We start from the raw sequence: 504,757 nt of genomic DNA on the forward strand, positions 1-504,757 counted from the left end.
CTCAGCCTGTCTCTGTGAGGGCCCAGCCTGTCTCTGTGAGGACTCAGCCTGTCTCTAGGAGGGCACAGCCTGTTCTGTGAGGGCCCAGCCTGTCTCTGTGAGGACTCAGCCTGTCTCTGTGAGGGTTCGCCTGTCTCTGTGAGGACTCAGTCTGTCTCTGTGAGGGCTCAGTCTGTCTCAGGGCTCAGTCTTTCTCTGCGAGAGCTTATCCTGTCTCTGTGAGGGCTCAGCCTGTCTCTAGGAGGGCTCAGCCTGTTCTGTGAGTGCCCAGTCTGTCTCTGTGAGGTCTCAGCCTGTCTCTGTGAGGGCCCAGCCTGTTCTGTGAGGGTTCAGTCTGTCTCTGTGAGGGCTCAGCCTGTCTCTGTGAGGGCTCAGTGTGTCTGTGTGAGGGCCCAGTCTGTCTCTGTGAGGACTCAGTCTGTCTCTGTGAGAGCTCGGCCTATCTCTGTGAGGGTTCGGTCTGTCTCTGTGAGTGTCCAGTCTGTCTCTGTGAGGGCTCAGCCTGTCTCTGTGAGGGCTCAGCCTGTTCTGTGAGTGCCCAGTCTGTCTCTGTGAGGGCCCAGCCTGTCTCTGTGAGGACTCAGTCTGTCTCTGTGAGGGCTCAGTCTGTCTCAGGGCTCAGTCTTTCTCTGTGAGGGCTTGTCCTGTCTCTGTGATGGCTCAGCCTGTCTCTCTGAGGGCCCAGTCTGTCTCTGTGAGGGTTCAGCCTGTCTCTGTGAGGGCTCGGTCTGTCTCTGTGAGGGCTCAGCCTGTCTCTGTGAGGGCTCAGTGTGTCTGTGTGAGGGCCCAGTCTGTCTCTGTGAGGGCTCAGCCTGTCTCTGTGAGGGCTCAGTCTGAGGGGTGTAGGGGGTGAGGGGCACAGGTGAGAGGAATAACCATGCTGGAGGTCAGAATTTGAAAGAGCAATGAAGGTGCTTTTAAAACAGAACTTCAGAGGGTCTGCAACTCCGTCATGAACTGTAGCAGGGTCAGGGCAGTGTTAGGACAGGACTGGGGCAGCACCGGGGAAGTCTGCAGTGCGAGACATCACACAACCAGTGCTTAGGTCTTTCTTTCTAGTGTGTATAACTAGTGACAGTTATCTGTAAGGAATCCATCTGCAGGAAGATTCACTGGCGCTGTGACAGTGTGAGCCCTCACAGAGACACACTGAGCCCTCACAGGACAGGCTGAGCCCTCACAGAGACACACTGAGCCAGGCTGAGCCCTCACAGAGACACGCTGAGCCCTCACAGGACAGGCTGAGCCCTCACAGAGACACACTGAGCCAGGCTGAGCCCTCACAGAGACACTCTGAGCCCTCACAGGACAGGCTGAGCCCTCACAGAGACACACTGAGCCAGGCTGAGCCCTCACAGAGACACGCTGAGCCGTCACAGGACAGGCTGAGCCCTCACAGTGACACACTGAGCCAGGCTGAGCCCTCACAGAGACACAATGAGCCCTCACAGGAAAGGCTGAGCCCTCACAGAGACACACTGAGCCAGGCTGAGCCCTCACAGAGACACACTGAGCCCTCACAGGACAGGCTGAGCCCTCACCGAGACAGACTTGGCCCTAACTGAGACAGACTGGGTCCTCACAGGACAGGCTGAGCCCTCACAGAGACATACTGAGCCCTCACAGAGACAGACTGGCCACTCACAGGACAGACTGAGCCCTCACAGAGACAGACTGGGACAGACTGGCCCATCACTGAGACAGACTGGGCCCTCACAGGACAGGCTGAGCCCTCATAGAGACAGACTGAGCCCTCACAGAGGCAGACTGGGCCCTCAAAGAGACATACTGAGCCCTCACAGAGACAGTCTGGGACAGACTGGGCCCTCACAGGACAGGCTGAGCCCTCACAGAGACATACTGAGCCCTCACAGAGACAGACTGGCCACTCACAGGACAGGCTGAGCCCTCACAGAGACAGACTGGGCACTCACAGACGCAGTCCGAGTCCTCATTGAGACAGCCACAGCTCTCACAGTGACAGAGTAAGCTAAGCCCTCGAAGAAACAGATGTAGCCCTCACAGAGACAGACTGAGCCCTCAAAGAGAGAGCCTGAGCTCTCACAGAGACATACTAACCCCCGACAGAGGCAGCCTGGGCATTCACAGACAGGCTGAGCCCTCATAGAGACAGGTTGAGCCCTTACAGAGACAGACTGAGCACTTATAGGACACGCTGAGCAACCACAGGCACAGACTGAGCCCTCACAGGACAGGCTGAGCACTCACAGGCACATACTGAGCCCTCATAGAGACAGGCTGAGAACTCTCAGGACAGGCTGAGCCCTCACACAGACAGCCTCAGCCCTCACTGAGACAGTCTATGCTAAGCCCTTGAAGAAACAGGTGTATCCCTCACAGAGACAAAATGAACCCTCAAAGAGAGAGACTGAGTTCTCACAGAGACAGGCTGAGCCGCGACAGAGACGGGCACGGAGACAAGCATAGCCCTCACGGAGATAGGCTGAGTCCTCACAGATATAGACTGACCACTCACAGACACAGCCCGAACAGGCTGAGCCCTCACAGACACAGAATGAGCCCTTACGGAGACAGGCTGAGCCCTCACAGAGACAAACTGAACCCTAACAGAGACAGACAGAACCCTCACTGGGACAGATTGAGCCCTCACAGACACAGGCTGAGCCCTCACAGAGACAGACTGAGCCCTTACAGGAACAGGCTGAGCCCTCACAGGCACAGACTGAACCCTCACTGAGACAAACTGAACCGTCAAGGAGACAAACTGAACCCTCACAGAGGCAGGCGTCTATAAGTAACTCCTCTGGTGGAACAGTCACTGCTGCAAACACAAGACTCATTTCACCTCCAGGCGCTAGTAGAAGTGTGATTGTGGCTTCTAAGTTGTACACAGCGCCTCACAGGTCAGTTTGCAAGGAGCCTTCGTCCTTATTGGGGATGTGGCGGGAGGGAGGGGTCAGCCTTGTGTGTTGCTGCCCCATTGGAAGGCCGCTGGGGGGCTCTCGCCCCCACCCCAGTCAGACATGAGTGGGAGCTGTGGCACTGACAGTCTTTAATTAGCAGCTCAGTGCCGGGAGGTGGGGGCGGGAGATTCCTCTGGAGACTGAGCTGCTCATGGGTGTCAGGAATGTGAGGAGGGGGGGTGGGGTGAGGAATATACCAGCCAGGAGTCAGGACAGGGAGGGGCACATGTTATAAATACCAGGAAAACAAACACCGGGACGTCAGAGAGGCCCTGCAGGCCCTCTAGAGACATACTGAGCCCTCACAGATAGAATGAGCCCCAGAGACAGACTGAGCCCTCCCAGATAGAATGAACCCTCCCAGAGACAGGCTTAGCCCTCACACGGACACACTGAGCCCTCACAGAGGCAGCCTGAGCCCTCCCAGAGACCGGCTGGACCCTCCCAGAAACAGAGTGAGCCCTCCCAGAAACAGACTGACCCCTCACAGAGACAGACTGAGCCCTCACAGAGAGGGGCTGAACCCTCAGAGAGACATACTGCCTCCGAGAGACAGACTGAGCCCTCCCAGAGACAGACTGGGCCCTCAAGGAGACAGACTGAGTCCTCACAGAGGCAGGCTGGGCCCTCACGGAGACAGACTGAGTCCTCACAGAGGCAGGTTGGGCCCTCACACAGACAGGCTGAGCCCTCATAAACACAAGCTGAACTCTGACAGAGACAGTCTGAAATCAGATGGGGGGCTGTCCCAGAGACAGGCTGAGTCCCTACTGAGGAAGATGAGGACATCTCAGAGACAGGCTAAGATGGGAGAGAGGGCCCTCGCAGATACCCCTGAACCCTCACAGAGAATAACTGAGCTCTTACGAGACAGTCTGTGATGAGTCCACGAGGCAGGCCGCACCTCTTCTTCAAGCATTAGACGGCCTGTCCTCGGGGGTCTGAGAGCACAAGTGGTGTCACGGTGATTGCCGTGAGTGAGAGCTTTGAGCAGCTCTGTCTTCTGCCCTCGTGTGACCCCGGGGCTGCTCAAGGCGCTTCATTCATAGGTAAGTGAATGAAGGAGATCAGTGCACATGAAGCGCCGTGAAATCTCTCCTCTTCGTAAAGCGTCCAAGCAGCTCAGAAGAGAAGGCGATAGCTCAGTGGGCCCAGCCCGTGCTGCGTCCAGCCCAACGCAAAGACCCCCCCCCCCCCCCCCCGGTCCCTCGGCAGACATACACAGGTGCATGGTGCCTGGTGCACTGGGGTGGGGGAGGGGGAGTACTAGCATTAAAGGGGGTGAGGGCACAGTTCAGGGGGGCACTGCTTGCTGTGCACTGGGGCCTTGGAGGGTCTGGTTGGTGGACCGAGACCTCATGGTTGACACCCAGAGGGAGTTGGACCCTTCCGGGGCCGGTACCCCAGTAATGCCTGGCTGCAGTTGGGGTTTTACACCGGTTCGGGGGGTCCCTTTTGAAGATCCGATAAGAGGTGTTGGTGCGAAGGTTTGGAAGATAGCGCCTTGAGTCTTTCTCTTCTGGAGGCTCGCGCAGCAGATCCTCGGCATGTCTCGGGGTCTGGAGCCCCCGGACAGCCTGAGTTAGTTTGGGGGGCGCGAGGGTGGACGTGGGGATGCCTCTGTGGTGACACCAGCAGGCTTGCGGTACAGAGACCTATATAGAATGTAGAAAACACACACAGAAACATACACTCACATAATCTCTCTCACACGCACACACGCAGAAACACACTCTCACACATTCTCTCTCACACGCACACACAGAAACATACACTCTCACACATACTCTCACACACACACAAACATACACTCACACATTCTCACATGCACACACACAGAAACATACTCTCACACATACTCTCACACACACACAAACATACACTCACACATTCTCTTTCACACACACACATGCGCAAACATACACTCTCACACATTCTCTCTCACACACACACGCAAACACAATCTCTCTCTCACACACATACACACGCAAACATACACACATATTCTCTCTCACACGCACACACACACGCAAACATACACTCTCACACATACTCTCGCACACACACACGCAAACACACTCTCTCTCACACAAACATACACTCACACATTCTCCCTCACACGCACACACACCCAAAAATACACTCACACATTCTCCCTCACACGCAAACATACACACACATTCTCTCTCACATGCACACACGCAAACATACACTCTCACACATTCTCTCTCTCACACGCACACACACAGAAACATACACTCTCACACATTCTCTCTCACACACACATGTGCAAACATACACTGTCACACATTCTCTCTCTCACACACACACACACACACAGAAATATACTCTCACACATTCTCTCTCACACACAAAAACATACACTCTCACACATTCTCTCTCACATGCGCAAACATACACTCCCACACATTCTCTCTCACACACACACACACAGAAACATACACTCTCACACATTCTCTCTCACACGCACATGTGAAAACATACACTCTCACACATTCTCTCTCACACGCACACACACACAGAAACATACACTTACACATTCCCTCTCACACGCACACACACACGCAAACATACACTCTCACACACACGCAAACATACACTCACACATTCTCTGTCACACACACACAGAAACATACACTCTCACACATTCTCTCTCACACGCACACACACAAACATACACTCTCACACATTCTCTTTTACACACACATGCACATACTCTCACACATTCTCTATCACACGCACACACAGAAACATACACTCACACATTCTCTCACACACACGCAAACATACACTCTCACACATTCTCTCTCTCTCACACACACACACACAGAAACATACACTCTCACAGATTCTCTCTCACATGCACACACACTCAAACATACACTCTCACACATTCTCTCACACACATGCAAACACACAAGCAAACATATACTCACACATTCTCTCACATGCACACACACACCCAAACATACACTATCACACATTCTCTCTCACACGCACACACACAGCCAAACATACACTCTCACACATTCTCTATCTCACACGCACACAAACATACACTCTCACACATTCTCTCTCTCACACGCACACACACACACAGAAACATGCACTCTCACACACACACATGCGCAAACATACACTGTCACACATTCTCTCTCATACGCACACAAACGCACACGCAAACATACACTCTCACACATTCTCTCTCTCTCACACACACACATGCAAACATACACTCTCACACATCCTCTCTCTCTCTCACACACAAACATACACTCTCACTCATTCTCTCTCTCACACACAAACATACACTCTCACATATTCTCTCTCTCTCTCTCTCTCTCTTTCTCACACACACAAACATACACTCCCACACATTCTCTCTCACACACACACATATGCAGCCGCACACACACACACTGACTCACACACACATACACACGCATTCTCTCTCTCACACACACATGCGTGCACACACACACATACTCATACACCACTAATGCCATTCTTCTGACACCACTGACTCCCTGCACACTGAGGGGCTGGGGGTACCAGAGGCAGGTTAAGGGGGGGTCCAGGCCTTTCGAGGGGTGCGCTGGCTCTGTCTCTCCATCACCTCCTCACCCCCCCCCCGTGACTCCTGGGGTGCAGCCCACCCGTGGCTCCTGGGCAGACCCCCCCCCCCCCCGTGACTCCTGGGGTGCAGCCCACCCGTGGCTCCTGGGCAGACCCCCCCCCCCCCCCGTGACTCCTGGGGTGCAGCCCACCCGTGGCTCCTGGGCAGCCCCCCTCCTCCCCGTGACTCCTGGGGTGCAGCCCACCCGTGCTCCTGGGCAGCCCCCCTCCTCCCCGTGACTCCTGGGGTGCAGCCCACCCGTGGCTCCTGGGCAGCCCCCCTCCTCCCCGTGACTCCTGGGGTGCAGCCCACCCGTGCTCCTGGGCAGCCCCCCTCCTCCCCGTGACACCTGGGGTGCAGCCCACCCGTGGCTCCTGGGCAGCCCCCCCTCGTCCCCCCGTGACTCCTGGGGTGCAGCCCACCCGTGCTCCTGGGCAGCCCCCCTCCTCCCCGTGACACCTGGGGTGCAGCCCACCCGTGGCTCCTGGGCAGCCCCCCCTCGTCCCCCCGTGACTCCTGGGGTGCAGCCCACCCGTGCTCCTGGGCAGCCCCCCTCCTCCCCGTGACACCTGGGGTGCAGCCCACCCGTGGCTCCTGGGCAGCCCCCCCTCGTCCCCCCGTGACTCCTGGGGTGCAGCCCACCCGTGCTCCTGGGCAGCCCCCCTCCTCCCCGTGACACCTGGGGTGCAGCCCACCCGTGGCTCCTGGGCAGCCCCCCCTCGTCCCCCCGTGACTCCTGGGGTGCAGCCCACCCGTGGCTCCTGGGCAGCCCCCCCTCGTCCCCCCGTGACTCCTGGGGTGCAGCCCACCCGTGGCTCCTGGGCAGCCCCCCCTCGTCCCCCCGTGACTCCTGGGGTGCAGCCCACCCGTGGCTCCTGGCCAGTCTCCCCTCCCCTGGCCCTCTGGGCTCAGCTGCGCCTTGTGCAGGTCTTTAAGAGGGGGGCAGCGCCCCTCAGCCCTGGGTCGCACAGCCCCTCGAAGCCCTGGCACCTCATCCTCCTCTCAGCTAGCGCTACAGAGCTTCAGCTGCAGTCAAGCTGAATACAAACACAGGCCCTCGAGGGCCCTATCTATCTGAACCTGGGGCCACTGGCAGGAAGCCAGGGTATCCAGGAGGCGCCCCCCTGGCAGAGAAGTGGGGCAGGATTCCTGCACCTACTGTTCTTTCCACACCAGAGAGCAGGCACCAGTCATGGGTGTGCACTGGGACCTCACACATCCCCGCACAGACCCGCCCATCCAACCATTCATCCATGGGTCCGTGGCAGGGTATGGGTAGGGTCTGGATTACAGTGCGGGGGGGGGGGGGGGGGGTGAAACTGTACCCCAGGGCAGTAAGGGTACCCTAGGGCAGTAACTGTATCCCAGGGAAGAAACTGTACCCCAGGGCAGTAAGGGTACCCTAGGGCAGTAACTGTATCCCAGGGAAGAAACTGTACCCCAGGGCAGTAAGGGTACCTCAGGGCATTAACTGTACGCCAGGGGGTACCCCAGGGCAGTAACTGTACCCCAGGGAAGAAACTGTACCTCAGGGCAGTAAGGGTACCCCAGGGCAGTAACTGTACCCCAGGGAAGAATCTGTACCCCAGGGCAGTAAGGGTACCCTAGGACAGTACCTGTACCCCAAAGCAGAAAATGTACCCCTGGGCAGTAAGGGTACCCCAGGGCAGTAACTGTACCTCAGGGAAGAAACTGTACCCCTGGGCAGTAAGGGTACCCCAGGGCAGCAACTGTACCCCAGGGAAGAAACTGTACCCCAGGGCAGTAAGTGTACCCCAGGGCAGTAACTGTACCCCGGGGCCCAGGGTAAAAACTGTACCCCATGGCAGTAAGTGTACCCCAGGACAGTACCTGTACCCATAACTTTAGCAGAAGCCAGGAGCAGAGGAAGAGGGGGGCCTGGGACCCCAGCCTGGAGACTTCATCGCCTGCTCCTGGAGCAAGTGAGCCTGTGGCTTTCCCTGAACCCAGGGCTGTGACACAGTCTTAGGGGGTGAGTGAGGCAACTCTTTTGGGGGAGCAGGCAGGAGCTTACTGTGCTGTTCCCCTCTGTAGATGTGGTGGTTACTAGCATGAGGCAACCCATACTCCTTGTGGTGGTGAGCCTGTCCTGGGGGTTTGGGGGGCAGGAGAGCAGGTTTATTACATGTGGGGGATGCTCAGCTCCTAGAGAGCAGGCAGTGTGTGGGCAGTTGGGGGGGCAGTACAGGGGGAGGGCAGGCCCAGCTCACAGCCCCAGCCCTGCTGCTGCATGAGGGGTCCCCTCCACTGCCCCACGCTCCCTGCAGGAAGCCATGACGTCAGCGCTCGCACTGCCTCATGGGACACTCCCTGCACACCCTCAGCATGTTAAGGGGGGGGGGGGCACAGATGACGCCGAAAAATAAAGATATTTCTGCTCCTTACACCTGCTTCCGGGAGGCAGAGTTTTTTTGTGCAGCCCCAGGTTTACTCACCTCAGTAGATGTGGAAGTGCGTCAACATCTATGAGTGAATGCACAGTAGCGCCTCGCTCCACCCGTTGAGCGCCTCCCGGGGGCAGAGTAACACAGGACAACACGACCACTGCCTTGCCCACTGCCTTGCGCTACTCTGTATTTAGCAGACCACACGAAGTGGCATTATGCGCCCCAGTAAATGCTAAAAAGGATGTTGCATCAGGAACTCTGATGCAACATCTTTGTAATCCTGGGGCCTGGGTTCTAAGCGCCTGGCTGCCGTCTAAGGGACTGGGGTTCTCTGAGGTTGTCGGGGAGCAGTCCACACCCAGCTGCCCGTGTCAGTGAAGATGCATCTGGGGTGCCATGGGGCCCGGGCATCTTCAGGTACTGAGGCCTATGACACCTCAGTCCTCTGCCAATCAGAGCCCTGGCAGACACGTTACCATGGCAACAACACGGGATGTGCTCATCTCACTGGAGCTGTGCGTGTGAATGTGCGCTTATTAGCAGACTTGCTCTAAATCATGAGTTATTTGCTCACATGTTATTTTCACTGGATGACTTACGTCAGAATATTATTCTATATCCAACAAATGATAAAACCAACCGGAAGACGAGGAAGGCACCGACAAATAGGATAGACACTCACATAACGCATGCCCAGTGGACACTGGAGTCCTGAGTGCAGGGCATGGCCATGGGCAAGTCTTGCACCCTGCAGGGGCAATGCCACGAGTGCACTGGCATCTCAGGGGCAGGAGATTGGGTACAGGGCGTTACCGGTGCCATGCACGGTGCCCAGAGCCCGCTGCTCCGAGCCCTGCACAGCGGGCTGAGGGCAAACAAAGGCACTTGGATCAGGGCTGGGCAGGACCGTGCCCCCAGAGCTCTCTGGGCATGGCTGATGGCCAGGTTCAACAGGTGATAAGGCAAGTGCACCAAGCGAAGAGTCATGCCGTGAGCCAGGCTCTGTGCCCGGAGATCACTGGGCATGGCCGATGCCCGCGGTCTGCAGGCTATGGGTGCAGGTGATAGTGAGCACACACCCAGGTTATGCCAGGCTCTCTGCCCGGAGATCACTGGGCATGGCCGATGCCCACGGTCTGCAGACTGTGGGTGAAAGTGGTGGTGGGCGCACAGCCAGGTTAGGCCAGGCCCTAGACCCGGAGATCACTGGGCATGGCTGATCGCCGTGTTCTGCAGGCTATGGGTGCAGGTGATAGTGAGCACACACCCAGGTTATGCCAGGCTCTGTGCCCGGAGATCACTGGGCATGGCTGCTGCCCACGGTCTGCAGACTATGGATGCAGGTGATAGTGAGCACACACCCAGGTTATGCCAGGCTCTATGCCCGGAGATCACTGGGCATGGTTGATGGCCGTGTTCTGCAGACTGTGGATGCAGGTGATAGTGAGCACACACCCAGGTTATGCCAGGCTCTATGCCCGGAGATCACTGGGCATGGCCGATGCCCATGGTCTGCAGACTACGGGTGCAGGTGATAGTGAGCACACACCCAGGTTATGCTAGGCTCTATGCCCGGAGATCACTGGGCATGGCTGCTGCCCACGGTCTGCAGGCAATAATGAAGGTCTATTGAGCTCAGAGCCAGGCTGAAGACCATGTCCCTGGACCCAGAGCTCACTGGGCATGGCCGATGCCAAGCTCAGCAGGTAATAGGGCAGGTGAACTGAGGAGAGCCATGCCGTAGGCCAGGCCTTATGCCCAGAGTTCAGTGGGCATGGCCGATGGCGTGTTCTACAGACTATGGGTGCAAGTGGTGGTGAGCACACTGCCAGGTTAGGTCAGGCCCTAGACCCTGAGTTCACTGGGCATGGCCGATGGCGTGTTCTACAGACTGTGGGTGCAAGTGGTGGTGGGCACACACCCAGGTTAGGCCAGGCCTTATGCCCAGGGTTCACTGGGCATGGGTGATTGCCGTGTTCTACAGACTGTGGGTGCAAGTGGTGGTGGGCACACACCCAGGTTAGGCCAGGCCCTAGACCCTGAGTTCAGTGGGCATGGGTGATTGCCGTATTCTGCAGACTGTGGGGGCAAGTGGTGGTGGGCACACACCCAGGTTAGGCCAGGCCTTATGCCCAGGGTTCACTGGGCATGGGTGATTGCCGTGTTCTACAGACTGTGGGTGCAAGTGGTGGTGGGCACACACCCAGGTTAGGCCAGGCCCTAGACCCTAAGTTCAGTGGGCATGGGTGATTGCCGTGTTCTGCAGACTGTGGGGGCAAGTGGCGATGGGCACACACCCAGGTTAGGCCAGGCCCACACCCCAAGTTCATTGAGGGTGGCCTATGACCGTGTTCGGCAGGCTATGGGCGCTGAGATTAATTAAAGCATTCCACTCATAACTTTTTTGTATTCCTCATTGTGATTTGCTGGGACAGGACTTCTGCTGCAAATACTGATGTAATTTCCTGGTAAAGAGTTATTTCAGTTGCGACTAACCCCAGAAGAGGCGGTCCACCTGTCACTTTTAAAGTTGATGAAAGGTACCCCTTCCTTTTACTCAAGTGCAAGTTTAACAAAGTCCCACATATTTGGGATCACGTGACGGCACAGGAATCACGACAACCTATGAATCATGACAGTCCAGGAATAGTGCAGCCAAGGAATCATGCCAGTCCAGGAATGATGACAGCCCAGAAATCATGACAGTCCAGGAACCGTGACAGCCTAGGAATCATGAAAGTCCATGAATCATAACAGTCCAGGAATCACGACAGCCTAGGACTCATGACAGTCCAGGAATCGTGCAGCCTAGGAATCGTGGCAGTCCAGGAATCATGACAGCCTAGGAATCGTGACAGTCCAGGAATCATGACAGCCCCGGAATCATGACAACCCAGAAATTGTGACAGCCTAGGAATCGTGAGAGTCCAGGAATCATGACAGCCCAGGAATCGTGACAGTCCAGGAATCGTGACAGCCCTAGAATCATGACAGCCCAGGAATCGTGACAGCCCCAGAATCATGACAGTCCATGAATTGTGACAGTCCAGAAATCATGACAATCCAGGAATTGTGAGAGCCCAAAAATCGTGACAGTCTAGGAATCTTGACAACCTAGAAATTGTGGCAGCCCAAGAATCATGACAGCCCAAAAATCGTGACTGTCCAGGAATCGTGACAACCTAGGAATCGTGACAGTCCAGGAATCATGACAGCCCAAAAATCGTGACAGTCCAGGAATCATGACAACCTAGGAATTGTGACAGCCCAGGAATCGTAACAGTTCAGGAATTGTGACAGTCTAGGAATCGTGACAGTTCAGAAATCGTGACAACCTAGGAAACGTGACAGCCCAGGAATCGTGAAAGTCCAGGAAGCGTGATAGCGCAGGAATCAGCACAATCTCCACCCTAGGCCCTGACTCCATGTGCTGATGTCACAGTTAGAACCAGTTATCCTTGTTTTGTGGTGGACATGACATCATCCGTCGATGATCAGCGGCGTACAAAGCAAGGCACGCCTACACTCCACTACACGCTGCACTTGGAGTAAATGAAACATTTGTCTCATGTGACTGCTATCCTAACATGCCTTTGTAAGAGATAAGCCAGTCCATATTCAGGAGTAAAATCACGATGATTATTGGTTATACAATCCGGAGTGTAGGAAGTGCGCTTCTCTATGGCGTACTAAGAAGCACACGATGCACGAGCCCAGGGGCTCCCCGGCTGGCTCGCAGAGGCAACAGTAGATGGGGCGGATGCTCTTTGTGGTAGTGCGGTCGAGCAGTAGGCTTATCAGAGGGTAGTGCCAAGCATTTGTTGTACACACACACAAAATAGAAGAAGCGCACACTCGATGACTAAATCCAAGACCAATTTAGAAAAATAACACTTTTTTTATACATACTTTAAACCCAAGAACTTCGTTATAAGGCAAGTATGAATCCAAGCATAAACACTTTTTATTTAAAAAAACCAACACAGTGGATAAGTTGTTCAGTGTTAACCTATGAGAGGAAAACACAGTCAACCTGCAAAAGAAGAACTTGTGATTTTATATGTATTTTTAAACTGTGTTATTTTATATGTATTTTTAAATGTGATCTTCCATTGATTCATATGGTGCATAATTACTCACAGAATGACTATTTTTATTAAACTTAAAAAATTCATATCTCAAAAAATACTTAACCAATTTTGATAATCTTGGTCTTGAAAATTACATTCCAATCTGAAGTATTTCTATAAACTGGTCTTGACTTATTCCTTTGAGTGTGTGAGTTACATGATTGATACTGTGAGTACAGCCAATGCTTTGCACTTCTCCAAGATTAGCCTAACTGCTCGACCAAGCTACCTAAAAAATTAGAGCATTAGGTGGTCTAGTTTTTACCTCTGTAAACCAACGTGTGGTTGCCTGGACACCCTGCACAGTGTGCCTAGCTTTGCACACTACATAGAGGGCCAGACCACTGCAGTGGAGTCCACAAGGGGGGAAACCACAGTGGACTCTAGCTCAAGAGACCTAGAAGACGTCGTTGACTTCATGGGTCCACTTCAACTTGGGCTGGTGGCGACGGGTGCAGTGGTTGCTTCAGGTGTCCGGTTCTCTCACTGTAGTAGCTGCAGGAGGGGGAGGGCCTGTGTGCAGAGGCTGCAGGCAACTTCAGGGAGTCTGGGAGGGGGTGAAACCATGATGGACTCGGACTTGGACAGCTGGGGGACCTTGCTGGCACTGGAGGTCCACTCCCACTCGGGACAGTTGTTGGGGATGCAGTGATGACTTCAGGCGTCGAGTCTTTGCGGTTCCAGAGGCTGCAGAGTCCTTTCCTTGGAGTTGGTTGGCGAGCAGCTCTGCTGCTCATGGGAGACGTGAGTCTCCTTCGAAGGCAGGCCGTCCTCCCAGGGTTCCGGAGGTTCAGCTGCCGGATGATGGGTCTTTTGGTGCAGAGTACGTTGAGGAGTGTAGGCAGGCCGGCGGGGTTAGTACCAGGTCAGCTGCTTCTTCTTCTTGTCCCCTTATGGGGGTGCGTCTCTTCTTTGTGTTTTTCTTCATAGGTCATCAGAATGTGAGTTCTAGGGTTCAGGGGTGCTGGTATGAAGTGGGCTCATCTAATCTGCATGATTTCCCACCTGTTCTGCTGCCAAAAGTGGGGTCAGACAGGTGGTTCAGTCGTCTGCACCATCTGGAGAGACCTGGTTCGCATTCCAAAAGCGGCGAGGCCTTTGATGCTTCCCGCCCTGGAATGTCCGTCCTGCATGGTGGAGGTGCTGACACCCCCATCCAGTGCAGGCTCTTGTCTCTGGCCCTTGAGCGCTGGCTCTCACCTTGGGGGCCAGTGTCCGGTCCAAAGTGGCTGAACTGATCAGGACCAGTCGGGCAACACACCAGTAGCTGGTACGGTTTCAGGGGGCCCCTCTAAGGTGTCCTCTGGGTGCAGGTATTGATAAATCACTGGAATCAGTGAGGGTTTTTTAATCTGAGATGTTTGATCCCAAACATCCCATTGGTCAGTGAAGCCCTTGTGTAGCTGGGAAACTCGTAGTGACCAGTGTACAGCACATGTATTTAAATGGCTTCCCTGGTCACTTGGTATGCCTAAGCATTGATAGAGACAGCAGGGGCGTCCACCCATGTAATATAATGCACCCTGGCTTAGGGGTGACCTGCACCTGGCACATGCAGTGTTAGGAGACCTGGCACACAGGGGTGTGTGACCCGTCGTGTTTTAAATTTTGCAATGGCAGCACAGCGTGGGTTTGGTGGGGGGTCCCAGGGGGTGGCACAGCTGGTGCTGCAGCCCTCGGGGACCTTCCTTAGTAGCAGAGGCCCCAGGTGCCAGGGCTTCAGTTTACGAGGGACTTACAGAGGTTGAAGAGTTTGCCGATTGGGGAGAACAACTGGGCAGTTTTGGGAAAGAGATCTGGCACTGAGGACCTGGTTAGCAGGGACCCAGTGCACTGTCAGTCAACATGACATCAGATACCCGGCAAACAGTGGGGTCTACCCATGCCAAGAAGGATGCTTTCCTACATGGAGCGTTGTCTACATAATGAGAAGGATTTTGTGTTGGCTAAAGTTTGATATGTTGTTGTTAATGACTGTCAGCTGCATTTACATTTCTTGGTGGTAAAGGACATGGGTATTAAGACAGTTTGCCAGGTGCCTAATGTTAGCACACTAGTGTGTCAAATAAACTATTTTTTTAATTAAAAGTTCTTAAACAATGTTTACCCCACATGGCTCCAAGTAACCTCTCCAAGGACAGGGTAATATTACACCAGTTGGAGAAGTAACGGGCCCAAAATCTCAAGGGCTTTTTTCTCAGCTGTTGGGGTGGGGTTGTCTGGGGGTACGGGTGATGATATGACAGATGTCCTTCCATTCGATTTGAGAAAGGTTTTTCTACTCTCAGGAGATAAAATATCAGGGCGAGCAGGCCGGTCGAGTATGGAGTCTCCATGCCCTCATGGTCCAGTGGTTGATGACCCAATAATTCTGTTTCTAGAGATACCAGAAACTCTCCCTCCCCAAGAGGTTTTGATCTGGGTGACTCGTAATTTGGGCCTTCATGTGTCAAAAATATCAAACTATAAAATGTCTATCAATCAATCAATCAATCAATTAATTTGTTGAGTGAGCTACTCACCAGGGAGGGTCTCAATGTGCTGGGGGGGGGGTGCTACTGCTCAAAGAGCCCGGTCTTGAGGTGCTTCCTGAAGCTCAGGAGGTCCTGGGTCTTACGTAGGTTGGCGGGGAGGGAGTTCCAGGTTTTGGCGGCGAGGTGGGAGAAGGATCTGCCGCCGGTTGTGGTGCGGTGGATGCAGGGGACTGTTGTGAGGGCAATGTTGGCAGAGTGGAGCTGGCGTGTCAGGTTGCGGAAGTTGAGTCGATCGTTGAGGTAGGCGGGTCCGGTGTCGTGGAGAGCTTTGTGAGTGTGGATTAGGATTTTGAAGACGATCCTTTTGTTGATGGGTAGCCAGTGGAGGGCTCTGAGGTGGGCAGAGATGTGTTCGTGGCGAGGGAGGCTGAGGATGAGACGTGCTGAGGCATTCTGGATGTGCTGGAGTTTTTTCTGGAGCTTAGCCATTGATCCCGCGTACAGGGCGTTGCCGTAGTCCAGTCTGCAGCTAATGAGCATAGGTGAGCATAGGTGACCATTCTTCTGGTTTCTGGTTTCCACAGGGATCCACCTTAAGGTGTTGCAGAGCATTTGAAGGGTGTTGAAGAAGGAGGACGAGATGGCGTTGACTTGCTGGGTCATGGAGAGTGAAGAATCTAGGATAAAGGCGAGATTGCGTCAGTGGGTGTTGGGTGTTGGGGGAGACCCCAGGGTGGCCGGCCACCAGGAGTCATCCCAAGCTGACTTGCTGGGGCCGAAGATGATGATCTCGTTTTTTTCTGAGTTCAGCTTGAGGTGGCTTTCTGTCATCCAGTTGGCGATGGCGAGAAGTCTGGTGTGTAGGTTGTTCTTGGTGGTTGCGGCTTCCTTGTGAGGGAGAGGATGAGCTGAGTGTCGTCAGCGTAGGAAATGATGTTGAGGCTGTGGGATCAAACGATGTTGGCGAGTGGAGCCATGTAGATATTGAAGGGGTGGGGCTGAGTGAGGATCCCTGGGGGACTCTGCAGATGGTCTTGGTGGCCTTTGACCAGAACGGGGGGAGGCAAATTCTTTGTGTTCTTTCAGAGAGGAAGGAGGTGATCCAGTCCAGGGCTTTGTGGCAAATTCCGGTGTCGAAGAGGCATGTGGAGGAGGATGAGGGCAACGGTTTCACCTGTGTCGAGCCTGGTCCTGATGTCGTCGGTGCAGGCGATGAGGGTGGTCGTGGTGCTGTGGTTTTTGCAGAATCCAGACTGGGAGACGTCAAATAGGCTGTTGTCCTCCAGGAAGCGGGAAAGTTGGTTGTTGACTATCTTCTCTATGACCTTCGCGGGAAAGGAGAGTAGGGAGATAGGTCGGTAGTTTTTGAGGTCTTCGGGGTCGGGTTTGGGCTTTTTGAGCAAGGCGTGTTTCCAGCTTTCCGGGAAAATGGCGGTCTCAAAGCAGCTGTTGATGATGGTCCGGAGCTGGGGAGCGATGATTTGGCTGGCCTTATTGAAGACGTGGTGAGGGCTGGGGTCTGTGGGAGAGCCGGAGTAGATGGTGCTCTGGTTTTGGTGGTTTCCTCGTCGTTGGTGGGGGTCCAGGCACTCAGTACGTTGGTGCAGCAGGGAACGATGGGGGCGACCATGTCAGTGGTGGTGGTGGTGGGTGACAGCGTTGCGAAGCTTCCATGAATGTTAGTGACTTTGCGGTGGAAGAAGATGGAGAGGGAGTCGTAGAGGTCTTGCGAGTGGGGGGTCGGTAGAGCAGGACTTGGGGTTGGTGAGCTCCTTGCTGTTGTGTGCGTTGTTGTCTATCCGTTCTTTGTAGAAAGATCTTTTGGTGGGCCGGATGAGCTCGTGATGTTTGTGGGTGGCGGCGTGGTTGCTCTCTGATTGTTCTTGGTGCCAGGTTTTCTCAGCTTTCCGGCATTCTCGTTTGGTGGCCTGAAGGTCTGAGGTGAACCAGGGAGCTTTCTTGTTGACGCGGGTGTTGCTTGTTTTCTTGAGTGGAGCGAGGGTGTTGGCGCAGTCATCGAGCCACTGTTTGAGGTTGAGGGCGGCAGTGTTGGGGTCGCTGGTTTTGGGTGGTAGGGATTGGGTGAGGTCCGAGATCACCTGTTCCTTGGAGATCTCGCTCCACTTGTGGTGAGGGATCGGATGCTGTTGGTGGTGGGCTTCAGGAAGGAAAAATGAACGCAGCGGTGGTCGGTCCAATGGAGTTCGGTGGTGTGAGTGAAGGTGATGTGGCTGCTGGAGGAGAAGATGGCGTTGAGCGTGTGCCTGGCTGAGTGAGTGGGCGAGGTGACCAGTTGCTTGAGGCCGAGGTTGTCCAGTAGGGCTGCGGAGTTGCAGTCGCTTGTGTTCTCCAGGTGGAGATTTAGGTCGCCGAGGAGCAGTTAGTCTGAGGGGGCGAGGGCGTGGGAGCTGATCGTGTCAACAATGGCATCACAGAATTGGGGGTGGGGGCCTGGTTGTCTGTAGACAATGGTTCCTCTCAGGGTGGTGTTGGCGTTGATGTGTATCTGAAAATGTAGGTGGTCTACGGAATCCAGGGCGTTGTTGGTGTTGGTGGAGATCCTGGTGGAGCTTCTGTGGACTATGGCGATTCGTCCTCCTGGTTTGTTGATACGGTCTCTTTGGGTAATCTTGTAGCCCTCAGGGATGGCTATGGCGATGTATGGTTCTGATGAGGGGTTCCAGTGAGGAAGGTGATGTCAGGGGAGGCTGATGTGAGTAAGTCCCAGAGCTTGATGGCATCCTTGTGGGCGAAGCAGGTGTTGAGGAGGATGCAGCTGAGATGGTTGGGGTGTCTGGTGTTGTTTTGGTGCTCAGTGGCTTGATTTCAGGAGAAGCGGCCCCCATTAAGACGGGGAGGTGGGAGGGAGGAGCAGCTGGGAGGTGGGACGGGGTGGCAAAAGGGGGCGCGAGTCGGGTGGGGCCGCAGAGGATGAAGCGGCAGGAACGGAGAACCGGGCAGAACAAGCAGGGCAAGCAAGCAGAAATGGGCAAAAAAGTCAGAGACAGTAGAAACGGCACAACAGGCACAGAAACAGAAGCAAGATAAACACAAAAGATAACAAGACAAACACACAATACTTAGGTCTACAACTAAACACCAGGGATGAGGCGTAGGCGGGTGCCCTGCGGGTATTGGAGGGCCTCGAAACCGCGGCAGCAGCGAGGGCGGGGTTGGGAGCACAAGGGCAGTCTGGTGGAGCTGCTGTGGGCGCAGAGTGGTTCCTGGCCTTAAGACAGGTCAGGGGTCACTATATCCATTGCTTTTTCAGGTAGCCCCCTACCAGACAGCGCAGCTGCCTCGTTTGCTAATGACATCTTGGAGACATTCAAAAAGCTGACCTAGGAATGCATTCTACCTGTTGCTTGCCATTGGCTTTGAGGTTTGTAACTCACATTTTCTTGCTTTCTATTTGCTGGCTGTATTTGTTTTAGGCTGGCCAAGTTGAGTTTGGTCCTTCCCTTTCCCAAACCTTATTTACAGTATCCTTCCGAGTGTTCCCTTTCTGTAAACAGGACTATAAATCTTGTTCTTATCTGGTCACGTTTGTCAGCGGCTGTCTCCTGAGGGTGATTGTTAACCTTTATTTCTCTGACTTCAAAGTCAGAGGATTTATGTGATGATCTTGCTGGATACTGGAGTACGAAAGTTTTTTTAGTACACAACAAAATGTAAATGAACTGTGTAAGTATTTCAGAATAAACTAGAATTAGGAACACAAAATAAACACGTTTTTGGTATTTCTGAAGTGTGTGAGAAAGAAATATTTTAATGTGATCAAAACAAATCATTAAACTAGGTGGTGCAATTTCCACACGTTATCGTTTGTGCGTTGTATAGTTTTATTGGTAAAACTGTCCGTCTGCAAATGTAATGGTTCTTTCAACTGAAAACGTGTTGCCTGTAATGGAAGTGCCCTACCACACCATGAATACTCCATTCTACGCCACGCCACTCTACTCTGCACCACGCCACGCCACTTCACTCCACGCCACTGCGCTCTACGCCACTTCAGCTACGCCTCTCTACTCTACCCTGTACCACTCTACTCTATAACAATACACTCTTCGCCACTCTACACCACTGCACTCTACACTACTCCAGTCTAGGCCGCACCAATATACTCTGCACAACTCCACTCTATGCCACTGTACTCTATGCCACTGTACTCTATGCCAGTACAACCTACGCCAATGCACTTTAGTCTGTAACCCTCAACTCTATGCCCCTGCACCCTAAACAATCCACTGCACACCACTCTAATCTACTCTGCACCCTGTGCCACTGCATTCTACACCACTCACTCTATGCCATTATGCTCTTTGCCACTCTACGCAACTGCACTCTACCCTCAACCACTCCACGCCACTGCACTCTCTGCCACTCTACTCTTAATCATTGCGCTCTTAGCCAATGCACTCTACACAACTGCACTCTCTATTCTGCATCACTGTACTCCGCATCCCGCATCACTGCACTCTCTGCCACTCCAGCCAAGGCCACACCAATCTACTCTGCACAACTCCACTCCACGTCACTGTATTTTAGCCGTACTGAACAGCAGCCACACTGTTGCACAACATGGCTAAACACATTGGCAAAGACAGCATATCTTGCATAGGCTAGACCTATTGGCTTTGACAATGCTTGTCTTTTAATTTCTCGTACATTTTGAGTATTTACACAAAATACAGTTATGCACATTTCGCCCAGCCCTAGTTCCAGACAGGGACATCAGTGCATTAGGCCCTGGGTGGAGACAGGATGGCAGAGTGGGTTAATGGAGGCCCAGGGGCCCCCGGGGGGCAGGGCTCTTGGACTACCCTTCTTTCTAGACTGAGAAGCCCGAGCATAATGTTAGCTCAGGGCTCTCTGGGTGTGGCAGGGGAAGGTGCCTGGCAGCCTGGCACCATGCCACCCATGAGTCACGGGCTTTTACAAGCTCCCAACGGCTTCTGCCAGATGTGAGTCATCAACCTTCACAGACACGCAAGGGCACCAGGACACGCCATGGCATATGGTGCCCTAGTGTGCCTGCGAGGGAACCAACACCCTGCTGCAGCTGGGTGTGAAGGGGAGAGCTCACCACTCAGTTGAAGCTGGGCGTGGAGGGGAGCAGCCCACCTCTCACCTGCACCAGGGCGTGGAGGGAGCGCCCACCTCTCACCGTGGAGGGGGAGAGCCCACCTCTCACCTGCACCAGGGCGTGGAGGGAGAGCCCACCTCTCACCGTGGCGGGGGAGAGCCCACCTCTCACCTGCACCAGGGCGTGGAGGGAGAGCCTACCTCTCACCTGCAGCTGGGCGTGGAGGGAGAGCCCACCTCTCACCGTGGAGGGGGAGAGCCCACCTCTCACCTGCACCAGGGCGTGGAGAGAGAGCCCACCTCTCACCTGCAGCTGGGCATGAAGGGGAAGAGCCCTCCTCTCACCGTGGAGGGGGAGAGCCCACCACTCACCTGCACCAGGGCGTGGAGGGAGAGCCCACCTCTCACCTGCAGCTGGGCATGAAGGGGGAGAGCCCACCTCTCACCTGCACCAGGGCGTGGAGGGAGAGCCCACCTCTCACCTGCAGCTGGGCATGAAGGGGAAGAGCCCTCCTCTCACCGTGGAGGGGGAGAGCCCACCACTCACCTGCACCAGGGCGTGGAGGGAGAGCCCACCTCTCACCTGCACCAGGGCGTGGAGGGAGAGCCCACCTCTCACCGTGGAGGGGGAGAGCCCACCTCTCACCTGTACCAGGGCATGGAGGGAGAGCCCACCTCTCACCGTGGCGGGGGAGAGCCCACCTCTCACCTGCACCAGGGCGTGGAGGGAGAGCCTACCTCTCACCTGCAGCTGGGCATGAAGGGGGAGAGCCCACCTCTCACCTTGGAGGGGGAGAGCCCACCTCTCACCTGCAGCTGGGCATGAAGGGGGAGAGCCCACCTCTCACCTTGGAGGGGGAGAGCCCACCTCTCACCTGCACCAGGGCGTGGAGGGAGAGCCCACCTCTCACCTGCAGCTGGGCATGAAGGGGGAGAGCCCACCTCTCACCGTGGAGGGGGAGAGCCCACCTCTCACCTGCAGCTGGGCGTGGAGGGGGAGAGCCCACCTCTCACCTGCATCTGGGCATGAAGGGGGAGAGCCCACCTCTCACCGTGGAGGGGGAGAGCCCACCTCTCACCTGCACCAGGGCGTGGAGGGAGAGCCTACCTCTCACCTGCAGCTGGGCGTGGAGAGAGGGAGCCCACCTCTCACCTGCAGCTCTCGATGAGAGGGGTGGAGGCCACCTCTAGGCTGCAGGTGGAGGGACGAAGCCCACCTCTCAGCTGCAGGTGGGCGTGGTGGAGGAGAGCCCGCCTCTCACCTGCATCTGGGCATGAAGGGGGAGAGCCCACCTCTCACCGTGGAGGGGGAGAGCCCACCACTCACCTGCACCAGGGCGTGGAGGGGGAGAGCCCACCTCTCACCTGCATCTGGGCATGAAGGGGGAGAGCCCACCTCTCACCTGCAGCTGGGCGTGGAGGGAGAGCCCACCTCTCACCTGCAGCTGGGCGTGGAGGGGGAGAGCCCACCTCTCACCTGCATCTGGGCATGAAGGGGGAGAGCCCACCTCTCACCGTGGAGGGGGAGAGCCCACCTCTCACCTGCAGCTGGACGTGGAGGGAGAGAGACCACCTCTCACCTGCATCTGGGCATGAAGGGGGAGAGCCCACCTCTCACCTGCAGCTGGGCGTGGAGGGGGAGAGCCCACCTCTCACCTGCATCTGGGCATGAAGGGGGAGAGCCCACCTCTCACGTGGAGGGGGAGAGCCAACCTCTCACCTGCAGCTGGGCGTGGAGGGAGAGAGCCCACCTCTCACCTGCAGCTCTAGATGAGAGGGGTGGAGCCCCCCTCTAGGCTGCAGGTGGAAGGGGTGGAGCCCCCCTCTCAGTTGCAGATGAGAGAGGCGGAGCCCACCTCTCAGCTGCAGGTGGGAAGCTCGAAGCCCCCTTGTAAGCTGCAGGTGGAAGGGGTGGAGCCCCCCTCTAGGCTGAAGGTGGAAGGGGTGGAGCCCCCCTCTCAGTTGCAGGTGGGCGAGGGGGACCTCACAGCTGTAGGCAGCGCCGCATAGGTATTGGAAGTTGGGGTGCAGGGGTGCTGCACTACACCAAAAAAATGACCATGTTGGAGTTCAGTTGGAGAATGAGCATTAAAGATGTCTTTACATTTTGTGGTCAACTTGTCCTATTTGCTGTGAATTCAAAAACAGAGGTCAAGTACTCCGTCTTCTGACAAACAGGTGCTGAGTGGGAAACTGGTGTTTCCACATCCCCCGACTTCTCAACAACGTGTTCTAATGTCCTGCAAAGCAGAAGTGAGAAGATGACCAGCCTACCCCAGGCCCTCTGCCAGCTGCACATCCACTTCCTGCCACACAAAGGAAGGACGCGGTGCACTGAGAGGGGAGAGGTGCACTGAGAGGGATGCACTGAGAGGGGAGAGGTGCACTGAGAGGGGTGCACTGAGAGGGGAGAGGTGCACTGAGAGGGGTGCACTGTAAGGGGTGAGGTGCACTAAGAGGGGTGCACTGAGAAGGTAGAGGTGCATTGAGAGGGATGCACTGAGAGGGGAGAGGTGCACTGAGAGGGGAGAGGTGCACTGAGATGGGTGCACTGAGAGGGGTGAGGTGCACTGAGAGGGGAGAGGTGCACTGAGGGGGGTGCACTGAGAGGGGAGAGGTGCACTGAGAGGGGTGCACTGTAAGGGGTGAGGTGCACTAAGAGGGGTGCACTGAGAAGGTAGAGGTGCACTGAGAGGGGAGAGGTGCACTGAGAGGGGAGAGGTGCACTGAGATGGGTGCACTGAGAGGGGTGAGGTGCACTGAGAGGGGAGAGGTGCACTGAGAGGGGCGCACTGAGAGGGAAGAGGTGCACTTAGAGGGGAGAGGTGCACTGAGAGGGGTGCACTGAGAGGGGTGAGGTGCACTGAGAGGGGAGAGGTGCACTGAGAGGGGTGCACTGAGAGAGAAGAGGTGCACTTAGAGGGGAGAGGTGCACTGAGAGGGGAGAGGTGCACTGAGAGGGGTGCACTGAGAGGGGAGAGGTGCACTGAGAGGGGTGAGGTGCACTGAGAGGGGTGCACTGAGGGGAGAGATGCACTGAGAGGGGAGAGGTGCACTGAGAGGGGTGAGGTGCACTGAGAGGGGTGAGGTGCACTGAGAGGCGTGCACTGAGAGTGGAGAGGTGCACTGAGAGGGGAGAGGTGCACTGAGAGGGGTGCACTGAGAGGGGTGAGGTGTACTGAGAGGCGTGCACTGAGAGGGGTGAGGTGCACTGAAAGGGCTGAGGTGCACTGAGAGGGGTTAGGTGCACTGAGAGGGAAGAGGTGCAATGAAAGGGGTGAGCTGCACTGAAAGGGGTGAAGTGCACTGAGAGGGAAGAGGTGCACTGAGAGGGGAGAGGTGCACTGAGAGGGGTGAGGTGCATTGAGTGGGGTGAGGTGCACTGAGAGGGGTGCACTGAGAGGGGTGAGGTGCACTGGAGAGGGATGAGATGCACTGAGAGGGGAGAGGTGCACTGAAAGGGGAAAGGTGCACTGAGAGGGGTGAGGTGCACGAGAGGGGTGTGGTGCAGTGAGACCTGTGGTCCTGACCTGGTTCGTGTGTGCAGAGGTCGGTCCACACTTTGAGGACGCACAGACCCCCTGACCCGGGGTGTGCGCGTGGGGTGTGTGAGTCCTGCAGATGTGTCCGGGTGGTCGGTGGAAGGAGATGCCACTGTTCAGGTAGCGGGAGCCCCGGGCCAGGGACCCCGGTCCCCTCAGGGGCACTTGGGGGAGCCAGAGACAGAAGGGAAGACGCTGCTCGGGGGCCACTGGGACCCCCCCCCCCCCCCCGCACAGCGGCCGCCAGATGTGCAAAATGAGCCGAGAGTGGGAGAGGCCCAGGGTCCCAGATGTGCAAATGAAAGGGAGCTCTGTGCACGGCCAAGAGCCCCGGGGGGCCTCCAGGGGCCCGGGGCCACCGCAAAGCATTATTCATGTTTCTTAGCCCTGCAGGGGTGCGTGTGGGGCCCTCCCCGGAGCTCAGGAGCCCTGGGGACTCCAAGCCTGGACGGTCCTAGTCTGGGGCTTGTGACGCCACCTCAGGGGGTGACTGCTATTCCCCATCCCCAAAGAAGGACAAAGGGGCCAGGGGCCCATTCTCCGCCCTTGGAAGCCTCGCGCTCACTGCAGAAGAGATGGAGGGGTCCGGGGTCCCATCTCAGGGCCCCCGACTTCAGCCGTGGATGTGCCTGCCGCAGCCCCCGCCCGCCCCCGGCCATGCTGCCCACAGGACGACCTGCTGCCGTCCTCAGCAGCACAGGAGGATGCTGCCCGGGCTCGGAGCCGCTGGGGCCCCGGGGTCAGCCCCCCGCGCTGCCTCAAGGAAGGGAGCCGTGCAGGATGTCCGGGTGGGACAAGGCACCCCAAAAAGAAGAAAAGACACATGAAAAGATGCTGCACGGCAGCCCCAGGAATGTGGCCGGAGCCTCTACTTAAATCCAGGGGCTCAGCGCCTCAACCTGTCCTTCAGGGCGCCACCGATGTGGGGCCCCACGATCACAGGACACAGGAACCTTGGAAAGAGAGTGGGTGGGGGGGCTGAAGGAGTGCAGCAGCTCCCCCGAAGAAAAGGGTTTTAAAAACTACTGAGCTCCGGTTGCATGCTCTAAGAGAGGATGAGTGCCCTAGGAGTCAGGATCAGTTTCAAGCACGCCCAGGGCTGGCGCTCTCCCTTCACAGCTGGTAGTGCAGCGCCCTCCAGCGGCCGGTTCTAGGGCTGCAGCAGAATGTCAACTAGTGCAGCGCCCTCCAGCGGCCGGTTCCAGGGCTGCAGCCCAATGTCAAGCAGCGCAGCGCCCTCCAGCGGCCGGTTCCAGGGCTGCAGCAGAATGTCAAGCAGCGCAGCGCCCTCCAGCGGCCGGTTCTAGGGCTGCAGCAGAATGTCACGCAGTGCAGCGCCCTCCAGCGGCCGGTTCCAGGGCTGCAGCAGAATGTCAAGCAGCGCAGCGCCCTCCAGCGGCCGGTTCCAGTGCTGCAGCAGAATGTCACGCAGTGCAGCGCCCTCCAGCGGCTGGTTCCAGTGCTGCAGCAGAATGTCAAGCAGTGCAGCGCCCTCCAGCAGCTGGTTCCAGGGCTGCAGCAGAATGTCACGCAGTGCAGCGCCCTCCAGCGGCCGGTTCCAGGGCTGCAGCCCAATGTCAAGCAGCGCAGCGCCCTCCAGCGGCCGGTTCCAGGGCTGCAGCAGAATGTCACGCAGTGCAGCGCCCTCCAGCGGCTGGTTCCAGTGCTGCAGCAGAATGTCAAGCAGTGCAGCGCCCTCCAGCAGCTGGTTCCAGGGCTGCAGCAGAATGTCACGCAGTGCAGCGCCCTCCAGCGGCCGGTTCCAGGGCTGCAGCCCAATGTCAAGCAGCGCAGCGCCCTCCAGCGGCCGGTTCCAGGGCTGCAGCAGAATGTCACGCAGTGCAGCGCCCTCCAGCGGCTGGTTCCAGTGCTGCAGCAGAATGTCAAGCAGTGCAGCGCCCTCCAGCAGCTGGTTCCAGTGCTGCAGCAGAATGTCAAGCAGTGCAGCGCCCTCCAGAGGCCGGTTCCAGGGCTGCAGCCCAATGTCACGCAGCGCAGCGCCCTCCAGCGGCCGGTTCTAGGGCTGCAGCAGAATGTCAAGCAGTGCAGCGCCCTCCAGAGGCCGGTTCCAGGGCTGCAGCAGAATGTCACGCAGTGCAGCGCCCTCCAGCGGCTGGTTCCAGGGCTGCAGCAGAATGTCACGCAGTGCAGCGCCCTCCAGCGGCTGGTTCCAGTGCTGCAGCAGAATGTCAAGCAGTGCAGCGCCCTCCAGCAGCTGGTTCCAGTGCTGCAGCAGAATGTCACGCAGTGCAGCGCCCTCCAGCGGCCGGTTCCAGTGCTGCAGCAGAATGTCAAGCAGCGCAGCGCCCTCCAGCGGCCGGTTACAGGGCTGCAGCAGAATGTCAAGCAGCGCAGCGCCCTCCAGCGGCCGGTTCCAGTGCTGCAGCAGAATGTCAAGCAGCGCAGCGCCCTCCAGCGGCCGGTTCTAGGGCTGCAGCAGAATGTCAAGCAGTGCAGCGCCCTCCAGCGGCCGGTTCCAGGGCTGCAGCAGAATGTCACGCAGCGCAGCGCCCTCCAGCGGCTGGTTCCAGTGCTGCAGCAGAATGTCAAGCAGTGCAGCGCCCTCCAGCAGCCGGTTCCAGGGCTGCAGCAGAATGTCAAGCAGTGCAGCGCCCTCCAGCGGCCGGTTCCAGGGCTGCAGCCCAATGTCAAGCAGCGCAGCGCCCTCCAGCGGCTGGTTCCAGGGCTGCAGCAGAATGTCACGCAGCGCAGCGCCCTCCAGCGGCCGGTTCTAGGACTGCAGCCCAATGTCAAGCAGTGCAGCGCCCTCAAGCGGCCGGTTCCAGGGCTGCAGCCCAATGTCAAGCAGCGCAGCGCCCTCCAGCGGCTGGTTCCAGGGCTGCAGCCCAATGTCAAGCAGCGCAGCGCCCTCCAGCGGCCGGTTCCAGGGCTGCAGCAGAATGTCAAGCAGTGCAGCGCCCTCCAGCGGCCGGTTCCAGGGCTGCAGCAGAATGTCAAGCAGTGCAGCGCCCTCCAGCGGCCGGTTCCAGGGCTGCAGCCCAATGTCAAGCAGTGCAGCGCCCTCCAGCGGCCGGTTCTAGGGCTGCAGCCCAATGTCAAGCAGTGCAGCGCCCTCCAGCGGCCGGTTCCAGGGCTGCAGCAAAATGTCAAGCAGTGCAGCGCCCTCCAGCGGCCGGTTCCAGGGCTGCAGCCCAATGTCAAGCAGCGCAGTGCCCTCCAGCGGCCGGTTCTAGGGCTGCAGCCCAATGTCAAGCAGTGCAGCGCCCTCCAGCGGCCGGTTCCAGGGCTGCAGCAGAATGTCAAGCAGTGCAGCGCCCTCCAGCGGCCGGTTCCAGGGCTGCAGCAGAATGTCAAGCAGTGCAGCGCCCTCCAGCGGCCGGTTCCAGGGCTGCAGCCCAATGTCAAGCAGTGCAGCGCCCTCCAGCGGCCGGTTCCAGGGCTGCAGCAGAATGTCACGCAGTGCAGCGCCCTCCAGCGGCTGGTTCCAGTGCTGCAGCAGAATGTCAAGCAGTGCAGCGCCCTCCAGCGGCCGGTTCCAGGGCTGCAGCAGAATGTCAAGCAGTGCAGCGCCCTCCAGCGGCCGGTTCCAGGGCTGCAGCCCAATGTCAAGCAGTGCAGCGCCCTCCAGCAGCCGGTTCCAGGGCTGCAGCAGAATCTCACGCAGTGCAGCGCCCTCAAGCGGCTGGTTCCAGGGCTGCAGCAGAATGTCAAGCAGTGCGGCGCCCTCCAGCGGCTGGTTCCAGTGCTGCAGCAGAATGTCACGCAGTGCAGTGCCCTCCAGCGGCTGGTTCCAGGGCTGCAGCCCAATGTCAAGCAGCGCAGCGCCCTCCAGCGGCCGGTTCTAGGGCTGCAGCAGAATGTCAAGCAGTGCGGCGCCCTCCAGCGGCCGGTTCCAGGGCTGCAGCAGAATGTCAAGCAGCGCGGCGCCCTCCAGCGGCCGGTTCCAGGTTTGCAGCAGAATGTCAAGCAGCGCGGCGCCCTCCAGCGGCCGGTTCCAGGGCTGCAGCAGAATGTCAAGCAGCGCAGCGCCCTCCAGCGGCTGGTTCCAGGGTTGCAGCCCAATGTCAAGCAGTGCTGCGCCCTCCAGCGGCTGGTTCCAGGGCTGCAGCAGAATGTCAAGCAGTGCAGCGCCCTCCAGGGGCTGGTTCCAGGGCTGCAGCAGAATGTCAAGCAGTGCAGCGCCCTCCAGCGGCCGGTTCCAGGGCTGCAGCAGAATGTCACGCAGTGCAGCGCCCTCAAGCGGCTGGTTCCAGGGCTGCAGCAGAATGTCAAGCAGTGCGGCGCCCTCCAGCGGCCGGTTCCAGGGCTGCAGCAGAATGTCAAGCAGTGCAGCGCCCTCCAGCGGCCGGTTCCAGGGCTGCAGCAGAATGTCAAGCAGTGCGGCGCCCTCCAGCGGCCGGTTCCAGGGCTGCAGCAGAATGTCAAGCAGTGCAGCGCCCTCCAGCGGCTGGTTCCAGGGCTGCAGCAGAATGTCAAGCAGTGCGGCGCTCTCCAGCGGCCGGTTCCAGGGCTGCAGCAGAATGTCAAGCAGTGCGGCGCCCTCCAGCGGCCGGTTCCAGGGCTGCAGCAGAATGTCACGCAGTGCAGCGCCCTCAAGCGGCCGGTTCCAGGGCTGCAGCAGAATGTCAAGCAGCGCAGCGCCCTCCAGCGGCTGGTTCCAGGGCTGCAGCAGAATGTCAAGCAGTGCGGCGCCCTCCAGCGGCCGGTTCCAGGGCTGCAGCCCAATGTCAAGCAGCGCAGCGCCCTCCAGCGGCCGGTTACAGGGCTGCAGCAGAATGTCAAGCAGCGCAGCGCCCTCCAGCGGCCGGTTCCAGGGCTGCAGCAGAATGTCAAGCAGCGCAGCGCCCTCCAGCGGCCGGTTCCAGGGCTGCAGCACAATGTCAAGCAGCGCAGCGCCCTCCAGCGGCTGGTTCCAGGGCTGCAGCACAATGTCAAGCAGCGCAGCGCCCTCCAGGGGCTGTTCCAGGGCTGCAGCCCAATGTTAAGCAGCGCAGCGCCCTCCAGGGGCTGGTTCCAGGGTTGCAGCCCAATGTCAAGCAGTGCAGCGCCCTCCAGCGGCTGGTTACAGGGCTGCAGCCCAATGTCAAGCAGCGCAGCGCCCTCCAGCGGCCGGTTACAGGGCTGCAGCAGAATGTCAAGCAGCGCAGCGCCCTCCAGCGGCCGGTTCCAGGGCTGCAGCAGAATGTCAAGCAGCGCAGCGCCCTCCAGCGGCCGGTTCCAGGGCTGCAGCAGAATGTCAAGCAGCGCAGCGCCCTCCAGCGGCCGGTTCTAGGGCTGCAGCAGAATGTCAAGCAGTGCAGCGCCCTCCAGCTTCTGGTTCTAGGGCTGCAGCAGAATGTCAAGCAGTGCGGCGCCCTCCAACGGCCGGTTCCAGGGCTGCAGCAGAATGTCAAGCAGCGCGGCGCCCTCCAGCGGCCGGTTCCAGGGTTGCAGCAGAATGTCAAGCAGTGCGGCGCCCTCCAGCGGCCGGTTCCAGGGCTGCAGCAGAATGTCAAGCAGCGCAGCGCCCTCCAGCGGCTGGTTCCAGGGTTGCAGCCCAATGTCAAGCAGTGCAGCGCCCTCCAGCGGCTGGTTCCAGGGCTGCAGCAGAATGTCAAGCAGTGCAGCGCCCTCCAGGGGCTGGTTCTAGGGCTGCAGCAGAATGTCAAGCAGTGCAGCGCCCTCCAGCGGCCGGTTCCAGGGCTGCAGCAGAATGTCACGCAGTGCAGCGCCCTCCAGCGGCTGGTTCCAGGGCTGCAGCAGAATGTCAAGCAGTGCAGCGCCCTCCAGGGGCTGGTTCTAGGGCTGCAGCAGAATGTCAAGCAGTGCAGCGCCCTCCAGCGGCTGGTTCCAGGGCTGCAGCAGAATGTCAAGCAGTGCAGCGCCCTCCAGCGGCCGGTTCTAGGGCTGCAGCAGAATGTCAAGCAGTGCAGCGCCCTCCAGCGGCCGGTTCCAGGGCTGCAGCAGAATGTCAAGCAGTGCAGCGCCCTCCAGCGGCCGGTTCCAGGGCTGCAGCAGAATGTCAAGCAGTGCAGCGCCCTCCAGCGGCTGGTTCCAGGGCTGCAGCCCAATGTCAAGCAGCGCAGCGCCCTCCAGCGGCCGGTTCCAGGGCTGCAGCAGAATGTCAAGCAGCGCAGCGCCCTCCAGCGGCCGGTTCCAGGGCTGCAGCAGAATGTCAAGCAGCGCAGCGCCCTCCAGCGGCCGGTTCCAGGGTTGCATCAGAATGTCAAGCAGCGCAGCGCCCTCCAGCGGCCGGTTCCAGGGTTGCAGCCCAATGTCAAGCAGTGCAGCGCCCTCCAGCGGCCGGTTCTAGGGCTGCAGCAATATGTCAAGCAGTGCAGCGCCCTCCAGCGGCCGGTTCCAGGGCTGCAGCAGAATGTCAAGCAGCGCAGCGCCCTCCAGCGGCCGGTTCCAGGGCTGCAGCAGAATGTCAAGCAGCGCGGCGCCCTCCAGCGGCCGGTTCCAGGGCTGCAGCAGAATGTCAAGCAGCGCGGCGCCCTCCAGCGGCCGGTTCCAGGGCTGCAGCAGAATTTCAAGCACTGTGGCGCCCTCCAGCGGCCGGTTCCAGGGCTGCAGCAGAATGTCAAGCACTGCGGCGCCCTCCAGCGGCCGGTTCCAGGGCTGCAGCAGAATGTCAAGCAGCGCGGCGCCCTCCAGCGGCCGGTTCCAGTGCTGCAGCAGAATGTCAAGCAGCGCGGCGCCCTCCAGCGGCCGGTTCTAGGGCTGCAGCAGAATGTCAAGCAGCGCGGCGCCCTCCAGCGGCCGGTTCCAGGGCTGCAGCAGAATGTCAAGCAGCGCGGCGCCCTCCAGCGGCCGGTTCTAGGGCTGCAGCAGAATGTCAAGCAGCGCAGCGCCCTCCAGCGGCCGGTTCTAGGGCTGCAGCAGAATGTCAAGCAGCGCAGCGCCCTCCAGCGGCCGGTTCTAGGGCTGCAGCAGAATGTCAAGCAGCGCAGCGCCCTCCAGCGGCCGGTTCCAGGGCTGCAGCAGAATGTCAAGCAGCGCAGCGCCCTCCAGCGGCCGGTTCCAGGGCTGCAGCAGAATATCAAGCAGCGCCCTCCAGCGGCTGGTTCCAGTGCTGCAGCAGAATGTCACGCAGTGCAGCGCCCTCCAGCGGCTGGTTCCAGGGCTGCAGCAGAATGTCAAGCAGCGCAGCGCCCTCCAGCGGCCGGTTACAGCGCTGCAGCAGAATGTCAAGCAGCGCAGCGCCCTCCAGCGGCCGGTTCCAGGGCTGCAGCCCAATGTCAAGCAGCGCAGCGCCCTCCAGCGGCCGGTTCCAGCGCTGCAGCAGAATGTCAAGCAGCGCGGCGCCCTCCAGCGGCCGGTTCCAGGGCTGCAGCCCAATGTCAAGCAGCGCGGCGCCCTCCAGCGGCCGGTTCCAGGGCTGCAGCAGAATGTCAAGCAGCACGGCGCCCTCCAGCGGCCGGTTCTAGGGCTGCAGCAGAATGTCAAGCAGTGCGGCGCCCTCCAACGGCCGGTTCCAGGGCTGCAGCAGAATGTCAAGCAGCGCGGCGCCCTCCAGCGGCCGGTTCCAGGGTTGCAGCAGAATGTCAAGCAGAGCAGCGCCCTCCAGCGGCCGGTTCCAGGGCTGCAGCCCAATGTCAAGCAGCGCAGCGCCCTCCAGCGGCCGGTTCCAGGGCTGCAGCAGAATGTCAAGCAGTGCAGCACCCTCCAGCGGCCGGTTCCAGGGCTGCAGCAGAATGTCAAGCAGTGCAGCACCCTCCAGCGGCCGGTTCCAGGGCTGCAGCAGAATGTCAAGCAGTGCGGCGCCCTCCAGCGGCCGGTTCCAGGGCTGCAGCAGAATTTCAAGCACTGTGGCGCCCTCCAGCGGCCGGTTCCAGGGCTGCAGCAGAATGTCAAGCACTGCGGCGCCCTCCAGCGGCCGGTTCCAGGGCTGCAGCAGAATGTCAAGCAGCGCGGCGCCCTCCAGCGGCCGGTTCCAGTGCTGCAGCAGAATGTCAAGCAGCGCGGCGCCCTCCAGCGGCCGGTTCTAGGGCTGCAGCAGAATGTCAAGCAGCGCGGCGCCCTCCAGCGGCCGGTTCCAGGGCTGCAGCAGAATGTCAAGCAGCGCGGCGCCCTCCAGCGGCCGGTTCCAGGGCTGCAGCAGAATGTCAAGCAGCGCAGCGCCCTCCAGCGGCCGGTTCTAGGGCTGCAGCAGAATGTCAAGCAGCGCAGCGCCCTCCAGCGGCCGGTTCTAGGGCTGCAGCAGAATGTCAAGCAGCGCAGCGCCCTCCAGCGGCCGGTTCTAGGGCTGCAGCAGAATGTCAAGCAGCGCAGCGCCCTCCAGCGGCCGGTTCCAGGGCTGCAGCAGAATGTCAAGCAGCGCAGCGCCCTCCAGCGGCCGGTTCCAGGGCTGCAGCAGAATGTCAAGCAGCGCAGCGCCCTCCAGCGGCCGGTTCCAGGGCTGCAGCAGAATATCAAGCAGCGCCCTCCAGCGGCTGGTTCCAGTGCTGCAGCAGAATGTCACGCAGTGCAGCGCCCTCCAGCGGCTGGTTCCAGGGCTGCAGCAGAATGTCAAGCAGCGCAGCGCCCTCCAGCGGCCGGTTACAGCGCTGCAGCAGAATGTCAAGCAGCGCAGCGCCCTCCAGCGGCTGGTTCCAGGGTTGCAGCCCAATGTCAAGCAGTGCTGCGCCCTCCAGCGGCTGGTTCCAGGGCTGCAGCAGAATGTCAAGCAGTGCAGCGCCCTCCAGGGGCTGGTTCCAGGGCTGCAGCAGAATGTCAAGCAGTGCAGCGCCCTCCAGCGGCCGGTTCCAGGGCTGCAGCAGAATGTCACGCAGTGCAGCGCCCTCAAGCGGCTGGTTCCAGGGCTGCAGCAGAATGTCAAGCAGTGCGGCGCCCTCCAGCGGCCGGTTCCAGGGCTGCAGCAGAATGTCAAGCAGTGCAGCGCCCTCCAGCGGCCGGTTCCAGGGCTGCAGCAGAATGTCAAGCAGTGCGGCGCCCTCCAGCGGCCGGTTCCAGGGCTGCAGCAGAATGTCAAGCAGTGCAGCGCCCTCCAGCGGCTGGTTCCAGGGCTGCAGCAGAATGTCAAGCAGTGCGGCGCCCTCCAGCGGCCGGTTCCAGGGCTGCAGCAGAATGTCAAGCAGTGCAGCGCCCTCCAGCGGCCGGTTCCAGGGCTGCAGCAGAATGTCAAGCAGTGCGGCGCCCTCCAGCGGCCGGTTCCAGTGCTGCAGCAGAATGTCAAGCAGTGCAGCGCCCTCCAGCGGCTGGTTCCAGGGCTGCAGCAGAATGTCAAGCAGTGCGGCGCTCTCCAGCGGCCGGTTCCAGGGCTGCAGCAGAATGTCAAGCAGTGCGGCGACCTCCAGCGGCCGGTTCCAGGGCTGCAGCAGAATGTCACGCAGTGCAGCGCCCTCAAGCGGCCGGTTCCAGGGCTGCAGCAGAATGTCAAGCAGCGCAGCGCCCTCCAGCGGCTGGTTCCAGGGCTGCAGCAGAATGTCAAGCAGTGCGGCGCCCTCCAGCGGCCGGTTCCAGGGCTGCAGCCCAATGTCAAGCAGCGCAGCGCCCTCCAGCGGCCGGTTACAGGGCTGCAGCAGAATGTCAAGCAGCGCAGCGCCCTCCAGCGGCCGGTTCCAGGGCTGCAGCAGAATGTCAAGCAGCGCAGCGCCCTCCAGCGGCCGGTTCCAGGGCTGCAGCACAATGTCAAGCAGCGCAGCGCCCTCCAGCGGCTGGTTCCAGGGCTGCAGCACAATGTCAAGCAGCGCAGCGCCCTCCAGGGGCTGTTCCAGGGCTGCAGCCCAATGTTAAGCAGCGCAGCGCCCTCCAGGGGCTGGTTCCAGGGTTGCAGCCCAATGTCAAGCAGTGCAGCGCCCTCCAGCGGCTGGTTACAGGGCTGCAGCCCAATGTCAAGCAGCGCAGCGCCCTCCAGCGGCCGGTTACAGGGCTGCAGCAGAATGTCAAGCAGCGCAGCGCCCTCCAGCGGCCGGTTCCAGGGCTGCAGCAGAATGTCAAGCAGCGCAGCGCCCTCCAGCGGCCGGTTCCAGGGCTGCAGCAGAATGTCAAGCAGCGCAGCGCCCTCCAGCGGCCGGTTCTAGGGCTGCAGCAGAATGTCAAGCAGTGCAGCGCCCTCCAGCTTCTGGTTCTAGGGCTGCAGCAGAATGTCAAGCAGCGCAGCGCCCTCCAGCGGCCGGTTCTAGGGCTGCAGCAGAATGTCAAGCAGTGCAGCGCCCTCCAGCGGCTGGTTCTAGGGCTGCAGCAGAATGTCAAGCAGTGCGGCGCCCTCCAACGGACGGTTCCAGGGCTGCAGCAGAATGTCAAGCAGCGCGGCGCCCTCCAGCGGCCGGTTCCAGGGTTGCAGCAGAATGTCAAGCAGTGCGGCGCCCTCCAGCGGCCGGTTCCAGGGCTGCAGCAGAATGTCAAGCAGCGCAGCGCCCTCCAGCGGCTGGTTCCAGGGTTGCAGCCCAATGTCAAGCAGTGCAGCGCCCTCCAGCGGCTGGTTCCAGGGCTGCAGCAGAATGTCAAGCAGTGCAGCGCCCTCCAGGGGCTGGTTCTAGGGCTGCAGCAGAATGTCAAGCAGTGCAGCGCCCTCCAGCGGCCGGTTCCAGGGCTGCAGCAGAATGTCACGCAGTGCAGCGCCCTCCAGCGGCTGGTTCCAGGGCTGCAGCAGAATGTCAAGCAGTGCAGCGCCCTCCAGGGGCTGGTTCTAGGGCTGCAGCAGAATGTCAAGCAGTGCAGCGCCCTCCAGCGGCTGGTTCCAGGGCTGCAGCAGAATGTCAAGCAGTGCAGCGCCCTCCAGCGGCCGGTTCTAGGGCTGCAGCAGAATGTCAAGCAGTGCAGCGCCCTCCAGCGGACGGTTCCAGGGCTGCAGCAGAATGTCAAGCAGTGCAGCGCCCTCCAGCGGCCGGTTCCAGGGCTGCAGCAGAATGTCAAGCAGTGCAGCGCCCTCCAGCGGCCGGTTCCAGGGCTGCAGCCCAATGTCAAGCAGCGCAGCGCCCTCCAGCGGCCGGTTCCAGGGCTGCAGCAGAATGTCAAGCAGCGCAGCGCCCTCCAGCGGCCGGTTCCAGGGCTGCAGCAGAATGTCAAGCAGCGCAGCGCCCTCCAGCGGCCGGTTCCAGGGTTGCATCAGAATGTCAAGCAGCGCAGCGCCCTCCAGCGGCCGGTTCCAGGGTTGCAGCCCAATGTCAAGCAGTGCAGCGCCCTCCAGCGGCCGGTTCTAGGGCTGCAGCAATATGTCAAGCAGTGCAGCGCCCTCCAGCGGCCGGTTCCAGGGCTGCAGCAGAATGTCAAGCAGCGCAGCGCCCTCCAGCGGCCTGTTCCAGGGCTGCAGCAGAATGTCAAGCAGCGCGGCGCCCTCCAGCGGCCGGTTCCAGGGCTGCAGCAGAATGTCAAGCAGCGCGGCGCCCTCCAGCGGCCGGTTCCAGTGCTGCAGCAGAATGTCAAGCAGCGCGGCGCCCTCCAGCGGCCGGTTCTAGGGCTGCAGCAGAATGTCAAGCAGCGCGGCGCCCTCCAGCGGCCGGTTCCAGGGCTGCAGCAGAATGTCAAGCAGCGCGGCGCCCTCCAGCGGCCGGTTCCAGGGCTGCAGCAGAATGTCAAGCAGCGCGGCGCCCTCCAGCGGCCGGTTCCAGTGCTGCAGCAGAATGTCAAGCAGCGCGGCGCCCTCCAGCGGCCGGTTCTAGGGCTGCAGCAGAATGTCAAGCAGCGCGGCGCCCTCCAGCGGCCGGTTCCAGGGCTGCAGCAGAATGTCAAGCAGCGCGGCGCCCTCCAGCGGCCGGTTCTAGGGCTGCAGCAGAATGTCAAGCAGCGCAGCGCCCTCCAGCGGCCGGTTCTAGGGCTGCAGCACAATGTCAAGCAGCGCAGCGCCCTCCAGCGGCCGGTTCCAGGGCTGCAGCAGAATGTCAAGCAGCGCAGCGCCCTCCAGCGGCCGGTTCCAGGGCTGCAGCAGAATGTCAAGCAGCGCAGCGCCCTCCAGCGGCCGGTTCCAGGGCTGCAGCAGAATATCAAGCAGCGCCCTCCAGCGGCTGGTTCCAGTGCTGCAGCAGAATGTCACGCAGTGCAGCGCCCTCCAGCGGCTGGTTCCAGGGCTGCAGCAGAATGTCAAGCAGCGCAGCGCCCTCCAGCGGCCGGTTACAGCGCTGCAGCAGAATGTCAAGCAGCGCAGCGCCCTCCAGCGGCCGGTTCCAGGGCTGCAGCCCAATGTCAAGCAGCGCAGCGCCCTCCAGCGGCCGGTTCCAGTGCTGCAGCAGAATGTCACGCAGTGCAGCGCCCTCCAGCGGCCGGTTCTAGGGCTGCAGCAGAATGTCAAGCAGTGCGGCGCCCTCCAGCGGCTGGTCCCAGTGCTGCAGCAGAATGTCACGCAGTGCAGCGCCCTCCAGCGGCTGGTTCCAGGGCTGCAGCAGAATGTCAAGCAGCGCAGCGCCCTCCAGCGGCCGGTTACAGCGCTGCAGCAGAATGTCAAGCAGCGCGGCGCCCTCCAGCGGCCGGTTCCAGGGCTGCAGCCCAATGTCAAGCAGCGCGGCGCCCTCCAGCGGCCGGTTCCAGGGCTGCAGCAGAATGTCAAGCAGCACGGCGCCCTCCAGCGGCCGGTTCTAGGGCTGCAGCAGAATGTCAAGCAGTGCGGCGCCCTCCAACGGCCGGTTCCAGGGCTGCAGCAGAATGTCAAGCAGCGCGGCGCCCTCCAGCGGCCGGTTCCAGGGTTGCAGCAGAATGTCAAGCAGTGCGGCGCCCTCCAGCGGCCGGTTCCAGGGCTGCAGCAGAATGTCAAGCAGCGCAGCGCCCTCCAGCGGCTGGTTCCAGGGTTGCAGCCCAATGTCAAGCAGTGCAGCGCCCTCCAGCGGCTGGTTCCAGGGCTGCAGCAGAATGTCAAGCAGTGCAGCGCCCTCCAGGGGCTGGTTCTAGGGCTGCAGCAGAATGTCAAGCAGTGCAGCGCCCTCCAGCGGCCTGTTCCAGGGCTGCAGCAGAATGTCACGCAGTGCAGCGCCCTCCAGCGGCTGGTTCCAGGGCTGCAGCAGAATGTCAAGCAGTGCAGCGCCCTCCAGGGGCTGGTTCTAGGGCTGCAGCAGAATGTCAAGCAGTGCAGCGCCCTCCAGCGGCCGGTTCCAGGGCTGCAGCAGAATGTCAAGCAGTGCAGCGCCCTCCAGCGGCCGGTTCCAGGGCTGCAGCAGAATGTCAAGCAGAGCAGCGCCCTCCAGCGGCCGGTTCCAGGGCTGCAGCCCAATGTCAAGCAGCGCAGTGCCCTCCAGCGGCCGGTTCCAGGGCTGCAGCAGAATGTCAAGCAGTGCAGCACCCTCCAGCGGCCGGTTCCAGGGCTGCAGCAGAATGTCAAGCAGTGCGGCGCCCTCCAGCGGCCGGTTCCAGGGCTGCAGCAGAATTTCAAGCACTGTGGCGCCCTCCAGCGGCCGGTTCCAGGGCTGCAGCAGAATGTCAAGCACTGCGGCGCCCTCCAGCGGCCGGTTCCAGGGCTGCAGCAGAATGTCAAGCAGCGCGGCGCCCTCCAGCGGCCGGTTCCAGGGCTGCAGCAGAATGTCAAGCAGCGCGGCGCCCTCCAGCGGCCGGTTCTAGGGCTGCAGCAGAATGTCAAGCAGCGCGGCGCCCTCCAGCGGCCGGTTCCAGGGCTGCAGCAGAATGTCAAGCAGCGCGGCGCCCTCCAGCGGCCGGTTCTAGGGCTGCAGCAGAATGTCAAGCAGCGCAGCGCCCTCCAGCGGCCGGTTCTAGGGCTGCAGCAGAATGTCAAGCAGCGCAGCGCCCTCCAGCGGCCGGTTCTAGGGCTGCAGCAGAATGTCAAGCAGCGCAGCGCCCTCCAGCGGCCGGTTCCAGGGCTGCAGCAGAATGTCAAGCAGAGCAGCGCCCTCCAGCGGCCGGTTCCAGGGCTGCAGCCCAATGTCAAGCAGCGCAGCGCCCTCCAGCGGCCGGTTCCAGGGCTGCAGCAGAATGTCAAGCAGCGCGGCGCCCTCCAGCGGCCGGTTCCAGGGCTGCAGCCCAATGTCAAGCAGCGCGGCGCCCTCCAGCGGCCGGTTCCAGGGCTGCAGCAGAATGTCAAGCAGCACGGCGCCCTCCAGCGGCCGGTTCTAGGGCTGCAGCAGAATGTCAAGCAGTGCGGCGCCCTCCAACGGCCGGTTCCAGGGCTGCAGCAGAATGTCAAGCAGCGCGGCGCCCTCCAGCGGCCGGTTCCAGGGTTGCAGCAGAATGTCAAGCAGTGCGGCGCCCTCCAGCGGCCGGTTCCAGGGCTGCAGCAGAATGTCAAGCAGCGCAGCGCCCTCCAGCGGCTGGTTCCAGGGTTGCAGCCCAATGTCAAGCAGTGCAGCGCCCTCCAGCGGCTGGTTCCAGGGCTGCAGCAGAATGTCAAGCAGTGCAGCGCCCTCCAGGGGCTGGTTCTAGGGCTGCAGCAGAATGTCAAGCAGTGCAGCGCCCTCCAGCGGCCTGTTCCAGGGCTGCAGCAGAATGTCACGCAGTGCAGCGCCCTCCAGCGGCTGGTTCCAGGGCTGCAGCAGAATGTCAAGCAGTGCAGCGCCCTCCAGGGGCTGGTTCTAGGGCTGCAGCAGAATGTCAAGCAGTGCAGCGCCCTCCAGCGGCTGGTTCCAGGGCTGCAGCAGAATGTCAAGCAGTGCAGCGCCCTCCAGCGGCCGGTTCTAGGGCTGCAGCAGAATGTCAAGCAGTGCAGCGCCCTCCAGCGGCCGGTTCCAGGGCTGCAGCAGAATGTCAAGCAGTGCAGCGCCCTCCAGCGGCCGGTTCCAGGGCTGCAGCAGAATGTCAAGCAGAGCAGCGCCCTCCAGCGGCCGGTTCCAGGGCTGCAGCCCAATGTCAAGCAGCGCAGCGCCCTCCAGCGGCCGGTTCCAGGGCTGCAGCAGAATGTCAAGCAGTGCAGCACCCTCCAGCGGCCGGTTCCAGGGCTGCAGCAGAATGTCAAGCAGCGCAGCGCCCTCCAGCGGCCGGTTCCAGGGTTGCAGCAGAATGTCAAGCAGCGCAGCGCCCTCCAGCGGCCGGTTCCAGGGTTGCAGCCCAATGTCAAGCAGTGCAGCGCCCTCCAGCGGCCGGTTCTAGGGCTGCAGAAATATGTCAAGCAGTGCAGCGCCCTCCAGCGGCCGGTTCCAGGGCTGCAGCAGAATGTCAAGCAGCGCAGCGCCCTCCAGCGGCCGGTTCCAGGGCTGCAGCAGAATGTCAAGCAGCGCGGCGCCCTCCAGCGGCCGGTTCCAGGGCTGCAGCAGAATGTCAAGCAGCGCGGCGCCCTCCAGCGGCCGGTTCCAGGGCTGCAGCAGAATTTCAAGCACTGTGGCGCCCTCCAGCGGCCGGTTCCAGGGCTGCAGCAGAATGTCAAGCACTGCGGCGCCCTCCAGCGGCCGGTTCCAGGGCTGCAGCAGAATGTCAAGCACTGCGGCGCCCTCCAGCGGCCGGTTCCAGGGCTGCAGCAGAATGTCAAGCAGCGCGGCGCCCTCCAGCGGCCGGTTCCAGTGCTGCAGCAGAATGTCAAGCAGCGCGGCGCCCTCCAGCGGCCGGTTCCAGGGCTGCAGCAGAATGTCAAGCAGTGCAGCGCCCTCCAGCGGCTGGTTCCAGGGCTGCAGCAGAATGTCAAGCAGTGCAGCGCCCTCCAGCGGCTGGTTCCAGGGCTGCAGCCCAATGTCAAGCAGCGCAGCGCCCTCCAGCGGCCGGTTCCAGGGCTGCAGCAGAATGTCACGCAGCGCAGCGCCCTCCAGCGGCCGGTTCTAGGGCTGCAGCAGAATGTCAAGCAGTGCAGCGCCCTCCAGCGGCCGGTTCCAGGGCTGCAGCAGAATGTCAAGCAGTGCAGCGCCCTCCAGCGGCCGGTTCTAGGGCTGCAGCAGAATGTCACGCAGTGCAGCGCAACCCAGCGGCCGGTTCTAGGGCTGCAGCAGAATGTCAAGCAGCGCAGCGCCCTCCAGCGGCCGGTTCCAGGGCTGCAGCAGAATGTCAAGCAGTGCAGCGCCCTCCAGAGGCCGGTTCCAGGGCTGCAGCAGAATGTCACGCAGTGCAGCGCCCTCCAGCGGCTGGTTCCAGGGCTGCAGCACAATGTCAAGCAGCGCAGCGCCCTCCAGCGGCTGGTTCCAGGGCTGCAGCACAATGTCAAGCAGCGCAGCGCCCTCCAGCGGCTGGTTCCAGGGCTGCAGCACAATGTCAAGCAGTGCAGCGCCCTCCAGGGGCTGTTCCAGGGCTGCAGCTCAATGTCAAGCAGTGCAACGCCCTCCAGGGGCTGGTTCCAGGGTTGCAGCCCAATGTCAAGCAGTGCAGCGCCCTCCAGCGGCTGGTTACAGGGCTGCAGCCCAATGTCAAGCAGCGCAGCGCCCTCCAGCGGCCGGTTCCAGGGCTGCAGCAGAATGTCAAACAGCGCAGCGCCCTCCAGCGGCCGGTTCCAGGGCTGCAGCAGAATGTCAAGCAGCGCAGCGCCCTCCAGCGGCCGGTTCCAGTGCTGCAGCAGAATGTCAAGCAGCGCAGCGCCCTCCAGCGGCCGGTTCCAGTGCTGCAGCAGAATGTCACGCAGCGCAGCGCCCTCCAGCGGCTGGTTCCAGGGCTGCAGCAGAATGTCAAGCAGCGCAGCGCCCTCCAGCGGCTGGTTCCAGTGCTGCAGCAGAATGTCACGCAGTGCAGCGCCCTCCAGCGGCTGGTTCCAGGGCTGCAGCAGAATGTCAAGCAGTGCAGCGCCCTCCAGCGGCTGGTTCCAGGGCTGCAGCACAATGTCAAGCAGTGCAGCGCCCTCCAGCGGCTGCTTCCAGGGCTGCAGCCCAATGTCAAGCAGCGCAGCGCCCTCCAGCGGCCGGTTCCAGGGCTGCAGCAGAATGTCAAGCAGCGCAGCGCCCTCCAGGGGCTGGTTCCAGGGTTGCAGCCCAATGTCAAGCAGCGCAGCGCCCTCCAGCGGCTGGTTCTAGGGCTGCAGCCCAATGTCAAGCAGCGCAGCGCCCTCCAGCGGCCGGTTCCAGGGCTGCAGCAGAATGTCAAGCAGCGCAGCGCCCTCCAGCGGCCGGTTCCAGGGCTGCAGCAGAATGTCAAGCAGCGCAGCGCCCTCCAGCGGCCGGTTACAGGGCTGCAGCAGAATGTCAAGCAGCGCAGCGCCCTCCAGCGGCCGGTTCTAGGGCTGCAGCAGAATGTCAAGCAGCGCAGCGCCCTCCAGCGGCCGGTTCCAGGGCTGCAGCAGAATGTCAAACAGCGCAGCGCCCTCCAGCGGCCGGTTCCAGGGCTGCAGCAGAATGTCAAGCAGCGCAGCGCCCTCCAGCGGCCGGTTCCAGTGCTGCAGCAGAATGTCAAGCAGCGCAGCGCCCTCCAGCGGCCGGTTCCAGTGCTGCAGCAGAATGTCACGCAGCGCAGCGCCCTCCAGCGGCTGGTTCCAGGGCTGCAGCAGAATGTCAAGCAGTGCAGCGCCCTCCAGCGGCTGGTTCCAGTGCTGCAGCAGAATGTCACGCAGTGCAGCGCCCTCCAGCGGCTGGTTCCAGGGGTGCAGCAGAATGTCAAGCAGTGCAGCGCCCTCCAGCGGCTGGTTCCAGGGCTGCAGCACAATGTCAAGCAGTGCAGCGCCCTCCAGCGGCTGCTTCCAGGGCTGCAGCCCAATGTCAAGCAGCGCAGCGCCCTCCAGCGGCCGGTTCCAGGGCTGCAGCAGAATGTCAAGCAGCGCAGCGCCCTCCAGGGGCCGGTTCCAGGGTTGCAGCCCAATGTCAAGCAGCGCAGCGCCCTCCAGCGGCTGGTTCTAGGGCTGCAGCCCAATGTCAAGCAGCGCAGCGCCCTCCAGCGGCCGGTTCCAGGGCTGCAGCAGAATGTCAAGCAGCGCAGCGCCCTCCAGCGGCCGGTTCCAGGGCTGCAGCAGAATGTCAAGCAGCGCAGCGCCCTCCAGCGGCCGGTTACAGGGCTGCAGCAGAATGTCAAGCAGCGCAGCGCCCTCCAGCGGCCGGTTCTAGGGCTGCAGCAGAATGTCAAGCAGCGCAGCGCCCTCCAGCGGCCGGTTACAGGGCTGCAGCAGAATGTCAAGCAGCGCAGCGCCCTCCAGCGGCCGGTTCCAGGGCTGCAGCAGAATGTCAAGCAGCGCAGCGCCCTCCAGCGGCCGGTTCCAGGGCTGCAGCGCATGTAGCATAGATGTCAAGCAGCGCAGCTCAGCAAGTCACCTTCCTGCACTGCTTGACAGGGAAAGGGCTGGAATGCGCCATATTTAAGTCAGTACAGCGCATTCCTTCCTTTCCCCATGCTGGTGCCCTGTTGCCAGCCTAGCGCCAACGCACACTCCCTTGCACAGTGTTTGCATCGCATTCAGGATTGTTTTTGTGCAGGAAGAGACACCTTTGTGCACAAAAACAATCACCTGGGGTACAGTCCTCTCCCTGCGCGCTGCAGAATGCTGCACGCTTACAAAGAGGAAGTAACAAGGAGGGATGAAGATATTTCTCTTCGTCACATCTCACCTGGGGAGGCGTACGATATTTGACGCATTCCCAGGTCTACCAGTTCAGGTAAACCAGAGAAGGCATCAAATACGATGGGAGTCACGTGGAAACACCCAGGCAATGCCCATGAAACGCCTTCCCAGGGCAGAGTAAGGCAACACAGCAATTTGCACTGCGTTGCGTTACTCCGGGTTCATGGAGCCGCTCAGAGCCGCACAAAGTGGCCTTTCATGGCTTCATAAACCGCATGCAAGGGTTGCGTCTTTTGCACCATGTTGCGTGGTGTAAGATCGACGCAACCGGCTTATAAATAGCCCCCAGTTTATGGATTAATGAAAAGTGTCATTCACAATGCTTTATAAAAAGATATTGTTATTGCTGACAGTAATGATTATTCCTGAAAGTCCTCAATGCTTTATTAATTATAATGATTGCAGATGGTTTATGGTTGCTGAACTCAGTGTTGGAATTAAATATTATGACGTGATTCTGGCCTATAAGTGCAGTACTGACATGATTTAAAGTGACACCTTCCTGTATGGCTATGCAAGATATTGTACGGGGAGGAGGGTACTGTGATTTTTGGGGTCATGACCCATAAGGGGTCAAATGTAATGTTGCCAAAGATATTTCCACCAGCCTTATGAGTATTTGTAAATTACTGAGCAGTATTAGGAATGTGTGTGTGTAATAAAGGTACTTTTCCATTCTCTGAAGAGAAAGCGCCGACTGGACAATCGTTGATGAGTATTATCATCGCTTGCCAGCAGACGGTGATTACTGCCCCACAGCACCTCCCCTGAGTAGGCCTTGGACTGCTCCGCTGTGTACCCTGACAGGAGGAAGTGCCTCGGTGGTGTCCAGTGAGGAGGGGATTGCTGACCCTTTACTTCTGCAGGTGACGCAGCCGACGACCAGCTTCCCTGCAGTGGGAGTTCGACTGGCTACAAGTTGGAGTCTCCTGGTGAGGTGTTCTTTCCTGAAGATCTCTACTTCCGTCTTATCCGTGTTGAGGTTGAGACATTTGCTTTCATCCAGATAGCGACTTCAGTCATGCACGCAGTGAACTTGTTTCTTGTGTTGGCGGCCATGTCTGAGTGTGCGTTGTGTGTCATCGGCGTAGGAGAGGACATTGATGTTGTGTGCCTGGATGACGTTGGCCATGGGGTCATGTATGCATTGAAGAGGGTGGGGCTGAGTGTTGAACTCTGAGGAACTCTCCAGATGAGTTTGCGGACTTCCGAGGAGTAAGGTGCCAGGTTGACAGCTTGTGTTCTGTCTTGTAAGAAGGAGGAGATCCAGCAGAGAGCAGGTCCTTGGATGCCAATATTGTACCAGCACCTGATAAGGAGGGGGTGTGGGACCACGTCACATGCTGCAGAGAGGTCCAGGAGAACGAGGGCTGCCGTGTCTCCTCTGTCAAGGATCAATCTGATGTCGCCCGTGTCAGCAATGAGTGCTGTTCTGTACTGTGGTTTGGCCTGAAGCCAGACTGCATGGCATCCAGGAGCTCCCTCTCCCACTGCCCCTCTCATCTCTCCCTCACACTCCCACTGCTCCCTCATCCCTCCCATTCCCACTGCCCCTCGCATCTCTCCCTCACACTGCCACTGCCCCTCATCCCTCCCTCACACTGCTCCCTCATCCCTCTCTCACACTCCCACTGCCCCTCATCCCTCCCTCCCACTCCCACTGCCTCTCTCATCTCACTCTCCCACTGCCCCTCTCATCTCTCCCTCACACTCCCACTGCCCCTCATCCCTCACTCACACTCCCACTGCCCCCTCCCATCCCTCCCTCACTCTCCTACTGCCCCTCTCATCTCTCCCTCACACTCCCACTGCCCCTCATCCCTCCCTCAACTGCTCCCTCGTCCCTCCCTCACACTCCCACTGCCCCTCATCCCTCCCTCACACTCCCACTGCCCCTCATCCCTCACTCACACTGCTCCCTCATCCCTCCCTCACACTCCCACTGCCCCTCATCCCTCCCTCACACTCCCACTGCCCCTCATCCCTCCCTCCCACTCCCACTGCCCCTCTCATCTCACACTCCCACCGCACCCTCTCATCCCTCCATCATACTCCCACTGCGTCCTCATCCCTCCCTCACACTCCCACTGCCCCTCTCATCTCTCCCTCACACTCCCACTGCCCCTCATCCCTCCCTCACACTGCTCCCTCATCCCTCCCTCACACTGCTCCTTCATCCCTACCTCCCACTCCCACTGCCCCTCTCATCTCACACTCCCACTGCACCCTCTCATCCCTCCCTCATACTCCCACTGCCCCCTCATCCCTCCCTCACACTCCCACTGCCCCTCTCATCCCTACTTCCCACTCCCACTGCCCCTCTTATCTCTCCCTCACACTCCCACTGCCCCTCATCCCTCCCTCACACTGCTCCCTCATCCCATCCCCACACTCCCACTGTCCTCTCATCTCACACTCCCACTGCACCCTCTCATCCCTCCCTCACACTCCCACTGCCCCCTCCCATCCCTCCCTCACTCTCCTACTGCCCCTCTCATCTCTCCCTCACACTCCCACTGCCCCTCATCCCTCCCTCAACTGCTCCCTCGTCCCTCCCTCACACTCCCACTGCCCCTCATCCCTCCCTCACACTCCCACTGCCCCTCATCCCTCACTCACACTGCTCCCTCATCCCTCCCTCACACTCCCACTGCCCCTCATCCCTCCCTCACACTCCCACAGCCCCTCATCCCTCCCTCCCACTCCCACTGCCCCTCTCATCTCACACTCCCACCGCACCCTCTCATCCCTCCCTCATACTCCCACTGCGTCCTCATCCCTCCCTCACACTCCCACTGCCCCTCTCATCTCTCCCTCACACTCCCACTGCCCCTCATCCCTCCCTCACACTGCTCCCTCATCCCTCCCTCACACTGCTCCTTCATCCCTACCTCCCACTCCCACTGCCCCTCTCATCTCACACTCCCACTGCACCCTCTCAACCCTCCCTCATACTCCCACTGCCCCCTCATCCCTCCCTCACACTCCCACTGCCCCTCTCATCCCTACTTCCCACTCCCACTGCCCCTCTCATCTCTCCCTCACACTCCCACTGCCCCTCATCCCTCCCTCACACTGCTCCCTCATCCCATCCCCACACTCCCACTGTCCTCTCATCTCACACTCCCACTGCACCCTCTCATCCCTCCCTCACACTCCCACTGCCCCCTCATCCCACACTCCCACTGCCCCTCATCCCTCCCTCACACTCCCACTGCCCCTCATCCCTCCCTCACACTGCTCCCTCATCCCTCCTTCACACTCCCACTGTTCCTCATCACTCCCTCCCACTCCCACTGCCCCTCTCATCTCACTCTCCCACTGCACCTCTCATCTCTCCCTCACACTCCCACTGCCCCTCATCCCTCCCTCACACTGTTCCCTTATCCCTCCCTCACACTCCCACTGACTCTCTCATCTCACACTCCCACCGCACCCTCTCATCCCTCCCTCATACTCCCACTGCCCCCTCATCCCTCCCTCACACTCCCACTGCCCCCTCTCATCCCTCCCTCCCACTCCCCCTCATCCCTCCCTCACACTCCCACTGCCCTCTCATCCATCCCTCCCACTCCCACTGCCCTCTCATCCATCCCTCCCACTCCCACTGCCCTCTCATCCCTCCTTCACACCGCTCCCTCATCCCTCCCTCCCACTCCCTCTCCCACTGCCCTCTCATCCATCCCTCACAGTCCCACTGCCCCCTCTCATCCCTCCCTCACACTCCCTGTCTCCTCTCTGTACTGCCTGCTCTCGCGCTGCCTTTCTGTAACTTATCTGTCTGTTTTCTATTACCTATCGGTTATCTATCTGTTTAATAATCCATCTGTTTATCTGTTATCTATCGATGTATCTGTTCTGTTTTCATTGCACCCCTCTTGTAAGTAACCAGCATTTCCGGAGTGTGGGTTTCCTGGATTCACATATGACCGGGTGGGAGGGGTTGGTGTGTGTTTATTGTCCGGCACTTGGCTTGCGCATCGGCGCCTTTCCTCGCCTCCTACATGACGTGCAACCACTGACACCCCTCAGTATCCGGGTCCTGCGTCTCAGGTCTCCCGGTGATATGTTCTAGTTTAACCTGCAGCGTCGGGGGCGGCGCCCCTGAGGACTTGGCCATCGGATGCCAAAGCAAGAGGCAGAAAGCGCCGCTGTGCTCCGGGTATTGTGCTGCAGTCTAAAGGGCGAGACCTGTTGGCTATGCCAAGGCTTGTTTGACTCGGGCCCGCCCCTATGAGATTAACCTTTAGGGGGAGGAGTGGGGAACCCCCAAAGGATTCGGGTGGTACCTGAACGTATCTATTTATGTTTACAAATTAAGCAGTGCCTTTGAGGGGTCGGTGAGAGGTCAATGCTGTGTGCCCTAAGTGCAGTTGCAAACCCTTGACACATAGATACTAGCAGCCCCCCCTTGCGGCTGTGACTCGGGGTGCGGGGGTAAACCCGCCGTGGCCTCGTTTCATTGCTTCTGCCCCTCGGTGAGTGGGTTCAGCACTCAGCAAAGAGCTGTGCCTGGTGCTGCCCCCTGGTGCTGCCCCCTGGTGCTGCCCGCTGCGGGGTTGTGTCTGTGCTGTGGCGCCACCCGGCGGCCAGTCTGGGAAGTGCCCGCATGCCTGTGAATCTGCAGCTTTGCACACAGGTAGGTATTGTACATGTGTGATCTGGGTATTTATATAGCGCGCACTGCTCCTCGCGAGGCGCTGCACAGGGGGGTGAGCCCCCCTCAGTGCTCAGCAGCTTGGAATGAGTGCCAGGCTGTGCAGGCTCCAGTGTGAGCCTAATGTCACCTACGTGTGTTCACGGATGTCTCTCACCATCAGTCGCTCGGAGAACAGGAGGTTGTGCTGGGTGTAGTCACACTTGTGGGTAACAGGCTCTCAGTCCCGCCATACAGCTGTCAGCACCATTACTCCAGGGGTAGGACTGACTGCACAGAGTACTACACAGGCGCTGTAGTTTGGGTCTGGCGAGTTCAGACGTTACACGTTGTGCCTCTGAGTTGTGTTGTTTCCAGAGTGGACATGCATGTGTGTGCTGTAGGTTGAGCACCTCCACGCAGCACCTCACTCACACTGACATGCAGGGTCATGCTGGCTGCACGACTGAGCACTAATGATTGTCCCCGGATGGCTTGAGGCACTATTTCGGGAGTCTGTCAGCAGTCCTCTCTGGATGGTGAGGAGATGCCCCTCTGTCTTTGCCTCCGGTTGTGTGTCTGCACACCTGGCACGCGGCAGGGCTGTACTGCAAGGGTGTGTGCGTGAGTCTAGCATTGGTTTGCAGGAGATGCCCCTCTCTCTGTGTCTCTGCCTCCGGTTGTGTGTCTGCACGCCTGGCACGCGGCAGGGCTGTACTGCAAGGGTGTGTGCGTGAGTCTAGCATTGGTTTGCAGGAGATGCCCCTCTCTCTGTGTCTCTGCCTCCGGTTGTGTGTCTGCACGCCTGGCACGCGGCAAGCTGTACTGCAAGGGTGTGTGCGTGAGTCTAGCATTGGTTTGCAGGAGATGCCCCTCTCTCTGTGTCTCTGCCTCCGGTTGTGTGTCTGCACGCCTGGCACGCGGCAGGGCTGTACTGCAAGGGTGTGTGCGTGAGTCTAGCATTGGTTTGCAGGAGATGCCCCTCTCTCTGTGTCTCTGCCTCCGGTTGTGTGTCTGCACGCCTGGCACGCGGCAGGGCTGTACTGCAAGGGTGTGTGCGTGAGTCTAGCATTGGTTTGCAGGAGATGCCCCTCTCTCTGTCTCTCTGCCTCCGGTTGTGTGTCTGCACGCCTGGCACGCGGCAGGGCTGTACTGCAAGGGTGTGTGCGTGAGTCTAGCATTGGTTTGCAGGAGATGCCCCTCTCTCTGTCTCTCTGCCTCCGGTTGTGTGTCTGCACGCCTGGCACGCGGCAGGGCTGTACTGCAAGGGTGTGTGCGTGAGTCTAGCATTGGTTTGCAGGAGATGCCCCTCTCTCTGTCTCTCTGCCTCCGGTTGTGTGTCTGCACGCCTGGCACACGGCAGTGCTGTTCTGCAAGGGTGTGTGCGTGAGTCTAGCATTGGTTTGCAGGGCGGCCTCCAGTACAGAACCCACACACACACTTTCAAACTCTTCCTGCCTTGTATGCTGCACAGTTAGCGTCCGAAAGGATGGGTGGTTGCACTGGGCCGCCCACGTGCCACCCATGGACTGCCCCGTGGCGCTTCGCGCTGCTTTACGTTGCTTTTAGGGTACTAACAGTAAGGGCCATATTTATACTTTTTGACGCAAAACTGCGCTAACGCAGTTTAGCGTAAAAAAAATTAGCGCCGTCTAACGCCATTCTGAAGCGCCATGCGGGCGCCGTATTTATTGAATGGCGTTAGCCGGCGCTACCAGACCGGCGCTGCCTGGTGTGCGTGGAAAAAAACCACGTACACCAGACAGCGCCGGCGTAGGGGGAAAATGGCGTATGGGCGTCTTAAAATGGGGCAAGTCAGGTTGCGTCGAAAAAATCGTCTTAACCCGACTTGCGCCATTTTTTAACGACGCCCATCCCCCATCAACATGACTCCTATCATTGTAAAGATAGGAGTCATGCCCCCTTGCCCAATGGCCATGCCCAGGGGATTTCTGTCCCCTGGGCATGGTCATTGGGCATAGTGGCATGTAGGGGGGCACAAATCAGGCCCCCCTATGCCAAAAAAAAAAAAAAAAAAAAATACTTACCTGAACTTACCTTAATGTCCATGGGATGGGTCCCTCCGTCCTTGGGTGTCCTCCTGGGGTGGGCAAGGGTGGCAGGGGGGGTCCCTGGGGGCAGGGGAGGGCACTCTGGGCTCATTTTGAGCCCACTTGTCCCTTAACGCCATGCCTGACCCAGGCGTTAAAAAGCGGCGCAAATGCGCCGTTTTTGGCCACGCCCACTCCCGGGCGTCATTTTTGCCCGGGAGTATAAATACCACGTAAAGGCCTGGGAGTCATTTTTTAAGACGGGAACGCCTCCCTTGCATATCATTAACGCAAGGAAGGGGTTCACGCTAAAAAATGACGCACACTCCGGGCACTTTGGCGCCCGAAGCGTCTAACGCCATAGTATAAATATGGCGTTAGTTGGCGTTAGTTTAGCGTCGAATTTGCGTCGAAAAAAACGACGCAAATTCGGCGCAACCAGAGTATAAATACGGCCCTAAATGCGTAAAAAAACATTTTGCATCAATTTGCATCACTTTAGTGACACAAACACGGCGTGAAATCTTAGTATGTAGCTCTGATTTCAGGTTAGGTGGACGGTACTCGCCAGAGTGGCCGAAGACATTACCTCCACCCACCTGACAGACTAAAGTCCACCAACTTCTCATCTCTGAACCTCAAAGGGAGCTGTCCCCATGTCAGTTCCCTTGAAGTGCAGACATTCAGTGCAGCTTCTGACAGCCCTTCAGCATCTTTTCACCTCTTTTTGTTTTTCAAAACATTCTCCTCAAGCTGGACTTTTTTGAAGTTTTCTCCCAGGGTCTGGGGTTACTGTAGATTTTTGCTGCCCCCTCACCGCCCTACTCTTCCTGTCAGTGATGAAAGGGAAAACAGTCATTACACCACCTGCCCTAAATAGGCCGGACAGTGTACTGTCCTGCCTCCGACACCCCCTACTCTGTCCGGCCATCAACTCAGCCTGCTTCTCCCCGTATCCAATTCATACAGGCTCTGTCCCCACTTTATACTCTTTCTCTCCCCCTTCCTATAGCCTCTGCCCCACTTTATATGCACTCTGTCCCCCTTCCTACAGGCTCTGTCCCCACTTTATACTGGCTCTGTCCCCTTTTCTATAGCCTCTGTCCCCACTTTATATGCGCTCTGTCCCCCTTCCTACAGGTTCTGTCCCACTTTATACTGGCTCTGTCCCCCTTCCTACAGGCTCTGTCCCCACTTTATACTCACTCTGTCCCCCTTCCTATAGCCTCTGTCCCCACTTTATATGCGCTCTGTCCCCCTTCCTACAGGCTCTGTCCCCACTTTATACTGGCTCTGTCCCCTTTTCTATAGCCTCTGTCCCTACTTTATATGCTCTCTGTCCCCCTTTATATAGGCTCTCTACCGTCTTTATATGCGCTCTGTCCCCCTTTATATAGGCCCTGTCCCACCTTTATACGTGCTCTGTCCCCCTTTATATAGGCTCTGTCCCCACTTTATACATGCTCTGCCCCCCTCTGTGTAGGCTCTGTCCTCACTTTATATGTGCTCTGTCCCCCTTTATATAGGCTCTTTCCCCTCTTTATACACGCTCTGTCCCCCTTTATATAGGCTCTGTCCACTCTTTATATACACTCTGTTCCCCTTCCTGTAGGCTCTGTCCCATCTTTATACAAGCTTCTTTTCCCCTTCATATAGGCTCTGTCCCCACTTTATATTTGCTCTTTCCCCCTTTATATAGGCTCTCTCCCCTCTTTATACGCACTCTGTCCCCCTTCATACAGGCACTGTCCCCTCTTTATACGAGCTCTGTCCCCCTTCATACAGGCTCTGTCCCCACTTTATATGTGCTCTGTCCCCTCTTTATACACGCTCTGTACCCCTTCATATAGTCTCTGTCCCCACTTTATACGTGCTCTGTCCCCTTCATAAAGGCTCTGTCCCCTCTTTATGCACGCTCTATACCCCTTCATATGGGCTCTCTCCCCCTCTTTATATGCACTCTATCCCCCTCCTTATACAGGCTATGTCCATACGTTATATGCACTCTGTCCCCTTTATATAGGCTCTGTCCCGACTTTATATGCACTCTGTCCCCTTTTATATAGGCTCTGCCCCCACTTTATGTGTACTTTGTCCCCTTCGTATAGGCTCTGTCCCCTCTTTATACGTGCTCCGTCCCCCTTCCTATAGGCTCTGTCCCTTTTTTATAAACACTCTGTCCCCTACAAATAGGCTCTGTCCCCTCTTTATATGCGCTCTGTCCCCCTCTTTATAGGCTCTCTGTCCCGGTCTTTATACAGGCTCTGTCCCCTCTTCACACGCGCTTTGTCCCTCTGCATATAGGTTCTGTCCCCTCTTTATACATGCTCTGTCCCCCTTCCTGTAGGCTCTGTCCCTTCTTTATACACACCCTATACCCGTTCATATAGGCTCTGTCCCCTCTTTTTATGCACTCTGTCCCCCTCTTTATACAGGCTCTGTCCCCATTTTATATGCGCTGTGTCCTCTCTTTATACATGCTCTGTCCCCTTCCTATAGGCTCTGATCCTTCTTTATACTCACTCTGCCCCCTACACATAGGTTCTGTCCTCTCTTTATACGCACTCTGTCCCCCTTCCTATGGGCCCTGTCCCCACTTTATACATGCTCTGTCCCCCTTCATATAAGCTCTGTCACTCTTTATACACGCTCTGTCCCCCTTCCTATTGGCTCTGTCCCCTTTTTACATGAGCTCTGTCCCCCTTCATATAGGCTCTGTCCCTTCTTTATATATGCTCTGTCCCCCTTCCTATAGACTCTATTCCCTCTTTATACATGCTCTGTCCCCCTTTATATAGGCTCTGTCCCCTCTTTATATGCGCTCTGTCCCCCTCTTTATATAGGCTCTGTCCCCACTTTATACACTCTCTATTCCCCCTTCCTATAGGCTCTGTCCCCTCTTTATATGCACTCTGTCCCCCTCTTTATATAGGCTCTGTCCCCACTTTATACGTGCTAGGTCCCCCGCTCATACAGGCTCTGTCCCATGTTTACACGCGCTCTGTCCCCCTCTTTATATAGGCTCTGTCCCCACTTTATACACTCTCTATCCCCCTTCCTATAGGCTCTGTCCCTTCTTTATATGCGCTCTGTCCCCCTCTTTATATAGGCTCTGTCCCCACTTTATACGTGCTCTGTCCCCCGCTCATACAGGCTCTGTCCCATGTTTACACGGCCTCTGTCCCCCTTCATATAGGCTCTGTCCTATCTTTATACACGCTCTGTCCCCCTTCATACAGGCTCAGTCACTACTTTATACACGCTCTGCCCCTCTCACTGAGGCTCTGCAATCCCCTTCATACAGGCTCTGCCCCCTTTCATACAGGCTCTGTGCCCTTCATACAGGCTCTGTCCCCCTACGTAGAGACACAGCCCCCCTTTTTGCAGGCTATATCTCCTTCGTAGAAACTCGCCCCCACCTTCATACAGGCTCAGCCTCCTTTTACAGAACTCTGCCCCCTTCGATACAGGCTCTGCCCCTTCACATAGGCCATACCCACCCACACTCCTTTTATAACAGCCCTGCCCTCTCTACAGAAGCACTGCCCCCTTCTTATAGACTCTGTACCCCCTTTATACAAGCTCTCTCCCCCCTTTATACAGGCTGTCTCACTTTATACAAGCTCTCTCTCCCCTTTATACAGGCTGTCTCACTTTATACAGGCTATCTACCCCTTTATACAGGCTCTGTCTCACTTTATACAGGCTGTCTCACTTTATAAAGGCTCTCTCCCTCTTTATACAAGCTGTCTCATTTATACAGGCTCTCTCCCCCTTTATACAAGCTGTCTCACTTTATACAGGCTCTCTCCCCTCTAACAGGCTGTCTCTTCTCACTTTATACAGGCTCTCTCCCCTCTATACAGGCTCTCTCCCCTCTAAGAGGCTGTCTCTTCTCACTTTATACAGGTTCTCTATACAGGCTCTCTCCCCTCTATACATGCAGTCTCTTCTTACTTTATAAGGCTCTCTCTTCTCTGTACAGGCTCTCTCTCCTCTATACATGCTGTCTCTTCTCACTTTATAAAGGCTCTCTCCCCCTTTATACAAGCTGTCTCATTTATACAAACTCTCTCCCAATTTATACAAGCTGTCTCACTTTATACAGACTCTCTCCCCTCTAACAGGCTGTCTCTTCTCACTTTATACAGGTTCTCTCTTCTCTATACAGGCTGTCTCCTCTATACAGACTCTCTCCCCTCTATACAGGCTGTCTCTTCTCACTTTATACAGGCTCTCTCCTCTGTCTCTTCTCACTTTATACAGGTTCTCTCACCTCCATACAGGCTCCATACAGGCTCTCTCCGCTCTATACAGGCTGTCTCTTCTCTATACAGGCTGTCTCCTCTATACAGGCTCTCTCCCCTCCATACAGGCTGTCTCTTCTCACTTTTTACAGGCTCTCTCCTCTCTATACATGCTGTCTCTTCTCACTTTATACAGGCTCTCTCCTCTCTATGCAGGCTCTTTCTCCTCTATACAGGCTCTCTCCCCTCTATACAGGCTGTCTCTTCTCACTTTATACAGTCTCTCTCACCTCTATACAGGCTCTCTCCCCTCTATACAGGCTGTCTCTTCTCACTTTTTACAGGCTCTCTCCTCTCTATACATGTTGTCTCTTCTCACTTTATACAGGCTCTTTCTCCTCTATACAGGCTCTCTCCCCTCTATACAGGCTGTCTCTTCTCACTTTATACAGTCTCTCTCACCTCTATACAGGCTCTCTCGCCTTTATACAGGCGGTCTCTTCTCACTTTTTACAGGCTCTCTCCTCTCTATACATGTTGTCTCTTCTCACTTTATACAGGCTCTCTCCCCTCTATACAGGCTGTCTCTCCTCTATACAGGCTCTACCCCTCTATACAGGCTCTCCCTCCTCTATACAGGCTCTCTCCCCTCTATACAGGCTCTCTCCTCTCTATACAGGCTGTCTCTTCTCACTTTATACAGGCTCTCTCCCCTCTATACAGGCTCTCTCCCCTCTATACAGGCTCCCTCCCCCTGTATATATAGGCTCTGCCCCTTCACACAGGCGCTGTCCCCATTATACAGGATTTGATCCCCCACATTACACAGGAGCCGCCCTCCCCTCCACCCACACCCCTTCCCTCCAGACAAAGAGAGCAGACACAGCCGGGTGAGTACAAGGTTTTACTGACAAAGTTAGTTAAAAATATACATTATCTCTGCTAGAAATGCTGAAGCTGTCTGTGAAAAGCACAGGAGACCCTGACCCCGGCTGGGAGGTGCGGGGGGCTGGAGCGCAGCTGGCACTGGAGAGAAAGGGAGGGTGAGAGTGGAGGGTGCTGACAGGGAGAGCAGAGGGTGAGGAGGGGGACGAATGACGGGTCAGAGAGGGCCTGGACCGGAAGGAACCTTGAAGATGGCGAGAGGCCGGCAGGGCTGGGGCGGAATCACATGGTGCATACTCCTGTGTGTGTGTGTGTGGGGGGGGGGGGGGGGGAGGGGGGGGCAGGGCTTCACTAACACCAAAGAGCTGCTCAGTGCGAGTCCAGTGGGGGCAGGGGGAGACCCCCAGTCCCCACATCCTTCCAGATGTTCAGGTGTTTGCTTTCGAGCGGGGCAGATTCAGGGAAGAGTTTGAGTGAAGCTGAAGGCAGAGCACCCGGTTTAAATCTGGGGGGTCACCCAAACACTGGGGTCACCCCGAGATGACAGCAGTACAGGTCAAGCACGGACTGTGGCAAGCCCAAGGGGCTGGGTCCACCACTTTACATGAATGTGCAGACCCAGTGGGCAACCGCTAGTGCCAGGCGCAGGGTGCCACCTTCTGGCTGAACAGCAAGGGTGCCAAGGCTCCTGCCAGGGGTGCCACCTTCTGGCTGAGCAGCAGGGGTGCCAAGGCTCCTGCCAGGGGTGCCACCTTCTGGCTGAGCAGCAGGGGTGCCAAGGCTTCTGCAGGGGATGCCACCTTCTGGCTGAGCAGCAAGGGTGCCAAGGCTCCTGCAGGGGATGCCACCTTCTGGCTGAGCAGCAGGGGTGCCAAGGCTCCTGCAGGGGGTGCCACTGTCTGGCTGAGCAGCAAGGGTGCCAAGGCTCCTGCCGGGGGTGCCACCTTCTGGCTGAGCAGCAGGGGTGCCAAGGCTCCTGCTGGGGGTGCTACCGTCTGGCTGAGTAGCACGGGTGCCAAGGCTCCTAACCGGGGTGCCACCTTCTGGCTGAGTAGCAAGGGTGCCATGGCTCCTGCTGGGGGTGCCACTGTCTGGCTTAGCAGCAGGGGTGCCAAGGCTTCTGCAGGGAATGCCACCTTCTGGCTTAGCAGCAGGGGTGCCAAGGCTTCTGCAGGGAATGCCACCTTCTGGCTGAGCAGCAGGGGTGCCAAGGCTCCTGCCGGGGGTGCCACCGTCTGGCTGAGCAGGAGGGGTGCCAAGGCTCCTGCCAGGGGTGCCACCTTCTGGCTGAGCAGGAGGGGTGCCAAGGCTCCTGCAGGGGATGCCACCTTCTGGCTGAGTAGCAAGGGTGCCATGGCTCCTGCTGGGGGTGCCACTGTCTGGCTGAGCAGCAGGGGTGCCAAGGCTTCTGCAGGGGATGCCACCTTCTGGCTGAGCAGCAGGGGTGCCAAGGTTAAAACTGCCAATTCGACTTAGCAAGTGTACCCACTTGCCAGGCCTAAACCTTCCCTTCTATTACATGTCAGGCACCCTAAGTTAGGCCCTAGTTAACTCCAAGGGCAGGGTGCAGTGTGTTCAGGAAGTTTGGCATGAATGTTTGAGTTTAACATGTCCAGATAGTGAAAAACTCTTAAATGTGTGTTTCACTATTGCAAGCACTATCTCTGCCTTAGGCTAACCTTGGAATTACCATAAAACATCTTTTAATTATAATTTCCAATTGGAAAAAGATAGAGGTATGGAGTTTGGTGTCTCTGGAATCACAATTTAAAAATACATCTTTTGGAAAAGTTGATTTTTAAATCGCTGGCCTGAAAATGCCACTTTTCGAAAGTTGGTATTTTCTTACTTTAACCATTCTGTGCCTTAGCCTGCCTCTGAATACATGTCTGGACTTAAGTGAGAGCTACACTTGTGCATACTCTCCAACAGCCACAAACAGGTATGGCTGGGTGTGACAGGAGATACATCTGCATTCATCTGCATACTGACAGCCTTTCTGGGCAGGGAGAGGGAGACATAGTTCACACTTACATCTGAACAGGTTGCGGCCTGCCCTCACACAAAGGGCTGATTACCTCCTACTGGTAGTTTGGAGCCATTGCTGGGTTGAAGGGGATCCTTGTGCACTTCAGAGAATTCTTTTGAAGTTACCCTGACATCAAATGCCTTTTTGGGTATAAGTACTGGGCCTCAGACACCATATACTCAGAACACTTCTGGACTGAGGACATTCTACCAGGAAGAAGGACTGCTGTGCTGTCAAGAGGGACGGCCACTTTGCTGTTTGCTTTGCTGTGTTGGCCCGCTACCTGCTGTTTTTTGCCTGGGAGTAAAAGTACAGGAATTAACTCTACATCTTTGCAATCTAACGTTTCTCCAAGGGCCTATACAGAGTTTACCTCCTGTTTCTGAAGTATCAGAGACATCAAATCCTTCACCTGCACCTTGCTACCAGCACCTGGACTTCTCTGCTGTGAGCCCTGCTCTGCCAAGTGGTGCCATATCCAGCCCAGGGCCTTTGGAGGCGAGTGTGGTGCTGCAACACAAGAACTGATGTATCACCACCGGTGCATCACTTAGAACCAACGCATCCCCACTGCAGAAATGTTGCTTTGCTGCTGCCTGCAACAAAGCCATGGACACCACTCGCTGGCTCTGTGATGCAACAACCCTGACTTACAAAGCATCCCTGGCACCGAAGCAGCATCGGAATCGGTCCTCATCGCCAAATCACCTCCAGAGAGTGACGCGTCCCCTCCTTTGGATCAACGCGTCGTCTCCTTGCATTAACGCACCCAAGGTACTGTCAGCAGGTCTACATGATTCCTGTACCCAGCCCGTGCTCCATTGGGGTTCGACTGAACTTTTGGATTTGCTATTGACTTCTAAGACCTGCATTTTGACTTAATCTTTGAAAATTCATAACTTGGCTTGTGTTTTTTGGATTTTTGACATTTTGGTCTTGTTTAACTCATCTAAATACTGTGCTGAGTCCTTTTGTGGTGTTTGCACTGTGAGTGCGCACAAATACTTGACACATTGCCTCTTTAGCCTGACTGCTCCATGCCAAGCTACCAGAGGGTGAGCACAGGTAAACGTTTAGTGTGTATTGCCCTGACTAGGATTATGATCCCTACTTAGACAGAGTGCAAACCTCTGCTAGCTAGAGAACTGATTTCTAACAGACTTCAGGTCTAACTTAGACATCAGGTCTAAACTGAGACTTCAGGTCTGAAGATAGAATTCAGGTCTAAACTGAGACTTCAGGTGTAAAGATAGACGTCAGGTCTAACTTAGACTTCAGGTCTGAACTTAGATGTCTGTTCTAAGTTTACCTTTGTGAATCGGACCCAGCGTGGGGTGATAGGAGAGAGAGAGAAGTGTGTGTGAGAGAGACTGAGTGAGTGTGAGGCCAGGAGAGAGTGTGTGATGGCTACAACTGAGATAACAAGAGAGATCCAGAGAGCCCAATGGACAGAAAGAGTGAAACAAGGTGGGAGATTGGAAGAGAGATTATATGAAAATAGAAAGAGAGCTAGAGAGAGAAATGTGGTGAGAGTGGGGAGTGTCATGGAGGGAGTGGTGGGCACTGGGGAAAACCAGAGAGGTGGAGGGAGGGAAGTAGGGCCTCAGGGAGGGACACATGTCTCAGGTACAGCAGGGGCCCCCTCTCCTGAGAGGTGGGGCGAGGGAAGTACGGCCTCAGGGAGGAGCAAATGTATGAGGGACAGAAGAGGGCCCCCTCTCCTGAGAGGTGGAGGTAGGGCATTGTGGCCTCAGGAAGGGCCTCATGTCTCAGGCACAGCAGGGGCCCCACTCTCCAGAGAGGTGGAGGGAGGGAAGTAAGGCCTCAGAGGTGGAGGGAGGGCACAATGGCCTCAGGGAGGGGCACATGTCTCTGGTACAGCTGGGCCCCCCTCTCCTGTGAGGTGGAGGGAGGGAAGTGTGGCCTCAGGGAGGGACACATGTCTCAGGTACAGCAGGGGCCCCACTCTCACCACACGGCCTCCCACTTCTCCCTCTCGCCAGCCTCTGTGCCCAAGAAGTCCCCTGCGAAGCCCCCCTGTGCCCGCTGCCCCTGGGGGAGGCTGCCACCCTTCCGGAGGGTGTGGGAGAGGCGCTCAGGGCTGGGCACCAGCCAGGGGCCCGCCTCCACCGAGGGCCTCAGTCGGGGCCCCATGAGGCTGTTAGCACCCCTGCGGGGCCCCGTCCCCAGCACCCGGCCCCTCTGAGGCGAGAGGGACCTGCACTCCCTGGGGGCCTGCTGGGGCAGGGCTTGGCTCCTGCCCTGAGATGAGGTCTCCCCCCTGACCTCTGACCTGCGGCCCCGGGGCCGCCCCTCTCGGTGGCTGCTTTGGTCCTCTTTGGGGGTCTTTGGGGTCCCAGGGCGGTCTCTGCTGCAGTGGGGCGCGCTCTTTCGTGTGCTCGATTCGGGGGCCCCCTGGCCACGTGACTCCTTCGGGGGCTCCAGGTCCAGGTCCCTCTGGGTAGGCCTGGCACCAGCCTCTGGCAGCGCCTCGAAGCTGGGACTGCGGGGCCCCTGGGTATCTGAGGGGAGACAAGTCAAATATGAGTGAGGCACATACTCACTGATCCCCTCAACTTAGGTACTCACTGAACCCCTCAACTCATGGACTCAGGGACTCACTGGACCACCGGGACCACTCTACCCATAGAGTCAGGTACTCACTAAACCACAGGGCCACTCAACTCAGGTACTCACTGAACCACAGGACCACTCAACTCAGGTACTCACTAAACCACAGGACCACTCAACTCAGGTACTCACTGAACCATTGGAACATTCAAACCATGGAGTCAAGTACTCAGTGAAAAGCAAGACCACTCAACTTAGGGAGTCACATACTCACAGAACCAGAGGACCACTCAACTTAGGGAGTCAGGTACTCACTGAACAGCAAGACAACTCAACTTAGGGAGTCAGGTACTTACAGAGCTAGAGGACCACTCAACCTAGGGAGTCAAGTACTCACTGAACCACAGGACCACTCAACTCATGTACTCACTGAACCCCTCAACTCATGGACTCAGGGACTCACTGAAACACCGGGACCACTCTACCCATGGAGTCAGGTACTCACTAAAGCACAGGACCACTCAACTCAGGTACTCACTGAACCACAGGACCACTCAACTCAGGTACTCACTGAACCACAGGACCACTCAACTAAGGTACTCACTGAACCATTGGAACATTCAAATCATGGAGTCAAGTACTCAGTGAAAAGCAAGACCACTCAACCTAGGGAGTCAAGTACTCACAGAACCAGAGGACCATTCAACTCAGGTACTCACTGAACCACAAGACCACTCAACTCAGGTACTCACTGAACCACAGGACCACTCAACTCAGGGACTCTCTGAACCACAGGACCACTCAACTCAGGTACTCACTGAACCCCATAACTCATGGACTCAGGGACTCACTGAACCACCGGGACCACTCAACTCAGGTACTTACTGAACCACAGGACCACTCAACTCAGGTACTCCCTGAACCACAGGACCACTCAACTCAGGTACTCACTGAACCACAGGACCACTCAACTCAGGTACTCACTGAATCACAGGACCACTCAACTCAGGTACTCACGGAACCACAGGACCACTCAACTCAGGTACTCACTGAACCCCTCAACTCATGGACTCAGGGACTCACTGAACCACCGGGACCACTCAACTCAGGTACTCACTAAACCACAGGACCACTCAACTCAGGTACTCACTGAACCACAGGACCACTCAACTCACTGAACCACAGGACCACTCAACTCAGGTACTCACTGAATCACAGGACCACTCAACTCAGGTACTCACTGAACCACAGGACCACTCAACTCAGGTACTCACTAAAGCACAGGACCACTCAACTCAGGTACTCACTAAACCACAGGACCACTCAACTCAGGGAGTCAAGTACTCACTGAACCACAGGACCACTCAACTCAGGTACTCACTAAACCACAGGACCACTCAACTCAGGTACTCACTGAAACACAGGACCACTCAACTCAGGTACTCACTGAACCCCTCAACTCATGGACTCAGGGACTCACTAAACCACCGGGACCACTCTACCCATGGAGTCAGGTACTCACTAAACCACAGGACCACTCAACTCAGGTACTCCCTGAATCACAGGACCACTCAACTAAGGTACTCACTGAACCATTGGAACATTCAAATCATGGAGTCAAGTACTCACTGAACAGCAAGACCACTCAACTTAGGGAGTCACGTACTCAGAGAACCAGAGGACCATTCAACTTAAGGACTCAAGTACTCAGAGAACCAGAGGACCACTCAAATTATGGAGTCAAGTACTCACTTAACAGCAAGACAATTCAACTTAGGGAGTCAGGTACTCACAGAACTAGAGGACCAAGCAGGGGACGCAAGAAAAGGATGCAGAACTTTCTTGTAAATATGCGTCTTTATCTCTCCTCGTTCTTGCTTTTTCTATATGTGCTGCATCCTGCAGCACACATAGAAAGAGCAAAACACCATTAATGATTGTCTCTGTGCAGGAAGGTGTCCCTTCCTGCACATAAACAATTATTCGATAATGACGATTTCCTACTTCTATATGTACTGCATCCTGCAGCACACACAGAAAGAGCAAAACACCATTAATGATTGTCTCTGTGCAGGAAGGTGTCCTTCCTGCACATAAACAAGTATTCAATAATGACGATTCGACACTTCTATGTGCTGCATCCTGCAGCACGCACAGAAAGAGCAAAACACCTTTGTAGCTTGTGTATGTGCAGGAGGGACACCTTCCTGCACACACACAATCATTCCCTGTAATGGAGGCGCGCTTGCACTGTGGTGCACTGTGGTGCAGGGACGCCTGCAACTAGCGCAGGGGAAGCTCAGGGATGCGCCATATTGTTGTAAATACCGCGCATCCCTGCGTTTCTAAAGTGACGCAGCGCGGCGCTGCCATTTTTGGTGCAACGCCGCGCTGCGCCACCTCAGTGTGAATATGCGCCACAGTCCTTAAAGCCCCAGGAGAAACCTTGGGTCTAAACATGAAACACAAAGTTTGGGGTGTGGGGGCACAATCTTAAATCAGAGAAGCACAAACCATTTGCCATCCGTGCGTCCAATGAGGTAGAAGCAAGGGTCCCCGCGGCGGGAGTTAGTGATGCAGAGAGAGAGGCTGCAGAGGTCCGACCCTGAGGAGAGAGGAGGGCACAGAGGAGGGGAGATGGTGACAGAGGACAGGAGAGTGACAGAGGAGAGGGGGGCACAGAGGAGGGGAGATGGTGACAGAAGAGGGGAAAGACAGTGGAGGAGAGATAGTGACAGAGGAGGAGAGAGAGTGAGTGGAGAGGGGAGAGTGACAGACAAGGGGGAGCGTCCCAGAAGGGAAGAGGGAGAGAGTGAGGTACAGGGAGTGTAAGAGAGACACGGTCAGAGGAAGAGAGATAGTGACAGAGGAGAGTGGGAGAACGACCCAGGAGTAAAGAAGGAGGCGCAGGAAGAGGGAGAAAGACACAATGTCGGAGGAGAGGGGGAGAGTGACAGAGAAGAGAAAGGCAACCCAGGAGGAGCGAAGGAGAGAGAGGGGTGCAGGGAGTGAGAGAGGCGACAATGTCAGAGGAGGGGAGATATTGACAGAGGAGGAGAGATAGTGAGAGACAAGAGGGGGAAGAGGGATCCAAGAGGGGAGGAGAAGATTGACAAAGAAGAGGGGGACAGTGACAGAGAAGAGGGGGAGAGCGACAGACAAGAGAGGAGAGAGGGGAGGGGGAGTGCCAGAAGATTGGCAGAGAAAAAGCAAGTGACAGAGAAGGGCGGGATGCGACCAAGGAGGAAACAGGGGCAAGAGCAGAAGATTGTCAGAGAAGAGTGGTAGTGTGACACACCAGAGGGGGAAAGAACAACCAGGAAGGGAGAGGGGCGTGGGAGAAGATTGACAGAGGAGAGCAGGAAAGAGAAGAGAAGAGAAGAGACAGAGGAAAAGTGAGAGAGTGAGGTGGAGTGACAGGAGAAAGGGTCAGGAGTCCCAGGGGGTGAGGGAAGAAGTGACAGAGGAGAGAATCACAGGTGAGAAGGGCAGGAGTCCCGGGGGTAAGGAAAGCAGTGACAGAGGAGGAAATGACAGGAGAGAGGGGCAGGAGTCCCAGGGGGTGAGGGAAGCAGTGACAGAGGAGAGAGTGTCAGGAATCCCAGGGAGTGAGGTAAGAAGTGACAGAGGAGGGTCGAAGGTCAGAGCATGAGACAGGGTGAGGGGGAGAGTGTGACAGATGCAAGGGTGGAGTGTCAGGGAAAAAAGGGTAAGAGTGGCCGTGTGGGGTGGTGAGTGATGAAAGTGACCGATGAAGAAGAGAGGAATAGAAGGGGATAAACATAAAGAAGGGAAGAGTGACAGAGAAGGGAGAGAGATAAATGTAGCAGATGGAAGAGAGAGAGAAAGAGGAAAGAGATATGGGAAAAGGTGAAATAGTGGCAGTGGAGAGGGAGGGGGCGAGGCAAGGACGCCAAGCGTAACAGAGAAGAGTTGGAGAAAGAAAGAAGTGGAAGAGTATAGAGGGAGATATGGAGGAAAGAGTGACAGAGGAGAGCAGGAGGAAAACGTGATGTGAGTGAAAGTGAGGCAGTTGTGGGGGGTGAACCAGGATATGAGGGGGGGCAGGAGAAACAGGGACGAAAAGCAAATAGAGAAATAAAAATCATACAAAAGAGAATAAGAGACAGATCAGTAGAAGAATGCCCAGTGGAGAGCCAGGAGATCAGAGGGCACCTCAGGGGCATCAGGTGTCAGGCCTGGAGGTCTGAGGACACCTCAGGGGGCATTGGAGAGGTATACGTCAGGCCTGAGGCACAGAAAACACCTCAGAGGTTACTTGGAGAGGTATAGGTCAAAGTTCAGAAGGCACCTCAGGGGGCATGGATCTCGGGTCCTTGTTAGGCTTGGTGCTCAGAGGGCATCTTAGGAGGCATTGGGAGAGGCATGTCAGACCTGGAGCTCAGAGGGCACCTCAGGGGACATTGGGAGAGGTATATGATAGGCCTGGAGCTCAGAGGGCACTTCAGGGGATATTGGGAGAGGTATACATCAGGTCTGGAGCTCAGAGGGCACCTCAGGGGGCATCAAGCAATGCACTACACCACTCTATGCACCAGACTTCACAGTGCCGACATCTGTGGCAAGGCCTTAGATTGAATCCTCTCCTTCCTCACCGGAAGGACCCAGAGAGTCAGACTCCCACTGTTCCTCTCGAAACCTACAGAAACATGCTGTGGAGTACCCCAGAGCACCTCCCTGAGCCCAACCCTGTTTAATATCTACATGGCTCCGCTTGCTAAAATCGTCAGACAGCACTGCCTCAACATTGCCTCCTAAGCCACGATCCATCAACTTCCACAACGGAATGAGAGCAGTCACCAACTGGATGAAAAACAGCTGCCTTAAGCTCAACTTGGACAAGTCCTCATCCTGGGTCCCATTCCCTCTGCCTGGGATGACTGCTGGTGGGCAGCTGCCCTTGGAAGCTCCCCCCTACCCATCAACCACGGCATCATCCTGGACTCCACTCTGTCCATGACCCTCTGATTCAACGCCTTCTCATCGTCATGCTTCCACACTCTCCGGCTCCTCCGGAAGAAGTGGATCCCAACCTGGGCAAGAAGGATGGTCACCCACACACTCCTATGGCAATGCACTCTACGCCAGAATAATGAAGAAGCTCCAAGCAAGACTCCAGAGAATTCAGAACGCAGCAGCCAGACTCATCCTAGACATCCCCGCCACAGCCACAGCGCCGCCCACCTTAGAGACCTGCACTGGCTCCCCATCAACAAACGCATCACCTTCAAGCTCCTGACTCACGCCTACAAGGCCCTGCACGATATTGAATTGGCCTACCTCAACTACCACCTAACTTTCTACACGCCGCCAGACAGCTCCGACCTTCTGAACTTTGCCGCCACCCCTAGAATCAGGAAGAACACTGTGGGAGGCAGATTCTTACCCTACCTCGTAGCACAGACCTGGAACACGCTACCTACCACCTCGGGCAGGTCCCCTCGCTGAATCAGTTCAAGAAGGATCTCAAGACCTGGCTCTTCGACTGATCGGCACCCTTACAACAGCGCCTTGAGACCCCATGGGTGATAAGCAGTGCTATACAAGTCACTGATTGATGGATTGATCACTTGTTAGCACCCCTGAGGCTTCCCTGGAACCTCTCTAGTCAGCAGATCCTCCCTCCTCAAGACACCTGCTACCCTCAGCAGCCCTGCATCCTCTCTATGGGGGTACATGTACATGTGAGTACCTGTTCTTTGGGGCCGGGTGAGGGAAGCTCAAGGGACATGAGGATGTGGTCTGTCGGACCTGGAGCTTAGAGGACACCTCAGGGGGCATCGGGAGAGGTATATGTCAGGCCTAGAGCTCAGAGGGCACCTCAGGGTGCATCAGGAGAGGCATGTTAGGCCTGGAGCTCAGAGGGCACTTCAGGGGGCATTGGGCAAAGGATATGTTAGGCATGAAGCACAGATGCCATCTTTTTGGCATGGTTACCCCCATTTTTTGTCTGCTGTCAGTATGTTTTGACTGTTTTCTGTGGGATCCTGCTATCCAGGACCCCAGTGACTGTACTCTCTCCCTCTAAATTTGGTTGCCTAGGACTTTGCACACCCCACAACTGGCATACTGGTGCCCCCATGTAAGTCCCTAGTATATGGTACTTAGGTACCCAAGGCATTAGGGCACCTGTGGTTCCCCATGTACTGTAGCATGCATTGTGCCACCCATGGGAGCCCATGCAAAATGTGTCTGCAGGCCTGCCACTGCAGCCTGTGTGAAAAGGTGCATGCACGCTTTTACCACAGATCACTGCACCAGGTCACAGTAAGTCCTAACCCAGAGGGCAGGGTGCATGTGCCCTTTCACTACAGGTCACTGTAAGTCACCCCTGTGGTAGGATCTCCTAGCCCAGAGGGCAGGGTACAGGTACCTGTGTGTGAGGGCACCCCTGAATGAGCTGAGGTGCCACTACGAACTCCAACTCCATTGCACTGGACTTTGTAGGAGCGAGTACACATTTTTCCCGTGTACTGGACACAGGTCACTAACTTTGTTCAGCTACATAATGGTAACTCCGAACCTGGGCATGTTTGGTATCAAACATGTCGGAATCCTACCCCAATACTGTTGCAAGTATTGGATGTATGATTCCATGCACTCTGGGGGCTCGTTAGAAGCCCCCCGGCATTGCTACCACCAGTCTTACAGGGTTTTCCGGGCAGTCCAAGCTGTTGCCACCCGTCAGACAGGTTTCGGTCCTCCTCCTGCTGCTTGATCTGATCAAGCCCAGGAAGGCAGAACAAAGGATTTCCTTTGTGAGAGGGAGGTAACACCCTCTCCCCTTGGAAATAGGTGTGAGAAGGCTTGGGAGAGGTAGACTCCCCAAGCCACCAGTATGCTTTGATGGGCACATTTGGTGCCCTCCTTGCATAAACTGGTTTGCACCAGTACAAGGACCCCCAGTCCCTGCTCTGGTGTGAATCTGGACAAAGGAAAGGGGAGTGACCACTCCCCTATCCATCACCACCCAGGGGTGGTGCCCAGAGCTCCTCCAAGTGGCCACTGGGTTTTGCCATCTTGAATCCAAGACTTGCATAGCCCCCTGAGAACATCTGAGTGGCCAGGTCAGGCAGGCGACATCACAGCCCCCTCCTGATAGGTGGTCACCTTGCAGGTGACCAAGCCCCCTTGTAGTTCTAGTTAGGGTCTCCCTTTTGGGTGGATGGGGTCATCATATTCGACATGCAAGATTCCACCAGGACTCCTCAGCATCATTTACTTCATCTTCTGGCCACCGGGACGGCAACTGGCCCCTCCAGGAACCAACAATCTGCAACTCCAGCGATGGCTCCGCTCTGCAACATTGTTTCTCCAGCTTCTCCCAGCAACTGCAACATTTCCTCAGCTGTGCATCCTCTGAGGTCGGCGGGTCTTCAGTTTGCACAAGAGGTAAGAAGGAATCACCCTTGGAGTGAAGGAGTCACTCCCCAGCATCTGCAGGCACCAACTGCAACGACAACTGGCTGCGTAGACCTGCTTTGGAGTCGTCCCCTTGGTCCTCTCTACCAACTGTCCAACTTGGGAGATGGTAAGCCCTTGCCTCTCTTTGAAGGACAGTACCCCTCTGCAGTGCAACTCTTGCAGCTACCAAGGCTTGTTTGCTCCTCCTCCAAGGGATCTTCAGGCTACGTGTAGCGCCAGCGTCGAGCACTTCTTCGGGTTCCTGTCTCCTGCCAGCTGCTCCAGCAACGTGGGACTCCTCTTCAGGTGTGCTGGGTGGGCCTCACTGGAATTTCTGTGCCTGCTGCCGGTGGGTTTCCTGTGGGGGCTGCCTCCTCTCCTTCTGACTCTTCCAGCTGCTGAGGGTTACCCTAGACTCCCCTCCTTGGGTCGAGTCCCCTGGACCTTGCTGGTCCTCTTCAGCCTTGCAAAACCTCTTCTCCGTCTCTTGCAACTGCCAAGGTTTGTTGGTGGTTTTCCAGCACCACTGACAGACTCCATCTCGACCGCTGACGTGGAGCATCACTTGCATCACTCCTGGGACTCCTCTTCATCTCTGGTGCTGCACTACTGACCTTCTTCGTCCACTGTCGACCTGGTTCTGCATCCACAGATGGGTGGGTAGTGGCCCCTGCCACAACCGGACACTCCATCGTGATCTGGACTTAGTCCCCTTCCTTTGCAGGTCCTCTTCTGTCAGGATCCACCGTTGGGTTCTTCCAGTCTTGGTTGGGTCTTGCACAGTCCGCTTCCAAAGTCCCCCCGTTGGGATTGGGCAAAACAAGGTACTTACCTCTCCTGTCCTGGTCGCTGGGGGACACCCTGGTACTTACCTTTTGGGGTTCCTAGTTCCCCCAGCGCCCTTCTCCTGATTCCACATCCTTGGGAGAGGGTCTGCTTTTCACATTCCATTTTCTTAGTATATGGTGGCCTTTCCCTAGGGCCCTCACTATTTGCTATTGCTTTTACCAATGCGTATTGCTTTCTATGCTATTTACTGATTGCTAATGTGTATATAATAGTGTGTTTGCGTACCTCGGATTGAGGGATTGCCTATACAGTATTCTAGTATTCGTGTTACTATAATAAAGTACCTTTATTTTTGTAGCACTGTGTAGTTCTTTCAGGTGTGTAAGTGCTGTGTGACTGCAGTGGTATTGCATGAGCTTTGCATGTCTCCAAGATCTTGGCTGCTCATCCACAGCTACCTCTAGAGAGCCTGGCTTCTAGGCATTGCCTACACCTCACAGAGACGGGATACCTGGACCTGGTATAAGGTGTAAGTACCACAGCTACCCACCAGACACCAGGCCCGCTTACTACACTATGCCAGAAGAGGCTCAGGGGTGGACACAGGGACCTTCTCCCTCGAGCCTGCCTGCTCCCCTCAGGGGCTCTGCACCCTCTCCGTGGGGGGTACATGTACATGTGAGTACCTGATCTTTGGGGCCGGTGAGGGCAGCTCGGTCATTGTATACCCTCTAGGTTGAGATTATCTCCAGCAGGAGAGGGGCTCGGACACGCCACCCTTTCTGGTGGTGTCATTCCCTTCATGGTGACGTCATTCTCTTCTTGGTGACTTAATGCCTTTCCTGGTGGTGTCATTGCGATCCTGGTAACCTCAAGCTCTGCATTGTGACACCTTAACACATATCCCTAGAGGTATCAGTGCTGCGCTTTACAAATACCGATTGATTGATTGATGGCGTCTACATACAGAGAATGTGCAGGAGGGGGGTAAAGGCCATGTCCTCTCACTGCAGGGGGGGAGGGGGGATACCTTCCTACACCTCAGGAGGGGTGAGAGGGAGGAAGATGGAGGAGAGGTGTCAGCAGCCAGTGCCCCCGGCATGTACAAGCTTTAAGACATGAACACAATGCCGCCACACGAGTAACCATCAAGGGAAGTACCCGCAGCATGATGTGGGGGTCAGGGGGGGTGCCAAGCAGCATGTACCTCCTGCCTCAAGCCCAGCCCGGGAACTTCTGGCCACGTGGCCAGCACTGCTCAGCAGCATGTTCCTTCTGTCACAAGCCCCGCCTTGGGACTTCCGGCCACGTGGACAGCACCGCTCAGCAGCATGTCCCTTCTGTCACAAGCCCCGCCCTGGGACTTCCGGCCACGTGCCCAGCACCGCTCAGCAGCCGGTTCCTGCTGTCTCAAGCCCCACCCTGGGACTTCCGGCCACGTGGCCAGCACCGCTCAGCAGCAGGTTTCTTCTGTCTCAAGCCCCGCCTTGGGACTTCCGGCCACATGTCCAGCACCGCTCAGCAGCATGTTCCTTCTCTCACAAGCCCCGCCCTGGGACTTCCGGCCACGTGGCCAGTACCGCTCAGCAGCATGTTCCTGCTGTCACAAGCCCCGCCCTTGGACTTCCAGCCACGTGGCCAGCACCGCTCAGCAACAATAGTATGGGCTGCTGGACACCAGGCCTGTGGCCCTAAGCACCACTGCATATGTTGCCACTGCAGCGAGGGCTCCCCCCTTGTGTCCGCTGTTGGTCACTTAAACTTCTCTAGCTTTGTCCTGATGGGCAGACCCTGGCACACAACTGTTTGTATCCAGGAATCAAAGCTCCGGTATCCTTCCCAGGTGAAGCTCAGGGTTCTGGCCTGTATAGATATCACTGGGGGCTGTGGTGGTAACGCCAGTCCCTCAAGCAGCCCCTGGTCTGGGTGCCTTGAAGACAGCTGACCATGTAGTTTATCTAGACGGCCACTACATCCATCCTGCCCACACCATGAGCTCCAGGTGTGATCCACTTACCCAGAGTTTAGGTATCTTCAGCACTGGAGTGGAAATGTAAACCCCAGGATGAGGTGGGCTTCAGGCGGTGAGGGGTCGTGTAAAGAGTGCACCCAGAGTAATGGGCGGGGGAAACCCTAGGACCCTCTCACTGAACGGCATGGCCAATGTCGCATGGCTGTCCAGATTCAACTCCTCCTCGCTTGGCACCAGTATATGTGCAAATTATCTCTGTTTGGGTCACAAACCACAGCGCACTCCACAGGGGTCCAGCAGGACAGACTGGGCACTGAGGGGCATATTTACAAGCCCCTGGCACCACATTAGTGTCATTATTTTATGCTAATGTGGCGTTAGGTAGGCATTTCCGACACGCAATATTTACAAAGTTGTGCAATGCATGCATTGCACCACTTTGTAATCCCTTGTGCCACATTATGCCTGCGCCAGGCATAATGTATGCAAGGGGGCGTTCTGGCGCTGGGAGGACCAAAAAAATGGTGCAGTGAAATTTATAAGATTTCACTGCCGCATTTTGTGCGTCATTTCTAACGCCTGCTCAGAGCAGGCATTGAAATGACGCACCCAATATGTTCAGTGGGCTCCCTGTGCTTTGCTGCACTAGCGTCAAAATGCTGCAAAGCACCACAGTAGCGTAAACAAAATGATGCTACTGTGCTAACACTGCCATGGTGTGCTGTATTACACATATGGTGCAACCATGCTGTTACTAGGTGCCGGTAGGAGGGAGCAAGAAAAGTGATGTGTCATCTGTGATGCTCCACTTTCTTGTAAAGATGACCCTGAGTGTAAAGCTGCAGAGGGGTGAGTGCTGCTGCCGCCTGACCCTCCTCTGCCGTGCCACAATCTCACCAACGCTACCACTATGATGGAGTCAGTGCCACGCTTGGGGCAAAAACCGGACTAATGGGATTGGATGTGATCACCTTTGACCTTTCTCAAAATCTCTATTGGGGCCATGGCACATCCACCACAGGGCCATATTTTTCAGGGACTTTGGGGTCCAGACCGGCCTCATTTACAAGTCCCTGCTGCCGCCCCTGCATCATTTTGTTTGACGAAGCAACAGCAAAAGCAGTGCACTACACTGCTCCATGTTTACAAACTGATGCGTTGGGCCCAATGTCTCAGTTTGTAAAGTCCCGTGTCACATTATACCTGCGCCAGGTGTCCCCAGGGAAAAAGCCACGCAGAACTGACACAGTGACAACTTTTCACTGCGTCACTCTATGACTACACTGCATCAAAAATTTGCCACCTGCTCAGACCAGGCCTAAAAATTGATGCGGGGGGGGTTTCCAACGGGACTCTCCTCGCATTGCTGGAGCTGTGTTAGTTTAATGACGCAACTCCAGCAATGCATCCCTTTAGCACCAACAGGTGGGTCAGAATTTCTGACGCCTCTGTGAAAATGTGTGCCATGGAGAAATGTATTGTAAATATAGCGCATCCATGGCATTGGTAGGGGATATGCAGCAGGCTCAAGAAATCTGACGCATTAATGACGTCAGTTTCATGTAAATGGAGCCCCATATGTTTAAAACATCACAGAGTTTTTTGCTGTGGTCCCTCCAATGTAGAATACCTGGGCCCCAATTTACTAGATTCTCACGCAGCGCAGCAGCCAAAAAATCTGCACTGCATGAGGAGAGAGCACCATATTTTCAGAAATATGGTTTTCTCCTTCCCTCTTCCTCACACCAGCACTGATTTCATCTGAAGAGCGCCAAGCACACATCTTAGCCCCATAATGCAAAGGTGTCTGCATGAGTCAAGCCTAGATTTTATACTGGAAGGGTAGCCTTCCTGTACAAAATACTATGCATAGACACACTAAAACTTTTCCCATGTTGTATGCGTGCTGCACAATGCACCACGCATGCAAACTCAGAAAAGAAAGGAGAAATGAAAACATTTCCTTTTGATGCTTGCTTTTCAGCGGCGCTAATTTTTGGCGCTAAACCCTTTCTACTTTTAGTAGATAGGGTTAGTATCAAGAAGCACAGCTAGTTGCATGGGACCAACCATGTACCACTGATGCCCCCTAGGAGCTAGGCAATGCAAAGCAGTACTTTTCAGTGCATTGTGTTACTTTTACAGTACTTTCCAGAGCAAAAGACGTTTTGCACTGGAAAGTAAATCCGTTAAAAAAAGATTTTGCGTCAATTTTGTGACACAAACATGGCGTAACATCTTAGTAAATATGCTCCCGGGTGGGAGATGCCACCCTGGCACAGTGATGCCCTCCGAAGGCTCCAGTGGGAGGGATGAAACAGTAGTGGTGTACCCCTTATTCTGAGGGGATCCCTAGAATGGGTCTCGGTCGAGGGTGGCACCCCACAGGGATGGAGAGCCCACCACCTACGCTCCTCCCTACGCCTCCTCCTTGGTGCTGGTGGTTTGAAGAAGGTCCTGCAGCTCAGAGGGACTTCACCTCCTGTTTCTAAGGTGAACTTGTCCGCTGCTGACCTGCGGGGCAGGTTTCTTCCTCATCTGAACTGGTGTCTGTGTGGAGGCCTGGAGCACTAGTGAGGAAGAGGATGGAAAAGGGGTTGGTGGGAAGGAGGGCAATGACTTCATCAGGCACTGACGCCACCGAAGGAGGCATGGCTGCGGGGCACATGTGCGCACATGTATGCACCAGCCACACCCAGCTGACGTTCTCCCACTAGGTGGCAGGGTGCTCACGAGGTGGGAATGAGAAAGCACCTAGAGGTGAACTAATACAGGGTCGGATGATCCTTCCTTCTAACCCAGGACCCCTTCCTAACATCTCCCTACTACCTCCTCCGTCTTCTACAAGGCACCAGTCCTAAGCGGCTGTAGGAGGCTGGCCTGGCTTGTAGTGAGTACCAAGGGGTACTTACACTCTGTACCAGGTCCAGTTATCCCTTATTAGTGTAGAAGAGGTGTTTCTAGCAGCTTAGGCTGATAGAAGGTAGCTATAGCAGAGCAGCTTAGGCTGAACTAGGAGACATGCAAAGCTCCTACTATACCACTGGTGTCATATGCACAATATCATAAGAAAACACAATACACAGATATACTAAAAATAAAGGTACTTTATTTTTATGACAATATGCCAAAAGTATCTCAGTGAGTACCCTTAGTATGAGGATGCCAAATATACACAAGATATATGTACACAATACCAGAAATATGCAGTAATAGCAAAAGGAAGTAATGCAAGCAATGTAGAATTACAGTAGATTGCAATAGGAGCACATAGGTATAGGGGCAACACAAACCATATACTCCAAAAGTGGAATGCGAACCACGAATGGACCCCAAACCTATGTGAGCTTGTAGAGGGTCACTGGGACTGTAAGAAAACAGTGAGGGTTAGAAAAATAGCCCACCCCAAGACCCTGAAAAGTAAGTGTAAAGGGCACCTATATTCCCCAGAGAGCACAGAAGTCATGATAGGGGAATTCTGCAAGGAAGACCAACACCAGCAATGCAACCGAAGTGGATTTCCGGACGAGAGTACCTGTGGAACAAGGGGACCAAGTCCAAGAGTCGCGACAAAGTCGAGAGTGGGCAGATGCCCAGGAAATGCCAGCAGAGGGTGCAAAGAAGCTGCCACCGGATGGTAGAAGCTGCGGATTCTGCAAGAACGAAGAGGGCTGGAAACTTCCCCTTTGGAGGATGGATGTCCCACGTCGTGAAGAAGCTTGCAGAGGTGTTCCCACGCAGAAAGACCGCAAACAAGCCTTGCGAGCTGCAAGGGTCGCGGTTAGGGTTTTTGGATGCTGCTGTGGCCCAGGAGGGACCAGGATGTCGCCACTTGGATGAGGAAACAGAGGGGGCGCCCAGCAAGTCAGGGAGCCCTCACAGAAGCAGGCAGTACCCGCAGAAGTACCGGAACAGGCACTTGGAAGAGGAGTGAACCGGAGCTCACCCGAAGACACAAAAGGGAGTCCCACGACGCCGGAGGACAACTCAGAAGGTTGTGCACTGCAGGTTAGAGTGTTGGGGACCCAGGCTTGGCTGTGCACGAAGGAAATCCTGGAAGAGTGCACAGGAGCCGGAGCAGCTGCAAATCACGCGGTACCCAGCAATGCAGTCTAGCGTGGGGAGGCAAGGACTTACCTCCACCAAACTTGGACTGAAGAGTCACTGGACTGTGGGAGTCACTTGGACAGAGTTGCTGAGTGCCAGGGACCACGCTCGTCGTGCTGAGAGGGGACCCTGAGGACTGGTGATGCAGTCTTTTGTTGCCTGCGGTTGCAGGGGGAAGATTCCGTCGTCCCACAGGAGATTTCTTCAGAGCTCCTGTTGCAAGAAGGAGGCAGGCTACCCCCAGAGCATGCACCACCAGGAAACAGGCAAGAAAGCGGCAGGATCAGAAATACAAGGTTGCAGTAGTCATCTTTGCTACTTTGTTGCGGTTTTGCAGGCGTCCTGAGCAGTCAGCGGTCGATCCTTTGGCAGAAGGTGAAGAGAGAGATGCAGAGGAACTCTGATGAGCTCTTGCATTCGTTATCTAAAGAATTCCCCAAAGCAGAGACCCTAAATAGACAGAAAAGGAGGTTTGGCTACCTAGGAAGGAGGATAGGCCAGCAACACAGGTAAGAGCCTATCAGAAAGAGTCTCTGACGTCACCTGCTGGCACTGGCCACTCAGAGCAGTCCAGTGTGCCAGCAACACCTCTGTTTCCAAGATGGCAGAGGTCTGGAGCACACTGGAGGAGCTCTGGGCACCTCCCCTTGGAGGTGCAGGTCAGGGGAGTGGTCACTCCCCTTTCCTTAGTCCAGTTTCGCACCAGAGCAGGGTTGGGGGATGCCTGAACCGGTGTAGACTGGCTTATGCAGAGATGGGCACCATCTGTGCCCATCAAAGCATTTCCAGAGGCTGTGGGAGGCTTCTCCTCCCCTGCCTTCACTCCATTTTCCAAAGGGAGAGGGTGTAACACCCTCTCTCAGAGGAAGTCCTTTGTTCTGCCTTCCTGGGCCAAGCCTGGCTGGACCCCAGGAGGGCAGAAACCTGTCTGAGGGGTTGGCAGCAGCATCAGCTGCAGTGGAGACCCCGGAAAGGCAGTTTGGCAGTACCCGGGTTCTGTGCTAGAGATCCGGGGGATCATGGAATTGTCCCCCCAATGCCAGGATGGCAGGGCCGAGGCAAGGGGGTTAACACTCACTGCATGACAACCTCTGGCAGAAGAAGGGGTGAGCGCTCTTCCAACACAGGAATAGTTCTTGGTAAACTTGGAATCCTGGGATTTGGAATCTGGGCGGCCACAACACCTAGCCTTATGCTTTCACTTTGCTGGGCCACTTCCAGGATATCAAGTGCGGTGGCAGCTTAAGAGGATCCAGTTCCATTTTGCAGATTCCTGCCAACTTCTCGGGCCGATCCACAAAGGTAAACTTAGACCAAAAGTCTGTTTATGACTTTCATTATTCACAAAGGTAAGTTATGAGTAGTATCTTTACGTCCGCACTCGGAGCAGAATCTCCACCATCGAAGCAGACTCTCTGCACTTGGGGTGGAATTTCCACACTCAGGGCGAATCTCCACTCGAGTGCAGAGATTCTGCCCAGAGTGCAAAGATTCCGCCCAAGTGCGGACATAAAAATACTACACGTAACAACCATAGGCTTTTGGTCTAAGTTTACCTTTGTGAATGAAGCCCCTTGTGTTTGCATTGAGCATCTAGCTTGATCTTCTACTTCACACCCGGCTCTCGTGCTCCCCTCTACTGCTCTTTTCTTCCAGTAGGGTTCCATCGGCTTCCTTTGTTGGTCATTGTTTGTTCTATTCCTGCCCCTTAAGGTGCTTTGCTGCAGAGTTACTTCCTTCTCCTCAGGGATCAAGGTTGGTTGCTCGTTATCCTTGGGCTCACCGTGGTATGCAGCCACTGGAGGCGGGTGATTGATCCCTTGAGTGATATACTCAGATCCTGCTACTTTTACCTGTATCACACTGGTTCTACTCACCGTATGTTCATTCCTTCCCACAGAGGTGGTGCCCGTGGCTTTGAAGAGCAATATCTCAAGTCCATTGGGTCCCACGCAGAACAACCTTACAACCCTGGGACAGTGTTTCTCTCTCTCCCTGCTCCCTTCCCCTTGGTACCGGGCTGACGGTGGGGTTTCTAGGGTCGGCTGGGCTGATGGTGGGGTTTCTAGGGTTGGCTGGGCTGATGGTGGGGTTTCTAGGGTCAGCTGGGCTTATGGTGGGGTTTCTAGGGTTGGCTCAGGTAGGGACCGGCTTTAGATCAGGTGGCGCTATAACACTTTCCTGACAATCCCAAGAGTTCAACTCAGAATCTCCATTAATTCTACACCTGCAGAGTTAACAGGACCCATGGGGTACAGAATTAACACACTAGGGGGGTACAGAATTAACACCCCCACATAAGGGCGACTCGTAATAAGGCGAGAGTCTGTAAATTCTTTGTAAATGGTAATGTGTCTCAGCTGTGTTATTTTATGCTTGATATTCTAATTCCACTAAGAGCTCTTTATAGTCTCAGTTTTTCACTTTCAGTCAGATAGTTTAGTTTATAATACATCCATGTTTGGGTATAACCCCTGCCTGTTAGTCACGTTTTGTGCTTAATTCTTTGCTTTTCATGAAACAAAAAAAAATACCCTACATCTTGTGTGGGAAGGACCGCTTATGACTCTTCTGTCTTGATGAGAAACCAGCAGAACACTGTGTGGGTTCTATAAAGAATCAGGCACGAGAGGTCGTAGCTACCTCCTTGACACCTAATACCTCAGAGAGCAACATTCATGAATACCTGGCTCCTGGTGGGCAAACCTCTGCGGTATGAGGCCTAGATGCAGCTTAGGGCTGACTGGGTTAACAGCAAGCTCACAAGGAGACACTTGGTCAACGATGGCCAACACTTAGCTCACAAGGAGGCGTTTGGTCAACGATGGCCAACACATAGCTCACAAGGAGGCCTTTGGTTAATGATGGCCAACATAGCTCACAAGGAGGCGTTTGGCTAATGATGGCCAACACATAGCACACAAGGAGGCGTTTGGTCAACGATGGCCAACACATAGCACACAAGGAGGGATGTGGTCAATGATGGCCAACACATAGCACACAAGGAGGCGTTTGGTCAATGATGGCCAACACATAGCACACAAGGAGGCGTTTGGTTAATGATGGCCAACACATAGCACACAAGGAGGCGTTTGGCTAATGATGGCCAACACATAGCACACAAGGAGGCGTTTGGTCAACGATGGCCAACACATAGCACACAAGGAGGGATGTGGTCAATGATGGCCAACACATAGCACACAAGGAGGCGTTTGGTCAATGATGGCCAACACTTAGCTCACAAGGAGGCGTTTGGCTAATGATGGCCAACACATAGCACACAAGGAGGCGTTTGGCTAATGATGGCCAACACATAGCACACAAGGAGGCGTTTGGTCAACGATGGCCAACACATAGCACACAAGGAGGGATGTGGTCAATGATGGCCAACACATAGCACACAAGGAGGCGTTTGGTCAATGATGGCCAACACATAGCACACAAGGAGGCGTTTGGCTAATGATGGCCAACACATAGCACACAAGGAGGCGTTTGGCTAATGATGGCCAATACATAGCACACAAGGAGGCGTTTGGTCAACGATGGCCAACACATAGCACACAAGGAGGGATGTGGTCAATGATGGCCAACACATAGCACACAAGGAGGCGTTTGGTCAATGATGGCCAACACTTAGCTCACAAGGAGGCGTTTGGCTAATGATGGCCAACACATAGCACACAAGGAGGCGTTTGGCTAATGATGGCCAACACATAGCACACAAGGAGGGATGTGGTCAATAATGGCCAACACATAGCACACAAGGAGGCGTTTGGTCAACGATGGCCAACACATAGCACACAAGGAGGGATGTGGTCAACGATGGTCAACACATAGCACACAAGGAGGGATGTGGTCAACGATGGTCAACACATAGCACACAAGGAGGCGTTTGGCTAATGATGGCCAACAAATAGCACAGAAAGAGGAGTTTGGTCAACGATGGCCAACACACAGCATACAAGGAGGCATTTGGTCAATGATGACCAACACATAGCACACAAGGAGGCGTTTGGTCAATAATGGCCAACACTTAGCTCACAAGGAGGCGTTTGGTCAATGATGGCCAACATAGCTCACAAGGAGGCGTTTGGTCAATGATGGCCAACATAGCTCACAAGGAGGCGTTTGGTCAATGATGGCCAACATAGCTCACAAGGAGGCGTTTGGTCAATGATGGCCAACATAGCTCACAAGGAGGCGTTTGGTCAATGATGGCCAACACTTAGCTCACAAGGAGGCGTTTGGTCAATGATGGCCAACATAGCTCACAAGGAGGCATTTGGTAAACAATGGCCAACACACAGGGACACAAGGGTGGGTTTGGTCAACTCTGGCGATAGATTGAGGTGTTTGGTCAACCTTGGTTAGCTGACAGTCCATGTAGAGGACACAGTAGTCCATTAGAGGTCTTTGTTCTGTGGTGTTTGGTCATCCTTCAATCAATCAATCAGGTATTTATAAAGCGCGGCTTATCACCTGGCGGGTCTCAAGGCGCTGATAGCCTTGACTTATACTACAGATCACCCATAAGCAGATTTAGGGAAGCCTGGATACGATTTATTGTTGTCATTTGGTGTGAAATGAAGAGTAGTTCTTGATCCCTGGTAGCTCAGCTCTGAGGATTATTGTGCGTTACAAATCTGAGTGATTAGATACTGGTCGCAGGTTGGTTTTCGCAAGTGGCATTACCAGGTGATGGGTGGATGTCAGGTTCCTGGGCTGTGAGGAAGCACGTACTGGCTTCACCCTGGGTGTGATGAAGCTGGGTGAGTAGGTGTTTGGACTCTGGGCAACTTTACTCGAGGGGAGTAGGCATTTAAGAGTAACAATTTTAGAGGAAGTATAGACTGCAATGGACTTAGTGGACGTAAGGCGCCATGAAGACTCTAGGGAACAGGAGACACACAGCACTCACCCCAACCTCATCTGGTGATCCCTCCCAAGTGCTCTCTTCCAGACCTCACCCCAAGGACCCCCTAGTGTTCACCCCCAGATCTCACCCCAGGTACCTCTAGTGATCCTCCCCAGTGTCCTACACCAGACCTCACCCCAAGGACCCTCTAGTGTTCATGCCCAGACCTCACTCCAGGGTCCCCTGGTGATCCCTCCCTAGTGCCCGCCTCCAGACCTCACCCCAAGACCAGCCTAGTGTTCATTCCCCAGACCTCACCCCAGGTACCTCTGGGGATCCCTCCCCAGTGCCCTACTCCAGACCTCACCCCAAGACCACCCTAGTGTTCACTTCACAGACCTCACACCAGGCTCCTCTGGTGATCCCTCCCCAGTGCCCGCCTCCAGACCTCACCCCAAGACCACCCTAGTGTTCACTCCACAGACCTCACTCCAGGCTCCTCTGTGGATCCCTCCTCAGTGCCCTCCTCTAGACCTTACCCCAAGGACCCCCTAGTATTCACTCCAAAGACCTCAACTCAGGCTCCTCTGGTGATCCCTCCCCAGTGCCCTCCTCCACACCTCACCCCAAGGACCCCCTAGTGTTCACTCCACAGACCTCACCCCAGGCTCCTCTGGTGATCCATCCCCAGTGCCCTCCTCCAGACCTCATCCCAAGGACCTCCTGGTGTTCACTCCACAGACCTCACCCCAGGCTCCTCTGTGGATCCCTCCCCAGTGACCTCCTCTACACCTTACCCCAAGGACCCCCTAGTGTTCACTCCACAGACCTCACCCCGGGCTCCTCTGGTGATCCCTCCCCAGTGCCCTCCTCCAGACCTCACCCCAAGACCACCCTAGTGTGCACCCCCAGACCTCACCGCAGGCTCCTCTGGGGATCCCTCCCCAGTGCCCTCCTCCAGACCTCACCCCAAGACCACCCTAGTGTTCACTCCACAGACCTCACCCCAGGCTCCTCTGGTGATCCCTCTCCAGTGCCCTCCTCCAGACTTCACCCCAAGGACCTCCTAGGGTTTACCCCTCAGATCTCACTCCAGGCTCCTCTGGTGATCCCTCCCCAGTGCCCTCCTCCAGACCGCACCTCAGACTCCCCTAGCGCTCACGCCCAAAGTAGACCTCACTCAGGCCGCACTGAGCGCTCTCAGCACTCACCATAGTCGGGGATGTAGCCATTTCCTCTCCTCAAGACTAGCTTGATCTTGTTGCCCCCGCTGCGTATCTGCTCCACGGCCTCGGCGTGGCTCATGCCCACTGTGCGTGTGCCATTGATCTCCAAGAGCTGGTCGCTGACCTGAGGGCACACGGAGGAGACACATAGCATGTCAGACACATCGCGACACGGGGAGAGACACAAGGCATGTCAGACACATCGCGACACGGGGAGAGACACAAGGCATGTCAGACACATCGCGACACGGGGGGAGACACAAGGCATGTCAGACACATCGCGACACGGGGAGAGACACAAGGCATGTCAGACACATCGCGACACGGGGAGAGACACAAGGCATGTCAGACACATCGCGACACGGGGGAGACACAAGGCATGTCAGACACATCGCGACACAGGGAGAGACACAAGGCATGTCAGACACATCGCGACACAGGGGGAGACACAAGGCATGTCAGACACATCGCAACACGGGGAGAGACACAAGGCATGTCAGACACATCACGACACGGGGAGAGACACAAGGCATGTCAGACACATCACGACACGGGGAGAGACACAAGGCATATCAGACACATCGCGACACGGGGAGAGACACAAGGCATGTCAGACACATCGCGACACGGGGAGAGACACAAGGCATATCAGACACATCGCGACACGGGGAGAGACACAAGGCATGTCAGACACATCGCGACACAGGGGGAGACACAAGGCATGTCAGACACATCGCAACACGGGGAGAGACACAAGGCATGTCAGACATATCGCAACACGGGGAGAGACACAAGGCATGTCAGACACATCGCGACACGGGGAGAGGCACAAGGCATGTCAGACACATCGCGACACGGGGAGAGACACAAGGCATGTCAGACACATCACGACATGGGGAGAAACACAAGGCACGTCAGACACATCACGACATGGGGAGAGACACAAGGCATGTTAGACACAGCGTGTTAGACACATCGCGACATGGGGAGAGACACAAGGCATGTTAGACACAGCGTGTTAGACACATCGCGACATGGGGAGAGACACAAGGCATGTTATTCACATCGCGACACGGGGAGAGACACAAGGCATGTTAGACACATCACAACATGGGAAGAGACACAGAAACATGTAAGAGGCCCTAGAAAAAGGTGAGATGTCTGCATGCTGGGTGCACAGAGCCTACCCCGTGGCACGTGTGTATGCTGGGTGCACAATAACCCACCCGTGGCACGAGTGTATGTTGGGTGCACAATATCCCAGCCGTGGCACGAGTGTATGCTGGGTACACAGAGCCCACCCCTTGGCACATGTGTATAATGGGTACACAGAGCCCTCCCCTCGGCACGTGTGCATCCTTGGTGCACAGAGCCCTCCCCTTGGCATGGTTGCATGCTGGATGCACAGAGCCCACTCCTTGGCACATGTGTATAATGGGTGCACAATGCCCACCCCGTGGCACGAGTGCATGCTTGGTGCCCAGACCCCACCCTTGGCAGTGTGTATGTTGGGTGCACAGAGCCCACCCCGTGGCACGCGTGCTTGCTGGGTACAGAAGGGAATGGCACCAGCTGGCACTTCCTGGCACAGATGAAACGCATGGCCAGCTGCCAGGGCCAGATAAACACGCGCAGGCTACAACAACGGGGGAAGGGGCCGAGAGGGGGGTGAGGGCGGGGCTAAAAGAGGAAGGAAGTAGGGAAAGCAGAAAGTGGCACAGAGGAGGGAAAGTGAGAGAGAGGATGACGGGAAGGAGCAGAAAGGCAGAGAAGATGGGAGGGAGGAGGTAAGAAGGATAGAGTGGAGATAACAAGGAAGGTAGGAAAGAAGAAGGAAGAGAGGAGAGAAGAATAAAGAATAAGAAGGAAGAGAGGCGAGAAGAAGGGAGAAGAAAGAGAAGAAGGAAGAGAAGAAGGACGAGTGGAGATAACAAGGAAGGTAGGAAAGAAGAAGGAATAGAGGAGAGAAGAAGGAAGAAAAAAGAGAAGAATCAAGAGAAGAAGGAAGAGAGGAGAGAAGAATAAAGAAGAAGGAAGAGAGGATAGAAGAAAGAAGAAGAGAGAAGAAGGAAGAGAGGCGAGAAGAATAAAGAAGAAGGAAGAGAGGAGAGATGAAAGAAGAAGAAGGAAGAAGAAAGAGAAGGAGGAAGAGTGGAGATAACAAGGAAGGTAAGAAAGAAGAAGGAAGAAAGGAGAGATGAAAGAAGAGAGGAGAGAAAAGAAGGAGGAAGGACAGAAGAAAGAAGAAGGAAGAGAGTAGAGAAGAATAAAGAAGGAAGAGAAGAGAGAAAAGAAGGAAGAGAGGAGCGATGAAAGAAGCGAGGAGAGAAGAAGAAAGAGGAGAGGAGAAGGAAGAGAGGAGAGAAGAAGGAAGATGAGAGGAGAAGGAAGAGAGGCGAGAAGAAAGAAGAGAGGACAGAAGGAAGAAGAGAGAAGAAGGAAGAGAGGAGAACTAAGACAGGGCTGATGGGTGAGAAAGTAACCGGGAAGAGAAGGCATCCAAGAGAAAGTCAGAGACAGAGAGAAAGGGAAGAGCGTGTGCTGATGGTGCGTTGGGACGTGTGGATGGTGTGTTGGGGATGTGTTGAGATGTGTTGGGGCGTGGTGATGGTGTATTGAGGGTGTGTTTATGATATGTTGGAGATGTGATGGGGTGTGTTAAGGGTGTGTTGATGGTGTATTGAGGGTGTGTTGGGGATATGTTGAGATGTGCTGAGATTGTTTTGATGGTGTGCTGATGGTGTGTTTATAGTGTGTTGGGGATGTGTTGAGATGTGGTGGGGTTTGTTGGTGGTGTCTTGGGGTGTGTTGATGGTGTGTTATGGTGTGCTGAAATGTTCCGGTGTGTTGGTGGTGTCTTGGGGTGTGTTGAGATGTGTTCAGGATGGGTTGAGATGTGTTGGAGTGTGTTGGTGGTGCGTTGATGGTGTCTAGGGTTGTCTTAATGGTGTGTTGCAGTGTGTTGATTGGGTGCTGGGGATGTGTTGAGATGTGCTGGGGTGTGTTGATGGTGTATTGAGGGTGTGTTGAGATGTGTTGGAGTGTGTTGGTGGTGCGTTGGGGATATGTTGAGATGTGCTGGGATGTGTTGAGGTTGTGAGGATGGTGTGTTGGGGATATGTTGATGCTGTGTTGATGGTGTGTTGGGGATGTGTTAAGATATAGGGGGTCATTCTGACCCTGGCGGCCACCGACCACGGGAGCACCGCCAACAGGCTGGCGGTGCTCCCACGAGCATTCTGACCGCGGCGGTTCAGCCGCGGTCAGAAGCGGAAAGTCAGCGGTCTCCCGCCGACTTCCCGCTGCTCGGGGGAATCCTCCATGGCTGCGGAGCGCGCTCCGCAGCCATGGGGATTCTGACACCCCCTACCGCCATCACCGCCAGGAACAGGATGACGGTAGGGGGTGCCACGGGGCCCCTGGGGGCCCCTGCAGTGCCCATGCCAATGGCATGGGCACTGCAGGGGCCCCCGTAAGAGGGCCCCACTGTGTATTTCAGTGTCTGCAATGCAGACACTGAAATACGCGATGGGTGCAAACTGCACCCGTCGCACCCCTGCAACTACGCCAGCTCAATTCTGAGCCGGCGTCCTCGTTGCAGGGGCATTTCCTCTGGGCCGGCGGGCGCTCTTTTGGAGAGCGCCCGCCGGCCCAGAGGAAATGTCTGAATGGCCGCCGCGGTCTTATGACCGCGGTGCGGTCATTTGGCGGCTCCCTCCAGGCGGGCGGCGCCCGCCGCCCGCCGGGCTCAGAATGAGCCCCATAATGAGGTGTGTTGGTGGTGTGTTGGGGTGTGTTGATGGTGTGTTTGGATGCGCTGATGGTGTGTTCGGGTGTGCTGGTGGTGTGTTGGTGATGTGCTGGGGATGTGTTGAGATGTGTTGATGATGTGTTGAGATGTGTAGGTGGTGTGTTAGTGGTGTGTTTGTGGGTGTGTTGGTGGTGTGTTGGGGTGTGTTGGTGGTGTGTTAGTGGTGTGTTGGGGTGTGTTGGTGGTGTGTTAGTGGTGTGTTAGTGGTGTGTTGGGGTGTGTTGGTGGTGTGTTAGTGGTGTGTTGGGGTGTATTAGGGGTGTGTTGGGGTGTGTTAGTGGTGTGTTGTGGTGTGTTGGTGGTGTGTTAGTGGTGTGTTGGGGTGTGTAGGTGGTGTGTTAGTGGTGTGTTGTGGTGTGTTGGTGGTGTGTTGGGGTGTGCTAGTGGTGTGCTGGGGTTTGTTGGTGGTGTGTAGGTGGTGTGCTAGTGGTGTGTTGGTGGTGTGTTGGTGGTGTGTTAGTGGTGTGTTGGGGTGTGTTGGTGGTGTGTTAGTGGTGTGTTGGGGTGTGTTGGTGGGTGTTAGTGGTGTGTTGGTGGTGTGTTGGGGTGTGTTAGTGGTGTGTTGGGGTGTTTTGGGGTGTGTTTGTGGTGTGTTGGGGTGTGTTAGTGGTGTGTTGGGGTGTGTTGGTGGGTGTTAGTGGTGTGTTGGGGTGTGTTGGGGTGTGTTAGTGGTGTGTTGGGGTGTGTTGGTTGTGTGTTGGGGTGTGTTAGTGGTGTGTTGGGGTGTGTTGGGGTGTGTTAGTGGTGTGTTGGGGTGTGTTGGGGTGTGTTAGTGGTGTGTTGGGGTGTGTTGGTGGTGTGTTAGTGGTGTGTTGGGTGTGTTAGGGGTGTGTTGGGGTGTGTTAGTGGTGTGTTGGGGTGTGTTGGTGGTGTGTTGGGGTGTGTTAGTGGTGTGTTGGTGGTGTGTTGGTGGTGTGTTAGTGGTGTGTTAATGGTTTGTTAGTGGTTTGTTGGGGTGTGTTAGTGGTGTGTTGGGGTGTGTTGGTGGTATGTTGGTGTGTTGGTGGTGTGTTGGGGTGTGCTAGTGGTGTGTTAGTGGTGTGTTGGGGTGTGTTGGTGGTGTGTTGGGGTGTGTTAGTGGTGTGTTGGGGTGTGTTGGTGGTGTGTTAGTGGTGTGTTGGGCTGTGTTAGTGGTGTGTTGGGGTGTGTTGGTGGGTGTTAGTGGTGTGTTGGGGTGTGTTAGTGGTGTGTTGGGGTGTGTTGGTGGTGTGTTGCGGTGTGTTAGTGGTGTGTTGGGGTGTGTTAGTGGTGTGTTGGGGTGTGTTGGGGTGTGTTAGTGGTGTGTTGGGGTGTGTTGGTGGTGTGTTAGTGGTGTGTTGGGGTGTGTTAGTGGTGTGTTGGGGTGTGTTGGTGGGTGTTAGTGGTGTGTTGGGGTGTGTTAGTGGTGTGTTGGGGTGTGTTGGAGGTGTGTTAGTGGTGTGTTGGGGTGTGTTAGTGGTGTGTTGGGGTGTGTTGGTGGTGTGTTGGGGTGAGTTAGTGGTGTGTTGGGGTGTGTTGGTGGTGTGTTAGTGGTGTGTTGGGGTGTGTTAGTGGTGTGTTGGGGTGTGTTGGTGGGTGTTAGTGGTGTGTTGGGGTGTGTTAGTGGTGTGTTGGGGTGTGTTGGAGGTGTGTTGGGGTGTGTTATTGGTGTGTTGGGGTGTGTTGGTGGTGTGTTAGTGGTGTGTTGGGGTGTGTTGATGGTGTGTTGGGGTGTGTTGGTGGTGTGTTAGTGGTGTGTTAGTGGTGTGTTAGTGGTGTGTTGGGGTGTGTTGGTGGTGTGTTAGTGGTGTGTTGGGGTGTGTTAGTGGTGTGTTGGGGTATGTTGGGGTGTGTTGGTGGTGTGTTAGTGGTGTGTTGGGGTGTGTTGGTGGTGTGTTAGTGGTGTGTTGCGGAGTGTTTGTGGTGCTGGACACAGTGACAGACTGCTGCACACAGAGGAGTTGCAGCTGAAGTAGACAGCTACACGCCGTATGAGAGGGCTGACTGCTGCGTGCACAGCATCAAAGGGTTGGACTGCTACAAAGACACATCATCCTGCAGAGAGACAGTCTTCTGCACTCCGAGACATGCTGCTACAGAGACAGGCTGCTACAGAGACAGGCACAGAGACAGGCTGCTACAGAGACAGGCACAGAGACATACTGCTACAGAGACAGGCTGCTACAGAGACAGGCACAGAGACATACTGCTACAGAGACAGGCTGCTACATGCAGAGACAGACTGCTGGAAACTCAGACAGACAGCAGCAGAGAGAGACAGACTGGTAGAGAGAGGGGCAATTAGACACAGAGACAGTCTGCTGCACACCGAGACACACTGCTACGGAGACAGGCTGCTACACGCAGAGACAGACTGCTGCACAAAGAGACAAGCAGCTGCAGACAGAGACTGCCACAGACAGAGATAGACTGCTGCAGACACACAGACAGGTTGCAGAGTCAGAGACAAACTGCTGCACACACTGAGACAGGTTGCAGAGATATACAGCCACAGACAGAGACAGACCTGCACACACACCGATGCTGCAGGCAGAGACAGACTGCTGCAGAGACAGCCTGCTGCAGACACAGGACAGGTTTCTGAGACAGAGACAGACCGCTCCAGACAAACTGCTGCACACACAGAGACTGCTGCACACACGCACACATGTCGCAGAGACAGCCAACTGAAGACAGAGGCCGACTTCTGCACACACACAGATGCTGCAGACAAAGACAGACTGCAGAGACAGACTGCTGCACACACAGAGATTGCTGCAGACACAGAGACAGGTTGTAGAGACAGAGACAGACTGCTGCACACACAGAGACAGGTTGGAGAGACAGAGACAGGCTGCTGCACACACAAAGACTGCTGCAGACACGCACACAGGTTGCAGAGACAGCCAGCTGCAGACAGAGACCGACTTCTGCACACACACAAATGCTGAGGACAAAGACAGACTGCAGAGACAGACTGCTGCACACACAGAGATTGCTGCAGACACACAGTTTGCAGAGACAGGAACAGACTGCTGCAGTCACAGAGACAGATTGCAGAGACAGATAGACTGCTGCACGCACAAAGAGCTGCAAAGAGAGATTGCAAAGAAAGAGACAGACTGCTGCACACGAAGAGACAGGTTGCAGAGACAAACTGCTGCACACACAGAGACAGGTTGCAGAGACAAACTGCTGAAGACACAGAGACTGCTGCAGACACAGAGACAGGTTGCTGAGACAGAGACAGACCGCTCCAGACAAACTGCTGCACATGCAGAGACTGCTGCAGACACGCACACATGTCGCAGAGACAGCCAGCTGCAGACAGAGACCGACTTCTGCACACACACAGATGCTGCAGACAAAGACAGACAGGTTGCTGAGACAGACTTCTGCAGACACAGAGACAGCTGCAGACACAGAGACAGCCCGGTACCTGCATCCTGCCGCTCCTCTCGGCCGGCCCCCCCTCCATCATGCCTCGCACGTAGATGCTCATCTTGTACTCACTGCCCCCCCGCAGGCTGAAGCCGAAGCCGGTGGGGCCCCTCTGGAGCTCCACCCGGTACTGTCCGCCCTCCGGGGCCAGCTCTGCCTGCAAGCAGAAGAGGGCAGTGGTGGATAGAGTGCTCTGGGCAGGCCCACCCGAGGGTCCCTGGGGTCAGCTGGGGGACTGCCCTACAGTACTGCCCTACGGTACTGCCCTCTGATACTGCCCTGTCTGTGCCTGACACTGCCCTATTGTACTGCGCTACGGTACTGGCCTACGGCACTGCCCTCTGGTACTCCCCTACGTTACTGCCCGCTGGTACTCCCCTACGTTACTGCCCGCTGGTACTGCCCTCTGGCACTGCCCTACGGTACTGTCCTCTGATACTGCCCTGTCTGTGCCTGGCACTGCCCTCTGGTACTGCCCTCTGGCACTGCCCTATGATACTGTCCTACGGTACTGCCCTCTGGTTCTCCCCTACGGTACTGCCCTCTGGCACTGGGCTACGGTACTGTTCTCTGGTACTCCCCTACGGTACTGCCCTCTGGCACTGCCCTATGGTACTGCCCTCTGACACTGCCCTACGGTACTGTCCTCTGGCACTGCCCTACGGTACTGTCCTATAATAGTGCCTTGTCTGTGTCTGGCACTGACCTCTGGTACTGCGCTCTGGCACTGCCCTACAGTACTGCCCTCTGACACTGCCTTATGGTACTGTCCTCTGGCACTGCCCTCTCTGCCCTCCTCTGAAACTGCCCTGTCTGTGTCTGGCACTGCCCTCTGTTACTGCCCTCTGGCACTGCCCTACAGTACTGTCCTCTGATAGTGCCCTGTCTGTGTCTGGCACTGACCTCTGGTACTGCACTATGGTACTGCCCTACGGTACTGTCCACTGGCACTGCCCTAAAGTACTGGCCTCTGGCACTGCCCTATCTGTGCCTGGCACTGCCCTCTGGTACTGCCCTCTGGTTTTGCCCTCTGGCCCACCCGGTACTGTCTGCCCTGCGGGGCCATCTCTGCCAGCAATCAGAAGAGGGCAGTGGTGGGCAGAGAGCGTTGGACACGCCTCCCTGAGGTCCCACGGGTCCTAGGGGTCCCTGGGGTCAGCTGGGGGCCTGCCCTACGGTACTGCCCTCTGTTACTGCCCTATGGTACTGCCCTCTTGTTCTGCGGTACTGCCTGTCTGTGCCTGGTACTGCCCTCAGGTACTGCCCTCTGGAGCTCCATCCTGTACTGTCTGCCCTCTAGGGCCAGCTCAGCCTGCAAGCAGAAGAGGGCAGTGGTGGGCAGAGTGCTCTGGGCAAGCCCACCATGAGGTCCGAGTGGTCCCCGGGTCAGCTGGAGTCTGTCCTCTGGTACTGCCCTGTCTGTGCCTGATACTTCCCTCTGGGGCCTGTGGCACTGCCCCGGCTGCAACTGGTACTGCCCTCTGGAACTTATGCACTGCCCTCTGGGGCCTATGGCACTGCCCTGGCTGCAACTGGCACTGCCCTCTGAGACATATGCACTGCCCTCTGGGGCCTATGGCAGTGCCCCGGCTGCAACTGGCACTGCCCTAGGAGAACTATGGCACTGCCCTGGCTGCAGTTGGTACTGCCCTCTGGTTTCTGTGGCACTGCCTTGGCAATGGCTGGTACTGACCTGTGGGACCTTTGGCACTACCCTGGCTACAACTTTTTGGGAGGAACACTCAAGATCAAACATAATGGACTTTTGAAGTTAACATGGATTAATATTTGACTGTTCAGTGAACTTGAATGAGATTGGATTTATATATATCTCCTTTTTATGTTGTTTTAGGGATTGAGCAATGAATTATCAGGGGGTGCATGGTTTTATATGTTTGGAAATTAAAGACCTAGTAAATTAATGATTTATCACTGTTTTTGATTTACTGCTTTTCTGTGAGCCATGTACTATAATAATATGTGTTGAAAAAATTGTTTTTATATATATACAAATTTACCATAGGGGTGAAAGCATGCAATTTTTGGGACAATTGTACACATGTTCAACGGGTGCCTCAGTATTTTCATAAGACTGTTTATTTAGCCAACATTTGGGGTTTTAGGGTGTATTCCCCATTGTAGTGCACCGTTGCAGATGTAGGAGTCAGACTAATATAATTATAAGCTAGTTCTCCTTGGTGCGCCATTTCTCCCAGTAAAATGCACTCCTTCTGGTAGAGATTATAGCCTGGCTACAACTTGTACTACCCTCTTGTTCCTGTGGCACTGCCCTGGCTATGCCTGGCACTCCACCAGCTACACCTGGCACTTCTGTGGCTACCCCGGGCACTGTCCAACTCCACCTGGCATTCCCCTAGCTACAGCTGTCTCTACCCCACCTGTTCCTGGCACTGCACTTCTACACCTGGCACTGCTCCAGTTATACCTGTCTCTGCCCAACCTGTACCTGGCACTATCCTTCTACACCTGGCACTGCTCTGGGCACAGCTGCCTCTGCATCACCTACTCCTAACACTGCCCTTTTCTACATCTGGAACTGCCCTTCATTACACCTGACACTGCTCAGACTACAACTGTCTAACACTGGCCAGCAGTGCCAGGCACTGCCTAGCCTTGGCACTGCCCTTTGTTACTCCTGGCACTGCTCTGGTTACGGGGGCCCTGCCCCTGCTCTCTCTCTCACACAGGCCCACAATCTCTGTCTGCACACACAATAACTAACCCCCCCACACAGACACGGGTGAACAGGTTAACATGCACACAACCTCTCACACACAACTTCTCTCACTTACAATCTCTCTCACACACAGCCGCTCTTACTCACAGCCTCTCACACTCACAGCCTCTCACTCACAGCCTCTGTCACACAGCCTCTCTCACTCACAACTTCTCACTCACATCCTCTTTCACTCACAGCCTCCGTCACACGCAACCTCTCACACACACACAGCCTCTCACACACACACAGCCTCTCACACTCACAGCCTCTCACACACACACAGCCTCTCTCACTTACAGCTTCTCACACTAACAGCCTCTCACACTCACAGCCTCTCACACACACACAGCCTCTCTCACTCACAGCCTCTCACACTCACAACCTCTCACACTCACAACCTCTCACTCACAGCCTGTCACTCACAGCCTCTCTCAAACACAGCCTCTCACACACAGCCTCACTCACACACAGCCTCTCTCACTCACAGCCTCTCACACTCACAACCTCTCACTCACAGCCTCTCACACTCACAACCTCTCACACTCACAGCCACTCTCCCACACAGCCTCTCTCACTCACAGCCTCTCACACTCATAACCTCTCACTCACAGCCCCTCACACACACAGCCTCTCACACACACACAGCCTCTCTCACTCACAGCCTCTCACACACACAGCCTCTCACACTCACAGCCTCTCACACACAGCCTCACACACACAGCCTCTCACACACACAGCCTCACACACACACAGCCTCTCACACTCACAGCCTCTCACACACAGCCTCACACACACAGCCTCTCACACACAGCCTCTCTCTCTCACTCACAGCCTCTATTACTCACAACCTCTCACTCACAGCCTCTCTCACTCACAACCTGTCATTCACAGCCTCTCTCACTCACAGCCTCTCTCACACAGCGCGCCAGCCATGCTTGGAAGGTGTCACTCATGTGCACACACAACCCCTCCACCCCCTGCCCTTTCACTCCCATCTCTCTGGATGAGGTTGTGGTAACGTTCACTCCCTCGGTGCCCCTTGGAAAGGGTGGGGCAGGGCTGGTACTCACCACCTCAACTGATACCTCTTGTTACCCATTTCCAGCTTGAGAATTAGGCCTGAGTGCAGGGTCAGTCCATGTTACACACTGAGCTCCGCGTGCTTTGCCTTTTTCCTGGGTCTTGACACTGACACATGTCATGTTTCACCTGCACGAGTTTCTGAAGATACAACTGAGGGGCTGTGATAACCATAACACACCCGTGATCCCGCAGAGGCTCTGCAGGCTCCAGGGCCTGTGGTGATGCTTCTGGGGTTGTGTCTTCCATCAGTGTACAGGAGGAGGGCCCTGGTACCTGCGATTCTGTGTCTAGCTCCTCTAGAAGTCATTTACACAAGCTATGTGATCGGCTACCTGTGGTTGTGTGTCTAGCTCCTAAAGAAGGGCCCTTTACACAGGTGATGTTCCTCTGTAGCTGCGGTTGTGTGTCTAGCTCCTACGGAAGGGCCCTTTACACAGGTGATGTGCCTCTGTACCTGCGGTTGTGTGTCTAGCTCCTAAAGAAGGGCCCTTTACACAGGTGATGTTCCTCTGTAGCTGCGGTTGTGTGTCTAGCTCCTATAGAAGTCATTCACACAAGCTATGTGATCTGCTACCTGCGGTTGTGTGTCTAGCTCCTACGGAAGGGCCCTTTACACAGGTGATGTGCCTCTGTACCTGCGGTTGTGTGTCTAGCTCCTACGGAAGGGCCCTTTACACAGGTGATGTGCCTCTGCTACCTGCGGTTGTGTTTCTAGCTCCTATAGAAGGGCCCTTTACACAGGTGATGTGCCTCTGTACCTGCGGTTGTGTGTCTAGCTCCTATAGAAGGGCCCTTTACACAGGTGATGTGCCTCTGTAGCTGCAGTTGTGTGTCTAGCTTCTATAGAAGGGCCCTTTACACAAGTGATGTGCCTCTGTAACTGCGGTTGTGTGTCTAGCTCCTATAGAAGGGCCCTTTACACGGGGGTGATTTGCCTCTGTAGCTGCGTTTGTGTGTCTAGCTCCTATAGAAGTCAATTACACAAGGTATGTGATCTGCTACCTGCGGTTGTGTGTCTAGCTCCTATAGAAGGGCCCTTTACACAGGTGATGTGCCTCTGTAGCTGCAGTTGTGTGTCTAGCTCCTACTGAAGGGCCCTTCACACAGGTGATGTGCCTCTGTACCCGCGGTTGTGTGTCTAGCTCCTACTGAAGGGCCCTTTACACAGGTGTTGTGCCTCTGTACCTGCGGGTGTGTGTTTAGCTCCTACAGAAGGGCCCTTTTCACAAGGTGATTTGCTTCTGTAGCTGCGGTTGTGTGTCTAGCTCCTATAGAAGTCATTCACACAAGCTATGTGATCCTCTATCTGCGGTTGTGTGTCTAGCTCCTAAAGAAGGGTCCTTTACACAGGTGATGTGCCTCTGTACCTGCGGTTGTGTGACTAGCTCCTACAGAAGGGCCCTTTACACAGGTAATATGCCTCTGTACCGGCGATTGTGTGTCTAGCTCCTAAAGAAGGGTTCCTTTACACAGGTGATGTGCCTCTGTACCTGCGGTTGTGTGTCTAACTCCTACAGAAGGGCCCTTTACACAGGTGATGTGCCTCTGTACCTGCGGTTGTGTGTCTAGCTCCTACAGAAGGACCCTTTACACAAGGTGATGTGCCTCTGTAGATGCAGTTGTGTGTCTAGCTCCTAAATAAGTCATTTACACAAGCTATGTGATCTCATAACTGTGGTTGTGTGTCTAGATCCTAAAGAAGGGCCCTTTACACAGCTGATGTGCCTCTGTACCTGCGGTTGTGTGTCTAGCTCCTAAAGACGTGCCCTTTACACAGGTGATGTGCCTCTGTACCTGCGGTTGTGTGTCTAGCTTCTACAGAAGGGCCCTTTACACAGGGGTGATTTGCCTCTGTAGCTGCGGTTGTGTGTCTAGCTCCTATAGAAGTCATTTACACAAGGTATGTGATCTGCTACCTGCGGCTATGTGTCTAGCTCCTATAGAAGGACCCTTTACACAGGTGATGTGCCTCTGTAGCTGTGGTTGTATGTCTAGCTCCTAAAGAGGTCATTTACACAAGCTATGTGATCTGCTACCTGCTGTTGTGTGTCTAGCTCCTAAAGAATGGCCCTTTACACAGGTGATGTGCCTCTGTAGCTGCGGTTGTGTGTCTAGCTCCTATAGAAGTCATTCACACAAGCTATGTGATCGGCTATCTGCGGTTGTGTGTCTAGCTCCTAAAGAAGGGCCCTTTACACAGGTGATGTTCCTCTGTAGCTGCGGTTGTGTGTCTAGCTCCTAAAGAAGTCATTCACACAAGCTATGTGATCTGCTACCTGTGGTTGTGTTTCTAGACCCTAAGTACAAGCCCTTCACAGAAGAGATGTTCCGGATAGACATGGCTGTGTGTCTAGCGCCTAAGTACAGGCCCTTCACAGAAGCGTTGTACCGGGTAGACACGGTTGTGTGTCTAGCACCTAAATACAGGCCCGTCACAGAAGCGGTGTGCCCAGGGAGACACGGCTGTGTGTCTAGTTCCTAAATACAGGCCCTTCACAGGGCACGGGTAGACACGGTTGTGTGTCTAGCGACTAAATACAGGCCCTTCACAGAAGCGGTGTGCCCGGGTAGAAACGCCTAAGTGCAGGCACTTCACAGAAACTGTGTGCCCGGGCAGCCAGGATTGTGTGTCTAGCGCCTAAAGATAGGCCATTGACAGAAGCGGTGTGCCCCAGCGCCTGCGTGTGTCTATCTAGCGCCTAAAGAAGCGGAGGATTGATGCAAGCCGTTAGTGTGAGCCACACCCATGTGCCCCGGGTCCTGTGGTCTTGTGTCTTTCAGTCCATGTAGACAAGTGAGGGCGCCCCTGGTGGATGTGACCTGTACCTGGCCTTGTGGCTTTCTGGACTCCACAGGTTGCGGGGCCCGGGGCCCTTGGGTCACTGGACTGGAGGGCGTCCTCTTTTCATCCACCTCGATCTCTGCGGCTTCGGAAATACTCTCCACATCTGAGGTAAACAGAGACACACAGTCAGGCAGGAGTATGGATGGGCAAGGAGAGACAAAAGGACCAGTGAGAAGAGTTAGTGACCAAAGACACACAAACAAAAGAACCAGTGAGAAGAGTTAGCGACCAAAGACACACAAACAGAAGAACCAGTGAGAAGAGTTATTGACCAAAGACACACAAACAGAAGAACCCGTGAGAAGAGTTATTGACCAAAGACACACAAACAAAATAACGAGTGAGAGGAGTTAGTGACCAAAGACACACAAACAAAAGAATCAGTGAGAAGAGTTAGTGACCAAAGACACACAAACAGAAGAACCCGTGAGAAGCGTTATTGACCAAAGACACACAAACAAAATAACCAGTGAGAGGAGTTTGTGACCAAAGTCACACAAACAAAAGAACTAGTGAGAGGAGTTAGTGACCAAAGGCACACAAACAAAAGAATCAGTGAGAAGAGTTAGTGACCAAAGTCACACAAACAGAAGAACCTGTGAGAAGGGTTAGTGACCAAAGACACACAAACAAAAGAACCAGTGAGAAGAGTTAGTGACCAAAGACACACAAACAAAAGAATGAATGAGAGGAGTTAGTGTTCAAAGACACACAAACAAAAGAACCAGTGAGAAGAGTTAGTGACCAAAGACACACAAAGAACCAGTGAGAGGAGTTAGTGACCAAAGACACACAAACAAAGAGCCAGTGAGAGGAGTTAATGACCAAAGACACACAAAGAACCAGTGAGAGGAGTTAGTGACCAAAGACACACAAACAAAGAACCAGTGAGAGGAGTTAGTGACCAAAGACACACAAACAAAAGAACCAGTGAGAAGAGTTGATGACCATATTTATGGCCTTTGTGATGCAGGGTGTGTAAAACAATACCACATATCCCGTTCTTTCCCGTACTAGTGCCCTTTTGGCAGCCTAGCGCCAGCGCAGGCTCCCTTGCACATTGGTGCGAGGGTGCCTGTGATGTCAGCAGGATTGTTTTCAACATCCCATGTGCAGAGTTAGGCCACACAGCCACTTACACATATCTACAAAGCCATGAAAAGCCACGCAAATAAGAGGGTTTGCCACACACGTACCACCTTGTGTGGTGATAACAGGCTGTAACCCACTCATACATATGCCCCTTAGTGATACCAGGGACACAGAAAGTAGAACAAGTGACGAGCCTCAGTGACCACAGGGACACAAACAGAAGAACCAGTGACAAGCCTCTGTGACCACAGAGACACACACAGAAGAACCAGTGACAAGCCTCAGTGGCCACAGGGACACAGAAAGAAGAACCAGGGACAAGCCTCAGTGGCCACAGGAACACAGAAAGAAGAACCAGTGACAAGCCTCAGTGGCCACAGGAACACAGAAAGAAGAACCAGTGACAAGCCTCAGTGACCACAGACACACACAGAAGAACCAGTGACAAGCCTCAGTGACCACAGGGACACAGAAAGAAGAACCAGTGACAAGCCTCAGTGACCACAGGGACACAGAAAGAAGAACCAGGGACAAGCCTCAGTGACCACAGAGACACACAGAAGAACCAGTGACAAGCCTCAGTGGCCACAGGGACACAGAAAGAAGAACCAGGGACAAGCCTCAGTGACCACAGAGACACACACAGAAGAACCAGTGACAAGCCTCAGTGACCACAGAGACACACACAGAAGAACCAGTGACAAGCCTCAGTGACCACAGGGACACAGAAAGAAGAACCAGGGACAAGCCTCAGTGACCACAGAGACACACACAGAAGAACCAGTGACAAGCCTCAGTGGCCACAGGGACACAGAAAGAAGAACCAGTGACAAGCCTCAGTTACCACAGACACACACAGAAGAACCAGTGACAAGCCTCAGTGACCACAGGGACACAGAAAGAAGAACCAGTGACAAGCCTCAGTGACCGCAGACACACACAGAAGAACCAGTGACAAGCCTCAGTGGCCACAGGGACACAGAAAGAAGAACCAGGGACAAGCCTCAGTGACCGCAGAGACACACAGAAGAACCAGTGACAAGCCTCAGTGGCCACAGGGACACAGAAAGAAGAACCAGTGACAAGCCTCAGTGACTACAGGGACACAAACAGAAGAACCAGTGACAAGCCTCTGTGACCACAGAGACACACACAGAAGAACCAGTGACAAGCCTCAGTGACCACAGAGACACACACAGAAGAACCAGTGACAAGCCTCAGTGACCACAGACACACACAGAAGAACCAGTGACAAGCCTCAGTGAGAACCAGTGACAAGCCTCAGTGACCACAGACACACACAGAAGAACCAGTGACAAGCCTCAGTGACCACAGGGACACAGAAAGAAGAACCAGGGACAAGCCTCAGTGACCACAGACACACACAGAAGAACCAGTGACAAGCCTCAGTGGCCACAGGGACACAGAAAGAAGAACCAGGGACAAGCCTCAGTGACCACAGAGACACACACAGAAGAACCAGTGACAAGCCTCAGTGGCCACAGGGGCACAGAAAGAAGAACCAGGGACAAGCCTCAGTGACCACAGGGACACAAACAGAAGAACCAGTGACAAACCTCTGTGACCACAGAGACACACACAGAAGAACCAGTGACAAGCCTCAGTGACCACAGAGACACACACAGAAGAACCAGTGACAAGCCTCAGTGACCACAGACACACACAGAAGAACCAGTGACAAGCCTCAGTGAGAACCAGTGACAAGCCTCAGTGACCACAGACACACACAGAAGAACCAGTGACAAGCTTCAGTGACCACAGGGTCACAGAAAGAAGAACCAGGGACAAGCCTCAGTGACCACAGACACACACAGAAGAACCAGTGACAAGCCTCAGTGGCCACAGGGACACAGAAAGAAGAACCAGGGACAAGCCTCAGTGACCACAGAGACACACACACAAGAACCAGTGACAAGCCTCAGTGGCCACAGGGGCACAGAAAGAAGAACCAGGGACAAGCCTCAGTGACCACAGAGACACACACAGAAGAACCAGTGACAAGCCTCATGGGCCACAGGGACGCAGAAAGAAGAACCAGGGACAAGCCTCAGTGACCACAGAGACACACAGAAGAACCAGTGACAAGCCTCAGTGACCACAGGGACACAGAAAGAAGAACCAGTGACAAGCCTCAGTGGCCACAGGGACACACAGGAGAACCAGTGACAAAGCCTTGGTTGCACGCAGCTCTTTTTCTTGGCACACAAATGCCTCTGGCATCCAACACCAATGCATGGGGCCCTTTTGCTCTAAGAAATTGCACTAAATGCCTCAGAACACAAACAGGGAGGCAAGCAGCCACTGGCTGAGTGTGCTCCGGGGGTAGGATTTCCCCCAGCTTACTGCCAGCATTTAACAGTACTGCCTTAGCACAAAATGCACCATTGCATCCAAAATGGACACCAGGACACCTTTTGCAGAAAGCACCAGCGCTGAAGGCATCAGACCACGAATAGTGACCACGAGTGGCTGCTGTAAATGTGCTGTCCCGAGCAGGAGTAATTGCGTAATTATCAGTAATTCAAAGTCAAAGAGTAATGCAAAATTGCCAAATACTTAGATTACTGTGGTGTAATTAAAATTGTGTACAGGCCCATTCATTGGCTGTAAAGGGACTAAACAGAAAAGACAAGCATTGGCAAACACCACTAGATCCCACACATTAGAGACTCACATCTAGGAAACAAAAGGCGGTCAGTACTGAAGGCCCCGCTGCCTTCCTTTAATTCCAAAGATTCTTCTGGACCACCCCCAGGATGGCACGGAACCTTCAGTAAAGCCCTTATTTTGGTTCCATGATATAGAAAGAGAAAAAGGGCTATAAAGAACAGCCCTTTGCCACAGACCTTCATTTCACAAACAAGCACTGGCGATGCAGACAGGTCCTGCCTAGAAATGAATGGCCCCTTTGTGTCAGTGATGGGTTTAGGTACTCACGAAGACATCATACATGCACTCTGTCACTCACCTTTGCACTCATGCATCCATTCATCCATTATCTGGCTCATTAGTGAAATTATCCTCTGGCATAACTGCAATAAACACACACAAATTCAATATATGCTAACTATATTAAAAGAATACAAATAGAAAACAGAAAACATGCTACAGTATAAACACTGCAGGCAGATGCTCGCAATCACAAAACTAAACAGAGCCATGGGGGTGCGTCTTGTAGAGGTACAGTAACTAGTCTATCGTGTCGGCCATCTTGGAATGGTAAAACAATGCTACACTGTGGACCACAGTCTTTCAGAATGGTTCACAGGATGTGGCGCGCTGCAGATAAAATGAGAGGCAAGCAGGAGACCTGTTAGCACTGCCTGGAGAGCTGTGGTACCTCCTTAAGAACATTAATATAAAAATAAGAGAATCTGAGAAATGAAAGGGGAACTGTAAAAGGAGAAAATTCAAGACTAAAGGACTGGCCAAGCAGCCCTGATACTGAAGCGCACTCATTTTCTGGTGGATGGACACATGTGATGAGGAAATGCCGTTGTTGAAGCCGCAAGCGAACCAATGACTGATATGGACTGAACCATAGCCCTATGCCGATCGCTAGGGTGTAAACGACAATCGCACAGAGCAATGGGAGAACAGAGCTGACCCAAAACTCCTCGAGGTATGTATATACATCCATATATTTGGGTGTATGTATATTTATTTATTTATATATATGAGTGTATGTATTATTTATTTTTTATTATAAAATTTCAGCAGACAGCTAAGAAGAAATTCTAGCAGGAAATATCAGTGGTAACCAACACCAAAACCTTTGCCTGCAATGGTAATCGGTGCGATTCCAGGTAACCAAATATCTGTCTGTAGTTTTATTACCAAGAAATAACAACCCCCCTTAAATGCCTATTGGCTTTAACATATGCTTTTCACAATCAATAAGTCAGGCCTCCCAACTTTATCATGGCTTTTGATTATAAAGAATCAGGCCTATAACCTTTATCATTGCCTTGTCACCATAACCAACCCAGACCTACTGTGTTAGTCATAGACTTTTCCCAAAGCGCAAACACCAGGTGTGCCACAGTGAAATTACAAATATGTACACAATTAGTTGACAAAACAATATAAAATCCTGGCTAATAAAGCCTATGAAGGATTGACAAAGGGCTAATTTTCGGGCCCGATGGTTTGTTCAGGCCAACACATGCTTTTCGCAATAAGGAAGTCAGGCCTACTTCCTTTGCCATAATTGCCCATACAAACAGACCAATCCTATGGTGTCTGGTGTAACTTTCTCCAGTGCATCAGTCAGGCCTATGGCCTTTATCATTGGCTTTTCTGCATGAGCGGCCCAGGCCTACTGTTTGAGGGTGAGCTTTTCCTCAAGGCAACCAACAGGCGTACAGTCATAAATTACCAATGTTTACAAATTACAACTGGCGAAGAAAATACTATCTCCCCTAAAGAGCATAAGAAGGATTCTCGGGGTGCGAATCTTCTGCACCCACAGTTTATATGACCAACATCGGGGTCTACTATGGTAATCTGCAAGATTCTGTGAAACAAAATCCCAGACCTAGAAGAAATGTGAAGTATGTCAGTGTAATTCACGTCATTTCTGGAATTTCGCGCTATGATGTTACATGAAATTATCAAAATTAGCCCACATCAAGTAATTAAAGCACCATTTGTGGTAAAAATATAACGAAGGACCGCAACAAAAACGAGAAAAATAGAACGCAAGCGATTACTGCTCAGGAAACCTGTGTTTTTTGCAATTTTTTTTGTTTTGCAAAATGCATTAGTGTTTCAGATGATTTGAAAAACGTTTTGCATCCATGGGTGAACTTCACCAAGTGGAGGCCGTTGCAACCCCCCTGTTAGACCCAGTTTCCTGGGCACCAGGGCACTCAGGGGTTACTACACTCCAATCCCATCAACTGGAGTGTCCCTCACTGGTGTCCCGGGCCCTCAGTGCACCCAAAACTGGATAACCAAGTACTCCTCTCCAGCACTTGACTCTCTCAGGGCAGCGAGACAAAGCAGTCCAAGGCTTACTCAAGGAGGTGAGGTGGACTTAGACTTTCAGAATACAATGCACACCATACTACCAGCTACCATTGCCTGGTGCTTTACTTTTTAAAAAGAAAAGTACTTTAATACACACAAGAGAGATATACTACACAAACGTAGGATAAACAGTGAAAACCAGAGAGACATCGCTCTGGGCCAGAGTTCTGACACCAAACAGTATTCTAGCACCTAGATGCTAAGCACTATAAAAACAATTCGATAGTGGACACACAATTAGAATTACTTATTACAGACCATGTTGCACAAGGTCCCTCTCATTCGCTAGCGCCATGATACTAATCCTTGTATTGTAATGATGTAGCTTCAGCATATGATGTGAAGTCAAATGTCCCAGGTCAGCCCCAGAACCCACCACCCAAAGAACAGAAGTGCCCTCCCGTCCTTAGCAAGGACCCCGCTCTGGTGGCGTCAGGGATCTGATCACAGGTGCCTGATGTCTTTGCGCAGTTTACTGTGCACCGAGGTCGGTGGCTGTCAAAGGAAGATACCGACAAGACTTGTGGGTCTCTGTGCTGAAGTCGCCATGGGATATATTTGTTTTGCATCACAAAAGTGACGCAAATCGACGCAAAAGCTTTTTTTAACCCATTTACTCTGCAAAGCAGAGCGATGCGATGCACTGACTTGGGTTGCTTAGTGCGAGGGGACTTTTCCAAGCAACCACCTGTGATTTTTGATGCTAAACCCTATCCACTAACATTCGTAGACAGGGTTTAATGCCAAAATATAATGCTGCTGAAAAGCAGGTGATAAAAGGAGAAATGTTTTCATTTCTCCTTTCTTTTCTGACTTTGCATGTGTGCGGCACTGTGCACCACACATACAACGTAGGAAACGTTTTAAAGTGTGTCTACGCATAGTATTTTGGACTGGAGGCGTGCCCTTCCAGTACAAAACCAATGCTAGCCTCACGCACAGACCCTTGCACTACGGTACAAGGGTGTGTGCGTGACGCATGGCAGCTGAAATCAGCCCCTGTGCTAGGGAGAGGTGAAGAGAGTCTTGTAAACATGGTGCTGTCCTGCTCTCACACAACGCAGATTTGTTGGCTGCTGCACTGTGTGAGAATCTAGTAAATCTGAGCCCATGTTTCTGGAGGAGAAAAGCGATTCCACAGGATCCTTGTGTGACAAGGACCTTGTTCTGAACCTCACGTTTGGCAGACCTGTTTTCAAAATGAAAAGAACTGAGGGGCATATTTATCAAAGGGGCGCATTTTGCATCACACAACATGGTGCAAAAGTGACACAACCTTTACGTTTAATTTATGGTGCCACACAATGCCACCTTGCGTGGGCTAGTGTGGCTTGATAAATGAAGAGTAACCTAACGCAGCACAAATCGCTGTGTTGCGTTATTGTGCCCTTGGAAGGCGTTCCATTGGTGGAGTGTGCGTGTTCCCTGAAACACCCATGGATTCTGATGCATTCCCAAGTTTACCATAAGTGGCAGACCTGGGAATGTGCCAAAACTCCTACGTCTCCCCCAGGGGAGGCGTAATGAGAAAATGCGTTCTGCACACACACACAAAGAGCAAAATGACTCAAGGGATTGTTTTTGTGCCGGACGGTTCCCCTTCCTGCACAAAAACAATCCTGCCTATATGGGAGGCCCCCTGGCACCATGGTGCAGGGTGTGGGTGCCTGAGTTGGCTCTACACTGCACGTTGTACGCCAGCGCTAGGAAAAGGAAGGAATGCGCTGTACAATGTTAACTGCAGCGCAGCATGGTGCGCTGCAAGACGTTTTAATAAATCTGCTACTGACTGTACTTACAAAGAAGGGAAGGAGCTATGTGTTCAGTACACAACACAATTCAGCTTTTCATGACAGAACTTGTGTTGTGCAAGCACAAAAGTGAAAATCAAGAATGGTGATTCTGAAATACCTGAAACTGTTCTCGTGGGAAATGAGATTAAACCAGCTGATGTCTGATGACCACATCTGAACAGGGGGATAAAATGTGGTAGTTACTTCCTGGAAGAGATGAAAAACTGTCAGCAGAAGACGTGGGTTGAGAATCTGTGTCGGGACGACTGGAAAACTGGGCTATCCACAAGAGATGACAGGGAACTCATGGTCGGACCCAGGCACCGCCTGAAAAATGAATTTCAACTGCACAAAAACTGACAACAGGGGCGACCCCTGCACTATGGCGGAGGAGCGGTGCCTCGCTGCTGAAAGCAGAAAAATACAATGAAATAAAAGTATTTTATTATCACTTTCTTTTGCACTTCGTGAGGGTGGGGCGGGGCCAGCCACCGACACGTCACCAGGGAGGAGGCGTGGTGATGTGCTTCTAAGTGTGCATGTCAGTTTGTCCGGCCAGCCGAGGCTGGCCAAACTGACATGCGCACTTAGAACTCTCCACCCGAGCTGCGTTGCACGCCGCTTGGAGACCAAGCTCAGGATCCCACTCCCTCAGGCCAATTCTGGCGCTTCTCTCATGCTGCTAACAGCATGAGAGGAGCACCGGGATTGGGTGGGGAGGGGAGCAAGAAGAATCGAGGACGCAAGAGTGCCCAAACACCAAGGCAGCAGGTAAGTGTTTTTTAAATTATTGGATTGCACCCCCAACTCTGTGTGCCTTCCCCCCACTCCTTCCTGGCAGCAGCCGCTATTGACTGACAGTTCTTCCTATGTTTGTGAAGATGGATTTTTGGTGAAAATAGGAATCAGAAGAAAACTTCAAAACAAACTGCAAGTATTGAACTCCTTGCGCCTGAAAATGACTCCTCACGTCTATGACGACATCAGTGACGTCATCAACAAAACCCAGAAACCAGGGCACCTTTTGCGCACATCTCATTATGAGAATGTTGCCACTTTTTGTAAAATTATAATCAATAATAAATGTAAAGAAGTAGTGAAACTGATTACACTAACCCCCCCCCAGCACCCCGTCCACACCCCCATCATGTCCACTAAAGCTAAGTGGGTTACAAAAGCTTCTCATTCCAAAAACTGGATCCTGGCTGTAAAAACTTTAAGAAGTTCTGATCTATTTCATTGGGCTTTCCTTAAGTTTGAAATATTAATTAGAATATAACCACTAAATATCCAATATTGATAATAAATCAAAGGAAAACAGAGCTTTTAAATCTAAACATTAAATCAGTAATGAGATATAATATTCTTTATAGGACAGTGTCCATGACTGTCCGAAGAAAAGAAGTAAAATGTTTAAAGACAAACCAGAGAGAAGCAGTTGGTGCACGTTAGTGACTGCTAGCTCAGAGAGAGAGACTTAAAGCTGCTTATATAGTGCCAAGAAGTCCTCTCCGGTCAGTCTGACGAGCCCCAGGAGGCTTTCAGATTCAATGTTGCTTTCTCCACTTGCCCGGTGTGGTCATTTCATTAGCCAAGTACTTACCTGCAGGTCTTCGGTGGACTCCCATTTTTAGAGGGTAATCAATTCTGTCCCCATGAGATCAATCAATGGGGTACATTTATGAGACGTTTGCACCGCTGAAACGCTCATAGATATGGAGTAAGGCAAGGCAGACCCGGTTGCTGTGTTCCATTACTCTGTGCCAGGGAGGCGTTCCTTGGGCGTGAAGTGTAGGCACTGTCTAGAAGCCAGGCTTATAGCTGTGGATGAGCAGCCAAGGCTTATCTAGGAGGCATGCAAAGCTCATGCAATACCAGTGTAGTTACACAATACTCACACACATGAAAGAAAACATTCAGTTACAAAAATAAAGGTACTTTATTTTTTAAACACAGTATCAGAAAATACTAGAGAGGCAACCCTCCAATAGGAGGTAAGTAAATTCACTATATATATAGAGGCGGCATACAATGGTTGGAAAACAGTATAAAATAGCAATAAGCAATAGTGACCCTAGGAGGAGCCCAAACCCTATATTGAGAAAGTGGAATGCTGGAATGCGAACACGAGGCCCCCACCGAGGTAAGTAAATCGTGTAGAGGGGAGCTGGGAGTACTAGGAAACCACACAGGTAAGTAATGTAGTACCCCCCCCCCAGCGACCAGGAATGCAGGAGTAAAACGCTGGGCTTCCCCACAACCACCCCAAAGGATGAAAAGAAGACACCCAGAACAACCTGCAAGGAACCAGAGTGAGAAATCGAAGATGGAGACCTGTGGAGAGAGGGGACCAAGTCCAGAAGTATCTATAGAGTCCAGGGGGAGTAGGAGATACTACCCACCCAGAGGTACCTTTTGGAGTTGGACGAAGAAGGAAGACAGGTCAGCACTGCAGCACAGAAGCTGGAGAAGAGTTCCTGATGCATGCAAAAGGTGTTCCACACTGGAAGCTGGATTGCAGATGGGTGTCAGTGAAGGATTTCCATCAACAAGCCTTGGCAAAAGCAAATTTGTGGCTGGAGGAAAAGAGGTGCTGCCGGAGACCAGCAAGGTCCAAGAGGACTCTACCCAGAAGGGGGAGTCACTGGGCACCCTCCGCATCGCAGAAGGCCCACAGAGCAGAGGCAGCACCCACAGGTGTCCACCAGGACAGGGACACAGAAGTAGCAGAAGCAGGCCATGCAGCACCACAGAAGTTGCTCCCACGTTGCTGGAGAACCACTCAGAGGCCCAGGAGATGCAGGAGGGAGTGCTGGGACAGATGCTACACGTTGCCTGAAGTTTCCCTTGGAGGTGAAGCAAACAAACCTTGGCAGCTGCAAAGGACGCAGTGCAGGGGGGTACTGTCTTATGTGGAGAGGCAAGATCTTACCACCACCAAAGTGCGACAGCTGGTAGAGAGGACCAAGAGGACCACTCCGGACCACCACCAGTGATGCAGGATCCATGCCACTCAGGATGAGGGGAGACCCACGCAGCCGGTCGCCGTTGCAGCCAGGTACCTGTAGATGCAGGGGAGGGATGCCTTGACCCCCAAGGGAGATTCCTTCTTTTTGTGCAGGCTGAAGAGTTGCAGTCTTCTGAGGATGCACAGCCGGGGAAATGTTGCAATGCTGGCAGGAGCCAGAGAAACAAAGTTGCAGAGGAGTCTTCTTCCAAGTTTGCAACAATGTTGGTTCCTGGAGGGTCCAGAGGCAGTTCCAGTAGCCAAAGGTTGAAGTGGAGGTTGCAGAGGAGTCCTACTAGAGTCTTGCAAGTCGAATCTGAGGACCCACCCCAGAGGAAGACCCTAAATAGCTCTAAGAGGGGACTTGGTCACCTAACCAGGTAACTACCTATCAGAGGGTGCTTCTGACGTCACCTGACTGGCCACTCAGATACTCCCAGAGTTCCCTGCCAACCTTGGAATCAAGATGGCAGATCCCAGGGACCCTATAGAGGAGCTCTGGGCACCACCACTGTGATGGTGATGGACACAGGGGTGGTCACTCCCCTTTCCATTGTCCAGATTCGTGCAAGAGCAGGGACTGGAGGTCCCTGAACCAGTGTGGACTGGTTTATGCATGGAGGGCACCAAATGTGCCCTTCAAAGGTAAACCAGTGGCTTGGGGAGGCTGCCCCTCCCAAGCCAGTCACACCTGTTTCAAAAGGGAGAGGGTGTTACTTCTATCTCCCAAAGGAACTCCTTTGTTCTGCCTTCCTGGGCTTGATCAGATCAACCAGCAGGAGGGCAGGAACCTGTCTGAGGGGTGGCAGGAGCTGCTGTGCTGGCCGGAATACCCTGTAAGACTTGTGGTAGCAATGCTGGGGGTCCTCTAAGGAGCCCCCAGAGTGCCTGGAATCATACTTCCAATACTAGCAACAGTATTGGGGTATGATTCCGACATGTTTGATACCAAACATGCCCAGGTTCCGAGTTACCATTATGTAGCTGGACATGGGTAGTGACCTATGTCCAGTACACGCATAAAATGGCGTCCCCGCACTCACAAAGTCCAGTAAAATGGTGTTGGAGTTCATGGGGGCACCTCTGCTAGTGCAGGGGTGCCCTCACACCCAGGTACCTGCACCCTGCCCTCTTGGCTGAGAGGGCCTACCATAAGGGTGACTTATAGTGACTTGGTGCAGTGACCGTTAGCCAAAAAGGGGGCATGCACCCGGTTCACGCAGGCTGCAATGGCAGGCCTCCAGAATCCTTTGCATGGGCTTTCTATGGGTGGCAGAATAACTGCTTCAGCCCATAGGGATATCCTAGAACCCCCAGTGCCCTGGGGGCCTAGGTACCATATACTAGGGACTTACACGGGGGGACCAATATGGCAATTGTGGGAAGAAAAAGGTACAATTTACAGGAGAGAGCAAAACTATTGGGGTCCTGGTTAGCAGGATTCCAGTGGACACAGTCAAACACACTGACAACAGGCAGAAAATGTGGGTAACCATGCCAGAAAAGAGGGCACTTTCCTACACCCCAACACCACGATGTGTCTTCCTGGAGCTAGGCATAGGTGTCTAGCCTTGTGGGGGGGGAAGAAAGAGTTTGGGGACGAGTGGACCCTAGAGATGTCTGTAAAACAGGATTTCAGTGACCATCTTCTTGTACGAGTACAGCAGGTAGATCTCAAATCCCTGGAAGACCAACAACAGGCGACTCTTTGGTGAAATGTGGAGTCTTTGAGCAGTGTCTTAGGAGCTAAGTGTTCACTGGTGTTGGAGTGATGCACTTTCTAGATAAAACCACGTTTGTGAAACACTTCATGGGGGATGCCAACACTTTAAGCCCACCTTGCGGTGGATTAGGTAACCAGTGGGTTAACCTGACACTGCATATACACTGTCTCTGTCACTGTGAGGCCACAAGAACCATCCCAAGAAGTAAGCAGTAGAGCCCAGGTGAAGGCCACAGTGTAGGCATTAAAGCACTGCGCCGAAACGTATAACCCCCGTTCTACTAAGCAACATATGGGATGATTCCCCCGGGGAATTTGAGGTGATAAGACTGATCTATGTGTCAGCTGGGATTTGGGTGCCATTCAGTTCAGTGTAAACAAGCATTGCCGTAAAAATATCACCTGGATGTTTACCCCATTGTGCAGGGGTTGGACAGTCACTCAGAAAGGTGGCCAGGAGAATAGGACCAGTGTAGGGAGATAAGTCCACTTGTGCAGCCCTAGTACCACCAGCGCTCTTCTTTTATCCCTGTACCTTCTGCTGTGTTTTTATTTTGTTCACAGTTTATGGGCCTCAGGTTCCAGAGGGACACCTCAAAATGCAGATCTGGGGCTCTCCGTGGACACCCTTAGTGTGCCCTGAGATGGGGAGACCCCCTGCATATGGTTGTTCCACTTGTAGACCCAGAAGGGTGGTCTCTCGACCCTCTGTGCAGAGGTGCAGGCTGGTGCACCATTAACAGATGTGTGGTGTGAGGTGCAGGATGGTGCACCATTAACAGATGTGTGGTGTAAGGTGCAGGATGGTGCACCGTTAACAGATGCGTGGTGTGAGGTGCAGGATGGTGCACCATTAACAGATGTGTGGTGTGAGGTGCAGGATGGTGCACCATTAACAGATGTGTGGTGTAAGGTGCAGGATGGTGCACCGTTAACAGATGCGTGGTGTAAGGTGCAGGATGGTGCACCGTTAACAGATGCGTGGTGTAAGGTGGTGTCAGGTCCAGGATGGTGCACCATTAACAGATGCGTGGTGTAAGGTGCAGGATGGTGCACCGTTAACAGATGCGTGGTGTAAGGTGGTGTCAGGTCCAGGATGGTGCACCATTAACAGATGCGTGGTGTAAGGTGCAGGATGGTGCACCGTTAACAGATGCGTGGTGTAAGGTGCAGGATGGTGCACCGTTAACAGATGCGTGGTGTGAGGTCCAGGATGGTGCACCGTTAACAGATGCGTGGTGTGAGGTCCAGGCCGGTGCACCGTTAACAGATGCGTGGTTTAAGGTGGTGTAAGGTGCAGGATGGTGCACCATTAACAGATGTGTGGTGTAAGGCGGTGTAAGGTGCAGGATGGTGCACCGTTAACAGATGCGTGGTGTAAGGTGCAAGATGGTGCACCGTTAACAGATGTGTGGTGTAAGGTGGTGTAAGGTCCAGGATGGTGCACCGTTAACAGATGTGTGGTTTAAGGTGGTGTAAGGTGCAGGATGGTGCACCATTAACAGATGCGTGGTGTAAGGTGGTGTAAGGTCCAGGATGGTGCACCGTTAACAGATGCGTGGTGTAAGGTGGTGTAAGGTCCAGGATGGTGCACCGTTAAGAGATGCGTGGTGTAAGGTCCAGGATGGTGCACCGTTAACAGATGCGTGGTGTGAGGTCCAGGATGGTGCACCGTTAACAGATGTGTGGTGTAAGGTGGTGTAAGGTCCAGGATGGTGCACCGTTAACAGATGCGTGGTGTAAGGTGGTGTAAGGTCCAGGATGGTGCACCGTTAAGAGATGCGTGGTGTAAGGTGCAGGATGGTGCACCGTTAACAGATGCGTGGTGTGAGGTGCAGGATGGTGCACCGTTAACAGATGCGTGGTGTAAGGTGGTGTAAGGTCCAGGATGGTGCACCGTTAACAGATGCGTGGTGTAAGGTCCAGGATGGTGCACCGTTAACAGATGCGTGGTGTAAGGTGGTGTAAGGTCCAGGATGGTGCACCGTTAAGAGATGCGTGGTGTAAGGTGCAGGATGGTGCACCGTTAACAGATGCGTGGTGTGAGGTGCAGGATGGTGCACCATTAACAGATGCGTGGTGTAAGGTCCAGGATGGTGCACCGTTAACAGATGCGTGGTGTGAGGTCCAGGATGGTGCACCGTTAACAGATGTGTGGTGTAAGGTGGTGTAAGGTCCAGGATGGTGCACCATTAAGAGATGTGTGGTGTAAGGTGGTGTAAGGTGCAGGATGGTGCACTGTTAACAGATGCGTGGTGTAAGGTGGTGTAAGGTGCAGGATGGTGCACCGTTAACAGATGCGTGGTGTAAGGTGGTGTAAGGTGCAGGATGGTGCACCGTTAACAGATGCGTGGTGTGAGGTGCAGGATGGTGCACCATTAACAGATGCGTGGTGTAAGGTCCAGGATGGTGCACCGTTAACAGATGCGTGGTGTGAGGTCCAGGATGGTGCACCGTTAACAGATGTGTGGTGTAAGGTGGTGTAAGGTCCAGGATGGTGCACCATTAAGAGATGTGTGGTGTAAGGTGGTGTAAGGTGCAGGATGGTGCACTGTTAACAGATGCGTGGTGTAAGGTGGTGTAAGGTGCAGGATGGTGCACCGTTAACAGATGCGTGGTGTAAGGTGGTGTAAGGTGCAGGATGGTGCACCGTTAACAGATGCGTGGTGTGAGGTCCAGGATGGTGCACCGTTAACAGATGCGTGGTGTAAGGTCCAGGATGGTGCACCGTTAACAGATGCGTGGTGTAAGGTCCAGGATGGTGCACCGTTAACAGATGCGTGGTGTAAGGTCCAGGATGGTGCACCGTTAACAGATGCGTGGTGTAAGGTGGTGTAAGGTGCAGGATGGTGCACCGTTAAGAGATGTGTGGTGTAAGGTGCAGGATGGTGCACCGTTAACAGATGCGTGGTGTAAGGTGGTGTAAGGTGCAGGATGGTGCACCGTTAACAGATGCGTGGTGTAAGGTGGTGTGAGGTGCAGGATGGTGCACCGTTAACAGATGCGTGGTGTAAGGTCCAGGATGGTGCACTGTTAACAGATGCGTGGTGTGAGGTGGTGTAAGGTGCAGGATGGTGCACCATTAACAGATGCGTGGTGTAAGGTCCAGGATGGTGCACCGTTAACAGATGCGTGGTGTGAGGTGCAGGATGGTGCACCGTTAACAGATGCGTGGTGTGAGGTCCAGGATGGTGCACCATTAACAGATGTGTGGTGTAAGGTGGTGTAAGGTCCAGGATGGTGCACCGTTAACAGATGTGTGGTGTAAGGTGGTGTAAGGTCCAGGATGGTGCACCGTTAACAGATGCGTGGTGTGAGGTGCAGGATGGTGCACCATTAACAGATGCGTGGTGTGAGGTCCAGGATGGTGCACCGTTAACAGATGCGTGGTGTAAGGTGGTGTAAGGTCCAGGATGGTGCACCGTTAAGAGATGCGTGGTGTAAGGTCCAGGATGGTGCACCGTTAACAGATGCGAGGTGTGAGGTCCAGGATGGTGCACCGTTAACAGATGCGAGGTGTGAGGTCCAGGATGGTGCACCGTTAACAGATGCGTGGTGTAAGGTGGTGTAAGGTCCAGGATGGTGCACCGTTAAGAGATGCGTGGTGTGAGGTCCAGGATGGTGCACCATTAACAGATGCGTGGTGTGAGGTCCAGGATGGTGCACCGTTAACAGATGCGTGGTGTGAGGTGCAGGATGGTGCACCTTTAACAGATGCGTGGTGTAAGGTGGTGTAAGGTCCAGGATGGTGCACCGTTAAGAGATGTGTGGTGCAATATGTGCACCAAGGTCTGACAGCCACCCCTAAGAACTCAGTGCCCGTGCAGAATGGGGGTCCTATGTGTTTTTATTATATGGGCAGAAATGTTTGCTAAGCTTTTCTGCAATTGTTTTGCAATACTGATCACAAACATCAAAAAACGTACCAATGGGAAGTGTGTGATCCTTAGCAGCCCAGCAGTCCACTGGGACACACTGAGCTGTTGGTGAAACACTCTCTCTTTGTGAGAAAAGCATTCTTAAGAGGGAGGCTGAGGCAGGCACAGAAACAACCACAGGCCAGCGTCCGCCCCTTGCCCTCAGCTCCTCTCCCCGTGTCTCCAAGACTTGTCTGGAAGGAACACACAAGGCTTCCTGCCCAAGCAGGCACTTCATGTTGTACACAGTGATCTGAATGCGGATACTGGCCGCCGCAGTGCATTCTGGGATAAGGGCAAGGGCTGCACTTCACAGGAGACCCTCTGGGAAGAAGGCTCTGCCCCAACCTAGCAGGTTGCATTCTTGACCTACTGCTCAAGTGCCAGGACCTGGAGGTCTCAGCCGGAGCCTTCTGCAGAGCGTGAAACTGCGTCTAAAATGACAAACCTACATGGAGTCTGCTCTCTGTGCCATCTCTGAGTGCCACCTCTTGCCTCCTGACTAGGAGCAGGCCTGGAGCCTCTGCTGAGGTTCTGCTACCCCCCTCCTGCTGCTGAGCAGACCAGGGGGAGGCTCCGAGGTACAGCAAGGCTGCCGGAGGGTCCTAGTGGTACAGGTGTGATCAGTGGTGACACTTCCTAGCGCATGCAGCGCCTCGGGGACTGCCTCTGTGCGCAGCGGTGCGGCGCTCGCCAGCTCCCCTCCACTAGCCACCAAGGAGGGCTGCGTGGTCCAGTGTGTGCCCTTCTTAGGGGGTTCCGAGCCTGTTGTTCCTAGGTCAGGCTGCAGTCTGTCCCTTTGCACCATAAAGGTGGGTGTAGGGGTGGGGGGGGGCTGGACCCCCGGGCCCCCAGACTGCGAGATGTCGCCAGTTTAAGGCACTGAAGGCCATGGCTTCTACCCAGGAGATCCACGCATGTTACCGGCCACTTTACTCCCCCCTGAGCTCTGAGGGCCTGATACTGGGGTACAAAGGTGAGATGTCAGTCCCATGACATCCCACGGGATTATACTTCGGGGGACAGGATGTCCGTCACATGTGACAGAGTAAGTCGTCTGCTGAGCTCTAACTCCGGCCTCAAGGCGCCTGCACTGCAAGCTGCCACATTACGTGAATTTACCACAGTCCAGCTACTGTTACCGCTGATGTCTGCAGAGCAGGTTCACCTCCCCATGGTGGCAGGTCTGCGAGCCTCCGAGGACAGCGCCTCGTCTGAAGTGCGTAACCGAGGAGCTAAAATATGGGACGAGCCAAGTGACTGGGTTACGGGTGGGACAAACCCCCCAAAAGCGGGGCAGTTAGCCCCCTACTCTACATGTGGTAATTCAGTCCTGTGTTACTCTAACTCCCAGCCCCGATGGACGGTGAGCCTGCACCTCTGATCACTGCCCCTAGAACCCCCCCCCCCCTAAGTGAGACCCTGGCTGCTTCTCCGTATGTACCCCAAGTGTCCTGGAGGCTCAGGGGCCACCTCCCCTTCACAGACCAGGTACCCAAGTGTCCTGGAGGCTTGAGGGGGGCCCCCTCTCCATCACAGACCAGGTACCCCAAGTGTCCCGTAGGCTCAGGTGCCACCTGTCAGTCACAGACCGGGTACCAAAGTGTCCTGGAGGCTCGAGGGCCACCTCCCCTTCACAGACCAGGTACCCAAGTGTCCTGGAGGCTTGAGGGGGGGCCTCCTCTCCATCACAGACCAGGTACCCCAAGTGTCCCGTAGGCTCAGGGGCCACCTCTGAGTTGCAGTCCAGGTACCCCAAGTGTCCCGGAGGCTCAGGGGCCACCTCTGAGTTGCAGTCCAGGTACCCCAAGTGTCCCGGAGGCTCAGGGGCCACCTTTCTGTCACAGACCAGGAACCCAAGTGTCCTGAGGGACCAAAGGGGCTACCTCCCCTTCACAGACCAGGGACCACCTCCCTGTCACATATCAACAGGTAGTGGTCTCTGACAGAAGCCCTCTCTGTCCCATACTCACTGATGAGCAAGCCCCCTCCCTGCTGTGGAAGCGGGGGGCAGGCAGTGTTATAGGACAGTAACCATCTCTGCCCTGTGCTCACTGAGGAGCAGGTCCTGTCCCTGCTGTGGAAGCCGGGGGCAGGCAGTGCCTGTGCTCACTGAGGAGCAGGTCCAGTCCCTGCTGTGGAAGCCGGGGGCAGGCAGTGCTATAGGACAGTAACCATCTCTGCCCTGTGCTCACTGAGGAGCAGGTCCTGTCCCTGCTGTGGAAGCCGGGGGCAGGCAGTGCCTGTGCTCACTGAGGAGCAGGTCCTGTCCCTGCTGTGGAAGCCGGGGCAGGCAGTGCTCTAGGACAGTAACCGTCTCTGCCCTGTGCTCACTGAGGAGCAGGTCCTGTCCTTGCTGTGGAAGCGGGGGGCAGGCAGTGTTGTAGGACAGTAACCATCTCTGCCCTGTGCTCACTGAGGTGCAGGTCCTGTCCCTGCTGTGGAAGCCGGGGGCAGGCAGTGCCTGTGCTCACTGAGGAGCAGGTCCAGTCCCTGCTGTGGAAGCCGGGGGCAGGCAGTGCTATAGGACAGTAACCATCTCTGCCCTGTGCTCACTGAGGAGCAGGTCCTGTCCCTGCTGTGGAAGCCGGGGGCAGGCAGTGCCTGTGCTCACTGAGGAGCAGGTCCTGTCCCTGCTGTGGAAGCGGGGGGCAGGCTGTGCTGTAGGACAGTAACCATCTCTGCCCTGTGCTCACTGAGGTGCAGGCCCAGTCCCTGCTGTGGAAGCCGGGGGCAGCTCTCTGCCCTGAGCTCACTGAGGAGAGGGCCCAACTGTGGAAGCAGGGAGCAGGCAGTGCTATAGGACAGTAACCATCTCTGTCTTGTGCTCACTGAGGAGAGGGCCCTGCTGTGGAAGCAGGGGGCAGCTCTTAGCCCTGAGCTCACTGAGGGGTAGGCCCAACTGTGGAAGCCGGGGGCAGGCAGTGCTATAGGACAGTAACCATCTCTGCCCTGTGCTCACTGAGGGGTAGGCCCAACTGTGGAAGCCGGGGGCAGGCAGTGCTATAGGACAGTAACCATCTCTGCCCTGTGCTCACTGAGGAGCAAGTCCTGTCCCTGCTGTGGAAGCCGGGGGCAGGCAGTGCCTGTGCTCACTGAGGAGCAGGTCCTGTCCCTGCTGTGGAAGCCGGGGCAGGCAGTGCTCTAGGACAGTAACCGTCTCTGCCCTGTGCTCACTGAGGAGCAGGTCCTGTCCCTGTTGTGGAAGCCGGGGGCAGGCAGTGCTATAGGACAGTAACCATCTCTGTCCTGTGCTCACTGAGGAGCAGGTCCTGTCCCTGCTGTGGAAGCGGGGGGCAGGCAGTGCTATAGGACAGTGACCATCTCTGCCCTGTGCTCACTGAGGAGTAGGCCCTGCTGTGGAAGCCGGGGGCAGGCAGTGCCTGTGCTCACTGAGGAGCAGGTCCTGTCCCTGCTGTGGAAGCCGGGGCAGGCAGTGCTCTAGGACAGTAACCGTCTCTGTCCTGTGCTCACTGAGGAGCAGGTCCTGTCCCTGCTGTGGAAGCCGGGGGCAGGCAGTGCTCTAAGACACAAAGCAAGAAAGGAAACTGTCCTGTCCCCTGGTTTGGTGGTAAAAAACAGCCACTGCACCTGCCGCACTATTGATCGCTAGGTCCCTACAGTCAGGGTCCTTTGTTAAGAAAGGTCGTCTCAGCTCAGTGAGGAGCAGGCCCGGCCTCTCAGGGAGCAGGGAGTAGAAATAAGTGTTGCTTGTGCCAGGGCAGGGCACTCCCATGCCACGGGAGCCTCCCCCAGAAGGCGGGGGGTGCGGGGCGTTAACAGCAGGGCTTGGCCCGCTCAGACCCCACAGGCCAGGATCAGGGATTCCTTTGTGGTTGCCAAGACTCCAAGCAGTGGAATGTGACCCGGATCCGGGGGGGGCTTCACTGCTCTGGAATAAGAGTGCAGGCAGGGGCCCCTTACACCACCAGCCCAGGGGGCGCTGCACCCCACAGCCCAGCCTTCTGGTGTCCAGGCCCTGGACCTGGTCCATGGGCCTCAGGGGTGCTGCACCCCACAGCCCAGCCTTCTGGTGTCCAGGCCCTGGACCTGGTCCATGGGCCTCAGGGGGCGCTGCACCCCACATCCCAGCCTTCTGGCGTCCGGGCCCTGGACCTGGTCCATGGGCCCTTACAGCACCAGCCCAGGGGCGCTGCACCCCACAGCCCAGCCTTCTGGTTTACGGGCCCTGGACCTAGTCCATGGGCCTCAGGGGGCGCTGCACCCCACAGCCCACCCTTCTGGCGTCCGGGCCCTGGTCCCCGAGCCCCTTACAGAACTAGCCCAGGGGGTCTGCAACCCACAGCCCTCGGCGCTAGTTACTGCGTCTCTCAATCAGTGCCTCGGCGCTAGGCTCTGCATCTCTCAATCAGTGAACTCGGCACTAGGCCGTGCATCTCTCAATCAGTGTCTGGGCGCTAGGACCTGCATCTCTCAATTAGTGTCTCAGCGCTAGACTTGCGTCTCTCAATCAGTGTCTCGTCACTGGGCTGTGCATCTCTCAATCAGTGTCTCCGCACCAGGCCCTGTATGTCTCAATCAGTGTCTTAGCGCTAGACTTGCGTCTCTCAATCAGTGTCTCAGCGCTAGGCCGTACATCTCTCAATCAGTGTCTCGGCGCTAGGCTCTGCATCTCTCAATCAGTGTCTCGGCGCCAGGCCGTGCATCTCTCAATCAGTGTCTTAGCGCTAGACTTTCGTCTCTCAATCAGTGCCTCGGCGCTAGGCTCTGCATCTCTCAATCAGAGTCTCGGCGCCAGGCCGTGCATCTCTCAATCAGTGTCTTAGCGCTAGACTTTCGTCTCTCAATCAGTGCCTCTGCGCCAGGCCGTGCATCTGTCAATCAGTGTCTCCGCACCAGGCCCTGTATGTCTCAATCAGTGTCTTAGCGCTAGACTTGCGTCTCTCAATCAGTGCCTCGGCGCCAGGCCCTGCATCTCTCAATCACTGTCTCAGTGCTAGGCCGTGCATCTCTCAATCAGTGTCTCGGCGCTAGGCTCTGCATCTCTCAATCACTGTCTCGGCGCTTGGCTCTGCATCTCTCAATCAGTGAACTCGGCACTAGGCCGTGCATCTCTCAATCAGTGTCTGGGCGCTAGGACCTGCATCTCTCAATTAGTGTCTCAGCGCTAGACTTGCGTCTCTCAATCAGTGTCTCGTCACTGGGCTGTGCATCTCTCAATCAGTGTCTCCGCACCAGGCCCTGTATGTCTCAATCAGTGTCTTAGCGCTAGACTTGCGTCTCTCAATCAGTGTCTCAGCGCTAGGCCGTACATCTCTCAATCAGTGTCTCGGCGCTAGGCTCTGCATCTCTCAATCAGTGTCTCGGCGCCAGGCCGTGCATCTCTCAATCAGTGTCTTAGCGCTAGACTTTCGTCTCTCAATCAGTGCCTCGGCGCTAGGCTCTGCATCTCTCAATCAGAGTCTCGGCGCCAGGCCGTGCATCTCTCAATCAGTGTCTTAGCGCTAGACTTTCGTCTCTCAATCAGTGCCTCTGCGCCAGGCCGTGCATCTGTCAATCAGTGTCTCCGCACCAGGCCCTGTATGTCTCAATCAGTGTCTTAGCGCTAGACTTGCGTCTCTCAATCAGTGCCTCGGCGCCAGGCCCTGCATCTCTCAATCACTGTCTCAGTGCTAGGCCGTGCATCTCTCAATCAGTGTCTCGGCGCTAGGCTCTGCATCTCTCAATCACTGTCTCGGCGCTTGGCTCTGCATCTCTCAATCAGTGTCTCAGCGCTAGGCCCTGCATCTCTCAATCAGTGTCTCGGCGCTAGGCCGTGCATCTCTCAATAACTGTCTCAGTGCTAGGCCGTGCATCTCTCAATCAGTGTCTCGGCGCTAGGCTCTGCATCTCTCAATCAGTGTCTCAGCGCTAGGCCCTGCATCTCTCAATCAGTGTCTCAGCGCTAGGCCCTGCATCTCTCAATCAGTGTCTCCGCACCAGGCCCTGTATGTCTCAATCAGTGTCTTAGCGCTAGACTTGCGTCTCTCAATCAGTGCCTCGGCGCCAGGCCCTGCATCTCTCAATCACTGTCTCAGTGCTAGGCCGTGCATCTGTCAATCACTGTCTCGGCGCTAGGCTCTGCATCTCTCAATCACTGTCTCGGCGCTAGGCTCTGCATCTCTCAATCACTGTCTCAGTGCTAGGCTCTGCATCTCTCAATCACTGTCTCGGCGCTTGGCTCTGCATCTCTCAATCAGTGTCTCGGCGCTAGGCCGTGCATCTCTCAATAACTGTCTCAGTGCTAGGCCGTGCATCTCTCAATCAGTGTCTCGGCGCTAGGCTCTGCATCTCTCAATCAGTGTCTCAGCGCTAGGCCCTGCATCTCTCAATCAGTGTCTCAGCGCTAGGCCCTGCATCTCTCAATCAGTGTCTCGGCGCTAGGCCTTGTATCTCTCAATCAGTGCCTCGGCGCTAGGCCGTGCATCTCTCAATCAGTGTCTCAGCGCAAGGCCCTGCATCTCTCAATCAGTGCCTCGGCGCTAGGCCCTGCATCTCTCAATCAGTGTCTCAGCGCAAGGCCCTGCATCTCTCAATCAGTGTCTCGGCGCTAGGCCCTGCATCTCTCAATCAGTGTCTCAGCGCTAGGCCTTGTATCTCTCAATCATTGCCTCGGCGCTAGGCCCTGTATCTCTCAATCAGTGCCTCAGTGCTAGGCCGTGCATCTCTCAATCAGTGTCTCGGCGCTAGGCCCTGCATCTCTCAATCAGTGCCTCGGCGCTAGGCCCTGTATCTCTCAATCAGTGCCTCGGCGCTAGGCCCTGCGGTGCTCTTTCAGGTTCTTGGCGCTAGCCTGTGACTCTCACACACTTACCTGTCTCAGTCTTGGGCAGAATTCGTAGCCGTATCTTGTTGCCCGCCTGTCTGAAGAGCTGCGTGATCTCCCGCGGAGACATGTGGGCGATGGACCGCCCGTCGACGCCCTCCACACGGTCGCCCACCTTCAGGTGCCCATCGCGGTCGGCTGGGCTGTCCTTACGCACCTCGCTCACCTTGTGTGGCACCAGGGACCGGGCTGCGGTTGGGGGCAAGAGAAACACGAGTTTAGAGATGCTGAGTCCACACATAGCACCTAGAGACCTTTACATGTGTAGAGTGAGCTGTGCAGTCAAGACAGGTCAGTGCTTCCACAAGGACTAGTCAGTCACACGTCAGGTTTTACTTCCCCTGAGTAGGTACACTGGATGTCTCTGCCTTCAGTCGGCAGATTTGCCAAGTTGGGAACTTTCAGATACCAGAGACTTCTGGGCCGGGTACCACGAGGCTCCATTCTCTCCCAGCATCTTCAGCATCTGCTGTGAAACTCTGAAAACCTACTGGGATCTCACTCCATACCCAGCACTGACCTACAACTCAAGCCACTGAAGACAGAAGCCCTCCTGTTCACCACCAGCCACAAACAATCTGAGACTCCAGCCTCCTTTTCCGAAATCTACCGGGACAGCTTCATCTCCGCACTCTTTTTTATATTTGTAAAGCGCTCTATCATCCTTGAGGGTATCCAGGCGCTGAGCAGGTGTGTGTGTGCCCCTGGCCTCGCCTATGGTAGGTTGGTTAATCGCCCTTGAGGGTATCCAGGCGCTGAGCAGGTGTGTGCGTGCCAGGCCCTGCCTAGGGTGGGTTGGTTCATCGCCCGTGAGGGTATCCAGGCGCTGAGCAGGTGTGTGTGCCATGCTCTATCTAGGGTGGGTTGGTTCATCGCCCGTGAGGGTATCCAGGCGCTGACCAGGTGTGTGCACCAAGGCCTCCCCACTGTAGGTTGGTTAATTGAAAGCCAGGCCTTCAGCTTCTTGCAGAACTCAAGAGAGGGAGGCTCCGGCGTGGAGTAGGAGGTCAGTCCACACTTTAGGAGTGATGTAGGAGAAGGTCTGTCCTCCTGACCTGGTTCTGTGTATGTGTGGGCTGTGTGAGGGGGCCTAGGACACTCCCTGGAGAATTCTGACTTCAAACAAGACATGGGGAGACACCCCAAGCTTCCCTAGGAAACCTCTCCTGCCTAACCCAAGTAAACCATCCCTACCCCAAAGCGACCTCAGAGGCAACACCCGCCGCAGGGTCCGAGCCCCGCATCACCCGGCCTGCGGGGACTGCTATGGGTCTGCCACCAAGGCCCTGGTACTCTCCCCAGCCCACCTGGCTGGGAAACCACTGGGGCCAGACAGCGCCGCACCAGGAGCCAAGAAAACATCGAAAAGCAGAAAAACCCTTCTCAGGACCAGGACTGATCCCACAATCCGGGCCCCTCAGCTACAGAAAGACCCCAACACTACTGAAGTCAGAGGGGCCCTCAGAGAGCACTCCAGCTTCCTCACACACTGAGACCTCAATGGACCCTCAGGGCTCCCACCCTTGATTAGCACCCCCGTGAGCTCTACAAATACACACACATACATGTGACTGACCCTGCCTCGGCCCTGCATGTCTACACCGAACATGGGAGAGGCTCTGCCCCAACCCTGACATGTGACTGACTCTGCCCCAGCCCTGCCTCGCTCTACCTGACATGTGACTGACTCTGCCCCAGCCCTGCCTCGCTCTACCTGACATGTGACTGACTCTGCCCCAGCCCTGCCTCGCTCTACCTGACATGTGACTGACTCTGTCCAGCCCTGCCTCGCTCTACCTGACATGTGACAGACTCTGCCCCAGCCTTGCCCCGCTCTACCTGACATGTGACTGACTCTGCCCCAGCCCTGCCTCGCTCTACCTGACATGTGACTGACTCTGCCCCAGCCCTGCCTCGCTCTACCTGACATGTGACTGACTCTGACCAGTCCTGCCTCGCTCTACCTGACATGTGACTGACCCTGCCCAGTCCTGCCTCGCTTTACCTGACATGTGACTGACTCTGCCCAGCCCTGTCTCGCTTTACCTGAGAGGTGACTGACTCTATCCAGCCCTGCATCGCTTTACCTGACATGTGATTGACTCTGCCCAGTCGTGCCTCACTTTACCTGACATGTGACTGACTCTGCCCAGTCCTGCCTCGCTTTACCTGACAAGGGACTGACTCTGCCCAGCCCTGCCTCGCTCTACCTGACATGTGACTGTCTCCGCCCCAGCCCTGCCTTGCTTTACCTGACATGTGACTGACTCTGCCCAGTCCTGCCTCGCTTTACCTGACATGTGACTGACTCTGCCCAGCCCTGCCTCGCTTTACCTGAGAGGTGACTGACTCTATCCAGCACTGCATCGCTTTACCTGACATGTGATTGACTCTGCCCCTGCCCTGCCTCGCTTTACCTGACATGTGACTGACTCTGCTCAGCACTTCCTCGCCTTACCTGACATGTGACTGACTCTACCACAGATCCGCTTTACCTGAAATGTGACTGACTTCCCCAGCCCTGCCTCACTTTACCTGACATGTGGCTGACTCTGCCCCAACCCTCCCTCGCTTTACTTTTGATGTGACTGACTCTGCCCCAGCCCTGCCTCGCTTTGGCTGACATGTGACTGACTCTTTCCCAGCCCTGCCTCACTTGAGATGTGACTGACTCTTCCCCAGCCCTGCCTCACTTTACCTGAGATGTGACTGACTCTGCCCCAGCACCGCTTTATCTGAGATGTGACTGACTCTATCCAGCCCTGCCTCGCTTTACCTGACATGTGACTGACTCTGCCCCAACCCCACCTCGCTATACCCAACACAGGACAGACCCTGGCCCGGCCCCGCTGTCACACAGAAGACTAGCTGTCTCTGCGAGACGTCCTCTCTACATTTACTGCTTCCTGCATGTAAACACTCACTCACACCCAAGTCTGCACTCACATCTCCTTGGACACACTCCGGCCTGTGCAGTCAGCAGCACTCACTCATGGGTTCACTCACCTGCCTTTTCCAAGGGACACTCGCACCTGCACTCACATGTTCCTGCTGTCTCACACCTGCCGTGTCCCACGGGCAGATGCACTGACACTCACACTCACTCATGCCCTCTCTCACCTGCACTGACCGAGCTTCACTCACATGCCTGCATGGATACGCAGACCTGCACTCACATGTTCCTGCAGTCTCACACCTGCCTTGTGCCATGGACACTCTCACCAGCACTCCCTCACCCAGCTGCATGGACACTAGCACTCACTCATGCCTACACTCACCTGCACTGACCCAGCTTCATTCACATCCCTGCACAGACACTCACACCTGAACTCACATGTTCCTGCAGTCTCACTCCTGCCTTGTGCCATGGACACTCTCACCTGCACTCACTCACACAGCTGCACTGATACTCACACTCACTCATGCCTACACTCACCTGCACTGACCGAGCTTCACTCACATGCCTGCATGGATACTCAGACCTGCACTCACATGTTCCTGCAGTCTCACACCTGCCTTGTGCCAGGGACACTCTCACCTGCACTCACTCACAGCTGCATGGACACTAGCACTCACTCATGCCTTCACTCACCTGCACTGACCGAGCTTCACTCACACGGCTGCATGGATACTCAGACCTGCACTCACATGTTCCTGCAGTCTCACACCTGCCTGGTGCCAGGGACACTCTCACCTGCACTCACTCACAGCTGCATGGACACTAGCACTCACTCATGCCTACACTCACCTGCACTGACCGAGCTTCACTCACATGCCTGCACGGACACTCTCACCTGCACTCACTCACAGCTGCATGGACACTAGCACTCGCTCATGCCCTCTCTCACCTGCACTGACCGAGCTTCACTCACACGGCTGCACGGATACTCACACCTGCCTTGTGCACAGCTGCATGGACACTAGCACTCACTCATGCCTACACTCACCTGCACTGACCGAGCTTCACTCACATGCCTGCACGGATACTCACACCTGCCTTGTGCACAGCTGCATGGACACTAGCACTCACTCATGCCTTCACTCACCTGCACTGACCGAGCTTCACTCACACGGCTGCATGGATACTCAGACCTGCACTCACATGTTCCTGCAGTCTCACACCTGCCTTGAGCCAGGGACACTCTCACCAGCACTCCCTCACCCAGCTGCATGGACACTAGCACTCACTCATGCCTTCACTCACCTGCACTGACCGAGCTTCACTCACATGCCTGCACGGATACTCTCACCTGCACTCACTCACAGCTGCATGGACACTAGCACTCACCCATGCCTACACTCACCTGCACTGACCGAGCTTCACTCACACGCCTGCACGGATACTCACACCTGCCTTGTGCACAGCTGCATGGACACTAGCACTCACTCATGCCCTCTCTCACCTGCACTGACCGAGCTTCACTCACATGCCTGCACGGATACTCACACCTGCACTCACTCACAGCTGCATGGACACTAGCACTCACTCATGCCCTCTCTCACCTGCACTGACCGAGCTTCACTCACACGCCTGCACGGATACTCACACCTGCCTTGTGCACAGCTGCATGGACACTAGCACTCACTCATGCCCTCTCTCACCTGCACTGACCGAGCTTCACTCACACGCCTGCACGGATACTCACACCTGCACTCACTCACAGCTGCATGGACACTAGCACTCACTCATGCCCTCTCTCACCTGCACTGACCGAGCTTCACTCACACGCCTGCACGGATACTCACACCTGCCTTGTGCACAGCTGCATGGACACTAGCACTCACTCATGCCCTCTCTCACCTGCACTGACCGAGCTTCACTCACACGCCTGCACGGATACTCAGACCTGCACTCACTCACAGCTGCATGGACACTAGCACTCACCCATGCCTACACTCACCTGCACTGACCGAGCTTCACTCACATGCCTGCACGGATACTCACACCTGCACTCACATGTTCCTGCAGTCTCACACCTGCCTTGTGCCAGGGACATTCTCACCTGCACTCCCTCACACAGCTGCATGGACACTAGCACTCACTCATGCCTTCACTCACCTGCACTGACCGAGCTTCACTCACACGCCTGCACGGATACTCAGACCTGCACTCACATGTTCCTGCAGTCTCACACCTGCCTTGTGCCAGGGACACTCTCACCTGCACTCACTCACAGCTGCATGGACACTAGCACTCACTCATGCCCTCTCTCACCTGCACTGACCGAGCTTCACTCACATGCCTGCACGGATACTCACACCTGCCTTGTGCACAGCTGCCAGGTGTTCCAGTTCAGGGCTTTGTGTCTGGTTTAGGGGTACCTTTAGCTGTTTCATCGACATCATGTAAACAAAAAGCGTCATAGACCATGATGACACACACATATCCATTCACAGGGGCTGTCGGTCAGCCCCCTTCATTCATTGGCCTGCTTGACTGTCATTCACAATGTGCTTCAACCTATCACAGCATCGGTGTGGAAGAACGGGTCAGCCCCCCCCAGTCATTGGCTCCCTTGCCCTGTGAGTGACAGTGTGTCTCATGAGCGGAAGGGCACATCCGCCTGAAAGAAGTACCAGGGCCAGGCTCGAGGGCCAGTATTTATCAATCTTTTTTCTTTCCATTATACACCATTTTTTGTTTGAAATCCTTTTGTGTTTAAACTGTTCTTGAGAGTGCATTCACCCCAAGCCCAGCAGTACACTTTCTTTGCATCCGTAAGGACCGGATGTCCCTGTGGGATGCATTAAACCTAGAACGGGTTCAGCCCTGGTACAGAGTCCGCCCTCCCCCGCTGCAACATCACAATTAGATGAAATAGTTATGTTTTAAAGATGTAAAACCTCAGTTGTAAATAACAGCGGCTGTTTTCTTTAGTATTTTTTATTTGTGTGGAGAATGCTTAAGATATAAAAAATTTACCCGCTGCATCAGCTTGCTAAGGCCAGGCCTATTGGCTTTGTCAAAGCTTGGCACTTCTATTACAGGTTTCTTAATTGCATTAAAAATGCAAACAAAGTCACTGAAGGCAGTTAAAACCCTGGACTGGTGCCGCTGGGCATGTGTGGGCCTGGAAGCCTGCCAGCCATGCTCTACATGTATGTACTCACTTTCACACACCTGTGTGTTCACCTGTGCACCCGCACTCACGCCTGAAGAGTCACACCGCTATACATCTCATCCCAAAGCGCACACATCTACATTCAGTCACTAGGCTGTTGTAGGAGGCTGGCCTGGCGTGTAGTGGGTACCCTGTGGTACTTACACCCTGTGCCAGGTCCAGTCATCCCTTATTAGTAGATTAGTAGTGTTCTAGCAGCTTAGGCTGATAGAAGTAGCTATAGCAGAGCAGCTTAGGCTGAACTAGGAGACATGCAAAGCTCCTACTATACCACTTATATCATACAGCACTATATCACAAGAAAACACAATACACAGAGTTACTAAACATAAAGGTACTTTATTTTTATGACAATATGCCAAAAGTATCTCAGTGAGTACCCTCAGTATGAGGATAAGTTATATACACAAGATATATGTACACAAACCAAAATTATGCAGGTAATAGCAAGAAAAGTAATGCAAACAGTGTAGAATTACAATAGATTGCAATAGGAGCACATAGGTATAGGGGCAACACAAACCATATACTCCAAAAGTGGAATGCAAACGACGAATGGACCCCAAACCTATGTGAGCTTGTAGAGGGTCGCTGGGACTGTAAGAAAACAGTGAGGGTAAGAAAAATAGCCCACCCTAAGACCCCGAAAAGTAGGAGTAAAGTGCAGCTACTACCCATAAAGACAACAATAGTCGTAATAGGGGGATTCTGCAAGAACAACAAACACCAGCAGTGCACTGAAAACGGATTCCTGGACCTGAGGACCTGCAAAGCAAGGGGACCAAGGCCAAGAGTCGCAATAGTGTCCAGGGGGGCAGGAGCCCAGGAAACCCCAGATCAAGGTGCAAGGAAGCTGCCTCCGGATGGAAGAAGCTTGGAATTCTGCAAAAACGAAGAGGACTAGGAACTTCTCCTTTGGATGGAAGATGTCCCACGTTGCGATGAAGGTTGCAGAAGTTTTCCCACTCAGAAATACCGCAAACAAGTCTTGCTAGCTGCAAGGGTCGCGGTAGAGGTTTTTGGGTGGTGCTGAGAACCAGGAAGAACCAGGATGTCGCCCCTTGGAGGAGGAGACAGAGGGGGCGCTCAGCAACTCAGAGAGCCCCCACAGAAGAGGGCAGCACCCGCAGAAGTACCTGAACAGGCACTTGGAAGATTTGTGAACCGGAGTCCACACAGAGTTACAAAAGAGGGTCCCACGACGTCAGAGGCCAACTCAGCGGGTTGAGCACTGCAGGATGGAGTGCTAGGGACCCAGGCTAGGCTGTGCACAAAGAAAATCCTGGAAGAGTGCACAGAAGCTGGAGCAGCTGCAAATCACGCAGTACACAGGTTTGCAGTCTAGCGTGGGGAGGCAAGGACTTACCTCCACCAAACTTGGACTGAAGAGTCACTGAACTGTGGGAGACACTTGGACAGAGTTGCTGAGTTCCAGGTACCACGCTCGTCAGGATGAGAGGGGACCCAGAGAACCGGTGATGCAGTCTTTTGGTGCCTGTGTTAAAAGGGGGAAGATTCTGTCGACCCACGGGAGACTTCTTCTTGGCTTCTGGTGCATGGTGAAGGCAGGCGACCCCCAGAGCATGCACCACCAGGAAACAGTCGAGAAAGCCGGCAGTATGAGGTGGTACAATGTTGCTGGTAGTCATCTTGCTACTTTGTTGCGGTTTTGCAGGCGTCCTGGAGCAGTCAGCGGACAATTCTTGGTAGAAGTCAAAGAGGGAGATGCAGAGGAACTCTGGGGAGCTCTTGCATTCGTTATCTGAAGAATTCCCCAAAGCAGAGACCCTAAATAGCCAGAAAAGGAGGTTTGGCTACCAAGAAAGGAGGATTGGCTACCAAGAAAGGTATGAGCCTATCAGAGGGGGTCTCTGACGTCAACTGCTGGCACTGGCCACTCAGAGCAGTCCAGTGTGCCACAGACACCTCTGTTTCCAAGATGGCAGGGGTCTGGGACACACTGGAGGAGCTCTGGGCACCTCCCAGGGGAGGTACTGGTCAGGGGAGTGGTCACTCCCGTTTCCTTTGTCCAGTTTCACGCCAGAGCAGGGCTGGGGGATCCCTGAACTTGTGTAGACTGGCTTATGCAGAGATGGGCACCATCTGTGCCCATCAAAGCATTTCCAGAGGCTGGGGAGGCTACTCCTCCCCAGCCCTTCATACCTATTTCCAAACGGAGAGGGTGTAACACCCTCTCTCAGAGGAAATCCTTTGTTCTGCCTTCCTGGGCCAGGGCTGCCTGGACCCCAGGATGGCAGAAACCTGTCTGAGGGGTTGGCAGCAGCAGCTTGGTATGATATGGACCACCTCAACAATTTAGGGTTTTCACCTTTCATTTGTTTTAGCCAAAGTAGAGGTTTGTGGTCTGTCTGAACAATAAAGTGAGTGCCAAACAGGTATGGTCTCAACTTTTTCAGTGCCCAGACCACAGCAAAGGCCTCCCTCTCTATGGCACACCAACGCTTTCTCTAGGGGTCAACATTCTGCTGATAAAACAACTGGTTGATCCTGGCCCTCAGAATTCAGTTGTGATAAGACTGCCCCTACCCCTAATTTAGATGCATCAGTTTGAACAATGAATTTCTTGGAGTAACATGGGCTTTTTAGGACAGGTGCAGAGCACATGGCCTGTTTGAGCTCCTCAAAAGCTTTCTGACAGCTAGCTGTCCACAATACCTTCTTAGGCATTTTCTTGCTAGTGAGATCATTAAGAGGCACTGCTATGGAGCCATAATTCTTGATGAATCTCCTGTAATACCCTGTGAGGCCTAAAAAGGCTCTCACCTGGGTCTGAGTTGTCGGGGGAACCCAATCCATGATTGTCTGGATTTTCCCCTGTAGTGGTGCAATCTGTTCTCCACCAACCAGGCGGCCCAGATAAACCACTTTCCCTGCCCTATCTGGCACTTTGAGGCCTTGATAGTGAGGCCTGCCTTTTGCAGGGCCTCCAAAACTTTCCAAAGGTGGACCAGGTGCTCATCCCAGGTGGAGCTAAAGACAGCAATTTCATCAAGATATGCTGCACTGAAAGCTTCCAACCCTTGCAGGACTGTGTTCGCCAACCTCTGAAAAGTGGCAGATGCATTTTTCAAACCAAAGGGCATCACTGTGAATTGGTAGTGCCCCAAATGCAGTCTTTGGTTTAGCATCTTCTGCCAATCTGATCTGCCAATACCCTGCAGTCAGATCAAAAGTGCTAAGATACTTGGCAGAAGCCAGTGTATCAATGAGCTCATCTGCCCTGGGTATAGGGTGAGCATCAGTTTTGGTTACCTGATTGAGCCCTCTGTAATCTACACAAAACCTCATCTCCATCTTTCCATCTTTGGTGTGAGGTTTTGGTCAAAGCACCACTGGGTTAGCCCATGGGCTTTCAGAAGGTTCAATCACCCCCAAATCCAACATTTTCTGCACCTCTTGTTTAATGCAGTCTCTGACATGGTCAGGCTGCCTATACATTTTACTTTTGACAGGCATGCTGTCTCCAGTGTCAATTGCATAATCACACCAGGATGTTGTACCTGGTACAAGTGAAAAGAGGACAGAAAATTGGCTTAGGAGATTGATGCAGTTGTCTTTCTGTTCTGCAGTCAGACAATCTGCTAAAACTACTCCCTCCACTAAGGCATCTGCTTCAGTGGTGGAGAAGAGATCAGGGAGAGGGTCCCTCTCTTCTTCCTGTCCCTCATCTGCTGCCATGAGCAGGGTGAGATCAGCCCTGTCATAGTAGGGTTTCAGGCAGTTGACATGAATCCCCCTAACGGGACGCCTGGCAGTGCCCAGGTCTACCAAATAGGTAACCTCACCCTTTTTCTCAAAAATTAGATGGGGTCCACTCCATTTGTCTTGGAGTGCTCTTGAGGCCACAGGCTCCAATACCCACACTTTCTGTCCTGGTTGGTACTGGATCAGAACAGCCTTCTGGTCATGCCATTGCTTTTGCAGCTCCTGGCTGGCCTGGAGGTTTTTACTGGCCTTTTTCATGTACTCATCCATTCTGGATCTTAGGCCAAGTACATCATCCACTATGTCCTGTTTAGGAGCTTTTAAAGTTTGTTCCCAACCCCCCTTCACAAGAGTGAGTGGACCTCTTACAGGGTGCCCAAAGAGGAGTTCAAAGGGGCTGAAGCCCACTCCTCTCTGGGGTACCTCCCTGTAAGCAAAAAGGAGGCAAGGTAACAGGACATCCCATCTCCTCCGGAGTTTTTCAGGGAGGCACATTATCATTCCTTTGAGAGTTTTATTAAACCTCTCAACCAGTCCATTTGTCTGTGGATGGTAAGGGGTGGTGAACTTGTAGGTAACACCACACTCCTTCCACATTGCTTTCAAGTATGCAGACATGAGGTTGCTACCCCTGTCTGATACTATCTCTTTAGGAAAACCCACCCTGGAAAAGATTCCGAGGAGGGCCTTTGCCACTGCAGGAGCTGTAGTGGTCCTTAAAGGTATGGCTTCAGGATATCTTGTGGCATGGTCCACAACCACCAAGATAAATCTATTGCCTGAAGAAGTAGGAGGGTCAAGGGGGCCAACTATGTCAACCCCTACCCTTTCAAAGGGCACCCCAACCACTGGAAGTGGAATTAGAGGGGCCTTTGGAGTACCATCAGTCTTGCCACTCGCTTGGCAGGTCACACAAAATTTGCAAAAATCTTTGGTGTCTCTGACATACGAGGCCAGTGAAACAAGGGGACAAGTCTTTCCCAAGTTTGGCCCAAATGCCCAGCCAAAGGAATGTCATGTGCTAGAGTGAGAAGAAACTCTCTGTACTGCAGGGGAATGACCAATCTCCTGGCTGCTCCAGGTTTTGGGTCCCTTGCCTCTGTGTACAAGAGGTTATCTTCCCAGTATACTCTATAACTGTCACTGACATCCTCATTTTTCTGCTTGACAGCTTGCTGTCTGAGACCCTCTAATGTGGGACAGGATTGCTGTGCCACACTCAGCTCCTCCCTGGCAGGCCCCCCTTCACCCAAAAGCTCAGCAGTGTCTGCTTCCAGCTCCTCTGGTGAAGGTTCTGCACAAGGGGGAAATTCTTCTTCCTCAGAAGGGGAATCATCTGTAGAGGGAGGGATATTGGGTAGGGATTTACCCTTGCTACCCCTAGCTTTAGGGAGCACTTGGTCCATTGTTCCAGGATCCAAGTTACCCTGTCCCTTTTGCTTTTTGGCCAGAGCCCTTGTCAAAGCAAAAATATGCCCAGGAATGCCCAGCATTGCTGCATGAGCCTCCAACTCCACTTCTGCCCAAGCAGATGTCTCTAAATCATTCCATATGAGGTGGCTAAGAGTGTTGTTGTGAGCATCGGTTACTTGGTACTGCTGACCAAGTAGGTGTTGCTCAGGGTGGACCATTTTTTCTATCACCACAGTTACACTGACACCTGTGTCCCTGTAGGCCTGAACCTCAACACCATTTATTAGGGTAAGTTGCTTTTACTTATCCATATTAAGGGGACAAGCAACCAAGGTGGCCAAATCAATGGCACCTTCAGAAATTAAAATAGCCTCTGTGGTCTCCCTAACAAGACCAACCCCAACTACATTGCCAATAGTGAGCCCAGCTACACCCTTGGATTGGCTATTAGTAGTAGATTTCCCACCACCATTGCTATTACTAGTGGCACTAGAATTTGCAGCAGGGGTTGTGGTGGTGGGAGGTTTGGTGTTTTTCTTTGGACCCAATGGCCTTTGACTTTAAACACATACCAAGCCTTTTTAGGTTGATTACTGGAAGAGGATTTGGACCCACCACCCCCAGAGGATTTTTGTGGGCCTGATGAAGACTCAGTATGTTTACTTTTGTCCCCACCCTTGTCAGAAGACTTACCATCCTTCTTCTTGCCATCCTTTTCACCCCCTGTATGAACGTTTCTGTTCACCCTTGTCCTGACCCACTTGTCTGCCTTCTTTCCCAATTCTTGGGGAGAGGTCAGATCGGAGTCCACTAGGTATTGGTGCAACAAGTCAGACACACAGTTGTTCAGAATATGCTCTCTCAGAATAAGATTATACAGGCTTTCATAGTCAGATACCTTACTGCCATGTAACTACCCTTCCAAGACCTTCACTGAATAGTCCACAAAATCTGTCCAGTCTTGAGAGGACTCTTTTCTGTTGTCTCTGAACTTAATCCTGTATTGTTCAGTGGTTAAGCCAAATCCATCCAAGAGTGCATCTTTCAATACTGTGTAGTTGTTGGCTTCACCTTCTCTAACAGTAAGGAGCCTATCCCTACCCTTTCCAGTGAAAGATAACCACAATATAGCAGCCCACTGCCTTTGAGGGACCCCCTGTATCATACAGGCCCTCGCAAGTGCAGCAAACCACTTGTTAATGTCATCCCCCTCCTTGTAAGGGGGGACTATCTTGTGCAGATTCCTGGAATCATGCTAACAGGATTACTATCAGGAATACTGCTGCTGCCACCATGGGGTCCTAACCCCAACCTCTGTCTTTCCTTCTCAATGTCTAGGGATTCCCTATCTAAGGCCAGCTGCTGCTGTTTAAGCTTCAGTCTGGTCTTTTCAACCCTCAACTTTTTGAGTTCCCTTTCTAACAAGTTATCCTCAGGGTGGGTGGGTTGGGAATGCTTTGACACAGATGACAAATTGGAAACTTCAGAGGGGGACAATCACTCTTACAGTCACACTTGCGCTCACAGGCCTGTGCAATCACTTACAGTCACATCTGCGCTCACAGGCAAGTGCAATCACTCTTACAGTCACATCTGCGCTCACAGGCAAGTGCAATCACTCTTACAGTCACATCTGCACTCACAGGCAAGTGCAATCACTCTTACAGTCACACCTGCGCTCACAAGCAAGTGCAATCACTCTTACAGTCACACCTGCACTCACGGGCAAGTGCAATCACTCTGACAGTCACACCTGCGCTCAGGCAAGTGCAATCACTCTTACAGTCACACCTGCGCTCACAGGCCTGTGCAATCATTTACAGTCACATCTGTGCTCACAGGCAAGTGCAATCACTTACAGTCACACCTGCGCTCACAGGCAAGTGCAATCACTCTTACAGTCACACTTGCACTCACAGGCAAGTGCAGTCACTCTTACAGTCACACCTGCGCTCACAAGCAAGTACAATCACTCTTACAGTCACACTTGCGCTCACAGGCCTGTGCAATCACTTACAGTCACATCTGCGCTCACAGGCAAGTGCAATCACTCTTACAGTCACACCCGTGCTCACAGGCAAGTGCAATCACTCTTACAGTCACACCTGCGCTCACAGGCAAGTGCAATCACTCTTACAGTCACACCAGCCCTCACAGACCTGCACTCAGAGGCCTGTGCAGTCACTCTTACAGTCACAACTGTGTTCACACCCCTACACTCAAAGGCCCGTGCAATCACTCTTACAGTCACACCTTTAAGGAAGCTGGCCTGGTGTGTGGTGGGCCCCTAGGGTGTTTGCACCTTATACCAGGTCCAGACAACCCCTATTAGTGAGACAGTGCCTAGGAAGCCAGGGCTCTCTAGTGGTAGCTTTGTGAGCAGCCAAGACTTACCTAGGAGTGTAAAGCACTTGCAATACCACAGCAGTCACACAGCAACTGATCACACATGGAAGGAGCCACACAGTGTTAAAAAAAATAAAGGTACTTTATTGCAGTAGCACTGAACTACGGGCCAGATGTAGCAAAGGGTTTTACCCATTCTATGTCTATGGGAAAAAGTGTTCGTACATATGGACATATGGCTCTAGATAACTTATAATCAGACCCCCAAGTGGAGATAAGTACACACACTATATATATATATATATATATATTAGGAATTAGCATATAGGAATAACAAGCATTGGCAAAAATTAATGAAAAATAGCTATGGCCCTATGGGGGGTGCAAATCATATACTAAAAGAGTGGGATGCGAAGTGAAGTCCCAACCCAAGGATATGGTGTAGTTGAAAGGGAGCTGGGAAAACTTGGGACATCAAGAGGTGAGTACCTTAGTGACCCCCGCGACCAGGAGGGCAGAGGTAAGTTACCTGGTCTTCCCAAAGACTAACCAGGGGACTTGGAAAAGGAAGATTGCAAGACCAGGAACAGTCCAGTGGAACCCAAAGGTGGATTCTGGAAGAAGAGGACCTTCAAGAGAAGGGGACAGAGTCCATTCCATGCAGGAGTGTCCAGGTGGGGCAGAAGCCACTACCCACCCTTCTGTGGATGATGAAGATCCGGGTCAACAGGGAAAAAAGATAATCAGCGGTGGAGCCCAGGAGCTGCAGAGATATCCTTAGACCCATGCAGATAATGTCCCATGCCCGTCACTGGGTCGCAGATGGCCAGTGGTCAGGAGGACCACCAACAAGCCTTGACAAATGCAAGTTGAGGCAAAAGAAGATTTGCAGGAAAGAAGAGGACCAGCAAGGTCCAAGGGACTCAACCCATGGAGGGGAGTCCAGGCTGACCCTCAGCAGTCAAGCGAGTCAGACAAAGCAGTCGCAGCCCCTACAAGCAACCCACTGGCAGCAGGCACAGTAAGTTGCAGTGAGGCCCAGTCAGCACACCTGGGGAGGAGTCCCACGTTGCTGGAGCAGGAGAGGAGAGTCTGACCTTGCAGAGGTGGAGTGCTGGGCTACTAGGAGCCTGAAGATCCCTCATAGCAGGAATCAACAAGCCTTGGTTGATGCAGGAGTCATGGTGCGCAAGTGTACTGTCCTGCAAGAAGAGGCATGGGCTCACCGTCTCCCATGTTGGACAGGAGGTAGAGAGGGCCAAGGAGACCACTCAGACCCCCGTGTTGGAGATTCTTCCTGGAGCTGGACAGCAGAAGATCCCAGCAGTTGGTCGTGGTTGCCTAAGGTGCCTGCGGGTGCAGATGCAGCTGAGTGACTCCTTCACTCCAAGAAGATGCCTTCCTGCTTCTTTGGTGCAGCTGAAGTCTTGCCGACCCCAGAGGATGCACAACTGTGGAAATGTTGCAATTGCTGGAAGGAGCCGGAGAAACAGTGTTGCAAGGCAAGGTCGTCCCAGGAGTTGCAGGCTTGTTTGGTTCCTGAGAAGTCCAGCAGCGGTTCCGGTGGCCAGGAGCAGAAGAGGCAGAGGAGTCCTGGTGGAGCCTTGCACATCGAATCTGGGGACCCACCCACAAGGGAGTCCCTAAATAGTCCTAACAGGAGGCTTGGTCACTAGGCAGAGTGACCACCTATCAGAGGGGTCACTGAGTCAGTCACCTGTTCTGACCAACCAGATGCTCCCAGGGGCCTCTGCACATCTTGTTTTTAAGATGGCAGAATCTGGTGGCCACCTGGAGGAGCTCTGGGCATCACCCCTGGGTGGTGATGGACAGGGGAGTGATCACTCCCCTTTCCTTTGTGTGCTTTCACACCAGAGCAGGGATAGGGGGTCCTTCGACTGGTGCAAAACAGATTATGCAAGGAGGGAACCAAATGTGCCCTTCAAAGGTGTGGGGAGGCTACAGTTCCCCAGCCAGTCACACCTATTTCCAAGGGAGAGGGTGTTACTTCCCTCTCCCACAGGATATCCTTTGTTCTGCCTTTCTCTGCTCGAGCTGGTCAAGCAGCAGGAGGGCAGAATCCTGTCTGTGGGGTGGCAGCAGCGCGGGCAGCTCGCAGACCCTGGAAGACCGGCAATGCTCTGCGCCTCGGCTGCCCGCCACAGTGAAATGAAGTTGAAGTTCCTCGGGCGGCCCGGTGCCGATTGATCCACGGACCGGCACCGGTCCGCGGCCCGGGGGTTGGGGAACACTGCTCTAAGGAACCCACAAAGTGCATGGAATCATGCCATGAATACTGGCATTAGTATTGGGGTCTGATTCTGACATGTTTGATACCAAACATGCCTAGGTTCGGACTTACCATTATGTAGCTGGACCACAGGTAGTGAGTGACCTGTGGCCAGTACACGGGTGGATTGGCTTCCCCGCACTTACGAAGATCAGTCCATTGTAACTGGAGCTCATAGGGCGACCTCTGCTCATGCAGGGGTGCCCTCACACACAAGTACCTGCACACTGCCCTTTGGGCTAAGATGGGCTACCATAGGGGTGACTTACTGTGACCTGGTGCAGTGATCTGTGGTAAAAGCGTGCATGCACCTTTTCACAAGGCTGCAATGGCAGGCCTGCAGACTCATTTTGCATGGGCTCCCATGGGTAGCATAATACATGCTGAAACCATGTGAGACCCCTGGTGACTCCAATGCCCTGGGTACCTGGGTACTATATACTAGGGACTTATAAGGGGGCACCAGTATGCCAATTGTGGGGTATAAAGGGTAACTAAGCAACCAAATGTAGAGAAGAGAGCACAATCACTAAGGTCCTGGGTAGCAGGATCCCAGTGAAAACAATTCAAACACACTGACAATGGGCAAAAAGTGGAGGGAACCTACACAACTGCACTCACAGACCTGCACTCAGAGGCCTGTGCAATCACACTTATAGTCACATCTGCAGTCATAGGCCTATGCAATCCCTCTCACAATCACACATGCTCTCACACACCTGTACTCACAGGCCTATGCAATCACTCTTATAGTCACATGTTAACTCACACATCTGCACTCACAGGCCTATGCAATCACTCTTATAGTCACCTGCAATCACAGGCCTATGCAATCACTCTTACAGTCACACCTGCACCCGCAGGCCTGCACAGTCACACCTCTGCTCACACATCATCAAAGGGCCTCAAGCCTGTGCTACCTCATCACTCAAACACAGTGTGTCACCTGCACAAACCCACACCTGTGCTCACACACCTGCAAAGGGCCTCGAGCCTGTGCTACCTCATCACTCAAACACAGTGTGTATCCTGCACAAACTCAAACCTGCAAAAGAAATCAAGCCAACATACACACAAATGGAAGGTCAGTCCAACACACCTGCTCTGGGTGCCAAGCCAGCACGTTCACTTGCACAAACTCACAGACACCTGTACTGTGACTCATGTATTCACCTGCACTTTCACACTGGCGCATGCACAAACCAAGTCACCCTCACCTGCACTCTCACACCTGTGCATGCACACACCCGGTCACACTCACCTGCACTCTCACACCTGTGCGTGCACGCACCCGGTCACCCTCACCTGCACTCTCACACCTGAGCATGCACACACCAGGGGCCATATGTACGAAAGCTTTTTCCCATAGACACAGAATTGGTAAAATCCTTTCATACATCTGGCCCCAGGTCACACTCACCTGCACTCTCACACCTGCAGGTGCACAGACTAAGTCACACTCACCTGCACTCCTACTCCTACGGGTGCACAGACTAAGTCCACTCACCTGCACGTGCACAGACTGCCCACTCACCTGCACACACAGTCACACTCACCTGCACTCTCACACCTGCGGGTGCACAGACTAAGTCACACTCACCTGCACTCTCACACTGCACCCCAATCCCCCGCACCCCTCCCCCCGGATGAAGGCTCATTTACGGTTAAAGTCCTTGACCGTCCTCATCGCAGACTGCACCCGCTCGAACATGGCGGCGGAGGGGGCGCTCACTCCCTCTCCAGCTCCGGTCAGTCCCTCTGCAGCCAGTGCCCTCGCTCCTCCGGTGAGTGTCCTTCAGTCCAGCCCCTGGGGGGCGGGTCTCAATCTTCCAGTGTCCCTCACCCCCCTTTGGTGAGTGTCCTCCAGCCTAGCTCCGGGGGCCCCACGCCACCTCTCCAGTGAAGTCCGGTGCTCTAGCGAGGGCCCTCAGTCCCTCTCCGGTCAGTGCCACGGTCGGTGCCCTCAGTCCTCCGGTGGGTGTACTTCAGTCCCTCTCCGGTTAGTGCTACGGTCGGTTCCCTCAGTCCTCCAGCGAGGGCCCTCAGTCCCTTTTCGGGGAGTGTACTTCACTCCCTCTCCGGTCAGTGCCACGCCACGGTCGGTGCTCTCAGTCCTCCGGTGAGTGTTCTTCAGTCCCTCTCCGGTCAGTGCCACGGTCGGAGCTCTCAGTCCTCCGGTGAGTGTTCTTCAGTCCCTCTCCGGTCAGTGCCACGGTCGGAGCTCTCAGTCCTCCGGTGAGTGTACTTCACTCCCTCTCCGGTCAGTGCCACGCCACGGTCGGTGCTCTCAGTCCTCCGGTGAGTGTTCTTCAGTCCCTCTCCGGTCAGTGCCACGGTCGGAGCTCTCAGTCCTCCGGTGAGTGTTCTTCAGTCCCTCTCCGGTCAGTGCCACGGTCGGAGCTCTCAGTCCTCCGGTGAGTGTTCTTCAGTCCCTCTCCGGTCAGTGCCACGGTCGGTGCCCTCAGTCCTCCAGCGAGGGCCCTCAGTCCCTTTTCGGGGAGTGTACTTCACTCCCTCTCCGGTCAGTGCCACGCCACGGTCGGTGCTCTCAGTCCTCCGGTGAGTGTTCTTCAGTCCCTCTCCGGTCAGTGCCACGGTCGGAGCTCTCAGTCCTCCGGTGAGTGTTCTTCAGTCCCTCTCCGGTCAGTGCCACGGTCGGAGCTCTCAGTCCTCCGGTGAGTGTACTTCACTCCCTCTCCGGTCAGTGCCACGCCACGGTCGGTGCTCTCAGTCCTCCGGTGAGTGTTCTTCAGTCCCTCTCCGGTCAGTGCCACGGTCGGAGCTCTCAGTCCTCCGGTGAGTGTTCTTCAGTCCCTCTCCGGTCAGTGCCACGGTCGGTGCCCTCAGTCCTCCAGCGAGGGCCCTCAGTCCCTTTTCGGGGAGTGTACTTCACTCCCTCTCCGGTCAGTGCCACGCCACGGTCGGTGCTCTCAGTCCTCCGGTGAGTGTTCTTCAGTCCCTCTCCGGTCAGTGCCACGGTCGGAGCTCTCAGTCCTCCGGTGAGTGTTCTTCAGTCCCTCTCCGGTCAGTGCCACGGTCGTAGCTCTCAGTCCTCCGGTGAGTGTACTTCAGTCCCTCTCCGGTCAGTGCCACGGTCGGTGCTCTCAGTCCGAGAGGAACCCGTGCCCTCCCCGGGGGCGGCCGGAGAGGGCCCCGCCCCTCCCCCCCCGGGTGGAATGCACCGGCCGCGGGGGCCGAAACTGGGCAGGAGTGAGGGGCTTAACCCTGGCACTGCCAGGAGGAGGAGAGGGAGGGACCTGGAAGCGGGGAGGATCCTGGAGGGAGAGAAGGAGCCTGGAGGGAGGGGGAGGGAGGCTGGAGGGAGAGAGGGAGCCGTGAGGGAGAAGGGGAACCTGGAGGGAGGGAGGATCCTGGAGGGAGAGAAGGAGTCTGGAGGGAGAGGGAGGGAGGCTGGAGGGAAAGAGGGAGCCTGGTAGGAGAGAGGGAACCTGGAGGGAGGGAGGATCCTTGAGGGAGAGAGGGAACCTGGAGGGAGGATCCTGGAGGGACAGAGAAGGCTGGAGGGAGAGAGGGAGCCTAGAGCGAGGGAGGGAACCTGAAGGGAGAGAGGAAATCTGGGGGGGGGGGGGGGTCTGCCAGGGACTTAATGTGACCCTTGAAGCATCCAGCAGGTACCCACAATGACCCTTGAGACACCTGGCAGGTACCTAGAGTGACCCTGGAGACACCTGGCAGGTGCCTACAGTGACCCTCAAGACATCTGACGGTAGCTACAGTGACCATTGCGACATCTGAGAGGTGCCTACAGTGACCCTGGAGACATCTGGCAGGTACCTAGAGTGACCATTCAGACACCTGGCAGATACCTACAGTGACACTTGAGACATCTGACAGGGAGGTACAGTGGCCCTTGAGACATCTGGCAGGTGCCTACAGTGACCCTGGAGACATCTGGCAGATGCCTACAGTGACACTTGAGACATCTGGCAGATGCCTACAGTGACACTTGAGACATCTAGCAGGAAGGTACAGTGAGCCTTGAGACATCTGGCAGGTGCCCACAGTGACCCTTGAGACATCTGTCAGGTAGGTACAATGCCCCTTTAGACATCTGGCAGGTAGCTGCAGTTAGCCTTGAGACATCTTGTGGGTACCTAAAGTGACCCTTGAGACTTCTGGGGGGTACCCACAGTGACCCTTGAGACATCTGGCCCTTGGGACATCTGGCAGGTATCTGCAGTGACCCCTGAGACATCTGGTGGGTACCTAAAGTGACCCTTGGGACATCTGGGGGGTACCCACAGTGACCCTTGAGACATCTGGCCCTTGAGACATCTGGCAGGTAGCTGCAGTGACCCTTGAGACATCTGGCAGGTAGATAGAATGACCCTTGAGACATCTGGCAGGTGCCTACAGTGACCCTTGAGACATCTGGCAGGTGCCTACGGTGACCCATGAGACATCTGGCAGGTGCCTACAGTGACCCTTGAGACATCTTGGCAGGTAGGTACAGTGACCCTTGAGACATCTGGTGGGTACCTAAAGTGACCCTTGAGACATCTGAGAGGTGCCTACAGTGGCCCTTGAGACATCTGGCAGGTGCCTACAGTGACCCTTGAGACATCTGGCAGGTAGCTGCAGTGACCCTTGAGACATCTGGCAGGTACTCACAGTGACCCTTGAGACATCTTGCAGGTAGGTACAGTGGCCCTTGAGACATCTGGGTGGTACTCACAGTGACCCTTGAGACATCTGGCTCTTGAGACATCTGGCAGGTAGGTACAGTGACATTTGAAATATCTGGCAGGTACTCACAGTGACCCTTGAGACATCTGGCAGGTAGATAGAATGACCCTTGAGACATCTGGCAGGTGCCTCATTTTCACCATGTGGTGACAGGTTGTGGCGAGTGCAGCAATTCCGTTTTTAAGTGGCCCTGGTTCCCTCTGCATGTGACCCCGGGCTGAGGTCACTGAGCTTCTGGTGAAAAGTAAAAAAATAAATAAACATGTAATGTCAAAGGAAGCCCTCTGGGAGTGGTGAGGATGGCCTTCCCCTCACTGTCGGAGTGCAGTGCGCGTGTGCCAGGACAGCACTGTTGTTCACAGGCACCGTGGTGAACGGGGACTTGTGGTGAACGGGCACTTTGCACCATACATTTCACTAGAGCATGGGTACTCACAAATATTTTCCCAGGGGCCGCACTGTTAGGATGTGGCTGAGGGCCGCATTGCTGCCAGCGTGGTGGCAGTCGGAGGGCTGGGGGTAGGGCAGGGAGGGGCAGTGGTAAAGTGTGTGTAGGGCACGTGAAGCGTATACATCTAGCATCTGAATTGCCCAATGTGAAACCAGAGACTTGGGTATAAATCCCGGCTTCTCCACTTAACCAAATTGTGTGACCCTAGGCAAATGTTTTATTTCACTTTACCTCCTTTTTTTGTTTTTCTTCATCATCACACATAAGAACATTGAAATATGTCTTCAGGATGTATGCTGTATAAAACCTTCTGTGTCTTATTTAATAAATTATAATGTTGTTCATGTTTTATAGAAACCCAGCCCTCCCAAAGAGTTCACATAACAACTGACTTGCCTTTCCACATTGTTGTCAGGGTGGGGGGGATGGAAGGGATCAAAGTTTCTAAATTCATGTTTGAAACTATGACTTTAAAAAATACTTCTCAATGCAGTGATATACTGTTGTGTACTAGGGGGAAATGGTTCTGCAGGTTAATGAAATTCACTGTTTGAATTTCACACAGATAATACTTTTATATTTTTGCTGCAAGATGGCATTTATAGTGTTTCTAAAGTTAAGAGTTCCAGAACACCCTAGTTACTCCTTTTCATTAACTTCAATTAGACGCCAAATAAATACTTGCCCGTTTATTTTTCAATTTTTAGTGCCAGTGCTGAGTCGAATAAACAGCAGCACAGTGCTGCTGATGACCTGGGGGCCGCATGTGAATGTCAGGAGCGCCGCATGCGGCCCCTGGGCGTACTTTGAGTATCACTGCACCAGAGCCACAAGGGTGCATTTGTGGTGAAGAGGCACGGTGGTGAATGGGCACGGTGGTGAATGGGCACTTTGCACCATACATTTCACTACAGCCAGACAGGTGCATTTGTGGTGAACGGGCACTTGTGGTGAACGGGCACTTTGCACCATACATTTCACTACAGCCACACAGGTGATTTGTGATGAACAGGCACTTGTGATGAATGGGCACTTTGCACCATACATTTCACTAGAGCCACACAGGTGCATTTGTGGTAAACAGGCACTTGTGATGAATGAGCACTTTGCACCATACATTTCACTACAGACACACAGGTGTATTTGTGGTGAAAAGGCACTTGTGATGAATGGGCACTTTGCACCATACATTTCACTACAGCCACATAGGTGCATTTGTGGTGAACGGGCACTTGTGGTGAACAGGAACGGTGGTGAATGGGCACTTTGCACCATACATTTCACTAGAGCCACAGAGCTGCATTTGTGGTGAACGGGCACTTGTGGTGAACTGTTACGGTGGTGAATGGGCACTTTGCACCATACATTTCACTACAGACACCTAGGTGCATTTGTGGTGAACAGGCACTTGTGGTGAATGTGCACTTTGCACCATACATTTCACTACAGCCACATAAGTGCATTTGTGGTGAAAGGCACTTGTGGTGAACTGTTACGGTGGTGAATGAGCACTTTGCACCATACATTTCACTACAGCCACACAGGTGCATTTGTGGTGAACAGGCGCTTGTGATGAATGGACACTTTGCACTATACATTTCACTACAGTCACACAGGTGCATTTGTGGTGAACAGGCGCTTGTGGTGAATGGGCACTTTGCACCATACGTTTCACTACAGCCACACAGATGCATTTGTGATGAAAAGGCACTTGTGGTGAACGGGCACTATGCACCATACGTTTCACTACAGCCACACAGGTGCATTTGGGTGAACAGGCACTTGTGATGAACGGGTACTTTGCACCATACATTTCACTACAGCCACACAGGTGCATTTGTGGTGAACAGGCACTTGTGATGAATGGGTACTTTGCACCGTACATTTCACTCAGCCTCACAGGTGCGTTTGTGGTAAACAGGCACTTGTGGTGAACGGGCACTCTGCACCATACGTTTCACTACAACCATAAGAGTGCCCCCTGGGGGCGCCTCTGATGCTTCTTTTCAAGAGAAGGATGTCTTGCTCCAGATTTCCTGCACTTTGTGTCCTCTCCCAGCAGGCAGCCCTGGCTGAAGTATACTGCTGACAGGGGGTGCCTAGGGCAGTGCCAGGGGTCTCAAAGGGCCGTGCCAGGGGTCTCAAAGGGCCGCGCCAGGGTCTTAAAGGGCTGTGCCAGGGGTCTCAAAGACTGTGCCAGGGATCTCAAATGACAGTGCCAAGAGCCCAAAAGGGCAGTGCTGGCGGTCCCAAAGAGTAGTGCCAGGGGTCCCAAAGGGCAGTGCCAGGGGTCCCAAAGGGAGCGTGGACTGGAGTGTTCCTATTGGAGCAGGACCAAGCCTGATCTGCATACGGCTGAGTCTAATCTGTGGTGGCATCAGGCTTCTCCCCAGAATATAAACCTCAGCTATTCTGACCCATCAAATTACAGGTCCACATCAAATGGACCACTCCTAGAAACACCTTGAGACATCAATGTCCACTCAAACCTCTAACTTTATCAAACACTGTGGGGTGCTGTCGGGCCAGCAGTCTGGTTTCAGCCCGTCACGGGCACAAGTCGGCCGTCATGTCCATCTGTGATGATTTAAACAGAACAGAGGCCTCGATCCTTCTGGAGTCTCAGCTGCATCAGTCTCCAACACCACACACTACTGCAAAGAGTTCACAATGTGGAACATGTGACCATGCCTCAAAGTGGATTGCTTCAAGTGCAGCCTACCTGCCCCCTTCTTATCACCTCCTCACACACCCCGGGCCATCACATCCCCTCTACTATTCAACGTGTACCCAACCCCCTTACCAAAGCAAACGAAATCTGTTACAACTATGCAGCCGGCAGCAAAATCATTTTAAAAACAGATGACCCAAAGACCTGAGCTTGAAGCCCTAAAGACCTATAGTAGCCCGAAGACCGGAGCTTGAAGCTCTCAAGGGCAGAGCTTGAAGCTCTCAAGGGCAGAGCTTGAAGCCCTGAAGACCTGAGCTTGAAGCCCTGAAGACCAGAGCTTGAAGCCCTGAAGACCTGAGCTTGAAGCCCTGAAGACCTGAGCTTGAAGCCTTGAAGACCCGAGCTTCAAACCCCAAAGACCTGAGCTTGAAGCCCTGAAGACCAGAGCTTGAAGCCCTGAAGACCAGAGCTTGAAGCCCTGAAGACCTGAGCTTGAAGCCCCAAAGACCTGAGCTTGAAGCTCTTAAGACCTGAGCTTGGAGCCCTGGAGACCTGAGCTTGAAGCCCTGAAGACCTGAGCTTGAAGCCCTGAAGACCAGAGCTTGAAACCTTGAAGACCCGAGCTTGAAGCCCCGAAGACCAGAGCTTGAAGCCCCGAAGACCTGAGTTTGAAGCCCTGAAGACCTGAGCTTGGAGCCCTGAAGACCTGAGCTTGAAGCCCCGAAGACCTGAGTTTGAAGCCCCGAAGACCTGAGCTTGGAGCCCCAAAGACCTGAGCTTGAAGCCCCGAAGACCTGAGCATGAAGCCTCGAAGACCTGAGCATGAAGCCCTGGAGACCTGAGCTTGGAGCCCTGAAGACCAGAGCTTGAAGCCTCGAAGACCTGAGCTTGAAGCCCCGGAGACCCGAGCTTGAAGCCCCGAAGACCTGAGCTTGAAGCCCCGAAGACCTGAGCTTGAAGCCCCGAAGACCTGAGCTTGAAGCCCCGAAGACCTGAGCTTGAAGCCCCGAAGACCTGAGCTTGAAGCCCCGAAGACCTGAGCTTGAAGCCCCGAAGACCTGAGCTTGAAGCCCCGAAGACCTGAGCTTGAAGCCTCCAAGACCTGAGCTTAAAGCCTCCAAGACCTGAGCTTGAAGCCCCGAAGACCTGAGCTTGAAGCCCCGAAGACCTGAGCTTGGAGCCCTGGAGACCTGAGCTTGAAGCCCTGGAGACCTGAGCTTGAAGCCCCGAAGACCTGAGCTTGAAGCCCCGAAGACCTGAGCTTGAAGCCCTGAAGACCTGAGCTTGGAGCCCCGAAGACCTGAGCTTGGAGCCCCGAAGACCTGAGCTTGAAGCCCTGAAGACCTGAGCTTGGACCCCCAAAGACCTGAGCATGAAGCCCTGAAGACCTGAGCTTGAAGCCCTGAAGACCTGAGCTTGGAGCCCTGAAGACCTATTGAAGCCCTGAAGACCGGAGCTTGAAGCCCTGAGCTTGAAGCCCTGAAGACCTAGTGAAGCCCAGAAGACCTGAGCTTGAAGCCCCAAAGACCTGAGCTTGAAGCCCCAAAGACCTGAGCTTGAAGCCCCAAAGACCTGAGCTTGAGGCCCTGAAGACCTGAGCTTGAGGCCCTGAAGACCTGAGCTTGAAGCCCCGAAGACCTGAGCTTGAAGCCCCGAACTTGAAGCCCCAAAGACCTGAACTTGAAGCCCCGGAGACCTGAGCTTGAAGCCCCGGAGACCTGAGCTTGAAGCCCTGAAGACCAGAGCTTGGAGCCCTGAAGACCTGAACTTGAAGCCCCGGAGACCTGAGCTTGAAGCCCCGAACTTGAAGCTCCAAAGACCTGAACTTGAAGCCCCGAAGACCTGAGCTTGAAGCCCCGAAGACCTGAGCTTGAAGCCCTGAAGACCAGAGCTTGGAGCCCTGAAGACCTGAACTTGAAGCCCCGGAGACCTGAGTTTGAAGCCCCGAAGACCTGAGCTTGAAGCCCCGAAGACCTGAGCTTGAAGCCCCGGAGACCTGAGCTTGGAGCCCCGAAGACCAGAGCTTGAAGCCCCGAAGACCTGAACTTGAAGCCCCAAAGACCTGAACTTGAAGCCCCGAAGACCTGAGCTTGAAGCCCCGAAGACCTGAGCTTGAAGCCCTGGAGACCTGAGCATGAAGCCCTGGAGACCTGAGCTTGAAGCCCTGAAGACCTATTGAAGCCCCGAAGACCTGAGCTTGAAGCCCTGGAGACCTGAGCTTGTAGCCATGAAGACCTATTGAAGCCCCGAAGACCTGAGCTTGAAGCCCTGAAGACCTGAGCTTGGAGCCCCAAAGACCTGAGCTTGAAGCCTCGAAGTCCAGAGCTTGAAGCCCCAAAGACCTGACCTTGAAGCCCTGAAGACCCGAGCTTGAAGCCTCGAAGACCTGAGCTTGAAGCCCTGAAGACCAGAGCTTGAAGCCTCGAAGACCTGAGCTTGAAGCCCCAAAGACCTGAGCTTGGAGCCCCAAAGACCTGAGCTTGAAGCCTCGAAGACCTGAGCATGAAGCCCTGGAGACCTGAGCTTGAAGACCTGAGCTTGAAGCCTCGAAGACCTGAGCTTGAAGCCTCGAAGACCTGAGCTTGAAGCCTCGAAGACCTGAGCTTGAAGCCTCGAAGACCTGAGCTTGGAGCCTCGAAGACCTGAGCTTGGAGCCCTGAAGACCTGAGCTTGGAGCCCTGAAGACCTGAGCTTGTAGCCCTGAAGACCTATTGAAGCCCCGAAGACCTGAGCTTGAAGCCCTGAAGACCTGAGCTTGGAGCCCCGAAGACCTGAGCATTAAGCCTCGAAGACCAGAGCTTGAAGCCCCAAAGACCTGACCTTGAAGCCCTGAAGACCCGAGCTTGAAGCCTCGAAGACCTGAGCTTGAAGCCCTGAAGACCAGAGCTTGAAGCCTCGAAGACCTGAGCTTGAAGCCCCAAAGACCTGAGCTTGGAGCCCCAAAGACCTGAGCTTGAAGCCTCGAAGACCTGAGCATGAAGCCCTGGAGACCTGAGCTTGAAGCCCTGAAGACCTGAGCTTGAAGCCTCGAAGACCTGAGCATGAAGCCCTGAAGACCTGAGCTTGGAGCCTCGAAGACCTGAGCTTGGAGCCCTGAAGACCTGAGCTTGGAGCCCTGAAGACCTGAGCTTGGAGCCCTGAAGACCTGAGCTTGGAGCCCTGGAGACCTGAGCTTGAAGCCCTGAAGACCTGAGCTTGGAGCCCTGAAGACCTGAGCTTGAAGCCCTGAAGACCTATTGAAGCCCTGGAGACCTGAGCTTGGAGCCTCGAAGACCTGAGCTTGGAGCCCCAAAGACCAGAGCTTGAAGCCTCGAAGACCTGAGCATGAAGCCCTGGAGACCTGAGCTTGAAGCCCTGAAGACCAGAGCTTGAAGCCCTGAAGACCCGAGCTTGAAGCCCTGAAGACCTGAGCTTGAAGCCCTGAAGACCCGAGCTTAAAGCCTCGAAGACCCGAGCTTGAAGCCCTGAAGACCTGAGCTTGAAGCCCTGAAGACCTGAGCTTGAAGCCTCGAAGACCTGAGCTTGAAGCCCCAAAGACCTGAGCTTGGAGCCCCAAAGACCTGAGCTTGAAGCCTCGAAGACCTGAGCATGAAGCCCTGGAGACCTGAGCTTGAAGCCCTGAAGGCCTGAGCTTGAAGCCTCGAAGACCTGAGCATGAAGCCCTGAAGACCTGAGCTTGGAGCCTCAAAGACCTGAGCTTGGAGCCCTGAAGACCTGAGCTTGGAGCCCTGAAGACCTGAGCTTGGAGCCCTGGAGACCTGAGCTTGGAGCCCTGGAGACCGGAGCTTGAAGCCCCGAAGACCTGAGCTTGAAGCCCCGAAGACCTGAGCTTGAAGCCCTGAAGACCTGAGCTTGAAGCCCTGAAGACCTGAGCTTGAAGCCCTGAAGACCTGAGCTTGGAGCCCTGAAGACCTGAGCTTGAAGCCCTGGAGACCTATTGAAGCCCTGGAGACCTGAGCTTGGAGCCTCGAAGACCTGAGCTTGGAGCCCCAAAGACCAGAGCTTGGAGCCTCAAAGACCTGAGCTTGAAGCCCTGAAGACCTGAGCTTGGAGCCCTGAAGACCTGAGCTTGAAGCCCTGGAGACATATTGAAGCCCTGGAGACCTGAGCTTGGAGCCTCGAAGACCTGAGCTTGGAGCCCCAAAGACCAGAGCTTGAAGCCTCGAAGACCTGAGCATGAAGCCCTGGAGACCTGAGCTTGAAGCCCTGAAGACCAGAGCTTGAAGCCCAGAAGACCCGAGCTTGGGGCTCTGAAGACCAGAGCTTGGAGCTCTGAAGACCAGAGCTTGGAGCCCTGGAGACCTGAGCTTGGAGCCCTGGAGACCTGAGCTTGAAGCCCTGAAGACCTGAGCTTGGAGCCCTGAAGACCTGACCTTGGAGCCCTGAAGACCAGAGCTTGGAGCCCTGGAGATCTGAGCTTGAAGCCCTGGAGACCTGAGCTTGAAGCCCTGAAGACCTGAGCTTGAAGCCCTGAAGACCTGAGCTTGAAGCCCTGAAGACCTGAGCTTGAAGCCCTGAAGACCTGAGCTTGGAGCCCTGAAGACCTGAGCTTGGAGCCCCTCCAAGCCTCCAACATGAAGCGAGGTTAGCAAGCTAGGAGTAGTCTTGGCTTCAGACTATCCTTGATCCTGCATCAGTGCTGCAGAGGATCCTTCTGCACAATGGAAACAGAAGGTTGTATCTTTACACAACTTGCACACCAACACAAACTGCAAGCCGTCTTCACACTCGCAACCTCCAAGCGTGACTATGCCAACAGCCGACACCCTGGCGGCTTCTTTCCCGCCTTCACCCCAGGGAATGCATGGCTCGTCCTGCATTGGCACGCGTGGCTACCTGCAGGTAGGTGGGCACTGCTCAAGGCCCTCTGCGCTGTCCACAGACCCCCCCAAGGGAAAGGGCTGCTATGCCCACAAGTTAAATTCAAGCAGTACAAGCCGGACAGAGGAGTGCGCCAGGCTGGCATCACTTATCAGCATCGTACAACAAACCCTAGGGGGCGCTGCCCTCTCCGTACACGGTGCCAAGCTCTGGAACTCACCCCCAGCCAGCACTGGAAGCACCAGAAGGGAGGTGAAAACAGGGTCATTCCTGTGACAACTGAACCACCCCATATCCAACACAGCCCAGAGAAGAGCCCCCCCTCGAGGAGTCTCCGCTTACAACCCGCGAATGGCACAACCTCCGCCAACTAACTGCTCTGGGTAGCGGGTAAGGACTGCCCATGTCTGGCACCGTGTTATACAAGAGTTACAGCCACAATAATACTGAGCAGGGACAACACCGGGGCCAGCAGCACATTGTAACCCCTACTTCCTCAATACTCAGAGGTGTCTGCTATGAGGGCTGTCCGTCACCGAGCAGCCCATCCTCACCAAATGGACAGGCCTGGACACTGAGGTCTTTCCACACCACTGGACAGTCAGTCGTGGAGGCCTTTAGTGCAGTCACTTCACTGGGGGTCCCAAGTACCGGTAGGATCTCACAACATCTACACACTTCATATAGACCCTCGGACATGGGGTGATGATGGAAATGGCCCTCTCTACAAGTCTGACCCGTTCTTCCTTTCTCCAAGCAACTGTACACAGCATGTCAGAGTGGAGAACCCCCAGGACTAGAACCGTACAGAGAACCTGAGACTGGAGAACCCTCAGGACAAGAACCGTACACAGCATGTCAGAGTGGAGAACCCCCAGGACTAGAACAGTACAGAGAACCTGAGACTGGAGAACCCTCAGGACAAGAACCGTACACAGCATCTCAGCCTGGAGAACCCCCAGGACTAGAACTGTACACAGCATCTCAGAGTGGAGAACCCCCAGGACCAGAACAATAGACAGAATCTCAGAGTGGAGAACCCCCAGGCCCAGAACTGTACACAGCATGTCAGAGTGGAGAACCCCCAGGACTAGAACCGTACACAGCATGTCAGAGTGGAGAACCCCCAGGACTAGAACCGTACAGAGAACCTGAGACTGGAGAACCCTCAGGACAAGAACCGTACACAGCATGTCAGAGTGGAGAACCCCCAGGACTAGAACAGTACAGAGAACCTGAGACTGGAGAACCCTCAGGACAAGAACCGTACACAGCATCTCAGCCTGGAGAACCCCCAGGACTAGAACTGTACACAGCATCTCAGAGTGGAGAACCCCCAGGACCAGAACAATAGACAGAATCTCAGAGTGGAGAACCCCCAGGCCCAGAACTGTACACAGCATGTCAGAGTGGAGAACCCCCAGGACTAGAACCGTACACAGCATGTCAGAGTGGAGAACCCCCAGGACTAGAACCGTACAGAGAACCTGAGACTGGAGAACCCTCAGGACAAGAACCGTACACAGCATGTCAGAGTGGAGAACCCCCAGGACTAGAACCGTACAGAGAACCTGAGACTGGAGAACCCTCAGGACAAGAACCGTACACAGCATCTCAGAGTGGAGAACCCCCAGGACTAGAACCGTACAGAGAACCTGAGACTGGAGAACCCTCAGGACAAGAACCGTACACAGCATCTCAGAGTGGAGAACCCCCAGGACTAGAACAGAACACAGCATCTCAGCCTGGAGAACCCCCAGGACCAGAACAATAGACAGAATCTCAGAGTGGAGAACCCCCAGGCCCAGAACTGTACACAGCATGTCAGAGTGGAGAACCCCCAGGACTAGAACCGTACACAGCATCTCAGAGTGGAGAACCTCCAGGACCAGAACCGTACACAGAATCTGAGACCCCCCAGGACCAGAACCGAGCACAGCATCTCAGCCTGGAGCACCCCATGCAGTAACCGGCTGAACAGACTGTGTCCTATGACGCACAACAAAGGGGCCCGCAGAGCTGTGCCAAGCTACCAGCCCATGAAGGGCCCCTTAGTGTCATCAGTGCCGGGTTCCACAACACAATAACACACCTTGCACAACATGGGAACACGTGCCTCACAGGATGAAAACCAAGACAAGGCCCCCCCAACCACACACCCTACGGGGTGCAGAGAGCTGCTCGTGCAGGCAACCGCCTCAGCACCCATGAAGGGGTAGTAAGCACTGTATAGTAAAGCCTCCCCCACCTCATGCCCCGGGGGTGGGGGGGTAGAGGCACGAGGAACTACATAACACACACCCTGAGAATAAAGCAGATGTGGCCACCCCTGAGCTGCCACTTTAGAACCGAGGAACCAGGTTTGAATCTCAGCGTCGGCTCAACATCCTGTGATTCTTGACAAATCACTTCATCTCTTCCCGCCTCAACACATCTGAGTTTGTGTGGGGTACTCTGGTGCTCACATAAAGCGCCCTGATGCCCTTTGGCCAAGCTGGAGCTACATAAAGAAACAAACAGCTATTAAGGTGACCGAAATCCCCCACTGTGAACTGCCCCAGGACAGGGAGGGCAAACAGAGGGCATGCAGGAAGAGGGGCTTGGAGGGAGGGAGGGGTAAAGAGTGAGACAGAAGAGGGCACGGACCAGGAGAGGAGGCTGATGGAGGGGAGAGGGCACAGACCAGGGAGGGGGCTGAGGGAGGGGGGAGGGGAGAGGGCACAGACCAGGAGAGGGGACTGAGAGAGGGGACAGGGTAGAGGGCACGGACCTGGAGAGGAGGCTGATGGGAGGGGAGAGGGCACAGACCAGGGAGGGAGCTTAGGGAGGGGGGAGGGCACAGACCTGGAGGGGGCTGAGAGAGGGGGGAGGGGAGAGGGCACAGACCTGGAGGGGAGGCTGAGGACACAGCTCAGGAGGAGGGGCAGAGGGAGATTAAAATCGTATTAAGTCTGAGCTCGGAAGGAGATAAGACAGAAAGAAGCAGGTGGATGGAGGGCCCTGTACAAGGGACAGGAGAGGGCAGAGCATGGACACCGGAGGACAGAAGGGGGACACAAAGAAATGAAGGGAGGTAAACACAAGGGACTGAGGGCTGAGCACAAGTGAAGGGGGGTAAACACATGGGGCTGAGGGCCGAGCACAAGTAAAGGGGGTAAACACATGGGACTGAGGGCTGAGCACAACTGAAGAGGGGTAAACACATGGGACTGAGGGCTGAGCACAAGTGAAAGAGGGGTAAACACTTGGGACTGAGAGCTGAGCACAAGTCAAAGAGGGGTAAACATATGGGACTGAGGGCCGAGCACAACTGAAGAGGGGTAAACACATGGGGCTGAGGGCCGAGCACAAGTGAAGAGGGGTGAACACATGGGACTGGGGGCTAAGCACAAGTGAAAGAGGGTAAACACATGGGACTGAGCGCTAAGCACAAATGAAAGGGGGTAAACACATGGGTCTGAGGGCTCAGCGCAACTGAATGGAGGTAAACACATGGGACTGAGGGCTGGGCACAAGTGAACGGGGGTAAACACATGGGACTGAGGGCTGAGCGCAAGTGAAAGAGGGGTAAACACATGGGACTGAAGGCTGAGCACAAGTGAAAGAGGGGTAAACACATGGGACTGAGAGCTGAGCACAAGTGAAAGAGGGGTAAACACATGGGACTAAGGGTAAGTGCAGGTGAAAGAGGGGTAAACACATGGGACTGATGGCCTAGAACAAGTGAAAGAGGGGGAAACACATGGGAATGAGGGCTGAGTACAAGTGAAGGGGGTAAACATATGGGACTGAGGGCTGAGCACAAGTGAAGGGGGTAAACACATGGGACTAAGGGCTGGGCACAAGTGAAGGGGGGAAACACATGGGACTGGGACCTGAGCACAAGGGAAGGAGGGTAAACACATAGGACTGAGGGCTGAGCACAAGTGATAGAGGGTAAACACATGGGACTGAGGACTGAGCGCAAGTGATAGAGGGGTAAACACATGGGACTGAGGGATGAGCACAAGTAAAAGAGGGGTAACACATGGGGCTGAGGGCTGAGCACAAGTGAAAGAGAGGTAAACACATGGGACTGGGCTGAGCACAAGTGAAAGAGAGGTAAACACATGGGACTGAGGGCTGAGCACAAGTGAAGCGGGGTAAACACATGGGACTTAGGGCCGAGCACAAGTGAAAGAGGGGTAAACACATGGGACTGAGGGCAGAGCACAAGTGAAAGGAGGTAAACACATGGGTCTGAGGGATGAGCGCAAGTGAATGGGGTAAACACATGGGACTGAGGGCTGAGCGCAAGTGAAAGTGGGGTAAGCACATGGGACTGAGGGCTGAGCGCAAGTGAAGCGGGGTAAACACATGGGACTTAGGGCCGAGCACAAGTGAAAGAGGGGTAAACACATGGGACTGAGGGCAGAGCACAAGTGAAAGGAGGTAAACACATGGGTCTGAGGGATGAGTGCAAGTGAATGGGGTTAAACACATGGGACTGAGGGCTGAGCGCAAGTGAAAGTGGGGTAAGCACATGGGACTGAGGGCTGAGCGCAAGTGAAATGGGGTAAACACATGCGAGTGGGGGCTGAGTACAAGTGAAGTGGGGTAAACACATGGGACTGAGGGCTGAGCACAAGTGAAGGGAGTAAACACATGGGACTAAGGGCTAGGCACAAGTGAAGGGGGTAAACACATGGGACTGAGGGCTGAGCGCAAGTGATAGAGGGTAAACACATGGGACTGAGTGCTGAGCACAAGTGAAGGGGGTAAATACATGGGACTGAGAGCTGAGCACAAGTGAAAGAGGGGTAAACACATGGGACTGGGAGCTGAGCACAAGTGAAGGGGGTAAACACATGGGACTGAGGGCTGAGCACAAGTGAAGGGGGTAAACACATGGGACTGAGGGCCGAGAACAAGTGAAAGAGGGGTAAACACATGGGACTAAGGGCTGAGTACAAGTGAAGGGGGTAAACACATGGGACTGAGGCTGAGCAGAAGTGAAGGGGGTAAACATATGGGACTGAAGGCTGAGCACAAGTGAAAGAGGGTTAAACACATGGGACTGAAGGCTGAGCACAAGTGAAAGAGGGGTAAACACATGGGACTGAGGGGTGAGCACACGTGAAGTGGGGGGTAAACACATGGGACTGAGGGCTGAGCACAAGTGAAGGGGGTAAACACATGGGACTGAAGGTTGAGCACAAGTGAAAGAGGGGTAAACACATGGGACTGAGGGCCAAGCACAAGTGAAAGAGGGGTAAACACATGGGACTGAGGGCCGAGCACAGGTGAAAGGGGGTAAACACATGGGTCTGAGGGCTGGGCACAAGTGAAGGGGGTAAACACATGGGACTGAGGGCCGAGAACAAGTGAAAGAGGGGTAAACACATGGGACTGCGGGCTGAGTACAAGTGAAGGGGGTAAACATATGGGACTGAGGGCTGAGCACAAGTGAAGGGGGTAAACACATGGGACTGAGGGCTGGGCACAAGTGAAGGGGGGAAACACATGGGACTGGGGCTTGAGCACAAGGGAAGAAGGGTAAACACATAGGACTGAGGGCTGAGCACAAGTGAAGGGGGTAAACACATGGGACTAAGGGCTGAGCACAAGTGAAGGGGGTAAACACATGGGACTGAGGGCTGAGCGCAACTGAGAGAGGGTAAAAACATTGGACTGGGGGCTGAGCGCAAGTGAAGGGGGTAAACATATGGGACTGAGGGTTGAGCACAAGTGAAAGAGGGGTAAACACATGGGCCTGAGAGCTGAGCACAAGTGAAAGAGGGGTAGACATGGGACTGACGGCTGAGGACAAGTGAAGGGAGGTAAGCACATGGGACTGAGGGTTGAGCACAAGTGAAAGAGGGGTAAGCACATGGGACTGAGGGCTGATCACAAGTGAAGGGGGTAAACACGTGGGACTGAGGGCTGAGTACAAGTGAAGGGGTAAACACATGGGAATGAGGGCTGAGCACAAGTGAAAGAGAGGTAAACACATGGGACTGAGAGCTGAGCACAAGTGGAGGGGTAAACACATGGGACTGAGGGCTGAGCACAACTGAAGGGGGTAAACACATGGGACTGAAGGCTGAGCACAAGTGAAAGAGGGGTAAACACATGGGACTGAGGGCCGAGCACAAGTGAAAGGGGGTAAACACATGGGTCTGAGGGCCGAGCACAAGTGAAAGGGGTAAACACATGGGTCTGAGGGCTGAGCACAAGTGAATGGGGGTAAACACATGGGACTGAGGGCTGAGTGCAAGTGAAAGAGGGGTAAACACATGGGACTGAGGGCTGAGCGCAAGTGAAAGAGGGGTAAATACATGGGACTGAGCGCTGAGCACAAGTGAAAGAGGGGTAAACACATGGGACTTAGAGCTGAGCACAAGTGAAGGGGTAAACACATGGGACTGAGGGGTGAGCACAACTGAAGGGGGTAAACACATGGGACTGAAGGCTGAGCACAAGTGAAAGAGGGGTAAACACATGGGACTGAGGGCCGAGCACAAGTGAAAGGGGGTAAACACATGGGTCTGAGGGCCGAGCACAAGTGAATAGGGGTGAACACATGGGACTGAGGGCTGAGCGCAAGTGAAAGAGGGGTTAACACATGGGACTGAGCGCTGAGCACAAGTGAAAGAGGGGTAAACACATGGGACTGAGAGCTGAGCACAAGTGAAGGGGGTAAACACATGGGACTGAGGCTGAGCAGAAGTGAAGGGGGTAAACACATGGGACTGAAGGCTGAGCACAAGTGAAAGAGGGTTGAACACATGGGACTGAAGGCTGAGCACAAGTGAAAGAGGGGTAAACACATGGGACTGAGGGGTGAGCACAAGTGAAGTGGGGGTAAACACATGGGACTGAGGGCTGAGCACAAGTGAAGGGGGTAAACACATGGGACTGAAGGCTGAGCACAAGTGAAAGCGGGGTAAACACATGGGACTGAGGGCCGAGCACAAGTGAAAGAGGGGTAAACACATGGGACTGAGGGCCGAGCACAAGTGAAAGGGGGTAAACACATGGGTCTGAGGGCTGGGCACAAGTGAAGGGGGTAAACACATGGGACTGAGGGCTGAGCACAAGTGAAGGGGGTAAACACATGGGACTGAGCGCAAGTGAAAGAGGGGTAAACACATGGGACTGAGCGCTGAGCACAAGTGAAAGAGGGGTAAACACATGGGACTGAGCGCTGAGCACAAGTGAAAGAGGGGTAAACACATGGGACTGAGAGCTGAGCACAAGTGAAGGGGTAAACACATGGGACTGAGGGCTGAGCACAAGTGAAGGGGGTAAACACATGGGACTGAAGGCCGAGCACAAGTGAAAGGGGTAAACACATGGGTCTGAGGGCTGAGCACAAGTGAATGGGGGTAAACACATGGGACTAAGGGCTGAGCGCAAGTGAAAGAGGGGTAAACACATGGGACTGAGGGCTGAGCGCAAGTGAAAGAGGGGTAAATACATGGGACTGAGCGCTGAGCACAAGTGAAAGAGGGGTAAACACATGGGACTGAGAGCTGAGCACAAGTGAAGGGGGTAAACACATGGGACTAAGGGCTGAGAACAAGTGAAGGGGGTAAACACATGGGACTGAGGGCTGAGCGCAAGTGATAGAGGGGTAAACACATGGGACTGAGGGGTGAGCACAAGTGAAGGGGTAAACACATGGGACTGAGAGCTAAGGACAAGTGAAGGGGGTAAACACATGGGACTGAGGGCTCAGCACAAGTGAAGTGGGTAAACACATGGGACTGAGGGCCGAGCACAAGTTAAAGAGGGGTAAACACATGGGACTGAGGGCTGAGCACAAGTCAAAGAGGGGTAAGCACATGGGACTGAGAGCGTGGCACAAGTGAAGGGGTAAACACATGGGACTGAGGGCTGAGCACAAGTGAATGGGGGTAAACACATGGGACTGAGGGCTGAGCGCAAGTGAAAGAGGGGTAAACACATGGGACTGAGGGCTGAGCGCAAGTGAAAGAGGAGTAAATACATGGGACTGTGCCCTGAGCACAAGTGAAAGAGGGGTAAACACATGGGACTGAGAGCTGAGCACAAGTGAAGGGGGTAAACACATGGGACTAAGGGCTGAGAACAAGTGAAGGGGGTAAACACCTGGGACTGAGGGCTGAGCGCAAGTGATAGAGGGGTAAACACATGGGACTGAGGGGTGAGCACAACTGAAGGGGGTAAACACATGGGACTGAAGGCTGATCACAAGTGAAAGAGGGGTAAACACATGGGACTGAGGGCCGAGCACAAGTGAAAGGGGGTAAACACATGGGTCTGAGGGCCGAGCACAAGTGAATAGGGGTGAACACATGGGACTGAGGGCTGAGCGCAAGTGAAAGAGGGGTTAACACATGGGACTGAGCGCTGAGCACAAGTGAAAGAGGGGTAAACACATGGGACTGAGAGCTGAGCACAAGTGAAGGGGGTAAACACATGGGACTGAGGCTGAGCAGAAGTGAAGGGGGTAAACACATGGGACTGAAGGCTGAGCACAAGTGAAAGAGGGTTGAACACATGGGACTGAAGGCTGAGCACAAGTGAAAGAGGGGTAAACACATGGGACTGAGGGGTGAGCACAAGTGAAGTGGGGGTAAACACATGGGACTGAGGGCTGAGCACAAGTGAAGGGGGTAAACACATGGGACTGAAGGCTGAGCACAAGTTAAAGCGGGGTAAACACATGGGACTGAGGGCCGAGCACAAGTGAAAGAGGGGTAAACACATGGGACTGAGGGCCGAGCACAAGTGAAAGGGGGTAAACACATGGGTCTGAGGGCTGGGCACAAGTGAAGGGGCTAAACACATGGGACTGAGGGCTGAGCACAAGTGAAGGGGGTAAACACATGGGACTGAGCGCAAGTGAAAGAGGGGTAAACACATGGGACTGAGCGCTGAGCACAAGTGAAAGAGGGGTAAACACATGGGACTGAGAGCTGAGCACAAGTGAAGGGGTAAACACATGGGACTGAGGGCTGAGCACAAGTGAAGGGGGTAAACACATGGGACTGAAGGCCGAGCACAAGTGAAAGGGGTAAACACATGGGTCTGAGGGCTGAGCACAAGTGAATGGGGGTAAACACATGGGACTAAGGGCTGAGCGCAAGTGAAAGAGGGGTAAACACATGGGACTGAGGGCTGAGCGCAAGTGAAAGAGGGGTAAATACATGGGACTGAGCGCTGAGCACAAGTGAAAGAGGGGTAAACACATGGGACTGAGAGCTGAGCACAAGTGAAGGGGGTAAACACATGGGACTAAGGGCTGAGAACAAGTGAAGGGGGTAAACACATGGGACTGAGGGCTGAGCGCAAGTGATAGAGGGGTAAACACATGGGACTGAGGGGTGAGCACAAGTGAAGGGGTAAACACATGGGACTGAGAGCTAAGGACAAGTGAAGGGGGTAAACACATGGGACTGAGGGCTCAGCACAAGTGAAGTGGGTAAACACATGGGACTGAGGGCCGAGCACAAGTTAAAGAGGGGTAAACACATGGGACTGAGGGCTGAGCACAAGTCAAAGAGGGGTAAGCACATGGGACTGAGAGCGTGGCACAAGTAAAGGGGTAAACACATGGGACTGAGGGCTGAGCACAAGTGAATGGGGGTAAACACATGGGACTGAGGGCTGAGCGCAAGTGAAAGAGGGGTAAACACATGGGACTGGGGGCTAAGCACAAGTGAAAGAGGGTAAACACATGGGACTGAGCGCTAAGCACAAATGAAAGGGGGTAAACACATGGGTCTGAGGGCTCAGCGCAACTGAATGGAGGTAAACACATGGGACTGAGGGCTGGGCACAAGTGAACGGGGGTAAACACATGGGACTGAGGGCTGAGCGCAAGTGAAAGAGGGGTAAACACATGGGACTGAAGGCTGAGCACAAGTGAAAGAGGGGTAAACACATGGGACTGAGAGCTGAGCACAAGTGAAAGAGGGGTAAACACATGGGACTAAGGGTAAGTGCAGGTGAAAGAGGGGTAAACACATGGGACTGATGGCCTAGAACAAGTGAAAGAGGGGGAAACACATGGGAATGAGGGCTGAGTACAAGTGAAGGGGGTAAACATATGGGACTGAGGGCTGAGCACAAGTGAAGGGGGTAAACACATGGGACTAAGGGCTGGGCACAAGTGAAGGGGGGAAACACATGGGACTGGGACCTGAGCACAAGGGAAGGAGGGTAAACACATAGGACTGAGGGCTGAGCACAAGTGATAGAGGGTAAACACATGGGACTGAGGACTGAGCGCAAGTGATAGAGGGGTAAACACATGGGACTGAGGGATGAGCACAAGTAAAAGAGGGGTAACACATGGGGCTGAGGGCTGAGCACAAGTGAAAGAGAGGTAAACACATGGGACTGGGCTGAGCACAAGTGAAAGAGAGGTAAACACATGGGACTGAGGGCTGAGCACAAGTGAAGCGGGGTAAACACATGGGACTTAGGGCCGAGCACAAGTGAAAGAGGGGTAAACACATGGGACTGAGGGCAGAGCACAAGTGAAAGGAGGTAAACACATGGGTCTGAGGGATGAGCGCAAGTGAATGGGGTAAACACATGGGACTGAGGGCTGAGCGCAAGTGAAAGTGGGGTAAGCACATGGGACTGAGGGCTGAGCGCAAGTGAAGCGGGGTAAACACATGGGACTTAGGGCCGAGCACAAGTGAAAGAGGGGTAAACACATGGGACTGAGGGCAGAGCACAAGTGAAAGGAGGTAAACACATGGGTCTGAGGGATGAGTGCAAGTGAATGGGGTTAAACACATGGGACTGAGGGCTGAGCGCAAGTGAAAGTGGGGTAAGCACATGGGACTGAGGGCTGAGCGCAAGTGAAATGGGGTAAACACATGCGAGTGGGGGCTGAGTACAAGTGAAGTGGGGTAAACACATGGGACTGAGGGCTGAGCACAAGTGAAGGGAGTAAACACATGGGACTAAGGGCTAGGCACAAGTGAAGGGGGTAAACACATGGGACTGAGGGCTGAGCGCAAGTGATAGAGGGTAAACACATGGGACTGAGTGCTGAGCACAAGTGAAGGGGGTAAATACATGGGACTGAGAGCTGAGCACAAGTGAAAGAGGGGTAAACACATGGGACTGGGAGCTGAGCACAAGTGAAGGGGGTAAACACATGGGACTGAGGGCTGAGCACAAGTGAAGGGGGTAAACACATGGGACTGAGGGCCGAGAACAAGTGAAAGAGGGGTAAACACATGGGACTAAGGGCTGAGTACAAGTGAAGGGGGTAAACACATGGGACTGAGGCTGAGCAGAAGTGAAGGGGGTAAACATATGGGACTGAAGGCTGAGCACAAGTGAAAGAGGGTTAAACACATGGGACTGAAGGCTGAGCACAAGTGAAAGAGGGGTAAACACATGGGACTGAGGGGTGAGCACACGTGAAGTGGGGGGTAAACACATGGGACTGAGGGCTGAGCACAAGTGAAGGGGGTAAACACATGGGACTGAAGGCTGAGCACAAGTGAAAGAGGGGTAAACACATGGGACTGAGGGCCAAGCACAAGTGAAAGAGGGGTAAACACATGGGACTGAGGGCCGAGCACAGGTGAAAGGGGGTAAACACATGGGTCTGAGGGCTGGGCACAAGTGAAGGGGGTAAACACATGGGACTGAGGGCCGAGAACAAGTGAAAGAGGGGTAAACACATGGGACTGCGGGCTGAGTACAAGTGAAGGGGGTAAACATATGGGACTGAGGGCTGAGCACAAGTGAAGGGGGTAAACACATGGGACTGAGGGCTGGGCACAAGTGAAGGGGGGAAACACATGGGACTGGGGCTTGAGCACAAGGGAAGAAGGGTAAACACATAGGACTGAGGGCTGAGCACAAGTGAAGGGGGTAAACACATGGGACTAAGGGCTGAGCACAAGTGAAGGGGGTAAACACATGGGACTGAGGGCTGAGCGCAACTGAGAGAGGGTAAAAACATTGGACTGGGGGCTGAGCGCAAGTGAAGGGGGTAAACATATGGGACTGAGGGTTGAGCACAAGTGAAAGAGGGGTAAACACATGGGCCTGAGAGCTGAGCACAAGTGAAAGAGGGGTAGACATGGGACTGACGGCTGAGGACAAGTGAAGGGAGGTAAGCACATGGGACTGAGGGTTGAGCACAAGTGAAAGAGGGGTAAGCACATGGGACTGAGGGCTGATCACAAGTGAAGGGGGTAAACACGTGGGACTGAGGGCTGAGTACAAGTGAAGGGGTAAACACATGGGAATGAGGGCTGAGCACAAGTGAAAGAGAGGTAAACACATGGGACTGAGAGCTGAGCACAAGTGGAGGGGTAAACACATGGGACTGAGGGCTGAGCACAACTGAAGGGGGTAAACACATGGGACTGAAGGCTGAGCACAAGTGAAAGAGGGGTAAACACATGGGACTGAGGGCCGAGCACAAGTGAAAGGGGGTAAACACATGGGTCTGAGGGCCGAGCACAAGTGAAAGGGGTAAACACATGGGTCTGAGGGCTGAGCACAAGTGAATGGGGGTAAACACATGGGACTGAGGGCTGAGTGCAAGTGAAAGAGGGGTAAACACATGGGACTGAGGGCTGAGCGCAAGTGAAAGAGGGGTAAATACATGGGACTGAGCGCTGAGCACAAGTGAAAGAGGGGTAAACACATGGGACTTAGAGCTGAGCACAAGTGAAGGGGTAAACACATGGGACTGAGGGGTGAGCACAACTGAAGGGGGTAAACACATGGGACTGAAGGCTGAGCACAAGTGAAAGAGGGGTAAACACATGGGACTGAGGGCCGAGCACAAGTGAAAGGGGGTAAACACATGGGTCTGAGGGCCGAGCACAAGTGAATAGGGGTGAACACATGGGACTGAGGGCTGAGCGCAAGTGAAAGAGGGGTTAACACATGGGACTGAGCGCTGAGCACAAGTGAAAGAGGGGTAAACACATGGGACTGAGAGCTGAGCACAAGTGAAGGGGGTAAACACATGGGACTGAGGCTGAGCAGAAGTGAAGGGGGTAAACACATGGGACTGAAGGCTGAGCACAAGTGAAAGAGGGTTGAACACATGGGACTGAAGGCTGAGCACAAGTGAAAGAGGGGTAAACACATGGGACTGAGGGGTGAGCACAAGTGAAGTGGGGGTAAACACATGGGACTGAGGGCTGAGCACAAGTGAAGGGGGTAAACACATGGGACTGAAGGCTGAGCACAAGTGAAAGCGGGGTAAACACATGGGACTGAGGGCCGAGCACAAGTGAAAGAGGGGTAAACACATGGGACTGAGGGCCGAGCACAAGTGAAAGGGGGTAAACACATGGGTCTGAGGGCTGGGCACAAGTGAAGGGGGTAAACACATGGGACTGAGGGCTGAGCACAAGTGAAGGGGGTAAACACATGGGACTGAGCGCAAGTGAAAGAGGGGTAAACACATGGGACTGAGCGCTGAGCACAAGTGAAAGAGGGGTAAACACATGGGACTGAGAGCTGAGCACAAGTGAAGGGGTAAACACATGGGACTGAGGGCTGAGCACAAGTGAAGGGGGTAAACACATGGGACTGAAGGCCGAGCACAAGTGAAAGGGGTAAACACATGGGTCTGAGGGCTGAGCACAAGTGAATGGGGGTAAACACATGGGACTAAGGGCTGAGCGCAAGTGAAAGAGGGGTAAACACATGGGACTGAGGGCTGAGCGCAAGTGAAAGAGGGGTAAATACATGGGACTGAGCGCTGAGCACAAGTGAAAGAGGGGTAAACACATGGGACTGAGAGCTGAGCACAAGTGAAGGGGGTAAACACATGGGACTAAGGGCTGAGAACAAGTGAAGGGGGTAAACACATGGGACTGAGGGCTGAGCGCAAGTGATAGAGGGGTAAACACATGGGACTGAGGGGTGAGCACAAGTGAAGGGGTAAACACATGGGACTGAGAGCTAAGGACAAGTGAAGGGGGTAAACACATGGGACTGAGGGCTCAGCACAAGTGAAGTGGGTAAACACATGGGACTGAGGGCCGAGCACAAGTTAAAGAGGGGTAAACACATGGGACTGAGGGCTGAGCACAAGTCAAAGAGGGGTAAGCACATGGGACTGAGAACGTGGCACAAGTGAAGGGGTAAACACATGGGACTGAGGGCTGAGCACAAGTGAATGGGGGTAAACACATGGGACTGAGGGCTGAGCGCAAGTGAAAGAGGGGTAAACACATGGGACTGAGGGCTGAGCGCAAGTGAAAGAGGAGTAAATACATGGGACTGTGCCCTGAGCACAAGTGAAAGAGGGGTAAACACATGGGACTGAGAGCTGAGCACAAGTGAAGGGGGTAAACACATGGGACTAAGGGCTGAGAACAAGTGAAGGGGGTAAACACCTGGGACTGAGGGCTGAGCGCAAGTGATAGAGGGGTAAACACATGGGACTGAGGGGTGAGCACAACTGAAGGGGGTAAACACATGGGACTGAAGGCTGATCACAAGTGAAAGAGGGGTAAACACATGGGACTGAGGGCCGAGCACAAGTGAAAGGGGGTAAACACATGGGTCTGAGGGCCGAGCACAAGTGAATAGGGGTGAACACATGGGACTGAGGGCTGAGCGCAAGTGAAAGAGGGGTTAACACATGGGACTGAGCGCTGAGCACAAGTGAAAGAGGGGTAAACACATGGGACTGAGAGCTGAGCACAAGTGAAGGGGGTAAACACATGGGACTGAGGCTGAGCAGAAGTGAAGGGGGTAAACACATGGGACTGAAGGCTGAGCACAAGTGAAAGAGGGTTGAACACATGGGACTGAAGGCTGAGCACAAGTGAAAGAGGGGTAAACACATGGGACTGAGGGGTGAGCACAAGTGAAGTGGGGGTAAACACATGGGACTGAGGGCTGAGCACAAGTGAAGGGGGTAAACACATGGGACTGAAGGCTGAGCACAAGTTAAAGCGGGGTAAACACATGGGACTGAGGGCCGAGCACAAGTGAAAGAGGGGTAAACACATGGGACTGAGGGCCGAGCACAAGTGAAAGGGGGTAAACACATGGGTCTGAGGGCTGGGCACAAGTGAAGGGGCTAAACACATGGGACTGAGGGCTGAGCACAAGTGAAGGGGGTAAACACATGGGACTGAGCGCAAGTGAAAGAGGGGTAAACACATGGGACTGAGCGCTGAGCACAAGTGAAAGAGGGGTAAACACATGGGACTGAGAGCTGAGCACAAGTGAAGGGGTAAACACATGGGACTGAGGGCTGAGCACAAGTGAAGGGGGTAAACACATGGGACTGAAGGCCGAGCACAAGTGAAAGGGGTAAACACATGGGTCTGAGGGCTGAGCACAAGTGAATGGGGGTAAACACATGGGACTAAGGGCTGAGCGCAAGTGAAAGAGGGGTAAACACATGGGACTGAGGGCTGAGCGCAAGTGAAAGAGGGGTAAATACATGGGACTGAGCGCTGAGCACAAGTGAAAGAGGGGTAAACACATGGGACTGAGAGCTGAGCACAAGTGAAGGGGGTAAACACATGGGACTAAGGGCTGAGAACAAGTGAAGGGGGTAAACACATGGGACTGAGGGCTGAGCGCAAGTGATAGAGGGGTAAACACATGGGACTGAGGGGTGAGCACAAGTGAAGGGGTAAACACATGGGACTGAGAGCTAAGGACAAGTGAAGGGGGTAAACACATGGGACTGAGGGCTCAGCACAAGTGAAGTGGGTAAACACATGGGACTGAGGGCCGAGCACAAGTTAAAGAGGGGTAAACACATGGGACTGAGGGCTGAGCACAAGTCAAAGAGGGGTAAGCACATGGGACTGAGAGCGTGGCACAAGTAAAGGGGTAAACACATGGGACTGAGGGCTGAGCACAAGTGAATGGGGGTAAACACATGGGACTGAGGGCTGAGCGCAAGTGAAAGAGGGGTAAACACATGGGACTGAGGGCTGAGCGCAAGTGAAAGAGGAGTAAATACATGGGACTGTGCCCTGAGCACAAGTGAAAGAGGGGTAAACACATGGGACTGAGAGCTGAGCACAAGTGAAGGGGGTAAACACATGGGACTAAGGGCTGAGAACAAGTGAAGGGGGTAAACACATGGGACTGAGGGCTGAGCGCAAGTGATAGAGGGGTAAACACATGGGACTGAGGGGTGAGCACAAGTGAAGGGGGGTAAACACATGGGACTGAGAGCTGAGGACAAGTGAAGGGGGTAAACACATTGGACTGAGGGCTGAGCACAAGTGAAGTGGGTAAACACATGGGACTGTGGGCTGAGCACAAGTTAAAGAGGGGTAAACACATGGGACTGAGGGCTGAGCACAAGTGAAAGAGGGCTAAACACATGGGACTGAGAGCGTGGCACAAGTGAAGGGGTAAACACATGGGACTGAGGGCTGAGCACAAGTGAAGGGGTAAACACATGGGACTGAGGGCTGAGCACAAGTGAAAGAGGGGTAAACATATGGGTCTGAGGGCTGAGCACAAGTGAATGGGGGTAAACACATGGGACTGAGGGCTGAGCGCAAGTGATAGAGGGGTAAACACATGGGACTGAGCACTGAGCACAAGTGAGAGAGGGGTAAACACATGGGACTGAGAGCTGAGCACAAGTGAAGGGGGTAAACAGATGGGACTGATGGGTGAGCACAAGTGAAGCGGGTAAACAGATGGGACTGAAGGCTGAGCACAAGTGAAAGAGGGGTAAACACATGGGACTGAGGGCCGAGCACAAGTGAAAGGGGGTAAACACATGGGACTGAGAGCTGAGCACAAGTGAATGGGGGTTGACAAATAGGACTGAGGGCTGAGCGCAAGTGAAAGAGGGGTAAACACATGGGACTGAGAGTTGAGCGCAAGTGAAAGGGGGTAGACACATGGGACTAAGGGCTGAGCACAAGTGAAAGAGGGGTAAACACATGGGACTGAAGGCTGAGCACAAGTGAAAGAGGGGTAAACACATGGGACTGAGGGGTGAGCACAAGTGAAAGAGGGATAAACACATGGAACGGAGAGCTGAGCACACGTGAAAGAGGGGTAAACACATGGGACTGAGGGCTGAGCAAAAGTGAAATAGGGGTAACACATTGGACTGGAGGCTGAGAACAAGTGAAAGGGGGTAAACACATGGGAGTGAGGGCTGAGCACATGTGAAATAGGGGTAAACACATGGGACTGAGAGCTGAGCACAAGTGAAGTGGGGAAAACACATGGGACTGATGGATGAGCACAAGTGAAAGAGGGGTAAGCACATGGGACTGAGGGCTGAGCACAAGCGAAAGAGGGGTAAACACATGGGGCTGAGAGCTAAGCACAAGTGAAGGGGGAAAGCACATGGGACTGAGAGCTGAGCACAAGTGAAGGGGTAAACACATGGAACTGAGGGCTGAGCACAGGTGAAGGGGGTAAACACATGGGACTAAGGGCTGAGCACAAGTGAAAGAAGGGTAAACACATGAGACTGAGAGATCAGCACAAGTGAAAGAGGGGTAAACACATGGGACTGAGGGCTGAGCACAAGTGAAAGAGGGGTAAACACATGGGACTGAGGGCTGAGCACAAGTGAAAGAGGTGTAAACACATGGGACTGAGGGCTGAGCACAAGTGAAGGAGGGGTAAACACATGGGACCGAGGGCTGAGCACAAGTGAAGGGGTAAACACATGGGACTGAGCGCTGAGCACAAGTAAAGGGGGTAAATACATGGGACTGAGGGCTGAGCACAAGTGAAAGAGGGGTAAACATATGGGACTGAGAGCTGAGCTCAAGTGAAGGGGTAAACACATGGGACTGAGGGCTGAGCACAACTGAAGGGGGTAAACACATGGGACTGAGGGCTGAGCACAAGTGAAAGAGGGCTAAACACATGGGACTGAGGGCTGAGCACAAGTGAAGGGGCTAAACACATGGGACTGAGGGCTGAGCACAAGTGAAAGAGGGCTAAACACATAGGACTGAGAGCTGAGCACAAGTGAAGGGGTAAACATATGGGACTGAGAGCTGAGCACAAGTGAAGGGGTAAACACATGGGACTGAGGGCTGAGCACAAGTGAGAGAGGGGTAAACACATGGGGCTAAGCGCTAAGCACAAGTGAAGAAGGGTAAACACATGGGACTGAGGGCTGAGCACAAGTGAGAGAGGGGTAAACACCTGGGGCTAAGCGCTAAGCACAAGTGAAGAAGGGTAAACATATGGGACTGAGGGCTGAGCACAAGTGAAAGAGGGGTAAACACATGGGACTGATGGCTGAGCACAAGTGAAGGGAGGTAAACACATGGGACTGAGGGCTGAGCACAAGTGAAAGAGGGGTAAACACATGGGACTGAGAGCTGAGCACAAGTGAAGGAGGTATACACATGGGACTGAGGGCTGAGCACAAGTAAAGGGGGTAAACACATGGGACTGAGGGTTGAGCACAAGTGAAAGAGGGGTAAACACATGGGACTGAGGGCCAAGCACAAGTGAAGGGGGTAAACACATGGGTCTGAGGGCTGAGCGCAAGTGAATGGGGGTAAACATATGGGACTGAGGGCTGAGCGCAAGTGAAAGAGGGGTAAACACATGGGACTGAGGGCTGAACGCTAGTGAAAGGTGGTAAACACATGAGAGTGGGGGCTGAGTACAAGTGAAGGGGGTAAACATATGGGACTGAGGGCTGAGCACAAGTGAAGGGGTAAACACATGGGAGTGGGGGGTGGGCATAAGTGAAGGGGGGTAAACATATGGGACTGAGGGCTGAGCACAAGTGAAGGGGTAAACACATGGGAGTGGGGGCTGAGTGTAGGAGGCTGGCCTGGCTTACAGTGGGTACCTTGTGGTACTTACACCCTGTGCCATGTCCAGTTATCCCTTATCAGTAGAATAGAGGTGTTTCTAGCAGCTAAGGCTGATAGAAGGTAGCTATGGCAAAGCAGCTTAGGCTGAACTACGAGACATGTAAAGCTCCTACTATACCACTTATATCATATAGCACAATATCATAAGAAAACACAATACACAGAGTTACTAAAAATAAAGGTTTTTTATTTTAGTGACAATATGCCAGAAGTATCTCAGTGAGTACCCTCAGTTAGAAGGTAAGTAATATACACAAGTTATATGTACACAAACCCAAAACAGGTAAGTAACAGTAGGAAAAGTAATGCAAACAGTGTAGAATCACAGTAGGATGCAATAGGTAGACATAGGTCTCGGGGCAACACAAACCATATACTCCAAAAGTGGAATGCGAATCACAAATGGACCCCAGACCTATGGGGAGGTGTAGAGTGTCGCTGGGACTGTAAGAAAACAGTAAGGGTGTCCAAGATACCCCACCCCAAGACCCTGAAAAATAGGAGTAAAGTTACCCTACTACCCCAGAAAGACACAATAGTCGTGATAGGGGATTCTGCAAGAACCACAAGCACCAGCAAAACACTGAAGACAGATCCCTGGACCTGAGGACCTGTAAAGGAAGGGGACCGAGTCCAAGAGTCACGAAAGTGTCCAGGGGGGGAAGGAGCCCACAAAACCCCAGATGAAGGTGCAAAAGGTCTGCCTCCGGGTGGAAGAAGCCAAAGATTCTGCAACAACAAAAAGGGCTAGGAACTTCTCCTTTGGATGGAAGATGTCCCACGGCGTGCTGGAGGTTGCAAAAGTGTTTCCAGGCAGAAATACAGCAAACAAGCCTTGCTAGCTGCAAGAGTCGCAGTTGAGGATTTTGGGTGATGCTGGGGACCAGGAAGGACCAGGATGTCGCCCCTTGGAGGAGGAAACAGAGGGGGCACTCAGCAACTCAGGAAGCCCCTGCAGAAGGAGGCAGCACCCGCAGAAGTACTGGAACAGGCACTTAGAAGATCTGAGGACAGCGGTCAACTCAGAGTCACAAAGGAGGGTCCCACGACGTTGGAGTCCAACTCAGCGAGTTGGGCAATGTAGGACGGAGTGCTGGGGACCCAGGCTAGGCTGTGAACACGAGAATCCTTGGAAAAGTGCACAGAAGCCGGAGCAGTTGCAGATCACGCAGTACACAGGATTACTGTCTGGCATGGGGAGGCAAGGACTTACCTCCACCAAATTTGGACAGAAGGGCCACTAGACGGTGTGAGACACTTGGACCCAGCTCCTGTGTTCCAGGGACCATGCTCGTCAGGATGAGAGGGGACCCAGAGGACCAGTGATGCAGAGGTTTGGTGCCTGCGCTGGCAGGGGGAAGACTCCGTCGACCCACTGGAGATTTCTTCTTGGCTTCCAGTGCAGGATGAAGGCAGACAGCCCTCAGAGCATGCACCACTAGGAAACAGTCGAGAAAGCCGGCAGGATGAGGCACTACAAGGTTGCTGGTAGTCGTCTTGCTACTTTGTTGCGGTTTTGCAGGCGTCCTGGAGCAGTCAGCGGTCGATCCTTGGCAGATGCCAAAGAGGGAAGTGCAGAGGAACTCTGGTGAGCTCTTGCATTCGTTATCTGAGGAATAGCCCAAAGGAGAGACCCTAAATAGCCAGAAAAGGAGATTTGGCTACCAAGAAAGGAGGCTTGGCTACTGAAAGAGGTAAGCACCTATCAGGAGGGGTCTCTGACGTCACCTGCTGGCACTGGCCACTCAGAGCAGTCCATTGTGCCCCACCACCTCTGAATCCAAGATGGCAGAGGTCTGGGACACACTGGAGGAGCTCTGGGCACCTCCCCTGGGAGGTGCAGGTCAGGGGAGTGCTCATTCCCCTTTCCTTTGTCCAGTTTCGCACCAGAGCAGGGCTGGGGGATCCCTGAACCAGTGTAGACTAACTTATGCAGAGAAGGGCACCATCTGTGCCCATCAAAGCATTTCAAGAGGCTGAGGGAGGCTATGCCTCCCCAGGCTTTCACACCTGTTTCCAAAGGGAGAGGGTGTAACACCCTCTCTCAGAGGGTATCCTTTGTTCTGCCTTCCTGGGACTGGGCTGCCCAGACCCCAGGGGGGCAGAATCCTGTCTGAGGGGTTGGCAGTAGCAGCTGCAGTGGAGACCCCGGAAAGGCAGTTTGGCAGTACCCGGTTTATGTGCTAGAGACCCGGAGATGCATGGAATTGTTCCCCCCAATACCAGAATGGTATTGGGGTGACAATTCCATGATCCTAGACATGTTACATGGCCATGTTCGGAGTTACCATTGTGACGCTACACATAGGTAGTGACCTATGTGTAGTGCACGTGTGTAATGGTGTCCCGCACTCACAAAGTCCGAGGAATTTGCCCTGAACAATGTGGGGGCACCTTGGCTAGTGCTAGGGTGCCCACACACTAAGTAACTTGGCACCTAACCTTCACCAAGTGAGGGTTAGACATATAGGTGACTTATAAGTTACTTATGTGCAGTGAAAATGGCTGTGAAATTACGTGGACGTTATTTCACTCAGGCTGCAGTGGCAGGTCTGTGTAAGAATTGTCTGAGCTCCCTGTGGGTGGCAAAAGAAATGCTGCAGCCCATAGGGATCTCCTGGAACACCAATATCCTGGGTACCTAGGTACCATATACAAGGGAATTATAATGGTGTTCCAGTGGGCCAATGAGAATTGGTAAAATTAGTCACTAGCCTGCAGTGACAATTTTAAAAGCAGAGAGAGCATAAACACTGAGGCTCTGGTTAGCAGAGCCTCAGTGATACAGTTAGGCACCACACAGGGAACACATACAGGCCACAAACCTATGAGCACTGGGGTCCTGGCTAGCAGGATCCTAGTGACACATATCAAACACACTGACAACATAGCGTTTTCACTATGAGCACTGGGCCCTGGCTAGTAGGATCCCAGTGAGACAGTAAAAACACCCTGACATATACTCAGAAACAGGCCAAAAGTGGGGGTAACAAGGCTAGAAAGAACCTACCTTCCTACACTGAGCACAAGGGAAGAAGGGTAAACACATGGGACTGAGGGCTGAGCACAAGTGAAGGGAGGTAAACACATGGGACTGAGGGCTGAGCGCAAGTGATAGAGGGGTAAACACATGGAACTGAGGGGTGAGCACAAGTGAAGAGGGGTAAACACATGAGACTGGGGGCTGAGCACAAGTGAAAGAGGGGTAAACACAGGGGACTGAGAGCTGAGGACAAGTGAAGGGGGTAAACACATGGGACTGAGGGCTGAGCACAAGTGAAGGGGGTAAACACATGGGACTGAGTGATGAGCACAAGTGAAAGAGGGGTAAAAACATGGGACTGAGGGCTGAGCACAAGTCAAAGAGGGGTAAACACATGGGACTGAGAGCGTGGCACAAGTGAAGGGGGTTAAACACATGGGACTGAGGGCAGAGCACAAGTGAAAGAGGGTAAACACATGGGACTGAGAGCTGAGCACAAGTGAAGAGGGGGAAACACATGGGACTGAGGGCTGAGCACAAGTGAAGGGGGTAAACACATGGGACAGAGTGCTGAGCACAAGTGAAAAAACACATGGGACTGAGGGCTGAGCACAAGTCAAAGAGAGGTAAACACATGGGACTGAGAGCTGAGCACAAGTGAAGGGGGGTAAACACATGGGACTGAGGGCGGAGAGCCCTTGAAAGAGGGGTAACCACGTGGGACTGAGGGCTGAACACAAGTGAAGGGGTAAACACATGGGACTGAGGGCTGAACACAAGTGAAGGGGAGGATAAACACATGGGACTGGGGGCTGAGAGCCCTTAAAAGAGGGGTAACCACGTGGGACTGAGGGCTCTACACAGGGGGGTGTCTTCAGTAGACCCTTTATGTACCCCCCTCTTCTCACTCTTTCAGCGGTCCCTCACTCTCTTCCACTCTCTCTGTGCCCTTTCTCTTCATCAGCCCGCCCCTCCTTGACTCCGCCCCTTCCCTCTCTCTCATTATTTTAGTTTCATATAAAGTGCTTTACTGGCGGGGGAACGCGGCGGGTTTGTACAGTAAACACACAGAGTACACAACCCGCCTCCCAGGAGGACCTGTTTCTAGATACTGGAGGTCGGGTGTGTCTGTGCGTGTGTGTGTGTGTATGTATGTCTGCTATCTGTGTGTGTGTGTGTCTGTGTGTGCAAGCTATGTGTGTGTGTCTGTGTGTGTATATGTGCTACCCGTGTGTGTATGAGTGCTATGTGGCTGTCTGTGTGTGTATGTGTGCTATGTGTGTGCATGTGTGTGTATGCTATTTGTGTGTATGTGTGTGTGGGTGTGCATATGTGCTATCTGTGTGTGTGTGTGTGTGTGCTATGTGTTTGTGTTGTGTGCTGTCTGTGTGTGCATGTGTGTGTATGTGTGGTATGTGTGTGTGTGCTATGTGTGTATGTGTGTGTGTACTACGTGTGTATGTGTGTGTGTGTGCTACGTGTGTATGTGTGCTCTGTGTGTGTGATTGTGCTATGTGTGTGTCCTGTCTGTTTATGTGTGCTATCTTTGTGTATGTGTGCTATTTGTGTGTGTATGTGTGCTATGTGTGTGTGCTATGTGTATGTATGTGTGCTATGGTTGTATGTGTGCTGTGTGTGTGTGTGTGCTATCTTTGTGTGCATGTGTGTGTATGTGTGCTATGTGTATGTGTGTGTGTTATGTGTGTATGTGTGCTGTGTGTGTGTGCTGTGTGTATGTGTCTGTGTGTGCTATGTGTGCTGTGTGTGTGCTATGTGAGTCTGCTATCTGTGTGTGTGCCATGTGTACTATATGTGTGTGTGCTGTGTGTGCTATATGTGCAGTGTGTGTATGTGTTATCTGCGTATATGTGTTATGTGTGTACATAAGTGTGTGTATGCTATCTCTGTGTGTGTGTGTGTGTGTGCTATCTGTGTGTGTGTGTGTGTCGTATGTGTCTGTGGTATGGTTGTATGTGTGCTGTGTGAATGTGCTGTGTGTGCATGTGTGTGTATGTGTGCTATGTGTATGTGTGTGTGTGTTATGTGTGCATGTGTGTTCTGTGTGTGTGTGCTATATGTTTGTATGTGTGCTATATGTGTGCGTGTGTACTGTCTGTGTGTGTATGTGTGTGCAATGTGTATGTATGTGTGCTATGGCTGTACCAGTGCTATTTGTATGTGTGTGTGTGCTATGTGTGTATGTGTGTGTGTGTGTGCTATGTGTGTATGTGTGCTCTGTGTGTGTGTGATTGTGCTATGTGTGCTGTCTGTTTATGTGTGCTATCCTTGTGTATGTGTGCTATCTGTGTGTATGTGTGCCATCTGTGTGTGAATGTGTGTTATGTGTATGTGTGTATGCTATGTGTGTTTGTGTGCTATGTGAGTGTGCTATCTGTGTGTGTGCTGTGTGTGTGTGTTCTGTGTGTGTGTGAGTGTGCTATATGTGTGTATGAGTGCTGTGCGTATGTGTGTGTGTGCTATCTGTGTATGAGCGCTGTGTGTGTGTATGTGTGTGTACTATCTGTGTGTGTATGTGTGCTATGTGTGTGCTATTTGTGTGTTGTATGTGTGTGTGTGCTATGGTTGAATGTGTGCTGAGTGTTTGTGCATGTGTGTGTACGTGTGCTGTGTATGTGTGTGTGTTATGTGTGTGTGCTGTGTGTTTGTGCTGTGCATGTGTGTGTGTGTGTGTGTGTGTGCTGTGTGTGTATGTGTGCTGTGTATGTGTTATGTGTGTATGTGTGCTGTTTGTGTGCTGTGTATGTGTGTGTGCACTATGTATGTCTGTGTGCTGTGTGTGTGTGTGTGTGCTACGTGTATGCTATCCGAGTGTGCTGTGTATGTGTGTTGTGTGTGTGTGCTCTGTGTGTGTGTGTGTGCTATCTGTGTGTGCATGTGTGCGTATGTGTGCTATGTGTATGTGTGTGTGCTATGTGTGTATGTGTGCTGTGTGTGTGTGTACTACGTGAGTGTGCTATCTGTGTGTGTGCTATGTGTACCATATGTGTGTGTGCTATGTCCGTATGTGCCATGTTGTCTGACTGTGCTATATGTATGTATGTGTGTTTGTGTGTGTGTGTGTGTGCTATCTGTGTATGTGTGCTATATATGTGTGTGTGTCTGTGTACTATCTGTGTGTGTGTGTGCGCCATGGTTGTATGTGTGCTGAGTGTGTGTGCATGTGTGTGTGTGTGTGCTGTGTATGTGCTATGTGTGTTTGTGTGCTGTGTGTGTGTGCTATGTGTGCTGTGTGTGTGTGCTGTGTGTACTATGTGTGTGTGTGTGTGTGTGTGTGTGTGCAGTGCAAAGGCTCCCCCGGTAACCCCAGGCCTCACCTGTAGGCCCCACACAACCTGCCAGGGTCACCAGAGACCTCACCTGCAGGTCCCACACACCCTGCCAGGGTCACCAGAGACCTCACCTGCAGGTCCCACACACCCTGCTAGGGTCACCAGAGACCTCACCTGCAGGCCCCACACACCCTGCCAGAGACACCTGAGACCTCACCTGCAGGTCCCACACACCCTGCCAGAGACACCTGAGAGCTCACCTGCGGGTCCCACACACCCTGCCAGAGACACCTGAGACCTCACCTGCATGTCCCACACACCCTGCCAGAGTCACCTGAGACCTCACCTGCAAGCCCCACACACCCTGCCAGAGACACCTGAGACCTCACCTGCAGGCCCCACACACCCTGCCAAAGACACCTGAGACCTCACCTGCAGGTCCCACACACCCTGCCAGGATCACCTGAGACCTCACCTGCAGGTTCCGCACACCCTGCCACAGACACCTGAGACCTCACCTGCAGGCCCCACACACCCTGCCAGGATCACCTGAGACCTCACCTGTGGATCCCACACACCTTGCCACAGACACCTGGGACCTCACCTGTGGGTCCCACACACCCTGACAGGATCACATGAGACCTCTCCCTGCCAGAGACACCTGAGACCTCAAACTGCCAGAGAAACCTGAGACCTCACCTGTTGGTCCCACACACCCTGACAGGATCTCCTGAGACCTCACTCTGCCAGAGGCACCTCAGACCTCACCTGCGGGTCCCACACACCCTACCAGGGTCACTTGAGACCTCATTGGTGGGTCCCACACGTCCTGCCAAGATCACCTGAGACCTCACCTGTGGGTCCCACACACCCTGCCACAGACACCTGAGACCTCACCTGTGTCTCCCGCTCACCCTGCCAGGGTCACCTGAGATCTCACCTGTGGCTCTCGTTCACCCTGCCCGACAAACCTGAGACCTCACCTGCAGGTTCCGCACACCCTGCCACAGACACCTGATACCTCACCAGTGGGTCCCACACACCCTGACAGGATCACGTGAGACCTCACCCTGCCAGAGATACTTGAGACCTCAAACTGCCAGAGAAACCTGAGACCCCACCTGTTGGTCCCAGACACCCTGACAGAATCTCCTGAGACCTCACTCTGCCAGAGACACCTGAGACCTCACCTGCAGGTCCCACACACCCTACCAGGGTCACCTGAGACCTCAACGGCGGGTCCAACACAGCGTGCCAGAGACACCTGAGACCTCACTTGTAGCTCCCACACACCCTGATAGAGACACCTGAGACCTCACCTGCAAGTCACACACAGCCTGACAGGATCACCTGAGAACTCACCCTGTCAGAGTCACCTGAAACCTCACCTTCGGGTCCCACATACCCTGACAGGATCACCTGAGACTTCACCCTGCCAGACAAACCTGAGACCTCACATGTGGGTCACACACACCATACCAGGGTCACCTGAGACCTCATCTGCGGGTCCTACACAGCCTGCCAGAGACACCAGAGACCTCACTTGTGGCTCCCACACACCTTGCCAGAGTCACCCGAGACCTCACTCGCATGTACCACACACACCGCTAGAGATACCTGAGACCTCACTTGCAGGTCCCACACACCCTGCTACACACACCTGAGACCTCACCTGCATGTCCCGCACACCCTGTTAGAGACACCTGAGACCTCATCTTCAGGTCCCACACACCCTGCCAGAGACACCTGAGACCTCACCTGCGAGTCCCACACACCCTGCCAGAGACACCTGAGACCTCATCTGCAGGTCCCACACAGCTTCTCAGAGTCACCAGAGACCTCACCTGCAGGTCCCACACACCCTGCCAGAGACAACTGAGACCTCATCTGCAAGCCCCATACACCCTGCCAGAGACACCTGAGACCTCACCTGCGAGTCCCACACACCCTGCCAGAGACACCTGAGACCTCATCTGCAGGTCCCACACAGCTTCTCAGAGTCACCAGAGACCTCACCTGCAGGTCCCACACACCCTGCCAGAGACACCTGAGACCTCATCTGCAAGCCCCATACACCCTGCCAGAGACACCTGAGACCTCACCTGCAGGTCCCACACACCCTACCAGGGTCACCTGAGACCTCAACGGCGGGTCCAACACAGCGTGCCAGAGACACCTGAGACCTCACTTGTAGCTCCCACACACCCTGATAGAGACACCTGAGACCTCACCTGCAAGTCACACACAGCCTGACAAGATCACCTGAGAACTCACCCTGTCAGAGTCACCTGAAACCTCACCTTCGGGTCCCACATACCCTGACAGGATCACCTGAGACTTCACCCTGCCAGACAAACCTGAGACCTCACATGTGGGTCACACACACCATACCAGGGTCACCTGAGACCTCATCTGCGGGTCCTACACAGCCTGCCAGAGACACCAGAGACCTCACTTGTGGCTCCCACACACCTTGCCAGAGTCACCCGAGACCTCACTCGCATGTCCCACACACACCGCTAGAGATACCTGAGACCTCACTTGCAGGTCCCACACACCCTGCTACACACACCTGAGACCTCACCTGCATGTCCCGCACACCCTGTTAGAGACACCTGAGACCTCATCTTCAGGTCCCACACACCCTGCCAGAGACACCTGAGACCTCACCTGCGAGTCCCACACACCCTGCCAGAGACACCTGAGACCTCATCTGCAGGTCCCACACAGCTTCTCAGAGTCACCTGAGATCTCACTCTTCCAGAGTTACCTGAGACCTCACCTGCAGGCCTCGGATACCCTGATGAAGTCACCTGAGACCTCACCTGTGGGTCCCACGCACCCTGCCAGGTTCACCTGAGAGTGAGTAAATCCAATGAATGGGCCCAGTCCTACAGTTCTGGGGTCAGAGGTCGCCAGCATCTTCCAGATGTGTGAGCCAGACGGTTACTGCCAGGTGACAGGTGCCACAGAGTGTTCATTCAACTCAGTGCCAGGGGAAGTGACGTCACACACTCTTTAAACCACAGTGACATCACAGGGCGGGCTGAGGGCCTGGGAGAAGGGTAGGGGGAGTAAACCACAGCTACAGGGGCCCCTGGCGTCTGTTCCAGCCACCCCTTCATGACTGCCCAGGCCAGGGATGGCAGGAGCTGGGCCGGGTACCAGAGGGCATGCCAGTGTCAGGAGCTGCTGCCCACATCTCCAGGGGGCACCGTCTCTGGTGCGGCTTCTGTCGGTTCCCTCGTGCCCCCCTTTAGTTCTTCTGTCCCTGCCGCCTCTGTGCCAGACCCCCTCTCTTGGCATCACAGGTGGCAGGTGGCTAAGGCTGATTTATTTGGGGGTCTTATATAGCGCGGCACAGACAGTGCTGGGAAGTGTGGGGGACCGGGTTCCAGCAGGTACTTCTGGCCGGATCCCGGGCAAACATGATGACTTGGTCCTGGAGTCATTTCAGACCCTGTGACATATCTCAGCAGCGCCCACAGGGTGTGTGTGTGCATTCTGTTCAGAGCAGCAGCCCGCAGGCAGTGAGGGGGCTTCATGTGTTTTCACTTCTAACCAGCACCAAAACAAAGGCCTGATTTAAAGGGTCAACAGCCCTTCTTTTGTTCAACTTTGGGCTTGGCTGGGAGCCACTGGGAGGAAAGAACGGGAGGTGGCGTCACTTCCCAAGCACTGCGGCGAGCTGGTGGAACCCCCGCGTAAGAGAGGTGCACGCGCTGTGCGAATGCAAGGGTTACCTGTGCGCGTAATCACACGGATCGTGAACTGAAAGGCACCTAATGAGGTTTATAAAGTGGGGGAACTACGGGCCAGATGTATCTTTATCCCGGTTTGCATTTCCTAAATAGCGATTTTTAAGAAATGCTAAATGGGATGTATGAACATTGCGATTCGGTTATAGCGATTTCTTAAAAGTCACAATCGCTATTAGCGATTCGCAAATAGGGAACGGGACTCCGTTCATCCCATAGGTGCGAATGGTTTTGCATTTCCAAATTTGCAAATTCCTGTTAGGAATTCACATATTAGGTAATGCAAACTAAGGGTTCTGGGGGCCTGAGGCCCCCTTTGATGCACCCCAAAAAAATATCAGTGGACATGTTAAGTGCACACATGCCATGGGGGCATCTGTGCGCTACATGTCATTTTTAAGAATGCATTTTTAATGTATTTTTAAAATTGCACATGGTTACCACCAAATTGGATTTGGTGGTAATTGCATTTCCTAAATGCCCAATTCGCATTTAGGAAATGCATGATACATGTGCTTTCGCAAATAGGAATTCGCTATTTGCGATTTCCTATTTGCAGAACGGCAAATTGTGATTCCCAGATGGAGCCGCAGTTTCAGGGAATCGCTATTTTAGCGATTCTTAGAAATTGCGCTGCAAATCCCTTTCATACATCTTGAAAGGCATTTTTGCATTCGCAAACAGACGAATTTTGCGATTTGCACCGTTTGCGAATGCAAACAGCTTTGATACATCTAGCCCTACACATCGCCCACCTACGTAGCATCATAGGTCAAGGGTGAACCCTTCAGAGAAACACAAGGGGCCTGATGAGGAGTTTGGCTGGGGGAATACTTCGTCACCAATGTGACCGATATCACGTCCGCCGTGCTACGATTCCCACAGGATATAATGTGATCGTACGGGTATCCGTTACGTTTGTGAACGAGTATTCCCCTCTGCCAACATTTCAATCAGAACCTGAATGTAAGGCAGTGATTGTGTATGCTGCACTAAGACTGCACCACTTCCAGGAGGGACCCTCCTTTGCAATCCTCGGATAACAACAGACTGAGCAAGAAACCCATCAAGGATCTAAACCCATGACGTGTAGTTTGCATGCAGCGCCTTGATGCCCGTAAATAGATCATTGTGCTATAGTAGAAGGGTTGCAGCTTATGAACTGGAGGTTACACAATGATCTCAGTGTCAAAAGCAGTGCACACTTACCTATCTAAATAAAATAAAATACATTCCTGTGATCTACGCGATACACAACGTGCATTGCAGCAGGCACATCAACCCTCTGGGCCACTTTATGAGTCAAAACTCTGGGCATGATTTAGAGCTTGGGGAGGGGGTAACTGCATCACAGATGTGACTGATATCCCGTCCGCCGTGTGACTGGACAAAATGCTGTACTTTCTGAGTACTGCGTTAACCCCTAGAGTCCTCTAACAGCGATTATAACCTCCTCAAAATAGCTGGGCACATAATAATTATAATAATTATCATTTATTATTATTACTATATATAGTAATTTTAGGATACTCCAATTACTGAAGATAACTGGAGCATAGTAATTATAGAATACCCAAGTAGTAAAGTTACCCAGAGCAGAGTTATTATAGGATAGCAGGTACTGAAGATGCCTGGAGCATAGCAATTATAAGATACCAGGTGCTGAAGATACCAGCAGCATAGCAATTATAGGATGCCTAAGTACTGGAGATATCCTGAGCACAGCAATGATAGGATACTCCAATTACTGGAGATACCTGGAGCATAGTAATTGTAGGATACCCAATTACTGAAGATAAAAATACAAATAAGTAAAGAAAGATACCTGCACCATAGCAATTATAGGATACCCAAGTACTGAAGATAACCGCAGCAAAGTAATTATAGGATACACCAAATATTGAAGATACCTAGAGCATAGCAATGACATTATATCTGAAGGATTGAATATAGCTGGACAGTAAGTGTTACAGGATGTTTGCAGCACTGAAAATACTGCGAGAACAACAATTGCAAGATATTGAAAGCACTGAAGATACCTGGAGAGTAACAACACCAGGAGTATATCTGTAGTACTAAAGATATCTGAGGGTAATAGAGGATAGCTGAAAATAGCTGAAACTAGCAGTTAGAGGATAAATGAAGTTCAGAAAAGAATAACAATTACAAGACGTTTGAAGTACTCAAGACACGTGTGGAAATGTACTTACAGGATATTGAGAGTACTAAAGGTACTGAGAGAACCAAAGAACAGAATATATAAAAAATACCCAGGGAATAGCGATTAAAAGCTATCCGAACTTCTGAAGATCGTGGATACATAGATCACAGTTACAGGATATGTGCATTATTAACGATGCCTTGAGTACTACTACTGCAGGACCTTCGAGCTTAGAGGATACTGAGAACATGCAAACTACAGACTATCTGAAGCATTAAAGATACTGGTAGCATAACAAGTACCAGACATTGGAGAAGATGCCAGACACCTCATAATTACAAGCCAGCTGGAGTACTGAAGTACCTGACAACTACGAGGCATCTGAACCATTTAAGATAATGCTAGCATAACAAGTACCAGACTTTAACGAAGATGCCAGACACCTCATAATTACAAGATAGCTGACGTATTGTAGTACAAGAGAACTACGGGCATATGAAGCATTAAAGATACCGGTTGCGTAACAAATACCAGAGATTGGAGCAGGTGCCAAAGACCTCACAATGACAAGATAGATGAGTACTGAAGTACCTGACAACTACGAGGCATCTGAAGCATTAAAGATCCTGCTAGTGTAACAAGCACCAGACATTAACGAAGCTGCCAGACACCTCATAATTACAAGACAGCTGCAGTACTGGAGTACCTGAGAACTACGGGGCACCTGAACATTAAAGATACTGTTAGTGTAACAAGTACCAGACATTGGAGAAGGTGCCAGAGACCTCGTAATTACAAGATAGCTGGAGTACTGAAGTACCTCAGAACTGCAAGGTAGATGAAGCATTAAAGATACTGTTAGTGTAACAAGTACCAGACATTAGAAAAAGTGCCAGAGACCTCGTAATTACAAGATAGCTGGAGTACTGAAGTACCTGAGAACTGCAGGCTATCTGAAGCATTAAAGACACTGGTAGTGTAACAAGTACAAGACATTGGAGAAGGTGCCAGAGACCTCGTAATTACACGATAGCTGGAGTATTGAAGTACCTGAGAACTGCAGGGTATCTGAAGCATTAAAGATACTGGTAGTGTAACAAATACCAGACATTGGAGAAGGTGCCAGAGACCTCGTAATTACAAGATAGCTGGAGTACTTAAGTACCTGAGAACTGCAGGGTATCTGAAGCATTAAAGATACTGGTAGTGTAACAAGTACCAGACATTGGAGAAGGTGCCAGAGGCCTCGTAATTACAAGCCAGCTGGAGTACTGAAGTACCTGAGAACTGCAGGGTATCTGAAGCATTAAATACATTGGTAGTGTAACAAGTACCAGACATTGGAGAAGGTGCCAGAGACTTCGTAATTACAAGATCGCTGGAGTACTGAAGTACCTGAGAACTGCAAGGTAGATGAAGCATTAAATACACTGGTAGTGCAACAAGGACTAGAAATTGGAGAAGGTGCCAGACACCCCATAATTACAAGCCAGCTGGAGTACTGAAGGACCTGAAAACTGCAGGGTATCTGAAGCATTATATGCACTGGTAGTGTAACAAGTACAAGACATTGGAGAAGGTGCCAGAGACTTTGTAATTACCAGCCAGCTGGAGTACTGAAGTACCTGAGAACTGCAAGGTAGATGAAGCATTAAATATACCGGTTGTGTACCAAGTACCAGGCACTGGATAAGGAGCCAGAGACCTCGTAATTACAAGATAGCTGGAGTACTGAAGTACCTGAGAACTCCAGGGTATCTGAAGCATTAAAGATACTGTTAGTGTAACAAGTACCAGACATTGGAGAAGGTGCCAGAGACCTCGTAATTACAAGATACCTGGAGTACTGAAGTACCTCAGAACTGCAAGGTAGATGAAGCATTAAAGATACTGGTAGTGTAACAAGTACCAGACATTGCAGAAGGTGCCAGAGACCACGTAATTACAAGCCAGCTGGAGTACTGAAGTACCTGAGAACTGATATGTAGATGAAGCATTAAAGATATCCGTTGTGTACCAAGTACCAGACGCTGGAAAAGGTGCCAGAGACCTCGTAATTACAAGATAGCTGGAGTACTGAAGTACCTGAGAACTGCACGGTATCTGAAGCATTAAAGATACTCTTAGTGTAACAAGTACCAGACATTGGAGAAGGTGCCAGAGACCTCATAATTACAAGCCTGCTTGGGTACTGAAGTACCTGAAAACTGCAGGGTATCTGAAGCATTAAATACACTGGTAGTGTAACAAGTACCAGACATTCGAGAAGGTGCCAGAGACCTCGTAGTTACAAGCCAGCTGGAGTACTGGAGTACCTGAGAACTGCAGGGCATCTGAAGCATTAAATGCACTGGTAGTGTAACAAGTACAAGACATTGGCGAAGGTGCCAGAGACTTTGTAATTACAAGCCAGATGGAGTACTGAAGTACGTGAGAACTGCAAGGTAGATGAAGCATTAAAGATACGGGTTGTGTACCAAGTACCAGACACTGGAGAAGGTGCCAGAAACCTCGTAATTACAAGATAGCTGGAGTACTGAAGTACCTGAGAATTGCAGGGTATCTCAAGCATTAAAGATACTGTTAGTGTAACAAGTACCAGACATTGGAGAAGGTGCCAGAGAACTCGTAATTACAAGATAGCTGGAGTACTGAAGTACCTGAGAACTGCAAGGTAGATGAAGCATTAAAGATACTGGTAGTGTAACAAGTACCAGACATTGGAGAAGGTGCCAGAGACATCGTAATTACAAGCCAGCTGGAGTACTGACGTACCTGAGAACTGCAAGGGAGATGAAGCATTAAAGATACCGGTTGTGTACCAAGTACCAGACACTGGAAAAGGTGCAAGAGACCTCGTAATTACAAGATAGCTGGAGTGCTGAAGTACCTGAGAACTGCAGGGTATCTGAAGCATTAAAGATACTGTTAGTGTAACAAGTGCCAGACATTGGAGAAGGTGCCAGAGACCTCGTAAGTACAAGCCAGCTGGAGTAATTATGTGCCTGAGAACTGCAAGGGTATCTGAAGCATTAAAGATACTGATAGTGTAACAAGTACCAGACATTGGAGAAGGTGCCAGAGACCTCGTAATTACAAGCCAGCTGGAGTACTGAAGTACGTGACAACTGCAGGGTATCTGAAGCATTAAATACACTGCTAGTGTAACAAGTACCAGACATTGGAGAAGGTGCCAGAGACCTCGTAATTACAAGATAGCTGGAGTACTGAAGTATCTGAGAACTGCAGGGTATCTGAAGCATTAAAGATACTGTTAGTGTAACAAGTACCAGACATTGGAGAAGGTGCCAGAGACCTCGTAATTACAAGCCAGCTAGAGTACTGAAGTACCTGACAACTGCAGGGTATCTGAAGCATTAAATACACTGGTAGTGTAACAAGTACAAGACATTGGAGAAGGTGCCAGAGAGCTCGTAATTACAAGATAGCTGGAGTACTGAAGTTCCTGAGAACTGCAGGGTATCTGAAGCATTAAAGATACTGGTTGTGTACCAAGTACCAGACATTGGAGAAGGTGCCAGAGACATCGTAATTACAAGATAGCTGGAGTACTGAAGTACCTGAGAACTGCAGGGTATCTGAAGCATTAAAGATACTGGTAGTGTAACAAGTACCAGACATTGGAGAAGGTGCCAGAGGCCTCGTAAGTACAAGCCAGCTGGAGTAATTAAGTGCCTGAGAACTGCAAGGGTATCTGAAGCATTAAAGATACTGATAGTGTAACAAGTACCAGACATTGGAGAAGGTGCCAGAGACCTCGTAATTACAAGCCAGCTGGAGTACTGAAGTACCTGAGAACTGCAGGGTATCTGAAGCATTAAATACACTGCTAGTGTAACAAGTACCAGACAATGGAGAAGGTGCCAGAGACTTCGTAATTACAAGATAGATGGAGTACTGAAGTACCTGAGAACTACAAGGAAGATGAAGAATTAAATACACTGGTAGTGTAACAAGTACCAGACATTGGAGACGGTGCCAGAGACCTTGTAATTACAAGATAGCTGGAGTACTGAAGTACCTGAGAACTGCAGGCTATCTGAAGCATTAAAGACACTGGTAGTGTTACAAGTACAAGAAATCGGAGAAGGTGCCAGAGACCTGGTAATTACATGATAGCTGGAGTATTGAAGTACCTGAGAACTGCAGGGTATCTGAAGCATTAAATACACTGGTAGTGTAACAAGTACAAGACATTGGAGAAGGTGCCAGAGACCTCGTAATTACAAGACAGCTGCAGTACTGGAGTACCTGAGAACTACGGGGCACCTGAACATTAAAGATACTGTTAGTGTAACAAGTACCAGACATTGGAGAAGGTGCCAGAGACCTCGTAATTACAAGATAGCTGGAGTACTGAAGTACCTCAGAACTGCAAGGTAGATGAAGCATTAAAGATACTGTTAGTGTAACAAGTACCAGACATTAGAAAAAGTGCCAGAGACCTCGTAATTACAAGATAGCTGGAGTACTGAAGTACCTGAGAACTGCAGGCTATCTGAAGCATTAAAGACACTGGTAGTGTAACAAGTACAAGACATTGGAGAAGGTGCCAGAGACCTCGTAATTACACGATAGCTGGAGTATTGAAGTACCTGAGAACTGCAGGGTATCTGAAGCATTAAAGATACTGGTAGTGTAACAAATACCAGACATTGGAGAAGGTGCCAGAGACCTCGTAATTACAAGATAGCTGGAGTACTTAAGTACCTGAGAACTGCAGGGTATCTGAAGCATTAAAGATACTGGTAGTGTAACAAGTACCAGACATTGGAGAAGGTGCCAGAGGCCTCGTAATTACAAGCCAGCTGGAGTACTGAAGTACCTGAGAACTGCAGGGTATCTGAAGCATTAAATACATTGGTAGTGTAACAAGTACCAGACATTGGAGAAGGTGCCAGAGACTTCGTAATTACAAGATCGCTGGAGTACTGAAGTACCTGAGAACTGCAAGGTAGATGAAGCATTAAATACACTGGTAGTGCAACAAGGACTAGAAATTGGAGAAGGTGCCAGACACCCCATAATTACAAGCCAGCTGGAGTACTGAAGTACCTGACAACTGCAGGGTATCTGAAGGATTAAATACAGTGGTAGTGTAACAAGTACCAGACATTGGAGAAGGTGCCAGAGACCTCATTATTACAAGCTAGCTGGAGTACTGAAGTACCTGAGAACTGCAGGGTATCTGAAGCATTAAATACACTGGTAGTGGAACAAGTACAAGACATCGGAGAAGGTGCCAGAGACCTCGTAATTACAAGATAGCTGGAGTACTGAAGTACCTGAGAACTGCAAGGTAGATGAAGCATTAAATACACTGGTAGTGTAACAAGTACCAGACATTGGAGAAGGTGCCAGAGACATCATTATTACAAGCCAGCTGGAGTACTGAAGGACCTGAAAACTGCAGGGTATCTGAAGCATTATATGCACTGGTAGTGTAACAAGTACAAGACATTGGAGAAGGTGCCAGAGACTTTGTAATTACCAGCCAGCTGGAGTACTGAAGTACCTGAGAACTGCAAGGTAGATGAAGCATTAAATATACCGGTTGTGTACCAAGTACCAGACACTGGATAAGGAGCCAGAGACCTCGTAATTACAAGATAGCTGGAGTACTGAAGTACCTGAGAACTGCAGGGTATCTGAAGCATTAAAGATACTGTTAGTGTAACAAGTACCAGACATTGAGGAAGGTGCCAGAGACCTCGTAATTACAAGATACCTGGAGTACTGAAGTACCTCAGAACTGCAAGGTAGATGAAGCATTAAAGATACTGGTAGTGTAACAAGTACCAGACATTGCAGAAGGTGCCAGAGACCACGTAATTACAAGCCAGCTGGAGTACTGAAGTACTCGAGAACTGCAATGTAGATGAAGCATTAAAGATATCCGTTGTGTACCAAGTACCAGACGCTGGAAAAGGTGCCAGAGACCTCGTAATTACAAGATAGCTGGAGTACTGAAGTACCTGAGAACTGCACGGTATCTGAAGCATTAAAGATACTCTTAGTGTAACAAGTACCAGACATTGGAGAAGGTGCCAGAGACCTCATAATTACAAGCCTGCTTGGGTACTGAAGTACCTGAAAACTGCAGGGTATCTGAAGCATTAAATACACTGGTAGTGTAACAAGTACCAGACATTCAAGAAGGTGCCAGAGACCTCGTAGTTACAAGCCAGCTGGAGTACTGGAGTACCTGAGAACTGCAGGGCATCTGAAGCATTAAATGCACTGGTAGTGTAACAAGTACAAGACATTGGCGAAGGTGCCAGAGACTTTGTAATTACAAGCCAGATGGAGTACTGAAGTACGTGAGAACTGCAAGGTAGATGAAGCATTAAAGATACGGGTTGTGTACCAAGTACCAGACACTGGAGAAGGTGCCAGAGACCTCGTAATTACAAGATAGCTGGAGTACTGAAGTACCTGAGAATTGCAGGGTATCTCAAGCATTAAAGATACTGTTAGTGTAACAAGTACCAGACATTGGAGAAGGTGCCAGAGAACTCGTAATTACAAGATAGCTGGAGTACTGAAGTACCTGAGAACTGCAAGGTAGATGAAGCATTAAAGATACTGGTAGTGTAACAAGTACCAGACATTGGAGAAGGTGCCAGAGACATCGTAATTACAAGCCAGCTTGAGTACTGACGTACCTGAGAACTGCAAGGGAGATGAAGCATTAAAGATACCGGTTGTGTACCAAGTACCAGACACTGGAAAAGGTGCAAGAGACCTCGTAATTACAAGATAGCTGGAGTGCTGAAGTACCTGAGAACTGCAGGGTATCTGAAGCATTAAAGATACTGTTAGTGTAACAAGTGCCAGACATTGGAGAAGGTGCCAGAGACCTCGTAAGTACAAGCCAGCTGGAGTAATTATGTGCCTGAGAACTGCAAGGGTATCTGAAGCATTAAAGATACTGATAGTGTAACAAGTACCAGACATTGGAGAAGGTGCCAGAGACCTCGTAATTACAAGCCAGCTGGAGTACTGAAGTACGTGACAACTGCAGGGTATCTGAAGCATTAAATACACTGCTAGTGTAACAAGTACCAGACATTGGAGAAGGTGCCAGAGACCTCGTAATTACAAGATAGCTGGAGTACTGAAGTATCTGAGAACTGCAGGGTATCTGAAGCATTAAAGATACTGTTAGTGTAACAAGTACCAGACATTGGAGAAGGTGCCAGAGACCTCGTAATTACAAGCCAGCTAGAGTACTGAAGTACCTGACAACTGCAGGGTATCTGAAGCATTAAATACACTGGTAGTGTAACAAGTACAAGACATTGGAGAAGGTGCCAGAGACATCGTAATTACAAGATAGCTGGAGTACTGAAGTACCTGAGAACTGCAGGGTATCTGAAGCATTAAAGATACTGGTAGTGTAACAAGTACCAGACATTGGAGAAGGTGCCAGAGGCCTCGTAAGTACAAGCCAGCTGGAGTAATTAAGTGCCTGAGAACTGCAAGGGTATCTGAAGCATTAAAGATACTGATAGTGTAACAAGTACCAGACATTGGAGAAGGTGCCAGAGACCTCGTAATTACAAGCCAGCTGGAGTACTGAAGTACCTGAGAACTGCAGGGTATCTGAAGCATTAAATACACTGCTAGTGTAACAAGTACCAGACAATGGAGAAGGTGCCAGAGACTTCGTAATTACAAGATAGATGGAGTACTGAAGTACCTGAGAACTACAAGGAAGATGAAGAATTAAATACACTGGTAGTGTAACAAGTACCAGACATTGGAGAAGGTGCCAGAGACCTTGTAATTACAAGATAGCTGGAGTACTGAAGTACCTGAGAACTGCAGGCTATCTGAAGCATTAAAGACACTGGTAGTGTAACAAGTACAAGACATTGGAGAAGGTGCCAGAGACCTCGTAATTACACAATAGCTGGAGTATTGAAGTACCTGAGAACTGCAGGGTATCTGAAGCATTAAATACACTGGTAGTGTAACAAGTACAAGACATTGGAGAAGGTGCCAGAGACCTCGTAATTACAAGACAGCTGCAGTACTGGAGTACCTGAGAACTACGGGGCAGCTGAACATTAAAGATACTGTTAGTGTAACAAGTACCAGACATTGGAGAAGGTGCCAGAGACCTCGTAATTACAAGATAGCTGGAGTACTGAAGTACCTCAGAACTGCAAGGTAGATGAAGCATTAAAGATACTGTTAGTGTAACAAGTACCAGACATTAGAAAAAGTGCCAGAGACCTCGTAATTACAAGATAGCTGGAGTACTGAAGTACCTGAGAACTGCAGGCTATCTGAAGCATTAAAGACACTGGTAGTGTAACAAGTACAAGACATTGGAGAAGGTGCCAGAGACCTCGTAATTACACGATAGCTGGAGTATTGAAGTACCTGAGAACTGCAGGGTATCTGAAGCATTAAAGATACTGGTAGTGTAACAAATACCAGACATTGGAGAAGGTGCCAGAGACCTCGTAATTACAAGCCAGCTGGAGTACTGAAGTACCTGAGAACTGCAGGGTATCTGAAGCATTAAATACATTGGTAGTGTAACAAGTACCAGACATTGGAGAAGGTGCCAGAGACCTCTTAATTACAAGCCAGCTGGAGTACTGAAGTACCTGACAAGTGCAGGGTATCTGAAGCATTAAATACACTGGTAGTGTAACAAGTACCAGACATTGGAGAAGGTGCCAGATACCTCGTAATTACGAGCCAGCTGGAGTACTGAAGTACCTGAGAACTGCAAGGTAGATGAAGCATTAAAGATACTGGTAGTGTAACTAGTACCAGATATTGGAGAAGGTGCCAGAGACCTCGTAATTGCAAGCCAGCTGGAGTACTGAAGTGCCTGAGAACTGCAGGGTATCTGAAGCATTAAAGATACTGTTAGTGTAACAAGTACCAGACATTGGAGAAGGTGCCAGAGACCTCGTAATTATAAGCCAGCTGGAGTGGTGAAGTACCTGAGAACTGCAAGGTAGATGAATTAAATACACTGGTAGTGTAACAAGTACCAGACGCTGGAAAAGGTGCCAGATACCTCGTAATTACAAGCCAGCTGGAGTACTGAAGTATCTGAGAACTGCAAGGTAGATGAATCATTAAAGATACTGGTAGTGTAACAAGTACCAGACATTGGAGAAGGTGCCAGAGACATCGTAATTACAAGATAGCTGGAGTACTGAAGTACCTCAGAACTGCAAGGTAGATGAAGCATTAAAGATACTGGTAGAGAAACAAGTACCAGACATTGCAGAAGGTGCCAGAGACCACGTAATTACAAGCCAGCTGGAGTACTGAAGTACCTGAGAACTGCAATGTAGATGAAGCATTAAAGATATCGGTTGTGTACCAAGTACCAGACGCTGGAAAAGGTGCCAGAGACCTCGTAATTACAAGCCAGCTGGAGTACTGAAGTACCTGACAAGTGCAGGGTATCTGAAGCATTAAATACACTGGTAGTGTAACAAGTACCAGACATTGGAGAAGGTGCCAGATACCTCGTAATTACGAGCCAGCTGGAGTACTGAAGTACCTGAGAACTGCAAGGTAGATGAAGCATTAAACATACTGGTAGTGTAACTAGTACCAGACATTAGAGAAGGTGCCAGAGACCTCGTAATTGCAAGCCAGCTGGAGTACTGAAGTGCCTGAGAACTGCAGGGTATCTGAAGCATTAAAGATACTGTTAGTGTAACAAGTACCAGACATTGGAGAAGGTGCCAGAGACCTCGTAATTACTAGCCAGCTGGATTAGTGAAGTACCTGAGAACTGCAAGGTAGATGAATTAAATACACTGGTAGTGTAACAAGTACCAGACGCTGGAAAAGGTGCCAGATACCTCGTAATTACAAGCCAGCTGGAGTACTGAAGTACCTGAGAACTGCAAGGTAGATGAATCATTAAAGATACTGGTAGTGTAACAAGTACCAGACATTGGAGAAGGTGCCAGAGACATCGTAATTGCAAGCCAGCTGGAGTACTGAAGTACCTCAGAACTGCAGGGTATCTGAAGCATTAAATACACTGGTAGTGTAACAAGTACCAGACATTGAAGAAGGTGCCAGAGACCTCGTAATTACAAGCCAGCTGGACTACTGAAGTACCTGAGAACTACGGGGCACCTGAAGCATTAAAGATACTGGTAGTGTAACAAGTACCAGACATTGGAGAAGGTGCCAGAGACCTCGTAATTACAAGCCAGCTGGAGTTCTGAAGTACCTGAGAACTGCAGGGTATCTGATGCATTAAATACACTGGTAGTGTAACAAGTACCAGACATTGGAGAAGGTGCCAGAGACCTCGTAATTACAAGATAGCTGGAGTACTGAAGTATCTGAGAACTGCAGGGTATCTGAAGCATTAAAGATACGGTTAGTGTAACAAGTACCAGACATTGGAGAAGGTGCCAGAGACCTTGTAATTACAAGATAGCTGGAGTAGTGAAGTACCTGAGAACTGCAGGGTATCTGAAGCATTAAAGATACTGGTTGTGTGACAAGTACCAGACATTGGAGAAGGTGAGAGAGACCTCATAATTACAAGATAGCTGGAGTACTGAAGTGCCTGACAAATGCAAGGTAGATGAAGCATTAAATACACTGGTAGTGTAACAAGCACTAGAAATTGGAGAAGGTGCCAGACACCTCGTAATTACAAGCCAGCTGGAGTACTGAAGTACCCGACAACTGCAGGGTATCTGAAGGATTAAATACACTGGTAGTGTAACAAGTACCAGACATTGGAGAAGGTGCCAGAGACCTCGTAATTACAAGCTAGCTGGAGTACTGAAGTACCTGAGAACTGCATGGTATCTGAAGCATTAAATACACTGGTAGTGTAACATGTACAAGACATTGGAGAAGGTGCCAGAGACCTCGTAATTACAAGATAGCTGGAGTACTGAAGCACCTGAGAACTGCAAGGTAGATGAAGCATTAAATACACTGGTAGTGTAACAAGTACCAGACATTGGAGAAGGTGCCAGAGACATTGTAAATACAAGCCAGCTGGAGTACTGAAGTACCTGAAAACTGCAGGGTATCTGAAGCATTATATGCACTGGTAGTGTAACAAGTACAAGACATTGGAGAAGGTGCCAGAGACTTTGTTATTACCAGCCAGCTGGAGTACTGAAATACCTGAGAACTGCAAGGTAGATGAAGCATTAAATATACTGGTTGTGTACCAAGTACCAGACACTGGATAAGGAGCCAGAGACCTCGTAATTACAAGATAGCTGGAGTACTGAAGTACCTGAGAACTGCAGGGTATCTGAAGCATTAAAGATACTGTTAGTGTAACAAGTACCAGACATTGGAGAAGGTGCCAGAGACCTCGTAATTACAAGATAGCTGGAGTACTGAAGTTCCTCAGAACTGCAAGGTAGATGAAGCATTAAAGATACTGGTAGTGTAACAAGTACCAGACATTGCAGAAGGTGCCAGAGACCACGTAATTACAAGCCAGCTGGAGTACTGAAGTACCTGAGAACTGCAATGTAGATGAAGCATTAAAGATATTCGTTGTGTACCAAGTACCAGATGCTGGAAAAGGTGCCAGAGACCTCGTAATTACAAGATAGCTGGAGTACTGAAGTACCTGAGAACTGCAGGGTATCTGAAGCATTAAAGATACTCTTAGTGTAACAAGTACCAGACATTGGAGAAGGTGCCAGAGACCTCGTAATTACAAGCCAGCTGGGGTACTGAAGTACCTGAAAACTGCAGGGTATCTGAAGCATTAAATACACTGGTAGTTTAACAAGTACCAGACATTCGAGAAGGTGCCAGAGACCTCGTAGTTACAAGCCAGCTGGAGTACTGAAGTACCTGAGAACTGCAGGGTATCTGAAGCATTAAATGCACCGGTAGTGTAACAAGTACAAGACATTGGCGAAGGTGCCAGAGACTTTGTAATTACAAGCCAGATGGAGTACTGAAGTACCTGAGAACTGCAAGGTAGATGAAACATTAAAGATACCGGTTGTGTACCAAGTACCAGACACTGGAGAAGGTGCCAGAGACCTCGTAATTACAAGATAGCTGGAGTACTGAACTACCTGAGAATTGCAGGGTATCTCAAGCATTGAAGATACTGTTAGTGTAACAAGTACCAGACATTGGAGAAGGTGCCAGAGACCTCGTAATTACAAGATAGCTGGAGTTCTGAAGTACCTGAGAACTGCAGGGTATCTGATGCATTAAATACACTGGTAGTGTAACAAGTACCAGACATTGGAGAAGGTGCCAGAGACCTCGTAATTACAAGATAGCTGGAGTACTGAAGTATCTGAGAACTGCAGGGTATCTGAAGCATTAAAGATACGGTTAGTGTAACAAGTACCAGACATTGGAGAAGGTGCCAGAGACCTTGTAATTACAAGATAGCTGGAGTAGTGAAGTACCTGAGAACTGCAGGGTATCTGAAGCATTAAAGATACTGGTTGTGTGACAAGTACCAGACATTGGAGAAGGTGAGAGAGACCTCATAATTACAAGATAGCTGGAGTACTGAAGTGCCTGACAAATGCAAGGTAGATGAAGCATTAAATACACTGGTAGTGTAACAAGCACTAGAAATTGGAGAAGGTGCCAGACACCTCGTAATTACAAGCCAGCTGGAGTACTGAAGTACCCGACAACTGCAGGGTATCTGAAGGATTAAATACACTGGTAGTGTAACAAGTACCAGACATTGGAGAAGGTGCCAGAGACCTCGTAATTACAAGCTAGCTGGAGTACTGAAGTACCTGAGAACTGCATGGTATCTGAAGCATTAAATACACTGGTAGTGTAACATGTACAAGACATTGGAGAAGGTGCCAGAGACCTCGTAATTACAAGATAGCTGGAGTACTGAAGCACCTGAGAACTGCAAGGTAGATGAAGCATTAAATACACTGGTAGTGTAACAAGTACCAGACATTGGAGAAGGTGCCAGAGACATTGTAAATACAAGCCAGCTGGAGTACTGAAGTACCTGAAAACTGCAGGGTATCTGAAGCATTATATGCACTGGTAGTGTAACAAGTACAAGACATTGGAGAAGGTGCCAGAGACTTTGTTATTACCAGCCAGCTGGAGTACTGAAATACCTGAGAACTGCAAGGTAGATGAAGCATTAAATATACTGGTTGTGTACCAAGTACCAGACACTGGATAAGGAGCCAGAGACCTCGTAATTACAAGATAGCTGGAGTACTGAAGTACCTGAGAACTGCAGGGTATCTGAAGCATTAAAGATACTGTTAGTGTAACAAGTACCAGACATTGGAGAAGGTGCCAGAGACCTCGTAATTACAAGATAGCTGGAGTACTGAAGTTCCTCAGAACTGCAAGGTAGATGAAGCATTAAAGATACTGGTAGTGTAACAAGTACCAGACATTGCAGAAGGTGCCAGAGACCACGTAATTACAAGCCAGCTGGAGTACTGAAGTACCTGAGAACTGCAATGTAGATGAAGCATTAAAGATATTCGTTGTGTACCAAGTACCAGATGCTGGAAAAGGTGCCAGAGACCTCGTAATTACAAGATAGCTGGAGTACTGAAGTACCTGAGAACTGCAGGGTATCTGAAGCATTAAAGATACTCTTAGTGTAACAAGTACCAGACATTGGAGAAGGTGCCAGAGACCTCGTAATTACAAGCCAGCTGGGGTACTGAAGTACCTGAAAACTGCAGGGTATCTGAAGCATTAAATACACTGGTAGTTTAACAAGTACCAGACATTCGAGAAGGTGCCAGAGACCTCGTAGTTACAAGCCAGCTGGAGTACTGAAGTACCTGAGAACTGCAGGGTATCTGAAGCATTAAATGCACCGGTAGTGTAACAAGTACAAGACATTGGCGAAGGTGCCAGAGACTTTGTAATTACAAGCCAGATGGAGTACTGAAGTACCTGAGAACTGCAAGGTAGATGAAACATTAAAGATACCGGTTGTGTACCAAGTACCAGACACTGGAGAAGGTGCCAGAGACCTCGTAATTACAAGATAGCTGGAGTACTGAACTACCTGAGAATTGCAGGGTATCTCAAGCATTGAAGATACTGTTAGTGTAACAAGTACCAGACATTGGAGAAGGTGCCAGAGACCTCGTAATTACAAGATAGCTGGAGTACTGAAGTACCTGAGAACTGCAAGGTAGATGAAGCATTAAAGATACTGGTAGTGTAACAAGTACCAGACATTGGAGAAGGTGCCAGAGACATCGTAATTACAAGCCAGCTGGAGTACTGACGTACCTGAGAAATGCAAGGTAGATGAAACATTAAAGATACTGGTTGTGTACCAAGTACCAGACACTGGAAAAGGTGCCAGAGACCTTGTAATTACCAGATAGCTGGAGTGCTGAAGTACCTGAGAACTGCAGGGTATCTGAAGCATTAAAGATACTGTTAGTGTAACAAGTACCAGACATTGGAGAAGGTGCCAGAGACCTCGTAAGTACAAGCCAGCTGGAGTAATTAAGTGCCTGAGAACTGCAAGGGTATCTGAAGCATTCAAGATACTGATAGTGTAACAAGTACCAGACATTGGGGAAGGTGCCAGAGACCTCGTAATTACAAGCCAGCTGGAGTACTGAAGTACCTGACAACTGCAGGGTATCTGAAGCATTAAATACACTGGCAGTGTAAAAAGTACCAGACATTGGAGAAGGTGCGAGAGACTTCGTAATTACAAGATAGATGGAGTACTGAAGTACCTGAGAACTACAAGGTAGATGAAGAATTAAATAGACGGGTAGTGTAACAAGTACCAGACATTGGAGAAGGTGCCAGAGACCTCGTAATTACAAGATAGCTGGAGTACTGAAGTATCTGAGAACTGCAGGGTATCTGAAGCATTAAAGATACGGTTAGTGTAACAAGTACCAGACATTGGAGAAGGTGCCAGAGACCTCGTAATTACAAGCCAGCTAGAGTACTGAAGTACCTGACAACTGCAGGGTATCTGAAGCATTAAATACACTGGTAGTGTAACAAGTACAAGACATTGGAGAAGGTGCCAGAGACCTCGTAATTACAAGATAGCTGGAGTACTGAAGTTCCTGAGAACTGCAGGGTATCTGAAGCATTAAAGATACTGGTAGTGTAACAAGTACCAGACATTGGAGAAGGTGCCAGAGACATCGTAATTACAAGCCAGCTGGAGTACTGAAGTACCTGAAAACTGCAGGGTATCTGAAGCATTATATGCACTGGTAGTGTAACAAGTACAAGACATTGGAGAAGGTGCCAGAGCCTTTGTTATTACCAGCCAGCTGGAGTACTGAAGTACCTGAGAACTGCAAGGTAGATGAAGCATTAAATATACTGGTTGTGTACCAAGTACCAGACACTGGATAAGGAGCCAGAGACCTCGTAATTACAAGATAGCTGGAGTACTGAAGTACCTGAGAACTGCAGGGTATCTGAAGCATTAAAGATACTGTTAGTGTAACAAGTACCAGACATTGGAGAAGGTGCCAGAGACCTCGTAATTACAAGATAGCTGGAGTACTGAAGTACCTCAGAACTGCAAGGTAGATGAAGCATTAAAGATACTGGTAGAGAAACAAGTACCAGACATTGCAGAAGGTGCCAGAGACCACGTAATTACAAGCCAGCTGGAGTACTGAAGTACCTGAGAACTGCAATGTAGATGAAGCATTAAAGATATCGGTTGTGTACCAAGTACCAGACGCTGGAAAAGGTGCCAGAGACCTCGTAATTACAAGCCAGCTGGAGTACTGAAGTACCTGACAAGTGCAGGGTATCTGAAGCATTAAATACACTGGTAGTGTAACAAGTACCAGACATTGGAGAAGGTGCCAGATACCTCGTAATTACGAGCCAGCTGGAGTACTGAAGTACCTGAGAACTGCAAGGTAGATGAGGCATTAAACATACTGGTAGTGTAACTAGTACCAGACATTGGAGAAGGTGCCAGAGACCTCGTAATTGCAAGCCAGCTGGAGTACTGAAGTGCCTGAGAACTGCAGGGTATCTGAAGCATTAAAGATACTGTTAGTGTAACAAGTACCAGACATTGGAGAAGGTGCCAGAGACCTCGTAATTACTAGCCAGCTGGATTAGTGAAGTACCTGAGAACTGCAAGGTAGATGAATTAAATACACTGGTAGTGTAACAAGTACCAGACGCTGGAAAAGGTGCCAGATACCTCGTAATTACAAGCCAGCTGGAGTACTGAAGTACCTGAGAACTGCAAGGTAGATGAATCATTAAAGATACTGGTAGTGTAACAAGTACCAGACATTGGAGAAGGTGCCAGAGACATCGTAATTGCAAGCCAGCTGGAGTACTGAAGTACCTGAGAACTGCAGGGTATCTGAAGCATTAAATACACTGGTAGTGTAACAAGTACCAGACATTGAAGAAGGTGCCAGAGACCTCGTAATTACAAGCCAGCTGGACTACTGAAGTACCTGAGAACTACAGGGCACCTGAAGCATTAAAGATACTGGTAGTGTAACAAGTACCAGACATTGGAGAAGGTGCCATAGACCTCGTAATTACAAGCCAGCTGGAGTTCTGAAGTACCTGAGAACTGCAGGGTATCTGATGCATTAAATACACTGGTAGTGTAACAAGTACCAGACATTGGAGAAGGTGCCAGAGACCTCGTAATTACAAGATAGCTGGAGTACTGAAGTATCTGAGAACTGCAGGGTATCTGAAGCATTAAAGATACTGTTAGTGTAACAAGTACCAGACATTGGAGAAGGTGCCAGAGACCTTGTAATTACAAGCCAGCTGGAGTAGTGAAGTACCTGGGAACTGCAAGGTAGATTAATTAAATACACTGGTAGTGTAACAAGTACCAGACGCTGGAAAAGGTGCCAGATACCTCGTAATTACAAGCCAGCTGGAGTACTGAAGTACCTGAGAACTGCAAGGTAGATGAATCATTAAAGATACTGGTAGTGTAACAAGTACCAGACATTGAAGAAGGTGCCAGAGACCTCGTAATTACAAGCCAGCTGGAGTACTGAAGTACCTGAGAACTTCAGGGTATCTGAAGCATTAAATACACTGGTAGTGTAACAAGTACAAGACATTGGAGAAGGTGCCAGAGATCTCGTAATTACAAGCCAGCTGGAGTACTGAAGTACCTGAGAACTGCAGGGTATCTGAAGCATTAAAGATACTGGTAGTGTAACAAGTAACAGACATTGGAGAAGGTGCCAGAGACCTCGTAATTACAAGCCAGCTGGAGTACTGAAGTATCTGAGAACTGCAGGGTATCTGAAGCATTAAAGATACGGTTAGTGTAACAAGTACCAGACATTGGAGAAGGTGCCAGAGACCTTGTAATTACTGTAGGAGGCTGGACTGGCTTGTAGTGAGTACCAAGGGGTATTTGCACCTTGCACCAGGCCCAGTTATCCCTTATTAGTGTATAGGGTGTCTAGCAGCTTAGGCTGATAGATAATGGTAGCTTAGCAAAGCAGCTCAGGCTGAACTAGGAGACGTGTGAAGCTCCTACAGTACCACTTAGTGTCATATGCACAATATCATAAGAAAACACAATACACAGTTATACTAAAAATAAAGGTACTTTATTTTTATGACAATATGCCAAAGTATCTTAGAGTGTACCCTCAGTGAGAGGATAGGAAATATACACAAGATATATATACACAATAGCAAAAATATGCAGTATAGTCTTAGAAAACAGTGCAAACAATGTATAGTTACAATAGGATGCAATGGGGAAACATAGGGATAGGGGCAACACAAACCATATACTCCAGAAGTGGAATGCGAACCACAAATGGACCCCAAACCTATGTGACCTTGTAGAGGGTCGCTGGGACTATTAGCAAATAGTGAGAGTTAGCAAAATAACCCTCCCCAAGACCCTGAAAAGTGAGTGCAAAGTGCACTAAAGTTCCCCTAAGGACAAAATAGTCGTGTTAGAGGGAAAATGCAAGGAAAACACAAATCAGCAATGCAACAACGATGGATTCCTGACTGAGGGTACCTGTGGAACAAGGGGACCAAGTCCAAAAGTCACAAGCAGCTCGGAGATGGGCAGATGCCCAAGAAATGCCAGCGGTTGGTGCAAAGAAGCTCTTACTAGGCTGAAGAACTGTGAATACTGCAGGAACGACAAGGGGTAGAGACTTCCCCTTTGGAGGATGGATCCCCCACGCCTTGGAGAGTCGTGCAGAAGTGTTTTCCCGCCGGATGGACGCCAACAAGCCTTGCTACACGCAAATCGTGCGTTTGGCGTTTTTGGACGCTGCTGGGGCCCAGAAGGGACCAGAAGGTCGCAAATTGGACCTGCAGAGAGAGGGGACGTCGAGCAAGACAAAGAGCCCTCACTGAAGCAGGTAGCTCCCGGAGAAGTGCCAGAAACAGGCACTACGAGGATGCGTGAAACGGTGCTCGCCGAAGTTGCACAAAGGAGTCCCACGTCGCCGGAGACCAACTTAGAAAGTCGTGCAATGCAGGTTAGAGTGCCGTGGACCCAGGCTTGGCTGTGCACGAAGGATTTCCGCCGGAAGTGCACAGGGGCCGGAGAAGCTTGCAAAGTCGCGGTTCCCAGCAATGCAGCCCAGCGAGGTGAGGCAAGGACTTACCTCCACCAAACTTGGGCTGAAGAGTCACTGGACTGTGGGGGTCACTTGGACGGTGTCGCTGGATTCGAGGGACCTCGCTCGTCGTGCTGAGAGGAGACCCAAGGGACCGGTAATGCAGCTTTTTGGTGCCTGCGGTTGCAGGGGGAAGATTCCGTCGACCCACGGGAGATTTCTTCGGAGCTTCTGGTGCAGAGAGGAGGCAGACTACCCCCACAGCATGCACAAGCAGGAAAACAGTCGAGAAGGCGGCAGGATCAGCGTTACAGAGTTGCAGTAGTCGTCTTTGCTACTATGTTGCAGGTTTGCAGGCTTCCAGCGCGGTCAGCGGTCGATTCCTTATCAGAAGGTGAAGAGGGAGATGCAGAGGAACTCGGCTGAGCTCATGCATTCGTTATCTAAAGTTTCCCCAGAGACAGAGACCCTAAATAGCCAGAAAAGAGGGTTTGGCTACTTAGGAGAGAGGAAAGGCTACTAACACCTGAAGGAGCCTATCACAAGGAGTCTCTGACGTCACCTGGTGGCACTGGCCACTCAGAGCAGTCCAGTGTGCCAGCAGCACCTCTGTTTCCAAGATGGCAGAGGTCTGGAGCACACTGGAGGAGCTCTGGACACCTCCCAGGGGAGGTGCAGGTCAGGGGAGTGGTCACTCCCCTTTCCTTTGTCCAGTTTCGCGCCAGAGCAGGGGCTAAGGGGTCCCTGAACCGGTGTAGACTGGCTTATGCAGAATTGGGCACATCTGTGCCCAACAAAGCATTTCCAGAGGCTGGGGGAGGCTACTCCTCCCCTGCCTTCACACCATTTTCCAAAGGGAGAGGGTGTCACACCCTCTCTCAGAGGAAGTTCTTTGTTCTGCCATCCTGGGCCAGGCCTGGCTGGACCCCAGGAGGGCAGCTGCCTGTCTGAGGGGTTGGCAGCAGCAGCAGCTGCAGAGAAACCCCAGGAAGGGCAGTCTGGCAGTACCAGGGTCTGTGCTACAGACCACTGGGATCATGGAATTGTACCAACAATGCCAGGATGGCATAGAGGGGGCAATTCCATGATCATAGACATGTTACATGGCCATATTCGGAGTTACCATGGTGAAGCTACATATAGGTAGTGACCTATATGTAGTGCACGCGTGTAATGGTGTCCCCGCACTCACAAAGTTCAGTGAATTGGCTCTGAACAATGTGGGGGCACCTTGGCTAGTGCAGGGTGCCCTCACACTAAGTAACTTTGCACCTAACCTTTACCAGGTAAAGGTTAGACATATAGGTGACTTATAAGTTACTTAAGTGCAGTGTAAAATGGCTGTGAAATAACGTGGACGTTATTTCACTCAGGCTGCAGTGGCAGGCCTGTGTAAGAATTGTCAGAGCTCCCTATGGGTGGCAAAAGAAATGCTGCAGCCCATAGGGATCTCCTGGAACCCCAATACCCTGGGTACCTCAGTACCATATACTAGGGAATTATAAGGGTGTTCCAGTAAGCCCATGTAAATTGGTAAAAATGGTCACTAGCCTGTCAGTGACAATTTGAAAGTAATGAGAGAGCATAACCACTGAGGTTCTGGTTAGCAGAGCCTCAGTGAGACAGTTAGGCACCACACAGGGAACATATACATGCACACCTATGAGCACTGGGGCCCTGTGTGACAGGGTCCCAGTGACACATACATATAGGCCACAAACCTATGAGCACTGGGGTCCTGACCAGCAGGATCCCAGTGACACATAACAACCATACTGAAAACATGGTGTTTTCACTATGAGCACTGAGGCCTGGCTATCAGGATCCCAGTGAGACAGTGAAAACAGTGACAAACACCCTGACATACACTCACAAACAGGCCAAAAGTGGGGGTAACAAGGCTAGAAAGAGGCTACCTTCTCACAATTACAAGATAGCTGGAGTAGTGAAGTACCTGAGAACTGCAGGGTATCTGAAGCATTAAAGATACTGGTTGTGTGACAAGTACCAGACATTGGAGAAGGTGAGAGAGACCTCATAATTACAAGATAGCTGGAGTACTGAAGTGCCTGACAAATGCAAGGTAGATGAAGCATTAAATAGACTGGTAGTGTAACAAGCACTAGAAATTGGAGAAGGTGCCAGACACCTCGTAATTACAAGCCAGCTGGAGTACTGAAGTACCTGACAACTGCAGGGTATCTGAAGGATTAAATACACTGGTAGTCTAACAAGTACCAGACATTGGAGAAGGTGCCAGAGACCTCGTAATTACAAGCTAGCTGGAGTACTGAAGTACCTGAGAACTGCATGGTATCTGAAGCATTAAATACACTGGTAGTGTAACATGTACAAGACATTGGAGAAGGTGCCAGAGACCTCGTAATTACAAGATAGCTGGAGTACTGAAGTACCTGAGAACTGCAAGGTAGATGAAGCATTAAATACACTGGTAGTGTAACAAGTACCAGACATTGGAGAAGGTGCCAGAGACATTGTAAATACAAGCCAGCTGGAGTACTGAAGTACCTGAAAACTGCAGGGTATCTGAAGCATTATATGCACTGGTAGTGTAACAAGTACAAGACATTGGAGAAGGTGCCAGAGACTTTGTTATTACCAGCCAGCTGGAGTACTGAAGTACCTGAGAACTGCAAGGTAGATGAAGCATTAAATATACCGGTTGTGTACCAAGTACCAGACACTGGATAAGGAGCCAGAGACCTCGTAATTACAAGATAGCTGGAGTACTGAAGTACCTGAGAACTGCAGGGTATCTGAAGCATTAAAGATACTGTTAGTGTAACAAGTACCAGACATTGGAGAAGGTGCCAGAGACCTCGTAATTACAAGATAGCTGGAGTACTGAAGTTCCTCAGAACTGCAAGGTAGATGAAGCATTAAAGATACTGGTAGTGTAACAAGTACCAGACATTGCAGAAGGTGTCAGAGACCACGTAATTACAAGCCAGCCGGAGTACTGAAGTACCTGAGAACTGCAATGTAGATGAAGCATTAAAGATATTCGTTGTGTACCAAGTACCAGATGCTGGAAAAGGTGCCAGAGACCTCGTAATTACAAGATAGCTGGAGTACTGAAGTACCTGAGAACTGCAGGGTATCTGAAGCATTAAAGATACTGTTAGTGTAACAAGTACCAGACATTGGAGAAGGTGCCAGAGACCTCGTAATTACAAGCCAGCTGGGGTACTGAAGTACCTGAAAACTGCAGGGTATCTGAAGCATTAAATACACTGGTAGTTTAACAAGTACCAGACATTCGAGAAGGTGCCAGAGACCTCGTAGTTACAAGCCAGCTGGAGTACTGAAGTACCTGAGAACTGCAGGGTATCTGAAGCATTAAATGCACTGGTAGTGTAACAAGTACAAGACATTGGCGAAGGTGCCAGAGACTTTGTAATTACAAGCCAGATGGAGTACTGAAGTACCTGAGAACTGCAAGGTAGATGAAACATTAAAGATACCGGTTGTGTACCAAGTACCAGACACTGGAGAAGGTGCCAGAGACCTCGTAATTACAAGATAGCTGGAGTACTGAAGTACCTGAGAACTGCAAGGGTATCTGAAGCATTCAAGATACTGTTAGTGTAACAAGTACCAGACATTGGAGAAGGTGCCAGAGACCTCGTAATTACAAGATAGCTGGAGTACTGAAGTACCTGACAACTGCAGGGTATCTGAAGCATTAAATACACTGGTAGTGTAACAAGTACCAGACATTGGAGAAGGTTCCAGAGACATCGTAATTACAAGCCAGCTGGAGTACTGGCGTCCCTGAGAACTGCAAGGTAGATGAAGCATTAAAGATACTGGTTGTGTACCAAGTACCAGACACTGGAAAAGGTGCCAGAGACCTTGTAATTACCAGATAGCTGGAGTGCTGAAGTACCTGAGAACTGCAGGGTATCTGAAGCATTAAAGATAGTGTTAGTGTAACAAGTACCAGACATTGGAGAAGGTGCCAGAGACCTCGTAAGTACAAGCCAGCTGGAGTAATTAAGTGCCTGAGAACTGCAAGGGTATCTGAAGCATTCAAGATACTGATAGTGTAACAAGTACCAGACATTGGGGAAGGTGCCAGAGACCTCGTAATTACAAGCCAGCTGGAGTACTGAAGTACCTGACAACTGCAGGGTATCTGAAGCATTAAATACACTGGTAGTGTAACAAGTACCAGACATTGGAGAAGGTGCCAGAGACTTCGTAATTACAAGATAGATGGAGTACTGAAGTACCTGAGAACTACAAGGTAGATGAAGAATTAAATACACGGGTAGTGTAACAAGTACCAGACATTGGAGAAGGTGCCAGAGACCTCGTAATTACAAGATAGCTGGAGTACTGAAGTATCTGAGAACTGCAGGGTATCTGAAGCATTAAAGATACGGTTAGTGTAACAAGTACCAGACATTGGAGAAGGTGCCAGAGACCTCGTAATTACAAGCCAGCTAGAGTACTGAAGTACCTGACAACTGCAGGGTATCTGAAGCATTAAATACACTGGTAGTGTAACAAGTACAAGACATTGGAGAAGGTGCCAGAGACCTCGTAATTACAAGATAGCTGGAGTACTGAAGTTCCTGAGAACTGCAGGGTATCTGAAGCATTAAAGATACTGGTAGTGTAACAAGTACCAGACATTGGAGAAGGTGCCAGAGACATCGTAATTACAAGATAGCTGGAGTACTGAAGTACCTGAGAACTGCAGGGTATCTGAAGCATTAAAGATACTGGTAGTGTAACAAGTACCAGACATTGGAGAAGGTGCCAGAGACCTCGTAATTACAAGCCAGCTGGAGTACTGAAGTACCTGAGAACTACGGGGCACCTGAAGCATTAAAGATACTGGTAGTGTAACAAGTACCAGACATTGGAGAAGGTGCCAGAGACCTCAAAATTACAAGCCAGCTGGAGTACTGAAGTACCTGACAACTGCAGGGTATCTGAAGCATTAAATACACTGGTAGTGTAACAAGTACCAGACATTGGAGAAGGTGCCAGAGACCTCTTAATTACAAGCCAGCTGGAGTACTGAAGTACCTGAGAACTGCAAGGTAGATGAAGCATTAAATACACTGGTAGTGTAACAAGTACCAGACATTGGAGAAGGTGCCAGAGACATTGTAAATACAAGCCAGCTGGAGTACTGAAGTACCTGAAAACTGCAGGGTATCTGAAGCATTATATGCACTGGTAGTGTAACAAGTACAAGACATTGGAGAAGGTGCCAGAGACTTTGGGCCAGATGTAGCAAAGGGTTTTACCCATTCTGTGTCTATGGGAAAAATCGTTGGTACATATGGCCCTTTGTTATTACCAGCCAGCTGGAGTACTGAAGTACCTGAGAACTGCAAGGTAGATGAAGCATTAAATATACCGGTTGTGTACCAAGTACCAGACACTGGATAAGGAGCCAGAGACCTCGTAATTACAAGATAGCTGGAGTACTGAAGTACCTGAGAACTGCAGGGTATCTGAAGCATTAAAGATACTGTTAGTGTAACAAGTACCAGACATTGGAGAAGGTGCCAGAGACCTCGTAATTACAAGATAGCTGGAGTACTGAAGTTCCTCAGAACTGCAAGGTAGATGAAGCATTAAAGATACTGGTAGTGTAACAAGTACCAGACATTGCAGAAGGTGTCAGAGACCACGTAATTACAAGCCAGCCGGAGTACTGAAGTACCTGAGAACTGCAATGTAGATGAAGCATTAAAGATATTCGTTGTGTACCAAGTACCAGATGCTGGAAAAGGTGCCAGAGACCTCGTAATTACAAGATAGCTGGAGTACTGAAGTACCTGAGAACTGCAGGGTATCTGAAGCATTAAAGATACTGTTAGTGTAACAAGTACCAGACATTGGAGAAGGTGCCAGAGACCTCGTAATTACAAGCCAGCTGGGGTACTGAAGTACCTGAAAACTGCAGGGTATCTGAAGCATTAAATACACTGGTAGTTTAACAAGTACCAGACATTCGAGAAGGTGCCAGAGACCTCGTAGTTACAAGCCAGCTGGAGTACTGAAGTACCTGAGAACTGCAGGGTATCTGAAGCATTAAATGCACTGGTAGTGTAACAAGTACAAGACATTGGCGAAGGTGCCAGAGACTTTGTAATTACAAGCCAGATGGAGTACTGAAGTACCTGAGAACTGCAAGGTAGATGAAACATTAAAGATACCGGTTGTGTACCAAGTACCAGACACTGGAGAAGGTGCCAGAGACCTCGTAATTACAAGATAGCTGGAGTACTGAAGTACCTGAGAACTGCAAGGGTATCTGAAGCATTCAAGATACTGTTAGTGTAACAAGTACCAGACATTGGAGAAGGTGCCAGAGACCTCGTAATTACAAGATAGCTGGAGTACTGAAGTACCTGACAACTGCAGGGTATCTGAAGCATTAAATACACTGGTAGTGTAACAAGTACCAGACATTGGAGAAGGTTCCAGAGACATCGTAATTACAAGCCAGCTGGAGTACTGGCGTACCTGAGAACTGCAAGGTAGATGAAGCATTAAAGATACTGGTTGTGTACCAAGTACCAGACACTGGAAAAGGTGCCAGAGACCTTGTAATTACCAGATAGCTGGAGTGCTGAAGTACCTGAGAACTGCAGGGTATCTGAAGCATTAAAGATACTGTTAGTGTAACAAGTACCAGACATTGGAGAAGGTGCCAGAGACCTCGTAAGTACAAGCCAGCTGGAGTAATTAAGTGCCTGAGAACTGCAAGGGTATCTGAAGCATTCAAGATACTGATAGTGTAACAAGTACCAGACATTGGGGAAGGTGCCAGAGACCTTGTAATTACAAGCCAGCTGGAGTACTGAAGTACCTGACAACTGCAGGGTATCTGAAGCATTAAATACACTGGTAGTGTAACAAGTACCAGACATTGGAGAAGGTGCCAGAGACTTCGTAATTACAAGATAGATGGAGTACTGAAGTACCTGAGAACTACAAGGTAGATGAAGAATTAAATACACGGGTAGTGTAACAAGTACCAGACATTGGAGAAGGTGCCAGAGACCTCGTAATTACAAGATAGCTGGAGTACTGAAGTATCTGAGAACTGCAGGGTATCTGAAGCATTAAAGATACGGTTAGTGTAACAAGTACCAGACATTGGAGAAGGTGCCAGAGACCTTGTAATTACAAGCCAGCTAGAGTACTGAAGTACCTGACAACTGCAGGGTATCTGAAGCATTAAATACACTGGTAGTGTAACAAGTACAAGACATTGGAGAAGGTGCCAGAGACCTCGTAATTACAAGATAGCTGGAGTACTGAAGTTCCTGAGAACTGCAGGGTATCTGAAGCATTAAAGATACTGGTAGTGTAACAAGTACCAGACATTGGAGAAGGTGCCAGAGACATCGTAATTACAAGATAGCTGGAGTACTGAAGTACCTGAGAACTGCAGGGTATCTGAAGCATTAAAGATACTGGTAGTGTAACAAGTACCAGACATTGGAGAAGGTGCCAGAGACCTCGTAATTACAAGCCAGCTGGAGTACTGAAGTACCTGAGAACTACGGGGCACCTGAAGCATTAAAGATACTGGTAGTGTAACAAGTACCAGACATTGGAGAAGGTGCCAGAGACCTCGTAATTACAAGCCAGCTGGAGTACTGAAGTACCTGACAACTGCAGGGTATCTGAAGCATTAAATACACTGGTAGTGTAACAAGTACCAGACATTGGAGAAGGTGCCAGAGACCTCTTAATTACAAGCCAGCTGGAGTACTGAAGTACCTGACAAGTGCAGGGTATCTGAAGCATTAAATACACTGGTAGTGAAACAAGTACCGGACATTGGAGAAGGTGCCAGATACCTCTTAATTACGAGCCAGCTGGAGTACTGAAGTACCTGAGAACTGCAAGGTAGATGAAGCATTAAAGATACTGGTAGTGTAACTAGTACCAGACATTGGAGAAGGTGCCAGAGACCTCGTAATTGCAAGCCAGCTGGAGTACTGAAGTGCCTGAGAACTGCAGGGTATCTGAAGCATTAAAGATACTGTTAGTGTAACAAGTACCAGACATTGGAGAAGGTGCCAGAGACCTTGTAATTACAAGCCAGCTGGAGTAGTGAAGTACCTGGGAACTGCAAGGTAGATGAATTAAATACACTGGTAGTGTAACAAGTACCAGACGCTGGAAAAGGTGCCAGATACCTCGTAATTACAAGCCAGCTGGAGTACTGAAGTACCTGAGAACTGCAAGGTAGATGAATCATTAAAGATACTGGTAGTGTAACAAGTACCAGACATTGGAGAAGGTGCCAGAGACCTCGTAATTACAAGCCAGCTGGAGTACTGAAGTACCTGAGAACTTCAGGGTATCTGAAGCATTAAATACACTGGTAGTGTAACAAGTACAAGACATTGGAGAAGGTGCCAGAGATCTCGTAATTACAAGCCAGCTGGAGTACTGAAGTACCTGAGTACTACGGGGCACCTGAAGCATTAAAGATACTGGTAGTGTAACAAGTACCAGACATTGGAGAAGGTGCCAGAGACCTCGTAATTACAAGCCAGCTGGAGTACTGAAGTACCTGACAACTGCAGGGTATCTGAAGCATTAAATACACTGGTAGTGTAACAAGTACCAGACGTTGGAGAAGGTGCCAGAGACCTCGTAATTACAAGCCAGCTGGAGTAATGAAGTACCTGAGAACTGCAGGGTATCCGAAGCATTAAATACACTGGTAGTGTAACAAGTACCAGACATTGGAGAAGGTGCCTGAGACCTCATAATTACAAGGCAGCTGGAGTACTGAAGTACCTGACAACTGCAGGGTATCTGAAGCATTAAACATACTGGTAGTGTAACAAGTACCAGACATTGGAGAAGGTGCCAGTGACCTCGTGATTGCAAGCCAGCTGGAGTACTGAAGTACCTGAGAACTGCAGGGTGTCTGAAGCATTAAAGATACTGGTAGTGTAACAAGTACCAGACATTGGAGAAGGTGCCAGTGACCTCGTGATTGCAACCTAGCTGGAGTACTGAAGTACCTGAGAACTGCAGGGTGTCTGAAGCATTAAAGATACTGGTAGTGTAACAAGTACCAGACATTGGAGAAGGTGCCAGAGACCTCGTAATTACAAGCTAGCTGGAGTACTGAATACCTGAGAACTGCATGGTATCTGAAGCATTAAATACACTGGTAGTGTAACATGTACAAGACATTGGAGAAGGTGCCAGAGACCTCGTAATTACAAGATAGCTGGAGTACTGAAGTACCTGAGAACTGCAAGGTAGATGAAGCATTAAATACACTGGTAGTGTAACAAGTACCAGACATTGGAGAAGGTGCCAGAGACATTGTAAATACAAGCCAGCTGGAGTACTGAAGTACCTGAAAACTGCAGGGTATCTGAAGCATTATATGCACTGGTAGTGTAACAAGTACAAGACATTGGAGAAGGTGCCAGAGACTTTGTTATTACCAGCCAGCTGGAGTACTGAAGTACCTGAGAACTGCAAGGTAGATGAAGCATTAAATATACCGGTTGTGTACCAAGTACCAGACACTGGATAAGGAGCCAGAGACCTCGTAATTACAAGATAGCTGGAGTACTGAAGTACCTGAGAACTGCAGGGTATCTGAAGCATTAAAGATACTGTTAGTGTAACAAGTACCAGACATTGAAGAAGGTGCCAGAGACCTCGTAATTACAAGATAGCTGGAGTACTGAAGTTCCTCAGAACTGCAAGGTAGATGAAGCATTAAAGATACTGGTAGTGTAACAAGTACCAGACATTGCAGAAGGTGTCAGAGACCACGTAATTACAAGCCAGCCGGAGTACTGAAGTACCTGAGAACTGCAATGTAGATGAAGCATTAAAGATATTCGTTGTGTACCAAGTACCAGATGCTGGAAAAGGTGCCAGAGACCTCGTAATTACAAGATAGCTGGAGTACTGAAGTACCTGAGAACTGCAGGGTATCTGAAGCATTAAAGATACTGTTAGTGTAACAAGTACCAGACATTGGAGAAGGTGCCAGAGACCTCGTAATTACAAGCCAGCTGGGGTACGGAAGTACCTGAAAACTGCAGGGTATCTGAAGCATTAAATACACTGGTAGTTTAACAAGTACCAGACATTCGAGAAGGTGCCAGAGACCTCGTAGTTACAAGCCAGCTGGAGTACTGAAGTACCTGAGAACTGCAGGGTATCTGAAGCATTAAATGCACTGGTAGTGTAACAAGTACAAGACATTGGCGAAGGTGCCAGAGACTTTGTAATTACAAGCCAGATGGAGTACTGAAGTACCTGAGAACTGCAAGGTAGATGAAACATTAAAGATACCGGTTGTGTACCAAGTACCAGACACTGGAGAAGGTGCCAGAGACCTCGTAATTACAAGATAGCTGGAGTACTGAAGTACCTGAGAATTGCAGGGTATCTCAAGCATTGAAGATACTGTTAGTGTAACAAGTACCAGACATTGGAGAAGGTGCCAGAGACCTCGTAATTACAAGATAGCTGGAGTACTGAAGTACCTGAGAACTGCAAGGTAGATGAAGCATTAAAGATACTGGTAGTGTAACAAGTACCAGACATTGGAGAAGGTGCCAGAGACATCGTAATTACAAGCCAGCTGGAGTACTGGCGTACCTGAGAACTGCAAGGTAGATGAAGCATTAAAGATACTGGTTGTGTACCAAGTACCAGACACTGGAAAAGGTGCCAGAGACCTTGTAATTACCAGATAGCTGGAGTGCTGAAGTACCTGAGAACTGCAGGGTATCTGAAGCATTAAAGATACTGTTAGTGTAACAAGTACCAGACATTGGAGAAGGTGCCAGAGACCTCGTAAGTACAAGCCAGCTGGAGTAATTAAGTGCCTGAGAACTGCAAGGGTATCTGAAGCATTCAAGATACTGATAGTGTAACAAGTACCAGACATTGGGGAAGGTGCCAGAGACCTCGTAATTACAAGCCAGCTGGAGTACTGAAGTACCTGACAACTGCAGGGTATCTGAAGCATTAAATACATTGGTAGTGTAACAAGTACCAGACATTGGAGAAGGTGCCAGAGACTTCGTAATTACAAGATCGCTGGAGTACTGAAGTACCTGAGAACTGCAAGGTAGATGAAGCATTAAATACACTGGTAGTGCAACAAGGACTAGAAATTGGAGAAGGTGCCAGACACCCCATAATTACAAGCCAGCTGGAGTACTGAAGTACCTGACAACTGCAGGGTATCTGAAGGATTAAATACAGTGGTAGTGTAACAAGTACCAGACATTGGAGAAGGTGCCAGAGACCTCATTATTACAAGCTAGCTGGAGTACTGAAGTACCTGAGAACTGCAGGGTATCTGAAGCATTAAATACACTGGTAGTGTAACAAGTACAAGACATCGGAGAAGGTGCCAGAGACCTCGTAATTACAAGATAGCTGGAGTACTGAAGTACCTGAGAACTGCAAGGTAGATGAAGCATTAAATACACTGGTAGTGTAACAAGTACCAGACATTGGAGAAGGTTCCAGAGACATCATTATTACAAGCCAGCTGGAGTACTGAAGGACCTGAAAACTGCAGGGTATCTGAAGCATTATATGCACTGGTAGTGTAACAAGTACAAGACATTGGAGAAGGTGCCAGAGACTTTGTAATTACCAGCCAGCTGGAGTACTGAAGTACCTGAGAACTGCAAGGTAGATGAAGCATTAAATATACCGGTTGTGTACCAAGTACCAGACACTGGATAAGGAGCCAGAGACCTCGTAATTACAAGATAGCTGGAGTACTGAAGTACCTGAGAACTGCAGGGTATCTGAAGCATTAAAGATACTGTTAGTGTAACAAGTACCAGACATTGAGGAAGGTGCCAGAGACCTCGTAATTACAAGATACCTGGAGTACTGAAGTACCTCAGAACTGCAAGGTAGATGAAGCATTAAAGATACTGGTAGTGTAACAAGTACCAGACATTGCAGAAGGTGCCAGAGACCACGTAATTACAAGCCAGCTGGAGTACTGAAGTACCTGAGAACTGCAATGTAGATGAAGCATTAAAGATATCCGTTGTGTACCAAGTACCAGACGCTGGAAAAGGTGCCAGAGACCTCGTAATTACAAGATAGCTGGAGTACTGAAGTACCTGAGAACTGCACGGTATCTGAAGCATTAAAGATACTCTTAGTGTAACAAGTACCAGACATTGGAGAAGGTGCCAGAGACCTCATAATTACAAGCCTGCTTGGGTACTGAAGTACCTGAAAACTGCAGGGTATCTGAAGCATTAAATACACTGGTAGTGTAACAAGTACCAGACATTCAAGAAGGTGCCAGAGACCTCGTAGTTACAAGCCAGCTGGAGTACTGGAGTACCTGAGAACTGCAGGGCATCTGAAGCATTAAATGCACTGGTAGTGTAACAAGTACAAGACATTGGCGAAGGTGCCAGAGACTTTGTAATTACAAGCCAGATGGAGTACTGAAGTACGTGAGAACTGCAAGGTAGATGAAGCATTAAAGATACGGGTTGTGTACCAAGTACCAGACACTGGAGAAGGTGCCAGAGACCTCGTAATTACAAGATAGCTGGAGTACTGAAGTACCTGAGAATTGCAGGGTATCTCAAGCATTAAAGATACTGTTAGTGTAACAAGTACCAGACATTGGAGAAGGTGCCAGAGAACTCGTAATTACAAGATAGCTGGAGTACTGAAGTACCTGAGAACTGCAAGGTAGATGAAGCATTAAAGATACTGGTAGTGTAACAAGTACCAGACATTGGAGAAGGTGCCAGAGACATCGTAATTACAAGCCAGCTTGAGTACTGACGTACCTGAGAACTGCAAGGGAGATGAAGCATTAAAGATACCGGTTGTGTACCAAGTACCAGACACTGGAAAAGGTGCAAGAGACCTCGTAATTACAAGATAGCTGGAGTGCTGAAGTACCTGAGAACTGCAGGGTATCTGAAGCATTAAAGATACTGTTAGTGTAACAAGTGCCAGACATTGGAGAAGGTGCCAGAGACCTCGTAAGTACAAGCCAGCTGGAGTAATTATGTGCCTGAGAACTGCAAGGGTATCTGAAGCATTAAAGATACTGATAGTGTAACAAGTACCAGACATTGGAGAAGGTGCCAGAGACCTCGTAATTACAAGCCAGCTGGAGTACTGAAGTACGTGACAACTGCAGGGTATCTGAAGCATTAAACACACTGCTAGTGTAACAAGTACCAGACATTGGAGAAGGTGCCAGAGACCTCGTAATTACAAGATAGCTGGAGTACTGAAGTATCTGAGAACTGCAGGGTATCTGAAGCATTAAAGATACTGTTAGTGTAACAAGTACCAGACATTGGAGAAGGTGCCAGAGACCTCGTAATTACAAGCCAGCTAGAGTACTGAAGTACCTGACAACTGCAGGGTATCTGAAGCATTAAATACACTGGTAGTGTAACAAGTACAAGACATTGGAGAAGGTGCCAGAGACATCGTAATTACAAGATAGCTGGAGTACTGAAGTACCTGAGAACTGCAGGGTATCTGAAGCATTAAAGATACTGGTAGTGTAACAAGTACCAGACATTGGAGAAGGTGCCAGAGGCCTCGTAAGTACAAGCCAGCTGGAGTAATTAAGTGCCTGAGAACTGCAAGGGTATCTGAAGCATTAAAGATACTGATAGTGTAACAAGTACCAGACATTGGAGAAGGTGCCAGAGACCTCGTAATTACAAGCCAGCTGGAGTACTGAAGTACCTGAGAACTGCAGGGTATCTGAAGCATTAAATACACTGCTAGTGTAACAAGTACCAGACAATGGAGAAGGTGCCAGAGACTTCGTAATTACAAGATAGATGGAGTACTGAAGTACCTGAGAACTACAAGGAAGATGAAGAATTAAATACACTGGTAGTGTAACAAGTACCAGACATTGGAGAAGGTGCCAGAGACCTTGTAATTACAAGATAGCTGGAGTACTGAAGTACCTGAGAACTGCAGGCTATCTGAAGCATTAAAGACACTGGTAGTGTAACAAGTACAAGACATTGGAGAAGGTGCCAGAGACCTCGTAATTACACGATAGCTGGAGTATTGAAGTACCTGAGAACTGCAGGGTATCTGAAGCATTAAATACACTGGTAGTGTAACAAGTACAAGACATTGGAGAAGGTGCCAGAGACCTCGTAATTACAAGACAGCTGCAGTACTGGAGTACCTGAGAACTACGGGGCACCTGAACATTAAAGATACTGTTAGTGTAACAAGTACCAGACATTGGAGAAGGTGCCAGAGACCTCGTAATTACAAGATAGCTGGAGTACTGAAGTACCTCAGAACTGCAAGGTAGATGAAGCATTAAAGATACTGTTAGTGTAACAAGTACCAGACATTAGAAAAAGTGCCAGAGACCTCGTAATTACAAGATAGCTGGAGTACTGAAGTACCTGAGAACTGCAGGCTATCTGAAGCATTAAAGACACTGGTAGTGTAACAAGTACAAGACATTGGAGAAGGTGCCAGAGACCTCGTAATTACACGATAGCTGGAGTATTGAAGTACCTGAGAACTGCAGGGTATCTGAAGCATTAAAGATACTGGTAGTGTAACAAATACCAGACATTGGAGAAGGTGCCAGAGACCTCGTAATTACAAGCCAGCTGGAGTACTGAAGTACCTGAGAACTGCAGGGTATCTGAAGCATTAAATACATTGGTAGTGTAACAAGTACCAGACATTGGAGAAGGTGCCAGAGACCTCTTAATTACAAGCCAGCTGGAGTACTGAAGTACCTGACAAGTGCAGGGTATCTGAAGCATTAAATACACTGGTAGTGTAACAAGTACCAGACATTGGAGAAGGTGCCAGATACCTCGTAATTACGAGCCAGCTGGAGTACTGAAGTACCTGAGAACTGCAAGGTAGATGAAGCATTAAAGATACTGGTAGTGTAACTAGTACCAGATATTGGAGAAGGTGCCAGAGACCTCGTAATTGCAAGCCAGCTGGAGTACTGAAGTGCCTGAGAACTGCAGGGTATCTGAAGCATTAAAGATACTGTTAGTGTAACAAGTACCAGACATTGGAGAAGGTGCCAGAGACCTCGTAATTATAAGCCAGCTGGAGTGGTGAAGTACCTGAGAACTGCAAGGTAGATGAATTAAATACACTGGTAGTGTAACAAGTACCAGACGCTGGAAAAGGTGCCAGATACCTCGTAATTACAAGCCAGCTGGAGTACTGAAGTATCTGAGAACTGCAAGGTAGATGAATCATTAAAGATACTGGTAGTGTAACAAGTACCAGACATTGGAGAAGGTGCCAGAGACATCGTAATTACAAGATAGCTGGAGTACTGAAGTACCTCAGAACTGCAAGGTAGATGAAGCATTAAAGATACTGGTAGAGAAACAAGTACCAGACATTGCAGAAGGTGCCAGAGACCACGTAATTACAAGCCAGCTGGAGTACTGAAGTACCTGAGAACTGCAATGTAGATGAAGCATTAAAGATATCGGTTGTGTACCAAGTACCAGACGCTGGAAAAGGTGCCAGAGACCTCGTAATTACAAGCCAGCTGGAGTACTGAAGTACCTGACAAGTGCAGGGTATCTGAAGCATTAAATACACTGGTAGTGTAACAAGTACCAGACATTGGAGAAGGTGCCAGATACCTCGTAATTACGAGCCAGCTGGAGTACTGAAGTACCTGAGAACTGCAAGGTAGATGAAGCATTAAACATACTGGTAGTGTAACTAGTACCAGACATTGGAGAAGGTGCCAGAGACCTCGTAATTGCAAGCCAGCTGGAGTACTGAAGTGCCTGAGAACTGCAGGGTATCTGAAGCATTAAAGATACTGTTAGTGTAACAAGTACCAGACATTGGAGAAGGTGCCAGAGACCTCGTAATTACTAGCCAGCTGGATTAGTGAAGTACCTGAGAACTGCAAGGTAGATGAATTAAATACACTGGTAGTGTAACAAGTACCAGACGCTGGAAAAGGTGCCAGATACCTCGTAATTACAAGCCAGCTGGAGTACTGAAGTACCTGAGAACTGCAAGGTAGATGAAGAATTAAATACACTGGTAGTGTAACAAGTACCAGACATTGGAGAAGGTGCCAGAGACCTTGTAATTACAAGATAGCTGGAGTACTGAAGTACCTGAGAACTGCAGGCTATCTGAAGCATTAAAGACACTGGTAGTGTAACAAGTACAAGACATTGGAGAAGGTGCCAGAGACCTCGTAATTACACGATAGCTGGAGTATTGAAGTACCTGAGAACTGCAGGGTATCTGAAGCATTAAATACACTGGTAGTGTAACAAGTACAAGACATTGGAGAAGGTGCCAGAGACCTCGTAATTACAAGACAGCTGCAGTACTGGAGTACCTGAGAACTACGGGGCACCTGAACATTAAAGATACTGTTAGTGTAACAAGTACCAGACATTGGAGAAGGTGCCAGAGACCTCGTAATTACAAGATAGCTGGAGTACTGAAGTACCTCAGAACTGCAAGGTAGATGAAGCATTAAAGATACTGTTAGTGTAACAAGTACCAGACATTAGAAAAAGTGCCAGAGACCTCGTAATTACAAGATAGCTGGAGTACTGAAGTACCTGAGAACTGCAGGCTATCTGAAGCATTAAAGACACTGGTAGTGTAACAAGTACAAGACATTGGAGAAGGTGCCAGAGACCTCGTAATTACACGATAGCTGGAGTATTGAAGTACCTGAGAACTGCAGGGTATCTGAAGCATTAAAGATACTGGTAGTGTAACAAATACCAGACATTGGAGAAGGTGCCAGAGACCTCGTAATTACAAGCCAGCTGGAGTACTGAAGTACCTGAGAACTGCAGGGTATCTGAAGCATTAAATACATTGGTAGTGTAACAAGTACCAGACATTGGAGAAGGTGCCAGAGACCTCTTAATTACAAGCCAGCTGGAGTACTGAAGTACCTGACAAGTGCAGGGTATCTGAAGCATTAAATACACTGGTAGTGTAACAAGTACCAGACATTGGAGAAGGTGCCAGATACCTCGTAATTACGAGCCAGCTGGAGTACTGAAGTACCTGAGAACTGCAAGGTAGATGAAGCATTAAAGATACTGGTAGTGTAACTAGTACCAGATATTGGAGAAGGTGCCAGAGACCTCGTAATTGCAAGCCAGCTGGAGTACTGAAGTGCCTGAGAACTGCAGGGTATCTGAAGCATTAAAGATACTGTTAGTGTAACAAGTACCAGACATTGGAGAAGGTGCCAGAGACCTCGTAATTATAAGCCAGCTGGAGTGGTGAAGTACCTGAGAACTGCAAGGTAGATGAATTAAATACACTGGTAGTGTAACAAGTACCAGACGCTGGAAAAGGTGCCAGATACCTCGTAATTACAAGCCAGCTGGAGTACTGAAGTATCTGAGAACTGCAAGGTAGATGAATCATTAAAGATACTGGTAGTGTAACAAGTACCAGACATTGGAGAAGGTGCCAGAGACATCGTAATTACAAGATAGCTGGAGTACTGAAGTACCTCAGAACTGCAAGGTAGATGAAGCATTAAAGATACTGGTAGAGAAACAAGTACCAGACATTGCAGAAGGTGCCAGAGACCACGTAATTACAAGCCAGCTGGAGTACTGAAGTACCTGAGAACTGCAATGTAGATGAAGCATTAAAGATATCGGTTGTGTACCAAGTACCAGACGCTGGAAAAGGTGCCAGAGACCTCGTAATTACAAGCCAGCTGGAGTACTGAAGTACCTGACAAGTGCAGGGTATCTGAAGCATTAAATACACTGGTAGTGTAACAAGTACCAGACATTGGAGAAGGTGCCAGATACCTCGTAATTACGAGCCAGCTGGAGTACTGAAGTACCTGAGAACTGCAAGGTAGATGAAGCATTAAACATACTGGTAGTGTAACTAGTACCAGACATTGGAGAAGGTGCCAGAGACCTCGTAATTGCAAGCCAGCTGGAGTACTGAAGTGCCTGAGAACTGCAGGGTATCTGAAGCATTAAAGATACTGTTAGTGTAACAAGTACCAGACATTGGAGAAGGTGCCAGAGACCTCGTAATTACTAGCCAGCTGGATTAGTGAAGTACCTGAGAACTGCAAGGTAGATGAATTAAATACACTGGTAGTGTAACAAGTACCAGACGCTGGAAAAGGTGCCAGATACCTCGTAATTACAAGCCAGCTGGAGTACTGAAGTACCTGAGAACTGCAAGGTAGATGAAGAATTAAATACACTGGTAGTGTAACAAGTACCAGACATTGGAGAAGGTGCCAGAGACCTTGTAATTACAAGATAGCTGGAGTACTGAAGTACCTGAGAACTGCAGGCTATCTGAAGCATTAAAGACACTGGTAGTGTAACAAGTACAAGACATTGGAGAAGGTGCCAGAGACCTCGTAATTACACGATAGCTGGAGTATTGAAGTACCTGAGAACTGCAGGGTATCTGAAGCATTAAATACACTGGTAGTGTAACAAGTACAAGACATTGGAGAAGGTGCCAGAGACCTCGTAATTACAAGACAGCTGCAGTACTGGAGTACCTGAGAACTACGGGGCACCTGAACATTAAAGATACTGTTAGTGTAACAAGTACCAGACATTGGAGAAGGTGCCAGAGACCTCGTAATTACAAGATAGCTGGAGTACTGAAGTACCTCAGAACTGCAAGGTAGATGAAGCATTAAAGATACTGTTAGTGTAACAAGTACCAGACATTGGAGAAGGTGCCAGAGACCTTGTAATTACAAGATAGCTGGAGTAGTGAAGTACCTGAGAACTGCAGGGTATCTGAAGCATTAAAGATACTGGTTGTGTGACAAGTACCAGACATTGGAGAAGGTGAGAGAGACCTCATAATTACAAGATAGCTGGAGTACTGAAGTGCCTGACAAATGCAAGGTAGATGAAGCATTAAATACACTGGTAGTGTAACAAGCACTAGAAATTGGAGAAGGTGCCAGACACCTCGTAATTACAAGCCAGCTGGAGTACTGAAGTACCCGACAACTGCAGGGTATCTGAAGGATTAAATACACTGGTAGTGTAACAAGTACCAGACATTGGAGAAGGTGCCAGAGACCTCGTAATTACAAGCTAGCTGGAGTACTGAAGTACCTGAGAACTGCATGGTATCTGAAGCATTAAATACACTGGTAGTGTAACATGTACAAGACATTGGAGAAGGTGCCAGAGACCTCGTAATTACAAGATAGCTGGAGTACTGAAGCACCTGAGAACTGCAAGGTAGATGAAGCATTAAATACACTGGTAGTGTAACAAGTACCAGACATTGGAGAAGGTGCCAGAGACATTGTAAATACAAGCCAGCTGGAGTACTGAAGTACCTGAAAACTGTAGGGTATCTGAAGCATTATATGCACTGGTAGTGTAACAAGTACAAGACATTGGAGAAGGTGCCAGAGACTTTGTTATTACCAGCCAGCTGGAGTACTGAAATACCTGAGAACTGCAAGGTAGATGAAGCATTAAATATACTGGTTGTGTACCAAGTACCAGACACTGGATAAGGAGCCAGAGACCTCGTAATTACAAGATAGCTGGAGTACTGAAGTACCTGAGAACTGCAGGGTATCTGAAGCATTAAAGATACTGTTAGTGTAACAAGTACCAGACATTGGAGAAGGTGCCAGAGACCTCGTAATTACAAGATAGCTGGAGTACTGAAGTTCCTCAGAACTGCAAGGTAGATGAAGCATTAAAGATACTGGTAGTGTAACAAGTACCAGACATTGCAGAAGGTGCCAGAGACCACGTAATTACAAGCCAGCTGGAGTACTGAAGTACCTGAGAACTGCAATGTAGATGAAGCATTAAAGATATTCGTTGTGTACCAAGTACCAGATGCTGGAAAAGGTGCCAGAGACCTCGTAATTACAAGATAGCTGGAGTACTGAAGTACCTGAGAACTGCAGGGTATCTGAAGCATTAAAGATACTGTTAGTATAACAAGTACCAGACATTGGAGAAGGTGCCAGAGACCTCGTAATTACAAGCCAGCTGGGGTACTGAAGTACCTGAAAACTGCAGGGTATCTGAAGCATTAAATACACTGGTAGTTTAACAAGTACCAGACATTCGAGAAGGTGCCAGAGACCTCGTAGTTACAAGCCAGCTGGAGTACTGAAGTACCTGAGAACTGCAGGGTATCTGAAGCATTAAATGCACTGGTAGTGTAACAAGTACAAGACATTGGCGAAGGTGCCAGAGACTTTGTAATTACAAGCCAGATGGAGTACTGAAGTACCTGAGAACTGCAAGGTAGATGAAACATTAAAGATACCGGTTGTGTACCAAGTACCAGACACTGGAGAAGGTGCCAGAGACCTCGTAATTACAAGATAGCTGGAGTACTGAACTACCTGAGAATTGCAGGGTATCTCAAGCATTGAAGATACTGTTAGTGTAACAAGTACCAGACATTGGAGAAGGTGCCAGAGACCTCGTAATTACAAGATAGCTGGAGTACTGAAGTACCTGAGAACTGCAAGGTAGATGAAGCATTAAAGATACTGGTAGTGTAACAAGTACCAGACATTGGAGAAGGTGCCAGAGACATCGTAATTACAAGCCAGCTGGAGTACTGACGTACCTGAGAAATGCAAGGTAGATGAAACATTAAAGATACTGGTTGTGTACCAAGTACCAGACACTGGAAAAGGTGCCAGAGACCTTGTAATTACCAGATAGCTGGAGTGCTGAAGTACCTGAGAACTGCAGGGTATCTGAAGCATTAAAGATACTGTTAGTGTAACAAGTACCAGACATTGGAGAAGGTGCCAGAGACCTCGTAAGTACAAGCCAGCTGGAGTAATTAAGTGCCTGAGAACTGCAAGGGTATCTGAAGCATTCAAGATACTGATAGTGTAACAAGTACCAGACATTGGGGAAGGTGCCAGAGACCTCGTAATTACAAGCCAGCTGGAGTACTGAAGTACCTGACAACTGCAGGGTATCTGAAGCATTAAATACACTGGCAGTGTAAAAAGTACCAGACATTGGAGAAGGTGCGAGAGACTTCGTAATTACAAGATAGATGGAGTACTGAAGTACCTGAGAACTACAAGGTAGATGAAGAATTAAATACACGGGTAGTGTAACAAGTACCAGACATTGGAGAAGGTGCCAGAGACCTCGTAATTACAAGATAGCTGGAGTACTGAAGTATCTGAGAACTGCAGGGTATCTGAAGCATTAAAGATACGGTTAGTGTAACAAGTACCAGACATTGGAGAAGGTGCCAGAGACCTCGTAATTACAAGCCAGCTAGAGTACTGAAGTACCTGACAACTGCAGGGTATCTGAAGCATTAAATACACTGGTAGTGTAACAAGTACAAGACATTGGAGAAGGTGCCAGAGACCTCGTAATTACAAGATAGCTGGAGTACTGAAGTTCCTGAGAACTGCAGGGTATCTGAAGCATTAAAGATACTGGTAGTGTAACAAGTACCAGACATTGGAGAAGGTGCCAGAGACATCGTAATTACAAGCCAGCTGGAGTACTGAAGTACCTGAAAACTGCAGGGTATCTGAAGCATTATATGCACTGGTAGTGTAACAAGTACAAGACATTGGAGAAGGTGCCAGAGCCTTTGTTATTACCAGCCAGCTGGAGTACTGAAGTACCTGAGAACTGCAAGGTAGATGAAGCATTAAATATACTGGTTGTGTACCAAGTACCAGACACTGGATAAGGAGCCAGAGACCTCGTAATTACAAGATAGCTGGAGTACTGAAGTACCTGAGAACTGCAGGGTATCTGAAGCATTAAAGATACTGTTAGTGTAACAAGTACCAGACATTGGAGAAGGTGCCAGAGACCTCGTAATTACAAGATAGCTGGAGTACTGAAGTACCTCAGAACTGCAAGGTAGATGAAGCATTAAAGATACTGGTAGAGAAACAAGTACCAGACATTGCAGAAGGTGCCAGAGACCACGTAATTACAAGCCAGCTGGAGTACTGAAGTACCTGAGAACTGCAATGTAGATGAAGCATTAAAGATATCGGTTGTGTACCAAGTACCAGACGCTGGAAAAGGTGCCAGAGACCTCGTAATTACAAGCCAGCTGGAGTACTGAAGTACCTGACAAGTGCAGGGTATCTGAAGCATTAAATACACTGGTAGTGTAACAAGTACCAGACATTGGAGAAGGTGCCAGATACCTCGTAATTACGAGCCAGCTGGAGTACTGAAGTACCTGAGAACTGCAAGGTGGATGAGGCATTAAACATACTGGTAGTGTAACTAGTACCAGACATTGGAGAAGGTGCCAGACACCTCGTAATTGCAAGCCAGCTGGAGTACTGAAGTGCCTGAGAACTGCAGGGTATCTGAAGCATTAAAGATACTGTTAGTGTAACAAGTACCAGACATTGGAGAAGGTGCCAGAGACCTCGTAATTACTAGCCAGCTGGATTAGTGAAGTACCTGAGAACTGCAAGGTAGATGAATTAAATACACTGGTAGTGTAACAAGTACCAGACGCTGGAAAAGGTGCCAGATACCTCGTAATTACAAGCCAGCTGGAGTACTGAAGTACCTGAGAACTGCAAGGTAGATGAATCATTAAAGATACTGGTAGTGTAACAAGTACCAGACATTGGAGAAGGTGCCAGAGACATCGTAATTGCAAGCCAGCTGGAGTACTGAAGTACCTGAGAACTGCAGGGTATCTGAAGCATTAAATACACTGGTAGTGTAACAAGTACCAGACATTGAAGAAGGTGCCAGAGACCTCGTAATTACAAGCCAGCTGGACTACTGAAGTACCTGAGAACTACAGGGCACCTGAAGCATTAAAGATACTGGTAGTGTAACAAGTACCAGACATTGGAGAAGGTGCCATAGACCTCGTAATTACAAGCCAGCTGGAGTTCTGAAGTACCTGAGAACTGCAGGGTATCTGATGCATTAAATACACTGGTAGTGTAACAAGTACCAGACATTGGAGAAGGTGCCAGAGACCTCGTAATTACAAGATAGCTGGAGTACTGAAGTATCTGAGAACTGCAGGGTATCTGAAGCATTAAAGATACGGTTAGTGTAACAAGTACCAGACATTGGAGAAGGTGCCAGAGACCTTGTAATTACAAGATAGCTGGAGTAGTGAAGTACCTGAGAACTGCAGGGTATCTGAAGCATTAAAGATATTGGTTGTGTGACAAGTACCAGACATTGGAGAAGGTGAGAGAGACCTCATAATTACAAGATAGCTGGAGTACTGAAGTGCCTGACAAATGCAAGGTAGATGAAGCATTAAATACACTGGTAGTGTAACAAGCACTAGAAATTGGAGAAGGTGCCAGACACCTCGTAATTACAAGCCAGCTGTGTGAGAAGGTAGCCTCTTTCTAGCCTTGTTACCCCCACTTTTGGCCTGTTTGTGAGTGTATGTCAGGGTGTTTGTCACTGTTTTCACTGTCTCACTGGGATCCTGATAGCCAGGCCTCAGTGCTCATAGTGAAAATACCATGTTTTCAGTATGGTTGTTATGTGTCACTGGGATCCTGCTGGTCAGGACCCCAGTGCTCATAGGTTTGTGGCCTATATGAATGTGTCACTGGGACCCTGTCACACAGGGCCCCAGTGCTCATAGGTGTGCATGTATATGTTCCCTGTGTGGTGCCTAACTGTCTCACTGAGGCTCTGCTAACCAGAACCTCAGTGGTTATGCTCTCTCATTACTTTTAAATTGTCACTAACAGGCTAGTGACCAATTTTACCAATTTACATTGGCTTACTGGAACACCCTTATAATTCCCTAGTATATGGTACTGAGGTACCCAGGGTATTGGGGTTCCAGGAGATCCCTATGGGCTGCAGCATTTCTTTTGCCACCCATAGGGAGCTCTGACAAATCTTACACAGGCCTGCCACTGCAGCCTGAGTGAAATAACGTCCACGTTATTTCACAGCCATTTTACACTGCACTTAAGTAACTTATAAGTCACCTATATGTCTAACCTTTACCTGGTAAAGGTTAGGTGCAAAGTTACTTAGTATGAGGGCACCCTGGCACTAGCCAAGGTGCCCCCACATTGTTCAGAGCCAATTCACTGAACTTTGTGAGTGCGGGGACACCATTACACGCGTGCACTACATATAGGTCACTACCTATATGTAGCTTCACCATGGTAACTCCGAATATGGCCATGTAACATGTCTATGATCATGGAATTGCCCCCTCTATGCCATCCTGGCATTGTTGGTACAATTCCATGATCCCAGTGGTCTGTAGCACAGACCCTGGTACTGCCAGACTGCCCTTCCTGGGGTTTCTCTGCAGCTGCTGCTGCTGCCAACCCCTCAGACAGGCAGCTGCCCTCCTGGGGTCCAGCCAGGCCTGGCCCAGGATGGCAGAACAAAGAACTTCCTCTGAGAGAGGGTGTGACACCCTCTCCCTTTGGAAAATGGTGTGAAGGCAGGGGAGGAGTAGCCTCCCCCAGCCTCTGGAAATGCTTTGTTGGGCACAGATGTGCCCAATTCTGCATAAGCCAGTCTACACCGGTTCAGGGACCCCTTAGCCCCTGCTCTGGCGCGAAACTGGACAAAGGAAAGGGGAGTGACCACTCCCCTGACCTGCACCTCCCCTGGGAGGTGTCCAGAGCTCCTCCAGTGTTCTCCAGACCTCTGCCATCTTGGAAACAGAGGTGCTGTTGGCACACTGGACTGCTCTGAGTGGCCAGTGCCACCAGGTGACGTCAGAGACTCCTGCTGATAGGCTCCTTCAGGTGTTAGTAGCCTTTCCTCTCTCCTAGGTAGCCAAACCCTCTTTTCTGGCTATTTAGGGTCTCTGTCTCTGGGGAAACTTTAGATAACGAATGCATGAGCTCAGCCGAGTTCCTCTGCATCTCTCTCTTCACCTTCTGATAAGGAAACGACCGCTGACCGCGCTGGAAGCCTGCAAACCTGCAACATAGTAGCAAAGACGACTACTGCAACTCTGTAACGCTGATCCTGCCGCCTTCTCGACTGTTTTCCTGCTTGTGCATGCTGTGGGGGTAGCCTGCCTCCTCCCTGCACCAGAAGCTCCGAAGAAATCTCCCGTGGGTCGACGGAATCTTCCCCCTGCAACCGCAGGCACCAAAAAGCTGCATTACCGGTCCCTTGGGTCTCCTCTCAGCACGACGAGCGAGGTCCCTCGAATCCAGCGACACCGTCCAAGTGACCCCCACAGTCCAGTGACTCTTCAGCCCAAGTTTGGTGGAGGTAAGTCCTTGCCTCACCTCACTGGGCTGCATTGCTGGGAACCGCGACTTTGCAAGCTACTCCGGCCCCTGTGCACTTCCGGCGGAAATCCTTCGTGCACAGCCAAGCCTGGGTCCACGGCACTCTAACCTGCATTGCACGACTTTCTAAGTTGGTCTCCGGCGACGTGGGACTCCTTTGTGCAACTTCGGCGAGCACCGTTTCACGCATCCTCGTAGTGCCTGTTTCTGGCACTTCTCCGGGTGCTACCTGCTTCAGTGAGGGCTCCTTGTCTTGCTCGACGTCCCCTCTCTCTGCAGGTCCAATTTGCGACCTCCTGGTCCCTCCTGGGCCCCAGCAGCGTCCAAAAACGCCAAACGCACGATTTACGTGTAGCAAGGCTTGTTGGCGTCCATCCGGCGGGAAAACACTTCTGCACGACTCTCCAAGGCGTGGGGGATCCATCCTCCAAAGGGGAAGTCTCTAGCCCTTGTCGTTCCTGCAGTATTCACAGTTCTTCAGCCTAGTAAGAGCTTCTTTGCACCAACCGCTGGCATTTCTTGGGCATCTGCCCATCTCCGAGTTGCTTGTGACTTTTGGACTTGGTCCCCTTGTTCCACAGGTACCCTCAGTCAGGAATCCATCGTTGTTGCATTGCTGATTTGTGTTTTCCTTGCATTTTCCCTCTAACACGACTATTTTGTCCTTAGGGGAACTTTGGTGCACTTTGCACTCACTTTTCAGGGTCTTGGGGAGGGTTATTTTTCTAACTCTCACTATTTTCTAATAGTCCCAGCGACCCTCTACAAGGTCACATAGGTTTGGGGTCCATTCGTGGTTCGCATTCCACTTCTGGAGTATATGGTTTGTGTTGCCCCTATCCCTATGTTTCCCCATTGCATCCTATTGTAACTATACATTGTTTGCACTGTTTTCTAAGACTATACTGCATATTTTTGCTATGGTGTATATATATCTTGTGTATATTTCCTATCCTCTCACTGAGGGTACACTCTAAGATACTTTGGCATATTGTCATAAAAATAAAGTACCTTTATTTTTAGTATAACTGTGTATTGTGTTTTCTTATGATATTGTGCATATGACACTAAGTGGTACTGTAGTAGCTTCACACGTCTCCTAGTTCAGCCTAAGCTGCTCTGCTAAGCTACCATTATCTATCAGCCTAAGCTGCTAGACACCCTATACACTAATAAGGGATAACTGGGCCTGGTGCAAGGTGCAAGTACCCCTTGGTACTCACTACAAGCCAGTCCAGCCTCCTACATTGGTTGTGCAGCGGTGGGATAAGTGCTTTGAGACTACTTACCACTCTTGTCATTGTACTTTTCATAAGAGAAAAATATACAAAACAAGGTCAGTGTATATACACATAGCCAAAAAGTTTTGCATTTCCTCTTTTCACTCTTTTCTAAGTGCTGAAAAGTACTTCTAAACTTTCAAAAAGTTCTTAAAAGTTTAAAAAGTTTTTTCTGTCTTTCCAAAAAGTTCTGAAAACTTTTTTCTCTTTGCCTATCACTTTAACTCTCTCTAAAAATGTCTGGCACAGGCCAAAAAGTTGAACTGTCCAAACTTGCATATGATCACCTTAGCTGGAAAGGAGCAAGGAGTCTCTGCATAGAGAGAGGTTTGAGTGTAGGGAAGAATCCTTCCTTAGAACTGTTAATTAATATGCTTAGAGTACAGGATAAGGCCATAAGTGCCCAATCTGTAGAAAAAGTAGCTAATGGTTCTCAATCTGATCCAGGGACTCCCCCAGGAAAAGGTTCAGGAAAGAAACTTCTCAGCCTGCCCATTACTAGACAGTCTAGCATAGTTGGTACAGAGGTTGAATCACATCATACTGATGATGTGCTCTCACATTATGCTGGTAGCCAAGCTGTTAGGGTGCCCCTTGTAAGGGACAGGTCTCCTTCTGTTCATTCCCATCATACCTCTGTATCTAGAAATGTCCCTCCCACCCACCCTGATGACAGATTGTTAGAAAGGGAGCTCAATAGATTGAGAGTGGAACAAACCAGACTGAAGCTCAAGAAGCAACAGCTGGATTTGGATAGACAGTCTTTAGAAATAGAGAGGGAAAGACAGAAGTTGGGTTTAGATACCCATGGTGGCAGCAGCAGTATTCCCCATAGTCATCCTGCAAAAGAGCATGATTCCAGGAATCTGCACAAGATAGTTCCCCCTTATAAGGAGGGGGATGACATTAACAAGTGGTTTGCTGCACTTGAGATGGCCTGTGCTGTACAGGATGTCCCTCAAAGGCAGTGGGCTGCTATCCTATGGCTATCATTTAGTGGAAAGGGTAGGGATAGACTCCTTACTGTGAAAGAAAGTGATGCCAATAATTTTACAGTTCTTAAGAATGCGCTCCTGGATGGTTATGGCTTAACCACTGAACAGTACAGGATAAAGTTCAGAGAGACCAAAAAGGAGTCTTCACAAGACTGGGTTGATTTCATTGACCATTCAGTGAAGGCCTTGGAGGGGTGGTTACATGGCAGTAAAGTTACTGATTATGAAAGCCTGTATAACACAATCCTGAGAGAGCATATACTTAATAATTGTGTGTCTGATTTGTTGCACCAGTACCTGGTAGACTCTGATCTGACCTCTCCCCAAGAATTGGGAAAGAAGGCAGACAAATGGGTCAGAACAAGGGTGAACAGAAAAGTTCATACAGGGGGTGACAAAGATGGCAATAAGAAGAAAGATGGTGAAAAATCTCAAGATAAGCATGGGGATAAGGGTAAAACCAAAGATCCCACTTCAAATCTTAAACACTCTTCAGAGGGTGGGGATAAAACAAATTCTTCCTCTTCTTCCCAACCTGCACACATTAAAAAGCCTTGGTGCTTTGTGTGTAAAAATAGAGGCCATAGGCCAGGGGATAAGTCCTGTCCAGGTAAACCCCCTGAGCCTACCACCACTAATACATCAAGCTCTAGTGCCCCTAGCAGTAGTGGTACTAGTGGTGGGACTGCTGGCAACAGTCAAGCAAAGGGTGTAGTTGGGTTCACTTATGGGTCCATAGTGGAAACTGATGTCATCAGTCCCAAGACAGTTTCTGTCACACCTAGTGGCATTGGCCTTGCCACACTGGCTGCTTGTCCCCTTACAATGGATAAGTACAGGCAGACAGTTTCAATAAATGGTGTTGAGGCCTTGGCCTACAGGGACACAGGTGCCAGTTTCACTTTGGTGACTGAAAACCTAGTGCCTCCTGAACAACACATCATTGGACAACAGTATAAGATTATTGATGTCCATAACTCCACTAAGTTTCTTCCCTTAGCTATAATTCAGTTTAGTTGGGGTGGAGTTACTGGCCCTAAGCAGGTGGTGGTATCACCTAGCTTACCTGTAGACTGTCTCTTAGGTAATGACCTAGAGGCCTCAGGTTGGGCTGATGTAGAGTTTTATGCCCATGCAGCCATGCTGGGCATCCCTGAGGAATTGTTCCCTCTCATTTCAAGTGAAATGAAAAAGCAAAGGAGAGAAGGCCTGAAAACTCAGGATCCCTCTCCATCAACAGGTAAAAAGGGTATCACAGTATCCCCTAACCACCCTACCATTCAGGATACTATTCCTGTGGTGGGAGAAACCTCTCCTGGGGTGGCACCTGTTCCAAGGGAATCATCAGCTGGCAAAGCTGGACTCCCTGAGGTGGAAGTACCTCTCTGTGGGATAACTAACATTGGTGAGAAAAACAGCACCATTTTAGTTAACATGGAGCATCCCTCCAACCCTCCCAGAGAAACTTTAGTGCAGAAACCCTGCACTACCTCACAACACTTAGGACAGCATCCCTGCCCTAGTGTGGAGCTCATAGGACAGCATCCCTGCCCTGCTCCAACTCAAGAGAAACAGCATCCCTGTTCTCTCTTCCAGCCAGATGGACAAAGTTTTTGCCCAGCTATGGCTTTTCTGAGACAGCATCCCTGTCTGGCATTTCCATCACTACAAATAGGTTCAGTGGACAATTCCCACTGCTCTAAACTAAAACTTACTGATAGAAACTCTGAAAATACATCTTCACATTGTTGCTTAGCTAAAAAACTTCAAACAGGGTGGTTTACATCCCCACAGGGAAGTAACCATATAGTGGATGATAAAGGGAGTAACCAGTCTATTGCAGAGCTACTCTCTACTTATCACCACTTAGACAATAAAGTCTCAACTGGCCAAGGTTAGCCTTATTGTCCTTCGTTTGGGGGGGGGTTGTGTGAGAAGGTAGCCTCTTTCTAGCCTTGTTACCCCCACTTTTGGCCTGTTTGTGAGTGTATGTCAGGGTGTTTGTCACTGTTTTCACTGTCTCACTGGGATCCTGATAGCCAGGCCTCAGTGCTCATAGTGAAAATACCATGTTTTCAGTATGGTTGTTATGTGTCACTGGGATCCTGCTGGTCAGGACCCCAGTGCTCATAGGTTTGTGGCCTATATGTATGTGTCACTGGGACCCTGTCACACAGGGCCCCAGTGCTCATAGGTGTGCATGTATATGTTCCCTGTGTGGTGCCTAACTGTCTCACTGAGGCTCTGCTAACCAGAACCTCAGTGGTTATGCTCTCTCATTACTTTTAAATTGTCACTAACAGGCTAGTGACCAATTTTACCAATTTACATTGGCTTACTGGAACACCCTTATAATTCCCTAGTATATGGTACTGAGGTAGCCAGGGTATTGGGGTTCCAGGAGATCCCTATGGGCTGCAGCATTTCTTTTGCCACCCATAGGGAGCTCTGACAAATCTTACACAGGCCTGCCACTGCAGCCTGAGTGAAATAACGTCCACGTTATTTCACAGCCATTTTACACTGCACTTAAGTAACTTATAAGTCACCTATATGTCTAACCTTTACCTGGTAAAGGTTAGGTGCAAAGTTACTTAGTGTGAGGGCACCCTGGCACTAGCCAAGGTGCCCCCACATTGTTCAGAGCCAATTCACTGAACTTTGTGAGTGCGGGGACACCATTACACGCGTGCACTACATATAGGTCACTACCTATATGTAGCTTCACCATGGTAACTCCGAATATGGCCATGTAACATGTCTATGATCATGGAATTGCCCCCTCTATGCCATCCTGGCATTGTTGGTACAATTCCATGATCCCAGTGGTCTGTAGCACAGACCCTGGTACTGCCAGACTGCCCTTCCTGGGGTTTCTCTGCAGCTGCTGCCAACCCCTCAGACAGGCAGCTGCCCTTCTGGGGTCCAGCCAAGCCTGGCCCAGGATGGCAGAACAAAGAACTTCCTCTGAGAGAGGGTGTGACACCCTCTCCCTTTGGAAAATGGTGTGAAGGCAGGGGAGGAGTAGCCTCCCCCAGCCTCTGGAAATGCTTTGTTGGGCACAGATGTGCCCAATTCTGCATAAGCCAGTCTACACCGGTTCAGGGACCCCTTAGCCCCTGCTCTGGCGCGAAACTGGACAAAGGAAAGGGGAGTGACCACTCCCCTGACCTGCACCTCCCCTGGGAGGTGTCCAGAGCTCCTCCAGTGTGCTCCAGACCTCTGCCATCTTGGAAACAGAGGTGCTGCTGGCACACTGGACTGCTCTGAGTGGCCAGTGCCACCAGGTGACGTCAGAGACTCCTGCTGATAGGCTCCTTCAGGTGTTAGTAGCCTTTCCTCTCTCCTAGGTAGCCAAACCCTCTTTTCTGGCTATTTAGGGTCTCTGTCTCTGGGGAAACTTTAGATAACGAATGCATGAGCTCAGCCGAGTTCCTCTGCATCTCTCTCTTCACCTTCTGATAAGGAAACGACCGCTGACCGCGCTGGAAGCCTGCAAACCTGCAACATAGTAGCAAAGACGACTACTGCAACTCTGTAACGCTGATCCTGCCGCCTTCTCGACTGTTTTCCTGCTTGTGCATGCTGTGGGGGTAGCCTGCCTCCTCCCTGCACCAGAAGCTCCGAAGAAATCTCCCGTGGGTCGACGGAATCTTCCCCCTGCAACCGCAGGCACCAAAAAGCTGCATTACCGGTCCCTTGGGTCTCCTCTCAGCACGACGAGCGAGGTCCCTCGAATCCAGCGACACCGTCCAAGTGACCCCCACAGTCCAGTGACTCTTCAGCCCAAGTTTGGTGGAGGTAAGTCCTTGCCTCACCTCACTGGGCTGCATTGCTGGGAACCGCGACTTTGCAAGCTACTCCGGCCCCTGTGCACTTCCGGCGGAAATCCTTCGTGCACAGCCAAGCCTGGGTCCACGGCACTCTAACCTGCATTGCACGACTTTCTAAGTTGGTCTCCGGCGACGTGGGACTCCTTTGTGCAACTTCGGCGAGCACCGTTTCACGCATCCTCGTAGTGCCTGTTTCTGGCACTTCTCTGGGTGCTACCTGCTTCAGTGAGGGCTCCTTGTCTTGCTCGACGTCCCCTCTCTCTGCAGGTCCAATTTGCGACCTCCTGGTCCCTCCTGGGCCCCAGCAGCGTCCAAAAACGCCAAACGCACGATTTGCGTGTAGCAAGGCTTGTTGGCGTCCATCCGGCGGGAAAACACTTCTGCACGACTCTCCAAGGCGTGGGGGATCCATCCTCCAAAGGGGAAGTCTCTAGCCCTTGTCGTTCCTGCAGTATTCACAGTTCTTCAGCCTAGTAAGAGCTTCTTTGCACCAACCGCTGGCATTTCTTGGGCATCTGCCCATCTCCGAGTTGCTTGTGACTTTTGGACTTGGTCCCCTTGTTCCACAGGTACCCTCAGTCAGGAATCCATCGTTGTTGCATTGCTGATTTGTGTTTTCCTTGCATTTTCCCTCTAACACGACTATTTTGTCCTTAGGGGAACTTTGGTGCACTTTGCACTCACTTTTCAGGGTCTTGGGGAGGGTTATTTTTCTAACTCTCACTATTTTCTAATAGTCCCAGCGACCCTCTACAAGGTCACATAGGTTTGGGGTCCATTCGTGGTTCGCATTCCACTTCTGGAGTATATGGTTTGTGTTGCCCCTATCCCTATGTTTCCCCATTGCATCCTATTGTAACTATACATTGTTTGCACTGTTTTCTAAGACTATACTGCATATTTTTGCTATGGTGTATATATATCTTGTGTATATTTCCTATCCTCTCACTGAGGGTACACTCTAAGATACTTTGGCATATTGTCATAAAAATAAAGTACCTTTATTTTTAGTATAACTGTGTATTGTGTTTTCTTATGATATTGTGCATATGACACTAAGTGGTACTGTAGTAGCTTCACACGTCTCCTAGTTCAGCCTAAGCTGCTCTGCTAAGCTACCATTATCTATCAGCCTAAGCTGCTAGACACCCTATACACTAATAAGGGATAACTGGGCCTGGTGCAAGGTGCAAGTACCCCTTGGTACTCACTACAAGCCAGTCCAGCCTCCTACATTGGTTGTGCAGCGGTGGGATAAGTGCTTTGAGACTACTTACCACTCTTGTCATTGTACTTTTCATAAGAGAAAAATATACAAAACAAGGTCAGTGTATATACACATAGCCAAAAAGTTTTGCATTTCCTCTTTTCACTCTTTTCTAAGTGCTGAAAAGTACTTCTAAACTTTCAAAAAGTTCTTAAAAGTTTAAAAAGTTTTTTCTGTCTTTCCAAAAAGTTCTGAAAACTTTTTTCTCTTTGCCTATCACTTTAACTCTCTCTAAAAATGTCTGGCACAGGCCAAAAAGTTGAACTGTCCAAACTTGCATATGATCACCTTAGCTGGAAAGGAGCAAGGAGTCTCTGCATAGAGAGAGGTTTGAGTGTAGGGAAGAATCCTTCCTTAGAACTGTTAATTAATATGCTTAGAGTACAGGATAAGGCCATAAGTGCCCAATCTGTAGAAAAAGTAGCTAATGGTTCTCAATCTGATCCAGGGACTCCCCCAGGAAAAGGTTCAGGAAAGAAACTTCTCAGCCTGCCCATTACTAGACAGTCTAGCATAGTTGGTACAGAGGTTGAATCACATCATACTGATGATGTGCTCTCACATTATGCTGGTAGCCAAGCTGTTAGGGTGCCCCTTGTAAGGGACAGGTCTCCTTCTGTTCATTCCCATCATACCTCTGTATCTAGAAATGTCCCTCCCACCCACCCTGATGACAGATTGTTAGAAAGGGAGCTCAATAGATTGAGAGTGGAACAAACCAGACTGAAGCTCAAGAAGCAACAGCTGGATTTGGATAGACAGTCTTTAGAAATAGAGAGGGAAAGACAGAAGTTGGGTTTAGATACCCATGGTGGCAGCAGCAGTATTCCCCATAGTCATCCTGCAAAAGAGCATGATTCCAGGAATCTGCACAAGATAGTTCCCCCTTATAAGGAGGGGGATGACATTAACAAGTGGTTTGCTGCACTTGAGATGGCCTGTGCTGTACAGGATGTCCCTCAAAGGCAGTGGGCTGCTATCCTATGGCTATCATTTAGTGGAAAGGGTAGGGATAGACTCCTTACTGTGAAAGAAAGTGATGCCAATAATTTTACAGTTCTTAAGAATGCGCTCCTGGATGGTTATGGCTTAACCACTGAACAGTACAGGATAAAGTTCAGAGAGACCAAAAAGGAGTCTTCACAAGACTGGGTTGATTTCATTGACCATTCAGTGAAGGCCTTGGAGGGGTGGTTACATGGCAGTAAAGTTACTGATTATGAAAGCCTGTATAACACAATCCTGAGAGAGCATATACTTAATAATTGTGTGTCTGATTTGTTGCACCAGTACCTGGTAGACTCTGATCTGACCTCTCCCCAAGAATTGGGAAAGAAGGCAGACAAATGGGTCAGAACAAGGGTGAACAGAAAAGTTCATACAGGGGGTGACAAAGATGGCAATAAGAAGAAAGATGGTGAAAAATCTCAAGATAAGCATGGGGATAAGGGTAAAACCAAAGATCCCACTTCAAATCTTAAACACTCTTCAGAGGGTGGGGATAAAACAAATTCTTCCTCTTCTTCCCAACCTGCACACATTAAAAAGCCTTGGTGCTTTGTGTGTAAAAATAGAGGCCATAGGCCAGGGGATAAGTCCTGTCCAGGTAAACCCCCTGAGCCTACCACCACTAATACATCAAGCTCTAGTGCCCCTAGCAGTAGTGGTACTAGTGGTGGGACTGCTGGCAACAGTCAAGCAAAGGGTGTAGTTGGGTTCACTTATGGGTCCATAGTGGAAACTGATGTCATCAGTCCCAAGACAGTTTCTGTCACACCTAGTGGCATTGGCCTTGCCACACTGGCTGCTTGTCCCCTTACAATGGATAAGTACAGGCAGACAGTTTCAATAAATGGTGTTGAGGCCTTGGCCTACAGGGACACAGGTGCCAGTTTCACTTTGGTGACTGAAAACCTAGTGCCTCCTGAACAACACATCATTGGACAACAGTATAAGATTATTGATGTCCATAACTCCACTAAGTTTCTTCCCTTAGCTATAATTCAGTTTAGTTGGGGTGGAGTTACTGGCCCTAAGCAGGTGGTGGTATCACCTAGCTTACCTGTAGACTGTCTCTTAGGTAATGACCTAGAGGCCTCAGGTTGGGCTGATGTAGAGTTTTATGCCCATGCAGCCATGCTGGGCATCCCTGAGGAATTGTTCCCTCTCATTTCAAGTGAAATGAAAAAGCAAAGGAGAGAAGGCCTGAAAACTCAGGATCCCTCTCCATCAACAGGTAAAAAGGGTATCACAGTATCCCCTAACCACCCTACCATTCAGGATACTATTCCTGTGGTGGGAGAAACCTCTCCTGGGGTGGCACCTGTTCCAAGGGAATCATCAGCTGGCAAAGCTGGACTCCCTGAGGTGGAAGTACCTCTCTGTGGGATAACTAACATTGGTGAGAAAAACAGCACCATTTTAGTTAACATGGAGCATCCCTCCAACCCTCCCAGAGAAACTTTAGTGCAGAAACCCTGCACTACCTCACAACACTTAGGACAGCATCCCTGCCCTAGTGTGGAGCTCATAGGACAGCATCCCTGCCCTGCTCCAACTCAAGAGAAACAGCATCCCTGTTCTCTCTTCCAGCCAGATGGACAAAGTTTTTGCCCAGCTATGGCTTTTCTGAGACAGCATCCCTGTCTGGCATTTCCATCACTACAAATAGGTTCAGTGGACAATTCCCACTGCTCTAAACTAAAACTTACTGATAGAAACTCTGAAAATACATCTTCACATTGTTGCTTAGCTAAAAAACTTCAAACAGGGTGGTTTACATCCCCACAGGGAAGTAACCATATAGTGGATGATAAAGGGAGTAACCAGTCTATTGCAGAGCTACTCTCTACTTATCACCACTTAGACAATAAAGTCTCAACTGGCCAAGGTTAGCCTTATTGTCCTTCGTTTGGGGGGGGGTTGTGTGAGAAGGTAGCCTCTTTCTAGCCTTGTTACCCCCACTTTTGGCCTGTTTGTGAGTGTATGTCAGGGTGTTTGTCACTGTTTTCACTGTCTCACTGGGATCCTGATAGCCAGGCCTCAGTGCTCATAGTGAAAATACCATGTTTTCAGTATGGTTGTTATGTGTCACTGGGATCCTGCTGGTCAGGACCCCAGTGCTCATAGGTTTGTGGCCTATATGTATGTGTCACTGGGACCCTGTCACACAGGGCCCCAGTGCTCATAGGTGTGCATGTATATGTTCCCTGTGTGGTGCCTAACTGTCTCACTGAGGCTCTGCTAACCAGAACCTCAGTGGTTATGCTCTCTCATTACTTTTAAATTGTCACTAACAGGCTAGTGACCAATTTTACCAATTTACATTGGCTTACTGGAACACCCTTATAATTCCCTAGTATATGGTACTGAGGTAGCCAGGGTATTGGGGTTCCAGGAGATCCCTATGGGCTGCAGCATTTCTTTTGCCACCCATAGGGAGCTCTGACAAATCTTACACAGGCCTGCCACTGCAGCCTGAGTGAAATAACGTCCACGTTATTTCACAGCCATTTTACACTGCACTTAAGTAACTTATAAGTCACCTATATGTCTAACCTTTACCTGGTAAAGGTTAGGTGCAAAGTTACTTAGTGTGAGGGCACCCTGGCACTAGCCAAGGTGCCCCCACATTGTTCAGAGCCAATTCACTGAACTTTGTGAGTGCGGGGACACCATTACACGCGTGCACTACATATAGGTCACTACCTATATGTAGCTTCACCATGGTAACTCCGAATATGGCCATGTAACATGTCTATGATCATGGAATTGCCCCCTCTATGCCATCCTGGCATTGTTGGTACAATTCCATGATCCCAGTGGTCTGTAGCACAGACCCTGGTACTGCCAGACTGCCCTTCCTGGGGTTTCTCTGCAGCTGCTGCCAACCCCTCAGACAGGCAGCTGCCCTCCTGGGGTCCAGCCAGGCCTGGCCCAGGATGGCAGAACAAAGAACTTCCTCTGAGAGAGGGTGTGACACCCTCTCCCTTTGGAAAATGGTGTGAAGGCAGGGGAGGAGTAGCCTCCCCCAGCCTCTGGAAATGCTTTGTTGGGCACAGATGTGCCCAATTCTGCATAAGCCAGTCTACACCGGTTCAGGGACCCCTTAGCCCCTGCTCTGGCGCGAAACTGGACAAAGGAAAGGGGAGTGACCACTCCCCTGACCTGCACCTCCCCTGGGAGGTGTCCAGAGCTCCTCCAGTGTGCTCCAGACCTCTGCCATCTTGGAAACAGAGGTGCTGCTGGCACACTGGACTGCTCTGAGTGGCCAGTGCCACCAGGTGACGTCAGAGACTCCTGCTGATAGGCTCCTTCAGGTGTTAGTAGCCTTTCCTCTCTCCTAGGTAGCCAAACCCTCTTTTCTGGCTATTTAGGGTCTCTGTCTCTGGGGAAACTTTAGATAACGAATGCATGAGCTCAGCCGAGTTCCTCTGCATCTCTCTCTTCACCTTCTGATAAGGAAACGACCGCTGACCGCGCTGGAAGCCTGCAAACCTGCAACATAGTAGCAAAGACGACTACTGCAACTCTGTAACGCTGATCCTGCCGCCTTCTCGACTGTTTTCCTGCTTGTGCATGCTGTGGGGGTAGCCTGCCTCCTCCCTGCACCAGAAGCTCCGAAGAAATCTCCCGTGGGTCGACGGAATCTTCCCCCTGCAACCGCAGGCACCAAAAAGCTGCATTACCGGTCCCTTGGGTCTCCTCTCAGCACGACGAGCGAGGTCCCTCGAATCCAGCGACACCGTCCAAGTGACCCCCACAGTCCAGTGACTCTTCAGCCCAAGTTTGGTGGAGGTAAGTCCTTGCCTCACCTCACTGGGCTGCATTGCTGGGAACCGCGACTTTGCAAGCTACTCCGGCCCCTGTGCACTTCCGGTGGAAATCCTTCGTGCACAGCCAAGCCTGGGTCCACGGCACTCTAACCTGCATTGCACGACTTTCTAAGTTGGTCTCCGGCGACGTGGGACTCCTTTGTGCAACTTCGGCGAGCACCGTTTCACGCATCCTCGTAGTGCCTGTTTCTGGCACTTCTCTGGGTGCTACCTGCTTCAGTGAGGGCTCCTTGTCTTGCTCGACGTCCCCTCTCTCTGCAGGTCCAATTTGCGACCTCCTGGTCCCTCCTGGGCCCCAGCAGCGTCCAAAAACGCCAAACGCACGATTTGCGTGTAGCAAGGCTTGTTGGCGTCCATCCGGCGGGAAAACACTTCTGCACGACTCTCCAAGGCGTGGGGGATCCATCCTCCAAAGGGGAAGTCTCTAGCCCTTGTCGTTCCTGCAGTATTCACAGTTCTTCAGCCTAGTAAGAGCTTCTTTGCACCAACCGCTGGCATTTCTTGGGCATCTGCCCATCTCCGAGTTGCTTGTGACTTTTGGACTTGGTCCCCTTGTTCCACAGGTACCCTCAGTCAGGAATCCATCGTTGTTGCATTGCTGATTTGTGTTTTCCTTGCATTTTCCCTCTAACACGACTATTTTGTCCTTAGGGGAACTTTGGTGCACTTTGCACTCACTTTTCAGGGTCTTGGGGAGGGTTATTTTTCTAACTCTCACTATTTTCTAATAGTCCCAGCGACCCTCTACAAGGTCACATAGGTTTGGGGTCCATTCGTGGTTCGCATTCCACTTCTGGAGTATATGGTTTGTGTTGCCCCTATCCCTATGTTTCCCCATTGCATCCTATTGTAACTATACATTGTTTGCACTGTTTTCTAAGACTATACTGCATATTTTTGCTATGGTGTATATATATCTTGTGTATATTTCCTATCCTCTCACTGAGGGTACACTCTAAGATACTTTGGCATATTGTCATAAAAATAAAGTACCTTTATTTTTAGTATAACTGTGTATTGTGTTTTCTTATGATATTGTGCATATGACACTAAGTGGTACTGTAGTAGCTTCACACGTCTCCTAGTTCAGCCTAAGCTGCTCTGCTAAGCTACCATTATCTATCAGCCTAAGCTGCTAGACACCCTATACACTAATAAGGGATAACTGGGCCTGGTGCAAGGTGCAAGTACCCCTTGGTACTCACTACAAGCCAGTCCAGCCTCCTACAAGCTGGAGTACTGAAGTACCTGACAACTGCAGGGTATCTGAAGGATTAAATACACTGGTAGTCTAACAAGTACCAGACATTGGAGAAGGTGCCAGAGACCTCGTAATTACAAGCTAGCTGGAGTACTGAAGTACCTGAGAACTGCATGGTATCTGAAGCATTAAATACACTGGTAGTGTAACATGTACAAGACATTGGAGAAGGTGCCAGAGACCTCGTAATTACAAGATAGCTGGAGTACTGAAGTACCTGAGAACTGCAAGGTAGATGAAGCATTAAATACACTGGTAGTGTAAGAAGTACCAGACATTGGAGAAGGTGCCAGAGACATTGTAAATACAAGCCAGCTGGAGTACTGAAGTACCTGAAAACTGCAGGGTATCTGAAGCATTATATGCACTGGTAGTGTAACAAGTACAAGACATTGGAGAAGGTGCCAGAGACTTTGTTATTACCAGCCAGCTGGAGTACTGAAGTACCTGAGAACTGCAAGGTAGATGAAGCATTAAATATACCGGTTGTGTACCAAGTACCAGACACTGGATAAGGAGCCAGAGACCTCGTAATTACAAGATAGCTGGAGTACTGAAGTACCTGAGAACTGCAGGGTATCTGAAGCATTAAAGATACTGTTAGTGTAACAAGTACCAGACATTGGAGAAGGTGCCAGAGACCTCGTAATTACAAGATAGCTGGAGTACTGAAGTTCCTCAGAACTGCAAGGTAGATGAAGCATTAAAGATACTGGTAGTGTAACAAGTACCAGACATTGCAGAAGGTGTCAGAGACCACGTAATTACAAGCCAGCCGGAGTACTGAAGTACCTGAGAACTGCAATGTAGATGAAGCATTAAAGATATTCGTTGTGTACCAAGTACCAGATCTTGGAAAAGGTGCCAGAGACCTCGTAATTACAAGATAGCTGGAGTACTGAAGTACCTGAGAACTGCAGGGTATCTGAAGCATTAAAGATACTGTTAGTGTAACAAGTACCAGACATTGGAGAAGGTGCCAGAGACCTCGTAATTACAAGATAGCTGGAGTACTGAAGTTCCTCAGAACTGCAAGGTAGATGAAGCATTAAAGATACTGGTAGTGTAACAAGTACCAGACATTGCAGAAGGTGTCAGAGACCACGTAATTACAAGCCAGCCGGAGTACTGAAGTACCTGAGAACTGCAATGTAGATGAAGCATTAAAGATATTCGTTGTGTACCAAGTACCAGATGCTGGAAAAGGTGCCAGAGACCTCGTAATTACAAGATAGCTGGAGTACTGAAGTACCTGAGAACTGCAGGGTATCTGAAGCATTAAAGATACTGTTAGTGTAACAAGTACCAGACATTGGAGAAGGTGCCAGAGACCTCGTAATTACAAGCCAGCTGGGGTACTGAAGTACCTGAAAACTGCAGGGTATCTGAAGCATTAAATACACTGGTAGTTTAACAAGTACCAGACATTCGAGAAGGTGCCAGAGACCTCGTAGTTACAAGCCAGCTGGAGTACTGAAGTACCTGAGAACTGCAGGGTATCTGAAGCATTAAATGCACTGGTAGTGTAACAAGTACAAGACATTGGCGAAGGTGCCAGAGACTTTGTAATTACAAGCCAGATGGAGTACTGAAGTACCTGAGAACTGCAAGGTAGATGAAACATTAAAGATACCGGTTGTGTACCAAGTACCAGACACTGGAGAAGGTGCCAGAGACCTCGTAATTACAAGATAGCTGGAGTACTGAAGTACCTGAGAACTGCAAGGGTATCTGAAGCATTCAAGATACTGTTAGTGTAACAAGTACCAGACATTGGAGAAGGTGCCAGAGACCTCGTAATTACAAGATAGCTGGAGTACTGAAGTACCTGACAACTGCAGGGTATCTGAAGCATTAAATACACTGGTAGTGTAACAAGTACCAGACATTGGAGAAGGTTCCAGAGACATCGTAATTACAAGCCAGCTGGAGTACTGGCGTACCTGAGAACTGCAAGGTAGATGAAGCATTAAAGATACTGGTTGTGTACCAAGTACCAGACACTGGAAAAGGTGCCAGAGACCTTGTAATTACCAAATAGCTGGAGTGCTGAAGTACCTGAGAACTGCAGGGTATCTGAAGCATTAAAGATACTGTTAGTGTAACAAGTACCAGACATTGGAGAAGGTGCCAGAGACCTCGTAAGTACAAGCCAGCTGGAGTAATTAAGTGCCTGAGAACTGCAAGGGTATCTGAAGCATTCAAGATACTGATAGTGTAACAAGTACCAGACATTGGGGAAGGTGCCAGAGACCTCGTAATTACAAGCCAGCTGGAGTACTGAAGTACCTGACAACTGCAGGGTATCTGAAGCATTAAATACACTGGTAGTGTAACAAGTACCAGACATTGGAGAAGGTGCCAGAGACTTCGTAATTACAAGATAGATGGAGTACTGAAGTACCTGAGAACTACAAGGTAGATGAAGAATTAAATACACGGGTAGTGTAACAAGTACCAGACATTGGAGAAGGTGCCAGAGACCTCGTAATTACAAGATAGCTGGAGTACTGAAGTATCTGAGAACTGCAGGGTATCTGAAGCATTAAAGATACGGTTAGTGTAACAAGTACCAGACATTGGAGAAGGTGCCAGAGACCTCGTAATTACAAGCCAGCTAGAGTACTGAAGTACCTGACAACTGCAGGGTATCTGAAGCATTAAATACACTGGTAGTGTAACAAGTACAAGACATTGGAGAAGGTGCCAGAGACCTCGTAATTACAAGATAGCTGGAGTACTGAAGTTCCTGAGAACTGCAGGGTATCTGAAGCATTAAAGATACTGGTAGTGTAACAAGTACCAGACATTGGAGAAGGTGCCAGAGACATCGTAATTACAAGATAGCTGGAGTACTGAAGTACCTGAGAACTGCAGGGTATCTGAAGCATTAAAGATACTGGTAGTGTAACAAGTACCAGACATTGGAGAAGGTGCCAGAGACCTCGTAATTACAAGCCAGCTGGAGTACTGAAGTACCTGAGAACTACGGGGCACCTGAAGCATTAAAGATACTGGTAGTGTAACAAGTACCAGACATTGGAGAAGGTGCCAGAGACCTCGTAATTACAAGCCAGCTGGAGTACTGAAGTACCTGACAACTGCAGGGTATCTGAAGCATTAAATACACTGGTAGTGTAACAAGTACCAGACATTGGAGAAGGTGCCAGAGACCTCTTAATTACAAGCCAGCTGGAGTAGTGAAGTAGCTGACAAGTGCAGGGTATCTGAAGCATTAAATACACTGGTAGTGTAACAAGTACCGGACATTGGAGAAGGTGCCAGATACCTCTTAATTACGAGCCAGCTGGAGTACTGAAGTACCTGAGAACTGCAAGGTAGATGAAGCATTAAAGATACTGGTAGTGTAACTAGTACCAGACATTGGAGAAGGTGCCAGAGACCTCGTAATTGCAAGCCAGCTGGAGTACTGAAGTGCCTGAGAACTGCAGGGTATCTGAAGCATTAAAGATACTGTTAGTGTAACAAGTACCAGACATTGGAGAAGGTGCCAGAGACCTTGTAATTACAAGCCAGCTGGAGTAGTGAAGTACCTGGGAACTGCAAGGTAGATGAATTAAATACACTGGTAGTGTAACAAGTACCAGACGCTGGAAAAGGTGCCAGATACCTCGTAATTACAAGCCAGCTGGAGTACTGAAGTACCTGAGAACTGCAAGGTAGATGAATCATTAAAGATACTGGTAGTGTAACAAGTACCAGACATTGGAGAAGGTGCCAGAGACCTCGTAATTACAAGCCAGCTGGAGTACTGAAGTACCTGAGAACTTCAGGGTATCTGAAGCATTAAATACACTGGTAGTGTAACAAGTACAAGACATTGGAGAAGGTGCCAGAGATCTCGTAATTACAAGCCAGCTGGAGTACTGAAGTACCTGAGTACTACGGGGCACCTGAAGCATTAAAGATACTGGTAGTGTAACAAGTACCAGACATTGGAGAAGGTGCCAGAGACCTCGTAATTACAAGCCAGCTGGAGTACTGAAGTACCTGACAACTGCAGGGTATCTGAAGCATTAAATACACTGGTAGTGTAACAAGTACCAGACATTGGAGAAGGTGCCAGAGACCTCGTAATTACAAGCCAGCTGGAGTAATGAAGTACCTGAGAACTGCAGGGTATCCGAAGCATTAAATACACTGGTAGTGTAACAAGTACCAGACATTGGAGAAGGTGCCTGAGACCTCATAATTACAAGGCAGCTGGAGTACTGAAGTACCTGACAACTGCAGGGTATCTGAAGCATTAAACATACTGGTAGTGTAACAAGTACCAGACATTGGAGAAGGTGCCAGTGACCTCGTGATTGCAAGCCAGCTGGAGTACTGAAGTACCTGAGAACTGCAGGGTGTCTGAAGCATTAAAGATACTGGTAGTGTAACAAGTACCAGACATTGGAGAAGGTGCCAGTGACCTCATGATTGCAACCTAGCTGGAGTACTGAAGTACCTGAGAACTGCAGGGTGTCTGAAGCATTAAAGATACTGGTAGTGTAACAAGTACCAGACATTGGAGAAGGTGCCAGAGACCTCGTAATTACAAGCTAGCTGGAGTACTGAATACCTGAGAACTGCATGGTATCTGAAGCATTAAATACACTGGTAGTGTAACATGTACAAGACATTGGAGAAGGTGCCAGAGACCTCGTAATTACAAGATAGCTGGAGTACTGAAGTACCTGAGAACTGCAAGGTAGATGAAGCATTAAATACACTGGTAGTGTAACAAGTACCAGACATTGGAGAAGGTGCCAGAGACATTGTAAATACAAGCCAGCTGGAGTACTGAAGTACCTGAAAACTGCAGGGTATCTGAAGCATTATATGCACTGGTAGTGTAACAAGTACAAGACATTGGAGAAGGTGCCAGAGACTTTGTTATTACCAGCCAGCTGGAGTACTGAAGTACCTGAGAACTGCAAGGTAGATGAAGCATTAAATATACCGGTTGTGTACCAAGTACCAGACACTGGATAAGGAGCCAGAGACCTCGTAATTACAAGATAGCTGGAGTACTGAAGTACCTGAGAACTGCAGGGTATCTGAAGCATTAAAGATACTGTTAGTGTAACAAGTACCAGACATTGAAGAAGGTGCCAGAGACCTCGTAATTACAAGATAGCTGGAGTACTGAAGTTCCTCAGAACTGCAAGGTAGATGAAGCATTAAAGATACTGGTAGTGTAACAAGTACCAGACATTGCAGAAGGTGTCAGAGACCACGTAATTACAAGCCAGCCGGAGTACTGAAGTACCTGAGAACTGCAATGTAGATGAAGCATTAAAGATATTCGTTGTGTACCAAGTACCAGATGCTGGAAAAGGTGCCAGAGACCTCGTAATTACAAGATAGCTGGAGTACTGAAGTACCTGAGAACTGCAGGGTATCTGAAGCATTAAAGATACTGTTAGTGTAACAAGTACCAGACATTGGAGAAGGTGCCAGAGACCTCGTAATTACAAGCCAGCTGGGGTACTGAAGTACCTGAAAACTGCAGGGTATCTGAAGCATTAAATACACTGGTAGTTTAACAAGTACCAGACATTCGAGAAGGTGCCAGAGACCTCGTAGTTACAAGCCAGCTGGAGTACTGAAGTACCTGAGAACTGCAGGGTATCTGAAGCATTAAATGCACTGGTAGTGTAACAAGTACAAGACATTGGCGAAGGTGCCAGAGACTTTGTAATTACAAGCCAGATGGAGTACTGAAGTACCTGAGAACTGCAAGGTAGATGAAACATTAAAGATACCGGTTGTGTACCAAGTACCAGACACTGGAGAAGGTGCCAGAGACCTCGTAATTACAAGATAGCTGGAGTACTGAAGTACCTGAGAATTGCAGGGTATCTCAAGCATTGAAGATACTGTTAGTGTAACAAGTACCAGACATTGGAGAAGGTGCCAGAGACCTCGTAATTACAAGATAGCTGGAGTACTGAAGTACCTGAGAACTGCAAGGTAGATGAAGCATTAAAGATACTGGTAGTGTAACAAGTACCAGACATTGGAGAAGGTGCCAGAGACATCGTAATTACAAGCCAGCTGGAGTACTGGCGTACCTGAGAACTGCAAGGTAGATGAAGCATTAAAGATACTGGTTGTGTACCAAGTACCAGACACTGGAAAAGGTGCCAGAGACCTTGTAATTACCAGATAGCTGGAGTGCTGAAGTACCTGAGAACTGCAGGGTATCTGAAGCATTAAAGATACTGTTAGTGTAACAAGTACCAGACATTGGAGAAGGTGCCAGAGACCTCGTAAGTACAAGCCAGCTGGAGTAATTAAGTGCCTGAGAACTGCAAGGGTATCTGAAGCATTCAAGATACTGATAGTGTAACAAGTACCAGACATTGGGGAAGGTGCCAGAGACCTCGTAATTACAAGCCAGCTGGAGTACTGAAGTACCTGACAACTGCAGGGTATCTGAAGCATTAAATACATTGGTAGTGTAACAAGTACCAGACATTGGAGAAGGTGCCAGAGACTTCGTAATTACAAGATCGCTGGAGTACTGAAGTACCTGAGAACTGCAAGGTAGATGAAGCATTAAATACATTGGTAGTGCAACAAGGACTAGAAATTGGAGAAGGTGCCAGACACCCCATAATTACAAGCCAGCTGGAGTACTGAAGTACCTGACAACTGCAGGGTATCTGAAGGATTAAATACAGTGGTAGTGTAACAAGTACCAGACATTGGAGAAGGTGCCAGAGACCTCATTATTACAAGCTAGCTGGAGTACTGAAGTACCTGAGAACTGCAGGGTATCTGAAGCATTAAATACACTGGTAGTGTAACAAGTACAAGACATCGGAGAAGGTGCCAGAGACCTCGTAATTACAAGATAGCTGGAGTACTGAAGTACCTGAGAACTGCAAGGTAGATGAAGCATTAAATACACTGGTAGTGTAACAAGTACCAGACATTGGAGAAGGTGCCAGAGACATCATTATTAGAAGCCAGCTGGAGTACTGAAGGACCTGAAAACTGCAGGGTATCTGAAGCATTATATGCACTGGTAGTGTAACAAGTACAAGACATTGGAGAAGGTGCCAGAGACTTTGTAATTACCAGCCAGCTGGAGTACTGAAGTACCTGAGAACTGCAAGGTAGATGAAGCATTAAATATACTGGTTGTGTACCAAGTACCAGACACTGGATAAGGAGCCAGAGACCTCGTAATTACAAGATAGCTGGAGTACTGAAGTACCTGAGAACTGCAGGGTATCTGAAGCATTAAAGATACTGTTAGTGTAACAAGTACCAGACATTGAGGAAGGTGCCAGAGACCTCGTAATTACAAGATACCTGGAGTACTGAAGTACCTCAGAACTGCAAGGTAGATGAAGCATTAAAGATACTGGTAGTGTAACAAGTACCAGACATTGCAGAAGGTGCCAGAGACCACGTAATTACAAGCCAGCTGGAGTACTGAAGTACCTGAGAACTGCAATGTAGATGAAGCATTAAAGATATCCGTTGTGTACCAAGTACCAGACGCTGGAAAAGGTGCCAGAGACCTCGTAATTACAAGATAGCTGGAGTACTGAAGTACCTGAGAACTGCACGGTATCTGAAGCATTAAAGATACTCTTAGTGTAACAAGTACCAGACATTGGAGAAGGTGCCAGAGACCTCATAATTACAAGCCTGCTTGGGTACTGAAGTACCTGAAAACTGCAGGGTATCTGAAGCATTAAATACACTGGTAGTGTAACAAGTACCAGACATTCAAGAAGGTGCCAGAGACCTCGTAGTTACAAGCCAGCTGGAGTACTGGAGTACCTGAGAACTGCAGGGCATCTGAAGCATTAAATGCACTGGTAGTGTAACAAGTACAAGACATTGGCGAAGGTGCCAGAGACTTTGTAATTACAAGCCAGATGGAGTACTGAAGTACGTGAGAACTGCAAGGTAGATGAAGCATTAAAGATACGGGTTGTGTACCAAGTACCAGACACTGGAGAAGGTGCCAGAGACCTCGTAATTACAAGATAGCTGGAGTACTGAAGTACCTGAGAATTGCAGGGTATCTCAAGCATTAAAGATACTGTTAGTGTAACAAGTACCAGACATTGGAGAAGGTGCCAGAGAACTCGTAATTACAAGATAGCTGGAGTACTGAAGTACCTGAGAACTGCAAGGTAGATGAAGCATTAAAGATACTGGTAGTGTAACAAGTACCAGACATTGGAGAAGGTGCCAGAGACATCGTAATTACAAGCCAGCTTGAGTACTGACGTACCTGAGAACTGCAAGGGAGATGAAGCATTAAAGATACCGGTTGTGTACCAAGTACCAGACACTGGAAAAGGTGCAAGAGACCTCGTAATTACAAGATAGCTGGAGTGCTGAAGTACCTGAGAACTGCAGGGTATCTGAAGCATTAAAGATACTGTTAGTGTAACAAGTGCCAGACATTGGAGAAGGTGCCAGAGACCTCGTAAGTACAAGCCAGCTGGAGTAATTATGTGCCTGAGAACTGCAAGGGTATCTGAAGCATTAAAGATACTGATAGTGTAACAAGTACCAGACATTGGAGAAGGTGCCAGAGACCTCGTAATTACAAGCCAGCTGGAGTACTGAAGTACGTGACAACTGCAGGGTATCTGAAGCATTAAATACACTGCTAGTGTAACAAGTACCAGACATTGGAGAAGGTGCCAGAGACCTCGTAATTACAAGATAGCTGGAGTACTGAAGTATCTGAGAACTGCAGGGTATCTGAAGCATTAAAGATACTGTTAGTGTAACAAGTACCAGACATTGGAGAAGGTGCCAGAGACCTCGTAATTACAAGCCAGCTAGAGTACTGAAGTACCTGACAACTGCAGGGTATCTGAAGCATTAAAGACACTGGTAGTGTAACAAGTACAAGACATTGGAGAAGGTGCCAGAGACCTCGTAATTACACGATAGCTGGAGTATTGAAGTACCTGAGAACTGCAGGGTATCTGAAGCATTAAATACACTGGTAGTGTAACAAGTACAAGACATTGGAGAAGGTGCCAGAGACCTCGTAATTACAAGACAGCTGCAGTACTGGAGTACCTGAGAACTACGGGGCACCTGAACATTAAAGATACTGTTAGTGTAACAAGTACCAGACATTGGAGAAGGTGCAAGAGACCTCGTAATTACAAGATAGCTGGAGTACTGAAGTACCTCAGAACTGCAAGGTAGATGAAGCATTAAAGATACTGTTAGTGTAACAAGTACCAGACATTAGAAAAAGTGCCAGAGACCTCGTAATTACAAGATAGCTGGAGTACTGAAGTACCTGAGAACTGCAGGCTATCTGAAGCATTAAAGACACTGGTAGTGTAACAAGTACAAGACATTGGAGAAGGTGCCAGAGACCTCGTAATTACACGATAGCTGGAGTATTGAAGTACCTGAGAACTGCAGGGTATCTGAAGCATTAAAGATACTGGTAGTGTAACAAGTACCAGACATTGGAGAAGGTGCCAGAGGCCTCGTAAGTACAAGCCAGCTGGAGTAATTAAGTGCCTGAGAACTGCAAGGGTATCTGAAGCATTAAAGATACTGATAGTGTAACAAGTACCAGACATTGGAGAAGGTGCCAGAGACCTCGTAATTACAAGCCAGCTGGAGTACTGAAGTACCTGAGAACTGCAGGGTATCTGAAGCATTAAATACACTGCTAGTGTAACAAGTACCAGACAATGGAGAAGGTGCCAGAGACTTCGTAATTACAAGATAGATGGAGTAATGAAGTACCTGAGAACTACAAGGAAGATGAAGAATTAAATACACTGGTAGTGTAACAAGTACCAGACATTGGAGAAGGTGCCAGAGACCTTGTAATTACAAGATAGCTGGAGTACTGAAGTACCTGAGAACTGCAGGCTATCTGAAGCATTAAAGACACTGGTAGTGTAACAAGTACAAGACATTGGAGAAGGTGCCAGAGACCTCGTAATTACACGATAGCTGGAGTATTGAAGTACCTGAGAACTGCAGGGTATCTGAAGCATTAAATACACTGGTAGTGTAACAAGTACAAGACATTGGAGAAGGTGCCAGAGACCTCGTAATTACAAGACAGCTGCAGTACTGGAGTACCTGAGAACTACGGGGCACCTGAACATTAAAGATACTGTTAGTGTAACAAGTACCAGACATTGGAGAAGGTGCCAGAGACCTCGTAATTACAAGATAGCTGGAGTACTGAAGTACCTCAGAACTGCAAGGTAGATGAAGCATTAAAGATACTGTTAGTGTAACAAGTACCAGACATTAGAAAAAGTGCCAGAGACCTCGTAATTACAAGATAGCTGGAGTACTGAAGTACCTGAGAACTGCAGGCTATCTGAAGCATTAAAGACACTGGTAGTGTAACAAGTACAAGACATTGGAGAAGGTGCCAGAGACCTCGTAATTACACGATAGCTGGAGTATTGAAGTACCTGAGAACTGCAGGGTATCTGAAGCATTAAAGATACTGGTAGTGTAACAAATACCAGACATTGGAGAAGGTGCCAGAGACCTCGTAATTACAAGCCAGCTGGAGTACTGAAGTACCTGAGAACTGCAGGGTATCTGAAGCATTAAATACATTGGTAGTGTAACAAGTACCAGACATTGGAGAAGGTGCCAGAGACCTCTTAATTACAAGCCAGCTGGAGTACTGAAGTACCTGACAAGTGCAGGGTATCTGAAGCATTAAATACACTGGTAGTGTAACAAGTACCAGACATTGGAGAAGGTGCCAGATACCTCGTAATTACGAGCCAGCTGGAGTACTGAAGTACCTGAGAACTGCAAGGTAGATGAAGCATTAAAGATACTGGTAGTGTAACTAGTACCAGATATTGGAGAAGGTGCCAGAGACCTCGTAATTGCAAGCCAGCTGGAGTACTGAAGTGCCTGAGAACTGCAGGGTATCTGAAGCATTAAAGATACTGTTAGTGTAACAAGTACCAGACATTGGAGAAGGTGCCAGAGACCTCGTAATTATAAGCCAGCTGGAGTGGTGAAGTACCTGAGAACTGCAAGGTAGATGAATTAAATACACTGGTAGTGTAACAAGTACCAGACGCTGGAAAAGGTGCCAGATACCTCGTAATTACAAGCCAGCTGGAGTACTGAAGTATCTGAGAACTGCAAGGTAGATGAATCATTAAAGATACTGGTAGTGTAACAAGTACCAGACATTGGAGAAGGTGCCAGAGACATCGTAATTACAAGATAGCTGGAGTACTGAAGTACCTCAGAACTGCAAGGTAGATGAAGCATTAAAGATACTGGTAGAGAAACAAGTACCAGACATTGCAGAAGGTGCCAGAGACCACGTAATTACAAGCCAGCTGGAGTACTGAAGTACCTGAGAACTGCAATGTAGATGAAGCATTAAAGATATCGGTTGTGTACCAAGTACCAGACGCTGGAAAAGGTGCCAGAGACCTCGTAATTACAAGCCAGCTGGAGTACTGAAGTACCTGACAAGTGCAGGGTATCTGAAGCATTAAATACACTGGTAGTGTAACAAGTACCAGACATTGGAGAAGGTGCCAGATACCTCGTAATTACGAGCCAGCTGGAGTACTGAAGTACCTGAGAACTGCAAGGTAGATGAAGCATTAAACATACTGGTAGTGTAACTAGTACCAGACATTGGAGAAGGTGCCAGAGACCTCGTAATTGCAAGCCAGCTGGAGTACTGAAGTGCCTGAGAACTGCAGGGTATCTGAAGCATTAAAGATACTGTTAGTGTAACAAGTACCAGACATTGGAGAAGGTGCCAGAGACCTCGTAATTACTAGCCAGCTGGATTAGTGAAGTACCTGAGAACTGCAAGGTAGATGAATTAAATACACTGGTAGTGTAACAAGTACCAGACGCTGGAAAAGGTGCCAGATACCTCGTAATTACAAGCCAGCTGGAGTACTGAAGTACCTGAGAACTGCAAGGTAGATGAATCATTAAAGATACTGGTAGTGTAACAAGTACCAGACATTGGAGAAGGTGCCAGAGACATCGTAATTGCAAGCCAGCTGGAGTACTGAAGTACCTCAGAACTGCAGGGTATCTGAAGCATTAAATACACTGGTAGTGTAACAAGTACCAGACATTGAAGAAGGTGCCAGAGACCTCGTAATTACAAGCCAGCTGGACTACTGAAGTACCTGAGAACTACGGGGCACCTGAAGCATTAAAGATACTGGTAGTGTAACAAGTACCAGACATTGGAGAAGGTGCCAGAGACCTCGTAATTACAAGCCAGCTGAGTTCTGAAGTACCTGAGAACTGCAGGGTATCTGATGCATTAAATACACTGGTAGTGTAACAAGTACCAGACATTGGAGAAGGTGCCAGAGACCTCGTAATTACAAGATAGCTGGAGTACTGAAGTATCTGAGAACTGCAGGGTATCTGAAGCATTAAAGATACGGTTAGTGTAACAAGTACCAGACATTGGAGAAGGTGCCAGAGACCTTGTAATTACAAGATAGCTGGAGTAGTGAAGTACCTGAGAACTGCAGGGTATCTGAAGCATTAAAGATACTGGTTGTGTGACAAGTACCAGACATTGGAGAAGGTGAGAGAGACCTCATAATTACAAGATAGCTGGAGTACTGAAGTGCCTGACAAATGCAAGGTAGATGAAGCATTAAATACACTGGTAGTGTAACAAGCACTAGAAATTGGAGAAGGTGCCAGACACCTCGTAATTACAAGCCAGCTGGAGTACTGAAGTACCCGACAACTGCAGGGTATCTGAAGGATTAAATACACTGGTAGTGTAACAAGTACCAGACATTGGAGAAGGTGCCAGAGACCTCGTAATTACAAGCTAGCTGGAGTACTGAAGTACCTGAGAACTGCATGGTATCTGAAGCATTAAATACACTGGTAGTGTAACATGTACAAGACATTGGAGAAGGTGCCAGAGACCTCGTAATTACAAGATAGCTGGAGTACTGAAGCACCTGAGAACTGCAAGGTAGATGAAGCATTAAATACACTGGTAGTGTAACAAGTACCAGACATTGGAGAAGGTGCCAGAGACATTGTAAATACAAGCCAGCTGGAGTACTGAAGTACCTGAAAACTGCAGGGTATCTGAAGCATTATATGCACTGGTAGTGTAACAAGTACAAGACATTGGAGAAGGTGCCAGAGACTTTGTTATTACCAGCCAGCTGGAGTACTGAAATACCTGAGAACTGCAAGGTAGATGAAGCATTAAATATACTGGTTGTGTACCAAGTACCAGACACTGGATAAGGAGCCAGAGACCTCGTAATTACAAGATAGCTGGAGTACTGAAGTACCTGAGAACTGCAGGGTATCTGAAGCATTAAAGATACTGTTAGTGTAACAAGTACCAGACATTGGAGAAGGTGCCAGAGACCTCGTAATTACAAGATAGCTGGAGTACTGAAGTTCCTCAGAACTGCAAGGTAGATGAAGCATTAAAGATACTGGTAGTGTAACAAGTACCAGACATTGCAGAAGGTGCCAGAGACCACGTAATTACAAGCCAGCTGGAGTACTGAAGTACCTGAGAACTGCAATGTAGATGAAGCATTAAAGATATTCGTTGTGTACCAAGTACCAGATGCTGGAAAAGGTGCCAGAGACCTCGTAATTACAAGCCAGCTGGAGTACTGAAGTACCTGACAACTGCAGGGTATCTGAAGCATTAAATACACTGGTAGTGTAACAAGTACCAGACATTGGAGAAGGTGCCAGAGACCTCGTAATTACAAGCCAGCTGGGGTACTGAAGTACCTGAAAACTGCAGGGTATCTGAAGCATTAAATACACTGGTAGTTTAACAAGTACCAGACATTCGAGAAGGTGCCAGAGACCTCGTAGTTACAAGCCAGCTGGAGTACTGAAGTACCTGAGAACTGCAGGGTATCTGAAGCATTAAATGCACTGGTAGTGTAACAAGTACAAGACATTGGCGAAGGTGCCAGAGACTTTGTAATTACAAGCCAGATGGAGTACTGAAGTACCTGAGAACTGCAAGGTAGATGAAACATTAAAGATACCGGTTGTGTACCAAGTACCAGACACTGGAGAAGGTGCCAGAGACCTCGTAATTACAAGATAGCTGGAGTACTGAACTACCTGAGAATTGCAGGGTATCTCAAGCATTGAAGATACTGTTAGTGTAACAAGTACCAGACATTGGAGAAGGTGCCAGAGACCTCGTAATTACAAGATAGCTGGAGTACTGAAGTACCTGAGAACTGCAAGGTAGATGAAGCATTAAAGATACTGGTAGTGTAACAAGTACCAGACATTGGAGAAGGTGCCAGAGACATCGTAATTACAAGCCAGCTGGAGTACTGACGTACCTGAGAAATGCAAGGTAGATGAAACATTAAATATACTGGTTGTGTACCAAGTACCAGACACTGGAAAAGGTGCCAGAGACCTTGTAATTACCAGATAGCTGGAGTGCTGAAGTACCTGAGAACTGCAGGGTATCTGAAGCATTAAAGATACTGTTAGTGTAACAAGTACCAGACATTGGAGAAGGTGCCAGAGACCTCGTAAGTACAAGCCAGCTGGAGTAATTAAGTGCCTGAGAACTGCAAGGGTATCTGAAGCATTCAAGATACTGATAGTGTAACAAGTACCAGACATTGGGGAAGGTGCCAGAGACCTCGTAATTACAAGCCAGCTGGAGTACTGAAGTACCTGACAACTGCAGGGTATCTGAAGCATTAAATACACTGGCAGTGTAAAAAGTACCAGACATTGGAGAAGGTGCGAGAAACTTCGTAATTACAAGATAGATGGAGTACTGAAGTACCTGAGAACTACAAGGTAGATGAAGAATTAAATACACGGGTAGTGTAACAAGTACCAGACATTGGAGAAGGTGCCAGAGACCTCGTAATTACAAGATAGCTGGAGTACTGAAGTATCTGAGAACTGCAGGGTATCTGAAGCATTAAAGATACGGTTAGTGTAACAAGTACCAGACATTGGAGAAGGTGCCAGAGACCTCGTAATTACAAGCCAGCTAGAGTACTGAAGTACCTGACAACTGCAGGGTATCTGAAGCATTAAATACACTGGTAGTGTAACAAGTACCAGACATTGCAGAAGGTGCCAGAGACCACGTAATTACAAGCCAGCTGGAGTACTGAAGTACCTGAGAACTGCAATGTAGATGAAGCATTAAAGATATTCGTTGTGTACCAAGTACCAGATGCTGGAAAAGGTGCCAGAGACCTCGTAATTACAAGATAGCTGGAGTACTGAAGTACCTGAGAACTGCAGGGTATCTGAAGCATTAAAGATACTGTTAGTGTAACAAGTACCAGACATTGGAGAAGGTGCCAGAGACCTCGTAATTACAAGATAGCTGGAGTACTGAAGTACCTGAGAACTGCAAGGTAGATGAAGCATTAAATACACTGGTAGTGTAAGAAGTACCAGACATTGGAGAAGGTGCCAGAGACATTGTAAATACAAGCCAGCTGGAGTACTGAAGTACCTGAAAACTGCAGGGTATCTGAAGCATTATATGCACTGGTAGTGTAACAAGTACAAGACATTGGAGAAGGTGCCAGAGACTTTGTTATTACCAGCCAGCTGGAGTACTGAAGTACCTGAGAACTGCAAGGTAGATGAAGCATTAAATATACCGGTTGTGTACCAAGTACCAGACACTGGATAAGGAGCCAGAGACCTCGTAATTACAAGATAGCTGGAGTACTGAAGTACCTGAGAACTGCAGGGTATCTGAAGCATTAAAGATACTGTTAGTGTAACAAGTACCAGACATTGGAGAAGGTGCCAGAGACCTCGTAATTACAAGATAGCTGGAGTACTGAAGTTCCTCAGAACTGCAAGGTAGATGAAGCATTAAAGATACTGGTAGTGTAACAAGTACCAGACATTGCAGAAGGTGTCAGAGACCACGTAATTACAAGCCAGCCGGAGTACTGAAGTACCTGAGAACTGCAATGTAGATGAAGCATAAAAGATATTCATTGTGTACCAAGTACCAGATGCTGGAAAAGGTGCCAGAGACCTCGTAATTACAAGATAGCTGGAGTACTGAAGTACCTGAGAACTGCAGGGTATCTGAAGCATTAAAGATACTGTTAGTATAACAAGTACCAGACATTGGAGAAGGTGCCAGAGACCTCGTAATTACAAGCCAGCTGGGGTACTGAAGTACCTGAAAACTGCAGGGTATCTGAAGCATTAAATACACTGGTAGTTTAACAAGTACCAGACATTCGAGAAGGTGCCAGAGACCTCGTAGTTACAAGCCAGCTGGAGTACTGAAGTACCTGAGAACTGCAGGGTATCTGAAGCATTAAATGCACTGGTAGTGTAACAAGTACAAGACATTGGCGAAGGTGCCAGAGACTTTGTAATTACAAGCCAGATGGAGTACTGAAGTACCTGAGAACTGCAAGGTAGATGAAACATTAAAGATACCGGTTGTGTACCAAGTACCAGACACTGGAGAAGGTGCCAGAGACCTCGTAATTACAAGATAGCTGGAGTACTGAAGTACCTGAGAATTGCAGGGTATCTCAAGCATTGAAGATACTGTTAGTGTAACAAGTACCAGACATTGGAGAAGGTGCCAGAGACCTCGTAATTACAAGATAGCTGGAGTACTGAAGTACCTGAGAACTGCAAGGTAGATGAAGCATTAAAGATACTGATAGTGTAACAAGTACCAGACATTGGAGAAGGTGCCAGAGACATCGTAATTACAAGCCAGCTGGAGTACTGGCGTACCTGAGAACTGCAAGGTAGATGAAGCATTAAAGATACTGGTTGTGTACCAAGTACCAGACACTGGAAAAGGTGCCAGAGACCTTGTAATTACCAGATAGCTGGAGTGCTGAAGTACCTGAGAACTACGGGGCACCTGAAGCATTAAAGATACTGGTAGTGTAACAAGTACCAGACATTGGAGAAGGTGCCAGAGACCTCGTAATTACAAGCCAGCTGGAGTACTGAAGTACCTGACAACTGCAGGGTATCTGAAGCATTAAATACACTGGTAGTGTAACAAGTACCAGACATTGGAGAAGGTGCCAGAGACCTCTTAATTACAAGCCAGCTGGAGTACTGAAGTACCTGACAAGTGCAGGGTATCTGAAGCATTAAATACACTGGTAGTGTAACAAGTACCGGACATTGGAGAAGGTGCCAGATACCTCTTAATTACGAGCCAGCTGGAGTACTGAAGTACCTCAGAACTGCAAGGTAGATGAAGCATTAAAGATACTGGTAGTGTAACTAGTACCAGACATTGGAGAAGGTGCCAGAGACCTCGTAATTGCAAGCCAGCTGGAGTACTGAAGTGCCTGAGAACTGCAGGGTATCTGAAGCATTAAAGATACTGTTAGTGTAACAAGTACCAGACATTGGAGAAGGTGCCAGAGACCTCGTAATTACTAGCCAGCTGGATTAGTGAAGTACCTGAGAACTGCAAGGTAGATGAATTAAATACACTGGTAGTGTAACAAGTACCAGACGCTGGAAAAGGTGCCAGATACCTCGTAATTACAAGCCAGCTGGAGTACTGAAGTACCTGAGAACTGCAAGGTAGATGAATCATTAAAGATACTGGTAGTGTAACAAGTACCAGACATTGGAGAAGGTGCCAGAGACATCGTAATTGCAAGCCAGCTGGAGTACTGAAGTACCTCAGAACTGCAGGGTATCTGAAGCATTAAATACACTGGTAGTGTAACAAGTACAAGACATTGAAGAAGGTGCCAGAGACCTCGTAATTACAAGCCAGCTGGACTACTGAAGTACCTGAGAACTACGGGGCACCTGAAGCATTAAAGATACTGGTAGTGTAACAAGTACCAGACATTGGAGAAGGTGCCAGAGACCTCGTAATTACAAGCCAGCTGAGTTCTGAAGTACCTGAGAACTGCAGGGTATCTGATGCATTAAATACACTGGTAGTGTAACAAGTACCAGACATTGGAGAAGGTGCCAGAGACCTCGTAATTACAAGATAGCTGGAGTACTGAAGTATCTGAGAACTGCAGGGTATCTGAAGCATTAAAGATACGGTTAGTGTAACAAGTACCAGACATTGGAGAAGGTGCCAGAGACCTTGTAATTACAAGATAGCTGGAGTAGTGAAGTACCTGAGAACTGCAGGGTATCTGAAGCATTAAAGATACTGGTTGTGTGACAAGTACCAGACATTGGAGAAGGTGAGAGAGACCTCATAATTACAAGATAGCTGGAGTACTGAAGTGCCTGACAAATGCAAGGTAGATGAAGCATTAAATACACTGGTAGTGTAACAAGCACTAGAAATTGGAGAAGGTGCCAGACACCTCGTAATTACAAGCCAGCTGGAGTACTGAAGTACCCGACAACTGCAGGGTATCTGAAGGATTAAATACACTGGTAGTGTAACAAGTACCAGACATTGGAGAAGGTGCCAGAGACCTCGTAATTACAAGCTAGCTGGAGTACTGAAGTACCTGAGAACTGCATGGTATCTGAAGCATTAAATACACTGGTAGTGTAACATGTACAAGACATTGGAGAAGGTGCCAGAGACCTCGTAATTACAAGATAGCTGGAGTACTGAAGCACCTGAGAACTGCAAGGTAGATGAAGCATTAAATACACTGGTAGTGTAACAAGTACCAGACATTGGAGAAGGTGCCAGAGACATTGTAAATACAAGCCAGCTGGAGTACTGAAGTACCTGAAAACTGCAGGGTATCTGAAGCATTATATGCACTGGTAGTGTAACAAGTACAAGACATTGGAGAAGGTGCCAGAGACTTTGTTATTACCAGCCAGCTGGAGTACTGAAATACCTGAGAACTGCAAGGTAGATGAAGCATTAAATATACTGGTTGTGTACCAAGTACCAGACACTGGATAAGGAGCCAGAGACCTCGTAATTACAAGATAGCTGGAGTACTGAAGTACCTGAGAACTGCAGGGTATCTGAAGCATTAAAGATACTGTTAGTGTAACAAGTACCAGACATTGGAGAAGGTGCCAGAGACCTCGTAATTACAAGATAGCTGGAGTACTGAAGTTCCTCAGAACTGCAAGGTAGATGAAGCATTAAAGATACTGGTAGTGTAACAAGTACCAGACATTGCAGAAGGTGCCAGAGACCACGTAATTACAAGCCAGCTGGAGTACTGAAGTACCTGAGAACTGCAATGTAGATGAAGCATTAAAGATATTCGTTGTGTACCAAGTACCAGATGCTGGAAAAGGTGCCAGAGACCTCGTAATTACAAGCCAGCTGGAGTACTGAAGTACCTGACAACTGCAGGGTATCTGAAGCATTAAATACACTGGTAGTGTAACAAGTACCAGACATTGGAGAAGGTGCCAGAGACCTCGTAATTACAAGCCAGCTGGGGTACTGAAGTACCTGAAAACTGCAGGGTATCTGAAGCATTAAATACACTGGTAGTTTAACAAGTACCAGACATTCGAGAAGGTGCCAGAGACCTCGTAGTTACAAGCCAGCTGGAGTACTGAAGTACCTGAGAACTGCAGGGTATCTGAAGCATTAAATGCACTGGTAGTGTAACAAGTACAAGACATTGGCGAAGGTGCCAGAGACTTTGTGATTACAAGCCAGATGGAGTACTGAAGTACCTGAGAACTGCAAGGTAGATGAAACATTAAAGATACCGGTTGTGTACCAAGTACCAGACACTGGAGAAGGTGCCAGAGACCTCGTAATTACAAGATAGCTGGAGTACTGAACTACCTGAGAATTGCAGGGTATCTCAAGCATTGAAGATACTGTTAGTGTAACAAGTACCAGACATTGGAGAAGGTGCCAGAGACCTCGTAATTACAAGATAGCTGGAGTACTGAAGTACCTGAGAACTGCAAGGTAGATGAAGCATTAAAGATACTGGTAGTGTAACAAGTACCAGACATTGGAGAAGGTGCCAGAGACATCGTAATTACAAGCCAGCTGGAGTACTGACGTACCTGAGAAATGCAAGGTAGATGAAACATTAAAGATACTGGTTGTGTACCAAGTACCAGACACTGGAAAAGGTGCCAGAGACCTTGTAATTACCAGATAGCTGGAGTGCTGAAGTACCTGAGAACTGCAGGGTATCTGAAGCATTAAAGATACTGTTAGTGTAACAAGTACCAGACATTGGAGAAGGTGCCAGAGACCTCGTAAGTACAAGCCAGCTGGAGTAATTAAGTGCCTGAGAACTGCAAGGGTATCTGAAGCATTCAAGATACTGATAGTGTAACAAGTACCAGACATTGGGGAAGGTGCCAGAGACCTCGTAATTACAAGCCAGCTGGAGTACTGAAGTACCTGACAACTGCAGGGTATCTGAAGCATTAAATACACTGGCAGTGTAAAAAGTACCAGACATTGGAGAAGGTGCGAGAAACTTCGTAATTACAAGATAGATGGAGTACTGAAGTACCTGAGAACTACAAGGTAGATGAAGAATTAAATACACGGGTAGTGTAACAAGTACCAGACATTGGAGAAGGTGCCAGAGACCTCGTAATTACAAGATAGCTGGAGTACTGAAGTATCTGAGAACTGCAGGGTATCTGAAGCATTAAAGATACGGTTAGTGTAACAAGTACCAGACATTGGAGAAGGTGCCAGAGACCTCGTAATTACAAGCCAGCTAGAGTACTGAAGTACCTGACAACTGCAGGGTATCTGAAGCATTAAATACACTGGTAGTGTAACAAGTACCAGACATTGCAGAAGGTGCCAGAGACCACGTAATTACAAGCCAGCTGGAGTACTGAAGTACCTGAGAACTGCAATGTAGATGAAGCATTAAAGATATTCGTTGTGTACCAAGTACCAGATGCTGGAAAAGGTGCCAGAGACCTCGTAATTACAAGATAGCTGGAGTACTGAAGTACCTGAGAACTGCAGGGTATCTGAAGCATTAAAGATACTGTTAGTGTAACAAGTACCAGACATTGGAGAAGGTGCCAGAGACCTCGTAATTACAAGATAGCTGGAGTACTGAAGTACCTGAGAACTGCAAGGTAGATGAAGCATTAAATACACTGGTAGTGTAAGAAGTACCAGACATTGGAGAAGGTGCCAGAGACATTGTAAATACAAGCCAGCTGGAGTACTGAAGTACCTGAAAACTGCAGGGTATCTGAAGCATTATATGCACTGGTAGTGTAACAAGTACAAGACATTGGAGAAGGTGCCAGAGACTTTGTTATTACCAGCCAGCTGGAGTACTGAAGTACCTGAGAACTGCAAGGTAGATGAAGCATTAAATATACCGGTTGTGTACCAAGTACCAGACACTGGATAAGGAGCCAGAGACCTCGTAATTACAAGATAGCTGGAGTACTGAAGTACCTGAGAACTGCAGGGTATCTGAAGCATTAAAGATACTGTTAGTGTAACAAGTACCAGACATTGGAGAAGGTGCCAGAGACCTCGTAATTACAAGATAGCTGGAGTACTGAAGTTCCTCAGAACTGCAAGGTAGATGAAGCATTAAAGATACTGGTAGTGTAACAAGTACCAGACATTGCAGAAGGTGTCAGAGACCACGTAATTACAAGCCAGCCGGAGTACTGAAGTACCTGAGAACTGCAATGTAGATGAAGCATAAAAGATATTCATTGTGTACCAAGTACCAGATGCTGGAAAAGGTGCCAGAGACCTCGTAATTACAAGATAGCTGGAGTACTGAAGTACCTGAGAACTGCAGGGTATCTGAAGCATTAAAGATACTGTTAGTATAACAAGTACCAGACATTGGAGAAGGTGCCAGAGACCTCGTAATTACAAGCCAGCTGGGGTACTGAAGTACCTGAAAACTGCAGGGTATCTGAAGCATTAAATACACTGGTAGTTTAACAAGTACCAGACATTCGAGAAGGTGCCAGAGACCTCGTAGTTACAAGCCAGCTGGAGTACTGAAGTACCTGAGAACTGCAGGGTATCTGAAGCATTAAATGCACTGGTAGTGTAACAAGTACAAGACATTGGCGAAGGTGCCAGAGACTTTGTAATTACAAGCCAGATGGAGTACTGAAGTACCTGAGAACTGCAAGGTAGATGAAACATTAAAGATACCGGTTGTGTACCAAGTACCAGACACTGGAGAAGGTGCCAGAGACCTCGTAATTACAAGATAGCTGGAGTACTGAAGTACCTGAGAATTGCAGGGTATCTCAAGCATTGAAGATACTGTTAGTGTAACAAGTACCAGACATTGGAGAAGGTGCCAGAGACCTCGTAATTACAAGATAGCTGGAGTACTGAAGTACCTGAGAACTGCAAGGTAGATGAAGCATTAAAGATACTGATAGTGTAACAAGTACCAGACATTGGAGAAGGTGCCAGAGACATCGTAATTACAAGCCAGCTGGAGTACTGGCGTACCTGAGAACTGCAAGGTAGATGAAGCATTAAAGATACTGGTTGTGTACCAAGTACCAGACACTGGAAAAGGTGCCAGAGACCTTGTAATTACCAGATAGCTGGAGTGCTGAAGTACCTGAGAACTACGGGGCACCTGAAGCATTAAAGATACTGGTAGTGTAACAAGTACCAGACATTGGAGAAGGTGCCAGAGACCTCGTAATTACAAGCCAGCTGGAGTACTGAAGTACCTGACAACTGCAGGGTATCTGAAGCATTAAATACACTGGTAGTGTAACAAGTACCAGACATTGGAGAAGGTGCCAGAGACCTCTTAATTACAAGCCAGCTGGAGTACTGAAGTACCTGACAAGTGCAGGGTATCTGAAGCATTAAATACACTGGTAGTGTAACAAGTACCGGACATTGGAGAAGGTGCCAGATACCTCTTAATTACGAGCCAGCTGGAGTACTGAAGTACCTCAGAACTGCAAGGTAGATGAAGCATTAAAGATACTGGTAGTGTAACTAGTACCAGACATTGGAGAAGGTGCCAGAGACCTCGTAATTGCAAGCCAGCTGGAGTACTGAAGTGCCTGAGAACTGCAGGGTATCTGAAGCATTAAAGATACTGTTAGTGTAACAAGTACCAGACATTGGAGAAGGTGCCAGAGACCTTGTAATTACAAGCCAGCTGGAGTAGTGAAGTACCTGGGAACTGCAAGGTAGATGAATTAAATACACTGGTAGTGTAACAAGTACCAGACGCTGGAAAAGGTGCCAGATACCTCGTAATTACAAGCCAGCTGGAGTACTGAAGTACCTGAGAACTGCAAGGTAGATGAATCATTAAAGATACTGGTAGTGTAACAAGTACCAGACATTGAAGAAGGTGCCAGAGACCTCGTAATTACAAGCCAGCTGGAGTACTGAAGTACCTGAGAACTTCAGGGTATCTGAAGCATTAAATACACTGGTAGTGTAACAAGTACAAGACATTGGAGAAGGTGCCAGAGATCTCGTAATTACAAGCCAGCTGGAGTACTGAAGTACCTGAGAACTGCAGGGTATCTGAAGCATTAAAGATACTGGTAGTGTAACAAGTAACAGACATTGGAGAAGGTGCCAGAGACCTCGTAATTACAAGCCAGCTGGAGTACTGAAGTATCTGAGAACTGCAGGGTATCTGAAGCATTAAAGATACGGTTAGTGTAACAAGTACCAGACATTGGAGAAGGTGCCAGAGACCTTGTAATTACAAGATAGCTGGAGTAGTGAAGTACCTGAGAACTGCAGGGTATCTGAAGCATTAAAGATACTGGTTGTGTGACAAGTACCAGACATTGGAGAAGGTGAGAGAGACCTCATAATTACAAGATAGCTGGAGTACTGAAGTGCCTGACAAATGCAAGGTAGATGAAGCATTAAATACACTGGTAGTGTAACAAGCACTAGAAATTGGAGAAGGTGCCAGACACCTCGTAATTACAAGCCAGCTGGAGTACTGAAGTACCTGACAACTGCAGGGTATCTGAAGGATTAAATACACTGGTAGTCTAACAAGTACCAGACATTGGAGAAGGTGCCAGAGACCTCGTAATTACAAGCTAGCTGGAGTACTGAAGTACCTGAGAACTGCATGGTATCTGAAGCATTAAATACACTGGTAGTGTAACATGTACAAGACATTGGAGAAGGTGCCAGAGACCTCGTAATTACAAGATAGCTGGAGTACTGAAGTACCTGAGAACTGCAAGGTAGATGAAGCATTAAATACACTGGTAGTGTAACAAGTACCAGACATTGGAGAAGGTGCCAGAGACATTGTAAATACAAGCCAGCTGGAGTACTGAAGTACCTGAAAACTGCAGGGTATCTGAAGCATTATATGCACTGGTAGTGTAACAAGTACAAGACATTGGAGAAGGTGCCAGAGACTTTGTTATTACCAGCCAGCTGGAGTACTGAAGTACCTGAGAACTGCAAGGTAGATGAAGCATTAAATATACCGGTTGTGTACCAAGTACCAGACACTGGATAAGGAGCCAGAGACCTCGTAATTACAAGATAGCTGGAGTACTGAAGTACCTGAGAACTGCAGGGTATCTGAAGCATTAAAGATACTGTTAGTGTAACAAGTACCAGACATTGGAGAAGGTGCCAGAGACCTCGTAATTACAAGATAGCTGGAGTACTGAAGTTCCTCAGAACTGCAAGGTAGATGAAGCATTAAAGATACTGGTAGTGTAACAAGTACCAGACATTGCAGAAGGTGTCAGAGACCACGTAATTACAAGCCAGCCGGAGTACTGAAGTACCTGAGAACTGCAATGTAGATGAAGCATTAAAGATATTCGTTGTGTACCAAGTACCAGATGCTGGAAAAGGTGCCAGAGACCTCGTAATTACAAGATAGCTGGAGTACTGAAGTACCTGAGAACTGCAGGGTATCTGAAGCATTAAAGATACTGTTAGTGTAACAAGTACCAGACATTGGAGAAGGTGCCAGAGACCTCGTAATTACAAGCCAGCTGGGGTACTGAAGTACCTGAAAACTGCAGGGTATCTGAAGCATTAAATACACTGGTAGTTTAACAAGTACCAGACATTCGAGAAGGTGCCAGAGACCTCGTAGTTACAAGCCAGCTGGAGTACTGAAGTACCTGAGAACTGCAGGGTATCTGAAGCATTATATGCACTGGTAGTGTAACAAGTACAAGACATTGGCGAAGGTGCCAGAGACTTTGTAATTACAAGCCAGATGGAGTACTGAAGTACCTGAGAACTGCAAGGTAGATGAAACATTAAAGATACCGGTTGTGTACCAAGTACCAGACACTGGAGAAGGTGCCAGAGACCTCGTAATTACAAGATAGCTGGAGTACTGAAGTACCTGAGAACTGCAAGGGTATCTGAAGCATTCAAGATACTGTTAGTGTAACAAGTACCAGACATTGGAGAAGGTGCCAGAGACCTCGTAATTACAAGATAGCTGGAGTACTGAAGTACCTGACAACTGCAGGGTATCTGAAGCATTAAATACACTGGTAGTGTAACAAGTACCAGACATTGGAGAAGGTTCCAGAGACATCGTAATTACAAGCCAGCTGGAGTACTGGCGTACCTGAGAACTGCAAGGTAGATGAAGCATTAAAGATACTGGTTGTGTACCAAGTACCAGACACTGGAAAAGGTGCCAGAGACCTTGTAATTACCAGATAGCTGGAGTGCTGAAGTACCTGAGAACTGCAGGGTATCTGAAGCATTAAAGATACTGTTAGTGTAACAAGTACCAGACATTGGAGAAGGTGCCAGAGACCTCGTAAGTACAAGCCAGCTGGAGTAATTAAGTGCCTGAGAACTGCAAGGGTATCTGAAGCATTCAAGATACTGATAGTGTAACAAGTACCAGACATTGGGGAAGGTGCCAGAGACCTCGTAATTACAAGCCAGCTGGGGTACTGAAGTACCTGACAACTGCAGGGTATCTGAAGCATTAAATACACTGGTAGTGTAACAAGTACCAGACATTGGAGAAGGTGCCAGAGACTTCGTAATTACAAGATAGATGGAGTACTGAAGTACCTGAGAACTACAAGGTAGATGAAGAATTAAATACACGGGTAGTGTAACAAGTACCAGACATTGGAGAAGGTGCCAGAGACCTCGTAATTACAAGATAGCTGGAGTACTGAAGTATCTGAGAACTGCAGGGTATCTGAAGCATTAAAGATACGGTTAGTGTAACAAGTACCAGACATTGGAGAAGGTGCCAGAGACCTCGTAATTACAAGCCAGCTAGAGTACTGAAGTACCTGACAACTGCAGGGTATCTGAAGCATTAAATACACTGGTAGTGTAACAAGTACAAGACATTGGAGAAGGTGCCAGAGACCTCGTAATTACAAGATAGCTGGAGTACTGAAGTTCCTGAGAACTGCAGGGTATCTGAAGCATTAAAGATACTGGTAGTGTAACAAGTACCAGACATTGGAGAAGGTGCCAGAGACATCGTAATTACAAGATAGCTGGAGTACTGAAGTACCTGAGAACTGCAGGGTATCTGAAGCATTAAAGATACTGGTAGTGTAACAAGTACCAGACATTGGAGAAAGTGCCAGAGACCTCGTAATTACAAGCCAGCTGGAGTACTGAAGTACCTGAGAACTACGGGGCACCTGAAGCATTAAAGATACTGGTAGTGTAACAAGTACCAGACATTGGAGAAGGTGCCAGAGACCTCGTAATTACAAGCCAGCTGGAGTACTGAAGTACCTGACAACTGCAGGGTATCTGAAGCATTAAATACACTGGTAGTGTAACAAGTACCAGACATTGGAGAAGGTGCCAGAGACCTCTTAATTACAAGCCAGCTGGAGTACTGAAGTACCTGACAAGTGCAGGGTATCTGAAGCATTAAATACACTGGTAGTGTAACAAGTACCGGACATTGGAGAAGGTGCCAGATACCTCTTAATTACGAGCCAGCTGGAGTACTGAAGTACCTGAGAACTGCAAGGTAGATGAAGCATTAAAGATACTGGTAGTGTAACTAGTACCAGACATTGGAGAAGGTGCCAGAGACCTCGTAATTGCAAGCCAGCTGGAGTACTGAAGTGCCTGAGAACTGCAGGGTATCTGAAGCATTAAAGATACTGTTAGTGTAACAAGTACCAGACATTGGAGAAGGTGCCAGAGACCTTGTAATTACAAGCCAGCTGGAGTAGTGAAGTACCTGGGAACTGCAAGGTAGATGAATTAAATACACTGGTAGTGTAACAAGTACCAGACGCTGGAAAAGGTGCCAGATACCTCGTAATTACAAGCCAGCTGGAGTACTGAAGTACCTGAGAACTGCAAGGTAGATGAATCATTAAAGATACTGGTAGTGTAACAAGTACCAGACATTGGAGAAGGTGCCAGAGACCTCGTAATTACAAGCCAGCTGGAGTACTGAAGTACCTGAGAACTTCAGGGTATCTGAAGCATTAAATACACTGGTAGTGTAACAAGTACAAGACATTGGAGAAGGTGCCAGAGATCTCGTAATTACAAGCCAGCTGGAGTACTGAAGTACCTGAGTACTACGGGGCACCTGAAGCATTAAAGATACTGGTAGTGTAACAAGTACCAGACATTGGAGAAGGTGCCAGAGACCTCGTAATTACAAGCCAGCTGGAGTACTGAAGTACCTGACAACTGCAGGGTATCTGAAGCATTAAATACACTGGTAGTGTAACAAGTACCAGACATTGGAGAAGGTGCCAGAGACCTCATAATTACAAGCCAGCTGGAGTAATGAAGTACCTGAGAACTGCAGGGTATCCGAAGCATTAAATACACTGGTAGTGTAACAAGTACCAGACATTGGAGAAGGTGCCTGAGACCTCATAATTACAAGGCAGCTGGAGTACTGAAGTACCTGACAACTGCAGGGTATCTGAAGCATTAAACATACTGGTAGTGTAACAAGTACCAGACATTGGAGAAGGTGCCAGTGACCTCGTGATTGCAAGCCAGCTGGAGTACTGAAGTACCTGAGAACTGCAGGGTGTCTGAAGCATTAAAGATACTGGTAGTGTAACAAGTACCAGACATTGGAGAAGGTGCCAGTGACCTCGTGATTGCAACCTAGCTGGAGTACTGAAGTACCTGAGAACTGCAGGGTGTCTGAAGCATTAAAGATACTGGTAGTGTAACAAGTACCAGACATTGGAGAAGGTGCCAGAGACCTCGTAATTACAAGCTAGCTGGAGTACTGAATACCTGAGAACTGCATGGTATCTGAAGCATTAAATACACTGGTAGTGTAACATGTACAAGACATTGGAGAAGGTGCCAGAGACCTCGTAATTACAAGATAGCTGGAGTACTGAAGTACCTGAGAACTGCAAGGTAGATGAAGCATTAAATACACTGGTAGTGTAACAAGTACCAGACATTGGAGAAGGTGCCAGAGACATTGTAAATACAAGCCAGCTGGAGTACTGAAGTACCTGAAAACTGCAGGGTATCTGAAGCATTATATGCACTGGTAGTGTAACAAGACATTGGAGAAGGTGCCAGAGACTTTGTTATTACCAGCCAGCTGGAGTACTGAAGTACCTGAGAACTGCAAGGTAGATGAAGCATTAAATATACCGGTTGTGTACCAAGTACCAGACACTGGATAAGGAGCCAGAGACCTCGTAATTACAAGATAGCTGGAGTACTGAAGTACCTGAGAACTGCAGGGTATCTGAAGCATTAAAGATACTGTTAGTGTAACAAGTACCAGACATTGAAGAAGGTGCCAGAGACCTCGTAATTACAAGATAGCTGGAGTACTGAAGTTCCTCAGAACTGCAAGGTAGATGAAGCATTAAAGATACTGGTAGTGTAACAAGTACCAGACATTGCAGAAGGTGTCAGAGACCACGTAATTACAAGCCAGCCGGAGTACTGAAGTACCTGAGAACTGCAATGTAGATGAAGCATTAAAGATATTCGTTGTGTACCAAGTACCAGATGCTGGAAAAGGTGCCAGAGACCTCGTAATTACAAGATAGCTGGAGTACTGAAGTACCTGAGAACTGCAGGGTATCTGAAGCATTAAAGATACTGTTAGTGTAACAAGTACCAGACATTGGAGAAGGTGCCAGAGACCTCGTAATTACAAGCCAGCTGGGGTACTGAAGTACCTGAAAACTGCAGGGTATCTGAAGCATTAAATACACTGGTAGTTTAACAAGTACCAGACATTCGAGAAGGTGCCAGAGACCTCGTAGTTACAAGCCAGCTGGAGTACTGAAGTACCTGAGAACTGCAGGGTATCTGAAGCATTAAATGCACTGGTAGTGTAACAAGTACAAGACATTGGCGAAGGTGCCAGAGACTTTGTAATTACAAGCCAGATGGAGTACTGAAGTACCTGAGAACTGCAAGGTAGATGAAACATTAAAGATACCGGTTGTGTACCAAGTACCAGACACTGGAGAAGGTGCCAGAGACCTCGTAATTACAAGATAGCTGGAGTACTGAAGTACCTGAGAATTGCAGGGTATCTCAAGCATTGAAGATACTGTTAGTGTAACAAGTACCAGACATTGGAGAAGGTGCCAGAGACCTCGTAATTACAAGATAGCTGGAGTACTGAAGTACCTGAGAACTGCAAGGTAGATGAAGCATTAAAGATACTGGTAGTGTAACAAGTACCAGACATTGGGGAAGGTGCCAGAGACCTCGTAATTACAAGCCAGCTGGAGTACTGAAGTACCTGACAACTGCAGGGTATCTGAAGCATTAAATACACTGGTAGTGTAACAAGTACCAGACATTGGAGAAGGTGCCAGAGACTTCGTAATTACAAGATAGATGGAGTACTGAAGTACCTGACAACTGCAGGGTATCTGAAGCATTAAATACACGGGTAGTGTAACAAGTACCAGACATTGGAGAAGGTGCCAGAGACATCGTAATTACAAGCCAGCTGGAGTACTGGCGTACCTGAGAACTGCAAGGTAGATGAAGCATTAAAGATACTGGTTGTGTACCAAGTACCAGACACTGGAAAAGGTGCCAGAGACCTTGTAATTACCAGATAGCTGGAGTGCTGAAGTACCTGAGAACTGCAGGGTATCTGAAGCATTAAAGATACTGTTAGTGTAACAAGTACCAGACATTGGAGAAGGTGCCAGAGACCTCGTAAGTACAAGCCAGCTGGAGTAATTAAGTGCCTGAGAACTGCAAGGGTATCTGAAGCATTCAAGATACTGATAGTGTAACAAGTACCAGACATTGGGGAAGGTGCCAGAGACCTCGTAATTACAAGCCAGCTGGAGTACTGAAGTACCTGACAACTGCAGGGTATCTGAAGCATTAAATACACTGGTAGTGTAACAAGTACCAGACATTGGAGAAGGTGCCAGAGACTTCGTAATTACAAGATAGATGGAGTACTGAAGTACCTGAGAACTACAAGGTAGATGAAGAATTAAATACACGGGTAGTGTAACAAGTACCAGACATTGGAGAAGGTGCCAGAGACCTCGTAATTACAAGATAGCTGGAGTACTGAAGTATCTGAGAACTGCAGGGTATCTGAAGCATTAAAGATACGGTTAGTGTAACAAGTACCAGACATTGGAGAAGGTGCCAGAGACCTCGTAATTACAAGCCAGCTAGAGTACTGAAGTACCTGACAACTGCAGGATATCTGAAGCATTAAATACACTGGTAGTGTAACAAGTACAAGACATTGGAGAAGGTGCCAGAGACCTCGTAATTACAAGATAGCTGGAGTACTGAAGTTCCTGAGAACTGCAGGGTATCTGAAGCATTAAAGATACTGTTAGTGTAACAAGTACCAGACATTGGAGAAGGTGCCAGAGACATCGTAATTACAAGATAGCTGGAGTACTGAAGTACCTGAGAACTGCAGGGTATCTGAAGCATTAAAGATACTGGTAGTGTAACAAGTACCAGACATTGGAGAAGGTGCCAGAGACCTCGTAATTACAAGCCAGCTGGTGTACTGAAGTACCTGAGAACTACGGGGCACCTGAAGCATTAAAGATACTGGTAGTGTAACAAGTACCAGACATTGGAGAAGGTGCCAGAGACCTCGTAATTACAAGCCAGCTGGAGTACTGAAGTACCTGACAACTGCAGGGTATCTGAAGCATTAAATACACTGGTAGTGTAACAAGTACCAGACATTGGAGAAGGTGCCAGAGACCTCTTAATTACAAGCCAGCTGGAGTACTGAAGTACCTGACAAGTGCAGGGTATCTGAAGCATTAAATACACTGGTAGTGTAACAAGTACCGGACATTGGAGAACGTGCCAGATACCTCTTAATTACGAGCCAGCTGGAGTACTGAAGTACCTGAGAACTGCAAGGTAGATGAAGCATTAAAGATACTGGTAGTGTGACTAGTACCAGACATTGGAGAAGGTGCCAGAGACCTCGTAATTGCAAGCCAGCTGGAGTACTGAAGTGCCTGAGAACTGCAGGGTATCTGAAGCATTAAAGATACTGTTAGTGTAACAAGTACCAGACATTGGAGAAGGTGCCAGAGACCTTGTAATTACAAGCCAGCTGGAGTAGTGAAGTACCTGGGAACTGCAAGGTAGATGAATTAAATACACTGGTAGTGTAACAAGTACCAGACGCTGGAAAAGGTGCCAGATACCTCGTAATTACAAGCCAGCTGGAGTACTGAAGTACCTGAGAACTGCAAGGTAGATGAATCATTAAAGATACTGGTAGTGTAACAAGTACCAGACATTGGAGAAGGTGCCAGAGACCTCGTAATTACAAGCCAGCTGGAGTACTGAAGTACCTGAGAACTTCAGGGTATCTGAAGCATTAAATACACTGGTAGTGTAACAAGTACAAGACATTGGAGAAGGTGCCAGAGATCTCGTAATTACAAGCCAGCTGGAGTACTGAAGTACCTGAGTACTACGGGGCACCTGAAGCATTAAAGATACTGGTAGTGTAACAAGTACCAGACATTGGAGAAGGTGCCAGAGACCTCGTAATTACAAGCCAGCTGGAGTACTGAAGTACCTGACAACTGCAGGGTATCTGAAGCATTAAATACACTGGTAGTGTAACAAGTACCAGACATTGGAGAAGGTGCCAGAGACCTTGTAATTACAAGCCAGCTGGAGTAATGAAGTACCTGAGAACTGCAGGGTATCCGAAGCATTAAATACACTGGTAGTGTAACAAGTACCAGACATTGGAGAAGGTGCCTGAGACCTCATAATTACAAGGCAGCTGGAGTACTGAAGTACCTGACAACTGCAGGGTATCTGAAGCATTAAACATACTGGTAGTGTAACAAGTACCAGACATTGGAGAAGGTGCCAGTGACCTCGTGATTGCAAGCCAGCTGGAGTACTGAAGTACCTGAGAACTGCAGGGTGTCTGAAGCATTAAAGATACTGGTAGTGTAACAAGTACCAGACATTGGAGAAGGTGCCAGTGACCTCGTGATTGCAAGCTAGCTGGCGTACTGAAGTACCTGAGAACTGCAGGGTGTCTGAAGCATTAAAGATACTGGTAGTGTAACAAGTACCAGACATTGGAGAAGGTGCCAGAGACCTCGTGATTACAAGCCAGCTGGAGTAGTGAGGGTCCTGGAAGCATCACAATGACAGGCTTCCGAAGACACAGATAGTACTGGAAATGCAACGACCACAGGGTACCCAAAGTACTGATCATAGGTACTTCCTCAAGGAGTAAGTACACACTTGTCAGGTCATGATAACGGGTTTCCACACCTTCTTCCTCTAGCGTGCAACGTTTACACCTCTGGAGTAACGAAGTTTCATGTGTAGCAGACAGCCCCCCCCCCCCGCCCCATGCCTGGGGTAAATTATGCCCTGAGCTCCTCCCAGCCTCGAGTGCAGTTGTGAGCTGCATTTATTACCCAGGGGGAGGGTTCTCTTCACATGGGCACAGTGCCAGGACCACAGGTTGGCATGTGCGTGGGCTGGTCACAGAAATGTGTGTGATGCCCACACACCAAAGACAGTTGAATGCATTGAAGATTGTGCCCGAGCAAGGAATGGGCACCAGCGACTGCAGCGCTGCCAGCGTGACCCCGGCATGCAGAGAGGGACCACAGCACAGAGGCTGAGAGGTGCCACAGCACAGAGGCAGAAAGAAGGACCACCGCACAGAGGCAATGAGAGGGGCCACAGCACAGAGGCTGAGAGAGGGGCCACAGCACAGAGGCTGAGATAGGGGTCTCAGCACAGTGGCAGAGAGAGGGGCCACAGCAGAGAGACAGAGAGACAGTCCACAGCAGAGGCAGAGAGAAGGCCACAGTACAGAAACCGAGAGAGGGGCCACCGCACAGAGGCCGAGAGACGGGCCACAGCACAGAGGCTGAGAGGGGGCCACAGCAAAGAGGCTGAGAGAGGGGCCACAGCACAGAGGCTGAGAGAGGGGCCACAGCACAGAGGCAGAGAGAGGGACCGCAGCATAGAGGCTGAGAGGTACCACAGCACAAAGGCAGAGAGAGGGGCGGCAGCACAGAGGCAGAAAGAGGGTCCACAGCACAGAGACAGGGAGAGGGGCCACAGCACAGAGGCCGAGAGAGGGGCCACAGCACAGAGGCAGAGAGAAGACCACAGCACAGAGACCGAGGGAGGGGCCACAGCACAGAGGCCGAGAGAGGGGCCACAGCACAGAGGCTGAGAGAGGGGCCACAGCACAGAGGCTGACAGGTGATGTCAGACATACAACTCTCAGTTCCGAGGTGCACAGCTGCTTGAAGTAGGGGTGCTGGGGAGTGCTGCAGCACCCCTAAGTTAAGCATGCTGGAGTTCCGACGGTGACTGAGCTATAAAGGTGCCTTTGAGTGATGTTCTTCTCTGGTCGCAGAATGGAGCGGGTTCAAGGACACAGGCTGCCTCCTGCTGATTATTGTTGTAACATGGAGGTCGGAGTTTACTTTTCTTTCTTTGACTTACAAGATTCTGTAAGGTAAGCCTGTGCGGCCATCTTGCTGGGGTACAGGGGGTGTGAATGAAAAGGCTGTAAGATGTCATTTTCCTTCTAACAGACAACCTTTAAGTACCTGTGAAATAAACTGCATACATATTTAAAAGTCTGCCAGCAGTTAGAAACGCACAAATGAAGCACTTTTTTTGTAATTCTGAAGTGTGATGGAAAGAAAGATTGTAATAGATCAATCAAGACGCTCTGCGATGCGCGAATGATAAATATTTGCTCTACCCAGTTTGCAATCAGTGTTTTGTGCTGTGCGCTTTTTTCAGGAGAACTTCATCCCAGTGGGAATGTTGTGGTCATTTCCATGGAAAGTGTGCTGTGTACAAAGGAGGTGCCACCACACCCTGCTTTGGTGATGTATTTGTGACAGTGTGACCCTCGTGCCCCCCAGGGTACAGTCCACACCCCACCACTCTCCTGCGTATTAGGGGGGCGGGATCCTTTACTACACGTGTTCCCTGCGTGATGCGCGGCGTTTCACAGTCCTTCTGGCTTCAGAGATGTAACATTGATGGTACCCCTACCCCAGTACCACTGCCCGGGAGGTGGTAACATCACCACTGCTGTGACGCGTCTCCTCACTTCCTGGTCTAGCTCTGGAGGAGGACAAGGATGCCCTCGACTCTGGACCCGAGGGGTGACTCCGTCACAAACGTGATGCGTATCCTGTCCGCTGTATTACAATTTCCATGGGATATAATGGGATCGTACGGAATATCTGGCTCTGGCACGTTTGTGACGGAGGATCCACCAACACGTAAATCAGGCGCCTAGTATCCTCCCCTACGCCGATCCTCCAGGGTCTTGTGGCTCAAACACCCACCCTGCTCCTCTCTCTACATGCTACATCTGACCCCCACAGGAGGGCTTCATGAAACGGAACAAACTGAAGCCCCCTTCACATACTGCGCAGGGGCGGGCAGGGGTAGATGCCTCCAACTGCCCATGATAAAGAGGGGCCCCATTCATAAAGGTAAACTTAGACCAAACATCTAACTTTACAACTTTAGAAATTTACAAACGACCTTTACGAGGATTATCTTTAGGTCCACACTCGTAGTCAGTGTCCACAGGTACCCATTGTCCACAAGTCCCTGTGTCCATAAGTGCAAAAACAGAGCTGCAGCAGTGTAAGCTTCCCTCAGGCACAGAGCAGCAGCACCGCAAGCTTCCCTCAGGCACAGGGCAGCAGCAGTGCAAGCTTCCCTCAGACACAGGGCTGCAGCAGTGTAAGCTTCCCTCAGGCACAGAGCAGCAGCACCGCAAGCTTCCCTCAGGCACAGGGCAGCAGCAGTGCAAGCTTCCCTCAGGCACAGGACAGCAGCAGCACAAGCTTCCCTCAGACACAGGACAGCAGCAGTACAAGCGTCCCTCAGACACAGGGCAGCAGCAGTGCAAGTGTCCCTCATACACAGGGCAGCAGCACTGCAAGCTTCCCTCAAACACAGGGCAGCAGCAGTGCAAGCTTCCCTCAAACATAGGGCAGCAGCAGTGCAAGCTTCCCTCAAACACAAGGCAGCAGCATTGCAAGCTTCCCTCAAACACAGGGCAGCAGCAGTGCAAGCTTCCCTCAAACATAGGGCAGCAGCAGTGCAAGCTTCCCTCAAACACAAGGCAGCAGCATTGCAAGCTTCCCTCAGGCACAGGACAGCAGCAGTGCAAGCTTCCCTCAAACATAGGGCAGCAGCAGTGCAAACTTCCCCCAAACACAGGGCAGCAGCAGTGCAAGCTTCCCTCAAACACAAGGCAGCAGCATTGCAAGATTCCCTCAAACACAGGGCAGCAGCATTGCAAGCTTCCCTCAAACACAAGGCAGCAGCAGTGCAAACTTCCCCCAAACACAGGGCAGCAGCAGTGCAAGCTTCCCTCAGGCACAGAGTAGCAGTAGTGCAAGATGCCCTCAAATACAGAGGAGCAGCAGTGCAAGTTTCCCTCAAATACAGACCAGCAGCAGTGCAAGCTCCCTTCAAACACAGGTCTTCATCAGTGAAAGCTTCCCTCAAACACAGGGCAGCAGCAGTGCAAGCTTCACTCAAACATGGGGCAGCAGCAGTGCAAGCTTCCCTCAAACACAGGTCATCGGCGGTACAAGCTTCCTTCAGACACAGGGCAGCAGCAATGCAAGTGTCCCTTAAACACAGGGCAGCAGCATGGCAAGCTTCCTTCATGCACAGGGCAGCAGGAGTGCAAGCTTCCCTCAGGCACAGAATAACAGCCCAGAGTCAGCAGCAGTGTGACCTTCTGCCACATAAACTAGCTGCAACGTTTAGCAGCAGAAGTGCAAGCTTCCCTTAAACACAGGACCACAGCAGTGCAAGCTTCCCTCAAACACAGGGAAGCAGCAGTACTAGCTTCCCTCAAACACAGGCAGCAGTGGTGCAAGCTTCCCTGAGACACAGGGGCATAGCAGTACAAGCTTCCCTTAAACACAGGACCACAGCAGTGCAAGCTTGCCTCAAACACAGGGAAGCAGCAGTGCAAGCTTCCCTCAAACACAGGGCGGGAAGCAGCGCAAGCTTCCCTCAGGCACAGAGCAGCAGCAGCACAAGCATCCCTCAGGCACAGGGCAGCAGCAGCAGTGCAAGCTTCCCTCAAGCACAGGGCATCAGTAGTGGAAGATTTCCTCAAACATATGGAAGTAGCAGTGCAAGCTTCCATTAAAAAAAAATGGCAGTAGGAGTGCAAGCTTCCCTCAAAAACAGAGCTGCAGCAGTGCAAGCAACCCTCAGACAAAGTGCAGCAGCTGTTCCAGCCTACCTCAAACAGAGGGTAACTGTGGTGCAAGCTTCCCTCAGACACAGGGCGTCAGCAGTGCAAGCTTCCCTCAGACACAGGGCAGCAGCAGTGCAAGCTTCCGTCAGACACAGAACCACAGCAGTGCAAGCTTCCCTCAGACACAGGGCCACAGCAGTGCAAGCGTCCCTCAAACACATGGAAGCAGCAGTGCAAGCGTCCCTCAAACACATGGAAGCAGCAGTGCAAGCTTCCCTCAGACACAGGGCAGCAGCAGTGCAAGCGTCCCTCAAACACAGGGCAGCAGCAGTGCAAGCGTCCCTCAAACACATGGAAGCAGCAGTGCAAGCGTCCCTCAAACACAGGGCAGCAGCAGTGCAAGCGTCCCTCAAACACATGGAAGCAGCAGTGCAAGCGTCCCTCAAACACATGGAAGCAGCAGTGCAAGCTTTCCTCAGACACAGGGCAGCAGCAGTGCAAGCGTCCCTCAAACACAGGGCAGCAGCAGTGCAAGCTTCCCTCAGACACAGGGCAGCAGCAGTGCAAGCTTCCCTCAGACACAGGGCAGCAGCAGTGCAAGCTTCCCTCAGACACAGGGCAGCAGCAGTGCAAACATCCCTCAAACACAGGGAAGCAGCAGTACTAGCTTCCCTCAAACACAGGCAGCAGTGGTGCAAGCTTCCCTGAGACACAGGGGCATAGCAGTACAAGCTTCCCTTAAACACAGGACCACAGCAGTGCAAGCTTGCCTCAAACACAGGCAGCAGTGGTGCAAGCTTCCCTGAGACACAGGGGCATAGCAGTGCAAGCTTCCCTTAAGCACAGGGCAGCAGCTGTGCTAGCTTCCCTCAAATGCAGGGCAGCAGCAGTGCCAGCTTCCCTCAGACACATGGCAACAGCAGTGCAAGACTCCCTCAAACACATGGAAGCAGCAGTGCAAGCTTCCCTCAGACACCGGGCAGAAGCAGCGCAAGCTTCCTTTAAATACTGGGCAGCAGTAGTGCAAGCTTCCCTCAAACACAGGGCAGAAGCAGTGGAAGCTTTCCTCATGCACAGGGCAGCAGCAGCGCAAGCATCCCTCAGGCACAGGGCAGCAGTGCAAGCTTCCCTCAAGCACAGGGCATCAGTAGTGGAAGATTTCCTCAAACATATGGAAGTAGCAGTGCAAGCTTCCATAAAAAAAACGGGCAGCAGGAGTGCAAGCTTCCCTCAAAAACAGAGCTGCAGCAGTGCAAGCAACCCTCAGACAAAGTGCAGCAGCTGTTCCAGCTTACCTCAAACAGAGGGTAACTGTGGTGCAAGCTTCCCTCAGACACAGGGCGTCAGCAGTGCAAGCTTCTCTCAGACACAGGGCAGCAGCAGTGCAAGCTTCCCTCAGACACAGAACCACAGCAGTGCAAGCTTCCCTCAGACACAGGGCCACAGCAGTGCAAGCGTCCCTCAAACACATGGAAGCAGCAGTGCAAGCGTCCCTCAAACACATGGAAGCAGCAGTGCAAGCTTCCCTCAGACACAGGGCAGCAGCAGTGCAAGCGTCCCTCAAACACAGGGCAGCAGCAGTGCAAGCGTCCCTCAAACACATGGAAGCAGCAGTGCAAGCGTCCCTCAAACACAGAGCAGCAGCAGTGCAAGCATCCCTCAAACACATGGAAGCAGCAGTGCAAGCGTCCCTCAAACACAGGGCAGCAGCAGTGCAAGCGTCCCTCAAACACATGGAAGCAGCAGTGCAAGCTTCCCTCAGACACAGGGCAGCAGCAGTGCAAGCGTCCCTCAAACACAGGCAGCAGCAGTGCAAGCGTCCCTCAAACACATGGAAGCAGCAGTGCAAGCGTCCCTCAAACAGAGGGCAGCAGCAGTGCAAGCGTCCCTCAAACACAGGGCAGCAGCAGTGCAAGCGTCCCTCAAACACAGGGCAGCAGCAGTGCAAGCGTCCCTCAAACACATGGAAGCAGCAGTGCAAGCTTCCCTCAGACACAGGGCAGCAGCAGTGCAAGTTTCCTTCACTGATGGGACAGCTAGAGCACAGACAGAAAGCCAATCTTGGGCATTGATCTTACTGTGGGATCCTCCTGAAACTAAGAGTAAGAGAAGATGTAAGGGATGGGCAAAGTTGGCAATTGCCCAAGGCCCCCACTTTCCAAGGGCCCCCCTTGCGAAAGTGGGATTTCTCTCGGTTTGACTATCTGTGTACTGTACTTTCTATCTTAACCTCCCTAACTCTCTGCCTGCCTCTACCTCTGACCTTGTCTCTCTACCATATGTCATTGCAAGGATTTTTGGGGGTCCAGGTAAGGCCTATGTCACTTATTTTGGTGACCCTGTAAAGGTTTAGTATTGTTTGGCTTCATGGAGGTAGAAATGGGGAATAAAATAAAAATGTGTCACTTTGCAGGGCCCCCAAAATATATCTTTACCTGGGGTTCCCAAAATCCTTAAGATGGCACTGTCAAGAGTGCATGAAGGCTGGTGTGGTTTGGGGGCAGAGGGGCTGCTGGGGACCTCTTCTGCCGCTGACAGTGTGTAATGAGAGGCTGGTCCTTCTGCTCACAGCAGAGTATGCAGGAGGGGCTGGGGTAGAACCCTCTTGCTGAGGGAACAACAACTAGCAGACACAGCATGGTTTGACACGGTGCCAAACCTTAAGGCCGCCCCTATGGGGCGGGGGTTCCTTGTAGCTCAAAGAGCCCCAATCCGAGGAGCTGCGGATGGCTGGGTTAAGCTCCTCCCACAGACTGAAACCAACCTCTTCTGAGCTGACAGACTTTACGCCGCGCTGGGCAGAGTGTACATCTTAGGGCATGTTTCATAGTTTGATGGACAGGGTACTCTATCGCAAATGCGACTGAAATCCTGTCCGCCAAACTGCGTCCATCTCTAAAAGAGGCAGATGGACCATAGGTACTCAGTCGACAGCTCCTTCGTTTAGGGTGGACGGTGTAATGTCTTTTTCTCTGCCCATCGCTGCCAGGAAAACCCGGTGGTGAGGTGCAAGTAAAAAGAATAAGAAAACTGCGTTGTCATCAATGATGTCATTTCAGATGTTGCAGTGATGTTATCAACAGTGTCACAGACCGTGTCATGAGTGATGTCATATGGGTGGTCATTAGCTGTGCACGGCGCATGTGTGTGAGTTACAGGCTCCTTAGGGCATGAGCTGGAGTTTCTTGCGATAACCGTCAGGTTTCCGTGGTTTTGTACATTTAAAGGGGTATCTTTTAATGAGATTGTCAGTTACTGTAACATCCCTTTAACCTTAGATTTTCTCAGTGAATTTTTAAGTTTTTTTTCATGTAAAGTAAGATATTATTATGATTACTAATTATAATGCCACTTTAATCTTTGTTTTTTTTTTAATGAATTTCTGTTTTTTTTCTTAACGTAAAGTAGGGTGTTCATCGCCTGGAGCGACGAGGGGTTGGGCCACTATCAGCCGTGCACGGCCATCAGCCTCGCACAGCAAGGCTTTGGGAGCAGGGTCTGTGCCCAACCACCGCAGGGAACCGACCCGCCACGGCCGCGCAGGGTGGCTATGTCATGGAATAATATAAAGGGTGTCATTTTAAGGAAGGCAGGCCTACTGGCTTTATGCAAAAGGCACAACAACAAAATATAAAAAGCAGCAGACTGACATATATAAAGCAGACCAATTGGTTTGTCAAGAAGGTCACCAATAATTCAAGGTATATTATATAAAATTCACAAATTTTAATTGTTAATAACAGTGATTGTCACAAAATATTTTCAATAAAGCATTTTTAAATAAGAAACATTAATGTGTTTGAGTCTTATTTTTTTTAACATTTTTCAGGCCACGAAGTGCAGCCGTAGAAGCCAGTAAGGAGCTCCCTGCCTCCTGCTGAAGAGCACACAGCGCCGGCTCAGAGTGTTTAAAAACCACGGTGAGCTCTCCTGGAGTCAAGGAACTTTACTGTGGTTTCTATTTAATGTTCCTGGAGGGCTGCTGTGTTTCCTGTAGCCACCGCAACATTAGAGAAATGGGTGGTGGTGTCCCTGCCATTCAACGGGCACCGCCAAGAACAAAAGTATAATTTAAAGGCCCTCTCAAAGCATGAAGGTGCCCTACTTCCCTGCAGCAGTGAATAAGAAATGTGTGGCCTCTGCAACTCATTTACTATTCTATTGTTTTATGGGTACTCCAGAGCCCACCCGTGATACCCACAACATGCTGACTTCTTGGGGACCCCAGGGGATTGTGGCTCCCTCTGTGGGGTGCCGGGGGGAGTCAGCCATTTCAATTTTTCTGTGGGTGTCCCAGTGCCCATTGTGGCACCCTCAGCTTTTGTGTTTAGTTGGGGACTGTGAGGTGATCCCAAGGGCCCCCAGGCCCCTTGCCGGCTCCTAGGCCAGCACCAGTCCTGGGTGCTGTGGGAGCCAGCTTCATTTCTCTGCTCCCACTCAGGCATAAGCAACTTATTCATGTGCCTCCGCCAGGCAGGAGCAAGGTTGCGCGGGCAGAGAAGATTTCTTCGTAAGGCTCGTCGGGGGGCGCACATCCCCTCTCCTAAATATTGATGAATTGGCCTCAGTGGATGGGGTCCTGGGGCCTCTAGAAGGCTTGGGGAGAGGGGGCACCTGCAATGGTGCCAGCATCTTGAGCCCTGTCCCACCCAGACACAATGGATCACGTTTAGAACAGGGCCTGCATCCTCCCAGACACTGGAAAGGGGGGATGCCTGTGACACTATTAGGAGTACATCGGTGAGCCCACACTTTCTTACTACAAACTCCTTCTGTCGTGACCCTCTGCTCTCTCCCAGACTGGGCGCGCGCTTAACCAAACGGCTCACGGGGTCCGTAGAGCCATTTGCATGTAACGCATAAATAACTGTCCTGAACACGTCAGCCGTGCAAGAAGTCCTACATCACATGAGTCACAGTAGACACCATAGTCAGTGACTGAGAGCGTGATTCCGAGTTTGGTGGATGGGCCACAAATATCACAGATATAACGTCCACTGTGTTCCGAATCTCATAGGATATAATGGGACCGTAATACGGCAGACAAGATAGCCGTCACCTTTTGTGAAGGAGGCACCCCATCCGTCAAACTCTAAACCAGACCCTACGATTTAAGGCAAACACTTCTTCCATTACGAGTTTGGTGGGTGCCGCACTCACACAACCAGCTCTTAACCACACAGATGTGTGATGTACCTTTCTGCAGGAAGTAACTATTGAAACGGTCTCATTATCTCCATTCCAAGTTTTATCCAAGGCTCCATTGGTAACTCCATCACAGAGAGTGGAGGCTTCCCGATAACTTTGGACTTATCAGTCTTGAGACACTGGGCACAGTCTCTGACCACTCACTCCAACTGCTTATCCATTTTTGGCCACCAAAATGTCTCCCTCCTATCGCCTTCAGGATATTTCTACCCAAAAGACTTTGTAAACCAAATTTACATTTTTGTGTTTCTCGTTGCACTTGAGGGCACTAACCTATCCATTTACACAATCATGCACTTTCCATACACAGTTTTCTCCAAACATTTCAAAATTCTTTAAGTGATTGAGAGAAAGCCAAAATGTTCTTGGCCCAGCCATTAACCTCTAATTCCCTTAATTAAAGATTCATTTCATCCCTCGTAGTTTTCACATTCCACTCTTTCTTACTCTCAGAAGACTGCTTAGGCGGCCAACAGATTGATTCTCCTCCAATTATCTGGCTTTCACCAGACGCAAACATGATAAGTAACCCACTGCAGCATTCCACACCCTGGGTATGTACTCAACTCAGAAATGTCCTCTTCTGATCCCTCCATCCACATCTTAATCCTTGGTGTGACCCTGTCTGAGCCCTCACAAGGGAATATCTGGACGAGAGGTTTATGATCTGTCATCAACACTAAAGGAAAACACCAAAGAAAAAACACTTAAAATGGTGGTCCGCCCACGAGCAAGCAAGTGTTCTTCCACAGGGGTGAACGCAACCACCTTCGCCTCACCATCAACTCTCTGGGCTACTACTGCCCGAACCCTTCGTACTGCCATCCGTGGCCTAGGTAGGCTGACACTTGACATCAAAATGTCCTCAAGTAAGTACCTTGCCTGTCTCTTCTTTTACTAAACTGAATGCCTGATCACATTCACCGGTTTGTTGAAACGTAGTGCCTCTCTACGGGCTGCACTACACTGGAAACCCCTTGGGGAATCAGAATAATATTCTGGAGGCCGAAAAGAAACCTGACTTGATCCTTGTCACGAAGAACCGGTGCCTTAACAATCAAACCAGACAACTCAGTTTTGGGACTAATCCCACCACCAGAAATAATGTGTCCTAAATAGGACACCACCCCAAAACTGAACATGAATTTTCCTCTCTTGAGAGTGAACCAACTTTCTCAACCTGTCCAACACTCTCGTCCGTACCTCATCATGGCTCGCTCTATCAACACAATCCACCATGATGTCATCTCGAAAAAATATCACGTATTCAATCCAGTCAGTACCTCAGTCGTAATTCTTTGAAGAGAAGCACTGGCAGAAGCTAACCCAAAAGGCATTCGCATAAACCTAACAGCACCACGGGCGTGATGAATGAGGCCAATGCTTGCAGCACCTCATGAAGCAGGACCCGGCGGTGGTCGCCGAGAGATCCATTACACTAAAACATTCACACAAGAGAGTAATGCTAAAGCTTCTCAAATATTCACCAAAGCCTGGCAGTCACCCAAAGCTTTGATTAAGAGCCCAAATATTGACACACAGTCTAATTTTTGTCCCAACCTTGGTTGTCAAAACCACTGGTGCCAATAATTCTGAGGCTTTAATGTCCTCAAGGACTCCATTTTCAGTAACTTGTTGACTTCCTCTCGCAGGGGTTCATCATGAGATTGGGAGCTCTACAAACCTCACGCTCTACGGGTCCGGCACTTCCAGATAATTCTGTGAGCAGCACTATCCACCAACAGGAACTGGTCTGGGGGGCTGGGCTTCAAAGCAGTTCCCATTCCTTCTGATGCATTCGTCCCAAAAGACTGCCACCCCTTTTGGCTATATGAACTTTGGCAACTGCGTTCATGCCCTTGAAAAAAATCCTTATTACAGAAAATATGATTAAGTCAATATTGATTCCTCCATGGCCTTCCACGGGCTGATGCAGAGGTGTGAGTACAATATTCCCACTGCCACAACTTTTCTCCCAATTCTCATCACCAATTATTCTGCAAGGGGATCTCAAATCAGCCAACAACGTTATTTCTTTTCCCGCAACCTCAAGCATGTATCCAGGCATTCTGATTCTCTCTCCAAGAACCATATGATCCACTTAATTCATGGCAGGATTGTGGTGCAGGATGTGTCCTTGTGCCTGGTCACCGCCCTCCCAGGCTTCAGTGCTCTGTACTTTACCATCCTTGTAAACCCTGGCACAACGACAGCGCTTGCCACCCTGAGGGCAAGACAGTCCCAAATATTCGCCATAGGTCCAGGACTTGCACATTTAGGCCCATATTTATACTTTTTGATGCAAACCAGCGCCGGCTAACGCCATTCCTACGTGCCACGCGGGCGCCTTATTTAAGGAATGACGTTAGCCGGCACTGCGGACTGGTCAGAGTAAAAAATAAAATCACTCAAACCAGGCAGCACCGGCGTAGGGGAAAAAGGCGGTTGTGCATCAAAAAATGGTGCAAGTCAGGTTTAAGGCAAAAATCAGGCCTCAAACCGGACTTGTGCCATTTTTTGATGCACAACCCCCATGAAATGACTCCTGTCTTAGCAAAGACAGGAGTCATGTCCCCTTGCCCAATGGCCATGCCCAGGTGACTTCTGGCCCCTGGGCATGGTCATTGGGCATAGTGGCATGTAGGGGGACCCAAATTAGGCCCCCCTATGCCACTATAAAAAAAATACTTACCTAAACTTACCTGTACTTACCTAGGATGGGTCCCCCCCATCCATGGGTGTCCTCCAGGGGTGGGCGAGGGTGGCAGGGGGTGTCCCTGGGGGCAGGGAAGGGCATCTCTGGACTCCTTCCATGGTCAGAGACCATGGAAGTGAGCCCACAGGTCCCTTAACGCCTGCCCTGACCCAGGTGTTAAAAAAACAGCACACATCAGGCTGTGCGCCGTTTTTTAAGGCCTGCCCCCTCCTGTGCGTCAAAATGACGCAGGAGTATAAATAAGGCGCAGAGGCCTTAAAGTTATTTTTTGGGCAGGAACGCCTACCTTGCATGTCATTAACGCAAGGCAGTTTCCCGCAACCAAAAAATGACTCACACAGAGGAGTTTTGACGTCCGCGGGCGTCAAAGTTTAAATATGGTGCGCGGTTTGCGCCGAATGTGCGTCAAAATATTTGACGCACATTCGGAGCTAACAGAGTATAAATATGCCCCTCATAACTTTTGTTCCTTTGCCCTCCTTCACATGCCAACCTTCCAAACCTGGTCTTCCCACTGATCGTCCGTCCGTCACTCCTCGCTTCTTTGCAGTGGCTCCCTCCACTACCTTTGTCAGGCTTCATCTCACCTCTGTCACCGAACCAGATCACTTCCTACAATATCAACTGCTTCTTCCAGTCAGGGATTTCTGGCCAACAATTTTTCTCAATTTTAAATTAAAAAATAATTTTCTACCTTAAGTAAGAAAAGTAATATGCATTATTAATGATTAAAAATGTTGTATAAAAAAAAATTATGTTGTTACATTAATTTCTAAATGCTAAAACGGTATTGAAATGTTTTAAAATTAATAAATTTGCACCATTCTTATAGTTGTTTTAACATTAAATTCTATTTATTTATAATTTTAAGTATTTTAAATAATTTAATTAGGTTTAACATTATTTCCTATTAGGTTTTATATTACGCTCCGACCGCCATTATTTTCTGTGGACGGGTGTTGCCATTGGCCATGTGTAATGTTGGACTTATTTCAACCCTGAGCAGGAGTAATTTACAACCGTTTTGGGTCCCTTTTTGGCTGTATTAACTTAAAAAGAGTACTTTGTGAATAAGAATGGGTTTACTCTTGTGTGGGGGGTGCGTGCCTCTCCCTAAATCCTCCCTGCCCCTCCCTCAACCCCTCCTTAGCCCTAAACAGCTGCCACTCAGTTGTAAGTGTCCCCCATCGTCCAAGCACTGCCCCTGGTCCCTTTAATGTTTAATACTAACAGGTGTACTTATGTGTGTGGGGACTCGGCAGTTGGGGTGGGGATCAATCAATCAATCAATCAAAGAAATTTGTAGAGCGCGCTACTCACCCGTGAGGGTCTCAAGGCGCTGGGGGGGGGCGGTCCAGGGAGGGTCACTGGTTGCACAGCCAAGTCTTGGGATGCGGAGGAGGCGTAAAACCCACACGTAGGTTTGTGAATAGCATTTTGTAGTACTGAATAGTACCACTGTAGTTCTGCCAAACATGCTATCAAATGCTATTTGTGAACAAGACTCACAAAGAGTACTTCTGCACCCCAGTTTTGCTTCCTAGCATGGACATAGGTTTACAGGGTCTTTTTAATGTACAAAGCCCAGTTCACAAAACCATTTGCATGTGTAACTTCAAATTACACCCACAACTGTACACCAAGGACTGCAAACTCTGGAAACTGCTGAAAGGCTGGTTGTTCTGCAGGTCTCTTTCTTTTTAGTTGTTACCTTTCACCCTCTTTCTTTTCATTAACTCATCTCTTCTTCACCCCGTCTTTTACTCGAACCACCCGGGATACCCTTCGGGGATGGAGTAGCGGACTTTACAAAGTTCCGAATTTTGGGTTTTCACAAACTTTTCATAATTTATTCCATCCCTGAAAACAGTCACAGATGAACGCCTATCAAGAGCAGGCGTAAATCAGTTTTCAGGGTGGTAATAGCCCCAAAGTTTGTGGGTCTAGCGAAACGAGTTGTATATAGGTAAAATAAAATACGTGTAATTGCACCAATGCAAAGGGCCTGATTTAAAAGTTGTCGGGCGGCCCGCCGTTTATCCACCAGAGCGACTGAGTAAATTGATCAATCAAGGATATATAAAGTGTGGCCAATCATCTGTGAGCGTCGCAAAGTGCTGAAAAAGCAACAGCGCGCAGAAAAAGCGAGGAGAAAGCAGTGAGAACGAGGGAAAAGCAAGGAGAAGGCACAAAAAACAGGATGAAAAAGCACAGGGAAGTCAGCAGCAAGAGTGATGCCTCGGCACGGGGAGAGCTGGGACAACCCCCCCAAATTGAAAATTGTTCGCAAAGCAGGCAGCAATTTCTTAAAGCATTGGCAAGAACTACCGGCATAGGGGTTCCTGACAATGACTTGTGAAGTTTGGTGCACAGCTCCATCCATCAGTGGCCTAACAAAGCCCCCCGCAGCCCCCTCAGTTGGGGTGGGCCCCCAAGCTCCAGAGGGCCCCCCACAGCACAATACCCTGAACTGAGAGCACTTGAGCGAGTCCGGAGGGGGGTTCCCGCCATGTACTTTGCAGGGAGGGTCAATGTGATGGAGCCGTGAACCAAACTTTTTTCTTTTGCATTTTCAGAAAGAAAATCTGAAGGGGAAATTTCATGTTGAAAATACACAATGTAATTCTCCCCTCCCCATGGGAGCCCTCTCCCATGGGAGGGGAGCGTTTAGCAGAATGTCCTGCACCTTACTGCTAAGGTTTTCCTATCAATGAGTAGGTGGGCGTCATTAGCCGTGTGCCTCCGAGGGCCCTTACTCCACAAGGATCTAATCCCGGTGCAGAAGGAGTAGTCACTGCTGTGATTAAACCAAAGGTCCACCTGCATCTAAATCAGGCGGGTGGAGCACATTCTTGGCGACGAGAACACTCCATCACCATTGGAACAAACTATCCTTACCGCCTAGAATGAAATGAATGAATTACTACTGGTGAAAATGCAGTTGTCACCGCGTACAAATCTGTCCTTGGGTGCAGGGGATGGGGAAATGTTAAACAAAACTTGCAGGAGCACTGCTGGAGGGGTGTGCCTGCCGCACCCACGGGAGTGTGGACCTGTGGATTGGTGCACATTGCAGTGTTTTCTGGCCCTGCACAAGTCACAGCTTTCCCACTGTAGGTAGCCTCAAAGGCAGGTCTGCGTGCGAGCTCTGCACAGACTCTAACCACTCTCTGGAAAATACCTTTGCACTCGTGCAATCGCACTTTTAGGTACTTCATGTTTGCCCTCCACCGGGGAAATTGTTTTTGTCTTGTGAGAAAACTCGTTCCCTCCCACTCGAACCAAATTTGGGGGCGACACTTCCCATCCCTGCCCTGGGAACAGATTTATTCCAGCCTTTGGCAGGGGTACATAGCTGGTTCTTTCCAGGGAGGAAAGGACTCCTGGAGACATTTATGGATAATCACAAACTGACTCATCTGGGTGTTCCCAAACTTTCAAGGGCGTAGGGCGTGGTTGGAACACTCGCTCCCCGTCCCTGGTGGATATTTACTTGTACATGATACACAACATGCTGCGTAACATTATGTACTGCGAGGAAATACAGACTGCACCTCTCGGTGCCAAAAAAAGAAGTTTCTGGAGGTAGAGTACAGAAAGTGATTTCAGCATGGAGCTCCAGTTAAACCCCCTGCTAGCGGAGATTAAGAGCCGTCTAAGGGGTGCTGTCCCCCCCCCCCCCCACCATGCACAGAAGGAAATCCACAAGTGTGCAAGGGCCCATGAGACCTCACTCCCAAACCAGAAGATTCATTTTGTAAAAGCTGGTTCAGCAGGAGATGCAATGCTCTGCCCAGTCACTAGAGGGCAGTCTCACTCTTGAACATGACAAGTAGGCTTTCTAAGGGAAGAAAGACCAGGCTATAATTTCTGTCTGTCTGGAGCTTTCAGTGTCCTATGAGAGAGCCCCTCTCTTCAGATCCAGCAAACGTGGCCCCAGCCTGGTCTTTGTTTTAGATGCAGCCAGAAATGATGGCAAATGTTAACATGTTGTGCCATTTTCAAACAATGTGTAGTAACGCGTTATCTTAAAAACATCTATAAACATGTAATAGCATTTATTTGTTGCCAGAACTCTAGAAGAGTTTGTTGAGGAACAGACAGGAAATGTGAAGAAAAACTGATAGTGAAAACAAATCTTTAACAAAATGTTTGCCTATGCACAACCCGCTACAAATATGTCTTTTTACAGACATTTTCAGTTTTGTAGGGGCAACAACATTATTGTTGGTATCAGTGTGGGACCACAATGGACCACCAAGGACTCTGGACGGCTAGGAGACTAGATCTGATCTCCTCAATGCACTCAACAATTCAGCTGTACCTCATCAGTCCAATGCAAGGGAGGATGTTGATAACGTTCTCGGGTCTCTTTAGAGCTGGAGCTCATGAAAAAGTGTTCAAGTCCAATTTGGAGACAAACTGTGTTCAAATATTACCTCTCATGATGTTATCAGTGTTTGTTGTGACAGGCAGCTATAGCACTAATATCTGTTAGGAGCCCCATATCTACGCATATGCATGCTTTCCCCATGCGTTGTGAATTTTTCATTATGAGAATCAGTGAGACCCAAGCGGTGGGAATTTCGACCATCTCAATGATGTCCAGATCTTCTAGTCTATGGTCACCTTCACTTTGGAGCGAACATGAAAGGAGCACAAGTTAAACTGTCTCATCTTTGTACTGCTCAACTTTATCCTGACATAGATACCACATTCTACTTGAAAGATATTTGTTGAAGATCACTTCCATTTTGCAGGTATGCACAATTCGCACAAAGTCGATCAGTTGTCGTGCCTCAGCTGTGCTGCACCTGAGTAGCATGCCCACCCCTTCCTGCATTAGCATAAAATTCTCAACCACTTCACTGGTCCTTGCTGTATTTGGGCTTAAACCTTCTTCTAACTTTTATGGCTTCTGCATCCAACATGTACATATGTTTCTGGCAATGTGGTTGAGCCAAAACCCTTGATTCAGCCAGTTAAATATATTAAATTATATAAAATGAATTTACATTAATATTTAACAAAAACATATTTTTAAACTTTTTCCAAGTTTAATAAACCTTTTTACTTTTCCCGCAGTCAAGTTAGAGATCTCCACATGGTCAGGTACAACAGAAAGTAAACAAGCTAATGAAACTTGGGAAAAGTTTGTGAAATATTTTATGCTAAATAATAATGTGAATTAATTGTATATATTAAATATAGAACTAAATAAAAACAATGCTACAGTACTATTAACTAATTTTAAATGACACATTAAATCATTTAAAATACATTAAATTACATCAACGTTATTTTCACAGTGGCGGGGACTTTCAGCCCTACATGTAGTCATACCTGAGTTATCATATACATCTGAGTGCTCAGATAAGACAACTTATGTTCTCAACACTTCAACTGAGCACGTGAACAAACTTATGTGCATTTGCGCCTAAGCTCTAAGGTATTTGCAGCTAACTTCATGTATTCACACCTGACTTTTCAAGCACTTATAACTTCAAGTACTCACACCTGACTTTTTAAGCCTTTATAACTCCAGTTACTCACACCTGACTTTTCAAGCCCTCATAACTCCAAGTGCTCACACCTGACTTTTCAAGCACTCATAACTGCAAGTACTTACACCTGAGCCTTGAAGCGCTTATAACTTCAAGTACTCACACCTGACTTTTCAAGCCCTAAGTACTGGCACCTTACACTTTGTGTACTTACAACCGACTGTAGGAAAGTACCATCTTGCCTGGCATGTTACCCCCATTTTTCACTGTATATATGTTGTTTTAGTTGTATGTGTCACTGGGACCCTGGTAACCCAGGGCCCCAGTGCTCATAAGTGTGCCTGAATGTGTTACCTGTGTAGTGACTAACTGTCTCACTGAGGCTCTGCTAATCAGAACCTCAGTGGTTATGCTCTCTCATTTCTTTCCAAATTGTCACTGACAGGCTAGTGACCATTTTTACCAATTTACATTGGCTTACTGGAACACCCTTATAATTCCCTAGTATATGGTACTGAGGTACCCAGGGTATTGGGGTTCCAGGAGATCCCTATGGGCTGCAGCATTTCTTTTGCCACCCATAGGGAGCTCTGACAAATCTTACACAGGCCTGCCACTGCAGCCTGAGTGAAATAACGTCCACGTTATTTCACAGCCATTTTACACTGCACTTAAGTAACTTATAAGTCACCTATATGTCTAACCTTTACCTGGTAAAGGTTAGGTGCAAAGTTACTTAGTGTGAGGGCACCCTGGCACTAGCCAAGGTGCCCCCACATTGTTCAGAGCCAATTCACTGAACTTTGTGAGTGCGGGGACACCATTACACGCGTGCACTACATATAGGTCACTACCTATATGTAGCTTCACCATGGTAACTCCGAATATGGCCATGTAACATGTCTATGATCATGGAATTGCCCCCTCTATGCCATCCTGGCATTGTTGGTACAATTCCATGATCCCAGTGGTCTGTAGCACAGACCCTGGTACTGCCATACTGCCCTTCCTGGGGTTTCTCTGCAGCTGCTGCTGCTGCCAACCCCTCAGACAGGCAGCTGCCCTCCTGGGGTCCAGCCAGGCCTGGCCCAGGATGGCAGAACAAAGAACTTCCTCTGAGAGAGGGTGTGACACCCTCTCCCTTTGGAAAATGGTGTGAAGGCAGGGGAGGAGTAGCCTCCCCCAGCCTCTGGAAATGCTTTGTTGGGCACAGATGTGCCCAATTCTGCATAAGCCAGTCTACACCGGTTCAGGGACCCCTTAGCCCCTGCTCTGGCGCGAAACTGGACAAAGGAAAGGGGAGTGACCACTCCCCTGACCTGCACCTCCCCTGGGAGGTGTCCAGAGCTCCTCCAGTGTGCTCCAGACCTCTGCCATCTTGGAAACAGAGGTGCTGCTGGCACACTGGACTGCTCTGAGTGGCCAGTGCCACCAGGTGACGTCAGAGACTCCTTGTGATAGGCTCCTTCAGGTGTTAGTAGCCTTTCCTCTCTCCTAGGTAGCCAAACCCTCTTTTCTGGCTATTTAGGGTCTCTGTCTCTGGGGAAACTTTAGATAACGAATGCATGAGCTCAGCCGAGTTCCTCTGCATCTCCCTCTTCACCTTCTGATAAGGAATCGACCGCTGACCGCGCTGGAAGCCTGCAAACCTGCAACATAGTAGCAAAGACGACTACTGCAACTCTGTAACGCTGATCCTGCCGCCTTCTCGACTGTTTTCCTGCTTGTGCATGCTGTGGGGGTAGTCTGCCTCCTCTCTGCACCAGAAGCTCCGAAGAAATCTCCAGTGGGTCGACGGAATCTTCCCCCTGCAACCGCAGGCACCAAAAAGCTGCATTACCGGTCCCTTGGGTCTCCTCTCAGCACGACGAGCGAGGTCCCTCGAATCCAGCGACACCGTCCAAGTGACCCCCACAGTCCAGTGACTCTTCAGCCCGAGTTTGGTGGAGGTAAGTCCTTGCCTCACCTCGCTGGGCTGCATTGCTGGGAACCGCGACTTTGCAAGCTTCTCCGGCCCCTGTGCACTTCCGGCGGAAATCCTTCGTGCACAGCCAAGCCTGGGTCCACGGCACTCTAACCTGCATTGCACGACTTTCTAAGTTGGTCTCCGGCGACGTGGGACTCCTTTGTGCAACTTCGGCGAGCACCGTTTCACGCATCCTCGTAGTGCCTGTTTCTGACACTTCTCCGGGTGCTACCTGCTTCAGTGAGGGCTCTTTGTCTTGCTCGACGTCCCCTCTCTCTGCAGGTCCAATTTGCGACCTCCTGGTCCCTCCTGGGCCCCAGCAGCGTCCAAAAACGCCAAACGCACGATTTGCGTGTAGCAAGGCTTGTTGGCGTCCATCCGGCGGGAAAACACTTCTGCACGACTCTCCAAGGCGTGGGGGATCCATCCTCCAAAGGGGAAGTCTCTAGCCCTTGTCGTTCCTGCAGTATTCACAGTTCTTCAGCCTAGTAAGAGCTTCTTTGCACCAACCGCTGGCATTTCTTGGGCATCTGCCCATCTCCGAGCTGCTTGTGACTTTTGGACTTGGTCCCCTTGTTCCACAGGTACCCTCAGTCAGGAATCCATCGTTGTTGCATTGCTGATTTGTGTTTTCCTTGCATTTTCCCTCTAACACGACTATTTTGTCCTTAGGGGAACTTTAGTGCACTTTGCACTCACTTTTCAGGGTCTTGGGGAGGGTTATTTTGCTAACTCTCACTATTTTCTAATAGACCCAGCGACCCTCTACAAGGTCACATAGGTTTGGGGTCCATTCGTGGTTCGCATTCCACTTCTAGAGTATATGGTTTGTGTTGCCCCTATCCCTATGTTTCCCCATTGCATCCTATTGTAACTATACATTGTCTGCACTGTTTTCTAAGACTATACTGCATATTTTTGCTATTGTGTATATATATCTTGTGTATATTTCCTATCCTCTCACTGAGGGTACACTCTAAGATACTTTGGCATATTGTCATAAAAATAAAGTACCTTTATTTTTAGTATAACTGTGTATTGTGTTTTCTTATGATATTGTGCATATGACACTAAGTGGTACTGTAGTAGCTTCACACGTCTCCTAGTTCAGCCTAAGCTGCTCTGCTAAGCTACCATTATCTATCAGCCTAAGCTGCTAGACACCCTATACACTAATAAGGGATAACTGGGCCTGGTGCAAGGTGCAAGTACCCCTTGGTACTCACTACAAGCCAGTCCAGCCTCCTACATTGGTGGCAGCGGTGGGATAAGTGCTTTGAGACTACTTACCACTCTTGTCATTGTACTTTTCATAAGAGAAAAATATACAAAACAAGGTCAGTGTATATACACATAGCCAAAAAGTTTTGCATTTCCTCTTTTCACTCTTTTCTAAGTGCTGAAAAGTACTTCTAAACTTTCAAAAAGTTCTTAAAAGTTTAAAAAGTTTTTTTCTGTCTTTCCAAAAAGTTCTGAAAACTTTTTTCTCTTTGTCTATCACTTTAACTCTCTCTAAAAAATGTCTGGCACAGGCCAAAAAGTTGAACTGTCCAAACTTGCATATGATCACCTTAGCTGGAAAGGAGCAAGGAGTCTCTGCATAGAGAGAGGTTTGAGTGTAGGGAAGAATCCTTCTTTAGAACTGTTAATTAATATGCTTAGAGTACAGGATAAGGCCATAAGTGCCCAATCTGTAGAAAAAGTAGCTAATGGTTCTCAATCTGATCCAGGGACTCCCCCAGGAAAAGGTTCAGGAAAGAAACTTCTCAGCCTGCCCATTACTAGACAGTCTAGCATAGTTGGTACAGAGGTTGAATCACACCATACTGATGGTGTGCTCTCACATTATACTGGTAGCCAAGCTGTTAGGGTGCCCTCTGTAAGGGACAGGTCTCCTTCTGTTCATTCCCAGCATACCTCTGTATCTAGAAATGTCCCTCCCACCCACCCTGATGACAGATTGTTAGAAAGGGAGCTCAATAGATTGAGAGTGGAGCAAACCAGACTGAAGCTCAAGAAGCAACAGCTGGATTTGGATAGACAGTCTTTAGAAATAGAGAGGGAAAGACAGAAGATGGGTTTAGATACCCATAGTGGCAGCAGCAGTATTCCCCATAGTCATCCTGCAAAAGAGCATGATTCCAGGAATCTGCATAAGATAGTTCCCCCTTACAAGGAGGGGGATGACATTAACAAGTGGTTTGCTGCACTTGAGAGGGCCTGTGCTGTACAGGATGTCCCTCAAAAGCAGTGGGCTGCTATCCTATGGCTATCATTTACTGGAAAAGGTAGGGATAGGCTCCTTACTGTAAAAGAAAATGATGCTAACAATTTCCAAGTTCTTAAGAATGCACTCCTGGATGGTTATGGCTTAACCACTGAACAGTACAGGATAAAGTTCAGAGATACCAAAAAGGAGTCTTCACAGGACTGGGTTGATTTCATTGACCAGGCAGTGAAGGCCTTGGAGGGGTGGTTACATGGCAGTAAAGTTACTGATTATGACAGCCTGTATAACCTGATCCTGAGAGAGCATATTCTTAATAATTGTGTGTCTGATTTGTTGCACCAATACTTGGTGGACTCTGATCTGACCTCTCCCCAAGAATTGGGAAAGAAGGCAGACAAATGGGTCAGAACAAGAGTGAACAGAAAAGTTCATACAGGGGGTGACAAAGATGGCAACAAAAAGAAGGATGGTAAGTCTTCTGACAAGGGTGGGGACAAATCTAAAAATGAGTCTTCATCAGGCCCACAAAAACACTCTGGTGGGGGTGGTGGGCCCAAATCCTCCTTTAATCAGAACAAGGAAAAGAAACCATGGTGCTATTTATGTAAGATAAAAGGCCATTGGACAACAGATCCCAGTTGTCCAAAGAAAGGCACCACAGCTCCTACCACTACAACCCCTACTGCTACACCTAGTGTCCCTACTAATAGCAGTGGTGGTGGGAGCAAACCTACTAATAGCCAATCCAAGGGAGTAGCTGGGCTCACTTTTGGTAATTTAGTTGGGGTTGGTCTGATTAGGGAGACCACAGAGGCTACTTTAGTCTCTGAAGGGGCTATTGACTTAGCCACTTTGGTTGCTTGCCCCCATAACTTGGAGAAGTACAAGCAACTAACCCTAATAAATGGTGTTGAGGTCCAGGCCTACAGGGACACAGGTGCCAGTGTCACAATGGTGATTGAGAAACTGGTGCACCCTGAACAACACATACTTGGACACCAGTACCAAGTAACCGATGCTCACAACATAACACAAAGCCACCCCATGGCTGTTGTAAATCTCAACTGGGGGGGGGTATCTGGTCCAAAGAAAGTTGTGGTAGCTTCAGATTTACCTGTAGACTGTCTATTAGGGAACGATTTGGAGACATCAGCTTGGTCAGATGTGGAGTTGGAGGCCCATGCAGCAATGCTGGGCATCCCAGGGCATATTTTTGCTTTGACAAGGGCTCAGGCCAAAAAGCAAAAAGGACAGGGAAGCTTGGATCCTGGAACAATGGACCAAGTGCTCCCTAAAGCTAGGGCTAGTAGAAGCAAACCACTTCCTACTATCCCTCCCTCTACAGTGGATTCTACTTCTGAGGAAGAAGAATTCCCTCCCTGTGCAGAACCTACACCAGAGGAGCTGGAAGCAGACACTGCTGAGCTTTTGGGTGAAGGGGGGCCTGCCAGAGAGGAGCTGAGTGTGGCACAGCAAACCTGTCCCACATTAGAGGGTCTCAGACAGCAAGCTGTCAAACAGGCTAATGGGGATGTCAGTGACTCACACAGAGTTTACTGGGAGGACAACCTCTTGTACACTGAGCATAGGGATCCTAAACCTGGAGCTGCCAGGAGATTAGTGATTCCTCAGGAGTACAGAAAGTTCCTCCTAACACTGGCACATGACATTCCCTTAGCTGGGCACCTGGGTCAAATGAAAACTTGGGACAGATTGGTACCACTGTTTCATTGGCCTAGGATGTCTGAGGACACAAAAGAATTTTGTAAGTCCTGTGAAACCTGTCAAGCCAGTGGCAAGACAGGTGGCACTCCAAAGGCACCCCTTATCCCACTGCCTGTGGTTGGGGTTCCCTTTGAAAGGGTAGGGGTTGACATAGTTGGCCCCCTTGACCCTCCTACTGCTTCAGGCAATAGGTTTATCTTAGTGGTAGTGGACCATGCCACAAGATATCCTGAAGCTATTCCTTTAAGGACCACTACAGCTCCTGCAGTGGCAAAGGCCCTCCTGGGAATATTTTCCAGGGTGGGCTTCCCAAAGGAAGTAGTATCAGACAGGGGAAGTAATTTCATGTCTGCATACTTAAAGGCCATGTGGAAGGAGTGTGGTGTAACTTACAAGTTCACAACACCCTATCATCCACAAACAAATGGACTGGTGGAGAGATTTAATAAAACTCTCAAAGGCATGATTATGGGACTCCCTGAAAAACTCCGCAGGAGATAGGATATCCTTCTACCATGCCTCCTTTTTGCCTACAGGGAGGTACCCCAGAAAGGAGTGGGCTTCAGCCCCTTTGAACTTCTTTTTGGACACCCTGTTAGGGGTCCACTCACACTTGTAAAGGAGGGTTGGGAACAACCTTTAAAAGCTCCTAAGCAGGATATTGTGGATTATGTACTTGGCCTCAGATCAAGGATGGCTGAGTACATGAAAAAGGCCAGTAAAAACCTTCAGGCCAGCCAAGAGCTCCAGAAGCAATGGCATGATCAGAAGGCTGTTTTGGTTCAGTACCAACCAGGGCAGAAAGTGTGGGTCTTGGAGCCTGTGGCCCCAAGAGCACTCCAAGATAAATGGAGTGGACCCCACACAATTGTTGAAAAGAAGGGTGAAGTCACCTACTTGGTTGACTTAGGCACTGCCAGGAGTCCCCTTAGGGTGCTCCATGTCAACCGCCTGAAACCCTACTATGACAGGGCTGATCTCACCCTGCTCATGGCAACAGATGAGGGACAGGAAGAAGACAGTGATCCTCTACCTGATCTCTTCTCTTCCACAGAACAAGATGCTCTTGTGGAAGGTGTAGTTTTGGCTGATTGTCTTACTGCTGAGCAGAAAGATAATTGCATAAATCTCCTAGGACAATTTTCAGAACTCTTCTCCATTGTGCCAGGCACCACTTCTTGGTGTGAGCACACTATAGATACTGGAGACAGTTTACCTGTCAAAAGTAAGATCTATAGGCAGCCTGACCATGTCAGGGACTGCATAAAGCAAGAAGTTCAGAAGATGTTGGAACTAGGAGTGGTTGAGCACTCTGACAGTCCATGGGCTTCTCCTGTGGTACTGGTACCAAAACCCAATTCTAAAGATGGAAAGAAAGAAATGCGGTTTTGTGTAGACTATAGAGGTCTCAACTTGGTAACCAAAACTGATGCTCACCCTATACCCAGGGCAGATGAGCTCATAGATACACTGGCATCTGCCAAGTATCTAAGCACTTTTGATTTGACTGCAGGGTATTGGCAGATCAAAATGTCAGAAGATGCTAAACCTAAGACTGCATTTTCTACCATTGGAGGACATTACCAGTTTACTGTAATGCCTTTTGGTTTGAAAAATGCACCTGCCACTTTTCAGAGGTTGGTGAACACAGTCCTGCAAGGGCTGGAAGCTTTCAGTGCAGCATATTTGGATGATATAGCTGTCTTTAGCTCCAGCTGGGATGATCACCTGGTCCACCTTTGGAAAGTTTTGGAGGCCCTGCAAAAGGCAGGCCTCACTATCAAGGCTTCAAAGTGCCAGATAGGGCAGGGTAAGGTGGTTTATCTGGGACACCTTGTTGGTGGGGAACAGATTGCACCACTTCAGGGGAAAATCCAAACTATTATTGATTGGGTTCCCCCTACCACTCAGACTCAGGTGAGAGCCTTCCTAGGCCTCACTGGGTATTACAGGAGGTTCATTAAGAACTATGGCTCCATTGCAGCCCCTCTTAATGACCTCACATCCAAGAAAATGCCTAAAAAGGTATTATGGACAGCAAACTGTCAGAAAGCTTTTGAGGAGCTGAAGCAGGCCATGTGCTCTGCATCTGTCCTGAAAAGCCCTTGTTACTCTAAAAAATTCTATGTCCAAACTGATGCATCTGAATTAGGAGTAGGGGCAGTCCTATCACAACTTAATTCTGAGGGCCAGGATCAACCTGTTGCTTTTATTAGTAGAAGGTTGACCCCTAGAGAAAAGCGTTGGTCTGCCATTGAGAGGGAGGCCTTTGCTGTGGTCTGGGCTCTGAAGAAGTTGAGGCCATACCTGTTTGGCACTCACTTCATTGTTCAGACAGACCACAAACCTCTACTTTGGCTAAAACAAATGAAAGGTGAAAATCCTAAATTGTTGAGGTGGTCCATATCCCTACAGGGAATGGACTATACAGTGGAACATAGACCTGGGAGTAGCCACTCCAATGCAGATGGACTCTCCAGATATTTCCACTTAGACAATGAAGACTCATCAGGTAATGGCTAGTCTTATTGTCCTTCGTTTGGGGGGGGGTTGTGTAGGAAAGTACCATCTTGCCTGGCATGTTACCCCCATTTTTCACTGTATATATGTTGTTTTAGTTGTATGTGTCACTGGGACCCTGGTAACCCAGGGCCCCAGTGCTCATAAGTGTGCCTGAATGTGTTACCTGTGTAGTGACTAACTGTCTCACTGAGGCTCTGCTAACCAGAACCTCAGTGGTTATGCTCTCTCATTTCTTTCCAAATTGTCACTGACAGGCTAGTGACCATTTTTACCAATTTACATTGGCTTACTGGAACACCCTTATAATTCCCTAGTATATGGTACTGAGGTACCCAGGGTATTGGGGTTCCAGGAGATCCCTATGGGCTGCAGCATTTCTTTTGCCACCCATAGGGAGCTCTGACAAATCTTACACAGGCCTGCCACTGCAGCCTGAGTGAAATAACGTCCACGTTATTTCACAGCCATTTTACACTGCACTTAAGTAACTTATAAGTCACCTATATGTCTAACCTTTACCTGGTAAAGGTTAGGTGCAAAGTTACTTAGTGTGAGGGCACCCTGGCACTAGCCAAGGTGCCCCCACATTGTTCAGAGCCAATTCACTGAACTTTGTGAGTGCGGGGACACCATTACACGCGTGCACTACATATAGGTCACTACCTATATGTAGCTTCACCATGGTAACTCCGAATATGGCCATGTAACATGTCTATGATCATGGAATTGCCCCCTCTATGCCATCCTGGCATTGTTGGTACAATTCCATGATCCCAGTGGTCTGTAGCACAGACCCTGGTACTGCCATACTGCCCTTCCTGGGGTTTCTCTGCAGCTGCTGCTGCTGCCAACCCCTCAGACAGGCAGCTGCCCTCCTGGGGTCCAGCCAGGCCTGGCCCAGGATGGCAGAACAAAGAACTTCCTCTGAGAGAGGGTGTGACACCCTCTCTCTTTGGAAAATGGTGTGAAGGCAGGGGAGGAGTAGCCTCCCCCAGCCTCTGGAAATGCTTTGTTGGGCACAGATGTGCCCAATTCTGCATAAGCCAGTCTACACCGGTTCAGGGACCCCTTAGCCCCTGCTCTGGCGCGAAACTGGACAAAGGAAAGGGGAGTGACCACTCCCCTGACCTGCACCTCCCCTGGGAGGTGTCCAGAGCTCCTCCAGTGTGCTCCAGACCTCTGCCATCTTGGAAACAGAGGTGCTGCTGGCACACTGGACTGCTCTGAGTGGCCAGTGCCACCAGGTGACGTCAGAGACTCCTTGTGATAGGCTCCTTCAGGTGTTAGTAGCCTTTCCTCTCTCCTAGGTAGCCAAACCCTCTTTTCTGGCTATTTAGGGTCTCTGTCTCTGGGGAAACTTTAGATAACGAATGCATGAGCTCAGCCGAGTTCCTCTGCATCTCCCTCTTCACCTTCTGATAAGGAATCGACCGCTGACCGCGCTGGAAGCCTGCAAACCTGCAACATAGTAGCAAAGACGACTACTGCAACTCTGTAACGCTGATCCTGCCGCCTTCTCGACTGTTTTCCTGCTTGTGCATGCTGTGGGGGTAGTCTGCCTCCTCTCTGCACCAGAAGCTCCGAAGAAATCTCCCGTGGGTCGACGGAATCTTCCCCCTGCAACCGCAGGCACCAAAAAGCTGCATTACCGGTCCCTTGGGTCTCCTCTCAGCACGACGAGCGAGGTCCCTCGAATCCAGCGACACCGTCCAAGTGACCCCCACAGTCCAGTGACTCTTCAGCCCGAGTTTGGTGGAGGTAAGTCCTTGCCTCACCTCGCTGGGCTGCATTGCTGGGAACCGCGACTTTGCAAGCTTCTCCGGCCCCTGTGCACTTCCGGCGGAAATCCTTCGTGCACAGCCAAGCCTGGGTCCACGGCACTCTAACCTGCATTGCACGACTTTCTAAGTTGGTCTCCGGCGACGTGGGACTCCTTTGTGCAACTTCGGCGAGCACCGTTTCACGCATCCTCGTAGTGCCTGTTTCTGGCACTTCTCCGGGTGCTACCTGCTTCAGTGAGGGCTCTTTGTCTTGCTCGACGTCCCCTCTCTCTGCAGGTCCAATTTGCGACCTCCTGGTCCCTCCTGGGCCCCAGCAGCGTCCAAAAACGCCAAACACACGATTTGCGTGTAGCAAGGCTTGTTGGCGTCCATCCGGCGGGAAAACACTTCTGCACGACTCTCCAAGGCGTGGGGGATCCATCCTCCAAAGGGGAAGTCTCTAGCCCTTGTCGTTCCTGCAGTATTCACAGTTCTTCAGCCTAGTAAGAGCTTCTTTGCACCAACCGCTGGCATTTCTTGGGCATCTGCCCATCTCCGAGCTGCTTGTGACTTTTGGACTTGGTCCCCTTGTTCCACAGGTACCCTCAGTCAGGAATCCATCGTTGTTGCATTGCTGATTTGTGTTTTCCTTGCATTTTCCCTCTAACACGACTATTTTGTCCTTAGGGGAACTTTAGTGCACTTTGCACTCACTTTTCAGGGTCTTGGGGAGGGTTATTTTGCTAACTCTCACTATTTTCTAATAGTCCCAGCGACCCTCTACAAGGTCACATAGGTTTGGGGTCCATTCGTGGTTCGCATTCCACTTCTAGAGTATATGGTTTGTGTTGCCCCTATCCCTATGTTTCCCCATTGCATCCTATTGTAACTATACATTGTCTGCACTGTTTTCTAAGACTATACTGCATATTTTTGCTATTGTGTATATATATCTTGTGTATATTTCCTATCCTCTCACTGAGGGTACACTCTAAGATACTTTGGCATATTGTCATAAAAATAAAGTACCTTTATTTTTAGTATAACTGTGTATTGTGTTTTCTTATGATATTGTGCATATGACACTAAGTGGTACTGTAGTAGCTTCACACGTCTCCTAGTTCAGCCTAAGCTGCTCTGCTAAGCTACCATTATCTATCAGCCTAAGCTGCTAGACACCCTATACACTAATAAGGGATAACTGGGCCTGGTGCAAGGTGCAAGTACCCCTTGGTACTCACTACAAGCCAGTCCAGCCTCCTACACCGACCTCTTGTATATCAATATCTGACCTCCTGATACACATGCCCTCTTGTACACTCACGTCTGACTTTCCATATGCTCACGCTTCAACTTCTGTGCTCACAGATGACTCTTCATGTACTCACAGTATGTGGCGCTCTCACCTTCTTTTCCAGAGGCGGGAATCTCACTGATGATGACGAAGCCGAAGCCTTCATGCTCCCTCCGTTCCAGCTCCAGTTCTGCCAGCCTGGATGCCCGATGCGGCCTGTCTGCTGGGCCTGTGGTCGGATTGCGGGTTGGTAAGGGAAGAGGAGCCATCGTTGCCAGACCAGTGGCTGGACTGGAGTTTGTTGAGGAGATGTGGGCTACCGTGCCTGGGCCAGTGGATGGACTGGAGTTTGTTGAGGACATGAGGGCTCCTGTGGCTAGACTGGAGTTTGAGGAGGAGATGGGGGCCGCTATACCTGGACGTGTGGCCGGACTGGAGTTTGTTGAAGACATGGGGGCTACTGTGGCCAGACTGGAGTTTGACGAGGACAAGGGTTCTGCCGTACCTGGGCCAGTGGCTGGATTGGAGTTTGATGAGCACATTCGGGCTGCTGTACCTGGGCCAGCAGCTGGACTGTTGGTTGGTGAAGGGACGGGGTCCACTGTCCCCAGGGAAGGGAGTCCTGTGTACTCATGCGAGGTCTGCCTTGGCACCTGGACTAGGTCCTGAAGGCTCTTCTGGCACAGCACTAGGTCACAGGGCACAGGGTCCATGAAGCTGGTGGCCTTGATGACATTTTCTGGGGCAGCCCATCCCTCAAAAGATTCCAGAAGTTGCTGGCAGGGTCTTGCCATGGTCGGCATGCCGGGTTGAGAGTATAGCTTGTGGCCTCTGTTGTGCTCCTTGTCTCCACCCAGGCTGCGACCTTCACATTGGGTGGCCTCGTTCCTGGAGCCTCCCCCCTCTGTTGCCGCTCTGACCATCTTGGAAGTCCCCTCACCCGCCACGCGCCGGTCCTTTCCTTCCCGGCCTCTATCCATGGCACCAGGAGATTGCAGGCATGGAGGACCCTTGCTGGGAGCCGCTCCATCTTCCACAACAGTTTGGAGCAGGTGAGGCCGGTGGCTGGCAGTGTGCGAGAGACAAGGTATAGCCACATCAGACGATGGTACAGTTGAGGTCACAGGGAACCTCAAAGCTGGAAGATACAAAAAAATACACGTGAGGAGTTCATCACTATATACATGGCGCAGAAATGGCATGGTATGAGGGCCTAGTGACAATGTGATGATCTGCCAGCACCATGGGGGGCTAGCATGGCCTGGCCGTCACCTGCTACCAGTGCGTGATCTGCACCGGTACATTACGCTCTCACCACCGAAGGTCCTGCACTGCCATTACCTAGGCTTGCTGGGGTCACGAAGGACTGTTCCCAACCTGGCCGTAATCGCTTAATGCTAACTCCCAATCTGGCAATGCAACCTTCCCAACATCAGACATGAATTCATACATGACAGCATCACACTATTCAATGTACAATATTAGAATGTAGAACTATAGGTATTACGCATGCTTGGAATCTACATCTTATAGGACAGAAAAGGATACAGAAAGCACTAATATACACTATCATACACACTTATACAACAGGAGCATGGTATAATGTATGATGTCATCACCAGTACAAGTTATATTTATATAGCACGTACTACCCCTGAGGAAGTGTTGAAGCACTCTTCAGTGAGTAGCACGCTACTCCGAACACACGCTTAGCTGTGAACAGGTGACAGGTTAGTGCTTCCTTCTCCTTGTGGGGTTAGCTGTGCTACGTTTGTGCTCTTGAGGTCTCATGTACTCACTAGGGTGTTGTCGACAAGGATAGGTACATTGAAGTTGGTTAACCAAGGGAAGATGCGGGGTGTTATTGGGAGTGGCGGACACGTGCGGAGAGTCGCTAGAAAGAGACGAGAGTTGGGGAGGATGTTGCGAGCCCACTGTAGTCCGTAAGATTTCCGGTGATGTCACCAGTGATGTCATACATTATATTATAGAACCTGTCACGAGTGATGTCATATGCCAGGTCATATCCAGCTCATGGCGGGGGTGCAAGTTATAGTTAGTGCTGCTAACTATACCTGGTGATTTTCTGTGTTTTTTAACTTCAAAACATTAACATTGTGCCTGAGAAATTCACCCAACTATAACCTCACTTCAACCTTTGTTTTTTCAGTGAATAAACCTATGGGTGGGGAGTATTTTCAGTCGGCGAAGGAAGTGAGCCGAACCCTGCCAGGGTGGCTGAAAGGGCAACCTGGGGCCACATTTTACCAACTGTGTTTTGAGGGTATTTCTGTGTCGTGGAGAAGCCACCTGGACAGGGGAACTGGTCAAAAGGCCCTGGTCCCATAATACAGCTTATGAAAAGTGAAGGCAACCGTCCTTCTATTTCTTAACATTTTGTTTGCCGACATCCCTTACTCTTTGCAACCTCAGCGGTGACACGGTTGTATCATGTTTACCCACAGCAGGGTAGAAAGAGCGCTTTGAAAGTGCCTGAGATTGGTGACACAATAAAGAAATAAACCAACCACCTACTCTGTGTCTAATTACAACATCTTTCCAGTCAAGAAAATCACTTTGCACATTGTAAGCCGGGTCAGTCTTGTAACTTGGAGGCACTCACACAACTTGGCAACGCACCACGAAGTGTCTGGTTCACATCTCCTACACCTCCCACAAGTGACGGCGGGCTTGGGAGTTAAAGTCCGTAATGAAGACGGATGAGTATGTACTTTACCCGACTGTGTCACCACAGGAGCACTAAAGGTTTGGACTCTGCTTAGGTTGATATGGACAGACCTGTTTTAATACCTTATTTTTAATTACTGTTGGTGCTGAGCACTTGGCGGACCCGCCCCACTTAAAGCTTGGCAGCGGCCCACTTTTAGAGCAGTAAGTTCAGGCATTCCGGCATGATGGGTTGGGCCATGCATGGACTTCAGTGAGGGTTCAATACCCACTTTGGGCCTGATTACGCATGGGTCGTTATTTCCAACCTCAGCAAAAACCCTTGCTTGCACTGTGTAACGCATATGATAATTATCAGGTGTGTTAAATAGCTCCACCTTTGTTTCATTTTGTCAGGTCAAACCTGAAAGCATACGTTATTTACTGCATCACACCGTTTTTTTGTGCAATAAACACCAAAATCCATGTTATTCCCCACAAACTCATAATACGTTTTATCTATCGCACCAAATAAATAACGTACCCCATGGTATCGTTATCTGTCAGTTGTGATAGCACCTAACCAGGTAATGTAGGAGGCTGGACTGGCTTGTAGTGAGTACCAAGGGGTACTTGCACCTTGCACCAGGCCCAGTTATCCCTTATTAGTGTATAGGGTGTCTAGCAGCTTAGGCTGATAGATAATGGTAGCTTAGCAGAGCAGCTTAGGCTGAACTAGGAGACGTGTGAAGCTACTACAGTACCACTTAGTGTCATATGCACAATATCATAAGAAAACACAATACACAGTTATACTAAAAATAAAGGTACTTTATTTTTATGACAATATGCCAAAGTATCTTAGAGTGTACCCTCAGTGAGAGGATAGCAAATATACACAAGTTATATGTACACAATACCAAAAATATGCAGTATAGTCTTAGAAAACAGTGCAAACAATGTATAGTTACAATAGGATGCAATGGGGGAACATAGGGATAGGGGCAACACAAACCATATACTCCAAAAGTGGAATGTGAACCACGAATGGACCCCAAACCTATGTGACCTTGTAGAGGGTCGCTGGGACTATTAGAAAATAGTGAGAGTTAGAAAAATAACTCTCCCCAAGACCCTGAAAAGTGAGTGTAAAGTGCACTAAAGTTCCCCCAAAGACAAAGAAGTTGTGATAGAGGAATAATGCAAGGAAGACACAAACCAACAATGCAACAACTGTGGATTTCCAATCTAGGGTACCTGTGGAACAAGGGGACCAAGTCCAAAAGTCACAAGCAAGTCGGAGATGGGCATATGCCCAGGAAATGCCAGCTGTGGGTGCAAAGAAGCTTCTACTGGACAGAAGAAGCTGAGGTTTCTGCAGGAACGAAAAGGGCTAGAGACTTCCCCTTTGGTGGACGGATCCCTCTCGCCGTGGAGAGTCGTGCAGAAGTGTTTTCCCGCCGAAAGAACGCCAACAAGCCTTGCTAGCTGCAAATCGTGCGGTTAGCGTTTTTGGACGCTGCTGAGGCCCAGGAGGGACCAAGAGGTCGCAAATTGGACCAGGAGAGAGAGGGGACGTCGAGCAAGACAAGGAGCCCTCTCAGCAGCAGGTAGCACCCGGAGAAGTGCCAGAAACAGGCACTACGAGGATGCGTGCAACGGTGCTCACCCGAAGTTACACAAAGGAGTCCCACGTCGCCGGAGACCAACTTAGAAAGTCGTGCAATGCAGGTTAGAGTGCCGTGGACCCAGGCTTGGCTGTGCACAAAGGATTTCCACCGGAAGTGCACAGGGGCCGGAGTAGCTGCAAAAGTCGCGGTTCCCAGCAATGCAGCCCAGCGAGGTGAGGCAAGGACTTACCTCCACCAAACTTGGACTGAAGAGTCACTGGACTGTGGGGGTCACTTGGACAGAGTCGCTGGATTCGAGGGACCTCGCTCGTCGTGCTGAGAGGAGACCCAAGGGACCGGTAATGCAGCTTTTTGGTGCCTGCGGTTGCAGGGGGAAGATTCCGTCGACCCACGGGAGATTTCTTCGGAGCTTCTGGTGCAGAGAGGAGGCAGACTACCCCCACAGCATGCACAAGCAGGAAAACAGTCGAGAAGGCGGCAGGATCAGCGTTACAGAGTTGCAGTAGTCGTCTTTGCTACTATGTTGCAGGTTTGCAGGCTTCCAGCGCGGTCAGCAGTCGATTCCTTGGCAGAAGGTGAAGAGAGAGATGCAGAGGAACTCGGATGAGCTCTTGCATTCGTTATCTAAAGTTTCCCCAGAGACAGAGACACTAAATAGCCAGAAAAGAGGGTTTGGCTACCTAGGAGAGAGGATAGGCTAGCAACACCTGAAGGAGCCTATCAGAAGGAGTCTCTGACGTCACCTGGTGGCACTGGCCACTCAGAGCAGTCCAGTGTGCCAGCAGCACCTCTGTTTCCAAGATGGCAGAGGTCTGGAGCACACTGGAGGAGCTCTGGACACCTCCCAGGGGAGGTGCAGGTCAGGGGAGTGGTCACTCCCCTTTCCTTTGTCCAGTTTCGCGCCAGAGCAGGGCTAAGGGGTCCCCTGAACCGGTGTAGACTGGCTTATGCAGAATTGGGCACATCTGTGCCCAACAAAGCATTTCCAGAGGCTGGGGGAGGCTACTCCTCCCCTGCCTTCACACCATTTTCCAAAGGGAGAGGGTGTAACACCCTCTCTCAGAGGAAGTCCTTTGTTCTGCCATCCTGGGCCACGCCTGGCTGGACCCCAGGAGGGCAGATGCCTGTCTGAGGGGTTGGCAGCAGCAGCAGCAGCAGCTGCAGTGAAACCCCAGGAAGGGCAGTTTGGCAGTACCAGGGTCTGTGCTACAGACCACTGGGATCATGGGATTGTGCCAACTATGCCAGGATGTCATAGAGGGGGCAATTCCATGATCATAGACATGTTACATGGCCATATTCGGAGTTACCATTGTGAAGCTACATATAGGTAGTGACCTATATGTAGTGCACGCGTGTAATGGTGTCCCCGCACTCACAAAGTTCAGGGAATTGGCTCTGAACAATGTGGGGGCACCTTGGCTAGTGCCAGGGTGCCCTCACACTAAGTAACTTTGCACCTAACCTTTACCAGGTAAAGGTTAGACATATAGGTGACTTATAAGTTACTTAAGTGCAGTGTAAAATGGCTGTGAAATAACGTGGACGTTATTTCACTCAGGCTGCAGCGGCAGGCCTGTGTAAGAATTGTCAGAGCTCCCTATGGGTGGCAAAAGAAATGCTGCAGCCCATAGGGATCTCCTGGAACCCCAATACCCTGGGTACCTCAGTACCATATACTAGGGAATTATAAGGGTGTTCCAGTAAGCCAATGTAAATTGGTAAAATTGGTCACTAGCCTGTTAGTGACAATTTGTAAGAAATGAGAGAGCATAACCACTGAGGTTCTGATTAGCAGAGCCTCAGTGAGACAGTTAGGCACTACACAGGGAACACATACATATAGGCCACAAATTTATGAGCACTGGGGTCCTGACTAGCAGGGTCCCAGTGACACATAACAAACATACTGAAAACATAGGGTTTTCACTATGAGCACTGGGCCCTGGCTAGCAGGATCCCAGTGAGACAGTGAAAACACCCTGACATACACTCACATACAGGCCAAATGTGGGGGTAACAAGGCTAGAAAGAGGCTACTTTCTCACAGGTAATCAGAGCCTTAGTAAACAAAAATCAGCAAAGGCCATCAGCGCAGAGGCGATCCCTGTGCCAAACGATGTAGAGGGTTCTACATTTGTGACGGAATAACCCGTCCGCCAAACTCCAAATCCAGCCGTTGGCACCGCTTGCACCTGCACACTCGGATCTAAGGAACAGCCTGTGCTGGTCACCTCAGTGCCTTCTGACACAGGAAGGAATCTCGGAATCTGTTTAGATCCCGCCCGCGCCCTCAAGTAAAAAGTGTCGCCATCTGCTGCTTACTAAAGACTTTGAGAAAAACACTCCTCTTTTTAGATTCTCACCTTGACGGCTGGGTCACCATTGCCTTAATCCAATCAAGAGAGGATTAAATCAGTGCCGCCAGGCCTTCCATTCCACTGGGCATTTCCCTGGTGGGTTGGAGCTCTTTGAAGACTGGTTCTGAGACCCAGGGGCGCTATGGTGCCTCTGTCACTCGCCCCAGCTCCCTGAGTGTAGGAAAGTACCATCTTGCCTGGCATGTTACCCCCATATTTCACTGTATATGTGTTGTTTTAGTGTATGTGTCACTGGGACCCTGCCAGCCAGGGCCCCAGTGCTCATAAGTTTGCCCTGTATGTGTTCCCTGTGTGATGACTAACTGTCTCACTGAGGCTCTGCTAACCAGAACCTCAGTGGTTATGCTCTCTCTGCTTTCTAAATTGTCACTAACAGGCTAGTGACCAATTTCACCAATTCACATTGGCATACTGGAACACCCTTATAATTCCCTAGTATATGGTACTGAGGTACCCAGGGTATTGGGGTTTCAGGAGATCCTTATGGGCTGCAGCATTTCTTTTGCCACCCATAGGGAGCTCTGACAATTCTTACACAGGCCTGCCACTGCAGCCTGAGTGAAATAACGTCCACGTTATTTCACAGCCATTTACCACTGCACTTAAGTAACTTATAAGTCACCTATATGCCTAACCTTCACCTGGTGAAGGTTGGGTGCTAAGTTACTTAGTGTGTGGGCACCCTGGCACTAGCCAAGGTGCCCCCACATCGTTCAGGGCAAATTCCCCGGACTTTGTGAGTGCGGGGACACCATTACACGTGTGCACTATACATAGGTCACTACCTATGTATAGCGTCACAATGGTAACTCCAAACATGGCCATGTAACATGTCTAAGATCATGGAATTGTCCTCCCAATGCCATTCTGGCATTGGGGAGACAATTCCATGATCCCCCGAGTCTCTAGCACAGACCCGGGTACTGCCAAACTACCTTTCCCGGGGTTTCACTGCAGCTGCTGCTGCTGCCAACCCCTCAGACAGGTTTCTGCCCTCTTGGGGTCCAGCCAGGCTTGTCCCAGGATGGCAGAACAAAGGACTTCCTCAGAGAGAGGGTGTTACACCCTCTCCCTTTGGAAAATGGTGTTAGGGCTGGGGAGGAGTAGCCTCCCCCAGCCTCTGGAAATGCTTTGATGGGCACAGATGGTGCCCATCTCTGCATAAGCCAGTCTACACCGGTTCAGGGATCCCCCAGCCCTGCTCTGGCGCGAAACTGGACAAAGGAAAGGGGAGTGACCACTCCCCTGACCTGCACCTCCCCTGGGAGGTGCCCAGAGCTCCTCCAGTGTGCTCCAGACCTCTGCCATCTTGGAAACAGAGGTGCTGCTGGCACACTGAACTGCTCTGAGTGGCCAGGGCCAGCAGGTGACGTCAGAGGCTCCTTCTGATAGGCTCTTACCTGTGTTGCTAGCCTATCCTCCTTCCTAGGTAGCCAAACCTCCTTTTCTCGGTATTTAGGGTCTCTGCTTTGGGGAATTCTTTAGATACCGAATGCAAGAGCTCATCAGAGTTCCACTGCATCTCCCTCTTCATCTTCTGCCAAAGGATCAACCGCTGACTGCTCAGGACGCCTGCAAAACCGCAACAAAGTAGCAAAGACGACTACTGCAACCTTGTATCGCTGATCCTGCCGCTTTCTCGCCTGTTTCCTGGTGGTGCATGCTCTAGGGGTAGCCTGCCTCCTTTCTGCACCAGGAGCTCTGAAGAAATCTCCCGTGGGACGACGGAATCCTCCCCCTGCAACCGCAGGCAACAAAAGAACTGCATCACCGGTCCTCAGGGTCCCCTCTCAGCACGACGAGCGTGGTCCCTGGAACTCAACAACTCTGTCCAAGTGACTCCCTCAGTCCAGTGACTCTTCAGTCCAAGTTTGGTGGAGGTAAGTCCTTGCCTCCCCACGCTAGACTGCATTGCTGGGTACCGCGTGATTTGCAGCTGCTCCGGCTACTGTGCACTCTTCCAGGATTTCCTTCATGCACAGCCAAGCCTGGGTCCCCGACACTCTAACCTGCAGTGCACAACCTCCTGAGTTGTCCTCCGGCGTCGTGGGACTCCCTTTTGTGTCTTCGGGTGAGCTCCGGTTCACTCCTCTTCCAAGTGCCTGTTCTGGTGCTTCTGCTGGTGCTGCCTGCTTCTGTGAGGGCTCCCTGACTTGCTGGGTGGCCCCCTGTCTCCTCATCCAAGTGGCGACATCCTGGTCCCTCCTGGGCCACAGCATCATCCAAAAACCCTAACTGCGACCCTTGCAGCTAGCAAGGCTTGTTTGCGGTCTTTCTGCGTGGGAACACCTCTGCAAGCTTCTTCACGACGTGGGAGATCCATCCTCCAAAGGGGAAGTTCCTAGTCCTCTTCGTTTTTGCAGAATCCACAGCTTCTACCATCCGGTGGCAGCTTCCCTGTACCCTCAGCTGGCATTTCCTGGGCATCTGCCCACTCTCGACTTTGTCGCGACTCTTGGACTTGGTCCCCTTGTTCCACAGGTACTCTCGTCCGGAAATCCACTTTGGTTGCATTGCTGGTGTTGGTCTTCCTTGCAGAATTTCCCTATCACCACTTCTGTGCTCTCTGGGGAATATAGGTGCACTTTACACCTACTTTTCAGGGTCTTGGGGTGGGCTATTTTTCTAACCCTCACTGTTTTCTTACAGTCCCAGCAACCCTCTACAAGCTCACATAGGTTTGGGGTCCATTTGCGGTTCGCATTCCACTTTTGGAGTATATGGTTTGTGTTGCCCCTATACCTATGTGCTCCTATTGCAATCTACTGTAACTTTACATTGCTTGCATTACTTCCTTTTGCTATTATTGCATATTTGTGGTATTGTGTACATATATCTTGTGTATATTTGGCATCCTCATACTGAGGGTACTCACTGAGATACTTTTGGCATATTGTCATAAAAATAAAATACCTTTATTTTTAGTATATCTGTGTATTGTGTTTTCTTATGATATTGTGCATATGACACCAGTGGTATAGTAGGAGCTTTGCATGTCTCCTAGTTCAGCCTAAGCTGCTCTGCTATAGCTACCTTCTATCAGCCTAAGCTGCTAGAAACACCTCTTCTACGCTGATAAGGGATAACTGGACCTGGTACAGAGTGTAAGTACCCCTTGGTACCCACTACAAGCCAGGCCAGCCTCCTACACCGAGGATAACTTCAGTGGGCACAAGAGGCTTCAAGAGAGAGGGAGTGTAGGAGGCTGGACTGGCTTGTAGTGAGTACCAAGGGGTACTTGCACCTTGCACCAGGCCCAGTTATCCCTTATTAGTGTATAGGGTGTCTAGCAGCTTAGGCTGATAGATAATGGTAGCTTAGCAAAGCAGCTCAGGCTGAACTAGGAGACGTGTGAAGCTACTACAGTACCACTTAGTGTCATATGCACAATATCATAAGAAAACACAATACACAGTTATACTAAAAATAAAGGTACTTTATTTTTATGACAATATGCCAAAGTATCTTAGAGTGTACCCTCAGTGAGAGGATAGGAAATATACACAAGATATATATACACAATAGCAAAAATATGCAGTATAGTCTTAGAAAACAGTGCAAACAATGTATAGTTACAATAGGATGCAATGGGGAAACATAGGGATAGGGGCAACACAAACCATATACTCCAGAAGTGGAATGCGAACCACGAATGGACCCCAAACCTATGTGACCTTGTAGAGGGTCGCTGGGACTATTAGAAAATAGTGAGAGTTAGCAAAATAACCCACCCCAAGACCCTGAAAAGTGAGTGCAAAGTGCACCAAAGTTCCCCTAAGGACAAAATAGTCGTGTTAGAGGGAGAATGCAAGGAAAACACAAATCAGCAATGCAACAACGATGGATTCCTGTCTGAAGGTACCTGTGGAACAAGGGGACCAAGTCCAAAAGTCACAAGCAGCTCGGAGATGGGCAGATGCCCAAGAAATGCCAGCGGTTGGTGCAAAGAAGCTCTTACTAGGCTGAAGAACTGTGAATACTGCAGGAACGACAAGGGCTAGAGACTTCCCCTTTGGAGGATGGATCCCCCACGCCTTGGAGAGTCGTGCAGAAGTGTTTTCCCGCCGGATGGACGCCAACAAGCCTTGCTACACGCAAATCGTGCGTTTGGCGTTTTTGGACGCTGCTGGGGCCCAGGAGGGACCAGGAGGTCGCAAATTGGACCTGCAGAGAGAGGGGACGTCGAGCAAGACAAAGAGCCCTCACTGAAGCAGGTAGCACCCGGAGAAGTGCCAGAAACAGGCACTACGAGGATGTGTGAAACAGTGCTCGCCGAAGTTGCACAAAGGAGTCCCACGTCGCCGGAGACCAACTTAGAAAGTCGTGCAATGCAGGTTAGAGTGCCGTGGACCCAGGCTTGGCTGTGCACACAGGATTTCCGCCGGAAGTGCACAGGGGCCGGAGAAGCTTGCAAAGTCGCGGTTCCCAGCAATGCAGCCCAGAGAGGTGAGGCAAGGACTTACCTCCACCAAACTTGGGCTGAAGAGTCACTGGACTGTGGGGGTCACTTGGACGGTGTCGCTGGATTCGAGGGACCTCGCTCGTCGTGCTGAGAGGAGACCCAAGGGACCGGAGATGCAGCTTTTTGGTGCCTGCGGTTGCAGGGGGAAGATTCCGTCGACCCACGGGAGATTTCTTCGGAGCTTCTGGTGCAGAGAGGAGGCAGACTACCCCCACAGCATGCACAAGCAGGAAAACAGTCGAGAAGGCGGCAGGATCAGCGTTACAGAGTTGCAGTAGTCGTCTTTGCTACTATGTTGCAGGTTTGCAGGCTTCCAGCGCGGTCAGCGGTCGATTCCTTATCAGAAGGTGAAGAGGGAGATGCAGAGGAACTCGGCTGAGCTCATGCATTCGTTATCTAAAGTTTCCCCAGAGACAGAGACCCTAAATAGCCAGAAAAGAGGGTTTGGCTACCTAGGAGAGAGGAAAGGCTACTAACACCTGAAGGAGCCTATCACAAGGAGTCTCTGACGTCACCTGGTGGCACTGGCCACTCAGAGCAGTCCAGTGTGCCAGCAGCACCTCTGTTTCCAAGATGGCAGAGGTCTGGAGCACACTGGAGGAGCTCTGGACACCTCCCAGGGGAGGTGCAGGTCAGGGGAGTGGTCACTCCCCTTTCCTTTGTCCAGTTTCGCGCCAGAGCAGGGGCTAAGGGGTCCCTGAACCGGTGTAGACTGGCTTATGCAGAATTGGGCACCTCTGTGCCCAACAAAGCATTTCCAGAGGCTAGGGGAGGCTACTCCTCCCCTGCCTTCACACCATTTTCCAAAGGGAGAGGGTGTCACACCCTCTCTCAGAGGAAGTTCTTTGTTCTGCCATCCTGGGCCAGGCCTGGCTGGACCCCAGGAGGGCAGATGCCTGTCTGAGGGGTTGGCAGCAGCAGCAGCTGCAGAGAAACCCCAGGAAGGGCAGTCTGGCAGTACCAGGGTCTGTGCTACAGACCACTGGGATTATAGAATTGTACCAACAATGCCAGGATGGCATAGAGGGGGCAATTCCATGATCATAGACATGTTACATGGCCATATTCGGAGTTACCATGGTGAAGCTACATATAGGTAGTGACCTATATGTAGTGCACGCGTGTAATGGTGTCCCCGCACTCACAAAGTTCAGTGAATTGGCTCTGAACAATGTGGGGGCACTTTGGCTAGTGCCAGGGTGCCCTCACACTAAGTAACTTTGCACCTAACCTTTACCAGGTAAAGGTTAGACATATAGGTGACTTATAAGTTACTTAAGTGCAGTGTAAAATGGCTGTGAAATAACGTGGACGTTATTTCACTCAGGCTGCAGTGGCAGGCCTGTGTAAGAATTGTCAGAGCTCCCTATGGGTGGCAAAAGAAATGCTGCAGCCCATAGGGATCTCCTGGAACCCCAATACCCTGGGTACCTCAGTACCATATACTAGGGGATTATAAGGGTGTTCCAGTAAGCCAATGTAAATTGGTAAAAATGGTCACTAGCCTGTCAGTGACAATTTGGAAATAAATGAGAGAGCATAACCACTGAGGTTCTGATTAGCAGAGCCTCAGTGAGACAGTTAGTCACTACACAGGTAACACATACAGGCACACTTATGAGCACTGGGGCCCTGGGTTACCAGGGTCCCAGTGACACATACAACTAAAACAACATATATACAGTGAAAAATGGGGGTAACATGCCAGGCAAGATGGTACTTTCCTACACAACCCCCCCCCAAACGAAGGACAATAAGACTAGCCATTACCTGATGAGTCTTCATTGTCTAAGTGGAAATATCTGGAGAGTCCATCTGCATTGGAGTGGCTACTCCCAGGTCTATGTTCCACTGTATAGTCCATTCCCTGTAGGGATATGGACCACCTCAACAATTTAGGATTTTCACCTTTCATTTGTTTTAGCCAAAGTAGAGGTTTGTGGTCTGTCTGAACAATGAAGTGAGTGCCAAACAGGTATGGCCTCAACTTCTTCAGAGCCCAGACCACAGCAAAGGCCTCCCTCTCAATGGCAGACCAACGCTTTTCTCTAGGGGTCAACCTTCTACTAATAAAAGCAACAGGTTGATCCTGGCCCCCAGAATTAAGTTGTGATAGGACTGCCCCTACTCCTAATTCAGATGCATCAGTTTGGACATAGAATTTTTTAGAGTAACAAGGGCTTTTCAGGACAGGTGCAGAGCACATGGCCTGCTTCAGCTCCTCAAAAGCTTTCTGACAGTTTGCTGTCCATAATACCTTTTTAGGCATTTTCTTGGATGTGAGGTCATTAAGAGGGGCTGCAATGGAGCCATAGTTCTTAATGAACCTCCTGTAATACCCAGTGAGGCCTAGGAAGGCTCTCACCTTAGTCTGAGTGGTAGGGGGAATCCAATCAATAATAGTTTGGATTTTCCCCTGAAGTGGTGCAATCTGTTCCCCACCAACAAGGTGTCCCAGATAAACCACCTTACCCTGCCCTATCTGGCACTTTGAAGCCTTGATAGTGAGGCCTGCCTTTTGCAGGGCCTCCAAAACTTTCCAAAGGTGGACCAGGTGATCATCCCAGCTGGAGCTAAAGACAGCTATATCATCCAAATATGCTGCACTGAAAGCTTCCAGCCCTTGCAGGACTGTGTTCACCAACCTCTGAAAAGTGGCAGGTGCATTTTTCAAACCAAAAGGCATTACAGTAAACTGGTAATGTCCTCCAATGGTAGAAAATGCAGTCTTAGGTTTAGCATCTTCTGACATTTTGATCTGCCAATACCCTGCAGTCAAATCAAAAGTGCTTAGATACTTGGCAGATGCCAGTGTATCTATTAGCTCATCTGCCCTGGGTATAGGGTGAGCATCTGTTTTGGTTACCAAGTTGAGACCTCTATAGTCTACACAAAACCTCATTTCCTTCTTTCCATCTTTAGAATTGGGTTTTGGTACCAGTACCACAGGAGAAGCCCATGGACTGTCAGAGTGCTCAACCACTCCTAGTTCCAACATCTTCTGAACTTCTTGCTTTATGCAGTCCCTGACATGGTCAGGCTGCCTATAGATCTTACTTTTGACAGGTAAACTGTCTCCAGTATCTATAGTGTGCTCACACCAAGAAGTGGTGCCTGGCACAATGGAGAAGAGTTCTGAAAATTGTCCTAGGAGATTTATGCAATTATCTTTCTGCTCAGCAGTAAGACAATCAGCCAAAACTACCCCTTCCACAAGAGCATCTTGTTCTGTGGAAGAGAAGAGATCAGGTAGAGGATCACTGTCTTCTTCCTGTCCCTCATCTGTTGCCATGAGCAGGGTGAGATCAGCCCTGTCATAGTAGGGTTTCAGGCGGTTGACATGGAGCACCCTAAGGGGACTCCTGGCAGTGCCTAAGTCAACCAAGTAGGTGACTTCACCCTTCTTTTCAACAATTGTGTGTGGACCACTCCATTTATCTTGGAGTGCTCTTGGGGCCACAGGCTCCAAGACCCACACTTTCTGCCCTGGTTGGTACTGAACCAAAACAGCCTTCTGATCATGCCATTGCTTCTGGAGCTCTTGGCTGGCTTGAAGGTTTTTACTGGCCTTTTTCATGTACTCAGCCATCCTTGATCTGAGGCCAAGTACATAATCCACAATATCCTGCTTAGGAGCTTTTAAAGGTTGTTCCCAACCCTCCTTTACAAGTGTGAGTGGACCCCTAACAGGGTGTCCAAAAAGAAGTTCAAAGGGGCTGAAGCCCACTCCTTTCTGGGGTACCTCCCTGTAGGCAAAAAGGAGGCATGGTAGAAGGATATCCCATCTCCTGCGGAGTTTTTCAGGGAGTCCCATAATCATGCCTTTGAGAGTTTTATTAAATCTCTCCACCAGTCCATTTGTTTGTGGATGATAGGGTGTTGTGAACTTGTAAGTTACACCACACTCCTTCCACATGGCCTTTAAGTATGCAGACATGAAATTGCTTCCTCTGTCTGATACTACTTCCTTTGGGAAGCCCACCCTGGAAAATATTCCCAGGAGGGCCTTTGCCACTGCAGGAGCTGTAGTGGTCCTTAAAGGAATTGCTTCAGGATATCTTGTGGCATGGTCCACTACCACCAAGATAAATCTATTGCCTGAAGCAGTAGGAGGGTCAAGGGGGCCAACTATGTCAACCCCTACCCTTTCAAAGGGAACCCCAACCACAGGCAGTGGGATAAGGGGTGCCTTTGGAGTGCCACCTGTCTTGCCACTGGCTTGACAGGTTTCACAGGACTTACAAAATTCTTTTGTGTCCTCAGACATCCTAGGCCAATGAAACAGTGGTACCAATCTGTCCCAAGTTTTCATTTGACCCAGGTGCCCAGCTAAGGGAATGTCATGTGCCAGTGTTAGGAGGAACTTTCTGTACTCCTGAGGAATCACTAATCTCCTGGCAGCTCCAGGTTTAGGATCCCTTTGCTCAGTGTACAAGAGGTTGTCCTCCCAGTAAACTCTGTGTGAGTCACTGACATCCCCATTAGCCTGTTTGACAGCTTGCTGTCTGAGACCCTCTAATGTGGGACAGGTTTGCTGTGCCACACTCAGCTCCTCTCTGGCAGGCCCCCCCTCACCCAAAAGCTCAGCAGTGTCTGCTTCCAGCTCCTCTGGTGTAGGTTCTGCACAGGGAGGGAATTCTTCTTCCTCAGAAGTTGAATCCACTGTAGAGGGAGGGATAGTAGGAAGTGGTTTGCTTCTACTAGCCCTAGCTTTAGGGAGCACTTGGTCCATTGTTCCAGGATCCAAGCTTCCCTGTCCTTTTTGCTTTTTGGCCTGAGCCCTTGTCAAAGCAAAAATATGCCCTGGGATGCCCAGCATTGCTGCATGGGCCTCCAACTCCACATCTGACCAAGCTGATGTCTCCAAATCGTTCCCTAATAGACAGTCTACAGGTAAATCTGAAGCTACCACAACTTTCTTTGGACCAGATACCCCCCCCCAGTTGAGATTTACAACAGCCATGGGGTGGCTTTGTGTTATGTTGTGAGCATCGGTTACTTGGTACTGGTGTCCAAGTATGTGTTGTTCAGGGTGCACCAGTTTCTCAATCACCATTGTGACACTGGCACCTGTGTCCCTGTAGGCCTGGACCTCAACACCATTTATTAGGGTTAGTTGCTTGTACTTCTCCAAGTTATGGGGGCAAGCAACCAAAGTGGCTAAGTCAATAGCCCCTTCAGAGACTAAAGTAGCCTCTGTGGTCTCCCTAATCAGACCAACCCCAACTAAATTCCCAAAAGTGAGCCCAGCTACTCCCTTGGATTGGCTATTAGTAGGTTTGCTCCCACCACTACTGCTATTAGTAGGGACACTAGGTGTAGCAGTAGGGGTTGTAGTGGTAGGAGCTGTGGTGCCTTTCTTTGGACAACTGGGATCTGTTGTCCAATGGCCTTTTATCTTACATAAATAGCACCATGGTTTCTTTTCCTTGTTCTGATTAAAGGAGGATTTGGGCCCACCACCCCCACCAGAGAGTTTTTGTGGGCCTGATGAAGACTCATTTTTAGATTTGTCCCCACCCTTGTCAGAAGACTTACCATCCTTCTTTTTGTTGCCATCTTTGTCACCCCCTGTATGAACTTTTCTGTTCACTCTTGTTCTGACCCATTTGTTTGCCTTCTTTCCCAATTCTTGGGGAGAGGTCAGATCAGAGTCCACCAAGTACTGGTGCAACAAATCAGACACACAATTATTAAGAATATGCTCTCTCAGGATCAAGTTATACAGGCTGTCATAATCAGTAACTTTACTGCCATGTAACCACCCCTCCAAGGCCTTCACTGCCTGGTCAATGAAATCAACCCAGTCTTGTGAAGACTCCTTTTTGGTATCTCTGAACTTTATCCTGTATTGTTCAGTGGTTAAGCCATAACCATCCAGGAGTGCATTCTTAAGAACTTGGAAATTGTTAGCATCATTTTCTTTTACAGTAAGGAGCCTATCCCTACCTTTTCCAGTAAATGATAGCCATAGGATAGCAGCCCACTGTCTTTGAGGGACATCCTGTACAGCACAGGCCCTCTCAAGTGCAGCAAACCACTTGTTAATGTCATCCCCCTCCTTGTAAGGGGGAACTATCTTATGCAGATTCCTGGAATCATGCTCTTTTGCAGGATGACTATGGGGAATACTGCTGCTGCCACCATGGGTATCTAAACCCATTTTCTGTCTTTCCCTCTCTATTTCTAAAGACTGTCTATCCAAATCCAGCTGTTGCTTCTTGAGCTTCAGTCTGGTTTGCTCCACTCTCAATCTATTGAGCTCCCTTTCCAACAATCTGTCATCAGGGTGGGTGGGAGGGACATTTCTAGATACAGAGGTATGATGGGAATGAACAGAAGGAGACCTGTCCCTTACAGAGGGCACCCTAACAGCTTGGCTACCAGTATAATGTGAGAGCACATCATCAGTATGATGTGATTCAACCTCTGTACCAACTATGCTAGACTGTCTAGTAATGGGCAGGCTGAGAAGTTTCTTTCCTGAACCTTTTCCTGGGGGAGTCCCTGGATCAGATTGAGAACCATTAGCTACTTTTTCTACAGATTGGGCACTTATGGCCTTATCCTGTACTCTAAGCATATTAATTAACAGTTCTAAGGAAGGATTCTTCCCTACACTCAAACCTCTCTCTATGCAGAGACTCCTTGCTCCTTTCCAGCTAAGGTGATCATATGCAAGTTTGGACAGTTCAACTTTTTGGCCTGTGCCAGACATTTTTAGAGAGAGTTAAAGTGATAGACAAAGAGAAAAAAGTTTTCAGAACTTTTTGGAAAGACAGAAAAAAAACTTTTTAAACTTTTAAGAACTTTTTGAAAGTTTAGAAGTACTTTTCAGCACTTAGAAAAGAGTGAAAAGAGGAAATGCAAAACTTTTTGGCTATGTGTATATACACTGACCTTGTTTTGTATATTTTTCTCTTATGAAAAGTACAATGACAAGAGTGGTAAGTAGTCTCAAAGCACTTATCCCACCACTGCACAACCAATGTAGGAGGCTGGACTGGCTTGTAGTGAGTACCAAGGGGTACTTGCACCTTGCACCAGGCCCAGTTATCCCTTATTAGTGTATAGGGTGTCTAGCAGCTTAGGCTGATAGATAATGGTAGCTTAGCAAAGCAGCTCAGGCTGAACTAGGAGACGTGTGAAGCTACTACAGTACCACTTAGTGTCATATGCACAATATCATAAGAAAACACAATACACAGTTATACTAAAAATAAAGGTACTTTATTTTTATGACAATATGCCAAAGTATCTTAGAGTGTACCCTCAGTGAGAGGATAGGAAATATACACAAGATATATATACACAATAGCAAAAATATGCAGTATAGTCTTAGAAAACAGTGCAAACAATGTATAGTTACAATAGGATGCAATGGGGAAACATAGGGATAGGGGCAACACAAACCATATACTCCAGAAGTGGAATGCGAACCACGAATGGACCCCAAACCTATGTGACCTTGTAGAGGGTCGCTGGGACTATTAGAAAATAGTGAGAGTTAGCAAAATAACCCACCCCAAGACCCTGAAAAGTGAGTGCAAAGTGCACCAAAGTTCCCCTAAGGACAAAATAGTCGTGTTAGAGGGAGAATGCAAGGAAAACACAAATCAGCAATTCAACAACGATGGATTCCTGTCTGAAGGTACCTGTGGAACAAGGGGACCAAGTCCAAAAGTCACAAGCAGCTCGGAGATGGGCAGATGCCCAAGAAATGCCAGCGGTTGGTGCAAAGAAGCTCTTACTAGGCTGAAGAACTGTGAATACTGCAGGAACGACAAGGGCTAGAGACTTCCCCTTTGGAGGATGGATCCCCCACGCCTTGGAGAGTCGTGCAGAAGTGTTTTCCCGCCGGATGGACGCCAACAAGCCTTGCTACACGCAAATCGTGCGTTTGGCGTTTTTGGACGCTGCTGGGGCCCAGGAGGGACCAGGAGGTCGCAAATTGGACCTGAAGAGAGAGGGGACGTCGAGCAAGACAAAGAGCCCTCACTGAAGCAGGTAGCACCCGGAGAAGTGCCAGAAACAGGCACTACGAGGATGCGTGAAACGGTGCTCGCCGAAGTTGCACAAAGGAGTCCCACGTCGCCGGAGACCAACTTAGAAAGTCGTGCAATGCAGGTTAGAGTGCCGTGGACCCAGGCTTGGCTGTGCACACAGGATTTCCGCCGGAAGTGCACAGGGGCCGGAGAAGCTTGCAAAGTCGCGGTTCCCAGCAATGCAGCCCAGCGAGGTGAGGCAAGGACTTACCTCCACCAAACTTGGGCTGAAGAGTCACTGGACTGTGGGGGTCACTTGGACGGTGTCGCTGGATTCGAGGGACCTCGCTCGTCGTGCTGAGAGGAGACCCAAGGGACCGGAGATGCAGCTTTTTGGTGCCTGCGGTTGCAGGGGGAAGATTCCGTCGACCCACGGGAGATTTCTTCGGAGCTTCTGGTGCAGAGAGGAGGCAGACTACCCCCACAGCATGCACAAGCAGGAAAACAGTCGAGAAGGCGGCAGGATCAGCGTTACAGAGTTGCAGTAGTCGTCTTTGCTACTATGTTGCAGGTTTGCAGGCTTCCAGCGCGGTCAGCGGTCGATTCCTTATCAGAAGGTGAAGAGGGAGATGCAGAGGAACTCGGCTGAGCTCATGCATTCGTTATCTAAAGTTTCCCCAGAGACAGAGACCCTAAATAGCCAGAAAAGAGGGTTTGGCTACCTAGGAGAGAGGAAAGGCTACTAACACCTGAAGGAGCCTATCACAAGGAGTCTCTGACGTCACCTGGTGGCACTGGCCACTCAGAGCAGTCCAGTGTGCCAGCAGCACCTCTGTTTCCAAGATGGCAGAGGTCTGGAGCACACTGGAGGAGCTCTGGACACCTCCCAGGGGAGGTGCAGGTCAGGGGAGTGGTCACTCCCCTTTCCTTTGTCCAGTTTCGCGCCAGAGCAGGGGCTAAGGGGTCCCTGAACCGGTGTAGACTGGCTTATGCAGAATTGGGCACCTCTGTGCCCAACAAAGCATTTCCAGAGGCTGGGGGAGGCTACTCCTCCCCTGCCTTCACACCATTTTCCAAAGGGAGAGGGTGTCACACCCTCTCTCAGAGGAAGTTCTTTGTTCTGCCATCCTGGGCCAGGCCTGGCTGGACCCCAGGAGGGCAGATGCCTGTCTGAGGGGTTGGCAGCAGCAGCAGCTGCAGAGAAACCCCAGGAAGGGCAGTCTGGCAGTACCAGGGTCTGTGCTACAGACCACTGGGATTATGGAATTGTACCAACAATGCCAGGATGGCATAGAGGGGGCAATTCCATGATCATAGACATGTTACATGGCCATATTCGGAGTTACCATGGTGAAGCTACATATAGGTAGTGACCTATATGTAGTGCACGCGTGTAATGGTGTCCCCGCACTCACAAAGTTCAGTGAATTGGCTCTGAACAATGTGGGGGCACTTTGGCTAGTGCCAGGGTGCCCTCACACTAAGTAACTTTGCACCTAACCTTTACCAGGTAAAGGTTAGACATATAGGTGACTTATAAGTTACTTAAGTGCAGTGTAAAATGGCTGTGAAATAACGTGGACGTTATTTCACTCAGGCTGCAGTGGCAGGCCTGTGTAAGAATTGTCAGAGCTCCCTATGGGTGGCAAAAGAAATGCTGCAGCCCATAGGGATCTCCTGGAACCCCAATACCCTGGGTACCTCAGTACCATATACTAGGGGATTATAAGGGTGTTCCAGTAAGCCAATGTAAATTGGTAAAAATGGTCACTAGCCTGTCAGTGACAATTTGGAAAGAAATGAGAGAGCATAACCACTGAGGTTCTGATTAGCAGAGCCTCAGTGAGACAGTTAGTCACTACACAGGTAACACATACAGGCACACTTATGAGCACTGGGGCCCTGGGTTACCAGGGTCCCAGTGACACATACAACTAAAACAACATATATACAGTGAAAAATGGGGGTAACATGCCAGGCAAGATGGTACTTTCCTACAGGGAGGGAATGGAGAGTGAAGAGAAAAGGAGAGAGAGAGGTTGCAGGGTTGAGCTTAAGGTTAAGGAAACGTACCTGACCGGACCCAAGATGGTATTTGAGAGTGTACTGTGCGATAGGGCTACCCAGCCATATCATAAAGTGCAGCCAGAACTCACATCTGTTGACTGAGCGTGGAGTGGACTGGTATAGAGTGGAGTGTCGTGCGGTGGCAAAGAATGTGGAGGAGTGAGTAGAGTGGAGGGGCGTAGAGTGGAGGGGCATAGAGTGGAGGGGCATAGAGTGTCGCAGAGTAGGGTGGCATCGAGTGGAGTTGAGTGTCATCGAGTGGAGTAGAGTGGCGTAGAGTGCCGTAGAGTGACATGGAGTGAATAGAGTGTCATATAGTGGAGGAGCAGAGAGTGGAGGGGAGTAGAGTGCCGTGGGCTGGCATGAAGTGTCATTGAGTGGATTGGAGTGTTGTAAACTGGGGTGGAGTGGAGGAGAGTACAGTGGAGTAAAGTGGTGTGAAGTGGCATATAGGGAGTTGTGCAGAGTGGAGTAGAGTGTTGTAGAGTAGAGCTGCATGGAGTGGTGTAGAGTGGAGTGGCCTTGAGTGTTATAGTAGAGTACAGTGGAGTAGTGTGTCATACAGTAGAGTGGAGTGCCGTGGAGTGGCATAAAGTATCGTAGATTGAATTACACTGTCGTAGAGTGGGGTGGAGTAGATTGGGGTAAAGTGGTGTGGAGTGGCATAGAGGAAGTTGCGTAGAGTGAAGTAGCGTGTTGTAGAATCGACTGGCATAGAGTCTCACAGAATGGAATGACGAGAGTGGAGTGTTGTAGAGTGGAGTAGAGTGGAGTGGCATAGGGTGGAGTAGAGTGTTTTAGAGTACAGAGGGGTTGAGTGGAGTAAAGTGTCGTAGAGTGGAGTGGCATAGGGTGGTGTAGTAGAGTAGAGAGGACTAGTGTGCCAGAGTGGACCAAAGTGGCATGGAGAGGCATAGAGGGAGTTTGAAGAGTGGAATAGAGGGTTCGGAGTGGCATAGAGTGGAGTGGCAGTAGAGTATAGTGTCGTAGAGTGGCATAGAGTGGGGTATCGTAGAGTAGAATGGAGTGAAGTGGAGTACAGTGATGTAGCACAGAGTGGAGTAAAGTGTCAGACTGGAGTAGAGTATTGTAGACTGGAGTGGCAGGGAGTGTTGTCGCAGAGTAGTGTGGCAAAGAGTGGAGGACATATAGTGGAGGAGCGTAAACTGGAGGAGAGTGGAGAGGCATAGAGAGGAAGGGTGTGTCGTAGAGTATAGTAACATGCCAGTCTAGATGGCATGTGGTAGAGTGGCATACAGTGGAGTGGCACAGAGTGGAGTGAAGTGGTGTGGTGTAGAGTGGAGTGGCATGTTGTAGATTACAGTGGAGTAGCGCGTTGTAGAGTGGCATGGCCTGGAGTGTCCTAAAGTGGAAGGGTGTAGAGTAGAGTGGCACGTCATAGAGTAGAGTGGAGTGGTGTGTCGTAGAGTAAAGTGATGTGTAGTAGGGTAGAGCAGCGTGTTGCAGAGTGTAGTGACAAGGAGTGTAGTGTCAGAGTTGAGTGGAGTGTTGTAGAATGGTGTGTAGTAGACGGGAGTGGTGTGTCAGAGTGGAGGGGCATGGAGTGGAGTAGAGTGGGGTGTCGTAGAGTAAAGTGGTGTGTAGTAGGGTGGAGCAGCGTGTCGTAGAGTGTAGTCACAAGGAGTGTAGTGTCAGAGTTGAGTGGAGCGTTGTAGAGTGGTATGTAGTAGATGGGAGTGGCGTGTCAGAGTGGAGGGGCATGGAGTGGAGTGGGGTGGGGTGTCGTAGAGTAAAGTGGTGTGTAGTAGGGTGGAGCAGCATGTCACAGAGTGTAGTGACAAGGAGTGTAGTGTCAGAGGTGAGCAGAGTGTTGTAGGGTGGTATGTAGTAGACTGGGGTGGCGTGTCAGGGTGGAGGGGCGTGGAGTGGGGTGTCATAGAGTAAAGTGGTGTGTAGTAGGGTGGAGCAGCGTGTCGCAGAGTGTAGTGACAAGGAGTGTAGTGTCAGAGTTGAGTGGAGTGTTGTAGAGTGGTATGTAGTAGACTGGAGTGGCGTGTCAGAGTGGAGGGGCATTGAGTGGAGTGGGGTGTCGTAGAGTAAAGTGGTGTGTAGTAGGGTGGAGCAGCGTGTCACAGAGTGTAGTGACAAGGAGTATAGTGTCAGAGTTGAGTGGAGTGTTGAACAGTGGTATGTAGTAGACTGGAGTGCTGTGTCAGAGGGGAGCGGCATGGAGTGGAGCGGTGTGTCGTAGAGTAAAGTGGTGTGTAGTAGGGTGGAGCAGAGTGTCGCAGACTGTAGTGACAAGGAGTAGAGTGTAAGAGTTGAGTAGAGTGTTGTAGAGCGGTATGTAGTAGACTGGAGTGGCGTGTCAGAGTGGAGGGGCATGGAGTGGAGTGGTGTGTCGTAGAGTAAAGTGGTGTGTAGTAGGGTAGAGCAGCGTGTCGCAGAGTGTAGTGACAAGGAGTGTAGTGTCAGAGTTGAGTGGAGTGTTGTAGAGTGGTATGTAGTAGACTGGAGTGGCGTGTCAGAGTAGAGGGGCATGGAGTGGAGCTGTGTGTCATAGAGTAAAGTGGTGTGTAGTAGGGTGGAGCAGCGTGTCGCAGGGTGTAGTGACAAGGAGTAGAGTGTAAGAGTTGAGTAGAGTGTTGTAGAGTGGTATGTAGTAGACTGGAGTGGCGTGTCAGAGTGGAGGGGCATTGGGTGGAGTGGTGTGTCGTAGAGTAAAGTGATGTGTAGTAGGGTAGAGCAGCGTGTCGCAGAGTGTAGTGACAAGGAGTGTAGTGTCAGAGTTGAGTGGAGTGTTGTAGAGTGGTATGTAGTAGACTGGAGTGGCGTGTCAGAGTGGAGGGGCATGGAGTGGAGCTGTGTGTCGTAGAGTAAAGTGGTGTGTAGTAGGGTAGAGCAGCGTGTCGCAGAGTGTAGTGACAAGGAGTGTAGTGTCAGAGTTGAGTGGAGTGTTGTAGAGTGGTATGTAGTAGACTGGAGTGGCGTGTCAGAGTGGAGGCGCATGGAGTGGAGTGGAGCTGTGTGTCGTAGAGTAAAGTGGTGTGTAGTAGGGTGGAGCAGCGTGTCGCAGTGTGTAGTGACAAGGAGTGTAGTGTCAGAGTTGAGTGGAGTGTTGTAGAGTGGTATGTAGTAGACTGGAGTGGCGTGTCAGAGTGGAGGGGCATGGAGTGGTGTGGGGTGTCGTAGAGTAAAGTGGTGTGTAGTAGGGTGGAGCAGCGTGTCGCAGAGTGTAGTGACAAGGAGTGTAGTGTCAGAGTTGAGTGGAGTGTTGTAGAGTGGTGTGTAGTAGGGTGGAGCAGCGTGTCGCAGAGTGTAGTGACAAGGAGTAGAGTGTAAGAGTTGAGTAGCGGGTTGTAGAGCGGTATGTAGTAGACTGGAGTGGCGTGTCAGTGGTGTGAAGTGTTCATGGTGTGGTAGCGCGCTTCCATTACAGACAACACATTTTCAATTGAATTGACGTTACATTTGCACAGACGTACAGTTTTACTGATATAAGTATACAGCACACAAACAATAGTGTATGAAAATGTCACCACCTAATGTATTACTTTGTTTTAATCATGAGCTTCATTTGTGCTTTCCTAGTTCTCCTATATCCTGAAATATCTGCACAGTTCATTTACAGACATTTAGATCTTGTTGTGCTAGAAAACAAGCTGTTGCTTTCACACAAGATTGTCACATAAATCCTCTCACTTTGAAGTCAGAGAAAGAAAATTGAACACCACCCTCCCTTGGAAGACAGATCCTGACATCCGACCTCTGTCTTTGAATGCACAGCAAATGTGACAAACTGAGAACAAGATTTCTAGGCCTGTTTACAGAAAGCGAGCACTCATGGAAGAATACATTAAATAGGCTATTCCCCAAGGGAGGGACGAATTCAAGCTGGAAAGCCTAAACAAATAACGCCAGCAAATAGAAAGCATGTGTGAGTTTCAAAAAAGGAAGCCAGTGGGAAGCTATGGCGGAATTCATTCCCAGGGAAGCTTTCAGGTATGTCCACAGCAGGCACAATGCACAGCTTTAGTGATCTGTAGTGGGCATGTATATGTTATGTTATGTGTGTGGGTATCCTGGCACTGAGCTTGTGTGTGTGCCAAGCCCTGCCTATGGTAGGTTAATCACCCATGAAGGTATCCTGTTGCTGAGCATGTGTGTGTGTGTGTGTGTGTGTCCTTTTAGCTAAGTGACAAGCCAGGTCAGAGATTCAGTGGAGCTTCCTGAGGTGTGGAGTGGTATAAGCTCTGTGTGGGAGGTTGAGGATGAGGGAGATGGGTCTGTAGTTGAAAAGCGTGGCCAAGCCAGTGGGTGGTCTCTTGAGCAAGGGTGTGATGGTTGCATGCTGCACATTTTTTGTGATCTGTAGTATGAATGTTCACACCTCTAATGATCTGTAGCGAGCATGTGCACAGCTATAGTGCTTTCTAGAGTGGCTTGCGTCCACTGACAGTGGTCTTTTTTGGGCAGGTGTACAAATATAGTGGTCTGTAGTGGGAGTGGTGCACACCTGCAGTAGTCTTTAGTGGGCATATGTCCACCTATACATGTCTTTAGTGGGAATGATGTATACCTGCTGTGGTCTGCAGAGGGAATGTGCACAACTATAGTGGTTGGTAAGTGTACACCAATGGTGGTCGGTAGGGGACATGGTGTATACCATAATGGTCTGTAGATTGTATTTTGACACAGTTGCTGGCCTGCACGTGGCATGGGGTGCCCACACAGTATTCTATAGTGTGTATATATACATCTGTAGGTATTTTTTGGGGGAATATGAATAGCTACAGTGGCCTGTAGTGGGCATGTGTACACCTATGGCGGTTTGTAGTATGCATGTTCACATCTATAGTAGTCTGTAGTGGGCACCAATTACACCTTTAGTGGTCTTTAGTGGGCAAGCTGGCGAACACCAATAGTGGTCTGTAGTACACATGCTCACAGATATAGTAGTTTGAAGTACAAATGTTCACACCTATGTTAGTTTGTAGTACACATGCTCACACCTATAGCAGTTTGTAGTGCATGCTAACACGTATGTTAGTTTGTAGTGCATGCTCACACCTATGTTAGTTTGTAGTACACATATTCACACCTATAATAGTTTATAGTACACATGCTGACACCTATAGTAGTTTGTAGTACACTTGCTCACACTTATGATTGCAGTACACATTTTCACACCTATATTAGTTTGTAGTACACATTCTCACACCTATAGTAGTTTGTACTACACAAGCTCACATGTATGTTAGTTTGAAGTGCATACTCACACATATGTTAGTTTGTAGTACACATGCTGACACCTATAGTAGTTTGTAGTACACATGCCCACACCTATAGTAGTTTGTAATACACATGTTAACACCTATATTAGTTTATATATAGCTTTACATAGGTATATATAACTAACACCTATATTAGTTTATAATTCACACGTTCACACCTATAGCAGTTCATAGTACACATGTTCACACCTATAGCAGTTTGTAGTACACATGCTCACACCTATAGTAGTTTGTAGTACGCATGCTCACACCTATAGTAGTTTGTATGTTCACACCTATAGTAGTTTGTGGTATGCATGCTCATACCTATAGTAGTTTGTAGTATGCATGTTCAAACCTATAGTAGTTTGCAGTATGCATGTTCAAAACTATAGCAGTTTGTAGTACGCATTTTCACACCTATAGTAGTTTGTAGTACACATGCTCACACCTATAGCAGTTTTTAGTACACATGTTCACACCTATGTTAGTTTGTAGTACACATGTTCACACGTATAGCAGTTTGTACTACACATGTACACACCTATAGCAGTTTGCAGTACACATGTACACACCTATAGCAGTTTATAGTACACATGTTCACCCTTATATTAGTTTGTAGTCCACATGCTCACACCTATAGTAGTTTGTAGTACACATATTCACAGCCATAGCAGTTTGTAGTACACATGCTCACACCTATGTTAGTTTGTAGTATGCATGTTCACACCTATAGTAGTTTGTAGTACACATGCTCACACCTATAGCAGTTTGTAGTACACATGCTCACACCTAGAGTAGTTTGTAGTACACAGGCTCACACCTATAGTAGTTTGTAGTATATATGTTCACGCCTATAGTAGTTTGTAGTACACAAGCTCACACCCATGTCAGTTTGTAGTACACATGCTCACACCTATAGCAGTTTGTAGTACCGATGCTCACACCTATAGTAGTTTGTAGTACACATGCTCATACCTATGTTAGTTTGTAGTACACATGCTCACAACCATAGCAGTTTGCAGTACACATGCTCACACCTATGTTAGTTTGTAGTGCATGTTAACACCTATAGCAGTTTGTAGTACACATGCTCACACCTATAGTAGTTTGTAGCACATGCTCACACCAATGTTAGTTTATAGTACACATGCTCACACCTATAGCAGTTTGTAGTATGCATGTTCACACCTATAGTAGTTTGTAGTATACATATTCACACCTATGTTAGTTTGTAGTACACATGCTCACACCTATGTTAGTTTGTAATACGCATGTTCACACCTATAGCAGTTTGTAGTACACATGCTCACACCCATAGTAGTTTTTAGTACGCATGTTCACACCTAAAGCAGTTTGTAGTACACATGCTCACACCCATAGTAGTTTGTAGTACGCATGTTCACACCTATAGTAGTTTGTAGTACACATGCTCACACCTATAGTAGTTTTTAGTACGCATGCTCACACCTATAGTAGTTTGTAGCGCATGCTCACACCTATAGTAGTTTGTAGTACGCATGTTCACACCTAAAGTAGTTTGTAGTACGAATGCTCACACCTATAGTAGTTTGTAGCGCATGTTCACACCTATAGTAGTTTGTAGCACACATGTTCACACCTATAGTAGTTTGTAGTATGCATGTTCACACCTATAGCAGTTTGTAGTACACATGCTCACACCTATTTTAGTTTGTAGTACACATGCTCACACATATAGCAGTTTGTAGTACGCATGTTCACACCTATAGCAGTTTGTAGTACACATGCCCACACCTATGTTAGTTTATAGTACACATGCTCACACCTATAGCAGTTTGTAGTACGCATGTTCACACCTAAAGCAGTTTGTAGTATGCATGTTCACACCTATAGTAGTTTGTAGTACACATGCTCACACCTATGTTAGTTTGTAGTACACATGCTCACACCTATAGCAGTTTGTAGTATGCATGTTCACACCTATAGTAGTTTGTAGTATACATGCTCACACCTACAGTATGTTAGTTTGTAGTACACATGCTCACACCTATGTTAGTATGTAGTACGCATGTTCACACCTATAGTGGTTTGTAGCACACATGTTCACACCTATAGCAGTTTGTAGTACACATGCTCACACCCATAGTAGTTGGTAGTATGCATGTTCACACCTATAGCAGTTTGTAGTACACATGCTCACACCTATGTTAGTTTGTAGTACACATGCTCACACCTATAGCAGTTTGTAGTACGCATGCTCACACCTAGAGTAGTTTGTATCGCATGCTCACACCTATAGTAGTTTGGAGTATGCATGTTCACACCTATAGTAGTTTGTAGTATACATGCTCACACCTATAGTAGTTTGTAGCACACATGCTGACACCTATGTTAGTTTGTAGTACATATGTTCACACCTATAGTAGTTTGTAGCACACATGCTCACACCTATAGCAGTTTGTAGTACACATGCTCACACCCATAGTAGGTTGTAGTACGTATGTTCACACCTATAGCAGTTTGTAGTACACATGCTTACACCTATGTTAGTTTGTAGTACACATACTCACACCTATAGCAGTTTGTAGTACACATGCTCACACCTATGTTAGTTTGTAGTACACACGCTCACACCTATAGCAGTTTGTAGTATGCATGTTCACACCTATAGTAGTTTGTAGTACACATGCTCACACCTATAGCAGTTTGTAGTACACATGCTCACACCCATAGTAGTTTGTAGTACGCATGTTCACACCTATAGCAGTTTGTAGTACACATGCTTACACCTATGTTAGTTCGTAGTACACATGCTCACACCTATAGCAGTTTGTAGTATACATGCTCACAACTATAGTAGTTTGTAATATACACGCTCACAACTGTAGCAGTTTGTAGTACACATGCTCACACCTATGTTAGTTTGTAGTACACACGCTCACACCTATAGCAGTTTGTAGTACGCATGCTCACACCTATGTTAGTTTGTAGTGCACACGCTCACACCTATAGCAGTTTGTAGTATGCATGTTCACACCTATAGTAGTTTGTAGTACACATACTCACACCTATAGCACTTTGTAGTACACATGCTCACACCCATAGTAGTTTGCAGTACGCATGTTCAAACCTATAGCAGTTTGTAGTACACATGCTTACACCTATGTTAGTTTGTAGTACACATGCTCACACCTATAGCTGTTTGTAGTACACATGCTCACACCTATGTTAGTTTGTAGTACACACGCTCACACCTATAGCAGTTTGTAGTATACATGCTCACACCTATAGTAGTTTGTAGTACACACGCTCACACCTGTAGCAGTTTGTAGTACACATGGTCACACATATGTTCGTTTGTAGTACACACGCTCACACCTATGTTAGTTTGTAGTACACATGCTCACACAGATGTTAGCTTGTAGTACACATGCTCAAATCTATAGTAGTTAGTAGTAAGCATGTTCACACCTATAGCAGTTTGTAGTACGCATGTTCACACCTATAGTAGTGTGTAGTACGCTTGTTCACACCTATAGCAGTTTGTAGTACGCATGTTCACACCTATAGTAGTGTGTAGTACACATGCTCACACCTATGTTAGTTTGTAATACACATGCTCACACCTATAGCAGTTTGTAGTATGCATGTTCATACCTATAGTAGTTTGTAGTATACATGCTCACACCTATGTTAGTTTGTAGTACACATGCTCACACCTATGTTAGTTTGTAGTACGCATGCTCACACCTATAGTAGTTTGTAGCGCATGTTCACACCTATAGTAGTTTGTAGCACACATGTTCACACCTATAGTAGTTTGTAGTATGCATGTTCACACCTATAGCAGTTTGTAGTACACATGCTCACACCTATGTTAGTTTGTAGTACACATGCTCACACCTATAGCAGTTTGTAGTACGCATGTTCACACCTATAGCAGTTTGTGGTACACATGCCCACACCTATGTTAGTTTGTAGTACGCATGCTCACACCTATAGCAGTTTGTAGTACGCATGTTCACACCTAAAGCAGTTTGTAGTATGCATGTTCACATCTATAGCAGTTTGTAGTACACATGCTCACACCTATGTTAGTTTGTAGTACACATGCTCACACCTATAGCAGTTTGTAGTATGCATGTTCACACCTATAGTAGTTTGTAGTATACATGCTCACACCTATGTTAGTTTGTAGTACACATGCTCACACCTATGTTAGTTTGTAGTACGCATGTTCACACCTATAGTAGTTTGTAGCACACATGTTCACACCTATAGCAGTTTGTAGTACACATTCTCACACCCATAGTAGTTGGTAGTATGCATGTTCACACCTATAGCAGTTTGTAGTACACATGCTCACACCTATGTTAGTTTGTAGTACACATGCTCACACCTATAGCAGTTTGTAGTACGCATGCTCACACCTAGAGTAGTTTGTATTGCATGCTCACACCTATAGTAGTTTGGAGTATGCATGTTCACACCTATAGTAGTTTGTAGTGTACATGCTCACACCTATAGTAGTTTGTAGCACACATGCTCACACCTATGTTAGTTTGTAGTACGTATGTTCACACCTATAGTAGTTTGTAGCACACATGCTCACACCTATAGCAGTTTGTAGTACACATGGTCACACCCATAGTAGTTTGTAGTACGCATGTTCACACCTGTAGCAGTTTGTAGTACACATGCTTACATCTATGTTAGTTTGTAGTACCCATGCTCACACCTATAGCAGTTTGTAGTACACATGTTCACACCTATGTTAGTTTGTAGTACACACACTCACACCTATAGCAGTTTGTAGTACGCATGTTCACACCTATAGTAGTTTGTAGTACGCATGCTCACACCTATAGCAGTTTGTAGTACACATGCTCACACCCATAGTAGTTTGTAGTATGCATGTTCACACCTATAGCAGTTTGTAGTACACATGCTTACACCTATGTTAGTTCGTAGTACACATGCTCACACCTATAGCAGTTTGTAGTATACATGCTCACAACTATAGTAGTTTGTAATACACATGCTCACACCTGTAGCAGTTTGTAGTACACATGCTCACACCTATGTTAGTTTGTAGTACACACGCTCACACCTATAGCAGTTTGTAGTACGCATGCTCACACCTATGTTAGTTTGTAGTACACACGCTCACACCTATAGCAGTTTGTAGTATACATGCTCACACCCATAGTAGTTTGTAGTACGCATGTTCACGCCTATAGCAGTTTGTAGTACACATGCTTACACCTATGTTAGTTTGTAGTACACATGCTCACACCTATAGCTGTTTGTAGTACACATGCTCACACCTATGTTAGTTTGTAGTACACACGCTCACACCTATAGCAGTTTGTAGTATACATGCTCACACCTATAGTAGTTTGAGGTACACACGCTCACACCTGTAGCAGTTTGTAGTACACATGGTCACATATATGTTAGTTTGTAGTACACACGCTCACACCTATGTTAGTTTGTAGTACACATGCTCACACCTATGTTAGTTTGTAGTACACATGCTCAAATCTATAGTAGTTTGTAGTAAGCATGTTCACACCTATAGCAGTTTGTAGTACGCATGTTCACACCTATAGTAGTGTGTAGTACGCATGTTCACACCTATAGCAGTTTGTAGTATACATGCTCACACCTATAGTAGTTTGAGGTACACACACTCACACCTGTAGCAGTTTGTAGTACACATGGTCACACATATGTTAGTTTGTGGTACACACGCTCACACCTATGTTAGTTTGTAGTACACATGCTCACACCTATGTTAGTTTGTAGTACACATGCTCAAATCTATAGTAGTTTTTAGTAAGCATGTTCACACCTATAGCAGTTTGTAGTACGCATGTTCACACCTATAGTAGTGTGTAGTACGCATGTTCACACCTATAGTAGTTTGTAGTATGCTTGTTCACACCTATAGCAGTTTGTAGTACGCATGTTCACACCTATAGTAGTGTGTAGTACACATGCTCACACCTATGTTAGTTTGTAATACACATGCTCACACCTATAGCAGTTTGTAGTACACATGCTCACACCTATGTTAGTTTGTAATACACATGCTCACACCTATAGCAGTTTGTAGTATGCATGTTCACACCTATAGCAGTTTGTAGTACACATGCTCACACCTATAGCAGTTTGTAGTACGTATGTTCACACCTATAGTAGTTTGTTGTACACATGCTCACACCTATAGCAGTTTGTAGTACGCATGTTCACACCTATAGCAGTTTGTAGTACATGTGCTCACATCTATAGCAGTTTGTAGTACACATGCTCACACCTATGTTAGTTTGTAGTACACACGCTCACACCTATAGCAGTTTGTAGTACGCATGTTCACACCTATAGTAGTTTGTAGTACACATGCTCACACCTATAGCAGTTTGTAGTACACATGCTCACACCCATAGTAGTTTGTAGTACGCATGTTCACACCTATAGCAGTTTGTAGTACACATGCTTACACCTATGTTAGTTCGTAGTACACATGCTCACACCTATAGCAGTTTGTAGTATACATGCTCACAACTATAGTAGTTTGTAATATACACGCTCACAACTGTAGCAGTTTGTAGTACACATGCTCACACCTATGTTAGTTTGTAGTACACACGCTCACAACTATAGCAGTTTGTAGTACGCATGCTCACACCTATGTTAGTTTGTAGTACACACGCTCACACCTATAGCAGTTTGTAGTATGCATGTTCACACCTATAGTAGTTTGTAGTACACATACTCACACCTATAGCACTTTGTAGTACACATGCTCACACCCATAGTAGTTTGCAGTACGCATGTTCAAACCTATAGCAGTTTGTAGTACACATGCTTACACCTATGTTAGTTTGTAGTACACATGCTCACACCTATAGCTGTTTGTAGTACACATGCTCACACCTATGTTAGTTTGTAGTACACACGCTCACACCTATAGCAGTTTGTAGTATACATGCTCACACCTATAGTAGTTTGTAGTACACACGCTCACACCTGTAGCAGTTTGTAGTACACATGGTCACACATATGTTCGTTTGTGGTACACACGCTCACACCTATGTTAGTTTGTAGTACACATGCTCACACATATGTTAGCTTGTATTACACATGCTCAAATCTATAATAGTTAGTAGTAAGCATGTTCACACCTATAGCAGTTTGTAGTACGCATGTTCACACCTATAGTAGTGTGTAGTACGCTTGTTCACACCTATAGCAGTTTGTAGTACGCATGTTCACACCTATAGTAGTGTGTAGTACACATGCTCACACCTATGTTAGTTTGTAATACACATGCTCACACCTATAGCAGTTTGTAGTATGCATGTTCACACCTATAGTAGTTTGTAGTATACATGTTCACACCTATAGCAGTTTGTAGTACACATGCTCACACCTATGTTAGTTTGTAGTACACATGCTCACACCTATAGCAGTTTGTAGTACGCATGTTCACACCTATAGCAGTTTGTAGTACACATGCCCACACCTATGTTAGTTTGTAGTACGCATGCTCACACCTATAGCAGTTTGTAGTACGCATGTTCACACCTAAAGCAGTTTGTAGTATGCATGTTCACATCTATAGCAGTTTGTAGTACACATGCTCACACCTATGTTAGTTTGTAGTACACATGCTCACACCTATAGCAGTTTGTAGTATGCATGTTCACACCTATAGTAGTTTGTAGTATACATGCTCACACCTATGTTAGTTTGTAGTACACATGCTCACACCTATGTTAGTTTGTAGTACGCATGTTCACACCTATAGTAGTTTGTAGCACACATGTTCACACCTATAGCAGTTTGTAGTACACATTCTCACACCCATAGTAGTTGGTAGTATGCATGTTCACACCTATAGCAGTTTGTAGTACACATGCTCACACCTATGTTAGTTTGTAGTACACATGCTCACACCTATAGCAGTTTGTAGTACGCATGCTCACACCTAGAGTAGTTTGTATTGCATGCTGACACCTATAGTAGTTTGGAGTATGCATGTTCACACCTATAGTAGCTTGTAGTGTACATGCTCACACCTATAGTAGTTTGTAGCACACATGCTCACACCTATGTTAGTTTGTAGTACGTATGTTCACACCTATAGTAGTTTGTAGCACACATGCTCACACCTATAGCAGTTTGTAGTACACATGGTCACACCCATAGTAGTTTGTAGTACGCATGTTCACACCTGTAGCAGTTTGTAGTACACATGCTTACACCTATGTTAGTTTGTAGTACACATGCTCACACCTATAGCAGTTTGTAGTACACATGCTCACACCTATGTTAGTTTGTAGTACACACGCTCACACCTATAGCAGTTTGTAGTACGCATGTTCACACCTATAGTAGTTTGTAGTACGCATGCTCACACCTATAGCAGTTTGTAGTACACATGCTCACACCCATAGTAGTTTGTAGTATGCATGTTCACACCTATAGCAGTTTATAGTACACATGCTTACACCTATGTTAGTTCGTAGTACACATGCTCACACCTATAGCAGTTTGTAGTATACATGCTCACAACTATAGTAGTTTGTAATGCACACGCTCACACCTGTAGCAGTTTGTAGTACACATGCTCACACCTATGTTAGTTTGTAGTACACACGCTCACACCTATAGCAGTTTGTAGTACGCATGCTCACACCTATGTTAGTTTGTAGTACACACGCTCACACCTATAGCAGTTTGTAGTATACATGCTCACACCCATAGTAGTTTGTAGTACGCATGTTCACACCTATAGCAGTTTGTAGTACACATGCTTACACCTATGTTAGTTTGTAGTACACATGTTCACACCTATAGCTGTTTGTAGTACACATGCTCACACCTATGTTAGTTTGTAGTACACACGCTCACACCTATAGCAGTTTGTAGTATACATGCTCACACCTATAGTAGTTTGAGGTACACACGCTCACACCTGTAGCAGTTTGTAGTACACATGGTCACATATATGTTAGTTTGTAGTACACACGCTCACACCTATGTTAGTTTGTAGTACACATGCTCACACCTATGTTAGTTTGTAGTACACATGCTCAAATCTATAGTAGTTTGTAGTAAGCATGTTCACACCTATAGCAGTTTGTAGTACGCATGTTCACACCTATAGTAGTGTGTAGTACGCATGTTCACACCTATAGCAGTTTGTAGTATACATGCTCACACCTATAGTAGTTTGAGGTACACACACTCACACCTGTAGCAGTTTGTAGTACACATGGTCACACATATGTTAGTTTGTGGTACACACGCTCACACCTATGTTAGTTTGTAGTACACATGCTCACACCTATGTTAGTTTGTAGTACACATGCTCAAATCTATAGTAGTTTTTAGTAAGCATGTTCACACCTATAGCAGTTTGTAGTACGCATGTTCACACCTATAGTAGTGTGTAGTACGCATGTTCACACCTATAGTAGTTTGTAGTATGCTTGTTCACACCTATAGCAGTTTGTAGTATGCATGTTCACACCTATAGTAGTGTGTAGTACACATGCTCACACCTATGTTAGTTTGTAATACACATGCTCACACCTATAGCAGTTTGTAGTACACATGCTCATACCTATGTTAGTTTGTAATACACATGCTCACACCTATAGCAGTTTGTAGTATGCATGTTCACACCTATAGCAGTTTGTAGTACACATGCTCACACCTATAGCAGTTTGTAGTACGCATGTTCACACCTATAGTAGTTTGTTGTACACATGCTCACACCTATAGCAGTTTGTAGTACGCATGTTCACACCTATAGCAGTTTGTAGTACACATGCTCACATCTATAGCAGTTTGTAGTACACATGCTCACACCTATAGCAGTTTGTAATACACATGCTCACACCTTTAGCAGTTTGTAGTACACATGTTCACACCTATAGCAGTTTGTAATACACATGCTCACACTTATGGTGGTCTCTAAGCTGACCTCGGCCCCGTACCTTGCCGCTGCACTAGCAGGACCATGTCTCCTTCCAGGGTCCGCCGCCGCAGGACCTCTTGCACCTGCGTGGCTGTGAGGTGCCTTAGATCAGCCCCATTGGCCTTCACAATCTTGTCGCCCTCAGCCAGTAGTGGGCAGGCCCGGTGGTCCCAGATGTCTCCCACTGCAGCGCCCCCGGCAGGACCCACATCAGTCAACTGGAAACCCAAGCCAATGCTGCTCCTGCTGAGCGGCACCGGGGTCAGTCTGGCAGCAGTTGTTGGGGAGTCAATGTCCCACTCACTAGTGTGGTCTGAGGTTGGCTTGCTCCCTCCATGGCCCACCTTCAATGGTCCCACTGGTCTCCTTGGAGGGCTGGGGCCTTCCTTGAGAGATGGACGAGAGGTCAGAGCATCGTAACTGGGCAGCGGCAGACGGGGTTGCCCCAAAAGTGGAACAGTCACAGTGGGCTTTGTGGGGGATGAAGCAGGCGCTATTCTTTGATGGTGCTTTGGTTCAGTCTGAGAGGGCTCCAGAGGTCTCTTTCCTGGGCTTTCTAACTCAGGGGCAGTTTCAGCTTCCTGCCCACAGGCAGGAGCTCGGGATGGAGGTAGCAGAGGGTGCAGCTGTTCCTGGGATTCAGCATCGTCCACCGGGTCACTCCTGGGCACAGCCGGGTGCAGAGTCAGTCGCTCTCCCTTGGAATACTCCACGATGCAGTTCCCATGCACCACAACCATGAAGTCTCCTGTCAGGAAGGAAATGGCAGAGTCACTTCAGATACTGAGGGAACAGGAGAAGAAATGAGTCAAAGGCACCAAGAGGGAGCAGCTGAGAGGACACTGAAGGCAGAGACCCAAAGAGAGTCGAAGGAAAGGTTGGGGCTATGCTGTGTCCTGGGCCCTGAGTGGCTAAACCTTGAATTCATGTTATCAGATACACAAAATATGTTTAAACTGATGTTTCTATTCAGGACATGGCATCGACTGGGTAAACATATTTTGTCACAATGTATTCAAATGTGATACAAAGTTGCAGTGAAAGGAATTCATCAGTCGTGCCTGTTTGCCTTTTACTTAGAGCACAGCACCCTTGTCCCACAAGCAGCAGCTCCTCCATGAGTGCAGGACAACACAAACATTCCTTTAAATACCCGCGCACTTATTGCATTCTAGGAAGAAATGCCACTTTAGCCCTGAAGAAGGCCCATATGGAAAAATGAGGATGGGTAGAAACATGTCAGCATGGAAAACAAACACAGGCAAAATAAAAATTAAATAAAGGAAATTGCCGTGTGACTGCGTAAGAGCTTATACAACGATTAAATGAGATATGATGAAATGTGAAATTAGTGCACTCATTTCTATCAAACCGCCTCATCTGTTGAGTGGATGATTAACAGGCGGATAATTATCAGGTGGATGATTAACAGGCGGATAATTAACAGGTAGGTGATTAACAGGCGGATAATTAACTACACTCTCCCCTCCCTATGTGAGAGCCTCGTCCTTTGTATGTAAATAATTAACAGTTCAAGATCACTTCCTGGTGTTGGAAACACTTGCTCTGTCTGGTAGTTAGTGACACCAGGACACACAAAGATTTGCTTTATAACCATGATACTAGGTGACGTCACACTGATGTGCTGCCGTCTTGTTGTCAGGCCTCTGGGTGGGGGTTGAAGTACCCGCGTTGTCTGGGAGCAGAACGTGGCCCCCGCGTGCCCAAACTGCACAGCTGTGGTCTTGGTTGGTGCTCGGCCATGCACGTGCATGCACGGACCCGGGCCGGGCTCTTTCCCATGGGTGGGTGTGCACCTTGGCCCGGGCGGGGCGGAGGTAGGGTGACCACCCGTCCGTAAATTTCACGGACTGTCCGTAATTTCGCCCTGCTGTCCGTTGTCCGTGATGAAAGCTTTAACGGACGGCATTTGTCCGTAATTGGAGCCTTTCACCTAAAGGGCAACGGAGGCAGGGCGAAATTAGGGGCAGAGAAGTTTCCCCAACTGGGCTGGAAGGCAGGGGGTCTCCAGTGCTCTGAGGGAGGGGCAGACAAATATGAATCAGGCCTTGTTGCCAGGGGGTCTCCTTCCCTAAAGATATGCAAATGTGCACAACTGGTAAATGTGCAAATACAAAGGGGCCTGAAAACCTGCACTGACTTTACTAAAACGAGTCACTTGGAGTTTTCTGATGGCAAAGACATTACTTTTAGAGAGGTGTTGTAATGGTGTTCCAAAGTGAGCTGTGGAGTGTGTGGTTTTAATGGAGTGTTATAAAAAAAATTAGTATTAGGTATAAACTGTATATTATTCAAATCTGTATTTCAGAAGCACTTTTTATTTATTTAACCAAAATGTATTTGCGCAGTTTGTAGCAGCCTTTATTATGATGTAATCGTATTTTTCGCAGTTCTTTCAGGTACCTCGGTACCTCATAATACTAACAAACATTGGCAAAGCCGTAGGTCTCATCTACGAAAGAGTTATTGGCTTTGTTAATGTGTTTTAGCCATTAGCCATGTTATACACCAGAGTAGCTGCAGTTCAGCATGGCTTAAAGCTAGTGGCATAGTGGTGTGGAGTGGAGTAGAGTAGCATAGGAGCAGTGGTGTAGAGCCCAGTGGTGCAAAGTACAGAGCAGTGGGGTACAGTGCAGTTGTTTAGAGTGCGTTAGCGTAGAGTGCAGTGGTTTAGAGTGCAGTGGCATGGAGTGGCGTGGGACAGAGTAGAGTGGCATAGACTGCAGTGGAGTAGAGTTGCATACATTAGAGTGGCAGAGAGAGCAGTAGCGTAGAGTGGTGCAGTGGCATAGATTGCAGAGTAGACTCACGTTGCAGGGAGTGCAGTGGCGTAGTGTAGAGTGGTGCAGAGTAGAGCAAAGTGCTGTAGAGTGGAGTGATGCAGAGTAGAGTGGCATAGAGTGCAGTGGCATAGAATGCAGTAGTACATAGTACATCAGTGTATAGTAAAGTGGTGGAGAGTGGAATGCTGCAGAGTAGAGTGTCAGTGCAGTGATGTAGAGTGGAGTAGAGTGGCACAGAGAGCAGTGGCGTAGAGTACAGTGGTACAGAGTAGAGGGCAGTGGCGTACAGTGCAGTTGTTTAGAGTGCATTGGCACAGAGTGCAGTGGCATAGAGTGGCATGGGGTAGAGTTACATAGAGTGCAGTGGAGTAGAGTAGCAGAGTGCAGTAATGCAGAGTGGTGCAGTGTCAGAGTGCAGAGTAGACTCATGTGGCACAGAGTGCAGTGGTGTAGAGTGGTGCAGAGTGGAGTGTTGTAGAGTGGTGTAGAGTAGAGTATAGTGCCTAGAGTGCAGTGGCACAGAGTGGAGTGGTGTAGAGTGCAGAGTTGCAGAGTAAAGTGTCAGTGTAGTGGTGTAGAGTGGTACAGAGAACAGTGGCATAGAGTACAGTGGTGCAGAGTAAAGGGCAGTGGCATACAGTGCAGTTGTTTAGAGTGCACTGGTGTAGAGTGCAGTTGCATATAGTGGCATTGGGCAGAGTAGAGTGGCATAGAATGCAGTGGAATAGAGTATATTGGTGCAGAATGCAGTAGTACAGAGCAGAGTGGTGTAGAGTATAGTGGTGGCCAGTGCAGTGTTGCAGAGTGTCCGCTTGCAGTGGTGTAGAGTGCATTGAACTAGAGTGCAGTGGACAGAGTGGTATAGAGTACAGTGGCGTAGAATAGATTATTTCAGAGTAGAGTGCAGTTGCATAGAGTGGAGAGGTGCAGGGAGAGTGCAGTGGAATAGAATGCAGTGGCACAGAATACAGTGGCATAAAGTAGATTATTTCACAGTAGAGTGAGGTGGCTTAGAGTGGAGAAGTGCAGGTTATAGAGGAGTTGCATAAAGTGGCATAGATTGTGATGGCATAGAGTAAAGTAGTGTAGAGTGCCGTGGCATAGAGTGCAGAGGTGCAGAGTAGATTAGAATGATGTACAGTGTATTGATGTAGAGTGCAGGGGCATAGAGTTGAGTGTTACAGAGTAAAGTGCATTAGCATAGAGTGTATTAGCTTAGAGTGCAGTGGCGTACAGTGCAGTGTTGCAGAGTGGCAGAGAGTGGAGTTGTGCGGATTAGATTGGTGTTGCCTAGACTGGAGTGGTATGGCGTGCAGACGAGCAGAGCGCAGTGGTGAAGAGATGCATAAAGTGCAGTGGCTTAGAGTAGAGTAGTACAGAGTAGAGTAGAGAGGCATAGGGGTGATTCTAAGTCTGGCGGGCTTCCCCCTCCAAAATACCGCTCCGCGGTCGGAAGACCGCTGAGGGTATTCTGGGTTTTGCACTGGGCTGGCGGGCGACCGCCAAAAGGCCGCCTGCCAGCCCAGTGCAAAACTACCTTCCATTCGGAGCCGGCGGAGTGGGAAGGTGCGACGGGTGCAGTGGCACCCGTCGCGAATTTCACTGTCTGCAATGCAGACAGTGAAATTCTTTGTGGGGCCCTCTTACGGGGGCACCTGCAGTGCCCATGCCACTGGCATGGGCACTGCAGGGGCCCCCAGGGGCCCCACAACAACCCATACCGCCATCCTATTCCTGGTGGGCGAACTGCCAGGAACAGGATGGCGGTATGGGCTGTCAGAATCCCCATGGCGGCGCAGCGAGCTGCGCCGCCATGGAGGATTCAAATGGGCAGCGGAAAACCGGCGGGAGACCGCCGGTTTTCCACTTCTGACCGCGGTCAAACCGCTGCGGTCAGAATGCCCAGCGGGGCACCGCCAGCCTGTTGGCGGTGCCCCCGTCATTTTAGCCCTGGCGGTCTTGGACCGCCAGGGTTAGAATGACCCCCATAGTGTGAAGTAGCATAGAGCACAGTGGCATAATGTGGTGTGGTTCCGAATGGAGAAGAGTGCAGTGGCATGGAGTGGAGTAAAGTAGAGTGATACAGAGTAAGGTGCAGTAGCGTGTAGCGGTGCAGAGCAGAGTGGAGTACAGTATGGATGATATGCTAACACACTGCCATTACAGACAACACATTTTTGATTGAAATGACCATTACATTTGCACAGACATACAGTTTTTCGAATCAAACTATACTGTGCAGAGACAATGATGTGTGGAAATTGCATCACCTAATGCAATGATTTGTTTTAATCATGTCAAGGTATTTGTTTCCAGCACAGTTCCAAATTAACAAAAATGTGCTTGATTTGTACTTCTAATTCTGATATATTCCCAAGTTTATTAAAATGTTGTCATGTGATAGAAAAAACTATTTCCTAACCCCAGTATCCAGCAAGATTGTTGCATAAATCCTCTCACTTTGAAGTCAGAGAAAGGAAAGTAAACACTAAGTTCCCACCGAAGACAGAGCCTGACATTTGACTTTGTTCTTTGAATGCACAGCAAATATGATAAGATAAGAACAAGATTTACAGGCCTGTTTACAGAAAGGGAGAACTCGGCAGGATACTGTAAATAAGGGTTTGGCAAGGGAAGGGAGGAATTCAAGCTGCATAGCCTAAAACAAATAAAGCCAGCAAATTGAAAGCAACAAATTGTGAGTTACAAACCACAAGGCCAATGGCAAGCAACGGGCAGAATGCATTCACAAGGAAGCACAATGAATTTACTTAAAGTGACAGCTGTGGGGTACTTTGTGGGGAAAGTCCAGTATTTTAGTCCATATCTTGCAGAGGTTTGGATACATCAATCACACAGGTAGTATGACGAGAAGACCTGGAGTGGTTTCCATGTTGCAGGAAAGGTCTGTACACCCATTCCATCAGTTTGCCACCATTTCCTATGGTACAGAGCTTCTGGCACACCTCTTGTAGGGTTAGTGCTAGGTGGCAGACATGAAATAGGGCATTTAATGATTATTTAAGGTGGTTGTAAGTAAGGAGTTGACCGGGGTGAAGATGGTAGTCTGCCACAAGGGTTTGGAAATTTAGTAGCTCACTGTTCAGAAACAAAGCCCCAATTTTAAGACACCTGCAACATGCCACTGATGGAGTTGCTCTGAGCACAGCCATCCTGTGCGAGTGGGAAGGCTTAGCAAAGTTAGTGCAGGAGCACAGGGTTTCTTAGTGTCAGTGAGTTTACAGGTTCTGGCAAGGCAAGAGAAAGCCATGCATGATAACCCCGGATGGTGATCCATAGAATGGTCAGTAGGAAACGATGAGCAGTGCATTAAGCCTTCCTTAAAAGTCTTTACTGGTAAACCCCATCTCATGCAGGGAGGTGGGCAGAAAGCCAGTGAGCCACCCATTGGACCTGTGCAGCTGAATAAAAGCATTCTAAGTCCAGAAGATCTAATCCACCCGCAGTCACAGTTAGCTTTAGAGTGGAAAGAGCTCCCGATGGCGCCGCAGCGACCAAATCAGATGTGTGGCCTGTCTGAAGAAGGAATAAAGGACGAGCAGGGGAAGGTTTGCAAAATAATACTATCATTGGGGTAGCACACCATCTTCGCTAGTGCCACGTGGCCTCTACAGAAAGCAGAAGAGAAGACCACAAAGCAAACTGGGCTTGGAGGGACCGTTCGCTCTGCAGAGATTTTCATCCTGGAAATCAGTGTAAGAATGGTAGATATTAATCATTAGGTATCAAAAGGTAACTGGTTCCCAGTTCAATCTGAGATCTAATTGTGTATGAAGGTGAAATCAGAGCCATATGTTAAAGAAACACTAATTACATTTTAAAATTTGTAAATTGTGTTTGTGCAATTTACATCCCAAATATTTTGAAGATTCTATGTGTACTTGACACTTAGGGATAACCCAGATCTCTAGTTTGGCTTTTGCTCAATTTCAAAACCATATAAAGACATGGACAAAGCGGGCAATTGCCTTGCACAACCTTGCAAGGGGTCTGGCCCCTGCTCACCCTTCACAAGCACTAACAGCGAACCATTGCACCAGAAGAGTTTGCCAAGGTGGATGGGTGTTGATTGTTCAACCACTTGACAGTGCCCCTTCTGTTTCGCTCCTGTGTGCAGAGACAACTCCCCAGGTACCCAATACCTTCCGATAGTCTTGGTGGACCCATCTTGTCTGATTTTAGGAATTGTCCCACCTTGTTCTTCTCTTTTTTATTTATCTAGTTATTAGCAACAACCCTTTGAATTACTTCCTGTGGATCTCCCATTTGATCTCGATTTCATCCTACTCTTTTATTATCTTTGGTAGTCCGGGCTCCCAGCTCTGAGATAAATGTAGAGTCCCAGAAATACACTCTAGTGCAGTGAGACTACAGACAAGTTATGAGTACATCACATCCTGTCATTAGGTGTGAGACTGTCACCCACACCATCTGCCTCTTTAAAAAAAAATTAGGTTGAAAGTCCATGGGCGGTTGGGGTAAGCCACATGTTTTTGTTCAATTTGTTTAAACTAGCATAAGGTTAATTACCTTAATGTGTCCCAAACTGTTTGCCAAGGGTTTTAAAATGTTCAGAAACATAATCAAATTTTTGCTGTTACTTTCTCTTCAGGAAAGATCGGGTAGATTTGGGTAGGGGTGATGGCCTTGCCGCAGTACTGAAGGGCATTAATTTACTACTGAACAAGGACGTAATGTGACACCTGAATGTAGCACACCAGGAGGCAATCACAAAAAGACCACAGTGAATAAATAGTGCTATGTTAAAAAAGAGTGAATAAATGCACTGACAACATAGTGAGGCATGGCCTCTCTTGCGTGTGTCTGTAAAACTGACGTTTGTTCTTGAATTTTTGTCCTGAATTTTGACCCTTTGTCCTGAATTTTTGTCCTGAATTTTGACCCTTTGTCCTGCATTTTTAACAGTCCTGTCCAGAATTTGCCTCAATGCCAGGTGGTCACCCTAGGCGGAGGTCAGGGTCAGGGGATCGTCCCAGTTGTGGGGTTCACGTGTGGAGCGCCATGGTGGCAACACGGTATGGTTGGTAATACATAGTGGGGGCCTCAGACTGGAAGGGCGCTCACAGCCCCGCTCAGACAAGCTTTACTGATGTGATGAACCCAGAATCCTGAACAGCACTTCCTGTGAGCTGGTCATGTGTGTGCTAGACATGACAGTGTGCTGGGGAGCGGGAGCTCTAGGCACTACGGTCAGGAGAGAGGGGGCCTTTCCTGTCACACTGGGCTCTGAGACTCTGACTGCAGCTAGGCAGAGGGTGGGGGGGGCAGAGTCAGGCCGAGTGTCTGGTGTTAGGGAGGGGAGTTCCTTTAAGGGGCACAGATGTGTCTCTCTTCCTGGGTGCCTCTCCGTGGGGACTGCTCACACCTCTATGTTATGTTAATATAACTCTTAATAAAGCGCCACGAACCATATCCAAAGCTACACCTCGGCGCCAGCAGCGCCAAACAAGGACCAGAAACCCCGGGCGGCCGCGTTTCAGCCTCTTCTTGAATTTAGTGAGACCCGCGCACCAAGGAAGGTGCAGAGGAAGTCGATTGCAGGCGTTAGGGGCCGTCGAGGCGCTAGGCTATATCCGGCAGTGCGCACCCGGTGCTAGCTCCTAGAGAGCGAGAAGGCCCGTAGCGCCACCGCTTCTCCTTCAGGTAGAAGGGGCGCTGCCCCTCGGGGTTTGTACTTCTGTGGGGGGCTCCCCCGAGCAGGTCCTGCGGGCAGAGGAGCCTTGCAGAGAGAACACATCAAGGGGAGCCTCCGGGGCACCCCACCCCTCTGATTGCGTAACTCATGACATCACGGGGCATGGCGGGGGCACAGGGTCTAGCTAGCTCAGTAAACTACAACTGGTGAACTTTCAGTGTTTTGTTTAGTTTAAAATATTATATTAAAACTGGCTTTTCCCCCTATCTCGTCACTTTAATCTTTGTTTTTTCAGTGAATTTCTAAGTTTTTTTTAATGTATAGTGAGATATCATTACTTAACTATACCGTCACATTAAGCTTTGTGTTTTTGAGTGAATGTAAGTTCCTGGTGACTCGCTGCCCCGCGTGCACCAAACGCCCGTAAATCTGGGCCCTAGTGTGAATACAAGAAGACCCGGCGGGCTTTGGGCTCACCATGGGTTGACCTTGTCATTCTCAGTTGCTGCTTCCTATACAATAGCATCCCTTTTTGTGTTCGGCGCTCTCCCCCACGTATCCTCCCTACGAACCTTCTGATTGGATGACTTGTATCCTTCCACAGCGCACGCTCAGGGAACTACGTCTTTCTTTTTCTTCCAGCGTGCCAGCGGAGCGCATGTGTTTTCTTGCTTCCTTCCTCGTCGCTGTCGCCCACACGCTCCAAGGGGCCCCCACTGCTTCCCACCACAGATTGTTTTCATGATTTCCTTCTCGCCTCATCCCCCCCAGGGCTCCTCCACTGCTCTCCCACCCATCCAATCACAGCTCTTTAAAAAAATGAGTTTTTATTTAGTTTCTGTGCTGTTGGGCCCAGAAGCCCAAGCAAAGGGCCTTTAGATGGAATGATTCCTGAGAAAACGCTGGGATTTTTATTTAAATACAAGACTGCGAGTAAAGAGGGTGTGGCGTAACGGCCTGCGCTGCCGACCTCAGAGCCGGGAGCCGGTTCGAGTCTTGGAGTTGGTTCAACATCCTGTGCTTCTGGGTAAATCACTGAGGGCCGGATTTAGATTTTGGTGGACGGGTTACTGCATCGCAAAGGTGACAGATATTCTGTCGCTGTAATATAAATCATTATTTCCTATTGAATTTGTATTTCAGGGGACTGGATATTCGTCACCGTTGTCGTCTGCAAAACTCTATGTCAACACTTAATCCCCCCGTACCTACAATTCAGCACCCTGAGACCCTCACGGGTGATTTGCTGCACTTTACAAATCCTGGATTAAATTTAATTTCAACCACAGCTAGAAATGTTTGATCTTTTGTCTTCCATGCAACCCGATGCTGTCCTGCTATCAGAAGCGTGGCTCACGGATATGTGGACAGTGTGGCTTCTGTTCATCTCCCAGCAGGAAGAGCTGGCGGCGGTGTGGCTGTAGTTATAAGCCAGTCCCTGATTCCTAAAAAACTACAGATTGAACCAATTGCCAATTTGTAGCCAATGCTATTCAACTTGCTGTGCAGAGAACAGACCTTCACAATTTTATTGGTGTATCGCTCCCCCCTTAATATATGGGTGATTTTCCGTTTTATTAATGATGAGATCTATTCACTGTTGATTACCTTTAACACGTTTATTATTGTGGGTTATTTTAATTATTGGGCATGTTGGACCCGGCCCTTGCAGCAGAGATATCCCCAAACTTTTTGCCTTTCTCCTATTTATCTGACCCTCTTTTAGTTGGTTTAGGACTCTAGGCACATTACTCCTGCTAATCAGTGCTAAAGAGCGTGTGCTCTCGCTTCTAAACTTGGTATAATTGTCTTACACTTGTTTGGCGTATTACATTGACTTGTAAGTCCTTGTAAAGTGGTTTACCATATACCCAGGGCCTGTACATTAAATTCTACTAGTGGGCCTGCAGCGCTACAGGGCATATGATGTTCACTCACCGAAAAAAAAAAAAATGTATGGAACTTACAGCCTCCCACAATCTGAAGCACATATAGATAAAGCCATGCATGAGGGCCAGGTTCTTGGACCTCTGGGTGCTCCGTGGGCCCCTGCATCATTCAGCCGTGTGCAGGTCAGAGCATCATCTTACACAGTTGGTTCTTTTAAGCTCTTATACAATGAGGGGTTGGACCCCGCGGGTGTTAGAGGACGGAATGCAATGGGTAAGGAGGAAGGGTGTAGATGTTAGATACAACCAGGCCAGGCCCTAGGAATGATAAGTTAAGCCACCCACTCTTTCTACAGCCGGGCGGGTAACACCGGGCAAGGGGGAAGGTCTCCTGCGCCCTGGTTCCCACAGAACTCAATTGAGGCTGAAAGGGAGCCGGGACAGCGAGAGCGGGGCGGGTGAGTAAACTATGAGGCAGGCCTGAGGGACATGTATTAGGAAGCCTTAAGGAGTTCTAAAAAGCTGATTGTTCAAGCAGAAGACATCTTTTCTCTAATAGGATCTGTGAAACTGGTAACCCACAGAGCGAGACCTTCAAAATCATGCAGGATCTCTCTGGACAGGTAGCGTCAGTCGCACGGAGAGCTTTGCAGTCGCCTTGCAAAGAATTAACCAGGATCCTTATAGATAGGATTTGTCTCATTGGAGACTCTATCACTGGTGGTCCAAAGGTTTACCACACTGAGCCTGTGGAAATGACTGAGGCGGACACTGTCCTATAAGGATCCGTGCCGTCCCAGAATCATGCAGGCCTTGGGTCCAATCTTGTCTGAACCACTTTCTTCTGTGCTCAGCACGTCCCTGCAGACAGGATAGCACCAGATATGTTCAAAAACAGCAATACTTGTGCCTCTGCTGAAGAAACCAAATCACGATCCAGAGATTCTCGAAAGACACTAGTGGTGGACGGAATGTTTCATTCCAGATGCGGAATTGGTGGAATTTTGGTCACTCTGTGTCAGTCTTTAATGAGGAGTTCTGGACAAATTCTGCAGTTGGCCACATGGTGGATTTTTTCTCCCACAAAACTCAAGAAAATACGAGCTGGGAAGCGAGCGGGATTAGGCGTTCCCTTGCAAGATTTTTTAACGCAGGCGATCGCGAGTGGTTATGGTCACAGGTCTGCGCTTGAGTGGTTTTTATGTAACTCCACGCATTTCCACGGAGTGAAACTCCATGAGTTCTGCCCACCCTTAATTGTTACAGCCCTATATCACTGTGCCACTGGATTCAAGCGAGCCCGGCTGATGAAGGGTGATACCCTGAAACCGGTCCCAGGATGCTTGTTTCCAGTCCAGGGAGGACCTGGCCTGGCAGTTCGGGCTGGACTGTTCCCATGAGGAACAGGGTCAAGACTGATTTGCATATGACTGGGTCCAAACTGGGGTGGCGTGGTGAGCAAAAGAACGATGGATTAAACCCAGATCGGTGACTGGGGGTGAGTGTTTGAAAAGTTTCAACTCTCTGTCCATCATCCTTTAGTGTTGCTGCATCTCTGTTACTTTACTGTCAGAAACATTCGGGATCACACGTAGGTCAGTTACTATGTACACACTTGCAAACTTTGAATTTCTTGGATCCTCAATGTAGGAAAGCACCCTCTTTCTTGGCATGGTTACCCCCTTTTTCTGCCTGACGTCAGTGTGTTTGACTGGGTTCACTGGGATCCTGCTAACCAGGACCCCAGTGATTATGTTCTCTCTCCCAAAACTCTGTATTTCATCCACAATTGGCACACTGGTGCCCCATTATAAGTCCCTAGTATATGGTACCACGGGTATTGGGGTATCAGGGGAGCCCTATGGGCTGCAGCATGTATTCCACCCGTGGGGAGCCCATGCAAAGACTTCTGCAGGACTGCCATTGCAGCCTGCCTGAAAAGGTGCAAGCACCCTTCACAGCCATTTTCCACTGCACCGGATCACTTATAAGTCACCCCTATGGCGGGCCTTCCAGCCCAGAGGGCACGGTGCAAAGTACCTGTGTGCGAGGACACCCCTGCACTAGGTGCCCCTATGAACTCCAGGCCCATTTTCCCGGACTTTGCGAGTGTGGACGCCATTTTATGCGTGTCCTGGACATAGGTCAATACCTGTGTCCAGCTACATAACCAAACATAAGCATGTTTGGTATCAAACATGTTGTAATCATACCCCAATGCTTTTGCAAGCATTGGTTGGATGATTCCATGCACTCTGGGGGCTCCTAAGAGGACCCCCAATGTTGCCATTTCAGCCTTCTGAGGGTTTCAAGGCAGTCCCAGCTGCTTCCACCTCACACCTCCTCCTGCTGCTTGAAAAGCTCGAGCCCAGGAAGGCAGAACAAAGGATTTCCTTTGGGAGAGGGAAGTAACACCCTCTCCCTTTGGAAATAAGTGGACTAGCTTGGGAGGGGTAGCCTCTCTAAGCCACTGGTTTTGCTTTGAAGGGCACATTTGGTGCCCTCCGTGCATAAACCAGTCCACATCCAGTTCAGGGACCCCCAGTCCCTGCTCTCGTGCAAAACTGGACAATGGAAAGAGGAGTGACCACTCCCCTGTCCATCGCCACCCCAGGGGTGGTGCCAGGAGCTCCTCCAGAGGGTCTCTGGGGTCAGATATCTTGGATTCAGGGTTGGCAGGGAACTCTGGGAGCATCTGAGTGGCCAGGCAGGTGAGTGTCAGACCCCCCTCCTGATAGGTGGTCACCCAGCAAGGTGACCAACCCCCCTTTCAGGGCTAATGACAGTCTCTCTTGGGTGGTTCCTCAGATTCAGTTTGCAAGACTCCAGCAGGAATTCTCTGCATCCTCCACTTGAACCTCTGACCGAAGAAACTGCATCTGGACTCTTCAGGACCCTACAAGCTGCAACAAAGAAGCAAGACGTCTCCTGCAACAATGTATCTCCGGCTCTTTCAAGCAACTGCAACCATTTCTCAGTCGTGCACCCTCTGAGGACAGCCCGTCTTCAGTCTGCACAAGAAGAAAGAAGGAATCTCCCTTGGAGTGAAGGAGTCACTCCTCTGCTTCTGCAGGCACCAGCTGCAACGATGACCGGCTGCATCGATTTGCTCTCATCCTGAGTTGCGTGGATCCTGCATCACGTGTGGTGGACTGAAGTGGCCCTGATGATCCTCTCTTCCAGCTGTTCAACTTGGGTGGAGGTAAGACCTTGGCCGCCCACGCAGGGTAGTACCCCCGTGCACCACATCCTTTGCAGCTGCCAAGGCTTGTTGGCATCTTTTCCATGAGATCTTCCGGCATCTTGAAGCTCCAGCTCCCAGCATTCCTTCCTGTGACACACAGCTCCCTGAGCGGTTCTCTGGCAGCGTGGGGGCCTTTTTTGTAGTGCTGCGTGGGCTCCTTCTGCAACTTTTGTGTCCCTGTCCAGTGGGACTCCTGTGGGCTCTCTGTGTTGCTGAGGGTCCCCTCTGACTCCCCCTTCTGGGTAGAGTCCACCTGGTCCTTCCTGGTCCCCGGCAACTCCACTTTCCTCTATACGTGAGTTTTGGGTGTGCCAAGGGTTGTTGGCGGAACCCAAAGACGCAAACCTGACTGCAATCTTCCTTCCGGCGTGGGACATCACCTGCACCCTCCAGGAACTCGACTCTGTCTTCTAGGGCGCAGTGCTGACTCTCCTTCTTCACCGTCAACTCACCTCTTGCACCTTTATCTGGGTGGGTAGGGCTCCTGCTCTCCCCGGACTCTTCAGTGCTCCTTGGACTTGGTCCCCTTCTTCCACGGGTCTTCAGGTCCAGGAACCCATCATTGGTGTCTTGCAGTCTCTTCTGGTTCTTGCGTTATCTTCTATCGCGACTTCTAGTGCGTTTTAGGAAACTTGCTGGGTTTTACTCCTGCTTTCCTGGCCTCTGGGGTGGGGTATTTTACCTACCTTTGGTGTTTTCTTACACTCCCATCGGCCCTCTACACACTACACCTGCCTAGGTGGGAAACCAACTTTCCCATTCCACTGTTTTAGTTTATGGTTTGTGTTCCCCCAGGCCCATCGCAACCTATTGTGGTTTTCACTATTTGCACTATTTTCTAACCGTTTTTAGAGCTATTCCTGCATTCTAGTGTATATACTGTGTATATTACTTACCTCCTGAGGGAGTATAGTCTCTTTTGGCGGCATTTCAAGCAACCCCACAGACTTGGCTGCTCTCTGCTGATGACGGGCTAAACCTAGAAACACGTGTCCAGAGATACACAGCACTTGCTGCACCTACTTAGGTGAAAGACTTTTGATTACTTTTTCAGCACAAAACGAAGTGACTGCATTTACCATGATGCATTGGGGCTAACTTTTTGCTTGAGTGTGAGGCAGTGTGCTCCCTTTTTTCTTTTTGTCCAATGACTGCTCCCTTGAGCTAACGAGCTGACGAGCTCTGGAGAGGCACCTGTGCGCCAGTGAGTGGTACATAAACCCGAGAAGACTTTTGGCGGCATTTCAAGCAACCCCACAGACTTGGCTGCTCTCTGCTGATGACGGGCTAAACCTAGAAACACGTGTCCAGAGATACACAGCACTTGCTGCACCTACTTAGGTGAAAGACTTTTGATTACTTTTTCAGCACAAAACGAAGTGACTGCATTTACCATGATGCATTGGGGCTAACTTTTTGCTTGAGTGTGAGGCAGTGTGCTCCCTTTTTTCTTTTTGTCCAATGACTGCTCCCTTGAGCTAACGAGCTGACGAGCTCTGGAGAGGCACCTGTGCGCCAGTGAGTGGTACATAAACCCGAGAAGACTTTTGGCGGCATTTCAAGCAACCCCACAGACTTGGCTGCTCTCTGCTGATGACGGGCTAAACCTAGAAACACGTGTCCAGAGATACACAGCACTTGCTGCACCTACTTAGGTGAAAGACTTTTGATTACTTTTTCAGCACAAAACGAAGTGACTGCATTTACCATGATGCATTGGGGCTAACTTTTTGCTTGAGTGTGAGGCAGTGTGCTCCCTTTTTTCTTTTTGTCCAATGACTGCTCCCTTGAGCTAACGAGCTGACGAGCTCTGGAGAGGCACCTGTGCGCCAGTGAGTGGTACATAAACCCGAGAAGACTTTTGGCGGCATTTCAAGCAACCCCACAGACTTGGCTGCTCTCTGCTGATGACGGGCTAAACCTAGAAACACGTGTCCAGAGATACACAGCACTTGCTGCACCTACTTAGGTGAAAGACTTTTGATTACTTTTTCAGCACAAAACGAAGTGACTGCATTTACCATGATGCATTGGGGCTAACTTTTTGCTTGAGTGTGAGGCAGTGTGCTCCCTTTTTTCTTTTTGTCCAATGACTGCTCCCTTGAGCTAACGAGCTGACGAGCTCTGGAGAGGCACCTGTGCGCCAGTGAGTGGTACATAAACCCGAGAAGACTTTTGGCGGCATTTCAAGCAACCCCACAGACTTGGCTGCTCTCTGCTGATGACGGGCTAAACCTAGAAACACGTGTCCAGAGATACACAGCACTTGCTGCACCTACTTAGGTGAAAGACTTTTGATTACTTTTTCAGCACAAAACGAAGTGACTGCATTTACCATGATGCATTGGGGCTAACTTTTTGCTTGAGTGTGAGGCAGTGTGCTCCCTTTTTTCTTTTTGTCCAATGACTGCTCCCTTGAGCTAACGAGCTGACGAGCTCTGGAGAGGCACCTGTGCGCCAGTGAGTGGTACATAAACCCGAGAAGACTTTTGGCGGCATTTCAAGCAACCCCACAGACTTGGCTGCTCTCTGCTGATGACGGGCTAAACCTAGAAACACGTGTCCAGAGATACACAGCACTTGCTGCACCTACTTAGGTGAAAGACTTTTGATTACTTTTTCAGCACAAAACGAAGTGACTGCATTTACCATGATGCATTGGGGCTAACTTTTTGCTTGAGTGTGAGGCAGTGTGCTCCCTTTTTTCTTTTTGTCCAATGACTGCTCCCTTGAGCTAACGAGCTGACGAGCTCTGGAGAGGCACCTGTGCGCCAGTGAGTGGTACATAAACCCGAGAAGACTTTTGGCGGCATTTCAAGCAACCCCACAGACTTGGCTGCTCTCTGCTGATGACGGGCTAAACCTAGAAACACGTGTCCAGAGATACACAGCACTTGCTGCACCTACTTAGGTGAAAGACTTTTGATTACTTTTTCAGCACAAAACGAAGTGACTGCATTTACCATGATGCATTGGGGCTAACTTTTTGCTTGAGTGTGAGGCAGTGTGCTCCCTTTTTTCTTTTTGTCCAATGACTGCTCCCTTGAGCTAACGAGCTGACGAGCTCTGGAGAGGCACCTGTGCGCCAGTGAGTGGTACATAAACCCGAGAAGACTTTTGGCGGCATTTCAAGCAACCCCACAGACTTGGCTGCTCTCTGCTGATGACGGGCTAAACCTAGAAACACGTGTCCAGAGATACACAGCACTTGCTGCACCTACTTAGGTGAAAGACTTTTGATTACTTTTTCAGCACAAAACGAAGTGACTGCATTTACCATGATGCATTGGGGCTAACTTTTTGCTTGAGTGTGAGGCAGTGTGCTCCCTTTTTTCTTTTTGTCCAATGACTGCTCCCTTGAGCTAACGAGCTGACGAGCTCTGGAGAGGCACCTGTGCGCCAGTGAGTGGTACATAAACCCGAGAAGACTTTTGGCGGCATTTCAAGCAACCCCACAGACTTGGCTGCTCTCTGCTGATGACGGGCTAAACCTAGAAACACGTGTCCAGAGATACACAGCACTTGCTGCACCTACTTAGGTGAAAGACTTTTGATTACTTTTTCAGCACAAAACGAAGTGACTGCATTTACCATGATGCATTGGGGCTAACTTTTTGCTTGAGTGTGAGGCAGTGTGCTCCCTTTTTTCTTTTTGTCCAATGACTGCTCCCTTGAGCTAACGAGCTGACGAGCTCTGGAGAGGCACCTGTGCGCCAGTGAGTGGTACATAAACCCGAGAAGACTTTTGGCGGCATTTCAAGCAACCCCACAGACTTGGCTGCTCTCTGCTGATGACGGGCTAAACCTAGAAACACGTGTCCAGAGATACACAGCACTTGCTGCACCTACTTAGGTGAAAGACTTTTGATTACTTTTTCAGCACAAAACGAAGTGACTGCATTTACCATGATGCATTGGGGCTAACTTTTTGCTTGAGTGTGAGGCAGTGTGCTCCCTTTTTTCTTTTTGTCCAATGACTGCTCCCTTGAGCTAACGAGCTGACGAGCTCTGGAGAGGCACCTGTGCGCCAGTGAGTGGTACATAAACCCGAGAAGACTTTTGGCGGCATTTCAAGCAACCCCACAGACTTGGCTGCTCTCTGCTGATGACGGGCTAAACCTAGAAACACGTGTCCAGAGATACACAGCACTTGCTGCACCTACTTAGGTGAAAGACTTTTGATTACTTTTTCAGCACAAAACGAAGTGACTGCATTTACCATGATGCATTGGGGCTAACTTTTTGCTTGAGTGTGAGGCAGTGTGCTCCCTTTTTTCTTTTTGTCCAATGACTGCTCCCTTGAGCTAACGAGCTGACGAGCTCTGGAGAGGCACCTGTGCGCCAGTGAGTGGTACATAAACCCGAGAAGACTTTTGGCGGCATTTCAAGCAACCCCACAGACTTGGCTGCTCTCTGCTGATGACGGGCTAAACCTAGAAACACGTGTCCAGAGATACACAGCACTTGCTGCACCTACTTAGGTGAAAGACTTTTGATTACTTTTTCAGCACAAAACGAAGTGACTGCATTTACCATGATGCATTGGGGCTAACTTTTTGCTTGAGTGTGAGGCAGTGTGCTCCCTTTTTTCTTTTTGTCCAATGACTGCTCCCTTGAGCTAACGAGCTGACGAGCTCTGGAGAGGCACCTGTGCGCCAGTGAGTGGTACATAAACCCGAGAAGACTTTTGGCGGCATTTCAAGCAACCCCACAGACTTGGCTGCTCTCTGCTGATGACGGGCTAAACCTAGAAACACGTGTCCAGAGATACACAGCACTTGCTGCACCTACTTAGGTGAAAGACTTTTGATTACTTTTTCAGCACAAAACGAAGTGACTGCATTTACCATGATGCATTGGGGCTAACTTTTTGCTTGAGTGTGAGGCAGTGTGCTCCCTTTTTTCTTTTTGTCCAATGACTGCTCCCTTGAGCTAACGAGCTGACGAGCTCTGGAGAGGCACCTGTGCGCCAGTGAGTGGTACATAAACCCGAGAAGACTTTTGGCGGCATTTCAAGCAACCCCACAGACTTGGCTGCTCTCTGCTGATGACGGGCTAAACCTAGAAACACGTGTCCAGAGATACACAGCACTTGCTGCACCTACTTAGGTGAAAGACTTTTGATTACTTTTTCAGCACAAAACGAAGTGACTGCATTTACCATGATGCATTGGGGCTAACTTTTTGCTTGAGTGTGAGGCAGTGTGCTCCCTTTTTTCTTTTTGTCCAATGACTGCTCCCTTGAGCTAACGAGCTGACGAGCTCTGGAGAGGCACCTGTGCGCCAGTGAGTGGTACATAAACCCGAGAAGACTTTTGGCGGCATTTCAAGCAACCCCACAGACTTGGCTGCTCTCTGCTGATGACGGGCTAAACCTAGAAACACGTGTCCAGAGATACACAGCACTTGCTGCACCTACTTAGGTGAAAGACTTTTGATTACTTTTTCAGCACAAAACGAAGTGACTGCATTTACCATGATGCATTGGGGCTAACTTTTTGCTTGAGTGTGAGGCAGTGTGCTCCCTTTTTTCTTTTTGTCCAATGACTGCTCCCTTGAGCTAACGAGCTGACGAGCTCTGGAGAGGCACCTGTGCGCCAGTGAGTGGTACATAAACCCGAGAAGACTTTTGGCGGCATTTCAAGCAACCCCACAGACTTGGCTGCTCTCTGCTGATGACGGGCTAAACCTAGAAACACGTGTCCAGAGATACACAGCACTTGCTGCACCTACTTAGGTGAAAGACTTTTGATTACTTTTTCAGCACAAAACGAAGTGACTGCATTTACCATGATGCATTGGGGCTAACTTTTTGCTTGAGTGTGAGGCAGTGTGCTCCCTTTTTTCTTTTTGTCCAATGACTGCTCCCTTGAGCTAACGAGCTGACGAGCTCTGGAGAGGCACCTGTGCGCCAGTGAGTGGTACATAAACCCGAGAAGACTTTTGGCGGCATTTCAAGCAACCCCACAGACTTGGCTGCTCTCTGCTGATGACGGGCTAAACCTAGAAACACGTGTCCAGAGATACACAGCACTTGCTGCACCTACTTAGGTGAAAGACTTTTGATTACTTTTTCAGCACAAAACGAAGTGACTGCATTTACCATGATGCATTGGGGCTAACTTTTTGCTTGAGTGTGAGGCAGTGTGCTCCCTTTTTTCTTTTTGTCCAATGACTGCTCCCTTGAGCTAACGAGCTGACGAGCTCTGGAGAGGCACCTGTGCGCCAGTGAGTGGTACATAAACCCGAGAAGACTTTTGGCGGCATTTCAAGCAACCCCACAGACTTGGCTGCTCTCTGCTGATGACGGGCTAAACCTAGAAACACGTGTCCAGAGATACACAGCACTTGCTGCACCTACTTAGGTGAAAGACTTTTGATTACTTTTTCAGCACAAAACGAAGTGACTGCATTTACCATGATGCATTGGGGCTAACTTTTTGCTTGAGTGTGAGGCAGTGTGCTCCCTTTTTTCTTTTTGTCCAATGACTGCTCCCTTGAGCTAACGAGCTGACGAGCTCTGGAGAGGCACCTGTGCGCCAGTGAGTGGTACATAAACCCGAGAAGACTTTTGGCGGCATTTCAAGCAACCCCACAGACTTGGCTGCTCTCTGCTGATGACGGGCTAAACCTAGAAACACGTGTCCAGAGATACACAGCACTTGCTGCACCTACTTAGGTGAAAGACTTTTGATTACTTTTTCAGCACAAAACGAAGTGACTGCATTTACCATGATGCATTGGGGCTAACTTTTTGCTTGAGTGTGAGGCAGTGTGCTCCCTTTTTTCTTTTTGTCCAATGACTGCTCCCTTGAGCTAACGAGCTGACGAGCTCTGGAGAGGCACCTGTGTGCCAGTGAGTGGTACATAAACCCGAGAAGACTTTTGGCGGCATTTCAAGCAACCCCACAGACTTGGCTGCTCTCTGCTGATGACGGGCTAAACCTAGAAACACGTGTCCAGAGATACACAGCACTTGCTGCACCTACTTAGGTGAAAGACTTTTGATTACTTTTTCAGCACAAAACGAAGTGACTGCATTTACCATGATGCATTGGGGCTAACTTTTTGCTTGAGTGTGAGGCAGTGTGCTCCCTTTTTTCTTTTTGTCCAATGACTGCTCCCTTGAGCTAACGAGCTGACGAGCTCTGGAGAGGCACCTGTGCGCCAGTGAGTGGTACATAAACCCGAGAAGACTTTTGGCGGCATTTCAAGCAACCCCACAGACTTGGCTGCTCTCTGCTGATGACGGGCTAAACCTAGAAACACGTGTCCAGAGATACACAGCACTTGCTGCACCTACTTAGGTGAAAGACTTTTGATTACTTTTTCAGCACAAAACGAAGTGACTGCATTTACCATGATGCATTGGGGCTAACTTTTTGCTTGAGTGTGAGGCAGTGTGCTCCCTTTTTTCTTTTAGTCTCTAAGGTATTTTTGGCATTTGTGTCCCCAATATAAAGTACCTTTATTTCTGTAACTGAGTGTTTTCTTTCATGTGTGTGAGTGCTGTGTGACTACAGTGGTATTGCATGAGCTTTGCATGTCTCCTAGATAAGCCTTGGCTGCTCATCCACAGCTACCTCTAGAGAGCCTGGCTTCTAGGCACTGCCTACACTTCACTTAGAGGGGATACCTGGACCTGGTGTAAGGTGTAAGTACCTCGGGTACCCACCACACACCAGGCCAGCCTCCTGCACTGAACAAGCGGGTTTTCTGCCAAAAGACAGACTGAGCCGGAGTTACCATCAGTTACCATCAGTTACCGACGACTTCAGGAGGGACTTGGATGGAGGGCAGGTTCCGCCCTTATCCTGCTCGGTTTCTCCGGGCGCTGATAGGTTGATCAGGGGATATCAGTTCACCTTGTTAGGCCGCGGGCATCTCTCAAACAGCCTAGAATCTGCCAACTTTCTATGTCAGCAATTGCGCTCAAGGGGCAGGACTAGCGCGCTTCAGAGCGCTATAAGTGTACTTTGGAGCCACCCGGGGTCGCCCCACTCACCCCACCCGTTCAATACTCAGATGCCACCATAGATAGCGGAGCTGGGGAGGAGGGGGCGGCCTGACCTCTCCAAAGAGGAGGGTTGTTTCTGTTATAAATGTGTGAGGCACGTCACTGAGCGCGGGGTGATTGTTTCAGGCGCCCCCTCACAGAACCCCAAGTTTATCTCAATAGTTACCCCCAGCATCAGTGCCAAGAAGTAACAAAGACCGAAATCAGAGCCGGCTGCGCCCTTCGATGGGCTGGAGCAGGAGCCCTCACTCGGCGCTAGCGCCATATTCATTCATCAAACGCTGCATCCATGTAGAGGACCTGAAAGATGGGGTAACTCTGGCACCCTGCCCCGCAGCCAGGACTCCCCAGGAGCTGCGGGGGCGACAAGCCTAGAGGGGGCAAGCATTCCCACCAGGGGAGTCTCATTAAAGCGCCGCAGCATAGCCTGGCCCTCACGGGCACCCCAGGCCCCACAACCGGTGGTTATCAGTGCCCTGGTCCTGATGGAGCCAGGAGCTGACGGGGCGGTGGCTGTCAGGGCTCGTGTGAACCTGGGGGGGGGGGAGTCGGACACCCCACCTCAGCTCTCGGTGCAGCGCCCCCCTGCTCACGAGGCGCTGCATCGACAGACACCCCCTCGGCTCTTAGTACAGCGCCTCCACTGCTCACGAGGCGCTGCATCAACACCCCTCAGCTCTTGGTACAGGGGCCCCCGCTCCTCACGAGGCGCTTCATCTCCTCAGCTCTTGCTACAGCGCCTCCACTGCTCACGAGGCGCTGCATCAACACCCCTCAGCTCTTGGTACAGCGCCTCCGCTGCTCACCAGGCGCTGCACCAGGAGGCCCCAGCTCATGCATCAACACCTGCGCTCCTTTTGTTTATTGGCGCTATTTTTATTGGTGCTATTTTTTTTAATTTACCAGGGGTGAATAAGTGGTGCAAAGAAATCTAAAAGATTTTTTTCTGCATTTTTAACGCCGGCTCGGAGCAGGCTTTAAAAGGAGGCCCACGATTGGCTACAATGGGCATCAATGGGCTTCGCAGGGTTAGCGGCAACATTTTTTACACTAATCCTGCAAAGCTCTGAACAAACGTCAAAAATTCTGAAGCTGGTTCCCTAACTACTGCCGCGGTGCGCCGTATCCTAGATACAGGGCACACATGGTGGCCTGTGGTGGGCGCTAAAGGGGGGTGCAAGGAACGTGGCAGGTGCAGCGCCACTTTCCTTAAATCGGGCCCTTAGTGAGCTTTGCGCCACCGGGGCTCTGCGTCATCTACAGCTAACCCCTGAGGGCCACATTTACAGCCCATTGCGCTGTCATTCGCTCACTTTCTGTGACGCTGGCGCAGCGCAAACCTCGCACCGAAGCCTATGAGGCCTTGCGTGGCTTTGGACGGCCTCATAAATATGCAGTGAGGCAAGGCAGCGCGAGTCGCTGCGTTGCCTTCTCTGTGCCACGGAGGCATTCCGTGGGCGTTGCGGTGGTTGTTCTCTCGCAACACCCGTGGGTGTTCACGCATCCCTAGATTTAACAAGCCTGGTAAACCTGAGGCTGCCCCACAATCCTACCCCTACCCAGGGAAGGCACAAAAAAGGAGAAATCTCTTTATTTCTAGTCTTTTTCCTCTATGTGTCCTGCACCCTGCAGCACATAGAGAGGACAAGGTCCCCCAGGATTGCTTTGTGCAGGAAGATGCCCTTCCTGCACATACACAATCCTGCCGCCAAGGCCATGCTGCAAGGGTGCCAGTGTTGGTGCCAGCGCAGGGGAGAGCACAAGATTGCACGCATCGCTTAAACGCATCACATTCCTGCCCTTCCTGCATCAGACGTTCATACATCAGGCCCTTAGTGTTTCCTAGTTTGTGTAACACAAGAACGGGAGGGGTTAGGTTTTCAGTTTTGGCTCCCAAGGCCCGGAATTTCCTCCTGATATCTGATCCATCTACCGCAAGGTGCCAGGCTCAGTCACCCTCCTTCAGCGGCCGCCGAGGCCCCCTGGTGTCTGGACCAGCGCCCTGCACTGCTGCTCACTAATTTACACTCATACGTCCTGCTGATTCTGCGTCTTCGCAGCGCTAGCTCCAGTGCATGGTGCACTGACCAAGGGGTACCCATCAGGCGGATTTCAGACGCGGCACCGTCACGCACAGTTACCAGGTGGCCTCATGTCATGCGTGACACCTTTAGCCTGATCTGCTTTTTTACTCAATAATAGGTTCTTAAACATCTTCATGGAACGTGCTGCTGGGTAACCGTGTGACGTCACATAAGGTCACATAGCACCCTTGATTCATCATCAGGGCCCGGCTCCACTGGCCGCTCTCTCTTAAAGGACAGTTGAGCTGGGACTGGGTCAGACAAATGTCAGTCAGGCTGAGGTTAGTCACTCACTCCACACACCCCTTAAATGCTGGTACCTCTGAAAACCCAGCAGGGCTGGGGCAGGGTCAGTCAATTTTCGTGCCTCTGCCACTGCCTCTCGGAGGGTCCCTAGTAGGAGCCGTAGGTCAGATGCAGCCCGCACAAGGGCCGGGCACACGAGCCGCAGTTGCGCAAGAGCACACGTGCTGTCAGTCGGGATCTCAGCAGCTCACACCCACCGAAACAGCAAGGAGTGAACTATTCCATCCGTGGCAGAGTCAGCAATTATCTGAAGCATAAACAGTCTGAGCTGCCTCGCCCAGGGCGGGGTCTGAGAGGCCAGAGCCCCCGCCAGGGAGCTCCCTGAGCAGGCCACAACCTACCAAGAAGTGAGGGGTGAGTCCACAACTTACCAAGAGGTGAGGAGTGAGGCCACAACTTACCAAGAAGTGAGAGGTGTGGCTACAACTTACCAAGAGGTGAGGAGTGAGGCCACAACCTACCAAGAAGTGAGAGGTGTGGCTACAACTTACCAAGAGGTGAGGAGTGGTCAAGGGGTTGGGAAAAAGGAAAACAGAGGCAGATGGGGCAAGAGAAGAGAAAAGGAAAAAGCAAATGGAGGGGGGGCCGGTGGAGGGTGGAAGAGAAGACGGAGAGGGAAAGCAGAAACAAAGTAAAAGAACGAGCAAGAGAGAAAGGGAAAAATAGGCAGAATTAAAAAGTACAACAAAAGTAAAATAAAGAAAACATGAATTAAAGAAAGGAACAGGGGAAGAAAATCTAGAGATAGAGAAGAAAAAATGAGACCAAAGGTGGAAGGCAGAGGAAAATGAGGAAAAGAGAGAAGAAAACATGCAGGAAGGGGGGAGTGAAAAGAAAAAAGAAGACAGAAAAATACATCAAGATAAGCACAAAGAGACAGAAAAGGGTGGATTGAAAGAGAAAAGAAGAGAAGAGACTGAATGAACGAAAGAAAGGGACAAAAACAGAAAGAGAGACTGAGTGAGACAGAGAGAGAGAGAGACTGAGAGGGAGAGACAGAGAGAGAGAGAGAGAGGGAGCGAGAGAGAGGGGGAGAACGAGAGAGAGAGACAGAGAGAGCGAGAGAGAGAACAAGAGAGAGAGAGAGAGAGAGAGAGAGAGAGAGAGAGAGAGAGAGAGAGATGGAGAGGTCACACGAGAATGAGACAAAATTAGCAAGAAAAAGAGGGTCAATGGGGTTAGGAGGGAATATATCCAGAGGAGGGGGAGAGAAGGGGGCAGAAGCACAACTTTAAAGGGGAAAAGTTTGGCGGGATTCAGGTGGGAGAGAGGTAGGCGTGGGAGAAATTCAAGTTATGCTGGAGAATATCGTGATACGCTTGTTACGCAAAACCACACAACTTCGCATAATTACGCAGTAAAACATTTACCTCACGTGGCGCTATTGACGGTAACATCTTACAACAGACCCACAGGGACACAACGCGAGCGGCTCAAGTTCATGGTACTTTTAGTTAACTGTGCTCTCGCGCCGAAAATTGACGCAAGGATGCATATTGTGGCAGCACACCTCACTAGATGGCGGATTTATGTTTCGCGAAATTTCGCTGTGATTGCTGCATAATTACTTGGAGGCAAATTGTGCGAATTTAGCGCAGCTCTACAGAATGGTGGAGAAAGTGCAGTTAGACCTGGGGCAGTGTGAAGGAGAGAGAGAGAGAGGGGGGTGAGACTCGCATCTGTAAGTGCAGTTAGACCTGGGGCAGTGTGAAGGAGAGAGAGAGGGGTGAGACTCGCACCTGTAAGTGCAGTTAGACCTGGGGCGGTGTGAAGGAGAGAGAGGGAGGCGAGACTCGCATCTGTAAGTGCAGTTAGACCTGGGGCGGTGTGAAGGAGAGAGAGGGGGGTGAGACTCGCACCTGTAAGTGCAGTTAGACCTGGGGCGGTGTGAAGGAGAGAGAGTGAGGGGCGAGACTCGCATCTGTAAGTGCAGTTAGACCTGGGGCGGTGTGAAGGAGAGAGAGTGAGGGGCGAGACTCGCATCTGTAAGTGCAGTTAGACCTGGGGCAGTGTGAAGGAGAGAGAGAGAGAGAGGGGCGATACTCGCATCTGTAAGTGCAGTTAGACCTGGGGCGGTGTGAAGGAGAGAGAGTGAGGGGCGAGACTCGCATCTGTGAGTGCAGTTAGACCTGGGGCGGTGTGAAGGAGAGAGGGAGGGGCGAGACTCGCATCTGTAAGTGCAGTTAGACTTGGGGCAGTGTGAAGGAGAGAGGGAGGGGCGAGACTCGCATCTGTAAGTGCAGTTAGACCTGGGGCAGCGTGAAGGAGAGAGAGAGAGGGGTGAGACTCGCACCTGTAAGTGCAGTGAGACCTGGGGCGGTGTAAGGAGAGAGAGAGAGGGGCGAGACTCGCATCTGTAAGTGCAGTTAGACCTGGGGCGGTGTGAAGGAGAGAGAGAGGGGTGAGACTCGCATCTGTAAGTGCAGTTAGACCTGGGGCGGTGTGAAGGAGAGAGAGTGAGGGGCGAGACTCGCATCTGTGAGTGCAGTTAGACCTGGGGCGGTGTGAAGGAGAGAGGGAGGGGCGAGACTCGCATCTGTAAGTGCAGTTAGACTTGGGGCAGTGTGAAGGAGAGAGGGAGGGGCGAGACTCGCATCTGTAAGTGCAGTTAGACCTGGGGCAGCGTGAAGGAGAGAGAGAGAGGGGTGAGACTCGCACCTGTAAGTGCAGTGAGACCTGGGGCGGTGTAAGGAGAGAGAGAGAGGGGCGAGACTCGCATCTGTAAGTGCAGTTAGACCTGGGGCGGTGTGAAGGAGAGAGAGTGAGGGGCGAGACTTGCATCTGTAAGTGCAGTTAGACCTGGGGCGGTGTGAAGCAGAGAGAGAGGGGTGAGACTTGCATCTGTAAGTGCAGTTAGACCTGGGGCGGTGTGAAGGAGAGAGAGTGAGGGGCGAGACTCGCATCTGTAAGTGTAGTTAGACCTGGGGCAGTGTGAAGGAGAGAGGGGTGAGACTCGCATCTGTAAGTGCAGTTAGACCTGGGGCGGTGTGAAGCAGAGAGAGAGGGGTGAGACTTGCATCTGTAAGTGCAGTTAGACCTGGGGCGGTGTGAAGGAGAGAGAGTGAGGTGCGAGACTCGCATCTGTAAGTGCAGTTAGACCTGGGGCAGTGTGAAGGAGAGAGAGAGAGAGTGGAGACTCGCATCTGTAAGTGCAGTTAGACCTGGGCAGTGTGAAGGAGAGAGAGAGAGAGAGTCGAGACTCGCATCTGTAAGTGCAGTTAGACCTGGGGCAGTGTGAAGGAGAGAGAGAGGGGCGAGACTCGCATCTGTAAGTGCAGTTAGACCTGGGGCAGTGTGAAGGAGAGAGGGGTGAGACTCGCATCTGTAAGTGCAGTTAGACCTGGGGCAGTGTGAAGGAGAGAGGGAGGGGTGAGACTCGCATCTGTAAGTGCAGTTAGACCTGGGGCGGTGTGAAGGAGAGAGAGAGAGGGGCGAGACTCGCATCTGTAAGTGCAGTTAGACCTGGGGCGGTGTGAAGCAGAGAGAGAGAGGGTCGAGACTTGCATCTGTAAGTGCAGTTGGACCCGGGGTGGTGTGAAGGAGAGAGAGAGAGAGGCGAGACTCGCATCTGAAAGTGCAGTTAGACCTGGGGCGGTGTGAAGGAGAGAGAGAGAGAGAGGGGGGGGTGAGACTCGCATCTGTAAGTGCAGTTAGACCTGGGGCAGCGTGAAGGAGAGAGGGAGGGGCGAGACTTGCACCTGTAAGTGCAGTTAGACCTGGGGCGGTGTGAAGGAGAGAGAGAGAGAGGGGGGTGAGACTCGCATCTGTAAGTGCAGTTAGACCTGGGGCAGTGTGAAGGAGAGAGAGAGGGGTGAGACTCGCACCTGTAAGTGCAGTTAGACCTGGGGCAGTGTGAAGGAGAGAGAGGGAGGTGAGACTCGCACCTGTAAGTGCAGTGAGACCTGGGGCAGTGTGAAGGAGAGAGAGGGAGGCGAGACTCGCATCTGTAAGTGCAGTTAGACCTGGGGCGGTGTGAAGGAGAGAGGGAGGGGCGAGACTCGCATCTGTAAGTGCAGTTAGACCTGGGGCAGTGTGAAGGAGAGAGAGAGGGGTGAGACTCGCATCTGTAAGTGCAGTTAGACCTGGGGCGGTGTGAAGGAGAGAGAGAGGGGCGAGACTCGCATCTGTAAGTGCAGTTAGACCTGGGGCGGTGTAAGGAGAGAGAGAGAGGGGGGCGAGACTCGCATCTGTAAGTGCAGTTAGACCTGGGGCAGTGTGAAGGAGAGAGAGAGAGGGGCGAGACTCGCATCTGTAAGTGCAGTTAGACCTGGGGCGGTGTGAAGGAGAGAGGGAGGGGCGAGACTCGCATCTGTAAGTGCAGTTAGACCTGGGGCAGTGTGAAGGAGAGAGAGAGGGGTGAGACTCGCATCTGTAAGTGCAGTTAGACCTGGGGCGGTGTGAAGCAGAGAGAGAGAGGGTCGAGACTCTGTAGGAAAGTACCATCTTGCCTGGCATGTTACCCCCATTTTTCACTGTATATATGTTGTTTTAGTTGTATGTGTCACTGGGACCCTGGTAACCCAGGGCCCCAGTGCTCATAAGTGTGCCTGTATGTGTTACCTGTGTAGTGACTAACTGTCTCACTGAGGCTCTGCTAATCAGAACCTCAGTGGTTATGCTCTCTCATTTCTTTCCAAATTGTCACTGACAGGCTAGTGACCATTTTTACCAATTTACATTGGCTTACTGGAACACCCTTATAATCCCCTAGTATATGGTACTGAGGTACCCAGGGTATTGGGGTTCCAGGAGATCCCTATGGGCTGCAGCATTTCTTTTGCCACCCATAGGGAGCTCTGACAATTCTTACACAGGCCTGCCACTGCAGCCTGAGTGAAATAACGTCCACGTTATTTCACAGCCATTTTACACTGCACTTAAGTAACTTATAAGTCACCTATATGTCTAACCTTTACCTGGTAAAGGTTAGGTGCAAAGTTACTTAGTGTGAGGGCACCCTGGCACTAGCCAAGGTGCCCCCACATTGTTCAGAGCCAATTCACTGAACTTTGTGAGTGCGGGGACACCATTACACGCGTGCACTACATATAGGTCACTACCTATATGTAGCTTCACCATGGTAACTCCGAATATGGCCATGTAACATGTCTATGATCATGGAATTGCCCCCTCTATGCCATCCTGGCATTGTTGGGACAATTCCATGATCCCAGTGGTCTGTAGCACAGACCCTGGTACTGCCAGACTGCCCTTCCTGGGGTTTCTCTGCAGCTGCTGCTGCTGCCAACCCCTCAGACAGGCAGCTGCCCTCCTGGGGTCCAGCCAGGCCTGGCCCAGGATGGCAGAACAAAGAACTTCCTCTGAGAGAGGGTGTGACACCCTCTCCCTTTGGAAAATGGTGTGAAGGCAGGGGAGGAGTAGCCTCCCCCAGCCTCTGGAAATGCTTTGTTGGGCACAGAGGTGCCCAATTCTGCATAAGCCAGTCTACACCGGTTCAGGGACCCCTTAGCCCCTGCTCTGGCGCGAAACTGGACAAAGGAAAGGGGAGTGACCACTCCCCTGACCTGCACCTCCCCTGGGAGGTGTCCAGAGCTCCTCCAGTGTGCTCCAGACCTCTGCCATCTTGGAAACAGAGGTGCTGCTGGCACACTGGACTGCTCTGAGTGGCCAGTGCCACCAGGTGACGTCAGAGACTCCTTGTGATAGGCTCCTTCAGGTGTTAGTAGCCTTTCCTCTCTCCTAGGTAGCCAAACCCTCTTTTCTGGCTATTTAGGGTCTCTGTCTCTGGGGAAACTTTAGATAACGAATGCATGAGCTCAGCCGAGTTCCTCTGCATCTCCCTCTTCACCTTCTGATAAGGAATCGACCGCTGACCGCGCTGGAAGCCTGCAAACCTGCAACATAGTAGCAAAGACGACTACTGCAACTCTGTAACGCTGATCCTGCCGCCTTCTCGACTGTTTTCCTGCTTGTGCATGCTGTGGGGGTAGTCTGCCTCCTCTCTGCACCAGAAGATCCGAAGAAATCTCCCGTGGGTCGACGGAATCTTCCCCCTGCAACCGCAGGCACCAAAAAGCTGCATCTCCGGTCCCTTGGGTCTCCTCTCAGCACGACGAGCGAGGTCCCTCGAATCCAGCGACACCGTCCAAGTGACCCCCACAGTCCAGTGACTCTTCAGCCCAAGTTTGGTGGAGGTAAGTCCTTGCCTCACCTCGCTGGGCTGCATTGCTGGGAACCGCGACTTTGCAAGCTTCTCCGGCCCCTGTGCACTTCCGGCGGAAATCCTTCGTGCACAGCCAAGCCGGGGTCCACGGCACTCTAACCTGCATTGCACGACTTTCTAAGTTGGTCTCCGGCGACGTGGGACTCCTTTGTGCAACTTCGGCGAGCACCGTTTCACGCATCCTCGTAGTGCCTGTTTCTGGCACTTCTCCGGGTGCTACCTGCTTCAGTGAGGGCTCCTTGTCTTGCTCGACGTCCCCTCTCTCTGCAGGTCCAATTTGCGACCTCCTGGTCCCTCCTGGGCCCCAGCAGCGTCCAAAAACGCCAAACGCACGATTTGCGTGTAGCAAGGCTTGTTGGCGTCCATCCGGCGGGAAAACACTTCTGCACGACTCTCCAAGGCGTGGGGGATCCATCCTCCAAAGGGGAAGTCTCTAGCCCTTGTCGTTCCTGCAGTATTCACAGTTCTTCAGCCTAGTAAGAGCTTCTTTGCACCAACCGCTGGCATTTCTTGGGCATCTGCCCATCTCCGAGCTGCTTGTGACTTTTGGACTTGGTCCCCTTGTTCCACAGGTACCTTCAGACAGGAATCCATCGTTGTTGCATTGCTGATTTGTGTTTTCCTTGCATTCTCCCTCTAACACGACTATTTTGTCCTTAGGGGAACTTTAGTGCACTTTGCACTCACTTTTCAGGGTCTTGGGGAGGGTTATTTTTCTAACTCTCACTATTTCCTAATAGTCCCAGCGACCCTCTACAAGGTCACATAGGTTTGGGGTCCATTCGTGGTTCGCATTCCACTTCTGGAGTATATGGTTTGTGTTGCCCCTATCCCTATGTTTCCCCATTGCATCCTATTGTAACTATACATTGTTTGCACTGTTTTCTAAGACTATACTGCATATTTTTGCTATTGTGTATATATATCTTGTGTATATTTCCTATCCTCTTACTGAGGGTACACTCTAAGATACTTTGGCATATTGTCATAAAAATAAAGTACCTTTATTTTTAGTATAACTGTGTATTGTGTTTTCTTATGATATTGTGTATATGACACTAAGTGGTACTGTAGTAGCTTCACACGTCTCCTAGTTCAGCCTGAGCTGCTTTGCTAAGCTACCATTATCTATCAGCCTAAGCTGCTAGACACCCTATACACTAATAAGGGATAACTGGGCCTGGTGCAAGGTGCAAGTACCCCTTGGTACTCACTACAAGCCAGTCCAGCCTCCTACATTGGTTGTGCAGTGGTGGGATAAGTGCTTTGAGACTACTTACCACTCTTGTCATTGTACTTTTCATAAGAGAAAAATATACAAAACAAGGTCAGTGTATATACACATAGCCAAAAAGTTTTGCATTTCCTCTTTTCACTCTTTTCTAAGTGCTGAAAAGTACTTCTAAACTTTCAAAAAGTTCTTAAAAGTTTAAAAAGTTTTTTCTGTCTTTCCAAAAAGTTCTGAAAACTTTTTTCTCTTTGTCTATCACTTTTACTCTCTCTAAAAAATGTCTGGCACAGGCCAAAAAGTTGAACTGTCCAAACTTGCATATGATCACCTTAGCTGGAAAGGAGCAAGGAGTCTCTGCATAGAGAGAGGTTTGAGTGTAGGGAAGAATCCTTCTTTAGAACTGTTAATTAATATGCTTAGAGTACAAGATAAGGCCATAAGTGCCCAATCTGTAGAAAAAGTAGCTAATGGTTCTCAATCTGATCCAGGGACTCCCCCAGGAAAAGGTTCAGGAAAGAAACTTCTCAGCCTGCCCATTACTAGACAGTCTAGCATAGTTGGTACAGAGGTTGAATCACATCATACTGATGATGTGCTCTCACATTATACTGGTAGCCAAGCTGTTAGGGTGCCCTCTGTAAGGGACAGGTCTCCTTCTGTTCATTCCCATCATACCTCTGTATCTAGAAATGTCCCTCCCACCCACCCTGATGACAGATTGTTAGAAAGGGAGCTCAATAGATTGAGAGTGGAGCAAACCAGACTGAAGCTCAAGAAGCAACAGCTGGATTTGGATAGACAGTCGTTAGAAATAGAGAGGGAAAGACAGAAGATGGGTTTAGATACCCATGGTGGCAGCAGCAGTATTCCCCATAGTCATCCTGCAAAAGAGCATGATTCCAGGAATCTGCATAAGATAGTTCCCCCTTACAAGGAGGGGGATGACATTAACAAGTGGTTTGCTGCACTTGAGAGGGCCTGTGCTGTACAGGATGTCCCTCAAAGGCAGTGGGCTGCTATCCTATGGCTATCATTTACTGGAAAAGGTAGGGATAGGCTCCTTACTGTAAAAGAAAATGATGCTAACAATTTCCAAGTTCTTAAGAATGCACTCCTGGATGGTTATGGCTTAACCACTGAACAGTACAGGATCAAGTTCAGAGATACCAAAAAGGAGTCTTCACAAGACTGGGTTGATTTCATTGACCAGGCAGTGAAGGCCTTGGAGGGGTGGTTACATGGCAGTAAAGTTACTGATTATGACAGCCTGTATAACTTAATCCTGAGAGAGCATATTCTTAATAATTGTGTGTCTGATTTGTTGCACCAGTACTTGGTGGACTCTGATCTGACCTCTCCCCAAGAATTGGGAAAGAAGGCAGACAAATGGGTCAGAACAAGAGTGAACAGAAAAGTTCATACAGGGGGTGACAAAGATGGCAACAAAAAGAAGGATGGTAAGTCTTCTGACAAGGGTGGGGACAAATCTAAAAATGAGTCTTCATCAGGCCCACAAAAACACTCTGGTGGGGGTGGTGGGCCCAAACCTTCCTCTAATCAGAACAAGGAAAGGAAACCATGGTGCTATTTATGTAAGATAAAAGGCCATTGGACAACAGATCCCAGTTGTCCAAAGAAAGGCACCACAGCTCCTACCACTACAACCCCTACTGCTACACCTAGTGTCCCTACTAATAGCAGTGGTGGTGGGAGCAAACCTACTAATAGCCAATCCAAGGGAGTAGCTGGGCTCACTTTTGGTAATTTAGTTGGGGTTGGTCTGATTAGGGAGACCACAGAGGCTACTTTAGTCTCTGAAGGGGCTATTGACTTAGCCACTTTGGTTGCTTGCCCCCATAACTTGGAGAAGTACAAGCAACTAACCCTAATAAATGGTGTTGAGGTCCAGGCCTACAGGGACACAGGTGCCAGTGTCACAATGGTGATTGAGAAACTGGTGCACCCTGAACAACACATACTTGGACACCAGTACCAAGTAACCGATGCTCACAACATAACACAAAGCCACCCCATGGCTGTTGTAAATCTCAACTGGGGGGGGGTATCTGGTCCAAAGAAAGTTGTGGTAGCTTCAGATTTACCTGTAGACTGTCTATTAGGGAACGATTTGGAGACATCAGCTTGGTCAGATGTGGAGTTGGAGGCCCATGCAGCAATGCTGGGCATCCCAGGGCATATTTTTGCTTTGACAAGGGCTCAGGCCAAAAAGCAAAAAGGACAGGGAAGCTTGGATCCTGGAACAATGGACCAAGTGCTCCCTAAAGCTAGGGCTAGTAGAAGCAAACCACTTCCTACTATCCCTCCCTCTACAGTGGATTCTACTTCTGAGGAAGAAGAATTCCCTCCCTGTGCAGAACCTACACCAGAGGAGCTGGAAGCAGACACTGCTGAGCTTTTGGGTGAAGGGGGGCCTGCCAGAGAGGAGCTGAGTGTGGCACAGCAAACCTGTCCCACATTAGAGGGTCTCAGACAGCAAGCTGTCAAACAGGCTAATGGGGATGTCAGTGACTCACACAGAGTTTACTGGGAGGACAACCTCTTGTACACTGAGCAAAGGGATCCTAAACCTGGAGCTGCCAGGAGATTAGTGATTCCTCAGGAGTACAGAAAGTTCCTCCTAACACTGGCACATGACATTCCCTTAGCTGGGCACCTGGGTCAAATGAAAACTTGGGACAGATTGGTACCACTGTTTCATTGGCCTAGGATGTCTGAGGACACAAAAGATTTTTGTAAGTCCTGTGAAACCTGTCAAGCCAGTGGCAAAACAGGTGGCACTCCAAAGGCACCCCTTATCCCACTGCCTGTGGTTGGGGTTCCCTTTGAAAGGGTAGGGGTTGACATAGTTGGCCCCCTTGACCCTCCTACTGCTTCAGGCAATAGGTTTATCTTGGTGGTAGTGGACCATGCCACAAGATATCCTGAAGCTATTCCTTTAAGGACCACTACAGCTCCTGCAGTGGCAAAGGCCCTCCTGGGAATATTTTCCAGGGTGGGCTTCCCAAAGGAAGTAGTATCAGACAGAGGAAGCAATTTCATGTCTGCATACTTAAAGGCCATGTGGAAGGAGTGTGGTGTAACTTACAAGTTCACAACACCCTATCATCCACAAACAAATGGACTGGTGGAGAGATTTAATAAAACTCTCAAAGGCATGATTATGGGACTCCCTGAAAAACTCCGCAGGAGATGGGATATCCTTCTACCATGCCTCCTTTTTGCCTACAGGGAGGTACCCCAGAAAGGAGTGGGCTTCAGCCCCTTTGAACTTCTTTTTGGACACCCTGTTAGGGGTCCACTCACACTTGTAAAGGAGGGTTGGGAACAACCTTTAAAAGCTCCTAAGCAGGATATTGTGGACTATGTACTGGGCCTCAGATCAAGGATGGCTGAGTACATGAAAAAGGCCAGTAAAAACCTTCAGGCCAGCCAAGAGCTCCAGAAGCAATGGCATGATCAGAAGGCTGTTTTGGTTCAGTACCAACCAGGGCAGAAAGTGTGGGTCTTGGAGCCTGTGGCCCCAAGAGCACTCCAAGATAAATGGAGTGGTCCACACACAATTGTTGAAAAGAAGGGTGAAGTCACCTACTTGGTTGACTTAGGCACTGCCAGGAGTCCCCTTAGGGTGCTCCATGTCAACCGCCTGAAACCCTACTATGACAGGGCTGATCTCACCCTGCTCATGGCAACAGATGAGGGACAGGAAGAAGACAGTGATCCTCTACCTGATCTCTTCTCTTCCACAGAACAAGATGCTCTTGTGGAAGGGGTAGTTTTGGCTGATTGTCTTACTGCTGAGCAGAAAGATAATTGCATAAATCTCCTAGGACAATTTTCAGAACTCTTCTCCATTGTGCCAGGCACCACTTCTTGGTGTGAGCACACTATAGATACTGGAGACAGTTTACCTGTCAAAAGTAAGATCTATAGGCAGCCTGACCATGTCAGGGACTGCATAAAGCAAGAAGTTCAGAAGATGTTGGAACTAGGAGTGGTTGAGCACTCTGACAGTCCATGGGCTTCTCCTGTGGTACTGGTACCAAAACCCAATTCTAAAGATGGAAAGAAGGAAATGAGGTTTTGTGTAGACTATAGAGGTCTCAACTTGGTAACCAAAACAGATGCTCACCCTATACCCAGGGCAGATGAGCTAATAGATACACTGGCATCTGCCAAGTATCTAAGCACTTTTGATTTGACTGCAGGGTATTGGCAGATCAAAATGTCAGAAGATGCTAAACCTAAGACTGCATTTTCTACCATTGGAGGACATTACCAGTTTACTGTAATGCCTTTTGGTTTGAAAAATGCACCTGCCACTTTTCAGAGGTTGGTGAACACAGTCCTGCAAGGGCTGGAAGCTTTCAGTGCAGCATATTTGGATGATATAGCTGTCTTTAGCTCCAGCTGGGATGATCACCTGGTCCACCTTTGGAAAGTTTTGGAGGCCCTGCAAAAGGCAGGCCTCACTATCAAGGCTTCAAAGTGCCAGATAGGGCAGGGTAAAGTGGTTTATCTGGGACACCTTGTTGGTGGGGAACAGATTGCACCACTTCAGGGGAAAATCCAAACTATTATTGATTGGATTCCCCCTACCACTCAGACTCAGGTGAGAGCCTTCCTAGGCCTCACTGGGTATTACAGGAGGTTCATTAAGAACTATGGCTCCATTGCAGCCCCTCTTAATGACCTCACATCCAAGAAAATGCCTAAAAAGGTATTATGGACAGCAAACTGTCAGAAAGCTTTTGAGGAGCTGAAGCAGGCCATGTGCTCTGCACCTGTCCTGAAAAGCCCTTGTTACTCTAAAAAATTCTATGTCCAAACTGATGCATCTGAATTAGGAGTAGGGGCAGTCCTATCACAACTTAATTCTGAGGGCCAGGATCAACCTGTTGCTTTTATTAGTAGAAGGTTGACCCCTAGAGAAAAGCGTTGGTCTGCCATTGAGAGGGAGGCCTTGGCTGTGGTCTGGGCTCTGAAGAAGTTGAGGCCATACCTGTTTGGCACTCACTTCATTGTTCAGACAGACCACAAACCTCTACTTTGGCTAAAACAAATGAAAGGTGAAAATCCTAAATTGTTGAGGTGGTCCATATCCCTACAGGGAATGGACTATACAGTGGAACATAGACCTGGGAGTAGCCACTCCAATGCAGATGGACTCTCCAGATATTTCCACTTAGACAATGAAGACTCATCAGGTAATGGCTAGTCTTATTGTCCTTCGTTTGGGGGGGGGTTGTGTAGGAAAGTACCATCTTGCCTGGCATGTTACCCCCATTTTTCACTGTATATATGTTGTTTTAGTTGTATGTGTCACTGGGACCCTGGTAACCCAGGGCCCCAGTGCTCATAAGTGTGCCTGTATGTGTTACCTGTGTAGTGACTAACTGTCTCACTGAGGCTCTGCTAATCAGAACCTCAGTGGTTATGCTCTCTCATTTCTTTCCAAATTGTCACTGACAGGCTAGTGACCATTTTTACCAATTTACATTGGCTTACTGGAACACCCTTATAATCCCCTAGTATATGGTACTGAGGTACCCAGGGTATTGGGGTTCCAGGAGATCCCTATGGGCTGCAGCATTTCTTTTGCCACCCATAGGGAGCTCTGACAATTCTTACACAGGCCTGCCACTGCAGCCTGAGTGAAATAACGTCCACGTTATTTCACAGCCATTTTACACTGCACTTAAGTAACTTATAAGTCACCTATATGTCTAACCTTTACCTGGTAAAGGTTAGGTGCAAAGTTACTTAGTGTGAGGGCACCCTGGCACTAGCCAAGGTGCCCCCACATTGTTCAGAGCCAATTCACTGAACTTTGTGAGTGCGGGGACACCATTACACGCGTGCACTACATATAGGTCACTACCTATATGTAGCTTCACCATGGTAACTCCGAATATGGCCATGTAACATGTCTATGATCATGGAATTGCCCCCTCTATGCCATCCTGGCATTGTTGGGACAATTCCATGATCCCAGTGGTCTGTAGCACAGACCCTGGTACTGCCAGACTGCCCTTCCTGGGGTTTCTCTGCAGCTGCTGCTGCTGCCAACCCCTCAGACAGGCAGCTGCCCTCCTGGGGTCCAGCCAGGCCTGGCCCAGGATGGCAGAACAAAGAACTTCCTCTGAGAGAGGGTGTGACACCCTCTCCCTTTGGAAAATGGTGTGAAGGCAGGGGAGGAGTAGCCTCCCCCAGCCTCTGGAAATGCTTTGTTGGGCACAGAGGTGCCCAATTCTGCATAAGCCAGTCTACACCGGTTCAGGGACCCCTTAGCCCCTGCTCTGGCGCGAAACTGGACAAAGGAAAGGGGAGTGACCACTCCCCTGACCTGCACCTCCCCTGGGAGGTGTCCAGAGCTCCTCCAGTGTGCTCCAGACCTCTGCCATCTTGGAAACAGAGGTGCTGCTGGCACACTGGACTGCTCTGAGTGGCCAGTGCCACCAGGTGACGTCAGAGACTCCTTGTGATAGGCTCCTTCAGGTGTTAGTAGCCTTTCCTCTCTCCTAGGTAGCCAAACCCTCTTTTCTGGCTATTTAGGGTCTCTGTCTCTGGGGAAACTTTAGATAACGAATGCATGAGCTCAGCCGAGTTCCTCTGCATCTCCCTCTTCACCTTCTGATAAGGAATCGACCGCTGACCGCGCTGGAAGCCTGCAAACCTGCAACATAGTAGCAAAGACGACTACTGCAACTCTGTAACGCTGATCCTGCCGCCTTCTCGACTGTTTTCCTGCTTGTGCATGCTGTGGGGGTAGTCTGCCTCCTCTCTGCACCAGAAGATCCGAAGAAATCTCCCGTGGGTCGACGGAATCTTCCCCCTGCAACCGCAGGCACCAAAAAGCTGCATCTCCGGTCCCTTGGGTCTCCTCTCAGCACGACGAGCGAGGTCCCTCGAATCCAGCGACACCGTCCAAGTGACCCCCACAGTCCAGTGACTCTTCAGCCCAAGTTTGGTGGAGGTAAGTCCTTGCCTCACCTCGCTGGGCTGCATTGCTGGGAACCGCGACTTTGCAAGCTTCTCCGGCCCCTGTGCACTTCCGGCGGAAATCCTTCGTGCACAGCCAAGCCGGGGTCCACGGCACTCTAACCTGCATTGCACGACTTTCTAAGTTGGTCTCCGGCGACGTGGGACTCCTTTGTGCAACTTCGGCGAGCACCGTTTCACGCATCCTCGTAGTGCCTGTTTCTGGCACTTCTCCGGGTGCTACCTGCTTCAGTGAGGGCTCCTTGTCTTGCTCGACGTCCCCTCTCTCTGCAGGTCCAATTTGCGACCTCCTGGTCCCTCCTGGGCCCCAGCAGCGTCCAAAAACGCCAAACGCACGATTTGCGTGTAGCAAGGCTTGTTGGCGTCCATCCGGCGGGAAAACACTTCTGCACGACTCTCCAAGGCGTGGGGGATCCATCCTCCAAAGGGGAAGTCTCTAGCCCTTGTCGTTCCTGCAGTATTCACAGTTCTTCAGCCTAGTAAGAGCTTCTTTGCACCAACCGCTGGCATTTCTTGGGCATCTGCCCATCTCCGAGCTGCTTGTGACTTTTGGACTTGGTCCCCTTGTTCCACAGGTACCTTCAGACAGGAATCCATCGTTGTTGCATTGCTGATTTGTGTTTTCCTTGCATTCTCCCTCTAACACGACTATTTTGTCCTTAGGGGAACTTTAGTGCACTTTGCACTCACTTTTCAGGGTCTTGGGGAGGGTTATTTTTCTAACTCTCACTATTTCCTAATAGTCCCAGCGACCCTCTACAAGGTCACATAGGTTTGGGGTCCATTCGTGGTTCGCATTCCACTTCTGGAGTATATGGTTTGTGTTGCCCCTATCCCTATGTTTCCCCATTGCATCCTATTGTAACTATACATTGTTTGCACTGTTTTCTAAGACTATACTGCATATTTTTGCTATTGTGTATATATATCTTGTGTATATTTCCTATCCTCTTACTGAGGGTACACTCTAAGATACTTTGGCATATTGTCATAAAAATAAAGTACCTTTATTTTTAGTATAACTGTGTATTGTGTTTTCTTATGATATTGTGTATATGACACTAAGTGGTACTGTAGTAGCTTCACACGTCTCCTAGTTCAGCCTGAGCTGCTTTGCTAAGCTACCATTATCTATCAGCCTAAGCTGCTAGACACCCTATACACTAATAAGGGATAACTGGGCCTGGTGCAAGGTGCAAGTACCCCTTGGTACTCACTACAAGCCAGTCCAGCCTCCTACAGACTCGCATCTGTAAGTGCAGTTGGACCCGGGGCAGTGTGAAGGAGAGAGAGAGAGAGGGGGGTGAGACTCGCATCTGTAAGTGCAGTTGGACCCGGGGCAGTGAAGGAGAGAGAGAGAGAGGGGGGTGAGACTCGCATCTGTAAGTGCAGTTGGACCCGGGGCAGTGTGAAGGAGAGAGAGAGGGGTGAGACTCGCATCTGTAAGTGCAGTTAGACCTGGGGCAGTGTGAAGGAGAGAGGGGCGAGACTCGCATCTGTAAGTGCAGTTAGACCTGGGGCAGCGTGAAGGAGAGAGGGAGGGGCGAGACTCGCATCTGTAAGTGCAGTTAGACCTGGGGCAGTGTGAAGGAGAGAGAGAGGGGTGAGACTCGCATCTGTAAGTGCAGTTAGACCTGGGGCGGTGTGAAGGAGAGAGAGAGAGAGGCGAGACTCGCATCTGTAAGTGCAGTTAGACCTGGGGCGGTGTGAAGCAGAGAGAGAGAGGGTCGAGACTCGCATCTGTAAGTGCAGTTGGACCCGGGGTGGTGTGAAGCAGAGAGAGGGAGGGTCGAGACTCGCATCTGTAAGTGCAGTTAGACCTGGGGCAGTGTGAAGGAGAGAGGGAGGGGCGAGACTCGCATCTGTAAGTGCAGTTAGACCTGGGGCAGTGTGAAGGAGAGAGAGAGAGAGGCGAGACTTGCACCTGTAAGTGCAGTTAGACCTGGGGCGGTGTGAAGGAGAGAGAGAGAGGGTCGAGACTTGCACCTGTAAGTGCAGTTAGACCTGGGGCGGTGTGAAGCAGAGAGAGAGAGGGTCGAGACTCGCATCTGTAAGTGCAGTTGGACCCGGGGCAGTGTGAAGGAGAGAGAGAGGGGTGAGACTCGCATCTGTAAGTGCAGTTAGACTTGGGGCAGCGTGAAGGAGAGAGAGAGAGAGAGGGGCGAGACTCGCATCTGTAAGTGCAGTTAGACCTGGGGCAGTGTGAAGGAGAGAGAGGTGAGACTCGCATCTGTAAGTGCAGTTAGACCTGGGCGGTGTGAAGGAGAGAGGGAGGGGCGAGACTCGCATCTGTAAGTGCAGTTAGACCTGGGGCGGTGTGAAGGAGAGAGACAGAGGGGAGAAACTCGCATCTGTAAGTGCAGTTGGACCTGGGGCGGTGTGAAGGAGAGAGAGAGAGGGTCGAGACTCGCATCTGTAAGTGCAGTTAGACCTGGGGCGGTGTGAAGGAGAGGGAGGGTCGAGACTCGCATCTGTAAGTGCAGTTAGACCTGGGGCAGCGTGAAGGAGAGAGGGAGGGGCGAGATTCGCATCTGTAAGTGCAGTTAGACCTGGGGCAGTGTGAAGGAGAGAGAGAGAGAGGGGGGTGAGACTCGCATCTGTAAGTGCAGTTAGACCTGGGGCAGTGTGAAGTAGAGAGAGAGAGAGGCGTGACTCGCATCTGTAAGTGCAGTTAGACCTGGGGCGGTGTGAAGGAGAGAGGGAGGGGCGAGACTCGTATCTGTAAATGCAGTTGGACCTGGGGCGGTGTGAAGGAGGGAGAGAGGGAGGGGCGAGACTCGCATCTGTAAGTGCAGTTAGACCTGGGGCAGCGTGAAGGAGAGAGGGAGGGGCAAGACTCGCATCTGTAAGTGCAGTTAGACCTGGGGCGGTGTGAAGGAGAGAGAGAGAGAGGGGGGCGAGACTCGCATCTGTAAGTGCAGTTAGACCTGGGGAGTGTGAAGGAGAGAGAGAGGCGAGACTCGCATCTGTAAGTGCAGTTGGACCCGGGGTGGTGTGAAGGAGAGAGGGAGAGGGGCGAGACTCGCATCTTTAAGTGCAGTTAGACCTGGGGCAGTGTGAAGGAGAGAGAGGGGCGAGACTCGCATCTGTAAGTGCAGTTAGACCTGGGGCAGTGTGAAGGAGAGAGAGGTGAGACTCGCATCTGTAAGTGCAGTTAGACCTGGGGCAGTGTGAAGGAGAGAGAGGCGAGACTCGCATCTGTAAGTGCAGTTAGACCTGGGGCGGTGTGAAGGAGAGAGGGAGGGGCGAGACTCGCATCTGTAAGTGCAGTTAGACCTGGGGCGGTGTGAAGGAGAGAGGGAGGGGCGAGACTCGCATCTGTAAGTGCAGTTAGACCTGGGGCGGTGTGAAGGAGAGTGAGGGGCGGGACTCGCATCTGTAAGTGCAGTTAGACCTGGGGCAGTGTGAAGGAGAGAGGGAGGGGCGAGACTCGCATCTGTAAGTGCAGTTAGACCTGGGGCGGTGTGAAGGAGAGAGAGGGGCGAGACTCGCATCTGTAAGTGCAGTTAGACCTGGGGCGGTGTGAAGGAGAGAGAGGGGCGAGACTCGCATCTGTAAGTGCAGTTAGACCTGGGGCAGCGTGAAGGAGAGAGAAGGGCGAGACTCGCATCTGTAAGTGCAGTTAGACCTCGGGCTGTGTGAAGGAGAGAGAGGTGAGACTCGCATCTGTAAGTGCAGTTAGACCTGGGGCAGTGTGAAGGAGAGAGAGAGAGAGGCGAGACTCGCATCTGAAAGTGCAGTTAGACCTGGGGCGGTGTGAAGGAGAGAGAGAGAGAGAGGGGGGTGAGACTCGCATCTGTAAGTGCAGTTAGACCTGGGGCGGTGTGAAGGAGAGAGAGAGAGGGGCGAGACTCGCATCTGTAAGTGCAGTTAGACCTGGGGCGGTGTGAAGGAGAGAGAGGTGAGACTCGCATCTGTAAGTGCAGTTAGACCTGGGGCAGTGTGAAGGAGAGAGAGAGAGGGTCGAGACTCGCATCTGTAAGTGCAGTTGGACCCGGGGTGGTGTGAAGGAGAGAGGGAGGGGCGAGACTCGCATCTGTAAGTGCAGTTAGACCTGGGGCAGTGTGAAGGAGAGAGAGAGGGGCGAGACTCGCATCTGTAAGTGCAGTTATACCTGGGGCGGTGTGAAGGAGAGAGAGAGGGGCGAGACTCGCATCTGTAAGTGCAGTTAGACCTGGGGCTGTGTGAAGGAGAGAGAGGTGAGACTCGCATCTGTAAGTGCAGTTAGACCTGGGGCAGTGTGAAGGAGAGAGAGAGAGAGGCGAGACTCGCATCTGAAAGTGCAGTTAGACCTGGGGCGGTGTGAAGGAGAGAGAGAGAGAGAGAGAGAGAGAGGGGGGTGAGACTCGCATCTGTAAGTGCAGTTAGACCTGGGGCGGTGTGAAGGAGAGAGAGGGGCGAGACTCGCATCTGTAAGTGCAGTTAGACCTGGGGCGGTGTGAAGGAGAGAGAGAGGGGCGAGACTCGCATCTGTAAGTGCAGTTGGACCCGGGGTGGTGTGAAGGAGAGAGAGAGGGCGAGACTCGCATCTGTAAGTGCAGTTAGACCTGGGGCAGTGTGAAGCAGAGAGAGAGAGGGGCGAGACTCGCATCTGTAAGTGCAGTTATACCTGGGGCGGTGTGAAGGAGAGAGAGAGGGGCGAGACTCGCATCTGTAAGTGCAGTTAGACCTGGGGCTGTGTGAAGGAGGGAGAGGTGAGACTCGCATCTGTAAGTGCAGTTAGACCTGGGGCAGTGTGAAGGAGAGAGAGAGGGGTGAGACTCGCATCTGTAAGTGCAGTTAGACCTGGGGCAGTGTGAAGGAGAGAGAGAGAGAGGCGAGACTCGCATCTGAAAGTGCAGTTAGACCTGGGGCAGTGTGAAGGAGAGAGAGAGAGAGAGAGAGAGAGAGAGAGGCGAGACTCGCATCTGTAAGTGCAGTTAGACCTGGGGCGGTGTGAAGGAGAGAGAGAGAGGGGCGAGACTCGCATCTGTAAGTGCAGTTAGACCTGGGGCAGTGTGAAGGAGAGAGAGAGAGGGGCGAGACTCGCATCTGTAAGTGCAGTTGGACCCGGGGTGGTGTGAAGGAGAGAGGGAGGGGCGAGACTCGCATCTGTAAGTGCAGTTAGACCTGGGGCAGTGTGAAGGAGAGAGAGAGGGGTGAGACTCGCATCTGTAATTGCAGTTAGACCTGGGGCAGTGTGAAGGAGAGAGAGAGAGAGAGAGGGGCGAGACTCGCACCTGTAAGTGCAGTTAGACCTGGGGCGGTGTGAAGGAGAGAGAGAGAGAGAGAGGCGAGACTTGCACCTGTAAGTGCAGTTAGACCTGGGGCAGTGTGAAGGAGAGAGAGAGAGGGGCGAGACTTGCACCTGTAAGTGCAGTTAGACCTGGGGCGGTGTGAAGCAGAGAGAGAGAGGGTCGAGACTCGCATCTGTAAGTGCAGTTGGACCCGGGGTGGTGTGAAGGAGAGAGGGAGGGGCGAGACTCGCATCTGTAAGTGCAGTTAGACCCGGGGTGGTGTGAAGGAGAGAGAGAGAGAGGCGAGACTCGCATCTGAAAGTGCAGTTAGACCTGGGGCAGTGTGAAGGAGAGAGAGAGAGAGGCGAGACTCGCATCTGAAAGTGCAGTTAGACCTGGGGCGGTGTGAAGGAGAGAGAGAGAGAGAGAGGCGAGACTTGCACCTGTAAGTGCAGTTAGACCTGGGGCGGTGTGAAGGAGAGAGAGAGAGAGGGGGGTGAGACTCGCATCTGTAAGTGCAGTTAGACCTGGGGCAGTGTGAAGGAGAGAGAGAGGGGTGAGACTCGCACCTGTAAGTGCAGTTAGACCTGGGGCAGTGTGAAGGAGAGAGAGGGAGGTGAGACTCGCACCTGTAAGTGCAGTGAGACCTGGGGCAGTGTGAAGGAGAGAGAGGGAGGCGAGACTCGCATCTGTAAGTGCAGTTAGACCTGGGGCGGTGTGAAGGAGAGAGAGGGGGGGGAGACTCGCATCTGTAAGTGCAGTTAGACCTGGGGCGGTGTGAAGGAGAGAGGGAGGGGCGAGACTCGCATCTGTAAGTGCAGTTAGACCTGGGGCAGTGTGAAGGAGAGAGAGAGGGGTGAGACTCGCATCTGTAAGTGCAGTTAGACCTGGGGCGGTGTGAAGGAGAGAGAGAGGGGCGAGACTCGCATCTGTAAGTGCAGTTAGACCTGGGGCGGTGTGAAGGAGAGAGAGAGAGGCGAGACTTGCACCTGTAAGTGCAGTTAGACCTGGGGCGGTGTGAAGGAGAGAGAGGGAGGGGCGAGAGTCGCATCTGTAAGTGCAGTTATACCTGGGGCGGTGTGAAGCAGAGAGAGAGAGGGGCGAGACTCACATCTGTAAGTGCAGTTAGACCTGGGGCAGCGTGAAGGAGAGAGGGAGGGGCGAGACTCGCATCTGTAAGTGCAGTTAGACCTGGGGCAGTGTGAAGGAGAGAGGGAGGGGCGAGACTCGCATCTGTAAGTGCAGTTAGACCTGGGGCGGTGTGAAGGAGAGAGAGAGGGGCGAGACTCGCATCTGTAAGTGCAGTTAGACCTGGGGCAGTGTGAAGGAGAGAGAGAGGGGTGAGACTTGCACCTGTAAGTGCAGTTAGACCTGGGGCGGTGTGAAGGAGAGAGAGAGGGGCGAGACTCGCATCTGTAAGTGCAGTTAGACCTGGGGCGGTGTGAAGGAGAGAGAGAGAGAGGCGAGACTTGCACCTGTAAGTGCAGTTAGACCTGGGGCGGTGTGAAGCAGAGAGAGAGAGGGTCGAGACTCGCATCTGTAAGTGCAGTTGGACCCGGGGTGGTGTGAAGGAGAGAGGGAGGGGCGAGACTCGCATCTGTAAGTGCAGTTAGACCCGGGGTGGTGTGAAGGAGAGAGAGGTGAGACTCGCATCTGTAAGTGCAGTTAGACCTGGGGCAGTGTGAAGGAGAGAGAGAGAGAGGCGAGACTCGCATCTGAAAGTGCAGTTAGACCTGGGGCGGTGTGAAGGAGAGAGAGAGAGAGAGGAGAGACTTGCACCTGTAAGTGCAGTTAGACCTGGGGCGGTGTGAAGGAGAGAGAGAGAGAGGGGGGTGAGACTCGCATCTGTAAGTGCAGTTAGACCTGGGGCAGTGTGAAGGAGAGAGAGAGGGGTGAGACTCGCACCTGTAAGTGCAGTTAGACCTGGGGCAGTGTGAAGGAGAGAGAGGGAGGTGAGACTCGCACCTGTAAGTGCAGTGAGACCTGGGGCAGTGTGAAGGAGAGAGAGGGAGGCGAGACTCGCATCTGTAAGTGCAGTTAGACCTGGGGCAGTGTGAAGGAGAGAGAGAGGGGTGAGACTCGCATCTGTAAGTGCAGTTAGACCTGGGGCGGTGTGAAGGAGAGAGAGAGGGGCGAGACTCGCATCTGTAAGTGCAGTTAGACCTGGGGCGGTGTGAAGGAGAGAGAGAGAGGGGCGAGGCTCGCATCTGTAAGTGCAGTTAGACCTGGGGCAGTGTGAAGGAGAGAGAGAGGGGTGAGACTCGCATCTGTAAGTGCAGTTAGACCTGGGGCGGTGTGAAGGAGAGAGAGAGGGGTGAGACTTGCACCTGTAAGTGCAGTTAGACCTGGGGCGGTGTGAAGGAGAGAGAGAGGGGCGAGACTCGCATCTGTAAGTGCAGTTAGACCTGGGGCGGTGTGAAGGAGAGAGAGAGAGAGGCGAGACTTGCACCTGTAAGTGCAGTTAGACCTGGGGCGGTGTGAAGCAGAGAGAGAGAGGGTCGAGACTCGCATCTGTAAGTGCAGTTGGACCCGGGGCAGTGTGAAGGAGAGAGAGAGGGGTGAGACTCGCATCTGTAAGTGCAGTTAGACCTGGGGCAGTGTGAAGGAGAGAGAGAGAGAGGCGAGACTTGCACCTGTAAGTGCAGTTAGACCTGGGGCGGTGTGAAGCAGAGAGAGAGAGGGTCGAGACTCGCATCTGTAAGTGCAGTTGGACCCGGGGCAGTGTGAAGGAGAGAGAGAGGGGTGAGACTCGCATCTGTAAGTGCAGTTAGACTTGGGGCAGCGTGAAGGAGAGAGAGAGAGAGAGGGGCGAGACTCGCATCTGTAAGTGCAGTTAGACCTGGGGCAGTGTGAAGGAGAGAGAGGTGAGACTCGCATCTGTAAGTGCAGTTAGACCTGGGGCAGTGTGAAGGAGAGAGAGGTGAGACTCGCATCTGTAAGTGCAGTGAGACCTGGGGCGGTGTGAAGGAGAGAGAGGGAGGCGAGACTCGCATCTGTAAGTGCAGTTAGATCTGGGGCGGTGTGAAGGAGAGAGAGAGGCGAGACTCGCATCTATAAGTGCAGTTAGACCTGGGGCAGTGTGAAGGAGAGAGAGGTGAGACTCGCATCTGTAAGTGCAGTTAGACCTGGGGCGGTGTGAAGGAGAGAGGGAGGGGCGAGACTCGCATCTGTAAGTGCAGTTAGACCTGGGGCGGTGTGAAGGAGAGAGAGGGAGGTGAGACTCGCACCTGTAAGTGCAGTTAGACCTGGGGCGGTGTGAAGGAGAGAGGGAGAGAGGCGAGACTCGTATCTGTAAGTGCAGTTAGACCTGGGGCGGTGTGAAGGAGAGAGGGAGGGGCGAGACTCGCATCTGTAAGTGCAGTTAGACCTGGGGCGGTGTGAAGGAGAGAGGGAGGGGCGAGACTCGCATCTGTAAGTGCAGTTAGACCTGGGGCGGTGTAAAGGAGAGAGAGGTGAGACTCGCATCTGTAAGTGCAGTTAGACCTGGGGCAGTGTGAAGGAGAGAGAGGTGAGACTCGCATCTGTAAGTGCAGTTAGACCTGGGGCAGTGTGAAGGAGAGAGAGGCGAGACTCGCATCTGAAAGTGCAGTTAGACCTGGGGCGGTGTGAAGGAGAGAGGGAGGGGCGAGACTCGCATCTGTAAGTGCAGTTAGACCTGGGGCGGTGTGAAGGAGAGAGAGAGAGAGGCGAGACTTGCACCTGTAAGTGCAGTTAGACCTGGGGCGGTGTGAAGCAGAGAGAGAGAGGGGCGAGACTCGCATCTGTAAGTGCAGTTGGACCCGGGGTGGTGTGAAGGAGAGAGAGGGGCGAGACTCGCATCTGTAAGTGCAGTTAGACCTGGGGCGGTGTGAAGCAGAGAGAGAGAGGGGCGAGACTCGCATCTGTAAGTGCAGTTAGACCTGGGGCGGTGTGAAGGAGAGAGAGAGAGAGGCGAGACTTGCATCTGTAAGTGCAGTTAGACCTGGGGCGGTGTGAAGCAGAGAGAGAGAGGGTCGAGACTCGCATCTGTAAGTGCAGTTAGACCTGGGGCAGTGTGAAGGAGAGAGAGAGGGGTGAGACTCGCATCTGTAAGTGCAGTTAGACCTGGGGCGGTGTGAAGGAGAGAGAGAGGGGTGAGACTTGCATCTGTAAGTGCAGTTAGACCTGGGGCGGTGTGAAGGAGAGAGAGAGGGTCGAGACTCGCATCTGTAAGTGCAGTTAGACCTGGGGCAGTGTGAAGGAGAGAGATAGGGGTGAGACTCGCATCTGTAAGTGCAGTTAGACTTGGGGCGGTGTGAAGGAGAGAGGGAGGGGCGAGACTCGCATCTGTAAGTGCAGTTAGACCTGGGGCGGTGTGAAGGAGAGAGAGGTGAGACTCGCATCTTTAAGTGCAGTTAGACCTGGGGCAGTGTGAAGGAGAGAGAGGTGAGACTTGCATCTGTAAGTGCAGTTAGACCTGGGGCAGTGTGAAGGAGAGAGAGGCGAGACTCGCATCTGAAAGTGCAGTTAGACCTGGGGCGGTGTGAAGGAGAGAGGGAGGGGCGAGACTCGCATCTGTAAGTGCAGTTAGACCTGGGGCGGTGTGAAGGAGAGAGAGAGAGAGGCGAGACTTGCACCTGTAAGTGCAGTTAGACCTGGGGCGGTGTGAAGCAGAGAGAGAGAGGGGCGAGACTCGCATCTGTAAGTGCAGTTGGACCCGGGGTGGTGTGAAGGAGAGAGAGGGGCGAGACTCGCATCTGTAAGTGCAGTTAGACCTGGGGCGGTGTGAAGCAGAGAGAGAGAGGGGCGAGACTCGCATCTGTAAGTGCAGTTAGACCTGGGGCGGTGTGAAGGAGAGAGAGAGAGAGGCGAGACTTGCATCTGTAAGTGCAGTTAGACCTGGGGCGGTGTGAAGCAGAGAGAGAGAGGGTCGAGACTCGCATCTGTAAGTGCAGTTAGACCTGGGGCAGTGTGAAGGAGAGAGAGAGAGAGGCGAGACTCGCACCTGTAAGTGCAGTTAGACCTGGGGCAGTGTGAAGGAGAGAGAGAGGGGTGAGACTCGCATCTGTAAGTGCAGTTAGACCTGGGGCGGTGTGAAGGAGAGAGAGAGGGGCGAGACTCGCACCTGTAAGTGCAGTTAGACCTGAGGCGGTGTGAAGGAGAGAGAGAGGGAGGTGAGACTCGCACCTGTAAGTGCAGTTAGACCTGGGGCGGTGTGAAGGAGAGAGAGGTGAGACTCGCATCTGTAAGTGCAGTTAGACCTGGGCAGTGTGAAGGAGAGAGAGAGAGAGGCGAGACTCGCATCTGAAAGTGCAGTTAGACCTGGGGCGGTGTGAAGGAGAGAGAGAGAGAGAGGCGAGACTTGCACCTGTAAGTGCAGTTAGACCTGGGGCGGTGTGAAGGAGAGAGAGAGAGAGGGGGGTGAGACTCGCATCTGTAAGTGCAGTTAGACCTGGGGCAGTGTGAAGGAGAGAGAGAGGGGTGAGACTCGCACCTGTAAGTGCAGTTAGACCTGGGGCAGTGTGAAGGAGAGAGAGGGAGGTGAGACTCGCACCTGTAAGTGCAGTGAGACCTGGGGCAGTGTGAAGGAGAGAGAGGGAGGCGAGACTCGCATCTGTAAGTGCAGTTAGACCTGGGGCAGTGTGAAGGAGAGAGAGAGGGGTGAGACTCGCATCTGTAAGTGCAGTTAGACCTGGGGCGGTGTGAAGGAGAGAGAGAGGGGCGAGACTCGCATCTGTAAGTGCAGTTAGACCTGGGGCGGTGTGAAGGAGAGAGAGAGAGGGGCGAGACTCGCATCTGTAAGTGCAGTTAGACCTGGGGCAGTGTGAAGGAGAGAGAGAGGGGTGAGACTCGCATCTGTAAGTGCAGTTAGACCTGGGGCGGTGTGAAGGAGAGAGAGAGGGGTGAGACTTGCACCTGTAAGTGCAGTTAGACCTGGGGCGGTGTGAAGGAGAGAGAGAGGGGCGAGACTCGCATCTGTAAGTGCAGTTAGACCTGGGGCGGTGTGAAGGAGAGAGAGAGAGAGGCGAGACTTGCACCTGTAAGTGCAGTTAGACCTGGGGCGGTGTGAAGCAGAGAGAGAGAGGGTCGAGACTCGCATCTGTAAGTGCAGTTGGACCCGGGGCAGTGTGAAGGAGAGAGAGAGGGGTGAGACTCGCATCTGTAAGTGCAGTTAGACCTGGGGCAGTGTGAAGGAGAGAGAGAGAGAGGCGAGACTTGCACCTGTAAGTGCAGTTAGACCTGGGGCGGTGTGAAGCAGAGAGAGAGAGGGTCGAGACTCGCATCTGTAAGTGCAGTTGGACCCGGGGCAGTGTGAAGGAGAGAGAGAGGGGTGAGACTCGCATCTGTAAGTGCAGTTAGACTTGGGGCAGCGTGAAGGAGAGAGAGAGAGAGAGGGGCGAGACTCGCATCTGTAAGTGCAGTTAGACCTGGGGCAGTGTGAAGGAGAGAGAGGTGAGACTCGCATCTGTAAGTGCAGTTAGACCTGGGGCAGTGTGAAGGAGAGAGAGGTGAGACTCGCATCTGTAAGTGCAGTGAGACCTGGGGCGGTGTGAAGGAGAGAGAGGGAGGCGAGACTCGCATCTGTAAGTGCAGTTAGATCTGGGGCGGTGTGAAGGAGAGAGAGAGGCGAGACTCGCATCTGTAAGTGCAGTTAGACCTGGGGCAGTGTGAAGGAGAGAGAGGTGAGACTCGCATCTGTAAGTGCAGTTAGACCTGGGGCGGTGTGAAGGAGAGAGGGAGGGGCGAGACTCGCATCTGTAAGTGCAGTTAGACCTGGGGCGGTGTGAAGGAGAGAGAGGGAGGTGAGACTCGCACCTGTAAGTGCAGTTAGACCTGGGGCGGTGTGAAGGAGAGAGGGAGAGAGGCGAGACTCGTATCTGTAAGTGCAGTTAGACCTGGGGCGGTGTGAAGGAGAGAGGGAGGGGCGAGACTCGCATCTGTAAGTGCAGTTAGACCTGGGGCGGTGTGAAGGAGAGAGGGAGGGGCGAGACTCGCATCTGTAAGTGCAGTTAGACCTGGGGCGGTGTAAAGGAGAGAGAGGTGAGACTCGCATCTGTAAGTGCAGTTAGACCTGGGGCAGTGTGAAGGAGAGAGAGGTGAGACTCGCATCTGTAAGTGCAGTTAGACCTGGGGCAGTGTGAAGGAGAGAGAGGCGAGACTCGCATCTGAAAGTGCAGTTAGACCTGGGGCGGTGTGAAGGAGAGAGGGAGGGGCGAGACTCGCATCTGTAAGTGCAGTTAGACCTGGGGCGGTGTGAAGGAGAGAGAGAGAGAGAGGCGAGACTTGCACCTGTAAGTGCAGTTAGACCTGGGGCGGTGTGAAGCAGAGAGAGAGAGGGGCGAGACTCGCATCTGTAAGTGCAGTTGGACCCGGGGTGGTGTGAAGGAGAGAGAGGGGCGAGACTCGCATCTGTAAGTGCAGTTAGACCTGGGGCGGTGTGAAGCAGAGAGAGAGAGGGGCGAGACTCGCATCTGTAAGTGCAGTTAGACCTGGGGCGGTGTGAAGGAGAGAGAGAGAGAGGCGAGACTTGCATCTGTAAGTGCAGTTAGACCTGGGGCGGTGTGAAGCAGAGAGAGAGAGGGTCGAGACTCGCATCTGTAAGTGCAGTTAGACCTGGGGCAGTGTGAAGGAGAGAGAGAGGGGTGAGACTCGCATCTGTAAGTGCAGTTAGACCTGGGGCGGTGTGAAGGAGAGAGAGAGGGGTGAGACTCGCATCTGTAAGTGCAGTTAGACCTGGGGCGGTGTGAAGGAGAGAGAGAGGGTCGAGACTCGCATCTGTAAGTGCAGTTAGACCTGGGGCAGTGTGAAGGAGAGAGAGAGGGGTGAGACTCGCATCTGTAAGTGCAGTTAGACTTGGGGCGGTGTGAAGGAGAGAGGGAGGGGCGAGACTCGCATCTGTAAGTGCAGTTAGACCTGGGGCGGTGTGAAGGAGAGAGAGGTGAGACTCGCATCTTTAAGTGCAGTTAGACCTGGGGCAGTGTGAAGGAGAGAGAGGTGAGACTTGCATCTGTAAGTGCAGTTAGACCTGGGGCAGTGTGAAGGAGAGAGAGGCGAGACTCGCATCTGAAAGTGCAGTTAGACCTGGGGCGGTGTGAAGGAGAGAGGGAGGGGCGAGACTCGCATCTGTAAGTGCAGTTAGACCTGGGGCGGTGTGAAGGAGAGAGAGAGAGAGGCGAGACTTGCACCTGTAAGTGCAGTTAGACCTGGGGCGGTGTGAAGCAGAGAGAGAGAGGGGCGAGACTCGCATCTGTTAGTGCAGTTGGACCCGGGGTGGTGTGAAGGAGAGAGAGGGGCGAGACTCGCATCTGTAAGTGCAGTTAGACCTGGGGCGGTGTGAAGCAGAGAGAGAGAGGGGCGAGACTCGCATCTGTAAGTGCAGTTAGACCTGGGGCGGTGTGAAGGAGAGAGAGAGAGAGGCGAGACTTGCATCTGTAAGTGCAGTTAGACCTGGGGCGGTGTGAAGCAGAGAGAGAGAGGGTCGAGACTCGCATCTGTAAGTGCAGTTAGACCTGGGGCAGTGTGAAGGAGAGAGAGAGAGAGGCGAGACTCGCACCTGTAAGTGCAGTTAGACCTGGGGCAGTGTGAAGGAGAGAGAGAGGGGTGAGACTCGCATCTGTAAGTGCAGTTAGACCTGGGGCGGTGTGAAGGAGAGAGAGAGGGGCGAGACTCGCACCTGTAAGTGCAGTTAGACCTGAGGCGGTGTGAAGGAGAGAGAGAGGGAGGTGAGACTCGCACCTGTAAGTGCAGTTAGACCTGGGGCGGTGTGAAGGAGAGAGAGGTGAGACTCGCATCTGTAAGTGCAGTTAGACCTGGGCAGTGTGAAGGAGAGAGAGAGAGAGGGGCGAGACTCGCATCTGTAAGTGGAGTTAGACCTGGGGCAGTGTGAAGGAGAGAGAGAGGGGCGAGACTCGCATCTGTAAGTGCAGTTAGACCTGGGGCAGTGTGAAGGAGAGAGGGGTGAGACTCGCATCTGTAAGTGCAGTTAGACCTGGGGCAGTGTGAAGGAGAGAGAGGTGAGACTCGCATCTGTAAGTGCAGTTAGACCTGGGGCGGTGTGAAGGAGAGAGGGAGGGGCGAGACTCGCATCTGTAAGTGCAGTTAGACCTGGGGCGGTGTGAAGGAGAGAGAGAGAGGGGCGAGACTCGCACCTGTAAGTGCAGTTAGACCTGGGGCGGTGTGAAGGAGAGAGAGAGGGAGGGGGGTGAGACTCGCATCTGTAAGTGCAGTTAGACCTGGGGCGGTGTGAAGGAGAGAGAGAGAGGGTCGAGACTCGCATCTGTAAGTGCAGTTAGACCTGGGGCAGTGTGAAGGAGAGAGGGAGGGGCGAGACTTGCACCTGTAAGTGCAGTTAGACCTGGGGCAGTGTGAAGGAGAGAGAGAGGGGTGAGACTCGCATCTGTAAGTGCAGTTAGACCTGGGGCGGTGTGAAGGAGAGAGGGAGGGGCGAGACTCGCATCTGTAAGTGCAGTTAGACCTGGGGCGGTGTGAAGCAGAGAGAGAGAGGGTCGAGACTCGCATCTGTAAGTGCAGTTAGACCTGGGGCGGTGTGAAGTAGAGAGGGAGGGGCGAGACTCGCATCTGTAAGTGCAGTTAGACTTGGGGCAGTGTGAAGGAGAGAGGGAGGGGCGAGACTCGCATCTGTAAGTGCAGTTAGACCTGGGGCGGTGTGAAGGAGAGAGAGAGAGGGGCGAGACTCGCATCTGTAAGTGCAGTTAGACCTGGGGCGGTGTGAAGGAGAGAGGGAGGGGCGAGACTCGCATCTGTAAGTGCAGTTAGACCTGGGGTGGTGTGAAGGAGAGAGAGTGAGGGGCGGGACTTGCATCTGTAAGTGCAGTTAGACCTGGGGCGGTGTGAAGGAGAGAGGGAGGGGCGAGACTCGCATCTGTAAGTGCAGTTAGACCTGGGGTGGTGTGAAGGAGAGAGAGTGAGGGGCGGGACTTGCATCTGTAAGTGCAGTTAGACCTGGGGCGGTGTGAAGGAGAGAGAGAGAGAGAGAGAGGGGGGTGAGACTTGCATCTGTAAGTGCAGTTAGACCTGGGGCGGTGTGAAGGAGAGAGGGAGGGGCGAGACTTGCACCTGTAAGTGCAGTTAGACCTGGGGTGGTGTGAAGGAGAGAGAGAGGGGTGAGACTCGCACCTGTAAGTGCAGTTAGACCTGGGGCGGTGTGAAGGAGAGAGAGTGAGGGGCGAGACTCGCATCTGTAAGTGCAGTTAGACCTGGGGCGGTGTGAAGGAGAGAGAGGGGCGAGACTCGCATCTGTAAGTGCAGTTAGACCTGGGGCAGTGTGAAGGAGAGAGGGAGGGGCGAGTCTCGCATCTGTAAGTGCAGTTGGACCCGGGGTGGTGTGAAGGAGAGAGAGAGGGGTGAGACTCGCATCTGTAAGTGCAGTTAGACCCGGGGTAGTGTGAAGGAGAGAGAGAGGGGTGAGACTCGCATCTGTAAGTGCAGTTAGACCTGGGGCAGTGTGAAGGAGAGAGAGAGGGGTGAGACTCGCATCTGTAAGTGCAGTTAGACCCGGGGTGGTGTGAAGGAGAGAGAGAGAGAGGCGAGACTTGCACCTGTAAGTGCAGTTAGACCTGGGGCGGTGTGAAGCAGAGAGAGAGAGGGTCGAGACTCGCATCTGTAAGTGCAGTTGGACCCGGGGTGGTGTGAAGGAGAGAGAGAGAGGGGCGAGACTCGCATCTGTAAGTGCAGTTAGACCTGGGGCAGTGTGAAGGAGAGAGAGAGGGGCGAGACTCGCACCTGTAAGTGCAGTTAGACCTGGGGCAGTGTGAAGGAGAGAGAGAGGGGTGAGACTCGCATCTGTAAGTGCAGTTAGACTTGGGGCAGCGTGAAGGAGAGAGAGAGAGAGGCGAGACTCGCATCTGTAAGTGCAGTTAGACCTGGGGCGGTGTGAAGCAGAGAGAGAGAGGGTCGAGACTCGCATCTGTAAGTGCAGTTAGACCTGGGGCGGTGTGAAGGAGAGAGAGAGAGAGGGGGGTGAGACTCGCATCTGTAAGTGCAGTTAGACCTGGGGCGGTGTGAAGGAGAGAGAGAGGGTCGAGACTCGCATCTGTAAGTGCAGTTAGACCTGGGGCAGTGTGAAGGAGAGAGAGAGGGGTGAGACTCGCATCTGTAAGTGCAGTTAGACTTGGGGCAGCGTGAAGGAGAGAGAGAGAGGGGCGAGACTCGCATCTGTAAGTGCAGTTAGACCTGGGGCAGCGTGAAGGAGAGAGAGAGGGGTGAGACTCGCACCTGTAAGTGCAGTTAGACCCGGGGTGGTGTGAAGGAGAGAGGGAGGTGAGACTCACATCTGTGCATTCACTAAATACGAAAAGCTGGAATTTTGGTGGCAAAAGCTAATTTTCAGGAACATACAAGATTTTGTTTGTAGAAACGGGGCCTATATACATCAAATTAGTGCGAGCGTGAAGTTTGCGTGTGTGTTGTTGAGTGTTTGCAAGTGTCTGTGTGTGTCATGAGTGTTTGCAAATATGTGCATGTGTGTTTCTGTGTGTGTGTGCATGAGTGTTTGCAAATATGTGTGTTTCTGTGTGTGTGTGTGCATGACCGTTTGCAAATGCGTATGTGTGTGTTTCTGTGTATGTGTGTTTGCAAGTGTGTGTGTGTCATGAGTGTTTGCAAATACGTGTGTGTAAAGAAATGGCTCCCTGTTGCAGTTACCCCCCCACTTTTTGCCTGATACTGATGCTGACTTGACTGAGAAGTGTGCTGGGACCCTGCTAACCAGGCCCCAGCACCAGTGTTCATTCACCTAAAATGTACCATTGTATCCACAATTGGCACACCCTGGCATTCAGATAAGTCCCTTGTAACTGGTACTTCTAGTACCAAGGGCCCTGATGCCAAGGAAGGTCTCTAAGGGCTGCAGCATGTATTATGCCACCCTGGAGACCTCTCACTCAGCACAGACACACTGCTTGCCAGCTTGTGTGTGCTAGTGAGGACAAAACGAGTAAGTCGACATGGCACTCCCCTCAGGGTGCCATGCCAGCCTCTCACTGCCTATGCAGTATAGGTAAGACACCCCTCTAGCAGGCCTTACAGCCCTAAGGCAGGGTGCACTATACCATAGGTGAGGGTACCAGTGCATGAGCATGGTACCCCTACAGTGTCTAAACAAAACCTTAGACATTGTAAGTGCAGGGTAGCCATAAGAGTATATGGTCTGGGAGTCTGTCAAACACGAACTCCACAGCACCATAATGGCTACACTGAAAACTGGGAAGTTTGGTATCAAACTTCTCAGCACAATAAATGCACACTGATGCCAGTGTACATTTTATTGTAAAATACACCACAGAGGGCACCTTAGAGGTGCCCCCTGAAACTTAACCGACTATCTGTGTAGGCTGACTAGTTTTAGCAGCCTGCCACAAACCGAGACATGTTGCTGGCCCCATGGGGAGAGTGCCTTTGTCACTCTGAGGCCAGTAACAAAGCCTGCACTGGGTGGAGATGCTAACACCTCCCCCAGGCAGGAATTGTCACACCTGGCGGTGAGCCTCAAAGGCTCACCTCCTTTGTGCCAACCCAGCAGGACACTCCAGCTAGTGGAGTTGCCCGCCCCCTCCGGCCAGGCCCCACTTTTGGCGGCAAGGCCGGAGAAAATAATGAGAATAACAAGGAGGAGTCACTGGCCAGTCAGGACAGCCCCTAAGGTGTCCTGAGCTGAAGTGACTCTAACTTTTAGAAATCCTCCATCTTGCAGATGGAGGATTCCCCCAATAGGGTTAGGATTGTGACCCCCTCCCCTTGGGAGGAGGCACAAAGAGGGTGTACCCACCCTCAGGGCTAGTAGCCATTGGCTACTAACCCCCCAGACCTAAACACGCCCTTAAATTTAGTATTTAAGGGCTACCCTGAACCCTAGAAAATTAGATTCCTGCAACTACAAGAAGAAGGACTGCCTACCTGAAAACCCCTGCAGAGGAAGACCAGAAGACGACAACTGCCTTGGCTCCAGAAACTCACCGGCCTGTCTCCTGCCTTCCAAAGATCCTGCTCCAGCGACGCCTTCCAAAGGGACCAGCGACCTCGACATCCTCTGAGGACTGCCCCTGCTTCGAAAAGACAAGAAACTCCCGAGGACAGCGGACCTGCTCCAAGAAAAGCTGCAACTTTGTTTCCAGCAGCTTTAAAGAACCCTGCAAGCTCCCCGCAAGAAGCGTGAGACTTGCAACACTGCACCCGGCGACCCCGACTCGGCTGGTGGAGATCCGACACCTCAGGAGGGACCCCAGGACTACTCTGATACTGTGAGTACCAAAACCTGTCCCCCCTGAGCCCCCACAGCGCCGCCTGCAGAGGGAATCCCGAGGCTTCCCCTGACCGCGACTCTTTGAACCTAAAGTCCCGACGCCTGGGAGAGACCCTGCACCCGCAGCCCCCAGGACCTGAAGGACCGGACTTTCACTGGAGAAGTGACCCCCAGGAGTCCCTCTCCCTTGTCCAAGTGGAGGTTTCCCCGAGGAATCCCCCCCTTGCCTGCCTGCAGCGCTGAAGAGATCCCGAGATCTCTCATAGACTAACATTGCGAACCCAACGCTTGTTTCTACACTGCACCCGGCCGCCCCCGCGCCGCTGAGGGTGAAATTTCTGTGTGGGCTTGTGTCCCCCCCGGTGCCCTACAAAACCCCCCTGGTCTGCCCTCCGAAGACGCGGGTACTTACCTGCAAGCAGACCGGAACCGGGGCACCCCCTTCTCTCCATTCTAGCCTATGCGTTTTGGGCACCACTTTGAACTCTGCACCTGACCGGCCCTGAGCTGCTGGTGTGGTGACTTTGGGGTTGCTCTGAACCCCCAACGGTGGGCTACCTTGGACCAAGAACTAAGCCCTGTAAGTGTCTTACTTACCTGGTTAACCTAACAACTACTTACCTCCCCCAGGAACTGTGAAAATTGCACTAAGTGTCCACTTTTAAAGTAGCTATTTGTGAATAACTTGAAAAGTATACATGCAATTTTGATGATTTGAAGTTCCTAAAGTACTTACCTGCAATACCTTTCGAATGAGATATTACATGTAGAATTTGAACCTGTGGTTCTTAAAATAAACTAAGAAAAGATATTTTTCTATACAAAAACCTATTGGCTGGATTTGTCTCTGAGTGTGTGTACCTCATTTATTGTCTATGTGTATGTACAACAAATGCTTAACACTACTCCTTGGATAAGCCTACTGCTCGACCACACTACCACAAAATAGAGCATTAGTATTATCTATTTTTACCACTATTTTACCTCTAAGGGGAACCCTTGGACTCTGTGCATGCTATTCCTTACTTTGAAATAGCACATACAGAGCCAACTTCCTACATTGGTGGATCAGCGGTGGGGTACAAGACTTTGCATTTGCTGGACTACTCAGCCAATACCTGATCACACGACAAATTCCAAAATTGTCATTAGAAATTCATTTTTGCAAATTTGAAATTTTTCTAAATTCTTAAAAGTCCTGCTAGGGCCTTGTGTGTTAAGTCCCTGTTTAGCATTGTCTTTTAGAGTTTAAAAGTTTGTTAAAGGTTTGAAATTAGATTCTAGAAACAGTTTTAGATTCTTTAAAAAGTCTTCCAACTTTTAGCAAAATAATGTCTGATACAGAGATGTAGGTGGTGGAACTCGACACCACACCTTACCTCCATCTTAAGATGAGGGAGCTAAGGTCTCTCTGTAATATAAAGAAAATAACCATTGGCTCCAGACCTACCAAAATTCAGCTCCAGGAGCTGTTGGCAGAGTTTGAAAAAGCCAACCCCTCTGAGGATGACTTCACAGAGGAAGAAATTAGTGACTTGGAGGGCAATTCCCCCCTTCCAGTCCTAAATAGGGAGACCAGGGCCTCTCAAGCCCTGTCTCCAAAAATGATAGTCAGAAATGTTGCTTCCCTCACAGGAGGGTCCAGCATTTCTGAAATCACTGAGGATGCTCTCAGTGAAGATGACCCCCTGTTAGCCAGGATGGTCAAAAGATTGGCTTTGGAAAAGCAGCTCCTAGCCATAGAAAGGGAAAGAAAAGAGATGGGCCTAGGTCCCATCAATGGTGGCAGCAACTTAAATAGGGTCAGAGATTCTCCTGACATCCTAAAAATCCCCAAAGGGATTGTAACAAAATATGAAGATGGTGATGACATCACCAAATGGTTCACAGCTTTTGAGAGGGCTTGTGTAACCAGAAAAGTGAACAGATCTCACTGGGGTGCTCTCCTTTGGGAAATGTTCACTGGAAAGTGTAGGGATAGACTCCTCACACTCTCTGGAAAAGATGCAGAATCTTATGACCTCATGAAGGGTACCCTGATTGAGGGCTTTGGATTCTCCACTGAGGAGTATAGAATTAGATTCAGGGGGGCTCAAAAATCCTCGAGCCAGACCTGGGTTGATTTTGTAGACTACTCAGTAAAAACACTGGATGGTTGGTTAACTGGAAATGAAGTGTGTGACTATGTTGGGCTTTATAATTTGTTTATGAAAGAACACATTTTAAGTAACTGCTTCAATGAAAAGTTGCATCAGTATCTGGTAGACCTAGGTCCAATTTCTCCCCAAGAATTGGGAAAGAAGGCAGACCACTGGGTCAAGACTAGAGTAACCAAAACTTCCACTGGGGGTGACCAAAAGAAAGGGGTTACAAAAACTCCCCAGGAAAAAGTGGGTGACACTAGAAACAAAGAAAAAGAGTCCTCTGTAGGCCCCCAAAAACCAGAACAGGTGGGTGGGCCCCAAGACACAACCCAAAACAAAGGTGGGTACCAGGGTAAGAACTGGGATGCCACTAAGGCCTGGTGCCACAACTGTAAACAGTCTGGGCACCACACCAAGGACACTTCTTGTCCCAAAAACAAACCCCAGAACAAAATTCCTGGGGTAACCAGTGTAGCCATGGGAGATGACTCCTCAGGTGAGGAGGTCTTCCTAGCCTTCAACTGGAAACAGGGCCCAACAGGTGAGTTGGAGATTCCAGAGGGAAGCAGACACTTCCACCACCTACTGGTGAATGGAATCCCAACCACTGCCCTGAGAGACACTTGTGCCAGTCACACTATTGTGCATGACAGGCTGGTGCTCTCAAACCAGTACATCCCAGGTGAGACTGCCAGGGTAAGAGTTAGCCTAGACAGGGTCACTAAGAGGCCTGTGGCTTTAGTACCCATAGAAGTGGGTGGCACTCTTAGCTGGAGAAGGGTAGTAGTCAGTACAGACCTCCCCCTTGATTGTCTCCTTGGAAATGACTACCCAGAGGTTAGTCAGAGCCCAAGAGAGGAACTGGTCCAGTGCCAGTCCTCTCCCAAGGATTCTGGAAGTCCTGCCTCTGCAGTAAATGCAAGCAGGCCCCAGAAGAAGAAGAAAAGAAAACAGAGTAGGAAGGGTGGACAACCTTTAGCCAAGGTTACAGCAAGCCAGGGAGATTCTGCTCCAGTAGGGGAGAACTCCAAAAATGGCCCTGATAAAATCCAACCTGACCCACAAGAAGTCCTGGCTAGTCAGGCAACTGTTAAACCTGAGTGGGTGGCTCCTCAGCTAACAGAAGAAAGAGTGGAAGAAGGGTGTTTACTACAAAATGTGGTAACCCCCCACTCTAATACAGCAGACAGGCACCCTGAACCCAAAGAAGCCTGTAACTTAGCCCCTTCCCTTGTAGGTGAAGAGCTAAAGGTGTGGTTCTGGGCACTGACAGCTGTCAGTGGCCTCTGCTGGGTGTTAGCCTTTATGGCTGCACTATCCTTGGCATGGTGGTCAGACCCCATGCCAAATAGCAAGTTAGGCCCCCTGACCCTGTTGGTCATGGTGGGGTTACTCCAGCTCTGGGTAACCTCTTTGGGTAAGCTAGGGATGACCCTGGCTAAGATAAGATTAGCAGAGGTGGATACCTCTAAACCCAAAATAAAAAGAATGGGTGGAGACATTGAAGAGGCAGACAAGAGGCAATTCAGACTAGGTCCTATCACTGTGGAAGTGGGTCAGTTCCCCAAAGGGAATGACCTGAACAGAAGGATGTAAGGCAGAGTAGGCCCTGCAACTAACCAGCCTATTTCTCCTACTCTTCCTCGCCTGACAGACTAGGAAGACTCTCCCAGCTTGGGCTGAGTCTCCTGGCCTGTGGGCTGGGGGGGGCTTGTGTAAAGAAATGGCTCCCTGTTGCAGTTACCCCCCCACTTTTTGCCTGATACTGATGCTGACTTGACTGAGAAGTGTGCTGGGACCCTGCTAACCAGGCCCCAGCACCAGTGTTCCTTCACCTAAAATGTACCATTGTATCCACAATTGGCACACCCTGGCATTCAGATAAGTCCCTTGTAACTGGTACTTCTAGTACCAAGGGCCCTGATGCCAAGGAAGGTCTCTAAGGGCTGCAGCATGTCTTATGCCACCCGGAGACCTCTCACTCAGCACAGACACACTGCTTGCCAGCTTGTGTGTGCTAGTGAGGACAAAACGAGTAAGTCGACATGGCACTCCCCTCAGGGTGCCATGCCAGCCTCTCACTGCCTATGCAGTATAGGTAAGACACCCCTCTAGCAGGCCTTACAGCCCTAAGGCAGGGTGCACTATACCATAGGTGAGGGTACCAGTGCATGAGCATGGTACCCCTACAGTGTCTAAACAAAACCTTAGACATTGTAAGTGCAGGGTAGCCATAAGAGTATATGGTCTGGGAGTCTGTTTTACACGAACTCCACAACACCATAATGGCTACACTGAAAACTGGGAAGTTTGGTATCAAACTTCTCAGCACAATAAATGCACACTGATGCCAGTGTACATTTTATTGTAAAATACACCCCAGAGGGCACCTTAGAGGTGCCCCCTGAAACTTAACCGACTATCTGTGTAGGCTGACTAGTTTTAGCAGCCTGCCACACCAGAGACATGTTGCTGGCCCCATGGGGAGAGTGCCTTTGTCACTCTGAGGCCAGTAACAAAGCCTGCACTGGGTGGAGATGCTAACACCTCTCCCAGGCAGGAATTGTCACACCTGGCGGTGAGCCTCAAAGGCTCACCTCCTTTGTGCCAACCCAGCAGGACACTCCAGCTAGTGGAGTTGCCCGCCCCCTCCGGCCAGGCCCCACTTTTGGCGGCAAGGCCGGAGAAAATAATGAGAAAAACAAGGAGGAGTCACTGGCCAGTCAGGACAGCCCCTAAGGTGTCCTGAGCTGAAGTGACTCTAACTTTTAGAAATCCTCCATCTTGCAGATGGAGGATTCCCCCAATAGGGTTGGGATTGTGACCCCCTCCCCTTGGGAGGAGGCACAAAGAGGGTGTACCCACCCTCAGGGCTAGTAGCCATTGGCTACTAACCCCCCAGACCTAAACACGCCCTTAAATTTAGTATTTAAGGGCTACCCTGAACCCTAGAAAATTAGATTCCTGCAACTACAAGAAGAAGGACTGCCCAGCTGAAAACCCCTGCAGCGGAAGACCAGAAGACGACAACTGCCTTGGCTCCAGAAACTCACCGGCCTGTCTCCTGCCTTCCAAAGATCCTGCTCCAGCGACGCCTTCCAAAGGGACCAGCGACCTCGACATCCTCTGAGGACTGCCCCTGCTTCGAAAAGACAAGAAACTCCCGAGGACAGCGGACCTGCTCCAAGAAAAGCTGCAACTTTGTTTCCAGCAGCTTTAAAGAACCCTGCAAGCTCCCCGCAAGAAGCGTGAGACTTGCAACACTGCACCCGGCGACCCCGACTCGGCTGGTGGCGATCCGACACCTCAGGAGGGACCCCAGGACTACTCTGATACTGTGAGTACCAAAACCTGTCCCCCCTGAGCCCCCACAGCGCCGCCTGCAGAGGGAATCCCGAGGCTTCCCCTGACCGCGACTCTTTGAACCTAAAGTCCCGACGCCTGGGAGAGACCCTGCACCCGCAGCCCCCAGGACCTGAAGGACCGGACTTTCACTGGAGAAGTGACCCCCAGGAGTCCCTCTCCCTTGTCCAAGTGGAGGTTTCCCCGAGGAATCCCCCCCTTGCCTGCCTGCAGCGCTGAAGAGATCCCGAGATCTCTCATAGACTAACATTGCGAACCCGACGCTTGTTTCTACACTGCACCCGGCCGCCCCCGCGCCGCTGAGGGTGAAATTTCTGTGTGGGCTTGTGTCCCCCCGGTGCCCTACAAAACCCCCCTGGTCTGCCCTCCGAAGACGCGGGTACTTACCTGCAAGCAGACCGGAACCGGGGCACCCCCTTCTCTCCATTCTAGCCTATGCGTTTTGGGCACCACTTTGAACTCTGCACCTGACCGGCCCTGAGCTGCTGGTGTGGTGACTTTGGGGTTGCTCTGAACCCCCAACGGTGGGCTACCTTGGACCAAGAACTAAGCCCTGTAAGTGTCTTACTTACCTGGTTAACCTAACAACTACTTACCTCCCCCAGGAACTGTGAAAATTGCACTGTGTCCACTTTTAAAGTAGCTATTTGTGAATAACTTGAAAAGTATACATGCAATTTTGATGATTTGAAGTTCCTAAAGTACTTACCTGCAATACCTTTCGAATGAGATATTACATGTAGAATTTGAACCTGTGGTTCTTAAAATAAACTAAGAAAATATATTTTTCTATACAAAAACCTATTGGCTGGATTTGTCTCTGAGTGTGTGTACCTCATTTATTGTCTATGTGTATGTACAACAAATGCTTAACACTACTCCTTGGATAAGCCTACTGCTCGACCACACTACCACAAAATAGAGCATTAGTATTATCTATTTTTACCACTATTTTACCTCTAAGGGGAACCCTTGGACTCTGTGCATGCTATTCCTTACTTTGAAATAGCACATACAGAGCCAACTTCCTACAGTGTGTGTGTGTTTCTGTGTGTGTGTGTTTCTCTGTGTGTGTGCATGAGTGTTTGCAAATATGTATGTGTGTGTTTCTGTGTGTGCATGAGCGTTTGCAAATGCGTATGTGTGTGTCTTTGTGTATGTGTGTTTGCAAGTGTGTGTGTGTCATGAGTGTTTGTAAGTGTGTGTGTGCATGAGTGTTTGCAAATGCGTATGTGTGTGTTTCTATGTGTGTATATGTGTGTGCAAGAGGGTTTGCACGTGTTTGCACCTATGAACACCTGAGCATGTGACGGTGTCCAGGTTCCGCCTGGTGGACGAACCTGCTCACTGCACCCCTGATCTCTCTCCATGACCAGCCTTTCTCAGAGCCAGATGGTGCCACGTTCTCACCCCTCAGATCTGTAATCCCAGTGCCACAGCAAGGAGGTGCCACATGGATCTTTAAAAGGAGGTTTCATGCCCCGCATTCTCAGGCCCCTCAGTCTCATGCCCCTCAGTCTCAGGCCCCTCAGTCTCATGCCCCGCAGTCTCATGCCCCGCATTCTCATGCCTCGTAGTCTCATGCCCCGCATTCTCATGCCCCGCATTCTCATGCCTCGCAGTCTCATGCCCCGCATTCTCATGCCCCGCATTCTCATGCCTCGCAGTCTCATGCCCCGCAGTTTCATGCCCCACAGTCTCATGCCCTACGGTCTCAGGCACCGCAGTCTAAGGCCCCGCAGTCTTATGTTCGATAGTCTCAGGCTCCACAGTCTCAGGCCCCTCAGTCTCAGGCCCCACAGTCTCATGCCACGCATTCTCATGCCCCTCAGTCTCAGGCCCCACAGTCTGATGCCCGCAGTCTCAGGCCCCGCAGTCTTATGTTCGACAGTCTCAGACCCTGCAGTCTAATGCCTTTGCAGTCTATTGCCCCGCTGTGAGAACGCAGCCTCTTTCTAGCATAGTTACCCCCACTTTTGGCCTGTTTGTGAGTTTGTGTCAGTGTGTTTTTACTGTGTCACTGGGATCCTGCTAGGCAGGACTCCAGTGCTCATAGTTTGTGGCCTAATGTATGTGTTGTCAGTAGTGCTTGACTGTGTCACTGAGGCTCTGCTAACCAGAACCTCAGAGCTTATGCTCTCTCTGCTTTTAAATTTGTCAATGTAGGCTAGTGACTTCATTTACCAATTTCAATTGGCACACTGGACCCCCCTTATAATTCCCTAGTATATGGTACTGAGGTACCCAGGGCATTGGGGTTCCAGGAGATCCCCATGGGCTGCAGCATTTCTTTTGCCACCCATAGGGAGCTCTGACAATTCTTACACAGGCCTGCCACTGCAGCCTGAGTGAAATAACGCCCACATTATTTCACAGCCATTTTCACTGCACTTATGTAACTTATAAGTCACCTATATGTCTAACCTTCATTTACTGAAGATTAGGTGCAAAGTTACTAAGTGTGAAGGCACCCTTGCACTAGCAAAGGTGCCCCCACATAGTTCAGGGCCATTTCCCCGGAGTGTGGGGGCACCATTACACGCGTGCACTACATATAGGTCAATACCTAAATGTAGCTTCACAATGGTAACTCCGAATATGGCCATGTAACATGTCTAAGATCATGGAATTGTCCCCTCATTCCAAATCTGGTATTGGGGTGCCAATTCCATGCATCCTGAGGGCTCCACCATGGACCCCCAGTACTGTCAAACCAGCTCTCTGAGGCTTGCACTGCAGCTGCTGCTGCTGCCACCTTACAGACAGGGTTCTGCCCTCCTGGGGTCCAGGCAGCCCCGGCACAGGAAGGCAGAACAAAGCATTTCCTCTGAGAGCAGGGTGTTACACCCTCTCCCTTTGGAAATAGGAGTTACAGGCATGGGAGGTGTAGCCTCCCCCAGCCTCTGGAAATGCTTTGAAGGGCACAGATGGTGCCCATCTCTGCATAAGCCAGTCTACACCGGTTCAGGGACCCCCCAGCCCTGCTCTGGCGTGAAACTGACAGTCTCATGCCCCGCAGTCTCAGGCCCCACAGTCGCATGCCCTCACCTGCCACACCCGCAGTAGCACCCACCCCTTTCCACAGATGTGTTGTTTTTAAGCCATGGCTCTAGGTTTGAGGGCTCTGAGAGGCTGGGGAGCTGCTTCACACCAGTTTCCACTCTTAGAGTCTCCCTCAATCCCCTTCTCAGCCCCTTCAGCCCAGTTTACAGATCTCCCAGATCATTTACTCACTCCACCTGGAAGAAGGGTGAGATATTCAAAACCCAGTGTGACCCTCGTGCAAGGCCTGGGTGCCTTCCTGCCCCTTGAAGCCCCGAGTACACCCCGTCTTACCACATGTAGTGGTCCCACGGTCTGGGGCTGGCAGTCCTTGGGGGGTCCTCACCACCTGCAGCAAAGGAGGGGCCTGAGCACTGAAACTGGAGAGAGAGAGATATAGAGAGAGAGTGAGAGGGAGGAAGAGAGAGACAGAGAGAGAGTCAGAGAGGAGAGTGAGAGAGAGAGAGAGATGGAGAGAGAGAGGAGAGTGAGAGAGAGAGTGAGAGATGGAGAGAGAGAGGAGAGTGAGAGACAGAGAGGGAGAGAGAGAGAGACGGAGAGGGAGAGAGAGGGAGACAAAGACAGAGAGAGAGAGACAGAGAGAGAGTGAGAGAGAGAGAGAGACAGAGAGAGAGGAGAGTGAGAGACAGAGAGCAAAAGGGAGAGAGAGAGAGAGGAGAGAGACAGTGAGAGAGAGCAACAGAGAGAGACAGAGAGAGACAGGGAGAGAGAGCGAGAGAGAGACACAGAGAGGGAGCGAGAGAGTGAGACACAGAGAACGAGAGAGAGAGCGGGAGAGAGAGACGGAGAGAGAGAGAGACAGAGAAGGAGAGAGCGGGAGAGAGAGACACAGAGCGGGAGAGAGAGAGAGAGAGTGAGAGAGAGGAGAGTGAGCGAGAGAGAGTGAGACAGAGACAGAGAGAGAGAGAGAGAGAGTGAGAGACGGAAAGAGAGAGGAGAGTGACAGAGAGCGAGAGGGAGAGAGAGTGAAAGAAGAGAGAGACAGTGAGAGAGATCGAGAAAGAGAGACACAGAGAGGGAGAGAGAGAGTGAGACACAGAGAACGAGAAAGAGAGAGAGAGAGAGAGGAAGAGAGAGAGAGAGCGGGAGAGAGACAGGGAGAGAGAGACACAGAGAGAGAGAGAGAGAGAGAGAGAGAGGGAGACACAGAGAACGAGAGAGAGAGAGAAAGAGAGGGAGACAGCGGGAGAAAGAGACACAGAGAGGGAGAGAGAGAGAGTGAAAGGGAGCGGGAGAAAGAGTGAGAGCTAAAGGGACTGAGATAGGGACATATATGGTATAGAAGGATGAAGAGGGGGAGGGGCGCACACAGTATAGAGGGTAGGAGAGGAGCACACACAGTATAGAGGGGTGGAGAGGGGTGCACACAGTATAGAGGGGTGGAGAGGGGTGCACACAGTATAGAGGGGTGGAGAGGGGCACACGCAGTATAGAGGGGTGGAGAGGGGCACACGCAGTATAGAGGGGTGGAGAGGGGCGCACGCAGTATAGAGGGTAGGAGAGGAGCACACACAGTATAGAGGGGTGGAGAGGGGCGCACACAGTATTGAGGGGTGGAGAGGGGAACACACAGTATAGAGGGTAGGAGAGGAGCACACACAGTATAGATGGGTGGAGGGGGGCACACACAGTATAGAGGGGTGGAGAGGGGCGCACACAGTATTGAGGGGTGGAGAGGGGCACACACAGTATAGATGGGTGGAGGGGGGCACACACAGTATAGAGGGGTGGATAGGGGCGCACACAGTATTGAGGGGTGGAGAGGGGCGCACACAGTATAGAGGGATGGAGAGGCGCACACGCAGTATAAAGGGGTGGAGAGGGGCACATGCAGTATAGAGGGGTGGAGAGGGGCACATGCAGTATAGAGGGGTGGAGAGGAGGCACACGCAGTGTAGAGGGGTGGAGAGGGGCGCACGCAGTATAGAGGGGTGGAGAGGGGCGCACGCAGTATAGAGGGGTGGAGAGGGGCGCACGCAGTATAGATGGGTGGAGAGGGGGCACACGCAGTATAAAGGGGTGGAGAGGGGCACATGCAGTATTGAGGGGTGGAGAGGGGCACACACAGTATAGAGGGATGAGAGGGGCACACGCAGTATAAAGGGGTGGAGAGGGGCACATGCAGTATAGAGGGGTGGAGAGGAGGCACACGCAGTATAGAGGGGTGGTGAGGGGCGCACGCAGTATAGAGGGGTGGAGAGGGGCACACACAGTATAGAGGGGTGGAGAACGGGCACACACAGTATTGAGGGGTGGAGAGGGGCACACACAGTATTGAGGGGTGGAGAGGAGCACACACAGTATAGATGGGTGGAGGGGGGCACACACAGTATAGATGGGTGGAGGGGGGCACACACAGTATAGAGGGGTGGAGAGGGGGGCACACAGTATTGAGGGGTGGAGAGGGGCACACACAGTATAGATGGGTGGAGGGGGGCACACACAGTATAGAGGGGTGGATAGGGGCGCACCCAGTATTGAGGGGTGGAGAGGGGCGCACACAGTATAGAGGGATGGAGAGGGGCACCCGCAGTATAGAGGGGTGGAGAGGGGCACATGCAGTATAGAGGGGTGGAGAGGAGGCACACGCAGTATAGAGGGGTGGAGAGGGGCGCACGCAGTATAGAGGGGTGGAGAGGGGCGCACGCAGTATAGAGGGGTGGAGAGGGCCGCACGCTGTATAGATGGGTGGAGAGGGGGCACACGCAGTATAAAGGGGTGGAGAGGGGCACATGCAGTATTGAGGGGTGGAGAGGGGCACACACAGTATAGAGGGATGAGAGGGGCACACGCAGTATAAAAGGGTGGAGAGGGGCACATGCAGTATAGAGGGGTGGAGAGGAGGCACACGCAGTATACAGGGGTGGTGAGGGGCGCACGCAGTATAGAGGGGTGGAGAGGGGCACACACAGTATAGAGGGGTGGAGAAGGGGCACACACAGTATTGAGGGGTGGAGAGGGGCACACACAGTATAGAGGGTAGGAGAGGAGCACACACAGTATTGAGGGGTGGAGAGGGGCACACACAGTATAAAGGGGTGGAGAGGAGGGGGCACAAACAGATTACAAGGACAGGAGGAGGGATCACAGATATTAGGATGGTGAGAGAGCACACACAGATGCAGTGGTCTTCAAACAGTTTAGTGCTGTGTCCCCCTCATGTAAAAATCGGGCCACCCATAATGACATATTTTTCCACAATTACTCTACCAAATTGGCAGCTCTAAACATATTTAATAGCTCAAACATTGCAGCAATGCTCAGTTATCACTTTTAAAAATGCAGTCACTCAGATGATCACCATGGTACTATGGTCATTCTTCTCTCCCTGAAGCTGAGCAGCATCAACAGATGAAGGTTCATCAGAAATGAGGGAAAGGGACTTTGGTTTTTTTATACCCACTTTCCTAGGGGCCTTCGGGGTTCAGATTTCTATAAACCAGACAAGGCGTCCCCGGGCATCTCTACACCAGACCAGGTGAGGGATGCCTGACTGGGTTTCTATGAGTAACATCTCTGGGAGCCCCCCTCTTCCCGGGCACTCTCTGGGGTGACATCAGTGCTTGATTTGAGCCAGTGCGAGGCGGGACACCAGCACTTATTTTTGAGGGCTGGCACTTATTTTTCTGTTTCAAGCATTTACTGTGAGCAAAAGATACATGTTGGAAAGATGGAGGAAGAGTAAAACGAAAAAGCATCACAAAGGGAGAAAGGAGAAAGCTGAAGGGGCAGGAAGTGGCTGTAAATGGATTCAAGAGGCTCAAGATGGCTTCAGGATTACGCTGCCTCAGTATTCCGTGCTCGCACATTTAATTGCAGCAGCTGCATGTTTAGGAGGAGGGCTTTAGGCACCGGCACGTTTTTATTTACAAATTAAGCACTGAGTGACAATGAGCTGCAACCAAGGGACCTCTGGAGGGGGCATGGTGAAAGAGAGGACTCACTTCAGGCCCAGGTTCTCTACAGTTTCCTTTTTCCAGTTTGAGGATAGGGCACCAGAAGCCTTATTTGCACTCGAAGGGTCGACGCAGCCGGGTATCTCCCTCCGTAGCCCCAAAGTGCCATTCTGTAGCCTCAGACTGGGACAGCCCCCTGAAGTCGCGGCGCGAAGTCCTGCCCAAAGGAAAGACATTCAGGTATAGACAACAGCTTGATCAGTAACCATTACCTGATATAAACAATATGCGCCATATTTACTAGCCACTTGCTCTGCTGTTGCGTCACTTTTTGTCACAAACCTTGAAATCATGTCTATGAGGCGACCAAAGCCACTCTGCGTGGCTTTTTCATGGATATGGGGTACGACAAGAGCAAGTCGCCTCGTTGCCTTACACTGCGTCACGGGGGCGTTACATGGGCATTGCGGTGGGTGTTCCCACGCAACACCCATGGGTTTGGATCAATCCCTAGTTTTAAAAGGCCTTGTAAACGTGTGGTGCGTCAAACCCTACGCCTCCCAGGGAAGAAGCACTGAGGAGAAATATCTTTATTTCTCATTGCCTTTTTTCCTTTTTCTGTGTGTGCTGGTTTTGCGCAAGAAGGTGCCATTCCTGCACAAAAACAATGCCACCATGGTGCACGGGTGCCTGCGTTGGTGCATTATTGCCAAAGCACTGCCTGTGCAGTGGAAAGGACAGGAATGTGCTGTATTGCCTAAATACATAAAGGGAAAAAACGGAGGCCAACCTTAGTGTCCCCGCTAGACCTGGGTAAATAGAGGTATATAGAAATGTGTGGTTAATAGCAGGGAAAGATAACGACCATTCATACAGCAGTGAATACCTTACTAAGTCACTGGTAAAGACGATCATTCATTTAAACTAATTTAACTATACCTCATCCAGACAGTGCAGCAGTCTAAAGCTAGTTGGATTAATCATCCGACATATAGAAACATAAGTCTGCTTAAAACAACATTGAACACATAGAAATACACAAAACAGACAAACAGAATTTCTATGCAATTTCAGTTCATTGTGATCGCACTCCAAACCTCCTTAGAGTCCACAAAGGTGTGGTTGTGACCGTCAGTCGATAAGGCGATCCACAGAGGAGATCATTGCATCGCGGACACAGCTGATATTTTCACTCCGCGCTTCAAGAAATCACTAACTGGTTTATCTGTGCATGTGTTCAGTTTAAAAATGTAAATGGAAGTTGTAAGCCTCGTTGGGGTCTACGTACGTAAAGCTGCTGTACTTACCTGCCCCTTACGCTGCCTTAGCACAGCCACAGTGTCATCTTTTTGACACCAAGATGGCCTTCTCCCCCACACCAGATTTACAAAGTGGCGCAATGCATGCACTGCACCACTTTGCAACCCTGGCACCACATTATGCCTGCGCCAGTCATAACGTATGCAAGGGGGCGCTCCGACGGAGGAAGGCCTGAAGAAATGGCGCAGTGAAATTTACTAGATTTCACTGCGCCATTTTTTCCATCATTTTTAACGCTTGCTCGAGGCAGGTGTTAAATGACGCACCTGCTGAAATCAATGGCCTCCTGCGCTTTGCTGCACTAGCGTCAACATTCTTGATGCCAGTGCAGCAAAGCGCCACAACAGCATCACAGATTCTGATGCTGTTGTGGTAACGACTGCCATGGTGAACCGTAGTGAAATGATGGTGCAACCATGGTGTCGTTAGGTGGGGCAAGGGTGGCACAAGAGAAGTGGCACACCGGGACCGATGCACCACTTTCTCGTAAATATGCCCCTTAGTTTCTCAGCCGCAGGCACACAACCTGCCAGTCAGACGCCTCAGGCTGCCCCCACACCCTGGGTTATTATGTACATTCTGGGCTTCACCATTTCTACCTTCATTGCTCTCCACAAGTGCTCTGAGGCCCGTAGGTGATGAGCAGCGCCTTATAAATCCCTTAAACACAAACATATCACACTTCTGCTGCCTCTTGCCGGAAAGACTAGAACGAGGCCACCATTCCAGAGGGAAAGAGGGAGGCTGTGTGTGGCCTCCATCTTGTGAGGCCCCTAAGAGATGGCACACAGCTGCAGGCCTGAGAAGAGGTCAGGCCAGCAGGTATGCGCAGGACAGGACTTGGAAGAGGACAGACTCTGCTGAACTCTGGCTGGGGATGTGCCCCCCCCCTTGGGTCAGTGTGGCCTGATCCCTCTTGAATCAGCAGGAAATAACAGAGCAACCAAAGATGCTTCCAGTGACCAGCTGTAACTGGTCTGGCACTGGACTTGGTGAAGATTTTATGTTGGAATTGAAGAGTGAATGGCAAAGCTAACTTACACACACTGTGAACTGATATCCGCCAATCAATCAGGATTTATAAAGTGCTGCAGATCACTTCTGAGCGTCTTTAGGCGCTGGACTTGCTAGCTGCTTCGGGGTGCTCTGTTTATTCGAACAGCCATGCCTTGAGTCCTTTTCTGCATTCCAGGAGTGATGCGGCGTTCCTGAGGTGTATGTTTAAATTGTTCCAAGCTTTGGCCGCCAAGTAAGAGAAGGAGCGCCCTCTGCTGTTGGATCGGCGGATCCGGGGGTGTCTGCGAGAAAGAGGGAGGTGGATCGCAGGTGTCTAGCCGGTTGGCTGATGGTCACCAGAGGAGGCGAGGACTTCTGAATCAACAACTAAAGATTGGACAGACGGGTGCCACCTATAGGCAGAGGTGGACTCTGAAATATAGAGCTGCACTGTCTGCCGTGGAGGCTCAAGCCAGAGACACCCTCATGGGAAACTGTGCCTGCCTGTGCAAAGCGACTGACTCTCAAAGGGCCCCTCCGGCCCAGCGGAAAGTAAGAGGCAGCCTGGAGCTGGGAGTCGTGCTGTGTGGCTTGAGGAGAAGAGCACACAGTGGACATGTGTGTACTGCACAGGAACTTTCAATGACTATCCATGCAGAATAGAGAAGCCACATGGGATGGAACTGTCAATTAAACACTATTACTCTGCAATCACTTATTGGGCCTGATTCACAATGGTAAGAGAAAACTTTCACCAAAGGTCTAACTTTACTAAGAGTAAAGTTAGACCTTTGGTCTAAGTTTACACTTTTGGTCTATACTTAGACTTTTGGTCTAAGTTTACCTTTGTAAATCGGGGCCATCTATTTTTGTCTTTTCTGAGACATTTTAATCATGAAATACTTTTGGATATTACTAACTTGGTGTGGGTGCTTTACTAGGGGGTTTTGTGATGCCAGTGTGCTGGTATTGCACATGTTCTAAAGTCGGGTCTGTCTTGGTGGTGCACTACTAATGCATATGCGAGGCTGTCTTACAGGAACAGTGTTTGCCAATATGCTCCTTTCACACAGTGGTAGAAGAATTTGCTACTGGGCAAATCATCCTTCATACACTGATTGGTAGGATCCTTCAAAGATGGCCATTGGCTTATAGGATCCCTCAAACGTGGCCATTGGCTGGTCGGATCCCTCAAAATTGGCCATTGGCTGGTACATTTTCTCAGTGCTGGCCAGTTTCACCCTTACAGCAGATTCTGCCAAAGGACCACCTTCAAGAGCCCCCTGCTGAGCCTTCAGGGGTTCACCAACTCTCCAGGAAGTGCAAGGTAGAGTGGTCTTCACAACCTGAGGAAACGCGGGGGGTTCTGAGTAGGCTGGGCTCTAGTTTCATGGTCTCTCAGAGTTATGCAGTAGTCGTGGAACGTTTAGGAGCTGCTGTTGGCTGATTGTGTCACTCTGAGAGGGCTGTTGGTAGAGAGAGGGCTCTCAGAGAATGGCACTGTCTGGAAGAAACTCTTAGAGTGCCATGCTGGTGAATAAAATCTCCTGGATACATCCACTGGCTGGCTTCCATGGTTTATTGAAGCCATATCAGTGAAAAAGATCTCCTGGATTTGATCAATGTGCAGTCAGATCTCCTGGAGGTGAGTATGGGTCAGTAGACTTACTTAGCAGCTCACTTGTCAGTAGTGTCCTGGAGATGTGCATTGGTCAGTTATCTACTAGTGTGTCTCATTGGTCAGACTTGGAGCTGCTATTTGGCTAATAGCATCCTGGAGCTGCTCATTGCTCAGTAGTGGGTCTGTTTATGGGTTACCAGTTGAGCTGCTCATTGGTTAGTAATGGAGCTGCTGATTGGTGTAGTCTCCAGCACCTTCTGACTGGTTAGTTTCTCCTGGAGATGCTTGTGGTGCTTCTCATTGGTCTGTAGCATCCTTGAGCTGCACATTTGTTCCCCTCCTACAGCTGCTCATTGGTCAGGAGAGGAGCTGCTCATGGGTAACTTCTTAGAGTTTCTCATTGGTTTGTACTGGAGATGCTCATTGGGCAGTAGTAACTTGGAGCTTCTCATTGGTCAGTAGTCTCCTGGAGATGCTCATTGGTCAGTAGCTTGCTGGAGCTGCAAATTTTGTTGATGATGGATCCTCAGATGAGGACTGGTCCAGCCGGACCTGCTTCGTGCCCCTAGTGGTCACCGCCTACCTGTTTGTCCTTGATTACAAGGTGCCTGCTTACCCATCATCACCCCAGGGCGTTCATCCTCCTCTTCCTCTTGCTCGCCTTCATCGCTCTGGTCGCCAACACCGTCTTGAGCACTGATGGATAAATACCGGTGGCCAGGACCCCAGATGTGACGTCTAAGCTCTCTGTAGGTCATGGCACAGTCTTCAGTGACAGGAGCAGGGCGGCGGGTCCCGTAGTAATGGCCTGAAACGAGGAGGAGGGAGAGCTGTAGAAAGGCAGCAACCACTGCAAGCTGTCCACCTCCACCCTTTCACCTGCCTCTACCCTGCCTCAGCCACCTCTACCCAGAGGGTAGCTCAACTCTACCCGACTCTTCCTCAAACCCCAACGCAACCACAATTTCACCAGATCTCCCAGCTTGTCTCGCACCCGCATCCCAAGCCTATCTCAACCATTGCCGCCCTGAGCCTGGCGCTTTGCCCTAACCCTGCCCTAAATCCCAGCTCAGCCACCACCTCGCCTGAAGCTCCCTAGCTCCGCCAGGCCCGGGGTACAAATCCCGTGCTAAAGAAAGTACTCCTGAACTAAGAGCTCAGATCACATCAGTGACGGACGGAGGGTCTGATTTAGATATTGGTGAACGAGTTACCCCGTAATGACAGTGACAAATATCCCGCCGCTGAAATCCAAATCCCATCGGATATCATAGGATTTGTATTTTGGTGGATGGGATATCTGTCACCGTTGTGATGGAGTAACTCGTCCGCCAATATCTAAATCAGGCCCTAAGGGTCGAACAAAGGGTCTGTAATTTGGTAAATACCAAGACTACAAGGCAATGGGTCCAATTTACAAACTGCATTTTGTAGTATGTATCATACTAAAACTACAGTACTAGTAACACACTACGTAATGTTACTCACAAACCTACATGTTCCACCCCCGGGCCTATCCTTTTCTCTACCTATCCGACTTCCCTAACTGCGAAGTTAGGGCCCCCTAGGGGGGACCCTTTCCTGTTTGCGAGTGGGTTACCATCCACTTCAAGTGGATGGTAACTGCGACTCCATTTGTGACCGCGTACGCTGTCGCAAATGGAATTGCATACCACTGCGACTCGCAAATAGGAAGGGAACACCCCTTCCTATTTGCGACTCGGAAATGCATTTTGCGAGTCGGTTCCGACTCGCAAAATGCATTTCTGCATAGCAAACACGCGTTTGAGACATCTGGCCCTAAGTGTGGACTCAGGGGGGCTAAGGAAGGAGCAAGGAGGCGTTTAGGGAGGGACGTGCACGCATTCCACAAAAGAGGAAACTCATTCCTATTCACAAACTGAACTTTTAAACCTCAAACAGCCAAAGAGGATCAAAAACAGTCATAAATGTACTCCAGCTCAGAGCTGGAGTATGTCCAGCGCCACACATGATGAGCCTTTGGTACGGCTGGTACAACCGTAAGCCACCCACAGGCGGGCACTGTGCAGGGATGACTAGTGTAACCCTAGGGGTAGGTTACTTGTTAGAGGAGAGGCTCGAGCGTCCCCTAGTAACCCTAGTCTGGAGGTTGATCCAAAAACTAAGTTGGCTATCCCGAAGGGTAGTAGCCGTTGCTTACAGGAGGTCACTGTGAGTGAAGTCTGTGTCACTGTTCTGTGGGATGCCTGTGTCAGCCAGACCATGGTAGAAGCACCCCGGGTTTATCCAAGACAGTATCGACCAGGACAGGTCGATAGGGTACTGGGGGTCTATGATGAGTATGTCTGCATTATGGCCCTGGTTTGCTTAGAGGGGGCACTTGCCCAGAGGAAGGTTGTTGTATGTCCAGAATTGCCGATAGACTGCATCCTTGGCAATGAGTGCCCACTAGCGAGAAGAAAGCCAGGAGGGGCAGTCGCCCGAGGTGCCCCAAAAACACAGATCTCTTGGGGTACTGTTCCTAAATGGAGGGTGCAGAGGCCCAGATGAAAATGATGGTGTAGGAGGTGGACGCCATCCACAGTGGGAGGACCAGACGGTCAGGAGTGACCAGCTCTAAGAGGAGAACACCCTAAGACTGACCAGGTGAGCCCACTTCTGACTTAGAAGCGCTGCTTGAGGTGTCTCTGAGACAGGGGACAGGAGAATGTGCTATGCAGACCATTACAGGATACTGCCAGAGTGTCACCCTTAAGGGGACTGTGTGTTCACCCAGAAAGTCCTGGGATGCCAGGCACATGTTCAGTCTCGGAGTACAGACAGTCTCAGGGTGTCAGCCCTGAGTTGGTGGAAGAGTGGAAGGAGGGTGTAAACCACCTTACAGCGTAGCTCCCCACTCTGAGAAACCAAAGAGTCCGCAGAAACATCAGTAGCAAACGGGGGACTCCTTGGCAGCCACGAGTCTAGAAGCACAGCCTATTCTGAGGCCCCAGATTGGAGTCTACACCTGGCAGCAGATGGCCAGCAGTCTGAATCCTGAGACTGACAGCTGTCAGGTACCTCTGTTGGTTGTCAGCCTTTTGAGTAGAGCTTGCACTGAGTTGGGGACAGACGTCTAATCTGGAGGGCAGAATGAGCAACATCACCTTGTTGGCCATGGTGGTACTGTTTGCCCACTGAGATGCAGCTTTGATTAACCACGGGTTACTCGCCTGACAGGTGGGGTGTGCAGGTGAGAAGGGTCCCCGTGGACAGGGTTAGTGGCTAGCAAAGATGTTGAGAGGGATACAGGTAGGTTCAGAGTGGCATAGAACAGACAATTGCAGAAGAGGTAAATCATTCACATTCTCTCGCCTGAGCCAGGAATATATCAAGGGACTGATTAGTCTCGCTAGCTCTTGGCTGGGGACGGCCTTTGCAAGAAATCTGCCATTTCTACTTTGTTGCCTGCATTTTTCCCCTTTTGCTGGACCCTTTATTTGAGCTGGCTTTAGACCTCTCTGCACTTTACACCAGCTAACCAGGAGTAGATCGAAGGTACTCCCCCGTCAAACCTGGTTACATTGGCTTAATTCTGACTGGCAAATTTAACTTGCCTGTAAGTCTCTAGTATTGGGGGTAAAAGGTGCACTCTGGGCCTAGAAGTTAAACGTCATTTGTGGACTGCAGCACCCTTTGCAAATAAATACATCCAGGATTTGTGAAGCGCGGCAAATCACCGGTGCGGGTCTCAAGGTGCTAAATTGTGGGCACAGGGAGATTAAGGCCCTCATTATGACCTCAGCGGTCTATTCCGTGGACCGCCGAAGTCACTGCCGCCATATGTCCGCCAGTGTTGGTGGTCTGAAGACCGCCACATTATGACTTCTGCCCTCAGCCACTATTTGGCGGGGAAGCCGCCAGCAGCCATACTGGCGGGCGGCGGTCTAGTGGAGCTTGCTCCGCCCCTGCCACATCAGAGCAACACCGCCCGCCATATTCCAACATTGTAAACGGCGTGGGGGTGTTGTGTTGGGGCGCCAGCGGCAGAGCAAGTGCCATGGACGCCTTTCCCTCCCGGGCGACCACCAGGTAAAGTGATCGTCTGCCGGGGGCGGGCGGTGTTGAGTATTGTTTGCGTGAATGGTTGTGTGTTTGTGTGTGTGGGTGTGTGTGAATGGAGTGTGGTGGGGGGGTGTTGTGTGTGTCTGTGTGCATGTTTATGCAAGTGTCTGTGTGCTTGTGTGAATGCCTGTATGCGGGGTGGGAAGGGTGTCGTGGCCGTGTGTGTATGTTTGTGTGAATGAGTGAGCGTGTATGTGTGCGTGTATGTATGTAAGCGTGTATGTGTGCGTGTGTCGATCAGGGGTGGGTGGCTCAGTATGGGAACCGGGGGGGGATCAGTAGTGGGTATGGGGGGAGTCACTGCTTGGGGGGTCTACTCATTGTAACTTGACTGCCACAGTTTAAAACCTGCAATGGAACCAACTAAAATAACACTTTTTGATAGATAAGATCCATCCTTTGAAATATTAGTAGGTCACAACTATGTAAACCTTGTAGCCCACACGGCAGAGCACATGGCATTTAAAAGTCATGTAGAAAATTAATATTACTGTGTCCCTACAGTGAAAAGGCCCAAAAACGATTTTCCCTGTGGCAGGCCTAGCTGTCCTATATAAAAAAACAGTGCAGACTCAAGTAGTAACACTGCTATCTCAGAAAACAGACCAGCTAGAAAAATAATTAAGCCACAATTTTTAATACTTATTGAAAATCCAATTGAATGGAAAAGCTGGATTTGTAGTAAATATTAAGGAAAAGTAACTTTCTAAAAGTTACCTTTACCCTGCATGATGTTCCTAATGGCTAACTTGCATTCACTCTCCACTTCTTCCAGCCTATGCTTGGCCTCAAATAGGTGTGAAATGCCTCCCAGCAGCAATCAAGAGGCTTGTCTGAATGGGCAGAGATGACACCTCTGAACTGCACAGAATATTCAGAAGGGGGGCTGTAGGCATCTTGGGACACCCCACTGACAAATCCTGCTGACAGGTCTCTTGAGCCGCATGTATTACTTGGGGCATACTTGAAAGGGAGAGAATGGGATGCAAAGACAATTGCCGTGGATCCCCCGGTTGCTGAAGATCCCTGCTTTTGTCCTACCAGATTTCTGTCTCTGGGTTTGTTGTGTGTACAGTGCCTGTCTCGACCTGAAGTTTATTGTCGGATGTGGGAGGACACTACGGTTACCACAGTACACTCTCCATCAGTGACATCCGGTAATTGGAGCATAGGTGGGCTGGGGCCCGCATACACATGCAACCCCTGTCACATCCATGCACACACATGCACACATACACATTCATTCACATCACACACTCATGTATACACATACATTAAATACAAGTATTAAATAAAAACTACACCCTCTGCAGCATCTCTGGTGGGAAGTCCCAGAGGTTCTAAGAGGTTGGGGCTTCCGCCTGTGCTCTTTGGCTGTCCTCATCCAATGAGAGGAGGCAGCATTTCCTTACTCATCAGAGAGCGGGATGGGGACAGTGAGACTGCTGTGCCCACCCCACTTTTTGATGAGGAGTTACTAATAGACACTCGGTCCTGGGTACCTCCATTGTTAAAGGTGAAGGACCCAGGTCCAAAGCTATCACTGATGCTTCCCCGCGTGATGAGGGGGGACCTCAACGCACTTTGCCGAGCGGAGGAGGTCACTCTTACCGGGATGTGACATCTTCAGCCCGGCAAAGTTCAGCTCAGGCAGCCAGTCACCTGCGCATTTAGGGCATATCTAGCTCCTGGCTGCCTGATCTGAAAATAAAGAGAGTCCGTCAGGTTGACCCTTGGTGGGAGGGCGTGGCCCATCTGCCCTTAAGAAGGGGGCTGCTGCTGGTCCCCCCACACATACCCAGCCTTCATGGCCCAGATTTAGAGAGACTGTAGACTTTTTCCAACTTTTAAAAGCCCTGCACATGGCGTTGTGGGCCTTGTTTGCAGTAAGGCAAACAGGAACTACTGAAAGGTGGGTAGGGTTGGCCCTAGAAACCTTTACCCACGGGTCAGGAGGTGCCCAGGAGTCACCTCAGCTGGTGCGAGGCATAAATGCAGCATCTCTAAGCACCCACTTCAAACACTCTCTGGACCTGCAGAAGATCAGATGAGGACTTAACCTCAGAGGAACCCTGACGGACTGGGCCATGCTCGCTCCCATAGCCAGGACAAAGAAGTGTGCTCCTGTTCAAGTTGCAGGGATACAACAAGCTACAAGAGTCCTTTTCCTGGTAAAACCCTACAGACCAGGGGCAACGGGACCTGAACTAGGCCCAGCTGTTCGGCCTCTGCCTGACATCCTGTGAGTCTCCACGTGCCCCCCGAAGCCCTGCAGGGGCCTTTAGAAGCATGTGCCTATGTAGGGAGGATCAGGTCAAGTATATTGGGTGTGGAGCAGGCAGAGGTGGTGGTGGACGCGAGGTCAACAGAGTCCCGGAGGGAGCCCTCCATTGCTAAGATGTCCTCGAGGCTGTGCGACTGGGAACTTCAGTCGGAAAGGTTTTAAAATACGACTCCAGTTCCATTTACTTGAGTTTTGTCATTTGGGTGTATTAAATTGTAGTTTATTCTACTAATCTGGTTTGGGATTCGTATTGTTTTGTGTTTTGAGTGTATTACTGTTTTGATACTGCATCAACACTTTGCGCTAAATGAGTCCTGTCTGCTCTGTGCCAGCAGCAGAGGGCCGAGCGCAGGTTCATTTAGTGACTGAGGGTTCACCATGACAAGGGTGATGATCATTCCTTCAAGTGGGTAGTTGTAGGAGGCTGGACTGGCTTGTAGTGAGTACCAAGGGGTACTTGCACCTTGCACCAGGCCCAGTTATCCCTTATTAGTGTATAGGGTGTCTAGCAGCTTAGGCTGATAGATAATGGTAGCTTAGCAGAGCAGCTTAGGCTGAACTAGGAGACGTGTGAAGCTACTACAGTACCACTTAGTGTCATATGCACAATATCATAAGAAAACACAATACACAGTTATACTAAAAATAAAGGTACTTTATTTTGATGACAATATGCCAAAGTATCTTAGAGTGTACCCTCAGTGAGAGGATAGGAAATATACACAAGATATATATACACAATAGCAAAAATATGCAGTATAGTCTTAGAAAACAGTGCAAACAATGTATAGTTACAATAGGATGCAATGGGGAAACATAGGGATAGGGGCAACACAAACCATATACTCCAAAAGTGGAATGCGAACCACGAATGGACCCCAAACCTATGTGACCTTGTAGAGGGTCGCTGGGACTATTAGAAAATAGTGAGAGTTAGAAAAATAACCCTCCCCAAGACCCTGAAAAGTGAGTGCAAAGTGCACTAAAGTTCCCCTAAGGACAAAATAGTTGTGTTAGAGGGAAAATGCAAGGAAAACACAAATCAGCAATGCAACAACGATGGATTCCTGACTGAGGGTACCTGTGGAACAAGGGGACCAAGTCCAAAAGTCACAAGCAACTCGGAGATGGGCAGATGCCCAAGAAATGCCAGCGGTTGGTGCAAAGAAGCTCTTACTAGGCTGAAGAACTGTGAATACTGCAGGAACGACAAGGGCTAGAGACTTCCCCTTTGGAGGATGGATCCCCCACGCCTTGGAGAGTCGTGCAGAAGTGTTTTCCCGCCGGATGGACGCCAACAAGCCTTGCTACACGCAAATCGTGCGTTTGGCGTTTTTGGACGCTGCTGGGGCCCAAGAGGGACCAGGAGGTCGCAAATTGGACCTGCAGAGAGAGGGGACGTCGAGCAAGACAAAGAGCCCTCACTGAAGCAGGTAGCACCCGGAGAAGTGCCAGAAACAGGCACTACAAGGATGCGTGAAACGGTGCTCGCCGAAGTTGCACAAAGGAGTCCCACGTCGCCGGAGACCAACTTAGAAAGTCGTGCAATGCAGGTTAGAGTGCCGTGGACCCAGGCTTGGCTGTGCACGAAGGATTTCCGCCGGAAGTGCACAGGGGCCGGAGTAGCTTGCAAAGTCGCGGTTCCCAGCAATGCAGCCCAGCGAGGTGAGGCAAGGACTTACCTCCACCAAACTTGGGCTGAAGAGTCACTGGACTGTGGGGGTCACTTGGACGGTGTCGCTGGATTCAAGGGACCTCGCTCGTCGTGCTGAGAGGAGACCCAAGGGACCGGTAATGCAGCTTTTTGGTGCCTGCGGTTGCAGGGGGAAGATTCCGTCGACCCACGGAGATTTCTTCGGAGCTTCTGGTGCAGAGAGGAGGCAGACTACCCCCACAGCATGCACAAGCAGGAAAACAGTCGAGAAGGCGGCAGGATCAGCGTTACAGAGTTGCAGTAGTCGTCTTTGCTACTATGTTGCAGGTTTGCAGGCTTCCAGCGCGGTCAGCGGTCGATTCCTTATCAGAAGGTGAAGAGGGAGATGCAGAGGAACTCGGCTGAGCTCATGCATTCGTTATCTAAAGTTTCCCCAGAGACAGAGACCCTAAATAGCCAGAAAAGAGGGTTTGGCTACCTAGGAGAGAGGAAAGGCTACTAACACCTGAAGGAGCCTATCAGCAGGAGTCTCTGACGTCACCTGGTGGCACTGGCCACTCAGAGCAGTCCAGTGTGCCAGCAGCACCTCTGTTTCCAAGATGGCAGAGGTCTGGAGCACACTGGAGGAGCTCTGGACACCTCCCAGGGGAGGTGCAGGTCAGGGGAGTGGTCACTCCCCTTTCCTTTGTCCAGTTTCGCGCCAGAGCAGGGGCTAAGGGGTCCCTGAACCGGTGTAGACTGGCTTATGCAGAATTGGGCACATCTGTGCCCAACAAAGCATTTCCAGAGGCTGGGGGAGGCTACTCCTCCCCTGCCTTCACACCATTTTCCAAAGGGAGAGGGTGTCACACCCTCTCTCAGAGGAAGTTCTTTGTTCTGCCATCCTGGGCCAGGCCTGGCTGGACCCCAGGAGGGCAGCTGCCTGTCTGAGGGGTTGGCAGCAGCAGCAGCTGCAGAGAAACCCCAGGAAGGGCAGTCTGGCAGTACCAGGGTCTGTGCTACAGACCACTGGGATCATGGAATTGTACCAACAATGCCAGGATGGCATAGAGGGGGCAATTCCATGATCATAGACATGTTAAATGGCCATATTCGGAGTTACCATGGTGAAGCTACATATAGGTAGTGACCTATATGTAGTGCACGCGTGTAATGGTGTCCCCGCACTCACAAAGTTCAGTGAATTGGCTCTGAACAATGTGGGGGCACCTTGGCTAGTGCCAGGGTGCCCTCACACTAAGTAACTTTGCACCTAACCTTTACCAGGTAAAGGTTAGACATATAGGTGACTTATAAGTTACTTAAGTGCAGTGTAAAATGGCTGTGAAATAACGTGGACGTTATTTCACTCAGGCTGCAGTGGCAGGCCTGTGTAAGAATTGTCAGAGCTCCCTATGGGTGGCAAAAGAAATGCTGCAGCCCATAGGGATCTCCTGGAACCCCAATACCCTGGGTACCTCAGTACCATATACTAGGGGATTATAAGGGTGTTCCAGTAAGCCAATGTAAATTGGTAAAAAATGGTCACTAGCCTGTTAGTGACAATTTGGAAAGAAATGAGAGAGCATAACCACTGAGGTTCTGATTAGCAGAGCCTCAGTGAGACAGTTAGTCACTACACAGGTAACACATTCAGGCACACTTATGAGCACTGGGGCCCTGGGTTACCAGGGTCCCAGTGACACATACAACTAAAACAACATATATACAGTGAAAAATGGGGGTAACATGCCAGGCAAGATGGTACTTTCCTACACAACCCCCCCCCAAACGAAGGACAATAAGACTAGCCATTACCTGATGAGTCTTCATTGTCTAAGTGGAAATATCTGGAGAGTCCATCTGCATTGGAGTGGCTACTCCCAGGTCTATGTTCCACTGTATAGTCCATTCCCTGTAGGGATATGGACCACCTCAACAATTTAGGATTTTCACCTTTCATTTGTTTTAGCCAAAGTAGAGGTTTGTGGTCTGTCTGAACAATGAAGTGAGTGCCAAACAGGTATGGCCTCAACTTCTTCAGAGCCCAGACCACAGCAAAGGCCTCCCTCTCAATGGCAGACCAACGCTTTTCTCTAGGGGTCAACCTCCTACTAATAAAAGCAACAGGTTGATCCTGGCCCTCAGAATTAAGTTGTGATAGGACTGCCCCTACTCCTAATTCAGATGCATCAGTTTGGACATAGAATTTTTTAGAGTAACAAGGGCTTTTCAGGACAGGTGCAGAGCACATGGCCTGCTTCAGCTCCTCAAAAGCTTTCTGACAGCTTGCTGTCCATAATACCTTTTTAGGCATTTTCTTGGATGTGAGGTCATTAAGAGGGGCTGCAATGGAGCCATAGTTCTTAATGAACCTCCTGTAATACCCAGTGAGGCCTAGGAAGGCTCTCACCTGAGTCTGAGTGGTAGGGGGAACCCAATCAATAATAGTTTGGATTTTCCCCTGAAGTGGTGCAATCTGTTCCCCACCAACAAGGTGTCCCAGATAAACCACCTTACCCTGCCCTATCTGGCACTTTGAAGCCTTGATAGTGAGGCCTGCCTTTTGCAGGGCCTCCAAAACTTTCCAAAGGTGGACCAGGTGATCACCCCAGCTGGAGCTAAAGACAGCTATATCGTCCAAATATGCTGCACTGAAAGCTTCCAGCCCTTGCAGGACTGTGTTCACCAACCTCTGAAAAGTGGCAGGTGCATTTTTCAAACCAAAAGGCATTACAGTAAACTGGTAATGTCCTCCAATGGTAGAAAATGCAGTCTTAGGTTTAGCATCTTCTGACAATTTGATCTGCCAATACCCTGCAGTCAAATCAAAAGTGCTTAGATACTTGGCAGATGCCAGTGTATCTATGAGCTCATCTGCCCTGGGTATAGGGTGAGCATCAGTTTTGGTTACCAAGTTGAGACCTCTATAGTCTACACAAAACCTCATCTCCTTCTTTCCATCTTTAGAATTGGGTTTTGGTACCAGTACCACAGGAGAAGCCCATGGACTGTCAGAGTGCTCAACCACTCCTAGTTCCAACATTTTCTGAACTTCTTGCTTTATGCAGTCTCTGACATGGTCAGGCTGCCTATAGATCTTACTTTTGACAGGTAAACTGTCTCCAGTATCTATAGTGTGCTCACACCAAGAAGTGGTGCCTGGCACAATGGAGAAGAGTTCTGAAAATTGTCCTAGGAGATTTATGCAATTATCTTTCTGCTCAGCAGTAAGACAATCAGCCAAAACTACACCTTCCACAAGAGCATCTTGTTCTGTGGAAGAGAAGAGATCAGGTAGAGGATCACTGTCTTCTTCCTGTCCCTCATCTGTTGCCATGAGCAGGGTGAGATCAGCCCTGTCATAGTAGGGTTTCAGGCAGTTGACATGGAGCACCCTAAGGGGACTCCTGGCAGTGCCTAAGTCAACCAAGTAGGTGACTTCACCCTTCTTTTCAACAATTGTGTGGGGTCCACTCCATTTATCTTGGAGTGCTCTTGGGGCCACAGGCTCCAAGACCCACACTTTCTGCCCTGGTTGGTACTGAACCAAAACAGCCTTCTGATCATGCCATTGCTTCTGGAGCTCTTGGCTGGCCTGAAGGTTTTTACTGGCCTTTTTCATGTACTCAGCCATCCTTGATCTGAGGCCAAGTACATAATCCACAATATCCTGCTTAGGAGCTTTTAAAGGTTGTTCCCAACCCTCCTTTACAAGTGTGAGTGGACCCCTAACAGGGTGTCCAAAAAGAAGTTCAAAGGGGCTGAAGCCCACTCCTTTTTGGGGTACCTCCCTGTAGGCAAAAAGGAGGCATGGTAGAAGGATATCCCATCTCCTGCGGAGTTTTTCAGGGAGTCCCATAATCATGCCTTTGAGAGTTTTATTAAATCTCTCTACCAGTCCATTTGTTTGTGGATGATAGGGTGTTGTGAACTTGTAAGTTACACCACACTCCTTCCACATGGCCTTTAAGTAGGCAGACATGAAATTGCTTCCTCTGTCTGATACTACTTCCTTTGGGAAGCCCACCCTGGAAAATATTCCCAGGAGGGCCTTTGCCACTGCAGGTGCTGTAGTGGTCCTTAAAGGAATAGCTTCAGGATATCTTGTGGCATGGTCCACTACCACCAAGATAAACCTATTGCCTGAAGCAGTAGGAGGGTCAAGGGGGCCAACTATGTCAACCCCTACCCTTTCAAAGGGAACCCCAACCACAGGCAGTGGGATAAGGGGTGCCTTTGGAGTGCCACCTGTCTTGCCACTGGCTTGACAGGTTTCACAGGACTTACAAAATTCTTTTGTGTCCTCAGACATCCTAGGCCAATGAAACAATGGTACCAATCTGTCCCAAGTTTTCATTTGACCCAGGTGCCCAGCTAAGGGAATGTCATGTGCCAGTGTTAGGAGGAACTTTCTGTACTCCTGAGGAATCACTAATCTCCTGGCAGCCCCAGGTTTAGGATCCCTATGCTCAGTGTACAAGAGGTTGTCCTCCCAGTAAACTCTGTGAGAGTCACTGACATCCCCATTAGCCTGTTTGACAGCTTGCTGTCTGAGACCCTCTAATGTGGGACAGGTTTGCTGTGCCACACTCAGCTCCTCTCTGGCAGGCCCCCCTTCACCCAAAAGCTCAGCAGTGTCTGCTTCCAGCTCCTCTGGTGTAGGTTCTGCACAGGGAGGGAATTCTTCTTCCTCAGAAGTAGAATCCACTGTAGAGGGAGGGATAGTAGGAAGTGGTTTGCTTCTACTAGCCCTAGCTTTAGGGAGCACTTGGTCCATTGTTCCAGGATCCAAGCTTCCCTGTCCTTTTTGCTTTTTGGCCTGAGCCCTTGTCAAAGCAAAAATATGCCCTGGGATGCCCAGCATTGCTGCATGGGCCTCCAACTCCACATCTGACCAAGCTGATGTCTCCAAATCATTCCCTAATAGACAGTCTACAGGTAAATCTGAAGCTACCACAACTTTCTTTGGACCAGTTACCCCCCCCCAGTTGAGATTTACAACAGCCATGGGGTGGCTTTGTGTTATGTTGTGAGCATCGGTTACTTGGTACTGGTGTCCAAGTATGTGTTGTTCAGGGTGCACCAGTTTCTCAATCACCATTGTGACACTGGCACCTGTGTCCCTGTAGGCCTGGACCTCAACACCATTTATTAGGGTTAGTTGCTTGTACTTCTCCAAGTTATGGGGGCAAGCAACCAAAGAGGCTAAGTCAATAGCCCCTTCAGAGACTAAAGTAGCCTCTGTGGTCTCCCTAATTAGACCAACCCCAACTAGATTACCAAAAGTGAGCCCAGCTACTCCCTTGGATTGGCTATTAGTAGGTTTGCTCCCACCACCACTGCTATTAGTAGGGACACTAGGTGTAGCAGTAGGGGTTGTAGTGGTAGGAGCTGTGGTGCCTTTCTTTGGACAACTGGGATCTGTTGTCCAATGGCCTTTTATTTTACATAAATAGCACCATGGTTTCTTTTCCTTATTCTGATTAAAGGAGGATTTGGACCCACCACCCCCACCAGAGTGTTTTTGTGGGCCTGATGAAGACTCATTTTTAGATTTGTCCCCACCCTTGTCAGAAGACTTACCATCCTTCTTTTTGTTGCCATCTTTGTCACCCCCTGTATGAACTTTTCTGTTCACTCTTGTTCTGACCCATTTGTCTGCCTTCTTTCCCAATTCTTGGGGAGAGGTCAGATCAGAGTCCACCAAGTACTGGTGCAACAAATCAGACACACAATTATTAAGAATATGCTCTCTCAGGATCAAGTTATACAGGCTGTCATAATCAGTAACTTTACTGCCATGTAACCACCCCTCCAAGGCCTTCACTGCCTGGTCAATGAAATCAACCCAGTCTTGTGAAGACTCCTTTTTGGTCTCTCTGAACTTTATCCTGTACTGTTCAGTGGTTAAGCCATAACCATCCAGGAGTGCATTCTTAAGAACTTGGAAATTATTAGCATCATTTTCTTTTACAGTAAGGAGCCTATCCCTACCTTTTCCAGTAAATGATAGCCATAGGATAGCAGCCCACTGCTTTTGAGGGACATCCTGTACAGCACAGGCCCTCTCAAGTGCAGCAAACCACTTGTAAATGTCATCCCCCTCCTTATAAGGGGGAACTATCTTGTGCAGATTCCTGGAATCATGCTCTTTTGCAGGATGACTATGGGGAATACTGCTGCTGCCACCATGGGTTTCTAAACCCAACTTCTGTCTTTCCCTCTCTACTTCTAAGGACTGTCTATCCAAATCCAGCTGTTGCTTCTTGAGCTTCAGTCTGGTTTGTTCCACTCTCAATCTATTGAGCTCCCTTTCTAACAATCTGTCATCAGGGTGGGTGGGAGGGACATTTCTAGATACAGAGGTATGATGGGAATGAACAGAAGGAGACCTGTCCCTTACAGAGGGCACCCTAACAGCTTGGCTACCAGTATAATGTGGGAGCACACCATTAGTATGGTGTGATTCAACCTCTGTACCAACTATGCTAGACTGTCTAGTAATGGGCAGGCTGAGAAGTTTCTTTCCTGAACCTTTTCCTGGGGGAGTCCCTGGATCAGATTGAGAACCATTAGCTACTTTTTCTACAGATTGGGCACTTATGGCCTTATCCTGTACTCTAAGCATATTAATTAACAGTTCTAAAGAAGGATTCTTCCCTACACTCAAACCTCTCTCTATGCAGAGACTCCTTGCTCCTTTCCAGCTAAGGTGATCATATGCAAGTTTGGACAGTTCAACATTTTTTCCTGTGCCAGACATTTTTTTGAGAGAGTTAAAGTGATAGAAAAAGAGAAAAAAGTTTTCAGAACTTTTTGGAAAGACAGAAAAAACTTTTTAAACTTTTAAGAACTTTTTTGAAAGTTTAGAAGTACTTTTCAGCACTTAGAAAAGAGTGAAAAGAGGAAATGCAAAACTTTTTGGCTATGTGTATATACACTGACCTTGTTTTGTATATTTTTCTCTTATGAAAAGTACAATGACAAGAGTGGCAAGTAGTCTCAAGCACTCATCCCACCACTGCACAACCAATGTAGGAGGCTGGACTGGCTTGTAGTGAGTACCAAGGGGTACTTGCACCTTGCACCAGGCCCAGTTATCCCTTATTAGTGTATAGGGTATCTAGCAGCTTAGGCTGATAGATAATGGTAGCTTAGCAGAGCAGCTTAGGCTGAACTAGGAGACGTGTGAAGCTACTACAGTACCACTTAGTGTCATATGCACAATATCATAAGAAAACACAATACACAGTTATACTAAAAATAAAGGTACTTTATTTTGATGACAATATGCCAAAGTATCTTAGAGTGTACCCTCAGTGAGAGGATAGGAAATATACACAAGATATATATACACAATAGCAAAAATATGCAGTATAGTCTTAGAAAACAGTGCAAACAATGTATAGTTACAATAGGATGCAATGGGGAAACATAGGGATAGGGGCAACACAAACCATATACTCCAAAAGTGGAATGCGAACCACGAATGGACCCCAAACCTATGTGACCTTGTAGAGGGTCGCTGGGACTATTAGAAAATAGTGAGAGTTAGAAAAATAACCCTCCCCAAGACCCTGAAAAGTGAGTGCAAAGTGCACTAAAGTTCCCCTAAGGACAAAATAGTCGTGTTAGAGGGAAAATGCAAGGAAAACACAAATCAGCAATGCAACAACGATGGATTCCTGACTGAGGGTACCTGTGGAACAAGGGGACCAAGTCCAAAAGTCACAAGCAACTCGGAGATGGGCAGATGCCCAAGAAATGCCAGCGGTTGGTGCAAAGAAGCTCTTACTAGGCTGAAGAACTGTGAATACTGCAGGAACGACAAGGGCTAGAGACTTCCCCTTTGGAGGATGGATCCCCCACGCCTTGGAGAGTCGTGCAGAAGTGTTTTCCCGCCGGATGGACGCCAACAAGCCTTGCTACACGCAAATCGTGCGTTTGGCGTTTTTGGACGCTGCTGGGGCCCAGGAGGGACCAGGAGGTCGCAAATTGGACCTGCAGAGAGAGGGGACGTCGAGCAAGACAAAGAGCCCTCACTGAAGCAGGTAGCACCCGGAGAAGTGCCAGAAACAGGCACTACAAGGATACATGAAACGGTGCTCGCCGAAGTTGCACAAAGGAGTCCCACGTCGCCGGAGACCAACTTAGAAAGTCGTGCAATGCAGGTTAGAGTGCCGTGGACCCAGGCTTGGCTGTGCACAAAGGATTTCCGCCGGAAGTGCACAGGGGCCGGAGTAGCTTGCAAAGTCGCGGTTCCCAGCAATGCAGCCCAGCGAGGTGAGGCAAGGACTTACCTCCACCAAACTTGGGCTGAAGAGTCACTGGACTGTGGGGGTCACTTGGACGGTGTCGCTGGATTCGAGGGACCTCGCTCGTCGTGCTGAGAGGAGACCCAAGGGACCGGTAATGCAGCTTTTTGGTGCCTGCGGTTGCAGGGGGAAGATTCCGTCGACCCACGGGAGATTTCTTCGGAGCTTCTGGTGCAGAGAGGAGGCAGACTACCCCCACAGCATGCACAAGCAGGAAAACAGTCGAGAAGGCGGCAGGATCAGCGTTACAGAGTTGCAGTAGTCGTCTTTGCTACTATGTTGCAGGTTTGCAGGCTTCCAGCGCGGTCAGCGGTCGATTCCTTATCAGAAGGTGAAGAGGGAGATGCAGAGGAACTCGGCTGAGCTCATGCATTCGTTATCTAAAGTTTCCCCAGAGACAGAGACCCTAAATAGCCAGAAAAGAGGGTTTGGCTACCTAGGAGAGAGGAAAGGCTACTAACACCTGAAGGAGCCTATCAGCAGGAGTCTCTGACGTCACCTGGTGGCACTGGCCACTCAGAGCAGTCCAGTGTGCCAGCAGCACCTCTGTTTCCAAGATGGCAGAGGTCTGGAGCACACTGGAGGAGCTCTGGACACCTCCCAGGGGAGGTGCAGGTCAGGGGAGTGGTCACTCCCCTTTCCTTTGTCCAGTTTCGCACCAGAGCAGGGGCTAAGGGGTCCCTGAACCGGTGTAGACTGGCTTATGCAGAATTGGGCACATCTGTGCCCAACAAAGCATTTCCAGAGGCTGGGGGAGGCTACTCCTCCCCTGCCTTCACACCATTTTCCAAAGGGAGAGGGTGTCACACCCTCTCTCAGAGGAAGTTCTTTGTTCTGCCATCCTGGGCCAGGCCTGGCTGGACCCCAGGAGGGCAGCTGCCTGTCTGAGGGGTTGGCAGCAGCAGCAGCTGCAGAGAAACCCCAGGAAGGGCAGTCTGGCAGTACCAGGGTCTGTGCTACAGACCACTGGGATCATGGAATTGTATCAACAATGCCAGGATGGCATAGAGGGGGCAATTCCATGATCATAGACATGTTACATGGCCATATTCGGAGTTACCATGGTGAAGCTACATATAGGTAGTGACCTATATGTAGTGCACGCGTGTAATGGTGTCCCCGCACTCACAAAGTTCAGTGAATTGGCTCTGAACAATGTGGGGGCACCTTGGCTAGTGCCAGGGTGCCCTCACACTAAGTAACTTTGCACCTAACCTTTACCAGGTAAAGGTTAGACATATAGGTGACTTATAAGTTACTTAAGTGCAGTGTAAAATGGCTGTGAAATAACGTGGACGTTATTTCACTCAGGCTGCAGTGGCAGGCCTGTGTAAGAATTGTCAGAGCTCCCTATGGGTGGCAAAAGAAATGCTGCAGCCCATAGGGATCTCCTGGAACCCCAATACCCTGGGTACCTCAGTACCATATACTAGGGGATTATAAGGGTGTTCCAGTAAGCCAATGTAAATTGGTAAAAAATGGTCACTAGCCTGTTAGTGACAATTTGGAAAGAAATGAGAGAGCATAACCACTGAGGTTCTGATTAGCAGAGCCTCAGTGAGACAGTTAGTCACTACACAGGTAACACATTCAGGCACACTTATGAGCACTGGGGCCCTGGGTTACCAGGGTCCCAGTGACACATACAACTAAAACAACATATATACAGTGAAAAATGGGGGTAACATGCCAGGCAAGATGGTACTTTCCTACAGTAGTCACCACCCCAAATGATTTAATTTTGTACACTTAGGAAAGGTGATAAGAGAAACACAAAAAGGTATAGAGAATGGTAAGGTGGAGGGAAGGAAAACAAGCATTGCCAAAAGGCAATTGGTCTGTCTTTATCATGCCAAAGAATGTAAGCACAGCCATTAACGAGTTCTGCTTCCATGCCTTGCAGGCACACATTCTGTTACTCCTCCAGAGCCTGCATTATCGGCTTTGCCAATGCTGGGAGAACGCAGCAAAACAGCATTGCATTGTGCATAGAATGCATGTAGGAGATAAGGGACTGAGGCCCATAATTATGGAACCTTAGCGCCACCTTAGTGCCATTTATTTTGTTGCTAAAGCGGCGCTAACCTAACTCCATATTTATGTTTTGACGCTAGACCCGTCTATTGTAGAAATATTGGAGTCAGCGCCATGTTTAGGATGCAGGAATCCACCTTGCGTTAATGAGATGCAGGGTAGGTGTTCCTGTCCTAAATATGACACTAGCCCACCAGCACCATCTTTACCTCCCGGCGCAGAAATGACACGCGGGTGGGAGGTGGACCTAGATAATCTTCCTTAGCACGCTTAGCGCCATTAGTTAACGCCTGGGTCAGACCAGGTGTTACAGTGCAGGTAGGACCATTCCCATGGGGAAACACCATGAAATGGGCACAAAGATGCCCGCCCCAACCCCCTGCAACACCATCACCCACACCAAAGGGACAGTACAGGAGGAGGGAGCCCATCCCAGGTAAGTTGCAGGTAAGTGTATGGTGTGCCACTGGGGCCCCTTACATGCCCCCCCCTGCCTGGCACTGGGTATTTTGGGTTTGCCCAAGGTACGCAGGTCCCCTGTGGTGGGCACTGGGGTGGTGGCCATGACTCATCTTAGCTCATGACTCCTGTCTGAAGTTAGACAGGAGTCATGTTTTTGGCTGCTTGTGCGTCAGAAAAGTATGCGAGGCTGACTAGCGGCAAACGTTTTGCCGCCTGACGTCATTTCTGACCCACTAGCACCATTCCCCCTAACGCCAGCACACCCCCTTATAGCATCTTTTTTTTTACGCTAGCCATTCCTTTGCGACGCTGTGCTTCATTACATAAATATGGCACACAGGTGACTTTAAGAAATGACGCACAACTGTGCCAGTTGTGTGCCTTTTTGCGTAAATATGGGCCTGAATGTGACGAACAACATGATGACTGAGTGTACCTTTCAATTGTAAAATAGTCCCTCAGGCGCTTCCTGGAAGGCGGAATTATACACCAAAGAGCATGGGGTGAGAGGGTCACTGCTCTGAGTGAAGGGAAGCCAATTTTTAACATTTAAAGGAATTGTAATTGTAAAAAAAAACACAAAGACACAGGACATAAGACTGAAGGAGAAAAGGGATTTTAGAGAAGAGACAAGAGATGCGGAGACAAATCGGAGTACAGGCGAGAACATGATTGAGATAAAGAAAATAAAAGAAAGAAGCCAAGGGAGAGAGATATTCAGCACAAGAAACCCAAAAAGGGCTGAAATGCATAAGATGCCTGATGCCCTCGAGGAGGAGTGACAGGAGGTGGGGGCGTAGACACTGTACCCTGAGACAAGCACTGTCCTCAAACATGAGCCCTGCACCCCTGCCAGGAGGGTCAGAATAGAAACCAGGACCAGCCCTGGCAAAACTATTCAAGCCAGTGCCAGCTGGAGGCGGCGAGTAGACTGGAGCCATGGTGGCATGGGGGGTCATGGCAGCCCAGGCTTCACTAAAGGTACCCCTCAGCCTGCAGCCCAGGGGGGATGTCAGAGGGGCACAATACTGCTATGTATCATACAAAACCAGAGAACCCTGCCCTGTTCTGACTTGTACAGTGCCCGCCGTCTACTTACATATTTTCACATTATTGTCTGGCCTCCTCAGAAGTGCCCCTGAATTTGGACCCTTTTTCCTGAATGTCCTAGATGGTCACCCTACCTTCCACCAGCCTCAAGAACATTGCTTTGTACCCTGCCAGACCACCTCACCCCACCTACCCTCAGAGACGGGCAGTGCCCGACAGAAGTGCCACCCTTGGTGCCCGTTCCTGTCCCTCACCTTTATGGGTGCCACTCTCAAGCAGGAGCCCATCTCGCTGCAGGGTCAGGAACTCTTGGGTGCTGACGAACTTGTAATCCATGTCTGGAATTTCTCCATCGTGGGGCTCTCGTGTGGTGCCTACGACAGACGCAAGGCAGGTCAGAAGGCAAAGTAAGGGGTCAGAGGGCACAACAGAAGGGTCAGAGTGCACAGGGGAGGGGCAGAGGGAATAGTCAGAGTTATACATCACAATAAAGGGGTCAGAGGGCACAGGTGAGGGGTCAGAGGGCACAGGTGAGGGGTCAGAGAGCCAGCAGAGGGGTCAGAGGGCACAGCAGAGAGGTCAGAGGGCACAGGTGAGGGGTCAGAGAGCCAGAAGAGGGGTCAGATGGCACAGCAGAGAGGTCAGAGGGCTCAGGTGAAGTGTCAGAGAGCACAGCAGAGAGGTCAGAGGGCACAGGTGAGGGGTCAGAGAGCCAGCAGAGGGGTCAGAGGGCACAGTAGAAATGTCAGAAGGCATAGTCAGGGCATCAAACAGCACAGTAAAGAGGTCAGAAGGCAAACTCAAGTGGTCATAGAGAATGGTAGAGGGCACAGGTGAGGGGTCAGAAGGCATAGCCAGAGTCATACATCGCAGTAAAGGGGTCAGAAGGTAAACTCTAGGGGTCATAGACCATGGCAGATGGGTCAGAGGACGGCACAGGTGAGGGGTCAGAAGGCATAGTCAGAGTCATACATCACAGTGAAGGGGGTCAGAAGGCAACCTCTAGGGGTCATAGACCATGGCAGAGGGGTCAGACGGGCACAGGGAGGGGTCAGAGGGCACATGGAGGGGTCAGAAGGCACAGTCAGAGTCATACATCAGAGTAAAGGGGGCAGAAGGTAAACTCTAGGGGTCAAAGGGTAGGAATCTGGCCCTCTATCTAGTGTAAAATTTAGGCACACTGTGCAGGGGGCCCAGGCAACCACATGTTGGTTTCCAGAGGAAAAAACTAGACCACCTAATGCTCTAATTTTTTAGGTAGCTTCATTGAGCAGTTAGGCTAATCTTTCAGAAGTGCAAAGCATTTGTTGAACTCACAGTATCAATCATGCAACTCACACACTCAAGGAATAACTCAAGACCAATCTAGAACAATACTTCCGCTTTTTATATACATTGTGAGACAAAGATCATTAAGATTGGTTAAGTACTTTTTAAGATATGATTTTCTGAACATTTGATAAATGCAGACTTTCTATGCTTAATTACGCACCAGAGGAATCAATAGGCAGTCACTTTCAAAAATGCATATAAAATCGTACAGTTGCTTTAACAGTTCTGCTTTTGCAGGTTGGTTGGGGTCGTTGGTGGGCACACTGTGCCAGCAGGAGAAGTTTGGTCGGCTCCTGGTTCTGGCAGGAGCAGCGATGGAAAGTCTTTTGGAGCTGGTGCAGGGCCACTGCGAGGGACCACTTGGAAAAGGTCTGCAGTTGCAGAGTTAAAGGTGGTGGCTTGGGGCCCTTGTGGTGTAGAGGTCGTAAGGGGTGTGGGATCCTGGGGGCACTGCTGGTTCCTCCAAGAGCACTGCGCAACGGAGTCCTTTGGAACTGGCGGTGAATCTCTTAGAGGGCTGCTTACAGGACAATGGGGCATTCTGGCGAGAGGTCCGTGGTGTTCCTGAAGTCCTTCAACTGGGGCTTCCTCCTGGTCTAGTTTCAGCACTGGGGAAGCTGGTTTTCTTGGTGTCCGACGTCCACCAACCAGTACTCAGGGTATTGTACGACTCAGCCACTGGAGGGTGCAGTGCCACCAAACGTGGCACACTTGCAGGGTTTGTCCTGGTGGTCGTTGGTGTGTTGTCGGGTCTGGCTGTGACTTCTTGTTCAGGAGATATTGGCCGCTTAGTGAAGTGACCCTCACTAGGTTGCTGGCTCTTTGTTTGTTGCAGAGTGGTACCTCCACTCAGATGGGAGTTCTTGGGCGATTGTAGAAGCCTGAAGGTTCCCTGGGTTTCTTGAGGTCAGTCCAGTGTCCAGCTCCTCCGCAGCGGCGATTGTCGGGTCCTGGGTGCAGCAGGCAGGGTTTGGCGCCTTTTACTTGTGCAGCAGGTCCTCAGTTCTTGTGCCTTGGATCTTTAATGGGCTGCTCTTCTTTGTCCTTTCGAATCTGAAATCTTGGTCTGGGATGCCCCTAAATACTGAATTTAGTGGGCGTTTTAGGGGGAACCTGGTAGTGTCCAATGGGACACTTACCCTTGGGTGGCTACACCCAGTACAGTGACTACTTCCTGTGGTGAGGGTCACTGCCCTAAACCTCATTAGCTACTTTCTCTCCATTCAAGATGGAGGAAAATGAGAAAGTGGGTCCACCTTGCAGGCAACACCTTAGGGGTGGTTCATGCTACGTGAGGTCACTCCTCCTACCCTTTGTTAGGTTGTGCAAAGGAGATGCCAGCTGCTGCTAGCAGCAGGCCTGGGGGCTTGAGTGTCAAGGGCGGTAGCCCTTTGAAGCTCGCCAGCAGGGCAGTGCACATTCCTGAGGGAGGGGGCGTTAGCTCCTCCACCCAGGAAGGGCTTTGTTTCACAAACCGGAGAGGTAGGGATCTCCCCAAGGTTTGTGTATTGACAGGTCTGAAGGTGGTAGCTGGATAAGACCAGTCAGCAACCATGCCAGGATAGTTAACTTTTTCAGGGGGCACCTCTAAGGTGACCCCTGGCTACATTTAGGGATAAATCCAATACTGGCACCAGTTTGGATTTATCATTCTGAGTTGGTTGATTCCAAACAACCCAGGGTTCAGAGTGGCCATCTTGTAGCTGGGGAACTCTGGTTGCCAGTGCCCAACACATGTATTAAAATGGCTGCTCTGTTCACTCACAATGTCCCAGGTTTGGCAAGGACATAGTGGGGGCATATTGGTCATGCAGCTATGCCCTCACATACAATATGAAGCATCCTGCCTTCGGGTTGTAAGGCCTGCCAGAGGGGTGTCTTACCCACAGTAAATGCAGTGCATTGTGGACAAGGCACACAGGCAGTGTGCCATGTCGAGTTTGTAGTTTAGGTTTGCACCAGAACACTCAGGCCCACATTATGATACTCGCAGTAAAAACAGCCAAAAGCTATGGCGACGGCCGCCAAAAGACCGTCGATGCGGCTACCAGCCGTCCGCTGTAATATGACCACAGTGGATTTCTGCCAGAAGGATGGCAGAAATCCAGCTGTAGCCATGCCAGTGGATGGCGGTAAGCTGGCGCTGCTGCCACCAGTAGCGCCACGCCAGTAGACCGGCCCCAGCTGTATTATGACCCATAATACGGCCTGGCGGTGTTCTGCTGGTGGACGCTGCTGCCCCGTCCCATCTCCTGCCGGAGGCTCCCCTGAACACAGGTAAGTGGGTGCTCCGACAGGGGAGAGGGTGGGGGTGTTGTGGGTGTGTGTGGGTGTGTGTGTGAATGTTTGTGCGTGCGTGTATGTGGGTGTGTGTTTCGTGTTGAATGTGTGTGTGTATGTATGGAGGTGTGAGTGTGTGTATGTTGTGTTCTGTGAATGCGTGTCTGCATGTATGTTTGAAAGTATGTGTGGATATGTGTGTGTGCATGGATGTATGCATGCGTGGATGCATGTGGGAATGGGTGTGTGTATGTGTGAAGGGGGGGCGTGAATGTAGGGGGGATTACCTCTATCAGTAACAAGGAAGGGATTCCCTGTCACTGATAGTACCTATCGCCATGGTTTTCGTGGTGGTAAGGAAGCCACGGAAACCATGGCAGTAGGCGGGGTCATAATCCCGCAGGCAGGACAGTGACGGCCGCCGGGCTGGAGATTGATGTCTCCAGCCCGGCAGCTGTTACCGCCGTGGCAGTCGCTGTGGTACATTGAAGCCAAATCGCGAATGTCATAATATGGTGGAAAGTACCGCCAGCCTGTTGGCAGTACTTTCCGATATATTACACCCGACCGCCGGGGTCATAATGAGGGCCTCAGTCTGCAATAGCAATGCTGGGTGAATCTAGATGCATGGCCCTAGAGGGTGGCACAATCAGTGCTGCTGCTGCCCTGAGGGGCCTACCCTTAGTAGCTGGGCACATAGGTGCCCACTTACTAGGGACTTATAGTGGTAGTTAAGGTTGTATCCAGTTGTGCCAATGCATCACAACAGATTTAGGGAAAGAGCTCTGGCTCAGGCAACCTGGTTAGCAGGGGCCCTGGGCGCTACAATTTCTAGGACACATCAACATCAGGCAAAAAGTGGGGGGAATAACCATGTCAAAAAGAGGCCCTCTTAGGCCATCTCTAGCCTCCATTTACTCACATGGTACACCCTGCGGTACACCCATCTCTAGTCTCCTTTTACTCACATGGTGCGGTATGCGGTACACCCATCTATAGTCTACATTTACTTGTGGTCTGGCCTGTTATACACCCTTCTCAAGCCCCCCACCAATTACTCACATGGTACGACCTGAGGTACCCCCATCCCTAGCCCCCATGTACTCACATGGTACGGCCTGAGGTACACCAACACTATCCCCCATGTACTCACATGGTACGGCCCGCAGGTACAGGTTCTCCCTCACAATCCTCTGCAGGTCACTGTCCCGAGAGTCACAGGAGCAACTTTTCTGTAGAAATTCACTGAGGTCTCGTGACAGGTCCGCACCTGTGAGAATGAAGACAGACTGACTGAGCACCTGTAAGAGTGAAGACAGACTTAGCACCTGTGGGAGTGAATAGAGACAGACTGAGCACCTGTGAGGGTGAAGACAGGCTGATCCCCAGTGAGAGTGAAGACAGACTGAGCGCCTCTGAGAGTGAAGACAGACCAAGCACCTGTCAGACTGAAATCAGATTTAGCACCTGTGAGAGTGATAAGAGAAAGACTGAGCACCTGTGAAAAAGAAGATAGACAGGCTGAGCACCTGTGAGCGTGAAGTCAGACTGACTGAGCACTTTGGGAGTGAACAGAGACAGATTGAGCGCCTGCGGAGTGAAGACAGATTAAGCACATGTGAGTGAAGAGAGAAAGTCTGAGCACCTATGAAAATGAAGACAGACTGAACACCTGTGAGAGTGAAGACAGACTGGCTGAGCACCTTTGAGACTGAGGGCAGATAGCACCTATGAGAGTGAAGACAAACAGACTGAGCACCTATGAGAGTGAAGACAAACAGACTGAGCACCTATGAAAATGAAGACAGACTGAGCACCTGTGAGAGCAATGACAGAGAGACTGAGCACCTGTGGGAGTGAATACACAGAGTAAGCAACTGTGAGAGTGAAAAGAAACAGACTGAGCACCTATAAGAACGAAGACAGACAAACTGAGCCCCTGTGAGAACGAAGACAGACATACTGAGTACCTGTGAGATTGAAGACAGATAGACTGAATACCTTTGATAGTGAGCTCTGAGAGACTGAATACCTGAGTGAAGACAGACGTATTAAGCACATGTGAGAGTGAAGATAGACAGACTGAACACATGTAAAACTGAAGACAGATGGACCGAGCACCTATAAGAGAGAAGACAGACTGATCACCTGTACGTGTGAAGACAGACAGACTAAGCACATGTGAGAATGAAGACAGGTGGCCTGAGCACCAGTGAGAGTGAAGACAGATGGACCGAGCACCTGTGAGAATGAAGACAGAGAGAGCGAGCACCTGTGAGAGTGAAGACAGACAGACAGCGCCTGTGAGAATGAAGACAGATGGACTGAGAACATGTGAGAGTGAAGACAGATTTAGCACCTGTGAGAGTGAAGAGAGGCAGACTGAGCATCTGTGAGAACGAAGACAAATGGACTGAGCACCTTGAGAGTGAAGACAGAAGAACTGAGCACCTGTAAGAGTGAAGACAGACTGAGCAGCTGTGAGAGCGAATAAAGACAGACTGAGCACCTGTGAGAGCGAAAACAGACTAAGCACCTGTGAGAGTGGAGACACATAGACTGAGCACCTGTGAGAGTGAAGACAGACAGACTGAGCACCTGTGAGAGCAAACACAGATTGAGCAGCTGTGAGAGCGAAGACAGACTGAGCATCTGTGAGAGCGAAGACAGGCAGATTAAACACCTGTGAGGATTAAAACAGACAGACTAAGCATCTGTGAGAGCGAAGACAGAGAGACTGAGCACCTGTGAGAGTGAGGACAGACTGAGCACCTGTGGGAGTGAATAGAGACAGACTGAGCACCCGTGGGAGTGAATAGAGACAGACTGAGCACCTGTGAGAGTGAAGACAGATGGACTGGGCATATGTGAGAGTGAAGACAGATTTAGCACCTGTGAGAGTGAAGAGAGACAGACTGAGCATCTGTGAGAACGAAGACAAATGGACTGAGCACCTTGAGAGTGAAGACAGATGGACTGAGCACTTGTGAGAGTGAAGACAGATGGACTGAGCACCTGTAAGAGTGAAGACAGACTGAGCAGCTGTGAGAGCGAAGACAGATAGATTGAGCATTTGTGAGAGTGAAAACACACAGACTGAGCACCTGTGAGAGTAAAGACAGACAGACTGAGCAGCTGTGAGAGCGAAGACAGACTGAGCACCTGTGAGAGTGAAGACAGATGGACTGAGCACTTGTGAGAGTGAAGACAGGTGGACTGAGCCCCTGTGAGAGCGAAGACAGACTGAGCACCTGTGCGAATGAAGACACACAAACTGAGCACCTGTGAGAGCAGAGACAGACTGAACACCTGTGAGAGTGAAGACACATGGACTGAGCACCTCTGAGAGCAAAGAGAGAAGGACTGAACATGTGTGAGAGCAAAGACAGACTGACTGAGCACCTGTGAGAGTGAATAGAGACAGACTGAGCACCTGTAGGAGTGAATAGAGATAGACTGAGCACCTGTGAGAGTGAAGACAGATGGACTGAGCATATGTGAGAGTGAAGACAGACTGAGCACCTGTGAGAGAGAAGACAGATGGACTGAGCATATGTGAGAGTGAAGACAGGTTTAACACTTGTGAGAATGAATACAGGCAGACTAACCCCCTGTGAGAATGAAGACAGATGGACTGAGCATATGTGAGAGTTAAGACAGATTTAGCACGTGTGAGAGTGAAGAGAGACAGACTGAGCCTCTGTGAGAACGAAAATAAATGGACTGAGCACCTTGAGAGTGAAGACAGATGGACTGAGCACTTGTGAGAGTGAAGACAGATGGACTGAGCACCTGTAAGAGTGAAGACAGACTGAGCAGCTGTGAGAGCGAAGACAGACAGACTGAGCACCTGTGAGAGCGAAAACAGACTAAGCACCTGTGAGAGTGAAGACACATACACTGAGCACCTGTGAGACCGAAGACAGACTGAGCACCTGTGAGAGCGAAGACAGACTGAGCACCTGTGAGAGTGAAGACACATGGACTGAGCACCTCTGAGAGCGAAGAGAGAAGGACTGAACATATGTGAGAGCATAAACAGACTAACTGAGCACCTGTGAGAGTGAAGGCACATAGACTGAGCACCTGTGAGAGCAAAGACAGACACACTAAGCGCTTGTGAGAGTGAAGACAGACTGAGCACCTGTAAGAGTGAAGCAGACAGCACCTGTGAGAGTGAAGAGAGACAGACTTATCACCTTTGAAAACGAAGACAGACAAACTGAACACCTGTGCGACTGAAGACAGACTGACTGAGCACCAGTGAGAGTGAAGACAGACTGAGTACCTGTGAGAGTGAAGACAGACAGCACCTATGAGAATAAAGACAGACAGACTGTGCACATATGAGAGTGAGAGGCACACCGCCTCTGATATGCAAGCAGGCTGTCTCCCACTGGAGGACAAAGCCATGCACCTGCCCCAGCCTCATTCGCACCCGGGCAGGAGAGAAAATTAGTCAGGAGACCCACACCCCCAGAAGGCTAGCCACACCTCTAGGGGGCAGCCTGGTCTGTACAGATGAGGAAGACTTCTGCCATCCTGGAAAAAGGCAGAATAGAGGGCTTTGGGTAGAAAAGGTGCCATGACCCACAGGATGTGGTCACCTCAGGAGCGGATTAGCCACTGGGGCTAGTAGACCATTGGGTACTTGCACCCACACCACTAGTGCCCCTAAATCTAGGATTTAAGGGGCATTCCTGGCACCAGAACCTCAGATTGACAACAGCTTGTGACAAGAAGACAAGAGAAGACTGCGCTTACAAGGCTAGTACCTTGTACTTGTGGCAGCCTCCTGGAACTGCTCGACTGCGGCTCATCCCAGGCCACAGACTGCTTCCCCCCGCAAGAGGGTAATCCTTTGTTAGCCGAAGGCAAGACCAGACGTCCTTGGACTAGTGGCACTAGCCCCCTGTCCACCCGCAGGTAAAAAGTACTCACCAGATCCAAAGAAGTGCTGGCCACCAGGTCCTCAGAAGGATCGCCCAAAGACTGGTGTTCCAGTGCACTGTGAAAAGTGTAGTCCAACTCCCTGCCAAGCTACTGTTTCCACTGGACCTCCGGAAGGGGAGACTCCACCTTACCACTGCCAATGCCCTCGCCTCCACGGACTACATGCTCCTTGACGACCTGAATTTTCACCTGGAGAACACTGGCGACAGCAACTCTTCAGCACTACTGGACAACCTCAGCAACCTCGGCCTCAAGCAACTTGTCACCACGGCCACCCACTCAGCCGGCCACACACTCGACGCCATCTTCTCCACCAGCAACCACATCACCTTCACCCACACCACCAAACTCCACTGGACCGACCACCGCTGTGTCCATTTTTCCTTCCAGAAACCCACCGCCCACCACCAACAGCATCAAATCCCTCACTGCAAGTGGAACAAGATCTCCAAGGACCAACTGATCTCCAACCTCGCCCGCACCCCATCACCCAACACCAGCGACCCCAACACCGCCACCCTCAACCTCCAGCAATGGCTCGACGACTGTGCCAACACCCTCGCTCCACTCAGGAAAACCACCAACACCTGCACCAACAAAAAAGCTCCCTGGTTAACCGCAAACCTTCAGGCCTACAAACAGGAATGCTGAAAAACCAAGAAGATCTGGCGCCAAGAAAAAACAGAAAGCAACCATGCCGCCCTCAAATCGCCATCTGTCACCACACCCTTTGCACACGCCTCCACGACGCCGGAATCTGCCACATGTAGGAAAGTACCATCTTGCCTGGCATGTTACCCCCATTTTCACTGTATGTATGTTTGTTTTAGCACTTGTGTCACTGGGATCCTGCTAGACAGAGTCAGAGCATGCACCACCAGGAAAAAGTAGAGAAAGCCGGCAGGGTGAGGTGCTACAATGTTGCTGGTAGTCGTCTTGCTACTTTGTTGCGGTTTTGCAGGCATCCTGGAGCAGTCAGAGGTCGATCCTTTGCAGAAGTTAAACAGGTAAGTGCAGAGGAACTCTGGTGAGCTCTTGCATTCGTTATCTGAAAAATACCCCAGAGGAGAGACCCTAAATAGCCAGAAAAGGAGGATTGGCTACCAAGAAAGGAGGATTGGTTACCAAGAGAGATAAGAGCCTATCAGAAGGAGCCTCTGACGTCCCCTGCTGGCACTGGCCACTCAGAGCAGTCCAGTGTGCCCCCAACACCTCTGTTTCCAAGATGGCAGAGGTCTGGGACACACTGAAGGAGCTCTGGGCACCTCCCCTGGGGGGTACTGGTCAGGGGAGTGGTCACTCCCCTTTCCTTTATCCAGTTTCGTGCCAGAGCAGGGCTGGGGGCTCCCTGGACCGGTGTAGACTGCCTTATTGTAGGAGGCTGGACTGGCTTGTAGTGAGTACCAAGGGGTACTTGCACCTTGCACCAGGCCCAGTTATCCCTTATTAGTGTATAGGGTGTCCAGCAGCTTAGGCTGATAGATAATGGTAGCTTAGCAGAGCAGCTTAGGCTGAACTAGGAGACGTGTGAAGCTACTACAGTACCACCTAGTGTCATATGCACAATATCATAAGAAAACACAATACACAGTTATACTAAAAATAAAGGTACTTTATTTTTATGACAATATGCCAAAGTATCTTAGAGTGTACCCTCAGTGAGAGGATAGGAAATATACACAAGATATATATACACAATAGCAAAAATATGCAGTATAGTCTTAGAAAACAGTGCAAACAATGTATAGTTACAATAGGATGCAATGGGGAAACATAGGGATAGGAGCAACACAAACCATATACTCCAAAAGTGGAATGCGAACCACGAATGGACCCCAAACCTATGTGACCTTGTAGAGGGTCGCTGGGACTATTAGAAAATAGTGAGAGTTAGAAAAATAACCCTCCCCAAGACCCTGAAAAGTGAGTGCAAAGTGCACTAAAGTTCCCCTAAGGACAAAATAGTCGTGTTAGAGGAATAATGCAGGAAAGACACAAACCAGCAATGCAACAACTGTGGATTTCCAATCTAGGGTACCTGTGGAACAAGGGGACCAAGTCCAAAAGTCACAAGCAAGTCGGAGAAGGGCAGATGCCCAGGAAATGCCAGTTGCGGGTGCAAAGAAGCTTCGACTGGACAGAAGAAGCTGAGGTTTCTGCAGGAACGAAAAGGGCTAGAGACTTCCCCTTTGGTGGACGGATCCCTCTCGCCGTGGAGAGTCGTGCAGAAGTGTTTTCCCGCCGAAAGAACGCCAACAAGCCTTGCTAGCTGCAAATCGTGCGTTTGGCGTTTTTGGACGCTGCTGGGGCCCAGGAGGGACCAGGAGGTCGCAAATTGGACCTGAAGAGAGAGGGGACATCGAGCAAGACAAAGAGCCCTCACTAAAGCAGGTAGCACCCGGAGAAGTGCCAGAAACAGGCACTACGAGGATGCGTGAAACGGTGCTCGCCGAAGTTGCACAAAGGAGTCCCACGTCGCCGGAGACCAACTTAGAAAGTCGTGCAATGCAGGTTAGAGTGCCGTGGACCCAGGCTAGGCTGTGCACAAAGGATTTCCGCCGGAAGTGCACAGGGGCCGGAGTAGCTGCAAAGTCACGGTTCCCAGCAATGCAGCCCAGCGAGGTGAGGCAAGGACTTACCTCCACCAAACTTGGACTGAAGAGTCACTGGACTGTGGGGGTCACTTGGACAGAGTTGCTGGATTCGAGGGACCTCGCTCGTCGTGCTGAGAGGAGACCCAAGGGACCGGTAATGCAGCTTTTTGGTGCCTGCGGTTGCAGGGGGAAGATTCCGTCGACCCACGGGAGATTTCTTCGGAGCTTCTGGTGCAGAGAGGAGGCAGGCTACCCCCACAGCATGCACAAGCAGGAAAACAGTCGAGAAGGCGGCAGGATCAGCGTGACAGAGTTGCAGTAGTCGTCTTTGCTACTATGTTGGAGGTTTGCAGGCTTCCAGCGCGGTCAGCAGTCGATTCCTTATCAGAAGGTGAAGAGAGAGATGCAGAGGAACTCGGATGAGCTCTTGCATTCGTTATCTGAAGTTTCCCCAGAGACAGAGACCCTAAATAGCCAGAAAAGAGGGTTTGGCTACCTAGGAGAGAGGATAGGCTACTAACACCTGAAGGAGCCTATCAGCAGGAGTCTCTGACATCACCTGGTGGCACTGGCCACTCAGAGCAGTCCAGTGTGCCAGCAGCACCTCTGTTTCCAAGATGGCAGAGGTCTGGAGCACACTGGAGGAGCTCTGGACACCTCCCAGGGGAGGTGCAGGTCAGGGGAGTGGTCACTCCCCTTTCCTTTGTCCAGTTTCGCGCCAGAGCAGGGGCTAAGGGGTCCCTGAACCGGTGTAGACTGGCTTATGCAGAATTGGGCACCTCTGTGCCCAACAAAGCATTTCCAGAGGCTGGGGGAGGCTACTCCTCCCCTGCCTTCACACCATTTTCCAAAGGGAGAGGGTGTCACACCCTCTCTCAGAGGAAGTTCTTTGTTCTGCCATCCTGGGCCAGGCCTGGCTGGACCCCAGGAGGGCAGCTGCCTGTCTGAGGGGTTGGCAGCAGCAGCAGCTGCAGTGAAACCCCAGGAAGGGCAGTTTGGCAGTACCAGGGTCTGTGCTACAGACCACTGGGATCATGGGATTGTGCCAACTATGCCAGGATGGCATAGAGGGGGCAATTCCATGATCATAGACATGTTACATGGCCATATTCAGAGTTACCATGGTGAAGCTACATATAGGTAGTGACCTATATGTAGTGCACGCGTGTAATGGTGTCCCCACACTCACAAAGTTCAGTGAATTGGCTCTGAACAATGTGGGGGCACCTTGGCTAGTGCCAGGGTGCCCACACACTAAGTAACTTTGCACCTAACCTTTACCAGGTAAAGGTTAGACATATAGGTGACTTATAAGTTACTTAAGTGCAGTGTAAAATGGCTGTGAAATAACGTGGACGTTATTTCACTCAGGCTGCAGTGGCAGGCCTGTGTAAGAATTATCAGAGCTCCCTATGGGTGGCAAAAGAAATGCTGCAGCCCATAGGGATCTCCTGGAACCCCAATACCCTGGGTACCTCAGTACCATATACTAGGGAATTATAAGGGTGTTCCAGTAAGCCAATGTAAATTGATAAAAATGGTCACTAGCCTGTTAGTGACAATTTGAAAGTAATGAGAGAGCATAACCACTGAGGTTCTGGTTAGCAGAGCCTCAGTGAGACAGTTAGGCACCACACAGGGAACACATACATGCACACCTATGAGCACTGGGGTCCTGTGTGACAGGGTCCCAGTGACACATACATATAGGCCACAACCTTATGAGCACTGGGGTCCTGACTAGCAGGGCCCCAGTGACACATACCAAACACACTGAAAACATAGGCCCTCATTCTGACCTTGGCGGGCGGCGGAGGCCGCCCGCCAAAGTCCCGCCGTCAGGTTACCGTTCCGCGGTCAAAAGACCGCGGCGGTAATTCTGACTTTCCCGCTGGGCTGGCGGGCGGTCTCCTTCAGACCGCCAGCCAGCCCAGCGGGAAAGAGGCTTCCACGAGGAAGCCGGCTCGGAATCGAGCCGGCGGAGTGGAAGCTGTGCGACGGGTGCAGTTGCACCCGTCGCGTATTTCACTGTCTGCGCAGCAGACAGTGAAATACTTGTAGGGGCCCTCTTACGGGGGCCCCTGCAATGCCCATGCCAGTGGCATGGGCACTGCAGGGGCCCCCAGGGGCCCCGCGACCCCCCCCTACCGCCATCCGGATCTCGGCGGTCCGACCGCCAGGATCTGGATGGCGGTAGGGGGGGTCGGAATCCCCGCGGCGGTGCAGCAAGCTGCGCCGCCGCGGAGGATTCAATGGGGCCGCGGTACACTGGCGGGACCCCGCCAGTGGTGCCGGTCTGACCGCGGCTTTACCGCCGCGGTCGGAATCCCCATTGGAGCACCGCCGGCCTGTCGGCGGTGCTCCCGCGGTCCTCCGCCCTGGCGGTCAAAGACCGCCAGGGTCAGAATGACCACCATAGTGTTTTCACTATGAGCACTGGGGCCTAGCCATCAGGATCCCAGTGAGACAGTGAAAACAGTGACAAACATCCTGACATACACTCACAATCAGGCCAAAAGTGGGGGTAACAAGGCTAGAAAGAGGCTACTTTCTCACACAACCCCCCCCCAAACGAAGGACAATAAGGCTAACCTTGGCCAGTTGAGACTTTATTGTCTAAGTGGTGATAAGTAGAGAGTAGCTCTGCAATAGACTGGTTACTCCCTTTATCATCCACTATATGGTTACTTCCCTGTGGGGATGTAAACCACCCTGTTTGAAGTTTTTTAGCTAAGCAATAATGTGAAGATGTATTTTCAGAGTTTCTATCAGTAAGTTTTAGTTTAGAGCAGTGGGAATTGTCCACTGAACCTATTTGTAGTGATGGAAATGCCAGACAGGAATGCTGTCTCAGAAAAGCCATAGCTGGGCAAAAACGTTGTCCATCTGGCTGGAAGAGAGAACAGGGATGCTGTTTCTCTTGGGTTGGAGCAGGGCAGGGATGCTGTCCTATGAGCTCCACACTAGGGCAGGGATGCTGTCCTAAGTGTTGTGAGGCAGTGCAGAGTTTCTGCACTAAAGTTTCTCTGGGAGGGTTGGAGGGATGCTCCATGTTAACTAAAATGGTGCTCTTTTTCTCACCAATGTTAGTTATCCCACAGAGAGGTACTTCCACCTCAGGGAGTACAGTTTTGCCAACTGATGATTCCCTTGGAACAGGTGCCACCCCAGGAGAGGTTTCTCCCACCACAGGAATGGTATCCTGAATGGTAGGGTGGTTAGGGGATACTGTGATGCCCTTTTTACCTGTTGATGGAGAGGGTTCCTGAGTTTTCAGGCCTTCTCTCCTTTGCTTTTTCATTTCAGTAGAAATGAGAAGGAACAATTCCTCAGGGATGCCCAGCATGGCTGCATGGGCATAAAACTCTACATCAGCCCAACCTGAGGCCTCTAGGTCATTACCTAAGAGACAGTCTACAGGTAAGCTAGGTGATACCACCACCTGCTTAGGGCCAGTAACTCCACCCCAACTAAACTGAATTATAGCTAAGGGAAGAAACTTAGTGGAGTTATGGACATCAATAATCTTATACTGTTGTCCAATGATGTGTTGATCAGGGTGCACTAGGTTTTCAGTCACCAAAGTGAAACTGGCACCTGTGTCCCTGTAGGCCAAGGCCTCAACACCATTTATTGAAACTGTCTGCCTGTACTTATCCATTGTAAGGGGACAAGCAGCCAGTGTGGCAAGGCCAATGCCACTAGGTGTGACAGAAACTGTCTTGGGACTGACTACCCCAGTTTCTATGATGGACCCATAAGTGAACCCAACTACACCCTTTGCTTGACTGTTGCCAGCAGTCCCACCACTAGTACCACTACTGCTAGGGGCACTAGAGCTTGATGTATTAGTGGTGGTAGGCTCAGGGGGTTTACCTGGACAGGACTTATCCCCTGGCCTATGGCCTCTGTTTTTACACACAAAGCACCAAGGCTTTTTAATGTGTGTGGGTTGAGAAGAAGAGGAAGAATTAGTTTTATCCCCACCCTCTGAAGAGTGTTTAAGATTTGAAGTGGGATCTTTGGTTTTACCCTTATCCCCATGCTTATCTTGAGATTTTTCACCATCTTTCTTCTTATTGCCATCTTTGTCACCCCCTGTATGAACTTTTCTGTTCACCCTTGTTCTGACCCATTTGTCTGCCTTCTTTCCCAATTCTTGGGGAGAGGTCAGATCAGAGTCTACCAGGTACTGGTGCAACAAATCAGACACACAATTATTAAGTATATGCTCTCTCAGGATTGTGTTATACAGGCTTTCATAATCAGTAACTTTACTGCCATGTAACCACCCCTCCAAGGCCTTCACTGAATGGTCAATGAAATCAACCCAGTCTTGTGAAGACTCCTTTTTGGTCTCTCTGAACTTTATCCTGTACTGTTCAGTGGTTAAGCCATAACCATCCAGGAGTGCATTCTTAAGAACTGTAAAATTATTGGCATCACTTTCTTTCACAGTAAGGAGTCTATCCCTACCCTTTCCACTAAATGATAGCCATAGGATAGCAGCCCACTGCCTTTGAGGGACATCCTGTACAACACAGGCCCTCTCAAGTGCAGCAAATCACTTGTTAATGTCATCCCCCTCCTTATAAGGGGGAACTATCTTATGCAGATTCCTGGAATCATGCTCTTTTGCAGGATGACTATGGGGAATACTGCTGCTGCCACCATGGGTATCTAAACCCAACTTCTGTCTTTCTTTCTCTAGTTCAAAAGACTGTCTATCCAAATCCAGCTGTTGCTTTTTAAGCTTCAGTCTGGTTTGTTCCACCCTCAAATTATTGAGTTCCCTCTCTAACATTCTGTCATCAGGGTTGGTGGGAGGGACATTTCTAGAAACAGAGCTATGATGGGAATGAACAGAAGGAGACCTGTCCCTTACAGAAGCCACCCTAACAGCTTGGTTTACAGAAACATTACTACCAGTATGGTGAGAATAAATGCTTTTGCTATGATGTGAGACAACACTATTTATTTGGTGTGGCTCATCATCATTACCATCTATGCTAGATTGTCTAGTAATGGGCAGGCTAGGAAGTTTCTTTCCTGAATCTTTTCCTGGGGGAGTCCCTGAATCAGATTGGGAACTATTAGGTACGTTTTCAACAGATGGGGCACCTATGGCCTTATCCTGTTCTCTAAGCATGTTAAGTAACAGTTCCAAGGAAGGATTCTTCCCTACACTCAAACCTCTCTCTATAGAGAGACTCCTTGCTCTTTTCCAGCTAAGGTTGTCATATGCAAGTTTGGACAGATCAACACTTTGGCCTGTGCCAGACATTTTTTAGAGAGAGTTAAAGTGATAGAAAAAGAGAAAAAAGTTTTCAGAACTTTTTGGAAAGACAGAAAAAACTTTTTTAACTTTTAAGAACTTTTTGAAAGTTTAGAAGTACTTTTCAGCACTTAGAAAAGAGCGAAAAGAGTAAATGCAAAACTTTTTGGCTATGTGTATATACACTGACCTTGTTTTGTATATTTTTCTCTTATGAAAAGTACAATGACAAGAGTGGTAAGTAGTCTCAAGCACTTATCCCACCACTGCACAACCAATGTAGGAGGCTGGACTGGCTTGTAGTGAGTACCAAGGGGTACTTGCACCAGGCCCAGTTATCCCTTATTAGTGTATAGGGTGTCCAGCAGCTTAGGCTGATAGATAATGGTAGCTTAGCAGAGCAGCTTAGGCTGAACTAGGAGACGTGTGAAGCTACTACAGTACCACCTAGTGTCATATGCACAATATCATAAGAAAACACAATACACAGTTATACTAAAAATAAAGGTACTTTATTTTTATGACAATATGCCAAAGTATCTTAGAGTGTACCCTCAGTGAGAGGATAGGAAATATACACAAGATATATATACACAATAGCAAAAATATGCAGTATAGTCTTAGAAAACAGTGCAAACAATGTATAGTTACAATAGGATGCAATGGGGAAACATAGGGATAGGGGCAACACAAACCATATACTCCAAAAGTGGAATGCGAACCACGAATGGACCCCAAACCTATGTGACCTTGTAGAGGGTCGCTGGGACTATTAGAAAATAGTGAGAGTTAGAAAAATAACCCTCCCCAAGACCCTGAAAAGTGAGTGCAAAGTGCACTAAAGTTCCCCTAAGGACAAAATAGTCGTGTTAGAGGAATAATGCAGGAAAGACACAAACCAGTAATGCAACAACTGTGGATTTCCAATCTAGGGTACCTGTGGAACAAGGGGACCAAGTCCAAAAGTCACAAGCAAGTCGGAGATGGGCAGATGCCCAGGAAATGCCAGCTGCGGGTGCAAAGAAGCTTCGACTGGACAGAAGAAGCTGAGGTTTCTGCAGGAACGAAAAGGGCTAGAGACTTCCCCTTTGGTGGACGGATCCCTCTCGCCGTGGAGAGTCGTGCAGAAGTGTTTTCCCGCCGAAAGAACGCCAACAAGCCTTGCTAGCTGCAAATCGTGCGTTTGGCGTTTTTGGACGCTGCTGGGGCCCAGGAGGGACCAGGAGGTCGCAAATTGGACCTGAAGAGAGAGGGGACGTCGAGCAAGACAAAGAGCCCTCACTAAAGCAGGTAGCACCCGGAGAAGTGCCAGAAACAGGCACTACGAGGATGCGTGAAATGGTGCTCGCCGAAGTTGCACAAAGGAGTCCCACGTCGCCGGAGACCAACTTAGAAAGTCGTGCAATGCAGGTTAGAGTGCCGTGGACCCAGGCTAGGCTGTGCACAAAGGATTTCCGCCGGAAGTGCACAGGGGCCGGAGTAGCTGCAAAGTCACGGTTCCCAGCAATGCAGCCCAGCGAGGTGAGGCAAGGACTTACCTCCACCAAACTTGGACTGAAGAGTCACTGGACTGTGGGGGTCACTTGGACAGAGTTGCTGGATTCGAGGGACCTCGCTCGTCGTGCTGAGAGGAGACCCAAGGGACCGGTAATGCAGCTTTTTGGTGCCTGCGGTTGCAGGGGGAAGATTCCGTCGACCCACGGGAGATTTCTTCGGAGCTTCTGGTGCAGAGAGGAGGCAGGCTACCCCCACAGCATGCACAAGCAGGAAAACAGTCGAGAAGGCGGCAGGATCAGCGTTACAGAGTTGCAGTAGTCGTCTTTGCTACTATGTTGGAGGTTTGCAGGCTTCCAGCGCGGTCAGCAGTCGATTCCTTATCAGAAGGTGAAGAGAGAGATGCAGAGGAACTCGGATGAGCTCTTGCATTCGTTATCTGAAGTTTCCCCAGAGACAGAGACCCTAAATAGCCAGAAAAGAGGGTTTGGCTACCTAGGAGAGAGGATAGGCTACTAACACCTGAAGGAGCCTATCAGCAGGAGTCTCTGACATCACCTGGTGGCACTGGCCACTCAGAGCAGTCCAGTGTGCCAGCAGCACCTCTGTTTCCAAGATGGCAGAGGTCTGGAGCACACTGGAGGAGCTCTGGACACCTCCCAGGGGAGGTGCAGGTCAGGGGAGTGGTCACTCCCCTTTCCTTTGTCCAGTTTCGCGCCAGAGCAGGGGCTAAGGGGTCCCTGAACCGGTGTAGACTGGCTTATGCAGAATTGGGCACCTCTGTGCCCAACAAAGCATTTCCAGAGGCTGGGGGAGGCTACTCCTCCCCTGCCTTCACACCATTTTCCAAAGGGAGAGGGTGTCACACCCTCTCTCAGAGGAAGTTCTTTGTTCTGCCATCCTGGGCCAGGCCTGGCTGGACCCCAGGAGGGCAGCTGCCTGTCTGAGGGGTTGGCAGCAGCAGCAGCTGCAGTGAAACCCCAGGAAGGGCAGTTTGGCAGTACCAGGGTCTGTGCTACAGACCACTGGGATCATGGGATTGTGCCAACTATGCCAGGATGGCATAGAGGGGGCAATTCCATGATCATAGACATGTTACATGGCCATATTCAGAGTTACCATGGTGAAGCTACATATAGGTAGTGACCTATATGTAGTGCACGCGTGTAATGGTGTCCCCGCACTCACAAAGTTCAGTGAATTGGCTCTGAACAATGTGGGGGCACCTTGGCTAGTGCCAGGGTGCCCACACACTAAGTAACTTTGCACCTAACCTTTACCAGGTAAAGGTTAGACATATAGGTGACTTATAAGTTACTTAAGTGCAGTGTAAAATGGCTGTGAAATAACGTGGACGTTATTTCACTCAGGCTGCAGTGGCAGGCCTGTGTAAGAATTATCGGAGCTCCCTATGGGTGGCAAAAGAAATGCTGCAGCCCATAGGGATCTCCTGGAACCCCAATACCCTGGGTACCTCAGTACCATATACTAGGGAATTATAAGGGTGTTCCAGTAAGCCAATGTAAATTGGTAAAAATGGTCACTAGCCTGTTAGTGACAATTTGAAAGTAATGAGAGAGCATAACCACTGAGGTTCTGGTTAGCAGAGCCTCAGTGAGACAGTTAGGCACCACACAGGGAACACATACATGCACACCTATGAGCACTGGGGTCCTGTGTGACAGGGTCCCAGTGACACATACATATAGGCCACAACCTTATGAGCACTGGGGTCCTGACTAGCAGGGCCCCAGTGACACATAACAAACACACTGAAAACATAGTGTTTTCACTATGAGCACTGGGGCCTAGCCATCAGGATCCCAGTGAGACAGTGAAAACAGTGACAATAATCCTGACATACACTCACAATCAGGCCAAAAGTGGGGGTAACAAGGCTAGAAAGAGGCTACTTTCTCACACTTATGCAGCGATGGGCACCAACTGTGCCCATCAAAGCATTTCCAGAGGCTGGGGGAGGCTACTCCTCCCCAGCCCTTCACACCTATTTCCAAAGGGAGAGGGTGTAACACCCCTTCTCAGAGGAAATCCTTTGTTCTGCCTTCCTGGGCCGGGGCTGCCCAGACCCCAGGAGGGCAGAATCCTGTCTGAGGGGTTGGCAGCAGCTGCAGTGGAAACCCCGATAAGGCAGTTTGGCAGTACCCGGGTTCTGTGCTAGAGACCCGGACGAACATGGAATTTTTCCTCCAATACCAGAATGGTATTGAGGTGACAATTCCATGATCTTAGACATGTTACATGGCCATGTTCGGAGTTACCATTGTGACGCTATACATAGGTAGTGACAAATGTATAGTGCACGTGTGTAATGGTGTCCCCGCACTCACCAAGTCTGGGGAATTTGCCCTGAACGAAGTGGGGGCACCTTGGCTAGTGCCAGGGTGCCCACACACTAAGTAACTTGGCACCCAGCCTTCACCAAGGGAGGGTTAGACATATGGGTGACTTATAAGTCACTTATGTGCAGTGAAAAATGGCTGTGAAATAACGTGGACGTTATTTCCCTCAGGCTGCAGTGACAGGCCTGTGTAAGAATTGCCTGAGCTCCCTATGGGTGGCAAAAGAAATGCTGCAGCCCATAGGGATCTCCTGGAACCCCAATACCATTGGTACCTAAGTACCATATACAAGGGAATTATATGGGTGTACCAGTGTGCCAATGAGAATTGGTAAATTTAGTCACTAGCCTGCAGTGACAAATTTAGAAAGGAGAGAGAGCATAAACACTGAGGTTCTGGTTGGCAGAGCCTCAGTGATACAGTTAGGCACCACACAGGGAACACATACAGGGCACATACTATGAGCACTGGGGTCCTGCCTAGCAGGATCCCAGTGACACATATCAAACATACTGACAACATAGGGTTTTCAGTGAAGGCCTTGGAGGGTTGGGTACATGGCAGTAAAGTTTCTGACTATGAAAGCCTGTATAATCTGATCCTGAGAGAGCATATTCTGAATAACTGTGTGTCTGACTTGTTACACCAATATCTAGTGGACTCAGATCTGACCTCTCCCCAAGAATTGGGAAAGAAGGCAGACAAATGGGTCAGAACAAGAGTGAACAGAAAAGTTCATATAGGGGGTGACAAGGATGGCAAGAAAAAGGATGGTAAGTCTTCTGACAAGGGTGGGGACAAAAGTAAGCATTCTGAGTCTTCACCAGGCCCACAAAAATCCTCTGGGGTGGTGGGTCCAAATCCTCTTCAAACAATCAGAAAAAGCCATGGTGTTATTTATGTAAAGTAAAAGGCCATTGAGCAAGTGATTCCACTTGTACAAAGAAAAACACCAAACCTCCCAGCACCACAACCCCCACTGCAACCTCTAGTGCCCCTAGTAATAGCAGTGGTGGTGGGAAACCTACTAATAGCCAATCCAAGGGTGTAGCTGGGCTCACTATTGGCAGTGTAGTTGGGGTTGGCCTTGTTAGGGAGACCGCAGAGGCTGTTTTAGTCTCTGATGGTGGCATTGACTTTGCTACCTTGGTTGCTTGTCCCCTTAATATGGATAAGTACAAGCAACTACCCCTAATAAATGGTGTTGAGGTTGAGGCCTACAGGGACACTGGTGCCAGTGTGACTAGGGTGATAGAAAAACTGGTCTACCCTGAACAGCACCTACTTGGTCAGCAGTACCAAGTGACAGATGCTCATAACAACACTATTAACCACCCCATGGCTGTTGTGAATCTCAGCTGGGGGAGGGTGGGTTACTGGTCCAAAGAAAGTTGTGGTAGCCACTGAATTACCTGTAGATTGCTTTCTAGGCAATGATTTAGAGACATCAGCTTGGGCAGAAGTGGAGTTGGAGGCTCATCCAGCAATGCTGGGCATTCCTGGGCACATTTTTGCTTTAACCAGGGCTCAGGCCAAAAAGCAAAAGGGACATGGAAACTTGGATCCTGGAACAATGGACCAAGTGCTCCCAAATACTAGGAGTAGAAAGGGTAAATCCCTGCCCACTATCCCTCCCTCTACAGATGATTCCCCTTTTGAGGAAGAGGAATCCTCTCCCTGTGCAGAACCTATACCAGATGAGCTGGCAGCAGACACTGCTGAGCTTCTGGGTGCAGGGGGGCCTGCCAGGGAAGAACTGAGTGTGGCACAGCAATCCTGTCCCACATTAGAGGGTTTAACAGATTGCACCACTTCAGCGGAAAATCCATACAATCATGGATTGGGTTCCCCCTACAACTCAGACCCAAGTGAGAGCCTTCCTAGGCCTCACAGGGTATTACAGGAGATTCATAAAGAATTATGGCTCCATTGCAGCCCCTCTTAATGATCTCACAAGCAAGAAGATGCCTAAGAAGGTATTGTGCACAGCTAGCTGTCAGAAAGCCTTTGAGGAGCTAAAACAGGCCATGTGCTCTGCACCTGTCCTAAAAAGCCCTTGTTACTCCATTTGCACAAACTGATGCATCTGAATTAGGGGTAGGGGTAGGGGCAGTCTTATCACAACTGAATTCTGAGGGCCAGGATCAACCAGTTGCTTTTATCAGCAAAAGGTTGACCCCTAGAGAAAAGCGTGGGTCTGCCATAGAGAGGGAGGCCTTTGCTGTGGTGTCGGCACTGAAAAAGTTGAGACCATACCTGTTTGGTACTCACTTTATTGTTCAGACAGACCACAAACCTCTACTTTGGCTAAAACAAATGAAAGGTGAAAACCCTAAATTGTTGAGGTGGTCCATATCCCTACAGAGAATGGACTATACAGTGGAACATAGACCTGGGAGTACCCACTCCAATGCAGATGGACTCTCCAGATATTTCCACTTAGACAATGAAGACTCATTTGGGCAAGGTTAGCCTTATTGTCCTTTGTTTGGGGGGGTGGGGTTGTGTAGGAAAGTACCATCTTGACCCCAGTGCTCATAATGTATGCCCTGTATGTGTTCCCTGTGTGGTGCCTAACTGTATCACTGAGGCTCTGCTAACCAGAACAACAGTGTTTATGCTCTCTCTGCTTTCTAAAATTGTCACTGCAGGCTAGTGACTAATTATACCAATTCTCATTGGCACACTAGAACACCCTTATAATTCCCTTGTATATGGTACCTAGGTACCCAGGGTATTGGGGTTCCTGGAGATCCCTACGGGCTGCAGCATTTCTTTTGCCACCCATAGGGAGCTCAGACAATTCTTACACAGGACTGCCACTGCAGCCTGAGTGAAATAACGTCCACGTTATTTCACAGCCATTTTCACTGCGCATAAGTAACCTATAAGTCACCTATATGTCTAAGCCTCACTTGGTGAAGGTTAGGTGCCAAGTTACTTAGTGTGTGGGCACCCTGGCACTAGCCAAGGTGCCCTCACATTGTTCAGGGCAAATTCCCTGAAATTTGTGAGTGCGGGGACACCATTACTCGCATGCACTACATATAGGTCACTACCTATTGGTGGCGTCACAATGGTAACTCCGAACATGGCCATATAACATGTCTAGGATTATGGAATTGTCCCCCCAATACCATTCTGGTATTGGGGGGACAATTCCATGCATCCCGGGTCTCTAGCACAGAACCCGGGTACTGCCAAACTGCCTTTCCGGGGTCTCCACTGCAGCTGCTGCTGCTGCCAACCCCTCAGACAGGATTCTGCCCCCCTGGGCCCTGGGCAGCCTGGTCCCAGGAAGGAAGAACAAAGGATCTCCTCTGAGAGAGGGTGTTACACCCTTTCCCTTTGGAAATAGGTGTGAAGGTCTGGGGAGCAGTAGCCTCCCCCAGCCTCTGGAAATTCTTTGATGGGCACAGATGGTGCCTATCTCTGCATAAGGCAGTCTGCACCGGTTCAGGGATCCCCCAGCCCTGCTCTGGCGCGAAACTGGACAAAGGAAAGGGGAGTGACCACTCCCCTGACCTGCACCTCCCAGGGGAGGTGCCCAGAGCTCCTCCAATGTGTCCCAGACCTCTGCCATCTTGGATTCAGAGGTGGTGGGGCACAATGGACTGCTCTGAGTGGCCAGTGCCAGCTGGTGACGTCAGAGACCCCTCCTGATAGGTGCTTACCTCTTTCAGTAGCCAAGCCTCCTTTCTTGGTAGCCAAACCTCCTTTTTTGGCTATTTAGGGTCTCTCCTCTGGGCTATTCCTCAGATAACAAATGCAAGAGCTCACCAGAGTTCCTCTGCACTTCCCTCTTCGACTTCTGCCAAGGATCGACCGCTGACTGCTCCAGGACGCCTGCAAAACCGCAACAAAGTAGCAAGGCGACTACCAGCAACATTGTAGCGCCTCATCCTGCTGGCTTTCTCGACTGTTTCCTGGTGGTGCATGCTCTGAGGGCTGTCTGCCTTCACCCTACACTGGAAGCCAAGAAGAAATCTCCCGTGGGTCGATGGAATCTTCCCCCTGCCAACGCAGGCACCAAACTTCTGCATCACTGGTCCTCTGGGTCCCCTCTCATCCTGCCGAGCGAGGTCCCTGGCACACGGGAGCAGGGTCCAAGTGTCTCCCACAGTCCAGTGGCCCTTCTGTCCAAATTTGGTGGAGGTAAGTCCTTGCCTCCCCACGCCAGACAGCAAACCTGTGTAATGCATGATTTGCAGCTGCTCCGGCTTCTGTGCATTTCTCCAAAGATTCCTTTGTGCGAACCCTAGCCTGGGTCCCCAGCACTCCGTCCTGCAGTGCTCAACCCTCTGAGTTGCACTCTGACGTTGTGGGACCCTCCTTTGTGACTCTGAGTTGACTGCTGTCCTCAGATCTTTTAAGTGCCTGCTCCGGTACTTTTGTGGGTGCTGCCTGCTTCTGCAGGGGCTCTCTCAGTTGCTGAGCACCCCCTCTGTCTCCTCATCCAAAGGGCGACATCCTGGTTCTTCCTGGTCCCCAGCAGCACCCAAAATCCTCAACCGTGACTCTTGCAGCTAGCAAGGCTTGTTTGCAGTATTTCTGCCGGGAAACACTTCTGCAACCTCCAGCACGCCGTGGGACATCTTCCATCCAAAGGAGAAGTTCCTGGCCCTTTTTGATGTTGCAGAATCTTTGGCTTCTTCCACCTGGAGGCAGCCCTTTTGCACCTTCATCTGGGGTTTAGTGGGCTCCTGCCCCCCCTGGACACTTTCGTGACTCTTGGACTTGGTCCCCTTCCTTTACAGGTCCTCAGGTCCAGGAATTTGTCTTCAGTGATTTGCTGGTGCTTGTGGTTCTTGCAGAATCCCCTATCACGACTATTCTGTCTTTCTGGGGTAGTAGGGTAACTTTACTCCTACTTTTCAGGGTCTTGGGGTGGGGTATTTTGGACACCCTTACTGTTTTCTCACAGTCCCAGCGACCCTTTACAACCTCCCATAGGCCTGGGGTCCATTCGTGGTTCGCATTCCACTTTTGGAGTATATGGTTTGTGTTGCCCCTAGGCCTATGTCTACCTATTGCATCCTATTGTGATTCTACATTGTTTGCACTACTTTTCTTACTGGTCCATACCTGTTTTAGGTTTGTGTACATATAATTTGTGTATATTACTTACCTCCTAAGTGAGGGTATCCTCTGAGATACTTTTGGCATATTGTCACTGACGGAGGCTGGACTGGCTTGTAGTGAGTACCTAGGGGTACTTACACCTTGCACCAGGTCCAGTTATCCCTTATTAGTGTATAGGGTGTCTAGCAGCTTAGGCTGATAGATAATGGTAGCTTAGCAGAGCAGTTTAGGCTGAACTAGGAGAGGAGTGAAGCACCTACAGTATCACTAGTGTCATATGCACAATATCATAAGAAAACACAATACACAGATATACTAAAAATAAAGGTACTTTATTTTTATGACAATATGCCATATGGTCAGTGAGTACCCTCGGTATGAGGATAGCAAATATACACAAGATATATGTACACAATACCAAAATATGCAGTGATAGCAATAGAAAACAGTGCAAACAATGTATAGTCACAATAGAATGCAATGGGGGCACATAGGGATAGAGGCAACACAAACCATATACTCTAGAAGTGGAATGCGAACCACGAATGGACCCCAAACCTATGTGACCTTGTAGAGGGTCGCTGGGACTGTAAGAATACAGTGAGGGTTAGAAAAATAGCCCACCCCAAGACCCTGAAAAGTGGGTGCAAAGTGCACCTAAGTTCCCCAAAGAGCACAGAAGTCGTGATAGGGGAATTCTGCAAGGAAGACCAACACCAGCAATGCAACAACGATGGATTTCCTGACGAGAGTACCTGTGGAACAAGGAGACCAATATCCAAAAGTCACGCTCAAGTCGGGAGTGGGCAGATGCCCAGGAAATGCCAGCTGTGGTTGCAAAGAAGCTGCCACCGGATGGTAGAAGCTGTGGATTCTGCAAGAACGACAAGGGCTGAAACTTCCCCTTTGGAGGATGGATGTCCCACGTCGTGAAGAGTCGTGCAGAGGTGTTTCCGTGCAGAAAGACCGCAAACAAGCCTTGCTAGCTGCAAGGGTCGCGGTTAGGGTTTTTGGATGCTGCTGTGGCCCAGGAGGGACCAGGATGTCGCCAATTGCGTGAGGGGACAGAGGGGGCGCCCAGCAAAACAAGAAGCCCCCTCAGAAGCAAGCAGCACCCGCAGAAGTGCCGGAACAGGCACTACGAAGTGGAGTGAACTGGAGCTCACCCGAAGTCACAAAAGAGGGTCCCACGACACCGGAGGACAACTCAGGAGGTCGTGCACTGCAGGTTAGAGTGCCGGGGACCCAGGCTTGGCTGTGCACAAAGGAAATCCTGGAAGAGTGCACAGGAGCCGGAGTAGCTGCAAAACATGCGGTTCCCAGCAATGCAGTCTAGCGTGGGGAGGCAAGGACTTACCTCCACCAAACTTGGACTGAAGAGTCACTGGCCTGTGGGAGTCACTTGGACAGAGTTGCTGAGTTCAAGGGACCTCGCTCGTCGTGCTGAGAGGAGACCCAGAGGACCGGTGATGCAGTTCTTTGGTGCCTGCGGTTGCAGGGGGAAGATTCCATCGACCCACGGGAGATTTCTTCAGAGCTCCTGGTGCAGAGAGGAGGCAGACTACCCCCACAGCATGCACCACCTGGAAACAGTCGAGAAAGCCGGCAGGATGAAGCGATACAAGGTTGCAGTAGTCGTCGTTGCTACTTTGTTGCGGTTTTGCAGGCGTCCTGAGCAGTCAGCGGTCGATCCTTTGGCAGAAGTTGAAGAGAGAGATGCAGAGGAACTCTGATGAGCTCTTGCATTCGTTATCTAAAGAATTCCCCAAAGCAGAGACCCTAAATAGCCAGAAAAGAGGGTTTGGCTACCTAGGAGAGAGGATAGGCTACTAACACCTGAAGGAGCCTATCAGGAGGAGTCTCTGACGTCACCTGCTGGCACTGGCCACTCAGAGCAGTCCAGTGTGCCAGCAGCACCTCTGTTTCCAAGATGGCAGAGGTCTGGAGCACACTGGATGAACTCTGGGCACCTCCCCTGGGAGGTGCAGGTCAGGGGAGTGGTCACTCCCCTTTCCTTTGTCCAGTTTCGCGCCAGAGCAGGGCTGGGGATCCCTGAACCGGTGTAGACTGGCTTATGCAGAGATGGGCACCATCTGTGCCCATCAAAGCATTTCCAGAGGCTGTGGGAGGCTACTCCTCCCCAGCCCTGACACCTTTTTCCAAAGGGAGAGGGTGTAACACCCTCTCTCTGAGGAAGTCCTTTGTTATGCCTTCCTGGGCCAAGCCTGGCTGGACCCTAGGAGGGCAGAAACCTGTCTGAGGGGTTGGCAGCAGCAGCAGCTGCAGTGAAACCCCGGGAAAGGTAGTTTGGCAGTACCCGGGTCTGAGCTAGAGACTCGGGGGATCATGGAATTGTCTCTCCAATGCCAGGGTGGCATTGGGGGGGCAATTCCATGATCTTAGACATGTTACATGGCCATATTCGGAGTTACCATTGTGAAGCTATACATAGGTAGTGACCTATGTATAGTGCACGCGTGTAATGGTGTCCCCGCACTCACAAAGTCTGGGGAATTTGCCCTGAATGATGTGGGGGCACCTTGGCTAGTGCCAGGGTGCCCACACACTAAGTAACTTAGCACCCAACCTTTACCAGGTAAAGGTTAGATATATAGGCAACTTATAAGTTACTTAAGTGCAGTGGTAAATGGCTGTGAAATAACGTGGACGTTATTTCACTCAGGCTGCAGTGGCAGGCCTGTGTAAGAATTGTCAGAGCTCCCTATGAGTGGCACAAGAAATGCTGCAGCCCACAGGGATCTCCTGGAACCCCAATACCCTGGGTACCTCAATACCATATACTAGGGAATTATAAGGGTGTTCCAGTATGCCAATGTAAATTGGTGAAATTGGTCACTAGCCTGTTTTGGAAAGAAATGAGATAGCATAACCACTGAGGTTCTGGATAGCAGAGCCTCAGTGAGACAGTTAGTCATAACACAGGTAACACATACAGGGCACACTTATGAGCACTGGGGCCCTGGCTGGCAGGGTCCCAGTGACACATACAACTAAAACAACATATATACAGTGAAATATGGGGGTAACATGCCAGGCAAGATGGTACTTTCCTACAGTCACTAAAATAAAGTACCTTTATTTTTAGTAACTCTGAGTAGTTTGTTTTCTTATGATATTGTGCTATATGATATACGTGGTATAGTAGGAGCTTTGCATGTCTCCTAGTTCAGCCTAAGGAGCTAGAATACCTATATTCTACTAATAAGGGATAACTGGACCTGGCACAAGGTGTAAGTACCACAAGGTACCCACTATAAGCCAGGCCAGCCTCCTACAACAGACCAGTATAGTACAGACTGGTACTAGAGGGTGTGACGCAGACCAGTATAGTACAGGCCAGTACTACAGGGTGTGACACAGACCAGTATAGTACAGGCTGGTGCTACAGGGTGTGACGCAGACCAGTATAGTACAAGCCGGTACTACAGGGTGTGACACAGACCAGTATAGTACAGTCCGGTGCTACAGGGTGTGACGCAGACCAGTATAGTACAGTCCGGTGCTACAGGGTGTGACGCAGACCAGTGTAGTACAGGCCAGTACTACAGGGTGTGACGCAGACCAGTTTAGTACAGACCGGTACTACAGAGGGTGACACAGACCAGTATAGTACAGTCCGGTGCTACAGGGTGTGACGCAGACCAGTATAGTACAGTCCGGTGCTACAGGGTGTGACGCAGGCGAGTATAGTACAGGCCGGTACTACAGGGTGTGACGCAGACCAGTATAGTACAGGGTGTGACACAGGCCAGTACTACAGGGTGTGACGCAGACCAGTATACGACAGGCCAGTACTACAGGGTGTGACACAGACCAGTATAGTACAGGCCAGTACTACAGGGTGTGACGCAGACCAGTATACTACAGGCCAGTACTACAGGGTGTGACGCAGACCAGTATAGTACAGGCCAGTACTACAGGGTGTGACGCAGAACAGTATACTACAGGCCAGTACTACAGTGTTTGATGCAGACCAGTATAGTACAGGCCAGTACTACAGGGTGTGACGCAGACCAGTATACTACAGGCCAGTACTACAGGGTGTGACGCAGACCAGTATAGTACAGGCCAGTACTACAGGGTGTGACGCAGACCAGTATACTACAGGCCAGTACTACAGGGTGTGACACCAACCAGTATAGTACAGGCCAATACTACAGGGTGTGACGCAGACCAGTATAGTACAGGCCAATACTACAGGGTATGACACAGGCCAGTACAGTACAGGCCAGTACTACAGGGTGTGACGCAGACCAGTATACGACAGGCCAGTACTACAGGGTGTGACACAGACCAGTATAGTACAGGCCAGTACTACAGGGTGTGACGCAGACCAGTATACTACAGGCCAGTACTACAGGGTGTGACGCCGACCAGTATAGTACAGGCCAATACTACAGGGTGTGACGCAGACCAGTATACTACAGGCCAGTACTACAGGGTGTGACGCAGACCAGTATAGTACAGGCCAGTACTACAGGGTGTGACGCAGAACAGTATAGTACAGGCCAGTACTACAGGGTGTGACGCAGAACAGTATACTACAGGCCAGTACTACAGGGTGTGACGCAGACCAGTATAGTACAGGCCAGTACTACAGGGTGTGACGCAGAACAGTATACTAAAGGCCAGTACTAGAGGGTGTGACGCAGAACAGTATACTACAGGCCAGTACTACAGGGTGTGACGCAGACCTGTATGGCTCAAGCTAGTGTAATAAAGGCGGCTTCTCAGACCACTCCCCAATGATGACTTACCTGGTGCAACAGTACGCAGCCTGATGGGGTCCTTGCAGCTCTTCAGGATGCCCCGCGTGTCACCCAGCGTCAGCCCAAACACCGGGGTACCATTCACCTCCAGCAGCAGGTCCCCTTGGTGCACTTCCCCGGTCAGCTGACATCCACTGGGCACTGTGGCCAGGTAGGGAAACTGTCCCCGGTCAGCTCCACCGCTAAGGGTCACCCCCAGCTCCCCGGCTGGGCCTCGTGGCAGCTGGCTCTCCCGCACGCGCTTCCACCAAGGCGTCATGGGATATGGTGATGTCTGGGGCAGTCCTTTGACATGGCGCCTCTGGTGGTGGTCTGGGAACAAGCACAGAAGCAAGCTTGGTGCAACATCACTGTCTCAAGGACCCTGCAAGAGAGAAATAGACATGTGAGACCGAGGTGAAGCCATGTCTGCCGCGCCCTGATGCAAAGGTAACTGCTGGTGTGAAGGTAACCACTGGTGTGAAGGTAACCATTGGTGCAAAGGTAACCATTGGTGCAAAGGTAACCGTTGGTGCAAAGGTAACCATTGGTGCAAAGGTAACCGTTGGTGCAAAGGTAACCATTGGTGCAAAGGTAACCGTTGATGCAAAGGTAACCATTGGTGCAAAGGTAACCGTTGGTGCAAAGGTAACCATTGGTGCAAAGGTAACCGTTGATGCAAAGGTAACCATTGGTGCAAAGGTAACCGTTGGTGCAAAGGTAACCATTGGTGCAAAGGTAACCATTAGTGCAAAGGTAACCATTGGTGCAAAGGTAACTGTTAGTGCAAAGGTAACCGTTGGTGCAAAGGTAACCATTGGTGCAAAGGTAACCGTTGGTGCAAAGGTAACCATTGGTGCAAAGGTAACCGTTGGTGCAAAGGTAACCGTTGGTGCAAAGGTAACCGTTGGTGCAAAGGTAACCACTGGTGTGAAGGTAACCATTGGTGCAAAGGTAACCATTGGTGCAAAGGTAACCGTTGATGCAAAGGTAACCGTTGGTGCAAAGGTAAGCACTTTTGCAAAGGTAACCGTTGGTGCAAAGGTAACCACTGGTGTGAAGGTAACCATTGGTGCAAAGGTAACCATTGGTGCAAAGGTAACCATTGGTGCAAAGGTAACCGTTGATGCAAAGGTAACCGTTGATGCAAAGGTAACCATTGGTGCAAAGGTAAGCACTTTTGCAAAGGTAACCGCTGGTGCAAAAGTAACCTCTGGTGCAAAGGTAACCACTGGTGTGAAGGTAACTGCTGGTGCAAAGGTAACCACTTGTGCAAAGGTAATCGCTGGTGCAAAGGAAGCACACAACAGCTGCGTCACTAAAGAACACGTTACTTACCTTCGGTAACGCATTATCTGGTAGATATTCTATCTAGCTACAGATTCCTTACATTTGAATTTCCCAGGCATCAGACTGGGTCTGGAAACGTTTGCGTGAGCAGTACCCTTGCGTGCCCTCGGGTGGCTTCATTCGGTTCCGCACAAAGTTGTCACTTCGTTGGTCGCTCCCCAGGCACTTTTCATGACTTTCCAAGCCAGGTACCCAGAGCCATAAAGTGAACTGACTAATATGTGTCTAAAATAGAGCCCTAAAAGTGGAGCAACTCTAGCCATAGAAATGTGTCCACAGAGCGGGGAGGCCTGGGTGGGTGAAAGGAATCTGCAGCTAAATATTATCAATACCAGATAATGCGTTACCGAAGGTAAGTAACTTGTCCATCTGATAGACACTTCAGGATGAAGATTTCTTACCTGTGAATAGATACCAAAGCAATGCATTCCCAGCGGTGGGTTGCGGACAAATTTGACTAGATTAAAAAGTCCTGCTGGACTGAACAGGCGAAATGCCTGTCCCTGTGGAGCTGACTGTCCAGTTAGTAGTGTTTGGCAAATGTGTGCAGGGATGTCCAGGTTGCTGCCTGCCAGATGTCCAGGACTGGAATCCGTATGCTAACGCAGGGGTCACAGCTTTTCCCCTGGCAGAATAGGCCCGTAAGTCCTCGGGAGGCTGTTTTTTAGCCAGAGCACAGCAGATCTTGATACAGAGAATTACCCAGCATGAAATGGTTTGTTCCTGAACTTCCCAAACTGTTTTAGCTTCTTCACAGCCCACGAACAGTTAGTCTGCCACCCGGAACTCTTGTTTGCGATCAAGGCAGAACGACAAAGCTCTTTTTGGGTACTGACGGTAGAGTCACTCCTCATCTTTGGAGGGATGTGGAGGAGCATAAAAGGTGGGCTGAGTGACAGATCGTTACAAATATAATGGGGTCACCGCTTACGGGAGGAAAGAGGCCTATGTGCGAAGCATCACTGTGAGAAAAGACCTCTTTTTGACATGGTTATCCCCCCAATTTTTGCCTGATGTTGAAGTGTTCTAGAAATTGTAGTGCCCAGGGCCCCTGCTAACCAGGTTCCCTGGGCCAGAGCTATTTTCCTAAACCTGTTGTGTTGCATTGGCACAATTGGATGAACCCCTGGCTACCACTATAAGTCCCTAGTAATGGGGTACCTAGGTGCCCATGAGCATGGGGTACTATGGGTAGGCCCCTGAGGGCAGCAGCACTGATTGTGCCACCCTCTAGGGCCATGCATCCAGATGCACCCAGCACCTCCATAGCAGGCTGAGTGTCCTGGTGCAAACCTAAAATACAAACTCGACATGGCACACTGCCTGTGTGCCCTGCCCACCCTACACTGCATTTACTGTGGGTAAGCCACCCCTCTGGCAGGCCTTGTAGCCCTAAGGCAGAGTGAACTATATTATAAGTGAGGGCATAACTGCATGAGCAGTATGCCCCCACTGTGTCCTTGCCAAACCTGGGACATAGCGAGTGAACAGAGCAGCCATTTTAATGTATGTGCTGGACACTGGTCAACACGAGTTTCCCAGCTACATGATGGCCACTCTGAACCCTGGGTTGTTTGGTATCAACCAACTCAGAATGATGAATCCAAACTGGTGCCAGTATTGGATTTATCCCAAAATGTACCCAGGGTTCACCTTAGAGGTGCCCCCTGCAAAAGCTAACATGGCCGGGCATGGTTGCTGACTGGTCTTATCCAGGTGTCACCTCCAGACAGCCAATATACAAACCTTGGGGGAGAGGCCTGCCTCTCCGATTTGTAAGACAATACCCTTCCTGGGTGGAGGAGCTAACTCCCCCTCCCTCAGGCATGTGCACTATCCTGGCTGTGAGCTTCAAAGGGATTACCACCCTTAAAACTCAACCCCCAAGCCTGCTGCTTGCAGCAGCTGGCATCCCCCTCTGCAAACCCCCACTTTTGGCAGGAGGAAAGGCAAGAAACCTAACAAAGGGTAGGAGGAATGGCCTCACCTGGCATGCACCACCCTAAGGTGTTGCCTGCGAGATGGACCCTCAAATTCAGTTTCCTCCATCTTGGAATGGAGGAAAAATAGCCAATGAGGTTTAGGGAAGTGACCCTTCCCACAGGAAGTGGTCACTATAGTGGGTGTAGCCACCCAAGGGTAATTGTCCCATTAAACACTGCCAGGTTCCCCCTAAAACACCCACTAAATTCAGTATTTAGTGGGCACCCCTAGACCAAGAAATCAGATTTGAAAGGACAAAGAAGAAGGCAGCCCAAAGAAGATCCAAAGCAAGAGAACTGAGGACCTGTTGCATCAGAAGAGGAGCCAAGACCCTGCCTGCTGCATCTGTGTCCCAACAATCGCTGCTGTGGAGGAGATGGCCACTGGACTGACCTCCTAAGACCCCAAGGACCTCCAGGGTTTGCAAATAGCCTGAGATCTCCCTCCTGAGTGGAGGCACCAGTCACGAAAGCAGCAAGAACCAGCAAGCCTGTGAGGGCCACTTCACTGACCGGCAGATATCTCCACAACCGGAAGTTGCAGCCAGACCCAACAACACACCGATGACAGCCCAGACGAGTCCTACCAGTGTGCCAACCTTGGTGGCACTGCGCCCTCCGGTAGCCGAGCCGTGCCAATACCCTAGAAACTGGCCAGTGCATGAAGGACTGCAAGACAACCAACTCCCCCCAGAGTTGCAACTGGACCAGGAGGAAGCCCCAGTCAAGGGACTTCAGCAACGGTTCCAAAGGGCTCCATTGCGCACAGCCCCTGGATCACCAACTCGGCCGCCCTGTGCCTTGCAATGAGAAACCAGCTGTGCTCCATGGGTCGCTAACCCCTTGCGACATCGACAGCCCAAGGGGACCCCAAGGCACCACCTTTAAGTTTGCAAACCATCTCCTTCTACAAGTGGCCCTGCACCAAGAGAGTTTCCAGCTCTGCTCGCACCGGAACCGGGAGCCGCCCGAGGCTCTCCAGCTGGCACAGTGTGCCTACCGACTACTTCGACCATCATACAAATGAAGAGAGTGGTAACCCAGCTGTACGATCTTTAATGCATTTTTAAAAATGACTGCCTATTGATTCCTATAGTGCGTAATTAAGCACAGAAAAACTAACTTTATTAAAACTTTGAAAAATCATAATTCAAAAAGTACTTGAAGTATTTTTATAAAATTGGTGTCTAGTTATTCCTTGAGTGTATGTGGTGCATGATTGATGCTTTGAGTACAACAGATGCTTGGCACTCCTCCTAGATTGGCCTAACTGCTCGACCACGCTACCTCAAAAATCAGAGCATTAGGTGATCTGATTTTTGCCTCTGGAATCCAACGTGTGGTTCCCTGGACCCTCTGCACAGTGTGCCTAGTTGTACACTACATAGAGGGCCAGCCTCCTACATTTGGTGGATCAACGGTCGGATAAAGACTTTGCATTTATTGATACCACTCTGTCAATTTTGTGAGCACACAGATAACTCTCCAAATTGTCTTTAGTTAATTATTTTTTCAGTTTTAATTGACTAAATATATATATATTTTTTTTTAATAATTGTCAGGGCCCTGGTTAGGTCCCTATAACTCTAGCAAAAAGTTATTAAAAGACTTTACTTTAGTTGACCTATCCAAAAGGGGAATTCTAAATTTCTAAAAACGTCCCAACTTTAGTAAAGTAAAAATGTCAGCTGTAGAGTCCAAGACCCAGGAGTTCGACCTGCAGCCTTATGTGGCATATAGCTATGACCAATTAAGGGGACTGCAGCCTGCATCAAATTGGTAATGGTAAGAGGCCCAGTGCAGAGAACGTATGTTTCTGGTGGCCCGGCATGAAAGAGACAACCCCACAGATGAAGGGAATGCTGATGATGCATCTGTGGTGGGTGAAGGTCCTGTGGGAATGGGGATGAGGGGAGCTCCTCTTCCCTCAGCAGCTCTAGAGCACCCACAGACACAGACCTGGACATTGCCAGGCTGACCAGGAGACTGGCTTTAGAGAGGCAGCTCTTGGAAACAGAGAAACAAAGAAAAGAGTTGGGCCCAGGACTCACCTCTGGTGGCAGCATACTAATAAATAGGGAGGAAGAGAAATCTTTTAACCTAAGACTCATGCAATTATGCCTTCACATGTAGTATGGTGCTCCCTGCCTTAGGGCTCTAAGGCCTGCCAGAGGGATGGCTTACCCATAGTAAATACAGTGTAGGGTGGGCAGGGCACACAGGCCGTGTGCCATGTCGAGTTTTTATTTTAGGTTTGCACCAGAACACTCAGCCTGCAATGGCAGTGCTGGGTGCATGTGGATGCATAGCTCTTGAGGGTGGCAGAATCAGTACTGCTGCCCTAATACCCTGTGTGCAACTGAGTGCTTTGGAACTGGGGATAAGTCTCTTTGAGGGCTGCTTACAGGAAAATAGGGGGCACTCTGGCAGAAGGTCCAGTCTTCCTCCTCATCCTTTTTCAGTTCTGAGGGAGCTGGGTTTTTGGTTGTCCTATGTCAGCTGACCAGTACTCAGGGTATCAGCATGACTCGGCCACTGGAGGGCGCAGTGCCACCAAACTTGGCCCACTTGTAGGGTTTGCCCTGGCGGTAGTCGGTGTATTGTTGTGTGTGGCTGCAACGTCCGGTTTGGGAGATATTGGCTGGTCAGTGAAATGACCCTCACTGGGTTGTTGGTTCTTTGTTGGTTGCAGAGTGGTACCTCCACTCAGGAGGGGGATCTTTGGCGATTCTTGAAGCTTGGAGGTCCTCTGGGTTTCTTGAAGTCAGTCCAGTGTGCAGCTCATCCGCAGTGACGATTGTCAGGTCCTGGGTGCAGCAGGCAGGGTTTGGCGCTTTTTCTTGAGCAGCAGGTCCATAGTTCTCGTGCCTTGGATCTTCCTTGGGCTGGTCTTCTTTGACCTTTTGAATCTGATTTCTTGGTCTAGGAGTGCCCACTAAATACTGAATTTAGTGGTCATTTTAGGGGGAACCTGGTAGTGTCCAATGGGACACTTACCTTTGGGGGGCTACACCACTATAGTGACCACTTCCTGTGGGAAGGGTCACTTCCCTAAACCTAACTGCCTATTTTCCTTCCATCCAAGATGTAGAAAAATAAAATAGAGGGTCCACCTTGCAGGCAACACCTTAGGGGTGGTGCATGCCAGGTGAGACCACTCCTCCTACCCTTTGTTAGGTCTCCCTCCAAAAGTGGGGGCTTGCAAAGGGGGAGGCCATTGGCTGCTAGCAGTAGGCCTGGGGTTCAAGTTTCAAGGGCAGTAGCCCTTTGCAGCTCACCAGCAGGGCAGTGCATATTCCTGGGGGAGGGGCTGTTGGCACCTCCACCCAGAAAGGGCATTGTTTTACAAACCAGAGGGACAGGGCTGTCCCCCAAGATTTGTATATTGACTGTCTGTAGTTGGCAGGCTAGATAGAACCAGTCATTAACCATGCCAGGATAGTTAGCTTTTGCAGGGGACACCTCTAAGGTGACCCCTGGATACATTTAGAGATAAATCCAAGACTAGTACCAGTTTGGATTTATCATTGTTGTTTGATACCAAAGAACACAGGGTTCAGAGTGGTCATCTTGTAGCTGGGGAACTCTGGTTGCCAGTGCCCAACACATGTATAAACATGGCTGCTCTGTTCACTCACTATGTCCCAGGTTTGTCAAGAACACAGTGGGGACATATTGCGCATGCAGCTATGCCCTCACATGTAATATGGAGCACCCTGGCTTAGGGCGGGAAGGCCTGCCAGAGGGGTGTCTTACCCACAGTGTATGCACTGTCAGGTGGATGGAGCACACAGAGAGTGTGCCATGTTGAATTTGTGTTTTCGGTTTGCACCAGAACAATCAGCCTGCAATGGCCTGGTCCATGTTTCTATTCTGTCCCCACACCCTCCATTCTTCCAGACCATGTCCCTATTCTGCCCCCACACCCTCCATTCTTCCAGGCAATGTCTCTATTCTATCCTCATGCCCTTCCATTCTTCCAGACCATGTCGCTATTCTGTCCCACACTCTCCATGCTCTGGTCCATGTCTCTATTTTGTCCCCACACCCTCCATTCTCCTGGTCCATGTCCCTATTTTGTACCCACACTCTCCATTTCTCTGCCTGTCTCTGCCTCCTTCCATGGACCTCTCTGTCCCCTTCTCCTGCCCTCATCACCCTGTCTCTCTGCCCCATACTCCTGCCCCCACCGTCTGTCTCTCTGCCCCATGCTCCTGCCCTCACAGCCTGTCTCTGTCTCCATCCATGGGTCTCTCTGCTCCATGCTCCTGCCCTCACAGCCTGTCTCTGTCTCCATCCATGGGTCTCTCTGCCCCATGCTCCTGCTCTCATCGCCCTGTCTCTGTCTCCATCCATGGGTCTCTCTGTCTATGCTCCTGCCCTCACAGCCTGTCTCTGTCTCTATCCAGGGTCTCTCTGCCCCATGCTCCTGCCCTCACCGCCTGTCTCTCTGCCCCATGCTCCTTCCCCCACAGTCTGTCTCTCTGTCCCATGCTCCTGCCCTCACAGCCTATCTCTTGTCTCTATCCGTGGGTCTCTCTGCCCCATGCTTCTGCTCTCATCGCCCTGTCTCGGTCTCCATCCATGGGCCTCTCTGTCCCCTTCTCCTACCCTCATCGCCCTGTCTCTCTGCCCCATGCTCCTTCCCCACAGTCTGTCTCTCTGCCCCATGCTCCTGCCCTCATCGCCCTGTCTCTGTCTCCATCCATGGGCCTCACTGCCCCATGCTCCTGCCCCCACAGCCTGTCTCTGTCTCCATCCATGGGTCTCTCTACCCCATGCTCCAGCCCCCACAGCCTGTCTCTGTCTCCATCCATGGGTCTCTCTGCCCCATGTTTCTGCCCCCACAGCCCAGTCTCTCTGCCCCATGCTCCTGCCCCACAGCCTGTCTCTGTCTCTATCTAGGGTCTCTTTGCCTCATGCTCCTGCCCTCATCGCCCTGTCTCTGTCTCCATCCAAGGGCCTCACTGCCCCATGCTTTTGCACTCCCGGCCCTCTCTCTCTGCCCCATGCTCCTGCCCCCACAGCCTGTCTCCATCTCCATCTATGGGTTTCTCTGCCCCATGCTCCCAGCCCTATTCGCCCTGTCTCTCTGCCCCATGCTCCTGCACTCACAGCCTGTCTCTGTCTCCATCCATGGGTCTCTCTGTCCCATGCTCCTCCCCTCACAGCCTGTCTCTGTCTCCATCCATGGGTCTCTCTGCCCCATGCTCCTGCCCTCATCGCCCTGTCTCTCTGCCCCATGCTCCTGCCCCACAGCCTGTCTCTCTGCCCCATGCTCCTGCCCTCACAGCCTGTCTCTGTCTCCATCCATGGGTCTCTCTGCCCCATGCTCCTGCTCTCATCGCCCTGCCTCTCTGTCCATGCTCCTGCCCTCATCACCCTGTCTCTCTGCCCCATGTTCCTGCCCCCACAGCCTGTCTCTGTCTCTATCTAGGGTCTCTCTGCCCCATGCTCCTGCCCTCATCGCCCTGTCTCTCTGCCCCATGCTCCTGCCCCACAGCCTGTCTCTGTCGCCATCCATGGGTCTCTCTGCCCCATGCTTCTGCCCCCACAGCCCTGTCTCTCTGTCCCATGTCCCTGCCCCCACAGGCTGTCTCTGTCTCCATCCATTGGTCTCTCTGCCCCATGTTTCTGCCCCCACAGCCCTGTCTCTCTGCCCCATGTTCCTGCCCCCACAGCCTGTCTCTGTCTCCATCCATGGGTCTCTCTGCCCCATGCTCCTCCCCTCACAGCCTGTCTCTGTCTCCATCCATGGGTCTCTCTGCCCCATGCTCCTGCCCTCATCGCCCTGTCTCTCTGCCCCATGCTCCTGCCCCACAGCCTGTCTCTCTGCCCCATGCTCCTGCCCTCACAGCCTGTCTCTGTCTCCATCCATGGGTCTCTCTGCCCCATGCTCCTGCTCTCATCGCCCTGCCTCTCTGTCCATGCTCCTGCCCTCATCACCCTGTCTCTCTGCCCCATGTTCCTGCCCCCACAGCCTGTCTCTGTCTCTATCTAGGGTCTCTCTGCCCCATGCTCCTGCAATCATCGCCCTGTCTCTCTGCCCCATGCTCCTGCCCCACAGCCTGTCTCTGTCGCCATCCATGGGTCTCTCTGCCCCATGCTTCTGCCCCCACAGCCCTGTCTCTCTGTCCCATGTCCCTGCCCCCACAGGCTGTCTCTGTCTCCATCCATTGGTCTCTCTGCCCCATGTTTCTGCCCCCACAGCCCTGTCTCTCTGCCCCATGCTCCTGCCCCCACAGCCTGTCTCTGTCTCCATCCATGGGTCTCTCTGCCCCATGCTCCTGCCCTCATCGCCCTGTTGTCTGTCTCCATCCATGGGCCTCTCTGTCCCATGCTCCTGCACTCGCCGCCCTGTCTCTCTGCCCCATGCTCCTTCCCCCACAGTCTGTCTCTCTGTCCCATGCTCCTGCCCCACAGCCTGTCTCTGTCTCCATCCATGGGTCTCTCTGCCGCATGCTCCTGCCCTCACAGCCTGTCTCTGTCTCCATCCATGGGTCTCTCTGTCCATGCTCCTGTCCTCATCGCCCTGTCTCTCTGTCCCATGCTCCTGCCCCCACAGTCTGTCTCTCTGCCCCATGCTCCTGCCCTCACAGCCTGTCTCTGTCTCCATCTATGGGTCTCCCTACCCCATGCTCCTGCTCTCATCGCCCTGTCTCTGTCTCCATCCATGGGTATCTCTGTCTATGCTCCTGCCCTCACCGCCTGTCTCTCTGTCCCATGCTCCTTCCCCCACAGCCTGTCTCTGTCTCTATCTAGGGTCTCTCTGCCCCATGCTCCTGCCCTCACCGCCCTGTCTCCCTGCCCCATGCTCATGCCCCTCAGTCTGTCTCCCTGCCCCATGCTCCTGCCCCCACAGCCTGTCTCTGTCTCTATCTAGGGTCGCTCTGCCCCATGCTTCTGCCCCCACAGCCTGTCTCTGTCTCCATCCATGGGTCTCTCTGCCCCATACTCCTGCCCTCACAGCCTGTCTCGGTCTCCATCAATGGGTCTTTCTGCCCCATGCTCCTGTCCCACAGCCTGTCTCTGTCTCTGTCTCCACCCATGGGTCTCTCTGCCCCATGCTACTGCCCCCACAGCCTGTCTCTGTCTCCATCCATGGGTCTCTCTGCCCCATGCTCCTGCCCCCACAGCCTGTCTCTGTCTCCATCCATGGGTCTCTCTGCCCCATGTTCCTGCCCCCACAGCCTGTCTCTGTCTCCATCCATGGGTCTCTCTGCCCCATGCTCCTGCCCTCACAGCCTGTCTCGGTCTCCATCAATGGGTCTCTCTGCCCCATGTTCCTGCCCCCACAGCCTGTCTCTGTCTCTGTCTCCACCCATGGGTCTCTGTAAAGAAATGGCTCCCTGTTGCAGTTACCCCCCACTTTTTGCCTGATACTGATGCTGACTTGACTGAGAAGTGTGCTGGGACCCTGCTAACCAGGCCCCAGCACCAGTGTTCTTTCACCTAAAATGTACCATTGATCCCACAATTGGCACACCCTGGCATCCAGATAAGTCCCTTGTAACTGGTACCTCTGGTACCAAGGGCCCTGATGCCAGGGAAGGTCTCTAAGGGCTGCAGCATGTATTATGCCACCCTAGAGACCCCTCACTCAGCACAGACACACTGCTTACAAGCCTGTGTGTGCTAGTGAGAACAAAATGAGTAAGTCGACATGGCACTCCCCTCAGGGTGCCATGCCAGCCTCTCACTGCCTATGCAGTATAGGTAAGACACCCCTCTAGCAGGCCTTACAGCCCCAAGGCAGGGTGCACTATACCATAGGTGAGGGTACCAGTGCATGAGCACTGTACCCCTACAGTGTCTAAGCAAAACCTTAGACATTGTAAGTGCAGGGTAGCCATAAGAGTATATGGTCTGGGAGTCTGTTTTACACGAACTCCACAGCACCATAATGGCTACACTGAAAACTGGGAAGTTTGGTATCAAACTTCTCAGCACAATAAATGCACCCTGATGCCAGTGTACATTTTATTGCAAAATACACCCCAGAGGGCACCTTAGAGGTGCCCCCTGAAACTTAACCGACTGTCTGTGTAGGCTGACTAGTTCCAGCAGCCTGCCACACTAGAGACATGTTGCTGGCCCCATGGGGAGAGTGCCTTTGTCACTCTGAGGCCAGTAACAAAGCCTGCACTGGGTGGAGATGCTAACACCTCCCCCAGGCAGGAGCTGTAACACCTGGCGGTGAGCCTCAAAGGCTCACCCCTTTGTCACAGCACCGCAGGACACTCCAGCTAGTGGAGTTGCCCGCCCCCTCCGGCCCGGCCCCCACTTTTGGCGGCAAGGCCGGAGAAAATAATGAGAATAACAAGGAGGAGTCACTGGCCAGTCAGGACAGCCCCTAAGGTGTCCTGAGCTGAGGTGACTCTAACTTTTAGAAATCCTCCATCTTGCAGATGGAGGATTCCCCCAATAGGGTTAGGATTGTGACCCCCTCCCCTTGGGAGGAGGCACAAAGAGGGTGTACCCACCCTCAGGGCTAGTAGCCATTGGCTACTAACCCCCCAGACCTAAACACACCCTTAAATTTAGTATTTAAGGGCTACCCTGAACCCTAGAAAATTAGATTCCTGCAACTACAAGAAGAAGGACTGCCCAGCTGAAAACCCCTGCAGCGGAAGACCAGAAGACGACAACTGCCTTGGCTCCAGAAACTCACCGGCCTGTCTCCTGCCTTCCAAAGATCCTGCTCCAGCGACGCCTTCCAAAGGGACCAGCGACCTCGACATCCTCTGAGGACTGCCCCTGCTTCGAAAAGACAAGAAACTCCCGAGGACAGCGGACCTGCTCCAAGAAAAGCTGCAACTTTGTTTCCAGCAACTTTAAAGAACCCTGCAAGCTCCCCGCAAGAAGCGTGAGACTTGCAACACTGCACCCGGCGACCCCGACTCGGCTGGTGGCGATCCAACACCTCAGGAGGGACCCCAGGACTACTCTGATACTGTGAGTACCAAAACCTGTCCCCCCTGAGCCCCCACAGCGCCGCCTGCAGAGGGAATCCCGAGGCTTCCCCTGACCGCGACTCTTTGAACCTAAAGTCCCGACGCCTGGGAGAGACCCTGCACCCGCAGCCCCCAGGACCTGAAGGACCGGACTTTCACTGGAGAAGTGACCCCCAGGAGTCCCTCTCCCTTGCCCAAGTGGAGGTTTCCCCGAGGAATCCCCCCCTTGCCTGCCTGCAGCGCTGAAGAGATCCCGAGATCTCTCATAGACTAACATTGCGAACCCGACGCTTGTTTCTACACTGCACCCGGCCGCCCCCGCGCCGCTGAGGGTGAAATTTCTGTGTGGACTTGTGTCCCCCCCGGTGCCCTACAAAACCCCCCTGGTCTGCCCTCCGAAGACGCGGGTACTTACCTGCAAGCAGACCGGAACCGGGGCACCCCCTTCTCTCCATTCTAGCCTATGCGTTTTGGGCACCACTTTGAACTCTGCACCTGACCGGCCCTGAGCTGCTGGTGTGGTGACTTTGGGGTTGCTCTGAACCCCCAACGGTGGGCTACCTTGGACCAAGAACTAAGCCCTGTAAGTGTCTTACTTACCTAGTAAACCTAACAAAAACTTACCTCCCCTAGGAACTGTGAAAATTGCACTGTGTCCACTTTTAAAACAGCTATTTGTGAATAACTTGAAAAGTATACATGCAATTTTGATGATTGGAAGTTCCTAAAGTACTTACCTGCAATACCTTTCGAATGAGATATTACATGTAGAATTTGAACCTGTGGTTCTAAAAATAAACTAAGAAAAGATATTTTTCTATAACAAAACCTATTGGCTGGATTTGTCTCTGAGTGTGTGTACCTCATTTATTGTCTATGTGTATGTACAACAAATGCTTAACACTACTCCTTGGATAAGCCTACTGCTCGACCACACTACCACAAAATAGAGCATTAGTATTATCTATTTTTACCACTATTTTACCTCTAAGGGGAACCCTTGGACTCTGTGCATGCTATTCCTTACTTTGAAATAGCACATACAGAGCCAACTTCCTACATTGGTGGATCAGCGGTGGGGTACAAGACTTTGCATTTGCTGGACTACTCAGCCAATACCTGATCACACGACAAATTCCAAAATTGACATTAGAAATTGATTTTTGCAATTTGAAAAGTTTTCTAAATTCTTAAAAGACCTGCTAGGGCCTTGTGTTAGATCCTGTTTAGCATTTCTTTTAGAGTTTAAAAGTTTGTAAAAGTTTGAATTAGATTCTAGAACCAGTTGTAGATTCTTAAAAAGTATTCCAACTTTTAGAAGCAAAATGTCTAGCACAGATGTGACTGTGGTGGAACTCGACACCACACCTTACCTCCATCTTAAGATGAGGGAGCTAAGGTCACTCTGTAAAATAAAGAAAATAACAATGGGCCCCAAACCTACCAAAATACAGCTCCAGGAGCTTTTGGCAGAGTTTGAAAAGGCCAACCCCTCTGAGGGTGGCAACTCAGAGGAAGAGGATAGTGACTTGGAGGAAAATTCCCCCCTACCAATCCTATCTAGGGAGAACAGGGTCCCTCAAACCCTGACTCCAAAAATAATAGTCAGAGATGCTGGTTCCCTCACAGGAGAGACCAACACCTCTGAAATCACTGAGGATAGTCCCAGTGAAGAGGACATCCAGTTAGCCAGGATGGCCAAAAGATTGGCTTTGGAAAGACAGATCCTAGCCATAGAGAGGGAAAGAAAAGAGATGGGCCTAGGTCCCATCAATGGTGGCAGCAACTTAAATAGGGTCAGAGATTCTCCTGACATCCTAAAAATCCCCAAAGGGATTGTAACAAAATATGAAGATGGTGATGACATCACCAAATGGTTCACAGCTTTTGAGAGGGCTTGTGTAACCAGAAAAGTGAACAGATCTCACTGGGGTGCTCTCCTTTGGGAAATGTTCACTGGAAAGTGTAGGGATAGACTCCTCACACTCTCTGGAAAAGATGCAGAATCTTATGACCTCATGAAGGGTACCCTGATTGAAGGCTTTGGATTCTCCACTGAGGAGTATAGAATTAGATTCAGGGGGGCTCAAAAATCCTCGAGCCAGACCTGGGTTGATTTTGTAGACTACTCAGTAAAAACACTAGATGGTTGGTTAACTGGAAATGAAGTGTGTGACTATGTTGGGCTTTATAATTTGTTTATGAAAGAACACATTTTAAGTAACTGCTTCAATGAAAAGTTGCATCAGTATCTGGTAGACCTAGGTCCAATTTCTCCCCAAGAATTGGGAAAGAAGGCAGACCACTGGGTCAAGACTAGGGTAACCAAAACTTCCACTGGGGGTGACCAAAAGAAAGGGGTTACAAAAACTCCCCAGGAGAAAGTGGGTGACACTAGAAACAAAGAAAAAGAGTCCTCTGTAGGCCCCCAAAAACCAGAACAGGTGGGTGGGCCCCAAGACACAACCCAAAACAAAGGTGGGTACCAGGGTAAGAACTGGGATGCCACTAAGGCCTGGTGCCACAACTGTAAACAGTCTGGGCACCACACCAAGGACACTTCTTGTCCCAAAAACAAACCCCAGAACAAAATTCCTGGGGTAACCAGTGTAGCCATGGGAGATGACTCCTCAGATGAGGAGGTCTTCCTAGCCTTCAACTGGAAACAGGGCCCAACAGGTGAGTTGGAGATTCCAGAGGGAAGTAGACACTTCCACCACCTACTGGTGAATGGAATCCCAACCACTGCCCTGAGAGACACTTGTGCCAGTCACACTATTGTGCATGACAGGCTGGTGCTCTCAAACCAGTACATCCCAGGTGAGACTGCCAGGGTAAGAGTTAGCCTAGACAGGGTCACTAAGAGGCCTGTGGCTTTAGTGCCCATAGAAGTGGGTGGCACTCTTAGCTGGAGAAGGGTAGTAGTCAGTACAGACCTCCCCCTTGATTGTCTCCTTGGAAATGACTACCCAGAGGTTAGTCAGAGCCCAAGAGAGGAACTGGTCCAGTGCCAGTCCTCTCCCAAGGATTCTGGAAGTCCTGCCTCTGCAGTAAAGGCAAGCAGGCCCCAGAAGAAGAAGAAAAGAAAACAGAGTAGGAAGGGTGGACAACCTTTAGCCAAGGTTACAGCAAGCCAAGGAGATTCTGCTCCAGTAGGGGAGAACTCCAAAAATGGCCCTGATAAAGTCCAACCTGACCCACAAGAAGTCCTGGCTAGTCAGGCAACTGTTAAAACTGAGTGGGTGGCTCCTCAGCTAACAGAAGAAAGAGTGGAAGAAGGGTGTTTACTACAAGATGTGGTAACCCCCCACTCTAATACAGCAGACAGGCACCCTGAACCCAAAGAAGCCTGTAACTTAGCCCCTTCCCTTGTAGGTGAAGAGCTAAAGGTGTGGTTCTGGGCACTGACAGCTGTCAGTGGCCTCTGCTGGGTGTTAGCCTTTATGGCTGCACTATCCTTGGCATGGTGGTCTGACCCCATGCCAAATAACAAGTTAGGCCCCCTGACCATGTTGGTCATGGTGGGGTTACTCCAGCTCTGGGTAACCTCTTTGGGTAAGCTAGGGGTGACCCTGGCTAAGATAAGATTAGCAGAGGTGGATACCTCTGACCTCAAAATAGAGAGAATGGGTAAAGACATAAAAAGCACAGACAAGAGGCAGTTCAGACTAGGTCCTATCACTGTGGAAGTGGGTCAGTTCCCCAGAGGGAATGACCTGAACAGGAGGATGTAAGGCAGAGTAGGCCCTGCAACAAACCAGCCATTTCCTCTACTCTTCCTCGCCTGACAGACTAGGAAGACTCTTCCAGCGTTGGCTGAGTCTCCTGGCCTGTGGGCTGGGGGGGGCTTGTGTAAAGAAATGGCTCCCTGTTGCAGTTACCCCCCACTTTTTGCCTGATACTGATGCTGACTTGACTGAGAAGTGTGCTGGGACCCTGCTAACCAGGCCCCAGCACCAGTGTTCTTTCACCTAAAATGTACCATTGATCCCACAATTGGCACACCCTGGCATCCAGATAAGTCCCTTGTAACTGGTACCTCTGGTACCAAGGGCCCTGATGCCAGGGAAGGTCTCTAAGGGCTGCAGCATGTATTATGCCACCCTAGAGACCCCTCACTCAGCACAGACACACTGCTTACAAGCCTGTGTGTGCTAGTGAGAACAAAATGAGTAAGTCGACATGGCACTCCCCTCAGGGTGCCATGCCAGCCTCTCACTGCCTATGCAGTATAGGTAAGACACCCCTCTAGCAGGCCTTACAGCCCCAAGGCAGGGTGCACTATACCATAGGTGAGGGTACCAGTGCATGAGCACTGTACCCCTACAGTGTCTAAGCAAAACCTTAGACATTGTAAGTGCAGGGTAGCCATAAGAGTATATGGTCTGGGAGTCTGTTTTACACGAACTCCACAGCACCATAATGGCTACACTGAAAACTGGGAAGTTTGGTATCAAACTTCTCAGCACAATAAATGCACCCTGATGCCAGTGTACATTTTATTGCAAAATACACCCCAGAGGGCACCTTAGAGGTGCCCCCTGAAACTTAACCGACTGTCTGTGTAGGCTGACTAGTTCCAGCAGCCTGCCACACTAGAGACATGTTGCTGGCCCCATGGGGAGAGTGCCTTTGTCACTCTGAGGCCAGTAACAAAGCCTGCACTGGGTGGAGATGCTAACACCTCCCCCAGGCAGGAGCTGTAACACCTGGCGGTGAGCCTCAAAGGCTCACCCCTTTGTCACAGCACCGCAGGACACTCCAGCTAGTGGAGTTGCCCGCCCCCTCCGGCCCGGCCCCCACTTTTGGCGGCAAGGCCGGAGAAAATAATGAGAATAACAAGGAGGAGTCACTGGCCAGTCAGGACAGCCCCTAAGGTGTCCTGAGCTGAGGTGACTCTAACTTTTAGAAATCCTCCATCTTGCAGATGGAGGATTCCCCCAATAGGGTTAGGATTGTGACCCCCTCCCCTTGGGAGGAGGCACAAAGAGGGTGTACCCACCCTCAGGGCTAGTAGCCATTGGCTACTAACCCCCCAGACCTAAACACGCCCTTAAATTTAGTATTTAAGGGCTACCCTGAACCCTAGAAAATTAGATTCCTGCAACTACAAGAAGAAGGACTGCCCAGCTGAAAACCCCTGCAGCGGAAGACCAGAAGACGACAACTGCCTTGGCTCCAGAAACTCACCGGCCTGTCTCCTGCCTTCCAAAGATCCTGCTCCAGCGACGCCTTCCAAAGGGACCAGCGACCTCGACATCCTCTGAGGACTGCCCCTGCTTCGAAAAGACAAGAAACTCCCGAGGACAGCGGACCTGCTCCAAGAAAAGCTGCAACTTTGTTTCCAGCAACTTTAAAGAACCCTGCAAGCTCCCCGCAAGAAGCGTGAGACTTGCAACACTGCACCCGGCGACCCCGACTCGGCTGGTGGCGATCCAACACCTCAGGAGGGACCCCAGGACTACTCTGATACTGTGAGTACCAAAACCTGTCCCCCCTGAGCCCCCACAGCGCCGCCTGCAGAGGGAATCCCGAGGCTTCCCCTGACCGCGACTCTTTGAACCTAAAGTCCCGACGCCTGGGAGAGACCCTGCACCCGCAGCCCCCAGGACCTGAAGGACCGGACTTTCACTGGAGAAGTGACCCCCAGGAGTCCCTCTCCCTTGCCCAAGTGGAGGTTTCCCCGAGGAATCCCCCCCTTGCCTGCCTGCAGCGCTGAAGAGATCCCGAGATCTCTCATAGACTAACATTGCGAACCCGACGCTTGTTTCTACACTGCACCCGGCCGCCCCCGCGCCGCTGAGGGTGAAATTTCTGTGTGGACTTGTGTCCCCCCCGGTGCCCTACAAAACCCCCCTGGTCTGCCCTCCGAAGACGCGGGTACTTACCTGCAAGCAGACCGGAACCGGGGCACCCCCTTCTCTCCATTCTAGCCTATGCGTTTTGGGCACCACTTTGAACTCTGCACCTGACCGGCCCTGAGCTGCTGGTGTGGTGACTTTGGGGTTGCTCTGAACCCCCAACGGTGGGCTACCTTGGACCAAGAACTAAGCCCTGTAAGTGTCTTACTTACCTGGTAAACCTAACAAAAACTTACCTCCCCTAGGAACTGTGAAAATTGCACTAAGTGTCCACTTTTAAAACAGCTATTTGTGAATAACTTGAAAAGTATACATGCAATTTTGATGATTGGAAGTTCCTAAAGTACTTACCTGCAATACCTTTCGAATGAGATATTACATGTAGAATTTGAACCTGTGGTTCTTAAAATAAACTAAGAAAAGATATTTTTCTATAACAAAACCTATTGGCTGGATTTGTCTCTGAGTGTGTGTACCTCATTTATTGTCTATGTGTATGTACAACAAATGCTTAACACTACTCCTTGGATAAGCCTACTGCTCGACCACACTACCACAAAATAGAGCATTAGTATTATCTATTTTTACCACTATTTTACCTCTAAGGGGAACCCTTGGACTCTGTGCATGCTATTCCTTACTTTGAAATAGCACATACAGAGCCAACTTCCTACAGTCTCTCTGTCCCATGCTACTGCCCCCACAGCCTGTCTCTGTCTCCATCCATGGGTCTCTCTGCCCCATGTTCCTGCCCCCACAGCCTGTCTCTGTCTCCATCCATGGGTCTCTCTGCCCCATGCTTCTGCCCCCACAGTCTGTCTCTGTCTCCATCCATGGGTCTCTCTGCCCCATGCTCCTGCCCCCACAGCCTGTCTCTGTCTCCATCCATGGGTCTCTCTGCCCCATGCTCCTGCCCCACAGCCTGTCTCTGTCTCCATCCATTGGTCTCTCTGCCCCATGCTCCTGCCCCACAGCCTGTGTCCGTCTCCATCCATGGGTCTCTCTGCCCCATGCTCCTGTCCTCATCGCCCTGTCTCTCTGCCCCATGCTCCTGCCCCACAGTCTTTCTCTCTGCCCCATGCTCCTGCCCTCACAGCCTGTCTCTTTCTCCATCCATGGGTCTCTTTGCCCCATGCTCCTGCCCCACAGCCTGTCTCTGTCTCCATCCATTGGTCTCTCTGCCCCATGCTCCTGCCCCACAGCCTGTGTCCGTCTCCATCCATGGGTCTCTCTGCCCCATGCTCCTGTCCTCATCGCCCTGTCTCTCTGCCCCATGCTCCTGCCCCACAGTCTTTCTCTCTGCCCCATGCTCCTGCCCTCACAGCCTGTCTCTTTCTCCATCCATGGGTCTCTCTGCCCCATGCTCCTGATCTCATCGCCCTGTCTCTGTCTCCATCCATGGGTCTCTCTGCCCAATGCTTCGCCCCCCACAGCCCTGTCTATCTGCCCCATGAATCTGCCCCCACAGCCTGTCTCTGCCCCGCCCCCTGCCCTTCCTCTCACTCACCTCCCGTTCATCGGATTACCCAGATCCAGGCCTCCCGCGGTCCTCATGCTGCACCGGACTGGCACTGCCCACCTGCCCCCTGGAGCACGGAAAGCCCCCACTGCCCCGGATACCCCAAAGGCAGGAGGCAGGTATCCTAGCAATGAGCACATCGCAGGGTTACCATGGCAACGGCAGATCCGGGCCGAGGATGCTGCAGGCCGGACAACTCTCAGGAGTGACAGCTCCAGGCAGCAGGAGTGACAGGTGAAGCCACGAATAAGGAGAGGTCCCCGGAGGGGGCGGGGCAGAGCCAGGACTGACAGCTCCAGTCAGCTGGAAGAAGATGGTCTGGAGGGGCGAGGCCGAGCCAGGAGTGACAGCTCCAGCTAGCATTAAGGAGGGGCTGGGGGGGTGGGGGGCGGGCCGAGTCAGCAGCGACTACTCCAACCACCAGTAAGGAGAGGACCCGGGAGGGGGCGGGACAGAGACAGGAGTGACAGCTCCAAACACCAGTAAGCACCAGTAAGGAGAGGGTTCAGGAGGGGGCGGGCAGAGTCAGGAGTGGCTGCTTCAAGCACCAATAAGAAGAAGGGGGAAAGGAGAGGGTGGGCAGAGTAAGAAATGACAAGTTCATTTAGTACTCAAGGGACAAAGGCACCAGGAGAGGGCGGGATGGAAGGAGAGTGACAGGCCCAGTAAGCAATAAGACAGCAGGGTTCCCAGCTCAAGGCGGGACAGTGCCAGGAGTGACTTATGCTGCATCCAAGGAGAAGCCTTTATTCACAGGGCAGGGTAAAGTCAGGACGGACACCTCCTGCCACCAATGGGAAAGCAGAGAGCCTGGAAGAGGGCGGGACATTGTGATGAGTGGCAACCTCAGCACCAATGTCACCCCAGAGATCAGAGAAGGGTGTGTGCAGCCCAGTAATATGCATTCAGCATTGCTAATCATGCAAGGGTTGCCAAAGTCTGCTTGTCTTGAGACACTGTTTGTACATGTATGATGGCTAGGGTTCCATGGTGGTGGAGTCCACAGACAGGTTTTCTGGCCTGGGCAGTGCCAGGTCTTGTCTCTGTGCCTGGGAGGTGCTCATGCCCGGTGGTTCTGCCATCTACCCCGGCCGCCCAGCAGCCCTGGCATCTCCAGGTCTGTGGTTGCCTTGCCACAACCTGTCTCTGACTCGCATCTGATGCAATGCACAGAGGGAGTGCCATCTTGTGTGACCCCCATGCTGTGCTGTTTGCAGCCTCCCCCGTTGTGTGACCCCCATGCTGTGCTGTTTGCAGACCCCCCGTTGTGTGACCCCCATGCTGTGCTGTTTGCAGCCCCCCTCTGTTGTGTGACCCCCATGCTGTGCTGTTTGCAGCCCCCCTGTTGTGTGACCCCCATGCTGTGCTGTTTGCAGCCTCCCCCGTTGTGTGACCCCCATGCTGTGCTGTTTGCAGCCCCCCTGGCTGTGCTGTTTGCAGCCCCCCGTTGTGTGACCCCCATGCTGTGCTGTTTGCAGCCCCCCTGTTGTGTGACCCCCATGCTGTGCTGTTTGCAGCCCCCCTGGCTGTGCTGTTTGCAGCCCCCCGTTGTGTGACCCCCATGCTGTGCTGTTTGCAGCCCCCCTGTTGTGTGACCCCCATGCTGTGCTGTTTGCAGCCTCCCCCCGTTGTGTGACCCCCATGCTGTGCTGTTTGCAGCCTCCCCCCGTTGTGTGACCCCCATGCTGTGCTGTTTGCAGCCCCCCTGTTGTGTGACCCCCATGCTGTGCTGTTTGCAGCCCCCCGTTGTGTGACCCCCATGCTGTGCTGTTTGCAGACCCCCCCCCCCCCCCTCTGTTTCTCAGGTCTGCACGGGGGTGCCTCTGGGTCTCTGCAGCCCCTGCCTGTGTCTGGTCACTGTGTGTGTTCGGTGTTTTTAGCCCTCGCTGGGGGTCCTGCGAGGTTGCAGCCCCTGTGTGGGGGCCTCCAACGTGCCATCTTCGGTTGTGTTCTTCCCACGTTGTCTTGTGTGTAGTGCACACGAGGTGCCCACCGCATTACCTTCTCACACTCACCCAAACGTGACGACTCTGGAAGATTACTGTCACAAAAGGGACAAGACGCATAGTAGAAAAGGGCAGCCCCCCCTAAACGAGAGCTACCTCATGAACACAGCATAGTTGTTGGAAAACTGCCCACATTGTTGAATGTCTCTTCACTCTCTCCAGAACTCCCTACACTATTAAATGTCTCAGCACTCTCCAGAACTCCCTGCACTGCTGGATGTCTCAGCGCACTCTCCAGAACTCCCTGCACTGTTGGATGTCTCAGCGCACTCTCCAGAACTCCCTGCACTGCTGGATGTCTCAGCACTCTCCAGAACTCCCTGCACTGCTGGATGTCTCAGCGCACTCTCCAGAACTCCCTGCACTGCTGGATGTCTCAGCGCACTCTCCAGAACTCCCTGCACTGTTGGATGTCTCAGCGCACTCTCCAGAACTCCCTGCACTGCTGGATGTCTCAGCGCACTCTCCAGAACTCCCTGCACTGCTGGATGTCTCAGCGCACTCTCCAGAACTCCCTGCACTGCTGGATGTCTCAGCGCACTCTCCAGAACTCCCTACACTGCTGGATGTCTCAGCGCACTCTCCAGAACTCCCTGCACTGCTGGATGTCTCAGCGCACTCTCCAGAACTCCCTGCACTGCTGGATGTCTCAGCACTCTCCAGAACTCCCTGCACTGCTGGATGTCTCAGCGCACTCTCCAGAGCTCCCTGCACTGCTGGATGTCTCAGCGCACTCTCCAGAACTCCCTGCACTGCTGGATGTCTCAGTACACTCTCCAGAACTCCCTGCACTGCTGGATGTCTCAGCGCACTCTCCAGAACTCCCTGCACTGCTGGATGTCTCAGTACACTCTCCAGAACTCCCTGCACTGCTGGATGTCTCAGCGCACTCTCCAGAACTCCCTGCACTGCTGGATGTCTCAGCGCACTCTCCAGAACTCCCTGCACTGCTGGATGTCTCAGTACACTCTCCAGAACTCCCTGCACTGCTGGATGTCTCAGCGCACTCTCCAGAACTCCCTGCACTGCTGGATGTCTCAGCACTCTCCAGAACTCCCTGCACTGCTGGATGTCTCAGCACACTCTCCAGAACTCCCTGCACTGCTGGATGTCTCAGCGCACTCTCCAGAGCTCCCTGCACTGCTGGATGTCTCAGCGCACTCTCCAGAACTCCCTGCACTGCTGGATGTCTCAGCACTCTCCAGAACTCCCTGCACTGCTGGATGTCTCAGCGCACTCTCCAGAACTCCCTGCACTGCTGGATGTCTCAGCACTCTCCAGAACTCCCTACACTGCTGGATGTCTCAGCGCACTCTCCAGAACTCCCTACACTGCTGGATGTCTCAGTACACTCTCCAGAACTCCCTGCACTGCTGGATGTCTCAGCGCACTCTCCAGAACTCCCTACACTATTAAATGTCTCAGCACTCTCCAGAACTCCCTGCACTGCTGGATGTCTCAGCACTCTCCAGAACTCCCTGCACTGCTGGATGTCTCAGCGCACTCTCCAGAGCTCCCTGCACTGCTGGATGTCTCAGCGCACTCTCCAGAACTCCCTAGACTGTTGAATGTCTCAGCGCTCTCTCCAGAACTCCCTACACTGCTGGATGTCTCAGCGCACTCTCCAGAGCTCCCTGCACTGCTGGATGTCTCAGCGCACTCTCCAGAACTCCCTAGACTGTTGAATGTCTCAGCACACTCTCCAGAACTCCCTACACTATTAAATGTCTCAGCGCACTCTCCAGAACTCCCAACACTGTTGAATGTCTCAGCGCACTCTCCAGAGCTCCCTGCACTGTTAAATGTCTCAGCTCTCTCCAGAACTCCCTGCACTGTTGAATGTCTCAGCGCACTCTCCAGAACTCCCTGCACTGTTGAATGTCTCAGCGCACTCTCCAGAACTCCCTGCACCGTTGAATGTCTCAGCACTCTCCAGAACTCCCTACACTGTTGAATGTCTCAGCGCTCTCTCCAGAACTCCCTACACTGCTGGATGTCTCAGCGCACTCTCCAGAGCTCCCTGCACTGCTGGATGTCTCAGCACTCTCCAGAACTCCCTACGCTGATGAATGTCTCAGCACTCTCCAGAACTCCCTACACTATTAAATGTCTCAGCACTCTCCAGAACTCCCTACACTATTAAATGTCTCAGCACTCTCCAGAACTCCCTGCACTGCTGGATGTCTCAGCGCACTCTCCAGAACTCCCTGCACTGATGAATGTCTCAGCACTCTCCAGAGCTCCCTGCACTGTTAAATGTCTCAGCTCTCTCCAGAACTCCCTGCACTGTTGAATGTCTCAGCGCACTCTCCAGAACTCCCTGCACTGTTGAATGTCTCAGCGCACTCTCCAGAACTCCCTGCACCGTTGAATGTCTCAGCACTCTCCAGAACTCCCTACACTGTTGAATGTCTCAGCGCACTCTCCAGAACTCCCTGCACCGTTGAATGTCTCAGCACTCTCCAGAACTCCCTGCACCGTTGAATGTCTCAGCGCACTCTCCAGAACTCCCTGCACCGTTGAATGTCTCAGCTCTCTCCAGAACCCCCTGCACTGTTGAATGTCTCAGCGCACTCTCCAGAACTCCCTACACTGTTGAATCTCTCAGCGCACTCTCCAGAACTCCCTGCACTGTTGAAACTCTCAGCGCACTCTCCAGAACTCCCTACACTATTGAACAGATGTGAACTAAATCACCTGAGGAAGGAATATTAGGGACACCTTTGCCCTTCATAGCTGGCTTCACTGTTCCATCCTTTCCTTCTCCTTTTCAACTCTTCATTTTTTTGTACATAATTCTCTCTCGTAGGAACCCTAGCGTTGGACATGCTAGTTTCTCTTTTAGCTACGAAGAACCAAGTAATGAAGCAAGTTTTCGCTCTCCTAAAAGCTCAAGCAGAGCAACCCTAGTGACCAAGTTAGAATTGGTTCTTAAGGAAGTAATATTGCTTGCAATGTCTCATTCCATTTGTTCCCACTTTGCACACTCACACACTGTAGCAAAATGGCTCCCTGTTGCAGTTACCCCCCACTTTTTGCCTGATACTGATGATGACTTGACTGAGAAGTGTGCTGGGACCCTGCTAACCAGGCCCCAGCACCAGTGTGCTTTCACTAAAAATGTACTATTGTTTCCACAATTGGCACACCCCTGGCACACAGATAAGTCCCTTATAAAAGGTACCAGTGGTACCAAGGGCCCTGTGACCAGGGAAGGTCTCTAAGGGCTGAAGCATGTGTTGTGCCACCCTAAGGGACCCCTCACCTAACACATGCACACTGCCATTGTAGATTGTGTGTGTTGGTGGGGAGAAAAAGGCAAAGTCAACATGGCATCCCCCTCAGGGTGCCATGTACACAAAATACTGCCTGTGGCATAGGTAAGTCACCCCTCTAGCAGGCCTTACAGCCCTAAGGCAGGGTGCACTATACCACAGGTGAGGGCATAGGTGCATGAGCACTATGCCCCTACAGTGTCTAAGTCAATTCTTAGACATTGTAAGTACAGTTGTGGCCATATTAAGTATATGGTCTGGGAGTTTGTCAAAACGAACTCCATGGCTCTATATTGGCTACACTGAATACTGGGAAGTTTGGTATCAAACTTCTCAGAATAATAAACCCACACTGATGCCAGTGTTGGATTTCTAAACAAAAATGCACACAGGGTGCATCTGAACCCAGAAACAAAGCCTGCTCTGGGTGGAGGTGCATCACACCTCCCCCTGCAGGAACTGTGACACCTAGCAGTGAGCCTCAAAGGCTCAGGCTTCATATTACAATGCCCCAGGCCACTCCAGCTAGTGGAGATGCCAGACCCCTGGACTCAGCCCCCACTTTTGGCGGCAAGTCCAGGGGAGATAATGAGAAATGAAGGAGGAGTCACAACCTCAGCCCGGTCCACCCCTAAGGTGACCAGAGCTGAAGTGACCCCCCCCTTCCTTGGTAAATCCTCCATCTTGTTTTGGAGGATTTAGCCAGTAGGATTAGGGATGTGCTCCCCTCCCCACAGGGAGGAGGTACAAAGAGGGTGTAGCCACCCTCAGGGACAATAGCCATTGGCTACTGCCCTCCCAGACCTAAACACACCCCTAAATTTAGTATTTAGGGTCGACCCTGAACCCAGGCTTTTAGATTCCTGCAACATGAAGAAAGGAGAAGGACTGCTGACCTGAAAACCCCGCAGAGACAACGGAGACAACAACTGACTTGGCCTCAGCCCTACCGGCCTGTCTCCAGACTCAAAGAACCTGCACAGCAACACACCCAACGGGACCAGCAACCTCTGAGGACTCAGAGGATTGAGCTGCACCTAAAGGACCAAGAAACTCCTGAGGACAGCGGCTCTGTCCAAAACTGAAACAAACAAACCATCTTTAAAGAAGCCTCCAGCCTCACTCCGGAAGCGCGAGTCTTCACACTCTGCACCCGACGGCCCCGGCTCATGTCCAGAAGAATCAAAACTGCAGAGAGGACCCCCAGGCGACTCAAATGACGTGGACACCCTAAGTCAACCTCACTGCACCCCCACAGTGACGCCTGCAGAGAGGATCCAGAGGCTCCCCCGACTGCCCGGTAACAAAGGAACCTGACGTCTGGACAAAGCACTGCACCCGCAGCCCCCAGGACCGAGAGGAACCAACTACTGGTGCAGGAGTGGCCATCAGGCGGCCCTCATCCTAGCCCAGTCGGTGGCTAGCCCGAGAAGCCCCCCTGTGCCCTGCCTGCATCGCCAGAGTGACCCCCGGGTCCCTCCATTGATTCCTATCTACAACCCGATGCCTTGTTCACACACTGCACCCGGCCACCCCTGTGCCGCTAAGGGTGTATTTTGTGTGCCTGTTTTGGAGCCCTCCAGTGCTCTTCAAAACCCCCCTGGTCTGCTACCTGCTAGCAGACTAGGACCGGAACACCCCTGTTCTCTCTAGGTGCCTATGCTATTTGGGCCCTACTTTGACCTCTGCACCTGACCGGCCCTGTGTTGCTGGTGCTGGGTGTTTGGGGTTGACTTGAACCCCCAACGGTGGGCTGCCTACGTCCAGGAGACTGAACCTGTAAGTGCTTTACTTACCTGAGATACTAACTATTACTTACCTCCCCCAGGAATTGGTGACTTTTGCAGTGTCCACTTTTAAAATAGCTATTTGCCATTTTTGCCAAAACTGTGTACGTTAGGAGCTTTACAATGGCCTCCTTTAAGAAGATGAAAACATCAGTTTGTCCTGTCTCCCATACTGACTGTGCACTTTCTTTAAAACAGACTTGGGGGTTCAGCAACTTTGTAAGTCCTAAAACAGAGGTGAATTGTTCTTTAGAGCTAGGATGGGGAGCGTTGAGATTCGGGCCCACATGGCTCAGCTTGGGATTAGTCCTCTCTTTTGATACAGTATGTCCCAAGTACTTCATTATTCACAAACAAACCTATATTTTTTTCTAGTTTGAAGGTCAAACTTTTCCCTATAATTCCAGGAGAACCATCACCAGGTTGGTATCATGTCACACGAAGTCCCTGCCAACCACTAGAATGTCATCTTGGGACGCCACTGCCCATCTATGCCTTTCACCGGTTATCACTCCTTCAAAGACTGAAGTCCAAACACTGTCTGCTTGTACTGGAACATGTCTTCTAAAGCCACAGCAGCAGTAAGATGTCTTGTGTCCTCATCCACTACTGCCTGGTGATACGCACTTGTGAGATTTAAAGTTGAAAGTAGCCTTGGGCACTTGAGGTTGGAAGCATCATGAACATACTTGGATGCAGGCTCCGCTCAACCCCTAGGGCATTGTTGAGTTCGTGTAAATTGACGTAAACACATAGGTCTCCAGAACTTTTACGTGAAATAACAATTAGAGCAACCAACAAGGAAGACTCAACAGGTTTGCTAACGCAGATGTTTTAATTAGAAATTATTAATGAAGGTTTACATATTTTGAATAGTGACTTATGTAGAAAAATAATGTGCACGTTTGAAAATGAGACCTCAAAGAATGGCCACCAGTATTCACGAAATGTACTAAATAATGATTAATCCATATGAAATATTGAAAATGTATTAGATTAATGTAATAATATGTCATATTAAGGGTTGTGAATAATTTTGTTGCTTATTAATTGTAGGCCTTAACTTAGCGAGTGCTCTGGCCTAGTTTTGCCAGACCTCATGCAGAAGCTGTATTTCTTAGTGTTTAATACAAAACGCTGACAGGGTGAACTAACTGTGAAATGCTGATTGTTTTAATAAAATGCTTAGCAGAGTCTTTCTATGAGAACCGACGGACAATAGATGAGGTCTCTCGTAAAGTAACTAAATGTGTGTAAAGTGTGCAAAGGGTTCTTTCCCAGGACGTGAACAATGAAGACACTGACTGGAGACGAAGATGCAACAAAATTGATACCTGACGAGCCGGATGATGAGAACATCGTAAAGCAGACCAATCAACGACATGTGAACTGTGAAATATTAGAATTCATAGATTTGGTAAAGGGAAATTATTGGGTAGGGTAATAACATACGATTAATTGACCAATTGGAAATTGGTGGATGGTTTAGAGAATTTGATAAAACAACGTGACAGAGAGAGACTTTTTCAGATTTACTGCAATATTGAGAAGAAGAGATTTGAGATTCTGTCATTGGGCTCATACTCTCTGACCGAGAGCCTGATGCGTTGCTGATCCACTGATGGCCTGAGGACGAAGACTGATTCTGCTTGCTGACCCATACTGTGGCTAGGTAGATATGACAATAACTGCATTGCATTTTCATGCCTTTTCTTTCTAGGTACAAACTGCGCTGACTTAGTACTTTCTTTAGGTAGATGTTTTCCAAATTTGTGTTCTAAAGTGTTTTGCATGAAGCCCCACATGCTGATGCTAATTGGTGTTAGTTGAGGATACATAGGTGACGACTGACAAAATATAGGGACAAATTGGTTGACGGACTATCTTGCTGAACTTAACGGATGCCATAGTTTTACTGAATTTGTTTTTATGAATGTCTTATGCTGATGCATTAAAATGTCTTTTAATTCAAGCTTTGATTAGGTCACGTCTTCTGCGACTTGCTGATTAACAAGTGTTATTAAAATTCTTTTGATTAAGAGTTGGTGATTAAAAATTCATGACTTAATATTGTTAACGAATATGGAATAAACTTACTAAACTTATAATCAAGGTGTGGTTATTCCATGACTGAAAAGTCATGGTGAGTGAAAATTACTGACTCCATTGATTGTTGAATTGACTAATGGTTATTGACTATTGTGTATTGATTTCTGATTCTGTGTCGAAACTGTGGTAAGAACACCCTACACGAATCAAAAGGTTCATCGACCTATACGCGTCCCCTTGTAAGTTTACCTATTATGGACCGACGCGCCAACAGGTTCAGTGATATTCCTTGAGCAGTGGTCAGTCAGAATTTCCTTCAACTTCCCCTATCAGGTAATGGAACATTCCTCACTCAAAGCCTCTCTGGCCCTGCTCCCTGCTGGAGGATAATGCAAGCTTCCTTAATACAAAGAGTATTTACACGGCACGCATGTGGCAGTGCATAGGCGAGCACAAGGTGCTGTCCTACATGTAGACTAGGGAAAACGTAGGTGCAACAGTGAGACCTTCCCTCCCTCACAGATCAGATACAAGGGAAATGAGCTACCAGCATGAAGTGGAAGGAAGGAAGAGAGGAAAAGAAAGGGTAAGATGCTGGGCAGGACCAGAGGGAGGATCACAAGGTGCAGGAAGAAAATGGGGAGAGCTAAAGAGGTGAAGAGGGGAGTGGGGCAGAAGAAAGAAGGGGCTGGCATAAGAGTATAAAGGAATGAGAAGGGCCGAGGACTGGAAAAGGAGCCTATAATTGGCCACAAATAACCCCAAGTCATGGTTTGCTTACAGTTGAATGCGAGACATTTTTATGGGTGCCTGGGGCTATTTTTGGTCCCATTGGAAACTGTTGGTAAGTGTGCATGGAAGTGGTCACCCCCACGTGAAATATTGCTAGGGGCTTGGCAATTTATGACAATATTGGCTTAATCTGAGTTTAATATATTAGTAATACAACCAAATAGATTATTAATCGCAGGGCACAGTATGCTGATGCAAGGAGCTTGTTACATTATAGCCTGGGCCACTGGAATTCTGTTATTTGGTATGGCTGCACTATTTTCTGGTACATTTTTTGGTTTGCCACACAATCCATCATATTCTGTATAACCTGCGGAATTCAACATATGAATTGTTTACAGCAGAAATGGACTAAAGGTTACTAAAAACGTGGTGGCACCTGTTGTTGCCCAGTGGATTGCCCTTTGCAAAGGCTGGCTGCTCATCCTTGTGTTACTCAATGCTGTATTGGTTTTTAGGGTCGAGCCTGCTTTGCATGCGCTCGCGCATGCGTATAGCAGGGAGACTCTTTAGTATTTAGAAAAGGGCTCCGAGCCCTGTCAACTTCACGTCAGTGTTTTTTATTGGTTCGTGGGCTTGCCTAATTAAATCGGCTTGCTTTCATTAGTGGAAGGTGATGAAGCTGAAATGAAGGTTTTACATTTATTGACGTATAAACGTAGTGCTGAAATAATCATGTGTGACTTTAACCGAACTAATAAAGATTGTACGGGGACAAAAAATGTGCCCTCAGAGTAGTTTGCCAACATTTATAAGCGTGCTTTATATAACGTGATGTATTAGAAGTGCACTAATCCGACATAATCGTAAACGTGTGCTATGATTTGCTTGTTTGAAATGTTTTAGCTTAGCATTACTTTAGTGGAGGCTTCGGCCTAGTTGCCTGGTCTCACGATTTAGATGCTCGTATTTTTCCAATGTGCTAATAAACGTGTATTTCTGCTTGAAGCTGTACTTTTCCACTGAGATCGTTCACATGCTTATCTTAAGGTTTCGTGCCAGCCTGGCATTTTTTCTCTTTGCTCCAAGGTCAATCTGCAGGTGCGGACAATGGAAGCTCTGAAAATGAGTTAATTGGTATAAAATGTTGCAACTTGCGTACCCGTCTCCAAGGATAATGTATGCTTAAGTAAAAGCTTGAGAACTGTTGTTTTTGATTGGATAATTTGAAGCCAACCTATGAACCCTCCAATGGAAGACCCTACTGGATTTGAACTGTTGTCTATTTAAACCAGGTGCACGAGAAGAAGGTAGCCATTGCAGCCATTGCAGCCATTATTGCCGTTACCCGCCATTTTGCAGCTATTATGGCCCACCTTGCTGCGACGCCATTTTGAGAGACTTTGATGCTTTCTCTAATCGAGAGAAAGAGACTTAAATGATTCTTACCCTAGAGACTTTAATTTTGATTTGTCCCTTTGCATGAAGTAGTAGTTTATCTTGCCGCCGTGAGGCAACTGCCCCGTCCACCCCTGCCCCTTTGCCCCGTCCCATGCTGATCGAGAAACGGTACCTGTGAGACGAAGACTTCCTTGAATGCTGATTGAAATTGGTAAATATGAAAGGAAACTGTACAATTGCATTGTGTTTCTTTTAGGTAACCAACTGCTGATTTTTGACAAGAGCCCTAGTTAGGAGTTTTCTAAATTAATGTTGCTAAATTGTTTTTGCATGAAGTCCCACATGCCGATGCTGATTTGAGGTTAGATGAGGATTCCTTTTGTCGCACGATGCAATTTGAGACCTTGTTATGCTGACTAAATGTATGCAATTAGCTCATTACAGATTATAGTTCTAGTGATTTGCATTGCTATTATCGAATGCCTTGTAATTCAAATGTTGCATAGATTGCACCTGTTTCGCCGTTATGGACAGCTATTAATGTTCATTTATGTTTATCATTTGGTGTTGAGACACATCTATATCGTGCTAGCTTTGTTAATATAGGGAAATAAATTCACTAACTTTGAATAAACTGGTGTGGTTATTCCTGACTGAAAGGTCAGGGTTCGCCGAAATGTATTCTGGATTAATTGTTAAGTGTTATGTTGATCAGGGCATTGCTTATGTTCGTTATTAATTATTGGTTTAATTAAATTGACTGATTTCGGGTGGAGAGGGTCCCACTTAGCCAAAAGATTCATCGGCCAAAAGAGCGTCCAAAGTATAGGTAAATTACTAGTACGGAACGCTCTATCAGTAGATGGTAGCAGAGGATGGTTTCGCCTTTTGGGACCCCGTACTCTTAAAGTACATGGTGTTGAATTAACGGTTACGCCCTTTGAGACCCCACTCGAGAAGTTGAATTAGATTTTTCTTGGATAAAACAGATTGAGAGAATGATGATGGGCTAAGTCCACTGCGACTTTCCCGGGATCTCGGAGCTTGCGAATGAAGAGAATGGAGGTGTGAGATCGGCGTTGGTGGTACTAGTGACGGTATGAGAGAAGTTAGGATTTTGCGCTTGCACAGCTTATAGCCGCAGATTGTGTGAAAAGGTTGCGAGGATTTTAGAGAATAGCGGAGGTGCGACTCCGAGTGTAGAAGTAGGGAAGTCGTCGAACTTCATAGAAATAGCGGAGGTGCGACTCCGAGTGTGAGAGTAGGGAAGTCGTCGAACTTCATGTGCATGTGGCGCTTCGTGCATAAAAAAAAAAAAGGTCCACGTGGTTGTTGTTGTTGAGACGGGCCCTGCGAGGTCAAGAGACTCCAGAGTATGTTGAAAAGTGTATGAGACACTTGTTATATGTTGTGGTCTGGTCGGTTTAGTAGGTTGATCGGGCGTGGTCAACAAGTTGGTACGTGTGTTAAGGGAGTGAAAGAAACTTCGACTTCGGGCTTTGACAAAATTCTAAGTGCACTAGAATAGATCACTGACAAGTCGAGAGCAGAGTCTGCGGGTCAGATTTGCTTGCGAATGTGGGGACCGAGAAAGATGGAATAACTGCCGAGGCTAGTGAAAAATCCCTAAGGTCCTGAAGCGATTGTGTTACCCCTCCTGTAGTAAACCGACAGATCTGTTTTATATTTTTGGTAGCTCGCGATACATGCCAGAAGTTGTTACGAGAGGAGCTAAGTGAAGGAGGACAAGCCGCGAGGCTTTGTCAGCCGCAGAGTGTGTGAGTGTGACGTCACTAGGAGCCGCGCTGGGATAGGTTGGTTGCAGAGAAGGGTCGCGCACGGATTGGACGCAGTCCGTGCGGCTCGATTGGAAGGGGAAAGGCAAGCGAAGAGTATTCCGGGAATTAAAGTCACCTATTGATTACATATTTTGTGAAACAAAAGACGAGAAAATGAAATTTTTTAAAGCATTAAAGAGTGCGATGAAGGGGGAGTCTTACATTAAAGCGAGCGTAGGAGAGGAGACGCCACCCGAAGGTACACCAGCTTACATTGTAATGGAGGAAAAGGGGGTAGCTCCGTGTCTTTGGCTAAAGCAATGGCACAAGCTGACAGAGAAACATGGGAGCGTAGCGTTCCCGATCCATGGGACATTCAATATAAGGATCCTAGAGAATTTGAGATTCGCGATGTACGACATGAAAGTACCTCCAAGGCCAGCACAGTTTGAGGCTCTAGCAATTTGGGAACTAATGGCTAGACAGCAGCAGCAAAATAAGTTCGAGACTAGGATAAGGAAGGTAGAAAAGACACTAGCGGACGCTAGGTGGGATAATGCACAGAAGGTGTGGAGGTCAGATGTATTGCAGGGGATAAAATTGTTTCCCGCAATTACTAAGGAAGAAGAGGAGACAGGTAAGAAAGCTACCTGTAAGACAAACAGGAGGTGTTCCAAGGATAGGGAGGACGAGGAAAAGTTGAGAAGAGAAGAGGAGTTAGAGGATGAGGAGTTAATAATGCAATTGCTGAACGACCGTCCACCACCTTATGCGGAGAGTGGACAAGGTCCAAGTACCAGTTCTGCCCCTCCGCCACCGGTACAGAACAGTGAAACTCAGAGTTCAGGAGCATCATCGGGATCTAAGGACCCGAGTTTGCTGTTCACCCCGCAGATACCGCAGGTTAGGAGAATATATCCAGATGTGCCCGTGTTGAAACCAGCAGAAAATTATCAGCCGCAGATCCCAAGGTACTACAGCAGTGACAATAGTACGGGAATGATTCTAGATCCAGCCGCAATGGGAGGACAGAATGGTCACAACCCAACACTGGCACAAGCTGAATCAACCCAGTTTTTGATGCCTCAAAAGCAGATGCAGGGGGGAAACGCACATGCTCAGATGACGGGGAGTCAGATGGGCATGCCGGCAATGATGACCCATAGTGTGGGAATGAACATGTCTCAGAACATGGGAAATGGACAGAACCCAGACGCGATATCACTACCCATTACTGTAGGTCCACCGGTACCTTTGTACAGTCAGCCTAACTTAGGTATGAGCGGTCAGGGATCAATGCTGCAGAGTGGGACAGAAAGGAGGTGCATAGAAAACACTCCAGGGATAACTCCGACAGCGGCTCAACCAACTGGATCAGGGTCCTTGATGGAGTTTAGTCCCATATGTGCTCAGTCGACAGTGGTGAGGTCGAGCCCCCCACTGATAATACCTCTAACATCGAACACTGAAAAGTTGCCGCAACCATCAATGGCAGTCGATGTGAATGCTACACTGATGGGGTTGAATGCGCAACAGCTGACACAGTGGTTCAACAGTCTGAATTCCACACAAAGCTCAGCCAGTGGGAAGGGAGAAGATTATCTGAATAGGGTCAGGTTGAACATGGAAGCACAAGAATTGGTGGAAGGGACTATGGGTGTGAATAGGTTAGAGTCCTACTCGGAAGAAGAGCTGAGATATCTATGTCCCAGGATTACGAGAGAAGTGAACAAGGTACATAAAAGATTGCAGGAAATAGCTGACAAAAACGGGGTTGACATAGACAAGACAAAACACTTGAGCAGGAGCTACAGGTTGGATTTCGGGACCACAGATTTTGAACACATGAGGTCAGCAGGCATGAAGGCGCACCTTAGAGAATTGTTGCAGAGTGCACAAGTGTGGAGGTGCTTAGACAAATGGGAAAGCAGATGGGTAAAGAGAAAGGAAAAGAGGAAAGACAGTGTCCCAGAGCTCAACGACAAAAGACCACAGAGTAGTGATGCAGTAACCATGTTACCAATGAGGGAGACAGCAGGGGGAAAATTAATACATGTACCTTGGCATAGAAGCGACATTCAGTCTTTTACGGATGATTTTCCCAAACTGAGAGAGAAACCGATTGAATGGTATCAACAGACTGACAGGTTTGTGAAGCTTGCAAAATGTCTCTGGGAAGACCTGAACACTCTCTTTGAGATTGTGGTTCCGGCAGATTTGTGGGAGGATTGCAAAAGAGCTGTAGGTTGGCCAACAAGTGAACCGGAGAGAGACAGGGATACGGGTGCACCATCACCTATGGTGATGAGCTTGTACTATAAGGTGATTGAGCATTTGAAGACGAAGGTTGCCGCGAAAAATGTGGATTGGCAGAAGATCGATCGAACTGCCCAAGAGGCTAAAGAGTCGATTCATAGTTACTATGAAAGGTTGTTGAAGGCGTTCAAGAACTACAGTGGCACGGAAACAATAGAGGCGAAGGACATGCTTCATTTTGTGTTTAGATTTGTGGAAGGGCTGAGACCAGAGATAAGTCAGATGATAAAGTCGCATTTGATTTGTTGGCAGTTGAAACCTATTGATGAGGTGTTGAATTATGCGAAATACTGTAGCGACGAAATTGAAGTGAAACAGAAAAAGTTGAAAGAGAAAGTGATGATGATGCAGCTTAAAGCAGCTCAGACAGGTCTGCAAGGTTTGCAAGGGTTGCAAGGGTTCCAACAACAGGTACCGCAACCGCAGCCGCAGTTGCAGGGAAATATGGCGTTTCAGCCACAGGCAAGAGGCAGAGGCAGAGGAGGTTTTGTGAATAATGGTCCGGATTTGAACACTGTTGTGACTCCGAATGGTGTGCAGGCATTGAAAAAGGTGATGCCGTGTCACGTGTGCGGAATTGTCGGTCATTGGAAACGCGAGTGCCCGATGGTGGTGCAGGAAGGTGCAGGTGTTGGTCAGCAAAACAATGATGTCAATGCATTTCAGACAATGAGGGGACCGAAAATGAGAGGTCCAAACCCAAATTTTCAGACCATAAATCAGCTACAGGGATTACAGCCCATGCAGCCGCAGCAGATGCAGATGCCCCGTATGCAGATGACGCAAATGCAGCCAATGCAACAGCAGTTTCCCATGGTACCTAATCAACAAATGCAAATACCTTTGGCACCAATGAGTCAGCAACAAGTGATGGTTCCTCCACAGGTCTCGGGTCAGGTAATGAATACAAATGGCACGGTACAACAGTTCCCATTACACAGTGAGAGTGGAATAAACAATGTATGGGAGAGTGAAAGTTCAGGAGAGGAAGGAGATTGTGTGCTTGCAGCATCCTTGGAAGTTGATCAAAAGGGTCCGTACCTGGAGGGAAGAGTAATGGGTCATCGTGTCTCATTCTTGGTTGACACAGGAGCCACACGTTCAACTGTTAAGAGCATTGAAGTACCAAATTTGCCACTCTCAGGAAGGACAGTTCAAGTGGTGGGAGTAGCAAACAGGCACCTGACAAACCCAATTACAGATCCGGTACCAGTCAGCATTGGTAACTATCAAGGGTTACACAAATTTGTGGTATGTGACTCAAGCCTGATAGCACTGTTAGGGAGAGACCTATTGTGCAAATTGGGTTGTTCGATTATGTGTTCAAACGAGGGAATAAAAATCCAGACGAGCAGTGATGGGGAAGAAGAGGACAGTGCAGAGGGGGATGAGATGGAAACTGTCGATGAAGAGTATCCTCTGATCTGTCTCTTCCCGATGATAACTGAAGAAGATATTCCAGCTGAATTACGGGAAACAGTTGGAAAGGAAGTGTGGGATATGACAGGGAAAGAGGTGGGATTGATGAAAGGAGTGGAACCAGTGAAAGTGACTGTAAAGGCCAATGCAACCTTTCCCCAGACCCCACAATACCACATGGCACAAGACACCCTCATGAAAGTTGCCCAACTCATTGACGAATTTGTAAAACAGGGAGTACTGAAAGAAGTGTTAAGCAGTCCATGTAATTCACCAATCATGGGACTAATAAAGCCGAGTGGAAAGGTCCGAATTGTACAGGACTTGAGGAAAATAAATGACATCATAGTCAAATGCTGCCCTGTCGTACCAAATCCAGCTGTGATAATGTTTCAAGTCCCTTGCGATGCCGAGTGGTTCTCAGTCATCGACTTGTCACAAGCATTCTTTTCGGTGCCTCTTCATGAGGACAGCCAATTTCTCTTTTGTTTCAAATTCTTAGACAGAGTGTACAGTTGGTGTCGAATTCCTCAAGGGTTTTCTGAGTCACCGTCAATATTCAATCAGATTCTAAAGAAAGACTTGGAAGCATTAGAATTGCCATTCGAGTCAACCCTAGTACAGTACATCGATGACTTACTGATTGCATCAAAGACAGAAAGTGGCTGCACAGCCGATACCATTGCTCTGTTGAACCATTTGGGAAGGAATGGACACAAGGTGTCTCCTTCCAAATTGCAGTTCTGTCAGAAGAAAGTGAAATACTTGGGTCACCAGATAGAGAAAGGGTCAAGGAGAATAATGAAGGAAAGAATAACGAGTGTACTTCAAATGAGTCCACCAAAGACAAGGAGGGAGGTGAGGAAGTTTTTGGGAATGGTGGGCTACTGTCGTCAGTGGATTCCCAACTTCTCAACTCTAGCAAAGCCTTTACTGAAGCTGACCCAGAAGGATGCCTTGGATCAAATTGAGCTGAAAGGAAATGAGATGGATGCTTTTATTGAATTGAAAGAATGTATGTGCAGGGCTCCAGCTTTAGGTATGCCTGATTACACAAAGCCTTTCACATTGTTTTGTCATGAACGTGATGCATGTTCTTTGTCTGTCTTGACTCAAGCCCATGGTGGCATAAACAGACCAGTAGCGTATTTTTCAGCTACTTTGGATCCGGTCGCAGCAGCACTTCCAGGGTGTTTGCGCGCCGTAGCAGCAGTTGGTATCAGCCTCACTCAGAGTGAAGGAATAGTGATGGGACACCCAGTAACAGTCATGGTCCCTCACTCAGTTGAGATACTTTTGACCCGCTCCCGAACGCAACACATGACTGGAGCAAGACTCACAAGGTATGAAACGATAATTCTGGGCTCACCGAATGTGCAGCTGAAAAGGTGCACTACGCTGAATCCAGCAACCTTGCTTCCCGGTGAAAATGCTGAAATTGAGGACACTGAAGACGTCGAGCATGACTGCCTTCAGGTAACTGAATTTTGCACAAAACCTCGACCTGACATTAAGGATACTAAGCTTGATGAAAATGACCAAATTGTTTTTGTTGATGGTTCATGTCTAAGAGATGGGATGGGGATTTTGAAAGCAGGATATGCTGTATGTACTGTAACAGGTGTCTTGGAAGCGTCCTGGCTTCAAGGAGTCTATTCTGCACAAGTAGCAGAACTTGTAGCCCTTACAAGAGCATGTCAACTGTCTGCATTGATGAAAGTCACCATTTACACCGATAGTCAGTACGGGTTTGGAATTGTGCACGACTTTGGACAACTATGGTCACAGAGAGGTTTCCTGACTTCTTCAGGATCCCCAGTGAAAAACGGGGAGAGAATAAGGGAATTGTTACACGCCATTCAAATGCCAGCCGAAGTTGCAGTGGTAAAGTGTAGTGCTCATACAAAAGGACAGGACTATGTCTCTCTGGGAAATGCATATGCAGATCAAGTCGCAAGATTTTGTGCCTTGAACTGTATATTACTCAGGGATGAATGGAATTCGATAGGTGAACCAGAACTCGAACCAGCTGAAGCATTTGCCTTGAAGGTCGTAGATACAATAGATGAATTAAAAGCATTACAGAATAACGTCAGGGAGGATGAAAGAGATTCCTGGATTAAATCACAATGTATAAAGAGACCAGATGAGTTATGGGTTTCAAATGAGGGAAAATTTGTTTTGCCAAATAGTCTCTTATCACAGCTTGCGCGGTTCTATCATGGGCAAGCTCACCTAGGGAGAGATGCCATGATAAGATTGTTCAAAACTGATTGGTTTAACCCCAGATTTCGTCAAGCTGCAGAAGCAGTTTGCCATCGATGTGTTATTTGCCAGCAGATGAACCCAGGAAAGGGAACAGTAGTGAACGCGAGCCACATTGGCAGGGCCAGTGGCCCGTTTAGTAGAATGCAGATGGACTTCATTGAGATGCCTGTGCATGGAGGTCTGAAGTATGTGTTGGTGATTGTGTGCATTTTTAGTCACTGGATTGAAGCATACCCCACACGTAGAAATGACAGTCTTACAGTTGCAAAACTATTGTTGAGGGAGTTAATACCACGTTTCGGATTCCCGATCTCTTTAGAATCAGATAGGGGAAGTCACTTCAATAACGAGGTGATAAAGTTACTTTGCGCAGCGCTGAACATTGAGCAAAAACTGCATTGTAGCTATCGCCCTGAAGCCTCAGGACTGGTGGAACAAATGAATGGTACATTGAAATCAAGAATGGCGAAAATATGTGCATCAACAAATTTGAAATGGCCTGACGCACTGCCTTTGGTGTTAATGTCAATGAGAAACACCCCCGACAGAAAAACTGGACTGTCCCCGCACGAAATTCTTATGGGCAGGGCCATGAGACTTCCTGCAGTTCCCGCAAACGCGCTTTTGAATATTACAGATGATATGGTGTTAGACTACTGCAAAGGTCTGGCTGACGTGGTTCGCTCTTTCTCTCACCAGGTGGAAGCAACCACCTTGCCACCGATCCAAGGTCCAGGACACACACTGAAAGCAGGTGACTGGGTCGTGGTAAAGAAGCATGTGAGAAAGTCGTGTCTGGAACCCCGTTGGAAAGGCCCTTTCCAAGTGATCCTGACGACCACTACCGCTGTGAAGTGTGCGGGAGTTCCCAACTGGATTCACGCCAGTCACACAAAGAAAGTGTTGTGTCCCACAGATGAGGAAGTTGAAGCGCTGAAACTGCCAGTGCCTGATAAAACAGTGCTGAGCGCTGAGACAGAGCAAAACCAAACTGAAAACGAACAGGCAGGAACGGAAGAGAGAGAGATATTCTCTGAGGACGAAGCGACCAACTCACTTGGGGAAGACCAAGGAGAAAGTTCAGACAGCGACGAAGCAGCTGAAGGTGACAAAGAACCTGAAGCAGCTGAGGGTAGCAAAGAGCCTGAAGCAGCTGAAGGTGATAAAGAGCCTGAAGCAGCTGAAAGTGATAAAGAGTCTGAAGAAAGTAACGGTGACGAAGGGCTCGAAAGAGGTGAAAAAGCAGGAGAGCCTGATCAGAGGAGGGCTTTCCCAGAAGCAGACGATAGAGAAAAAGAAAAGGAGAACGTGATTGATTCCCCAGAAGGAGGGGACAAGGCAGAACAGAAAGAAACAGTTCAAGTTTCTACAGAAAAGGTCGCAGGTCCATCAAATGGACACGGTGCAAAGAGGAGACTAAGGCCCTCATTCTGACCCTGGCGGTCGGCGGAGAGACGGCGGTCGGACCGCGAACAGACCGGCGGTATTAAAAATGGCATTCTGACCGCGGCGGTCCCCGCCGCGACCGACCGCTACTTCTCCACTCCGACCGCCGCGGCGGTCATGACCGCGGGGCTGGAGTTTGCGCACTCCGGCCCGGCGGTCGTCCCAAGACCGCCAAGGGTATTATGACCCTGCCTACCGCCGCGGTTTCTTGCGAGCGGGAACCGCCGTGCGAACCATGGCGGTAAGCACTATCGGGGCCAGGGAATTCCTTCCCTGGCACTGATAGGGGTCTCCCCCACCCCCCACTACCCACCCGAGTCCTCCCTCCACCCCCCTGCCACCCCCCAGAGGTGGTACGAACCCCCTCCCCACCCCCACCCCGACATGCACATACATGTACCCCGACATGCACACACCCCCAACATGCACATATACACCCCCCCTACACACACATACACAACGGGGACACATACCCGCACACATACATGCCGACATGCGCACCCGCCGAACAGCACACATTACCCATAGACACAGCAGCACCCCCGCCCGCATACACGCACTCACACACCCCCTCTACACACTCACACGCACACCCCCATGCACGCCCACATCACACAACACCCCCCCACCCCCTCCCCTCACGGACGATCAACTTACCTTGTGCGTTGGTCCTCCGGGAGGCGACGGGAGCCATAGGGACGTGACCGCCAACAGAAGACCGCCAACAGAAGACCGCCACACAGATATGTGGGTCGTAATTCTGTGGGCGGTGTTCTGCTGGCGTGGCGGTGGAGGTTGACCAGTCTCCACTTTCCCGCCGACCGCCAGTGTGGCTGCTGGCGGTTTTCCGGCGGAACGCTCCCAGCGGTCAGAATGCGCACAGCGGCACACCGCCGCGGTCGGCGGTCTTCACCGCGGCGGTAACTCGGCGGTCTTGCGAAAAGACCGCCAAGGTCAGAATGAGGGCCTAAGTATATCACCAATAAAACAAAGGACTAAAGAAAGTTTGAACGACGGAGAAACGCCAAAAGTGAAAGAGAAAAGAAAGGAAGTGACTGTCGTGGTACCATCCTCAAGTGAAGGAAAAGATTTGGCCAAAGAGGAAAGCACCAGTGAGGCAGAATCGAAAAGAGAGGCAAAATTGAAAAGGAAAAGGATACCAAACAGGAGATATTCCGGTCCAGAATGGGCATATGCAGTCAATGACGATTGGACTGACGAATTTGTATCTCTTAGCCTCGAGAACGAAGAAGAAGAGATACCAATAGAAAAGAAAAGTTTTATGGACTCTGTTGATTGAAAGGGTAATAAATGACATTGCTTGCTACAATGTAACGTGATACAAACAACCAGCTGAGACATTGCTAAACCGGATAAGACACTTGCTGAACTGATAAAAGACTGAGTTATTGCCGAATTGGGACAAATGCTGCTAACCGATAAGTGACTGGCCTCTTGAAGAAGACGGTGGGAACATTGCGCTCGTTCAGCTTTGTAACTGAATTGCTAAATAGTTTCTTTATGGGTGCTTCTAGCTCTCTGATTCTATACAGATCATGACTCAAAACAGTAGAAAGAAATATTGTAAATATGTGTGTGTAGGCTTGGTAATTGCATGTGTACTAATAATAATTGCAATAGTGCTTGCAATGCATGGTAAGGGTGAGAATGAGAAAATTGATGCTTCTACTTTTGCTCCTGTTACTGTCACTGAACTAACCGCATTGAAAAGACTAGAATTAGATGAGAGACACTTGCATGATAAGAAAGAACTTTCGTATAATGTTTTCTATCGCTTGCTAACAGAATATGTTGAGACTATGGATGCGAAAGATTGTTATGTGTGTACACAGATACCAACATCAGTAAAGGAAGGGGTGACTTATCACCACATGCCTCTTACATACGGGATTACGTGTAGTATAGTAATGTCTAGATTTTATGGTCAAACCAACATACAGTATTTCTACTCGAATTATGATGTTACCTTTGCATATGTTCCTATAATAGCGCAGCTAAGCCAGATTGCTAAAGATTGGGATGCTAAAATAATGAGGGAATTTTTCGAGCCAATGCAACCTTTTGAAACGGCTCACGCTCATAGGGAAAACCTTACCTGCTCGCTCTCTGCAGTAGAGATAAGCTTTTTAGATCGCACAGATGATAGAAGGGCACAAATGAAGGCGAAATTAGAAAAGGAGCTACATAAGAGGACTTCAGTAGATAATTATGATTTTGCCGCAATAAAGACACAAGGGAGAATAGCTTTAGATGCCTGGCATGTAGGAAAATTTTGTATATATCGAGGTGAATCTTATTATGACAACATTTTTGTAGGAGCGAGTGAGTGTAAACATACGTTTATCTTTAAGGCCAAATGGACATTCATGATGAACGGACTTGACCCTGTCATTCCAGGTGTATATTACATTTGTGGGTATAATGCCTATTATCGTCTTCCAAAGGGATGGTGGGGGAGATGTTATTTGGGTATAGTGTTCCCAAAGGTTTATCAACTGGATGACCTATCGATGATTCCAAAGACATCTGGATCCCATCGTATCCAGAAAAGAGAGACCGCAGCTGCTGTGGTAGGAGATATATTTGGAGCCATGATTCCTTCGTTGGGAGTTGTGCTGAATTCCATCAAAATAAGAAAGTTGTCTACTATAGTGGATAACTGTCACGACTCACGTGCTGCTTGCGCCTGGAATTTGCAGATCTTGTGGCGTGGATCTTCGATGTTCGGCTTTGGCCCAAAAAGGGGCGACTCTTTCTGGTAGCCACGGTGCTGTAGGTGATGGAGACGCCAAGAACAGACCGTGGCCTTCAGAAAATAGCGCCAGAGGGAAAAAAACCCTTAGAACAAAAGGGGAAAAAACCTCTAAACAGGAAGACTCCTGAAAAACAAGAACAAAAAGCAGGAATCAAAAAGAACAAAATTCAGGAAACACAGAGCGATGAAATCCAGAACCAAAAAGGCGAGGAAATCAGGAGCGAAGACACTATCTGAGCAGAAAGTGTTGCAGCGCAAGGAAATGAAGAAAACACAGCCCTTATATACCAAAAGACAGGAAGTGACCCACAGGAAGTAAAAGGACACCATATTAGACAGGGAGAGGTACATAGAACAAAACAGAATAGAAACCATAGAGAATAGGGAACAATGAATGCTGGGAAGAGAAAGGTAACCTGGGAAGGGAAGAAGACATAAAAAAAGTACAACAAAAAGACCCAAGAAAGAAGAAAAGAAAGAGGACAAGAAAGAAGAAAGAAGAACAGGTAAGAGGGGTCAGGAGACCCCAGCAAGGCGGTGGAAAACGACAGAGCGAGGCCCCATGCAATGCCTGGGGCCTCGAAAAGTGCATGAAAGGCTGGGGGCGCGCCGCGTTTTAGAAACGCGCTGTGCGGCCCCAGCCGAACGCCCGGCTTGTGCCGAACATTCGGCTCGCGCCGCACCACGCGGCGCGACAGTAGGTCCCCCTCCCGAAGGCCCAGGTTTGAGAGGAAATAAACGGTGAAAGCGTTGAATCAGGAGAGGAGCGTGAACAGAAGATGCATCTTCCCAAGAGCATTCACTGAGAGGATAACCCTTCCAATGAATCAGATATTGAAGCCGTCTGCGAAATAGACGAGAGTCACAGATTTCCTGTACCTCATATTCAGGAACATCGTTCACCAACACAGGAGGAGGACAAGGAAACTGACGAGAGAAAGGGTCAGGTACGTAAGGTTTGAGCTGGGTAACATGAAAGACGGGATGAATCTTCCAAGTATGAGGTAAGCGAAGACGGACAGTGACAGGATTGATCAGCTGAAGAATACGGAAAGGTCCGTAGTAACGAGGTGTGAACTTGTTCAGAGAAAGACGTGAGGGTAGGAATTTGGATGAGAGCCAGACTTTATCTTGCGGGTGATAGTCTGGAGTGGTTCCACGTTTCTTGTCTGCAGCCTTCTTCATATATCTTTTGGTTTGTAACAGATTGGATCGAATTAGTCTATGGATCTGTAAAAGTCGTTTGGAGAGGTGAGTAATAGCGGGCAAAGGAGAGGTGGATTGAGGAGAAGTAGGAAAGGAGGTAGGATGAAAACCATAAGAGCAGAAAAAAGGAGTGACCTTGGAAGCACTGTGGACAGTATTATTGTAGGAAAATTCAGCAATAGGGAGATAAGTGTTCCAGTTGCTTTGGGTTGAATTGCAAAAACAGCGAAGGTATTGCTCTAGCCCTTGGTTCAGACGCTCGGTCTGTCCATTGGTCTGTGGATGGAACCCCGATGACAGGGCTCTGTTGATATTGAGTGTCTTACAGAAATACCTCCAAAACCGGGAAATGTACTGGGGTCCTCTATCAAATATAATGGTATGTGGAAGTCCATGAAGGCGGAAGATATGATCAATAAATATCTGGCTTAGTTCTTGAGATGTAGGCAGCCTTTTTAGGGCAGTGAAATGAGCCATCTTAGTAAAGGAATCCACAGTGACCATGATAACCCGGTTTCCTGCTGAAGGTGGGAGCGAACACATGAAATCGGTAGAGATGGTGTGCCATGGAGCTGGCGGAACAGGCAAGGGCTGTAGCAATCCTGCAGGTCTGGTACGGGGAATCTTGACTTGAGCACAAATAGGACAAGCCTGAACATATCTTTCAACATCCTGCTTCCAGGTAGGCCACCAGAAAAACCGTGAGAGAAGTTCTTGTGTGGCCTTGATGCCTCTATGACCAGCCACCGGTGAATCATGGCACATTTGTAATGCTTTTTCTTTCACTCTGTCAGTAGGGAGGAATATCAAGTTCTGATAATAATGGAATCCTTGTCTCTTATTCAACAAAGGTCTTAGGTTCTCTACTTCGTGGTCCGATAGTTTGGTGTATTCCAGTTGTACTTCCTCCAGAAAAGATTGAGCCACTCCAATGATCTTACTAGGTTCCAGTAGATACTGAGATGGGGAAGGAGTACAATCTGGATAACGACGAGACAGAGCATCAGCCAGAATGTTTTGAGATCCAGGAATATAGGTGACGTAAAAATCATACTGACTGAAGAAAAAGGCCCAACGAGCCTGGCGACTATTCTGGCACACAAAATTTCGTAAACATTGTAGGTTACGATGGTCTGTTCTAACCTCAAAAGGCTCTTTGGAACCCATCAGAAACTGTCTCCACTCTAGGCAGGCTGTTTTCAAAGCCAATAATTCCCTTTCAAGTACAGAGTAATGTTGTTCTGCTGTAGAGAGGATATGAGACAAATAGAAAACAGGATGTTCAAGACCATCATCCTCTTGTTGTTGGAGTAAGACAGCTCCGATGGCTCTTTCAGAAGCGTCGGTGACAACAATAAATTGTTTGTTGGTATCTGGATGCCGTAAGATGGGAGCTTGTGTGAAAGCTTTCTTTAAACCTTGAAAGGCTGTTTCAGCCGCCTCAGTCCAGATAAACCCTTTCGTTAAATTCTCCTTCTTTAAGGTATGTGTTATGTGGCTAGTTTGTTTTGCAAAGTCCAATATAAACTGCCGATAAAAGTTTGCTAATCCTAAAAAACATTGTGTTTCTTTAATAGAAGAAGGAGAAGGCCAGTCTAGAATCGCTTGTACTTTTTCTTGGTCCATAGCTATGCCGGTGGAACTTAAATGATAACCCAGGTATTTAACCTCCGTCTTGTCGAACTCACATTTTTCTGGTTTGCAAAATAGTTGATGTGCCCGGAGTCTTTGAAGGACTTGTTTCACATGGGACGAATGGAGTTCAGGATCTCTGGAATAAATCAGAATATCATCTAGGTAAATGACCACTGTCTGGTTCAGAAGGTCAGAAAACACCGAATCCATAAATCTCTGGAAGATTGCGGGGGCATTAGTGAGACCAAACGGCATAACTCTGTATTCAAAGTGACCAAATGGGGTCCTGAAAGCTGTCTTCCACTCATCTCCTTCTTTTATGCGTAAAAGGTGATAGGCTCCTCGCAGATCAAGTTTAGTAAAACGTTGAGCCCCTCTAACTGCTTCTAGAATGTCCCTGATGAGAGGCAAAGGATAACGGTCTTTAATGGTTATCTTATTCAGACCTCGAAAGTCCAGGCAAGGACGAAGATCCTTTGTCTTCTTGGGTACAAAAAAGAGAGGAGCCCCGGCCGGAGAAGATGAGGGAACTATAAGACCACTCTGGACATTGTCATCCAGATATTCTTTTAGAACTTCTTTTTCAGGTTCCGTGAGGGAATACATCCTCCCAAAAGGAACGATTGTGCCAGGTTTTAAGGGAATAGCACAATCGTAGTCTCGATGTGGAGGTAACACAGGTTTGGATGGTTTTTGGAACACATCTTGAAACTCCAAATAGTGTTCAGGGACTCCTTGGACTGTATTAATGGAAGAACCAGTAACACTTTCAGTGACTATAGATCTTTTCGGTGACCAATACTTGTCGGAAGCAAAACAGTTTTCATGACAAAATTGCGAAGACAAGGAAACTGTCCGGGTTACCCAGTTCACATATGGATTATGTCTGATGAACCACGGAATTCCAAGAATAATGGTATGGTTGGGGGACGTGATAAGATCAAAAGAGATGTGTTCTTGATGGTTTCCGATCTGTAAACTTAACATCAGGGTAGTGGTGTCCACTGGACCAGAGGATAATAAGGATCCATCCACGGTGTGCACCTGTTCGGGAACTTCTTTAGATTGTGTAGGAACTTGGTGAGTAGCAGCCCACGTCTGGTCCATGTATATTCCACTAGCACCACAATCTAGTAATGCCATAGTCTCTTCTTGACGACCGTCAGGAAGTTGCAACAAGACAGGAAAAATGAACAAGGAGGTTGTATTGTCATTAAAGGAGCTGATGGAAGGTATAGCTGTAGATCCCGTCCCCTCCCTTCTTACAGAGGACGGGAAGTGGCGTTTCCCGATGGCCTGGGCGGACGTACAGGACAGTTTCGAATCATGTGACCAGCAGAACCACAGTACAGGCACAACCCCTTCTTGCGTCTGTCTTCTCGCTCGCTGGCGGAGAGCGGACCTCGGGTAGTATCTACCTGCATGGGTTCCCCTTCGACGTCTCTAGCAGGAGGGCGAGGTTCCTCAGAACGCTGCAGACCAGCTCGTGAGGTACTTGGCTGGGAGAACCCTCTACTCCTCCTCTTCTCCGATCTCCGTTCCTGAAGACGATATTCGATGGACAGTGCTTGATCCATCAGGCCACGAAGATCTTCCACTCTGGTAGAATGTACTAGTTCATCCTTTATTTCTTCTTTGAGTCCTCTGCGAAATAACGTTACCAGAGTACGTTCCACCCAAGTGGTCTCTGCTGCTAGCTGACGAAAACGGGTTATATATTGCAGAACATCTTGTGAGCCTTGGTGAATGTCGCATAAGGCTTCTTCTGCAGAGGCTTCCAATCCAGGTCGACTGAACATTTGTTTGAAGCGACTCACAAAGGTGGAATAGTCCGACAAAACTGGGTCATTGGATGACACCATCGGGGTTGCCCAGGCCAAGGCTGGACCGGATAAGGCACTGATGAGATAACCCACCTTGGTCCTGTCGTGGGAGAATTGGGTTGGTCGGAAGGCGAAGTACACCGTTAATGCATCCAGGAACTCACGAAGCTTGGTTGGTTCGCCGGAGAAACGAGGGGTTGAAGCGGAGATAGTCGGAACATCACTAGTGCGGAGAGCCAAAGCCTGTCGTAACGCAGCATTTTCATTGCGTAGTTGTTGCAATTCCTGAGCTTGTTGCTGAATCGTGGTCAAAAGAGATTGATCAGAATCTGCAGCAGCCGCCACTGTATTATCCATGGTGTTTGAGGACGTCGGAATGGTTGGGCGCTGCAATCTGTCACGACTCACGTGCTGCTTGCGCCTGGAATTTGCAGATCTTGTGGCGTGGATCTTCGATGTTCGGCTTTGGCCCAAAAAGGGGCGACTCTTTCTGGTAGCCACGGTGCTGTAGGTGATGGAGACGCCAAGAACAGACCGTGGCCTTCAGAAAATAGCGCCAGAGGGAAAAAAACCCTTAGAACAAAAGGGGAAAAAACCTCTAAACAGGAAGACTCCTGAAAAACAAGAACAAAAAGCAGGAATCAAAAAGAACAAAATTCAGGAAACACAGAGCGATGAAATCCAGAACCAAAAAGGCGAGGAAATCAGGAGCGAAGACACTATCTGAGCAGAAAGTGTTGCAGCGCAAGGAAATGAAGAAAACACAGCCCTTATATACCAAAAGACAGGAAGTGACCCACAGGAAGTAAAAGGACACCATATTAGACAGGGAGAGGTACATAGAACAAAACAGAATAGAAACCATAAAGAATAGGGAACAATGAATGCTGGGAAGAGAAAGGTAACCTGGGAAGGGAAGAAGACATAAAAAAGTACAACAAAAAGACCCAAGAAAGAAGAAAAGAAAGAGGACAAGAAAGAAGAAAGAAGAACAGGTAAGAGGGGTCAGGAGACCCCAGCAAGGCGGTGGAAAACGACAGAGCGAGGCCCCATGCAATGCCTGGGGCCTCGAAAAGTGCATGAAAGGCTGGGGGCGCGCCGCGTTTTAGAAACACGCTGTGCGGCCCCAGCCGAACGCCCGGCTTGTGCCGAACATTTGGCTCGCGCCGCACCACGCGGCGCGACAATAACATGTTGACAAAGTTTTCAGGTGCTATAATCCTGATAGATGCTGAACTTGCAGCGGAAAGAGCTATGACTCTTCAAAACAGGCTTGCCTTAGACATTCTTTTAGCAAAGGATGGCGGCGTTTGCAAAATGCTTGGTGCGCGCCACTGTTGCACGTATATTCCCGACAACAGTGTGAAAATTAAAACTATGCTTGCTAATCTAACAAAAGAGAGTGCGGACTTGAAGGAATTGAAAGAACCAGGAGTGTGGGAGAAGGTTGTAAAAGGACTTGCTTCAGTGGGAAATTGGATTGGGGGAATATGGAATGGAATATTACTAAAAATAATACAGGGAATTTTAATAGTACTGATTTGCATATTTGGAATTTGGGGAATAAAAAGGGGAATAATAATGATTATGGAAAGAATAAAAAGAAGGAAGGAAGAGAAAATGATGAAAAGAATGGCAGAAGAATATAAAGCGAAAACTAGGGGAATTAAAAGGAAAAGAGAACTGACAGAATTTTAATGGAATAAAATTTGTGGGCATGATTTGGTGTGATGACAAGTAGTCATCAGAGGAGGGATTGATGAAGCTGAAATGAAGGTTTTACATTTATTGACGCATAAACGTAGTGCTGAAATAATCATGTGTGACTTTAACCGAACTAATAAAGATTGTACGGGGACAAAAAATGTGCCCTCAGAGTAGTTTGCCAACATTTATAAGCGTGCTTTATATAACGTGATGTATTAGAATTGCACTAATCCGACATAATCATAAACGTGTGCTATGATTTGCTTGTTTGAAATGTTTTAGCTTAGCATTACTTTAGTGCAGGCTTCGGCCTAGTTGCCTGGTCTCACGATTTAGATGCTCGTATTTTTCCAATGTGCTATTAAACGTGTATTTCTGCTTGAAGCTGTACTTTTCCACTGAGATCGTTCACATGCTTATCTTAAGGTTTCGTGCCAGCCTGGCATTTTTTCTCTTTGCTCCAAGGTCAATCTGCAGGTGCGGACAATGGAAGCTCTGAAAATGAGTTAATTGGTATAAAATGTTGCAACTTGCGTACCCGTCTCCAAGGATAATGTATGCTTAAGTAAAAGCTTGAGAACTGTTGTTTTTGATTGGATAATTTGAAGCCAACCTATGAACCCTCCAATGGAAGACCCTACTGGATTTGAACTGTTGTCTATTTAAACCAGGTGCACGAGAAGAAGGTAGCCATTGCAGCCATTGCAGCCATTATTGCCGTTACCCGCCATTTTGCAGCTATTATGGCCCACCTTGCTGCGACGCCATTTTGAGATACTTTGATGCT

At 50.5% G+C, this 504,757-nt stretch overlaps 1 protein-coding gene across 4 annotated transcripts; it reads right to left on the reverse strand.

The window, feature by feature from the left end:
• Positions 1 to 54,319: 54,319 nt before the first annotated feature.
• On the reverse strand, positions 54,320 to 474,574 carry LOC138260874 (membrane-associated guanylate kinase, WW and PDZ domain-containing protein 1-like). Of its 4 annotated transcripts, XM_069209318.1 has the most exons (15): positions 474,335 to 474,574; positions 454,690 to 455,065; positions 429,307 to 429,423; positions 424,796 to 424,915; positions 405,291 to 405,482; positions 400,786 to 400,954; positions 397,115 to 397,200; positions 331,400 to 332,128; positions 295,093 to 296,118; positions 116,565 to 116,765; positions 93,148 to 93,269; positions 86,497 to 86,655; positions 79,274 to 79,412; positions 61,429 to 61,519; positions 58,731 to 58,865 (listed from the first exon to the last, which is right to left on the reverse strand). In XM_069209318.1, coding segments are annotated over exons 2-15 (3,423 nt in total). In that variant the 5' UTR covers positions 454,961 to 455,065; positions 474,335 to 474,574; the 3' UTR covers positions 58,731 to 58,864. The 4 variants fall into 4 exon arrangements, with proteins under 4 accessions (XP_069065416.1, XP_069065417.1, XP_069065418.1 ...); XM_069209315.1 differs by lacking the exon at positions 61,429 to 61,519 and having other exon boundaries at positions 54,320 to 58,865; XM_069209316.1 differs by lacking the exons at positions 61,429 to 61,519; positions 86,497 to 86,655 and having other exon boundaries at positions 54,320 to 58,865.
• Between the last annotated feature and the right edge of the window lie 30,183 nt (positions 474,575 to 504,757).

The sequence above is a fragment of the Pleurodeles waltl genome, chromosome 10 (assembly GCF_031143425.1).
Source record: "Pleurodeles waltl isolate 20211129_DDA chromosome 10, aPleWal1.hap1.20221129, whole genome shotgun sequence".
In the NCBI taxonomy this organism is placed as follows: domain Eukaryota; kingdom Metazoa; phylum Chordata; class Amphibia; order Caudata; family Salamandridae; genus Pleurodeles; species Pleurodeles waltl.

Bases quoted from the DNA above. Each gene is read 5' to 3' on its own strand.
- LOC138260874 (XM_069209315.1), bottom strand. From the start codon at position 454,960: ATGACGCCTTGGTGGAAGCGCGTGCGGGAGAGCCAGCTGCCACGAGGC. The intron at 429,424-454,689 runs GTAAGTCATCAT...TCATTCTCACAG, and splicing joins GCTGCGTACTGTTGCACCAG to GTGCGGACCTGTCACGAGAC. The intron at 93,270-116,564 runs GTAAGTGTGTGA...TGTTTACCTCAG, and splicing joins TCTGCCCAAGACTGAGACAG to ATGTGGAGAGTATTTCCGAA.